General features: G+C 39.5%; 5 protein-coding genes, 1 long non-coding RNA gene and 2 pseudogenes across 15 annotated transcripts; 6 read left to right on the plus strand and 2 right to left on the minus strand.

Annotated features, from left to right (window-relative positions):
* Window positions 1-963: 963 nt before the first annotated feature.
* Window positions 964-38815, plus strand: SF3B1 (splicing factor 3b subunit 1). Of its 5 annotated transcripts, XM_060016368.1 has the most exons (25): window positions 964-1068; window positions 12384-12550; window positions 13888-13992; window positions 14365-14479; window positions 16318-16397; window positions 17371-17541; window positions 21456-21693; window positions 22820-23032; window positions 23288-23409; window positions 25153-25350; window positions 25443-25544; window positions 27059-27238; window positions 27924-28010; window positions 28370-28640; window positions 28931-29076; window positions 29185-29331; window positions 29473-29598; window positions 30057-30278; window positions 30571-30753; window positions 30841-30952; window positions 32428-32548; window positions 32869-33000; window positions 34197-34469; window positions 35893-36109; window positions 36393-38815. In XM_060016368.1, the coding sequence occupies exons 1-25, from the start codon at window positions 1041-1043 to the stop codon at window positions 36549-36551; spliced, it is 3915 nt and encodes a 1304-aa protein (XP_059872351.1). In that variant the 5' UTR covers window positions 964-1040; the 3' UTR covers window positions 36552-38815. The 5 variants fall into 5 exon arrangements, 4 of the variants coding, with proteins under 4 accessions (XP_059872351.1, XP_059872354.1, XP_059872353.1 ...); XR_009520128.1 differs by lacking the exons at window positions 34197-34469; window positions 35893-36109; window positions 36393-38815 and adding an exon at window positions 31965-32034 and having other exon boundaries at window positions 32869-32896; XM_060016369.2 differs by lacking the exons at window positions 964-1068; window positions 12384-12550; window positions 13888-13992; window positions 14365-14479 and adding an exon at window positions 14531-16010.
* Window positions 38816-46231: 7416 nt separating this feature from the next.
* LOC132428073 (uncharacterized) lies at window positions 46232-59243 on the plus strand. 2 transcript variants are annotated; one of them, XR_009520065.1, is made up of 4 exons: window positions 46232-46375; window positions 52139-52333; window positions 52475-52669; window positions 53050-53138. It is a non-coding gene; the product is annotated as an uncharacterized lncRNA (long non-coding RNA). The 2 variants fall into 2 exon arrangements; XR_009520066.1 differs by lacking the exons at window positions 52475-52669; window positions 53050-53138 and adding an exon at window positions 58895-59243.
* Window positions 59244-86794: 27551 nt separating this feature from the next.
* On the plus strand, window positions 86795-405872 carry ANKRD44 (ankyrin repeat domain 44). Its single transcript, XM_060016372.1, has 28 exons — window positions 86795-86948; window positions 209778-209861; window positions 247461-247539; window positions 264650-264720; window positions 280591-280791; window positions 281154-281241; window positions 283711-283853; window positions 284878-285090; window positions 292380-292458; window positions 302457-302571; window positions 311551-311633; window positions 312823-312886; window positions 315109-315177; window positions 316530-316670; window positions 318299-318379; window positions 321379-321490; window positions 369378-369449; window positions 377775-377976; window positions 381893-381980; window positions 383255-383372; window positions 384667-384883; window positions 388418-388505; window positions 394398-394481; window positions 395483-395628; window positions 396108-396190; window positions 398207-398289; window positions 399158-399249; window positions 401624-405872. The coding sequence occupies exons 1-28, from the start codon at window positions 86922-86924 to the stop codon at window positions 401869-401871; spliced, it is 3171 nt and encodes a 1056-aa protein (XP_059872355.1). The 5' UTR covers window positions 86795-86921; the 3' UTR covers window positions 401872-405872.
* Window positions 154192-155935, minus strand: LOC132428469 (eukaryotic peptide chain release factor subunit 1-like; annotated as a pseudogene).
* Window positions 405873-423335: 17463 nt separating the features above from the next.
* Window positions 423336-428118, minus strand: LOC132427851 (elongation factor 1-alpha 1 pseudogene; annotated as a pseudogene).
* Window positions 428119-437315: 9197 nt separating this feature from the next.
* PGAP1 (post-GPI attachment to proteins inositol deacylase 1) lies at window positions 437316-511667 on the plus strand. 2 transcript variants are annotated; one of them, XM_060016373.1, is made up of 27 exons: window positions 437316-437501; window positions 449858-450011; window positions 452601-452776; window positions 458081-458252; window positions 461425-461582; window positions 465433-465485; window positions 466321-466387; window positions 468202-468307; window positions 468983-469038; window positions 470479-470562; window positions 473971-474017; window positions 474990-475041; window positions 478793-478870; window positions 482745-482820; window positions 486905-486978; window positions 487085-487136; window positions 487627-487693; window positions 488125-488233; window positions 489908-489946; window positions 493378-493471; window positions 496656-496746; window positions 497564-497761; window positions 498703-498838; window positions 500109-500159; window positions 500639-500826; window positions 502224-502328; window positions 503392-511667. In XM_060016373.1, the coding sequence occupies exons 1-27, from the start codon at window positions 437355-437357 to the stop codon at window positions 503528-503530; spliced, it is 2769 nt and encodes a 922-aa protein (XP_059872356.1). In that variant the 5' UTR covers window positions 437316-437354; the 3' UTR covers window positions 503531-511667. The 2 variants fall into 2 exon arrangements, with proteins under 2 accessions (XP_059872356.1, XP_059872358.1); XM_060016375.1 differs by lacking the exons at window positions 437316-437501; window positions 449858-450011; window positions 452601-452776; ... (2 more) ...; window positions 465433-465485; window positions 468202-468307 and having other exon boundaries at window positions 466335-466387.
* A 12927-nt stretch (window positions 511668-524594) lies between these two features.
* C7H2orf66 (chromosome 7 C2orf66 homolog) lies at window positions 524595-525983 on the plus strand. Its single transcript, XM_060015400.1, is given in 2 exon segments — window positions 524595-524759; window positions 525804-525983. Coding segments are annotated over 2 exon segments (300 nt in total). The 5' UTR covers window positions 524595-524639.
* Window positions 525984-532397: 6414 nt separating this feature from the next.
* On the plus strand, window positions 532398-563133 carry GTF3C3 (general transcription factor IIIC subunit 3). 4 transcript variants are annotated; one of them, XM_060016377.1, is made up of 18 exons: window positions 532399-532691; window positions 533627-533729; window positions 537542-537732; window positions 538245-538368; window positions 540360-540551; window positions 541068-541233; window positions 544719-544866; window positions 545409-545508; window positions 546320-546423; window positions 547381-547552; window positions 549854-550056; window positions 550402-550503; window positions 551146-551281; window positions 553082-553319; window positions 553898-554088; window positions 558126-558250; window positions 559990-560142; window positions 561535-562946. In XM_060016377.1, exons 1-18 carry the CDS (start codon window positions 532590-532592, stop codon window positions 561655-561657), a joined length of 2673 nt encoding a protein of 890 aa, XP_059872360.1. In that variant the 5' UTR covers window positions 532399-532589; the 3' UTR covers window positions 561658-562946. The 4 variants fall into 4 exon arrangements, with proteins under 4 accessions (XP_059872362.1, XP_059872360.1, XP_059872361.1 ...); XM_060016378.1 differs by lacking the exon at window positions 561535-562946 and adding an exon at window positions 563000-563133 and having other exon boundaries at window positions 532400-532691; window positions 533618-533729; XM_060016376.1 differs by having other exon boundaries at window positions 532400-532691; window positions 533618-533729.
* Window positions 563134-576716: the final 13583 nt, after the last annotated feature.

A 576716-nucleotide genomic window follows, 5' to 3' on the forward strand; every position in this document is an offset into this window, starting at 1 on the left:
TTTTATTTATTTATTTTTCACATCTTTATTGAAGTATAATTGCTTTACAATGGTGTTAGTTTCTGCTTCATAAGAAAGTGAATCAGCTATACATATACATATATCCCCGTATCTCCTCCCTCTTGTGTCCCCCTCCCACCTTCCCTATCCACCCCACCGCTGTATTTTTATCTTTTAAAAATTCCTGATTTAGGAATGACGTTTAGGATTAAGAGAGGCATTTCATTAGTGTTAATGCTGACGATCAGGGCTTTTCTAAGAACTCAGAAAGTTTAAAAAGTCTTTAAAAGACTGGCAGAGTTCCTGCTGTGTAACTTAATAACTGTGTGATATTGCACAATTTATATATACCCCCCGCCCTAGTTTTTTCTCTCATTTCTTAAATGGGATTAGCCACAGTTTATCCACTTTATGGGATTTATGGAATTAGCAACAATTTACCAACTTTATGTGAATTTCAGTAGTGTTTGGGAACGTATATTGTAGACGAAACTCCTATCCAAATGGTATTTAGAAAAAAAGAAAAATGACCTTGAATTACAGCGCGAGGGATGAGACTGTTGTAACTGTTTGTGCAACTAAGCACTGCAACATCTGAGACATGCTAAAGAAAGCTTTTGTTTGGCTCCAGAACGCCGGTCCGGTGAATTTGGAGGAAGGGGATTGAAGGCCTGAGGCTTCTCCCAGCCCTGAAACCGTAATGTTTCTTTCAGTGACTGTTTTTAACTGCCCTGGTATACCCTGGTGTAATCCACTTTACTCCAGGGCAGAGTTACTCACATTAAGGAACCAAGGCTCACCTAACCCTTTTCTGGTTTACCGGGAAAACCGCCTCCGGACCCCACCCTGGCTCCTCCCTCCACCCACAATGCACCTCTCTGTTCTATCTAGGTGGCTGTTCTGTCACGTGTCATCGACGGAGCGCGCTCCCGCTTGGCGCTTGCGTGGAGAGCGGCCCCCAGCTGTTTTTCTCCGTGGCAGCGGCGACGAGCGGAAGTTCTTGGGAGCGCCAGTTCCGTCTGTGTGTTCGAGTGGACAAAATGGCGAAGATCGCGAAAACCCACGAAGGTAAGCGGTCTTTTCCTTGTTACGTAGGTTCTCCGCTGCCCAGCCTGCTAAGACTTTGGCTTCCTAGGTTTTTGCCTCTTCCTGTGGTTCCTTTTCTGGGGGCCCGAGCCCGCTCTTCAGGGCCCGCGTCGTCTGCTCGGCGCCAGCGGCGCAGGCCACTGCCCCGCGTAATGGCGTCCTACTCGTACACCCCCGACAGGCGCTTTGTTCAGTGTTCGGGAGCTGCTGCTTCAGCGTTGCTTTTTTTCTCTGACCCGGGGGCCTCGTTAAACGGCTCTCTGAGGAAGATTCTTGGGCAAGGGAGCGGGGAAGAGCGCGTGGGAACAAAGTCTTCCTCGCCTCTCGGAACTGCCGTTGGCATAGTTTGTGCATGGGAGAGCCAGAAAAGCACTGAAATACGGCAGCCGCTTTCCGGGCAGCCTTCAGTCGAGTTTAGTCAGACTGAGGCCCATTACTCTTAACCTTGGTTAATCTGCATGACTTCAGGCGTCCAAGATACTTACCTCGGTTTTTTTGTTGTTGTTGTTCGAAATGATTTGGGAACAAAATCTGGTAGTTTTTCCCTCCCTGGATCACTTTTAGTATAATATGGGTCGTTTTCTTCCTCCAAAGAACGCAAAGGTCTTTTTCTTCTTACCATATTATTGGTGGAAGAGAGAAAGGCACGTTAATGGCCAAAGCATTTGAAGTAGTTGGTCGTTTTGTGGAATACAGAGTATGCATTAGGAAAATGTTGGGAATAGGCTGGAGTCCCCCGTCAGGGAGTATCCAGAAATGACAGGAAGTAGGGTCACTGTTGAGAAAAGATGAGGCATGGGAAGTTGGAGCTGCATTCCTTGATTTCTGACTTGGAATCTGAAATTTTCATCAAACACGAGCTTCCAAGAGTCACTATTTCACACATCGTTTCTAGGTTCCTGGCTCGGGGTTAGTCTGTGAGAGGTAATGAAGACTAAGGCCATCAAGTTTTACAGCCTAGTGGGGAAACAGATACGTATACATCTTCATTTTTATATGAGGCAAATGAATGCTTAAAAAAAGTATAAGCAACATGTTCTGGGAACCTGGGTAACGAACGGAGTAATTAATTTATACTTAGGGCTGTTTCATAGAGGAGGTGAGGTGTCCCTGGTCTAAAAGGATCAATCGGTTTTAAATTAGGGGAGGACATTTGAGTCTGAGAGACCATCTTGTACCTAGGCAGTGAGTCGTGAAAGATGTGTTTGAGTGGTTGGCTGTAGCAGGAAAAGAGAATGCAAGGAGGGAAAAAGTAGATGCATCTGGAAATGTTGGTTGGGGCTATTAATAATTGTATCACCTATGGGAACTGAAGTCTAGCTTTCTGCAACTTAAGAAACAGGCTAATGAAGTGGCAATAACTTTAATATTTTTATTATTCTTGTTACGTATTTGGGATTTAAACACTGTTTTAACCCTGAAGTGTTTTTTAGGCATTTCTGTCTTTAGACTATCTCAAACATACTTTTTGCAAAATAATTAGAAAAAGTAAGGATGTTGGCTATTCTTGTTTATTCAGGAGTAGATTATTTATTTGGGGCATTTTGTGGCTTTGATTACTTGTTTATTGGTATCTTTATCATAAGATACTTTTGGATAGGAAAATCAAAGTTATGATTAGTTTTCCTGCGTTTTAGAAAGCCAGTTGAAAGTTTTGGTCTACAGAAGATCGCAATTCATTTACCAAAATTGCTCTTATTTGGGATTATGCTTCCTATCAATATGAATTAGCTGAGGCCATAAAGAAAGTATTGGAGCATTCAGTTTCACATCTGAATACCGTCTGTATACAAGATATTGTCCATCACTTAGGAGTATAATACAGTGGGATGAATGTTAGTGATGAATGTTACGTAGTTTCTTGCTCCTTCCTCATGACATTTTCCTGGAGAACGCTAGTCCTTCAAGGTCCATCTCTGTTTTCACTTGTTAAGCCATCTCTGATAACCTGGAGCAGAATTAGTTTCTTGGTGTTTGTTTTTTGTGCTGCTACTGCAGCACTCTATAAATCGTTATTACTTAGAATATTCTATTGTGTTAAGGTTTTCTCTTCCACTTTGAAGTTGTGTACAGAAAGTGTACTTTGGTATCGACAGTACCTTGTGCGTGATGAGTGCTGAATATTTTATCAACACTTATTGAGAGATTAATTTATACCGTAAGTATTAAGGATGTCACAGAAAGGGGACACAAACTTGAACGATTGGGTAGGTTTGAATACATCTGTTTGGCTAAGATAGGTGGGAAGTAGGACTTATATTTTGGGAACCTTCTGAGCTCAGAGGAGGAAATGTTAGGTTAGCATCAGATTAGGGAAGGCTTTGGACACTGAGCTAGGTTTCGCTTTGGCCTTCGGATATGTACAGGATAAAGTGCCCTCCTCATTCTCCCAGGTAACAGATTACTTCTGTGATTTAGGAAAGTCATTGGTTGCAGAGTGAAGGATGACCTAAAGGGAGTAAGGGCAACTTTTTAGGCTATTGAAGCAGTTGAGAGGAGGTTTTGAATGTGAACCTCAGTGGAGCAACTTTTTTTTTTTTTTTTTTTTTTTTTTTGGGCTGTGCTGCTCAACTTGCGGGATCTTAGTTACTGCACCAGGGGTTGAACATGGGCCACATCAGTAAAAGTGCCGAGTCCTAACCACTGGACTGCCGGAGAACTCCCTGGAGAAACTTTTTACAATGTGTAATACTTGTTTTGTCTTAGAGTTGTCTATCATGTTGCCTTTTTAAATAAAGATTATATAATCTTTTTGTTCTAAATAATGTTGCTGGTAAAGACATTGCTCTTGTACCTTATAATTTATTGTTAAATTAATGGCTGCATCAGTACTTTGTAATTGAGTCTTGTGAAGTAAGTAAGATTGTCTTTAAACTGAAGTAGGTTATTGTTGTACCTTCCCATCATTGAACCAAACTGATAACTTTTTTTTCTTGTTGTCATGTTCCTTTCAAATATTTCTGTTAAGATCAAGCCTTAACATCCTCTTTAACCAACCCAATTATTTTTTTATCCTGGGTCAGTGTGGCTTATGCTTTCCAGTGTTGAAATATAAAAAGAGCTGGACTTATTCAAGTTGAATATAATCCCTTTCTGCATGTTAAATTGTGTCAAGTGTATATAGTTATTAATGTGCATAATCTTGCCATTCAGCAGTTCTTCAGCTGTTGGTGATTTTGGCCCATGAGAGAATACACACTTTTCTGTTTGGAAAGGAAAATAGATGGATTATTCAGAAATCCCATATATTGGCTTGTTTTGCCACTATCCCTTGAATGGATTTTGAGGGGCATCACAAGGCTGAAAAAGTTTTCTCCCTTAGTCTCTTGCTTGCAGAATGGCTTGGAATAATCATTTTGTTACTCTGAATCTTCTGAGATTTTTATTTTCCTGTGTCCAGAATAGTTACTGTTTTGGTTTTGTAGATATTCAGGATGAATGTTGCTAGTCAAAATAAAAAGGAAAAGAAATTGCTTAAAGATTTTGAAAAAAAATTTTCCTGTAGAATTATTTAAGAATTAATTTCATTGATATTAGTTAGGAGTTAATCATTTAGGAACTGTTATCTGTAGTGTTTAGTAAAATAATTTACCGTTATAGTTAGTTGTCCTAGTGGGGTTTTGTTGAAGGAAAAGATTGAGAGTTGGTATACAGAATATACTTTATATTTTTCTGGATGTCTTTTGGAAGTCTCATATTTGAGAAATCCTTGCTCACCACCTGCTTCTGATTGGTGGAGATTAGATGTCACTTATGGGCCAGACTGAAAGGTGTCAGTGAGTGATTAACATCCAAAGGCTGTGTCTGTGTAACACATAATGAACAGTAATTAGAACGTTGCAAATAATACAGATTAAAAATGAGGAATAAAGATTATCTTTATTCCTCAGGAGGAGGAATAAAGGAGGAGGAAGTGCTGCAAGCTGGACTTAGCAATGTGTGAGACATAGAAGAAAGAAAAGGCACAGAAAGGGAAACCAGTAGAATGGAATTGGTGGGGAGCAGTTAAACAGGTGTATCAGATGTGACCAGTGGTGGTTTATCTCAGAGTTTGATATTTAGGTCTTAGTTTAAAATACAAACAGTAGGTTAGATGTTGCCCATCTTTTAAAAGACCCCTAGTTCCAGCAGTACTGTCTTTTGATGTCAAACTCAGTTCCCAGATAAAACATTTGATGTATTTATGTCAGAAAAATGTCTATAATTTTAAATTTTAAGTTATCACATTTTTTGGATTATAAAAGTAATACAGTAATTTTTAAGTAAATGAAAAGTGGAAATTTATTTATTGAGTGAATTGAGATTTCAAATGGGCCAGTTCACAAATTTATTCATTAATTCACACTTAATTAATTTTTATCTCCTAGGGAAGGATTTGTTCTCTGATAGTTGAAAATATTCCTAGGATCAGAATTCCTCCCCAAAAAGAGGGGTTTCAATTGAATAATAACATTTATTTTTTGTAGCTCATTGGAGCAAATTTAGTTTTTAAAATATATATATTAACATTTAGAAGATTTTACGTTACCATCATTTGCAAGATCAGTAAGGCTGGAAAAGAAAGAAAATGACAAAGAAAAAGAATTGGAACTTTTAAGATTAAAGTTATTACGTAAAAGAACTAAAAAAAACTCTGTTTATGTGTAGCAGAGGACTCCATTTCAGAGAAGAGAGAGCTTTTATTTTCTGTTGCATGGGGTCAGAGGGTGTGGTTTCAAAGGGTTAGAAGAAAGGAGAACCAAGAATGAGGAAAAAGGGAGAAACTTAAAACTATGCTTTTAAAAAATTTTAACTTTTTATTGAAAATTGAAAACATATACAAAAATAGAATAGTAAAATAAACCCCCACGTTGTGCCCATCATCTAATCATCTTGCTTGAACAGTTGTAAAGGCAAGGCCACTTTTGTTTAATCTCTTCACTTGTCTTTTCCACCTTTCCCATTATTTTGAAGCAAATCCAAGATGTATCATTTTACCCATACATTTTTCAGTGTGTATCTCTAAAATGTAACAACTTTAAAAAATACCATTGTTGGGAGTTCCCTGGTGGTCTAGTGGTTAAAATTCTGTGCTTTCACTGCCGTGGCCCGGGTTCAGTCCCTGGTCGGGGAACTGAGATCCCACAAGCTGTGTGGTGTGGCCAAATAAGAAAAAAAAAATACCATTATTGCACCTAAAATTAATATAATAAAATATCCATCAGTGTTGGGAATCAAGTTCCAAATAAAGTTCATACATTGTGATTAATCTTAAAATCTTTGTTCCTCCATCTCTTTTTCTTGCCATTAATTTGTTGCAGTATCTTTGTCCTGTAGAGTTTCCCACAGTCTCGAGGGAAAAGAGAAGATGGCAATAAAAACACTCACAACTTTCTCTTAGACTCTCCCACCACTACTGCTGCAGTCAAGGTGTCAGTAGGCCCACAAGCAAGGGAAGCTCCAAGAATATTATTGGGTTTTGAAGTGAGCACAGTTCTGAAATCATACTTCAGGTTTAGGTTGGACTAGCCATGGCAAGGAGCTCTAACAAAGGACTTGCAAACTCAGGTGCCCGTCCCATTATAATTTTAATGGCAATGAATATAATCTCAAAATTTTCTAATAAACTTAACTACTACCTGAAATAGTTTTTTGTGTGTGTGTCATTTTTTTTTTTTTGGACTCCCAGTGATAGACATGCCTTAAAATACGAATACCAACTTAAGAAAAACCCCGTTTTGACCCCGGTCAAAACCCCTTGACCGTTTACCCTCAAGGATCCTCCTTTAGTGAGGCTCTTTCAGGCTCTTTGGTAAATAAAAGTCTAATACTTAACTAGTACTTTGATTTCTTTTTTTTTTTTTAACCACTTCCAACTCTGGGTATTTGAAGGACTATGCATAATTTTAATTTTAGGATTCCAAATCTGCTGTCAAGATAAGGAATCCCTGCTTTCTTTTTAAGTGTTCAGCATTAGTAACCAAGAGTCCTACTATAGAAGCCTCCTTCCCCCTCAGTAGACTTTACTGAAGATGGGGGTAGGGTTGGGTGGAGAACAGAAGTGAGGCTTTCATTCAGATAATCAGATAACTTAGAAATCCATATTAGATGTTTCTACCTTCTGTTACCCTTTCTTTAACACCATAAAACTGTGGAATTTTATAATTTTACTTACCCCAGCTTTTCTTCATTTTACTTGTTCTCTTAATTCCTCTTCTCCATTTTATTTCTCAAAATTCTTCTGTTGTACAGAATAATTCAGTTCTCCTCTGTCCTTAAACTTGCTTAAGTAAACCAAGAGTTTGTGATAAAATGAAACAAATACTTATTATAAGACCCGGCCATCCTGCTCATAGGTATTTACCCAAGTGGTATTAAAACCTGTGTTCACACAAAAACCTGTACACTGATGTTTACAGCAGCCTCTACAAACTCAAACAACTTGAATGCCCCATAGAGAATGGGTAAACACGCTGTAGTACAATGGAATGCTACTTGGTAATAAAAAAGCGCAAACTTGATGTGCACAGCATGAAGGCTGGAATATTTATGGGTTTGGGTGGATTAGAGTGCCAGCTCTTGGCAATCATATGTGTGGCCACTAGGCGGTCCTAGTCTATGGTGTCTAGCAGACAGTGTTCATTTTTTTTATTTTCACATCTGAATGTCTTGAATTACAGAGATGCTAAATTGGAAAGGGATTAGGTGGGGACAGATTAGCATAAACATTTCCTTCTTTGTTTGCCTCCTCAAGTCTTTTATTAAAAAAATTTTTTTTTCCTTTGTGTTGGATCTTCTTGCTTTGTGCGGGCTTTCTATAGTTGCAGCGAGTGGGGGCTGCTCTTCGTTGTGGTGGCTTCTCTTTGTTGTGGAGCACGGGCTCTAGGCACTCGAGCTTCAGTAGTTGTGGCACTTGGGCTCAGTAGTTGTGGCTTGCAGGCTTTAGAGCGCAGGCTCAGTAGTTGTGGCGCACGGGCTTAGTTGCTCCGTGGCATGTGGGATCTTCCCGGACCAGGGCTCGAACCCGTGTCCCTTGCACTGGCAGGGGGATTCTTAACCACTGTGCCACCAGGGAAGTCCAAGTTTTTTATTTAATATCTTAGACCTCTGGTTATTCTTTTGAATATATTCCACCTCATTTTTTTTTCATACTTGGTATCAAGTCTTATGCGTTCATCGTTTGCTATCAGAAATTATCTATTTGATTATTTTTAGTTCGTATTTTAAGAAAGTACAGGAATACCTGCATATCGGTAGCTGTAATTTAGTGTTAGCTTTGAAAGTAAGGAGTTAAAGACAACTTTTTTCTCTTTCCCAGTTTTTTATAAACCCTTGCTGGGAGAAAAGTTAGAAAATTTACTTTTCTTTTTTTTTTTTTTTTTTTTTTTTTTTTTGCGGCACGCGGGCCTCTCACTGCTGGGGCCCCTCCCGCCGCGGAGCACAGGCTCCGGACGCACAGGCTCAGCGGCCATGGCTCATGGGTCCAGCCGCTCTGCGGCATGTGAGACCCTCCCGGACCGGGGCACGAACCCATGTCCCCTGCATCGGCAGGCGGACTCTCAACCACTGCGCCACCAAGGAAGCCCAGAAAAATTACTTTTAATGACTTCTACAGATTGAAAGTTACATTTTTATTATGAAATATAATACAGGGAAGTGTAGGAAAAAGTGTTATGAACATAGTGTAACGCATTGCCCAGCTTTACCAATTCTTAATATTTTGCTGTATTCCACAAATTTTATTTATTTTGGAAACAAAACAAAGTTACCTTATTTATGAACATATTGATACATTTGTTTGTTCATAAATATTTGATTGTATTATGTTTGGTATTTTGGCACAAGTTTTATTAAGAAATAATTACAGGGTTTTCTAGTTTTTAATTCTGTCACTTGTATAACTGCTGAGTTTTGTGGAATCTATTGTAATTTTGTGGATAACACGATTTTTGTAAATGTGCTGCAGTTTACAATGCAAAACAAAATCCACTAGCTTTTTGGACTTTAATCCATACAGATAAAGATACAGAAATAGTAACTGGTTGAACTATATACATAACCTGTTGAAATTTAGTAATGAACCTTGCCCTCAGAATTTAACCATGAACAGCTGCCTAGCCCCATTTGATTCAATAAGTATCCAGTCACAGTTCATACAGGCTTTATACAAATGCTAATTCAATATTTGTGTACCTTTGTAAGAAAACTGTTCCTAATCAGTAAGGACATAAAATCAGTAGGTAAAATTCAGTAGATGAAAGTAGTTCTGAATAAATATATTATCCAAAAAAGGATAATAGCTATTGAAAACTTATAATGGAAAAGTTCTTTAGAAGGAAAATAAAACTGATGTGTTGGTGGGGCAGCACACTGCACAATGATAGGTGTGGTGTGATGCAATTTTTGTGAAACAGTTCCCCTTCCTGGTTTTTTAGTTGTATGTGACCTAGAAGAAAGTATAAAATTGGTGATTCTGGTGAGAGTGGGCTGGGGCTGGAAATGGAGGGATGACGGGCTAGGTATGAGTTTCCTGGGGCGTTTATTAATAATGTGGAAGCCTGGGCTCATACATTGGAGGTTCTGATTTAGTGTGTCTGAGGCTTAGGAGTCTGTCCTTGTAACAGGTGCCCCAGGTGATTTCGATGTAAGTGGTCAGTAGACCACGCTGATGCTGTAGAGGGGAGATGGCATACTATTTGGCTGGCCTGGTTGACCCGTTTATGTTTCTTGCCTGGATCCTGATGGCGGTAGCATTTGTGGTTCTTTAAAAGAACCTATTTACTTAAAAGTGATACATGTACCTAGTGGTTGGAAAAAAAAAAAAAAAGCTTCAAACATTGCTGAAATGGAAATGCTCAAAAAAGGAAAAAAAGAAGGGTAGATCTCCACTCACCCTTTAGCCAATCTGCTAATCCCTGAGAGGTTTCCTTGTATTATACCAGGGGAAACAGTGTTCTAGGGGGTGAGGGAAAGGAGCAAATATGGGTTAGAACTTACATATATATATATATATATATGTATATGTATAAATACTTAAAACAGAAGCAACAGTAGAGAGAATAGTAAAATGAATCAGCCAGCTCAAGTGAGGATATTTCTGTTTGTGATTAATCGTGGTGGAGGCCCCTGGCTGCCTGTGCTGCTGTAACAGTTTTGGGGAGAAATGCAGGAAAAATGCGTGGTGCTGGCGGTGCTGTGACACAGTATAAAAATTTTGAGATGTGTTTACAAACTGGGACTGCTAATTTCAGTGTTAACCCTATTGCATTATATTGAATTTCTGAGACTTGCTCCCACAAGCTGTGCCTCAGACTAGATAATGTTATTACATTTTCTACTTTAAACCACACCCCATCTTGAGGAACTAGAGAAGGTTTTCTCCCTTAGCTGGGGGAGGGGGTTGGCCATTTGTGCCACTTGAATTTTTTCCTTTTGGTCCTTGCAAACTAGTAAATGAGCTTTTAAAAGCTTTTTAAATGACTTAATTCAGTTGAAGGTAATGAGCTAGCACAAGCTAGGACAAATTGAAACATCTATTTGTTAGGCCACAGATCACTGGCAGTAGAAACTCTTTCTCTTTACACATGTATATGTTATTCATATTATTAAAATGAAACGTTAGTTTGTAATTTAAAGTTATCTGTTGTCTGGAAAGACTTAAAAAAAGGTTGGAAGACTAGTCAGTATTCAAAGGAGACTGAAGAGACATGACAACTAAATGCGATGTGTGGTTCTTGATAGGACCATGGATCAAAGAAGGGACCATCTATGAAGGATGTTAGTAGGACCATTGGGGAGATATGAAACTGGATTGTATTTTAGATGATGTCATATCTAGGTTTAATTTCTTGAGCATGTTAATACTGTTGTGCTTATGTAGGAGAATGTTCTAGATCTGGAAATACATGCTGAAATATTAGGGGTTTTAAATGGTTTAGAAAAGTTGCATGTACACACACGTATTTGTTTTATGTCTTATATACATAAACAGTTGATGAATGTAAGTGAAGAGTGTGGGTGTTCATTGTACTGCTTTAATTTTTTTCAGTCTTGAAAAATTAAAAAAGCAGTTGAAAAGAGTTGATACTTCATTCACCACATTTGCATCTTTTTTTTTTTGGCTGCTTTGGGTCTTCATTGCTGTGCATGGGCTTTCTCTAGTTGCGTCGAGCGGGGCTTATTCTTTGTTGCAGTGCGCAGGCTTCTCGTTGGGGTGGCTTCTCGTTGCAGCACATGGGCTCTAGGCGTGTGGGCTTCAGTAGTTGCAGCACATGGGCTCAGTAGTTGTGGCTCCCGGGCTCCAGAGCTCAGGCTCAGCAGTCGTGGCTCATGGGCTTAGTTGCTCCACGGCATGTGGGATCTTCCCAGACCAGGGGTCGAACCCGTGTCCCCTGCATTGCAGGCAGATTCTTAACCACTGCGCCACCAGGGAAGTCAACCATGTGCATCTTCTGAATGTCAGACCTATGGCTAGACATGGTGTTTGGGGAGTGAGACATGGCAAGAGTTAATTCATTCATTGAATGCTTAAGTGTTTCATGTTCATTATGTCCTTCAGTCCTTAAAAGAAAACTTTATGTTGTAGGAAACTGAGATACATAGGTTAAATAACGTATTAATTAGCAGAGAAAGAGCTTTTGAAGACATACATTTTAAGTCTAAAGCTCAGACTCTTAATCATAAATCTAATGTGATGGTGGTTGCAGCCAAACTGTGTAGGGCTCTGTATTACGTGTTTAAGAATTTAGATTTTATCCTTTATTGTTTTGCTGTTGAAAATGTTTAGGACATCACCTAGGAGCTTGTTAGGAATGCAGAAACTTGGGTCTGATATGATATAGGCCTGCTGCATTCTAACAAAATCAGAACGTGTAGATGATTTGTTGCCCATTTAGGTTTGCGAACCACTCTCCACAGTACTGTTTTTACCTTTCTGGTAGTGTTGAGTTTAAATAATCTTGAGTGTTGTACTTGGTCCCTTAATCAACATTAACAGTATTATTTTTTCAAGCAGGAAAAGCTTAGAATTCAGCAGTAGTATAATGAACTTTGGTAACCCATTCTTAAGGTGAGAGTAACTTGTAGTTGGTGAAGTAGTAAGCACCTCCTCTGTGTGCATAAGTATTGTCTGTTGGGTGGAGGTGTATTAAATTTATTAAAAATCAATACTTTGTATAGTTACTCTGACCCCTTATGGAATGATTATTTTGAAGTTTCTGTATTTAGAAGAGTTTTTGATAATACTCAGTAGAAAAATGCATTGTGTTGAGTGCTCTTTGGAAAATGAGATTAAGAAGATTTTATTAATTTTGTTATAGATATTGAAGCACAGATTCGAGAAATTCAAGGAAAGAAGGCAGCTCTTGATGAAGCTCAAGGAGTGGGCCTTGATTCTACAGGTTATTATGACCAGGAAATTTATGGTGGAAGTGACAGCAGGTTTGCTGGATACGTGACATCTATTGCTGCAACTGAACTTGAAGATGTAAGTTACAAAGTATATAAACAGTCCAAGCATTATTTTGAAGGAGAGCAAGAAATATAAAGGAATCGTCTGTTTTGAGTCATCTGGTTTAATCTGGGGAGACATCTTGGAGATTGGGAGATCTTCCTTTGGGAGGATAAAACTGTTGAAAGCGTCCTTCTCTTCTAAGAAACTTCTGGAAGTGCTCAGTTCTGAATCTTTATGTTAAAACTAGTTTGTTTATCCAGCAAAGCACGTGGAAATCATTAACCATTGTAAAGTAAATCCTTATTGTTACCTACTGAGCTCTATCTAGAGTAGCCCAGTGAGAAGTGACTTCATTTTAAACAGCCGTCTGTGCTTGTGACTTTTGATTTCTGACTTGTTTCCAAAAAACTTGGTGCTGTTTTTTCCCCCCTTGGCATCTTAACATGAGTGGACTCTTTCTTGTTACTCATATTAATGGGCTTTTCATGCCTAATTTAGTTACTCTGAAGGGGGACTGCCTCTCATTTTGAAATACATCTCTTAAAGTGTTTTCATATAGTCCACATAGCTTATACTTTGTCACACCATTTTCAAACATCCAAATTTGGTGAAATAGCTGATCATTTTCGTGTGGTTCAGTAATCTATGTACATAGATTATGAAACTTGTTATTTTTATGAAATTCAAGCCATATTTAATTTTATGGTTAGAACTTTTTTTTTAAGAAAAATTTTAAAGTTCCAAAGGCAAAATTTCTAGAAGCTGATCAGTCTTATATTTGCATTATCGTACCTTAATGGTAAGAGGCAGTGATGGCTCTGTGTTCCAGACGCTGAGCGGGAAGTTGTCATTTCATTTTTGAATAAAATTAATGAGCTGTTAAGATCTTGAGATCTATCCATTGTTGCACTTCTTACCTTAGTAAAATAATAATATAACATTGTTCTGTTTAAACGTACTATTAGGGAAATAAATACATTTACAATTAATTACATTTTACTTGTTTCTGTGGTTAAATCATGTTTTTTAAAAAAGTTAAAAAGACAAGGAAACTGGAGAGTTCTAAATAAGCTGTTTGTATTTTCCAAATTTGAAAACAAATTTCATCATGCGCTCTGTGAGAAGATGAAATGCTCAGGTTTTTCTAGTCCATACCTACTTTATTTACAGAAAGGATTCCTTGTTTAGTATTTTTAAAAGAATATAGAGAACTAAATTTCTTTATTAACTTTTTGAGTTGAAAAAAAAACCTAAGTGTTAACAAGTTTCATCACGTTGTCTTTTGATTTCATATTGAATCTTTGTGTATTCTTTCTAGTTTTTAAGTTCTGACGTTTTTGTTTGTGGCTTTCTGGGGGCATTCGTTGCAGGATGACGATGACTACTCATCATCTACAAGTTTGCTTGGTCAGAAGAAGCCAGGATATCATGCCCCTGTGGCATTGCTTAATGATATACCACAGTCAACAGAACAGGTGATTTTTTTTTTTTTTTAAGTCAAAACCAAAGTTTATTCAGCTAAAGAAAACTGAACGTCTTAATTCCAATGGAAAGTCACATATTTTAGGAATCAAGTTATTACAGTGTCTGAGGAGAGTTGATTTGGGAGAATTAGAAATAGTAGTTTATTTCAAAAAGGTGATCATTTCATGAAGGATTGAACTATGGAAATTGTCTCATTTCCATATGCCTTATTTTTTCACATTAGCATTTATCTGAAAAATGATACATAATATTAGGTATTTATTAAACATTTTTACATGTTTTATAATGTTCTGATTTTTGTGTGTGACATTCTCTTTGGTTATTTAATAAGTGAGTGTTAAGTGAGACATACCTCTTTTCAGTATGATCCATTTGCTGAGCACCGACCTCCGAAGATTGCAGATCGGGAAGATGAATACAAAAAGCACAGGCGGACCATGATAATTTCCCCAGAGCGTCTTGATCCTTTTGCAGATGGTAATTCTTTCCCACTTTTCTATAAGTATTCAGAAATTTATTTGTGTTAAGTTGTCTTTAGCCCTTTGATTTTTTTTGGCATGCTTATGAATTTGCTTTTCTTTTTAAAAATCCCCCTTATAGATTTGTATAGATTTGGTTGAAGTCACAGATGCCATATTCTTCATCTTTATAATGCCAGTTTTCTTTCCAGGTAGAAGGACAAGAAACTAATGAGCCAATGCCATAGAAACGCAAAGGGTTAAAGGTTTTTCTTTTACTTTTGTTTTGGGTACGCTTTCTTTACTTTGAACAAATGTGTTTTTCTGCTCAAAATACTTTCAAATTATTGAAAGTTTTCATTCCAAGTCTTAGATTTTTACGATTGTTACTTTTGAGAAACTGTTTCCACATTAGAGCTCCCCTCATATTGCTCTAAATATAGTTTAGTAAATGCACCTACTTTGCTCTAAGCATACTTAAAGTTAAAACAAAAGTATGTATACAAAGACTTTGATATTTTTAATAGTTGGAGTCTGTTTTGCTAATTTTAGTGTGCAGGTCAGCACAAGGGGCATAGTGAGCCTGATGGAAGCTTTCCTCAGGTGAGTGAGTTTCAAGATCAAAGTTAGGTGCCTGTTTCTTAAAATTAGATTCTGCTGCAGGTTTACAAATTAGACTTTCAGCCTGCATGAATTAGTAGGGATATTCTTTTTTTTACTTGCATAATTGTAATTGATTTAAACATGTATGTCAGAATTCACAGGCCCATACTAACTGTCCTTAATTTCTTTCCTACAGCAGTACTGCTATATGCCAGTCCTGTCTGCATTCTTAAGGGTGCAGTTCAACACATCCTCTCTAGATTATGGTGAAAAAGTATTCCAAAGGAAGTCTTATCAGAGATAGTGTCAGAAAGAATGACACTACCAATTGGGCATGATCTTCAGCATAGGAAATGTCTTAGACCTTTATTAGTTTTTCCTAAATTGTGATGCTATACTACTTGTATAGCTAATTATCACATTTCTAAAACGTAGTGTGCCTCTGTGAATCTTGTTATATATTGTTTGGGCTTCTTTAAGATATTTTGAAGTTTGAAAAGCAAATACTGAAACTTTAACCAAGAGACTAACACATCTCTTTGTACACCACTTTTTTTCTGTATGCATCATAATAACTGGTAGAAGTAATATATTTCAAGTAATATGTTTCCAGTTGTTATTTATACTTTCTGAGAAAATAAAAATATGTTTCTGGGTCAACAAAAAGTAAAAATCATGAAGCCCTTTTTAGTAACATGACATCAGAATAAGATTAGAGGTATATTTTTAAAAATCAGATTTTCTAAACTATAACTGTTTTAGAACATTGTATGAAGAACTTATCTAGTCATAGTTACTTGTAGTCAGGATTTTAACAGCTTGCAACAGGTAATGTTTTGAATATAAATATCTTTCCAAAGTGTTACTAATGGTAAAGAGATAATTTTCTAGGCTTCTATTCTGCTGCTTGAAGTCAGAACTGCTGATGGAGACAAAGGCACGAAAGTGTACGTATTCCGGATTAGCAACCCAGGAACCCATCACTTCTGAAGACTCTAAACTGTGCTGTCATTTTGTTTTTATATGCATTAAAATATTTGTTTTAAACTGCTGTAGATATGTTTGTGTTCAAACAGGTTAAATTGATCAGCAAACTCAATAAAAAGTAAGATGTGTAATTATTAAAGTTTTCCATCAAAAAATAAATTAAATGATTATGGAATAATGTAATATTAGAGCAGGGAAGATAAATCAGTTGAACCTAATTATCTTTTATTTATTGTACTCTTGTCCTGTTGCTGTTCTTTTCTGCAGGAGGGAAGACCCCTGATCCTAAAATGAATGCTAGGACTTACATGGATGTAATGCGAGAACAACATTTAACTAAAGAAGAGGTCTGTGAACTTGCTTTTTATTTTAATGGTGTTGAAAGAATGTAAAGAAAGTTGAGATTAAGAGACTTTCATGTTTCCTTTTTATTTGCTGCACAAGTAATATTTTAACATTATTAATAAAAATTAAGTTGAGAAAGAACCTTATTCAAAATTCTAACACCTCCCAAATTAAGCTTTTCATATTTCTATACTATCCTTTTCTAGGGCCTGGCCCCTTGGCCACATGTATATGCATATATATCTTACAGTGGATATATCTGGGGGTGGATTGATGGTGTGTGCCTGAAGTCAGTGTGTAAGGGAAAAGTCAAAGAGTAAAATCATTTTTTGAAAAGCCTCTAATTCTTCCATAAAATTTAGTTTGAATATGGGTGGAGAATTCTAACGAATTCCTGCTGGCCTGCAGAGATTGCGGTGTTTTGTTCTAATAGTTAATTTTCATAACTTTATTATAAATATATAATAGATTTGTTTGTTGGATGAATTAAATGCGGTAATGGAACCCTACTTTAAAATCATAGGCTAAATAAATGTGTATTTTTTGTGACTATATTATATATAATATTTCATAGTTATAACAAAATTTTGAAAATTTCACTTTTATTGCTTTTCTAACTTATTACATAGTCTTAATTACTATTTATATGAGTTTTATGTAAAACTGTTTTTCATTGGAAGCATTTTGGTTCACTACCATTGACTGAAGATTTTACTTCATTAAGTGTATATAAAGCAGTGCGCTCTACGTAATAAATTCTGTATTTGCTCATTTTATATACTGTGCGGAAAGACAGTATATAAAACTTGAAAATACAGGAAAGAGAGGGAAAATAAGGAATGGGTCCACCAGTAGCATAGAAAGGAGAATGAGTGAAAAATAAAATGGCATTATATAGAAATGACTCTGCTAATGATATAAGAATATATTGAAAATGTTTTAAAGATGCTCACTGTTTATTCAAATATTTTTCAGAGAGAAATTAGGCAACAGCTAGCAGAAAAAGCTAAAGCTGGAGAACTAAAAGTCGTCAATGGAGCAGCAGCATCCCAGCCTCCCTCAAAACGAAAACGGCGTTGGGATCAAACAGCTGATCAGACTCCTGGTGCCACTCCAAAAAAGCTATCAAGTTGGGATCAAGCAGAGGTAATTTCTTTTTTTTATTTTTTATTATTACTATTTTAAATTTATTTTTCTCATGGAATATATTAGTCTGCTTTTGTTGACACAACAAGATAACCACAGACTGGGTAGCTTAAACAGAAGACATTTTCTCACAGTTCTGGATCAAGGTGCCAATCGGGTTAGTGTCTGGTGAGAGCTCTCTCTCCGGCTTGCACACATCTGCCTTCTTGCTGTGTCCTCAAGAGGCCTTTGCACATGTGGAAAGAGCGAGGGAGCTCTGGTGTCTCTTTTCCTATAAGGACACCAGTCCTATCAGATTCATGTCCAACCTTGTGACCTCATTTAACCTCATTACCTCACTAAAGGTCCAATCTCCAAGTATAGTTACAGTGAGGATAAGGGCTTCGACATGACTTTTGGTGGAGACATAGTTTAGTTCATAACATGGGGTAAAGGAATGTTCCTTTTGGAATATTAATTATAGATATGTAAGTATGTCACGTTATGTGGAGGTTGAGTATAACAGTGGTCTTCCTCATTTTTTAGATGGATTATTTAAGTCTCTGACTACAGGTGTCAGATACATAATGCTACTGCGTTTCCTTCATCAGTTGATTTTCCTAGAAACTTTTTTTTTGGTGGTAAAATGTATATAAAATTTACCATTTTTAACCATTTTTAAGTGTACAATTTGGTGGTATTGATGACACAGTGTGTGTCAAGTACCACTATGATTTATTTTCAAAACTTTTTCATCACTTCAAGGAAACTCTGTGATCATTAAGCAATAACTCTCCTCCTCCCCTTCAGATGACTTTTTTATGCTTTTCTCTGTGAAACCTGTAGTACCTCCTTAGCTGCTGCTTTTTTTGGGGGGGGGGGTGGTGGTTCGCGGGCCTCTCACAGTTGTGGCCTCTCCTGTTGTGGAGCACAGGCTCCGGACGTGCAGGCTCAGCGGCCATGGCTCACGGGCACAGCCGCTCCGCGGCATGTGGGATCCTCCTGGACCAGGGCACAAACCCGTGTCCTCTGCATCGGCAGGCGGACTCTCAACCACTACGCCACCAGGGAAGCCCAGCTGCTGCTTTTTTAGTTTATGACTTTGCTCTCTCTTTCCTTCTCACCCCAAATAAGAACAATTAAAAAGAAAAAAGTATACATATTCCCACTGTGAAATCTACTGGTATGCCTGTATATGTTCTCGTCTTTGCTTTTCCTTCTCTTATAATGTGAACTATTGGTACAGGTTGACTATCTAAAGCTAACCCATCTGCTTATGTGCCATTTCCCATCTCTTATTACTCAAGGACTCTAATGTAACATCAGTTTTTTTCTCTGTACTCTTGGTTATTATCATGAGCAAACACATTTTACTGATCTTCATCTTTAAAAACAAAAAACAAAATACCACAAGAAATCTTCTCTTGACCATAACTTCCCCTTCCAGCTACCATCCCATTTCTTGCTCTTTTTACCACAAAATGCTTTGAATGAGTTGTGTATCTATACTTGTGCTCTGGTGCTTTTGCCTGCACTGCTCCACCAAATCCTCTTTTGTCAAGATGACTTAACCTCCTCATTGCTAAATCCAAAGATAAGTCTCAACCCTCATATTACGCAGCATATCAGTAGCATTCGACATTCTTTGATACCCTCTTAAACCAAAAAAAAAAATTATTTATTTATTTACTTATTTATTTATTGGCCGCGCCTCATGGCATGTGGGATCTTAGTTCCCCAACCAGGGATTGAACCCACGCCCCCTGCTTTGGAAGCACAGTCTTAACCACTGGGAAGTCCCTTGGTACCCTTTTCTTTCCTAGCCTCTGAGCTTCAGTCTTTCTTGATTCTTGCAATACTCACCTCAGTGACTGCTGCTTTTTAGTCTTGTTTGCTGGATCTTCCTCAGCTTCCTAAAATTTGGGGTACTCTAATGCTAAGTCCTCAGGTCTCTTTTGCATCTAAACTAACTCCCTAGGTTCTCATTCCTATCTTTACATACTATATTTATAAGACAGCTCCCAAATTTACAAATCCATCCATACTTCTCTGTTCTTCAGACCTGACACATTTATTTTGATACGTATTTGATAGGCTTTTCAGAATCAGTATTTATAATAAAATTGATTTTCTGTACTCACTCCCTCCAGCCTGCTCCCATGTCTATTGGCTCAAACCAAACCCTTAGAAATCATTTCAGGGTCATCCTATACTCCTCTTATTCTCTTCCCTGGCATCCTATCCACAAATGCATTTTGTTGGCCCGACCTTTAAATATATTCAGGATCTACCCACTTTTCATGACCCCACCACCCTAGTCTAAGTCACTGTTGACTCTAGCATAGGCTACTGCAGATTTATTTACAAATAAGGAAAAATGTGTCAGGCCATGGCATTGTTTTCCCAAACCCAGAATTGAGATACACTAAACCTAGCACATAATTTCCAAACAGTTTAGTTTTAGATCTTGAGGAGTCTCCATTTGCTTGCTGATATATGAGAGGATTTGGTTCTGTATAATATGTTATTACTAACTTAAATTCTGTGGTTGATACTCACTGCAAATTTTAAAAACTGACATTCAGTGCAAATTTTAAAAACAGAGAAAGAGAAACTTGTCCTTTTGGTATCTGTTTAACTGAAAAGGAGACCCAAGAGTTGATGTCTATCTCATAAAAGCTGTAGAGAGTCAGACCATGTTTTCTTTCACACTTCTCATTTAACACAACTCCATCTTAATTATGATTGTGGGAATTACAGCGGATACTAGGAAACATCTTTTCCTACCTGATTGAGCAGGAAGAGCAGTTGCTGAAAATGAGACTTTTGAACAATTTATGTTCTTTACTCATCTAATTGAGAATTTCTCAACCCTGAGTAATATATAGAATCTTTTTTTTTTTTTCTTTTGCGGTACGCGGGCCTCTCACTGTTGTGGCCTCTCCCGTCGCGGAGCACAGGCTCTGGATGTGCAGGCTCAGCGGCCATGGCTCATGGGCCCAGCCGCTCTGCGGCACGTGGGATCTTCCCGGACCGGGGCATGAACCCGTGTCCCCTGCATCGGCAGGCAGACTCTCAACCACTGCTCCACCAAGGAAGCCCTATACAGAATCTTTTGAAAGGAAGAAATACTGAGTCTTATTTGCAAACATAAAGCTAAATAGAACTCTTGGGTTGGATAGAACATCCAACTTTAAAAGAAATATGTAAAAGTATACTACAAAACTTACAGAATTATTTAAATACAGATTTTGTTTTGCTTCACTAATTCACCTGCTGTTTTTGATATGATATTGTCTGCACTCTGCAGGTTCTTTTGCTTTCGTACTGTCTGATGTCCTACATTGCTCACTACTTGTCTCTATTCAACTACCATGGAACCTTCAATCATTTAAGTCAACTTCTAATCTTGCCAGCATCAGAGCAATAGTATTATAGATGTGATTCTAAATATAACCTCTTCTCAGGGATTTGAAATAATGTCGCAGTATCTAGTTATAATTACCCAGGTGATCCAAAACATGCTTAAATTAATTAAACACACACAAAATTGAACAAAAACAAAAATATTCTTAGTGGGAACTCATGAGTCTCTGTCTCCAAGACCCAGTTTTGAGATGTGCTGATATAATTAAAGGTGAAATTCTTGAGATCTTGACAGAGAAACCTTAATGTTTTCCCAAAGTTACGGAGCCATTAGTGGCGTAACCAAAATACATTGTTTTTTAAATTAGGGCTTTTTTCATTGCTCCAAATTAAATCTTTAAGTTATTTTTTGTCATAAACATATTTGCTAGAAAGTAGGTATCTTTTAAGCAGAAGGATAATCTATTCTCTTAATCATGAACTAAAACATTTAATTTTTTTTGTTTGCTTAGCAGGTTTTCTAATTTTTATGTGGGTGTATGAAATAAATTTTTTTTTGCTCTGTTAAGACCCCTGGACATACCCCTTCCTTAAGATGGGATGAGACACCAGGTCGTGCAAAAGGAAGTGAGACTCCTGGAGCAACCCCAGGCTCAAAAATATGGGATCCTACACCTAGTCACACACCTGCGGGCGCTGCTACCCCTGGACGGGGCGATACACCAGGCCACGCGACACCAGGCCATGGAGGTGCAACTTCCAGTGCTCGTAAAAACAGATGGGATGAGACCCCCAAAACAGAAAGAGGTACTTCTAGTGGAGTTTGGGTGTGTGCTTGGGTAAAATGTTGATTTGATGAGTGGTATGTTTATGGCCAAAATCTGTTCTCTCTGGTCCTAGGAAGACAGATAAATAAACAGATGCTTTTGGGACAGGTAAAGAACTGAGCAGATGATATACCTAATTCTTTTCCCTTCTTGAAGAGGTTTAAGATTTATTTTAGGAAGAACATTAGAAGAAAGTAAAGTTTGTATGCCATAATCTCTTTTTTATTGTAGTGTAATATATATAACATAAAATTTATCATTTTAACCATTATAAGTGTACAATTCAGTGGCATTAAGTATATTCACAGTGTTGTGCAACCATTACCTTTATTCATGTCTAGAACTTTGTCATCATCCCAAACAAAAACTGTACCCATTAAGCAATAACTCTCCATTCTTACTTCTCCCAGCCTTTGGTTACCTCTCATTTACTTTCTGTCTGTATAAATTTGCCTAAATACCTTGTTTTTTGTGTAAACTCTCTAAAGCTGTATTTCATTAACTGTTTATGAGATTATCGTTGGGAAGTTAAGATTTAACATTACATTTGCTATATTAAAATTTTATAAAGAATTTTTAATGATTGGGCAGAGTGCTTAACATGAAATGTAGGGAATTCCCTGGTGGTCCAGTGGTTAGGACTCGGTGCTTTCACTGAAGGGGCCCGGGTTCCATCCCTGGTCGGGGAACTAAAACTAAGATCCCACAGGCCGCATGGCGCAGCCCAAAAAAACCCGGAAAAAAATACAATGGATGAGAGAGTCAGTATAGAATTGTACATGTAGAGTAATCTCACTCCATGGAGAAATGAAAAGTGGCCCAAGATACATAAAGTGGCTGTCTATGGGTTGTATGTTGTGGGTAGTTGAAAAAATCCTTTGCTCTGTTTTCCTGTTCCTCGATGGTTATCATTGTTTTTGTAATCCGTGGAAAAGATACAGTCAAGGAGAATAAATATGAAATGAAACATTAAAACTTAAATGTGTCTCCATTTTAGGAATATCCTGTTTCTGAAATTGATCAGTTTAAGTATATTAGTTGTCTGAAAATAGTCATTTTTTGACAGTGGTTAAAATTTTAGGCTTATTCACTCCTTTTCTTTAAAGATACTCCTGGACATGGAAGTGGATGGGCTGAGACTCCTCGAACAGATCGAGGTGGAGATTCCATTGGTGAAACACCAACTCCTGGAGCCAGTAAAAGAAAGTCACGTTGGGATGAAACACCAGCTAGTCAGATGGGTGGAAGCACTCCTGTTCTGACCCCTGGAAAGACACCAATTGGCACGCCAGCCATGAACATGGCTACCCCTACTCCAGGTAGAAACTTTATCATTGGAAATAATTTTTTCCCCTTGTTAGTATTTTGAATTTTTTCTTTGTGGTTTTTCTGTGTGCCATTAATGCCTATTTTTAGCAAGAATAACAGGATGTAAAAAGAAGTCTTGGTTTGAGTTTATAATATAAACAATTAAATGTTAGAATGGATTTTAACTATCTTATATCCCAAGGATCTGTGTAATGATAAAAGTCTTGCACTACATAGATTGTTACAGAAATTTGCTTTTTTGGTAGGTCACATAATGAGTATGACTCCTGAACAGCTTCAGGCTTGGCGGTGGGAGAGAGAAATTGATGAGAGAAATCGCCCATTGTCTGATGAAGAATTAGATGCTATGTTCCCAGAAGGATATAAGGTAAAAACAGTGAATATGAGTGTGGTGGTTTTTAGGATAGAGATTTTTTTTTGGCCATGCTGCGTGGCTTGCAGGATCTGAGTTCACCAACCAGGGATCGAACCTGGGCCCCGGCAGTGAAAGTTCCGAGTCCTAACCACTAGACTGCCAGGGAATTCCCTGGATTTTAATTTAAATATTCTTTGAAAATACTAACTGGTCAAGTTTGCATTGGCCTTGCTCAAATTTACTACTGCCGTTTCATTCTTTAGCTGTTTCCAGGTATATTTCATTTCCAACATTAGATCATGGTTATTTTACTTGGTGTCTCACAAAATCTTGTGTATTTAGTTCATGGGTTGCCAGTGGACACGAAGAATGTTATGTTCTCTCTTTACCATAGCAACTTGAAGTTCATTTTGAACTATAAAATCGTCTAGGTACCTGTTACTCAAGGACCTTTTGCTGGTCTAAAAGTGGTCATATAGCTGATGTTATAACCAGGGCTGGAACCTAAGTCATTTGATGGCCTTTACAGAGCCTTTTCTGCTAATGCCTATTGCTTTTTTAACAGTTTTTATGTATGTATTTCCCCCTATCCCCTCATTAGGTTTGTATTAGAGTATTTGTTTCAAGTATGCATGAACTTACTGCTTTATAACTTCTTGTACCCTCCGTGTAATGCTGTGGGTATAGTCACTCTCCAAGAAAAAAACTTGTATTAGAAAAAAAAAGATTAACAAAGGAGGATTTTCCCCCTCCTATTGATAAACCAATCAATGAATGCAATTGTAAGTGTCTGTTACAATTGCATTCATTGATTGGTTTATCAATAGGGGGAAAATCCTCCTTTGTGAATCTTTTTTTTTCTAATACAAGTTTTTTTCTTTTTTTTTCCTAAGAGGATAGTCATTACATCTTTTTAAAATTTATTTATTTTTGGCTGCATTGGGTCTTCATTGCTGCGCGTGGGCTTTCTCTAGTTGCGGGGAGCAGGGGCCACTCTTCGTTGCAGCGCATGGGCCTCTCACTGCGGTGGCTTCTCCTGTTGCGGAGCATGGGCCCCAGGTACACAGGCTTCAGCAGCTGCAGCACGTGGGCTCAGCAGCTGTGGCTCGCGAGCCCTAGAGCACAGGCTCAGCAGCCGTGGCGCAGGGGCCCAGCTGCTCCGTGACATGTGGGATCTTCCCAGACCAGGGCTCGAACCCGTGTCCCCTGCAGTGGCAGGCGGATTCCCAACCACTGCGCCACCAGGGAAGCCCTCCTTTGTGACTCTTGAGTGAATTTTTTGGGTTTAGTCAAATGTTGTGTATTTACAGGGCTTTGGTGAATATTTTGGTTGTAGTTTTTATGCAGTCACTCATTTTTGTAGAACGACTTAAATATTAAGATTTGTTTTTGTAGAGATTTACATGAATTTTTAATTTATTACTAAAATATAATATACATTATGTGCACTTTGAGCTTATTTCAATTTATATGACATTGGTTCACCAACATGTTTATATAGACTAATGTTTGAAAGTGATCAGAATTTGTAAGCCCACTTTGTGTATCCTCATTTCCCCCTACTTCTAATACACTTAATTTAAATTTGATGAGAAATAGTAATGTGTATTTTAAACTTACAAATAAGATAGAAAAATGGGATTGTTAATTCTTGCCTCTAAGCAAAAAGCATCTTAACTGCAAATATTGTTCATTTTTGTTATTATTTACTATGTAAAGTTAAGAAAATCCTAAACTGTCTTTTAACTGTATTAGGTACTTCCCCCTCCAGCTGGATATGTTCCTATTCGAACTCCAGCTCGAAAGCTGACAGCAACTCCAACACCTTTGGGTGGTATGACAGGTTTTCACATGCAAACTGAAGATAGAACTATGAAAAGTGTTAATGACCAACCATCTGGAAATCTTCCATTTTTAAAACCTGATGATATTCAGTACTTTGATAAACTTTTGGTAAGTGATAATACCAGAAATAAAATATTACTTTTTATTTAGAAGTTACAGTATCTCCACTAACCTTTAAACTTTTTACTTTTTACTGTTAGGTTGATGTTGATGAATCAACACTTAGTCCGGAAGAGCAAAAAGAGAGAAAAATAATGAAGTTGCTTTTAAAAATTAAGAATGGAACACCTCCAATGAGAAAAGTAAGTACCAGTTTATTAAATCATCATGTTCATTATAATTTTAGAGATTCTCCATTTTATCATCAGAGCCTTTAAAATATGCTGAAGATTCTAATACAATTAGTGGAATTATGTGGGGTATTGTATTAGTATCATATGTGGCTTGAAGATGGTTTGATCCTTTAGGAGAAGTTAAGGAGTTTTATATTATACTCTGTGACTCTTTCTATTAAATTACCCTTTTTTAAAATTTATTTTTTATTGAAGTATAGTTTACTTACAATGTTGTGTTAATTACTGCTGTACAGCAAAGTGACTCAGTTATACATATATATACATTCTTTTTCATATTCTTTTCCGTTATGGTTTATCACAGGATATTGAATATAGTTCCCTGTGCTATACAGTAGGACCTTGTTGTTTATCCACTCTATATATACCAGTTTATATCTGCTAATCGCAGACTCCCAGTTCAACCCTCTCCCACCCCTCTCCCCATTGGCAACCACCAGTCTATTCTCTATGTCCCTGATTCTGTTTCTGTTTCATATATAGGTTCATTTGTGTCATATTTTAGATTCCACATGCAAGTGATATCATATGGTATTTGTCTTTCTCTTTCTGACTTACTTCACTTAGTATGATAATCTCTAGTTGCATCCATGTTGCTGCAAATGGCATTACAGTAAGTCCCCTACATACTAATGAGTTCCGTTCTGAGGGTGCATTCATAAGTCCAGTTTGTTCTTAAGTCCAACAAAGTTAGCCTAGGTAACCCAACTAACACAATTGGCTAGTTATGTAGTACTGTACTGTGATAGGTTTATAATACTTTTCACACAAATAATACATAAAAAAAAATAAAGCAGTTTTAATCTTACAGTACAGTACCTTGAAAAGTACAGTAGTACAGTACAATACCTGGCATACAGAGGCATGTTTGCATCTTTGAAAGTTCACAACTTGAAGGTTTGTATGTAGGGGACTTAACTGTATTTTATTCTTGTTTATGGATGAGTAGTATTCTGTTGTATATATGCACCACATTTTCTTTATCCATTCATCTGTCGATGGTCATTTAGGTGTTTTCCATATCTTGGCTCTTGTAAATAGTTCTGCCATGAACATGGGGAGGGGTGCATGTATCTTTTTGAATTATATTTTTGTCCAGATATATGCCCAGGAGTGGGATTGCTAGATCATGTGGTAACTCTATTTTTACTTTTCTGAGGAACCTCCATACTGTTTTCCACAGTGGCTGCACCAACTTACATTCCCACCAACAGTGTAGGAGGCTTCTCTTTTCTCCACACGCTCTCCAGCTTTCAGTTACCCTTTTTGAATTAACTGAAAACATTGAGCCTTTAGCCCAAGAGTTCAGACTTCAGAGTAATTTTGATGGGAATGAACTCATGCTATTCTATGTAAGGTGTCTGAAGTTTACACTAAAATATTCAGTTACAGAAAACCGTGGAGTAATTAATTGGCTCATGCTTATAATAAAGAAATATGCCTATTACTCTTTTCTCTTCCAGGCTGCATTGCGTCAGATTACTGATAAAGCTCGTGAATTTGGAGCTGGTCCTTTGTTTAATCAAATTCTTCCTCTGCTGATGTCGCCTACACTTGAGGATCAAGAGCGTCATTTACTTGTAAAAGTTATTGATAGAATATTATACAAACTTGATGACTTAGTTCGACCATATGTGCACAAGGTTTGTTCTCAATTTGTGTTTCTAATGGTTTGATTTTATTTATTTATTTTATTTATTTTTTTGGTTTGATATTTTTTAAGTAAAAGGAGTTAGTGGATTTTTTTGACCAGCTTATTATTAGGTGTATTTGTGAAATTTAAAAATTCTAAAAAAGTAACAGCTGATGTTACACATTCACAATAAAAAGGGAAATTTCAACCCCTTTAAAGATATTCAGTTAACCAATGTTAAATTTACATGCCCTCCCAGACCTTTTTCTTTGCACAAGCATACATACACAAATACATGTGTAAATAGATGTAACTTTTTGCCATCTTATATAGTGGGTTCATATTATTCATATTTTAAAATTTGCTTTTATTGATATTAGAATGAGAAAATGTATGTTTCTATACCATGCCATTTACTACTAAGAAGCATCTTTTTGCTGATGGTAATTATGGTTTAGAATTGTAAAATGCAGATGGGCGTGTGTGTGTGTGTACTGTGTGTATTTTATAGTCTGTGTAGTTAACAGTGCTCCCAAATACTCATCTTTATGTGGGGTTTCAACTTGTGTGATTAAAATTCTTAATTTGTCCCTTGATTAACAAAGTCCTGGTAATTATAAATTCCCTTACATGTACTGTTACTTGAGCATTGCATCAGTAATTGCTGTGAAAATGTAGCTCCTTCTCTTTTTCAGATCCTGGTGGTCATTGAACCATTGTTGATTGATGAGGATTACTATGCTAGAGTGGAAGGCCGAGAGATTATTTCTAATTTGGCAAAGGTATTTATGTTTCTGGAGAAGAAAGTTTTATATATGTTGATAGGATTATTTGATTTTATTATTTTTTTTAATTTATTTTTTTTTTTTGCGGTACGCGGGCCTCTCACTGCTGCGGCCTCTCCCGCTGCGGAGCACAGGCTCCGGACGCGCAGGCCCAGCGGCCATGGCCCACGGGCCCAGCCGCTCCGCGGCATGTGGGATCCTCCTGGACTGGGGCACGAACCTGTGTCCCCTGCATCGGCAGGCGGACTCCCAACCACTGCGCCACCAGGGAAGCCCGGATTATTTGATTTTAGAATGGAATGATTGAGGGTTAATGTTATCAACTCATGACTGTTGCTTTTTTCTTAAACTTTCAGGCTGCTGGTCTGGCTACTATGATCTCTACCATGAGACCTGATATAGATAACATGGATGAGTATGTCCGTAACACAACAGCTAGAGCTTTTGCTGTTGTAGCCTCTGCCCTGGGCATTCCTTCATTATTGCCTTTCTTAAAAGCTGTGTGCAAAAGCAAGAAGTCCTGGCAAGCAAGACACACTGGTATAAAAATTGTACAGCAAATAGCTATTCTCATGGGCTGTGCCATCTTGCCACATCTCAGAAGTTTAGTTGAAATCATTGAACATGGTAAGTTGTAGTATAACTGTCTTTTGTAAGACAGTTTCCTGAAATTTAGGCTACTGATTCTTGGAGAGAGAAATGGAAGGTAAACTACACAAACACCATATAGTTTATGATTGGATTTGTAATATTAGCTGCTAATAGGCTGTGGTTCATACTGGCTTTTGCCTAATTTTGTCTAATGGGAACAGATTCTGCAATTTGACTAAATGGCTAGATATGTTTCTAGAATCTGCATGATGCTATGGAAGTTAGGTAATGTTGCTTAGTTAAAACCTGTGTTTGGTTTTTTATAGGTCTTGTGGATGAGCAGCAGAAAGTTCGGACCATTAGTGCTTTGGCCATTGCTGCCTTGGCTGAAGCAGCAACTCCTTATGGTATCGAATCTTTTGATTCTGTGTTAAAGCCTCTATGGAAGGGTATCCGCCAACACAGAGGAAAGGTAGATTTACCAGTTTGATTTCATTTTTCTTTTTATTTCTACTCATTGAAGTTCAAGTGACTTAAAGCTAATTTACTAAGTATATATATATTTTTTATTTTAAAATAGGGCCTGGCCGCTTTCTTAAAGGCTATTGGGTATCTTATTCCTCTCATGGATGCAGAATATGCCAACTACTATACTAGAGAAGTGATGTTAATTCTTATTCGAGAATTCCAATCTCCTGATGAAGAAATGAAGAAAATTGTGCTGAAGGTAATTGTTCCAAATTGTTGCTGTTCCAGATTTGTTAATCTAAATGTGTTCCATGGTTCAAAGAGAATTTTATATCATTTTAAAAAAACTTGTGTATTAAACCAGGACTGTGATTACTATTATTATTTTTTAACATTTTAGGTGGTAAAGCAGTGTTGTGGAACAGATGGTGTAGAAGCAAACTACATTAAAACAGAGATCCTTCCTCCTTTTTTTAAACACTTCTGGCAACACAGAATGGCTTTGGATAGAAGAAATTACCGGCAGGTAAGCTTTTATCATAAAATAGTTTCAGAAATTCTTTCAACTGATCCTTTAGTCAGTTTGAATGCATATTACATAAGTTATTTTTTGCCTTGAGAAACTCACAGGTTGTTTGTGTTTGATTGTGAACGGAGATGGATTTTAGTCGGCCAGTTAACTTCCATTTTGCTTTTGTATTCTAGGATAGATAGCCAACTATAAATTGACATTTTTGTCTAGTAAATGAACTGCTTAATCTGGCTAGGTGAAGCATGAATACAATCGTAACCTTAAATCTCCTTGACTTAGACTCATATTTAAATGTTTTTGGCCACCTTTTTCTTAAAGTTTTAATAGTAGGAGCCATCTGTCCTCAGCATGCTTACTAGCTAAATAGTATCTTTAGAATATTCCATTTTCATGATGTCTCTTTATTTCCTTGGAAAAGCAGTAAATTAAATGATTTTTCCTCCTCTTTTTAGTTAGTTGATACTACTGTGGAGTTGGCAAACAAAGTAGGTGCAGCAGAAATTATATCCAGGATTGTGGATGATCTGAAAGATGAAGCTGAACAGTACAGAAAAATGGTGATGGAGACAATTGAGAAAATTATGGGCAACTTGGGAGCAGCAGACATTGATCATAAACTTGAAGAACAACTGATTGATGGTATTCTTTATGCTTTTCAAGAACAGACTACAGAGGTAATGATACTAATTATTAGGCAAGTTGCCACTGACTTTCATATTTGTAAAACATATTTTCAAGTAAATATTATCACCAAAGAGTAATTAAATTTGAAATAATTTTTAAATGTTCATGTTCTCATGCAGTTGGCTACAAAGAAATACTCTTCTACCTCAAATTTTTAGGTTAGATTTTTGGAAACGGAATATAATTATATTTCAACTGTTTAGTCACAAACTGAATTCTTGTTCACATTGAATGTAGGTTTTAAATTTAACTTGGCTTTTTTTTTTTTTTTTTTTTTTTAAGGACTCAGTAATGTTGAACGGCTTTGGCACAGTGGTCAATGCTCTTGGCAAACGAGTCAAACCGTACTTGCCTCAGATCTGCGGTACAGTTTTGTGGCGTTTAAATAACAAATCAGCAAAAGTTAGGCAACAGGCAGCTGACTTGATCTCTCGAACGGCTGTTGTCATGAAGACTTGTCAAGAGGTAAACTTTTATATCAGATTCTTATTTCTTCACCAAAAGGAGTAATGTAAACAGTAACATTTCATCATCATCATTTTTTTATTACAGGAAAAATTGATGGGGCACTTGGGTGTTGTTTTGTATGAGTATTTGGGCGAAGAGTACCCTGAAGTATTGGGCAGCATTCTTGGAGCACTGAAGGCCATTGTAAATGTAATAGGTATGGAATTTGTTGGTCATGTAAGAATTTTTTGTTTTGTATTTTAAAGTTCCTTTGGTATTTTGAAAGTAAAATAGAGAATCCTATTTAGGAGTTGACTAATGAATGTCTGATACTTTTTTTTTAACCACTGAAAATTACAGTTAAGTTGGGATGTCACAAGAATCTTATCTCCCAAAGTCTATTTATATTTTACTTTAAAAGAGAGAAAGAGGGCAAGTTTAGGACCTGCAAGAGAGGAGGAAGTAGTCACAACTCAAAAAACTTTGAAGTCATGGGATAGAGGGCCCTAAAAAAATTGTGTGTCACCTGAAATATATGGGAGAGGAGGTGGTGGGTGGAGAGAACTCTAAAGTTTTATATATTTATTCAACCTTGAATTAGTAAATGGTTATGGTAGGTTTTCCTGCTTGCTATTAAGTTCAAGGAACAATAACCAGAGAGAAAAGTGAATTGATCAAGTGACCTCATTTTTATTTAAATCCAATTCTTTTAAACTGTCCTCTCAGTTCTTTATCCAAAGTTAAAACAGAGGTGTATTACAAACGCTCTTGGGTGTGGAGAACAAAGCTTTTCCTCTTTAAGGGCATTATGATGGAACAAACAAATGGTCTCCTGTTTTATCCTTCATTATAAGTGAATGTAACGATTGCAAAAGTAACTTCTACGGAGTTTAGAGGGACAGAAATAACCTATCAAGAGGTCGAAATAGCTGGCTGTGATAGCCACTATTTTTCTCATTTTAGTAAGGGGTTTTTATACAGTATAGGAGGTCTTCAAACCATCGCATTTACATATAATCCCCAGTTCAGCCCTTTCCTCTCTCTCTACTTGGAGATACTTGCCAAAAATCAGTTACTTGGCCACTTGTGGGGCTCTGGTTTGCAGGGAATTGTAAACCATATTGTTGGTCAGAGAAACATGGGAAAAGCAATGGAGAGAGAATCAGAGCAAGCAGTTCTAGTTAGAGCAAGAGCCCCTGCCAGCTGCCTCCTTTTTTCTCTCTTCATAGGTGTAAATACCATCCAAGTATGCCCTGCATTGCAGGGAGACTGGAGATCTGTTTGTTTTGCAGTTAAAGGGTAAGGGGGCCCTTTCTGGAAAATTTTGCTTTAATTTACATGTCTACCTCTGGCTTATATTGTTGTGTATGGCCGGAACATAAGCTGTCCCCATATTTAAATGTCAGTGTACAAATACATTTCAGAACCAAATAAAACTTTTTTTTGTTGTTGAGTATCCATCATTCTTTAAATCACTTCACTAATTTCTTTCATTTTTATGCATAATCAGAAGTTAATAAAAAGTTAAAAATTCTGCGTTTGATCTGAAGCTGGGGCTTTTTCTTTCCATAGGCAGCTGTAAGTTTGTATTTATGCCTAGTCACGTATATTACATTGTTAAATAAAAGGTAAAATGAACAAAGGTTGCAGTTCACGTGTTAATTGATAGTGTGTTTGACTTCTGTTAAATAGGTATGCATAAGATGACTCCACCAATTAAAGATCTGCTGCCTAGACTCACCCCCATCTTAAAGAATAGGCATGAAAAAGTACAAGAGAATTGTATTGATCTTGTTGGACGTATTGCTGATAGGTAAGCAGATTACCTAAACATTTTAATAAGCAGTATTGTGTTTCACATTTAGCCACTTTTATTCACTTTGCAAATTTGCTTATTGTTTCTAATGTAAGTATATATGGTCAGGCTAATATTTCAGTAATATTTTCCAATTTGAATGGTAATGAGGGAGTGGCAGTATATTTTTAAAACTAAACCATCCTTTCTGAGCAGTAATAATAATTTTATTTAATGCTTAAAATGAATTGGTAATCATGTTTTGAGAACTGAATTTGCAGATTTACCTTTTAAAACTTATTGTTACAAAAAATTTAAGTTTTTTTTTTTTAAACTAGGGGAGCTGAATATGTGTCTGCAAGAGAATGGATGAGGATTTGCTTTGAGCTTTTAGAGCTCTTAAAAGCTCACAAAAAAGCTATTCGTAGAGCCACAGTCAACACATTTGGTTATATTGCAAAGGCCATTGGGTGAGTATTATTTACTTCTGTGTATTTTTTTTTTTTTTTTTTTTTTTTTTACTTTGTAATAGACCCATTGTAGTGTTAAAAGGTGTTTCCATTTCTGTAGACTCTCTTTTAAGGCAAGGTATGAGTAATGCAGTTAGAATAGACTTTATTTATGTTTTTTAGAATAGACTTCAACCACTGACCTTCAGTTTTTGAAATGTTTTCTTAAATGTTAAATTGAATTAAAATAGATGGAACAGTTTAAAATTTCATTTAGTCACACTTCACTATTTTCAGAAGAGGGAAACAGTACCATTTCAGAATAATTTCAAATTTTGTTGGTGCTTTTAGGATATTGCTTAAAATATTAAGGCCAGTTCTTAGTAAAACAATTAACATAATTCAGTTTTCATGTTAATGCTTTATGTGTTTTAAAAATATTTTTCTAAAATTAATCCACAGACAACTGAATGATAGCTATTTTATTAGATAACCTATGGTTATTTGCTTCTGCTCCACCAGAACCAAACTAGAAGAAACAGTCATTGTAGAAAATGAGATACTTATGTATATGTGGCTTAATAACTAAATATTTTCAAGCAATAAAACGTAACAAAAGTTGGATTATTTAATTAGAGTCTCCCCACATGCCTTTTGGTAGCAATAATATTTTTTCATCTGTGATGTAGTTAAGAAGTTGGCAATGAATAGCTGTTGTTAACTTTTTAGTTCCTGTGTCCCTTTAAATTTGTGGTAGAATAAATGCTTAAAGAAGGAGAATAAATGTGGTAAAGGTGTGTGGGAGGGAGGATTTTGGAAAACAGATTTTGTGTGTTGTGGCATTGGAGACCACAGTTTATATACTACTGTAAGGTTGCCTGCTCTAGTGGCCATGTTCTGACCACTCAAAGAATTATTCAGTCTAAACATTTAATGAAATTTCTTTTTGTTTTAGGAAATATACTAAAGACTGTAAATTATATTTGAAAATGAAGCCATTTGAATTTTTTCATTAAAATGAACACTTTAATTTAAATGAAGTTCTTAAGTAGAAACCGTAATGCCAGTGACTTGAAAGTATTGCATTTTAGCATAAAATTACTAAGTTCCCAGTAATTACTTAGCATGAAGTTCCATTCCTTTGATTATTTTTCTTCCCTCCAAAAAAATTTTGACTTGTAAACTAACAGTTTGCTGACACATTTATTTTTTTCCAGCCCTCATGATGTATTGGCTACACTTTTAAACAACCTCAAAGTTCAGGAAAGGCAGAACAGAGTTTGTACCACTGTAGCAATAGCTATTGTCGCTGAAACATGTTCACCCTTCACAGTACTACCTGCCTTAATGAATGAATACAGAGTTCCTGAACTGAATGTTCAAAATGGAGTGTTAAAATCACTTTCCTTCTTGTTTGAATATATTGGTGAGATGGGAAAGGACTACATTTATGCTGTAACACCACTCCTTGAAGATGCTTTAATGGATAGGTAAGTGACTTGAACTAAATGCAAGAAAATAGTTATAATTCTTCTTTTATTTTAGAACTTATGGAAGTAATTATTATATGACCTATTTGTTGTGATGTAGTTAAAGAAGGGACTATTAGTCTGGATTTTTATGAAACTATAAATAAATTAGGACTATTATCTCTAAATAAGATAGATGCTATAGTGGTTCCCCCAATTTTTTTTCCAAGTGCCCCCTCCCTGTTTTAATAGCCCCCCGCCTTTTGGCCACACACATAGCTCACAGGATCTTAGTTCCCTGACCAGGGATTGAACCTGGGCCCCGGCAGTGAAAGTGCTGAGTCCTAACCCCTGGACCACCAGGGAATTCCTGATCAACTTTTGTTTTAAAAATTAAAGTCAAATATAATTAGAGGAAATGTTGAGCATGAGCTTATCGGTATGGCAAAGAGACCCGATCTTTTTAGCTTTTTGTTATGGCAGATGAAGCAGAGGTTTCTATAAGGCTTTTGAACTACTGAACATAGCCTGCCAGAGCCACACTATTCCCACTGCAGGCCCCCAGTTATTCAGGTGGTGACCACTGATAAAGTACTGCTTGAAGTGATTGATAGAGTCCTGATACCAAGAAACATTACTTTAGTTGGGAAATTTACTAAGGGGGAATACAGCTTCACTTCAGTCTATGCCTAATAGATTATTACAATAAATAAGAGAAATAAGGATGCTAGTAACTAAGTTCAGATGTTTTTTTCTCTTATACCTTTAAGGTACTCTTCCTGCCTTTGAGGGTAAAGAGTGTGAACTTGTTTTTATGCCCTTCATAGACCCGTTATCTGATGCTTGTAGTCAGTTGAATAATTGTGGAATAAATAACTCAATGACTTGTCATAAACATAAGTTCATTTAAAACATGGGAGGTGATAAGAGTTCTTATTTCTGGGTTTGAAAAAATTATTGGTCCTTCTCTTCCTTTCCCTAAATTGAGTTCTTGAATGAACCTTTAAAAAAAATTGACAAGGGAAGAGATTTAGTCTCAATTTAGTTATCTGTTGTATTGAATTACTTTCAAAGGTTTTAAGTTTACAGAGTTTAAAATGAGATATTACTGTTAATCATTCGTATGTAAGAGTCATGTGTTCTCTCTCATTTTTAGTAGCATATAAAATGTACACTGTGCTCGGCTTTCTTGCTTATATTACTTTCAAAGAAAAATATGGTTTATTTTTGAGCCAGAGTGAGGTTTGAGTCGTTAAAGCAAAGTTCTCAAGTAGAATCATTAGTCACTCTAAAAGCATTCTGTATCAGATACATAAGGTGTGGGGATGACTCTGCATCCATTCCATGCACTGAATTTGTGATTTAGTTTCTAACGGGCAGGCATGTATCTTCTGTGAAACTAAGACTGTATCTTAACAAAGAGCTTTCTCCCCCTCTGTTACAGGGACCTTGTACACAGACAGACGGCTAGTGCAGTGGTGCAACACATGTCACTTGGGGTTTATGGATTTGGTTGTGAAGATTCACTGAATCACTTGTTGAACTATGTATGGCCCAATGTGTTTGAGACATCTCCCCATGTAATTCAGGCAGTTATGGGGGCCCTGGAGGGTCTGAGAGTTGCTATTGGACCATGTAGAATGCTGCAGTATTGTTTACAGGTAGGTCAAAGATTTTTAAAAGAGTACTCGTTGAAAAAAGTAATTTTAGTTGAATTAAGTCACTGTTCCTAATTATTGGTAGGGTGTGTTTTTGCCATACGGGAGAACAGTTGTGAGGGGAGGGAGGGAGGATTAGATTTTGTCTTTGCCCTCTGCAGTTTTGTGCAATTGCCATCTTGTTTTCTCTCTCAAAGGGAAATGCTTGCAACCATATCTTTATGGTTTGTTAGTTGTGTTAAGGTTGTGTATTTCTTGAAGTAATGTAGCCTTTTAATTATTCTAGGGTTTGTTTCACCCAGCCCGGAAAGTCAGAGATGTGTATTGGAAAATTTACAACTCCATCTACATTGGTTCACAGGATGCTCTCATAGCACATTATCCAAGAATCTACAATGATGATAAGAACACCTATATTCGTTATGAACTTGACTATATCTTGTAACTTTATTGTTTATTTTGTGTTTAATGCACAGCTGTTTCACACCTTAAACTTGCTTCGATTTGGTGATGTAAACTTTTAAACATTGCAGATCAGCATAGAACTGGTCATAGAGGAAGAGCTAGAAATCCAGTAGCATGATTTTTAAATAACCTGTCTTTGTTTTTGATGTTAAACAGTAAACGCCAGTAGTGACCAAGAACACAGTGATTGCACACACTATTCTGGAGGGCTTTCATTTTTGATTCATCTTTATGAAGATTTAGAATTCATTCCTTGTGTTTAAAGGGAATGTTTAATTGAGAAATAAACATTTGTGTACAAAATGCTAACTTGTGTGTGTTTTTTGAACATGACTTGTAAAATACGGAACTTTGATAAAGTACTGGTTTGTGTAGAATAAGTGGCTTTATATCATTTTCTGTCACCTGGTTTATAGAAAGTAGCAGAATACAAGTGATATAAAGTGATGGCATCTTTGTCAAAATTCCATTGTTCTGTTGATAATGACATTGAGAAGAGTAGCTTTGGGGGTGTTCACCTCAAACTAGTACAACCCTTCCATCACCATAGAAACTATAGCATCTTTGCTGAACTGTCTTGAATAATATTATTTTGCACTTACATAGCGCCTTTCATCTCTTGATTTCTCAAAATGCTTTATGAACATGCTTAAGGGAAGTGATTCAAGTCATATCCAACTCTTGATGATTCTGTGTAGAACGTGGGGAAAGTGTCTTTACTTTAAAACTGCCTTGTACCTATTGGGAGTGAGGCTACTACCTAAGTAATGCTAGTTAGAATAAGACAATCTTTGGGCTCTTTTCCCATGTCATAAGCCACTATTCAACAATATATTTAGTAAATACCTGTTAAGCACCTACTGTATACCAGCCAGTGTGCTTAGTTGTAGGGATGCAAAGGTGCTTTTGACATGCCCCTTGCCCTTAAGAAATGCAGTATAATGGAAAAGGGGAGACATCTAGTTACAGATTAGTTATGTACTAATATTATACAATGGTAGCAGCTGAAATGTCTAGGTTTGCTTAGTTTTGCATTTAGTAATCAGATAATGAATTGATCTGTAGGTGTCAAGCATAAACTGAAATGCCATTTAAATCTAGAGGAACCAAGCATTAAGGCAGTAATTTTTTATATATAATAAAGTATATCTTCAGTTTTCCCTAATTTTCTGGCCAAAAATTTCTTAGTCCTTCACTTCCCATAGCTGTTTTATTTTGTCTCCTTATGTAATAGTATTGAATACTTCTGTGCAGTCTAATGGGAAATGAGCTTCTGCAGCAGCCTAAGCATAGGATGACTCTGCCACAGTAAGTAAAACCAATCTACTGAGACTAGGAGGTTTATTGATTGAACTGTTAATACTTAGGGCTCCCTGTTGTGGAGGCTTACTTGAGAAACAGCTTATAATTGGCTCACTTGTACAGAATTGATATTGAGCATTAGCTGACCCTCCAGGCAGAATTTGTAACTCGTTTCTTGTGTGACATAACTTTGTGACAACATGGTAATGTGTACTAAATTTCCAAAATTATCTTTTTAGAAGTTTTTGTAATAATAGCCCCCATACAACTTTAAATCTTGCTTTTCTCTGTATTCGATGTCAGATGACCTTCAGTAATTACTAATCATGAAAATTGAATACAATGGATTTCAAAGGGAAAATTTGGTTTTAAACCAGTCTTGGGGAAATTTAGTTACATTTTCGCTTCAGGTACTTGTATAACTTGAATTTGCTTGGGCCCTTGCTCTTTATGTAAAACATCTGTGCTTTGTAGTGGCAGTGTGGAGCAAAGGAGGCTTTACCTGTAAGTGACTTTTTACTGATACAAATTTGAGGACAGAGAGGTGAGGCAAATACTGAGGCCTACGATCTTGAAAGTTGGGACCAAATCGAGGCTCACAAATGTTTGGATTATTTTACATACTTACTTGAATAAGGAAAGCATTTTGTGAGGTACTCATGTGAAAGACGCTATGTGAAGTTTTAACTATCTTTCAAAGACTTCTTTCGCACTTTTCTTTGGTGTTTCTTAAAGCCAGACTTAAGCAGGAAGAAATTAATGTTCTTAAGGGGACAGTAGGTGGGTCTTTCTGTGGGCTTTTGCTGGTTTTTCTGTGGGCCCTCTAATGGAAATGATCTCTTTGGCTGTTCAATTTTTTTCTTATTGTATTTTTTAAATTTGTTGTATGGTGCCCTGTGAGCATCAAGTACCACCAGATGAATAAAACTTCTTATATCTAAAGTCTTAGAGCAGTTTTTAATCTTAGTTGACTTTGTATTGTTCCTGTACTACACTCTGTTGTGGTTGTGCCATTTTAATAATATTGAGCTCTTTGGGTGGTTTTCCAAATATGGGAACTTAGTATGGAAAAACCGAAGAACTTTTTCTTTAAAAGAAACTGAAGAAGACAATTGCAGTCATGTAGGCTCAGTTGTTGGGTTCTTTGGTGTTCAATGCTTCTTAAATCCCACAAGGTTACATAAAGCAGGAACTACAGCTGTCACAGGGGTTTTCAACCTTGGCATTATTGACATTTTGGGCCAGACACATCTTCATCGTGGGTCACTGACCTGGGCATTGTAGGATGTTGAGTAGCATCCCTGACTACCCAGTAGATGCTAATAGCACTCCCACCCCAGTAGTGATGACCCAAAATGCCTCCAGATATTGTCTCATGTACTCTGGAGGACAAAATCTCCCTAGCTTGAAAACCATTTTGAAACTTGTTTAAGCAGGACTCAAATATGTCTGGTAAACAACAAAGCATGATGTAAAAAGTGTTTCATTTTCGGCAGCAGTTACCTAGGAAGGAACTAGATTTAGTATTTCACAAATACTTAAACACCTACCTTGGGCAAATCTCCGCATCAGACCTGGGACCAATAAGCTGAAAACATGTAAAACGTGGACTGCTTTCTGGTCCTCAGCGCATCTTGTGGCCGAGTTGGAGCCAGGTGCACAGCACTGGGGCAGGAGCGTCAGCTTCTCGGTGCTCTACTTTGAATGCAGTTGTTCAGCGCCCTGGTTATCACCTGTGAGAGGTGGGGTGTGTGGTATGGCTGGAGGAGGAGGGCAGGCAGGAGACCCTTGGTTCTTCTTGTTAAGAAAATGTGGATAGGAAGCTGTGGAATGTAAGGTGACTCATGGTGAATTTAGATTTGCGATGCGGTCATGAAGATTTAGTAAATGCGAGAGAGTAGGTCAATGACGTTTCTAGTGTTCGTGCTAGAAAAGCTAAGTTTTAAAAATTTATTAACAGTTTTATCATTTTATAATACAAGAAGATTATAAAAGGACATGCTTGCATGTCAGGTTAGACAATAGACTTGTTAAATTTTTTTGGAAGTAAATTTTTTTGTTTTTTGTGGAAGGAAATTTTTAACGGGCAACAGGCTTTGGAGGGAATTTGTGTTATCGTGGAGTATCTTTGTGCTAGGAAAAAACAAATAGGAGAAATTGTTAATTGTTCCTGTATCTAACTCCCCGCCAAGCTTAAAAATTTACAAATATTGAGAAAAGTTGAAAGTATAGTACAATGAACACCTGTATATCCACATAAATTGAGTAGTTAAAATTTTGCTGCATTTGCTCTCCTTTTTTAAATAATGTAATTTCATGAAACAATTTTCTGTCAGTATTACTGCAGAGAAATTTGGGACCAGATAAAAAGGAGGCTGGTTAGCAAAAGAAAACAGGTAACTGAATGAGTTTCTGATGAGTTGGAAGTCAGGGCACAGATGGAGGAATTTTCTTGGACGGGAAGAGAAACATCTTTCCCTGAGTCCATAAGGAAGACAGCGATGTGGTGGGATGTAGGCATGAAAAGTTTGTCCATGGCGTATCAGAGCATCGAAATATAGAAGTAGTTTTTTTTTTGTTTTGTTTTGTTTTGTTTTGCGGTCCGCGGGCCTCTCACTGTTGGGGCCCCTCCCGTTGCGGAGCACAGGCTCCGGACGCGCAGGCTCGGCGGCCATGGCTCACGGGCCCAGCCGCTCCGCGGCATGTGGGATCTTCCTGGACCGGGGCACGAACCTGCGTCCCCTGCATCGGCAGGCGGACTCTCAACCACTGCGCCACCAGGGAAGCCCTAGAAGTAGTTTTACTGCTATTTTAGAAACAAGTAGACATAGTAAGGAAAATCAGACTTACAAAAAATTCAAAGCCCCCAAATTTTAAAACCTGGTGAAGTTTAACAACTGGTGTCTGTAGTATATAGTGTACACTGTGTAATATGCAACTGGGTGCTCTGTATAGTTTTTGATCACCGAAGCATAATCTACACACTTGGGAAGAAAATCAGTTAGCTCTAATATGGTCACCAAGGGAAGACTTCAGATGCCAGATGTCTAGGTCATTGCTACTGAAAGTGTAGTCTGGAGATCAGAAGTATCAGTGTCCCTTGGAGTTTTTAGAAATACAGACTCTACCCCAGACCTCCTGAAAGGATCTGCATTTTAGTAAGATCCTGAGGTGATTTACATGTACATTAAAGTTTGAGAAGCCATAGTCTAGGGTACCACTCCATTCCTGATGTGGTAATGATATGGAAATAAGGGCGAAAGTTCCTATTATAGGTATGAAAGCAAGTTGGCCTATAGACACAGATAGCCAAGAGGTGATCAGAACAACCCCACGATGGTACCTTGCTGAAACGTGGGTGAAATCAAAAGGGAGGGAATGAAAGGAGGAGAAATGTTTGTTTTTTATGGTAGAGAATTGCTTTTTCTAATAAGGCTGTGCTATGGACTGAATGTGTCCCCCCAAATTCATGTGTTAAAACCCTGATCCCTAATGTGATGGTATTAGAAGATGGGCCTTTGGGAGGTAAATAGGTCATGAGGGTGGAGCCCTCATTAATGGGATTAGTGTTCTTATAAGAAGGGATATAATGACACAAATGAACTTATCTACGAAACAGAGACAGACTTGTTGCCAAGCGGGAGGAGGTGGGGAGGGATGGATTGGGAGTTTGGGTTTAGCAGATGCAAACTATTATATACAAAATGGGTAAACAACAAGGTCCTACTGTGTAGCACAGGGAACTATATTCAATATCCTGTGATAAACCGTAATGGAAAAGAATATGTGTGTATGGGTATATATATACCTGAATCACTTTGCTGTACGGTAGAAATTAACATTGTAAATAAACTACTTCAATAAAATAAATTAAAAAAATAAAAAATAAGGGATATGAGAGCTGACCCTCTCTCTGTCTTGTCAGGATGCAATGAGAAAATGGTTATCTGTAAACTAGGAAGCAGGCATGCCCTCACCAGACACTGAAACTTGCTCACACCTTGATCTTGAACTTCCTAGTCTCTAGAACTGTGAGGAACAAATGTTCGTTGTTTAAGCCACCCAGTCTATGATATTCTGCTAGAACGACATAAACTGACTACGACAAGCCGGTTAGGTCAATGTAATAGGTGTATATCCATATTGCTTCTCCTACTTACTGGTTGACATTGTAGGAGAATCTTGACCTGAAGAGATGGAGGCTCACTCTAGAGGCCCATATGAGCTGGACTGGCACAAGAGCCAGACAGCCTGTTGAGAATCCTCTTGCTACCTTTACCATATTCTATGGGAAAAGTAGAACAGGGAATCAACATAGTACAGATTTACAGTTGGCTCTGGAGTTTATACTGGGACTTGGATTTATAACCTGGGTATGATACTTAGTGGCTCTATGACTTTGGGCAAGTTATTTGACCTCTCTATGCTTCAGTTTCCCAAATTCAGTTTCCTAATTTGTAGAAAGGGGATGATAATAGTACCTGTTCAATAAGTGGTGGACCTTGTGAAAATTAACTGAGATAATGCCTTTAAGGTAAAATGCCTAAGCATAGTGCTTAATAAATGTAACAGCTGTTGATATAATTTATTATTTTTATTATCATGAGGGAGGAGACCTCTTTTGTCATTGCTAAAATTGGAGGGGATGGAGATTGGTAGGTATCTTGAGAAGACTTTGGAGAACACTTGAGGGAGAATGGAGACCTTTAGGATTTAACTGATAGCCCCACGGAATTGCAGAATGTTCTCTAGCATTGCTCAACAGCCCAGGTGGATGGCGAAGGTATTTGGTTGGATTGATCTCAGGTGCAGCAGAAAAAGCGAGAGGATTAGGGTATTGGCCTGAGTGCAGTTGAAGACCTGAAAGCATAGGTTTACTGTTCAAATCTTCAAATCATTTTAGAAGGAACTGGTGTCACTCAGTGGTTAGAATCACACTCCACTTCTCAAATTTTAATTCTTTGGAGACGCTGACATGCTTCTGCCTCAGATACTTAACTGATGAGATATGCAATGCAATACATTTTCATTTTCTGATGGGCATTTTTATATATTCATTGCATTAAATAACCTTGAACAAATGACCTATTTGGTTTTTAAGTTTATGAAAGCATGGATTTAAGGGGATTTGAGAAATGTATTCTCAGCGGTGTAAAAGAAGTATCTAACTTAAGTCACGAGTTCACTCATTCATTCATTCATTTGACAAACATTTACTAAGTGCCAACTATTACAAAAAAATGATTTTTTATACCACAAAATAGAATATTCTGTATCTTTCAGGCAGAAAGGATTAATAGTGAACCTTCCGAAAGACTGTGGCTAACTTGACTTGCATGTTGAGCGGCTTCCTGGACATTTTCCACAGGAGAGTTGGGATTGATGAGCTGTCACTGTTATTCCTGGAGCGGGGCACTGAGGTGCTCTAGCCAGCCACCCCACAAGATCATGTACACATGTCATAACAGGGTAAGGAAACAGAAGCAGTTAATGCTCTGCAAATTTTAATATTTCTCTGTCTCCACCTTGAAATTATACATGGATCCTACTTTTTAGTATTTTTCTTAGAGGAAAAAAATAGCCTCTTCTTGCTCTAATAAGAAAAATAAGTTTGTAATTAGCTGTTAATGGTATCAATCATCTCTGTCCAAGAAATATTATTAAAGGGGATCAAGCTACTTAATCCCTTTATTGCAGTTACTGAGTCTAGTCCATGGATGTTTGCCATGGCCTACCAGAGTTATCTGTCTTAAAGAGTCCCAAACAATTTGGACTTCTGCAAAACAAAAAAGTGGCCTGAAAAGGGATGGATAGTAATTACTACTTAATATTACTTTGGATTAAAAAAAAATGAAGGAAAATTCTTTTTGAATGCAGTGCTGTTTTCTTATGTGCTGAAATTTTTGTCGTGCTAGTTTTAACAAGAATTAATTAGCTGGGGCCTAGAAGAGAGAAGGAAATCATTCCTGATCTTGGCAAGGTCCTAAAACAGTGAGACATGGGCAAATAAAGAATGTTGTCATGATTAGAACCTTGGTGTTCAAAGGAAAAATTATGAAACCTGCATTTATTGAATAAACAATTATACAAGCCTTACATTTGATTAATATTTCATAATTTCCAAAGTGCTTTAGCATCAGTTTCTTCATTTGTTTCTCACAACAGCCTTATGAAGTAGGTATTTATTATGCCAGTTGTTCAGAGGAGAAAATTAAAGGTCAGAGAGGTTTAGTGGTAGTGCTATCATTTGAACCATGGCTGGTCTGACCCCAAGCCGGTGCTCTCTCCACTGGTGCATGTATTCAGTGTTTGTTTTCTTTTTAATTTAAAAATTTTAAATACAATTATTTGCTGTATTCCCCGTACATCCAGTACATCCTTGAGCCTATCTAACACCCAATAGTTTGTACCTCCCACTCCCCCACCCCTATATTGCTTCTCTCCCCCCACCACTGGTAACCACTAGTTGGTTCTCTATATCTGTGAGTCTGCTTCTTTTTTGTTATATTCACTAGTTTGTTGTATTTTTTAGATTCCACATATAAGTGATGTCAAACAGTATTTGTCTTTCTCTGTTTGACTTACTTCACTTAGCATAATGCCCTCTAAGTCCATCCATGTTGCTGCTAATGGCAAAATTTTGTTATTTTTTATAGCTGAATAGTATTCCACTGTGTGTTTATGTGTGCGTGTGCGTGTGTGTGTACATCTCACATCTTTATCCATTCATTTGTTGTTGGACACTTAGGTTGCTTCTATGTCTTGGCTATTGTAAATAATGCTGCTATGAACATTGTGGTGCATTTATCTTTTTGAATTAGTGTTTTTGTTATTTTTCCGATATATACCCAGGAGTGGAATTGTGGGGTCATATGGTATTTCTATTTTTAGAAACGTCCATGCTGTTTTACATTTTACATTCCCATTCAGTGTTATTTTTAATGATTTTAACTATTGAAATTAGTTTTTGACCCTGTTCTTCTAGACTAATGAGAAATACATTTTTTTGGGGGAAGGGTATCATTTTTTTCACCAAAATCCTTTAGGACCAATAAAGTCAAATAAGTCATTAGGAGACCAGGAGAATGGAAAACATCATTAAAGAGTATAGAAATAAATGTATATTTAATATTTGATAGAGAGTAAACTAAAGGAAAAGGAAAGAATAATGGAAAAATTTTGCCAAAAGACTTCTCAAAGGGAAAACATATGACTCACTGAAAGATGGTGCACTAAATGGAAATGAGATAAGTAATGGAAAACTGTAAATGATTAATGCCTTGGTACGTGTGTATTCTGACAAAGACAAAACTGCTTTCACAAGGTGAAGCAATATGCCCAGCACTGAAAGGAAATAGCGGAAATGAGCATTAAATTTTAAGTGTCTCCCATAGGTTGTTTTCAAATCCCATAGATGATCACTGTTTTTTTTTTTTTTCCCTTGGTTTTGCTTTCGGTTGTCTTGCGAACAGTATCTCTGATCATGTGCAAGTCTTTATTGACAATTGAATGGCTTCCTTTCCCGACTCAAGTCTTGAGACAGTGTCCTTAGCTAGCTAACAGAATATTTCACCTCTTGTGGATGTAAATCAAATGCATGCAGAACACAAGGCAGATGCTGGTTGGATATCCTGCTCAACTGACCTCCTTGGGAATCCCTCTTGCTCTCCTTTGTCTTGAGCTCTGACCCAGCCATGCTCTGAGGCAATGAGATAAAGTGGCTTCGCAGCCAGCAGTCATCAGGCAGAGGAGTGACAGCTGGGCTGCTGGGAGTAAGCTCATCACATAATTCAGTTCCTTTCTCGCTGTGGCCTGAACTTGCCACCCTCTTCTAGGCTTCCCTGCCCTGGCAGACACAGTTGCCACTATCTGGAAAAGCCCTTTGCATTCTTCTTCTCTTGGCTGGCTCCTGCTCTTACTTTGAGAATGGGTCGTTTTACTTTGTTTGGAACCCACTGGCTAAGGTGCTGCCTCGGTGTGCTTCCTCAGCACCTGGTACCCACACACCTCTCCTCACTCCGTGTTGAAGTTGTCCGTTCACTCGTGTGTCTTCCCCAGTGGTCTGTGAAAGGCGTGAGCCTGTGGACTGGGCCCAGCACCTGTCTGCTACTCAGTGCCCACAGGCTGAGGGACTCCATTAGTGACAACCACCCCAAACTATTTCAGACAGATTATTACTGCTGTGATTATTATTACTGTTGTGAAAGAACTTCTAGACAGCAAAGCAAGCAGGTGCATTTTAAAGCAAATAATTCTTTGGTCTTAATTCACAAGGCATGGGCATATCCTATTTTATCATGTGATTGAGAAAACCTTTGTTCAAAAAATTCTATTTCCTGTAACATCCCTAGTTTCTGACAGGGGGCAGCAGAGACCATGAAAACAAAGGCTGGCCCTTCAACTGGTAGCTTACAAAATTTTGGAGCCAGACGTTTTAACAACTTTCAGCAGGAACTAGCCCATGATAGTGGACAAACCTCACTGTGGAATAAACACTTCAAGGTAAAGACTGGCTTTTATTAATAATATTCCTTGAAGGCAATATAAATAATTTACAGGTTTTTTTTTTTTCTTTTGCTGTACGCGGGCCTCTCACCGCTGCGGCAACCGGATGCGCAGGCCCAGTGGCCATGGCCCACGGGCCCAGCCGCTCCGCGGCATGTGGGATCCTCCCAGACCGGGGCACGAACCCGCGTCCCCTGCATCGGCAGGCAGACTCCCAACCACTGCGCCACCAGGGAAGCCGTACAGGGTTTTTTTTTTAAAAGAAAAAATAATTTATTTTTAATGCAAATAATCATCTCCCTCGTTTTATTACTGAGTAGGAAAAACTCTCTTCCTCATATGTGTTTCCCTTTTACCACTCACACAGAGCACTTCACTTCTGATACTGTTGGTCACCAAATGTGTGTGGGTTTTTTTCCCTGCCCCCAAGCAATTCTCTATGACACCAACTGGGTGTCCTATAAATTCAATGCTGACATTGTCTACCTGGAGATAGCATCGAATCTCACAGATTAAGAGCTCAGTCCCCACAAGACTGATGCCATGCTCCCAACTTCAGGTGCCAATCTCAAGTCTCATGTTGTCACCTGTATTTCTGACCGACTGGCTATAAATTTTTGTTCCCATGACCCCCTCCTTGGATTTGATAATTTGGTAGAATGGCTCACAGAATTCAGGGAAACAATTACATTTACTGGTTTGTTATAAAAGGGTATGATAGAGGATCTAGATGAACATCCAGGTGGAAGAGGTGCAGAGCTACCATGCTCCCTCTGAGTGCACCACTCTCCTAACACCATGTGTCACCAGCCTGGAAGCTTCCCGAACCCCACTTACATTTGGGATTTTTATGGAGGTTCCATCACACGGGCATGATCAACCATTAACTGCATTTCTAGTCTCTCTCCCATTCCTAGAGGATAAGGGATGCGGCTGAAATTTCCAAGCTTCTAACCATGGCTGACTTTTCTGGTGACCATCACCCATCCAGGAGCCCTCCAAGCTTTGCCTTCTTTCACCCAGGAAATTCAAGAGATTTAGGATTCTGTGTCAGGATCTGGGGGCAAAGGTCAATATATTTATTTTCTATTATTTCATAATTACAAAAATCTTTAAAAAGATAGGTGCTTATTTTTTTGCTAGTGACTTGTAAAATGATGCTAGAGCATGAGATATTTCCAGTTGGTCTTAGGGAGAGTGTCAAGATTTGCAAATTATTACCAGATGCTGGGGTTACCTTCCCTTTCCCTGCCTTGGGAAAAAAAGACATAAAGTAAAGAAAACAAACAATGAAAGCAATTGAAGTAATAACTAAAGCAAATAGCCGGAGCCTAAATCATCCCTCCCCCACCCATCATGGCATGGGGGCCAGTCTCATGCCTCACGTACTTTTTATGTCTAGTGCCCGGTACAGGGCCTTTTTATGTCTAGTGCCCAGTACAGGGCCAGGCAGGTGCCCAGCAAACGTGTGGAACTGAACAAGCATCTCTGGCCTGATCACATGTTAGTTCTCCAGGGGAGTTTCTGAGTTGTATCTCACATCTAGTTGTCCCATAAATACACAAGGTGAGGAATTGGCATTCAGAAAGGTGATCACCCTAGGTCTAAATTCAGGGACTCTGTTAATGTTCTGTTATTTAAAATCATGAAAAGCAGAGTGGGGGAAATAAAAGGAGCGAGATTCCATGTGGTTGCCAGATGGGTGTGCACAGGTAAGAAACATGCAGGTGGGCTGGGTCTGGTTGTCAGAAAGTTGATGCTCAGTCCACATGGTCAGCTTGAAACTAGGAATACAAAAGAAATTGGCCGTGTACCCTAAGGTTCTCTGCTGTCCTTCTCCCTTTTAGTCTAGAAATCCTGGGTAGTTCAGCTCTAATTCCCTCATGTCCCTCTTTCCAACATTGCTGTAGTACCTTTGTTAATTGGAGCTTCCCAATTTTTTATTATGATGGTAGTTAGACCTCTTCCCCATCCCTGTCTGCTAAGTTCTGTTTGTACTTCTTGGAGGCAGATTTGAAAGCTGGGCTCTTGGCAAGTAATAAGAGCCTGGCCTTTTTTTTTTTTTTTTTTTTTTTTTTTGCGGTATGCGGGCCTCTCACTGTTGTGGCCTCTCCCGCTGTGGAGCACAGGCTCCGGACGCGCAGGCTCAGCGGCCATGGCTCACGGGCCCAGCCGCTCCGCGGCATGTGGGATCCTCCCGGACCGGGGCACGAACCCATGTCTCCTGCATCGGCAGGCGGACTCTCAACCACTGTGCCACCAGGGAAGCCTGCCTGACCATTTCTTTTCATAATAACTCAGAGGCTCTTACATTGGCTTTCATGGTTCATACTGTTTGTAGAAGACAGCCATTCTCTTAAGGGACAGGACAGGTATTAGGAAACCTCTCCTACTAGAAGAGTTAGATGAGACTCAGAGAGGGGAAATCCTGGCCCTGTTGGTCACCTAGATTATTACTGGCAGAACCTGGATGAGAATCATCTCATCCAGACTCCCCTGGAACAGCTCATCATGCTCATTCATCAGTGGGGCCTAGTTTAGTGATGGGACAGGGGAGATCCTGAAACATGGGATTAAGGGAGGGCATGTGTATTCAGGTTTAGCACAGTGTCTGGCTCAGTGCTGTCTTCAGTACATGGCAGACTGCTATGATGGGGATCATGGGGTGGCCCAGCCATGGAAACAGTAGACAGTGTGGAGGATATAAGGGGAAGGCTTTTTTTTTATTATTATTATTACATTATTTATTTATTTAGGCTGCTTTGGGTCTTTTGTTGCTGAGCACGGGCTTTCTCTAGTTGCGGTGAGTGGGGGCTAGTCTTCATTGCAGTGCACGGGCTTCTCATTGCGATGGCTTCTCTTGTTGTGGAGCATGGGCTCTAGGCACACGGGCTTCAGTAGTTGTGGCATAAGGGCTCTAGAGCACAGGCTCAGTAGTTGTGGTGTACGGGTTTAGTTGCTCCGCAGCATGTGGGATCTTCCCGGACCAGGGCTCGAACCCATGTCCCCTGCATTGGCGGGCGGATTCTTAACCATTGTGCCACCAGGGAAGCCCAAGGGGAAGGCTTTTACTGGAGGCAAACATTTACACAGAAAGGGATATGGGTGGAGACATACCCAAGGAGATGCTGATCAGGGGAATATTCTTCCAGGGGAACAGGGGATCTTGGGGTGTCTTCTGTTGGGCCAGGCCAAGCCTTATTTTATTCCATTGCCACAACAGCCTTGGAAGTATTATTATGCCCATTTGTCAGCTGGGACTACAGAGTCACAGGGAGGCCAAGTAATTCCCAGGATAGCTGCACTGAAGACCTCTAGGAACTCCATTCACATGAAGTACCATGTGAACAAGCCCCCTGGAATTATTAGAAGGCAGAGCTCACACCTAGGCTGTTTGGCTCCACAGCCCGGGTTCTTAGCACCTCTTCATACTGCATTTTCCAGACAGCCTTTTCTGGAACCCAGCATTGCCCAGTCAGGCCCTCATTCATGTATGTCTCCAATCTAACAAGAGAGAACATTGCATAGGTTATAGCTGTTGGGGAGAAAAATGATCTCTGGACTCAGGGTCAGAGGCTGGGTTTGAGTCCTGGCTCTGCTCCTGACTTGTGTGACCTTGGCCAGTCACCTCACCTCTTCACACAGTCATTTGCCATCTGTAACATGAAGAGAAAGGTGTACACTTCTCTCAGGCTTACGGCGAGGACTCTGTGAGATTAATGAATGTGAAAGTGCTTTGTAAGCTGTGAAGTTCTGAACAAACGTAAGCGTTCGTACAAATTGAGGGAACGAATGGGGCCAGCAGGCAGCCATTTATTATGTGGGCTGATATGTATGCAGAGTATGGACTTTTTATGCTTCATTTGCTTCTGTGAAAAATGTACAAGTGACGATGTCCTGAGTCTGCAAACAGAGGATGGGGCCTTTGTGTGTGCTGCGGATGTTGCAGAGCCCGAGGGAGGGGGCCAGGAAATGAAAACCATGTGGCTCTGAGTTGGGCCTTGAAGCTTCAAGCTTCCCCACAGGGAAGAAGAGAAAGAGCATGCTAGATGTTCTTGGGTGATAACAATGAGAAGTATGAACCCAGCCTAAGTTCCTTGGCTTCTTGTATTTCTCTTGAGCAAATGTTTCTGTTCTTGAGGCAGCTTAACAGCAAAATCACCTTTCATTTGTTGAAATATGACAAAATTGGGCAGAATCAGAGGCTCAGGATGCTGTAAAAACGAGCTATAAAATTTAAATAAGTCTTAAGTGAATTGGCCTCGGGCATTTCCTTGAGTTGAAAAGAAGAGGAACTGTGTGAACATGAATCTTGCTTTTTCTTACCATCCTCTACTATGGGGGCCATGACTGTATGCGAAAGAGCTCACGCTTACAATTCTAGTCTTTAAGGAGAAAGAGCAAAGCAAGTTCTTTTTAACCCATCATTCCCCCCCCACCACTGTTATAGGAAGCATCTGGCTAGGTTGTCTAGAAAGGCACACTCAAGAACTTCCATCTGTAAAGATCTATAGTCTGAGGGATGCAAGGGAATGATGTTTATCAGACTGTGACTAAAGAAAACAGAATGGATACTAGTGAATCGGATGGAGCTACTAGGCAGGACGGAAGTCAAAAGATTTTTGACCTCAGTTTGGAAAACTGAATTAGCTAGAAGGATCATAACACATGTGTGCATGTATATGGGGGTGGGGGAGAGAAAGAGAGGTTCCGGGAAGAGAGAAAATTTTAATAGCATACAGGTGCTATGATCAGGCATGAACAAAAAATAGCTCTCACATCAAAAATACTGAAGCAGAGGAGAAGTACTGATATTTGTCATGTGAAGCTCTCTAAACAGATGAAAACTACATCTCTGAATTAAAGGGGCAGCTTCTCAAACATCTACTTTAATAGAGAGCTTTCACCCCACGTGACTGAGATTAGCAACAAACCCCTCGTAAAATCAAATTAATGAGATGATTCCTGGTTATTGAGAAAAGGAACTGGAAAAAAGAGGGAAAGTGACTTTTCTCATAGGGATGGTCAGTGTTGTTTTTTTATTTAATTTATTTAATTCACTTTATTTTTGGCTGCATTGGGTCTTCATTGCTGCGTGGGCTTTCTCTAGTTGTGGTGAACGGGGGCTACTCTTTGTTGCGGTGCACGGGCTTCTCATTGCGGTGGCTTCTCTTGTTGTGGAGCACGGGCTCTAGGCATGTGGGCTTCAGTAGTTGTGGCACTTGGGCTCAGTAGCTGCGGCACGCAGGCTCAGGAGTTGTGGCGCAGGGGCCTTTTTGCTCTGCAGCATGTGGGATCTTCCCAGATCAGGGCCCGAACTGTGTCCCCTGCATTGACAGGTGATTCTTAACCACTGTGCCACCAGCGAAGCCCTGGCCAGTGGTTTTACATTCAAATTTTTGAGAAAATTCATTACTCTTAGGAGTTGGAATAATTTCAGAGATTCTTTCATCCAACCCCCCTCAGATGAGTAAACTGAGACCCAGAGAGATTCAAAATCTCACCCAAGGCCCACGATAGGAAAGGGGCTGAGCTAGCCCACGCTCCAGGCCTCTGTCTGCACCCTGGATAAAAAATCACATTGGCGAGGCTTCCTCCTGAGGCTGGGACTTAGGATGTGGGGGCAGTTGCTCTGGGATAAAAAGAGGCCTCTTTTAATATTCCTTCGTTTTAAAAGTTTGAGTTTAACATCTGCTACAGAGAGAGGAAAATAAATTCCAACTGACTTCCTTTTTCATTTTCTTTTATTTCTCATTTAAGAGTGGAGGTGGAAAAAGGGGCTCAAAGTTGAAGGCAGTAATATGAGCCATGAAAGCACTGTGTGATCCACAGTTAGAAAGTGAAATGCTTTACAGATGCCACCAAAAAAAAAAAAAAAAAAAAGAAAGAAAAGAAAAAAAGAGGAAAAGGCAGTCTTGAACCAGGGCACACCTCTTCACTTTCCACATCAACCAGGTAAAAGGAATCAAATGCTAATAAACCACATGTCCACTAGAATCCTTCTTGAGTATTTATTCACTTGGCACAAGTGACAGTAGTAGACTATATGTAACATATGTTTTTTATTCAGAAGATTTCTGTGCTTCTTCATCCTAGTTCCGAGCTAATCAAAGTGGACATCTGTGTCCTGGAGGTTCTTTCTTCACAAATCTAGAATCAGACTCGGAATTCCAAGCATCTAGAGGGGCTGGTATGTGACTAGTTGCTGTCAAAGTCCTGGGACTTGAACTTGGCGACCTAGTCAAAGCAGATGAAAGTTCATTTCTGGGTTTGTCCATCCCTTTACACCAGGTACTCACCCCCTCCCTATTCAAATTCTCCCTATAGTTAGCTATCTTTCTCAAAAGACACTTAAAAAAATTAAACCAAAACAAATCTAAGAGAAACCTGAAAGATCAGGATAGATGCTCCTTGATGATATCCTGAAGAGATTTATAGTATCATCGATATTTCCCAATTATTACTGAACTTGGACTGGTATACTTTGTTCATTTTAGATTACATCATAATAATGGGCATTTTATTTCCCTAGAATATTGGTGACTTAAAGTGTCTCAGTTAAAAATTCATTTGCCCACAAGTAACAGAAAACCCAGTTTACAGAGACTTAAACACATGAGTTTCAATTTCTTTTCTTTTTTTTTTTTTTTTTTTGGCTGTGTGGTTTGCAGGATGTTCTCCATGACCAGGGATTGAACCTGGACCACAGCAGTGAAAGCCCGGAATCCTAACCACTAGGCCACCAGGGAACTCCGAGTTTCAATTTCTTACTCAACAGGAAGTCTGGAAGTAGGCATCTGGTGGTGTTTTGGTGGCTAAAGATGGTGGCCACTGTCCTGATAAATCTCTTGGCCTTCCCTCATTGTTGCAATACATCAAATAGTAGTCAGCATGGCTAAATACAAGGCAGGAAGAAGTAGGGAAAGGGGAGCCCAGCTATGTCCAAACTTTTTTATCCAGAAAGCCAAATCTTTCTCACACCATGCTCCCAAGCAGATTTCTGCCTATGCCTCATTGGCCGGAAGTGGGTCATATGGCCCCTCCACTTGCATAGGAAGGTAGAAGAGGAAGAAAAGATTATAATGATTAGTTTAGGCCAATTTTGATCCACCTGAGACTCCTGGGTACATTGCTTCTCTGAACCAAATCAGGGTTCAGTCAGCAAGGTAGAAGGTGGAGGATGGTGGAGGATTTTGAGTAATCACGAGCAGCGAGGATCATAAATTGGAGTTCTAACATAATACATTTGTAAGTGTAATTTTTACTGTTAATAGCGAACAAAGATATTTAAAATGCAAAGAGATTTACTACATTATTTCCTCTTGCTTCTTTACCTCTGTCTTGATGGTCTTATAGTTTCCATATAATTTTCTTTGAAGTGGTCTTTGGCATCTACTTTCTTAAAAGAAACATTGTTGAGCCAAACCCCAGCTTTGCCTCCAGAGTTCTGACATGCGCAGAACTACATTAGTAGTACATATATCTTCATGAACAGCTGGAAGTAATTTTCAACCTAAGCATTTCGTATTTCATGGATGGGTGAAATTTACAATAACTTTTGAAGCAACTATTCTAAAGCTCATGCATCTTTGATTGGATGCTTGACTAATCCCATCCATTTCACTGGTGCTAAAATATTTTAAAACTCTAAAAATGTCCTTACATGGGTTGTAAAAGAGATACAAGAAAGGCACCAAGAAAAAAAAAAATCATGTCTTCTCTGGTGCCTCACAGTACATTCAGTGTATTCTCTACATAACAGCCGAAGTGATCCTGCAAAAGGAAAAGTAGGCCATGTCACACTCCTGGTCTCAGTCCTCCAGTGGCTTCCCATCATCTTTGATGAAATCCAAAGTTCTTACGATATCTTTCTGGGCTCTGTGTGACCTGGGCCCTGCCTGTCTCTCATATTTTCTATCCCTTCTCACTCTGGGTGGCTGCAATGTCCTTCTTTTTTGTCCCCCCAGTAAGCCAACCATGTTTTCATCTCAGGCCCCTGCCCTTGCCTTTCTTTTGACCTGGGATTCTCTCTTCTTGGGTATTTGTGTGGATTTTTGCTCCTGCTATTCAGGTCTCTGCTCACATGTCACCTCAGAGAGCTTTCTCTTGACCACCCTGTCTTAAGTATCACCTCCCTCCATCATTCTCTATCTGCGAACCTGCTTTATTTTTCTACAAGGCCCTTATTATAAGCTGACATTATATTACATATTTATTGGTTGACTGACTTATTTATTATGTGTTCCCTACTAGAATGTGAGCTCAACAAGGGTAGGAACTCAGTTTGGTTTACTTCTTTATCCTCAGTGCCTAAAATGGTATCTGGTACCAGTAGGTATGCAATAAATATTAATAAATATTTGTCGGATGAATGAATAGAAGTTTTAAAAAACTGGTTCTACTATCACATAGTCAGAAGACTAATGAGTGGGTCAGAGCTAGTTATGCAGTTATGGTTTTTTTCCATGTCTACACTGGTATTTTATTTAATGCGCAAATACAAAACTTAATAAAAATGCTCAATTAAATCAAAGGATATTACATTGAAATGTGGTTCTTCCTGAACCATTCACTCAGCAAATACTTACTTTGTGCCTCTCCTTTAAGGAAGTACCAATGATTTTTCATATTTAATGTGTTACCTATTTATTTCCCTATTAGAGTTAACTCTAAATAAACTATTAATAAAAGGGACCAGGAGAAAGGTTCCTGAGGACTAAGTTTTTGGCTCTATATCATGAACATGTTTTATTGATGACACAAATGAAGCTACTGAAGGCTCTTTGGCAAATTTAGTAAATGAAAGGGAACTACTTACCTCAGTGATGTTATAGAATTAGGATCCTAAAATGTCTTGACCAGCCAGAAGTAATGAGATATCCCACCAAAGAAAATAAATCAACTGATAAGAAGACTTGTAAGAGGTGAACTCAGATTTAACAGTAATATATTGGGAAAAGATTTAGAATTTTAATCACTGTGACTCAGTAGTGTGCTGTGGTTATCACTAAAATGAATGCAAGCTTAGACAACCAAATATAATCATATTACTGTGTTATTAATATCTAACATGGTATATGTATATTGTCAAATAAAAAAACAAATCCAGACTTAGGAAGGAGACACTTTATTTGAAAAGGATTATTGCCAGGAGGGGAAAGAGATTACTATATTACAATAGGGAGAAAGCTTTGACCATGAGATCTGCAAGCTTCTCAAAAATCAGGCAAAAAGATTTTTCTTTTATAGAGAAAAATAAGCAAAGAAACAGGTGTAGACGAGTGAGAAGAGAGGTAGCATGATCAGATAGCAGTTCAGAGGATGTTCTGAGGCCAGTCTCTTCTTAGCAGGGGCTGTATGCTGGCTCAGGTTGAGGAGGGCTAAAGTTTGGGGCCCTGGAGGAAAAAGAGAAGCCTAACCAAAACTTATTTGGGAAGAGCAGTTCAGCTAATCATTTATGAGGCAAAGAAAGGGAATTTGGGGGGGTCTATGTTTGGCCTTGTAAACAAGGGAGGGCATATGTGAGTCTTATTAACATCGTATTGGGGAAAGGTGGTTCTTTGCAGTAAACTGTTCTTCAGAACACAAAGAGGGGAGGTTTTTTTCTTTTTCATAAAAATATATATATATAAAAAAATCGTTTATTGGAGTATAGTTGATTTACAGCATTATATTAGTTTCAGGTATGCGGTACAATGAAATGATTCAGTATTTTTACAGATTATATTCCATTTAAAGTTATTACAAAATAGTGCTATAATTCCCTGTGCCATACAACATATCCTTATTTCTTATCTATTTTATACATATCAATTTGTATCTCTTAATCCCATACTACTATCTTGTCCCCCGCACAAGAGGGGAGGTTGCTTTCCATGGTTACAGGGCTTAGGTAAAATTCAACATTTATACAATATATAAATTATATAATGCATAATGTACAAATTATAATTATAGTATAAAGTTACTATATAGAAAATATTATAAACTATACAAAACACAAATAAAAACATAATGCCTATAACATATAATATTATATATACATATGTATATATATATATATATATATATGCACAAACACATATAATAGCTAGTTTAATATAATGCCAGCTGCCTCTTTCGTAGAAGGGAGGTGACAGTCAGCTTTACTTTGGTCAGCTAACAGGTGGCTCAGAAGGGCAAATATGGCTTACATGCTCCAATATTATTTGGCCAGCACATGGGTTTCAAGTTTTAAATATGAAAGCCTTATGTCAGGGGTTAAGTCCAGCTCCTACCACTCCTTATGTCTTTACACTGGGCCATAGCCTCACATTTACGTTTAGTAGGGTCTGGTCCCTGGGAGTGTCTGAATTTGCAACCCCTAATCAAGAGCACTGTGGGCCCACCCTTTGAGGAATGTGGACAAAGTGGATCATAGTCAGGAAACACACACACACACACACACCACACAGATGGCAAGGTATGAGAAGTTCGGAGATTTAGTCTAGAGGATATGAGGCAGGGAAGGATGAGAGAGGCCATCACAATTATCTCCAAATACTAGAATAGTTGCCATGTGGAAGAATTAGACTTGTTCTGTTTGGTTCCAGAAGGGTAATAGTAGGACAAGTGGGAGGAAGTTGCAGGGAAATAGATTTGTGTGTCAGCATCAGGAAGCCCTTTCTAACAGAGCTGCCTTCAGAAAGTGGGGCTCTCCCTGTCACTGTATGCTTTGCTGCAAAGCTTCATTGTGGAGCTGCAGGAGGGGATCTGACTATTGAATGGGTGTGTTGGAATAAGCAGTATTGAAGTTTCTTTTCCACTGTAAGACTCTCTGATTCTGTGAAATAAAGTAAAACCCCATTATTTTGGCCTTGATTGATTGATTGATTTTATAAATTTATTTATTTATTTATTTATGGCTGCATTGGGTCTTTGTTGCTGTGCACGGACTTTCTCTAGTTGTGTCTAGCGAGTGCTACTCTTCGTAGCGGTGCGCAGACTTCTCATAGCTGTGGCTTCTCTTGTTTCAGACCACGGGCTCTAGGCATGCGGGCTCAGTAGTTGTGGCTCGTGAGCTCTAGAGCACAGGCTCAGTAGTTGTGGCGCACGGGCTTTGTTGCTGCACAGCATGTGGGATCTTCTCGGACCAGGGCTTGAACCCGTGTCCCCTGCATTGGCAGGTGGATTCTTAACCACTGCACCATCAGGGAAGTCCCAAAGCCTTTACTGATTTAGAATTAGTATAAATCCTGTTAGTGGGGCAGGATGAATTTTTTCTTTATAATATTTTATGATATTATTTTCTAATATATAAGAAGTGTTTTCTATAACACTAGGAAAAATGTTTTAACTACCTAAAGTCAACTAATAAAGTAATAGTTTATTGTTGATTATGTATATGACACTATTCTGGGAGTTTTATGGAGCAATAACAGAATATAGAGGGAAAATACATTCTCCTGGGAAAGACATGGTTATATGGGAAGATCTGATAACCCCATGAAGCAATAAGAGAACCAGAAATTATATTTATTTATCTCTTATATATTTACAACATCAAGTGAAATTAGACAATAATAACGTGCTAATTGTCAGGAAAACTCATTAAGAGTAAGAGGTGACCAGGTGAATATAGTGAGCATGGTTTACGAACAAAATATCAGAACACAAATCAAAGATTACTAAGTAAGTATTTGAAATCAGGCTGTTAGAATAAAACAGTCTATAATAACTAAACAAACACCTTGAAAAAAGTCATCATGGACAACTTTAAGTAGGAGGAACTTCTTGTATTTGTCCTTGACTGTTGGCTGTGAGAACAAAGCAGGCTGGAGAGGAGTGTAGAGGTGGGAATGAGGAGGGTGGGGATCAGAGATGTCGTGCAGATTGTCCACTTGAGAGAGGTGCACGCCAGGAGTGGAGGGGGATAGGATTATTGGGTGGACTCCCTGTGACGTTGAAAACAGGTAGGGAGGTTTGCGATCAGTGCAGTAGGGAGACAAAAAATAAAATGATGTGAGAAATTTTAAAAGAGCAGTTTCTAGTTCATTCACCAGATATTCACTGAGCACTTTACTGCACACCAGGCATGTTCAAGATGCTGAAGATCCCCTTACCCTCAAGGATTTACAATTAAATGGGTGAGAATGACAAGAAAACAGCATTATAATTCCACGTCATAAGTCCTGGAGAGAGAGCAGAGGCTGCACGTACTGCAGAAGAGAGTTGGGTGGGGTTAGCCCCACTCCAGGTGGCAACTGGTGTAATGCCATGGAAGGCCTTCAGGTGAAATAATAGCTGAGCTGTGTTTTGAAAGACAGGCATAAGAGGTTTGGAGGACAAGCATGTTAGCAAAGCGAGCAACACATGCAAAGTGACCTGGAGAATAAGTGGGGAGGGGCTGTAGTGCAGGACACGGTGGGGTGACTGGTGAGGGTGAGAGGTGGGCCTGGCCAGGTGAAGAAGGGACTTACATAATACCAATAACAGTGAATTAGTTTGTTTTTTTTTTTTTTCTGTTTTTTGTTTTAGGGTAAATCAAGCCATAGGAGTGAATGAGACTGTGGAATGACTGAGAAGTGAGAAGGCAAAAAAGGGGAGCCTGGGGAGCCCCCTGGTTTCCTTTTATATACAGATAATCATCTCCTGCATACTGACCATCTGCTGTCAAAGCGAAATTCCAGTGGACCTAGCTTTAAATCTTCATACCAAGGTAACAAATTATTCATTTTCTTGTTTTTGTTTTTACTACTGAGAATTGGTAATATTTCTATTAAGGTTAAAATGCCTTCCCAGGATTGGTTAAGTAAATGTGGCATAGTCTTACACTAAAATACTTATTCTTAAAAATGATGCCATAGGGGCTTCCCTGGTGGCGCAGTGGTTGAGAGGCTGCCTGCCAGCGCAGGGGACGTGGGTTCGTGCCCCGGTCCGGGAGGATCCCACATGCCGCGGAGCGGCTGGGCCCGTGAGCCATGGCCGCTGAGCCTGCGCGTCTGGAGCCTGTTGCTCTGCAACGGGAGGGGCCGCAGCGGTGGGAGGCCCGCGTACCGCAAAAAAAAAAAAAAAAAAAAAAAAAAAAATGATGCCATAGGACAATATCTAATGACGTGGGGAATCGTTCATGTTTTATAAGTGGGAAAAAAAAAGCTGCTATCTATGATCTTATTTTTTTAAAAGGAAAAACAAACAAAAAGATTACTCCTTCCTTCTGAGTCTCATTTTCCTCTTCTGTAAAATAAATGTATTAGATTAATGATGTCTGTGACGCCCTCTAATTATAAAACTCTGTGACCTAGAAAGAATACCATGTTTTCCATTTGCCTTCCTATGTGTTCTCTCTTCTTCTTTCCCATTTTACAGATCTGGAAAATAAATAATAGTTCAGTAATAAAATATTTATTTCATATAGCATTATTTAATGTTGAAAAATTCTGTTATCTATTAGTAGGTTGTGTGCTATGTAGAGATAAGGATTTGAGTATTTATTGCATACTTAAAACTTTGCTAAATATTAAGAAGTCTACAAAGAAATTCTGCCTTCAAGGAGTTTATGACCCAATTGGAAAGAAATGGAGATTCATGTATAAACTGGTGAATAAAAATAATAAGTGATAGGGCTTCCCTGGTGGCGCACTGGTTGAGAGTCCGCCTGCCGATGCAGGAGACACGGGTTCGTGCCCCAGTCCGGGAGGATCCCACATGCCGCGGAGCGGCTGGGCCCGTGAGCCATGGCCGCTGGGCCTGCGCGTCCGGAGCCTGTGCTCTGCAACGGGAGAGGCCACAGCAATGAGAGGCCCGCGCACCGCAAAAATAAATAAATAAATAAAAATAAGTGATAAAAAACAGTACCAAAATTATACATTTCATCACTGCATAGAAACCAGAGAAGGACCCGTGATCTTAGCATATACGCAGATTTACTCCTGAGGTGACTTAATCAACAGAGGCCCCACCAGGACCACTGAAGCCCCACCAGCCCTCCCAAAGCTTTGAGGTTCTGGTGAGGACGGCCATCCCACAGGCTGACTGCCCCCCACTGCACAGTTGGAGGAAGCTGGCCTGGCCTGTAGGATACTCATCTTTAGCCCTCCTCACTCCCTGAAGAGGATCCTGCCTTCTGTATCTTCTCTCCTCCCAGCCTTACCCACCACTCCTCCCTCAGCACAAAGCCAGGTGTGGACCGTGCCTCTGGGCCTCCTGCTGCCAAGTGCTGAAGGATCTCATGCTAGGGAATAATAGTTGCTGATTTTTATGGCGTCATCACCAAGAGCAGAGAAATACCAGCAAGGTCTGCCCTTCACAGGTGATTTCCCTTTTCCCTTCCCCAAGTTTGTTACCAGAAGGGCAGGGCCTATTTATTTACTCTTAGGCCAGCTCAGAGGAGCAAAGATTAATTACTAATAGCTCATTGGCTTATCTTGATTACTAAAGTAGTAATCTAAATATTGTGGCTAGGTCTTGTTAACCAGTACGAAATTATCTCAAATATACTCCAAACAATATATTTGAAACTAAAACAGAAGAATGACTCTAACTTCTTTTTACCAGGCCAGATTATAATAGCTAAAATCTTAAAGTACCCACTCTACATAATTATATGAGTTCTTCATTTGTATTTATATTTATATAAGTAACATTTATTTATATTTATTATATATATTTTTTAAAGTTTATAATAATAAAAATGTCAGAAGTCTGTAGAAAAATGAGCAAAGGACTCAAAGAGAGTGAGTAAACCATGTGGTTAATAAGCGAATATAAAGATGCTTAACTAATGAGGAACTGAAGAAATGCAAAATAAAACAAAGTGACATTTTCAGCTACTGGTAAAGATTTATTTATTTATTTATTTTTTGGCTGAGTCACATGGCTTGTGGAATCTTAGTTCCCCAACTGGGGATCGAACCCCGGCCCCTGGCAGAGAAAGTGTTAAGTCCTAACCACTGGACCACCAGGGAATTCCCAAGATTTAAATGTTGATGAGACTATGAAGAAAGATACTTTCATACACTATTGCTTAAATTATAAATTAATAAAAACTTTCTGGAAGGCAATATATGTTCAGTTAAAAAAATCTGTATACCATATTTCCTAGACATTCTATTTCTAAGAATTTCTAAGGAAATAATTAGATAGAGGCACAAAGATGTAACTACAAGCATGTTCACTGTAATAGTATGTATAATAGTGAAAACTAGTACTGAATAAGCATTAATATAGGATGAAGAGGCATATTTTAAAGACACAGACAGTGTTCGGCTTACCCATTAGCTATAAATTGTGATGATATTTTCCATAAAAGCTTTGCTGAGCATTAGATAATTGGGGCAGAAAGGTCAGTGAGAAATGTCTCAACTGCTTTACCACGGTGACTATGTAATATGCACTTAATGGAAACGCAACTTGCCAAAATATATAACTGTCTCCCATAGTCCTAGAGCCTATTTGTTTTTTAATAAAGAACGTTTTCAACTCAGAAATGGTAAATTTAGTACAAAGCTTTCAGTTGTTTTGGAGGGGGAAAAAAGAAACCCTAAACGGATTCAAAGAACACAGGGACTAGAATTTCTATTGAAACCAGATGTTCTCATTGTGGTTGTATTTTAATGGTTATCAGCAGTCAAACCTTAAAACCCACATCTTCAACATGGCCTGGCTAACGTGAGTCATCCACTAATGACTGGGTAAGTTACAATTGCCCTCCATATCCAGCGGTCGGCATCCATGGGTTCAAGCAGTTGGGGATAGACTATGTTAACGTTGTTGCTGACTTATACTGTGAGGTTAGGCCTACCATGGTTGTGTCTGTATTGAACAGGTACAGACATTTTCTTGTCATATTCCTTAAACAATACAGTATAACAACTATTTCGTAGCATTTACATTGTATTAGTAATCAGTTATAAGTAATCTGATTTAAAGTATATGGGAGGTGTGCATAGGTTATATGCAAATACTATGCCATTTTTATAAGAGACTTGAGCATTTGAGGATTTTGCTATCTGTGGGGGGTCCTGGAACCAATTCCCTACAGATACTAAGGGATGATTGTGTCTTTTTTTTTTTTTTTTTTCTGTGCACAAGAAACAGATTACTATACTGGCAGCTTTTGTTTGTGAAGAATTTGCGATGTGCTGGTCCCCATGTGTAAGCATCTATCCATCTTATTGCATTTAATTCTAAGAAAACTATAGGACCAAGTGTTTTCTGCCTTATATAAATGAAAACGTTGAGAGTGTGAGAAGTTAATGGCTTGCTTAAGGTGATCCAGCAGGGATTCAGGCCTATGGCAGACTACAGCCTGGCTCATGTTTTCCACATCGTACAGTCTTTCCACATTGTACAGGGAAGGACAGATGTAGAAGAAAGGGTCATAGCAGGTCTGATATTCAACTGGTAAACACCAATGTGGCCACAATGATTTTCTAAATGTTAAAATATTTCCATACTAATTGGTAAATAGCTGCTATTATCAGCCCCTCCCTGCCCCCAGTGCTCTTCCACTTCCCTCCTACGAGACCCCTGCCCCGTCCCCCCAAACATGCAGCAACTAGAGGGGCCACACCTGGCCCAGGAGGGGGCTTCAGGGGGCCTTCTGTTTGGGCAGCATGGTGATTATTAAGTCTCTGCACATCACCCCTGAAGAGAGGAAATCTCTAGTGAGGATAGGGCAGAGACAGCAGCTCTAGAAGTTACAGCTTTGTTTGTCACGTGCCATCTCTAGCTACTCTTTTTTTATACATTAAAAGTTTCCGGGGGCTTCCCTGGTGGCGCAGTGGTTGAGAGTCCGCCTGCCGATGCAGGGGACACGGGTTCGTGCCCCGGTCCGGGAAGATCCCACATGCCACGGAGCAGCTAGGCCCATGAGCCATGGCCGCTAAGCCTGCGCGTCCGGAGCCTGTGCTCTGCAGCAGGAGAGGCCACAACAGTGAGAGGCCCACGTACCGCAAAAAAAAAAAAAAAGAAAAGAATCTGCCTGCCAGTGCAGGGGACATGGGTTTGATCCCTGGTCTGGGAAGATTTCATCGTTAGTGTATAGGAATGCAAGACATTTCTGTGCATTAATTTTGTATCCTGCTACTTTACCAAATTCATTGATTAGCTCTTGTAGTTTTCTGGTAGCATCTTTAGGATTCTCTATGTATAGTATCATGTCATCGGCAAACAGTGACAGCTTTACTTCTTCTTTTCTGACTTGGATTCCTTTTATTTCTTTTTCTTCTCTGATTGCTGTGGCTAAAACTTCCAAACTATGTGGAATAATAGTGGTGAGAGTGGGCAACCTTGTCTTGTTCCTGATCTTAGTGGAAATGGTTTCAGTTTTTCACCATTGAGGACGATGTTGGCTGTGGGTTTGTCATATATGGCCTTTATTATGTTGAGGTAAGTTCCCTCTATGCCTACCTTCTGCAGGGTTTTTATCATAAATGGGTGTTGAATTTTGTCAAAAGCTTTCTCTGCATCTATTGAAATGATCATATGGTTTTTCTCCTTCAATTTGTTAATATGGTGTATCACATTAATTGATTTGTGTATATTGAAGAATCCTTACATTCCTGGGATAAACCCCACTTGATCATGGTGTATGATCCTTTTAATGTGCTGTTGGATTCTGTTTGCTAGTATTTTGTTGAGGATTTTTGCATCTATATTCATCAGTGATGTTGGCCTGTAGTTTTCTTTCTTTGTGACATCTTTGTCTGGTTTTTGTATCAGGGTGATGGTGGCCTTGTAGAATGAATTTGGGAGTGTTCCTCCCTCTGCTATATTTTGGAAGAGTTTGAGAAGGATAGGTGTTAGCTCTTCTCTAAATGTTTGATAGAATTTGCCTGTGAAGGCATCTGGTCCTGGGCTTTTGTTTATTGGAAGATTTTTAATCACAGTTTCAATTTCATTACTTGTGATTGGTCTGTTCATATTTTCTATTTCTTCCTGCTTCAGTCTCAGAAGGTTGTACATTTCTAAGAATTTGTCCATTTCTTCCAGGTTGTCCATTTTATTGGCATAGAGTTGCTTGTAGTAATCTCTCATGATCCTTTGTATTTCTGCAGTGTCAGTTGTTACTTTTCATTTGTAATTCTGTTGATTTGGGTCTTCTCCCTGTTTTTCTTGATGAGTCTGGTAATGGTTTATCAATTTTGTTTATCTTCTCAAAGAACCAGCTTTTAGTTTTATTGATCTTTTTTTTTTTTTTGCTGTACTTGGGCCTCTCACTATTGTGGCCTCTCCCGTTCCGGAGCATAAGCTCCGGACGCGCAGGCTCAGCGGCCATGGCTCATGGGCCCAGCCGCTCCGCGGCATGTGGGATCTTCCCAGACTGGGGCACGAACCCATGTCCCCTGCATCGGCAGGCGGACTCTCAACCACTGCACCACCAGGGAAGCCCCAGTTTTATTGATCTTTGCTATTGTTTCCTTCATTGCTTTTTCATTTATTTCTGATCTGATCTTTATGATTTCTTTCCTTCTGCTAACTTTGGGCGTTTTTTGTTCTTTTTTGTCTAATTGTTTTAGGTGTAAGATTAGGTTGCTTATTTGAGATGTTTCTTATTTCTTTTCTTTTTCTCTTTAAAGGAAGGAAGGTTTTATTTATTTGTTTATTTATTTACTTGTTTGTTTATTTACTTATGGTTGCGTTGGGTCTTTGTTGCTGCGGGTGGGCTTTCTGTAGTTGTGGTGAGAGGAGGCTACTCTTTGTTGCTGTGCATGGGCTTCTCAGTGCGGTGGCTTCTCTTGCGCAGCATGGGTTCTAGGCACACAGGCTTTAGTAGGTGTGGTGCAGGGGCTTAGTTGCTCTGCGGCATGTGGGATCTTCCCGGACCAGGGCTTGAACCCATGTCCCCTGCATTGGCAGGTGGATTCTTAACCACGGCACCACCAGGGAAGTCCTGTTTCTTGTTTCTTAAGGTAGGATTGTATTGCTATAAACTTTCCTCTTAGAACTGCTTTTGCTGTATCCCATAGGTTTCAGATTGCTGTGTTTTCATTGTCATTTGTTTCTGGGTATTTTTTGATTTCCTCCGTGATCTCTTGGTTATTAAATAGTGTATTGTTTAACCTCCATGTGTTTGTATTTTTTACAGATTTTTTCCTGTAATTGATATCTAGTCTCATAGCGTTGTGGTCAGAAAAGATACTTGATACGATTTCAATTTTCTTAAATTCACCAAGGCTTGTTTTGTGACCCAAGATATGATCTATCCTGGAGAATGTTCCATGAGCACTTCAGAGGAAAGTGTATTCTGTTGTTTTGGATGGAATGTCCTATAAATATCAATTAAGTCCATCTTGTTTAATGTATCATTTAAAGCTTGTGTCCTTATTTATTTTCGTTTTGGCTGATCTGTCCATTGGTGAAAGTGGGGTGTTAAAGTCCCCTCCTATGATTGTGTTACTGTCGATTTCCCCTTTTATGGCTGTTAGTATTTGCTTTATGTATTGAGGTGCTCCTATGTTGGGTGCATAAATATTTACAATTGTTATATCTTCTTCTTGGATTGATCCCTTGATCATTATGTAGTGTCCTTCTTTGTCTCTTGTAATAGTCTTTGTTTTAAAGTCTATTTTGTGTGATATGAGAATTGCTACTCCAGCTTTCTTTTGATTTTCATTTGCATGCAATATCTTCTTCCATCCCCTCACTTTCAGTCTGTATGTGTCCCTAGGTCTGAAGTGGTTTTCTTGTAGACAGCATATATATGGGTCTTGTTTTTGTATCCATTCAGCCAGTCTGTGTCTTTTGGTTGGAGCATTTAATCCATTTCCATTTAAGGTAATTATTGATATCTATGTTCCTATTACCATTTTCTTAATTGTTTTGGGTTTGTTATTGTAGGTTTTTTCCTTCTCTTGTGTTTCCTGCCTAGAGAAGTTCCTTTAGCATTTGTTGTAAAGCTGGTTTGGTGGTGCTGAGTTCTCTTAGCTTTTGCTTGTCTGTAAAGGTTTTAATTTCTTGGTCAAATCTGAATGAGATCGTTGCTGGGTAGAGTAATCTTGTTTGTAGATTTTTGCCTTTCATCACTCTAAGTATGTCCTGCCACTCCCTTCTGGCTTGCAGAGTTTCTGCTGAAAGATCAGCTGTTAACCTTATGGGGATTCCCTTGTGTGTTATTTGTTGTTTTTCCCTTGCTGCTTTTAATATTTTTTCTTTGTATTTAATTTTGATAGTTTGATTAATATATGTCTTGGCGTGTTGTTTCTCCTTGGATTTATCCTGTATGGGACTCTCTGTGCTTCCTAGACTTGATTAACTATTTCCTTTCCCATATTAGGGAAGTTTTCAAGTATAATCTCTTCAAATATTTTCTCAGTTCCTTTCTCTTTCTCTTCTTCTTCTGGGACCCCTATAATTCGAATGTTGGTACGTTTAATGTTGTCCCAGAGGTGTCTGGGACCTTTTCATTCTTTTTTCTTTATTCTGCTCTGCAGTAGTTATTTCCACTATTTTATCTTCCAGGTCACTTAACCATTCTTCTGCCTCAGTTATCCTGCTATTGATCCCTTAGAGAATTTTTAATTTCATTTATTGTGTTGTTCATCATTGTTTGTTTGCTCTTTAGTTTTTCTAGGTCCTTGCTAAACATTTCTTGTATTTTCTCCATTCTATTTCCAAGATTTTGGATCATCTTTACTATCATTATTCTGAATTCTTTTTCAGGTAGACTGCCTATGTCCTCTTCATTTGTTAGGTCTGGTGGGTTTTCACCTTGCTCCTTCATCTGCTGTGTGTTTCTCTGTCTTCTCATTTTGCTTAACTTACTGTGTTTGGGGTCTCCTTTTCACAGGCTGCAGGTTCGTATTTCCCGTTGTTTTTGGTGTCTGCCCCAAGTGGCTAAGGTTGGTTCAGTGGGTTGTGTAGGCTTCCTGGTGGAGGGGACTAGTGCCTGTGTTCTGGTGGATGAGGCTGGATCTTGCCTTTCTGGTGGGCAGGTCCACATCTGGTGGTGTGTTTTGGGGTGTCTGTGACCTTATTATGATTTCAGGCAGCCTCTCTGCTAATGGATGGGGCTGTGTCCCTGTCTTGCTAGTTGTTTGGCATAGGGTGTCCAGCACTGTATGCAACTTGCTGGTCGTTGAGTGGAGCTGGGTCTTGGCATTGAGATGGAGATCTCTGGGAGATTTTCGCTGTTTGATATTACATGGAGCTGGGAGGTCTCTGGTGGACCAATGTCCTGAATTTGGCTCTCCCACCTCAGGGGTACAGGCCTGACACCCGGCTGGAGCACCAAGACCCTGTCAGCCACACGGCTCAGAATAAAAGGGAGAAAAAAAGAAAGAAAGAAAGAAAGAAAAAGGTAAAATAAAATAAAGTTATTAAAATAAAAAATAATTACTAAAATAGTTTAAAAATTAATAAAAAAGAAAGAAAGAAAGAAGAGAGCAACGAAACCAAAAAACAAATCCACCAGTGATAACAAGTGCTAAAACTATGCTTAAAAAAAAAGAAAAAACAAAACAAAACAAAAAATATGGACTGACAGAACCCTAGGACAAATGGTAAAAGCAAATATATACAGACAAAATTACACACAGAAGCATACACATACACACAAAAAGAGAAAAAGGGGAAAAAAAATATATATCGTTTCTCCCAAAGTCCACTTCCTCAATTTGGGATGATTCGCTGTCTCTTCAGGTATTCCACAAATGCAGGGTACATCACGTTGATTGTGGAGATTTAATCCGCTGCTCCTGAGGCTGCTGGGAGAGATTTCCCTTTCTCTTTGTTCGCATAGCTCCCAGGGTTCAGCTTTGGATTTGGCCCTGCCTCTGTGTGTAGGTCGCCTGAGGACGTCTGTCCTTCGCTCAGACAAGACAGGGTTAAAGGAGCAGCTGATTCGGGGGCTCTGGCTCATTCGGGCCGGGGGGAGGGAGGGTTACGGAGTGTGCAGCGAGCCTGCGGCAGCAGAGGCCGGCATGACGTTGCACCAGCCTGAGGCGCACCGTGTGTTCTCCCTGGGAAGTTGTCCCTGGATCATGGGAACCTGGCAGTGGAAGGCTGCACAGGCTCCCCGGAAGGGGGGTGTGGATAGTGACCTCTGCTTGCACACAGGCTTCTTGGTGGCGGCAGCAGCAGCCTTAGCATCTCACGCCCGTCTCTGGGGTCCGCGCTGATAGCCGCGGCTCGCGCCCGTCTCTGGAGCTCCTTTAAGCGACGCTCTTAATCCCCTCTCCTCGCGCACCAGGAAGCAAAGAAGCAAGAAAAAGTCTCTTGCCTCTTCGGCAGGTCCAGACTATTTTCCGGACTCCCTCCCTAGCCGTGGTGCACTAACCCCCTTCAGGCTGTATTCCCGCAGCCGACCCCAGTCCTCTCCCTGCGTTCAGACCGAAGCCCGAGCCTCAGCTCCCAGCCCCGCCCGCCCCGGCGGGTGAGCAGACAAGACTCTCACGCTGGTGAGTGCTGATTGGCACCGATCCTCTGTACGGGAATCTCTCTGCTTTGCCCTCCGCACCCCTGTTGCTGTGCTCTCCTCCGCGGCTCCGAAGCTTTCCCCCTCCGCCACCCGCAGCCTCCGCCTGCGAAGGGGCTTCGTGGTGTGTGGGAACCTTTCCTCCTTCACAGCTCCCTCCCAGTGGTGTACGTCTCATCCTTATTCTTTTTTCTCTGTTTTTTCTTTTTTCTTTTGTCCTACTCAGGTACGTGGGGAGTTTCTTGCCTTTTGGGAGGTCTGAGGTATTCTGCCAGCGTTCAGTAGGTGCTCTGTAGGAGTTGTCCCACATTTTGATGTATTTCTGATGTATTTGGGGAGAGGAAGGTGATCTCCGCGTCTTACTCTTCCGCCGTCTTGAATCCCCTGTCGCAAATCTTCTATGTTAATGTAATTAAATATTTTAATTTTTTACCTTTGTGTTTTGGGCTTTTTATGACTTTTTTAGAAATCTCTCCTTTTCTCACAATCTTAAAGATATTCTTCTGTATTGCTCTCTAATTTGTTTTAAAGCTTTGATTTTCTACTTGGATATTTAATCAACCTGGAACTGATTTCTTGTGTATGGTGTGAGGAAAGGATATAACTTCAGTTTTTTACTATACAATAACCAATTATTCCAGTGCCATTTACTGAATAACCAATCTTTATCCCACTGATCTGCAGTGCCACCTCTGTCAAATTACATGTTCCATAAATGAATGGGTCTATTTCTGGGGTCCCTATTTACTTTGTGAATCAATTTATCTGTCTCTTTATCAATACTATATTGCCTTAGTTACTATTATTTTACAGTAAATCTTGACATCTGTTAAGGTGTGTCTCCCTTCCTTGTCCTTCATAATTGTCTCAATTATTCTTAGCTTTTTATTCTTGCACATAAATTTTGGAATCAGGTTGGCAAGTTTCATGAAAAACCCTGTTGGTATTTTGGTTGGAGTTACATTGAATTAATAGATTAATTTGGGACTATTGAAAGGTCTGAAACATTGACTTTTCTCATCCATTAAGATAGTGTACCTCTTTCTTTATTGAGATCCTTATTGTCTTTCAATAACGTTTTACAGTTTTCTCCAAATAGGTTTTGTACAAATTTTGTTAGAGTTATTCGTAAGTGCCTTCAAGTTTGGGTTGCTATAGTAAACAGTATCTTTTCCTTTTAAATAATGTTTTCTAATTTTTCATCAATGGTGTGTAACAGGAGTTACACACTATATGGCCTGTGGACCAAATCCAGCCTGCAGTGTTCTTTTGTAAAGAACACAGCCGTGCCCATTTGTTTACATATAGTCTATGGCTACTTTTGCACTATAATGGCAGATTTGATTAGTTAAGATTGAGACCACATGCCTTCAAAGTCTAAAATATTTACTACTTGGCTCTTTATAGAAAAATTTGCTGACCCCTAATGTATAGGAACACTATGGATTTTTGTATATGTACCTTATGTCCAGCCATGTAGGTGAACTCTCCTATTAGTTCTAAGGATTTTGGGGTTAATTCTCTTACCTTGTTTATGTAAACTATCACATTATCTATGATTAATGATATTTTTTTTTTCCTTTAGCTTGACTCTTTTGAAAAATGTTGAATAAAAGCTGTGATAACTGGCCTCCTAGCTTTGTTTCTAATTTTAAAGAAAATTCTTTGCATTAATTAACAGGATTGCTTTCAATTTTTGGTAAATATCAAATATCACATAAGGAAGTTCTCTTCTAATTTTTTATTTTTAGCTTTAAGAGTTGTTTTGTGATCACCATTGGGTGCTGAGTTTATCAAATGCTTTTTTGTATCTATTGATTACCTATTGATCACATGCTTTTCTTTTGATTCTTTGACCATTGTGTGTTATAAATAGTATGAGGAATCCTTAGAACAAATAAAATATATTTGTATTTTTCTTCCTGTTTTTAAATTTCCTTTTCCTTCTATCCATCAACAATGAGATCTCAATTCTGTACAACCACACAAAATTATCAAATTAAAAGGAAGCTCTTGGTAGTAACTATAATGGATGCTTCTGGCTGTATCTAAACTGAGATAGATTAAGTAAATTGATAAATTCACATTCCACCACAGGTGGTTTCCTAGAGCCAGAGATGGGAGTGGGAGGATAGCATACTACTTGGCTTCCATCCCCCCAGCCCCAGGCAATAGTTGTGAACTTTTTGGAGAGAAGTATGGTATCTGCATTTCTGCATGGAACACAGCATGGTGTTGGCATGGTGCATCCTGAAGAGGAACCAATGGCACTTGGCACATTGAAGGTTTTACAGGTTTGGGAGCACTGAAGTCTGTGCTATGGGCAGGATATTTTCCCTGTGAGCTTCAGCAGAACATTGCAAAACAATGGGGCTGGCAGCAGATTGCCAAAGCTCAGCAGACTCAGTGGATAACCAGCAAAGCCCTGAGAGAGAGTAGAAGCACCTCATTTGTGTTGATTCATTCCTGAATGCATGTGAAACATCCTTGTGACTTCCCAGAGTCACTTAGGGTCTGGACTGGAAGTAGGGGGCACTTAGCCAGGAATACATTTGGGCTTAAAAGTTAAGGTAACCTGAGGCTGTTGGGCTGAGGAAGTGGGGCTCCATAATCCTACCTGCACTATTCTAAGTGCCTGTTTACTTGGATAAAAGCTTTTGTATGACAAGAAGAGCTATTGTAGACCTTCATTAAGGCTCCCAAAGACTTGTCAGTGAACTATTTGGTGGATTTGATATTTGCTAGCTTGTTTTTCACCATGGCCCATGCACTGGCAATTACACTGCAGAGAAATAGTAAATGTAAAACATGCAAGCACATTTTTAGATTCTTTTGCTGTGTTCTTGATTTCCTTGTTAATGATGCATCCAACTGACAAACTGCCAGACACTAAATCTTAATTCTTCTCTGTTTCTACAAAAATTGAGGGTACTTTCCTATGGGTTCTACCATCGCTGTCTGACGGCTATGCGTTCTGCACACTGGATGGGAAAATCCAGCTGTATCTTTGTGTCTCTGAATGTCATTAACTAATTCTCAAATATTCAGTGAAACCACAGATAGACGAGGTCAAGCACTTTTCCCCCTGAGTTTTTGAAAATGTGCACATTTTAAGAAATGTATTGCATGTTTCTTATTCAGTTACTGCTAACTGTTCCAAATCCTGCATTGCAGGAGTTAGACACTGTCCAAAGAGCTTATTTTTTTAAATTAATTAATTAATTAATTTATGGCTGTGCTGGGTCTTCGTTGCTGTGCGCGGGCTTCCTCTAGTTGTGGAGAGCGGGAGCTACTTTTCGTTGCAGTACGTGGGCTTCTTATTGCGGTGGCTTCTCCTGTTGTGGAGCACGGGCTCTAGGCGCGCAGGCTCAGTACTTGTGGTGCACGGGCTTAGTTGCTCCACGGCATGTGGGAATCTTCCTCAACCAGGGGTCAAACCCATGTGCCCTGCATTGACAGGCAGATTCTTAACCACTGCGCCACCAGGGAAGTCCCCAAAGAGCTTACTGAACCATTTTTGAAACTGTTCTTTTACAAAAACAGAAAGTCACAATATATCAAATGTCAAGTAAATTTGAACTTGAGAGAAGTCGGATTAGGTTCAAAACATTTGAATTCATAAACTTGAGCAGGTTCTAAATCAGAGCATTGATGAGTCCCCTGGTTTCTAATTATTTTTCCTCTTTTATGCTTGTGTGTGTGTGTGTGTGTGTGTGTGTGTGTGTGTGCGCGCGCGCATGTTTGTTTATACAGTGCCTACTTCATATGTACTCTGATGTGCACTGATGAGAAGAAGAAATTTCTCTGTTTTGATTACATTGGATTTAGGGAGGCAAGAAAAACAATCCTGAGGTTTCAGACTTGGAAATTCAGAATGCATATTTAATCGTCTATGAGCGGTGTGACTTTAGTACTGTTCTTTTTTTTAAAATTGAAATATAGTTGACATACAATATTATGTTAGTGTCAGGTGTACTACAATTGATCATTATAAAATGATCACCATGATAGGTCTAGTAACCATCCGTCCCTATAGCAAGTTATTACAGTATTATTGATGATATTTATTATGCCATATATTACAGCCCCATAGCTTATTTATTTTGTAACGGGAGGTTTGTACCTCTTAATCCCCTTCATCTATTTCACCCACACCCACACCCTCTCCCCTCTGGCAACTACCTGTTTGTTCTCTGTAACTATGAGTCTGTATTCATTTTGTTTGGTTGGTTTGTTTGTTTTCATATTCCACATTTAAGTGAGATAGCATGATATTTGTCTTCCTCTGTCTGACTTATTTCACTTAACGTAATACCCTCTAGCTCCATCCATGTTGTCACAAATGGCAGGATTTCCTTCTTGTTTTTTGTAATTTTTGGCCCCACCGCGTGGCATGCCAGATCTTAGTTCCCCGACCAGAGATTGAACTTGTGCCCCCTGCAGTGCAAGCGTGGATTCTGAACCACTGGATCGCCAGGGAAGTCCAAGATTTCATTTTTTTAATGGCTGAGTAGTATTTCCTTATATATGTGTGTGTGTGTGTGTGTGTGTGTGTGTATACATACATATATATATGTATATATATCTCACAACTTCTTTATCCATTCATCTGTTGGTGGACACTTAGGTTGCCTCCATATTTTGGCTATTGTAAATAATGCCGCAATGAACATGGGGGTGCATGTATCTTTTCCCATGAGTGTTTTTGTTTTCTTTGGAAAAATACTCAGAAGTGGAATTGCTGGATCATATGGCAGTTCTGTTTTTAATATTTCATACTGTTTTCCATAGTGGCTGCACCATTTGGTCCTGTTTGTTGTCATTTGTTAAAGCCACTGAAATAGGGGAGATTTACACTTAGTGATTTTTTTTTAAGATATATTTCACAGATTACTTAACATATTATTGAAAAGAGTGCTTTGCAAAGATAATTAAAAAGTGTGTATGGTTTATTATTTTATATGCTAATCATATATATATGTGTGTGTATATATATATATATATATATATATATATATATTTGTTGTTGTTACTGTTGGGGGACAGGAAGGAGACTTGGAAATGTTCCAGGACCTGAAAATGGCAAAAAACTGATATAACTGCTATGCTCTATATTTCTTTAGTGGCTGATGAATCTGTTCAAGGTGACTTAGAGAAGAATTTTTGGAGTATGAAAGAATTATCTTCTTAACAACATCTTATACATCAGAAGATATAATTTTAGTTCAGTTAATAAAAATTTGACTGAGTGAATATTATGGGACCAGGCACTGAATGTGCTTGAGATAAAAAGATGAATTTGAAATGGACCTGCCCACAAGGAGTTCACAGTAGAGTGAGATACAAACAAATCATCAATATTTAAAGTGTTAGACCAAGTAGTAAGAGGTTAGATAAAGTACAGGAATCATACAAAGGGAGGCAGGATTAAGTGTGTCTGGGGTGATGAGGGATGATGGTGAGGGAATGTACAGCACCTGGCACTGTGCCTGGTATATAGTAGAGGCTCAGAAAATGTTAGTTCCCTTTTCCCCTTCCTTTAGATATAATATGTTGACCTTTATATGCAAAAATTATGATTCTACTGGCCAAATGTCAAGGGGATATGGAGTTCGAATTCTTTCCTTGTTAGTGTTAAGTTAGTATGGATTCCGCTGCATTAAAAATTTTTTCGATTCTTCTGGGGACTCGTGACCAATATTTACAAAATTGCTGACCAGTGCAATGGGCAAGCAAGGAGCAAAGAACAGACACACAAATCAATGCTCAACTATAAACTTGTGGTAAATGAACTGACCGTAGTTGCTGAAGATTCTTCTGTCTCTGTTTCATTTCAGCAGTATGGAAGCCTACCAAAGTTCTAAAAGCAGTACTTATTAAACTTTTCCTAAGCATCCCAAGAGCATAACTGGGTAAAGACTTACTCCTAGGGTTTGGGAGTGTGGAGATTTGGTAGGGGGAGTGAAGGGAGACAGTGTGGGACTGTTGTCCACTGGAAGTACAAAATGTTTGAAGTCTTAGGTTTATTTAAAAGATGTATGCAAGTGCTACAGTCCAAGCTATAACATACCCATTTATTTATATAAATATGAAAATACTGCTTCAGGTTACTTACCAAGTAAATGATTTAACTTCCTGAATCACCAAGTAAAAGTGATGTTCCAGGAAGAAGAACTGAGTTTATCCTGTGATTTCCTGAACCCTGGGTACACCATTATGAACAGCTTGGTCTTCAAGAAAGAAATAATTATTTGTATCTCACAGATCGTATGACCAGTTAATGAACTGATACGATGGCTTCTTTACTACATTCCTCATTTCCCACTTGTTGTCTCTTTGAAGCACTATGGCTGCTCATTCTAATTTAAGACAAGGCACAGAATCTGTGCTCACTTCAGCAGCACAGGCATTAAAGTCTTACACATGATGGAGTGGAACGGTATGTCTCATGCCTTTCCTTAGAATCATCCCTTTCCTTGTCACTTTCTCTTTATGGTAATGCCATGACAATTGTTCTCTCTCCCATCTCTTTATTTCTTTCCACTTTCAAAGCATTTTTCACATACATTTTGTCATATTGTTCTGTAAAATATTGAGGACAGACATTCTTAGCCTTATTTGACCAGCCATAAACTAAGGTTTAGTTAGGTTAAACGATTTACCCAAAGTTGCATTCATTCAAAAGTATTTACTTTGTATCTACCATGTGCCAGACTCTGTACAATGAACTAGAGACACAAAAGTGAGTAAAACACAGTCCCTGCTCTAAAAGAGGAGTCGAGAAAGTAAACAGACAATTATAGGATCAAGGGATAAGTACAAAAATAGGATTTAAGCAGAGGGCACTAAACATAAGCCTTAGGGAAATTCCTATTCCAAAACTGGGAGACAGTGTGAGTAAGGGAGAGCTTTCTTGGTAAGGGATATCTAAATTGAGATCTAAAGGACGAGTACAATTAACCAGATGAAGACGACATGGAGTTGGACGAAATTATAAATGGGAAACAGCGATATGCAAAGGCTCAGAGTGAGGGGAAATACGATGTGTCAGGGAAGCTGCTTTTAGCACAGTATACGAAGTGTGAGAAAGAGGCGAGGCTGCCATGTTTAATCTCACAGGTTGTGCACTGCACTACTCCAGCAGTCATCATTCACATAGACCAGGATGGAAATGGCGGCTCCAGAATTGAGCAACCTGGCTTCCCTGCAAGAAGAAGGGTGGGTGGGGAGAGTGCAGGACTTTGAAAACCAAGCATGCTAAGGTGTTTGCCAATAGCCTGAAGGTAATGGAAAGCCATTGAAGGAGAGTGACTTGATTAGGCTTGCAGTTTAGAAAGATTGTACTGCCTGTGGGATGGAGAATAGATCCAGGGAAACCAGCTAGGAGGCTGCTCCAATAAGGTGGGTATACATGGAGACTGTCCTGAAGAGAAGTCCTGGAGATTGGGATCAGAATAAGTGATAGATTTAAAAGATATGACAAAACCAGAATTGATCAGACCTGGAAGAGCCTAAGCTTTTGTTTTTAGACCAAACTAGGTCCATGGTAGTGTCATTTACTGAGATGGAGACACAGGAGGAGGAATGGGTTTAGGGGAACATTATTAATTCTTTTTGGATATGCCGAGCATGAGGTGATTTTGCCACATCCGAGAGAGGAGTTGGATGGTATGGAAATCAGGAGAAATACGGTTGCCCTGAGACACAGAAATGCATTCTGGGCCAAAGACAAAGTGTTTGTCAGCATGTGCCCGAGTGGAGCTGGTCAGAGCTGCTATGTTTTCAGGGGAGTGGCTCAGGGGAGTTGGAGAGGGATGTGGAGGTGAGGAAGGGGAGATAAGAACAAAGAGACATCCCTTGTGAGAAGTTTGGCTGTGAAGGAGAAGAAAGAGTGGCAGTTAACAAATTTTGTGAATTTGCATAATCATTTTTCTGGAGGAAGGTTGAGAATGGTGCCTCGGATTCTACGGCGTCCCAGTGAAGCTGAAGGACCACCACTGCATGTTAAAATGCCCCATCAGGAGTTTCTCTTTTTTTTTTTGCGGTACGCGGGCCTCTCACTGTTGTGGCCTCTCCCGCTGTGGAGCACAGGCTCCGGATGCGCAGGCTCAGCGGCCATGGCTCACGGGCCCAGCCGCTCCGCACGGGATGTGGGAATCTTCCCGGACCGGACCGGGGCATGCACCCGAGTCCCCTGCATTGGCAGGCGGACTCTCAACCACTGCGCCACCAGGGAGGGGTTTCTCTTTTAATGGAGATACCTCCACCGACTTCACCTCTTTGACATTTCTTTGCAGCTTCTCTTCTCTCCTTTATTGCCCATCCCTTTGTATTTTAAGGTGAGTCTTTCTCATCTTCTCTTGTTTTTGATTTGCTTTTCCAACACAGCTGTCTAAAAAAGTTGAAAATAAATGGAATTTTAGAAACCACAGTAAACAATGGAAGCCTTAACCCAGAGCAAACGCAATATTCATTGTAGCAACCCCTCACAGGAAAACTTTAAATACTTTGTTTCTAAATCACTGTAAAAACTTAGCTCTTTCTACTTTGTTCTACATCTGAAAAGTTTTTTGTGTTGCTGACTTTTACACTTTGGGTAGGAAAGTAGGATTTTGAGTAAGTATTTAAAGAAAAAAATCTTAGTACATATTGAGTAGAATAACTACATTTGCAGCTATCATTCCCTCCACTTTCATGCTTTTAAAATCAGATAGTGTGCCATTATTTATCGAATTTGTACTTAGTAGCCAGCACTATAGGGGATACCAAAGAAGTATAAGCCATGGTCAGTGCCCACTAGAAGTTTCTAACATAATGAGGGAAACAAAACAAGTACAAAATAAAATATAAAAAGTCATTAGAAAATGGATGCTCACAAAACAATTAAATACAATAGATGAATAATAGCAAATAAAACAATGAAGTACGACACTGAATGCTACTGATTACACGTGTGCTAGAAGGTCAAGGACAGTAAAGAACAAGAGCTGCGGAAGGCATTCCCTGGTCTAAAGAACATAACTTCCAATAAATTAACACCGAAAATAATTTTACAATATTTATTTTAAAAAACTACTATATTTCTTCAATTCTAAGCTGTCATCTTTTCACATTTTACAACAATAGATATCATGGCTAGCATTCATCTTGCACTGACTCTGTACAAGGTACTAAGTGCTTCACATGTGTTGACTCGTTAATATGGATCATTTAATGGGGTGGAAATATTTTTATCTCCTCCCTGAAAAAGTGCTATTAAACCATTGGTACAAACATAAACCCCATGGCTGTTCAGAATCCAGGAAGCATGGTGTGTGCAGAAATAAATAGCGCTTATAAATGAAAATGTATAAAAATACACTGACAAAACGTTCTAGTCTCCTTAGCCTCGACTGCTAGGCCCCGGGTTGTGCTCTGTGGGGATCACCTGTAGCCCTGATACCCTGGAACCTCCTGTAGCTTAACTGTTCCATCAAAGACCACACCAGCTTCAAAACTGAAAAGTCTCCACACTGACATAGTGAGGTAACCTCATTCAAAATTTATCCTCGTTCGGCATTTACACAGCTCTGCTTGTGGCTTTCACCTAGGCTGGGAGGGTGGCTCTGATTTTTTTACAAACAGGGGATCAACTCTCTAAACCACCAGCGTCAAGTCAAAATAGATGATTACATTGGGTTGGGTTTCTCAGGAACAGTCTCTGAGGTGGAGATTGGCATGCTGGGATTTATTGGTTTTTAGGGTCACCACCTGTGGGGAATGAGGGAGAAGCTGATCTGCTATGAAGTTGCAGCATAGGCCTCAGATGATCCCGGGGGAGCTCTGGGGCTAAAGTGTCCCACATTGAGGTTAGGGGGCTGGGCCTCTGTTCCCTTCCACTCACTGGATAGCAATACCTCCAGGGAGGTGGTGTAATCTCGGGTGAGACGATTACACTGGGCTGAGGCCAGTTCTTGTGGGGAAGACAAATACAGGCTGTCAGCAGGCAACATTCTCAGGAGTTGGGGGAGCGAGGGCTTTGGTCTTGAAGGTAGGAACTGGGTGGCACACCACAGCGTCCACTACAGTGATATATATTATACATTCATATGTTTTGTATATTCACAGGCATATATATTCATATAGACATACATGGGCATATAGGCAAGCATATATTTATGTGTGTATTTATATTTACACAAGTTTAAGATGCATAAGTCAGGGGACTTCCCTGGCGGTCCCATGGTTAAGACTACTATGCTTCCATGGCATGGAGCACGGTTCGATCCCTGGTTGGGGAACTAAGCTCTCACATGCCACGTGGTGTGGCCAAAAAAAAAAAAAAAGCATAAATCAAGTAAAGAAAACAACCACGGTGAAATGTGACATAGTAAGTTGGGTGGATTTATTAAAATCATAGGTAGTGATCACTGCAGTACAGTAGATCTGAGGGTTGCCTCTTAGGGAATATTTTTGAAATTTGAGGGAGTGTATTTGGTTGTCACAAAGAGTAGGGAAGTTCCAAGCATTTATTTGGTGGGGATCAGAGATACTAGGCGTCATGCAATGTCGAATTTCAAATGTCCCACTGAATATTCATGTAGGTGAAAAAAATCTGTTTTTAATTATCTTAGCCTAGAGCTTAACCCACTTTACATGTAAACATAATATTTTTGTTTTGTTTTATATGGTTTTAATATTCAGTGATTTTTTTTATTTCAGGGATGCACCTCTGTTGTTGTAGCAGACAGGATCTAGTCGGGAAAACAAACCACAGAAATAATTTAATATGGAGAATTGCTGAAACAGGTGTTGGAGGACTGAAAAAGCAAAGAGGGAAGCAGCGGCGTCAATTGGGCTGGGGAACAAAGGGAAAAGTTTAGTTACCAGAACTAAAAGTGTGCAAGACTCACACCTTCATTCCTGAAGGGTGTGAATCTACTTTTAAACTCTTTTAAAAAAAATTATAGTAGCTTTCCATTAACTTTTAGTATAGGACACGGAAGTGCTAAGAGGTATCACAGAAAATCAAGAATGCACCCTTTTTTTTTTTGCGGTACGCGGGCCTCTCACTGTTGTGGCCTCTCCCGCTGCGGAGCACAGGCTCCTGATGTGCAGGCTCAGCGGCCATGGCTCACGGGCCCAGCCGCTCCGCGGCATGTGGGATCCTCCCGGACCGGGGCACGAACCCGTGTCCCCTGCATTGGCAGGCGGACTCTCAACCACTGCACCACCAGGGAAGCCCAAGAATGCACTCCTTTTGTCCCCGTAGTCTTCCCTGTCCCCACTGTGAAGCAGCAAAGCCAATTTCCTCTTGGCAATTGGAACCAATCACCCCAGCCAGGACAGCACCCCCTTCTTCACCTGATTTTTTTCTATAGTATGAGGAGCCCAAAGTGCCGAGGTACCATCTCAACCTCAACCTCAGTGGAACCATAGTTGTGATCCCTGGTGGAAATATTCCTCTGTTGGGAAGTAAAATCTCCAAACCATCAGGGCTCAAAGTTACAGGAACTGGAAACAGAAATTGTGTGAGTGGATTATTGGGTATAATGATGAGAGGAACCACTTCCACTTTCCCCACCCCTTGATTCTTGAACCTGTGTATTTTGAAAGAAACAGTACTATGTATTGGCACTGACTCAAAGCATATACTGCATCCTATACAACGGAACTTCAGTTTTTAACATGTTATTTCCTAACTGGCACCAGAACTCAGTGGGCTATTCCATCATCCTTCCAGGAGCTTCTGGCTGGTGGGTCATATGATAAGACTAGCAAATTCCAGGGAATTCCCTGGTGGTCCAGTGGTTAGGACTCTCACTGCAGAGTACCCAGGTTCAATCCCTGGTCAGGGAACTAAGATCCCATAAGCCGTGCAGTGTGGCACCGCCCCCCCCAAATTCCATTTGCACGAGTCCATTGCTGCATTTATTTTACTATGAAATGAGTTCCCTGGAAAGAAGTAATATGTAGAATATCATAACAGTGAGTAAGGTATAATGAGTTCATGGTTGATAATAATATCAGAAATATTCTGAGCATAGAAAGCAAATCTATATCCAAAATATGTGTTTATTCCAGTAAGACAAATAGCTGTCCCTTCCATGATGGAAGGGGTCCAGTATAATCAATCAATCTGTTACTAGGTTACTGGCTATTTTCTCCTGGAAATAGTGCCATATTGGAACTCAACGGGTGATCTCTGATGTTGGTGGATATGAACCTTACTGTGGGGAAGCCCATGTTCTTGAGCCCATGAATATCCTTTGCTCCTGACTGCATGGCTACTTTGTGCAAGCACTGCAGTAGGTGGAAAAAGAGGCCAACTCCATCAAATGTGTCATCCCCCTGATTTTGAAATCTGAGTGGATGCCCTTTGGTGTACACAAATATCCTCACACTTTGTGCCCACTCTGAGAAGTGCATCCATATACCTCTTCCCTAGACCTCCTTGTCATCAGTCTCCCAATCTTTTCTTTCCAAGTTATTCACCGTTCAGGAAAACCATCAGCTATTGCCCATGAATGAGTGTAGGTCTATACCTCTGGCCATCTCTCAATCCAGACAAAGTAGACACCCAATGCACTGCAGGACATTCTTTGTGCTGAGAGAATTTCCCTTCAGTACTACCATCAGGGGCGTTCCTCATGGGAGTTCTAATGCTAGAACAGACCACTTCCAGCTTGTGCCGGTGTATTGAGGAGAACTGTATGTAAACCAGTTAACTGATTGAAGATGATGAGGAGGCAATATACCAGGAGTAAGAATCAAAGGAATCTAAGTCACTGGCTAAGGCAACTTGTGCTTTCTGGACCAGCTCAAGCTGTCTCTTACATACCACTTCCATTTGATGAGGGATTGCTCTTGTGCATGCCCAACCTTATGGGCTGATGGGTCAGATAACATCCAGTTCATAATGGGCAGCTGAGGTTGCATAGTCACTTGATGTCTCATGGCCAGTCATTCAAATTCAGTAGCAAGCTAGGTACAGTTTCTCAAATGGAGAATTGTTATCTGCAGAAGAGGGCATGGCTTTGCTGTGAAACTAAAGAAAGCTGCATTGTGGATCTTCTATTAGAGTTTGCCAGTGGCAGATGTATATGTATATGTTTGCCACAGACACTTCAAGTATCATGGGATTCCTCTGGATCATAAGGTCCTGTTACAGAGTCTTCTTTTTCTTTACTCCTGATAAAAAATGCCAGCCTTATGAGTTACTGGGTAGATGGGTCAGAGCACCACACTCAAATGCAGTATATATTTCTTCCAAAATCCAAAGAGGCCCAACAACTATTGTGTCTCATTTTTAGTGGTAGGTGGTACAAGGTGCAGCAACTTGTTTTTCACCTTGGAGGGATATCTTGATATCTTTCAGATCACTTGGATCTCCAGAAACTTCACTAAGATGGTGAATTTTAAGACTTCCCTGGCAGTCCAGTGGTTAAGACTCTGCACTTCCACTGCAGGGGGCACAGTTTCCATCCCTGGACGGGGCACTGAGATCCTGCACATCGCGTGTATGGCCAAAAAAAAAAAAAAAGTCTAAAGTATTTGTTACTTCCTGTTTATTAGGTCTAATCAGCTTGACGAATCTAACATAGTGATCAAGATCTCTGCAGACTAGATTATGACAGAGAGCAAAGGAGTTTATATCCCACAGACAAGACTATAAAGGTATGCTGCTGGCCTCGCCACATAAAAGAAAATAGATTTAGTGCAAATTGGAATAGATGAAGACAGCACATATAGAATTGCAGTTGCAACTGGCATTACCATCTGATTAAGTTCATAACAATTCATAATTATTCTCCAAAATCCACCTGCCACTAGATGGGTCAAACAGGTGTGTTAAAAGTGGGAAGTGATAGTATCACCACTTTTGCATCATCCACATCTTTTATGGTGGTCCTAATTTCTATATCTCTCCAGGGATATGGTATTGCTTTTGGTTTTCTATCCTGGTAGCAAGAGGAAATTTCCAGAGGCTTCCACTTGGCCCTTCCTACTACAATAGCCTTCACTTTGTAGGTCAGAGAAATAATGTGGTGATTCTGCCAGTAACTGGGCATGTCAATTCTAATTATATATTCAAGAAGTAGGGCAGGGGCTTCCCTGGTGGCGCAGTGGTTGAGAGTCTGCCTGCCGATGTAGGGGACATGTGTTCGTGCCCTGGTCCGGTCCGGGAGGATCCCACATGCCGTGGAGCGGCTGGGCCCATGAGCCATGGCCGCTGAGCCTGCGTGTCAGGAGCCTGTGCTCTGCAACGGGAGAGGCCACAACAGTGAGAGGCCCGCGTACCGCAAAAAAAAAAAAAAAAAAAAGTAGGGCAATAACCACAGGGTGGGTCTGCAAACCTACTGGATCCATGGTGATATATACTTGGGTGAAAACTCCATTTACCATCTGACTACCATAAGGCTGCACTTTGATTGGTGGACCCAGTGATATTTTTGGATCTCAGGAATTAACATTAATTCAGAAACAATATCAAATAATCCTTGAAATAGATGGGTACTTCCTTTTTCCCAGTGTATGGTCACCCTAATAAATGGCATCAGGTTCCCCTGGGGAAGGCTTGGATGAAGATTTGTAGTATATATTTATGGCAATGCTGCAAGATTCTTCTTCAAGGGGACCAGCTACCCTTTCAATCAAGGTCTGTGTCTGTGAACTGGCTGAGGTATGGAAACTGGATGAGAAGAATGATTTCATTTGATGGCTCAAGTCAGGTTTCAGGCAGCAGACCTAGAGTTTTACTTCTTAAAGAGATCAAAGAATATTTCAGAAGTCTCTCCATATATTTCATTCCTGTGGCCACCTAGGGCATTACGAAATATCCCTGTAGGTCAAGACCTTTGAGTACCACTTTGTCCCTGCTACCCAGTATAGTAAGTGTCTGCCTGGTCCCTGCCAGTTAAGTGCTGCCACTTGGCCTTTGACATCCCAGGATCCCACTCTCAAAGAAATCAGGGAGTCGTCTCAATGGAAGCATTTCCCACCATCATATCCAGTTACCACAGAGCTTTTCTGGTGCTCCCCTTACTAATGTATTTTTCTTTTTAAAAAAAATTTTATTTATTTATTTTTGGCTGCGTTGGGTCTTCATTGCTGCACGCGGGCTTTCTCTAGTTGCAGCAAGCAGGGGCTACCCTTGGTTGTGGTGCGCAGGCTTCTCATTGCGGTGGCTTCTCTTGTTGCGGAGCACGGGCTCTAGGCACTCAGGCTTCAGTAGTTGTGGCACGCGGGCTCAGTGGTTGTAGCTCGTGGGATCTAGAGTGTAGGCTCAATAGTTGTGGCACATGGGCTTAGCTGCTCCGTGGCATGTGGGATCTTCCCAGACCAGGGCTTGAACCTGTGTCCCCTGCATTGGCAGGCGGATTCTTAGCCACTGCGCCACCAGGGAAGTCCCACTAATGTATTTTTCAATGCCTTACTGTAGGGGTTTATAGTTTGGGGGTGGGTATACAGTATGCATGATAAAATCACTCCAACATTCCCATCTCCATAAACCTTTGGATTTTTTTTCCTCTACATTGTACCAGGGACATTCTGTCATCTCCATCTCATCAAATATAGACCACCACTGAGTCTGAGTTTTTTTAACCAATGAAGCAAACTGTTGGAGTTACTTTCAATTCATGAGCTCACACATTAAATCCAGACTTTCTGGTAAATGCACCCATATCAGCAAATTTAGCTTAATCTTCCGCTCTTTATTTTGTTTGGAACTTGACCAGGAACTATTCAACCTTTCACAAAATCATGTCACCAATGACAACACCAATGTTTATATGTGAGTTGCTAATAAAACATTCAAGTTGGATTGCGTTTGTCGTTCTCTCATTCACAATGGTTCTACATACAGGTGCAAGCATCTTACTATTTGTCTTCCAATAGAGTTGTGCTATAGCATTTACTTATTGAAATACACATTAATTATAAACTGCTTCCCTTTTATTTTTCCTTTATTATACAATTAGGACATTATATTGATTTGGAGGGAAATTTGCCTAGGTAGGTAATATTACCTATGGATTTCATTTCATAGTAATGAGTGTTAAAAATACTAGTTATAAAAAGGGATGATGGGTCTGAAAGGGTTGAGAACTGCTTGCTCCTCCTTTCAAACGAGGTCCCAAGAACTTACCTGTAGGCATGCCCATGATGAAGCAAGTGGACCTTGAGTACATCTGCCAAATCAAATCATATGTTATCACTCTTCTGAAAGACAGCTATATTTAGGTAGAGAAGTCAGTGTCCTGTTCAGTTACAAAGCCATGCAGGATGATATTAATAAATAGACATACCAACAACAGCACTGAAGAACTGCTTCATAGATGCAGCAAAAGCAAACTATTTTGTGTTTGAGGGAGGCCTTGGAGTGGAATTTTTTTTGTCTCTGTGCATCACTGAGGATAGTGGAGTGGAAGCCAGGAGAGTGCTTTCTTGGTTCCCCTTGCCTGTGTGACTGAATTCCAAGCCCATGGTTAGATAATAAATGGGAGGATACTAAGCAAAAGCTACCATCCCTCCTCTCCTTTCTCACAGAGACTCTTTGGGGAGGCTCTGAAAGTGGGGAGGAAGAGTCCACATTTGGTTTGTGAATGAAGGGTAGATACTGTGGTTTTGGTTTGCCGTTCAACTGTAGGTTTGTTCCATGGCATGCCAGGGGCACGTGGGGCTGCCTGGGAGCATCACCCCATACACTTGCCCACTTAACCCTTTCTCCTGAAGAATCTCAACTCTTGTCTCTTTCACAGGGAAGCCCATCCTCACCTACCAGTCTGGCCTGATTCCTCTGTCATGGATTCCTTCACAAGTATTATTTCCCCCCTGTGATCCCTTATCTCATTCTGTAATTACATTCATTAGTGATGACTATTTATGTCAGAGACCTCCTAAGACTAGGTATCTTAGATGTTTATGCTCCCCTTTACATACTGTGTCTAGCCAGTATCCGGTACAAAGTCAGCAGTCAGTACATGGTTGTTGAATGAATAAGCGTTTGCTTCAGATTCCACAAGTATTAACACTTTACTCTGATTATGACTATTACCGTTGTGCGTGTATCCCATGCTGTTTGACAGCTGGGTCTTCTATCTGTTGAAGAGCATGGTAACTGGATTTTGTAGAAATGAATGAGTCAGAACAGGTGGAAATCCTCAAAAGCCCAATTAATGCGGTAATTTAAGACCTCTTTTCTTCTCTGGTAACTCCGCTCCACCTCCTTCCTCCCCAAATCAACACCCAAAGTTTGAATTTAATGATGGGGTTCTGCGCGTGTCCAACTGGGAGGTAGCTGGAGAACAAGATGCAAGGGCCAGAGCCCTTGTCCCCACCCTCCAAATGTTTGACAAACACTCGCTAAAGAATTAGCGTCGGGGCCTTCCCGTATTACACAAAGAGAGCATCAGCATAGTGGCCCCTTGCCCAGGTGGGATAAGTTGAAGTGCTGTGCAGTCTGATTCCGGATTAGGGGGAGAGGTTTAGGGGAAGGCGTGTGATCCAATCTCCAGGGTTGAAGTTGGCTGCGTGTGAGTGCAGCCTTTCTTGTCCCTCGGGGTGTGTCCACAGGGCTTGCTCGTCAGGTTGTGTTTGTGGGTGTTTGTGTGAGACAGGGCGAGGGTGTGTGTGGGGGTCACGATCAGCCCCCCGGGAGAGGGGCCTCTAATCGTGCATGCCCTGGGTGGGGGCAGCGGGGGCAGCCACGGGCCCCGGTCCCGCTCACCCCTGCGCAGAGTGCAGGTGCGGAAGCAGGCGACAGTCCGGCCCCACGGCGGCGCGCCGGGGGCGGGCGCGGGCGTGGGCGGGCGCCGAGGGCCGCGGGCTGCGAGGCGCGGCCGCGGGCGGCAGGAGGCAGCGTCGGCCCAGGCGTCGAGGCGGCGAGCGAGGCAGCGCGCGGTGATGTCAGTGGCGGCCCGGCTGGCAGCAGCCGGTACTTCCTGTATAAAGGCGGGCGGGCTCGGCTGCAAACCCTACTAGCCAGTGTCAGCCTCTCGGCGGGAGGAGGAGGAGGCGGCGGAGGAGGAGCAGGGGGAGGGCTGTCAAATTCGGGAGCCAGATTTTTTTTCCTTTCCCCTGGCAGTCCCTTCCGCTTCCCCGGCTCCTGGCGTGACATCTGCGGGCCGGGGACCTGTATGTGTGTGCGCGCCAAGGAGCAGAAGAATGGCAGTGCTCAAACTCACCGACCAGGTAGGGGGCGGCGGCGGCGCCGGCGCGCGGGTCGGCGCGGAGCCGCGGCGGGGGGATGGGGGCGCGGCGCGGAGCGTGCCAGCGAGCTGTTTACTCGCGGCGAAGGGGAGGAGTGTGTGCGGCCGCCGGCTGCTCCGAAAGCCGGCGGCTGCAGCTCTGCTCCCCGGCTCGGTCCCCGCCCTGGGCCGTCGGAACTGCGCGCACGGCTCGGCGGCCGGGGCGCCCCAGGGGCTGGGGAAGGGGCGGCGGGGCTCCCGCTGGCGTGCGGAGGTGCGCGGGAGTGCGTTGTCCGAGGGCCCGGGCTGGGCAGGGGGAGGGGAGGCTCGAGGTGCTCCTCCGGCTCCTGTGGCGCTGCGCAGCGTGGGCTCCGCCAGCCCCGGTGGGCCGAGGGGAGGCTGGTCCGCGCCGCCGGGAGGAGGACCGTGGATGGAGAGGGAGAAGGGATGGCAGCCTGGGACAAGCCAAGAGACCCCCCCAGCCAAGCCGGAGACTGGCCCATACCGCGGCTCTCGTGTGGTCGGGCTGTCTTTACCCTCTTGACATGACATCCTGACTTCCTCTTTAGTAGCCCAGAGGCTGTGTGTGCGTGGTGCGCGATGGGGGCCCTTGGCGCGGCTCTCCCAAGAGGAGTGAAGTCCGGCACGGGGCTTCACTCACAGACTGTGGGCTACCGCACAGGGTAGCTCTGGAGTCCTTTGCTCGGAAAGGTGGGGCTATTTGCTGGCTCGGTTGACAGTCCTCACTTCAGGTCTGTGGAATGGAAACACCCTACCTTTGCGGACTCCGCTGCTCTGAGGGCATTGACACTCACAGGCGCCCAACCAAGTTGCATGACAAAACTCTGCAGCTCGTCCTACGAAAAAAGGAAACAGCTTGCTTTTTTTTCTTCTGCTATTTATTCATGGATAGTGAAATGAACATTGTTTTGCGGTCCCGGTAGGCGGCAAGGCAGTCTTGACTTTGACACACACGGTCAAACATGCCAGTCCTTGGTGTTAAACATCTCATACTTATACAGTGGGTTGCGCCTCGTGCCTCGCTGTCCTCAGTATCCAGCCAGAACTTCCTGCGACTTAAATACAGTCAGTCATCACGATAATTTTTCTCCTGCCTTTAAAGTTTTGCTTTGCTTTCCATAAGTATTTTCAGGCTTTTAAAATTTTCTTTTCTGTGTGGGGGAGGGATCACTGAATTAAAATTCACGTTATCGTTAAATTTAGCAGGGGGAGCAGCAGCTGGTAATCGTGATGAATCTACTTGTTCGCATTGGTTCCAGAGCATTGAAGAGTGCTTGTAAGTTGATACTAGTTTAGGCTTCCCCTCGACCTTTTGGTCACATACTTAACAACTGTTAGACATTTGGTTGTTTTAAATCTTCCAAGTTTAGTCTGCCTTGGTCTTGTTATCTTTGCCAGTGCAAGTTACTATATTTCTCTGTTAATGCCTAAATCTTCATCTTCAGAGTACAAAAAATGCTTCTAATAGGCGTTGTCATTTTCACATACACAGAGGAATTTCACATAGAATTTTAGAGCTGGAAGGAATGCCAAAGATGATCTTCACCCAGATCCTTGATTTTTTAAATGAAGAAACTGAGGTATAGAGAAGGGAAGCATGTCTTCCTCAAGGACCCAGCTGTTGACTTGTAGGGTAGAGATGCACTCCTGGCTCCTGCCTTCCAGGTTCCTGTGCTTTCTTCTAGGGGTTAAGACACCTCCCTCCATCTTGTCATTGGATGTGTTGGAAAGCTGACAAGAAGGCATCCTCTCCTCAATCAGATCAACACTAGTGAAAAGTGTACTTGGTCTTAGAAAGAAAGGAAGTTATTCTCCAGGACTTATCACAGTAGGACTTTCAAAGATAGTTTCTCTTTTAAAGTGTTTCTGAATACATCCCAACCCTTCCCCCAACAAACTAGTATTACTGTGGGGGGAAAGAAGTTGTATGACCTTCAGTTGGTTCCATTTACTGATGCATAAAGGGAAACTAAGGAGTTCTAAGATTCAACAGCATCTACAAATTGCCAGCCTATCTTGGGGCAAAACCGGAGGGAGGTTGGGTGAGGAGGTAGACTGGGTGCCATGGAGTGGTGAACAGTGATGGTTTCTGCGAGGCTTTAGGTCCAGGAAGTGTGTGGTCTTTCTTGCCTTAGATGGTCTTACCTTTCAGTTTGAAACTAAATTCTTAGAAGCTGGTTCTTAACCTCACCAGAGGCTTCAAAACCCTTTGCTTAAACTCCTGTTGCAGGAGCTTTGCTTCACTATTGTGGGTAGGGAGCCACCTGCTTTGAATCTGGGCCTTAGAGTTTGTAGAAGAGTGCCTAGGTCTCCACTCAGCTGTTTGTAAAGCAGTCACTTGTTAATTGCCTCTCATCTGTTTAACACCCTATTTGCAAGGTGGATCTTATTTTTGCCAGGGTTCTTGGATTTTTAGTTTGAGGACACATTCTTGCTGTTGATAACCTGAATCACTAGTTGTTTGTTTTATTATTTTGGTTTTGTTTGTTTTTTTGAGTTTTATTTTGTTATTTTTTAAAGTGAGGTAACATTGGTTTGTAACATCATGTAAGTCTCACGTGTACATGAAAGCAGGTGACGTTTCTGGTCCCGCTGAAGCTGGGTGCGGGAGCTTGCTGGCGATGACGGTCAACACCTCAACAGTCAGTCCTGTGCTGACATCTCCATCATGCAAGAGGAGGAAAATGCCTTTTCCTAACTCTGTTTTGGGAGAGCAGAAAGAAAGGGGGAAGGGAGAGGCAAGTGTGGTGGTTTTTTTTTTTCTTTTTTACTATGAAAAGGAACTGGGAGCTATTGCTGCAAACAGACTTCGCATTGAGTACTTCTGCATTTTAACTGTCTCTTCTGTTTTCCCCTTCACAAAACACACATCAATTTTCTTGCAGCGTTAGGGGGACCAGTCTTCCTGGTTTGCCAAGGACTGAGGGGTTTTCGAGGATGTGGGACTTTTGGTGCTAAAACCAGGACATTCTAGGCAAATCAGGTCAAGTTGATCACCCTATACAGCACAGCACACACTCACCTATGTAATTAACATTAATAATGCAATTATTTCCTCATAGATGGACGTTGGGAGGTTTATTTATATCTTTGGTAAAGTGAGGTAATTTTAAGTTTGGGAAAGAAAATTTCATTGCATCCAAATGTAATACATTTTGTTTGAAGATAGATGTGAAATTCTTTGCAATTTTATTTGATATTGAACTTTGCAGGGCTACGGGGGGTGTTCTTTATGTCATGTAGTGAAGGCACTGCAGTGATTTTAAGAGTGTGGTCATATCTTTAGCCTGGCCCCCCCAGAAAAGTTTTTCAAAGTTCTGAAGCAGAATGGTAAGTGCTATTGGACCTTTGAAATATTCACTCTTCTTCCTGAATTTGCTAGTGACAGCGGAATGCCATCTCCATCTCGAGGGTTGCCTGTAGACAAACTCTTTCTGCAGGGGGCCCTTTTTGGAGCTTCCTGCCTGGAGGCCTTTTGGTTTGGTGTCCTCTTGCCAAGTCCTATAGCTCACACTTGAGTCACCCACCTCCTTGCCAAAGGCAGTGGCTGGCAGCCGTGGCAGTGGCAAGAAACTAGAAATCCTGTAACTTTGAAAGAAGCATTTCTAGCCCGTAGTGTGGGGTCTTGGGACACGTTACATATTTTACTGGGCTGCCCTTGTCCTTCCGGGGCTCCTGGCAGCACTGGGCTTACAGCAAACTCTGTGTCCAGTCCTGACTTCAGCAGAGAAGAAGGGAAAATAAAGGCTTTATTCTGTGGACCCTTCTCTAGTTGTCTTGGGATGCAGTCACGTGGTTTGGGGAGGGCACTTGAGGACTGGTGTTTCATGGCAGAGACCTAATAATGGCTTACATTATTGTGATCTTATTGTATGCTGGGCCCTTGCCATGAATCGTCTGTCTTAATCCTCACAGCCATGCTAGGAGGTAGGTGGTTGTGTGATTCTTACTTTACAGATGAGAAAACAGGAATAAAGAGGCTAATTGACTTGTTGAAGGTCACACACCCAGTAAGTGATGGAGTGCAGTGTCCTACCCTGGCAGTCTGATTGCACAGGTGGGACTCTGACCACAAAGCTATACTTACGATAGTTGAAAGGGCAGTGCACCGTAGGACTCACAGATGCCTGTTCTTATTTACCGGGAAGGCTCCGGGTGAGCCACACTCCCGCATTCCTCCAGGCTCGGGGGCCAGAACCAGGTCTGGCAGAGTCAGGAGCTGCTCTGAGGCCTCTGCTCCTGTCACACTGGGGCCTGGCTTATCCCATTTGCCTTTCACCTCCCTACCCTGGAGAATGATGTGTTGGTTGGTAGCTTGGTGATTTTTTTCTTGGTCATTAACAAATAAACTGTGGTCATTGTAGAAAAATCAGAAAGCTAGATAAGCATAAACAGTTAAAACCCTCTGCAGTCTCTGTGCTCAGAGAGAGCTACTCTTGGCAGCTTGATATATTTCCTTCTAGCTTCTGTCTAGGTAGCCAGGTAAGAATTTTAAACATTCCACATGATGATATTGGTATCTTTCTCTTGAGCATCAACGTGATACCTATGATGTCTAGACCAATGGGTTTTCCAAATAAACTGAATTTATGCCTCTCAGTTAACAACTGGCTGCTTTAGTGTAACTCCAGCAGTGGTGCACAAGGTCTAGCCCTGGGTTGATTGAAAAAAATTTTTTAAGGTTTCAACTTTTACTTCTTCTTTTCTTCTAAACAGAGAGTAAATATAAACTCAGAAAGGCACACTTGTTTGTGCCAGAAATAGGCCTAAAACATTCTTTTTTTTTTTGCGTTACGCGGGCCTCTCACTGTTGTGGCCTCTCCCGTTGCGGAGCACAGGCTCAGCGGCCATGGCTCACGGGCCCAGCCGCTCCGCGGCATGTGGAATCCTCTCGGGCCGGGGCACGAACCCATGTCCCTTGCATCGGCAGGTGGACTCTCAACCACTGTGCCACCAGGGGAGCCCAGCCTGAAACACTCTTTAAAAAGATTTCTATTTCAACAATATAATGTGAATTAAAAAAAAATTTTTTATTGGAGTATAGTTGATTTACAGTGTTGTGTTACAAGCAATTATTTATTTAACTTTACTTTTGGCTGCATTGGGTCTTTGTTGAGCGCGGGCTTTCTCTAGTTGCGGCGAGCGGGGGCTACTCTTCGTTGCGGTGCGCAGGCTTCTCATTGCGGTGGCTTCTCTTTGTTGCAGTAACACGGGCTCTAGGTGTGTGGGCTTCAGTAGTTGTGGCACTCGGGCTCAGCAGTTGTGGCTTGTGGGCTCTAGAGCACAGGCTCAGTAGTTGTGGCGCACAGGCTTAGTTGCTCCGTGGCATGTGGGATCTTCCCAGACCAGGGCTCGAACCTGTGTCCCCTGCATTGGCAGGCGGATTCTTAACCACTATGCCACCGGGGAAGTCCAATGTGAATTTTTATAGGCGAAACTATAACATGAAATTTAAAAATAGGCAGGGGCTACAGAGATCTTATAATCCTGTGGTTTCCAAAATTGCATAAGCTATGGCTCTCCTTTTTGTTTTTTCCCAAGGAAAATTCCGTATTAAAGCTCAATATATAAAAGAGGTTGATGAGAGTAGTGGTCCCTGAGGCCCTTTAAAAGATTATTTGGGTTTAGTATTATTTGAAAGTGTTTTGCAAAACTGCTGGTGACTGGGTCAGTGGTTCTTTTCCTGACACACTGTGTACTCAGAAAACAAATAAACATTTATAAGTGTTTGTAGGTGATTAGGAGTTACATAGAATTTGGATGACCATATCATGTTAATCCAAACTGGGACACCTTTGAGGATGATAGGGGGTACCATTAAATATCACACTGAGGAAACAGGTGTGAGTCAGGGCTGTCCCAGGTAAACCTGGACACAAGGTCACATCACATAAACTATGTTTGCTCACTTCAGTATTGAAATGACAGTAATAGTGAACTAGTTTGGCTAGTAGACTAGTCACTGTCTTTCCAGTCAGATTTACACGGGAGCTGGTATGATAAAGACTGTTTTATAACCTTATGCAAGGCCCGAGTTGCAAATTGGCTTCTTTCTCACACATCAGCTCTGACCAGTTGGTCAGGGGTTGCAGGAGCAATATGTCAGGAGCACTGTGGCTCTTGCAGCCAGAGATGGGGGAAAATGTGATGATTGATAATCCGTGTTTGCTGTGGGTATAAGATAAAGGAGAGGTAGCATATATTGTGCCTTAGCCAACCCTTGGCCAGTCAGATTACCTTCTGTGGGCCTCAGGCTCCTCTTTGTAAAATGAAGAGGTTGGACTGGGCGCCTTTCCAGTGCCTGGGCTCCACTCTCTCCCTCTGTGACCCAACCCTGCATGGGTGTAGTGGCTGAGAAGGGTGTGTTTGCAGATGAGCTCTAACTGAGCTCCCCAGGTAACGAAGTCAAACAGTTAATTTCTGGCTCCAGAAAAGAGTTTTAACCGACGTCAGTAATTCAGGAACTGATTCCTGCCCTGTCCCCCGCTTTCATTTTATAGATAACCCAAGATTATCTAAGATTCTTCATTTTATAGATTATCCATTTTATTGATTATTCCTTTACTACCCTTTTGCCAACATCATCTTCGCCCTCTGCTCTGCCGTTGGAAAGTTAGTAGAGCAGGTATTTTCTCTTATCAGTGTTGATGCTTCTGAAAGAGTTGGTCGCCCAAGAGGTTGAAATGAATGATTCATGACTCTAATTTTTTATGATGATATTCATAACTTTTAAGGATCCTTTCACTTGTCTCTCCTTTTGAAAACTGAAAATTTGTCTAGTACTCTATTGATTGGGCCAAGCAAAGAAAAGAAGCATGTAATCCATCTTTGGGCCATTTCAGGCTTTACTAAGCCAATGTTTGCTTGTATTTCTTGGTTTTCATTTGTCTCTTATCCCCTCGAACACACCCTCATGAGTCATAAGCACCGCCATGTAACTTTCTAAGGTATCTTCAATGCCAAGAGGCCATTTTGCCCCAAGGGAGCCCCCCACCCTGACCCCAACCAACTCCTAAAATTAGAGGTGTGCAGAAACATCTGAGGCCTAGACACGCAACATTTAATCACAGTTCTAACCTGTTTCTAAAGATTTCCATGTTAAATTGCTTTAGTTTTGCTTTCACTTATTTTTAAAATAACACTTGATTGGGAATCCGAAGATCCGGATTCTACTCATGGTTCTTTTTCTAATAGTTGTGTTGCTTTGGGCAGGTCCTGGCCTTAGTTTCTTTGTGAAATGGGAGTGGGTGGGTGGAGAGTCCTCTAAATTCTTGCAGCATTCTAACGTTCTAAGAGAGCACCCCAGGTATTTCAATGTCAACCTCTTCTCAACTCTTGGAATCTGGTTTCAAAAAGTATCTGCCTTCCATGAACTTCTGATTTTCCCTCCAGCACCCACAGTTCTGCTTGAGTCAGGGGTCCTTTCCCCCACAGTTCCATCTTCTAGTGTCTCCAGGAGCTTGGTTTTGGGGACACAGAGCCCCTGGGGCTTTTCTCAGTGTGGCCTTTTGAGACTCCCTTGAGCATCTTGCAGGGCAAGGGGAGCAAACTTTCAGACCCCATGTTTGTCTGTTGAGAGCTGTGGTGAGCTGGGGGGCCCTCTGTAGCCTTCCTCAGAGGGGCTGCTTTAGCAAACAGCCTGGGTTCTCTCCTTAATCCTGTTTTATTGAACTCCACAATAATATCTGGGTCTAAGAAGTCTGTTTCCCAACCATTGGCCCCAGATATTGGGTGCAGTTGACCCAAAGACCATCAGCTTTCACAAGGAGGGATTTCTTGCATGAGATCAACATGTGTAGATACACTCCATCTGTGGAGGAAACTTGTTTTGGTATCTAAGACTGGCAGAATGAAGAAGAAGATAGGAAGTGAGCACAGGACAAGTATCACAGCAGAAGGCCAGGCAGAAATTCAGGTCAATTGATACAGGTCAGCCAACCAATTTTTGTTGAACAGTGGCCTCCTAAAGAGGACGGGGGGCACCCCCACTCCAGGGGTGAACAGGGTGCCTTATTGACTTTGAGAAAGAATTTTAAAATTCTTAAAAATGTTGTTTGTGTGTACTTTTAATGTATATTATATGCTAGTACTATAAAACCCTCTTAGCTCTACTTTCCGCTTTTGGCCACCTTGGCCAAACCACAGCTTAGATGCCTGCAGTGGCCTTCTGACTGGTCCTCCCCATCCAGCCTTGGCCCCCGCACTCTATCCAACATAGCTCTCAGGGTGGTGGCTCTCAGATCATGTAGCTGACATCCTACAGTGGTGCCCCGGGCCCTCTCCTCCCAGTCCTGCCACTCACCTGTCCAGCGTGTCTCTTCCAGTCTCTCCCTGGCTCCTTGGCTCCAGCACAGCGGCCTCCTCTCTATTCAGTGGATGTGCCAGGTGCGCTCCTGCCTCAGGCCCCGAGCCTCCTGCTTCCTGTGAAGCTCTTCCCCAGGTATCTGCATGGTCCACCCTCACCTCTCTCAGATCTTTGCTTGAATATTACCCTCTTGGTGAATTCTTTTCTGGCCGCTCCAGTTAAAATGCCCACTCCACACACTCCTTGCCACTGTTTCTTTCTTTTCTCCATGGTACATATCCTTTATACCATATGTTTTATATATATATATATTATATACATATTTTTTAAATAAAAACTTACGTGTAGGAGAGCCACAAGTAACAGGGCAAAGATATATATTTTTTTCATTTCCTTCTGTATCTTCAGCACTTAGAGCAGTGTAAGGCACATAGTGAATGCTCAGTAAATATTTGTTCAGTGAATGAAATAAATATGTATGTATGTGTATATATTTGTATGTGTTCAAATGTTTTTACTTATGAGGTACTCAAAGAAAAAATTTGGAAAAACTTCCGTACACAGAGTTTCTATCTGTACACTGGGATATTGAGTTTCCATTCAAACAAAATTCGGAGTAAATTTTTGGCCCCATCAGAAGATAAAAGATCACTTTTGGTCTTTTTTTTTTTTTTTTTTCCGGTTGTTTCCTCTCTTTTTAAATTGGGATGAAGATGGGTTAACACTGTATTTAGTTCTGAGCAAGTTCCATTTCTTTACAGGGGAAGTATCAGGGTGACACTAGGAAAAGGGACCCTAAATATGTTGGGAAGGGACACTCACACCCATGGCAAAGTGGATCTTCTATGCATTCAAGCAATCGAGGAGTGTTTAATGAACTCCATCTCCATGGCAGTGACTCAGCTGCAGTCCTCTACTCCCCCTTTCCACAAAGCATAAGAACAGGTAAGACTAGGTACAATACAATAGAGACCAGACAGAGAATTGGTAATAAGGAGACAAGATAATACACACGCTTTATGTGATTTGATCCTAACAACATATCTGTGAAGGAGTGGCTATTATTCTATTTTACAGATGATGAAATTGAGAACTGAGAGATTAAGTAATTACTCAGGGTCACATGGCTCTGGGGTTCACATCTGGGCAAGCTTGACTCCAAGGTGCACATTCTTAGCCACTGTGCTTCTGGCCTCCTGACATAGGTGTAGCATCACAAGAGACCCTTTTCCCCGTGGAGGTCATGGTCTTGTTAGAGATGACTGTGAATGCCTTGTATGTGGAAGGCCCACCTCAAATCTTTGTTGAATACATGTGGTATATGAAACAGCTCTCAAACCAGCCACAGCGCAGGTTTAGACTGTATCTTGGGGTACTGATTAGGGACTACAGGAGTCCAGAGATGGGCAGAGTTATTAAGAAAGGCTTCAGGGAGCTGGAGGGAGCCCAACTGGTCGTTGAGGAAAGGAATGATTTAGGCAGCAGATGGGAGTGGAAGGTATCCCAGATGAGTGACGTGCCATGTACCTGTCGGGGTAACCTGAGGACTGTGAATTTACTGAAGCATAGGGTTCATGCTAGGAAGGCAGAAGAGCAAAAGGAAGAAATAGTTAACATGCAAACTTGGTAGGAGAGGTGTTTGTATATTAACAAATCTTTCTCACTTGAGTTCTTCTGATGGGTACTACGTGTCCTCTCCTGGAGACCTAAATTAATGAGTTTGTATCTGGACAGAACTCATTATTCCCATTTGTTGCTTAGGCATGAACTTTTAAAAACTAACATGTACCCCACCTTGTTCCAAAAAGTACTAAAGCATAAGGTAAGGTGTTACCTATGGGTTCTTCTGTCTCCATGACACCCTCTGCTTGAATAGAATGTTGCATATATTACTTGCATGGCAACATTTTGTGGACAAACATGTATCCTGGAGTAGCATGGACTTCATTGAAAGAGGCTGGGTGGTCATCATGCTGCAGGACATTGGTGGAAAAATGCAGTAGGTCTAGAGATGGCCTGTTTTTAACCTAACACATTTTTAAATTAAAAAAAAATTACTTAAAAAATAGAGACTGTGGGGATTCTACAATAACAAGATCCCATTTCTTTAAAGAAAAATTGCAAGAAAAAAAAAGATGGAGGGGAACTATGTAGATTAAATGAGAATTAAGACTAATTGGATTCTGATGCAAACACACTTAAAAAACACACTTCTGAGAGACAGTTGGAGAAATTTGGGTGCTGACTGGCTGGTGACTTAAAGTATGAATATAGTATTGTGATTATGTTTAAAAAGAGAATCCTTATCTTACAAAACAAGAAAAAGCCCCATGAAACCTTAGCATTTGCCCAGGGCACTGAAATATTTTAGTTGACTCACTCTTTTTTGGAAACTGTTTCTCTCTCTTTTTACTTCTTCCTGCTCCTTTTGTTCTCCTCCAAGCCCTTCACTCTCACTTGATAGAATATCTTCAATAGAGTTTTTAGAGTCCTTTCTGATTGATTGTCAGAAAAGCACACAATTCTGCTAGTTCTGTTGCCTAAAGAAATACGCTTCTGAATTAGTTGTGAGGTTCACCCGCCTGTTGACTTAGTCTAAGCGGCGCTCATGACTCCAGTCAGATATTTGAGTGTCTGCCTTAAAAATCACATCTTGTGTGTGTAAGGAAGACCTGGATTTGGCTGTCCTTGTGAAATATTTCAGGGTGAGGTTTTTCCAGGGGAATTCAGATATTAGAGTTGCCAAGAAGTTATTTTGTTATATTAACTTTTTAACCCTGTTTCTATCTAGCCCGGCTAGTTTTTAAAAACAGCAAGCAGTTATAAGGTCTCAATTTTAATGACCCTGCCTCCTCCCCTCTCTTGTTACCTGAACAGGAAGTGGGTGTTGGTCGTTGTCCCAGGGATTTCAGTGTTGCTTTACGCATGCTGAAATATCTTCGTTTATTCCTACAAGTGTGAAAATCTTTCCATATCCTTCTTAATGGAGTCCAGATTTCAGACTAGACTGTAAGCTTGAGAATTGGCCAACTGCAGCTTGAGTAAATGATAGTGTCATGAGTTATTTAGAAGCCAAGTGAATAGGGTTTTAGGTGCCTTGGAGCCTCAGTACAATTATGTCTTGGGGCCTCTGAGGCGAGTGTAACGTTTAGTTGCTAATGCTCCATTTCTTAGCAGCCAAGAAGGAACAATCTTGTTTTGAGAAGCTCTGCTCTTTAGCAAAGAGTCTTAAGTCAGGGTGCTAGGGTACTCTATTACTGTGTTCGTAATGTTTTAAAATATTGTGGCATCTCAACAATAAATGCTGGAGAGGGTGTGGAGAAAAGGGAACACTCTTGCACTGCTGGTGGGAATGTGAATTGGTTCAGCCACTATGGAGAACAGTATGGAGGTTCCTTAAAAAACTACAAATAGAACTACCATAGGACCCAGCAATCCCACTACTGGGCATATACCCTGAGAAAACCATCATTCAAAAAGAGTCATGTACCAAAATGTTCATTGCAGCTCTATTTACAATAGCCAGGACATGGAAGCAACCTAAGTGTCCATTATCGGATGAATGGATAAAGAAGATGTGGCACATATATACAATGGAATATTACTCAGCCATAAAAGAAACGAAATTGAGCTATTTGTAATGAGGTGGATAGACCTGGAGTCTGTCATGCAGAGTGAAGTAAGTCAGAAAGAGAAAGACAAATACCGTATGCTAACACATATATATGGAATTTAAGAAAAAAAAAAGTCATGAAGGACCTAGGGGTAAGACAGGAATAAAGACACAGACCTACTAGAGAACAGACTTGAGGATATGGGGAGGGGAAAGGGTGAGCTGTGACAAAGCAAGAGAGAGGCATGGACATATATACACTACCAAACGTAAGGTAGATAGCTAGTGGGAAGCAGCCGCATAGCACAGGGAGATCAGCTCGGTGCTTTGTGACCGCCTGGAGGGGTGGGATAGGGAGGGTGGGAGGGAGGGAGACGCAAGAGGGAAGAGATATGGGAACATATGTATATGTATAACTGATTCACTTTGTTATAAAGCAGAAACTAACATACCATTGTAAAGCAATTATACCCCAATAAAGATGTTAAAAATAATAATAATAAAAAAAATATTGTGGCATCTCAAGGAACAGTTTCCAAAAATATTACATGGGAGTGGCATAGTTAAGAGAACACTGAATTGATGTCTGGAGATCTAGGCTATAAGCACATCTCTTCTCCTAACTAGCTGTGTCATTCTTCCTGTGACATAACTTTTCTCGATTATAGAATGGGTATAATAATACTTGCTTGATGGGAAAGTTGTGATAATCAAGTGGGAAGAGTCTTTGTCCAGCAAGTGGCTCATGGTAGGAACTCAATAAATAGTCTTTGAATCTCTAGTTGGTTCCTCATTTGTCTAATTAAAGAGACTAGCTCTCTAGGATTAATTTCAGCTCTATAAGAATATAATTTTAGGGCTTCCCTGGTGGCGCGGTGGTTGAGAGTCCACCTGCCGATGCAGGGGACACGGGTTCGCGCCTCGGTCCGGGAGGATCCCACATGCCGCGGAGCGGCTGGGCCCGTGAACCATGGCCGCTGAACCTGTGCGCCCGGAGCCTGTGCTCCGCAACGGGAGAGGCCACAACAGTAAGAGACCCGCGTACTGCAAAAAAAAAAAAAAAAAAAAAAAAAAAGAATATGATTTTAGGTATGTTTTGTTTTAAGTTTATGCCCATTTGTCTGGTCTTCCTTCTCTCTAACTTAAACAGCATTGGTAGAGAGTGTGTGTTTGTTTTATTTTTGTGTGAAGTTTCCATTGGTAGGTTTGAATTGTAGCATTTTGGTCCCCCTACAACTTTAGGAGGTGTATTTTTCTTTCATTTCATTTTAAACAAATCGATTGACTTAGTTTATTTGACTGAAGAATCTTATGTTTAGATAGGAGAATAACTGTGCGTTTAAAAAATTCTGAGGCATTTGCAGTCATTCTTGATTTAAGTTGTCAAAAAGAACTGAAAATTACTTACGAGAACGCCATTTCCTCTTCGCAGAAGTATATAATGGTGTCTTTTTGAGGAAGTAAGAACAAAATAGTTGATAGAGCAATCTCGATAAAAAAAAATCATGGTGTAATTTCTGAAAAACATCAGTGTAAAACTTCAAGCCTTGAATGAATACATAACAGGATAGGAAACCCTAAATTTCTCTGAAAAAAAATGTGGTTAAAAAAAGTCAGATGACAGATCCTGTGTAAAAAGTCACTTTAGAGTCCTTTTTTTCTTAAAACTGCAGAATGCTATTTAGGAGAGGAGCTAAGTTAAACATCATTGGATACATGTGTGTATATTAATTTTAAAGTGTATTTCAGTTTGAGTTTATACCCAGTGAAGGTGTAGGGCAAAATAAAAAGGGTCACGGGAAAATGAAAATAAGAATTGGTACCAAAAAAAAAAGAAAAAGAGTAGATTAAAGAAAGAAAAATAGGAGAGAAACATATTTTAAAAAAAGAAGGAAGGAAGTAGGAATGGGAGGGAGGCTGAGCATGTTGCTTTCTGAGGTGAATGTTGGAGATGCTGTTGAACGTAGCTTGAGGTGGTCGTCCCTGCTCTCTCTGTTCTTTGAAATAATTTTTAACATCGATCTCTGCTCTTCAGCCACCTTGACCCTTATTTCTTGGAGTTCTAGAATCAGAGTAACCAAAGTGGAGGTTGTTACTTAGGCTGCAGAAGAAATGAGCAGAGCTATGTGCCCAGAAGAGTGGAAAGAATCAGGCTGATGGGTATCTGGCTCATCCTTTGGGTCCTTGCTGCTGATATAGAGCCCTCAGAATCGGTGCAGTGGCCGGCAGGTGATAAGTTGTTTTACATAGTGGGCAGGCAGGTACTGAAGGCTCCTATGACTGGTGACTAGTTTCCTGTGACGTCTCTGGTGTTAAGCACCCAGGGCCCGTCCGTGTGAATTGAACTCAAGGACATTTCTTCATCGCTGCCATCCCTTTTCAATGATCCTTCCCAGAGATCTAATTCTCAACTCCATTTCTCCCGTGAATTGGCAGGGAGACCCTGGCAGTCATCACACCTCTCTGGGCCTCAGTTTCCTCTAAGTGATGAGGATGTTGGCTTAGGTGAGCCAGCTGCCACTCTACTCTTCTCTGACTTTGACCCAGAGGCTGGCAGACCACTCACTGTGCACAGGTCAGATCCAGCCTGCCGCCTGTTTACATGGCCTGTGAGCCAAGAATAGTTTTTACATTTTTAAATGGTTGAAAGAGATCAAAAGAATAATATTTTGACACATAAAAATTATATGATATTCAAATTTCAGTGTCCATAAATAAAACAGAACACGGCCTCCCTCATTTGTTTATGTACTGTCTGTGGCTGCTTTCAGGCCCTGAGAGCGGAGAGGAGTCCTTGTGACAGAACCTGTATGGCCCGCGACGTTGAAAATATTTACTATCTGGCTTTTTGCAGAAAGTGTACCATCCCCTGCTCTAACCTGAGCACACACTTGGGACTGTACTCTTCAGAAATTGAGTGCTGCCTTCTTACAGCCGTACTATTACCTAAACTGAACTTTGATCTAGACTTAATTAGATTAAGATGGGAGAGTCTTGCCTTTATTATTTTCTCCAGGAGAAGGTAGAAGCTTAGTTAGCTTTCTTGGTATGCTTTTAATTAAAAAAAAAAATCCTCTTTAAAACAATATTTTGTTTGTACTCAGACTTTTTTTTTCTCCCTCTAGGAATCACTGTAGAAAAGGAAGCCGTAAGTTTATATTTTAAATCATTTGCCTTGTAAACTGGATTTTTAAACTCCAGATGTGGACTCAGAAACAGTTAAAATGTACTTTTGATGCCCTCAAAGAGCTGAGATGGGAGAGGAGAGCTTTACCACTTATATATATATATTTTTTCTTCTTTTTTTTTTTAACATCTTTACTGGAGTATAATTGCTTTACAATGGTGTGTTAGTTTCTGGTTTATAACAAAGTGAATCAGCTATAAATGTACATGTATCCCCATATCTCTTCCCTCTTGCGTCTCCCTCCCTCCCCCCTTCCCTACCCCACCCCTCTAGGTGGTCACAAAGCACCGAGCTGATCTCCCTGTGCTATGTTTACTGCTTATATTTGAGAGTGAAACAGAAATCTTAAGATTTTCTATTTCCCACTGTGTGCTGAAAATGCTATTTTTAGTTTCTTTGAGTAGGGACTCCAGATTAATGTGGGGATGAAAATGGTTTTAATTTTTATGGAAAGCCAATTTAAACAAATACATTTAAAAGATACACTTAATTATTATACATGGAAATCATAAAATTAAAAAATAAATATCAATAGTATCTACTTATCTAATGTTTCTCCTTATTCTAGGAAGTTCTCTCTGAAGCTAAGTCTTGTAATTTCTGTGTGAGTTATGAGTGTGGGTGAGTGTGTGCGTGCGTGCGTGTGTGTGTGTGTGTGTGTGTGTGTGTGTGTGTGTGGTTTCCAGTATTCATGTCATTATAATTGTAACGAGGATTTGCCTCCCACTCTTGAGCTTCCAGAGTCATCTGAGTTATTCTAAAACTCCTCCTAGGCCGGGAGTTCCTTTTGATCTTGGGAGAAGATGGGTACCTTGAAGTGGTTAGTGAGGAGCAGAAGGGCAGTTAATCAACACACGTCATCTTTCTTCTAAAAGTGAGCTTCATTTTTCTCTTCTGAGCCTACAGAGAGAAAGAATTAAGACTGAAGGGACTTGCTGATAAAGATTTGAAAAGAAATTCTTGTAGTGTATAACTTTAGAAAACATTGACAGTGACTTCGTACCTAAAGTACCTGAAGACCTCCAGCATTTTCTGAACAATATTATAAATCCTCTGGGGGAGACAGGAGGCGAACACGAGAATCCCCATTTTTTAGAGGGAGAAACCGAGGCCAGAGGCTGTTCCTGGGCTTGCAGACTCTCAGTCGGGTTAGAGCTCTTGTTTTTCCTCTGGCTCAGTCTGAGGTGCATTTCATTTGCCTGTCCTGTTCTTAAACAGCACTTGTAAAAACATGTGTTGTTTCTACAGTTATATTTAGGATACAGCTTGAAACACTGCATAAACACCCCAGGATAGAATACTGAAGTCTGCTGCCTGGTAATTGTTATGTGGTTCTAGTGGCATGTTGTCTGTGTTATCCAGATGAGAACTGGATCACCCAGTTTTAAGTTGGTCTAGAAGAGGGAGCCCCTTGTGTACAGGGCCGAAAGGATATTGCCTCATGGTTCCCCTTTGGGTTAAGAACCTTGTGATATACAGAAGGCCGTGGAACTTCATCCTTGTTTGAAAACACTCGTAACTGGGAAAAATGCTGAAATACTAAGGCTTTCCCACGCTCTGACCCCCAGAATACCTCCACAGTGTGCTTTGTTTTCTTTTTTCGAATTTCCTGAGAAGTATCTGAAATTGCCATCTGAAGGGCATGTTTGTCACAGAACTGCTTAATCTCTAGCTGTGTCTAAATGCAGATGTAGTTAACGAGTACTTTCATTTTCCTTCTTCCGTGGACAGGGGCGAGTTTCTTGGTTGAGCCTCTCACTTCTGGTTTCAAGCCATGTTTAGCTCCTTGATTAGTGTGCGGCTTGGGAAGGTGGGCGCTAAGCCGTTCGTTTACTCTTCACTTCGGGGGGTGGGGGGAAAGTGCTTGCACGCCCACTTTTTAGTATGCAGGGCTCTGGTGAACCTGATAGTAGGTTATCAGTAACTACTAACTGAATGAATGAATGATCCAGTGCCAGTTTCTGCTGCTATGTTTTCTCCTTCCCCACCATCCTTCCCAGTTTCTTAATATTTACTTTCTTTCCTCTTCCTGAAATCATTAAAATGAAGTCAGAAAGGTCAGGACATGATTAATATTTTGTTATATAAATAGCCCTAGTAAAAGGATTGGTGGTGGAAAATATTGTCAAGTTTTTTGGTGGATTTTCTTTCTTGGTTCTCTGTTAAATATGTATAATCAAGAATTGTGTGACTGATAGCTCATTGTGTCATGACACGAGCAGATCTGAATCAGCCTCCCTCACCCCCAGTCAAGGAAATAGCACAGGAGGAAATGTTCAGTTATCATTTTTTTTATAGTTACAAGATTTTAGTTGGGCTTTAACTGAGACAGGTCTTTAAAGACTTGCACAGGGACTTCCCTGGTGGCGCAGTGGTTAAGAATCTGCCTGCCAGTGCAGGGGACACAGGTTCGAGCCCGGGTCCGGGAAGATCCCACATGCCGCAGAGCAACTAAGCCCGTGCGCCACAGCTACTGAGCCTGCGCTCTAGAGCCCGCGAGCCACAGCTGCTGAAGCCCGTGCACGTAGAGCCTGTGCTCCGCAACAAGAGAAGCCACCGCAATGAGAAGCCTACGCCCTGCAACGAAGAGTAGCCCCCACTCACTACAACTAGAGAAAGCCTGCGCACAGCAACAAAGACCCAACACAGCCAAAATAAATAAATAAATAAAATAAAATAAAGACTTGAACAGGAAGTCACTGTTAATGTGGGTGCTTGGTACCAAGCTTATATGGGCCCAAAGGAGGCAGAATATGATTCCCACCATTGATCCTGGGTGGACCAAAGGGAGGGCCAAGCTGGGCCATCTAATGATGCTCATGAACAGCTCTGCAACATTTTTTATCCTGAACTTTTGCCTCTGAAAGATTTTTACAACTCTGTATTCCCTTGCACATTTTTTAGGTTTTCATCATAAAGTTAGAAAGATACAAAGGATGTGATTCCTGGCATAATGTAAATATTGACTTTTAAAATAAAAATGTTATATCACTGTTTAAAATGTATTGAATGGAATTTAAACACTGTTGTGATTTGATATGTCCCATCATCAAAAATACCTGAGCAACCAGTTCTTTAATAGAAGGAACTTTTTTATTGTTCTTTTTTCTCCTTGAATTCATTTTACTTCCTCACACAGAATTTTACCCAAGTGTAATATGTTAAAAACCCTGATTATCCACTGATACTTTGCAATAAAAATATGATCCCAAGGTAGCAAGAATTATATAAATTTCTGGATTGAGTTTATCTGTATAATAATTATTAACAATTTGTCAAAACTTAAATATCAATATAGTACAAAGTTCGATACATTATTAACAGAACCTGCAAAGTAAGACATTGTTTGAAATCTTTCTTAATCTCTGGATGAGGCTTGCTTTCTTGTTTTAAATTAGTTTGAGGGCTTCCCTGGTGGCGCAGTGGTTGAGAGTCCGCCTGCCGATGCAGGGGACACGGGTTCATGCCCCTGTCCGGGAGGATCCCACATGCCGCGGAGCGGCTGGGCCCGTGAGCCATGGCCGCTGAGCCTGCGCGTCCAGAGCCTGTGCTCTGCAACCGGAGAGGCCACAACAGTGAGAGGCCCGCGTACCGCCAAAAAAAATTAGTTTGAGTATTTGTGGAGAATGTAACTTACTGCTCGGACGATACAGATGTTCTTTAAAGGAAGTTCTCCTGACTTGTAGTATTTTGAACGTGCCCTTTCTTTGGCACCAGCACGTTTAACACCTTGCGGGCAGTTCCCTTGGTCAGAATCAGAATGGCGGAGAGGTAAGTCTACCTTTTGTCACGTGGGAGAAGAAAGCTCCCCAGGAGAGATGTGTGAAAAAAGCAGCAGCAGGTCTCCTGAACCGATGCCTTTTAGGAAGGTGGACATTTGCAAGCTGAGGCTGTGGATCACGATTCCCACACACAGCCTGTGTCTGCAAACCCCTCACAAAGGCTTCCTGTGCTCCAGGGGGTGCAGGGACCCTACGTGAAGTCACAGCTCTAGAGAGGCAGCCCTAGAAGAGCTGATGTCGTCCTGGGGGGCAACCTGCATTCCTGTGCCCCCCTGGAGTCCCATCAGTGGGCCAGCTGGGTCACCAGGTCGCCTCAAGTATGAATGAGACACATTAGTCAACTCTCATAGGCAATACAGATCTTCTTTGAAAGCTTGTGCTTGCAATTTTGAAACACTAGGCTCATATGTGTTAAAACTTTAACTTTTGAAGGTAAGGTAGAGGGATATGTAATAGGGCTTTAGATAAATTCTCACTTAAAAGATATTTAAAACTAATTCACCCAAATAACATTTCTTTCATGATTTCTGTGTTTCTGAAAGATAATTCTAGTAACTAGATCCTTGATGAAAAGTCGGTTTCATGTGTATGGATGTTTGGACAACTTATCCCTCCGACATGTGAAACTTTATTTGACGCTTGGGAAGCCTTCCTCTCAGATGTGTTGAATCTGGTGTCTGTATAGTACCCCTCCTCATATTCCACTCTGTGCCATAATAATCATGGGATCTTAGCAATGGTGTTTCTCATTAATTTTTTTTTTTTTTTTTTTTTTTTTTTTTTTTTGCGGTACGCGGGCCTCTCACCTCCGTGGCCTCTCCCCCTGCGGAGCACAGGCTCTAGACGCGCAGGCTCAGCGGCCATGGCTCACGGGCCCAGCCGCTCCGTGTCATGTGGGATCTTCCCGGACCGGGGCACGAACCCGCGTCCCCTGCATCGGCAGGCGGACTCTCAACCACTGTGCCACCAGGGAAGCCCCTCTCATTAAATTTTAAAATTAATTAGAATTCAGTGTCTTGGAAAGCTCATTTCTTATATTTAAAGACCCAGATCCTGCTCTTATAAATGATTTTTGGCAAACCGGCTGCTTGTGGGAGGACATCTGACAGCTACTTTGGTTTGTTTGTCAGTTTTGGAATGAGCTGTCGAATCCCCTGATTCCCTAAGTTGGAAATAGATATTATATCTGGGCAGTTACTTTACCAGAAATGAGGTGAAATAACTAGACATAAAATTAAAAATGATGTATTGTTGTACGTATATGTCGAATGGCTTCATCTGGCTTTTCTGTGCAGTGTTTCAGCAGCATCAAACATGGTTCTTTAGAGAGAATGCTGATCTCTGATGACTAGTGTTGCTGGTTCCTCTCTCGCTCATCTCTAGGCCAAACAGAAACACATCCTCTCTGCCAGGTATTCTGTGATGTCCCAAGGCAGGCCCGACAGCCCAGCGGCTTTTCCTTTTCTGGCTGCAGGAGGTTGAACCTCTTCCTCAACTCTTCTACCCATTGTTTTCAGTTGGAGGATACATACTATTACATTATTTAGGATATTCAGTACTGTTATTTCTTTTTCAAAAAACAGATTTTATTTTTTAGAGCCGTTTTGGGTGCACAGCAGAAATGAGCAAAAAGTACAGAGTTCACTTACACTCCCAGTCCCCTACCTGTACAACCTCACCCACTCTCAACATCTGGAGACAGAGTGGTACATTTGTTACAATCCCCAAACCTGGACTGACACCTCATTATCACCCAAAGTCCATAGTTTACCTTAGGGTTCACGCTCAGTGTTGTGTGTTCTGTGGGTTCTGACGAATATTTAATGACAGGCGTCCACCATTATAGTATCATACAGAGTAGTTTCATTACCCGAAAAATCCTCTGTGCTCTGCCCATTAATCCCTCCTCCCTAACTCCTAGCAACCACTGGTCTTTATATTGTCTCCATAGTTTTGCCTTTTCTGGAATGTCATATAGTTGGATAGATTCTTTTTAAAAAAGAAATAATAGGATAAGAGAATTTGGGAACTTTAAGGAATCTTAGACTGTTTCCATTCGGTGGCCTTTTCATGCTTACCAAAGTTACATATTTTTTAACAGTTCAGATAAAAACCAAATGTTCAGCTTCACAAGCAAAAGCATACTTTACATTGTTTAAAGGCAAGTTAAATATTTCTAGGAGAAGTAAGGAGAAGTGTTAAAAAAAAAATCAAGGTGCAGGAAGTAGAAAGAGATTCTTTCCTTAAAAACTCCTTAAAGAATTCTTACACCAACTTTGGTTGCCATTTTGATAGCATTAAGGGAGATCTTTGATTAAATAAAAAGAGATTGCTTTCAGATTGAGAGAACTAGTATTAAATAGAAATATGTTCAGTTTTATTGCAAGGTGGAAATGGACTCTATTGAGGCAAAAGACGTTTGGAAAGGATAATGTGCTTTAACAGTGTCATGGAGAACTCTTGTAGAGTAGCAAACGACTATGTTGGCCAGCCAGCTACAATGACCGAATGGAAGAGTTCTCTTCCTTGTGCCAAATAATTGTCCGGCTTGCTCCTTTACTCTGTAAATTGGGGTGGTAGTGCTATCAGACGCACCCAGAATTAGCTCTGGGGTTCAGGCATTTAGTGTGGGAGGTGGTATTGTTGAATCACTTCCACTAGTGCCCAGTGATAAAACTGGCAGCCTTGATTTCGTCCAAGAGGTGACCACATCGACGTCTCTTCTTTTCTTTAAGCATCTGATACTGTATTATTTTATTCATTTCATTAAGCTCTGTACAGGTTCTTTGTCAGCCACAAATGGGGTTTTGTGTTTTCTTTCCTTTTTGTTTTTCTGTAATCTGTTTAACCAGGGTTTATTTTGCAGGAACTTGTGATGGGGGGCATATCTGAGACTAACAAACAGGCCAAGTCTTTAGGGCTGTGACACTAGGCTGTTAATAGCTTAAGAGGCTCTTCGTTATGGAAGTAAGTCATAAAGTCACAGAAGGATTTAGTTTCTTGAGAAAGTAAAAATCTACTTAGCATGTTTATGAGGAAGGAGTGAGAGTCATTACCTCATTAGAGCCAAGCATTAAAGCTCCAACATCCAACTAGAATATTTCCCATAGTTTGGCAAGTCACTTTAACCCTTGGCTTCCTACACTTTGATCCTGTTTCTCCAGTTGCTCCATCACAGGCAGGCTACTGTGTATGGATCACACCCCAGAAGAGGAGCAGAGGGGAGCTTGATGCCACAGGTAGCATTTTATGGAATCACACATGCTCCATTGACTGACTCTTGGCTTCCATGGTTCCAGATGCATTCCTACAGCAGGAGGATTTGTGGAACTAGTTGATGGACATCTTGCAACTGGAACTCACCAGGGCCTACAGGTCTTGCACAACTCAAACTCCCTAACTTTTCATCACTTCCTGCAGAATGTTTGTAGGTGGGCCTAGGGATTTCACTAGAGACTAGTGAGTGATATATTTGTTCAGGGGTTAAAGCTCCTGGGTGGGCTTCGAGGTGTGCATTGCTCAGAGTGCCACAAAATTGGAAAATCACCGCTTCTGTCATAAGGAAAAGACGCTGCTCAACTAGAAGAAAATATATTTCTATTGTAAGTAGTTAAAATTTAACAATCATTTCTAGAATTTTGTTTAAATACACACATGTAGTTTTTGAGTATATGTTGCCTTCATTTCTTGTGAGATCATGTGGTGGTAGGTGCTAAGATTTTAGAGAAATTAATGGGAAAACTTTAAAAGAATAAATGTCATATATCTATATGACACTATATAAAATTATTTTTTTTCCTTCTAAGAATTGGGAAAAAGATTCCACTGTTTGATTTTCATGGTGAGGCAACTTGGACCTGGTCATAGAACACGGGTAGCCTGAGGGACAGTAGTTGGAAACGGCTAGATCAAAATGCAGGGGAAACTCCAAGGAATCCTGGTAGCCTGTCAGAAGCCTGGGAGACCTCCGTTCGTTCTGCGTGTGCAATTCTTTGATATTGTTTGCAAATGGATCTCACTAAAGTGAGTTCCATCTCTTAATGTCACTAGGTATAGATGTCTGTCCACCTTTGGAAGTACTTTGGAAGATGATCTCATACCAAATGAACATGTTACATGCCTGTTCATATAAGGCCTGATGCTTTATTTTCTCCAGAGTAAAATGTAGATATTTCAAGATTGTAAACTCTACGAAAGCACTTCAGTTTTAGTTTCCCTGCACCCCTCAATCCAGCAAAGAGACAATGTCCTGGACCTTTTGGGGAGATAGTTGTCCGACTTTCTATTCATTTTCTTCCACATCACCAACTGGTAATTACTTCACGTAATTGAAACTGGAAAACCATTGGCAGCCCTCGTATAAGGCACCAGCCCCTAGGTAATATATTCTATACTATGAGACTTACTGGTAGGTGCTAGTTCTAAAGGTGTTCTGTCTAAAACCCTCTAAAATGATTCTGATACAAATATGGAAACTGCAGTGTCTACCATGTTTTCCAATGAAAGTCTTTACTTGGAGGCATTAGAGAGAAGAGGCTGCAGTGAGGGGCGGTTGTTGATGGTGTGCGTGCATCTTGAATGCCGAACTTGGCAGTTTATAGTATTGGGCTGGTACAGGGTGTGTGGCAGTGTATGTTTAAGAGTTTGAGGATGAATCTGGCATTTGGATATAGGTAAATTATTTTATTTTATTTTATTAATTTTTTTGTGGCCATGCTGTGTGGCATGCAGGCTCTGAGTTCCAGGAACTAAGATTTCCTTACAGTGAGGCCTATTAAATTAAAAAAACCCATTACGATGAATTACCCTAGGAACAAACAAAATGGAATACAATTCATTTTCCACCAGTAAATATTTATTGAGTCCTATAAAATTTTACGCCAGTCTGTGGGCAGAGCACTTTGATATGTCTTTCAATACCTGTTGTACTGAAATTTCAGTATTAATCTCCACGTTCGCATATAAAGCAATTCAAGTAAAAATTAAGTGAAACTGTCGCTAGCGTGATGTAGTAAATCCAAAATAATCGTAGTCTTAATAGAAACCTAACTGTTGAAAATGTGACAGGTTAAGTACCTGGATGACAATAATTATCAAATCAACATATATTTTAGTATAATATCATATATATAATAATATATTTTAACAATTTATGGGATGGTTTCTTTAAAAAGTTTAATGTAACAGTGAAGTCATTGGAATCTGTTACCGAAGTGGATTTTTAATATTACATTTCCCTCTTGCAACCATTTTACAGCAATAAGCAGGGGAAGGTAAGGCTTGGGCACTGCATCTGGCTGGAGTAGGTCAGGGCGCCGTCTGATAAGGGAGGGGTTTAGATTTTGGTGTGGAGAGATTTCTAGTGTTGCACTGTTTCAAAGAGTAGCTCGGTGGCATTGGTGTTCTTATACTTAAATGGGCACCAGATGTGGAAGGGTTTTATCAAAGGAGGAACCCCATTAATTACCTTTCCCGTTTTTCAGCATCTACTTGTGGACAGTACTCTGTATCCTCAGTTCACCGAAAAGAAGGGAATATTATTTTGGAAATATTTTTATGAGCTTAGAGAGACAATGTTGTGCATAGAACCAGGGCTTAAGACTTTAGGGTAAAGAACATTCTAGTAGTCAAAGACTTTATATAAAGAAAACCACAATCTTAGCTGGAGAGATTTAGGAAGGTAGTAGCAACATAGAATACAGTGGTCCCCTCTTATGCGCGGGGGGAATACATTCCGAGACGCCCAGTGGATGCCTGAAACTGCAGGTAGTACCGACTCTGTTTTTTCCTATACATACATACCTATGATAAAGTTTATTTTATAAATTAGGCACAATAAGAGAATATCTGAATTGCCAGCATCACTACTCTTTGCTCTGGGGCCATCATTAAGTAAAATAAGGGTTACTTGAACACAAGCACTGCGATACTGTGACAGTTGATAACCCAGATGCCTACTAAGTGACTAGCTGGAAGGATACGTAGACAAAGGGATGATTCATGTCCAGGCAGGACAGAGCCGGATGGTGCTAGATTTCACTGCACTACTCAGAATGGCGCTCAATGTAAAATTCAAAACTTACATATTGTCTATTTCTGGAATTTTCCATTATAATGTCTTCCGACTGCTGTTGACCTTGGGTAACCGAAACAGCGGGTAGGGGGATTACTGTAATGGAGAAAGGAAGGCTAAGTATGTTGGGTATGGATTGGTAACATGTGACTGTTAATTGGTAAGATTAATCTCTTAATTAGTGATTGACTAACATGGGTAGCTGTGTTTCTCAAGTGATGCCGCTATACCCCTGGGCAGCTGTTACCTTTTCAGCAATCAAATCAACAGCACAGTTCCTGGTCCACCACACTGTCTTCAGTGAGGACCATGGATGTTGTCTAGCTGTTGCTCAAAGCCTCCACACTCCGCCCCTACAGACCTGAAACGGTGGAGTCAGCTCGAGATCTCCCCATTTCTGTTAAGTTTGTGGTTCAGGCACAGGTAACTGAAAACAGATGTGCTGAGTGAAAACTGCTAGTTTTCTTCTTGAGTTTTGGTGATTGGAGGCGGGGAGCTAAATCTGCCCCTTACAAAGCCTTTGTGCTTTCGTTTCACGTACAGTTTTCCCATCTCAGCAGTGTTTGCCCAGGTACTGTCCAGATGCTTGCTTTCTTTTTTGTTACTTAGAGGGATTGCTGACGGAGGTGGAGAGGAGCCATAGCCTACTTTTCCTTTATGCTAATCTCTTCCTTGTGTTGCCTGTTTCGTGTCTGCAGACCGAACATGGCCCTGTGGGACCCAGGGTGATTTTCCGACCTGGCAGTCGCCTCTTAGGATTCTTTCGTTAAACGCTCATTAAGCTATTTGACAGCCCTAAGGACAGAGTGAATCGGCAGTCCTGTCACATGCTTGGGCCGAAAGAGAGGGCAGTGATGGGACAGCGAGGAAGAGAAGTAAGATGATTTACAGACAGAAGTATCTCATAAACCGTAAGCCCCAGGGAGGACCCAGATAGTGGTGATTGCTGAAAAGTGAGGGCAGCAGACCTCTCGTGAGCATCCGCTGTGTGAGGGGAGCAGGTGTTGCTGGGGAAGTCGGTGCGGGAAGCTGTGCCCAGGAGCTGCACCGTCCACCTGGGGCGGGTTCCGGGATAAGGGAATAAGAAACCCACGATGCACAGCACGTACAATGCCAGCTGATTACTGTCATGGTAACTCAGGGAGAGAGAGAGATCCAGGGCAGGACATTTCCTGAAATGCAGTTTTGTGGAGGATATGAGTGTTGGGCTGGTTTTTACATGCCTCATGGTAGGAGCCTGACAAACTGGGAAGAAGGAGGAAGGGGGCATTTGGGACAGAGGTCAGCAAAGCAAGAGGAAAAAGGAAGCTCTGTGCTGGGTTTTCAGGAGCAATGACATCAGTTGACTGAAGCCAAGCGTTTGCACTGGTGACTGTGGGAGATGGATTGGAGAGAATGGGCAGCGCCCCAGAAAAAACGCTGAGGAGTTTCGGTTCCATGGGGAGCCGTGGAAGACTTGATCAGGGCTGTGATGTGTGCAAAGTAATGTTTTAGGACAAATAATCTAACCACGATGTAGAGCACCAAGGGCTTATTTACTGCCTTGACTGTGTGTTTCTTGAGCTATCGCTCAGTTAGAAATGCATTTTTATTGTATGCAGGTGGGCCCCCTGGCATTGTATCAGGAACTGACCCTCATGATCTTGTTAGGAGAGGGAAATGTTTTTATTACCAGCTTCTCATAAATCCAAGGAGGCAATATCAGTCCTTGAAGTGTGGGCTGAATGATGGATATGCAATCGACTCTTAAATACATCACTGCTAAGCTCAGCCCTGCAGTCATGAAATATTATCCAGCCTGAAACCGTAAGAAAAAATCCCTCTTAGCCTGATCTACTCACGACACACAATATGAGAGCCTAGTCTTTGAAGGGATGTGGAAGAACTGGAGAACCGCTGACTGCATGCAATGCAAATGAGAATTCCATGTGGAGGGATTCTTAGAGTTGTGGAGGAGGTACATTCGTTCTCTTGAATGTTGGCTCCAGAGCACACCACCTGTTTCTGCTCCGAATGTTTCCAAGGCCAAGGGTCTCTGCCTCGCAGATTTGAGGCACTTGCTTGCTGCTGACCCACATGCCCTTCCTGAGGGAAGGGAAGAGGATGGAGGGGAAGAGCTGATGGGCAGAGAGCCTTTGGTCTTTTGGTTAATATAAGCTGGGGCCGCAAAGTAGTGCTTTCCAGAAGCATTTGGTCTCCAGACAGTGCACCTGGAAGTTGGGGAGCTGTGGGAATGGGGTGTGGTACATTGGTGTTAGTCTTGCACCAGCTCAGCAGGAGAAATCCTCATTGCCCATGGTGATACGTGGAATAATTGGTCCTGCCCCACCTGCATCGCCTCTGCCAGGTTGGTGAAGGCTGATCCAAAAGAACCTGAAGTTTGATTTTGCCAATGGGTGCTGAATCTCGGTCAGACCAAGATTTCATTCATTGCAGAAGCCTGGTCCTCTTCCAACTGGGGACCCAGGGTTATCAGCCATAGTGGGAACATAGGTCGACACTGGGAAGGAGCAATGTAGAACCAGTGAATTTTCCTTAGAGTCCTGTAGACAGAGAAGTAGCCACTCAGCTCTCTTGGATCTGGGACCTCTTGTCCCTGGTGACGTATTCTGACTTCCCCTTTGATTAGCCAATCTCTTTTCACATCTGTGAAAAGTGCAGGCCTCCACTGTTTTCCTTGCCATTTCGTCCTCATTCTCCACAGACATGTGGCAGCCGTTATGCTATTGCTTATAGTTATAGCCTCTTTATTCTTAAACGAAATGACAAATCATTGGTTTAAAGAGTACATGGAAGCTTCCCTGTGTTATTAAGGGTACCCTCGGTCGCTTGCTGAGATCACCTCGCTCCCTCTCCGCCCTTCAGCTGCTCCTTCGTTCTCCCACCCCCTCTTCCAAATGGCTCCTGAGGCATTCTGAGCAGTGGTTCTCACAGTGTGGTCCCCAGATCAGCAGAAACAGCACCCCCTGCAAATTGTTAAGAAAGGTAAATTTTAGGGCCCTACCTAGGATCTACCCAGTGGGAAACTCTGGGGGTGGGCCAGCCATCTGTGTTTTCACAAGCTCCCTAAGTGATTCTAAACGCTTGCGAACTTCCCAGTGTCTGAGTTTGAGAAACGTTTGGCTTGGCTTACGAAGAGCCTTGATCTTTCCCTGTGAAGTGTTAAAAAGTAAGTTTTGTATCTACCTGGATGCACACCTAGGATGTAAGAATAAGAACAACCGGATGCATTTCATCTTCATTTCTATTCATTGTTGACAGTTTCTGTGTTAGAATGGGGAAGCTTAGCACTTGCAATTTAACAGCGATAGTTAAAAACCACTTAACCCCTTAGCACTAGCCAATCGCTTTTCCTCCGAGCATGTTTCCACCCCCGCCCTTCCCACCAGTGCCCTGCTGATTGCTGCAGTCACTCACTATTAGGCCGATTCGCAGCTCTGGGAGACGGGGCCACGACGGCCCCCTGGTTAGGTGGGAATTGATTAAGCGGAAGCTGCTTTGTGCTGTTGCTAGATCAGGGAAGCAACCAGAGAGCTTCTCATTCTGAGCCTCCTCCCATTTTGCTGTTGCCTCAATCAAGTTACTTTTCTGTGCTTCATGGCTCATTAGCGTGGTGACTGCTGAATGCCTGTTCTCCTAGAGTGTTTCCAGCCTTATGTGAATGATACGTGTTCAGAATCCCTCATCACGGTGATATCCTTTTGCCATCCTGAATGTTGGTGACAAGGCAGATAGCAAGATGGAAATGCAGCTTTTGAATAGAAATCATCCTTCTTGAAAATCCTTGGGCCCTCCCCCAAACCCACCTCCTTTCCCCTGGGCCAGGTCCCAAGTGTTAGCTGGATGGTTAAGCCCTGTCCTCTGGGGCTGCAAGAGCTGAGGTTGAAACCTTACGTTACCTGACTTCCCTGGGCCTCAGTATCTTCTTCTGAAAGACCTGGACAGGAATGAGATTTACCCAGAGGGTAGCCATGAGTATTGACAGAGGTCATTTTATGTAAAGGTCTCCTGCAGTGATGCTCCCCAGAGATGAGGCTCCTGGGATCACTGTTTTTCAGATCCCCACGCCAGTGTGCCCTCTTCAAGACACCTCCCCCAGGCTAGCATCTCCCTTTCTTGAATTCCCATAGCACTTTGTTAGTACACATTTGCCGATTAAGTGCCTAATGTTATGGTTACACCTCCAGGCTAGGTGATGGCTTGGTGTCCCCTCTCTCCTCCATAGCTGTGGCTACAAAGCCTGGATGAGCATCAGAATCACTTGAGGAGCTTTGAAAAAATACAGATTCCTGGGTTCTAGCCCCAGAGAACACTCTGGTGAGTCTGGGTTGGAACCTAGGAACCTTGATTTTTTTTTTTTATTTAATAAATTTATTTATTTATTTATTTTTGGCTGTGTTGGGTCTTCGTTTCTGTGCGAGGGCTTTCTCTAGTTGTGGCAAGCGGGGGCCACTCTTCATCGCGGTGCGCGGGCCTCCCACTGTCGTGGCCTCTCTTGTTGCGGAGCATAGGCTCCAGACGCGCAGGCTCAGTAATTGTGGCTCACGGGCCCAGTTGCTCCGCGGCATGTGGGATCCTCCCAGACCAGGACTTGAACCTGTGTCCCCTGCATTAGCAGACAGATTCTCAACCACTGTGCCACCAGGGAAGCCCGGAACCTTGATTTTTTTATGAACGCCACAGATGTTTCTGCTGAGGGTGGGCCTCACACCCCAGTTTTAGAATCAATTCTATAAGCCATCAAACCTAACATCCCCTTTTATATATTTTGTAACATCCTCTTTACTTCCTGAAATGAAACTCACAGATAATAGGCCTCACTTACACACAGTATAAACAACAACAACAACATAAGCCTCTAACTGGAATATAGAGAAGTAACATGAAAATAATTCATAATAAAATAGCTTGTATTTCAATATGTGCACAGTTACATTAGAAGACATAATGAGAGAGATATTTGCTCTTATAATAAATCAGTTTGGATTTAAGGACTAATTCAATTGAATATTATCAGAAATCACATATAAAACCTTAGAAATAAAGGCTAAATAAATCTTTATGTTTATCACTAAGACTAAGATAGCTACAAATACCAACACAGGTATGTTATAGAGGTGACTCAATAATCATAAGTGACACTCCTGAAACTGTCATGACTTTTGGAGATGATAAAAAAAACTCTTGGTAAAGTCCTCAATAGAATAAAGTACACCTTTCCCTCGATTTATAGGATAATTGAATTCTTAGAAAATTCAGTGTATTTAAAACTGAACAAAACATTTTTATGAAATGTAGAGTTGAGATCTAGATTCAGATGATGATATAAACTTTTGTTCTCTGTTTTGAAAGTCGTGTGGGACATGGGACAATCCATTATCAAGAGGGGCCTTCTGGAGCATTGTAGACATTTAGCATTTCTGCTTCCCCATCCACAAATGCCAGCAGAGCCCTGCAATCAGTGTAACAACCAAAAGCTGCTTACCCAATTCCAAAGCCTCTAGGGACATGACACCCCACCAAGAGCCACACCAAGGAGATAGACATCAGCCCTAAACTATGATCATTACAGAGCCCTTGTGGCCCCCAGCAGGTTGGCCCCGGGACATGATGTTGTGTACACATGTGGTGAATATGAATGAATTACCAGACTTGGAATACTTTGAAATAAATGGCACATATGCAAAAAAAAAAAAAGTTTATGAGCATGATATATTTTTTTCTTCCTAAACCAGAATTGGCCTTTGCTCTTTGTCACATTATGGAAGCTGTGAGGTACTGTAGACAGCCCAAGGGCTTTGTTGCAGGTTGGATTCTCTGGAAGCAGATGCATGGAATTTGGGGTGGAAGATGCTCATTAGAAACTGGTACCCAGGAAGGGAAAGAAGCAGGATTGGGCAGAGGAAGGGGTTGAAAAGGCCTCAGCCAACTTGGTGGGAAACCCTGGGGTGAGTACTTGCAGTCATGGTGTCCTGCTTTGGGCCAGAACTGCTGGGCCTCAGTCACCAGATGCAGATTGTCTCAGGCCCAACAGGGAGGGCATGATCTCACGGGAGGCATCTCTCTGCCCGTGAGGAAGACCCTGAAGGAGTGGGTAGCTGGAGGCCTTGTACGATAACACTACCCATAGTTGGGAGGCAAGTCCTTCCCTGAAGGGGGATCTGGGCAGCTTACCTCCGTCTACCCCAGGCTTTCATGTATATCCTCATTTGTGTCTCACAGTAGCCCTAGGAGAGGCAGTTATCATTCCCATTTCATAGATGAGGAAACTGAGGCTGAGAGAATGTTCACTAATTTCCATGGTTTAAGTACCTACCTAGTATCTCAGTGACGATTGGACTCTAGGCCTTCTAAATGTCAGGTCCCCTCAATGGTGTCCACGTGAGCGTGATGATTCTCATTCATTCTTTTTTTTTTTTTTTTTTTTTTTTTTGTGGTACACGGGCCTCTCACTGTTGTGGCCTCTCCCGTTGCGGAGCACAGGCTCTGGATGCGCAGGCTCAGCGGCCATGGCTCACGGGCCCAGCCGCTCCGCGGCATGTGGGATCTTCCCGGACCGGGGCACGAACCCGTGTCCCCTGCATCGGCAGGCGGACTCTCAACCACTGCGCCACCAGGGAAGCCCCATTCTTTCATTTATTCAGTCCCATTCATTTGGTTGATGTGAGGTGCCGTGCCCCATGCTGTGTGGGACAGGTGAGCTGCTAAAGCCGCTTCCATTCATACTGTTTCTTTCATGGTTGAGTAGCGTACAGGTAGATTAGCACAGTGAGGTAGAAATATCTGAGTCCTTTTAAATATCTAGCTTTATCACTTGATCAGCTTAAGGAATTAATTAGAAAAATCCTTGATGTGCTGGAGAGCTTGTTTTGTGATAAGATTTTCCTTATAGGTTGTTTTTGGCAGAGACAAGGACCTTTGATTTAGGGCCTCTTGAAAAGAGTGCCTCGGGCCTTCCAGATACAGTATCACTTCCCAGTCTCCAGCCAGGTAGAGAATCGGTGGCTGGCAGCTGCCTTGGGAACCTGACATGCACACAGGAAGCTCTGGCCACTAGGTGCGCCGGCCGGGTCCTCCACCCTTTGCTCTCTTCCTCTCTCTTTGCTGGGCACCTTCGGTTTGGACTCTCAGTGGCCCATTGAAAAGACTTTCAGATTATTTCCAGGTCCCCCAGGGGGAACTACGGTCTTTAATCAAAGGCAAGACATTTCTGCTACAGGGTGTTGGAATAATTTTGGCTTTTTCGCAAATCAAGTGGGGGATGACTAGGCTACGAGGTTGGCCATAGGCAAGTCCAGTGAACCCTTAGGGTGGTCAGCCTTGTTAACCGCAGCAGGTGGAATAAACACAAAGTATGATAGTTTAATATTCTTGAGGCCAGAATTCTTTTAAAATAGTTTAATTTTTTAAAATTACAAAATATAAGCTCACTTTAGCAATGAAATCTCCTGTCCCCTCCAATGCCATCATACCCTTAAGGCTATCAGTATTAACATTGTGTACATTTCCTTTCCTACCTTTCCCTGTGCTTATTCGAACATGTGCAACTCTAGTGACCACATGGGTTTTTCCTTTCCTTTTAAATGAAAGTATGATTCTAAATATTTTATAAATTGCTTTATCCACAAAACAATATATTATGGACATCCCTCCCACCCCAGGTCAGTATCTAGCTTCATAATATTCCATAGTGTGGATGTGTCATGATTTATTCAACCGTTTCCCCTATTGATGGGCTTTCAAGATTGTTTCCAGTTTTTGTTACTAAAACAATGCTGCAGTGAAAATTGTTAGTCCAAATAGTGCTTCTCCAGGCATCTCAGAGCTGGGAATAGGGGGTGAATGAGAGAAAGGGTAGGGGGAAGGGGGAGGGAGGGAGGTGCTCCCTGCTTTCTAGACGTTTACATTGTGGTGGTGGGGAAGCTATGTATAAACAGGTAAAGCCGTTCATAAAGTAGGAAATAGCAGAGATAAGGGCTCTGAGTAAAATAAAGCAAGATTCCATATTAGAGCAAAGGCCTCTTTCAGGAGGTAATTTATGCCAAGACCACAGGACCAGGGAGACAGACCTGCAGTGAGTGGTGCATGTGAGGAGGTTAGACTCGTATCCTGGGGGTATCCGTTACTGGAGCCTGCCACCATGACCTTCTGCAGAAGTTCTAGCAATGCACACTCCACCCAGCAGTGTCTCGGAGGCCCTGCTTCCCCATAACCCCCGTAGCTCTAGGGGGGTCTTTAGTCTTGCAACATTTTGCCAATCCAATATGTGAAAAATGGAAGTTTCCCTGAGTGCTGAGGAGGGCAGGCAGCTTTTTATATGTTCATTGACCTTCTCTGTTTCTCTTCCTTGGATTGCTTATTCACTGACTTTGCCATTAAAAAAAATGGGGTTATCCGGCCTCTTCTGACCATTTTGTAGCAGCTCTGTGTCTATCACAGTCCATTCCCTCTTGTATTTCCTGACTTGTTTTTCTCTTCATCTTTCTTCAGTCTCTCCAGACTTCTTTCCTTAAGCCCCAGAGACATCCAGCCTTCGTTAATCCTTAGGAATTATGAGCCTTGGTCCTGTGAGCTTTTCAAAGGCCTAAAAATATGTCTGAAATCAGGAAAAAAAAGAGTTTATGTCGGCCTCTTGAATACTGAAAGAAAACTTTAAAATCAAAAGTTATCTATTTTTGGGGACTTCCCTGGTGGCGCAGTGGATAGGACTCCACGCTCCCAATGCAGGGTGCCCGGGTTGGATCCCTGGTCAGGGACCTAGATCCCCCATGCATGCCGCAACTAACAGTTCACATGCCACAACTGGGGAGCCCACCTGCCGCAACTAACACCCGGTGCAACCAAATAAATAAATATTAAAAAGGTAATATATGTTTAATCAAATGCCTATAAAACGTAACATTTACGTCAACTAATCACTTGCAACTCAACTCAATATATAGTTATAACGCAGATAAAAGTAATGTATATTTAATGTGGGAGGTGGGCATATTTTTACATGTTTAATATGGTGGAGAGCAGGGCTTCTAAGTGAAAGAATGGTTGGTGGTCTTGGAAGATTTTTACTCACCTTTGAATCTCCCAGAATTCTTAAAAAGAAAACATTTACCCCATTCTGCTTTTCCTCCAAGTTCCTTGATCTCTCCTTTTTGTGTGCTGTCTTTGATTTCTCCGCTTTCTGTCTTCCTGGTCCCTTGGCATCCTGCATTCACGCTTCTCCCACGTGGCCCAGGACTGATATAGTTCCTTCTCAATGGCCTCAGGATGCAGCTCTCACCTTAGCCTGATATTCTCTGGGGCTCTTGACCTCATTGACTACTCCCTTCTGGAAGCTCTTTGGCTCCCTTGATTTTGCCTATTTTTTCTTAGTTTTCCTTTTACCTTTCTGACCATTCCTCCTCAATGCCCCACCTCCCAACTCAGTGTTGGTTCCTCGTGAATCCTTCTCTGACTCTCTGCTTCCCTTGGTTAATTTCAGCCATTCCTTTGTCTTCAGCTACCCTCACAATTTTCTGTATACTGCCTCAAATTCTTTGTGGAGGAAAGAGAATATAAATTTTCAAAAGAATCTGCACACCCCTTCCACCACCACAAACAAAACAAACAAACCTTTAGTATTGACTTACCGCAAGAGAGTATTTTAAAACTGTGATTTGCAACCCATGAGTGGGTTGTGAATGTAATGGTCTGGGGAAAAAAAACTGCATTAATAAAATAGAAAATATAATTTTATATCGCATGTGGTTGGGAGATACTGTTTTATGAAACTTTGGTTAAAGGTATTTGTGTCAAGATTGCCCTCATAATTTGCGGGATCCTGTACAACATGAAGATGGGGGACCTTTTGTTAAAAAATTACTGGAGATTTCAAGATGGCAACAGCAGAGCGCGTAACCAAGAGGGGGGCCCTTCTGAGCGCGGGACCCTGTGCAGCTGCCCAGCTTACACGCCCGTGTAGCCAGCCCTGGTGTGGTGTGTCTAACCTGGGTTCAGATGTCAAATTATTTTCTTACTGTGAGTCACAGGCATATAAGTTGGAAAGCCACCGTTCTAACATGTGCCAAGATTCGTGTGTAAGGGTGGCTGTAGACACTCAGCAACGGGGAGCTGGTTCCAAACCACCTGTATTCAGTCATTCCATCTCTAGTCTGCTCACCTCCACCCGGCCAGCTGGCTCTACTTCCTTAGCTCCTGCCTGCCTGTGCCTGGTTTCTGCTGTGTTGCCCACGTAGTTATGCCTGGCTCCAGGCACTCAGCTTTTTCACCTGCAGTTGCCCCTCTCCCTGGCTTGTTTAGCAACCTGGGGAACACTCCTCCTGGGGGCCCCTTGAGGAATGGCTTGGAATGGCTTAGCAAGTAAAGGCTAAGGTTTCTCTTACTTCCAGCCCAAATGTCTCCCCCCAGCATTCGTCTGTTTATTACTTCTTAGACCTTCCGCCTGGATGTCACTTGTGTGCCTCAGACTCCTTTTCCACCTCGCCTTCCCATCCCCTCCAGCCCTGCTCGGACTCTTATAGTCATCCCTTTGGTTAGTGCCACTACTGTTTACGCAGTTGGCCCAGCTTAAACCTGCGGGGGTTATTCTTTATTCTTCCATTCTTCCTTCTTCCCCACCTCCTCATAGCCCGTGAGCTGCCAAGTCTTATGGGCTTGGCCTCCTACGTAACTACTTTGAATCTGTTGTCTCTTCTCCACGTCTGGCAGACAGTCTGACTCCTTGGCAGGGATGCAAGGCCCTTCATTCTGGTCCCCACCTGCGCCTTACCCTCAGCTCCCACCCTCCCACCCATCCCATCCCCTGCTCCAGCCACGCATCTGTTTTCCTAGGTTCTTGGGCTTCTCAGCTGCGAGCAGTAGCACACCCGCACTCCTTGGTACCTTTAGAAATGTAGGGGGCGTTACATTAGTTATCGTAACGGTTGGGATTAGCGGGTAGGGTCAGAGATGGCAAATATCCTGCAGTGTGTGGGACATTCTCTCAAAGGGGAATTGTCCCACCCAGAACTGCAGTAGCCACCCTGTTGAGAAGCAGAATGGGGCTGTGTCATGCCTCTGTCCTTTGTACCTGCATTCCCTTGGCTTGAGACGCTCCTCCTCGACCCCAGCCTGGGGAACTCCCACATATTCTTTTAATTCTAGTTTTAAAAAGATACCACTTTCTCTCTGAAGCCTCCAGCACCCGTTTCATGCTGAGGGTAGTTGGTTCCCCGCTTTGTTCCAGGCACTGGTACCTCGAGTGGAGCACTTCTCTGAGCATGCCTTTCCCTGCAGAAGGGCCAGTCTTTTTTTTTTTTTTTTTTTTTTTTTTTTTTTTGCGGTACGCAGGCCTCTCACCGTGTGGCCTCTCCCGCTGCGGAGCACAGGCTCCGGACGCGCAGGCTCAGGGGCCATGGCTCACGGGCCCAGCCGCTCCGCGGCATGTGGGATCCTCCCGGACCGGGGCACGAACCCGTGTCCCCTGCATTGGCAGACGGACTCTCAACCACTGCGCCACCAGGGAAGCCCTAGAAGGGCCAGTCTTATACAGCTTTGCGTTTCCTGCATCTGGCATGGGGTTGGCAGGTAGTACCGTGAGGTCACCATAAGGTAAAGAGGGCGGATTGACTGAAATGAATGAATCCCAGAGCCTGGCAGCCAGTCAGTCCTTAGATGGGCTTTACTTGCTGCACTTGAATTTCATCTTCTCCTTCCTCCGTCCCCGCCTCTCTCTGTTTTTTCCTTTCTTTATTGCAGTCTCTCTAACTCTGGCATGCGCTTCTTCATTACTACAGATCGGCCGTCTTCCATAGTTACAGTCATCTGCGGTTCCTCGAGGCATCTAAGAATTGAAATAGATCTTGGCCATCTTTGCTCCCGAGGTGTGATTGCAGTAGTTACAGCTCCTGTTTCCAAGGCAACAGCCTTCTGGTTGTGAGTAGAGTGCTTCTCTTAGTGGATCTCCATTCGGAGAGAGGAGTCTGAATGGCTTCTATCTCCATATTCAAACTTACCCTGCTTTATTGCTTATAAAAGGCCAGTTTACATTCGAATAGGGCAAGGATAAACTATTACTCTGCTCTGACAATTTTAACACTTTTTATTGAAGCATACTATACATATAGAAGAGAACACGTATAAGTGTCTATCTCCATGAACGCACCTGTGTACGTAGCACCCAGATCAATAGACAGCACCTCAAAGCTTAATGATTTTTCATGGAACTGTTGGATTTTTTTTCTAATGTGCATTTCTTATTGATGTTTTATCTAAGAACCACATTTCTTTCCCAAACCGATACTAATCTAAGACCCTGTAAGATGGGGCCTGATTTAAGACCCCGGGCATTCAACCCACAGGTTACATAGGGAGCTTTAGGTCATTCCTATTTAAAATACCATTTAAAAATGCTAGTTCTCTGGCATTAGGGAGGTTCCCTGTGGATCAGCTGCTTCAGTCTGATGGACTCACTCTGTTCTTTGAAAGCAATGAATGCGAGGAAGGCCTCAGTCCAGGCTGTTTCCTCAGTGCAGGCTGATGATTCACATGAAACAGATGCACACAGACATAGAGCCCCCTCTCCTCACTCCATTCCTCCATATTTTTCTCCCTTCTTTCCTCCCTCCCTCCCTCCCTCCCTTCTTTCCTTCCTTGTCATGTCTCCTGTATATCACTTGGTGCGAGTGGGATTTAGGAATCAGATCATTCTGGAATAAATCCCACCTGTCACCCATGCTGTGTGGCAGTTCTTTTCAACCTCTCTGGTTTTCAATTTCCTCATCTGTAAAGTGAGAATAATATACTCCTCTTGTAGACTTAATGTGAGGAATGAATGAGATAATGAATGTGAAACACACCAGCATTTTGCTTGGTTCACAGAAATAAGCAATACTTCCCTCTCTTTTCTCACCCAAAGTTGAAAATTGTCAGAGCTTTCATCACGTTATTCCTGGATAACTGTTGTCACCTATGTGATCTCTTTGCTCCTGCTTCCCCTGCCCCAATTCATCTCCAATGCTTGTCCCTCCAGATTTATCTTTCCAAACCCCTACTTCCACTTTTGCTCTTCCCTTCTCAAAAAGATCAGTAGATTTTCATGGTATGTATGCTAAAGCCTGGCTTTGAAGGACTTCCTAAGTTGGCCCTAGAGCCTCTGGCTTATCATTCATAACTGCCATGTTGAGAACTGTGTTATTTCAGGGAATAAATGAGGTGACTGCACTGTAATGCATGTAGAGAAGTGTTTGAGTGACATATATAGCATGTTTGAGACAAATATAGGTGTTTGGGAGACATATGTAGCTTCCTCCAGGCTAGCCAGTTGTCCCTTTGGTGTGCCTTAGGTTTTCCTGCCCCTGTATCACCCACTGGCAATGCCCTCTTATAGGTCACCCATTTGGGCATTATCAAACACAGAGGCACTTTGCCCTGGGGCCCTGGAGAAGGTGATGCCTATGGACCATGGAGAAAGGGGTGGTTGGCAGCCCCCTGCCCCTGTTTTCCTGACATAATCTGCTGGGTTCCTCAGCTTTGCCACAACCTGAGACATTTGACCCCTACCTGTAGGTCCTGTCCCATTTGGCTTTGAGGATTTAAGGAGCTTCAGCTGAACTCGGGGACGCTGTGTCACGTTGGAAAATTGGGCTTTTTTGTTTTGTTTTTCTAAATTTATTTATTTTATTAATTTTATTTTTGGCTGCGTTGGGTCTTCGTTGCTGCGTGCGGGCTTTTCTCTAGTTGCGGCGAGCGGGGGCTACTTTTCGTTGCGGTGCGCGGGCTTCTCACTGCGGTGGCTTCTCTTGTTGCGGAGCACGGGCTCTAGGCGCGCGGGCTTCAGTAGTTGTGGCACGCGGGCTCAGTAGTTGTGGCTCACAGGTTCTAGAGCGCAGGCTCAGTAGTTGTGGCGCACGGGCTTAGTTGCTCCACGGCATGTGGGATCTTCCTGGACCAGGGCTTGAACCCGTGTCCCCTGCATTGGCAGGCAGATTCTTAACCACTGCGCCACCAGGGAAGCCCTGGGCTTTGGTTTTGTTCCTAAGTTGTCATGTCTACCTTGCACCCGACTCTGATGACTCTTTCTCAGCTCCTCCCTTTTCTGGAATGACTTCCTCCCTCTGAACCCCAGTGTCGAGAATGGGGTTTCCACTCCTGACAGACAGGCTTCCCTGCACTCCAGGGGTTTTGTTTTGGACACCCCCATTCCAGCCCTAGACCAGCTGCTTACTCAGATAACCACCAGTTATCTGGGGCCATAATTTCCAGATACCCTGCCTAGTGGAACAATCGCCTCTTAGCCCCTGGAAATGTCGTACTGAAGTAGCATAAGTTCATTTAAAATGCCCTTTTTGGAACTTGGCTTTCTGGCCTCTTACCTATCCAAAATAAGGTGGAGAGTCAGGAAGTAGTCTGAAAACCAGAGCTTATGATCAGGCACACCTAGATATTGCAAGGTCTAAGGATTCTTTACTCCCAGGCTCTCACTTAGAGCCTTGTGCTTTTACTTGAGACATACTGCTGTGGTTGATTGCCTTTTAAGTGTGCAGTAACCCAGAAACAGCCAATTTTAGGCTGTTTACAATAGGGAGAAATGATAACCCAACAGAGAGCGAAAGTAAGGAAAAATGACAAAAGCATAAAATAACTGAGAAATTGCATAAAAAATGCTGGAGTGATTTAGTATTTTAAAGCATGCTAAGAACATCTTTGAAGTATAGGATGTATATAACGATGACCTTCTGCTGTCGGCAAAGTGTGCGATTACTATCTTTATAATCTTTTAAAGAAAGTAGGAGAGGGTGCTACTATAGTACACATTTTAAGGAAATCTCCACCTGAAATGGCTAAAATAAAAAGCATTCCCACATTTATGAGGGCTAAACTTTTATTCATTTGTTCATCTAATATATAATGAGCACGTACTATGTGCTGGACACTGTTCTAGGTGCTGAAGATATATTACAAAGCAAAATACAAAATCCCTGCCCTCTCCCCTCTTGGAGATTAATCTAGAAAACTAGGCTATCCAGAGTGAATAATTCTCTATGACTTGAGAGGGCCAAGCCTTTTCCTTTATTATTTTTAATAGATTATATGGGAAGTTTTTCTATGTTGTAAATAGATTAAATGGAAGAGATTATTTCTAAGACTTTCAAAACTGGTTGCATGAATGTCATATACCATGTTGAAAGTCTCTTTGGAGCTTGACTTACCCTAGTTATTTTTCATCACAACAGGAAGTACGAATTGTGGTTTGTTTTTTTGCAGGTGGGGAAATGGCAGAATGGAGAGGTGTAATGACTTGCCTGAGGTTATACAGGGGTTAGTGACATTCTTCAATGCTCAGACTGGAAGATTTCCCACTTCCAAGTTCAAGTTCCTGGGTTGGGACCATTGTTCAGTTGTGTAAAGAATAAGGGGTAAAAAAAATAAAAGAATAAGGGGTAAAAAAGTCCAAATTTTAAATATGAAAGGTTAAAAAAAATGGAGTGATTTAACGTTCATGTAATCAGTCCTAAAATGAATTCCTCACCCATGGCTTGTGCATTAGTGGCTTAACTGGATCTCTGAAGGATATAATTTCAAGTGTAATTTTCCTTTTGCCCCCCTTCCCTCTGGCAATGTTATAGAAATCTCTTAGCTGTTACTTGGGGCTTTCTAAATGATCAAAATGAAACAGCTACCGCAGCTTTTATTTTGATTCTTAATCAGAAAGAACTGAAAATGGTGGTGTTTGATGGAAAATTTTTTAGATGGTCACCTCTGGTTGGTCTCCAGGCAGCCACCATATCCTCAGATAGGTTCCACCTGCCCGAGCAGTCACTTTGCTGCCTTCATGTACAGCTTTTTCCTGGCCTGCATCCAGTTTGTGACTTTTTGCTTGGAGAGTGAGCATTTGATTTCTTTCTTCTTCTTTTTTTTTTTTAACTAAAGTTCATTTTTTTTTTTATACAGGGATATGTCATATGCTTTATGGAGTATAGATTCTAGATGGATTTTTAATTGCCTCAAGCCAAATATGTTTTAAATTTTAGCCCTTGGAGGGTGTGATAAAATACTTTCACTACTGGAGTTCAGTTTATGAAAACATAGGTGGTTCGGATTAGAACTCTTCTGTTATGCTGCTAATAAAGCCAAAGGGTTGAAATAGGATTAAAAAACCATTTATTTTGTTTTTAAAATTTAAGTGTAGTAGATGTACAATATTAAATGTTACAGGCGTACAATATAGAGATTCACAATTTTTTTGAAGGTTATGCTCCATTTATAGTTATTATAAAATATTGGCTATATTCCCTGTGTTGTACAATATTGTCTTTTTTTTTTAATATCATGGAATCATGTGCTCTTTCAAATGTTAAAGAAAAGTGATACCTATTGGTTTGTGGTATTCTCATGGCAACATTTAATGTGCTCTGTTCATAAATGGTCTCAATTGCAGTACTCTCTGCATGTGAGATATCCCACACTTAGGAGTTAAAGAGTCACAGAACAAAACACTCAATCATTTTTATTAGACAAGGCAGGGGCAGTAAAGAAAAAAAAAAAGGAGACAACGCAAGCTTTCATTTTAAGAAAGCTTTTACTTAAGCAAGTGCATTTGCATTTCTGTGACTAAAATAAGAAAAAGCTATCTGGTGTGTGGAATGGGTTAATGATGTGTTTGCCCTTAGTTGGGTTTTTGGCTAGAGGGAGATTAGGGGTTGATATAGGACAGAACAATTCTATGAGGACTCAATTCTGCAGGAGTCTTACTGGGTTTTCTCAGTGTTTTTTTTGGCTGCTGACTCTTTCACCCTTCTTGTCATTGAGCCAACTATCATTTTCATTCTGTAAGTGGTAATGACTACTACAAATTTGAGAAAGTTTAGTTTCTTTTAAAGCAGAGTGTGTGTGTGTGTGTGTGTGTGTGTAGAGAGAGAGAGAGAGTTTTTTTTTTAAAGAGCAGTTTTAGGTTCATAGCCAATTTGAGAGGAAGGTACAGAGATTTCCCACATACCCCCTGCCCCCCCAACACGTGCATAACCCCCATTATCAACATCCCCACTGAGTGGTACATTTGTTACAACTGATGAATCTACATCGACATTATGATGAATTTTTATTTTTAAAGAACCTATGAAATCTGACCTGTTAACTTTATCCTAAGTATTTTGTCCTGTTATCTGGAGTCATGGATTTTGACTTCCTGAACTATAAAAAGGTGATTTTTCTCTTTACCCTCAGGGGTCTGGGAGAAGTTAAGATAAGGTTCTCATTTTCTAAAAGATGTGAAGGAAGTCCCCAGGTGTTTCCTACCTTTCTCGATGGAGGGATGATGAAGACAATATGAGATTCATCTTATATGGATGAGATGGGTGCCAGGTAGAAGGAAAGACTTTCTCCTTCTGAGTGTATTGTCATTCGTAAGTTGAAAGTCATTATACTTTCTTTAAACGTTCTTTTGTGGAAAGAATGGACTCATTTTGGCAAGTTGGAATTTTCACAGAGAATTTCCATTAGCGCAAATCCATATGCATCAAAGTGAGAAAAGCCTTCAAAGGACAACCTCTGGGGAATAGGTCAAAATTTTTCATTCGGGATGGGAATTTGATTCTGCAGTTGTTAGTGGTCTGTAATTAGGGCTGACTCGATTATGCAAATCCTAGGAATGGAGCCAAAACATTACAGACTCATTTATAACTCCCCCACCCCCTGTGAATAACCATATTAATAAGTAATTTTAGGGTCTGGGTTCTAAAATAATTTTATTAAAATATAAGAGTGATGTTTCTTGTTTTTTCTACAAGAAGATAGTGCCAGAAAGCTCTGCCGTTTCTTCTTTCTGGCTACTTCCTGTCTGGATTTTGCTTCCTGCTCTCTGCCCAGAATGCTCTATCAGAGGGAACTACTGTATGGTCAGGAAGGTTGGTTTGTATAAAAGTACGTGAATATTTTGTTCTTGTCGGTAGGAAGTGAGCCGTTGCTGATACCTAAATTCTTACTGCAAAGCCTGGCACATACCATACGTTACAGATTTTTAGTTGAGATTCCTAGTGGTGTGCGTGTTTGCATTTTGCCCTTGGGTTTTCTCTTATTTCATCACACACAGCAAAGGTGGTTTTGACATCTGAGCTTCAGATTCTGTTTTCCTCGTAAGGGTGAACTAGACTTGCAGGCTCTCTCTTCTGGCCATCTATGAGAAGTTAGCAGGCCTTTTCTCTTGTTTGATACGAGGCAAGTGTTCTTGCTGGCTCAGTAGTAGTATATATTGTGTCTCCAGCTTTGTTCTGGTCTTTGGTTTGGCCGTGAAGTTTCAGAGTCTCTAGGGTCCCTTCTTGTCACTCCACCTTAAACCTTCTTCAGGAGACTCAGCGGTAATGACAGCTACTACCGAAGAGACAGGGTATCAGCTGTCATCAAAGTTTCCTCTTTAGCATAGAGACTTTGGGTGAAAGTTTTTAGAAAAGACTGTCTATGTCTTTTTGATTGTTGTTGTTCTTACCAAGAAAGCCTTTGATGAATTTCCTTACAAAAGACTGTTTGGTTCAGGTCTCTGCTTCCAGGAAAGGTATTATTACCATTTTTCTGGGGAGGCCGCCGAGATGCTTGATTTTGCTCAAGGACCTATAAGGCTGCATGGCCTTTTTATTGCACCACATTATTTTTCAGTGAGTTATAGTATAAGTGGCCCTCTGTTTATAGGTGAACAAAGAGTGGTTATAAGCCCCCAGAGATACTTGAGGATTTTAGGTAAAGTAGGAACCCAGAGAAGGCAGACATCCTCCATGGAGAGTCCTTGCTGCTCGCGTCATGGTATCACCAGCACCAAGCTCAGCCTCTAGCACACAGGGGTCTGCAGCGTATGCATGTTGCCCGTGGAATTAAAGACTGTGAATTGGAGGACAGTTTAATAAAGAAAAAGGAAGAGAAAAGATGTGACAGGGAAATTTTCTCAGGCAGCCTAAAGACAGTTAGGTTAGCTTAGATGAAGAAGGGAAGGAGAGATTATTTATAGGATTTGCAGAGTCATGGCGGGCTAGACAAAGAGGGACCCAGATGCAGAGAATTTCACAAGGAGTTATCTCACAGCAGGACTTTTAATTCCAAGATCTTTTAAGTGCCGGAATTTGTCTTCGCGTCTCAGGTTTACGAAGTTACTTTTATAATGAGGAGGTTGACTCTATTGCTGGGTTGTGTTGTTAGGCTGTGGCTTTGGGAGGGGTGCCAGAGAATGCACGTGTGCACACATGAACACAGGTGTGTGCATGCATGAGCAGGAGCTGATCAACTAGGGCCTCGGGTAGGAGTAGGAGTACCTGACTCAGCGCACCAGCCTCATGACCCCAGAGCCCTGGGCCCATCCTGCTTTCCTCTCACTCAGCTAGCTAGTTAATCTCCTTGACAACAAAGACATTATTGGCAATATAGGAGGACTGTGCTTAAGGCTGTTTTACCTCGTCTTTAAGAACCTGGAAGGAATTTTTGGAAGTACCCTTTATGTCCAGGCCCCAGGGATTTGGCACTGGTTGAGACCTAGATAATGGAAACTTTCACTTCTTAGTTTGAGTGTGTTGGAAGTTTTTCAGAGCTCCCAGAGCATTTCATGATTATCTACTTAGAGCAGTGACTACATTTCTGTCATATAGAAAGAGATACCGAAACAAAATAAGAAGACGTATTTTGAAACACCATTTAAAAGAAACTGGAACGGTCACTAATCACTGGGGAAATGCAACTCAAAACCACCATGAGATATCACTTCATACCCATTAAGATGGCTGTTATCAAAAGAAAACAGAAAACAGTAAGTGTTGGTTAGGTCACAGAGAAACTAAAGCCCTTGTGCATTGCTGGTGGGAATGTAAAAATGGTACAGCTGCTGTGGAAAACAGTATGGCATTTCCTCAAAAAATAGACCATAGAATTACCATTTGAGGACTTCCCTGGTGGCACAGTGGTTAAGAATCCGCCTGCCAGTGCAGGGCACACGGGTTCGATCCCCGGTCCCCGAGCCACAACTACTGAGCCCACATGCCACAGCTACTGAAGCCCGTGCGCCTAGAGCCCGTGCTCCGCAGCAAGAGAAGCCACCGCAGTGAGAAACCCGGGCACCGCAACGAAGAGTAGCCCCTGCTTGCCGCAACTAGAGAAAGCCTGCACGCAGCAGTGAAGACATTTGACCCAACAACTCCGCTTCTGCATATATATCCACAATAATTGAAAGCTGAGACTTGAACAGATAGTTGTATGCCAATGATCAGAGCAGTATTATTCACATAGCCTAAAGATGGAAACAACTCACATGTCCATCGACAGATGAATGTATAAACAAAATGTGTATATGCATACAATGGAATGTTAGCATTCAAAAGGAATGAATTTCTGAAACATGCCACAACATGGATGAATCTCGAAGACATTATGCTAACTGAAATAAGCCAGACAGAAAAGGACAAATATTGCAACATCCCATTTATATGGTAGTCAAATTTGTAGAAATGGAAAGTAGAATAGTGCTTACCAGGGGTAGGGGTAGGAGGCAAGGGGGAAGTTGTTGTTTAATAGGTACAGAGTTTCCATATAGGATAATGGAAAAATTCTGGAGATAGTGGTGATGGTTGCATAACAATGTTGTTAATGCCGCTGAATTGTACACTTGAAAATGCTTAAACTGGTAAAGTTAATGTTATGTATATTTTACCTCAATAAAAAATATTTGTGCAAAAAATGTGTTTTAAGATACTAAAAGAAAAAGAGCAGGAAAATGGAACTGAAGAAAGTCATGACGGTTTTTTCCTAAAGATTTATAATAATCAGTAAAAAGCAGACTAGTATTGTGTGTTGATTCTAAGTTTTATCAAGTAAAAATATTCTGTGTGGCTTTAACTTTGTTTTAAAAAGAATACTTCTTAAAACTATTGTCGAATCATGTTGAACTGGCAAATATCCAGCTTTCTGTGGGTCTGCATTGGTACCCATGTTTGGCTAACTGACTTCCTTTGCACAGTGACCTAAAAGAAAGCTGACTACCTTGACTGTAAAGAAATCTGCAGTTACTGAAGCTGCCTCCAAGCCAGTCCCGAAATCTGCTTAAGCTCAGGCACCTGCATTTTAAACCCTAAACCTGTGCAAGCGGTGTGCTTGTTTCTTAGGGGCTGGATTCATGTTTTCACTTTTTCCTCCATTTTTATGAAGGCAGGCTGCTCTCTGAGATTTGGAGACATCTACTGACTTCTCTATTTTCTACACCTCCTGAGGCACCCACAGCATGAGTCCAGTTTTTTTTTTTTCTTCCTCTCTTTGTATAGTCTTTGTCTTTTTTTTTCACCAGAGACAAGACCATATTTATTTATTTATTTATTATTATCATTATTTTTTAACATCTTTATTGGAGTATAATTGCTTTACAATGGTGTGTTAGTTTCTGCTTTATAACAAAGTGAATCAGTTATACATATACATACGTTCCCATATCTCTTCCCTCTTGAGTCTCCCACCCTCCCACCCTCCCTATCCCACCCTCCCACCCTCCCTATCCCACCCCTCTAGGTGGTCACAAAGCACTGAGCTGATCTCCCTGTGCTATGCAGCTGCTTCCCACTAGCTATCTATTTTACCTTTGGTAGTGTATATATGTCCATGACACTCTCTCACTTTGTCACATTCTGTGTTGAAAAAAAGAAGGTTGAGAAGGTTTGAAGCCCCTCACAGCACAGTTCACTGTTTACTGGGGATACATGGAAGTCTTGCACTAGGGGCATGTGGCTGCTCAAATTTCATAGGAAATAATTGGCTCAGAATATGAGCTTCTCGATTTGTTATTTATGTGTAGAGCCTTATACCCCCTTCTTTTCTTGTGCCATTTTCTGAAACACCTAGGCCTTTGCTTTAAATCCATTCTATGGGAGATTAGTGATGTCTTCAGAAATAATGTTTTTTTTTTTTTTTTTGTTAGTTTCTGCTTTATAACAAAGTGAATCAGTTATACATATACATATGTTCCCATATCTCTTCCCTCTTGCGTCTCCCTCCCTATAATGTTTTTTTTTTTTAACAAAAAAGTCATTTAATAGAAGAATCCTTTTAAGTTAGGAGCAATTAGTATCTCCATTCAGAATGAGTCTTAAAGTGTATTTTTTAGAAAACTTGAGCCTGGAAGGTAGATGAACTTTAGGAAATATATATATATATATTTCCTAAAGTTAAACATCTACCATATATATATATGAATATATAAATATATAAATATATCTATATCTATCTATCTATATACATATAAAATTTCCCCTTTGTCTTCCCCTGGCTGATTTATTTCCTGATGTAATGACTATAATGCACTTTGGTTTTGTTAACTTTGTTGTACGTAGATGCTTGTATTCAAACTGTCTTACCTTTGGCTCTGTTGTGCCTACATGTACCTTTTGTAAAACTGTTGATATGTGGAGAATATCTAAATGTTGGTTTTAAAGTTAAAGTGTCTTTTAAAGGCACACAGTTAAAGACACAGAAAGACAGGAATCTCTTCTACCGGTGCTCCTGACAGGGGCTAACTGTCCTAACTGTTTTAAGTTCACACTCCTAGTGATTTAGAAACCAGCCTGGTCCACTGTTGGGCATTTGCTAGAAACTCGTTCTTTATCTGAAATCTCTCTTTTTTAAATTACTTTCCCCATTTGTCTTATTTTCTGCTGTTTAGAACAATAAGTGAAAGTGGTATGAATTCAAGGACTCTGTATTTTAGATTTGAAAAGGGGTTCAAGTTATAGGTCATCCATACATTTTCTCTCAAACCATGTGTACAAAAGACAGCACCCATTACAAAAATATAAATTCAGAATATGATAAGAATTTCCTTCAGTCATTTTTCTTGATTTAGAACAGATGGATTAAGATTCCTTACTATTTTTTTGCGGTATGTGGGCCTCTCACTGTTATGGCATCTCCCGTTGCGGAGCACAGGCTCTGGATGCGCAGGCTCAGTGGCCATGGCTTATGGGCCCAGCCGCTCCACGGCATGTGGGATCTTCCCGGACCGGGGCATGAACCCGTGTCCCCTGCATCGGCAGGCGGACTCTCAACCACCGTGCCACCAGGGAAGCCCCCTTACTATTTTAAAACTGTACTTAGTAACCACCCATTTAAAAGGTCTCCTGCAATGAACACCACAGACGCACGATGAAGCATTTCTCTGTTTGGTGGGTGTCCTTCCATTAAGCATGGTGTCTGCTCTGGCTTCCATGATGTGACTGGAGGAGGTGCACTGTTACTCGTCATCAGCGCTCTAGCCCTGCTTTCTCTGGCTTTCTTGTGCTGGTGGACACGTGGCAGTCTGTAGTGAGGCAGCCTCTTTGCACACTGACGGTGCTGACAACAGCAGAGCACATAACAACCTGGAGAAAAGGGAAGTTCATAGATCTGCTAAAGACTAAGCACAGGCCTGCACTTCTTCCTCTTTTTAAAATTTTTATGCTCCCAACTTATAATTTATAGATTATCAATTCCAAAACTATGACAGTTTAAGGCAAGGCAGGTTAGATTGGTTCCTTCTTGCTAGGTAAGAAGGAATACCTAATTTCTATCCAAATAGGAGCCTGTCCGGTTACTGATTTAGTTTTACTGCCCTTGTGTCTCTTCGTTTTTAATTTTTTTAAATTAAGAATTGCTGTTGGACCAGAGGGCAGACAGCAGAATCAAGAACTACAATCCTGCAGCCTGTGGAACAAAAACCACATCACAGAAAGATAGACAAGATGAAAAGGCAGAGGGCTATGTACCAGATGAAGGAACAAGATAAAACCCGAGAAAAACAACTAAATAAAATGGAGATAGGAAATCTTCCAGAAAGAGAATTCAGAATAATGATAGTGAAGATGATCCTGGACCTCGGAAAAAGAATGGAGGCAAAGATCGAGAAGATGCAAGGAATGTTTAACAAAGATCTAGAAGAATTAGAGAACAAAAAAACAGAGATGAACAATACAATAACTGAAATGAAAAATAGACTAGAAGGAATCAATAGCAGAATAACTGAGGCAGAAGAATGGATAAGTGACCTGGAAGACAGAAAGGTGGAATTCACTGCTGCAGAACAGAATGAAGAAAAAAGAATGAAAAGAAATGAAGACAGCCTGAGAGACCTCTGGGACAACATTAAATGCAACAATATTCACATTACAGGGGTCCCAGAAGGAGAAGAGAGAGAGAAAGGACCCGAGAAAATATTTGAAGAGATTATAGTAGAAAACATCCCTAACGTGGGAAAGGAAATAGCCACCCAAGTCCAGGAAGTGCAGAGAGTCCAATACAAGGTAAACCCAAGGAGAAACAGGCCGAGACACATAGTAAAATTGGCAAAAATTAAAGACAAAGAAAAATTAATGAAAGCAGCAAGGGAAAAACGACAAATAGCGTACAAGGGAACTCCCATAAGGTTAACAGCTGATTTCTCAGCAGAAACTCTACAAGCCAGAAGGGGAGTGGCATGACATACTTAAAGTGATGAAAGGGAAGAACCTACAACCAAGATTACTCTACCCGGCAAGGATCTCATTCAGATTCAATGGAGAAATCAAAAGTTGACAGACAAGCAAAAGCTAAGAGAATTCAGCACCACCAAACCAGCTCTACAACAAATGCTAAAGGAACTTCTCTAAGTGGGAAACACAAGAGGAGAAAAGGACCTACAAAAAGAAACCGCCCAAAGTTAAGAAAATGGTCATAGGAACATACATATCGATAATTACCTTACACGTGAATAGATTAAATACGCCAACCAAAAGACAGGCTTGCTGAATGGATACAAAAACAAACCCATATATATGCTGTTTACAAGAGACCCACTTCAGACCTAGGGACACATACAGACTGAAAGTGAGGGGATGGAAAAAGATATTCCATGCAAATGGAAATCAAAAGAAAGCTGGAGTAGCAATACTCATATCAGATAAAATAGACTTTAAAATAAAGAATGTTACAAGAGACAAGGAAGGACACTATGTAATGATCAAGGGATCAATCCAAGAAGAAGATATAACAATTATAAATATATATGCACCCAAATAGGAGCACCTCAATACATAATAAGGCAAATGCGAACAGCTATAAAAGAGGAAATCGACAGTAACACAATAATAGTGGGGGACTTCAACACCTCACTTACACCAACGGACAGATCATCCAAAATGAAAATAAATAAGGAAACAGAAGCTTTAAATGACACAACAGACCAGATAGATTTAATTGATATTTATAGGACATTCATCCAAAAATAGCAGACTACACTTTCTTCTCAAGTGCACATGGAACATTCTCCAGGATACATCACATCTTGGGTCACCAATCAAGCCTCAGTAAATTTAAGAAAATTGAAGTCATGTCAAGCATCTTTTATGACCACAACACTATGAGATTAGAAATCAATTACAGGGAAAGAAACGTAAAAAACACAAACACATGAAGGCTAAACAATACGTTACTAAATAACGAAGAGATCACTGAAGAAATCAAAGAGGAAGTCAAAAAACACCTAGAGACAAATGACAATGAAAACACGATGATCCAAAACCTATGGGATGCAGCAAAAGCAGTTCTAAGAGGGAAGTTTATAGCTATACAATCCTACCTCAAGAAACAAGAAAAATCTCAAAGAATCTAACGTTACACCTAAAGGAACTAGAGAAAGAAGAACAAACAAAACCCTAAGTTAGCAGAAGGAAAGAAATCATAAACATCAGAGCAGAAATAAATGAAATAGAAACAAAGAAAACAATAGCAAAGATCAAAAAAACTAAAAGCTGGTTCTTTGAGAAGATAAAGAAAACTGATAAACCATTAGCCAGACTCATCAAGAAAAAGAGGGAGAGGACTCAAATCAATTAAATTAGAAGTGAAAAAGGAGAATTTACAACAGACACCGCAGAAATACAAAGCATCCTGAGAGACTACTACAAGCAACTCTATGCCAATAAAATGGACAACCTGGAAGAAATGGACAAATTCTTAGAAAGGTATAAACTTCCAAGACTGAACCAGGAAGAAATAGAAAATATGAACAGACGAATCACAAGTAATGAAATTGAGACTGTGATTAAAACTCTTCCAACAAACAAAAGTCGAGGACCAGATGGCTTCACAGGTGAATTCTATCAAACATTTAGAGAAGAGCTAACACCCATCCTTCTCAAACTCTTCCAAAAAATTGCAGGGGAAGGAACACTCCCAAACTCATTCTATGAAGCCACCATCACCCTGATACCAAAACCAGAAAAAGATACTACAGAAAAAGAAAATTACAGACCAATATCACTGATGAATATAGATGCAAAAAACCTCAATGATGCAGAAATCCTCAACAAAATAAATACTAGCAAACAGAATCCAACAACACATTAAAAAGATCATACAGTATGATCAAGTGGGATTTATCCCAGGGATGTAAGGATTCTTTAATATATGCAAATCAATCAATGTGATACACCATATTAACAAATTGAAGAAGAAAAACCATATGATCATCTCAATAGATGCAGAAAAAGCTTTTGATAAAATTCAACACCCATTTATGATAAAAACTCTCCAGAAAGTGAGCATAGAGGGAAACTACCTCAGCATAATAGACAAACTCACAGCAAATATCATTCTCAATGGTGAAAAACTGAAAGCATTACTTCTAAGATCAGGAACAAGACAAGGATGTCCACTCTCACCAGTATTATTCAACATAGTTTTGGAAGTCCTAGTCACAGCAATCAGAGAAGAAAAAGAAGTAAAAGTAATACAGATTGGAAAAGAAGAGGTAAAACTGTCACTGTTTGCAGATGACATGATACTATACATAGAGAATCCTAGAAATGCCACCGGAAAACTTCTAGAGCTATTCAATGAATTTGGTAAAGTTGCAAGATACAAAATTAATGCACAGAAATCTCTTGCATTCCTATACACTAATGATGAAAAATCTGAAAGAGAAATTATGGAAACACTCTCATTTACCATTGCAACAAAAAGAATAAAATACTTAGGAATAAACCTACCTAGGGAAACAAAAGACCTGTATGCAGAAAACTATAAGACACTGATGAAAGAACTTAAAGATGACACCAACAGATGGAGAGATATACCCTGTTCTTGGATTGGAAGAATCAGTATTGTGAAAATGACTCCACTACCCAAAGCAATCTACAGAGTCAATGCAATCCCTGTCAAATTACCAATGGCATTTTTTTTTACAGAACTAGAACAAATCATCTTAAAATTTGTATGGAGACACCAAAGACCCCGAATAGCCAAAGCAGTCTTGAGGGAAAAAAACGGAGCTGGAGGAATCAGACTCCCTGACTTCAAACTATACTACAAAGCTACAGTAATCAAGACAGTATGGTACTGGCACAAAAACAAAAACATAGATCAGTGGAACAAGATAGAAAGCCCAGAGATAAACCTACGCACCTATGGTCAACTAATCTATGACAAAGGAGGCAAAGATATACAATGGAGGAAAGATAGTCTCTTCAGTAAGTGGTGCTGGGAAAACTGGACAGCTACATGTAGAAGAATGAAACTAGAATACTCCCTAACACCATACACAAAAATAAACTCAAAATGGATTCGAGACCTAAATGTAAGACCAGACACTATAAAACTCTTAGAGGAAAACCTAGGCAGAACACTCTTTGACATAAATCACAGCAAGATCTTTTTCAATCCACCTCCTAGAGTAATGGATTTAAAAACAAAAATAAACAAATGGGACCTAATGAAACTTCAAAGCTTTTGCACAGCAAAGGAAACCATAACACGAAAAGACAACCCTCAGAATGGGAGAAAATATTTGCAAATGAATCAACGGGCAAAGGATTATTCTCCAAAATATATAAACAGCTCATGCAGCTCAGTATTAAAGAAACAAACAACCCAATCCAAAAATGGGCAGAAGACCTAAATAGACATCTCTCCAAAGAAGACATACAGATGGCCAAGAATCACATGAAAAGCTGCTCAACATCACTAATTATTAGAGAAATGCAAATCAAAACTACAATGAGGTATCACCTCACACCAGTTAGAATGAGCATCATCAGAAATTCTACTAACAACAAATGCTGGAGAGGGTGTGGAGAAAAGGGAACCCTCTTGCACTGTTGGTGACAATGTAAATTGATACAGCCACTGTGGGGAACAGTATGGAGGTTCCTTAAGGAACCTAAAAAAGAATTACCATATGACTCAGCAATTCCACTACTGGGCATATACCCAGAGAAAAGCATAATTCAAAAAGAGTCATGTATCACAATGTTCATTGCAGCTCTATTTACAATAGCCAGGACATGGAAGGAACTTAAATGCCCATCGACAGAAGAATGAGTAATGAAGATGTGGTACATATATGTACAGTGGAATATTACTCAGGCATAAAAAGGAACGAAATTGGGTCATTTTAGAAACGTGGATAGACCGAGAGACTTTCATATAGAGTGAAGTAAATCAGAAAGAGAAAAACAAATATTGGATATTAACACATATATGTGGAACCTAGAAAATGGTACAGATGAATTGGTTTGCAGAGCAGAAATTGAGACACAGATGTAGAGAACAAATGTATGGATACCAAGGGGGGAAAGCGGCGTGTGGTGGGGGTGGTGGTGTGATGAATTGGAAGACTGGGATTGACATGTATACGCTGATGTGTATAAAATGGGTGATTAATAAGAAAAAATAAGTAAACATTAAAAAAAAAAAGAATTGCTGTTTGAACAAAGGTCGCACCCACAGCAAAAGTGATTCACCTTATGATGAACAAGGCCCTGGGTTGCCTTTTCCATCACTTTAGCTCGTGTTTCCCAAAGTGCAGTTCCCTGTGGTGTGCTGAGGTGAACTGCTCAGAGAGCTAAGCTTCCAAATTGATGGAGTCCAGTTCCAGGAACGTTGGCCCCCCTGACTGGACATCTCGGGGACCCAGGTGGCATTTTCACTCTACCTCTCGCCTCTGCTTCTCTCTATTTTCTTCATTCGCTGCCTTTCTGAAGACCACATTTCTTGTCTCCTCGGATTACATAGGGGGACACGTGGCTACAGCTCCAGCCAAAGAGAGAGATGTCTTGCTCTCCATCTCCTCACATTCCCTGGATGGGGAACCTCCTGGTCCCCCCCGGGCCTTGTGGTTCGGTTAACACGGTGAGGGCCTGGGGCAGCATATTGCACAAATGGCTCTCAGGAACTTGCTTTGTGGAGGTGGTTTGTAATTGGGAAGGGGAACGTTTTGAATAAGCCAGACAATCTGATGGGTGTGTACCCCACTGGGTACACGAAGTGCTGTAATACATCTACTTCCTCCTTCTGGAGTATCCATTTTTCCTAGAGTTTTAGAAGAAACATTATTTGCTATTAAAGCAAATGCATAAATACAACAGAGACTAAGATGGAACCTATACAAGACATCTTAAGATAACCCCGAGGGAGAGTAATTTAATTTTGTATTTGGGGTCTGCTCCTCTGCTGTTAGGATGCTTCAGTAGGATAGTTCAGGAAGCACCAACATTTCTGGCCGATTACAGGCGGGAGTTGAAAGCTTAACATGAAACCGTGGAGGAAGATACTGAGTGCTTTTACCTGTTTTAGTTCAATGAGGCCAGAAGATTTGCAGCCTGCGTATTATAGAATTGGATAGAGAATACTCCCACTGGGGGTGGCTGAGCTCAGAAACATTAATCTTTCAAGGAACCCCTGCTTATTAATATTGTTTCTGGAATGAGGCTGAATAATAAGACTGAGTCAGTGCAGGAGGCCACGGTTAACCCTTTTGCTTGTTGACTGTAGGACCACATAGTGTTGCCCTTGTCTGCCGAGCGTCCACCTAACATAGTGTGACTTTCTTTTTCTTGGCTACAGAAAGAAGATAAAACTCTAACCACAGGGCCTTTTCTCCACCCAGCTGAGGCTGCAGCTGAAGTGATTTTCTGTGATTTAAATACCTATGTGGAAATACTCTGGAGAGTTAGTAAAGCACTGACTTACGAAGGCTTCTGCATTAACATTCTTCTGGTTTTCAAGTGCATCCAAGTTTCTCTTTATATACATATGTGGAATACATACATATAGAATAACTGATATTCATAGAATAATGCAGAAATCAGCATTACTGAAGGCATTAATAAACTATCCACTGTGCTTTGGGACATCTTAGAATAAGATTCTAATAATGCCTGACAGCAAAGAGAATTCAAAAGGAGCCAGTGAATAAATGGGGAATGCCACCTAGGTTTTTTACGAATCCCCTTTCATTTTCTCCTGAAACATAAAAAATAACTTCCCCATAACATTAAGGAAAAGTTTGAAAAAATAAAATTACTTACGGTTGACTACCCTCATACAAGTTGATTTTGGTTATTTATAAACAAGCAAACAAAGAAAAAACAATAACAAGCCCTTTGCAATAGGACTAAGGATTCCTGAATACTTCCTTCAGGAAGCACTATGAGGGTAAATTGGTACCAGTGTTGGTCCTGGATACCACGTGATCCTTACCTTACCTTGCAAAGGGCTGAGAGTCAAAAATGTTTGTCTCTGGCCTCTGCTCTTTCTTAGGTAAAAGATTAATTAAGAGTGTAAATTATCTTTCAAGAGCTTTTTCCAAAACACTACAGAAGTAAATGCAGATCTTTTGCTTAGCAGGATTTAAAATCAGTTTAAATATTAGCCTTATGGTTCTTGTTAAGAGTTAGTTTAAAATGAGAATTTTGCAGCTAAAAGATTTGGAAACTTGGGGAATATTTTAAAGGTATAGATTATTAGGCTGCAGCCCCGCAGATTTGGGGCATGGGGCGGGAATCTATATTTTTAAAAGGCTCTCTTAGTGATTCTGGTTTGAGAATAAATATTTAGGTAACAGAAGGAGATAAGAGGCAAAGTGGTAGAGTCTAAAAAAAGTGTTTATAACAATGTGCCTTATGCTTTTACTTTTTCTTTTTGTATTGAAGTATAGTTGATTTACAATGTGTTAGTTTCAGGTGTACAGCAAAGTGGTTCATATATATATATATTATATATAATATATATATACTTTTTCAGATTCTTTTCCTTTACCGTAGGTTATTACAAGATATTGAATATAGGTCCCTGTGCTATACGTTAATCCCAAACTCCTAGTTTATCCTTCTTGCCCCTTTTTATGCCTTTTCTTTTTTGCTAAAAGATGATTGAAGAGTTTATTGTATATGTTGTTTGGAGGAGGCTTTTTCTTCCTCTTTATATACTTAAGGAAAACAAAATCTGAAGATACTGTTTTTTTTTTCCCCTAGGAGTTTGCACCTACCTAGCAATTTTGGGATAAAAGCACAAAAGAAATCTTATAAAGGCTATTATCCCATAGTGAAAGAATGATCCTTTATCTGCAGAGTGTAGTTGACAATGAAAACAAGGCTTGATGTATATATGTTAATATTACTCTTAGAATTTTTGAGTGTAGTGGTCTTAATATGTATCTTGGGGAAAAAAATAAGCAGTGGAAACATTCTTGTTCATATTTTTATTACTAAGATGGACAGTTATGCCTCAGTTGTTGAAATCTAGGAATTCTGGGAAACAAGCTGGAATTTGGGTTCACCCAAGTGTAAGTCTAGATAAACCAGTCATTTAGTCTGCATGCAGTTTGCAGTAAATGAAATTAAGCCAACTTTGTTTTGGAATATGTGAATCACAACAGCACTAAAACCCAGAAAGATTAATGGGCAGAGAATAGGAACAGGTTTTTCACAGGAGGAAATGCTTGCACACACGCCTATGGGGAAATGCTCCACTCCAAATCAAAGAAATGGAAGTAAAAAAGTAATGAGAAACCATTTTATGGCTACTTAATGAATACAGATACAAATAAAACAAAGCTAATGTGACCTGAGAAAATGAGTACATTCTTACATTTCTGGCAGCAATGTTAATAGCTCAGTTCTTTTTGAAGCCCATCGACAGTGGATGAAAAAGTCATACAAATGGTCAGACCCTTTGACCTGGCCATTCAACTTCTTGGAACCTATTCTAAAGACAAACTGCTAAAGAAGAAAAACGCTATAAGAAAAAACCCCCATTTATTGTATTGTTATTTCTGATGGTGAAAAATTAGAAGGAATGTAGGTGGCCAACAATCGAGAGATAAAATTGGAATTTTCTTTTAGCTATTCCAAATGATATTCAGGAAGACTGGAAATGAAAAAGATTTGGAAGAAAGCAAAGTAAAATGTATGTGTTTATATATTGTAATAAAATATGTAAAAAGATTATCAAGAAATAAACAGTTTTGTTTTATGGTGTTGGCAATATATGTGAAATTTAAAACAAAAAATTTTAGCAATAAATAAAAGATATTTTAAGAGGAGCGTTCTAAAGTGGAATGCTGGAATAATTTTTCTTCCTTCTTTGCCTTAATGCAGTAAAAATGGGTGAAATAAGAGTGAAATAAGATGCTTTTATTTGAAATTTGAGGGGTTTTAAAACTTTTCTCCTTTTAAAAAAATATTTATTTATTGGCTGCGTTGGGTCTTTGTTGCTGCACGCGGGCTTTCTCTAGTTGTGGCGAGTGGGGGCTACTCTTCATTGTGGTGTGCAGGCTTCTTGTTGCAGTGGCTTCTCCTGTTGTGGAGCACGGGCTCTAGGCGTGAGGGCTTCAGTAGTTGCAGCACACGGGCTCGTTAGTTGCGGCACACGGGCCCTAGAGCATGCGGGCTTCAGTAGTTGCGGCGTGTGGGCTCAGTAGTTGTGGTGCATGGGCTCTAGGGTGTGCGGGCTTCAGTAGTTGTGGCTCGAGGGCTCTAGAGCACAGGCTCAGTAGTTGTGGCACACGGGCTTAGTTGCTCCGCAGCATGTGGGATCTTCCTGGACCAGGGATTGAACCTGTGTCCCCTGCACTGGCAGGTGGATTCTTAACCACTGTGCCACCGGGGAAGCCCCTAAAACTTTTCTCCTTTTACTAGCTTACCACCCCAGATGAATTTTATAGCCACCTCAGTTGTCTTTTCTGCTTTAAAATTTTTGTAGCCACCCAAACCAAGCCTTTGCTGACTGTGGGGTCAGACTGTCTGGATTTCAGTCCTATTTCTATCACTTACCTGGAGAAACTATATGACCACTCTGTGCTTTGGTTTCCTCATCTGGAAAATGGAGATAATAATGGCCTCTAACTGGTGAGAACTAAATGATATAATGTATAAACAGTGCATAATAAGGTGAGTGGTACTAAAAGCATTCAATAATATAAGCTATTCTTTATCCATCTTTGGAAGTGACTCTTGATTGCCCATCCCGCTTTCTCCTTTGTTAACAGAATCCCAATTTTGTTCAGGCATCCGGCTGCAATGTGCCCAACCCCAGGGGATGAATGAAGACTTCTTAGCAGATCATGGCAATCCTATTCCCATTTGGCACAAATTCATTTAGAAGGGGTCATGTGACTTCATTCTGGTTCAGGAGATTTACTGGAAGACTGGGGGCTTCTGGGAAAGATATTTCTCCCTTATAAAAAAGAGAGAGGTTCAGGGAGTACATATTCCTTACCTCTCCCTGCCTCCAGTGTTCCTACTTTGGACATTCTTGTGTGATGATGTGTTGTTTGGAGCTTTTGCCACCATTTTGCAATCATAAGGAGGTGGTCACCAACTACCAAAGATGCAGAGCAAAAGGATGACATCACTGAACCACTGACCTACTCAGGCTAGAACAACCTACCTCAAAAGGTTTTGCTAAGAGATATATAAATGTCCAGATTGCTTAAGCCAATTTTAGTTGTTTTTTCTGATGTTTGCAGCTGAAAACATCCCAACTGATAGATAAGTTTAACTGTCATTGTCTAGTGTAGTGATTTTAAAATTATGCCACCAAAAGAAATTGTTTTTCATGAGTAGATTAAAATTTCTGAAATAAGTCAGCATTCTCCTATTAGTGTTTTATTATAGGTGCAGATTTTCATTATGGAAAGAATACTTTTAGAATTTAACCTTAGTTAATACCTATCGTATATTTTGGGCCTAGAAACATCTTTGAAAACTACTTTGATAATAAAAGTGAAATGTATGTGGACTTGTATGCTTTTAATTATCCACATGAAAAATATCCTCAAAATAAATACTGTAGTGATGTAGACATTTTGGTGAGAATGAATGTAAACCTGTAACTCGACAATTGATGATCCAGCTGCAGCTGTGATAGGATTATGGCTTAAATATTTTGAATATCTGTTTAAAAATAAACTTTAGTGCAGCTGATGAAGAGATTATGTGTTTTAATGGTTGTGTTTGCTTAAATTACATATCTAAAACAAATAGGAAGTTGTGTTTTCCCTTTGCTCTGTCATAAAAACTTTTTTTGTTTCCCAGCATACTGTTTGAATAAAAGTATGCTGGTGGCCACTTGATTATTCCACACATAGAGCAAAACTGGGAAGTTCTTCCTCTTTCATAATGTGAATCTTGTCCTCTTTTAAGAAGGTTAAATTGATAAAAATTGTCAAATATGTTTTCTATTGGGATTTTTATAATCAAAGTGAGTTTTAGACCACATTTTTCTTACATATTATGTAATTTTCAAGAATAATAAACTTTCTCCTTGTATAACTAAAAATGTTAGTTCTCCCTAAGCAAAAATTTTCTCAATTCCAGCACCCGCCCCGTCATTCCTCAAAGTACATATACATCAGTACTTCCCTCCACGTGGACACCACATGCTCTCTCTGCTTTGAGTTCCTTTTCATCATCCCAGAGATCCTTCTTCATTTGTAGCAAAGATCTGCTCCCATAGTATTCCACCATTGCCAATTGGTCCCTGTGTTAGTCATGGTTCTCCAGAGAAACAGAACCAATGGGAGATATATATATATATATATCACACACACACACTATTTTTTTAATATATATATAAATTATCCATATATATATGATCTATCTATATGGCATTTTTAATAAGGAATTGGTTCACATGATTATGGAAAGTCCAAAATCTGCAATGTGGGCCAGCAGCCTGTATACCCAGGGGAGCTAATGCAGCTCTCACTGGAATGGCTGCAGCTCCAGTCCCAAGGCAGTCTGCTGGAGAATTGCCCCTTGCTTGGGGAGGCTGGTCTTTCTGCTCTATTCGGGCCTTCAGCTGATTGGATGCGGCCCACCGGCATTATAGAGGGCAATCTGCTTTACCCAGAGTTCATCCATTTAAACATTAATCTCATCCAAACACACCCTCCAAGTTGACACATAAAATTAACCATCACAGTTCCCCTCCCATCCCCCTCCCCAGGTTGAAGGTAATGAGGCTCTGCTCTCTGCTCTTACTGCAGCATTGGGTAGGAAGCCAGGAGGGACAAGTGTGGATGTTGCTACTTTCTTCTTTTCTGCTTCTGGGTTGTTCAGGTATTTTGGGGAGCAGGGAGGAGGAGGGGGGACAAGGAGGAGGAAGGGACCCTGTCCAGAACCATTACTTAGCATGTACAGTTGATGGAGCCAATGTCTTAAGCCCGCAGAAACCTGTTGCCAGCCGTTTCCTGGTTCTTCTTGGGTGCCTCTGCTCCTCAGCTTGGACTCTTGTACTAAGTTGGGCAGAACCTTTCTTTATCGTGGAAGAGGCTGTATGTAGAGGGAAAGGTCTGTTAGAAAATAACTGCTCTTCACACCTGGGACCCTCAGGTTGGACTTGGAGAGAGAAGACTTGGTCTCTTGTCTTTTGTGTGGTTTTGGGTACATTACTCATCATCTTTGCACTCAAGTTTCCTCCTCTGCCAAATGGGGAGAATAATAAGGCCTCAGAACGTTGCCATGGGGATGATGTCAGAGGTTATGTGTAAGTGGTTTGTATCCTGTGAAGTACTGTATGAATTAAGTTTGGGTTTTTAGTTTATCCTACTTGTTGGCACCAAGCAAAACCTAATTTATATAAAGCAATCGATTTTGCTCTAGGTACTCAGGACTACTGCCAGTATGATTGCCCCATGATAGATTTGATAAATTTTCTTTCAAGGAAAAAAACGGTGTATTGTAAGGAGTTTGTTTCCTGGATTGGGGATCCATATTCAACAACCATGCCCCACCCTCGTGTGACTTGTAACACGTCTGGGTGTAGATCTGTTACCGCTGCCTTGCTTGGAAGCCCTTGCTGACAGTGAGGAGATGAATAATTAACCTAACACGTTCTTGTGCAATTTCTTTGTTGCCTGGTGTCATGTTCAAAGATTAGATTTTCTGGGAAGACGCTGCAACAATTTTTTCCCCGTGACATTGAAAATAAGGACCATGTTTGAATGAAATAAAAACTGACTGATCATTCATTAGCTTGGACATTTCATTCAATCAACACGAATTCATCACGGGGACTGCATCGTGCTGTGCCAGGTAGTAAGGAAGAAACGAAAGGGAAGAGATGGAAATAAGACTGGAAAGATACGGAGATGCTTGATGGCGAGGCCGGAGAGTTTGGATTTTATTTTGCTGGTGTTAAAACATGGGGGTTGTGAGTGTTTTGCTGTATCCTAGCTGTGTAATTTTGGGTAAATTATGCAACTACTCTGTGCCTCAATTTCTTCATCTGTGAAATGGAAAGAATGAGAATATAGCTCATAGCACTGTAGTGAGGATGAAATGAGATAATGCATGAAAAGCCCTTAGCATAGTGCCTGACCCTGGGGAGCTGCTGTAGGCGTTCGAGCTCTAGAAAATATGTGTCGGGAAGCAAATCTGGCAGTAGCGTGAGGGTAAGGTGCTACAATGGGAAGGGCTGACAAGGGTGGTGACGGGGAGACTGTTACAGGAAAAGCGGGATACTTGGCAGCACCAGGGGCCCAGGAATTCAAGCTCCCTTTGTAGGCTGGCTGGGCGGAATGGTTTAAGAATGTAGGAATGGTTTCTGTGCGGCAGGGCATAGTTATTCGTGGCCTTATAACTGGACTTCATATTTTGCCTGTTCTCTTCCTTCCTTTTCCTTCCTCAAAGCCTGGCCTTCATCAGGGCTCATGTGGCTGCATTGTGTTCACGTTCCTGATGTCATTTTCTGGTTTGGGGACAGAACAAAACAGTAGGAATGGAGCATTGGGGGAGAATCCAAAATACTCCTCCCTTTTCCCATTTTTTTCCCTGTGTTTTCTATTTCCATTTCAATGAGATAAAAGAGGTTGCATGATAATCTGAGTGCCATATTAGGGAATATATTTTATTTCTCTTGCCTTCCTAGTTTTTAAAATGTTCCTGGAGGAATTTAGGTACAACTTTGATTTGAATGGCCTCGGTGCTTTTAATTTTTCCTGAACGGGAAGACATTCCCGTGTCTTTAGGAGTCACAGTCAATTGTGATGCTCCAGCTGCCTCCTGACTCGAGTGATGAGTACAGAATCGTCGTGCTGATTCTCACGGGGCAGCCCAGCAACTGCTACCACTGTTACGAAAAATAACTCCACAAACAACTTTGCTCTCAAGTTTCCTCTTCCCCTTGACCTGATAAAAAACTATAGCAAACAGCCTCTTTATTTTGTAAGGTAAATGAGCACCCTTGAGTTAATCTGTTTTGTAATTGGGACATTTCCATAGATTTTCTTAAAACAAGCAGTGTGTGTAGCCAACCTGTGGGTAGCCAGCCTTCAAGATTGGCTACCCACAGACTTACCCACCTATCCATGTATTTTTACCAGGAATGGAGTGATCAATCATCTTGATAGAGCAGGGGGTTAGCTGAAGAGATAATTTGCGTCACTGCTTGAGATGTGGAGGTGGCTTTCTTTAAAAAATTGTCAAGCCAAAACTTTGTTGAGGGTAGAAAGCAAATAGTAAATAGTCTCTGTACATGTTGTCATTTCCCCCATTCTCTGTTTTTCTGTCTCCTCAGCAACCGTTTCAATGAACATAAGAGACACACACGGTATTCTGTCCCACCTCTATCCTGACATATGCCTGGTGGCAATGAATAGAAATGCTTATTAGCAAATAATATTAGAAGCGTTCTAAATTCTTCAGAAAGACGGGAGTAAATAAAAATTACTGCCCGCTGCTTAGATACTGACCAGTCTGAGGCTGACACATTCTTCTTATCTGCTAAATTAGTAAGAGAGTGGGAAGCAATTTTCTCCTAATGCTATTGTATCCCTTGATGTACAGATTTATCTCAATTTTCCCATTATACCATGGGTAGTTGCTTAAGAGAGTTGTGCCCAAGCATTTAAACAATTACCCTGTTTTTTAATGTGGCTGCTGACATGAGCTATTAAGAAACTTCAAACTTTAACAGCAGCTGCTTCCTTTGTCATTTATAGCCACCTAAGTTGTTTTGAATTTCTTTTCATTTTTAAGATGTGGCTCCCATGTGTGAGAAGCATTTGGTTATTTTGATATTTTTGCCTTGGAGTATACAATGTCAATGACTGTGCGCTAACTTTTATACATAGATCATTTCATGTCTGTGTTCGTGGGTGACATAACAATAGTTCTGTGCCTATTCATAGTGCTGTTTGATTTCTTAACTCCCTTGTTTTGGGCCCACAAATATTTCCTCTTTGTATGTTTTCTTGACCTTCATTTATTTGTTTTAACAAGTGAGTTTTAGGAAGCCCCAACTAGCTTGAACTTATTAACATTGATTCAATTAACACAAAATTTAGAGTTCAGGCCCAAGTTTCTCTTACTTATAAAACAATTTTTTTTTCTTTTTTTTGGTCTTAAAAAAAAGTTGTACTTCTGAGGCACTGGATTCCTTGTTTCTTAGGCTGTCTAGGAATCCTTTTTTTTTTTTTTTTTTTTTGTGGTACGCGGGCCTCTCACTGTCGTGGCCTCTCCCGTTGTGGAGCACAGGCTCAGAGGCCGTGGCTCACGGGCCCAGCCGCTCCGCGGCATGTGGGCTCTTCCTGGACCAGGGCACGAACCCGCGTGCCCTGCATTGGCAGGCGGACTCTCAACCACTGCGCCACCAGGGAAGCCCTCTAGGAATCCTTTTGAGCTAGTCTTACAGACTTTCTTGCTGCTGTTGACATCGTAAGACAAATTCAGTAGTGTGAACTAGAAACACATTGCATATTTAGTGAATATATGTGTGTAGTAAATACTCAAAAATGGTAGACTTAGTTTATTTTTGTTTTGCTTTGGTTTGATTTGTGGAAATTTATTCCTCTAAATGGCTTTTCTAGTATGGTGGTGTGGGTCCACTTTAGTCATTGGAATTCTTGCTCAGTGAAATTGAAGGAAATCTCAGCACTTTCTAGAAACTCTGTTCCAGCAGAGCTGTAATTAGAGCAGGGCAATATTATTTCCCTGAGCAAATAAGTTTGCTGCTTATTTGGCTAGTCACAAAATTTAGGCCTCTTTATTCAGGTCTCAAAGCAAAGGAACTTGTACTTTTTGTGGCCCTTCCATGTGTGGTTAACCTGGTGGACTGAGAATTTCCACACTGGGGCTTCCAGCTGACATAATTTCCCTGGGTTCCTCCCGTTTGAGTTGTAGAGAGACTACACAGAGGTTTTCTGGTCTCATCGTGGGAGATGACATAAATAGAAGCATGTCCTTTGCCTCCCTTGATGGGTGAATCAAGTCCCAAAGTCTGCCTACATTGGAGTGTCCTGTTGACCGTTCTTGACCTTCCCCCTAGCTGAGAGGAAGGGGGTCATTCTTCCATGGGAAGAATAGCCTGGAGGGGTTAGAAGAAGAGTTCTTTTCTTCATGGTGAACCTGGAGAGGTGGCTTTGCTAGTTTAACCTAGTCGCTGTGGTTGTAACTGGGGACAGAAACGCCTTAACAAGTAAGTGGTTTGTAGACTTGCTGAAGATGGACTTTGATGCCTGGCTCCTCCGGTCTCTTTTGCTAAACGTGGCATAACTGGAAACGTAGGAAGCCTTAGGACCAAGCATACTGAAATTGTTTTCTTTTGGCCAGAATTAGAATTTGGTTTTACTTTTCTGGATAGTCCAAGTTACCATGATTATCAAACTGAAAATAAGACAAAGCAACAGATAATATCATAAAATATTTGCTACGTAGGTCTGTTATAACTTTAGTTTCTCTATGCTAATTTTTCTCTTTCTAATTTTATAAATAGTATTAGATTTATTTAGATAATAACCTGCTAAAATAACTAATCATGAAGAAGGACATGCTTTCATGGAATTCTCCAAGAATAATCACGTATTTCCCAGTATGTAATAAGCATTTAATAACTTGATGAAAGAATGAATGATAGAGTTTAAGGGTCTATTGATAACGTTTTATTTCCAATTCAAGTTTTTATATATAGGGTACTGTTACAAAATAAATCAAGAGGTTATATTTAAAGGAGATCTTTTAAATGATTAGGGGGAAAAAGCACAGTAGCATAAATGTATATTTTTATATTGATATTGTACAAGTATTTTTATTATGTTTGCAGGCTTTAGTTTATTTATTAGCTCATAGTGGGAAGACCTTTGAAGAGTTTCTTTTCGTCTTTCAGGCTACTGGAACTATGTAGTGAATCATCAAAATAAATTCTTCCTTTTTATTACTCCTACATTAGAACCTGGCATACTGGAGGTATACAGTAAATCTTGAAGAACAATAAGCACCTCTGTTTCTTAAAAGAAAGAAAAAAATCTCCCTTTCAGTTACTTCTGATTTTTAAAAATATTAAAACAATATAGATTCAAATGTTAGTTTTTCTTTCTCATCCTTAACTTTTTTCAGATTGTAAAAGCAATAGCAATTCATGATAGAGAATTTAGAGATACAGAGAATTAAAATTACCTGTAAACTTTATTACCCAGAGACAGCCCTGTTTAATCTTGATACATTTGTTTCCATTCTAGTATGTTGCCATGTATATTCTACAGAGCATTTGCCATATAAGATGAACAAGAGTTGAAGTAGAAGATCTGTCTACTGTGCCCCTCTTGGAGATCCATAATGCATATTGGCAATATTAAAGGCTCTGAGAAGGTCTGCAGGAAAGAAACCTTTCAGTTAGTGTTTCCTAAGCGTATTTGACTCCTAGCACTGTGTGTGTTTGTGTGCGTGCGGGTGCATGTGTAATGCCTATTGGCATGTTCACACATTGACAAATTTAATTCTATTTTCCTTTTCTCCTTTTAAGTCATGAGCTTTTCTGACAGACTTCCCTGGCAATGGGAAATTCTCCTCTAATTTTTCAGACCTGATGTCTTGGTACACCTCAGAAACAGGACTGAGATTCAGAAAGAGAAAATTTGTCCTGGAAAGGAGGAGTAATCTTCAAATGCATGACCATTGTGGGCTGTATAACATGATTTTGCATACCTCCAGTCCAAAAAATCAAATTTATTCATGGTCAAGAGGATGTTTCTGAGCCTTTGCCAGCTGTGGATTATGTATCTGGGGAAAGCTGATGGAGAGGCCTTTGATCACAGGCGGGCTTGTTGTAGAATTTCCTGGCTGCAAAGAGCAGACAGTTACTTTTAAGAGAGGATGGGTGTGTGTTAGGGTGGGCTGGAGAATGGGCCAGAAAATTGTGAGGTTTGGTTATTATGCAGTATACCATGTCCTCGGATCTGTCTTTCTGAGATGACTTATCTGCAGTAAAACATTACCACATGCTGCTGTGGTTAATCAAAAAAACTTACTTTAAGACTGCTGTAGCCACACTAAATCTAAACTGGGCACAAAGCGTTGTTTCTCTCAGAGAAGGACTCGCTGGAAACAAGTGAGGTCGAATCTAGCAATTTTGTAAAGGTTTCCTTTACGCTTCTAGCAACTGTCACTGGTGTCACTAGCTTGCCGTTTTTAGAACAGTTTCGGGGATTCCCATCTTGCTTCTTGCCCAGCTCTTCCTCTTAATTTCTGAAATACCTCGAGTTTAGTAGTTGAAGTCTGACCAACTTTTATTTTGCAATACGGGGGCCTCATCACTGCTGTGGCCTCTCCTGTTGCGGAGCACAGGCTCCGGATGCGCAGGCTCAGCGGCCGTGGCTCACGGGCCCAGCCGCTTCACGGCATGTGGGATCTTCCCAGACCGGGGCATGAACCCGTGTCCCCTGCATCGGCAGGCGGACTCTCAACCACTGTGCCACCAGGGAAGCCCTCTTTTTTTTTTTTTTTTTAAGAAGGTACCAATCTGGTTTGACTTACCTCTTGAGTATATTTTTCTATGTAAGTTTTATTCCATAATTAACAATTCAACCATTGGTATTTTAGGAAATGCAGAAGTCATATGACCCCAAATGCATATATTATAAGGGAGAGTGTTTGAGAGATTAGCAGAAAAATGAAAAGCCCCTCTTCTGACTGAAAACCCACATTGAAGCCATTTGAGAAGAATTAGACTGATTGTATTTGGTATTTTTTTCGCCAATATTCACCACATATACTTCCTCTTATGCAGTCTAATCTGAGGATGCCATGTAAATGGGTCACTGTGAAATGCAGCAATTTAATTTTTCTCCAATCGAACGATCTCATTTCTATTAACTTTTGAAGGTTTACAGCAGTGAAAGTATTTTTGCTTCTATGTATGAAGTTTAAAAACATCATTTTTTTTCATAAAGTACAAGAGCAGCCAATTTCACTGTCGAATAAAAATAAAAACTAGGATTTAAAAATTAGCCCAAAGTGGCATTTAGGAACTTAGCTGTAGGCTGCTGTGCTGATACCATGACAAACCAAAGTATAGGGTTGGGTCAGGTTTTGTTTCGGTTTTCTTTTCAATATCCAGTGCTCGTGGATTAAGTTCTAGAAATGTTCCAATTGTAAGGCAGGGATCTGTTTGGATTCCATCATGGGTATGTTCCTTGGGTTGGATGCTGGAGGGTGAGGCACGTTTCGCCAGACCCATGTCAACTACCTAGTAATCATCAAAGTCAAAAAATTCATTGTCTCCTCCTTGGTATTCCATTCCCTGGAAATCTGCTCGGTACTGCAAGATACCTCCAATTGCACCAAATCCTTTCACAAACTGGGATCCTTCTTGTGCCTTATCTGTGACAATTTCCAACATAGCGCCAAATTTTTTTTTATAGTTGTCAGCAAACCATTCCAACAGGGGCATCATGCTCATGTTCTTGTCGTGTCTGTCTGTAAAATGAGATTTATCCTTCTCTTTCTCTGGAGTTGATAGAAAATTTTGTCCTCTTCTGTGCTTTGCCAGTGAGCAACATCTCTCTGGCTGACGTCATCAAAGTATCGCTCTATTAATTTCTTCTCCTGAATGAGCTTCACGTTGGAGAGGACTTCAGTAGATATCTCAATACCTTGGTTGAATCCACTTTTACCACCGTAGGATGTATCAACTAATTTAAAAACTTTTGATTGTAACCTCTGATCAAACATACCAGATAGACTTCGTTCAGTTTTAGTCAGCTGATCCAGCTAAAACGAGACCAGTCACATTCACTTTGTCCCCAGAAATAAACAGCTGCCCCGCAGTCTGAGCTACTTTCCAGATAGAGTTAGGTCACTTCCCATTCTTAAATGGGCAAGATGCAGGCTGGTTGACCTCCTCCACCATGTTTCTTTGGGAGAGCCACAGTGAATTTGTGCAGGACTTCTCTTGTATTTCCTTGGAGTGTGCCAAAAAGTCACCACTACCATCTGTTACAATGATGCCAGCTGGCTGTCTTCTGGAAGCAGTGCCGTAAGAGCCTCTGGATGGAATTGGTTGTCCCACAAATACAGTGACGTATCAATTGGTTTGAAAGGTTCAAAGTCAATGTTGACTTTCTTTTCCTTTCCCTCTTCTGTTACAGTTGTAGCACGGTAAACTACCAGGCCATTTGGATGTACTTCGTTATAAAACTTGAGTCTTTGTTGTACAGATGTAATGGCTCCCAGGACTGAAAGGCGGTTTGCTAGTAACTTAAAGTAACTTAAAGTTTGCTAGTAACTTAAGGTAACTTAAAGTAACTTAAAGTTCCAAACTCCTCTGCTAACATTTTTGCCACTCTTGAAATCTGGTCTTTGGGAGGGACGGTCAGTGATATCATGCCTGTGCCTTTGCTGCGGGCGGCCTCCAAGCTCTTAATGAGCTTCTTACCCTTCCAGATCTCCATGTTCCTGTCGGCAGCGCTGGGGTCATCTGCTGTGTTCTCGCTGCCTTCTCCCTCAGGGCCCACTCTTTGGTGGCACTTGTTTGTTCATATCAAGGCTCGAATTACATTCCGTTGTTGGGCATACAGGTTTCTTTCTCCCGTTTGGTCGGTCTTACTTGCTTAAATGACATTCATTTGAGGAGGGACCTGCTGTTACCAGGAACAGCAGACGAGATCCTCTCAAATATTTTTGCAATTTGTGGCAGAAACTACTGATTGTCTCCCAGTATCCAGCCTTCCTTTCTTTGTTATTAATATAAACTTCTTCTAGAATACAGACTATATTTTCTAGCTTCCCTTGCCTCTAGGTATGGCTGTATGACTGCATTCTGACTAAAGGACTTATGTGTGAAATTTCTAGAAAGGGGAAAGCCTTTTTACCTCTTTCTTTCTTACTGATGCCTAGAATTGGATGGGATGGCTGGACTTGAGCAGCCTTGGTGGATCATGAAGTAGAAGCATGAAGTAGATGCTAAGGAGAGTTTTGCAGCAAGATAGATGGAACCTGGGTCTTCTCATTGCAGATCACTGTAGCAGTCCTGGGTAACTTCGTATTTAGACCTTGTTTACAGTGAGGGAGAAATATGCATCTATCTTGTTTAAGCCACTGCTGTTTGGGATTTTCTGAACTACACTGCTGAACCTAATCTATCATATTATGCTATCCTTAGGACTAAACCAGTTCTTTGTCAGGGTCATGACCATAGCACAGATCAAGATAAACTAAATTCGCCAAAAAGAATCTACTTACTAATCAAGCTACTTACAATCAAGCTGATTGATCAGACAGTTTTCAGAACACTATTGTCTTCACTTCATCGTTATTTGGCCTGACCATTTATATGGCAGGGTGTCAGGACATGATGGGGTTTGCTTACTAAATTCATTCAGCAAATTGAGTGCCTACTATATTCCAGGCATTGCGTTAGGCTCCAAGAATCCAGTGAAAGCAAAACAGCCATAGTCTCTGTTCTGACAGGGCTTAGAGTCTGGTGTAGAAAGATGGATATTAGTCAAATAACACACACAGTTACATAATTACTCTACAGACTGATAAGTGCTCTGAGGGAAAAGCACAGGAGGCTGCAAGAACCTATGTAACAGGGGAATCTCATCTAGATGGGACAGTGGTAGGGTGGTGAGGGAAGGGTGTTTTGGACAAGGGCCTTTTGAATTGAGATCTGGAAGGTGAATTGGATTTAACTAGGTGAGGAAGAGTGTATAGAATGTTCTAGACAGAGGGAATTGTGCAGAAGCTGTGAGAAGGGAGAGGGCTGATGCATTTCAGGAGTGGAAGGGAAGCCACTGCATTCCCGTGCATTACTGGTGCACAGTAAATAAGGGAAAACGGCAGGAATAAACTAAGCTTATTTGGTAAGGATGTCACTTTTGTAAGGACTTAAGTATTATCTTTTATTACAATATTATTGTAGAGGATCTGATCACTTAATTCCAAATCTATCACAAGATAGATAAAACAGTCAGACCTTTTGTATCTTTGGAGGTGATGCTCTGGGACATGTAATTAAGCTCCAGGTTTTTCTGCATGATTCTCTTTTGCAGTGATTTATATATTGTTTATCAACTGTCATTTAGACATTTGCACAGGTGGACAGTAGACACAAACAGAGCCAGCATTAAAGACATCACACCCATTGACGCTTCTAATGAGAACATTAATGCTGTGAGATATTTTTAATGAGCATAGGCTCCCTTGAATAGAGCTTCATTCCTAAAAAAAAAAGGGAGAGGACCAGAGTGGCTTGAATGCAAGTGAGTTGATAAGTCTCGTTTTTTGAGAAAAATATTGCTGAAATGGTACCTTTCTTTTTTTTTTTTTTTTTTTGCGGTATGCGGGCCTCTCACTGTTGTGGCCTCTCCTGTTGCGGGGGCCCTCTCTGGATGCGCAGGCCCAGCGGCCATGGCTCACAGGCCCAGCTGCTCCACGGCATGTGGGATCTTCCCGGACCGGGGCACGAACCCGTGTCCCCTGAATCGGCAGGCGGACTCTCAAACACTGCGCCACCAGGGAAGCCCTGAAATGGTACCTTTTAAGTTAATGCTACTGAAAGTAAAAACAGCAGAGGCAGGAAAATATTTGTTTTCCAAACACATTTTATTTATAGGTTGGTGAGTTCTTAGAAAAGATGATTTAATAATTGATCCCTTCTTTGTTTTGAACAAATATAGTGTTTGGTGCCTTTCTTAAGCGCCGTAACTAGTACTGAAACATTCAAGAGTGCAGTACTATATGAGAACAAAGGTCTATTCTTAGGGGAAAAAATCAGCTATTATATGAGGCTCACAATCGATGGCAAGCAACTTAAAGAAGTCGAATTTGCTCCAAAAATGAGTCTATGCTGCCTCTCATCAGCTCAGTTCTACACTGTTGCCATCTTTGCTGCTGCCAAGCCATCAAAGAACACTTTGTTTTGCCTATTTCCTTGGCTTCTAGTGAGAGACAGTCAGTAATGTCTTGCTTCTCTCGATTTTCCCTCTAGTATTTCTGAATGCTGCTATGCCTTTGCTGCTTCTGTAAGTCATTTTAATTACAGTATAGTGTATTTCTTCTTACCATGTGCTCTGTACAAACTTGGACTTGATGTGGTACAGCAGTTCTCTTTTTCTCATAGCTACTGTAAAATTTCTTTCTTCCTTCCTTCCTTCCCTCCTTCCTTCTTTCCTTCCTTCCTTCCTTCCTTCCTTCCTTCCTTCCTTCCTTCCTTCCTTCCTTCCTTCCTTCCTTCCTTTCTCTCTCTCTCTCCCCCCCTCCCTCCCCCTCTTTCTCTCTTTCCTTTCTTCTTTCTTTCTTTCTTTCTTTTTCCTTCCTTCCTTCCTTCCTTCCTTCCTTCCTTCCTTCCTTCCTTCCTTCCCTCCTTTATTTTTTTAGTCATTTGTTGAGGGGAGATATTGGCAGTTTGGGGCTTAGATGGAGGCTACCTTTGTGATGAATGGAGAAAGAAAATTGAAACTTATTTAGAAGCTCCATTAAAGGGATATATAGATAGACAACACTTCTGTCCATAGAGTTGAAGGAAACGACTAGGCCCTGTGCACGATAAGGCTCAACACTGTAAGAATCAGCGAACACAAGAAATCTTCTGTAATATCCTCTTTTTATTGGCCTACAGAAATATTTTTTGCGTATGTTCTCCTGTTGCTCCTTTTTTTCAATGTGTTCAGGCTCTACTATTGATTAGCTGGGGAGGTGGGTTCAGTTGTTCAGATACTTGTGAACGCTTTCAAGGTAAGAACGATGTGTCTTCTTAATCTGCTCTTAACTTAGGCAACAGACACATAGTAGATGCTTAGTGATGGTTTTTGAATGTATTTACATGCAGTCAGCCTTCAGGAGAGGAAAAGTGCCTACAACTTAAATTCTGATCCCGCCAAGAAAGCTTTGCAGATATAGTGCTTTGCAGCCTCTTTGGCCCATAGAAGGGGCAGGGGTTGGGAGATTCTGGATATAGCTCTGGGTCTGTATTGAGCATCTAGGTGGCATTGGTGGCATCTTTTGGGTTTTTACCTATTGGAGCATTATTATGTCCTATTTCTACCAGATGTGCCCTTATACTTCTATTCATTTGTCCAGGAGTGTCTTAGACTCAGAATTACTATTTGATGGTCATGTAACAGATAGCCCTCACCAATTGACTCTATGTTTCAAGCCCTCACTGCAGTGCTGAGGGCCCTATTCAGAGTGAATTGTGTGGTGTTACTTCCCTTGATTTACTGTCCCTGAGAGCTCCGCCTGGAGCACCATTGCCTGAACCATTCATTTGCTCAAATGAATGACTTTGGACTACTTTGCATTGTTAGTTACTTGTTTTATTCCTGTAAACCTCACCTCCCCAGCTGTTTTATAGCTTCTAGAAGGCAGAGGTTGAATCTCAGACTACTTTTGATCCCCTCTCAGCATATAGTAGGGAATCAACAAATATTTGAATTTGGAAATTCCAAGTGAAGAGAGTTTTTCTCTTGTGGAAAATTCTAGCAATATCATTCTATTTAGTTCTTTTGTAGAACCCAAGACCACGCTTAACTGGGTAAACAATTCCATATAGCTTACTAAGATTTTCACAGGCAAGCCTTCCTTCTTTCGTCTTAGCATTGTGTGTGTGTGTGTGTGTGTGTGTGTGTGTGTGTGTTGAGGCTGAAGTTTGTAATGCTTAACATGGAAAGCCCATAGGTGTAGGCCCATTCTCTCTGAAGGTGAAACGTAGGACTAATTGAACAAATGCTGTTAGCAATGAATACGGAATGAAGTTTGAAAGATTTAGCATTGAGTATAGACTGTTGACCCTCTCTTCAGCCTTTTCTTAAAATGACTCTATTGAAAGGAGATATTAGAACTTACTGGAAGTGGTTTTCAGGTGAAATTTGGAGAGAGGCAATCAAATGGAGATTAAAAGGTTTAAAGTTTCGCAAAGTTTTGTCATTTTGGAAATCGAGGACCATTAAGGTGAAGTCAAGTTTGCGGTATTTACCTAACAGAAAACCATATGCTATTAAAAAGATGAGGTGGATAGGCATGGATGACATGGGAAAATATACAGAAAGTCAAAAGAGCAAGTTAGGACAGCTCTTAAAGTATGATCTCTATTATATAACAAAACAGAATAAGAGATTTCTGTATATAAACACATATAGCTATTTGCAGAAAGAAGTCTGGCAGGATGCACACCAGACAGACTGATGGCTGATTACCTCTGGGAAGTGAAGATGGGTGGGTTTTTTTGTTTACTCTATATTTTTGTATCGTGTGAGACTTTTAAACAGATAATATGTTTATATATTATTCGTTATGAAAAAAAGTACATCCAGTGGTCCCAAGACATTCCTCTGTCATTCCAGTTTTGTGGTGTCTTAGGAGAGAAAACTGAAAGAACAGTGTATGGTTTTGAATTGTTTCATTGCATTAGTTATCTTGGCCAAAGATGAGTGCAGTTACACTTGAGTTATTGCTAAACAATGAGAAGCTGTGATATGAAAGAGAATATAAGCAGTTTCTGTTTATTCCCTTTGTTAAGTCAATTTAGAAATCATCAGATATTGGTTGAAGAAAAAAGTACAGCCCTTAGTTTAATAATATCATTTATGTGATCTAATTTGTACTTTCTAGCAGTTCAACCTTAGTCAGAGACATCCAGTGGCTGAGAGGCATATTAATCATTTCTGGGAAGAAGCTAGGACACCACATTACGAAATGCTTTTGCGTGGTGTATCCCCCTGGATCCTTTTAAGAGCAATGGATGAAGTAGCACAGGAGGCACTGATTCTGCTTCATATAGGAGGAGATGGTCCCAGAGAAAATGATGACATAAACTGAGCCATAGAGCTGGTAAGTGACAGAGCATCAGCAACTGGATGGAGCCAGGCTCTCTGGTTTCAAATTTTGTTCTCTCTCCACCCAGCATGAGGGTGTGCACCATAGCAGAGCTGCCCAGGGTAAAATATACTGGGACCATGTTTTGTCCCAGTAAAGCTTCAAACCACTGAAAAGTGTTGTGAGGAATATTAGGCTTGAAGGAAGAGGATGAGGGTCAAATAAGATAACAAATATGAAAGAACTTTCTTGGAAAGTGGTGAGGTGGTGTTTTGGTGATGAGTGGTATAACAACACGTTCCATCTGTCCTTGACATGCTTTGAGATGTGCCCGAGAGCTCTACTGTCTTTTTTTTTTTTTTTTTTTCAGTACGTGGGCCTCTCACTGTTGTGGCCTCTCTCGTGTGGAGCACAGGCTCCGGATGTGCAGGCTCAGCGGCCATGGCTCACGGGCCCAGCCGCTCCGCGGCATGTGGGATCCTCCCGGACCGGGGCATGAACCTGTGTTCCCTGCATCGGCAGGAGGACTCTCGACCACTGCGCCACCAGGGAAGCCCTCTACTGTCTTTTAGATTCAAAAGCTGGTGCAGAAGATGGGGACAGATGAGGAGGGAAGAGAACCAGGAAAGGAACCTCATGGGATGACTTCTGTTTGGATCAGTGGACTCACTGCCATTAAGGCAGCTACTTTCTAGAAGGAAGTGGGCCTTACTCCAGACCTTACGGGCTCCTCTTCTCTTCTCCTGTGTGGACAGATTTTGAATGACAAATAGTTTTGTCATTGTGCCCATCCCCACGTGCTGTGATTGGAGCTGGGATGGTAGTTGCATATACAGAGCTCAGATCAAATGAAGTTCAACAGACAGCTGCCACATGGGTGCAACTTCCTGTATCTTTGGGTCTGGATGAGGGTTTGTGAAGAGCTGACTTATGACGGTGAGGCTTTGTGCTTCATTACCAGCCTCTAAGGCCTTGTGCTCCTTTGAGCATTGGATTTCTTAAGGACAGACTGGATTATCACCTCCTTGTTGTTGTTTTGTTAGGTTTTCAAAATGGGAAGTCTTGAGAACCAAATACCTTCATTTATTCAGAAGGTGAGAGTGTGGGACACAGTGGTTCAGGGTCATCCATCCATCTACTCATTCAGCATGTATTATATGCCTAATATTAGTGGACATTGGAGGGTGGTGATGGATACAAAAACCAATTCTGTTCTTGCCCTGAACTCATAATCTAGTGGGGAAGGGGAAGAAGAGACATGGAAATAGCTATTCCATTACAGTGTGCTAGGTGAAGCACCGGGCACATACTAGGTCCACAGAAATGGCCCATGAATGGACGTATTATAATAGGTGTATGAACAAGACCCTAGATTCAAGGCCTAGAGCAGAGCTTCTTAACCATGGTGCTATTGACATTTTGGGCCAGGTAATTCTCTCTTATGGGGGATTGTCTTGTGCACTGTAGGATGTTTAGCAGTATCCCTGGCCTCTACCTCCTAGATATCTGTGGCACTCCTTACCCAACTGTGACTATCAAAAATGTCTTCAGGAGTTGCCAAATGCCCCTGACAGGGCAACATCACCGTTGGTTAAGAACCACTGGCCTAGAGGAACATGGGGTTACCATTCCATGTTTGGCAGGGCTAGGGAAAGGTATTCATGGTAGGACATTCTTAATTGATTGATAATTCAGGTTCAGCTCAGTTTACCCCCAAGAAGTATGGCTGCTGACAATGACTTAGCTAAAGGCATTTTTGTCCAAATCTGGATTGATTTCCTTCCTTCTCCTCACCACAGAGAAAATATTCCATCAAACCCTGTATTCTTTTCTCTCTGGGTCCAATTTTCCAGTCTTCCTTTCAGTTGGGTGGGGCCAGGTGACTGAGCTCTGGCCAGTAGAATGTGGTCACTTTCTGGCCTCGTCCCTATAAAACCTCCCACATGTTCCTTTACTTTGTCTTTCATGGCTTGTTGACTGTAAGCACAGAATCCAGAAGAGGACCCTGAGGTCCTGGAAGGTGAGGGAAGCCCTGGAGGAAGAAGCCTGAGACCCTGAATGGCCACGTGGATCCCTGCCCTCTCCTAATCTGCATTGGACTGTAACACGAGAAAGAAACAAACTTACTGTGCAATAGTACTGACATTTAGGGGATGTTTGGCATAGTAGTTAGCTTTCTTGATTAATATACTCTCCCTTGCTCCCTCTCCTTTATTGGGTACCTCTCACATGTCATAAAAATACTACTTAATGTTACTTCTCTTTGGTCACTTGGTGACATGCACATGTCATAACCTAGGATATAGCCTTGTCTTAGCAGTACCTATGATATAATTAATTGTATACCTTCTTATCTCTCATGCTTTTCCTTTTCAAAATCTTCCTTGGAAGGGATGAGTGTTTGAATCTGCCTCTAGTGCTCTCTGAGACTCCTGGGACCCGGTCATGGAATAGGAGTTTTGGTTGCAATCCAAGCAGAAAATTCTTCCTGAATGCCGAGTTCATAGTAGCTTTATTCCCCACACGGTTCAAATGGTGACATTCTGAAGGCAGAGGAAGAAAGAGGACAGTCAATTCTTTTATTTAATTTTGGCAAGACTATGGGTTATGGTGCTCTGGGGAAATGCAGCCATGGATGCATCAACCTTTTTAAAAATTCTTGGCAGTTTAACCCTTTACGTCATAAACCTAAACACAGACAGTGCATCCTTGAAGAAAGCTTGTATTGGCTACATTTGTCAACAGTATCCCTCCTCCAAGATCATCCTTCCATCTGTGCTTGTGAAATGCAAGTTCTGTTTACTTTAATCAGTATTTATTTGCTACATTATTTGGGTTATGATTTTCGACATGTTGGACAGTTTTATGATTAGCTTAGCAATCCCTATTTTATATATCATTTGCTGCCAAGTTATAGATAAGCATAAGGGAGTTTTGTTTTTTTTTTCTAATCGTGATAATATTGTATCTACAGTGACAATATTGTATCTCTATTTGAGAGGCAGCATAGCAAAGTGGTTAAGAACGTGGACTCTGGAGCCCTACTGCCTAGGTTCTAATCCCAGTTTAGCATTTTACCTACTGTGTGACCTTGGGGCAAGTTGCTTAACTTCACTGGGCCTTGCTTTCAGGACAATAATTGTACCCACTTCATGGAGCTGTTGTGAGAACCAAAAGGGTTAATTTGTGTATGGACTTTAGGTGTGTGCCTGGCACAATATAAGTGCTTTGTAAATGTTATCCTTCAGTGTTTCTGTGCTCTGTATTTTTCATATATTCTAATTACATGGTAATCAAAAGGAGAAACTAGTTATTATTTAATTCATTAGGTCTTGAAACTTCCACTATGCTTTTAAAGGACTTAATTAGCTAGAGTTATTACAACTCAGTTTGGAGAAAATTTTCTATTTTTATATACACACAGGAGGAAGTATGAAAAAATGAATTCCAAAATGTCATAGCATCATCTCTGGGAGGTTTGATTATGGATAATCTTAATTCACTGAAAATTTTCTCATGTGCATTTTTCTAGTCTCTGCACATGAGCCTATATTACTTGTAGCGTTTGTTATAACAGAAGAAGGACTAACATTTTTGACATTTCGTGTTCTATAGTCAAATCCTTTTTTTAGGAATTTAGTACTCCTGAATGTTTTATCTTTTTATCTGCTGATGTAAGTCTCTTTTCATTTCCTTTGCTCTTCCCAGTAATACTTACATTTATGTGCAGTTTTTTTTTTTTTTTTTGCGGTACGCGAGCCTCTCACTGTTGTAGCCTCTCCTGTTGTGGAGCACAGGCTCCGGACGCGCAGGCTCAGCGGCCATGGCTCACGGGGCCCAGCCGCCCCGCGGCATGTGAGATCCTCCCAGACCGGGGCATGAACCCGTATCCCCTGCATCGGCAGGCGGGCTCTCAACCACTGTGCCACCAGGGAAGCCCTTATGTGCAGTTCTATAAGGATTTCTTCTTTTTTTTTTTAATCTTTGGTTGAACCATGTACCATTCTAAGTGCTCTACATTACATATACTATCTCACATAATTTCCCAACAATACTACTACTATCCCATTTTACATATGAGACAAGAAGTTAAGTAACATGCCCAAGATGACACACATATACATATATTTTTTCTATGTCATAATATTGACATTCAGTCCAGTAGTCCTCCACTGTAATAGCTCCTTTACTTTGCAGTGAAAATTGATTTGTGTATTTTTTGCCTCTGAGTCCTTGTGGGACTTTTTTTTTAATTCAAACAGAAAGTCACAAAAATTATAATCATCCTCATCAGTTCACTCAGTCCCATGTAGTTAACTTTTTTTTCATCTTGATCTTTTGTTAGCACTTTTATGAATTCATCAGTTTTCCATTAGAGTTCTGAAAATGCTTATTCATTCAGTTCAGCAGTATAGTCAGTCACCAGAAAACTGTACTTGTCAGAGTCTTTTCCATGAATTCCTTGAAGATGAAACCCTTTTATAGGAAATGTTTGCAAAAGCATCAGAGTACACCCAGAACTGTCTGTAAATGACAAAAGACTTAAAAATGACCACGGTTAAAGATTTGATGAAAGTTCATAATAATGCAATTGACAAGGAAATTTAGTTATTTATGATATATACATTTTAAAGTAATAACTAGAATTATGACTTATGACATTATACCAGAACATATAAGATTTTTAGAAATTGCATTTAATGTCTGAAACATTTATATTAACATATTTCCATACAAATAACACAAAGAAAGTTTAGTATTAGTTGGTTTTTTCTGTTTGTATTTTTATACTGCAGATTCTTATTAGTCATCAATTTTATACACATCAGTGTATACATGTCAATCCCAATTGCCCAATTCATCACACAACCATCCCCACCCCACCACGGTTTTCCCCCCTTGGTGTCCATACGTTTGTTCTCTACATCTCTGTCTCAACTTTTGCCCTGCAAACCGGTTCATCTGTACCATTTGTCGAGGTTCCACATACATGCGTTAATATATGATATTTGTTTTTCTCTTTCAAATTACTTCACTCTGTATGACAGTCTCTAGATCCATTTACATCTAAACAAATGACCCAATTTCGTTCCTTTTTATGGCTGAGTAATATTCCATTGTATATATGTACCACAACTTCTTTATCCGTTCGTCTGTCTGTGGGCATTTAGGTTGCTTCCATGACCTGGCTCTTGTAAATAGTGCTGCAGTGAACATTAGGGTGCATGTGTCTTTTTAAATTATGGTTTTCTCTGGGTATATGCCCAGCAGTGGGATTGCTGGATCATATGGTAATTCTATTTTTAGTTTTTTAAGGAACCTCCATACTGTTCTCCATAGTGGCTGTATCAATTTACATTCCCACCAACAGTGCAAGAGGGTTCCCTGTTCTCCACACCCTCTCCAGCATTTGTTGTTAGTAGAATTTCTGATGATACCTATTCTAACTGGTGTGAGGTGAAACCTCATTGTAGTTTTGATTTGCATTTCTCTAATAATTAGTGATGTTGAGCAGCTTTTCATGTGATTCTTGGCCATCCGTATGTCTTTTTTTGAGAAATATCTATTTCGGTCTTCTGCCCAGTTTTGGATGGGGTTCTTTGTTTCTTTAATATTGAGCTGCATGAGCTGTTTATATATTTTGGAGATTAATCCTTTGTCCGTTGATTCGTTTACAAATATTTTCTCCCATTCTGAGGGTTGTCTTTTCATCTTGTTTATGGTTTCCTTGGCTGTGCAAAAGCTTTGAAGTTTCATTAGGTCCCATTGGTTTATTTTTGTTTTTATTTCCATTTCTCTAGTAGGTGGGTCAAAAAAGATCTTGCTGTGATTTATGTCAAAGAGTGTTCTGCCTAGGTTTTCCTCTAAGAGTTTTATAGTGTCCGGTCTTACATTTAGGTCTCGAATCCATTTTGAGTTTATTTTTGTGTATGGTGTTAGGGAGTGTTCTAATTTCATTCTTTTATGTGTAGCTGTCCAGTTTTCCCAGCACCACTTATTGAAGAGACCGTCTTTTCTCTATCGTATATCTTTGCCTCCTTTGTCATAGATTAGCTGACCATGGGTGCATGGGTTTATCTCTGGGCTTTCTATCTTGTTCCATTGATCTATGTTTCTCTTTTTGTGCCAGTACCATATCGTCTTGATTACTGTAGCTTTGTAGTATAGTCTGAAGTCAGGGAGTCTGATTCCTCCAGCTCCGTTTTTTTCCTCCAAGACTGCTTTGGCTATTCACGGTCTTTTGTGTCTCCATACAAATTTTGAGATGATTTGTTCTAGTTCTGTAAAAAATGCCATTGGTAATTTGATAGGGATTGAATTGAATCTGTAGATTGCTTTGGGTAGTAGAGTCATTTTCACAATTTTGATTCTTCCAATCCAAGAACATAGTATATCTCTCCATCTGTTGGTACCATCTATAATTTCTTTCATCAGTGTCTTATAGTTTTCTGCATACAGGTCTTTTGTTTCCCTAGGTAGGTTTATTCCTACGTATTTTATTCTTTTTGTTGCAATGGTAAATGAGAGTGTTTCCATAATTTCTCTTTCAGATTTTTCATAATTAGTGTATAGGAATGCAAGAGATTTCTGTGCATTAATCTTGTATCCTGCAACTTTACCAAATTCATTGATTAGCTCAATAAGTTTTCTGGTGGCATTTTTAGGATTCTCTATGTATAGTGTCATGTCATCTGCAAACAGTGACAGTTTTACTTCTTCTTTTCCAATTTGTATTCCTTTTATTTCTTTTTCTTCTCTGATTGCCGTGACTAGGACTTCCAAAACTATGTTGAATAATACTGGTGAGAGTGGACATCCTTATCTTGTTCCTGGTATTAGAAGTAATGCTTTCAGTTTCTCACCATTGAGAATGATGTTGGCTGTGGGTTTGTTGTATATGGCCTTTATTATATTGAGGTAATTTTCCTCTTTGCCCACTTTCTGGAGATCTTTATCATAAATGGGTGTTGAATTTTGTCAAAGCTTTCTCTGCATCTATTGAGATGATCATATGGTTTTTCTCTTCAATTTGTTTATATGGTGTATCACATTGATTGATTTGCATATATTGAAAAATCTGTGCATCCCTGGGATAAATCCCAGTTGATCATGGTGTATGATCCTTTTAATGTGTTGTTGGATTCTGTTTGCTAGTATTTATTTTGTGGAGGATTTTTGCGTATATATTCATCTGTGATATTGGTCTGTAATTTTCTTTTTCTGTAGTATATTTTCCTGGTTTTGGTATCAGGGTGATGGTGGCTTCATAGAATGAGTTTGGGAGTTTTCCTTCCTCTGCAATTTTTTGGAAGAGTTTGAGAAGGATGGGTGTTAGCTCTTCTCTAAATGTTTGATAGAATTCACCTGTGAAGCCATCTGGTCCTGGACTTTTGTTTGTTGGAAGAGTTTTAATCACAGTTTCAATTTCATTACTTGTGATTGGTCTGTTCATATTTTCTGTTTCTTCCTGGTTCAGTCTTGGAAGTTTATACCTTTCTAAGAATTTGTCCATTTCTTCCAGGTTGTCCACTTTATTGGCATAGAGTTGCTTGTAGTCGTCTCTTAGGATACTTTGTATTTCTTCAGTGTCTGTTGTAACTTCTCCTTTTTCATTTCTAATTTAATTGATTTGAGTCCTCTCCCTCTTATTCTTAATGAGTCTGGCTAATGGTTTATCAATTTTCTTTATCTTCTCAAAGAACCAACTTTTAGTTTTATTGATCTTTGCTACTGTTTTCTTTGTTTCTATTTCATTTATTTCTGCTCTGATGTTTATGATTTTTTTCCTTCTGCTAACTTTGGGCTTTGTTCTTCTTTCTCTAGTTCCTTTAGGTGTAAGTTTAGATTGTTTACTTGAGATTTTTCTTGTTTCTTGAGGTAGGCTTGTATAGCTATAAACTTCCCTCTTAGAACTGCTTTTGCTGCATCCCATAGGTTTTGGATCATCATGTTTTCATTGTCATTTGTCTCTAGGTGTTTTTTGACTTCCTCTTTGATTTCTTCAGTGATCTCTTGGTTATTTAGTAACGTATTGTTTAGCCTTCATGTGTTTGTGTTTCTTACGTTTCTTTCCCTGTAATTCATTTCTAATCTCATAGCATTGTGGTCAGAAAAGATGCTTGATATGATTTCAGTTTTCTTAAATTTACTGAGGCTTGATCTGAGACCCAAGGTGTGATCTATCCTGGAGAAGATTCCATGCTCACCTGAGAAGAAAGTGTAATCTGCTGTTTTTGGATGGAATGTTCTATAAATATCAATTAGATCTATCTGGTCTGTTGTGTCATTTAAAGCTTCTGTTTCCTTATTTATTTTCATTTTGGATGATCTGTCCAGTTGTGTGAGTGAGGTGTTAAAGTCCCCCATTAGTATGGTGTTACTGTCAGTTTCCTCTTTTGTAGCTGTTAGCAGTCACCTTATGTATTGAGTTGCTCCTATGTTGGGTGCATATATATTTATAATTGTTATATCTTCTTCTTGGATTGATCCCTTGATCATTATGTAGTGTCCTTCCTTGTCTCTTGTAACATTCTTTATTTTAAAGTCTATTTTATCTGATATGAGTATAGCTACTCCAGCTTTCTTTTGATTTCCATTTGCATGGAATATCTTTTTCCATCCCCTCACTTTCAGTCTTTATGTGTCCCTAGGTCTGAAGTGGGTCTCTTGTAGACAGCATATATATGGGTCTTATTTTTGTATCCATTCAGCAAGCCTGTGTCTTTTGGTTGGAGCATTTAATTTATTCACGTTTGAGGTAATTATCGATATGTATGTTCCTGTGACCATTTTCTTAATTGTTTTGGGTTTGTTTTTGGAGGTCCTTTTCTTCTTTTGTGTTTCCAACTTAGAGAAGTTCCTTTAGCATTTGTTGTAGAGCTGGATTGGTGGTGCTGAATTCTCTTAACTTTTGCTTGTCTGTAAAGCTTTTGATTTTTCCATTGAATCAGAATGATATCCTTGTCAGGTAGAGTAATTTTGGTTGTAGGTTCTTCCCTTTCATTACTTTAAGTATATCATGCCACTCCCTTCTGGCTTGTAGAGTTTCTGCTGAGAAATCAGCTGTTAACCTTATGGGAGTTCCCTTTTATGTTATTTGTCGTTTTTCCCTTGCTGCTTTCAATAATTTTTCTTTGTCTTTAATTTTTGTCAGTTTGATTACCATGTGTCCTGGCGTGTTTCTCCTTGGGTTTATCCTGTATGGGACTTGCTGCGCCTCCTGGACTTGGGTGGCTATTTCCTTTCCCATGTTAGGGAAGTTTTCGACTATAATCTCTTCAAATATTTTCTCGGGTCCTTTCTCTCTCTCTTCTCCTTCTGGGACCCCTATAATGTGAATATTGTTGTGTTTAATGTTGTCCCAGAGGTCTCTTAGGCTGTCTTCCTTTCTTTTCATTCTTTTTTATTTATTCTGTTCCACAGCAGTGAATTCCACCATTCTGTCTTCCAGGTCACTTATACGTTCTTCTGCCTCAGTTATTCTGCTATTGATTTCTTCTAGTGTAGTTTTCATTTCAGTTATTGTATTGTTCGTATCTTATTTTTGTTCTTTAATTCTTCTAGGTCTTTGTTAAACATTTCTTGCATCTTCTCGATCTTTGCCTCCATTCTTTTTCCGAGGTCCTGGATCATCTTCACTATCATTATTCTGAATTCTTTTTCTGGAATGTTGCCTATCTCCACTTTAGTTACTTGTTTTTCTGGGATTTTATCCTGTTCCTTCATCTGGTACATAGCCCTCTGCCTTTTCATCTTGTCTGTCTTTCTGTGAATGTGGTTTTTGTTCCACAGGCTGCAGGATTGTAGTTCTTCTTGCTTCTGCTGTCTGCCCTCCGGTGGATGAGGCTATCTAAGAGGCTTGATGGGAGAGACTGGTGGTGGGTAGAGCTGACTGTTTCTCTGGTGGGCAGAGCTCAGTAAAACTTTAATCCACTTGACTGCTGATGGGTGGGGCTGGGTTCCCTCTGTGTTGGTTGTTTGGCCTGAGGCAACCCAACACTGGAGCCTACCTGGGCTCTTTGCTGGGGCTAATGGCAGACTCTGGGAGGGCTCACACCAAGGAGTACTTCCCAGAACTTCTGCTGCCAGTGTCCTTGTCCCCACGATGAGGCACAGCCACCCCCTTCCTCTGCAGGAGACCCTCCAACAGTAGCAGGTAGGTGTGGTTCAGTCTCCCCTGTGGTCACTGCTCCTTCTCCTGGGTCCTGATGCACACATTACTTTGTGTGTGCCCTCCAAGAGTGGAGTCTCTGTTTCCCCTAGTCCTGTCAAAGTCCTGCAATCAATTCCCTAGGCTTCAAAGTCTGATTTTCTAGGAATTCCTCCTCCCGTTGCTGGACCACCAGGTTGGGAAGCCTGACGTGGGGCTCAGAACCTTCACTCCAGTGGGTGGACTTCTGTGGTATAAGTGTTCTCCAGTCTATGAGTCACCCACCCACCAGGTATGGGATTTGATTTTACTGTGATTTCACCCCTCCTACCATCTCATTGTGGCTTCTCCTTTGTCTTTGGATGTCGGGTATCTTTTTTGGTGAGGTCCAGTGTCTTCCTGTCGATGATTGTCCAGCAGCTAGTTGTGATTCTGGTGTTCTTGCAAAAGGGAGTGAGAGCATGTCCTTCTACTCAGCCATCTTGGTTCCTCTCTGGGCTAGATTCTTCTATAAGGATTTCTTAAAATATAAATTATCTATTAAATTATCTGCTTGGTCTTCATAACCAACCCATCAGGTGTGATCCCAGCTTTGCCCATGAGTAAAATAAGCTACTAGAAGTGGACTTGCTCTGGGACTTCCCTGGTGGTGTAGTGGTTAAGAATCCGCCTGCCATTGCAGGGGACACGGGTTCGAGCCCTGGTCCGGGAAGATCCCACATGCTGCGGAGCATCTAAGCCCATGCACTGCAACTATTGAAGCCCACATTGCTTGAGTCCATGCTCTGCAACAAGAGAAGCCACCGCAATGAGAAGCCCGTACAATGCAACGAAGTGTAGCCCCCGCTTGCCTCAACTAGAGAAAGCCCAGATGCAGCAACGAAGACCAAACGCAGCCAAAAAGAAAAGAAAGAAATGGACTTACCCCAACATATGCCACCAGTAAGTGGCAGGAGCAGGGCTGGAACTGAGGTCTTCGGACCCCTGGGCTAGTTCTCATTCTACTCTGCTGTGATTCTGACCCCTCTTTCTCACAGGTCAGCTGTCTTTTTCTTCCTACCCCAAGAGGATAACCTTTGGTTAAAACAAAAACATTTTCTTGTTTTTTTTTTTTTGGCGGTACGCGGGCCTCTCACTGTTGTGGCCTCTCCCGTTGCACAGGCTCTGGATGCGCAGGCTCAGCGGCCATGGCTCACGGGCCTAGCCGCTCCGCGGCATGTGGGATCTTCGCGGACCGGGGCACGAACCCGTGTCTCCTGCATCGGCAGGCGGACTCTCAACCACTGCGCCACCAGGGAATCCCTTTCTTGGTTATTTTTAATAGGTAAGCAGGATTGGGACATGCACATGGGATCAGGCAGGACAAGCAGAGGAGACTGCATTCCAGGGGTTTTCACACCTTAAGTTGTGTGAATCAGGAGGTATTCATGAAACCCCAGGTGGGGTCATTGTGCTTATCCCTTTCCAGAATCTGGAAAGGGACCAGCGATGCCACATGACACCCAGCTCTTGAGGAGCTTGGCCCATTCTAGCTCCATACACTATTTCTGCAGTCCCGTGTCAGCTCTTCCTGAAAGCAAAGCTTCAGACCACCCATTAGCAAATAATTTCTTTTTCAAGAAGTTGCCCCGAAGCCATTTCTTTACATGAAAGCTTTTAGTTCATCCCTACCCTAGAAATTCAGTTTACCACCAAATGAAGTTTTTTAGAGGCGGTTTTTATTATTTCTTTTAAAGAGAAGTATCAGGACAGGGCTTGATGGAAGCAATAAAGAAAACCATTAAAATAGATTGCGAATTAGGCTGCTGCTTCCTGGTGAAGATGGCAGCAGTGGGCGTTTTCCAGCTCACATGGTGATGTGGTTGTTATAACAGTAGCCAATGGCTGGGCGTCCAGGCCACAGTTAGACTGACTATTGTGTAGCTGGTCACTGGAAGCTCTCAGGGAATTGGGTCCAAATTGGGATCCCTTTTTAAAATCAGACTCTGAGATCTAATTTCATAAGGAGAAATAGAGTTATGAAAGAAAGTAATGTAATAGAGAAGAATCTGAAGACATGGATTCTAACTCCCACGTTATTATGGGCTAATTACCTATGTGACTTTAGGAATGTCGCTTCACAGCTCTGGGCCTCAACTTCCTGACCTGTAGAATGAGGTGGTTGGATCACATCTGTGGTACCTGACCCTCACCATGCATCAGGATCACCTGAGGAGTGCCTAAAAAAATACAGTACCCCAGCCTCATCCATAGAGACTCTGATTTAATTGCTGTGGGGTACGCCCAGCATCGGTATTTCTAAAAGTTGTGCAGGGGATTCAAATGTGCAGCCCAGTTGGATCAACTCTAAAATACCCTCTAGCCGTAACAGTCTATTCTAAAATATATATAGCTGGTCTCTTACCAAGGGATTTATAAGCTACACAACAGCTTGTAAATGGGTTTACTATAATGAAGAACACTGATCATTTTTGTCTTGAAAAACATAGAAAAGTTATTAAAGAGTCATTGAAGCTATGTCATTGATTTGTACAATAAGCTAATTCTGCAGGGGAAGCCATAAAAGTTTTCTTCTATGAGGCATGGAGGATAGGAGAAAGAGAGTTTAACATAGCCAGAAGGGAGGAATTGCTGTTTTTAGGTAACTGAAAGCGTTTTTCCTCAGAGTTTATGTTGGGAGAACTGATTCATAGGCCTAGAAGAGAATGTTTGGGTTGCAAATTACTTTTAAGGTAAGCACAGTAATTTCTAACTGATACCTCTTTTTAAATCCCAAGGCAGAAATCATCTTTTTATAAATGCCAGATTATTAGGTCTGGTTTGGGGTCAAAATTCCAGTCCTTGCTAAAGCAAATTACTCTTCCTTGGGAATCAAATTCCCCCAAACCAGATTTATTTTTAAAGGCATTGCACTGGAAAACATAAGATTAATTGAACATTCCTTTTATTTACTTAGTTTCAAATTATTAACCGTATAGGAATTGGGCTGAATGATTTCATAGTTTATACTTGGATATCAAAAGAAAAATTAAGAGACGTGGCATCAAATTTGATACTGAAGGTTTCCTCACAAGTACTTTCTGTTCAAGCCTTTGGTTCCTTGGATCCCCAAAGGTGGTTATCCTCCAGCACATAAGCCGGTCATAGTAAATCCAAAGCCCAAGGTCACCTCTCTTCCGTCCCTCGCTCCCTCCCCACCACACACATAAAAAGCTCTGGCTATGTAATCCTCTTTTGTGTCAGAAGAATCTAGGCAAGATTGAGAACTGTTGTTTCTTGCAAACAGGAAGGCACCATCTATAGCCATGATAAACTTCACATTTGTTTTGAATCTAGAGCCTGTGAGCTATAACAATCCTATACCAGGAAAGGATAATAACTGACCTCATGTGGCATCGGGTGGGAACAGATATAATTAGATAAGAGGCACTTTTAAAACTATCAACGTTTCTACTTATTACTAGCCATTGACTCCTTTTCCTAAAAAGAAAATTGAGTTTGTATTTGAAAATTCTATGAGGCTTAAAAAAAAAAAAAAAATCAGGTGTTAGTTTTTTAAGTACAGAAAAGCATAATGAAGAAAAGAAAAATGACCCCAAATTCATCACCCAGGTAATCCTGTAAACATTAGAAACTCAAAAGTCCAAAACGGGCACAAAAGACTACTCCTTAGATATCTACTTTTTAAAAAAAAAAAAAGTATATATTTACAATATTCTGTTAATTTCTGCTGTACAGCAAAGTGATTTGGTTCTTAGAGATATACTTTTTTTTTTTTTTTTGCGGTACGTGGGCCTCTCACTGTTGTGGGCTCTCCCGTTGTGGAGCACAGGCTCCGGACGCGCAGGCTCAGCGGCCATGGCTCACGGGCCCGGCTGCTCCGCGGCATGTGGGATCTTCCCGGACCGGGGCACGAACCCGCGTACCCTGCATCGGCAGGCGGACTCTCAACCACTGCGCCAACAGGGAAGCCCTTAGATATCTACTCTTAATAGATAACTATTTTTTTATTTAAAAAATGAGGCTAGAATATAATAACAACTAATTTTTTTTTTTTTTTTTGCCCACTTAGGTGCCAATTCCTATTCTAACTTCTAATTCCCTAACAACTATTACAAGGTAGATACTATTATTATCCTCACCTTACAAATAAGAAAAGATGCTAAATAATTTATCCAAGGTCATGGTTAATATGCAGCAGGGCTGAGATTTGAACTCAGGTCACCTGGCTTCCAAGGCCCAACTCATAAACCATTTCTCTATGCTGTATATCACAGAATTTTGGGGACTTAAACTGTAGAAAGTTCTCATTATGCTTGCTAAGTAGCTAGACTGCTATGAAAATTGTGAATTATTATCTTAGGTTCTGAAGAAATCATCTCAAGACCATCTCCTTCTGCTCCTTTTCCAGAACTGCCCTTTGGGATCAGCTCAGAAAAGTAGAATTTGTTTTGTTTTGTTTTAATTGGACTAGAGTTGATTTACAGATTTTGGTTTTAATACCCGAAAGATTATGCAACTTTATATATATAGTGTTTCAGATTAAAATTAATATGTTTATAAGGAGGAAAATGCCAATTGTGCATACAGTGTATTGAAACTGATTTTCCTGTTTGTTCTCCTTCCTTTTTCATTTATTCAGTTTTTTCTCCCCCTTAATTCTCTTTAAACTATGGTCAGGATTTAAGCCATGGAGAACCACTTCCCTCAGAGCAATGACAGTGGTGGTGGTGGTGTTTCTTGTACTCTGCCTGTTGAAGCCTAGGATGAGTTGCCTTCTAGAATGCAGAATGTGCTCAGGGAGCAGTTTAAGGGACCAAGATCCTTTCTCTAGTTGTAATCAATATCTCAGAAGCCAATATTTCATAAATACAGATAGAAAATTCTTTTCCTACATGCAGTCTATTACACATGTGGAGGTGCATCCCCCACTTTGGGGGGCTTGCTTACACATTTGTAGAGTCATAGATTTATTCGTTCATCAGACTTTTTTCTTTAAAATTTTTTTTGGAATTCAAAAACTTATTTGTTTTATAAGTAATAAGGGGAAGCGTGCATTTGTTGTATAAGTAATAAGTGGAAACATACAAGTAGACATAACCATCAGATTTACAAGAATTAAAATCTGAAAATAACAAATGTTGGAGAGGCTGTAGGTACACAGAAACTCTCACAATGCTGCTTCTGGGAGTGTAAAGTGTTACAACCATTTGGAGAGTAATTTGGAGATGGTCAAGTTGAAGCTGTGTACACCCTACAACCTAGCGATTCCATTCCTGGGTCTATACCCATAGGAAACCCTTGCATCTGTGTTTAAGGAAACAAGTACAAGAATGTTCACCACAGCATTGTTTGTAATGAAAAACAGACAAACTGGAAACAAACCTAACTGAAATGGAGAACTAGAGTGGTTATTTTTCATGCAGTGGAATACTATGCAGGTGTAAAAATGGATTAAGTAGAACTATGAGCACCAACATAAGTAAATTTCCAAAACATTATATTGAACGGAAAAGGCAAGCTTCAGGAGTATATGGATACTGTGACTCCACATAAACCTTTAAAACATTATGTTGTTCATGGTTATAAACACACCCAGTAAATATTTTAAAACGTGTATGGGATTGATGACTACCGATATCAGGGTAGTGGTTTACTGTGGAGTGGAAGATGGGTGATGGGTGTGGGGCTTTACTTAACATCTGTTATGTTTCACTTCTTAAACTGGTTAGTAGGTCTGTAATTATCTAAATTGTTTCGTATGCTTTAAGTATGTCACAGTTTAAGAATAGTAAAGAAAACAAGTATCTTGTACAAGTACATTAATTTCAAAGTAATTTATACAGCACTGACTTTTATGCTGACATGAAGAAAAGTGCTCCTGGAATATTCCTCCTGTTTCTTTTTTTTTTTTTTTTTTAACATCTTTATTGGGGTATAATTGCTCTACAATGGTGTGTTAGTTTCTGCTTTATAACAAAGTGAATCAGTCATACATAAACATATGTTCCCATATGTCTTCCCTCTTGCGTCTCCCTCCCTCCCACCCTCCCTATCCCACCCCTCCAGGCTGTCACAAAGCACCGAGCCAATATCCTTGTGCCATGCGGCTGCTTCCCACTAGCTATCTACCTTACTACGTTTGTTAGTGTGTATATGTCCATGACTCTCTCTCGCCCTGTCACTGCTCACCCTTCCCCCTCCCCATAACCTCAAGTCCATGCTCTGGGAGGTCTGCATCTTTATTCCTGCCTTACCCCTAGGTTCTTCATGACATTTTTTTTTCTTAAATTCCATATATATGTGTTAGCATACGGTATTTGTCTTTTTCTTTCTGACTTCACTCTGTATGACAGACTCTAGGTCTATCCACCTCATTACAAATAGCTCAATTTCGTTTCTTTTTATGGCTGAGTAATATTCCATTGTATATATGTGCCACATCTTCTTTATCCATTCATCCGATAATGGGCACTTAGGTTCCTCCTGTTTCTTACCTACACAATTATTTGTGTAGGTAAGGACAGTAAACAGGGCAGCTTTCTAAAGCTTGTTAAAATAAAGGGAGTCTTTTCTGCTAAGCTTTTACTCTCTTTCGTTCCTTCCTTCCATATTCTCTAAGGCTTTTCCCTGCTTTAGGAGATTTGTCTGTTTGGCCTGATTCTAATTTCCTCTGTAGAATATCTTCCCTTGGGAGATGAGATGCAAGCTTCCTTTTTGTGTTAGTGCTTTCTCCTATTACATATATAAAAGCAAAGAATCTTCTTTTTAGCGATTTACACTACATGATCCATTTGGTTAATTGTCTTCTGGTCTTCCCAGACTCTGATTATTTTCAAGAATAATCAGGGTCCCATTTGCTTTCACAGTGCCAGAAAATTTTGTTTTATTCATTGTTTTTTAAAAAACCCTCATATCCTTTATGAATTTCTTGTATTTATCACTCTATACTCTGCATTTATTTATTAGTCAGGATTTTGTTGGATGCAAGTGACAGAAATCCCTCTCAAACTAGTTTAAGCAAAAATGTTACGTTTTGGAGACGGATGGTAGTGATGGTTGTAAAGCAGCGTGGATGTACTTAATGCCACAGAACTGCACACTTTATTTATTTTTTGCAGTACGTGGGCCTCTCACTGTTGTGGCCTCTCCCGTTGTGAAGCACAGGCTCCGGACGCGCAGGCTCAGTGGCCATGGCTCACGGGCCCAGCCGCTCCACGGCATGTGGGATCTTCCCAGACCGGGGCATGAACCCGTGTCCCCTGCATCGGCAGGCGGACTCTCAGCCACTGCGCCACCAGGGAAGCCCAGAACTGTACACTTTTAAAAAGTGACTTTATGGGCCCCCCTGTACTGGGAAGTCTAAAAGGGCTTCAGGAAACTTTTTTTTTCATTTTATTCCTTGGACACCCAATGTTTAACTTCTCATCATTTCTTTTTTAAGTTTCAGAAGTGCAAGTTTCCTTCCGTATGTGATAGATTCATGTGGGAGGTGGGAGTGTACTGTGGGATGGGTCCCAGGTGATTTCATGGAGAAGCTGGCTACTGAACTGTGGTTATTGGCTTGGGAGCAGTTAAAAGAAAAGTTCTCAAAGTAAATTGATCAGCTTGAGCAAGGGTGTGAAGATGGGAAAATTCAGGAAAATAGTCCACTTTGGCTCTCAAATGCCCTGTACCGTGTGTGCAGAGTGAAGGGGTGTGGTATAGCTGAGTTCAAGAAAGGTGGCCGGGAATAGCAGTGAGTCCCACTGGTATTTTAGACACCCCCGGAGGATGGAGGGTGGACACGAGGACTGGGATAGTGGCCTCAGAAAGAAGGCAGACTCCTGCTCTGGGGAATTTTTCAGGGGAAGGAGTGTTGGAGAAGGATCATCTCAGTAAACATTTTTCGTTCCTTCTATTCAAATGTCTTTTTTATGTTTTCATTTATAGGATAATCTTTCTATGTCTCTGCCATTTTACAGGATCTCTTTTAAAGTATCCCAAGCAAATAAGAATCCTTCCTCTTCTGGTGTCCTGATCTCAAGAATGATTCTTTCCTTCTCATTCTTGTGTTTTAACTCTGCCTGTAAATTTTCTTATTTATAACCTAAACCCTCATGCTATTGCTAATCTTATTTTATCCATCCATAGGAAGCAGAGGGAATATTTTAGTCTAGGAGTGGAGGGCTTTGTTGCTAAATATTTTTTTCCTTTGGGGACAATTACTCAGATGTTTTTCTGGAAACTCTGTGGGAAATGTGTTTTGAGTTGAACTGTAGACTCTTTAGATGTGGAAAAGACCTAAAAAACAAAACAAAACAAACCTCAAAAAAAACCCTAAGCCAACCAAATGTAAAATAGATAGCTAGTGGGAGGCAGCCGCATAGCACAGGGAGATCAGCTCGGTGCTTTGTGACCACCTAGAGGGGTGGGATAGGGAGGGTGGGAGGGAAACGCAAGAGGGAGGGGATATGGGGATATATGTATATATATAGCTGATTCACTTTGTTATACAGCAGAAACGAACACACCATTGTAAAGCGATTATACTCCAATAAAGATGTTAGAAAAACCCCAAAACCCAAGCCATCCAACCTGCTCATTTAACAGATGAAAAAACTGGACCCCACAGTGGTTAAATAACCCTATCATATGTTTATTACCTCAAAGGTTAAAAGTCTCAAGGGTGCACCTAGAGGAAGAGCAGGTGAATGATTCAGAACCATTATTGCTCTGTCCCAAAGTGGAAAATACGCTCTCTGGACTTGTTATCTGCCTGTTTTCCTGTTGCTTAATTTCTCAATTGTTTTACACAACAATTTCAAGTATCTCTGAGGTACAGAGTCGAGTGTGATACTTTTGCTGCCTCTCTGCAGGAGAGTCTGTTATGTCATTTAAGCAAGTACTAGACTTTCTCTGGTTGAGTCACTTGAAGTTTGGTGGGCTGGAATGACACTAATATTTTCTGTATTAAAGAACACTAATGTGTTCCCCTATTGAAGTCTGTTTGGGGAGCCATCCAACCTTAGTGAAAATCTGTATCTCTGCATGGTTTTAGAGCCTTTGAATGCAGTCCTGGTGGTATTTACATCATATCTGGCACTCTGGATTTTTCTCTGCTTCTTTATGGGTTTTTACGGAAAAGTATATGGATCAGTCAGGAAACAGAAGGTAATGATGATTATCTAGATAACCTAGTAATGTGGAAGATAATTGGGCCACGAAAAAAGTGGAAAGAAAATGAAATGATCTCTATTCATCAGCAAAGCCAGGCTCACTTGGCAGTGATGAGAAAATAGTCATCACTTCTTTATCTTAGGCATGGGAGTTTTTACAGATCAGCCAGCTCTGCCTTTTTGTGATGGTGTCTTTTTTTTTTTTTTTCTTCAGTCAAGAGTGATTTTGGTTGGTTGTTTTTCTATCAATGTGCTTGCTTACACTAGACACTGGCTGCCTTAGATTTCATGCTATTTCAGGGCAGTAAGGTAGTGTTTCCTAGAAGTTGATGCTTGTGATGACAGCAATGCTTTTCTGCTGGAAAAAAGCAAGAAAAGATAGTTTTGTGTGAGGCGATGTTAGGCAGAATGGGATGTCTACTGTCTTCCAGTTAGAGAAGGGCAAGAGGAAGACGGTGAAACGTGCCTTTGCTCAGTGTCTTAGAGAGAGGTCACCCTTGTTCTCCTCCCAGGATCCAAATCAATTTCTAAAAAGAACTCTCACTGGTCAGCCTGCGTCATGTGCTTGCCCTGGTGGTGAGGACAGCTGAGGGAAATGTTTTAATGAAAAATTTCATTGGAATCATGGATTTAGGAGGGACGGTTCCTAAAATTGGAGGGAGGTAGGACAGACTAAAAAAGGTCCCGGATTTTCCCTGCAGTGACACTGATCCTTTGGAGGGCATCGAATAGTTCACAGTAGGTAAGCCTCAGAAATTTGTTGGGTCACTTATAGGATGAGCCAAGGAAATAGTGTGTTTCTGCCCAAGTGAGAGACTTTCAGGGTGAAGTATCAACTCATCTTCTCTGTTGAGTGGAAGTACCATTCTTGTAGATTACTTCCAGATCAGTACAGTATTTTTTGAGAACGATACCAGACACACTATATTTTGAAGGATGATTTTGTGCTCTGTACCTTCACGTGAGTTACAGCCAGAAGAGCTAGGTGATTTCCTCTCGGTTTTAGGAATAAAGAAACAGGCAACAAGGGGTGAAGTTTCAGAGGCGGCAGGGGGCTGAACAAATCCTTGAACCCAAGTCTGCGTGACTTTTTGTGTTCTTTCCTCTACACCCTAGCTGCTTGTTAGAGAACCGGTGTGTGCTACTATTAATCAAGATTGTGAATTTAAATACAAATTGAGACCGCAGTGTGGAGGAAACAGCCTCATAAATCCTGACACAAAAGTTTAAGGCTTTTAAAATACCTTCAATATGTCTTGGCTCTTAGGATCTCTCTGTTTGTTGTCACATAATTAGGACCAAAGACCTAATTGCAGGTTGATTTCTAAAACTGCATGCCCCTTGCCAGTAGGATTTATGTTGAGACATTTACTTTAATTAAATGGCTACTTAGTAACAGGGCTTAATATGTATCTTTTAAAGTACCAGATATTTTTTTCAGATACTTGGTCAACCAGGAGTATGTTTCTTCCTCATTAACAGTACATAGACATGTTTCTTTCTGTTAATTGAAGCCATGTGAGGCCATCATAATTATTTGGGGAGATGTTCTCTAATCTGTGTCTTTTAGGGATGGGTTAAATTGGAAACTGTGGATTCACTGCCTCACACTTTCCCCTTTCAAGTGTTAAACTGAGGTATTAGTTTAACCCCGGCACCAGGAGACCCTTGCCCAAACCTGAGGTTTCTGTAGTCCAGCTGATGCCAGACAAAATGGCCTTTTCTCACTCAAAAGCGAGAAAAAGCTTCAGTTGAAAAACTGGAGCTATTTACTTCTTAGTGTTTTTCAGTGAACAGAGTGAAATAAGCTATCACATTTTGCTTAGATTTAATATATCACCCCAACATAGAAAGTTCTGATGCAAAACTAATGATGACGTATCAACTTGCTTTTTTTTTTTTTGCGGTACGCGGGCCTCTCACTGTTGTGGCCTCTCCCGTTGCGGAGCACAGGCTCCGGACGCGCAGGCTCAGTGGCCATGGCTCACGGGCCCAGCAGCTCCGCGGCATGTGGGATCTTCCCAGACCGGGGCACGAACCCGCGTCCCCTGCGGACTCCCAACCACTGCGCCACCAGGGAAGCCCCTCAACTTGCTTTTTAAATATAGCTGTTGGTTATTCTAGTCCCTGAATTCTGGTTTGGCCTGACTTGGAGCATCCATCTAGGGAGAAGCAGCCCTGATCTCTGGTCTGAGGCTTTGCTTCTGCTGTAGCTGTTGATGTCACCGGGCTTCTGTGTTCTAGTCACTCTTCAAAAATTACATTTAAATTGCAATTTCATTTAGACATCTGTTTTCATGTTTAGGGTTTATAATGTTTCTTTTCTCTCTCAAGTATATCAGTGATGGATATTAACTGTAAATTTAGAATATACACATGAGAAAAAGAATAAAAGGAGAAAATAACTCATCTGTAATCTAATCACTAAGAGAAATACTATCGACTTGTTGATATTTTTCCTGTTTTCTTTATACTTGTTTATGTGTATATGTACTTTAAAATATAGGCTTGCTATTTCATTGTATGTGCTACTTAGTGTGACAAAATGCTTTTTGCATGTATGCCGTGTGCCAGGGCTTGGATATGGTTTTGTTTACCTTTTTTCTCAATCTTATATAACAGATATTTCTCCAAGTCTTTAAAAATTCTTTGAAATATAATTTTTGATAGCTGCATAGTATTCTACCATTTGGATGTGTGCCATATTTTATTTCATTATATCCCTAAGATTATTAAGAAGATTCCAATTATTTTCTATAATAAACAACGCCCCAATCAACATGTCGAACATAAATCTTTGTGCTCATCCCTGATTGTTTCCTTAGGGCATTTTCCCACAAGAATTACAGGAATAAAGGATGTGAAGATACGTGCAGCGCATTCAAGTGAACCCTTCAGCTGTAACCTCCATCTTATTCTATGATTCTTTGTCCCCTAAAGTGATGTGGATTGCTTTAATGTGATCCTAACACTTACATAGTATTAAAAAAACCTAAAATATGCTTTAGGAAAGATTCTGTACTCCCAAAGATACAAGCATTTAATCTCTTAAAGTGGCTGTGGTTGAGATATGTTTCTTTACTTAGGAATGAAAGTGTCCTAAGTTTGTTTACTCAAAAAGTCTATTAAAACAGATCATTAGAAGTGCTGGAATTGTCTTGTTTATGAAAACTTACAGTTGATTTCAGTTGACCATTAAAAGATCGTATGAACCAGTCGCCAAAAGCTTAGCAATGTACGGGCACAATTCCATTATTTGCTTAATAACAGATTTTTATGCTGAGGCTTAGCATCTACGGCTGATAATTGTGGCATCATAAGATTGCATAGTGCTCAAGTGTATAATAAGCCTTGCTTAGCTGGAGTAGAGAAATATTTACCAGTGCTCTGCTAATGAGCTGTTCTTTATATCATTTAATTAGCCAGATTTATTTTAGCTAAGGTTAAATGTGTTTAATATATTTAAAAGAAGTTTTAAAATAACATGTGCTGAAATCAGTTAGAAGAAATGCAGAAAAATTCCAAATAGGCTTGCTGTGGAGTAGTCACCATGCATATTATTTTGGTTCATCTTAGAAAAACCAGAAAACTGGTTGGAAGAAAATGTACTGAATCCTAACCCATGCCAAAAATAATATTGTCTAGGGGTTTCCCTGGTGGCGCAGTGGTTGAGAGTCCGCCTGCCGATGCAGGGGACGCGGGTTCGTGCCCCGGTCCAGGAGGATCCCACATGCCGTGGAGTGGCTGGGCCCGTGAGCCATGGCCGCTGAGCCTGCACGTCCGGAGCCTGTGCTCCGCAACGGGAGAGGCCACAACAGTGAGAGGCCCGTGTACCGCCAAAAAAAAAAAAAAAAAAAAAATTGTCTATATTCTTAGCCCTTCTTTTTATAGACCACTCGTAGAAGCAGATGTCCAGTCCTCTCCTTTGGAAGGTACTCCGTATTCAGCCTACTCTTGTTGTGGGTGATGTATCGATCAGGGCTTACCAAGTGGCTAGATTTGTGAGTGTGTATAGGAGGCAGAAGTCATGTAAAATCAAAATTACCCTTGAGAGTCTCTTTGGAAGGCCCCACCTTGGAGGCCAACACAGCCAGTTTTGCCTGCAGAGTTGGAATTCACTGCTGTTTCTTTGAGCACCAGACAAGCAGTTGGCTTGAGTGTAAGGGCCGACTTGTATGAAGAATATATTTCCCACCAGGATCCCGCTCAGGTCTGAGATGTCCACACTGGGAGGAACTCACTGGGATGAGACTGACTGAGGGAGCTGACGAATGATGTTGCCTTCTCTTCCTTACCCTGGGGCGTGAGGTCATTGAGTGGGTTGGCTGGTGCGTGTGTCTGTCTGTCTGTCTCCCTCCCTCATGGTAGGTGTTATTGAATTCTTTTGAGAGAAAGCATGTGTGACGTGACACCACAGCAGTTGCCATGATGCAGAATTTTTACCCATGGAGAAGTTCTTCTGTGACACCTTCCAGTGACCTTATTGTTCAGTACACACTATGAAAGCAGAGTAGAAGAGGAAGGAGGAAGGAATGTGTTACTTTGCAACTAACCTATAATAATACTATAACTTTCCTTTCCCTACATTCAGTGAGCAGAGATTTATTGAGAGCCTACTACGTGCTAGGACTTAGGGACACAGTGGTGACCATCCCTGCTCTTCTGGAACTTATGGTCTTGGTAGGTCCTTGAGAGTGTGCCTTTGCCTAGACAACAGTAGACTGACTAGATAATCGTTACACCTATAAGGACTAAATATTTGGTGCAGAAAATGCTTATTTGGGGTTCTTGATTTGGGACTGTATGATGAACGTGGTTTCTTTGAGAGCTATCCATTACCTAAGCTTACACGGCTACTGACATAATAACCAACCTCAGAGGCCAGTTGACCTTCCTGTCTGATGCCGGTGTGCTCTCACTGCATCACTACCTACCTGGTTTCAAACTCAGCTCAAGTACCGCCTGATCTCTGGCATCTTCTGTGTCCACTGGCACCAGCAACTCCTCACTCCAGCTCTTCAGTCTCAGAATCTGCATACCTGTCATATCTCCTCTGCTTCTCCCGAAGTGGTGGTGGTAGACTGTGTGTGTGTGTGTGTGTGTGTGCACACGTGTGTACGTGTGTATATGATAGAGAAGCAGACTCAACGAAGCACATTCCTGTGCATGAGAGTTGACTTGTGATTACTGATCCTTCATCATTAGAGTGACGGTTGCACACCTGGAGAAGAGGGCAAAGTGATTGGGTCCCCATTGTGTGTGTTCCTTTGGCTCTCTTGCTGTTCACCTTTCTTGGGGCTTCCTTGTGCCGTGTCGTCTCCTGCTTGCTGTCTCTCACTATTCTTCTTATCTGAGTTATGGTTTATAACCTCCAGTCCTTCTAAATGAACACCTGGACCCTCCAAAGTTGGTAAAGAAGGAGAATCTCATGGTGGGGTGGGGCAGCAGGACCGTGTGGCCCTGACTTGGTCCAAGATTCTTGTGTCCCTCAAGATGGACGCCGGGATGGATGCCTCAGGGTATGCCAGGGTCCACATAATCCACAGGATTAACATGATTTATCTTCCCAGGCAGTTAATTGTTTTTGTCAGTCACCTAAAAACATTATTTTTACATTGAAACAAGCATGGATATCTTAAGGTATAGACTACAAAATTTACACGAAGTTTTTTAAAAATTTTATTTATTTATTTCTGGGTCTTCGTTTCTGTGCGAGGGCTTTCTCTAGTTGCGGCGGGCGGGGGCCACTCTTCATCGCGGTGCACGGGCCTCTCACTGTCGCGGCCTCCCTTGTTGCAGAGCACAGGCTCCAGACGCGCAGGCTCAGTTGTTGTGGCTCATGGGCCTAGTTGCTCCGCGGCACGTGGGATCTTCCCAGACCAGGGCTCGAACCTGTTTCCCCTGCATTGGCAGGCAGATTCTCAACCACTGCGCCACCAGGGAAGCCCCCTACACGAAGTTTAAGTTAAATTGTTTTTGAGGCAGACAGCCAGAGGGATACGTTCACTCTTGTCTTCTGTTACGAGGACTTTGGAGGAAGAGTTGAAACAGGCCTGGCTGAACCCTGGCTCCTTGGTGCAGTTGTTTGAGATGTAAGAACCACACGCAGTGCATGTTGGTTGCCCTCCCTCCCTGGTCCCTGCTGCCCCCAGCTGCCCCCTGTGTTATCACTGGCGCCGGAGGTGCTCTGCTCCTTGTGTCACCCCTCGTGCATGCCTGCCCGGTCCACAAGCGCTGCGGACATTAATCCTGGGTTTCCTTGGACCTGCTCAAAGGGCAGATCCTGTGGCCCATCAGAATCCTGGGCGCGAATAGTGTGGGAATGAGGCATGTGAAGAGGGATGGAGAGCGGCTGTGGCCAGCTTCGTGACATCAGAATGGGAGGCATCTGCCTCCTTTAGAGAAGGGGCCAGCGTCCCCCTGGCCCGACACCCTCTCTTGGCATCCAGGCATGCAGTGGAGCCTCCTGCATGTGACGGGGTGTCTGTAGTCCCTAGGTGAACCCACTGATGGAGCAGGCCAGGATTAGCTCATAGGCTACAACACAGACCAGAGCAGAGTCCATCCTGGTTGCTTTCTGCTGCATCAGAGGCTGCAGGAAGACATTTGTCCCTTGACCCTTTCATTCTTCTCTACGTGGAGCTGAGGCCATGCTCAGCTTCTGTTTCTGACCTCCTTTGAAGCTGCATCTCTCCATGCGGGAGGAATGATATTTGAGCCGAAGGAAGAGGACACATGCCATTCCAGTCCGCATAGTCCTGGCACCCTAATCTCTCCAAGACAAGATGTTCCAACAGGTGGGCAATCCTTCTCTTTTAAGACCTATCTTATAAGAGGAGAATTTCCTTCCTTAATCTCTGGAAGAAGGCGATGCAGTAAGACAGGCATCAGCCTTAAGGAGAATTTCTGAGTGTGCCAAGTGTGTCTTTGATGCCATTCCAAAGGACGCAGCTCAGTGTAGTGGGAAGGGCGCCAGTGTTGGAACTGCACAGATCAGGATCTGGTCCAGCCTTAGTCCCTTGCTACCCTTGTATCATTGGTCAGGTTACTTAAATTTCTGAGCCTCATTTGCCTCATCTGTAAAAGGATGATGTTAATAATAACTCACTGTTAGTGATGAGGAAGAAGCAAGATGATGTACGCAAAGGGCTTGGCATGTAGTAGCCAACTGAAAAGTGCCCTCACGGATGCTCTACAGTCCCCAAGCCCAGTCTTGGGTACAGCGCAGCCCTTCTCAGGAGGCTCCAAATCACATTTATTTTCTTTCCTTGCCTCTATTGAAAACACTTATCCTCCCCTTACTGCTGATCTCTATTTCAGAGTCAAGGGGAAAAAAAAAACCTAAATAATTCTCCATAAGATGTGGCTAAATGATAATCTGACTCGCTCAGAGGTGATTTCAGCCTAAAGGGGAAACTTTAACTCAAGGGAATTTCTGTTACTAAGAGAAGTCTTTCAGGTAGTAGGCGTGGGTTCCCATGGTTTCTGAGCAGTTTTCTGCTTTACCCATGTTCCCCCAAGTGAGGCCCCAACGTGCCCTCTCTCTCCTGCAATCCTCACCTTGTAGCTGTAGCCCTGTTTTCACTCCCTCTTGGACTAAAACTCTTTTTTTTTTTTTTTTTAAAGAAGATGTTGTGGGTAGGAGCTTATTAATTAATTTATTTATTTTTGCTGTGTTGGGTCTTCATTTCTGTGCGAGGGCCTTCTCTAGTTGTGGCAAGCGGGGGCCACTCTTCATCACGGTGCGTGGGCCTCTCACTATCGCGGCCTCTTTTGTTGCGGAGCACAGGCTCTAGACACGCAGGCTCAGTAGTTGTGGCTCACGGGCCTAGTTGCTCCGCGGCATGTGGGATCCTCCCAGACCAGGGCTCGAACCCGTGTCCCCTGCATTAGCAGGCAGATTCTCAACCACTGCGCCACCAGGGAAGCCCTGAACTAAAACTCTTGCCCTGATAATTGGTTCTCCTGATTCTTAGTCCTCCTCTTGGGCTGTGTGCTGAGGCAGCTTGCTTATCTATTCATCTTACAGAAATCAGAAGTAACAGTTTTAGCGTTTAACTCTTTCTAGCTTTTCATGGTGATTTCCATAAACTATTCCACTTCTTAGAGGAAAATAAAATAAATAGTTAAATAAAAGACTGGTCAACTTTTTGTCTTTGTCTATCACCAGTGGATTGTCTAGCTTTCTCTTAAACCAGAGTGACAAACAGGCCAACTGTTGTTCTTGGTTGTTAATCATTGCCTGGGGTACTTGAGTGTTGAGAAAGCTTCTGAGGTTGTGTCTATTTGAGATCGAAAAACATGTCATGCTTGATTAGTGATGTCTGCTAGAGGCACAGGAAGGGAAGTGCAGTGCTGACTACATTATTTGTCATGCCTCTCTCCAGCTCTCTAGACATTAGTCATTTCATCATTTCTCTCTTCATTTGCTCTCCCAGTTGAGTGCGGTTGGGGTATCAAAGAAGGTACTTGCAAGCCAGGTTTACTCTGGTAATGATTTAGCCTGGCTGAAGCATGATGCCAACTAAAACTTATTTTCTGTAGATTTCATAATTATCCTATTCTTGAGGTCCATTCATATGAATAATTAAGAGTTCTTATAAAGTCAGGGTTTTTGGATCCTGGGGTCCATAAACAGCATCAGGATTTGGTTCATTCAGAGAAACTACTCAGAAGATCTTGCCTTTTCATCTCTAAAGAGCCGTGAGCATGTGAACCGTCGGCAAGGAAATGAATTGCATTCATGAATCACTTGAACAGCACAAAGCAAACCAAAGAGCTGCCTCTAGTAGTATTGGCTGTTGTATCCACTTTGCCTTTATTCTAAATGCCTGTTTTCCAGGTAGCCTAATGGATGAATCACACTATGTTCCGAGAGAAGCAGAAAAACAGCCTGGAGAAGATGGGTCACTTATGTGGGGTTTCGGGTGATTCTTCTCCAAGGTTACCATTAGAACCCATTTGAAAACATTAAAATGAAAGCCATTCTTGAAAAATAGGCACCCGGTGTGTGGCATGGCTTCGCTTTGCCTGCTCACCTCTCCCACTGGGAAACTGAACCAGTCTTTGGATGTTGAAAGTCGAAGGGCTAACAGCTCTTCCCCCAAGTGTTGTTTATCCTCTTTTCTTCCCCAGGGTGGGAGGAGAGGTGGGGTGGATACTCAGATAAGTTTTTCCGTGAATTTAGGAGAAACTGGCCAGCTCTCTCTGACCTCCATTTTTTTCTGCACTGTTGGCGTGTCTGTGGGTGGTTACTGGTACCAAGTGTTCTCCGCTAGGGTAACTGCAGGCAGGTTTAGGTCATACTTTGGTTTTGAGGCTCTTCTGTGGAGTTACTGAGAAAATATCTAAAATACTTAACAAATCTTGAGCATCTCTTTGAACATCCTCCAGAGTAAAATATATATTTAGAACGTTTGAAGAAAGCAAATTTTTTAAAGTTTATCAATACTATCCAAGACTACTGTGCAACGATAATCCAATAATAGCAACAAAACTCCCATCACCATTTGGCATCTCCTCTTCCTCTTTCCTTGCTGTATAGTGTATAAAAGGGGGAGGGGGACTTTAACATCTTACTTTTAGGAGTCTGATATATTTTTTATAAGCTGATTCTGCTTGGAGGCAGACTCATAAGTACCCAGGGAATGTACACCTCATCCTCATTTCTGTTCTCCTCTAATTTGCCTAAATGTTGCCTAGTTTTCCTCTAAAATGCAAAGGTTAGGATTATTCAACCATATGGGGCACCAGTTCTTTCTTTCTGTAACATTTCTGGGAAAGCAGATTTTGACTCAGTACTACCAACCAGTAGTATATGAGCTCCTTTGCTGGTGGACCAAGGAAAGGTGTATGACAGGCATGAGAGATCATCATGGCAAAAGAAGAAACTACAAGAGGGCTTTCTCAGTGACCTGACTTAGGTGTGAATTACCTGAGCTGGTATTTAAAAAGGGAGAGGGGAGGGAACACATTCATTTGATAACGTACTTTTTTTCTTGCTAGAATGCTAAAAGATCAGAGGAGACATCCGAGGAGACACAAAGAAATTAAAATCACCTCTAAAAGAGAAGCAGCTTAATGTGCCATCCACAAGCACAGCTGTTTAAGCGAGGGTCATTCTTGTACTGGAATCAAGTAAAGGAATGAACAGAATGTCGTGGCTGTGACTTAAACCACAAGGGCTCTCTGGTAGGAGCGTCCTGACCTCACCAGTGACCTGGGACTGAGCAGACTTCTGGAGACCATGGGTCAGAGCACCGGGAGTCCCCTCCAGAACTGAAAGGCCCTGAGTGGGGAGAACCTTCAGACAACCCCCCCACACACACACATACACACAAGTTGTGACTCTCTGGTGGCTTGTTCCGTGGTCTGTTTTTGGATAACTCCAAACTTGTTCCCAGACCACCTAGCATCTATCCCGAATACAACAAGAAGGGTGTTCATTTAATTTAGTATGAGGCCACATTTAGTAAATTGTTAATAATGCTTCTGATTTATTGATTTAATATGCCATTCCCATTTTTTTCCTCGTCGATCATTTCTGTTCAAGGAACGATGTATTAAAATGGGGGTAAGTTCTTCTTAACTTCGCATGAATGAAATACACCGAGAGTAGGCAGTCTGCTTTACATTCTCGCGTATGAATATTAGAAACATAATGCTGAAGAGTACTGGCTTGCTGAGGATATAGCTGTTTAGGGTTATCTTACGGGGCTCTTATACTTAATGACTCTTTCAGAATTGATGATGGAGGAGGGAGAAGGCAGCCCCCTAATGTCCTTTAACTATTATATTATTATTGATAACATACTCAACCAGTCTACTTTTTGTATATTATTTAATACTTTAGAAAATACTTCCACAAGCATCTTTTGCCCGGCAGAGGGTGAACTCCACGTCAGCAAGATTGTGTTTGTTTTTGCCCATCCTTGTACATCTAGCTCTGGCAGAGTGGCCAGTACATAGCCAGGGCTCTGTAATATTGTTTACAGAAAGAAGGAAGGAAGGGGGCAGGAGGAAGGAAGGGGCACAGTCATCTCTCTGCTTCACAGCATCTGCCCTGCCACCATCTTTGTAAGGATGACCATCCCCTCTTAGCTGAAATTATTGCCCCAGTCTTCCGTGTGGTCCCCCTGCCTCTAGTCAGTCCTGCTCTGCCAGTCTGTTTCCACACCACAGCCAGTCGGATCTTTGTTAAGATGTGATTCTGAATATATCACTCCTTTGTGTTAAGCCTCAACCCTTTCTGTTTCCCTGAGGACAAATGATGAAGTCTTAGCGTGGCACACAAGTGCTTGGGGCTCTACCCTGCCCACTTGGCCAGCCCCAAGTCTTGCCACTCCTTTCCTTGCATCCTTTTCTCTAGCCACCCTGAACTGCTCGCATTTCCCCACACGTGCTAGGCTCCCGCTGGCCTCTGGGCCTCTGTAGATGTTGCACCCTCAGCCTGGAATCCCTTTTGTCTGGTCACCTTAGGACTCTGGGTTTGATGTTACCTCCTCCTGGAAGCCTTCCCTGATAACTCAAGGCTGGGTTGGGTACCCCTCTCGTGTGACCCCCTAGTTCTCACTGGGATGTAATTGCTTACTTTTCTGCCTTGCTGGATGCCAAAGCTTCCTGAGGCTGGGGACTGTGTCTTAATCATTGCTGAATCCCCTCAGCCATTGCCCTGCCTGGCTCCTCAGGGGCAACTGAGAGATGTTTGTTGAGCTGGTGGAAGAGGGCACTGTGGTGGAGTTCAACTAGTATGTGAATCAGAGCCGGAAAGATCTTCTCAGTAACTAGCAGTTAACTTGGATCATACTCATATTCCCCAAGCCTCGGTTTCTCTCTCTGGGAAATGGGATGGAGGACATCGCTTCTGACCTCCAGCAATCGTTGTGAAAATTCCATGAGATGACATAAGAAAGCGTTTAGCACAGAGCCTGTCCTGTAATGAGCTCCAGTAAGTTGTTCTTCCTTCCTTCCGTCCCTCCCCGCCTTCCTTGCCAGCTAGGTCAAGCCATGGATTAGTCATAGAATTCCCGCATCAGAGTCAGGTTCACGGCGGTGGTTCTAAACCATCTGCCAGGCGGCTAAGACACCTTTTAAAAGTACACACTCCGGGGCCTCACCCCATGGTTCTGGGATGGGGTCCAGGAATCTGTATTTTTTTCAGATTGCTGGTACTCAGCCATGATTGGGAACCTTTGACCTAGTCCAACTTGTGACCAATAACAGGAATCCCACTTACATAGCCCTTGCTGGAACACCTTGGGGATGGGCAGCTCAGTGCATTTTGGAGCTCTGTTTGCTGTCGGGCAGCTCCTTGAATGTTAGAAACCCTCACTTATCTACTGGGCCTAATTCTGCTTCCAAATGACACCTAGCCTTTAGTTCTGGGTCTGCCTCCTAGAGACAAATGGATTAAGTTCACACGTCTTCCCATAGCCATTCTTCAGATATTTGAAGTTACTACCATGTCCCTTCAAAGGTTTTTCTTTTCCAGGCTAAACATTCCTGTTCCTATAAACTGGAGTTTGCTGACTGGCGCCTGTGGGCTACATCCGGTCCACAGATGTGTTTTGTTTGGCCTGGGGTGTTTGAAAAATACTGAATAAGTTTCCAACGTTGAAAAATCAGGGCATTTGCCGAAAAGTCTGGAGCTCTAGCATCTCTTGAAAACTCAAAAGATCTGGAGCCGCATTTCCAGCTTTGGGTGGGATGTAAGTTCTCCAGATTGTTGCACTCGCAAACACTCCATAGTTTTGTCTCACCCCCGCTAATTAAATCATTACATCATGGGTTTTTCAGACCTTTCGTTACTCCTGTTACCTTTTCCTATCTGTGCTCCAGAGTGTCAAGTGGTCTCATTTTTTAAAAAAGTTCTTTATTTTTATGATTATAAGAATAATATTTAATAATAATTGAATGATATTTAAAAATAAAAACAATAGGAAATTTGGGAAATTATGGAAAAATGTAAGACAGAAAATGTATCTGTCCACATACCCTGTGGGACAATTTTATACAGTTCCTTCCAGCGCTTGTTCTTCCGTGCATATTTCTATATTGTGAAGCTGGGATCACACTAGAAGTAGTTTCATAGAGTGCTTTTTCCATATTTTCCGCATCTCATTAAATTCCCTCACAAGATCAATTTTAATAACTAAAAGATGCTGTTTTATGTACTTGTGCCTTTTTCTGATGGTGGTAAAATACACATAACATGAATAAAATGTACCATTTAAACCATTTTATTTTATTTATTTTTATTTTTGTGGCCGTGCCATGCGGCTTATGGGATCTCAGCTCCCCGACCAGGGATTGAACCTGGGCCACGGCAGGGAAGGGCCGAATCCTAACCACTAGGCCACCAGGGAGCAACCTTTTTAAAGTGTACAGTTCAGTGGCATTTGCAGTGTGCCGCTAACCCCACAACCCATTCCAGAACATTTCCGAAAGGAAGCCCCGTCTCCGTCAAGCAGTCACTTTCATTCCCTCTTCTTCCCAGTCCCTGACAACCACTGATCTGCTTATTCTCTGTTTGTATTTGCTTAGTCCAGATATTTCATATAAATGGAATCATACAACGTGTGACCTTTGTGGCTTCTTTCACTTAGCGTGATATTTTCAAGGTTTGTCCATGTTGTACGATCTATCACTATATGTCATTCCTTTTTATGGTTGAATAATATTCCATTTTACGGCTATACTGCATTTTGCCTATCTATTCACCAGTTGAGGGACATTTGGATTATTTCCACCTTTTGGCTATTGGAATAGTGCTGCTATGAACATTTGTGTACACGTTTTTATTTGAATGCCCATTTTCAATTCTTTTGAGAATACATCCCGGAATGGAACTTCCAGGTCATATAGGAGTTCTATGTTTACCTTACTGAGGAGCCTCCAGGTTAGTTTCCACGGTGGTTACACCATTTCGTACTCCCATCAGCCATGTTCCAGTTTCTCCACATTCTCACAAACGCTTACTTTTTGTTTTATTTTGCTCTAGCCATCCTAGTGTGTCTGAAGTGGTGTCCCGCTGTGGTTTTGTTTTGTATTTCTCTGATGAATAACGATGTTGAGCTTCTTTTTGTGTGCATGGTACCCATTTGTATATCGTTTTGGGCCTTATGTTTTGTAACTTATTTAATAATTTCCCTAGCTTTTACACTGGTTCCTTTCGAACTTTTGCTCTCATGAATATTGGTGTTATTAATATCTCTATATAAAAATTGTGTGCATATCTAGTTATTTTCGTAGGATGGCTTCCTTGAAGTGCAATTATGGGGTCAAAGGTGTGCTATTTCTAAGGTATTGATACGAAGGATCAGATTCAGTCCTGCGTGTTTGAGGAGCACATATAAGTTGCCTGGAAAGCCTTTTCAAGTGCTTTTGCTAGGATTTCCATTTCTGACTTACTGCATCAGGCTCATTGGGGTGTGACCCACTTTCCCAGGAGATTCTGATATGCAACCCAGCTATCACTCATTAGCCAAATTTCTTCTGCACCCATGATGTAGGTCTTTAAAAAAAAAAAAAAAGAAGAAGCACTTGAGAACTCCACACTATTGACTGTCCCAGTACCCTGACCAGTTAGTTCCAAGCAGACTGGTCCTGCTACTTCCCCAGCTGTGAGCAACATGGTCCATTGGCAAAGTGAGCTTACCATCACCTGAACCCCCTCGGTGGATTTTTTGCCTCGTAAAATCTGGTCTTCCCCTTCTTGTTCTTTGGGAGTTGATTGTTTTGAACCCATTTGTTTCTGGTGAGGAAGCAGAGGTTTCTGTTAGCCTTATGACTTGCCCTAGTTTTATAACACCTACTCGCCAGAGACAAAGCAAAACCAGGCCTCTGGCTTCTCAGATAATTTTTCTACTTCCCTCAGTGACCTCGTTTCGACATTTTTGATTGGTCATGATCCAAGAAGTCAAATGTAGTCGCACATGCCAAATGTACTCAGAGTCTGTAAAAGAGGGAACAGGCTTCAGCACGTCTGGGCAGGCCGTGTCTGTCACACGAAACCCTGGTTTTACTGCCTTTGGCCAAGCCCAGTTCTATCCCTGGGAGGAAGAAGGGCAGCCAAAAGTCCTCCTCGGCTGGGACAGCGGGACTGTGATCTCTAAAGAACCATGATCATATGGTGCCTTTTAAACCACTGGAGTGTAATGTGGTAACTGGGTAACGGTTGCGAAAAGTTTTGATGTTAGATGTGCAGGGCAGATTCCCAAATCTAGATTTCATCTCCAAAGACACTCATGAGGTCTCCATAGCATTTAGTGCCAATGTCAGGGAGAGTGTTGGTGAGGAGAAGGGAGTGTGGAGGCACCAAGAAAGACACCACCTCAGTTACCGTCATTCGGGCCATAGGAGGCATCAGGACACTGGCTGCCTCGCTGGTACCCAGACTCAGACCTCACTCAGTTGTCTTTGTGGATGGGCTGGTACAGTGGAGGTCAAGGGCTTTTTTTGTTTTTTTTTCCTACTGCTAAATAGAAACACACAGCAAATTAGGTTTTATTTAAACTCAATAATTCCCTCTCCTTGTTAAAAACCCTTATTTTCTGTGCTATGGCTGTCAAGATTATGTCTTTGAACTTGGCATTCAAGTTAACATCCTGGGAGTGAATCTTGTTTTCCTAAAGTTTAAAAAAATATGTTCAAAGCTAATTGTAGACCGGGAAGGGTAGTGAAAACAAAGAAAATTGTAGATTTCCCTGTGGCTCCACCTCCGTTAAAAATTGCTTGTAACTTTTAAATCTCAAGACTTTGAGATGAAAGGGACATTAATTTACGTATGCTGAATTCATTTGCAAAATTGTGTCACAGAGCCACTTATATTCAGTATCAAGGCATAATACCTATCTGGCATACACATGGAACTCTCAAATCTTAGTTACCAATATGATAAAATTTAAAACATGGTATTAGATATATTTTATATTTAGATGAACTTGGTAAGTTGCAAACGTAGCAGTGTAGCATAGAGTCAAAGACTGACAGTGTAGTGGTCAGTTTATCAATAACAGCATTTTTTTTTTTTTTTCGCTACATGGGCCTCTCACTGTTGTGGCCTCTCCCGTTGCGGAGCACAGGCTCTGGACGCGCAGGCTCAGCGGCCATGGCTCACGGGCCCAGCTGCTCCACGGCATGTGGGATCTTCCCGGACCGGGTCACGAATCCGTGTCCCCTGCATCGGCAGGCGGACTCTCAACCACTGTGCCACCAGGGAAGCCCAATATAACAGCATTTTTAATAGGGTTTTTGATTCTCAAAAGAGCTCAGTTTTTTGGTTACACTACAGTCACTTCAACTTCATTATTAGTTTCTTCCATGTTACTCATGTTCTTTCCCAGATGGACAGGAACAGTTTAAACAACTGCTGTTGTTTACAGGGCACAGAACAACGTGGGGTGTGTGTGTGTGCATGTGCAGGGCTGGGGAGGGGTGTGTAGAGGATGGGGAGAGAAGAGACCTGGGGAGTATTTTCAAGCTTACGCTGGCTGGAAGTAGTACATTTAAATCAGTGTTAGTGTAGTGCTCTGTGGCAGCTAAACTTGGGATTTTTTTATGTCTTTAAGCAGAGGCTGGGTGGGCGTAGAGGAATACGAGAGGGCATGTTTGGAAATGCAGTGACCTAGAGAAGGGCCTGCTTACTGTCACTCTCCTGAGCATATACATGGCTCACGTCAGTGCTGTACCCTGGCTCATTTGTCTCTGAGATACAATTGCTTTTTCTCCATCCATCTAAACTGTTCTCAGGCCTTGGTCAAGTACTGCCTCCTCTGCAGATACCGCCTTGATTTCTTAGCCTTTCCTGTGTCCCCCTTTTCTGAATCAGAGAAGCTTCCTAGAATGTTAGGGCTAAAGGGACCACCGAGCTATCGCTGTGCTGGAGGAAAACCTGGCATCCACTTGTGTGAAGTCTGTAGAACGTGGCTCAGTCCCGTCTTACACGGTTTAATTGTTCTGTGTGGGCTAGGCTTACTTCCTCAGCTATATTTGGCATTCTCTGAGGGAGGCACTGTCACACATTTCTTCTGCATATTTCATAAAAATAGCCTGTAGTAGGTCCTCAGAAAATGCTTTCCGCTCTGGTAGCACTCTTCTGTGAAATGCACTGGCCAGGATGGACACTGATAGAGGCTGTTTGCTGTGCCACCAATTAGAAACAGCCTGAATGCGCAGCCACAGGGGAGTATATTATGATCTATCCATATCGTGGAGCATCACATAGCTATGAAAAGAAATGAGTTAAGCCTATAGCTAGTGACCTGGGGGATGTCCTCTATATATTATTGTCCTTGCAAATACCAAGACAGGGAAATAGTAATATCTCACCTTGGAGATAACAGTGTAGCCTCCTATATCTGTATCTATATTTTGATATATCAGCAAGGACTTGGGGAAAGATGTGGAAGGTACACATTAGGCTGTTAATGCTGGTGACGGAAAAGGTTATTACATTTTTTTCTTTACCCTGTCTTTGTATTCTTGCAACAGGGAAACTACTAAGATTAAAAACTAGCAAATAGGGCTTCCCTGGTGGCTCAGTGGTTGAGAGTACGCCTGCCGATGCAGGGGACACGGGTTCATGCCCCGGTCCGGGAAGATCCCACATGCCACGGAGCGTATAGGCCCGTGAGCCATGGCTGCTGAGCCTGCGCATCTGGAGCCTGTGCTCCGCAACGGGAGAGGCCACAGCAGTGACAGGCCCGCGTACCGCAAAAAAACAAAACAAACAAAGAAACAAACAAAATTAGCAAATATAAGACAAAGAGAAAATGCATACAGGTTTTTATGTATTAGAAAGTCCCTTTCCCGTAATACTTCTACTTTTCAAACTTTGCATGATTAAAAAAATTAGTTTTATTCTTTGACTAAATTTTAGAATTAGCAAATAAAGACAGCATTATACTTAAGTTGGGTCTTTTTTTTTGTTTTTTTTTGCTTTTTGAGCTTATGACATAAAGATAAGTTCTCTTTTCACCAAAACCTAAACTATGAAGGTAGCACCAACACCGAAAGCCTGGCGCTCTGGTTTCTGTGGTGGAGTGGGGAGAGAAGTAGCAGGTTGGTTGTACCGATGTAGGATGCCAGCTGACTTCAAAGCCCTAGGAACTTCCTATCCCAGAGCTGAACAGAACAGAGTAGGCAACTAGAGATGCTTGCACAAGTGGAAAAGGGAAGGAAGCAAATGCTGCAGAACTTCCGGTGCTCCTCCGCCGATGGTCGGGGCAGCTCTGCTCCAGAGAGCCCTGCATGTCACCCAGGAAGTTGGTGAGAGCCTTTCTGAATGGAGACGGCCATGCTTGAGCTGGCTTGCCCTTGTTACATTAAAGGTGGAGGTAGCTCTTTTACCTTTTAGTCCCTAATAACTCAGGGACTCCATCCCAGGACCTCTCACCCAGACTGGTGTTGTGGTCTCCTACCTTGCTGAACCACTCTAGTCTTTTCTTCCAGTTCATCATACAATCCATTTCCAGAATGATTGCTCTAAAGCACAGCTCTTAGGTAAACTCCCTTGCTCAAAAACGTGCATGGCTCCCCAGCTCTAGAGAGGAGAGTCCAAATCTCTAAACCTGACATTCAAAGCCTTCTAGAATAGGATCCCTGTCTACTTCTCAGCTTACCTCACTTCTCTCAGGCTCTGGCCAAATGAAAGTGTTCCTGTGCATGTTCAGTCTTCTGTTCACGTTCTCCTGAGGTGGGAGCACTCCCTTCCCATTCATCCATCTCTACCTGTTTAAATCCTCTCTAAGTTTCAATATTCGTTTTAAAGGCTACATCTTTCAGGAAGCCAGGTGTGACCTCTTTCTCTTTCTTCTTCACGTACTTGTCCTATGGTACTTACCTTACACTCAGGTTGTCTACTTCTTCTTGCACCTTGGTAATAACTTCATCAAGGGGGAGACTGGCTATAACATCTCAGTGTCTGAATTTCTTACCCTTAGTAAATTTCCTACATTTAATCAATCTTTGTTGACTTGAATTGAATGTGGTTGTTATCTGAAATGTACCAGATTAATTTTTAAAAAACATATCATTCATTTCTTGTTGGCAGGGTGCTGTGCAGAGAAATAAAGGAAATATGAACTGGGTTGATGTCCCTGCAAGGAAACACCATGTGACTCTCCTTTTTTGCAAAAGTTCCCATTTTATGTTATCTAATGTTTTTCAGTCTCTTGGACTGCTTTCTTCCTGCCGTCTTATCATTTCCCTTTGATATCTGTCACAGAGTGCCCTTGCCATGACACTGGATGGGGAAATTGGAAAGATGCCTCCAAGAAGACTACCCTGACAGGGTCCCTTAGAGATTTGCATTCCTTGTAACTTTCCTGGTTTTGTGGGCAGCAGGGGACCCTTCAGGCATCTCAGGCAGAGACTAATGGAGGTCCTGGTCAGCCCACTGCCGTAGATTTGAGAGTGGTTTGAGCAGCCAAGGCCAGGAAGGTGAGTCCGTTTTGCACATCTCCATAATCCCTCACCTGGCTCCCTGTGGAGAAGTGGTGAGAGTTTAACTGCTATCTCCCTTTCCAAGGAATGCCTATGGAATTCAAAGAAAAAGGATTACAGAAAGGAAGGAGAGGTTTAACGGGAAAATCTCATGGGCTTTGGAAAGACTTGATTGGGCCAAAGGTGGCTTTTGAGAGAATCCAGGTTCTAACGAATTAGACAAACCCAATTTGGAGTTTGCCCGAATCATGAAGAACTTTATGTGATTGAGTTAATTCATATATCTCATGTGTGGTCATTCCATCCCCCTCAAATAGAACAAGAAATTGCCACCTTCCTGATGAATGCCTTTTATTTCTACACATCGATTTTGTTTTTAAAGGCTGCTTGGATTACTTTATTTAGCTTCCAGTTTCCAGTAATTCTCAAAAGTTATTATTACTCTAGATCGCAAGAGAATATTACTGTAATTAACCTTCTGTCATGTTTTTTCTTTAGGAATACTATTTTACCATTGCCCTTATGATAAGGGATGTACATACCAGATATTAATAAAAAGTTGTGTTTGTACAATGCATCCTAAAACTGAGAACCGCTTTCTGTATCTGAACAAAGAAATTACACTGAATACACTTATCACCCTGAAAAACATCTTCTGGCCATATATAATTTTTTCCCCACAAAAATCACTAAAATGGCTTTTATTGATTAACATTATTAACTCACCCCACATTAAAAAAATATTTGAAACCACATTAATTCAGTATACTCTAAGATACAGTTATACAAAGAATGTAAATAAAACACTAAGGTAGGAAATAAAACCTCTATAAAATTTCTCAAAACAAGAAACTGTTGTAGAAGTATGTTCTTTTTGTTTCACTAAAATTACATTGATTTAAATACGCTGCACACACTAACCTATTGGATCCAGTGTGCTCTTGCTTAAATTAACTTTTTTTAAAGGTTAACTCCTGAACACTGTTTAATTAACTTAGCTAAAGTTGAGATTTGGTCTCAAGCCATTTCGAGCTAGACGGAGTGAAAAAAGATGTGGGGAGTTGGCAGCAGATCCCAATACAAATATGGCATTTGGCAAACTATGTCTGTGCTGTTTTGCTTTGCTTTTCTCTTTATGGTTGTGGCCTATTTTTGAAATGCTATGATTTAAATTCAGTGCCCAAGTGACAAGTCTGACGAAACAGAACTTATTTCCCTGGGAGTTCTGTTGGGGGAAAGGTGGAAGTGTTCCAGGCACTAAAGGAAGTAACCTCAATTTCACCTGGAAACAGTAGTGTCTCGGGGCAGGAGATTTGGGCTATAAAGGAAAGTGGCGCAGCTGCTGAGCCAATTTTGAATCCAGGAACAGAGCAACATCAAAGAACTAAAAACAGTATCTGTCGTTTCCACTATATCCCTGTAAGTTGTAATCGGGGAGCCCGAGATAAATGGAGATCGGAAAGTTCTCTCCTGAGATGCCTTGGATTGTGGCAATGGTCTTCTAACTGGGTTCTCTAACTCCACTCTCCTCCTCCAATGCTCAGCCCACACTTTGGCCAGATAAGGGTTTGCAAAGACTCTGTGCTATTTTCTTGCTCAAGACCTCCAGTTCCTGTTTGCTCAGAAGATTAGGTTAAAACTCCTTCTGATTATGGCTGAGTAATATTCCATTGCATGTATGTGCCACAATAGACCTAGAGTCTGTCATACAGAGTGAAGTAAGTCAGAAAGAGAAAGACAAATACCGTATGCTAACACATATATATGGAATTTAAGAAAAAAAATGTCATGAAGAACCTAGGGGTAAGACAGGAATAAAGACACAGACCTACTAGAGAACGGACTTGAGGATATGGGGAGGGGGAAGGGTGAGCTGTGACAAAGCGAGAGAGAGGCGTGGACATATATACACTACCAAACATAAAATAGATAGCTAGTGGGAAGCAGCCGCATAGCACAGGGAGATCAGCTCAGTGCTTTGTGACCACCTAGAGGGATGGCATAGGGAGGGTGGGAGGGAGGGAGACGCAAGAGGGAAGAGATATGGAAACATACGTATATGTATAACTGATTCACTTTGTTATAAAGCAGAAACTAACACACCATTGTAAAGCAATTATACCCCAATAAAGATGTTAAAAAAAGATAAAAAAGAAACAAAAAACCCCCAAAAAAACCCCAAAACCTCCTTCTGTTGGCTGCATGACACAGGGAGATGAGCTCCGTGCTTTGCGCCCACCTAGAGGGGTGGGATAAGGAGGGTGGGAGGGAGATGCAAGAGGGAGGGGATATGGGGATATACGTATGCATATAGCTGATTCACTTTGTTATAAAGCAGACACTAACACAACACTGTAAAGCAATTATGCTCCAATAGAGATGTTAAACAAAGATCTCCTTCTGCTGGCATGGAGCTTCCCCTAAGCCAGTTATTTATTTATTTATTTTTTTCTAACCTCATCATCTACTATTCTCCAGCATGAAAGATATTCTCCACAGTCTCATTCAAAATCCAGCTTAATACCTATGTCTCCTTTCTGATAACTCAATCCACACGGACTGCCCCCCCGCCCCAAGTTTGAAAGATCGTAGCTATTTGTTTTCTAACTTTTGGCAAGATTGTTTTATTGTTAGTTATTTTGTTAGGAGTGACTGTATCTAGAAATACATACACGTATGTCGTCACTATATGGTGTATACACGCACACGTAGAGAATAGATATGGTAGCATTTTCCCTTAGTGAGTTGTTAGGTGTAAATTTCTCCATAGAAAGTTCACTGAAATTGAGGCTGAATTACTGGTTAAGAATTAGATATAATATGTTCTGTATTAATTGTATTATATTGTATTTATTGTATTGTATTAACATGACATGTGAGAGAGAGAAAGTACTGAAGTGGGAGAATCTGGAAAACTAAATCCTGGTCTCAACTTTGCCACTAACAGGCAAATCATTCGACCCCCTCACAGCTCCAAACGGGTTTAATCTCCTTTATGACCATCAGGAGAGCATAAAGGAAAAGTATAATCGTGCTTATTTACAATAACCTTAAATAGTAAAATTATGATTTCACGTCCCATCCAGTGGACATAAATATGCGGCACAGCGGATTAGTCAAGAGAGATGATGTATTGTTCAGGTGAGTTGCTGTTCTTTTGGTTTTATAGATTAGACCCCTGAGTACAGAGAGGTTGTGCACCATTTTTGAGGTTGGCCAGGGTAACAAAGGTCAAATCAAGCTCGGTGTGATTTTTACTCCCCTTCCTGTATGTAAACGCTTTTTTCCCCAGCGTGATGGGCCCCTCCGCTTTACTGGTGGTGTTGAGTGGGTTGTCATCCACACTTGATTTATATGCTCTGTAATTTTTAAGGAAATCTCCCTGGATCCCTTATTTTTCCTACTGTAGGATGGATGGACATAAATGTACTTGTCTATGAAAGTTTTTGAGCTTGTTACCTCAAAATCCACACTGATCGCTATTTTTATTGAGCATTGGCCCTGTACAGGAGGCACTGCATATATTATGTCATTTCTTAAAACACATCTTATAAAATGGCTACAGTAGCCCTATTCTGTAGATGAGGAAACTATGGCTGAGATTTAATCCCAAGTCAGTCTGATACCAAACATAGGAGGAATCTCCCTCCTATGGCAGAAAAAAAGAGAGATCTCAGGTATGTAAAATCAACATTGCTTCCAGATTTCAAGTTAACCGATACTGTTGTTTCGTCATTTCCTTTTACCTAACCTTTTGTGAGTAACTAGTAGCAAAGTTGACACGCCTGGGTTTCATTTTCCCTCGGACCAGCTCTCCTCTCGTGAAGGTGCTAACGAGTGCTCTTAAAAAGCAGAGAAATAGCCAAGGAGGACCTCAGGAAAGGAAGGTGCGACAAGGATGTGAATTTTCCAAACACTGAATAATTGGTCCTTGAATAACTATATCATAGTCAATGCCTATGTGTTATTTTCATTTTGGAAAAGGTTAGATAAATTAATTTTTCCACTTTCTGATTAAATATAGTTCTTCTTTCACAGTATTTAAGTATAAAGTTAATAAATAGCTACCTATAGGGAGGGTATTGCTGATACTTGGAATTTTATGCTTCTGTTTTTAATAATCGGAAATATTATAGACACTCTGCAGCATAGTTTGTAGGCGGCATTTTCAGACATGTAGTCTTGCATTAAAAAATGTTTATGAAGACTCAGTATATTTTGTACAGTTCTTAAGGGAAGCAGATTTTGATTTTATTATCATCATTGTCTTTCTATGATGGAGTGAACTTCTCCCCAAGTAGAGTGATCTGTATTCAGGAAGCACTCAATGGCATCCTTTCAGTGGATCACACAGCAGGAGCCACATGAGTAGAGCTAACAAGTTCTGTCCGTTAAATCTAGTGACTTGAACAAATTTTTATTATCCTTTTGTAAAAATGTAAGCACTGCCTTACACAAAAACCAGTTGTTACCTAGTGAAGTATTTCAACATGTTCATATATGTTGATAGTTTCATACGGCCAGATTATTGCTGCATCAGCTATTAGCTACTAATAACATGCTCCCATCCTGCTCTAATGACATTCTGTACTCAGAATACTTAAGTGTGGACAGATGTTTAGGAATATCATTTTTCCCTCTTGGCTATTGATTGACTCCCAACACCCACTCCTGATTAGAATGCAAGATGTTTTCTTTTAGACTTGGAGTCTTTAATTACCCAATCTAATTAGAAAAAGACAGGCAACACACCAAGAATTTGGAATGTAATGCGGGAGCATCTTCTTGGGCTTCTTACCATGGACTGTATTTCCAGATGCTCAGTGACAGCCTTTGTCACTCTGTTTATCTTCCAAAGCCAAAGTGTTAGTAAAGAACACGCAGCTCTGACAAAGAGAAAGTGAAAGGCACTATACAGTGGTTTTAGCCAAAATCAAATTGTTGGTTTCATTAGGAGATTTTGGAGGGGTGACCCGTGACCTCATTGCAGGACAGGATGGAGTGGATCCTCAAACCAGCTGTGCTTTCTTCATAGAACCCCTGATGGGCTTTATTCCTAAACCAGTGGCATATTTGATGCCACTAGTAGCACTTTTTAAAAGTGAAATTGAGGAAATAATTGAGTTTTGGTTTTTTTTTTTTCCTTTTTTTTTTCTTCCCAGACCGGGGCACGAACCCGTGTTCCCTGCATCGGCAGGCGGACTCTCAACCACTGCGCCACCAGGGAAGCCCGAGGAAATAATTGAATTGGGTTTTGCACATGATGAAAATAATTCTTTAACACCTGGGTTTTAAATGGCTTTATTCTTACTTCCTAAAAACCTGGACCCTCAGGAATCAATAGGAAAGGTTTTAAAATTTTTGTTTTTGGGTATAATAATATTTGTGTTTACTTATTACTAAGTGCTCTCTCAGAAGCTTAAATTCTTTTATGTCTTGAACAAAGTGGATCCTCCAGCTACCTTATTCCGCAACCTGAACATTTACTCTTATCTCCCAGGTAACAAATTACCGTCTTGCTCCCCCTAGTGGAATTGTAACTCTACTTCAAAGTTTAAGAACACTGTTATCAGTACATGTTTGATTTAGCATCTCATTTTGGGGAATTGGATATTTTCCTAGTTTGTTCTCAAACACTGAGAATAAAATAGAAAAATATTGCATCGAGTGGGCCGATAGGGGATGTGGGTAGCAAAATTGGCGTTTTGCTGATAAATTTTCAGTTCCTAGTGTCAGCAAGGTTGGCTACTTTGTTCATAGTGGCTGCCAAGTTCAAGCAGCTTCTGCTCTGCACTTCTGTCTTAGAGGGGTCACATGTCATCAGCCTGGAAGACAGTCACCTCTAGAAGGCAGCTGTTAACACTCCTGGCAGAGATGGTACAGTGCTGAGAGTTGGTGATATTGAAAGACGAGGACTGGTCCCATCTGAATGGTGACTCCCACTTGTGCCATTGGTAAAGTAGGCCCAGGAAGTATCCTTCTACCTTCTCGATCTACATGAGGGACTGAGCCAGTATCCACAGCACGTGGCAGTCATTTCCAGTGTACAGCTGCTAAACATGCTTAAAAAATTCCAGTAATTGAAGCTGAAATTACTGTATATCTCTTCTTAAGAATTGAAGTTTCTTTAGGGAATGATAACCCATGGTTTCACCACATCAGAATCTCTTTGTCCTGCCCCTATTTGTTTTTCACAACTTTGACCCTTGTAATAAATTTGTGTTTATTCAAATTTGCACACAAAGCGCTCATATTTTGTATATGCTAGCGTTGAAATGTGTGAAACTTCTAAAAAATTTTTGTACATGCCAAGGCTTAGGACTCTGTTCTTTTGCAAGTAAGGCCTTGTCAAGGTCAAGGTAAAAGGTGTAAAAGATACAGTGATCGCCAAATGAATAGACAACAGAATATAAGTACTTGGTACTTATGAGCAAGAATATTGTATTTAGAATATCCCCCCTTTCTTAAAATCATGTAATAGTGACCGTATTTAGAAATATTTTTCAAAATATTTATTCTCAGGGCAAGTGTTTACCTAGGGAAAAATAAAAGAGCAGGATCTGATTAAAATCCCAACAAAAGGGAATGCCAAAGTGTTCTATGGGCATGTTTTATTTGGGAGTGTGGAGAAAAAAAGCAACACCCGTACTGTTTGTTTGTTTGTTTGTTTTTTAAATACCACTGGCTCAAGAGTTACAGAAATTTAGTTCAAGAACTACATCCATGCAAACACACGGCTTCCATTCAAGCAAAGCATGTATCTGTGAAGTTCTGGTTTGGAATCTCATAATGCCTGGATTAACAGTTGTGAAGTCAGAGATGTCACAGTGGCCACACAGCCCAGCTGGGGTGGAGATGTCCATTTAGCAAGACTTCGGGCTTTGGGGAACCGGCACTTTTCTATTCCACAGGGAGTGTGAGGGATTCGCGAGTGAATCAGCATGTATCTCTGTGTATACGCACATGAAGGTAGATACAGATGTGTACATACATGTACAAATGTAGGCATGTACATGTGGGTATATTCATGTATGTATGTGACTGCAGCTTTGGAAGAGTTACAGCAATGGCTCAGCTTCTTCCCAATGGATGCTAGGAATTCTGGGCGTTGACAATGCTTCCCAAAGCAGCTTTTAGCAGAGGGAAGCTGGGAGGCGTTGGGGAAGTGTGCATACCATTCTCTGCTGGGAATCCTCTGCACTGGTGATACCCTTCCAGCAGTCTCAGAGACCGGGACTGAGAAGCTCCACATACCACTCCCTGAAGAAGGACTGTGCTGGCATCTTTGTCTGGCAGCATTACAGGGTGGCTCTCCTTGGGAACATTCCAGCCATAGCTTGGAACCCTTGTCTTTCTCGAGAGGTGTGAGGACTGAATATCTTCACGCATTCCTTAGACTCATGAGTGAAGAGAGGCTTTGCTTCCCTAGCTCTGTTTCCTTCAAGTGACTGACTAGTGGTGCATTAAACTGGGATGGGTTTGTTTCTCAGGATCTTAACTTTTCAACTGTTGATTGACCACTGTTGACTCAACACTAGAATCTTGTCTGCCTCTGCTTGTCATCCCATGGTTATTGGGGTTTGTTATTTGCTTTCTCTTAAGGTTCAAAAAGGCAGAAAAGTATACACAGGCATTTGGCCACAAGCAGAGCAGATAGAGAATTATGAAATAGATATCCAAGATGCAATATTTTTGTTGAAATCCTGACATTGTGTGACTGCCTTTTTTACATGAAATATGGTCCTTGCCATGGGGCAGATAGCCTGGAGACGTGGTTAGCAGGTAGTCAGCAAGTGTGGGAAGGAAGTCCTTGTCTTGGGCAGAGTGCCAGCTGACACCAAACTAGTCAAACTTGCATTCTTTTCAAGACTTCTTTCCTGCTACTTAAGTGTTGGCAATTTGAGAAACTATCTTTGAATCATACACCTTGGCAAGAAGGTAGGATTAAGAGCGTATTGGGGACAAAAAAGAGATACAAATGTCCACTCGCTGGAAACTTTAATGGCGGAGGGAAAACTGGACAAATTCCTGGCATATGGAAATATTTATCTGCAATTTAACATTTTTTATATAATGTTTCCTCAGGGAGTCTTACTATATTCCTACTGACAATACTTATATTGGTCACCGCAAATAACAAGGAACACCTTCAAAACATGTAAGAGAGGCAACAGGCAGGTAAAAAAGAGAAAAGAAAGTTTGTAGGGAAAATCAGGACTTGGAGCCTCACATAGATTGCACGGGGAGAGGTTGAGGCAGGTAATGCTAATCATGTCACCTTAGGCCAGTGCTCTGCAGTTCCCAAGAACTAAGTGGGTGTTTTTTAAAAATCTGGGTTCTCGGATCCCACCCCAGAATCTCCAGGGAAGGGATCTGGGAATACAGTTTTAACAAGCATCTCAGGGGATTCTTAGCGTCGGACAAGTTTGAGAAACTGCCGTCATCCTGTTGCCTACTAGGACTAAAATATTTCCAGAAGTTGTGTGTGTGTGTGTGTGTGTGTGTGTGTGTGTGTGTTATTGCCAAGGTTTTTAAAGTTTGAAAAAAATTAGTCAAATAGCCCGTATTGGCATTATAAACATTTCTTAGTGAAAACATCTGTTATTTGTGTAGGGTTGTAGAGTTACAGAGGGTTTTCTCATATATTATCTCATTTGTTCCTAATACCAACCGTTTGAGGGGCTGGGCCACAAAGATCATGTTCGGCCCCAGATTACACATGGGAAGTGTGCTCCACATGTAGCTGGCAAGTGGCAGAACCGGCTCTGAACAGGATCCTTCACCATGTGGGCAAGCCCAACACCGACCTCTGAGCCCACGCCTTTTCCTCTTTTCCCCCCACACCCTGGTCACCAGGTTGATGGCAGCATTTGTAACATGGATTTGCATACCCACACCTTTGCACACCACGATCCCTCTGCCTACATGTCCCTCCTTCCCTGTCTGCACACTCAAACCCATTCATTAAGGTACCTTCCAGGAAGCTTCTCTGGATACTCTTCTCACCCTACCACCCAAGCAGAGACAGTTTGTCTTTCAGCTGGGTTTCCATCAAGCTTTACAAATCCTTCTACCATATGTTGGGTCTTGTTTAATATAGGTGAGTTCAATGATACCTGCTCAGTAATGCCTCCCTTCTTGCTCCCCACCCCGCCATTGTACCACTTTATTTTATTTATTTTTTATTCTACTACAGATGACAAACAGAAATGTTAGCGTTGAAGCCACTTACTTTAAATAGATGGGAAGTAATCACGTCTAAAACACTCAGTGCTTGTTGGCTAAAGCTATGGGAAGCATTCAGGAATGATTTAAAGGGTTGTCCAAACATTGACAAAGAATCATGCAGGAGGCCAGAAACGTGGCCATTAACATCCTCTAGGAACAGAATTGTTTCAAGGGACCAGGCAACATTGTCTACTGAGAGATGGGGGGAAGGACAGGGGACTCTATGCACAAAAGCATAGATTTGGTAGTTTCCTTGATATGTAATTTAAGGGCCTTTCAAGGACATCTTCAACTAGGGGTGATTTTCATGTTATATTCATAGCCCCAGGTTAGATGTGACTGTCTGTCATGGCTTTCAAATCATATTATAGTTAGTTCTTTATGCAAATACACCCCCTACTAGACTTCGAGTGAGGGTAAGCCTGAGCCGTATTCATCTTTGTCTGCCAATTGATAATTGTTGAATAAACTTTTGGGGGAACATATATCTTCTAGCCATCTGCATCTGAATGCAATCCAATTATTTAATTATAGTTCTAAGTCAAATTCTCCTGTGTTTACAGCCACCATTGGTCCAAGCAATCTTCAGTGGTGATCCAGAGGAGATACGGATGCTCATCTACAAGACGGAAGATGTGAATGCTCTGGTAGGAGATGCTCTGGCTTTTCTGGCTCAGACCCTCTTAACCCTTTCTGTGCCATGGACCTCTCTGGTGTCTGGTGAAAGCCCTGTCCTGCTTCTCAGAATTCTGTTTTTAAATGCACTACATAAAATATATAGGGTTCGAATGGAAATCAATTATATTGAAATTCAGTTATCAAATCAGATTTTTCCTATAATAATATATGTGTTTATCAGCACATTTAAATGGCAAGATACAGTCGGAGATCTAATAGTGACCATCATTTAAAAATAGTGGTGAGCCTGATGAATATTTTGTGCTACCTGCTACCACTCTAATGTGGTATGAATGTGATTTCTGCTGACACTACTGAGGTTTGCTGCCCGCATTCATAATGTGAAGAAACGTGGAGTTTCCATTAGAAGTTAGTGAAAATAGAGACAGAAAATGTGTACATCTAGAACCCTTGCCCTACAGCAGGGATTGACAAACTATGCTGTGTCACCTGTTTTCGTGCAGACTACCAGCTAAGAATGGTTTTGATTTTTTAAATAGCTGAAAAAAGAATGAAAAAAGAACACTTTGTGACACAGGGAAACTCTATGAAATTCAAATTCTGATATCTACAAGTAAAGTTTGGTTGGAGTATGGGCAGCGCAGCCTTCATACTGCAGCAGCAGAGTTGAGTCGCTGTGACAGAGACAGTATGTGGCCTGAAAAGCCAAAAATATTCACTCTTTGGCCCTTTAGAGGGAAATTTTGCTGCCCTCTGCTCTGGAGGGTCCACGAACCTGGAATCAGTGGATAGACTTGGCATTCTGTGTGCACCCTGAAATCGTGTGTAATATGTGTGTGCACTTGTGGACGTATTTTTTTCTGTGAAAGGGTCAAGGCATTTCATCAAATTCTTAAACGGGTCTATGACCGCCCCCCCAAAGATTAAGAACCACTGGATCTGGAAGTTCTTGAAATAAAGAAACCTGCAATGAAGAAAGGTGAAAAGAGTTAGTCAATCATTCACCCTGTTAATAGTTTTCTAGACCTAGATTAAACAGGCAATTATGTACAGTACATGCTACTAATTTTCTTAATGTAACTCAATTACTTACATGCTCCAGTCCATCGGGGAGAGGAGTTTTCTTTGAAGTCTCTAGTGTTCGGTAGGAACAACAGAGTCAGATGCATCGGGGTAAGAAGAGCTTTGCCACCGGGAAATGAACTCTGTCTGAGGTTGCATCACTCTCCGGTTGGCTGATTGCTTTATTCAGAAGGCGAGTCATTGGTGCAGCCATTGTTCTGTGGCAGTGTAGGTTGCTGTGGCTTTTTGAAAAAGCTTTGGGCCACTTCTCGCCAGCTGGCACTGAAAAGAACGGAGCAATGTGCTGTGACATTTTTGCAAGGTAAGCACAGATGAGGCCAGGGCCAGACTACTAGAGAAGGCAGTTGGGCGCTTGTGCAGGGCCTGCGGGGCCCTGTACTTCTGAGAGGAGGCGAGGCAAGGAGGCTGATCATCTATGGTTCTGACATCACCAGAATTTGCCCAGCCTGTTTTGTGGCTTTTCCTGAGGATCATGAGTAAACAGGACTTTCGTTCAGTCATACATCCCAAGAAAGATTGGACTGTCCTCTGAATGGCCTTTATTTCTCCTTAGGAAAGTGACAAATGTCCGCTGGCTGGTAAAGATTAGGGGAGCCTAACTTGAGTTGTCACCTAACTGTGTGACTGAATTAGAGAGGTTTACTCCTGAACACATAGATTCCTAAAGTGTCTGATGGCTCAAACATAGGAGAAGGTCGATTTTCTTATGAACAGATGAGAGAGGTGGCTCTCTTCCACATAGAGTCCCAGGTATCAACATGTAGCTTCTAAGGTCACTCAAGGGGTTTGTCTCTAGTCCAACCAGAAGGGAACAAAGAGTGTGGAGGCAAAGCATGGGAGGATTTTCATGGGTCCGCTTGGCAGTGACTTAATCACTTCCACCCACGTCCCACTGCCCAGAACTCAGTCACGTGCCAAACTTACCTATAAGGGAGGTTGGGAAATTAGTGTAGCTGTGGCCCCAAAGAGTCAGAGAACAGGGACTTGGGTGAACAATTAGCAATTTTGGCCACACCAATTTTTGGTCTTAGAGAATTCTAGGGAATACCTCTTACTTGTCTGTACAGTGTCTTGTTCATTCGACAGTTATTTACTGAGTTCGGACCCTGTGTTAGGTGCTAGGGATACAGCAGTGAGAAGATAGCTCTTTCCCTCGTGAGCTTACATCGTGACAGAGAAGCAACAAATGAGAAATCATACCTTGGTGTATTTCTGAGGGAAAATCCAGGGCACTGTGTAGGGGCCTAATCATGAGCGATTAATGAGACTACTGAGGAAGTTGATTTTTATTTGTAGCCTGTTGGATGTGTGGCAGCAGAAAACGGTGGGATAAAGGGAGGAAGAGGAATATATGAATGAATGAGTGGTTGAATGAGTGAATGAACACACACAAGGGGAGCCTGAGTTCCTTATTTTGATCACGTGGCTTTTCTGGGTCCACAGCCCCTTTCCTCCACTCTCACCACTTAAGACTCCCTCTTCATGTCTCCCGTTCCCTTCTCTCAGGTGAGCATAAGGATCATTTGCTCCCCTACTCTGTTATCAGGTATGTTGGAGACACTGAGCTGTCCTCTTCATGTCACGATCTTCCTTTGCCAGCACTCCGTAGGCATCAGTCACAGGGACTGTTTGTGAGAGGTGGATTAGGCAGTTTAGGGGAAGTCGTTGTTAATAAGGGGCGTAGGGAGATGGAAGATAAATAAGGATTAGAAATCTAAGCCTAGAGGTTCATTTTAGGATACAAGAGAGGCTGCTGCAGTACATTTCAGTGTCAAGGAAGGGAAATAAATCGCCTCTTGTTAGTGGGAAGACAGTATTTGTCTTCCCTTCTCACCTTTTGCTTTTCTCTCTTTACCCCTATTTAGTCACTTAATTTTTCCTTTCTGCCTTAGGTTCTGACTTTTTTGCCTTCTTTTTCCTTCCCCACCTTTCTGTATCTTTGGATGGGTTGCCTGTTCTTTGGTATAAATACCCTTTGATTAGCTGATCCTGATAGAGGAAGAGTCTCATCCAGCTTTGCCTCTCTGTGTGTTTCCAAACTTTACTTCCCAGTAGTCATATTCATGGACCCTATGTGTCAACCAAACCAAATTACTCAACCCACTGGTATTTTATTCTTTTCTCTCTTCTCCACTGTTCCAATCCCACCTGTCCTTCCAGGCCTACTACTTCCTCTGGTAAGTTGGCCTGATTCTCAGCTTCCTTTCTGCCGCCTTCTGTGCCACCTCCCAACTCCCATAGCTCTTTGCACCTCACTGATCACTTGACTTGAGTTATTCATGTCTGTGTTTTACTTTTGAGAAACTATGTGTTTGACGACATGATTGCTGTGTCATTCATTCTGATTTGCTCAGTGGCTCAGTCCAGTCCTTGCAACACTTGTCGAGTGAATGACTAGGCCTGCTTTATTACTTATGTCGAGCCAGTTTGTGGTTGCCTATTTTTCATTTCTGCCAATGAGCACAAGTTGCCAGATAGTTCTGGCTTAGTTAGTGGCTCTCAGTTCTCAGTTGTAAGACTGAAAGTTCTCTTCATAAGACTGAAAATCTGTAGATGGATTTGAGGAGCCACTGAAGGATCGGGAAGGGTACTCTGAGTCTTTTTTTGTGGTTTCTCTGGCCGGTGGCATGCCAGGGGCTGGAAAGGTGGGAAGACAGTTATATGTTCTGAGAAAGCCATTGAAGTTGACCCAGCTGTAGCTGATAATAGAAAGATTTAGAAGCCGTCATCAGACTAATTAAATTGAGGTGGAGCATGTGAAGTCTAAATGAATGCAGAGAGTCTGAAAGCCAAAATTTGAACTCAATAAAGGCATTTTGGGGATCATGTCCCGACAACATGACATCAACAGACCATTTTACCAGGCACCGCACTGAAACAAGGACAGAGACAAATCGGTGCCTGTCAATAGCGAGTGGTGAAGACAGGGAAGGAACCATGCCCAGTGAGGAATGGCTGAAGAAACTGGTGATGTTTTAGACTTGGGAAGGACAGGAGAACTGTCTGAAATAGTTCAAGCACTGTCAAGTTAAAGTGGAGCTCTTCTTATATGTCTCGTGGCTGTAAGCTGCAGAAAATAAGATTTCGGGTCAAAATATAAGAAATAACTTCATAGAGCTGTCTGAAGAAGTAATGAGTGACTTGACAAGTATTAAGTTCCCTGAAAGACCACTAGACCAGAGATTCTAAAGGTAGCTAGTAGTAGTAACACACATTGCCCCACTCTCCTGTCTTGTGCCCTTGGCTGGCATTGCTAATGGCTCATGACCTTTTTTTCCCCTCTTAGTCTTAAAGGCCTAAATTCCTTCTCAGGATAGCTCTATTAAATTGGAATTGGCCTATAAATTGAAGTCTTCTTCCCATGCCTGGACTAGGTGATGCTTATAGTCTCTTAAAACTGTGAAAAACTACAATTCTAAGATTTGTAAGTCCCACGTGATAGCAAACCCATGGAGTTTATTTCTTTTTTAAAGTATCACTAACAGATAATGAACACACACACACACATATACACACACACAAAATCATTGTCATACTAAATACAATTCGCAATAATTCCTCAGTATCACCTAATATCCAGTGCATATTCAATTTTATTTTGTCCCAGTAGTTTCAGGAATGCCTTTTCACAATTGGGTTGTCCCTGTGTTGATTAATTTAATGCATCTATTTTATACAAAAAAAAAAAAAAGCTTTTGCCGAGCAGTTAATGTTTATTATTTGCCATAATAGGATCTGGCCCAAGTATAGTGGTGCATTTTGCTTACTCTCTTCAGTTCCAGGGTAGGAAGGGATGATGTGTGCATCTACTAGAATAAATCTTGAGATGAAAGCTAAGCTTATGTTAGCAAAGTACTTAAAGTGAAAAAAGGGGAGAAAAGCATTAAAGCTGTGGTTCTTGACTCTGGGCATTAATTCAGGGGATGGTGGCCTGCTAGTCTCAAGATCCAAGTGAGAAAAAAGAAACTGTATCAACATTGTATGATGAGGGGATTCTTTTCAATAAATAAGACAAATTATCAATAGTAAATTTATAATTTGTTCTCATGTGTGTGTTACTATACCTACAAAAAATACATCATACATAGTTACAAAAAAATTTTCTTATGATTAGAACGTTTAAGATCTACTTTCTTAGCAACTTTCAAATGTGCAATACAGTATTATTAACTATGGTTACCATGCTGTACATTACATCTGCATGACTTATTTATTTTATAACTGGAAATTTGCATTATTTCTTTTAAAAATAGAGTATATCTTTTGAATCCATCCAGAAGGCTGCAATCTGACTCTACCTAAAGAACTTTGAGTGATAAATTCGATGTCCTCTCTAAACTTTTCTCAGCTTCATTCTATCATGTCATGAGAACATGAGAAATACAAACTGTAGAGCACGGGCTTTTACACGTCTAGATTTTTGTGTATTTTCCCTCACCTACATATATCTTACTTGATTTTTTCTTTTTTAATGAGGAATTTGATACGGTAATAAAGACTTGAGGTGTTTTGTTAGCTTAGAGACCTGTACACCCTCTAAATTAGACCTAAATCAGAAACTGCTTGGAGTAAGGAGGCTGCAAGCAAGGGTAGGGTGACAACCCCCAAAGCAAAGTCCCATAAATATAGAAGCACACTGTCACTGGGGGTGATGACCCTCTCAACTCTCACTGAATGTTCCTGCACAGGAATGCAGGCGCGGCGTGGCCCAGACTTAAGTTTTTAAGAGAAAATACAGGAACTCTCTAAACTGTTAAATGTTGGTTCCAAAAAAATGATCCAACATCATTCAGGCCAAAGAAAACACATCTGTGGGCCAAATCCAGCTTGCCGGCCACCGTTTTGCTAACTGTGGATGAGATCAGCAAATATTTAGCAGTTAAGGTTTCTCTGGCCACCTGCATCTGGAAATCTAAAGCATGGTCCTGAGGCAGAGGGTCCGGGGTTCTGGGGAGAGCAGTGACCCGTGTTCTGCAAGCATGGACAGCACTTCTGGCTCCCTGGCCCATGGGTAGGCTGGCAGCCCCTTCACGGCTCTGGGAGGGGTGCTTTTTGTCCTGAGGGTAGGTGCCCATCTCTCAGCGTATGCCAGGCTATACCGTCACCCTGCTTCTTGTTGGACCACTGCCCAGGATGTGGGGCTGTGGTTTGGAAGCCATGACCTATGTCCTGTAGAGGATGATTCATGAACTCCAGACGGCTCTGAGCAAGCTGCAGCGATGTGGCTTCAGGGCATTTACGATGTGTGAAGGCAGGTCTGGTTAGCATCATTCCTAATTGTCCTCCGGGAAGCTTAGCAGCTGAGGCCCCATTTCTCCAGCACTGGCCTTGGAGGCCAGAAAACCATCCTCTGTGAAAGAGAAATCTTATAAGGGTATTCGACGTGCACCCTCCAGATAGTAGAGATGGATATTTTGGAGCTATGGGAAAATTCCAAGTATAATGGCATTAGTATTATTTTACAGTTGCTAGACATTTTTACAGCACAAAAAAGTCTTGAATTAAAAGATGTACTTTGTAAATAGCTTGAAAATGTGAACATCTCTAGGATAAAGGGTTATGGTTTTCCACGTTAGCTGTTAAGTTTGGGGGAAGGATGAAAATGTGAATAAATGAGCTACATCATTCTCAGATGGAAAGAAGACTCACTTGTTAGGAATTAATGTATAAATTCAGTGCATTTGATTTGGGTGGTAAGACTTGGATTGGGGAAACTTGACAAGATCATTTTAAACTTTATCCAGAGGAATAAATATATGAGGAAACTCTTGAAAAAGAAAATCAGTGAGGAGAGAATTTCACCAAATATAGTAAAACAAGTTACAAAAGTATAAAAATTAAAACAATGTGTTAACTGGCATAGGAATAGAAACAGTGAAACAGATATAGTGAGTCCAGAATTAGACTCAAGTGTATATGGTCATTTGGTATAAAATAAAGGAAGCATTTGAAACTACTAGAATGAAATGGATTATTTAATAAATGGTGTTGAGACAACTGGCTGGTAAAAAGCTGAATCCTTCCCTGATTTCTTATACCAAGATAAATTCTAGAGGTAGAAAATAAAAAGATGAAAGTAATGGAATACAAGGGGGGAAATACTTTTTTAATCCTGGTGTGAGGGAGGACTTTCTAAGCATAATAGCAAAGATAGACATCATAATGGAAAAGATATCTTTGAATATATAAAACCTGTAAACTTCTATATATTAAATCTCCACAAACAAGGTTAAAAGATAAACTAAAGGTATGTACAATATATGTGAAAAGTGTTAATGTTCCTAATATATATAAAGAACTCTTGCAAATTATTTAGGAAAAGATAAACACCCAAATAGAGAAACGGGCAAAGAATATGCAGAGGCCACTCACCAAAGAAACTGTAGATAGCCAGCACGTATATGAAAGGGTGTCCAGTCTCAATCTCACCTGAGATCTAAGAATTCATATGACAGCCCTACGGTGCCATTATTTACTTGTCAAATCAGCAAAGATGAAAATAAGATCTCAAGGAGGGTATAGACAAAGGGACACTTTGATGCCTTTTTGGGGAAAGTGTGATTTGTACTAGCCTTTGGAGGGCAGTTTGACATCTGTATCAACATTCAACAGAGTATATCCTTTGACAGAGCAGTACCATGCTGGGGGATTTACCCTAAGGGAAATCACTGGACAACTATATATACAAAAAATGCTTGTTGCTCTGTGGTTTATAATAACAGGAGATTAGAAATTACCAGTTGTTTATTTCTGAAATATGTTACAGTATATCCATATGTGGTAATATCATACCATCTTTTAAAAGGGTGATTTGTATCAATTTTTACCTATTACATATATTTATTGATGGGTAAGATCTTCAACGTCTGTTTTTTTTGGCTGTATTGGGTCTTCGTTGCTGTACACGGGCTTTTCTCTAATTGCAGCGAGCAGGGGCTACTCTTCGTTGAGGTGCACAGGCTTCTCATTGCGGTGGCTTCTCTCGTGGAGCACGGGCTCTAGGTGCGCAGGCTTAAGTAGTTGTGGCACGCGGGCTCAGTAGTTGTGGCTTGCGGGCTCTAGAGCACAGGCTCAGTAGTTGTGGCGCATGGGCTTAGTTGCTCCGCGGCATGTGGGATCTTCCCGGACCAGGGATCGAACCCGTGCCCCCTGCGTTGGCAGGCGGATTCTTAACCACTGCGCCACCAGGGAAGCCCTCAAGGTATATTTTTGAGTGAAACAGCCAGTTGCTAAACAGCATATGTCATGTGTGCATATAAGTTTAAGAAGAGGTCCAAAAGGTTAATTATGGTTGAATCTGGCTAGTAGGATTTCCACTTTTTTCTTTATTCCTTTATGTGTTATTAAGATTTTTTACACTGACCAAGTATTGTGTTGATAAATGATAAAGACTAATACATTTATATCAAGAAGCCACATGCACAGGAAAGCCAACAAACCTGGTTCCAAAGTTGTTCATATTTAGTATATGACTGCTAAAATGCACTTGTTTTATTTGTTTGAATAAGTATAGAGCATACTTCAATGGTGTGGTACTTACTACCCATAGTGATAAGCAGAGAGGTGCTCCCACCTTTTATTACGTTACAGGGGCCTTTCTCCTGGTGGTGGGAGATGTTGGCATCTCAGTAGAATCCTTTTCTTCTACCATCATGCTTCCTTCTTTGGAGGAATTTCAGGGAGGACCCCATTCATCGGCATTTAAGACCGAAGTGTGTATGAATGAGATTCTAGAGGGCAATATCATATAATTTCATGTCTTTTTACTTAGGTTTATGAACCACATGTCATATCATAAATTACGGAAAAATAATTTTTGATTGCTAGTTTCGATTAGGGTAAAAAATCAAGTGAAAGTTTCCAGGTGCTTTTGGGGCTTCTTTATTTTCTAATTTCTTTTATAATTAGAGTATACTTATAATCAGAAAAAAACATTTAAAGCTTTGTTGAAAAGAGCTAACTCATATTTAAGATGAATTGGGCAGAGATAACCATATGCCCAGATCATTCTTAGGAGATATACGCAAATTAAAAGGATATAACATGTATTTTAGATCAATTAGTTGTGTCAGCTGTGATTTTTACCAAGGAGATATTGCTTTTGGTTTCAAATGTTAAATAACTGTATAATTATGACAGCCAGAGGACTTTCCATTTGTAGTTTTATAGATGTATTATCATTGCAACTGACTTGAAAAGAAAAGAAATGCAAAGAGCTTAAATGTATGTTTTATTTAATTAGGGTAGAAGCCTGGGGGGCTGGGTGGGATTTTTCCCCCAGGAGGTTGCATAGCTGGTTGTAGTCAAGTCAGTTGCCAACTTGCTGCTTAAAGAGATGTTCCTGGCAGTCAGTCTAGGGCAGCTATGGGTTTCTTGCTATGTACTTTCCGAAGTCACCCTGAGTGTAACACAGGCCACATTCTCCTTCTCCTTCAGCCCCTTCCTAAGCTCCTTCCTGGCTTTCCTACTCCAACACGCACCTGATCAGAATTTTTGATGTAACACCTTCACAACCAAGCCTTATATGTCCCTGCTTGATATACTTTATTTGTGGGTACATAATCCCTATCAGTCACACCAAAATGCAACTGTGGTGTAGGGAAAAGGGTACTAAGTTTAGCTCAGAGGCAGAAGCCTTGGGTTCTGTGTGCTTTTGAGTCAATTAATCTACTCTGGGCTCAGTTCCCTGTCTATAAAATGAGTATGATAACAAACTTTTTATAAGGTTTTGGTTGGAGAGATGCTATGTGTATATCTGTTAGGATTAGATTTGGCTGCATTAGAGAGAAAATAGATAATAGTAAAATGGTAGCTTGTAGTAAAAGAAAAGCTTATTTCACTAAAATATAGCGGTTTTGAATAAAATAGAACTTTATTTATTTCCTGTGTGCAAGTACAGAGACTGTCCAAGACTAGCGTGGTACAGGCATACCTCAGAGATACTGCGAGTTTGGTTTCAGATCACTGCAATAAACCAAGTCTCACAATAAAGCAAATCACATAAATTTTTTGGTTTCCCAGTGCCTAGAAAAGTTATGTTTACATTATAATGTAGTCTGTTAAGTGTGCAATAGCATTGCATCTAAAAAGCAATGTACATACCTTAATAAAAAATACTTTATTGCTAAAAAGCGCTTAACCATCATCTGAGCCTTCAGCGAGTCGTAATCTTTTGCAGTAGTAACATCAAAGATCACTGATCACAGATCACCATGACAAATATAATAATAATGGCAAACTTCAAAATATTGCAAGAATTGCCAAAATGTGACACAGAGTCATGAAGTGGGCAAATGCTGCTGGAAAAATGGCACCAATAGACCTGCTCAACTCAAAGTTGCCACAAACCTTCAATTTGTTAAAAAAAAAAAAAAAAAAAAAAGCAAAAAGAAACTCAGTATCTGAAAAATGCAATAAAGCAAAGCCTAGTAAAACAAGGTTTGCCGGTACTCAATGATGGCAGGAGCTAGTCTTTGTTTCCTTTTGTGCTGCCATCCTTGGTAGGTGGCTTCCATCTCACTGTCAAAAATGTTCACTTGAGCTCCAGCCATCACATCCAAATTCCAGATAGCAGGAAGGTGGAGGAAGGGAATTCCACCCCCACCCTACCCCAAGGACACTTCCACTGAGGAAACGATTGCTTATGTATTGTCTAGAACCTCATCATATGTTCATGTACTCGGCGAAAAATAATTGTTTTTTATGAAAGAAAGAGATGTTGGGGCAAACCAACAGTCTTTGCCATGACCTTTGAAAGACTTTTGTGACCTGGGAAATACTCTGAGTCCAAAGAACTACATTATTTATGTAATATGACTGTGAGGCAACCGCATATACATTCATCCATTCACCAAATATTTATTAAATACCTGCTAGATGTGTAGCACTAGAGCTGACACCCCATATGCTTTCTCACATTTTCTTAGTTTATGTTATTTCCAAAAAAGGGTTTGAGAGATCCATGTAGCTGTGATTCCCTCCCTACTTCCTGCTTTGCTGTGCATGTGGGAACATAACGTCACTAAGATACCATATTCCTCTATTTGGGAGAAGGGAAGGAGAAGGGTGACATTGGAGCATGTTGTAAATGGCAGCTTTCTAGCTCACCAGTACAGACACTGTGTGTTTTCCCCTCCAGTTCTCAGAGGTCCTGTCTTTCGTCATCAGTGCTTCATGTTGCTTTACATCTTGTGTCCCTACTTACTTTGTATATATGCCTTTCCCTCTATTTAAAACAGATGTGCTGGATTGTCTCGTTATCATCTGCCCTCTCCCTTTCAAACAGGGAACACTCTGTTTGAACAAGCCTTTGTTTTATTTGGGAGGCAAAGATGGATGGATGGATGGATAGATAGATCAAGTAGTGGGCGGGTGGGTGGATGGGTATGCAAGTAAGCATGCATAACCTAAAGGCCAGGCAGCGTTGTCCAGTACTGGGGTTATTACTGTTCTCAGGGGACCCCGATGTGTGCAGAATGCCTAAGGAAACAGGATCTGCAGTCACAGGCTCAAGATACTCCATTTGGAAAGGATCTGGAAATGTCTGACATCCTTCCTTGTAATCTTTCAAGAATTGACAGTGGTGGGCGTTTTTTTTTTTTTAATCTTCTTGTTTCTTTTATTATGAAAAATTTCAAACATTCAGAAAACAACCACGAGCCCACTACTGAAATGGAACAAATGTTAACATTTTGCCATATTTACTTAAAAATGAAACTTTATAGCTGTAGAGTTTTCCTCATATAAACACATGCTCCTTGTGTCATTCATGTCTTTGCATTAGCACCACCTTATCTGAGACACCGTCCCCGAACTTCCATTGTAAAAGAGCCTCGCTCCATCAGCCTCCAACCTCTCTTGCTAGCACTTTCACCACCTGACATGTACAGTGCATTTTTCTGTCTTCTGTCTGTCTCCCTCCTAGCATGTCTGCTCCGTGAGAGCTGGGACATGGCTTTGTTCCCATTGAATCACCCTCATCTGGCATCAGCTAGGATCAGATGAACAGAGATGAAGCCTCTTTTAGGCTTCTGACCCATCATCTCCCTCCATGTCTCTCTCCCCAGGGGGAACCACTGTCCTGAAGTTTAAATACCCTTCCCATCCTTGTCTTTATATACTCTAATTTTATTTATACCTTTAAATCTGTGTGTGTGCATGTGTGTACACAGATGCCAGAACAATAGATGGTGTTGTGTATCTTTAAATACATTAACTAAGCAAGCTGTTTATATCCTCTGTAACTTGCTTTTTCTTGTTCGACATTATGTGTTCGAGATTTATCTATGTGGATACATGCCCACAAGAATTTACTTCATATATTTCATATTCCTACAATATTCCTTCTAGGATTTTATCACAGTGGGTCCACAGCCTTTTAATAATGGCTATATTACCCTTCTTTTGTCAGGGACTCTCTGAATCTGATCCGTGGTAACAATTGCACAAATCCTAGAAATGGGCTAAAAAATTAAGATGGTAAATTTTGTTATGTGTATTTTACCATAATTTTTAAAAATTTTTAAAAACTTATTAAATTATACATTTAGGAAAAAATAAGTTAGAAGGGGCACCAAATAAGGCTTGTATTCTTTGTAAAAGTAAAATCATTGTTAATGGTAATTTTAGAGACTTAATTTTACTCACCGTTGAATACATTTAATTATAACAGTAGCTTTTTCAAGGAATTGTGATTTTGTTCTTTATACCTTAGAAACTAGAATTCCCTCAAAGAAGACATACAAATGACCAACAGGTACATGAAAAGATGGTCAACATTACTAATCAGGGAAGTGAAAATCAAAACCACAATGAGATATCACCTCACACCTGTTAGAATGGCTATTATCAAAAAGACCAGAGGTAACAAATGCTGGCAAGGATGTGGAGAACAGGGAACCAACCCTTCTATACTGTTGGAGGGAATGTAAGCAGGTGTAGCTGCTATGGAAAACAGTATGGAGTTCCTCAAAAAATTAAAAATAGACCTATCAATATGATCCCGCAATTCCATTTCTGGGTGTATATCCAGAGGAAAGGAAATCATCGTCTTGAAGAGATCTCTGCACTCCCATGTTCATAGCGGCATTATTTACAGTAGCCAAGGTGTAGAAACAAACTTAGTATCCGTGGATGGGTGGATGGATAAAGAAAACATGGTATATATGTACATTGGAATCTTATTCAACCTTAAAAAAGAAGGAAATCCTGTCATTTGCAATAACATGGATGAACCTGGAGGACATTACGCTAAGTGCAATAAACCAGACAGAGAAGGACAAATACCACAGGGTATCACTTACATGTGGAATACAAAAAAAAGGTAAATATGTGAGGTGATAGATGTGTTAATTAACTTGATGGGAGAATCTTTTCACAATGTATATCTATATCAGATCATCTCATTGTATATTTCAAATATCTAAATTATTGTCAATTATATCTCAATGAAGCTGGAAAAAAATAGAATTCCCTCAGACATAAATCACATATTTCAATATATAGTTCTCCCATATTAGAGAACCTTTAATGGCTTTCCTCCTAAGGAGAGAAAACTTGAGAACAAATATATTGAGTTGCCCTAAAGTAATATTCAGAATTCTTGGCTTTTGACAAGATTTTAAATGTTCAGGGAAGTCTGTTTTTGCAACAGCATGACAACTTGACTTCACACATCGGTACAGATTAACTGAGTGCCTGGGTTTTCTTTAAGACATATTCAAATATTCTCTTTCCACGCTTCCTATTAAAAGCAGACTTGTTAGAGGACAAAGCTTTATTTGTAAAGCATTTTGCAGATATAATTATAGGTACAATTGGAAAAGTTAAGGAAGATTTATCACCCATAATTTTGAATAATGACTCAGTAGACCTTGGCTAAATGTGAAACTGTTCTAGAAAGATCACAAGATTGACCCTGTTTTTCATTTTGCTCATAAAAATCCATCTGGGCTGTCCCATGAATGTCTTGTTTCTAGAGATACAGTCAGATTTAATGAGCTATTTATCAGTTTCAAAACAGGTCCTGTTACTACATTTCTTAAATTTGATTGGTATATTTCCCCAAGCCCTACTAAACTTGAATACTTAAAAACATATTTGGCAGTTAAATTAACTATCTAACTGTGGCTGTTTCACTTCAGTTCAATCAGCAGATGTTTATTGATCATCTACCATGTTCCCAGCACTGTGCCAGGGCTGGGACTATAAGGTGAATAGAACAGGGTTCTGGTCCTCCTGGACCACATAATCAGGTGGCTGAGACAGATATTTATCCAAGTTATCAAAGGAAATGGTCAATGCTACAATAGAAGTAGAATCGTCCTGTTACTGCACGCTCCCTGTGTGGCCAGGACTCTTAGAGCAATAGATTACTACCCTCAGCAACAGTGCCAGGAAGTGCATGGGCAGGTGTGAAGGTGGTGATGGGAGGAGAGCTTTTAAACCTACCCACCATCTTCATCAACTTCCTTCTCCAAGCTGCCAATAATAATAATGACGGTAGTTTTTGATTTGGGCAATTGATCTTTTCTCAATCTTATATAAAGTATGACTAAAATCATCTATAGAAACTTTTATTTTATTGAATTAAAAATAGACTTTATTTTTAATAGCAGTTTCAGGTTCACAGCAAAATGGAGCAGAGGATACCCTCTGTCCCCACATATGCACAGCCTCTCTTGCTGTCAACATCCCCGGACAGAGTAGTACATTTATTACAGTCTGTGAGCCTGCACTGACATTCCCCTCAAAGTCCACAGTTTACCTTAATATTTACTCTTGGTGTGGTACATTCTGTAGGTTTTGACTAATGTATAAGGACATGTATCTGCAGTTATAGTGTCATATAGAACAGTTTCACTATCCCCCAAATCCTCTGTGCTCTGCCTATTCATCCCGCCCTGTCTCTGTTTTATTAAACTTTACATATAACCTAAGTAAGAGCAGTTGGCCTGAAATGCAAAAGCGGCTCCAACTAGACTGTCACACCAAAGCCCTCCCAAACACATTCTGGAGTCACTGCTATGTTACTTCCTTTGGTCATCCACGCCTCTACGTGAGAGCTGCTGTGTTTAGCGCAAATGCTCACAGTTTACGTTAGAGTCTGTGGCATTAAATTCTGCGGCTTCAGAACCATTGAATGTGGTAGATGTGTTCGTGGTCAACTTTTTGTTCACCATCCTCCCTTTCCCATCACACTTTGACCACCCTTGTCTTTATAAAAAGGTTGGAAGTCTCCAAACAGAATCACCTTTGTACTGCTGAGGGTTGGGGGTCTTCTGTGCTCCAAATGTCTGATTACAGTATAAACAGACCTATTTGCTTTTAGGGAAGCAAATGTTTTCTGTGTCCAACTGAGCTTGTAAAATTTCATTAAGAAGCTAATCATTAGCCCTGATTAAGTAAACAGTGGATGTTTGGCATGAATATTTTAATTTTCTATTTCCAGGCTGGCTTAGCCTTCTCAAGGTTACTGATGGTCAGCTGGCACCGATAATTTTTCAGTCACCTGTGCAGTTTTCCACTCCATCATCAGAGAATCTCCTCCCCTCCCCCATTCAACTGGGGAAGAAAACCAGGGCTCTCCTAGAGTCCCAGACATGGAGCTGGTTCTCTGATGCTCATTAGAGGACTTTTTTTTTTTTTAACATCTTTACTGGAATATAATTGCTTTACAATGATGTGTTAGTTTCTGCTTTATAACAAAGTGAATCAGCTGTACATATACATACATCCCCATATCTCCTCCCTCTTGCGTCGCCCTCCCACCCTCCCTATCCCACCCCTCTAGGTGGACACAGAGCTCTGAGCTGATCTCCCTGTGCTATGCGGCTGCTTCCCACTAGCTATCTATTTTACATTTGGTAGTGTATATATGTCCCTGCCACTCTCTCACTTCGTCCCAGCTTACCCTTCCCCCTCCCCCTGTCCTCACGTCCATTCTCTGTGTCTGTGTCTTTATTCCTGTCCTGCCCCTAGGTTCTTCAGAACCATTTTTTTTTTCTCTTGCAGTTGAAGTAGTGAATCTCATTGCTGCCTACTCCAGTGCAGGACAAGACACCAAACTCTGCTCTCTTTCTAATTCAACTTGAAATTGCCACCATTTCTATCCCTCCTTATTTGCCTTTATAAACATTTCAGGCTTTAACAAAGATCAGATTTCCTTTTACTGATACTTACAAATCGGTAGGAAGATGTGCTTAATATTACGCTTTTAGTTTCAAATCTAGGAAAGAGCATAAAAGATAAAGATGAAAAAAGCTTAAAGCAGTTACCGCCAGTGACTCAGACGTTATTAATATCGCTGTGGGCACAAGGAATTGGAATGGTGTTAGAACGATTTTCTCCGGGGAAGAATGCATCATGACAACATTTTCCAAAGTATGTTTCTCAGAGGCCACAATAAATTTGACTAGTGTTTAGAAGGGGGAAGAAAGATATTTTGTGGCTAAATAAAATTGGGAAGCACTTCTACTGCAAATTTCCTTGTTTTAGTGATTTACAATGTGTATTGCTATATTAAAGGCTCTGGGAATTCCTGCCATAAAAACCTGTTTAACTTTCTTCGACACAGTGTTTCAAATTCACTTGGCTTCAAATGCCTACTTTTTTTTTTTTTTTTTTTTAATTTTAATGTAACACCTGGAACCAACCCTCAGAGCCAATGGGATATACTTACACTTCGGGATATCATGTTGTAGAATGAGAGTCGCTGGAATAGTCTCTGTGGCAGTGGTTCTTGAACTTGAGTGTGCATTAGAATCCTGGAGGACTTGTTAAAATACAGGTTGCTGGGTCTCACCCCCGTAGTTTCTGATTTGGGAGGTCCAAGGTGGGGCTTGAGAATCTCTTTTTCTAATCAGTTCCCAGGCAATGTTGTTGATGCTGGTTGGGGGCCACACTTTGAGAACCACTAATCCACGTTCAAACTGGAAGGAAACAAAAGTTATGGGGGATGGGGGTGGTACCACAGGTGTGCTGCTGTACAGTATACGAGTTAGTGTACTCATGCAAGGTATACTGATCAAACCTGCTGTGTGTCAGGCACCGTGCTAGGTGCTGGAGATGATCCTTGCCTTCAGGAGCTTACAGTGTAGTGGAGAGATAGACAGTAAATGGCTAAAGGAAATGAGTCATAGGTCCATATGAATTGAGAAGACTTCTGTGAAGGAAGCCAGCAGTGTGTGTGCTATGATCCTGAATAAAAGGTGGTCGAGAAAGAGCTCTCTGAGGTGGCAGGGACATTGCAGCTGAGACTGGCCGTGAGAAACCGGGGGGCCATGAGAAGATGGGGATGATGTTTCAGTCTGGATAAAGCCATGAGCAAAGGCCCTGGGGTGTGGTGGTGGGGGGGAGAGAGTAGCAAGTTCTGGGAATGGAAAGAAGGCCAGGATGGCTGGAGGACAGTGAGAGAGAGAGAGAGAGAGAGAGTATGGAAGAAGAAGAGGTTGGAGAGGACACCAGGAAGGGCCGGGTCACTGGAGCTGAATGAGGCAGTTTGGGTTTAATTCTAAATGCGAAAGGTTCTGGTGACTATTGTAAACAGTCACTCTGGGTGTTGTGTGAAGGAAGGATTGTAAGGGGAAGAGTAAAAGCTGTGAGACCAGCAGGAAGACCATAGCTGGAGTCAGGGTAGAGATGATTTGCCTGGGGTAGGGCAGTGGTGGTGGTCAGGCAGCCACATACTCATGAGCTCTAGGGGGCGCCACTGACAGGGATTACTCGTGGCTGTTAGCAGTGGAGCGATGTAGATTGCTTCCCAGCATATCTCGGAGGTAGATCATCCCGGATTTGGTGATGGGTTAAGTTGTGAGGGGCAAGGAACAGACAGGTGCCAGGAATGACTCCTGAGCAGCAGAGAAGGGGAAGAGCTGCAGGAGTAGGAACCAGTTCATTTCAGAGAGCGAGGAGGGAACTAAACAGTTACTTTTCAGGGTGACAGTGAAGTGACCACAGCCCATTATTCTGCAAATATAGTAATCGGCTGTTTGCTGGTACACAAAAGAAATGATATTGGGGTTTAATAAATACTCTTATGAGAGAGTTGCTCTATATGTTGTGTATCAGTGGTTGCCTGGTAGCCCAGAATTAGAAAACAAATAAGGCCATTTAACACTAAGCATAATGTTGTCTTTCTCTAATAACTCAGAGAGCACTTCAGAACCTCACAGAGACTGTTACTATTGCTGTGTAACAAACCACCTCACAGCTTAGTGGCATAAAACAGCCATTGTATTATGCTCATGGATTTTGTGGGTTAGGAATTCAGACAGGGCACAGCGGGATAGCTTCTCTCTGTTCCGTGGTGTCTGGGCTCAGCTGGAAAGACTTGTCAGCCGGGGGGACTTGACAGATGGGGGCTGGAATCATCTGGAGATGTCTTCACTCACGTGCCTGGCAGTGATGCTGGATGTCGGCCTGAGCACCTCCACGTGGGCTCTCCACATGGCCTGGGCTTCCTCACTTCTCGGCCCCTACACGATCGTTGAACTTCTGACATGGCAGCTCAGGGCTCCAAAGGCGAGTCATCATTGCAAAGATCTTGAATGTTTGAATTATACGAAACAGGTTGCTGAATTCATGTTCTGTTTAATAGAATGCTAGGTTAGAAAGAGATTGCCTTGCTTGCATGCTGCCTCGGGGATAATTTGGGAAGAAGAGGCTGCTTTAGGGAAAGAGCTGGCTGTTTTGCATTAGAACAGATGACAAGGATATTCTCGCTTTGGCTGTGAGCCAGTCATGTGATAAACAAGTATTTTTCCAGCCTCTTCTACTTGCCCAGCTCTCAGGGGTGAAGCAACCGAGCATAGTTCATGCTTATCGGATAATAAGAGGATGTTTATAAACTAGGACATAGAAGAACTGGTTTGGAATGATTTAAAAACATTACGTGGATTCAGATTTCTCAAAACCTCTATTCATAGATCCATTCTGGTGAGTTTCATCCATGAAGTAGCAAGGCACAATGCTTCCTTAGAAATGGTTCTTGATGCAGATCTTGGGTAGCCCTTGATGACTGGAAGACACCAGTCTGAGTTGGATGGTCTAACTCTAAGATAAAATCCTTGGTCTAAGGCAGTAGATTCCAAAAAGGGGAGTATAGGCCTCCCAAGAAGTGTTCAGGTTGATCCATTGAGGGCAATGGAATACCTACCTCTATTTCTTAAAAAAAAAATTTAATATATATTTTGTGTGTGTCTTATAGAATATTAAATATGTAATGCAGGTATGAAATTTATGATTGGTTAATTTAAAAAATAATTTTGTGCTCAAAAAGTTGTTTTTTGCTGATGGAGCACAGCTTAAAGGCGTGTTTTATCACATTTATTCCTTGTTGCTAATGCTTTTCAAACTTTATTATGAAAATCACCTAGAGAAACTTGATTTTTCTCAGCTCAGTGCAAGAGTGATTAGAATTTGGGGAATTGATTCACACTAAGCTCACAAGAGAATGATTTATCAACCAAAATGCCAAATTTATTAATTTCCAATAGCTGGGAAACTAGACCTATCATTGTTACACGTTATGCTTTTATTCTTGGACAAAGTGATTTATCTCAGGATATGAAGTATCAGAAAGCTATGTGTCTTTTAGACACAGAACTGCATTTTCTGAGCTTCTCTAATGTTTAGGGCTCTTCTTACCTATGGCCTCCTGGTTACCACTTCCTATTCCTAGCTCACCTGGCTCACAGGTGCTCACCCGGCTCACAGGTGCTCACCCGGCTCACAGGTGCTCACCCACGGGAAATGAGATGCAGCCTGTGACCCACTCGCTGTGGTTGGTGTTCAATCCACCTTTCTGGCACCCTGGTAATTATAGGTGCCTGTGGCAGCAGTCAGATTTTGTTCACCAAGGATGGAAAGCTTGTCTGGTCAGCTCCTCTGTCAGGTGACACCTCCCGCCATGTTGTCATATTTTGATTTCGTTCATCTGATCCTGTGCATCTCCAGTCGCAGAGTCTACTAGAGAGGATGTTTGTCTGGCCCTTGGACATCTTGATTACCCTGGAATTTAGGTGAGACTGGGTGGGACACCTTATCCTTCCCCACCTCTGTCCCACCTGACTTCTTTCCCTCTTCCCATCAGCCAACCAGAATGGGGGAAGGAGTAAAAACATGGATTACATAATACAGGCAGTGTTTGTTGAGTGCTAACCATACACTAGCAGCTGTGCTTTATTAGCATCATTTGATTCCATCTCACAAATTCCCATTTTACAGACAAAGAAATGGAGGCTCCAGTAATTCGCCTGAGACCACATGGCTCTGGGTGTCAGGGCCGGGATTGGAACCAGATCCCTCTGCTTCCAGAGCCCACTGTTGCACTGTCATCCTTAGAGATGGCTAAAATCCAAGGCAGAATCAACTGAGTACAAACAAATTTCAGGGACCAGGGAGGGGAGGAACTACTGCTTTTGAGAGATGTTGCTGGGAAGGCATTGCTGAGAGGGCCTGGAGGAGGTTGAGGGCTGTGCCTTCTAAAGTTAAGACATCTTAGGGGTGGAGAGACGCGGGGGAGGAAGGCGGTTCTGGTTAAGAGGCAGGCCTGATTGAGCAGAGGTCTGGGGCCAGGAAAGCCAGTGCTCTGGGGCTGAGAGGGTCCCTTGGCAGGGAGTGGGGGTGAGAGGTATGCGGGGGTTGGGGGGGCGGGTAGGGGCGGGCTGCAGGGAGGGGAGCAGTAGGAGGTGAGAGAATCCTGCGGCAGGGCGACCGTCACCCTCCCATAGAAAGCTGCCTCAACGAGTAGGGATGACGTCATCACTGCGCATGCCCACTGTGGAGGCAAAGCCTGCCCTTCCTTCTTCCACCAAGAGACCACGCTGCGGGGAAGGGCTCTCTAGAGAGCTGCTCTTCGGCTGGAGGAAGTGCCTGACCTGCCTGACCCCACAGCGTGGCTCCGGAGAACCAGAACCGAGGGAAAGGGCTTCCCGTGTCAGGCCGCCTGGGAACTCCAGGAACACAGCAGCTGTACTTCCTTCCCTCTTCCCCACACCCTTGACCTCGTGCTGCCAGAGAGGGGTCTGATACCCAGACACAGCTGGTAGCATCTGAGACCAGACCTCCAGTGACCTGAGGAATGTGGAAAAGTCCCCGCTCAGCCAAGTTGGAAATCAAGTCGGTCTCACCCCTGAATAAAATTTCCCTAGCAACTCCGGTCCTAGCTGAGGGACATGGCTGGATTGGGATGTGGGTCCCCCAATACACCTCAACCTTTTTGGGAAATCCATCCTTCTGGGAAATTCTTGAGGGATTGAGAAGCGGTGGGTACTACCTGTGACCCACTTCCTTTACTTGTCCTTCATAAAGCACTTTGAAGGACCCGCAGCCCCGCTGTAATCTCTTCAGCCGTCTCCTTTTAAGAAACAGTGTTGGTGTTCTCCGTCACCAGCATGCCTCCCCAGCACTGGGCCTGCACTGGCCTGTTAAGGTGACCAAGGACTTCCCTGGTGGCGCAGTGGTTAAGACTCCACACTCCCAATGCAGGGGGCCCGGGTTCGATCTCTGCTCAGGGAACTAGATCCCACACGTGTGCCGCAACTAAGAGTTCGCATGCCACAACTAAGGAGCCCATGTGCCGCTACTGTGGAGCTGGCGAGCCGCAACTAAGGAGCCCGCCTGACGCAACTAAGACCTGGTGCAACCAAATAAATAATAAAAATATATAAATTAAAAAGGTGACTGGCCCACGCCTTCTCCTTTCTATGCCTGTCCCAAACAACTAGATTTCCTATGCCTGGAACTATCCACACTAGTAGTTTCATTTTAATAGGAGCCTCTAATAATTTCATATACAGGTTTGGGTTAGCCAGAGACAAGGAAATACATGTTCCACATTTTTAAAAAATTCAGTTTTGGTCCCCTAGTTCTACAAGCCACTGGGTTCCCAGGAACTGGTATTTGTGGACTGGCCATGGACATGAATGTCCCTCTCTAGGTCTTATTGTCTCACAGAAACCAGAACTGCACAGCAGGCAGCCCTCACTGGAGGGGGCACAGGTGAGCTTTATTGATAAGAAACGAGGCTAGCTGAGCCTCATAGCTTTTTGTTTCCACCTTCTTAGCAAGCCTTCTCATCCACTGGGTGAGTGAGGTACAAAGTCAAGGCCCTATTTTGAGAGCAACAGAATGGATAGGAAGTCTGAAGGGCTGAGGGGTCCTGGAATGGTCAGACAGCTTTGAAACAAGGCCAACCCCTACCTGTGATGGACTGAGGGGGTTTCTATCTTCAGTCAGTGTTAGAGGTGGATGAGAGCCACAAACAACCATGCCACACACCCATCCAGACTCTTTGGCATCCCTATCCCCCTGTAGACAGCAGTTCTCTGCCTCACCACAGAAACCTGCAGGCTACCCTCATCCAGACCCTTTTCTTGTTGGAGTTTAGGTTTTGATAGAGTCTAAAAAAAATCAAGACATGACTCTCTCTTATTCCTCCAAGAAATGTATATTGAACACCTACTGTATGCCAGATGTGGTACTAGGCTGATACAGAAATGAATAAGACTATCTCTGCCCTGAGCTCACAGCCTGGTTAGTAGGAGTCAGGAAAAAAGGAGGGCAGACAACCAGCTGTGATGGTGCCACGAAAGAAAATTGTAGAATAGAGGGGGTGGGGTACAGAATCAAGAGGTTTCAGAGGAAAGGTCAGTTGAGCTGCATGTGAAAAGACTCTCCCAGGCAACTCCAAAAACCCAAATCAGGGGCTCCCTGGTTTGTGATATTAAAATAAATGTTGCCTTATGTTACGTCAACTGTCCCTGCTTCTTCTCAAGGGGGAATGTTTTGTGTTGACTGTCTCAACGCCCTCACACTTCCACATCCTTGCCAGCACTTGTTATTTGTGGTCTTTTTGATACTAGCCAACCTCATGTCCTCTTTTGCTATCTTGTCATTATTTTATAATTCAATGGAAAAAATAATAAATTCTACACAATTTTAACGTGTAGACCGCTTTCAGAAACACATATGGTATGCAAAGCAAGATCATTTAAATTAAAAATCATTCCCTTCCATGAATACATAAGGTCAGTAGAGAAAAGATAACACTTGCAAGCAAGGAAACCAACCAAATATGTATTAGTGTTTAACCCATCCATGGAATGCCATATCCCCATGTCCTGTGGTGTTGAATAGGGTATTTGAGATCTTCTGGGGGAAGACCCCATTCTTGCCTTCTGTATACTCTCAGAAGCCAGATTTTCAAGTGAGGATCCTAAGGGGCTCTTAACTCATGTGAAAAAGTACTAGTTAGTCTGGAAATACTAAGCAATTTGAAGTTGGGGGAAAATATCCCCTATAGTCCACGGTTACGAAGGCCAGTTGTGTCCCCAGTGACCTTTTTCTCTGATGGTTGTTCTCAAGTGGTATGGGTTTTTTTGAGATTGTCCTGAAGGTGGAGCGATGCATCTTCTCTTTCCCTTGTCTCCAAGAAGTGCTGTTATGTAACCATCTCCACGTTCTGGGACCACTCACATCAGTCTCTAATTAGAGAGCTTGGGAGGCCTGCCATCTTGCAGCCTTCCCTCGCTAAGCAGAATGCTCTGTATTGAATCATTGCAGTGTGTTTGGCTTTCCGTACTATTAGCTCAATTTAGGAAGGGCGTAGATGAGTGCTCCTTTGCTTTTTGTTGTAGAAAGTGGCCCCCTGTTTATTTTCCTGAGTACCTTTAATGATTCTGTGGTGGCTTTACTTCTAATAAGTTAGTAAGGGAGACTTTGATTAATAGCGTAGGTGTCTTGGATAGCAAAACTCTCCTGTCAAGTGTCAGAAAGGTTTAGTGAGCTTTCTAGCTTGGCGATGCCTAGTTCGAAGGTTTTCAGCTTTGGGGGAGGGGAGAAAGGGCACAGCATCCAACCCCCAAGGGCAGCTCCCATCTGTCTAGGTTGCTGACTCTGCTGAGCTACCGAGACTGGATGAGAAAGGAGGCCTTCATGGCAGCAGAGATACATTCTCAGCAAGGGTTTAGAGCTGCTGGGGGGGTAGGTGTTTTAGGTGGTTCCATGAGAGGAAAAGACTCCACTGTGGGTCCCACGAGATGAAGGACGAATTATGCGAGGCCCGACTCTGGAGTCTGGGAGAAGCTTTGGTTACTTTGGTTGAGGTGGGACAGGTAACAATGGCCAAACCCACCGAGTTGGCTGCTTTAGGCCGGAGAGGAAGCAGGCAAAGCACTGCTGTGGGCCAACTTTGAGCAGGCATTGCCAGCCCTTCTTCTGGTAAACAAATACCATTTCTTAACAATAAAAAACTGTTTCCCCAGAAACTGTTCTGAATCTCCTTATTTAGTCTAATCACCAAGGGGAGCTAAAAAACCTAGGATAAGCCACAAAGATGTCAGTAATAATAGTAAGATGGCTGATATGTATTGGACATCTGATTTGTGACTGCAAGGGAGGTGATCCTGTTTTCATTTTACAGAAAAGGAAAATAGGTCTCAGAGAGGCTGATTTATTTGCCCAAAGTCACACAGCTCCTAAGTGGCAGAGGAGGGATTCAAAGTCAGGTCATTCTGACTCCAGAGTGTATGTTCTTTAGGCCACAGGAGGATGCCTCTAATGAAAGTGTGTGTGTATGTGTGTGTGTGTGTGCGTGTGTGTGTGTGCATGCGTCCATCCCTATCCTGCAGGTCACTTGACAGGAAAGGTCAGAGTAGGACCAAAGGTCCAAAGTGCCGTGAGGAGGGTGGAAGCAGGTTCTTCCTTGGTGAGGAATTCGTACCAGCTAGTACAGCCCCGTGTAGTATTGCGAGAGAACACAGAGAATGTGGAATCAGGACACCCAGAGTCACCAGAAGTTGGTGTGTGACGCTTGGCAAGTCATTCAGCTCTCTAGGTCGGCCTTGATTGCTGTCCTGTTAAATGGGGATAACAGTACCGACTTGATCAGTCTCCCTGACTTTTCCTGTGATGCATTGTGTAGGATGATGCTTTGGCAACTCTGTGGAGCATTATACAAATTACAGTTTTTCCAGGTTTATTCATAAACATAATATTTTGTCATTTGCAAAGAAACACATTTGCATATCAATTATTTAAAACCTTACTACAAGATAACGAAGGTTTTGGACAGGAGATAACGTCCAGTGCTTTGCTGTTTATATTTAATTACTTACAACTAGCTCTTGTTAGAGCAGGCCTGGTTTTTTTTGTTTGTTTTGTTTCTGTTTTGTTTTTTAAATAGGAAAGTCTTTCTTATTTACAAAAGGAATTTTGGTTTTTCTGTTTCTAAACTGTGTTAACATAAATCTTGAAATACAGGCAAAGAAAGAAGAAAGTGAAGAACACCCATAATATTCTTCACCCAGAGGTTATCATTGTTAACATCCTGGTTTATTGAGCCAATCTGATATCTTAGGTCCTGATAACTGCATTGGTGATTTTTATAATCGGTATTGTATATTAACTCAGTTTCTATAATATCCACCTGGAGGCTGAAAAAAAAAACTTGTAAAGAGATACTAATCATTTTAGTTAAGATGCTTTTTTTCTTTTTTGTTATGATGATTTTTTGTGGACCACAGAAACTGTTTTTATAAGCTTTTGCGGTTAATTCCCCTCCCACACCGCCAAATAAAAAAGAGAGATAGCAAGAAACAGACCCAGTAACTAAGAGTTATTGTTGTGTCCAGAGTAGCTTCCTTTGAGCATTGTCTCCTTTCATGCCACACTCCTTCTTTCTCTGTTTGCCATTTTCTAACACTGCCGTAAGTGTGTCTGCTCTTTGCTGATGGGTGTGATTAATCTAATATTAGTCCACTGTGGTAAATAGCCCATTGTCGTAAATAGCCTGGAGCCAAGAAAGTGAGATTCTTTGAGGTTCTGTGAAGGCAGGGACCCTCTCTTGAATGCTGCTGCATCCCAGGACTGAGCATCGTGCCCAGCACATAGTAGGCTCCAGTAGATATTTTGTCATTTGTATGAATGAAAGTTTCCACCACTGCCATTAACAGCTATGTGACTTCGGGCCAATCAGTTAAATTCTCTGGATGTCTGTAATACCCTTCCACTTTAGATAATTTATAATTCTAGGCTTCCTCTCCTGAGATTTTGATTCTGACACTGTGTGGTCATATACCTGATGACAAACTTTCACCATTGCTATCCCCTTAAAGATGTGAAAACCTAGCAACTGCCTTCTCTCCATCCTTTTATCAATAGGAGATAATTTTCCAAGTAATGAACTGATTTTCTTAGTTATCTGCCTCTCTTATTAGACATCTTTGTTTGTTGAAGAAATTGGTTAATGATCTAATTAAAAGAGACAGGAAGCCTGGGGTGGGGCCCTAACAGAAACTAGACTTCTCATGTCATTGGTTAGCTCATTGGAACCAAGGTCAGTTCCAAACTGTGGGCTCCCTTAAATATCCTTAGCAGTAAAACTTTCCCACTGTGTATACAAGAGTTATGGTTTCTCCATGAGAAACTATTTACCCAATGCATTAAGTTTAAAGAAACTGCTTCTTCTTATACTTGGGATGCTGCACAGAGCATCTGTGAACTTTATTAGCTTTTAGGATGCAGGGGGAGGTAGTGCTGGGAAGATCTGCCTTGGTTTCATCAGAAGCTCTGGATGATTGCCTTTGCAGTGGGTGGATGTGTATTACTGTTTCACTGGCAACAAAACCCAAGCATGTTGGCCGGTTTTCCAATCTGTAGGACTAGAGGACTAGAACCCTTTTCTATGTTCTGTTTCCACTGACTCTCAAGAAATGTTTCTGGCCAAATGAAATCAGGGCAACAGAATAAATAGTTGATGCCCCATCAGTTTCCCCAGGCAGAGTCTGCCCTAAAAGGACTTCTGTCACTTGGGAATTTCTGAGTGCTGTGGTAAGATCCCAAGGGTGCTCTGGTCACCTGCTGGTGACATGTTGCAGTGGACCCACAGGTAAGGCATAAATCATTCACTTTCATACTTGTACTTAGTTTTCTAGATTTATTTTTCTACATCCTTACCCAATACACATTTGTCAAAGGTTTCATTGAGGAAATGTAAACGTCCTAAGAGATTTTGCAGAGAAATCTTGCTTGTGCCTGTTTTTAAAGCATATAGACTTTAATCCAACACCCCCTTCTTTTGCCAGAACTTCACTTTTATGTCTATACATGAGCAGGACATAACATGAATTGCCTCATTTCCTTTCATGACTTTGCCATTTCTTTTCTTCCTCGTAACTGAATTGTTGCGTAGGTGTATTTTTTTAACTCTTAAATTTAGACTTCTTTAGGTTATGCAGAAGAGAATATGTTTCATTTGCCTGCTTGTGTATTTTAAAAGCAGCTTTATTGAGATATAATTGACATACAGCAAACAAAAATTTGCAGTTTTGACATGTTTACACTCATGAAACCATCACCACAATCAAGATAATGAATACATCCATCACCCCCAGAAGCTTCCTTGTGCCCCTTGGCAACCCCTTCCTCCCACCCTTTCCAATCTCCCTTCCAGCCTCCTCAGGCAAACCCTGATCTGCTTTCTGTCACTGTACATTAGTCTGCATTTCCTGGAATTTTATGTAAATGGATTCATACAGTACATACTCTTTCTTGTCTGGCTCCTTTCATGCAACAAAATTACTTTAATGCATCCATGTTGTAACATGTAGCAATAGCTCATTCCTTTTAACTGCTGAGTAGTGTTCCATTGTATGAAAATACCACAGTTTGTTTATCCATTCATCTGTTGATACAGATTTGGATTGTTTCCAATTTTTGACTATTAAAACAAAGCTGTTACGACTTGTGGCTGCCAAGGGGGAGGGGGCTGATGGAGGGATGGATTGGGAGTTTGGGATTAGCAGATGCAAACTGTTGTATACAGAATGGATAAAGAACAAGGTCCTACTGTATAGCACAGGGAACTATATTCAATATCCTGTACTAAACTATAATGGAAAAGAATATGAAAAAGAATATATATAATATATACATAAGTAAAAAATATATATATATATATATATACATAAGTGAATCACTTTGCTGTACAGCAGAAACTAATACAACATTGTAAATCAACTATGCTTCAATAAAATAAATTTTAAAAAATAAAGCTGTTACAGGCATTCATGTACAGGCCTTTGTGTGGACGGATGCTTTCTTTTCTCTTGGGTAAATACCTAAGAGTAGAATATCTGGATCATATATGTCGAATGATCAATGTCATTGAGCATTACTTCATGTGCTTATTTGCTATCTGTATATCTTCTTTGGTGAAATATCTGTTCACATCTTTTGCCTACTTTTTGATTGGATTGTTTTCATATTAGTGAGTTTTGAGATTTTTTGGGTATATTTTAGATAGAAGTCCTTTATCTGATATATACTTTAAAATATTTTCTTTCACTCTGTGGCTTGTCTTCTCATTCTCTCAACAGTGTGTTTCAAAGAGCAGAAATTATTATTTTTGATGCAATTCAATTTATCAATTTGTACTTTTATGGGTCACGCTTTGGTGTTATATCTAAGAAATCTTTGTCTAACCTAAGGTCACAAGGGATTTCTCCAGTGTTTCCTTTAGAATTTTAAGTTTTACATTTAGTTCTACGTTCCACCTTGATTTAATTTTTGTCTAGTGTGCAGGGTTTGGGTTGGAGGTTTTTTGTTTGTTTTTGCTTATGGCTATCTAATTGTTTCAGTGCCATTTGTTGAAAAGGCTGTCTTTTTACCAGTGAGTTGCCCTTGCACCTTCTTTGAAGATCATGTGTTGTCCATATATGTGCCTTTGCACCAATTCCAAATTGTCTTGATTACTGGAGGTTTATGATAAGTCTCAAAATCAGGTAGTATTCATTCTCCAACTCTATTCTTCTTGCCTACTAGTACTTTTTACTTATGAGAATTTTGTTCTTAGGTCTGGAGTATTAGGGCAAGAGTACCAATTCTAACAAACAATAACTTTCACTTTGTTTACTTATAACTATTCAGAGAGTCAGCAAGAGCATGAACAATGGAATCAGATCTGGTTCTGAATCCTGGTTCTGCCACTAATTAGCTGTGTGACTCTGGTCAAGTTACTTATCATCTCAAAGTTTCAGGCTCCTCCACTGTAAAATAGGGATGATAATATTTACCTCACAGTATTGTTTTAAGGAACAAATTAGAAAATATAAAAATCTCTGATATAATTTTTGCTTAATATACATTAATTTAGTTAAAAAATTAATGCAATAAAATATATAGTATTTAGTTACCTAAAGCACATATAATCAAAATTTCTTTGGCATTCTCATTTCTCTTATTTCATCTTTTTTTTTTTTGGCCACACAGCTTGCAAGATCTTAGTTCCCCGACCAGGGATCAAACCTGGGACCTGGCAATGAGAGCACCAAGTTATAACCACTGGGCCAATTCCCGCCAGGGAGTTCCTATATTTTATTTAAAGTCTTTTAATAAGACTTTAAAATTTCATTTTAAAGTCTTTTGAGTGATTATTGTTTAGTTTCTATAATTAGGTATAGTTTTGAGGTTTGAATTTGAACTTTTTTTTTTTTTTTTTTTGCGGTACGCAGGCCTCTCACTGCTGTGGCCTCTCCCATTGCGGAGCACAGGCTCCAGACACGTAGGCTCAGCGGCCATGGCTCACAGGCCCAGCCGCTCCACGGCATGTGGGATCTTCCCGGACCAGGGCACGAACCCGTGTCCCCTGCATCGGCAGGTGGACTCTCAACCACTGCGCCACCAGGGAAGCCCTGAACATTTTTGATATAGCAAAATGTACTAGTGTTTCCCATACATCTGTGTTACATTCAGATGGATGGGTTGAAATACCAACAGAGTGATAGTTGAATGAGGTTGTTCAATGGTGCGGGTGTATAGGGGCAGAGATTAACCATCACTTTTGAGGCATAGAAAATTCCAGCCAAGGAAAATCCAGCTCCATGGAATCACTCATGCATGGAAGAAGAATGACGACAGTAAATCTGAATTTTTCTCTTATGGTGACTTGGGGTAGACATTGACCCATCTCTGCTGTGTCTAGGTGAAGGCATAACGAGTTTTCATTGAAAGTTGAATTAAGCAATATTTTAAAAAACCCTCCGCACATCATAAGAAAAAGACTAATAACTGAATTTGGAAATGGATAAAGGATATGTACAGGCAGTTTGCAGTTGAAGAAGCCAGAACTTTTAGTAAACATATGAAAAGAATCTTAACCTCACTTGTATTTAGTGAAATATAAATCAAAGCCACAATGAAATACCATGTTAGGTATATCATATTGGCAAAGAGTAATAAGGTTGATAACAGCAAATATTGGCAAGGATATCAGGGATAGGAATTAATTAATATTTGACTGGTGGGAGTATAAATTGGTGAACCATTTTTTGAAAGCTATTTGGCAATACCTAATAAAGTTGAACGTGAATATTCCCTAAGATCCAGCCCTTTGATTTCTTGGTATCTGCTCTAGGGAAATTCTCATACATATTCCCAGAGACACATGTACAGAATGTACATTGCAACATCGTTTGTGGTAGTGAAGAACTGAAAACTGCCTAACCTAACATGTCTCTGTTTCTGTGTCTCTTTCTCTCTGTCTCTCTCTCTCTCTGTCTCTCTGTCTGTCTGTCTGTCTGTCTGTCTGTCTCTCTCTCTCTCTCTCTCTCTCACACACACACACACACACACACACGTTATTTTCAAGACCATTTGCAAGTCACAATACTCATGACATTTTACCCCTAAAGCTATTTTTTAAAAACAGAGTTCTGAAGCAGATGTAAAAAATGTTAACATGTTTGACATGTTTGATTTTGCTGGTGGGAACATATAGATCTGGTATTTTCTGTACTCCTCTGTATTTGTGAGATGTTAAAAAGAAACATGATTTTTGTTTCCCTCCTTTGCTTTCTTTTCTTCTTCACAAATTTCTTTTAATTTCCCACCTTCAGACGAAACATCTTTCCCGTTCTGCATACTGTTTGATTTAAATCTTTAATGTGTCTTTGGCTCTTTTCCTCATATGATTTGAAGTATCTCCAAGGTACATATTTTGTGTCCAGAGTTCTTTAGCTATCTGCTTGCTTCTAGTGATCTCCGTTCAATATCACATACGCTGGTTGGGCCTAAGTTGTTAGTTATTTCTTTGCTTCTTTGGTATTGGTGGGAGTTTGAGTTGACGATTGGAACTTAACTTTTGTATTTCATGACAGGAAAGGTTTGCAGAGTTTGTTTTCTAATATTGCTCCATCTGCCCGTCTTGGTATATAAGCTATTTCTTTGTAGGGAGGGATGTTTGTTTTAGTGTATGACAGATACTTACAATGAAGATTAGATCATGCACTTCTAGCTGAGAATTTCCAAAGCATGTAATAAACAGTTCTTAATCTTCAAAAGAGAGGCTTGGGGTGCCCTCTCAGTCGGCCTGCCTACACAGTATTTTCAGCTGCCAGAACGGACTCTGCCCATGTCAAGCTCACTTTACATGGACATACTTCTAGTTCCCTATTTTCTTTCATCTGCTTCTTTGGTAAACAGACGACAGAAACTTCCTCTGCCTGATCTTTCTGTGACATACTGCAAATTTAGCTCAGACGCCAGCTGGCTGTGTGTCTTTGGCTATTCATAGAAAGGGAGGGTTTACCTTCCTTCCTTCTGAAGAAACCTGATTTTTTTTCCATGGGTCCGAATCTGTTTGCCAAGGGCTATTTGGAATGGGAGCTCCTGGGGAATGGGAAAAGATCTCCCTTTTTGTGGTACTTGAACAGTCTATTTAAAAACTACATTGATGAGTTATTTCTAATCTGTGCTTGCTTTTGAATTGTTTTCTCCTCTTGTATTCCTGGGTGTTGTAAAGACCTACACAACCATTCATGAGCTATTGGTCATCACAGAGAATCCACTTGGGTAACAGAAGTGAATGCAAATGGTGCAGAACATGTAGCTCGGCCACTCTGCCCGAAGGCTACTCTGGTCCTAGCCTGGTCCTAGATTCTGATTTCGATCCAGAAACTACCCCTAAGGCAGCCTATAAGATACAGGCTGGGCTCTGTGACTGACCTGCAAGTCTGACCCAGGGCTTCCAAAGTTCCCATTTAAGCTGGAGCCAATGGGGCCTCTCGAGAGTCCTGGGCAAAATTTGTTTACTTCCCAGTTCAGGAGAGACTTTTTTTCTTGTCGGTTTAGACTTCCTGCCCAGGCTTGGTCAGAATTGGACAGGTTTTGGGGCAATATTTACTACAACATTTGTCTCAGTTTATTTTCACAAATGTTTTAACATCACGAATATCAGTAATTACCATGTCCCTGCTTTTGTTTCTGTTCTGATGTCCTAAATTTGGAAACTGGTAACTGGACTGTGTCTTTAGGGTGAGGACTGGATGTTTTAAATTTTCCATTCCTAACATCTACCACAATGTCTGGGAGATAATACCTTCTCAATAAATGTCTGTGCCTAGAAAATATGGCTGAATAAATGGTTGTAAAACATATCCCAAAGTCACTGTACTTATTTTATCCTTCTCCAATTTTCTTTTTTTAACTTTTGTTTTCATCTCTCTTAGACCAAAGCCTTACATGGTTTCTAGCATCATTTGTACTGCTTCCTGTAACTCTTCCTTCATACCTCTTCCCCCAAATTTTGTTCAGTTAAAAAAAGAGAAGGTTTTGTTTTCTCCCTTGGGCTTTGTCCTTCATATTTAAATGATTTTAGACATTACTCGTATCTCTGTCTGCTTCTTCTATAATATTATCTCAGGCTCTTGCTGGCTGTTATGCCTGCTAACCCTGGCTTATGGGAAATTAATTGTTTCTACGTGGGTCTGTGGTTTAGGCTGGTGAGCTCATCTTCAGCGGGGGTTTAATATGCGGGAATCCTGGATTGCTTGGGTTGAGGGCACATCTGTCCAGATAGATTTTGTTTCTTCTTCTTGGCACCCTAGGGGTATCCTTGGCTTAGAACCAATTTTTATGCCGATTTTTTAGCTTGAGAGTTTCTAGACTACAAAGGTATTGTGAATTCAAAACCCCAAACCACACGAGGGCAGACTCTGGGGACGTGGGTGCTCAGCGGGGACACTTTTGTTCTTCCACCAAGAATCTAGGCCAAGGCATCGCTTTGCCATCTGCCCATGGAGTGTCTGGCCTTTTCTCGAGCCCACCATTGCACTTCAAGGATCTTTCTTCAAGACCACTTCATGGGTCTTCCAGTTCCAGTTCTCTACCTCACCTCCCAGCCCTGAGCAAGTGTTCAGTCCCAGGCTCCTGGGGTATGACTTCTCCCTGCAGGGTAATAAGCTCATGTGCTTCCAGCTTTGGTTCTCACTTTACTCTTCATTTCTGGCCCCAGACTATTACTTTAACTTACTGTAAGCTCATTTAAATGAATGTTTACTATATGTGTGTCACATTTTCCCCAGAATCTCTTAGGGGTTATAATGGAAAGTTTTTTAGACTCTCAAGGCAACTTCTAAGATGATGTTCTTGCTTCCATTTTTATAAAGAAAACAGTTTTAGGTTGGTAGCCAACACACCTAATTCTTTGACATCAGTTTGCTGTGTTGGGCAAGTCATATAATCTAGGGGTCAGATTCCCTATCTTTTAAATAGTGGTAACAAGACTTAACAACACAGTTCTGAAAGGTGTGTCTCCTCTGATAGGGATATTATGAGATTTAAGTAATAGAAGACATGAAAAGACATTTTGAAAAAAAATTAAAAGCCCTGCATAAGTACCAGATAGGTTTTTTTTTTAAACATCTTTATTGGAGTATAATTGCTTTACAATGGTTCTGCTTTATAACAAAGTGAATCAGCTATGCATATACATGTATCCCCATATCCCCTCCCTTTTGTGTCTCCCTCCCACCCTCCCTATCCCACCCCTCTAGGCGGTCACAAAGCACCGAGCTGATCTCCCTGTGCTATGTGGCTGCTTCCCACTAGCGATCTATTTTACATTTGGTAGTGTATATATGTCCATGCCACTCTCTCACTTCGTCCCAGCTTACCCTTCCCCCTCCCCGTGTCCTCAAGTCCATTCTCTACGTCTGCACCAGATAGGTTTTCTTTCTTCTTTTAGATGCCATAGGGGCATCATTGGCCTAGGACCTATTTTTACTAGTATTATTACTAGTATTCTGTTTTCCCCGGAGCCTTCCCCCTCCTTCTTCTACCATTGCATCTCCTACTCCATTTGTCTAGCTTATGGCAAGTAGAGTGGCCCTATACTTAGGCAGAGGATGAACTGCAGTTGGTGAAACCTGGCTGGTTTCACCTTATTGGGTATGGTGGTGAATGTGGCTCTGTTATTCACCCCTCAACTCATGATCCTGTACATCACTCGGGTTCCTTGCTAGAGAGCAGGTGTTGGTCAGTAGTAGTAATGCATTGTTATTTTGGATAAGGTCTTAATAGCACATGAAATGATTTATATGATTCTGCTGCTTCAGCGAACCAAACAACTACTTCCTGAATACAGATCTTCTCTGCAGTTACCTGTCTATGGCTTGTCACTGAAGGAGAGTGTCAATTGGCATAGATGTTCAGAAAGCTACAGGAAACCTTTAAATGCATATTAACAGGAACACTGGGATTTACAATCAAGGAGTTTTTACAATATGATCTCATGTAACACACCCATTTTATAATATAAAAACTTCAGTTTGGACAAGTCGTGTCATAAAAGGGGCCGCAGAATGAGCAAAGCCAGTTGTATAATGATGGACCAACCAGATTTGGATATTGGTGTTTTCTTGGCTTTTATTTGAGGCCAAGTTCTCAAACAGAGCATTGACTTTGCTTCAGGTCAAATTAAAGTTATAATTTGCGTGGGGTTAGTCCTTGTTTAAATCACTTAGGTGAGGTTTAATTTTTGAACAAAACTCTGGAACCAGTTCAATTCACGAAAGAACATATAATTATATAACTTTTATCCTAAGACCCAAGAGATACTTTTCAGTTGATATAATGAGGATTCAAAGGGAATATGAAGCTAAAAAGGAAAGTGCTTGTAGAAATATCTAGAAATAGAAGACATTTGTGAAAGTCTGGTCTCAGTTATTTGTATAGTTCATTGCACAAATTAATACACTTGATTCTCAAAGAAGCAAACATGTTTTTAAATATTGAAACTTCATTTTCACAGAAAGGATGATATAGCAATAAGGGGGTTAACCATGGTTGTATATCTTACTGAATTTTCCAAGGCATACCATTATTTAATATGGAATAGTTAACATGACTGCCCTATTTCCTCTTATCTGTAGTGATTGCCTGCAGCATACCTAGACAACATAAATTCCCAGCCAACTCAAACCCCCTCTTTTGATCCACTGAAAAGTTAGTTAATCCATTCATAAAACCTATTTACCAGACCTCCTAACAAATAGACGGGTCTGAAGATCAGTTCTTGTCATGTTCCCTGCCTGCCATCTGTTTTAGATATTAGCGAGGCATGAAATGCCTACAAGCTATGGTCTGAAAGAGACTGAGAGCAGAGGGCCTGAACTGTCCGCAAACAGAATAACAGAATCCTTAGGCTACAAAGACTGTTAGGTATATTGTCTAATCAAGTGACGATAGGAATGATGATGCAAATCAGTAGTGAATCCACAAATCTCGAAACTAAAATGCATGCTAGTTTCAGGAGAAACCTCTAAGATAGCATATAGGCTTTGGTTACTGTTGTTATGGGACAGGTGATGGAAGTTTGTGGAAGAGACCACACACATAGACTAGTTCAGTTTGGTCAGTTTATGCTGAGCACCTGCTGTGCTGCTACTGTGGGGAGAGAAGGGAGTAAGACCTGTTCTTTACTCTATGAGAGTTCTCAGTCTTAGAGGGAAGATGTAACCAAACCAAACTTGGGTCTGCTCGCCTACGTGCAGTAAAGACCATCTACTGATACTGGGCTGTAGTGAAGGAAGGTGCAGCGTTTATCACAAGACCAAGCAAGGGGTACTTGCCTTAGCAAGGGATGGCTAATGCTGAAAATGCGTGCACTCCTCAGTGGCTTTCGGGGAAAGGTTTTTAAAGTCAGGGTGAGGGAGACGGTTTTGGGATGTGTGACCAGCTTGTGGACATTCTTCTGATTGGTTGGTGGTGAGGTAATCGGGAATCAACGTCATCAACCTTCTGGTTCCAACTTATCTGGGGTGTACGTGCTTGTGGTCAGCATGCAGTTAACTTCTTCCTCTTGGTGGGGGTTTCAGTATCTGCAAAACAACTCAAGGATGTGGCTCAGGATATTTCTATAGCACTTGAGGAGGAACTAAAGGTCCTAGACTTTGTTTAATGGCTAAACTATTATTATTTTTCTCTTACTTTTCTTTGTTTCTTTCTTTCTCACTTCTTTGATTAGATTTATTCTTTGGAACTCAGGGAAGGCCTAGGAGGCTAAAGTTTTTCTACAAACAAGAGACAGGTAGAGGACAGGGATGTGGGTCCTGTCCCGGGAAGGCCCCATAGGGTCCTGCTGGGTTACAGTATCGCCCAACTATCTATGCTGTGACAATAATGGCTACTACGGAGCACTTGCTGGGCATGCGCCAAGGCTCATGCCTGCCTAGGACTTATTTACTTACGTTATCTTGAATGTTCTTATCAGTTCTCTAGGGAGAGACTATCATCTCCAGTTTACAAATGGGAAAGCAGTATTTCTTCCCCTGCCTGTTAGCATGCTGCCTCTCAGCACAATATGTTAAATGCCTTGCCGAGGACTGAGGCTGGAATCTGACAGGCGAAGGTCTAATCTTGACTCTGCTATATACCTATGGGGTCTTGAGGACATTTCTTAATTTATCTGAGCCATAGTTTCTCATCTATGAAACAGTAATATCTACCTCACCTCTCAGCTTCAAGGTCAACATCCTCTGAAAGGCCTTACTCAACCACTCTAAGGACTCTTTTTCCCATCTCCCCAGTCACTTGATCTCATTATCCTGTTTTTATTTTGTCATGGCCTTTATCACCATCTGAAAGGATGGTGATGACTTACATGACTATCGTCGGCCTCCCCACATGATTGTGAGTTTCATGAAGCCAGGGACTGGGCCTGTCGTGGTCACCCTCCCTGTCCCCAGAATCTGGCTTCTGGCACCTAGTAGGCATTCAATAAGTACTACATGAATGGGCAGTGGTCTAGGCAACAGTTGATGGAAAATGTCCTTGTGAACAATTCCACTAGGTTCTCTTAGAAAGAAAATAAATCATTGAAAGCTTTGAACTATGCTGTTAAGGTAGGTAGAAAGATTTGAATTTTTTTTTTTTTAACCATACTGAAGGTCTAAAAATAAGTTGAATTTCATCATCCAGTGCATGATGGTCCATCCTTGACCTGAACTGGGCTTCAATAAAAGGAGCAGGGAGGCAAATACGACACACAGACACAGAAATCGGGATCTTTCGTACACGTGACTGTGGGAGATGCTGAGAGAAATGTGTAACCAGAACTCACCTGAGTAGGTGTTTGGCCTTCACTCTCTGTCACAAGCATTAATCTCAGAGTGAGTGACATGTCGTACTATAACTACAAAAGATACCTCCGGCTGCCACTGACTTGTTTATCTTTGCCATTGTTTCAGGATTCTGAGAAGCGAACCCCGCTTCACGTGGCTGCGTTTCTGGGAGATGCAGAGATCATTGAACTCCTGATTCTGTCAGGTAAATATCAGCTGTACTTAAAAGTCAACTGCAGATAAAAATTTAAATGACCAATTTACTGGACTGACTACTACAATGAACCCAAACAAAATTTCTTTACTGTGCTCGTGGAAGTTTATTTGATCATGGAGTTTATCAGTAGACAAGGGACAATGCAAGACCTTCTTCTTATTGAAAAATGACTTCTCTAGTGACACTTTTATATTGCTTTGAGAGTCTGATTCCTGACTGTCTAACCAGGCCCAGTATTGTGAATGAATTCAGTACATTTGGATATCTTTTAATTTTTTTTCATTGTAAAAAAACAAAGAACAAACAAGAAAGCTGTTTTCTTAAGGTCTACATGAACACATGTAAATGTGTATGTGTATTTACATATATTTAAATTGCATTACAAAACAATACTATGTTTTGCTTATGGATACATGACTGTAATGCTATAATCAAATAATAAAAATATGGAAGGAAAGGAAACATATCCATTTCTGGATAGTGGTTACCTCTGAGGAGAACAACTGAGTGAGAGATGTCTTCAGGGGAGGGTATGAAAGAGACTATAACTCTGTAAAATTTTTTATTTTTTAAAAATTGGAGTAAATATGGCCAACACATGTTAAATCAGATTTGTGTGTGTACTGGTCTTTGTGATATTATTCTCTTTAGTTTTCGATGTATTTTAAATATTTCATGAGATTTTTAAAATGTCAGTGTTTTCATTTTTGGAAACCTGTATGCTTGGTACATCTCACCAAACAGGTTTCCAAAACCAGTATGTGCTTTCTCCCTTGAGTATTTGCTAGACAAATCCCCAGAATGAATCTGAGCACGTGCACGTGTCTCAGTGTGGATTGTATGCAGGCCAGCTGGCTTTCTTCCTCCTTCTTTTGGTTTGGGGAGATTCGGATCTGGAGGCAATGCCTCTTCCCACAGACCATGCAAAAGGCCTATAATAAGGTTTTACCTTTGTATGCAGTAGGGAAACTGTAGAATTCTAAAGTCATCTATGCAAAGGTAGGAACTGACATGGTAATTCGAGCAGATGTGGAGAACATTATGAAAAAGGAGCAAGCATTGTGCTGTGATACACAAAGAAGACTCACGTTGCCCTTATTTTTGTTGAGTTTGTGTCCTTGAGGTGGGTTTTCCCAGGAAACAAATATTTTGTGCCTTACAATGTTTGTGCCCCGTGCTCTTGACAATCTCGTGGAACTTAAGTTAGATTCCACGTAGTACTTCTGGTGCTCTTGAGAACAGGCCTTCATTCTGATGATTCTAAAGATGTTTCAGGGCTGTGTTCCAAGCAGAACATGTGCTGCTTGAGGTTGGCACAGTCTATGGCTAACAGCCAGTGCACACCTGGCTGGTCGCCCCAACAGTAGAAATTTGGCCCGTGGAAAATTATAGGCAGAATTGGTGAGGGTGAAAAATAAAGAGTTTTGTGGTATGACACCTAATGGTCCCGACCTGCTGTACTCACCATCTAAATGTTGTATTAAGAGACAGATCTGGGTCTCAGAGGAATGTTTGATTCATGAATGTACAAATTCAAAACCTTGTTTTAGATCCCCAGCTTTGGTTTTTTGGTTTTTGGTTTGTTTCTCCACATTCGAAGGGGAAGGTTTTAATTCTTCAGCATGAAGGACCCATCTGTTTTTTTTTTCAGGCATCTGGGGCCTGGTGATCAAGAAACTTGATTTCACCTCCCCTTCACGTGGGCATGGAGTACACCAGCCTCTTTTAAACGGGGCTTATTCAGTAGAGCCGGGAGAAACTGTTCTGTATATCTAGATCTGTACACCTGTTCTCTTAGCCCAGTCATCTAGGAAGAATCACTGGCTATTAATGTCTCTAGTATAATTTTGGGTGGCACATGCTATGGAATTTTTCCTTCTTCCCTCATCAAATTAGGAAGACCAAGGGCATGGGAGAGCATTGGGAAAGTTCTTTAGAAATCTTATTCAGCTGTGGAAACTTAGGCGAATTCTTGGAATTCTCATGGTTGTAATTTCCCCAAAAGGTCCTTTATTCAATATGTATATATTCTAAAGAAATGTCATTGTAAGAGCAATGATTTCATCTCTGAGCTTACATCTGGCAGCTGACCCTTTAGGGAATCCAACCAAACTGTTTTCCAATTTAATAATGAATGAGGTGCTAACAATTCCCACGTTGGACAAATCACTTGGCTTTGCCAGAATTGCCCATTACAGCTGTGTTCTGCATTGTTGTATTAACTTACAGAGCACAGTGTAACCCAAGCCCGCTAAATTCCTACTGACATTATCTCCTGTTAGCCAGGCAGATGGAACCCTGAACGCCTCTGAGCAGACAGCGAGGAATTTCAGGCCTTGCAGATTTCCTCTTCTTCTAACTGTCAGTCCACATTCTGGCTTTGTTTTCCCCACCTGCTTCTAGCTTCTGTTTTGGAACTGGACGAGTCAGGATTAAGGCAAATACAAGGTCAAGAGCTTGCTAAATCGTTTGCCTGGAGATGGATGAATGAGATCAATGTGAACCAATCAGTGACCGAGAGTTAAGAGCCTAGGCTTGAGATATAGGAAACAGAGCACACAGAGAAACAGCCACAGTAACGAGACCCTGTAGAGAAACTCTGGAGACACGCAAGGGTTAGGGAGTTCTGGGCTGAAGGAAGAAAACCAGAAGTACCCACCCTCTAAAATGGGAGTGTTTGTGAGGGTGTTTTTAATTTACTAATTAAAAATAGTAAATTTATTAGAACATAGGCCACCAAACAAGTGGTATTCCTGTAAAATTATTTCCTGTGATTGTTCAAAATGTGATTACTATTCCCAATGCAAATTGCCTCCAGAGCTGGTAGCAGGTCATTCTTTTGATTATCTCATGCATAACAAATATTCATCCTTTGAGGTTGGATTTGATTTTTTTTTTTTTTTGGTCTAGAGAAAGAGGGGTGATTAAATGAGTCAATGCTGATTTTGGCCTCCAATGTAGTGCAATTATAAAGTAATGGGCCATTTGCTGATGGATATATAAACTGGTTCCAAAGGCAGCTCCAAGGGGAGTTTTTTTTTTTTTTTTTGCGTTATGTGGGCCTCTCACTGTCGTGGCCTCTCTCGTTGCGGAGCACAGGCTCCGGACATGCTGGCTCAGCAGCCATGGCTTATGGGCCTAGCTGCTCTGCGGCATGTGGGATCTTCCTGGACCAGGGCACGAACCCGTGTCCCCTGCATCGGCAGGTGGACTCTCAACCACTGTGCCACCAGGGAAGCCCAAGGGGAGTTTTTAAAATGCTTTGGACAATGCTACATACATGGAATTATCATACACTGTTCCAAGGTCATTGCTTTGAAGGACAGTGCTCCTGGGCTGTAATAAGATTTGGTCTGTTTGTTAAAAAAAAAAAATCATAAACAAGCTGATCTCACTGTATTATAATCATACTTCATATGATCTTTCTTTCATATTTCTTTTTCTTTTAAATTAATTTGTTTATTTTTTTGGCTGTGTTGGGTCTTCGTTGCTGTGTGTGGGCTTTCTCTAGTTGTGGTGAGTGGGGCTACTCTTCTTTGTGGTGTGCGGGCTTCTCATTGTGGTGGCTTCTCTTTGTTGCTGAGCATGGGCTCCAGGTGCGTGGTCTTCGGTAGCTGTGGCACGCAACCTCAGTAGTTGAGGCGCACAGGCTTAGTTGCTCCGCGGCATGTGGGATCTTCCTGGACCAGGGCTCAAACCCGTGTCCCCTGCATTGGCAGGTGGATTCTTAACCACTGCGCCACCAGGGAAGTCCCCATATTTATTTCTATAATTAAAAGCGAAACATTGGCTAAACCCTCCTTAAGAGTCAGTTGTTCTCTCTGGCCTGTAAGAGTTTTAGTCATTTGGTCTACCTTTTTTCTTTATTCAACTTCTTCCTAGATGACAGGGCTAAGAGAACAGAAATATTGCCTCTGGAAAAGATGCCCAGAGTTCTCTTTACTCCTGATATCTATGAAAATAAAATCAAGTGTTAATAGGGATAAGATTAAAAAAAAAGATACTTAATTTGTAATTAGAGTTTATGCCTGATAACTTTTAGTTGTGTCTTTGTTTCTGCAGAACAGCATAGCCTAGTGCTTTAAAAAAAAATGATAAGCTTTAAAATGTCCTTGGGGAAAAAGCATTTGCCTTTAAATCATGAGACATGCAGACTCTGTGTCCTTCAGTGCACAATGGTGCCCGACAGGCAGGTAAATAACATGAAGCTTCCTTTAGAAAAATCAGTTATAAATATTCAACTCAAAACCATCTGATGTCTCCCTCTGACACGTAAACAAGACTCTCAGACAGACGGAGGAAGAGGATGAGGAAGCCGGTCTCACGGGATGACACTGATGAAATACTGCGTCCCCATTCAGAGAACTCTGCTTTTGTCCTAATAATTTTGTTGTTCTGGGAGAGGTTTCCTTGGCAGCTGCCTCTTCAGCCTTTTGGAGGAGGATTAGTAGAGGAATGGAGGACTTAAATAGTGACTGAAAGAATCTACTTCCTAGATTTCTAATTATCTTTCCATTCCTCAAGTGACCCCAAAGCTGCATGAACACAGTGCTGGTGTTTGTTACACACGGGGCGTGTGTTGCTGTATGCTGCGCAGCGAGCTCAGGGTCAAGGTGGAGGGATGAATCGGGAGATGGGGATTGACATATATACGCTAATATGTATAAAATGGATAAGTAATAAGAACCTGCTATATAAAAATTAATAAAATAAAATTAAAAAAAATAATAACAATATAATATGATTGTATACATATAAATTATAAGAAAAACATAGTAGAAAAATAGGAGAAATAGGCAAAGAATATAAATAAATGGTTCTCAGAGAATGAATTATAAATGACCAGTAAACAAACATATTAGAAGATGCCCAACCTCACTGTTAAACAGGAAACACAAAAATGTGAGACCATTTTTCTCCAATCAGATTTGCCCTATTTTATTTTATTTCTTTATTTTTGGCTGCCTTGGGTCTTCATTGCTGTGTGCGGGCTTTCTCTAGTTGCAGTGAGTCGGGGCTACTCTTCGTTGTGGTGCGTGGGCTTCTCATTGCGGTGGCTTCTCTTGTTGCAGAGCACAAGAGCTCTAGGTGCGCAGGCTTCAGTAGTTGTGGCACTCAGCCTCTAGAGCGTAGGCTCAGTAGTTGTGATACACGGGCTTAGTTGCTCCACGGCATGTGGGATCCTCCTGGACCAGGGCTCGAACCCGTGTCCCCTGCACTGGCAGGCGGATTCTTAACCGCTGCGTCACCAGGGAAGTCCTGCAATATTTTAAATAACTGATAATATCAAGTGTTGATGAGAATGTGGGGAAATTAAGCAATCATACACTGTGAGTGTGTACACTGATACACTTTGGAGGGTTCAGACTATGAAAACCAAAAGGGTGCATGACTGTTGACACAGAAAGTCCGTTTCTAATTATCTATCCTAGACAAATACTTGCACATTTGCGTAAGGAGTCATTTTCTGGATGTTCATAGCAGCATTGTTTGACTAGTGAAATACTGGAAACAATTGAAATACCCATCAATAGAGACGATGTCTTAAAAAATGTATATTTATATGTTGGAGTACATGTGGCAAATAGAATGGACTCATTCTCTAAATTTCGACATAAACAGATATGAAAAATGTATTATTGAATGAAACAAGGAAATTCAGTGTTATTACAATATGACACATTAATGTAAAAGCATAATTATGAAATACTGATATAAATTTTTTAAAATTGTGTAATATTTTAAAAAACAAGAAGACTATTGTATTGGCCACTCAGCTTAATTCTCTGATTTTCTATGGGTACACGTATTTGTATATGAAGACATAAAAGAAACCAGAAGCTCACCAACCTAACAGAGTAGTAGTTTTCTCCAGGGAGTGAAGAGAGTCCAGCATTGGGGATGATTCTCAAGGGAACGTTACCTAAATCTTTCTATCTTTTTTTTTTTTTTTTTTTTTGCGGTACGCGGGCCTCTCACTGCTGTGCCCTCTCCCGTTGCGGAGCACAGGCTCCGGACGCACAGGCTCAGCGGCCATGGCTCATGGGTCCAGCCACTCTGCGGCATGTGGGACCCTCCCGGACCGGGGCACGAACCCGTGTCCCCTGCATCGGCAGGCGGACTCTCAACCACTGTGCTACCAGGGAAGCCCAACAATCTATCTTTGAAAAGAAGAATGCACTCATGTATTACTCATATGATCAAAACATGAAGTAAAATAGGTCTGCTGCTATTCATGGTGATAGGCACATTTTCATAGCTCTGGTTCAAGCCAGTTCAGTTGAGGAGACATTGCTGGATCTCTATTTTAACCAGAAAGCATCCTTCATGTGGCAGCTGTTAACTAAGGTCTGAGCTCGACTCAGAACTGTGTCAATGGTAGATACCCCGGTCTCTATCCCTTAGTTCCCTGACTCTACTTCGATAATAGTTAGCAAGCAAGTATACAGTGTTTACCATGTGCCAGGAAGTGATTTCAGGGCTTTTGTGGTACATCCTTCTAGAATGTTCAATGTTTTTACAAAAATGGGTTCATTCATTCATAATGTTTTAGTACTTGCTTTTTGTGCACAACCATAGTTTGTGAACATCTGTCCACGTTATTAAGCATTCTTACAAAGCATCGCAGCTACATCATGTGGCTGTATGGTAATTCCAACCCTTTGTCTAATGCCAAAGTTGTTTCTAGTATTTTACTTTTATGACTAACCTTTCTTAAATCATCCTTAAAGATTAGTCTTAACATTTACCTAAAGTTATTTCCTTACAACAGAGCGTTCTAATACACACATACAAAGACAAAAATAGGTTGTGTATATGAGAGAGAGAGGGAGGAGGGAGAAGAGAGGAGGGGGAGACAGAGGGAGGGAGGATAAAGAGAGGAGGATGGAAGGTAAGATTTTTGGGGTTTTTTATTTAACATCTTTATTGGAGTATAATTGCTTTACAGTGTTGTGTTAGTTTCTGCTGTATAACAAAGTAAATCAGCTATATGCATACGTATATCCCCATATCGCCTCCCTCTTGCGCCTCCCTCCCAACGTCCCTATCCCACCCCTCTAGATGGTCACAAAGCACCGAGCTGATCTCCCTGTGCCGTGCAGCTGGGAAGGTAAGATTTGAACTTGCAGTGGCAAAAGCAGGTAGACACAGGTCAGGCATGTACTACACACATGTCCTCTGCCCTTGTCAGTATGCTGGCGGTTTGGCTAGTGAGGGAGCTACTGAGATGAGATGCTTAGATTCAAAATGTGGTGATAAAATGACATGTGGAAAGACAGCAAAAGATGCGCTAAGATTCTAGAGCCCTCGCACCTTTGGGTAGGCACAAACTTTTTTTTTTTTAATTTTTTTTTATACAGCAGGTTCTTATTAGATTATATCTATTTTATACATATTAGTCTATACATGTCAATCCCAATCTCCCAGTTCATCCCACCACCACCCCCCGCCCCCACTTTCCCCCCTTGGTGTCCATATGTTTGTTCTCTACATCTGTGTCTTTGTTTCTGCCTTGCAAACCAGTTCATCTGTACCATTTTTCTAGATTCCACATATATGTGTTAATATACAATATTTGTTTTTCTCTTTCTGAGTTACTTCACTCTGTATGACAGTCTCTAGGTCCATCTACGTCTCTACAAATGACCCAGTTTTGTGCCTTTTTATGGCTGAGTAATATTCCATTGTATATATGTACCACAACTTCTTTATCCATTCATCTGTCGATGGGCATTTAGATTGCTTCCATGACCTGGCTATTGTAAATAGTGCTGCAATGAACATTGGGGTGCATGTGTCTTTTTGAATTATGGTTTTCTCTGGGTATATGCCCAGTAGTGGGATTGCTGGGTCATATAGTAATTCTATTTTTAGTTTTTTAAGGAACCCCCATACTGTTCTCCATAGTGGCTATATCAATTTACATTCCCACCAACAGTGCAAGAGGGTTCCCTTTTCTCCACACCCTCTCTAGCATTTGTTGTTTGTAGATTTTCTGATGATGCCCATTCTAATCGGTGTGAGGTGATACCTCATTGCAGTTTTGATTTGCATTTCTCTAATAATTAGTGATGTTGAGCAGCTTTTCATGTGCTTCTTGGCCATCTGTATGTCTTCTTTGGAGAAATGGCTATTTAGGTCTTCTGCCCATTTTTTTTTTTTTTTTGTGGCATGCGGGCCTCTCACTGTTGTGGCTTCTCCCGTTGCAGAGCACAGGCTCCAGACATGCAGGGTCAGCGGCCATGGCTCCCGGGCCTAGCCGCTCCGCGGCATGTGGGACCTTCCCGGACCGGGGCGCAAACCCATGTCCCCTACATCAGCAGGTGGACTCTCAACCACTGCGCCACCAGGGAAGCTCTGTTGGAAGATTTTTAATCACAGTTTCAATTTCATTACTTGTGATTGGTCTGTTCATATTTTCTGTTCCTTCCTGGTTCAGTCTTGGAAGGTTATACCTTTCTAAGCATTTGTCCATTTCTTCCAGGTTTTCCATTTTATTGGCATAGAGTTGCTTGTAGTAGTCTGTCATGATGCTTTGTATTTCTGCAGTGTCCATTGTAACTTTTCTTTTCTAATTTTATTGATTTGAGTCCTCTCCCTCTTTTTCTTGATGAGTCTGACTAAAGGTTTATCAATTTGGTTTACCTTCTCAAAGAACCACCTTCTAGTTTTGTTGATCTTTTTATTATTTTCTTTGTTTCTATTTTATTTATTTCTGCTCTAATCTTTATGATTTCTTTCCTTCTACTAACTTTGGGTTTTGTTTGTTCTTCTTTCTCTAGTTCCTTTAGGTGTAAGGTTAGATTGTCTATTTGAAGTGTTTCTTGTTTCTTGAGGTAGGATTATATTGCTCTAAACTTCCCGCTTAGAACTGCTTTTGCTGCATACCTTAGGTTTTGGATTATTGTGTTTTCGTTGTCTTTTGTCTCTAGTTATTTTTTGATTTCCTCTTTGATTTCTTCAGTGATCTTTTGGTTATTTAGTAACGTATTGTTTAGCCTCCATGTGTTTGTGTTTTTTATGTTTTTTTCCCTGAAATTTATTTCTAATCTCATAGCATTATGGTCAGAAAAGATGCTTGATATGATTTCAATTTTCTTAAATTTATCAAGGCTTGATTTGTGACCCAAGATGTGATCTGTCCTGGAGTATGTTCCATGTGCACTTGAGAAGAAAGTGTAATGTGCGGTTTCTGCATGAAATGTCCTATAAATATCAGTTAAATCTGTCTGGTCTGTTGTGTCACTTAAAGCTTGTGTTTCCTTATTAATTTTCTGTCTGGATGATCTGTCTGTTGGTGTAAGTGAGGTGTTAAAGTCCCCCATTATTATTGTGTTACTGTCGACTTCCTCTTTTATAGCTGTTAGCATTTGCCTTATGTATTGAGGTGCTCCTATGTTGGGTGTATATATATTTATAATCGTTATATCTTCTTCTTGGGTTGGTCCCTTGATCATTATGTAGTGTCCTTCCTTGTCCCTTAGAACATTCTTATTTTAAAGTCTATTTTATCTAATATGAGTATTGCTACTCCAGCTTTCTTTTGACTTCCACTTGCATGAAATATCTTTTTCTATCCCGTCACTTTCAGTCTGTATGTGTCCCTAGGTCTGAAGTGGGTCCCTTGTAGACAGCATATAGGTGGGTCTTGTTTTTGTATCCATCCAGTGAGCCTGTGTCTTTTGGTTGGAGCATTTAATCCATTCACATTTAAGGTAATTATCGATATGTATGTTCCTATGACCATTTTCTTAATTGTTTTGGGTTTGTTTTTTATAGGTTCTTTTCTTCTCTTGTGTTTCCCACTTACAGAAGTTCCTTTAGCATTTGTTGTAGAGCTGGTGCTGAATTCTCTTAGCTTTTGGTTGTCTGTAAAGCTTTTGATTTCTCCCTCGAATCTGAATGAGATCCTTGCTGCGTAGAGTAATCTTGGTTGTAGTTTTTTCCCTTTCATCACTTTAAATATATCGTGCCACTCCTTTCTGGCTTGTAGAGTTTCTGCTGAGAAATCAGCTGTTAACCTTATGGGAGTTCCCTTGTATGTTATTTGTCATTTTTCCCTTGTTGCTTTTAATACTTTTTCTTTGTCTTTAAATTTTGTCAGTTTGATCACTGTGTGTCTTGGCATGTTTCTCCTTGGGTTTATCCTCCTTGGGACTCTCTGCACTTCATGGACTTGGGTGGCTATTTCCTTTCCCGTGTGAGGGAAGTTTTCAACTATAATCCCTTCAAATATTTTCTCGGGTCCTTTCTCTCTCTCTCTCTTCTCCTGCTGGGACCCCTATAATGCAGATGTTGGTGCATTTAATGTTGTCCCAGAGGTCTCTTAGGCTGTCTTCATTTCTTTTTTCTTTATTCTGTTCTGTGGCAGTGAATTCCACCATTCTGTCTTCCAGGTCACTTATCCGTTCTTCTGCCTCAGTTATTCTGCTATTGATTCCTTCTAGTGTATTTTTCATTTCAGTTATTGTATTGTTCATCTCTGTTTGTTTGTTCTTTAATTCTTCTAGGTGTTTGTTCTTTAATCTTTTAGGTCTTTGTTAAACATTTCTTGCATCTTTTCAATTTTTGCTTCCATTCTTTTTCCAAGGTCCTGGATCATCTTCACTGTCATTATTCCGAATTCTTTTTCTGGAAGGTTGCCTCTCTCCACTTCATTTAGTTTTTTTCCTGGGGTTTTATCTTGTTCCTTCATCTGGTACATAGTCCTCTGCCTTTTCATTTTGTCTCTCTTTCTGTGAATGTGGTTTTCGTTCCACAGGCTGCAGAATTGTAGTTCTTCTTGCTTCTGCTGTCTGCCCTCTAGTGGATGAGGCTATCTAAGAGACTTTTGCAAGCTTCCTGATGGGAGGGACTGGTGGTTGGTAGAGCTGGGTGTTGCTCTGGTGGGCGAGCTCAGTAAAACTTTAATCCACTTGTCTGCTGATGGGTGGGGCTGAGTTCCCTCCCTGTTGGTTGTTTGGCCTGAGGCAACCCAGCACTGGAGGCCACAGGCTCTTTGGTGGGGCTAATGGCCGACTCCGGGAGGGCTCACACCAAGGAGTGCTTCCCAGAACTTGTGCAGTTGGTGTCCTTGTCCCTGCAGTGAGCCACAGCCGCCCGCTGCCTCTGTAGGAGACCCTCCAACACTAGCAGGTAGGTCTGGTTCAGTCTCCTATGGGGTCACTGCTCCTTCCCCTGGGTCCCGATGCTTTGTGTGTGCCCTTCAAAAGTAGAGTCTCTGTTTCCTCCAGTCCTGTCGAAGTCCTGCAGTCAAATCCTGCTAGCCTTCAAAGTCTGATTCTCTGGGAATTCCTCCTCCTGTTGCCGGGTCGCCAGGTTGGGAAGCCTGACATGGGGTTCAGAACCCTCACTGTAGTGGGTGGACTTCTATGGTATAATTGTTCTCCAGTTTGTGAGTCACCCACCCAGCAGTTATGGGATTTGATTTTATTGTGATTGCACCTTTCCTGTTGTGTCATTGCGGCTTCTCCTTTGTCTTTGGATGTGGGGTATCTTTTTTGGTGAGTTCCAGTGTCTTCTGTCTATGATTGTTCAGCAGTTAGTTGTGATTCCAGTGCTCTCACAAGAGGGAGTGAGTGCACATCCTTCTACTCCTCCATCTTCATCCCAAGAGGCACAAATTTCTGAGGTCCTGCCTTTCCTGCATGTGCTGACTTGCCTCTGTTCAACAGCTGGGGAGATCAGCGATAGTGATTGTGGAGAGAGGACAGCATGAGAAAAAAATGACAATTAGACAGCAAATAACACGTTGTTAACTTGAAATTTTCTTATCAAAATGGACTGTACAAATGAGGTCATCTGCAAATCCAACAGCAGCTCTTACTCGTCTTTCCTTACTCACCTTGGGTGAGCCTTAGGAAAGTCCTGGAAGAGACTACGAATGGGCCATTTTGTATGAAAGTGTCATTTTTCTAACAAGAAGGGCGACTAACCAAGAAAACAGTAGTGTAAGAAAAAGCAACTTAATCCCCCCTGAACCATTTTCATTAAGAGACATAAAACTTTAAGTGTACTAGCTTTTTTAAAAGTATTTTAGGGCTTCTCTGGTGGCGCAGTGGTTGAGAATCTGCCTGCTAATGCAGGGGACACGGGTTCGAGCCCTGGTCTGGGAAGACCCCACATGCCGCAGAGCAACTAGGCCCGTGAGCCATGACCTCTGAGCCTGCGCGTCCGGAGCTTGTGCTCCGCAACAAGAGAGGCCGCGATAGTGAGAGGCCCGCGCACCGCGATAAAGAGTGGCCCCCGCTTGCCACAACTAGAGAAAGCCCTCGCACTGAAACGAAGACCCAACACAGCAAAAATAAATAAATAAATTACTAAAACTCCTACCCCCAACATCTAAAAAAAAAAAAAAAGTATTTTATTAGAAAATATTTCAAATGTATAGAAAAGTATGGAGAATAATGTAATTAATACCCATGTATATAAGCTTTAAGAAATCTTCAGATTTTTCTATACTTGCATTATATCTTTTTGAAAAGGAAGTAAAGCATTGAAGACACAGTTGAAGCCCATTGTATCCTTTCCTTATCCTTTCACACCCTCCCTCCCTAGAGGCAACCACTAGCCAGAATTGGTAGTTGTTTTCTTTAGCCATATTTATTACTTTTTTTTCAATCTGTGCATCTATAAACAACATATTGCTTTGTTTTTGTAAATTTAAAAACTTTATGTAACTGGTATTAAGCCGTTGGTATTAATCTGCAACTTCATTTGTTCTTTCAATGTTGTGTTTTTGAAGTGCATATGTTTATATATGTAACTTCAGTCTGTTCATTTCCATGACAGTGTAGCATTCCATTGTACAAATATACCACAGTGTATTTTTCCATTTTCCTCTTGATCACCATTTGGGATCCCAATATCTTGCTGTTACAAACATGCTTCAGTGAATATTCTTGTACATGTATGAGAGTTTCTCTAGGGTATATGATTGGGTGGAATTGCTGGGTGGTAGGGCACACACATCATCAGTTTTATTAGGTAGCATCACCCTGTTTCCAAAGGGGGTTGTACCAATTCACACTCTCACCATCTGTAGCTATGTTTCCCTGTTGCTCCATATCCTTGCTAACTCTTGGCATTTCACACTTTAAAATTTTCCCCAGTTTGATGTGTGCACTATGCTTTGTTAATGTTGCTTTCGTTGGCTTCTCCCTGATGAATTTTGAGAAGTATCTTTTCACATGTGTCTTACCATTTGGGTTTCTTCTTCTTGCATTAGCTTTTTAAGTTTATACACAATATTTACTCTGTGAAAGACCATGAATAACAAAATATATATTTCTGTTCCATATTATTATAACCGGTGTTTGGAACTAGAAGGAAAAATATGAGAAAGGAGGAATGAAATCAAGGGGGAATATATACATATATATGAAAAATATATACATGAAAGTGGAGAAAGAGGGAGAGAAGAGTGACTCGAAGAACCAGAGATAAAGATGGGGAAAATGGAAGGGAAATGCAATCAGTGTTAGTTGAATGCTGTGTGAATGTTGCTAGTTTTGAAGTGAGGCACACTGCCCTAGAGCTTGGCTTTGAAGTCAGACTACCTGGGTTCAAATCTACCATTTCCTAGCTGGGGACCTGGAGCGTGTTATTTCTCATGGCCTTGGTTCCCTCATCTATAAAACTGGCATAATAAGAGTATCTCCCTATTAAATGGATTACACGTACGTTAGTATAGAGAGTCAGCGTTCAGATCATGTTAGCCATTCTTAACACGGCTCTTAGCAGTTTCACAGCTCTAATGGTAGAATCATAGCTCCTTAGAACTGAAGAGAGCTACTCAAGCAAACGAGTAGCCAAGCCTGGGCTCTGCCACCCAGCATTTAGAGCTGCGCTGTTCAGTATGGTAGCCACACTCCAGCTGTGGCTGTTGAACACTTGAAGTGTGGCCTGATTGAATGGAGATGTGTTGTGAGTGTGAAATACACATGGGATTTTGAAGCTTTAGCATGAAAAAAAAGAATGCAAATTATCTCAATAATTAAAAAATTCAATTACATGATAATATTTTGGATATATTGAGTTAAGTAAGTAAAATATATTACTGAAGTTAGTTTACTTGTTTTTTATACCCTTTTTAGTGTGGTTACTAGAAAATTTTCAGTTACTTGGTTCACATTATATTTCCATTGGGCAGCATTGATTTAGAGGCTCTGAGGCAGAACTGATAGGCTACCCATAGTGGGTATCAATCTGTCCCATGTAGCATTCCTTCCTACAAACGTACTAAAGTGTTGATAAGAACATCATGCAGACAGCCAGGTGAAAATTCAAACCCAGAAACAGAGGGAACTCATGGCCAGATGTTCTTCATCTCAGGTGACTGATTTGACTTCGTGACACGGAAGTCCCTTAAACGTGGACAGGGAATCTGAAGGGACACCCTGATACAACCATCTCTACCGGTAGGGAATGAGGCTTGAATCCAGGTCTTCGTGAAATCTGGGTGATGATTGTGACGTGTCAAAGAAACAGCCTAGGATTAAGTAACAAATATACATTTGAGTTATGAGAGAGAATAAAAGGTCCGTCTTCTGATATGCAGGTATAAGCACAATGTAGTAAAATAGACATATTTATGACCCGGGTAAAGGCCTGACAAAAAGATGGGTAATTTTAGAAGGGTTGAACAGCTGAATGTTGGAAGAAGAAATACTAGGACCTGAGGGATAAATACTGTTTGTTTCTAAACCAGAAAGGTAGGCTTTGTAACAATCATCTGGTGCTCCCTTGGAACTAAGACTTAGGAGAGGAAAGCTAAAATTTGTTTTTTGGTAGGGAAAATTTTGTTTTAAAATTCACAATATTTTCTGCTCTCAATTACATCTGGGTTTCCTCCTCCCTGGCATTCTCTAGCATCTGAGTCTCTCTTAATCTTCAAAAGATACCTGTTTGTGCAATCTCTAGGTGATGGTTCTTTGCGTTCTTAAATCTATATGTTTGACTTCCCCCTACTTTCCTGGGCAAAGACTATGCCTCTCACTTCCTTGAAGACCTGTGTCATAGATTTAGAAGTAAATGTGACATTAGAGGGGATTTGGAAATAAGAACTGCTAATATTTTTCTAGTGCTTTGCAATTTACAAAGCACCTTCAAATTCACTTGATTCTCCCAACCACCTCATAAGGTGGGTAGAGAAGTATTATTATTATGTTGTTGTTAGCCTCATTTTACAGAGTAGTGGCTTTTGGTAGCTGGGCCAGTAGGTGCTGAAATCAGAATCAAATCTGGGTCTTCTGACCATGAATCCCACTGTCCTTCCCAGACCTCATTCATTTCACTCCAGAGCATTTAGCCCAGGACATCCTGCTACTGGGGAGTGAGATGTCTGCTGCCTTGGCGTCTTAGCACCATCAAACTGATTTTGTTTGGTTCTTACTGATGTAAGGGGCTTGAACCTTTTCAGGTAAGCTGCCTGGATGAAGTTAGTAGAATTAGGATTCAACTAATTTTAAGCTTGATAAACTAAGCAACAATTTACCGGTGGCTCTCAATCTTAATAGCCTATTACAATAACCGTGGGTCCTGGGGAGTTTTTTAAAAATACCTGTGCCTGGTCCCACCTCCAACTAACGAAATCAGAATGAGGGGAGAAGAGACATTCTCTCTCTCTTTGTTTTAGGGATTATTATGTTCTTGTTTTCTATCACTAGTATGGTTGATGGTATTTCTTCTTCAGTTAAAGAGAAAAAACAGTGTAAGTTCTATGATTAAATTAAATTTCTAGCACACATTTATCCATGAAAGTCTCCTGCTGCCTTTTTGTCTTTTCTGAACACGGTTCCTGTTTTTTAGCTGTCAGCTGGCCTTGGCCTCACAGAGATTGGTCAGCCTCTGCTTACACTTGACTCACTTTCTCGGCCCTTGTCTCAGAGCCACCTCCTTTGCACTTCCCCTCCTCTGCCTTACTTTCTAGTTTCTTTGAGCTTCCTTCCTTGTTGTCCTAAGGCTGAAACAGGCTCCTCTCATTACATCTGCAAAGATATCATAGATATTTTCTCCTCCTCTCCTTTTGCAGTCCTTTTATAAAACTTTCCATCTCTGACCAGAAGACTGATCAAAATCCAGATTCCAAAAAAAGGAAGCTCATATTGGGTGTTGTAGTGGTTCAGTTGTAGCTTGGTGGACGTGTACGCATGGAGAACTGTGCAGGTTTCATGGGCGGAGGGCATACTTGACTTTCCGGGAATGTGTTCCTGTGGAGCTTCTGCTCCGTGATTGTGATGTGGCTCCCGGGGAGCTGAGCACGGGCACCTCCCTGAGTATGACCGGGCTCTGGCTCTTGTGTCAGCCTGTATGCCCACCCCATAGTATGAGCGAGCCGTGAGCAGCCTACATAGGCTTCATGTTGGGTCTGTCCAAAAGCTCCATGGAACCTGGCTTCTTCCTACCAAAGTATTTTGCTAGTTCCAGAGAAATAATTGGGATTCTTGGATAAAACGGATTTCTGCTAATCCCTTTAGCCCAGATCAAATCTCATCAGAACTCAACTTCACTGGCCTCTAATATACACTTGTTGGAAGGCTGCTCATCGCTAACAGTTTTCCAAGAAGGATGTTGTGTGCCCTGTGAGATAAATACGCTTAATGACTAAAAATAAAATAATGTATATGATTCTATATTTTATATTCAGGAATATAATATTCAGGAACACGAACACACACACACACACACACACACACACACACACACACACACACACACACACACACACACACACACACACACACACACACATGCATACACACCCCTGAAAAGTTCTTCATTCTTCAGAACCTACATTTCTATAGTTCTGGAGAATCTCAGCTTTCTTACAACTGTATCTCCTACCCAGTGAGACACTGTTATTTCTCATCTGGTCTTGGCCTGATTCTTGTGACATCCTCAGCTCCTGACCTTGCTCCTTCTACTGCATTCAATGTCTTCTCCTTGTTTGGTGGCTAGAAAGCACATGACTAACAGAAAGGAAAAAACAAAACAAAATGTGTTGGTTGTACCCGGCAAACGAGAGCACAAGATATAGCATCAGACTTCACATCAGCAGAATTGCATTATGCTTCTAACCTGTGCTGTTTGGTTCCAGGAGCTCGTGTGAATGCCAAGGACAACATGTGGCTGACCCCGCTGCACCGGGCTGTTGCCTCCAGAAGTGAAGTGAGTGATTATCTTATTTAATCTAGCAACTCCAGTTCCTAGAAAGAGAAAAATGCTTTCTGCTGAATTAGGGATCCTCACTGGTGAGCAAGAGGCTTTTACTTCTAATGCAAGAGGGTTACCAAATTGAACAGCTGTTTGTTTAAGCACCTTCTGTGTGCCAGGCATGGTGCTAGGGGCTGACTGGGGTGGTCCAAGATGGACGGTGTGATCCTTGACTTCAGTGAGTTCTCAGTCTGAAGGGGGTGCAAACAGGTAAGCAGATCTGTACAGTATCATAACTGAATTGGAGGAGGAAGCAAATAACTGTCTTCTTGAATAGATGAAGTCTTCCAAGAAGACATGTCAATTGAGCTAGTCCTTAGAGGATGATAGGGACTTACCAGGCCAGGAAAAGGAGAGAGGGCTGAGGCAGGAGGAGAAACATGCTGTAGGACAAGGGTCATGGAAGTGATTGAATGGTGGGTTCAGTTGGATGTAGCTGGAACACAGGGTGTAGTAGAAGAGAAGTCTGATAGTAGGGGCTGGGTCCAACAGCAGAGGGCTGGGTGTCCTCTGAGCAGCGGGGAGTGTTGACAGCAGAGATAAGTTGTGAACCTGACAGGATTTGGAACTTGTGAGGGTGAGATGGAAAAGAAGCCATTGGGTGAATGGTAACACCATTACCATTGGTAACCCAATGGAAGGCAGAGGCAAAGGAGCAAGGGTTGGGGAAGTTAATCATTTCTGTTTGAACATGCTGAGTTTGGCAAACATGTCACTGGAATGTAAGCACCATGATGGCAGGGATTTTGTTTTGTTTCCTGATGTAACCCAAGCCTGGTACATTGTAGGTGTTCAAGAAAGAATTTATTTTGAATGCTGGAAATTTGGGTGAGGATGGCAAATATGTCTTTTAATTGGAACATTTTGTCCATTTACATTTAAAGTAATTATTGATAGGTATGTACTTAATGCCATTTCATTAATTGTTTTCTGGTTGTTTTTGTAGTTCTTTTTTGTTTTTTTTCTTCTTTTGCTGTCTTTCATTGTGATTTGATGACTTTGTTGAGTGTTATGTTTAGATTCTTTTCTATTTTTCTACGTGTATCTGTTGTAGGTTTTTGGTTTGTGGTTACCATATATGTATATGTTGATGATCTCTTAATTTCAAACATATTCTAACAACTCGGAATTTTTACTCCCCCTGCTATATTTAATGTTTTTGATATCATATTTTACATCTTTTTGTTTTGTGTATCCCTTAACTACTTATTGTGGATATAGATGATTTTGCTACTTTTGTCTTTTAGCCTTTCTACTAGCTTTATAAGTGGTTGATCTACTACCTTTAGTTTATGTTTGCCTTTACCAATGAGATTTTTCCTTTCATAATTTTCATATTTCTACTTGTGGCCTTTTCTTTTCCACTAAGAGAAGTCCTGTGAACATTTCTTGTAAAGCTAGATTAGTGGTGCTGAATTCTTTTAGCTTTTGCTTCTCTGTAAAACTCTTTGTCTGTCCTTCAAATCTGAATGATAACCTTGCCAGGTAGAGTATTCTCAGTTGTACATTTTTTCCTTTCATTGCTTTGAATATAAAGTGCTACTCCCTTCTGGCCTGCCAAGTTTCTGCTGAAAGTCAGCTGATTATCATATCCCTTGTACATAACTAGCTGCTTTTCTCTTGCTGCTTTTATTTTTTATTATTATTTAAAATTTTTTAATATATTTTTAGAAATTTATTTTATTGAAGTATAGTTGATTTACAATGTTATGCTACTTTTTGCTGTATAGCAAAGTGGTTCAGTTATACATATATGTATATATATATACGTTCTTTTTCATATTCTTTTCCATTATGGTTTATCACAGGATATTGAATATAGTTCCCTGTGCTATACAGTAGGACCTTGTTGTTTATCCATTCTCTATATAATAGTTTGCATTTGCTAATCCCAAATTCCCAATCCATCCCTCCCCACCCACTCCCTCCCCTCTCCCCCAGCAAGCTATTGCTGTTTTTTTTTTTTTTTTTTTTTTTGGCGGTACGCAGGCCTCTCACTGTTGTGGCCTCTCCTGTTGCAGAGCACAGGCTCCGGACGCGCAGGCTCAGCGGCCATGGCTCACAGGCCCAGCCACTCCGCGGCATGTGGGATCTTCCCAGATCGGGGCACGAACCCGTGTCCCCTGCATCGGCAGGCGGACTCTCAACCACTGCGCCACCAGGGAAGCCCGCTATTGCTGTTTTTAAGATTCTCTTTTTTTCTTTAATTTTTGTCATTTTAATTACATTGTGTCTTGGTGTGGACCTCTTTGGGTTTGCTTTGTTTGGGATTCTCTGGGATTCCTGGACCTGCATATCTGTTTCCTTCCCCAGGTTAAGGGAGTTTTTAGCTATTACTTCTCTGCCCCTTTCTCTTTCTCTTCTCCTTCTGGGACTCCTATATTGGAAATGTTAGTACACTTGCTGTTGTCCCAGAGGTCTCTTAAACTATCCTCATTTTTTAAAATTCTTTTTTTCTCTTTTCTGTTCAGCTTGGGTGATTTCCACTACTCTGTCTTCCAGATTCCTCTGTGTCATCTAACCTACTGTTGATTCCTTCTAGTATATTTTTCATTTCAGTTATTGTATTCTTCAGCTTTGTTTGGTTCTTCTTTATATCTTCTAACTCTTTGTTAAAATGCTCGCTGTGTCCATCCATCCTTCTCCTGAGTTCATTGGGCATCTTTATGATCATTACCTTGACCTATTTATTGGATTGATTGCTTATCTCTACTTCATTTAGTTCTCTTTCTGAGGTTTTGTCTTGTTTCTTCATTTGGAACATACTCCTCTATCTCCTCATTTTGCCTAATTCTCTGTGTTTATTTCTATGTGGTAGGTAGGTCAGTTACATTTCCTGATCTTAGAGAAGTGGCCTTATGTAGGAGATGCCCTATGGGGTCCAACAGCATGCTTCCCTCTGGTCACCAGAGCTATATGCTCTAGGGGTGCCCCCATCTGGGCTGTGGGCCCCCCTCTGTTGGAGCGGGTCCAATTATTGTGGGTTTGCTGGGAGGCGGGGGTGGCTCCCACTCGGTAGGCTGTGAGGTTCTGCCTCATGGAGTAGCTATGGGCCCACTGGAGGATGGGTAGTTTCCCCAAGCAGTTAGCTGTGCAGCCTTGGGGGTGTCGGGCTGGTGCTGATGGGCAGGTAAGTCCCCCAGCACTAATAGGCTATCAGGAGGATTCCAAAATGGCACTTGGCCAGTGCTGACATCATTGTAGAATGAACTCCCCCAAATGGCTGCCACCAGTGTCTTTATCCTCAGATGGAGTCCCGGTTGCCTTCTGCCTCTCTGAGAGGCTCTCCAAGAATAGCAAGTAGGTCTGACCCAGGCTCCTTTTGAACTACTGCCTCTGCACTGGGACTTGGAGTATGTGAGATTTTCTACATGCCCTTTAGGAGCAGTCTGGTTCCTAAGCTCTCTGGCTCTCCTGAACACAAGCCCCACTGGTTTCCAAAGCAGAACTTCTGGGAGCCCATCTTCCTGATGCAGGATCCTGGGCTGGGGAGCCCAATGTGTGGCTTGGACCCCTTGCTCCTTGGGGAGGACCTCTGCCATTGTGATATTCTTCCCACTTCCGGTTTGCTGACCCAGGTGTATGGGTCCTGAGTATACTGCCTCTTAGCCCCTCCCATCCATCTCATTGTAGTTCCTTCTTTATATCTAGTTGTGGGAAATCTTTTCTGCTGTCTTCAGATAATTCTCATAAATAGTTGCTCCTTCTTTATATCTAGTTGTGGGAAATCTTTTCTGCTGTCTTCAGGTCATTCTCATAGATAGTTGCTCTGTAAGTAGTTGCAATTTTGTTGTGCCTTTGGGAGAAGGTGAGTTCAGGGTCTTCCCACTCTGCCATCTTGGCTACATCCCATCCTTCCTTTTGTGAATTCTATCCTATAGCCATTACTTTATGCGTCCCCTAAAAAATAGCTGGGGAAAGGGAAGCTTGCCTGAGAGGGGAAGAACAGAGAAGGTTTGGGCTGGTCTTTTGGAGTTTTGCTACTAACACTTGCCAAAGAAGATACGTGTGTTCAGTAAGAGAGCTGGCACATCTGTCTATTGCTTAGACGGGGCAAACAGTGATATTCCTTACACAAATATGTTTTAAAAGCCATTTCTTCATTGAAAGGCTTATAAACTCTATGTTGTCTTCAAAACCCCTGTGCTTCTAAAATGTGGGTAATTGATCTCTCTCAGGGCTTCAATGTTCCGGGTTCAATCAGGGAAGCAGAACCACAATGAGAAATATAGATAAGACATTTACTATAGGAACTAGAGCTTACACAATTGTGTGAGCTGCTGAAGAAGTTTATGTAAGGCTATCCCCTTGGTTTCTGTGTGGTCCTAAAGTCACTGTAGGCCAGCAGGGTCTGCAGTTGAAAAGAAAAGCTAAACATGAAATGGGGGAAAACAGGGATAAACTGGAACCCCTGTCTGTCTCTCACTGCCTCTGCATCGTGGATGTGAGTGCCTTGTAGAAGAAGCTGTGTGCTTCACCTCTGAGCTTGCATGCACCTGGCCCAGGAATGGGAGAAACTGAAGAAGATATGGCAGGATCTGAAGACGCATCAACCTGGTACTGCCCTTTGCCAACACAGTGATGCAGCTGGTCAGTGACACCGTGCACAAGCTGCCTCAAACCTGGCACCCAACATGCCAGTCAGTCTGTGGTTTCACGTATGCCTTCCAAAACTCATGCAGATTTCTCCAGCACCAACCCTAAATGGAACAGTACAGCGGAGGGAACTCTGCAAAACGTCGCTCAGCTTGGCTAACTTAGCACAATATAAAACTACCATTGAAATTGTTTTTCTGTTTTAATTAAAAAGATCTTCTAGGCAGTAAGTTCTTTGCAATGAGTGGCATGCCTATTGCTTGTCATTGTATGTTTAGCATCTAGCCTGCACAGGAAACAATTGTTTTTTGAGTGATTCCTTAAAGACTGGGTTTTCCACTTAAGCTGTGTTCACCTGGTTCTCTGTAAAACTGCTAACGTGGAGCTAGTATACAGCACAGAGAACGCTGGTGGTAATCATCTTTCATGCATGTGAGGTAAACTAACTTGAAGTTTGTTTATGGGAGCATGGCACTAAAAGCAAGTTAAGCCACCGGATCCTGCAAAATCAGAACAAGTTTCAAAAATAGTGTGCAACAAGATATCAGGTTAAGTCAACGTTATCAGTATACGTCAACATTTCTGAGCCTTCTTTCCATCAGGCAAATTTCATGTTTGGATTTCTATGCCTGGAAAAATAATGTTCATTTGCTAAATTCATTTCCTGAGCCTGTTATAGCAATAGGAGTGTCAGGTCATAATACTGATTAAACATCCACCCATGCTTGACATTATAAAAGCTCCTCTGTAGACAAGAAAGTAGATCAAGAAATGGTCATATCCCTTAAAAACTGTCCACAATAGATTGGGTTGTGGAGATGAACCTTTAAGACTTAACTTGGCACTGACCAGGCTGCATTGTGTGCTCCCTTCTAGGCCCAGTCCCCTCCTCCTCCCGCCACCACCTGCTCCCCATGCCTGGGATTCCCAGGGAGGAAACACCAAACAGATAATCGGAGCCCACCAGTGCTGTGTTCTCACTGACCCTCCCAGGCCACCGTTCATCCCCCTCTTTCTCTGACTGCTCCCACAGCTGTGAAGAAATGAAGAGAGTCTCATGTGAAAGTATTAGGGAAACTTATTTTGCAATGCTAGATAACATACACGAGTAAGATTTGGGGCTGCCAGGGAAAATTATCTGAAGTGCTGCTGTGAATTATTTCATATCGTTTCCCCTGTTTAGCTTATTCTTGTTGCTTTTTTGTTTCCCGTGGAAAAGAACAGCTGTAGGGGAAAGGAATGAAATGCACACCAACCTGGAGGGTTTGACACATGTTTATTGAAGCCCACTCTGTGGAAGGCGCAGTGTTAAATGTGGACCTTAAGGGGGTACAAAGTGTCCCTTCTTGGACACTGTGTGGAGGGCAGACAACCAGTACACAACCAGTACACAACCATAGAGCCTACTGTGGCTTGTGTCCAAATGTGTTTGACCTTTCACACATGCATTTTCTTCTCCATTGAACTGAGAGTAGCACCAAAGGATTTGCTGAACTTGTCACTTTTCTGTTCTGGAGGCTATTTTGTGGTTAGAAATGTTGAAAGTAGTTGTATCCTGTCTTTGGGGTGTAGAATTGAGGATATTGTGTTCAAATATGTATTGTCACGGTGAACATTTATTGAGCACTTACTGTGTGCTAGGCTTACTGTGTGCTAGGCAGCGTGCTAAGCGCTTTCTGCACATTATTCCATTTTAGCCTCTGAATCACTCTCTGAGATTGACACCGTTATTAATCCTAATTTAGGAAACATGATCTCAGAGAAGTTAAGGAACAAACCTAAGACACCACAGCCAGCAAGTGGAGGAGGGTGTAACCTGAAAACCTGCTCTCCTAACTGCCGTGCTCCACTGCTGCCCTCACATCACATGGGCACCCCTAGGGATACTGGTCCAACTAATAAGATGCATCTATTTTTGCGTCTGTGCAGACAAAAGTCTGACAGGTATAAAAATGTTTCCCAGATCTGATCAGGAGAAGCATTTTATTTTATAGCTTAAATTTTAAACATCACATTTTCCCCTTCCCTCTCACAAACGGTGTCATTATGGTGGGCTAAATGCTAATAATAGACAGGAGAATTGGAAAAATTATATGGGAGACTTGAATGTTATTGCTTTCCATAAATTATCTTTATGATTATAAAATGATGATCACATATAGAACATATATCGTACCTGGAATGGGAAGAAAGTAAGCATCTTATAACCTATTAGAAGGTAGATGAGTAGTATTCAGATTTAGTGTGCATTGAGATCATCTGCAGTGCTTGTTAAGTACCTGTTCTAACACTGCTATATATAAAATAGATAAACAACAAGGACCTACTGTATAGCACAGGGAACTATACTCAATATTTTGTAATTTCATGTATATATATAGCTGAATCACTTTGCTGTACACTTGAAACTAACACAACATTGTAAATCAACTATACTTCAATTAAATAAATAAATAAATAAATAAAATTATGCACACACACAAAGTACCTGTTCTAGAACCTCACCCCCCAGTGATTTTGATGAAGCCTGTAATTGAGCCTGGAAATCTGTATTTCAAAAAGAAGATTCTGATGCATGTGGTCTACATACCACACTTTGAGACCAGACATTAAAGATTGGAAATACTTTAGTATCTGGCCTTCCCAATGTTTAAAGCCAGTGGTTCTTTTTTTTTTTAATACTTATTTATTTTATTTTATTATTTATTTTCTTTATTTTTCGGCTGCGTCTGGTCTTAGTTGCAGTACGCGGGATCTTCGTTGAGGCGTCCCGGATCGTTTTTGCTGCGGTGTGTGGGCCCTTCCTTGCGGCACGCAGTCTTCTCTCTAGTTGTGGCGCGCCGGCTCTAGGGCGTCTGGGCTCTGTAGTTTGCGGCACGCGGGCTCTCTCGTTGAGGCAGGCGAGCTCAGTAGTTGAAGTGCGCGGGCTTAGTTGCCCCGCGCCATGTGGGATCTTAGTTCCTCTACCAAGGATCAAGCCCGCGTCCCCTGCGTTGGAAGGCGGATTATTTACCACTGGACCGCCAGGGAAGTCCCCCAGTGGTTCTTGAACAGTTTGAATTCTTTCACATCCCCAAGTCTTCCCTTTGTACTCCTAGTTCTTAGAATAATTGTACTCTAATAATAATTATAATAATAAAGTGCAAGTTTAGTTTAATAATAGGTACTTTTAGAAGAATAATTTGATTAATTTGAACAAATTAGGCACCAATTTATACAATTCTTACAGGATATGAAATGACTATAATCAGTAGAGGGTAAAAGCCCCAACTGGTTATTATTTTACATTAATAGAGTGAATGCCTTCGGGACTTGAGCGCAGCCTCAGGGACCTTAGCCCATGTAAATGTCTTGTTAATTTTCCTGCTGTATATAAAAAAAAGGCATGTTAGTTTTTGCATATTATTACTTAGAGAGTTTGCTAATGATTATACCAATATATTTATTCCACCCAAATTTATTGAATATACATTAGGTGCCAGATACCTGCCAGGCTTTGTGGCAAGTATAGAAAATTGTATGAGACTCAGACCCTGGTCTAAAGCAACTTACAGTTTATAAAATTTGACATTGTTTATGCCTACCAGGACTCTGTATAGTCATAAAGCATTACTTTTCCATGAGTAATTTATGATCACTTAAATGCAATGCACATTTGAGAGTAAGAAAAACAAATATTGGAGGCAACAGTTTTTAAGGCACGTGTATCCTATTTCTTCTCATCTTTTCCATGTGCCACAGTGTATGTTTCTACTTCTTATACAGGGTTGGAGTGACCTTTTATAAAAGGAGAAAGTCATAAAAAGTAGAAATAAAATGACTGCAGATGCCATCTCCAGTTCCCTCCTGTGTCACATCCCGTGACAGTTCCTCCCTCTGTCTGTTATTTCTGTGTCTCATATAGGACAGCCTACTGTGGAGTGTAATCCAACAAGGCCTACAGTCCTAAGGGTGAATGCTAACTAGGCTGATCCCTCCACTCAGGAGAAATGCCGGAATCCTCACACATGCTTGTTCATTAAAAAAGAAATCAAGGCTTTGAAGCAGCATTGCTCACAGTGCGGCTTGTGACTAGTCTGAGTCTTTTTGTCTTTCCTTTTGTGACATGAGTGAGCATTTAGCAACTTTTAGAGAAATTTGATCGAGTAATTTCGTGCCTGCTAAATTAAATGATAAAATAGTTGAGTTTATAATTTCTTTGTCTTTTTTTCATTTTATTATTCTTCTAATTACTCATGATGAATTTGAAATAATAATAATTATAAAAAAAACTGTCCCTTCACCACAGATAGTTTGAAAAGTACTGTTTTAGTATCCTTTCTTGATTCAGAAATTGTTCAGCTTCCCTTCCCCCACATTAGCTTCTTTTTAACCTTGTAAGTTTCTGTCAGCGCAAACTCCTAGCTGTTAATTTTTTAGCCAATGTGTGATACAGGAAAAGAGAGACTTCTTTTGGTTACAAAAATCAGTAATTCCAGCTACATGTAAAAGTATGAGATTAGATCACTCCCTAACACCATACACAAAAATAAGCTCAAAATGGATTAAAGACCTAAATGTAAGGCCAGAAACTATCAAACTCTTAGAGGAAAACATTGGCAGGACACTCTATGACATAAATCACAGCAAGGTCCTTTTTGACCCACCTCCTAGAGAAATGGAAATAAAAACAAAAATAAACAAATGGGACCTAATGAAACTTAAAAGCTTTTGTGCAGCAAAGGAAACCATAAACAAGACCAAAAGACAACCCTCAGAATGGGAGAAAATATTTGCAAATGAAGCAACTGACAAAGGATTAATCTCCAAAATTTATAAGCAACTCATGCAGCTTAATAACAAAAAAACAAACAACCCAATCCAAAAATGGGCAGAAGACCTAAATAGACATTTCTCCAAAGAAGATATACAGGCTGCCAACAAACACATGAAAGAATGCTCAACATCACTAATCATTAGAGAAATGCAAATCAAATCTACAATGAGATATCATCTCACACCAATCAGAATGGCCATCATCAAAAAATCTAGAAACAATAAATGCTGGAGAGGGTGTGGAGAAAAGGGAACCCTCTTACACTGTTGGTGGAATGTAAATTGATACAGCCACTGTGGAGAACAGTATGGAGGTTCCTTAAAAAACTACAAATAGAACTACCATATGACCCAGCAATCCCACTACTGGGCATATACCCTGAGAAAACCATAATTCAAAAAGAGTCATGTACCAAAATGTTCATTGCAGCTCTATTTACAATAGCCCAGAGATGGAAACAACCTAAATGTCCATCATCGGATGAATGGACAAAGAAGATGTGGCACATATATACAATGGAATATTACTCAGCCATAAAAAGAAACGAAACTGAGCTATTTGTAATGAGGTGGATAGACCTAGAGTCTGTCATACAGAGTGAAGTAAGTCAGAAAGAGAGAGACAAATACCGTATGCTAACACATATATATGGAACTTAAGGAAAAAAATGTCATGAAAAACCTAGGGGTGAAACAGGAATAAAGACACAGACTTACTAGAGAATGGACTTGAGGCTATGGGGAGGGGGAAGGGTAAACTGTGACAAAGTGAAAGAGAGAGGCATGGACATATATACAGTAAGGTAGATAGCTAGTGGGAAGCAGCTGCATAGCACAGGGAGATCAGCTCGGTGCTTTGTGACCGCCTGGAGGGGTGGGATAGGGAGGGTGGGAGGGAGGGAGACGCCAGCGGGAAGAGATATGGGAACATATGTATATGTATAACTGATTTATTTTGTTGTGAAGCTGAAACTAACATACCATTGTAAAGCAATTATACTCCAATAAAGATGTTAAAATGAAAAAAAAAATCAGTAATTCCCTAAATAGCCATAGAATTACTTCCTCTTAAAACCAAGTTAAAATGCTTACAAGATTAAAATTTTTGAAAGAGAAATGCAACTTTGAAAAAGGAAATTGTAGTCTTTTTAAATCAAAGCTTCGTTTTTGTGAAAATATTGTATTACATTTCTATTAAATGTAGGAAGCCAGTTTGTCAGGCTAAAACTTCAGAGTTTAAAAATGTAAATAACTAAGGAGAATTAACATTTCAAAGTATTTATGTCAGGGTGCTTGGCTGTTACTGTGTGCTGAGTAAGCTCTGACCTAGTAGAAAGTGCATGAGCCCTTAAACCCAGGCTGGCAAACCGTCTTCAGCCATCTTCCCTATAAAATGAAGCTGCCTATCAAATGAGGGGGCAATCCAGATGACCCCTGAGCCCTTTTCTGCTTCTAATATCCGGTATATCTGTGAATTTAATTCCATAATCATTTTATACTTGCATTTTCATTTTTTTTAAAAAGGTTAATCCTTGGAAATTGAATAAGAACCCCTCCTTTGTATACTAAATATTCCTTGATAGAGTCCTTTCTTGTCAAGTAAGATGAAAACTGTTCAATTCACTATATAAGCAGATATAAAAGTAAAAATGGAGAATGGCGAAGTTAAAACATTTTATAAAATTGGAGAAATAAAAGTAACGGTTATTCTAGGTGTCCTTGAACTGTGAAAGTGAGTGTTGGTACAAAAGACACATGGTGTGGACTTCCCTGGTGGCACAGTGGTTGAGAGTCTGCCTGCCGATGCAGGGGACACGGGTTCGTGCCCCGGTCTGGGAAGATCCCACATGCCGCGGAGCAGCTGCGCCCGTGAGCCATGGCCGCTGAGCCTGCGCGTCCAGAGCCTGTGCTCCGCAACAGGAGAGGCCACAACAGTGAGAGGCCCGCGTACCGCAGAAAAGACACGTGGTGAAATGGGCACTCACGTGGGAATTATGTAAAGTTCACATGAAAAGAAATTTATTAGAGACCCTACCCACTTCTTTTTTTCCTATCTGATCAATGAACTTGAACCTTTTCCTTTTCTAATTTTTTAGGTATAACCCAGATGTTGGTCAGGGGCATCTAGCCTTCTAAATGGATATGACTGACCGGAAACCACTTGTTCAAAGTCTGATATTCTCCCAACAATTCCAGAGAATTCCTGGAGATTTAAGTTTTGGTTGCCTGGCTCCACAAGCCTGCTCTTGCTGCGTTCATTGGGTTTATGCTTCAGCTTTCTCCTCTTCCCTCTTGGCCTGTTGACCCTGTTCCCACCCAGATGTATACCTCCTCCCTAGAGCGCAGGGCCACGTCCTCTCTCCAGTCTCTCTGTCCTCATCCTTTCCTTCCTGCCAAGCTCTAAACGCTTCCCACTCTATTATGCAGAGCAAGGCAACTCTGTTTGGCCCCCTCCCAAAATTCACTGTAGACCCATCATCACAGAGCAAGAGCTGAACTCAGAGGCCTCTGACTCTTTGCATAGGACCTGCCCTCCTTAAAAGACTATTTGGACTTAAAAATAGTATTTTTTCATACTGGTAAATAACAAAATTTTATTTTAACCAGATTTGATCATTTATAGTTTGTGGTAATTCAAACAGGGAGCTAGTCCAGGGGGTCTGCAAACTTTTTCCGTGAAGGGTGAGATAGTAAATATTTTAAGCTCTGATGGCTGCATGTGGTCTCTGTCACAAATACTCAACTCTGCTGTTATAATTTGAAAGCGACCATAGATAATATGTAAACAAATGAATGAGGCTGTGTTCCAATAAAATTTTATTTACAAAACCAAACCAAAATTTATCTGATTAAAATATTTTTAGGGGCTTCCCAGGTGGCGCAGTGGTTGAGAATCTGCCTGCCAGTGCAGGGGATGCGGGTTCGAGCCCTGGTCTGGGAGGATCCCACATGCCACGGAGCAACTGGGCCCGTGAGCCACAACTACTGAGCCTGTGCGTCTGGAGCCTGTGCTCCGCAACGGGAGAGGCCGCGACAGTGAGAGGCCCGTGCACCGCGATGAGGAGTGGCCCCCGCTTGCCACAAATAGAGAAAGCCCTCGCACAGAAACGAAGACCCAACACAGCCAAAAATAAATAAATAAATTTATTAAAAAAAAAAATATTTTTAGAAGTATTGTCTACTTAAGAATACATTTTTTTCCCCACAAACTCCAAAAGCACTTATTTATATATAAACCATAACTGGCATATGAATGTATATTTTCTGTGCTTAAAGTATTGCTATGTGTACAATGTAAATCATTCCTAAATATTCGTTTAAAAGTAGGGCCTCTCCTAGGTAATATCTCATTCACCTAGTTGCAGGTACTCTAAGAGCAATCACATTTTGTTACCTTTAAAAAACAAATTTCTCATGAATTGGTCTTATAGTATAAAGTTGTGAAATGTTCCTGTACATTTTCTGTTTTGTTAGTCTATCCTGAATTTACATAATATTTAATGCAAAGCAAGAATCTGTACAAGTACAGTAAAATAATATACAAAGCAAAGGTATTAAAGAGACAGTATGTATTGTTATTTTGCTGTGAATGTGTGAAAAGGATATATACCGTTTTTTATAGTACTGCTTTTGAGATGGTTATCTCCATCTTTTGGCCACGTATCTGCAAAACGTTTTCAGCATGCATCTCCAGAATATGCGTCTCATTTATTTATAAATTATATATAAGAATACTATCATTAGATAATATTTCAAGGCACAGGTGAAATGTTAAAGTGAGGCTTTTCATTTGTCCTAGTCTTAAATAACCATATAGATAATAGACTTTTGTTTTATATATAAATTTATTTGTTTATTTTTGGCTGTGTTGGGCCTTCGTTGCTGCACACGGGCTTTCTCTAGTTGCGGCGAGCAGGGGCTACTCTTCCTTGCCGTGCGTGGGCTTCTCATTGCAGTGGCTTCCCTTGTTGGGGTGTATGGGCTCTAGGCGCATAGGCTTCGGTAATTGCAGTACGTGGGCTCAGTAGTTGTAGCTCATGGGCTCTAGAGTGCAGGCTCAGTAGTTGTGGCGCACGGGTTTAGTTGCTCCATGGCATGTGGGGTCTTCCCAGACCAGGGCTCGAACCTGTGTCCCCTGCACTGGCAGGCGGATTCTTAACCACTGTACCACCAGGGGAGCCCTAGATAATAGACTTTTGATGATTTCTCTGTTATTGCCAAGCTCTTGTCAGATCTTATTAAATTTGTCATTACTTTTACCTTGTAATGTAGGTGATAGAAAGCTTTTACGAGGAGTAGAGGTGTCAGCTCTGTGACTTTCACATCATTTATGCTTGCATTAGTATTATTATTATCTTTAATCTGTGGGTTCCTTGCATAAATCTTGTCCATTTTAGCGTGTTTTTAGGTTAAGGGTATGTATTACAATCTGTAAATGGACTCGGCAGGCCATCACTCTGTATTTCAGTGCACTCAAAGTGAATGAATGGAGAGGGCAAGCCCCGCCCCCCCAGCACTGTGGAAGCCCCACCCCTCCCTGAGGGCATCTCCAACACTGAGGCAGGATCTTCCATGGAGCTGACTGAGGGCAGGACGCCAATCCAGAAGTTAAATACCAGCTTAAATGCTTTCCTTTTTAAAGAAATAAAATATAAATGGAGGTTCCAGTATTTTCTTCCCGTATCACAATTGACTGCACATCTACATAAACTGCATAATTTATGAGATGAAAGTTGATAAAAATATTATTTTTCTCTTATTTAAATCTTAATGCTTATATTGTGATCTAGCTTTTCTTTTCTTTTCTTTTTTGTTCACCCACCTAGTTTTTAGGATAGAGCCTGACTAATGTTTCCTTCAATCTTCCATAGTTCTAACAGTGTTTTTTACATAGTAAGCGAGCATTAATAATACGTGTACACATGTTTCACTCTAAAATGGGCTCAAGGACTATTTAATAGTCATTATCATCAGTTGTGCTGAGGATGGGTGGCATATATCTTTTTTTTTTCCTTTTTGGTAATCTTAACAAATTGATTGTTTGCTTGGATCCTGTCAGTTTATTGCCCTTTATTTATAGCATCTAAATGGAGCCCCATTGTTTTCTTAAAGTGTATTCTCTAATTTGCAAAGTTAACTTCTTTTTGCTCTCATTCTACTGTTCAAGTTAGCCATTCATCTCAATATGTTGCCACTACTGATTCATGGAACATTTTTTTTATTTCATCCTTTATGTCCCTGGTTAAAATGTTAATTCTGAGAGTTCAAATCATCTACTTTTTTGCGATTCTTCATATACCTGCATGATAAAGTTGATAGACAGCCCAGGTCTTTGGGGATTAAGGTGGACACGGGTAAGTTCTTTGTCCATGAAGGGTGGCAGGAATGTGGTACTAATGCCTTTCATTGGTCTGTTGATGCCACATTGACAAGGTGTCCATAAAGGAGCCAGGGACATCCAACTGGTCTCAGGGATGTCTCTAGACATAAAGAGAAACAACCGACAGCATTCCCTTCTCTCGAGAGAAGCTATGTCCTTTACTTGACTAAAGAGAAGAGTGTCCTCAATCCTGGCTGCATAACAGAGTCCCCAGGGAGCTTTACAGACATTCTGAGGCCAGTTAGAATCAATACAGAACCGTCATGCGTATTTTTAAGAGCTCCCCAGGTGATTCCATTGCACAGCCAAGGTGGAGAGTTATAGTTCAAGAGGCTAATAAGATGATTAGGTCAATAGAAGGAAAATCAAAAGTGGGAGGCTCAGGAAGGGTGAAGGGACTCAATAGCGAAAAACAGTCTCATTTTAACATAGAAAAGATTGGGGAAAGAAGGAACAATTTCGTAACTTCAAGTTGATGGTGGTAATAGACATCCTCTACCCTTGACTGCTTATTGATCACACAGGGAGGGTTGAGATTTGACCAAGAGAACCAAAGATTTATAAATTGATCCAAGAATGTCTGGAGAGCTTTGGGGCCTTTGGCTTTGGAAGATGGAGGCTTACTGACCAATATGGCTAACCTTGGGGGATCTTTGGGGGCCCTTTGGTCTATGGCTGTTGTAACCTGCTGTGCACACTTGCACATGAGTGCTCTCGTTTGGCCTAAAGATACCTTATATTTCGTAAGGAAACCTTACCCTTGGAAGTTTATTTGGTTTTGGAGTTTTGCCAGGGCTCTTGGCCTAACAGAGAAAGGGAGAGTGAATCTGTTTTAATCTGTGCCACTCTTTTCATCTTCATCCCGTATGACCTTGCTTGTCTCAGAAGAATATATGTCATGAGCCAGCCTGTCATGAGCCAGAAAGGGAGCCTTTCCCTTTCTGTAGTTCCAGGGTCTGGTGAAGCATCTTATACGCAATAAGGATTGACTGAGTGTGTGTCAGTGACCCCTGCAAATTCTGCTTTTGTTGTAGGAAGCAGTGCAAGTGTTGATTAAGCACTCGGCTGACGTCAATGCGAGGGACAAGAACTGGCAGACCCCGCTCCACGTGGCAGCAGCCAATAAGGCTGTCAAGTGTGCAGAAGTCATCATTCCCCTGCTGAGCAGCGTCAATGTCTCTGACCGAGGGGGACGCACAGCCTTGCACCACGCCGCTCTGAATGGCCATGTGGAGGTCAATGTCCTCATCATTGAGAGCAAGAATCCTCCCCACAGACCCTCTTAGCCCCATGGGGAACCTAATCTCATTGCTGAGGCTTTTAGATAATGTGACAATAATATTTGTACACCAAACCTTAGGCAACTGTACCTGTTCTTAAATTTAGAGCCACAATGAATTGAAAAAGTAGCCGACACCTCAGTCTTTCCCTCTGACACACATGCCGCAGGTTGGCCGTGGTGTCTTCCTACTTTGAACTTCAGATCTCTGACCTGCCTTTAGATTGGACATTAATTTGGCTCACATCACCTGCTGAGGGTGAGGACCCCTCACCATTACAGAGTATACGCTTGATTTCACTGTCGGTTATCTTTCAGATGGTTAATTTACTCTTGGCCAAAGGGGCAAACATCAATGCGTTTGACAAGAAGGACCGGCGTGCTCTGCACTGGGCAGCTTATATGGGTAAGGATTCCATGAATAGAGAGCAAAGTGCAGATAACTTGAACTAAAAAAGCCCCGGGTTTCTCACTGACCACGCAGGTTTTCTCTTGGGCGAGCCTGACTTCTTTTCAAGCTTGGGATTCAGTTGAATTAAGATTCGGTCCTTGTACTGGCATGCACAGAGCACTCTAATTGGGCAGTTGCTTTGTCAGAGATTTATTTATCCTACAAAGAGCAGGAGGGATGAATCATGGCATGGCCTTCATTGAATGTGTTTCAATCTGGATTGGAAAGCGGCACAAATTGTGCTTATTTTAACTTGTTATGGCAGCAAAATAAGGTGTTTAAAGAGAAAGAAGGACGGGCTAGCAAAGCAAGGATGTAAATTTCATTTGTCTTTTTATTTATAAATATTCCTGAAAGAAACAAAAAGGAAGGAATAAAGGACAACACCCTGACTGTCGTGTAGGTGGAGGTGCCCAGAGTCACTGTGGGTGACTTTGCTACTGCACTGCCGACAGAGCTGGGGCTTGCTCCCTGTTCCTGCCAGCTCGGGTGCGGAAGACAAAGGAAGACATTACATTTCTATGCTTTTCCTCTTCACTTTTGTTGGCACTAGTACCACTGACAAATGAGAGCCCTCATAGAGTTTATTCTCAGTGTTGACTCTTGGGAAATGAAGAACTAAAAGAACTAAGATCCTTCCTTTGTGTTTCTAATTGGAGAACATCCTGCAGTTGGAAAAGCAGAAAAGCAGGATTCTATCAGCACCAAGTTATAAACACCCTGACTGCCCATCACAACACAGGAGATTGTGAAAGATCTACACAGTGGGACACTATGCAGTAACTACAGTGATGATATCATTAGTATTTTCTTAACATAGAAAGATTCTGTGATATGTTAAGTGAAAACAGATCATAATACAGTATGAATAATACAATCCTCATTTTTGTTAAAAATATCTATAAAATGAAAACAACCTGGGTTGTATTAAACACTGAAGTTATTAACTGAGTATCTCAAGGGATTGTGGATGATTTTGGTTTCCTTTTAACACCTTTTTGCCTTTTCTGAATCCTTTTTAATAAGCCTATGGACCTTTTATTATCATAAAAAATAATAATGTTAATTGTGGGGAGAAAAAAGAGAATGGGTTCGGGCAGGGATGAAATAAATTCTGTGGCTATAGATAGGCCTGAATGAATTATTGGACTTAAAAAAACAGAATCTTAAGATTTGGCACGCATTATCCTTTTTTACAAGGCGACATGGACTTTCGAGTTGTTTGAAGCAGGTTGGATGTCTGCATGGTCCCTGCGGGACTGGAGCCAGTGAGCGTTTGCCCCATGATGTTTAGGCAGAGCACACACTAAGCTAGTGTGACGTGGGACACAAAGAACCTGGAGTTTCACGTTTGTTCTTTGCTGATACATGGCTAAAACATATGTGTAGAATTGCTTTAAAGCAGTAAAGTTACATTTTTGTGTGTCATCGGGATACATGTAGGAAAACATATACAGATGACTATCTTTAGGGACTAATGGACAAAACCAGGGCAAAGAGCTTAAGATAGCAGCACCAGTAATTCAAAATAGTTTTTTTCTGTACATAAGTCTTCATAAAACTAGCCAAGACAAAACTCTGTCTCTTTTGTACACACACACACACACACACACACACACACACACACACACACACACACACACACACACACACTTTAGGCCCTGGAGCCAGTACTCATCTTCTACCCTTCAGTTATCAACAATGTTTAGAGCAGTGATCTAAGCATTGTTCTAAGCATTGTTCTAAGCATCGAACAATCTTTAGTCAGGAAATAAAGGTCAGATACATTTATTGTTGTATATGTAGCAAGATAGAGAACAAAGGAAGATATTCTAGAAAATATGCCAACAGGAGTTGAAACTAGAAGGGTGTTCAGTTTAGCCAGCAACTCATGAGAACTTGAAGTTGAACCATATGAAGTTGCCATTTTTGTGGGCCCAGAAAAGGGTCAAACAGCAGCAGTTGCATATGATTTAACAATAATCTGGAGTTGTTCTGATTAATTGATCTTTTTTTCTTTCATTAGTTTTTCCAAACCAAATTGTCATTGTTAGACTTTTCAGTGAAGAATGGCAATTGGTTTCAAAAGCATTGCTTTCATTTGACGTGAAGTTTTTTTTAGTCTCTGGTTCTGACATATTGGCAGGACCTCCACATTATTTATTTGTAAACAGGCATCGATCTCCTTAAAGAGAAGCCTCACATGTGAATCATCTTCTTTCTTCCCACAGCACTTACATGATGCCTGACACATAGTACGTACTCCCTAAATATTTTTTGGATATTTGCCATGAAGCAGCTTTTTATAAACAGCTTAGCAAGATGCTGGCGGCAATAAAAGCTGGTGGTGATAATTCAGGTGGAATGAATTGTCAAATTGTCCTATAAAGGTTAACGATGTTTTCTGCTGCTTTGTTTCTACAGGCCACCTGGACGTTGTGGCTTTGCTCGTTAACCACGGCGCGGAAGTGACGTGTAAGGATAAGAAGGGCTACACGCCCCTGCATGCCGCGGCCTCCAATGGGCAGATCAGCGTTGTCAAGCATCTCCTGAATCTGGGGGTGGAGGTGAGCTATGATTCAGGCATCACCCCATGGTGCATTTGTGGGTTTTCTGTTGTTCGGAAATTAAATCCTGTGTCTTTGTGGGTTTTCTGAAATTAAATCCTGTTTGCATTTTAATTCAAGAGGGAAAAAAAAAACAACCCTCATTTCTTACCATCCTGTCTTTTTTGAGTTTACATGGGCAACTGATGAAGGGCAATGGGGCATATGCTAAGTCGTAGAAAGCCAGAAACAGACTAACTTTCTGTATCAACATAGAGAAATATTTTAACATCTGGGATACATATCCACCAGTCATTTTTAAAAGACTGGCGAGGTTTCATCATCCCACCTTTAGAACCTAGCCTTCTAAATCGTGGCTTCCAAGCAGAAATGAATGACAAACATGCTGAGCTGGAGAAGTAGACCTCACCCCCTTCTTCTTAGGTAGCAGGGTGGGAGCAGTAGTGAGGCTGTCCCGGAGGAAAGGAAAAGCGAGCTGCGATAGTGAGATGGTGATAACAGCAGTCAGGGCAGGTCTGGGAGAGCAAGAGGGAGCTGGGAGCTAAATGACCAGGGCAGCTCCACAGCCCAGCCACCAGAATGTGGCCTCTTGAGGTGTCAGCAGAGCGGGTTCTGAGTTCAGGCCCCCCAGCAGCTCCCTGAGCACCTCCCACCCTTTCCTCTTCTGTTCGCTGTTGAGATCCGGGCTCGTTTCTTGCTCCCCCGATTCAGTTCTCCTCTGGCGTTTTGAGGCAGCTTTGCCTCTCCCTTTTTGTCCCTTCCCTAGCTGAAAGATATCTTGCCACAAGTGGAAACCTCTCACTCTTCCTCCCAGCTCACTTATTGTCACTTTCACGTTTTGCTGAGCTTTACCTCTGCGTGAGAAGCCTTCCCAGGATGACCACGCTGGGGCAAGAGTAAGCTCTGAATGATCACACTGACAGATGGGTATTTCTTTTCTCCAGCACGGCCGGTAGGCTTTTGGTGGGAAATGGAGTAAATTGGCTTCAGTGCTTTTAATCGCCCATGTTGGACTCATTTGCAGATTGATGAAATCAACGTGTATGGAAACACGGCCCTCCACCTGGCCTGCTACAACGGGCAGGATGCTGTAGTCAACGAGCTGACCGACTACGGTGCTAATGTGAACCAGCCCAATACCAGCGGGTTCACCCCGTTGCATTTTGCTGCTGCCTCCACACACGGTGCTTTGTGTCTTGAACTATTAGTAAACAACGGGGCGGATGTTAACATTCAGGTATGACTCTCTCTCAGTCTCCCTCTCTCAGTGTGAAGTACCTTTGCGTTGAGCCTCTGTTTGAGCAAACTCACCTGCTGTAAATTACAATTAGTGAATTGTAACTCTAAGGGTCCTGATTCTTGCGGACTTACCCTATATTGTCGTGATGTGGAAACTTCTGCAGCAGTGGTGGTACCAGTGGATGACACTGAGGTTCTAGCCACGTGCCCTCGGTAGCTTAGTGAATATATGGGAGCAAATACTGGGTCTCAGGGATGTGGACTTGGCCGAGATTCTAATACTGAGGTGAATGTTGAGCTGATGGGGCAGAGATGCTGAGCATGAAAAGGAAGCCTAACCTAACGATCTCAGGTCTGTTTCCAACCCGCAAAGCCCTCCAAGGAGTTTCTCAAATGGTTTCCTGGAGTAAACCCCAGATAGTGACTTCAAGTATATGATATTAATCTGGTTTTAATGGTAATTCCTTTACTCAGCAACCTTACTGAGGACTACCTAGTGCCCTCTGTTTGGTACTGGGTGTATACTCCAAGGTGCCCTCAAGGGACTTACAATATGGCAAGGAGATGATGTACTCAGATAATCATGGGACAAGAGAGAGTGTCATGAGTGGCGTGAGAAATTAATAAAGTGCTGCAGATTATAAGAAGTAAGTATTGACTTGCTTTTTGCTTGGGCATCAAAACTAGAGATTGCTTCTGAGCTGAAGATTGACATCAGTTGAGATGAGGAGGGATAGAGAGAATTTGAGAGAGGACATTCCAGATCCATAGAATGGCAAGCAAAGGAGTTGAGAGGTCTCGACAGGTAAACTTTAGGTAACCAGTCTGCTCACTGTAACAGATAACCAAGAGGAACTTTTGCAGGTAGCCTTCATGATCCAGGTTACATCACTTGGATGCATTTAGATTGTAGCACAATATCCTGATTTATACCAAGTGACCTTGTTCGCATCCTCAGCTTCCCTTTTATGTAACAAAACAAAACAACAAAAAAGACAAAAACAAAAACCTTAACATAAAATTGAAAGGGGAGCAACTTGGAAATTTTTCTGCAATATACATATAAGCAAGGAGTTAACATATTTAATATGTAAGAGCTCGTAAAAATCAATAAGAAAAAGTATGATAGTCTACTAGAAAATATGGGCAAATGCAGATCACAAGAGAGAGAATACAATATCCATTAAACTTATGAAAAGATATTCAGTATTACTAGTCATTAGAGAAATGCAAACTAATACGTTTATAATACTAATACATTAATATTTGCCTTTAAAATTGGCAAGTATCAAAAAGACTAGCAATGCCCAGTGTAATCAATGAAAAATTAAAATGCAATAAGTAAATATGATCCAGTTTTATAATTTCAAAAAGTATGTGTCTATGTATGTGCATAGAAAGAGAAAAATATCTGGAATCTACATCAGTATCCTAGCAACAGTTATCACTCCAGCGAGGCAAAATTATGATTTGGATTTTTAGTTGCTTTTCAATATATTTGTTTTAATCTTCTTATTGTGATGCCAGAAGTATGTGTTACTTTTATATCCAAAAGAAAAAGAAAAGCTATTTTCATTTTTATTAAAAAAAAATTTCAGATATAGTGGACCTAGGGAGGGGACAAGTAGAAGATAACTGGAAGTCAATGAAATGGGTCTGGATAAGAGGTAATGAGGACAGGGGGATGGGGACAGCCAACGGAGGGAGAGGCTTTGCAGAAAGGAAATCTCTGGGATTTCGTTGGACAAGAGATGGAGGAGATAAAGATGAGTATAAGAATTGAAATCTGGGCTTCCCTGGTGGCACAGTGGTTGAGAGTCCGCCTGCTGATGCAGGGGACATGGGTTCGTGCCCCGGTCCGGGAAGATCCCACATGCAGCGGAGCGGCTGGGCCCATGAGCCATGGCCGCTGAGCCTGTGCGTCCGGAGCCTGTGCTCCGCAACGGGAGAGGCCACAACAGTGAGAGGCCCGCGTACCGCAAAAAAAAAAAAGCAAAAAAAAACAAACAAAAAAAAAAAACGAGTTAGGGAAGATAGGAAGGAAACGAAGGGGATGGAGTGTCTTCATGAAGGTAGAAAGCAGGCAGAAATGAAAAAGTAAACTAGCTGAAGAGAATTTCAGAGTTCCAGATCTTGTAAGGGGACCCCATCCAAGGTCCTACGTGGAGGTAGGATGAAGGTCTTTAGGGGCAACAAAGCAACCGAGGTGGGGAAAGAGCCAACATGTGGGGTTAGAGTCTAAGAGGAGGGTGGTAGAGGACAGGAGGCAAACAGGTGGCTTAACCGTCAGTGTCTCCAAGACTTGTGACACTTCTCTTGCCATCCTAATGTCTGAGGGACATCCTGTGGATCCTCTAAAGGAAGGAACATTATTGAAGTTAGATAAAGTATCTCTATTTACCAACCTTAATTAATTCACGGGGTTATCTGATGCTTTCCATTTCCTCTGTAAAACATGCCAACTGATGCTTTCAGTGTGCCCGATACTGAGGTTAGAAGGCCACTTTCTGGCATACCTACCTACTTCTCCCAGGTAACTGACTAGCAGCCAGTTCAGATCGGATAAGAGGCTTCAACTAGGTATGGTGCCTTGGTTTATGGCAGCCTTCTCTTCTCCCCCACAAAATGGACATGGAAAGCATAGCTACTTAATTTTAATAGTTAATTTTTTCCTGTAGACTGCTAGTCATCAATAGAGTATAAGAAGCACCATTAAAAAAAAGTCTGAGACTTGGGTTTACATATTACCTAATCTGTGTAAATGGGATTTTGAATCCAATCTAGGCTTCTCCCTCAGTCTCCCCATCTACTCTAGCTGCATCCTAATTCTCTTGAATCTTTATGAGTTAACTCTGGATGCATGGATCATCTAACATTTCCGTGGAGCCATTCGGTCTGACTGGAGGTTGTTATCTCTCTGCACCACATTGCCCTTGGATTTTGAAAGTGTTTGTAGATTGCAAGACAATTTGTATTTGTTTAGATTTTCCAAAGTTAGAAGAAAATAGCAGATTGAAATGTAGCCAATACCTACTCACGTGTTCACTTTGTTTTCCTCTGTCCTCACAAAACACAGAAAGTGACATCTTCATGAGAAATTGCAAGATGATGGAGAGGGGAGGAAGGTTATGTGTCCTGCATGCATTTTACAGTCCCTCATTTTGCTTAGATTGACCATGGCCCTGTCCTTGATTTCGAATATTGTGATATCACAAAGTTTAATTATTATAAAATAATAGAGACACAATACTTAATACAATAATCTGTTGAAAGTTTACTCTTTTTTTGCAAATAGGAAGAGCATGAGGAAATATGAAATAATTTCCCTTCTCCATCAGAGACCACGTTGTAATTTTTGTAGCATCTCAAGGCTCTTTTTGGAAGCACTCAAACTAAGCATTAAAGAAGACAGTAAACACGTGGCCATGCTGGATATGACTTAGAAAGATAGACTCAGAAATTACCATTGCCTACCTAACATTCCGCCTGCCTGTGGTCTCAGTTCTTTTCTGTGCACGGGCCCTTTAGATCACTTAACCCTAAGAGACTGGAACTGAAGCCCATCACACATTTACTGAAGTGGACCAGCTCCCTTCTTTGTATGTACCAGGACCAAGTTATATTCTATAATTGCATTGCAGAGGTTGAAGATGAAACTGGAATAGGCAAGAGTAAGCAGTAATAGCGACATGGCCCTTGGATCTTAAGAGAGGAAATGAGGAAAGGAGGGGGGTGAATGTCTGAGCCAACCACGTGCCATCTCCAGCCTTTAGAAGCATTAAAAAAATTAGACTGTATATGGCTTTTTGCACACCAGGGTATTAGATTGCTTTTCCATTGAATTAGGAAGCCCTTTGGGGTTTCTGGCTATATTTATTTTATAGAGACTTTATTGCCCTCCACCAGAGCCACTGAGCTTTGTGGCGCCAGGGGGCACCGTGCCACAGAGAACACAGTGCCTTCACCTTCCTGGGGAGTAACTGTGTATTTAAGTTTAGAGAAGGTTTATGGGAGGAGGAGGAAAGAAAGCATTAGAAGTGGAAGAAAAGAATGAATGGATTTCTGAGAATGGAAACGCTTCATTAATTCAAGGATTAATCTTCCTTGGATGATGGTGAATTCTGCCCTGAAAGAATACTAATATTTGTCATAAAATATTCTTCGTCCTCACTGGTTTTCTTTCATGACTATGGCTGAACCGTAAGTCAATAGGAGAGCTATTAAGCAAGTTCTCAAGGTCACAAAATTTTCCAAGCCCTGAATCTGCTCTGGGAGAATGCACCTAGAAATTGGGAGGAGGCTAGAAATGATGAAGTTCTTCTAAAAGCAAAGCTTTGAATAAGTGGGAGAACTGATCATTTCTTCTCCTTTGAGCATTCAGGGAATGTTTGGTATCTGAAGTTCTAGGGCCAGCAGCAGCAATGGCAAGTTCCCCGCCACCCGACCCCACCCCCATGTGAAAAATTTCTCAGGCAGACAATGAAACTCAGTAGGATCCTCAGTCTCAACCTGAATATTCTGAGTTCTAACTTGTAAAGGCTAAATAAAAAGTACTAGTCTTTTGACCTTCATTGGTTTTCAATGGCTTTTTGAAATGAGTTCCCTTTACACCTATACCATATAAACAAAGCTGCCCAAAAATGACTGCTATGATACCCTTAATGCTTCCTGTCCCCAATTCCCGACCTCCTGCCACCCGTATCCCAGTGAGAAAAAAAAAAGTCAGCTAAGGTCTGTCTTCAGTGACATGTGAACTCAGGCAAAGATCTGCAAGGGTAGATCTGAAGCAGGCATCACCATTGACCATATTGCCATCCTTTTCATTTAACCTAACTTTGGTCATGTCTGTTTGTCCCTTTACCAAAAGCACAAGCACTCCAAGGGAGGAAAAGGGTATGGTGTTTACTGTCCTTGAAATGGGACCAGCTTTGTAAACTATATACTGTAGAAACTGGTGACGTCTGCTTTGGCTCTCTGGCTGCAATTTAGTTAGTGACCACCAGGTTGGTGGTTACTCCTAGCCTTTAAGCTCTTTTCTAGGCATGGAAAAGTGCTTGGTTAAATATTTATAAAGATATTATCTAAATGCTGAAATATTTACAGCTTTATATATATTTAACTAAATGCTAGTAAGTTATGTTTTCATCTTAAATTTAAGAGAAAATACTGGAGCAAAATTTAAAGAAATAGCACCATCTAGGGACAAATGAATGTCAGCTCTGCAATTTCTGTTTTCTCTCTCCTTAAGAGCCTTGGGCTGTCATCACTTTTTTGTTGGAGGGAGTATGTCTTAACTCCTTATTCCTAAGTGGTTCCCAGACTTTTTAGTCTTTTGAATTGTCTGCATTTATCCCAGCTAAGACCCAGGCCCTGGAATCAGAAAGCTTTTAGGAGCTCTTCTCCATCATGTCTTATGATTGGTGATGGCATCATATCCTCATTTTCTTGACTAATTCTCCTTTTCCCTAAAGACGTAATTTCAGTAAAGCTTCAAGCTTACTTCCATCTTCCTTTCCTTTCTCAATCTTTTCTAATTCAGGTTATAATCATACAAGATTAAGATGGAGAAAAAATCCTATTTTTTTCTCCATCAGCCTGAGAACCTTTCACTATAATGATTATTTACTTCACTCAACATGCAGTTACCACTCTGACTAACTCTTCCCTTGGCACAGATTGTGCATAGTTCCTTTCTTAAGTCTAAGGAATAGACTTATAGGATATAATAAATATTCTTCTGTTAAACCTTGCGGTTTCATAAGCCATTCCAGTGGCTCCTAAACTTTAATGTGCTGTGAAAGTTAGAAATGAAATCAATTCTGATTCAGTTTAGATCCGGGTCAGGGCACAGAATTCACATCTCTAACAAGAATCCTGGGTGATTCAGATGCAGGAGTCTGTGGTTCACTCTGAGAAATATTTAAGTGATTATTTGTTTTCCATTGTAGAGTTTTTGAAAGAATCATTTTAAAGCACACGTATTTGAATTTCATCACAAAAATGAACTTGTGTTTTTGAAATCTCATATTTTAACCTCAGGCTTAGGGAAACGTTTCTTCTGAGACTTAGAAAAAGAATAGTTCCATAAATTTCTTTCTTTTCTTTTCTTTTTTAAATAATATCTGAATGAAAGAATACATAATATAGTCTCTCAGTTGGGGATACTTTGGGTCTAAAATAACAGTAATATTTTTGTTTGGATATCACTATTTTTAGAAGAAATTCTGTAAATGATTATTTCTTAATCAAACGTGTAGGACTTTGGTATTTGGTGTAATGATGACTAATGTATGGATTCTGTACATTTTTCATCTTTTGGCTTAATCTGTGAGAGAGAATGCCATCATTTATATCTTGAATAATAAAGAGATGTATAAATTCAGCACATATTTCCAGATAATCATTAACATGGCAATTTACATATCTTAATCCTATGATTTCTAATGAGTTAAGTGAAGCAAATGTTTCTCTTTTGGAATAATCGAAAGTGGTGTTTCTCTGTGGAATTAGAATGTGGAGAATGGTGGAGGATTTCAGGTCAATTTTGAGAGTTGCAGTGATTTATAGCAATTTAGTCGTCTTCAGGTCAAACAGGGCCAAACAAGTTAATACATCATTTGTCTTTTTTTCATGTACTATAGACAAAAGGTGAAAAAAACACTGTAATAAACCATACATATACTATCCATTATACTGTATAATGGAAAAGAATATGAAAAATAGTATATACTATATATGTATAACTGAGTCACTTTGCTATACACTAGAAACTAACGCAACATTGTAAATTAACTATACTTCAATTTTTTTTAAAAGTTGAAAAAGAAAACTCCTTGAAGGAAACCTTCACCAGTAGATCACAGGAGATGAAAAAATGTTTTGGATGATTTCCTCAGTTTAAACCAGGGTAGTTTAAAAATTGTCCGTGTAACTAAAAATTTCCCATTTCTTCTCTAGAATAATTTCCACGTCTCGAAGCTTCTTTAAAATGTGATGTTATAGATAAATAACAGGACCTACTGTATAGCACAGGGAACTATATTCAGTATTTTGCAATAACCTATAATGGAAATGAATCTGAAAAAGAATATATATATGTATAATTGAATCACTTTGCTGAATACCTGAAACTAACACAACATTGTAAATACTTCAATAAAAAAAATGTGAAGTTAGGCAATAACTTGCGATATCACATACACTTTATTGAGCATTGCTGGCAATGTCCATAGGAATGTTTCAGATTGATGTCACTGGCCCATTGTTTCTCTCTCTCTCATTTTTTAGAGTAAAGATGGTAAAAGTCCTCTGCACATGACAGCTGTCCATGGAAGGTTCACACGGTCACAAACCCTCATTCAGAATGGTATGTGAGATTCTTCTGCAGTGTCATTACTGGAACAGTCTCCTGATGTGACTGAGTTTGGTTGTCCGTCATTTGAATGTGAAATATGATGCTCCGCTTTAGAGTTTATTAAGCTTGGATTTATACTGTCCTTTGATGAACTTTGCTAAAAGCTCTTAGACACGTCATCACCAATTCACTTAAGAGTGAGCACATAAAAAAATAAATAAATAAAGAAGAGTGAGGACGTAGAGCCACTAAGTTTCACAGTCAATTCCCAGTCAGTCAAAGAACATGTGAGTTTTGAAACTGGAAATGATCTACTTATACAGGCTCAAGATCCTGCATTTTTCACTCTGAAACTAATAAAAATAAGTATCAGACATTTTCTAGCAGCAAATCTGAATTATTTAAAAATTTTTGAATTCGCCATAGTTCCATAAGTTAAAACTCGTTAAGCTACTTGGGCAAAAGGTAAGAAAAATGAGTGACTCAGAGGAAAAACGGGTACGTACATGATATAAAGGATCATAAAATCACAGGCTTGATAGAGACCTTGGAAAATCACATAATCTAGTAATTTCCCAGGCTTACAATAAAGGTGTGTTTGAACCATTGGGTTGTCTCTGCAACCAAAGTACTAGGGAGTGTCACTTCACAGCATGGTTCACGTTACTATTAGAGGGTCATGGCCAGAATCTGTGAGTGGATTGACTCTGACAACGCAACTTCTATTCTTTTAGCAAATCTTAAAGACAATTTTAAAAAAACAGGTTTAGTTCAGATTTTATGCTGACATTCCAGGTGAATCCAGCAGTTCCTAAACTATCTTTAGTTGACCCACATTTCTAGTTCTCAAAATTCTGGCATTAGTCAGTTTTTTTAGACCTATCTTTTTCTCATCTGTAAGAATACTGGATGACGTACACTTGAATTGTCAGTGGTACTAAGTTATGTCTTAGGCACTGAAGTCGTAAAACTAAAAAGTCATTTGACATTTGGATGGAAGACCAGCCAGGGAAATTATGCTGAGGAAGCAAAATACCTGCAGCAAAGCACAGGAAATTGATAAGCATTTCAGTGAAACTGTAGAAGAAATCGCAACAAATTTCCAGTGAGCAAATGCAGGTAAATGAAAATGAACTGCACAACACCCATTAATTCTAGTTTGAAATATGTGATATGCCTTTGTCATTTACTTTATTGAAAGGTCACTTTAATTGTTTTGTTTTGCTTGAAGTAAAGGGGAGGTGGGGAGGGACCCTAGCATCTCTCCTCTGCACGCTTTCCTCATCCTACTGTATTTCTCAACTGTTTTTCAGAAACAGTGTCCACTGCCTTAAAACTAAACAAAACTAGGGAGTTATTTGGTATCCATTTTTAAAAATTTAATGTGCACATCATCACCAGGGCTTAGCTCTGTGGCATTAAAAAGCATTGTTCCCTGTTAGAATAATTTCAAGCACTAATGACCAGATCAGAGAAAGAGCAGTTTTTCACCTTGTAAGCACTGCCTTCCTACAGGTCCATCCCCGCGGGCCAGACCTGTGTCATGCTAGTGTGCTTACAACAGTCTTGGGGGTGCTGCTGGCTGCTTTGACCTCTCTAAAAACCATCCCTGTGGACTTGAAGACTTCCATGCCCTCTCTGGACATTCTTGCTAGACTCTTGAGTTGGGACGACCCCTGAAAGAGACCTGATGTCTTGTCCTCTGTGATCAAGGAGCTGGTCTCAGAGCCTATCTCATTCTTGGCTGGCCTGGCATCTTGCTTGTGGGTTGAGTGGGATCCTGGGTCCTATAATGCTGAGGATATAGTGGCTATAATACATAACTTACGTATAATGATAAAGCTAACATTGGTTGAGGGTTCTTCACATTGTGCCAGGCACTTGGCTAAGCACGCCACATAAATCCTTCCAACCACCCCATGAGAAAGAGGTGCTATTATTATCTCCATTTCCAAGATAGGGAAACTGAGGCAGAGAGGTTGTCACTTCTGCTGGGATACATGGCATGTATGTTGAGGAACAGAGATTAGAACCCAGGAAGTCTAACGCTGGAGACTGAACTCTCAACCACTCTTCTCTGTATGAACAATGACAGGTTAAAATGGTTTTTAACTTGAATTCTATTTACTCTAAGAGTCGCTTGCATTTGGCAGTTATTTATCCCTGTAAAAGGATGATTTGGCATTCTCTTCTCTCAGCCGACAGTTCTTTGCATTCATTGCAGATGTGAGAACTGCGAGTTCTTCCATTTGACTTTTTTAAAAAAATGCCCTGGGGCTTCCCTAGTGGTGCAGTGGTTGAGAGTCCGCCTGCCGATGCGGGGGACACGGGTTCGTGCCCCGTTCCGGGAGGATCCCACATGCCGCGGAGCGGCTGAGCCCGTGAGCCATGGCCGCTGAGCCTGCACGTCCGGAGCCTGTGCTCCGCAACAGGAGAGGCCACAACAGTGAGAGGCCCGCGTACGGGGGAGGCGGGGGGGAATGCCCTTAGGGACAAGAATAGGAAGCTCTTTTCTTTCCTCCTGTTTGTTGGTTTCTTTCTGGGAAAAGCCCAGAGGCTCACACCCCCAGGGCCTGGTGTCTGTCCTCCAGAGTGGGTAACCACACAACAGGACCTGGAATGCCCGTCCCCCATGGGGACATCACTTGGCTCTTAAGACCTGCTTAGGAACATTCTTGATGTTTATTTATTTGTTTTGTTAAATGGCTTTGATGTTTGGACTTTGTGCAGTATTTCTCTGCTTCTCTGACTGATCTCTAGTCAGGGTTATTAATTCTTCATAATAACTTTTTTTTTCAGAAGCATTCAGCTTTGGTAAGGTGATCGTTTAAGACAAAAACCCAAAAGACTCTTTTCTTTTTTAAGTTAATAAGCAAAGACTACCTCTGCGGTTCAATCACGTTGTTTGTTGTCTGAAGCTGTGTTGTAAGAGCCAGAGAGGGAAAGAAGTAAACGAAAACACAATCTGATATCAGAAGGCATTTGATCTGGCCTTTTGCACAGGCAGCTGCCTCAGATGCTGTACAGCAGGTTACAAAAGTTCAAAATGATGTTTTTATTTTCACAGAAGCTTTAAAAATAAAAGTTTGAGAAGGAAGAGTGAAGTGATAGGATGATTCATTGTGAGGTTTTTGACCTTTGGGCTCACAGACTTTCTGAGGCAACTTAATAAGATAACTATTCTTGTTTGTGCAATGAAAAACTAATTTCAGATGAATGCCTAGATAATGCTACATAAATCATCCCTTCTGACGTGCTCTGCGTATGTCTAAACTCATGATATTTATTTTCCTCACTAATAATCAATGATCGATAACATTTAACTTGCAACCTTCAAATGAATAGTAAAGATATTTAATTTGCTAAAAAAAAAGATAACTAATAAGGACCTGCTGTATAGCACAGGTTGCTGTATTACATTACTCTGTAATGGCTTATATGAGAAAAGAATCTAAAATAAAGAGTAGGTATATGTATATGTAGAACTGATTCATTTTGCTGTACACCTGAAACTAACACAATATAGTAAATCAACTATACTCCAATAAAATTTTTAAAAAAGATATGTAATTTGCATTCCAAGCAAATGAAAATGGAAAGGCTTCAGGAGTGACTATAAGATAGAAATTCATTCATCTAGAGGTCCTACTTTAATATAAAACATATTTCTAAATAACAAATATTCTCTTTTATTTTTCTCCTAAGTTATGATGTTTTCTAGAAGTATATCTTAAATGACCAAGATAATTACCCATATTTTTACAGTTTTAAATTGACTTATGAAATGACAGTAACAACAGGAAACTTTATCAGCTCAGACCCTCTATCGTTTCCAGTATTTTTCACTCTTCTCTTTTCCTATCCAACTTTTGGCATATTTGAGGCTGGTAAACATGGAGCCCCTACTCTTGCCTGGGAAGGACATGAGCAATGTAGTGTTTGAAAGACTTCTTTGAAGTCTGGGGATCTGTCTCCCACAGTTCCCCGCATCAGCTCCGTGGGTGGACCTTTCAGGCTGACCACTGTGGGCAGCTCTCACATGAATACATGTACCCTGGATTGCTCTGAGGTATCCATGGAGACCAGGTGGCTGCCTTTCCCCAAGGCATAAAAATGATCTAAATTAGATACTTCTAAATTTAGATTACTGTGAACTAGTTCTTGAGTCCCTAGAAGTTTTTAATAATTAATTTTATTTTAATTTTTCTTGATTATAAAATTAGTACATGCTCACTGTAGAATAAAATTATTAAAGAGATTCCCCCATGACCCCCATCAATGTGTCTCTGTAACCCCACCCCAAGAATTTCTATTGACAGTTTGGTGAAACTTCCAGATTTTTCTGTATTTAAGAATGTATATATAAAGATACATAATTATTACTTTTACAGAAATGATTGTAGTCCATTTATTTGAACAACTGATTTTAAAAATCACTACTGTGCCACAGACACAAAGATATGAGGAAAGATCAGCATTTGTATTCAAGTGGCCATTTATATTTCTCTGTCACAAAGTTAAAAAGGGATTACCTTTTTGTAAACAGCTATTAAGTTGCAAACTCCAAATGTGCACATTTATTGGCAGCAGCTAAACTCTACCTGCCAAAGTCTTGGCTGCAGAGTGAAGCATCTTAAATCCTGTGTAAACATATGTACTAATTGGAGTTTGGTTTTTTTTCTTAACATCTTCCCCTTCTACAAAGCTCACACATATTTGTAATTATTTCACTTTTTAGGAGAGATTCTCGTTCATTAACTCTGTTGTGCCAGCACACCTGGCTAGAAAATATATTGTTTGTTGGAAATAAATCTTAGGGAGTTGGTGGTCATAGTTAGGATTCATTAGAATGAAGGACCATACAGATATTATCGTGAAGATGTTATAATGGTCATATTATAAGAAATAGTGTCTTGGCCTGGAAGTTAATGCTTTTTCCTCAGATCTGAAAAGACTCTCAATGGCTTCCTTTTGGTACTCAAGTATACCTCTGATGGGTGTGCAAATGGGCAGAGCCTTTCTCAAAAGCAATTTGCCAGTGTCCATCAAGAGCCTTAAAAACATTCATACTTGTGATCTAGTAGTTCTACTTGTAAAAATATTGCTGAAGGAGATCGTCTGAAATGGTGGATAAAGATTATGTATAATTATGTTCGTTCCTGTGTTTTTCCTAATGGCAAAATTTGGGCATAGCCTAAATGCCTAGTAATTGGGGACTTGTTGAGTGAATTCTCTAAATACTGATATCATGTAGTCATTTACAGTTGTGTTAATGAAACTAATTAATGACGTGGGAAGTGTTTGTGATATAATATTAAGGGGGAGATGGGGATACAAAACTCTTTCTACCCTATGATCTCAACCATGGGAAATGTCTTCACACACAAATGCACACACACATACAAACAACTGGAAGAATATATCCAGAGTATTAATACTGATTATCTCGGATAATCAGTGAATTTATAGATGACTTCTGTTTTCTTCTTTGTATTTTACTGCATCTTCTAAATTTTCTACAGTGAGAAAATTACTTTCTCAGTAATAAATATTATTTAAAGTAAATGCTTAATATCTTTTTAGATTGATCTAAGCCATTTATGTAATATTTGCATTTCTCAGGATTTTGTATTTCTTATTCTGGAATATATAAATGTGTATGTGTAGTTTAGATATATAAACTAAACATTATAGTATTAGTATCTTAAAATTATGTATTTTAGTTTTAAAATATCAGCTTACTTTAGTCCAATATAATTGATGATGGGAGTAAAGCTTAAGATTTGACCTATTCTAAAGTACCTGATATCTAAGAGCATGAGCTGACAATTCAATAACTTAACTAGGTTCCATAATGATGCAGAGATTTGTTTATGAACAGGATAGTCAGGAAATAAAACCTTAGAATAATTTATATTCAGTGCCCCAATATCCTAGGTGCTTTCTTTTATTAAAAGCATAAGTGCGTGTGGGCTTACATAAGCAAGAGTACACACTATGTGATTTTTCTCCTTGGTGTGCTTCCCTGTCCTTTACTCCCTCCCCTTTTCCTACTTTCTTCAGGCCCTTCCTTTTTGACTGGGATGTAATTCATAAACTATAAAAGTCACCATTTTAAAGTGTACAGTTCAGTGGGTTTCAGTATTTTCACAAGGCTTTACAACCATCACCATTATGTAATTCCAGAACATTTTCATCACACCCCTTCAAAATCTTTATCCCAGTTAGCAGTCACTCCCCATTCCTCCCTCTCCTTGATTTCTCCTTATTTCATGATTTTCAAGGACTCTTAAACTACTTGGAAGCTTACCCAATTATCACTAATGCATGTAGCAAATATTTTCACATATGTCAGTTTCCTTATTGCTAGGATGTGGGGAAAGCCTTTTTAACTACAATGCAAAATCTAAATACAATAAAAGACATAAATTACGAAAAAGAATTTTTTTCAGGGTAGAACACCAAAGACAAATGAAAATCTAGGCCAAAAATATTTGCAACATGTATTACTGATAAATGGGCAATCTCCCAAATATTTTAAGAACCTTTAAAAATTAAGGAATAAAAGATCTCTCTCTCTCTCTCTCTCTCTCACACACACACACACACACACATACACACACACACACACACACATACTCTTAGAAAAATGGGCAGAAGTCATGAAAATATGGTTCATAGAAAAAGGTAAACAAATGGCCCTTTAATATATTAAAAGATTCTCAACTTCCTTAACAAGAGAAATGAAGACTACAGTGAGATACCAGTTCTCACTCATTACGTGGTGTATATTCAAAAGCTTGACGAGGCTGGGGAGGAGAAAAGGCACTCTCATACATTGCTTGTGTGAGTGCAAAATTGCACAGCGCCTAAAGAGGGAAACATGGCAAAATCTAACAAAACCACATACTCATTTCTGTAACCTAGAAATCCCCTTTCTAGGAATTTATTCTGAAGATAGACCCAACAAGTACAAAACACTTGCAGAATGAGGTTATTCACTACAACATTCCTGATATTAGTGAAATGATTTTTACCACCTAAATGCTCATCCCTACCCGACTGGTGTACTTAACTAATACATCCATGCAATGAAAAATAATTAAGCTGTACAACAATGAGGAAGAGTTCCAAGAAGGGATCTCTAGGAGTGAATTCGAGGGTATGTTGTTAAGTGAAAAACAACAAAAAAAAGCATGGTATAAAAGATTCTATTGTGCTTGTTTTTGCAAAGAGAAACACAGAAAGCATAAACCAAAACTAAAGAAAGTGATTAATTACTATAGGAAGTGGTTGAGGGTGAAGTGAAAGGGATAGAAATGAGAGTGGGACTTTTTAAAAGTGTAGAATTTTTGACTTTTGACACGTGTGTTACATATTAATAAAATAAAATTAAATCAAAGCTGGTAAACATTTTGAAAACAAAATCCAATGAACCTGTGTATCAAATTGATAATATAAGCACACAGAATAAAGCATTCAGATAACTTTTGAACGAAGTACTTGCTGTATATGCTAAAATCATTATAGGAAACTTTGTTGGGAAATAGAGTATTTGCACAGTCTGAAGTATCACCCACAAATTCCTTGTTAATTACAAAAGGGGAAAAGACATTTGTACAGTGGAGAGTGCTGGCCGGCATCTCTTGTATGTCTTATTCTGGAAGACATAAATGTGTATGTATAGTTCAGATATACAAACTAAACATTATAGTATCAGTAGCTTAAAATTATGTATTTTAGTTTTAAAATATCAGCTTACTGATATTTTCTTACTGATAATCAAGCCTTTTTTTTTTTATTGTGGTACAAAAAATTTACCATTTAAACTACGTTTAAGTGGCACTGGTAAATACGTTCACGTTGTTGTGCAGCCATCACCACTACCCACCTCCAGAACTTACTTTTTCATGTTCCCAAACTGACACTCTGTACCTATTGCAAGTAATCAAAAGTTGCATCACCCAGTAATGGAAAAACTTGACCTTATGTGTGTGCTGTGGAGATGTGATGGGAAGTGCAATTCAACTCTGGGGTATTCTTGCCAAAATGTTTAGCCTGAATCTAGTAATGAGGAAATAATCGGACAATTCCAGAATGCAGTATATGACTCCTGGCATGGTCTCCAGAAATATCAATGACATGGGAGATAAATATATAAATACATAAAAGGCAGGAGGATTGTTTTAGATGAAAGGAAACTAAAGAGACATGACAACCAAATGCTATCAGAATCTTTGATTGGATCCTGGATTTAAAAAAAAACAATTATAAAGCACATTTGGGGGAATAATTGGAGAAATTGGAATATGCACTTATATTATGTAAAATTATGGTATCAGTGTTATATTTCTTGGATATGATGATGAAATTATGGTTATGCGGGAGACTGTCTTTGTTCTTAGGGGTGAAATGTCATGATGTCTGACTTATTTCTAAATGGTTCTTCAAATGAATGAATAGACTACTTATCTTTCATATTATATATTATATATAACTTTTCATATATATATGAAAAGTTGAGGGAAAGAAAGAAATGTAGGAAAATAAAAATTAGGGGAAAAAGAAGGCAAAATAAAATAAGATGTTTACTGTGTTACTAAAGTGATGGTTAATGTTATAGTTTTAATAAATACAGATTTTTCAGTTTATGGTTGATGCTTTTACTCATCAGCATTTAGATAATCAAACTACATAAAATCTTTTCCTGAACACTCTATTCCTTCTGGTTCTTATGTTTTAGCATAAGGTTTATTTACATAGGTCTTTAATTAAGCAAGTAAAACTAAAATTGAATGTGTCTTCAGAGTTACATTTTGTGGAATTTGATTACATTATTTATTCAGAGGGAATCTAGTTGTAAGATTTTAGAACCTTAAATAAGACAATGTGAAAAGGTTTTTTTTGTTGTTTTGTTTTTTAATTTTTTTTTTTTGTGGAAAGGTCTTTTAAAAGCATTTCTTTTTGTTGTTGTTGTTGCATGTATCTTTTTTTTTTAATAGATCTTTATTGGAGTATAATTGCTTCACAATACCGTGTTAGTTTCTGTTGCACAGCAAAGCAAATCAGCCATATGCATACGCATGTCCCCATATCCCCTCCCTCTTGAGCCTCCCTCCCACCCTCCCTATCCCACTCCTCTAGGTGGTCACAAAGCACTTAGCTGATCTCCCTGTGCTATACAGCTGCTTCCCATCAGCCAACTATTTTACATTTGGTAGTGTATATATGTCGATGCTACTCTCACTTAGCCCTCCCACCCCATGTCATCAAGTCCATTCTCTATGTCTACCTCTTTATTCCTGCCCTGCAACTAGGTTCATCAGTACCATTTTTTTTTTTTAGATTCCATGTATATGTGTTAGCATACGGTATTTGTTTTTCTCTTTCTGACTTACTTCACTCTGTATGACAGACTCTAGGTCCATCCACCTCACTACAAATAATTCAATTCGTTTCTTTTTATGGCTGAGTAATATTCCATTGTCTATACGTGCCACATCTTCTTTATCCATTCATCTGTCGATGGACATTTAGGTTAGTTCCATGTCCTGGCTATTGTAAATAGTGCTGCAATGAACATTGTGGTGCATGTCTCTTTTTGAATTATGATTTTCTCAGGGTATATTCCCAGTAGTGGGATCGCTGGGTCATATGGTAGTTCTATTTTTAGTTTTTTAAGGAACCTCCGTACTATTTTCCAGAGTGGTTGTATCAATTTACATTCCCCCCAACAGTGTAGGAGAGGGTTCCCTTTTCACCACACCTTTTCTAGCGTTTATTGTTTCTAGCTAAAAGCATTTCTAATAGACTTCCCTCCATGCAGATTTAATAATACTACTACCTCAGATGGTAACTTGTTCCCTTAAAAAGCATTCTTGTCCTTGAGAGCAGAGATGCACAGAGTAGAAACGAAACCAACACTTGGTAACGTGAGTGACTAGCATAAAATGTGGTATCTGCGTCAACCTGAATCCTTATGTAATTCTGTATTAAAACGTCTTTTTCAGGAGGTGAAATTGACTGTGTGGATAAGGATGGCAACACTCCTCTCCATGTGGCTGCAAGATACGGTCATGAACTTTTGATTAACACCTTAATAACCAGTGGAGCTGACACAGCCAAGTAGGTTACTGCAAAAATATGGTGGAATAATTTCCACATGTGGGAATACTGCCAAAGGGATTCTGCCATGCCGTAGATAGTTCCCATTTATCCAGATTAAGTAGATCTTCACCATTGTGCTAAACACAGATTAAATTTGAACTAAATTTAGTGACTTTTAATGACAGTTGCCAGGAAGAACCAGTTTTATTTTTCAGCTGTGTCAGAAGGAGGCCTATTTCAGTGATTTTAATTAAGGAAACTTGGACTTTGTTCCTAACTCTGCTTTCTAATATTCTTCTGTTTTTTCCAATGTGCAGTGTTAGTTAAGCAGGAAAAATAAAGCATAATTGGGCAAACTCAGAATTTATTCAGGGTGCTGTTTTGCATGTATTAATGACCCATATTAATGATACGCTTATACGGTGCAATTGAGTAAATCTGCCACACCGGGAAGGGGGGACCTGGCTTCATTTTGTACTTTAATTCAACAAGAATATATAACGCATCTATATGAGTCTGTTGCAATGTTAGGTGCTGTGGGAAATTTCAGAAGTAAGTTAACTGGTTGGTACCTTCCAGGAGCTCATAATTTTGTTGGAGGCCCAAGGCCCACTTAAGACAAAGAACCATGCAAGATAGTATTTAATAAAGTTCAAAATGAAACAGGATTTTAATGGCAAAATGTTTGATGTAGACAGGAAGGATAGAGCTCAAAGGTGGCCACAGTTGTCAAGGAAAAGGTGAATTTTAGGTAGGCTTTGAAGGATAAGAATTATGTGAGTAGAGCAGAGAGTGGCAGACATCCCAAGCAGGGAGGCAAGCAGGAACAGACCCAGCTCCGGGAGGAGCTTGGCCTGGCAGCCCTGTTATATCAGTGCGGGGGACCCAGGCTTTCTTGGGCACTAGCTGGGCTCCAGTCCAAGCTGCCTCACTTGTGAGCTGTGTGACCTTGAGCCTGTTGCTCAATCTGTCTGTGCTTTGGTTTCCTCTTTTGAAAAATGGGAGTAATAATAGTACCTACCATAGGTTTGTTATTGAAGATTAAAGGACTCAATCACCATTAAAACTCTCTGGTATATGTTAAGATCCGTGTGAGTATGAGTTATGTAAATACATCTGCTAAGGTTATTCAATAAGATAATCCACGTTGAAAGCTCTTTGAACAGTGCCTGGCACATAGTAAGCTATCAATAAATGCTAACTATGGTTTTATTACTTCATAATAGGCAGGAGAACCAAATTAAAGAGGGCCTTAAATGCTTAAATAGTTTGGCCTTATTATAGAGACCGGGGGTAGCAATAACTGAATCTTTAGAAAGGCAAAATATGAGGGCAGTATTACATTAGGAATTCTAATTTATTTTGTCAAGGGTTGTGCAACAGAATTGAAAATCTTGGTGGAGAATGAGCCAAAGTTTAAATGGTCCAGGGAGGGCGTGGTGGGTTCCACTGGCCCTCGGGGCTCCCAGTCCAGTGGTGGAGATACGATCAAGGGCAAATGTGACTGCAGCATCATGAGATGTGTTATGATGGAGGTTTGGATAGGGCAACACTGACTATCTCTAGGTTCTGCAGAAGAGGTGACATTTCATCAAGAAGAAGGATGGATAGGAGTTTGCCAGGTGGACAGAATTGTGTGAGACAAAAAAGATAGAAGGGGAAGCAAAGAAGGACATTCCAGGAAGAGGGAACAGTATTTACAAAGGCACAAACATGTGAATATGTTGAAAGCAGATTCCCAAGGCTGGGTTATCTAACATGTTAGGGGAAGTGGAAAGAAATGAGGTGGAAAGGTAGGAAGAACCACATTTCAGAGGACCTCGAATGTCTTGCTAAGGAGTTAGATTGCATTCTGAGGCATTCGGAAGCTGTTAAAGAATTATAAGTGGGTGTAGGGTAGGTTGTGTCTAATGCTCCCATTTGTGTGTAAGAAAGATCGCTCTCATAGCAGTCCAGACAGATTGGAGGTGGTCCAGGCTAGAAGCACTTTGCAGCCTCTTGCAAATGTCCAGAGAAGAAAAGATGAGGGCTCGGGCTAAGGACAAGACTGAGGGTGGACAGAGAGGAGGGGGCATACTGACAAATAGCAAGAACAGTGGGTTGTCTCAGAAGAGAAAGGAATCTGCTTCAAGCCAATGGACCTTTTTGACTGGGAGGTTGCAAATCCAAAGAAGCAGTTCGGGACCTCCCTGGTGGTCCAGTGGTTAAGACTTTGCCTTCCAATGCGGGGGGCGCAGGTTCGATCCCTGGTCGGGGAGCTAAGATCCCACATGGCTCGTGGCCACAAACCCAAAACATAAAACAGAAGCAGTATTGTAACAAATTCAGTAAAGACTTTAAAAATGGTCCACATTAAAAAAGAAAAAAAAAGAAAACAAAAAACCTTGAAAAAAAAGAAGCAGCTCAGTTTCCTGGAAAGAGCCGTGTACTAGGATTCAGGAGGCTTTCACCAGATTCTGGAGTTCCCAAGCAGGCCATGGCTACCCAAAGCCAGAGATTTTAAACGCTCAGTGTCAGTTAAGCAGAAATAAAATATTAGGCACAAACCAGCTTCACCTATGGTATGTTAATATTTTCAGTGATGTTTTTCTTTCAACTCTGGGTTATTTGGGGAGTTTTAGCCAAAGAACCACGAATTTCTGATTTTCTTTCAGATTTGAACTCGTTTGAGGGATAGAGATCAACTGGGCCCAATACTTACATAAAATGTCTGAAAAAACACGTTTAACTCAATAAACACAAAGTCTGTTTCCTCGTAATTATTTTCCCTTCAATTTATGTGAATACAAACTTTGTGGCAAAAATGCCTTAGGGATGACATTGTTGTTCAAGTAGCCTTTCCTTCCATTGACGATGCTGTGTCCTGGGGACAATGACAAGGGAAACATTGTCCCAGACTCAAAGAGCCACATACACATGCTTTCTTCTGTCACAGCGTTATCTGGGGTTAAGGCATGCTCCCTTCAGTAACAGTGGTTCATTAAAGCGGCAATTGTGTGTGTGTGTGTGTGTGTGTGTGTGTGTGTGTCTGAGTGTGTATAGTGTGTGGAAAGGGAAGTCATCTAAGGAAAAATATCCAAGTGAGGGGGAGGAGAGTTGGAGAAGATTAAGTTTGCTAGACTCCCCAGAAAGTCACTGTTTTCTGGGTTCCTTGTAGATTTATGTAGGGGAGCTCCTTAAAGAGGAGAAAAGCAGGCCTTTCCTTCTGTAAATAAGTGAACAAAGAGCATTTATGAAAATAACCCATTTTCATTCATAAACAATATGGCCAATGTATTTTTAAAGATCTCTTTATGACAAGTTTTATGGTCATTACTTTCTGATGAACTTATTTGCATCTTATTCTCAGGCCTTGATTGAATGTTCTTTGTTATTCTTTTTGCTTCTCTGAACTTTAAGTCAGAGAAGTTTCTGCAGCATGACTCAGTGCTTACGCAACTTCACGTGGTATCGGAGCCATTGGGTTTTTTCTTCTTTAACTTTGTTAGGTTTGGGGTGCTTGTCTCTAGGATTTTAATTTGTCTTCCATCTTACCAATTATGCTCTCACTGCTTTTTCTGCCTCAATTGCGGCAGAATTAGCAGTATTGTAGTTTTACAGGTAACTGGTTCTGACATTCTTATATTCGCTAGATATCTGTTGATAGCTTGTTAAGTGTCACCCACTGTGTCAGGTTCTGGGGTCACAGAGCTCCCTGCCAAGGAATTGATAGCCTACGGAGGTGGGGGAAAGAAGTAAACAGGCAATGACAATCACACATGCTAAGTGTGATGCCAGAACAGTCGCCAGGTGCCCCTGGGATCCAGGAAAACATATCTGGGAGATAGCAGGGCCAGCAAAGCTTCCAGGAAGAGGGATGTTAACTTGTAGGACAAGGAGTGATTAGTTATGTCATTGAAAGTCTTTCAGATCCCAAGTATCAACTTAGATTATTTTTATTATAATGTTTGAATATGTACAAATATAAGACTAGATAGAAACTCCTTAGGCTTTTGACTCTAACATAGCAATAAATCCAAAAAAATTACAAAATACATGCAAACAGAAACCACCAATGTTCACATTAACTGCACGGGACAACAATAGTAACAAACACTCATGAGTGCTTACCTATGCTACGCCCCACTCTGAGAGGTTACATTTAACTGTCACAACAACCCCATGGGGTAAGGGCTATGATTATGCCCATCTTACAGGTGAAGCAAAGGAGGCACAGAGAGGTTCAGTTACCTACCTGAGGTCATAGAACTAGTGGGCGGAAATGGAGCTCCATCCTCGGCTGTCTGGATCCTGGGCAGGAGGCTTGCTGCCCTTCTTTGTAGTGGATGATGTGATATTTCACATTTTGCATGGGATTATGGTCCTGGTGGCTAAGGTGCTGAGTCTTTAGGATCCAGTACACACCATGGGAGTGGAGGTTTTGCAGTGACTTAAAGTGGTGGGCAGTGGACCCGTCACATGGCGCAGAGATCTTTACTCAGACTACTGCCAAATTCCGCGCATCCAGGAGGCTCAGTGTGCTACATTATCATTGGCCCTCCCTAGACTCAGACATTTCATTTTCTATTAAGTCCACCTTCTTTTCTCATTAGCCCCTGGCAATTAAAGTCGGACTACCAGCACAGCTGTGATCCTAAGTACAAATGTGGGCGCTGAAATTTGACAGAGGTGTGTGATGATATGGTGGTCCTTCAGATGAGCTTTGATGCCAGCTGTTTTAGATTACCATCAAAAGGAAAAGACAATTTAAAAATTGCCACAGAGGGCTTCCCTGGTGGCGCAGTGTTGAGAGTCCGCCTGCCGATGCAGGGGACACGGGTTCGTGCCCCGGTCCGGGAAGATCCCACATGCCGCGGAGCGGCTGGGCCCGTGAGCCATGGCCGCTGAGCCTGCGCATCCGGAGCCTGTGCTCTGCAACGGGAGAGGCCACAACAGTGAGAGGCCTGCATACCGCAAAAAAAAAAAAAAAAAAAAAAAATTGCCACAGAGACCTCATAAAAGCCCTAAGATATTTCCAGCAACCCTCAGAGATGCACTGACTAGTTTGAGAAACACTGGGAGAAGCAGGAGAGAATGGGAAGAGTTTCAGGGGGGCCCTGCATGTGAAAATCTAGGGCTGGGCAGAGCCTGGCTCTTCCAGGAGGAATGGACAGAAGGTCACAGAGATTAAGCAACAGTCAGATCCAGAAAGGGCCTTGTAAGCCACGTTAGAGTGTTTGGACTTGATACAGAAGGAACCACTGAAAATGTCTGTAGGTCGTAAACAGCAAGGACCAGGCCTCATTGTTGTCAGTTATCCCAAGTGCCTGTAACTTAAGGGTGTGTGATAAATGCTTGGAATGGCATAGATAAAATTAATAAGAAGTTTGTTTTAGGGTTTGGTGTGATCAGTTGAGTAAGAATCATAAAATCATCTGATGATCGAAAATCATCAAATTTTTTGTCTCGCCCACTTGGTGGGCAAAACTAAACCAATCCCACCTTCCCTGGGAGAGTTGAGAGATAAGTATTGTAAAGCATTTTGAAATATAGAGAGAGAACAGAAATGCTAGTTGGTCACACTTCATTCTTGGGTTTTAAGGAGTCACACACCTGATTTTAAGGAAGTACAACCTGATTACCACTTCAAAACTCACAGACTGCTGGTTATCCAACTAAGCTAATAATAATTGCAAGGGCAAAAATACCACTAACATGAATGGTGAAGGCTTAACCGTGGGTCACATGTTCTATTTAGCACTTTATGCACATTATCTCAATTAGTCCTTACAATTGTTCTATAAGATTGACACTGTTATTATCTTTAGTTTCCAGGTGAGGGAACCCTTATGTATTTGCCAAAGATCAAATAGCTAGCACATGGCAAAGCTAGAACTGAAACCCAAAGGTTCTGACCCCATCACCTTAACCACAGTGTTTTTTACCATATGGCCTAAGGGAAGGCTCTAGAAAAGCCTGGATATGGAAAGGGACAGCCATGTCCCCCGATGCCAAGGGGAAAACTTAAAAAAACTGATATTCTAATGGTGCAAAAACCCGTTCCTCACCTCTGATGGCTCTCTACAATTTATTCTGACCTCATTTATTCTGAGATAACTGGGTAGGAGATGCCAGCTAACAGCTAAATTAGAAATAGCTAATACAAACACGTTCCATTAATTTTATGACTGCTCAAATAAATGTAGCAAATTAACTGGAATTGGTCTTCCCTTTCCTGTAATTTATGCATTGTTAAGTTTAGTGTTATCTGACATCTTTATTTCTTGATCTTCCTTGATGTAGACCTGATGAAATCAGAGCGATGCTTCTTATTTGACTGAGACAGCCAAATCCTAAGTTTCCTGCTAAAGGTTTTAAGATCCTTTCTTTATAAGCAGTCTTATTTTATAACAACAAAGGAGAAATTTTATTTTGAAACGCATGAATCATTTCTGAAGTGATTCAGAGATTCTGAATTCTACTTTTACTTTCTTTCCCATCTCATCCTGATACTTAGTTTTTCTCTTTGAACCAGAGCATCATATTCAAGTTCAAATGCCAATAGTACTTGAGTCTCAATTAATATGTTTCAAAACCTGCATTGAGGTAGTGACTTTTTATTAACTATGGAATAAAAAACATATATCAAAGAGAATTTTTGTTAGGCCTTTTAGAGTTCTGCCTCCCTTACCTTCTCAGGTTTATAAGTAGCAGCAGAAAAAAATGAAATTATTAGCTAATGTAGAGTGTGACAAATTACCTAAAGCCAATGGTGTTAAATGGTAAGGTTGGTTAGAAGTGTTAATAATGAAGTTTATGAAATATGTTATACTGAGGCTGTTAAAATATCTCATACTTTATGTTTTTCTTGATTGTTTTATTAGAGTTTGATACTCTTTTCTCTAATTCATTTGCTTGTATTATTTAATATAAAGTTGTATATTTTATGTACCTATATAAACTATATCATAAATGTTGTGTCTATATATGTGTGTGAGTATGTGTATGTATATAGAAAATATTAAAATATTTAAAATACTAGAAGTATTTATATTTTTATACATATTAAATATTTGTGTATACATGTATATAAAGAATGAGGAAGACTCAAAGAAATCTTGACAAATCCACTCCTTGTTTTAGGCATGTTCTTACAGGAACTCACAACCATCCTAGAAAATAGTCTATCCATTTTCTTCTTGCAAATGTCCAGAAATATTTAATCAAAGATTTTTGCCTTAACTCCCCCAAACAAATAAAATGGTTAGGTAAAATCCCATTAGCTTAAAGTTCCATTTAGTAAAGAGCTTTTAAAACATGTTATACATCAAAAAAAATTAGTGTGTTTCATTGGCATAGGGAGGGAACAGTATAAATAGCAGCACGAATAAAAAGCTTCTCTCCCATCCCCCAATTCTCTCTTCCTTTTCACGAGCATCAAGGTTGTCACTGATGCGATTGCTTTTCAGAATTTTTTTTTTTTTTTGTAAATGACAAGAGAGGCAATTACAAGCAGTTCTCCTCCCCGTGACACTACCCGGAAGACGGGCAAATTGCATCTCTTGATGGATGCCAGCTATTATATACACTGGGTTGGAAATCTCCATATAGGGAAAGGAAAACGAACAGAGGGAAGACTGAACAAAAACACCAACAAATTAAAAGAAGTTTTCATGCAAAGAGAGAGGCGGTTAATTGCTAGCAGACTCGAATTTTGCAGAACACTGAATACCATGAACTATCTGTGAACATGTATATACTTTCACATACTCACGCACATCGTAATAACTTTTGAGATAGCAAATAAAATTCTTGTGTCTCAAGCTTAACAAATTAAATCACATGTAGTTTTTCATTCAGGATAGAATCTGGAAACGGGCCACTTTCTGCTAGGGAAGAAACTTAGATGATTCATGCTGCAGGTGTAAATATAAATAGTCTCATACTCCTTGTGTTATGTGGAGGATTTACAAAATCTGAAATATATTATTTGAATAAAATGAGACGTTATGAGAAGGGATCACTAACACGCTTCTAAGTACACAGGAACCTCCTGATGGTGCTGTTTGATTTGAACTACAATTCAGCTCACGACTTTGACTTTGGGTCCTTGTTTGGGGAGAGGGGATGGGCAGGAGGAGGAAGATTTAATTCTAAGGGAAGATTTAATTCTAAGGCCCAAAGCACTGCCATCAGAAAGCTGCCTGTCTCTCAGGGTGTTGTTCCAGGGACTGTGTTATTGCAGGGGTCAGTCTAAGAAGTGGATTCTTTCTGTAATGCTGTTAGGGAAAATATGCTAGATTTATGAAATATATGCAAGATAGCTATTAACTATTTTGTGACTGTTATTCTTGTGTGGGTTAACGTGCAAAATAAAAGGCTATTAGGAAGATGAAGTTGCACTTGCCGAAGGTGAATATTTATACATATTAAATATTTGTGTATACATGTATATAAAGAATGAGGAAGAATATGAAGAATGAGTTTTAATTCTCATCCCAGATTTTATTTCCAGTAATACAGCCATTATTAACTCTTAGCAAAGTGCTTGGTACATAATAGGTCAATAATAAATATTTGCTTATCAACTCAAGGAATAGAACAGGTTGCTTTTCAAAGTCAAGGGTTTGTCAGTTTCATGTTTTCTCCACTTAGCATGGTATCTGATGCTTATAAAGTGATGAATGAATAAACAGATGAATGAATGAGTGAATGAATGGGACAAAATTGCTAAGCTGAAAGAAAAAGAAATTAATTTTAAATGCTTAGAGTCACTGTTCATGTGAAATGTTTTCTTAAAAAGATCTATTTCTATTGTTATGGGCTTTTCGTTGTGGTTTAGGTCCGGGATTTTATTATTTTAAGATAGAAATGATTGCCTAATTATTTCAGCCAAGAGTCCCTAAGCAAGGTCTCATGGGTTTAATTTTCATCAGAGAACTTATAGAAAGATCATCCCCCTTCTGCGGGTGTCTTGAGATCTGTTACCGTGAGCTGCTCTGTTTTTTTCCTCCTCAGGTGTGGAGTCCATAGCATGTTCCCCTTACATTTAGCTGCCCTCAATGCTCACTCTGACTGCTGCAGAAAGTTATTGTCATCGGGTAAGTAACTCCATTACCGCAGATCAGGCTTAACATGTCCTGCAAATGAGCCGTGTGGCTTCAGGTGTCTGGTCAGCATGAGCGGCTGCCTGTGCTTCATGTCATCCGTGACCCGACGTGGCAGGATGAGTTGTGTCCACAGCTAACTGCATGTGACAGCTCCCAGCGACTCATGGTGTTGAAGCCGTTTGAATGTCAGCATTCCTGCCCCAGAATGAGAGTCTTGTCTGTTTATCAAGTTAAAGCTCGCGTGGTCCAGAGTGAGAGGCAGGCAGGGATGGCCATAGCTTACAGGAAGCTTCTCATAGAAGGAGAAAACATCTTTGAGGATTAGATTGGTGGCATAACATTTCATATTGTTCAACAAAGGGAAAAGGCCGAATCCCCTACGTTTTAATGGTAGAAAATGTCAAATTACCATCCCACTCCCTGAGCTCTGAAAAATTGCTGTGGTTGATATCCCTCCAACTAGGTTTCATTTTAATTTTTTTAATGCGGTCTATTTGGAACCAAGAAATTCTTTCTGGTTTGGAGCTTTGCTAATCTTTCTTATCACTGCTTCTGCCAACCTCCATGTATTTAGAAGTTCCTGGCTTTCAAAGGCGATAGAGGTCTGCAAGGCAAAGATTGCTTAAGAATTCATTCAACAGATATCCCAGAGGCGTTTTTTTGTTTTTTGTTTTTTCCTTTAAGTTCTTTACTTATGATTGATTCTGCTTTCACTGCTTTTGGCATGTTTAACAATAACCCCTGCATGAAAGCACGTTTCCCAAATCTTAAACCAACTGAAAGCTAATAATACACTTAAGAAAATATCTCTTCTAGCATGCTACGATTACTCCTTTGCCTTCCATGTTTTCTCCATGTGTTCTGTCTGCCTGTCTATTGCCCCACTTATCTCAAACTGGTTTCATAAATTTCTATCCTGGGATTGAAATATGGGGCTGTAGTTCACCCAGGGCTGAATGTGAAAATAAATTCTTCTTGACTTCACGGTTCTTCCTATAAAATTGCCAAGCTTGAGCAGTTACCGATCGTTTCCATGACAACCTCTTTCTGACTACAGTGGCTTGCGTTCTGGTTTTTCTACTAACTGATTTTTCTGTCTCTGCAATGTTTCTTGTGGTTTAACTAGGACAAAAGTATAGCATAGTATCCTTGTTTAGTAATGAGCACGTGCTGTCTGCAGGCTTTGAAATAGACACCCCAGATAAATTTGGAAGAACGTGCCTTCACGCTGCTGCTGCAGGAGGGTGAGTAGTTAATAATTTTAGTTGTTATCTTATGAACGAATTACTAATTCATCTTAACTGACTTAAGTTGTCTGTGGATCAAAGGCAACTTCTTTAGTAAAACGGGTAAGAACTCTTTCTACCAATACCAAATATCACTGTGTTGAATTTCCAGATTACTCGTGTGTTTGTTTTTCCAAAGAAAAAGTGTTAGCCCATCTCATATAGAAAATATTTTTTCTTTTGTTTTCTCTTCTCTCACTCTTTTTTTTTTCTTCTTATTTTAAATTGTAGGTCTTTAGCCTATAGAATATATACTTACTTGGTACCTCTTCCACCAAAAGAAAATAATTTTGAGATTTGTTCCTAAGTTTTTCCTCTTTCGTTGCTGGAAGGTGGTTGATGATCAAGGGAATCCAGGGTTGAGTTAATTCATGTTCATTTACAGACATTTTGGTCCTTATTTCAAAACTGATTTTTAAGTCCTTATAATGATTAAATGTGAACAAAGGTCAAGAAACCCAAAGGATAGGCAAAACGTGAATTAATCCTTGCCTTTTTTTTTAAGTTGTAAAGAGAATTTTTCATCAGGTACTCTTTTTCATATAAGTGGTTAGATTAAGGCTCTGATCAATATATTGTTGACATATGACCACACATTGGCCAAACATGGTTTCCTTTGGATGTCCTCGTTTGGATAAGGTGTTGGTTCTTAATCAGTTTCCTAAGACTAAGGAACAGCAGTGCTTCTCCATGTGTCAACTGTATATGACCAAAGGTATTACCTATTTAACAGAGGTGGATTGACTGTGAAGCTTTAGGGCCCTTTATTTGCATGGCTCCCTTCCAAAGTCTTGTATCTAGTTTTTTGGGTTTTTTCCCGGTACTCGGGCCTCTCACTGTTGTGGCCTCTCCCGTTGCGGAGCACAGGCTCCGGACGCGCAGGCTCAGCGGCCATGGCTCACGGGCCCAGCCGCTCTGCGGCATGTGGGATCCTCCCGGACCGGGGCACGAACCCGTGTTCCCTGCATTGGCAGGCGGACTCTCAACCACTGCGCCACCAGGGAAGCCCGTTGTATCTAGTTTTATATTCATAATTTTGTTATTATTTTTTTAAAGAGAACCTCCTTCTCCTCACCCCATTTCCTCAAATTGTATGAACTTCCTGAGCCACGCAACTTGGATCTGTCTCTGTCTTTGATCCTTTGGCTCAAAGAGACAGGTGCTTTACATCAGCTGACATGTTACACCAACACATAATGACCTCATAAAGTTCTTATATTTTATGACTTAAACTAGTCGCTAGTTCTCTGCGAAAGGTGGCTATAAAAGGTGGAAGTGGGGTGGGGAGAGCCCTCCTCACGCTTATCATTAATGAGATCATTTTTCTTATTTAAACGATAATAAAGTCATAAATCCTAGGCCACTTCTTAGCATCCTAAGTTTAGAACAATGATGGATGAGTGTCTCTTTTTATGCCCCCATTGTAGAAAATATCAGACCTGTACAGAAAAGTGGCAACAAACCATTCTGGATTCATGTCTGAAACCCCTATTAGGATTAGTGTTTAGCTATATGCCCTTCAATAGGAAAATTCACTTCAATGGGTTCTTTTCTCTCTACTAAACATGATTTATTGCTTCTGCAAATGACAAAGAAGCTTTGGAAGATCACTACGCTCCATTACATCATTTTCGGCCTTGGTTCTGCACGTTCATTTACCTAGGTTACCAAGACAGGGAAATGCTGCTGTTTTATTTTCCATTAAGGAGAGTCTGGGTCGAAAATGGTTATCATAGTGAATTCATTCTGCTGTGATAAAAGGTAACGCTCATCCATTCTGGCTTATTGTTTAAAGGTGACATGAAATTATTCTAGGTTTAAGGGGTTGTTCCATAAACTCTTGATGGTGTTGAAAGAGAATTTTAGGGTAAATGATGAAAACCATCACTGAAAGGTTTCATCACGTAATAATCATTAAATTCTTTAGTCATGGAATTGAAAATGTTCCCTCAAGCTCTCTAACGTATTGATATATTAGCTTTGAAAAAGGAATTGTGGGAACTTTAGATCCTTACGATATGGCATTACTCTAATGTGTTCAGGTTATTTTTGTGTTAGCAGAATTTAAAGCTAGTTCTCTCATTTCATCTGGGCGTGCGCTCTGCAGAAAACAGCTCTTTCTGAAGATAGCCCAGCAGTTGACCGCCACCATCTTAATGATGTTTTCCCTGTCTTTCTAGTAATGTGGAATGTATAAAACTCTTGCAGAGCAGCGGAGCAGATTTCCATAAAAAGGACAAGTGTGGGAGGTATGTAAACAGGGAACTCTGCTTCAAGTGCCTAAATAAAAGGAGTGGGGAGCAGTCCATCTGGAAATCGTGTTATGTTGAAATGGCAAACAGCGAAGCTAGCTGGGGAGATTCCATTCTCAGAAGGAAACCCCTTCTACACCAACAAAGCAGGCACAAGGCACGAGGAAAGAATCTCCTCTCCCTGCTTCTGTTTAGAAGTGCCAGTTGTTTCTCTGATGCTTCCAATATATATATATATAACTGTATCCATGTGGAGGATTACATATTTTATATGTGCATATATATTTGTATCTGTAAAATATGTGATTTCCCACATGGATATAGTTTAGAAAATTCTGTCTGTAGCAGAGTAGAACACTTCAGCCCTTCCAACCCAGAATTTGGTCACAAGATCTGGAGCACTTTATTGTATTTATTGAACATTTCATTTTGGGATAAATCTTTAGACACATTTAAAACATGAATCATAACTAATGAGAACCTGCTGTACAGCACAGGGAACTCTACTCAATGCTCTGTGGTGACCTAAATGGGAAGGTACCAAAAAAGAGGGATGTATATATGATTCTCTTCGCTGTACAGCAGAAACTAACACAACATTGTAAAGCAACTATACCCCAATTTAAATAAATAAATAAATAAAACATGAAACACACACAGGCCACCTATAGCCCCTTTGGCTATTGGGATGGGTCATAGAACTTTTCTTACCTTATTTGTCCTTTGCATGCATAGCTAAATCATGCCATAATACTAGCTGGTACAGGGAAGAAAACAGCACGAGGAAAGGTGGAGGAAGTGAGGACATGATCAAGAAAACCTCAGGTCATTCAGTTTGGAAACAGCATTAGACACATTTAGGGGAGAGAGAGAGACTTTATAAAGATAGACCAGGGCTAGCTTGGGAAAGTCTTCAATTCCAAACTAAAAAATCAAGGCATTGTTCACTGGGGTGGACTGAAGGTTTTAGTACAGGTTTGTTATATGTAGGTATTGGACCTTAGAAAATCCAGTTCTTCATTGATGCCCACTAAAAGTTACGTGGAAGTTGCATTAGGGCAGAGGAGGCCAAAAGGGGTGGTATTGCAAGAGTCCAGAGGAGCAGTAATGTAGACCTGAACCAGGATAGGCACTAGGAATGGAGAGAAAGGAGAGATCTACAGGTGGGTGGCCTTGTCTGAAGCCACCATCTTTGTAGCCTTCGTTGTAACATAAAGTCAGAGAAAGTCATGTGTCTTGGCCTCCACACTAAGAGCCAACACCCCTAGGAATACTGCTGTCTGCTGGTGTAGTGATGGGCGTCTGTTTTGCAGACTGAATGAAGTCATAGACTGCTGTTTGTTTTTCAGGACCCCTCTGCACTATGCAGCTGCAAATTGTCATTTCCACTGTATTGAGACATTAGTGACCACAGGGGCCAGCGTTAATGAAACCGATGACTGGGGCCGCACCGCTTTGCACTATGCTGCTGCATCAGACATGGATAGAAAGTAAAAACAGCCTTACTTCTGTTTCCTCTCAGGGTGGGGGAGGTGGGGGGAGGTTGCTAAGTTTTCTTCCTACCGCCTCACAGAGAGTGTGAATGAAGAATCCCTCTCACCCAGACCTGAAGGAGTTAGAATTGCTTCATCCCTAGCCCCGGGTTTCCCATTCTGCTCTCTTTACGTTTGATTAATATGTGTCACTGCACAATTACTTCTCCTCTCTGTTCTTTGGGTTGAATGCCAAGTGGAGCTGTCAAGCCCAGGTTTTCAATTCATTCAAAACCTGTCAAATTTTGTTTTGTCATATACTGCGGTTTTCATCATCACCACTTACACGCTTCATTTGCTGTAAGACTTACATTTGCTAATAAATACGTCATGTGTCAAAAATATCCATCTATGCATAATCCTGATAGTCTTCAAATGCAGCATCAGTATTTTAAAATAGGCACTGTTGTTCCAACCTGGGCATGAATACTCTTTCAGGAGCTGGAATACAGAAAGTTGGGTACCCTGATCATATGTGGATTCTAGGTGGCTAGGAATGGAAAGCAGAATCAAGTGAACCAGTTCAGGGGGGAAAGGTGGAAGAGGTACCCACAGTTTATGAGCCTGTTCTCAAAGACTTGAGGACCAGGCCTTCCTTCATAGGAATACTTTTCGGTGATCCTGTTTGGAGAACTACTGAGTTATTTGCTGCCCTGTGCTATGGAGTTGCTTCTGGGTCAGTACTAGCTCCTTTTCTTGTAGAGCAGTGGCGTTCAAATGCATTAGACAATGACCCACACTAAGCAATACATTTTACATCATGACCCAACACACACACTCACATATATATGTTTTATACATATGTATGGAAAATGGAAACAAAGATTTCATAAAACCATATTTACTTTTGCTGTGTGGGATGCATTTTGATATACTTTTATTTCATTAAAAAAACCCTACTGACTTCAACCCGCTAAATTGATTTCACAATTCAGTAATGGATTATGATCCGTATTTCCACAGTTTGGAAAACGCAGCTTATTTTCCTTCATATAGTACCGGCAAGACTGTTGTAGCCTCAGGATCCCAGGGCCGCATGTTATTAATTCGACAAACATTTATTGAGCATCTACTATATGCCAAGCTCTATGCTGTTCGCTTGGAATAGAATGGGAGACAAGTATACTTCATCTGTTAAGAGCTGGCAGAGGAATCCTAGATAGTGAAGAATTGCTCTGGCACATAAGGGGTGCTTAGGAACCCATTTATTCCTGGATAAATGAGATGCTCAACTGCCAAGGAGGCAGCAAGGAATGTTGTAGAAGCCAGGGACGTTTAAGCTAGTCACTTCCTCTTTCCGTGGGGAGTTTAGAATACTCATGGAAGGGTGGGCAGCATAACTGCTGTCTTAATCACTGATACCTCGGTGGAAGTTTTAGGAAAGTCATGTTCTCAGTCGGATTCCTTGGGAGAGAACAGACTTACTGGATGGCCTTGGGGAGAACCACGTATATCCTCCATGAAAAATCAGTAGCACTTGCTTCTTTTGAGTCGGGGGAGAAATTGTTAAGATATAAACTGCACCAAAATCATTAGCAACTTTGCCACTAATTGTAATTTTTTTTTCTTTCCCTTATGCTGAGAAGTAAGACTATCTTAGGAAACGCCCATGAAAATTCCGAAGAACTTGAAAGAGACAGAGAGCTGAAAGAAAAGGAAGCTGCATTGTAAGTTTCTTCTCAGCTTAAGAACAAGGTGTAGTTACTGATGCTTTGTCTGCTGCTCTGGGTTGCGCATGGGCCAGCCTTACTATTTCGGGGTCTCACTTGGGCTCTTGCAGAAGTGATGTGGGCTTGCCTTTGTTGAAGAAGAAACTATTCTTTTAATATATCCTTCAAATATGCTGTTTTCACACAAGGAACTCTTTCTAAAATTGAAACCTTTGCCGTGACCATCACTGTGCTTGGTCAGCAGTTTTTAGGACTAGGTACGTTAAATACAGTTTCTCACTCTGCCATGTAGTATGCCTCAGGGGACATATTAAGCCTCCTCTGAGGGCCTCAGGCTCTCGTTTTGTGACCTGAGGGTAACAATTTAGCAGATTCTATGAATAAATGTTTTGAGATTTTGGTGTGAAATGCACCAGTCGTACTCTCCCCTTCTCCCCAGAAAACACCCATCAACTTACAAACAGCTCCTTGCTTCCTGCAGACAGCTGCTCTGTCACCCCTCATCCCACCTGCCCTGCTCTGGTATCTGACAGAGATTCAGCTATTACTGTGATGGAGTGATTGCCAGCACCCAGGGCTGTGGATAACGTGGGAACCCCTAATGCTTCCTCCTCTGAGAGCCCTTCGTGCACTGGAAGTGGCAGTGAGAAGGTTGTGCTCTGCCCAGTGCAGTGCCCAGTAGGTAGCTGGTGATCAGTAACTGTTTGTTGAATGAATGAACACTTGAATAACTGGTGCCCACAGTTTGTGTCCTGCCCCTGTGAGGCTCAGTGGATGTAGTGCTCTAAGAGTCTGCACACACACAGTCCTTAACTTGCTTATTCTCTTCTCCTGCTGTCAGAGGGACCCGTTTCTCTCTGACTTGAATGCTCATGTCCACTCTGGGGTCTTCCCACTGCCCACTGGGCTCTCCTCCCATGTCCAGACCATTGTGGAAAGGTGTGGTTAGCAAGTGAGGCCCCAGTGCAAGTTGTGGGGACATAACTTTGACTGTTCCTGGGGTGAGCACAGGAAACACCGCTGTGAGTAAATCAGAATAACAAAGGTTTTGCCTAATAGTCCAAAATTAAAATAATGGTATTCAAATACTGTAGAATTTTAAGCCACCTCAGCAGACACTCCCTTCTCCAGTGAAATGCAAGCTTGTCCTGGGCCAGAGCAGCCCTCTCTACATCTGATGGAGAGGGAAGGAGCAGGAGAGGCAGGGGAAGGCAGGGACCAGCCTGCTGGAGATCTGTTTCATGCAATGAAATGCTACTCCCCTTGTCCAAATACACCCCTGACCTAATGCGCCTCTCTTGATTTTGCAGCTTAGGTGCCAAAATTACTAGTCAGGGCCCTGGGTGATAAAGAAGACAAGCATTCCCAGTTAAGACTGGATTTCATTTTCCCTTAGGAACAATGTGGAGAATATTCACGTTCTGTAGTATTGTTGTCATTTCTAATAGTACTGTTGACAGTTATAGTTCAGCTGTATTCTGCATTAAATAGCTCTTTGGGAGTAATCCCAGTATTTTCCAAATTACATATTAAATTTATCAACTGATTTTTAGAGTATAATCCTTTCAGAAGCTGGGAATTGTGTGTTCACTAGAATGCTATTCCTACTGAGTGATTTTATTTCAGGAGCCAAATTCAGTTTAAAATGAGTCACACCTAGGATTCAGTCCATGGACATTTAATTACAAAAATAAAAAAAGACTTCCTTTTAAGGTATAAATCACCAAAGACAGCCTGATACATCAGCACTCCAATAATAGTTTGATTTATTACAGAGAATTTTATGGATGAATCATGTGATATGTAGGTATTTGGTTTAAAAAATTCCTCTTTCATCAGATTTTCTAGAAATTAAAATGTCTGTTTTCATATCTCTCTATGTGTGTGCTTTATTTACTCCTTTTGCCTTAGGTAAGTGTAATTTTAAGGTTTTTGAGTAAACTATAGAAATTGTCCATTGAGGTCTTATTTAATATACAAGCTTATATTTAGGATCTTACAGTTTTGATTTGAGTATGAAATTGAATCACCCTGGCCTTGTAGAGGACATGTTTGTCCCACTGTCACAGAAATAAAACCGAAATCGTGGAACGTTGCTCCCTGTCTAGGTCTTCCCTCTTTGACCAGCAGGATGGTCCCATTTGCAACACGCCCTGAACAGAACACATTACGTCCCCGAGTACCTGTGTCTTGGAGTCTGGGGCTCTTCAGCGGAGGTGGCGCCACTCCCCTTCCTCTTACCTATTGCAAAGATGGTGTTTTTTTCAGAAAAAATTACAACTGTGTCAGAAAAGGCTTTTATTACTTTAAATATTATTTAAAATTTTATTATTATAAAATTTAATATTATTTTATTTATTTTTCCAACCTTTTGATCTCAGAGTCTCCAGTAGCAAGGTTTAAAAATAAACACCCCTCTCTTGAGGTTTATCCCATTGCAATATCTTGACCACTTCTTTATTATGCTGAGAACTTGTCTTTTGGATGTGGAGCTCTAAAACTTATTATTCAGTAATCTTGATGACAGGCAGGTTCTGTACCTTAAGATGAGAAGGGGAAAAAAAAACTTAATTACCCTCTAGTTCCTAAAGCTTTTCCTGAATTCTAGAATGGCTATTTTAAGCTGAAGGAGGGGACTTCCCTGGTGGTCCAGTGGTTAAGACTCTGCGTTTCCACTGCAGGGGGTGCAGGTTCAGTCCCTGGTCAGGGAACTAAGATCCCACATGCAGCGTGGCTTGACCAAAAAAATTTAAGTTGAAATAAAGATAGCTGCAGAAAACACACAAAAAACATCCAGTACATAAACCCTCATTGCTGCAGGATTTTTAAAGAAACACTTCAACTCACAAAGTGCTTTGTGGAACACTTATAATAAGAGAACATTTACATTAATTATCCCTTTTGGTCCAGAGATGTTTTCAGAGAACATTTACATTAATTATCCCTTTTGGTCCAGAGATGTTTTCTGAAATAACATCTCATCTTTATACTTACAGATGTCTAGAGTTTCTGCTTCAACATGATGCAAATGCATCTATCCGGGACAAGGAAGGCTACAATAGCATACATTATGCTGCTGCCTATGGCCACAGACAATGTCTGGAATTGGTGAGCTGTTTTGTCTTGATTTGTTCTCTCTCACACAAACACACATACACCCAAACCTGAAAATGCTGGTCTTAATCTCTGAACAAATGTGCCCTCACTGCCTAATTCAGTCCCCACGGGAACTCACCTGGAAAGATATTCTGTGGTAAGCTATTAAATTGTTTCCCTTTACAATATGTAGGTCTTTTTGTTCCATTTCTGGCCATTCTAATCTCAGAGCTGACTAACAATTGATTCTTTTCCGCATTAACTTGGACTAGGAATTTTAGACCCTGTTGTGGACACAGTTTGTATTTTGAAGATAATTTGGTTGTATCAAATAAGCTTAGTATATATTTCCAGAGTCACACTTAGCACCCCAATATCCAGTAACAGTGTCATAAGATGACTTACAGGACCATTAGGCATATGGGTTTGTTATAGTCCCACATTTGCGGTTTAGGAAAAGAAATCGGCAAGGGTATAACAGCAGAATTTACTGGAATTTCTAAACCACCCCAAATTTCAAACCCATTAGTGATCAAGAAACACTTGATTTGGAGTCTGAAACTCCTTTCTTGGTGTAGGTTACCAGATGCAAACTCAAATGTCTACAGGCACAGGAATATAAAAAACAAGCGAAGTGAGCCCAGGTGTGGATAATAGGGAGTGGTGGGGACGGTGGCAAATAGGACATGTTCTGTCTGAGGGGAGAAACAGCTAGTCAGCTGCAGCTGATGGAGACCAGATGGTACTGCAGAGCCAGGTTTGCTAGAATTCCACTGTTTCAAGAGAAGCTACAAATCTAGACTTTTTGTGTGGAATTTCCTGCTTTGAAAACACTGGGTGGGTTAGAAAGAAAAATTGTGGGTTTGTGGCTGAATCCTGACTGCAGGCCATCATTTGCTGTCTTCTGAGCACCACCCTTGATTCAGCTTCACCAGGATACATGGGGTATCCCAAACTCACCAGCTCTGGTCCAATGATAGGTGCCACCTTCCTTACTGGACTCCAACTGTTTTCCTTGTTCTTTTAAAGGAGAAGCCCTACTTTTCAGAGTTATTTGAAGGTGTGTTTGGTGAAACACTTGCCCTTCATCAACTGCATAGTTTATTGAGAAAGGCACGAGGCAGAGAGCCCGCAAGCGATGGTGTGAGCGCCGACATAGAAATGACTCGATGCCCCAGTGAGGCCCTTTACCTTTGGCCTTGCTGCTGGTTTTTCAAATGGTTCCACTTAGGGTCTTTCTTACTATATTTGTTTTAACTATGAATGTGGGAAAATGTTCATAAAGATCACCCAGTTTGGAAATAAAAAGGTGATTATTCTGGTATTGATTTTTGTGACATTTATTGGTGAATTGTAAGTACCTTCATCATTTCTGCGGACTTCCAAGTCTGCTTTTCCTGAGGTTCTTGTGGATGATAAAGATTTCTTTGCTTGACCTTGGGGGTGGCATTTTTTTCTCTCTCCCGTTTTAATTCCATCATGGTTCCTCTTCCAGTTACTGTGGCTGCATAACAAATTACCCTCAAAGTTAGTGGCTTAAAACAACACTAATCACTTATTTGTTTCTGGTCAGGAATTCAGGTGTGGTTTAGCTGAGCAGTTCTAGTTAATACCCTATGAGATTACAGTGTCGGGGCTGGCATAATCTCAAAGGCTTCTTCTCTCATTTGTCAATCACGTGGGTAGGAAGAATCGAATTGCTGACGTTCCTTGGGCCTTTCTCTCCGTCTCTATGTGGTTCCTTTTTGCGGTTTTCTCTAGCATGGTGTTTTCAGAATAGCTGGATATCTTACCTGGTGGCTCGGGTTGCTAAAGGTATCTGCCCTGGGAGAGAGTGTGAGTGAGAGTGAGCAAGTAAAAGAAAGAGACCATATTACTTTCAACGATTTAGCCTTGAAGTTCACATTTCTGCGGCATCTGTTCATTGCCGCAGTCACAAAATCCAGAGGGGTGAAGTAGATGCCGCCTTCCAAGCGCAGGAGTATCAAAGAATTTGTGGACATATTTTTAAACCACCCAGTTCCATAGGAAGATGTAGGAAGCCAGTGAGGTCAGAGCCTTCTATAAACTGAATTTAAAGTAGAATCACAAGTGGCCAAGGGGCAATCTCTTATCTTACAGATGAACAAACCAAACCACAGGGGCATTTACTAGGTTGTCCAAAGTCATAGCTCTGGTCAGTAGAGGAAGTGGTACCATGAATCAGGATCCCTGATTTAAAAAAATATATATATATTTTTACCACATCATGCTGCCTTCCATTGCTGGTCAAAGCTCTACCACCATCCAAAGCTTTTCAACATAGGGCAAAATCTTGGTAGGACTTGGTTAAGATATGAGGCAGTAATCACTTCTTCCTTCTAACACCAGCAATGGAAGTTGATCTAGACCTATCACCTATCAGCAAATAGGATTTGTGTTTAGATCCCACAAAGAAAGGGGTGTGTGTGTGTGTGTGTGGGTGTGTGTATGTGTGTGTGTGTGAATCAGTGGCAGAGTGAAGGTTTACTACTGTAACTACCCGTATGAGCCTGCATTCCAAAGTTTACTTAAGACACAGCTGTCTTTAATTGGTTTTCTCTATGAAAACCATATGTCATCATTGGACATATGAACTCTTATTTCAAGGATTATTATAGTCTTGATAACTTGTGCTGTTTTAAAGTACTTTGGTGAGTTATCTTTAATCCCATAGTATAATAACTCTGATAAAGATTTACCCATAACACCTTTTTTTCTATGTAAATGATATATGGCACATTATTTTCCTTTTTCAGGAAAGCCCTTTCAGGGCCATTATTTCTGTTATCCAATGAAAAGGTTTTCTGTCTACAGAACGTTTCACAAGTGCTATATGAGAATGAAATTATGCCCTCGATTAGGTCAACACTGTGATTTACAAAGCAATAATGATTCTTGGAAATTATGTACATACTTGACATACAGCATTGTATAATGCTAAGGTGTACAGCATAGTGACTTGACTTACATATATTGTGAAATGAGTACCATAATAAATTTAGTTAATATCAATCATTTCATATAGATAAGAGAGAAAGAAGGAAGGAAGGAAGGAAGTAGAGAGAGAGAGAAAGGAAGAAAAAGATTTTTTCCTTGTGATGAAAATAAGGACTGCTTTTGAACAATAAGGGCTTTTTGAAGGGCATCTTTTCTAACTTTAACTTTCTCTCTCGACTAGGACCTCAGTGCACTCATGCTCCTTAAAACTCCCATTTCTTTGAGGACTAGGTGTTAGGAAAGCAAGCCACTTAACCAATATGCACTAGGAGGTACGTACCTAAGACTCACTACCACCATGCCAACCTTCTCCCTTATCTCATGACACAAACACCTCAGTCCTCCTAGGGGGTTATCTGTTTTACAAGTTGGTCCTGACTCTGTGTTAGATGCTAGAATTATGACAATGAAATACATGATTCTGGTAGCTCTGAATGGCTTACTTGAGCCTCTGAGCAAGAATTATTCAGGAAGACCTTTTTTTTTTTTTTTTTGGCCACACTGCACGGCATGCAGGATCTTTGTTCCCCGACCAGGACCAGGGATCAAACCTGTGCCCCCTGCAGTGAAAGCACAGAGTCCTAACCATTGGACCACCAGGAGATTCCAGGGAGACCTTTCTTTAAGTCACATTTCCTAGCCTATGTCTCTGGCCTGTGGAAGGTGTGGAGAGAGTAAATGAGTATTTATGGCCCCTGGGCCGGGGCCTTTGTGCTTTGGAGTAGGAGTAGGATTAAAAAAGATGGGTGGCATCAGAGACAGCTGATTTGTGAGGTTGGTAAAATTTGTCTTTTGCCTCTTTTCCCAGAGAGCAATTACTGTGATTATGCATATTATTAATTTTGATGCATATTTTATTTGACTCTTAGTGTGTGTTTACTTGGCATTCGTGGTTTACGGCTCCTGTCTGTGATCATAAGCTTAGAATTTGTAAACCATCCTTTGTGTTCAGTCCATTTTGCTATAATCAAAAGGGAACAGAAATTATTTAAGTTGTTTTCATTCTATTTCCCTTATATAAAGTACTATTGAATTCATTCAATGAGCAAAAAACTTCTAGAAAGTAGGGTGAACCCCTTAGCCTTGATAGAACAGGTTCAGAATTCTGCCACGTCTGGCTACTTAGGCCAGTGTTTTCAGCTGGGCTTGATCAAAGACGTACGTACCATGTGTGCAAGCAAAAATCTGCCCACAAGTGTATGCTGAGAGCTGTCATCAGTCATATTCAATTGGGATCAAAATATCAAAGTGGAACAGAGGAGACTTGGCTAATAAAGCATCTTGTGTCTGAATAAGACTTATGTTTGAGTGGAGGAAGGGAGTTGGCAAAGGAGAGCTCTGTGCCTCCCTTTTCCTTTATCTGGAATGCATTCTTACCGACTCTGGAGAGGAAAATCAGAGTCGTGCCCCTACTTGGAATTTGTGAGTTTATATGGGCACACTGTTTTTCTCTTACAACATTAAAAATTTGTCTGTGAAAGAAATATCTTTGTGGCTTTGTTACCGAAATGGAAAAATGTATGTGCCAGTATAATTACATAAATTATCTACGGAAATTTAGAGAGATTGTTTGAAAACTCTAGGCCTCTGATTAAATTCAGTCCAAGATTCTACCGTGCCAAATCGCTTGGAATTTGGCTGCTTCCTTGGGACCTTCTCTCCCTTTCACTGTTATGAGATAATTTGAACTTCAACTGGGAGAGTTTATGGGGGTGACAAACGCCCCTGTGTGTATATTCTAGGAATTTCTGGGATTCTCTGAAGACAGTTGTATCTTGGGCAACTGAACACTGAAATTATGCTGCTTTTTAAATGTGTCTTGTATTTATCATGGGGCTTTAGGAAACCGTTACCACCTGGCTTTGCATAAGATGTACTCACATTGGCAGTGTCTAATTTAGCTTCTCAAGACTGAGAAAGTAGAATATAGAAGAGGGGTTTAAAAAAAAAAGAAAAGGAGAGCTACTTAGCAGTCAGCTGAGGACACGATGAAAACCCAGTGAACTTGAACCCCAGCCCCAAACAAGTCTCTGATGGCTTTTCTCTGTCCCCAGAGGTTCTGCTAAGAGATGGAACTGGGGGTGAACATGACCTCCCAGTAGGCGGACTTCCAATGGGCAGTGGAAACTTCAACAATGCTAGTCTTGTTTTTTCTTCTAGTTAATTCAGTTGAAGAGAAACATAAAATCTTATAGAGAACTCTCATTAAGGGAGGGAGCAGAGGTGTGGGCACAGATACTTTGATGCTGTTGGCAGCCTCCTCACTGCTGTGAGTAAAAATATAAGCCCACAAGTTTTGAATCAGAATTTGGATGTGAGTCTATGTTCAGAACACTGGAGTAGACAATATTTTATGACAAAATGTTCCACTTATCTCTTTGTAATAGAGCAAAAAAGAAATTTTTTTGGCTTTACCATGAATGAATTTGGCAATTGATGAAAGAACCATTCAATACGTTGTATTAAAATAAACAATTTCAGTTTCACCTTCAGTTGAGTGCTCAGGACAGTGGAGCCATTGCCCCCACGTTTCAAAGTCAGGTACTAGTTCTCAACCCATGGCCCCCTTGCCCATTTAAGAGATCAGAGAGCAGATTTCTTTGGAGATAGTTCTGCTTCACGTCCCATCACCACTCCCCTGCCCTTATAGCGCGGGAGAAATCCTCATCCCAAGCCCAGTGAGAGAAGCTTCAAGGAGATCGCTTGGATATCTGATATGAATTCCACACACTTTAGGGGGCTGAGTGGACTGGCATGTGATGAATCTAAAGACTGAATGGCTCTGATTAGAGCTTGCTTGCTGGGAAGTTAAATAAAAAAGAGGGCTGTGGTTGAGAAATACTCTACCCCCACCAATGATAGGTCAAGAGTGTATGTTTCCCAATGTCCAAGTGTGAGCCAAGGGCCAGAGCTGCCCTGGAGTTCTCCTGGCTGCGACTCAAGAGGGCTGCCTGGAAGTATGGGGAGGTGTAGGATGCCTGGGGTTGGGGAGAGGGGAATGTGAGCTACCAGCAGAGAGGGGCAGTCACCCAGGGAAGTTGGGAAGTTGTTGGAGAACCTAAATAAGCATCCGAGAGACAGTTTTAAACATCTGACCCAGTCAGAGGATCACTGCCAGGAGGGTGCCAGTCAGTAAGACCATTGTCCCTGTACCCTTGGTGTCCTCCTTTTCCCTCTTCTCTTTAGTCCTGAGGGAGGCAGAGGCAGCCAAGAGGGGAAAGGAGGAGGAGAAGCCATAGTCTGGGAAAGAGAGAAGTCAGCCTTGTCTCCTTCCCCACTGGGGGAGGCGGAGAGGAGCTTCGGTGCTAAAAGGCATTCAGGGTTTGAATGTAATAACAGACATTAACAGACATTGTAATTACTGACATGAAGTTATGTAATGACAGACAATAACAGACATTGTAATTACTGACATGAAGTTATGTTTGTGACTAAAGTGCCTGGAGAACTTTTTGTTATTTGTTGGAGATTTTATCTGAGGTGGCAGGAAAAGAAGTAGTCTCATAAAGATTATACCAGGTATAGGAAAGGGAGAATAAAGTTATTGTTTGATTACACCCCATGACTCACTGGTTCAGGACAGAGTCACACATTTAGAGTCATTATTTTAGGAAAGATTAACACTCAGCTCTAAAGAAAAAAACAAACTTACCCTTTAAATACATGCGAATTTAAATATCAACTTTATAAGACATAGGTTCTAGTAATGCCAAGCACTTATCAGGTACCAGATTGTTGAAAAAATGAATCACACTTGTGAAGGGTAAAGCCTGACTTAGTGATAAAACTTAAATGCTAGTTTATAAGTATTATGGTGACTATCCTGTTAGGAAGGTATTTCATAGAATCCACAGGTGAGAGAGAAAATGAAAATGTACTGTTCTGTAGCTTGGCCTTTTCTGTAGATTTGATTACTTCCCAACACCAACTCCAAATTTTATTGCAACCTCTCCTTTATTTATTTTGTTTCAAGATCTAAAAAGCTGTACTGATGCATCAAATTGGTATGAAGACATCTACAAAATTAAAATTACACACACATACACATGTATACACACTTCCTGTAATTTCTTATAAATAGCTAGTCGGCACTAAGGGATTCAAAGAAGAGGAATCATTGCTCCTGATATGGGAGCTTTAAGGACTCAATGATGTAGCAGAAAGGAAGATTTCTTAGAGAATATAACTTAAACGTTAGCCTAAAAGAAGTTTATCTGGCCTTCCTTCCTTCCTTCCTTCCTTCCTCCTTCCCCTCCATCCCTCCCTCCTTCTCTCCCTTCCTTTCTTCTTTTCCTCCTACGCAATTACAGACCCATTAGGCAGGCCTGAGGAGGGTAGGAAGGCAGTCCAGCTGGGGCCCAAGGAAAAGGATATCAGGAAAGCAGCCCAATAAAGATTGGAACTTATTCAGGGAGAGTGTCCTAAATGTATATACACTAAACAACAGACTGTAGTATGTATGAAGCAAAAACTGATAGAACTGAGAAGATGGAGAAATCCACAAGTAGAGTTGGAGACTTTAGCACCTCTCTTTTAACAATTGATAGAACAACTAGATAGAAAATCATCAAGCGTATAGAAAAACTCAACAATACAATCAGCCAAGATGACCTAATCACCATTTATAGACTGTTCCACCCAGCAACAGAATGCATATTTTTTTCAAGTGCCCGTGATATCCTGAACCATAAACCAAACCTCAACAAAACTGAAAGAATTGGAATCATATAGAGTGTGTTCTCCCACCACAATGAAGTAAAACTAGAAATCGATAACAGAAAGATACCAGGAAAATCTCCAGTACTTGGAAATTAAACAACAGACTTCTAAATAATCCACGGGTCAAAGAGGACATCTCAAGGGAAATCCCCCAAACTACACTGAACTGAATGAAAATACAACAAATCAAAATTTGGGGACACATATTAGTGCTGAAAAAAATTGTAACACTAAATGCTTACATTAGAATAGAGGGAAAGTCTCAATTCAGTAAGTTTCTACCTCAAGAATCTAGAAGAAAGCAGAGCAAAATAAACTCAAGATAAGCAGAAAAAGGAAATAATAGAGATAGGAGCATAAATAAATAAAACAGAAAACAATGGAGAAAATCAATGAAACAATGACCTGGTTTTTTGAAAAATCAACAAATGAAGTAGGGTATATTACTACAGACCTTGCAGACATCAAAAAGATAATAAAGGAATATTGTGAATAACTCTACGCAAAGAAATTTGACAACTTAGGTGAAATGGACCAATTTATAAAACAACACAAACTACTACAATTTACCAATATGAAGTACTGATCGTTTGAATAGTGTATTTTAAAAGTTGAATTTTAAAACTTTCCCCAAAGAAATCTCTAGGTCTAGATGGTATCACTGGAGAATTCTACCACATATTTAAGGAGGAATTATCACCATTTCTACCCAATCTCTTCTGAAACATAGAAGAGGAGGGAACACTTTTTAATTCATATGTGAAGCTAATACCCTGATACTAAAAGCAAACAATGGTAGTACAAAAAAAGAAGTGTATGTATGTGTATATATATATATATATATATATATATATATATATATATATATATGCAAAAAAATCCTTAAATGTTAACAAATAGAATTCAGTAAGAATTATATACCATAACTGAGTGGGATTTATTACCAGGAAAGCCTATTTTGATATTTGAAAATCAATGTAATTCATCATATTAACAGGATAAAGAAGAAAAATCACATGACTGTGTCAAATGCTGTAGAAAAAATGTTTGACAAAATTCAACAGCCATTAACAATTTTCAAACTCTCAGAAAAAAAGGAAAGGAGGGGAACTTCAACTTGGTAAAGAGCATTTAACAACTTAATAAAGAACAGCTAACATTGTACTTAATGGTAAAAGACTAAATGTTTTCACCTGAAATCAGGAAGAAGGCAAGGATGTCTGCTTTCACTGCTCCTACTTGACATTGTGCTGGAAGTTCTAGCCAGGGCAATAGGGCAAGAAAAAGCAGTGAAAGGCATAAAGATCAGAAAGGAAAAAAAAAAAACAACTTTACCTCTTTGCAGCTGACGACTGTCTACATAGAAAATCCCAAGGAATCAAGAAAAAACAACTAGAAATTATAAATGATTTCAGCAAGGTCACAAGATGCAAGACAAACACACCAAAATCAATTGCATTTCAGTATACTAGAAATGAACATGTGGACATCAAATTAAAAACACAATATTATTTACAACTGCCCCCGCAAAAATGAAATATGGGATTATATGCTGAAAACTACAAAATGCTGATGAAAGAAATCAAAAAAGATATAAAATAATGGAGAGACCATGTTCATGGATTGGAAGACTCAGCATAATAAAGATGTCAGTTCTCCCCCAGTTAATCTGTAGGCTTAATGAAATTCCTATCAAAATAACAGCAAGGTTTTTTATAATAGAGGTAATATTTTTCTAAACTTTATATGGAATGGCAAAGGAACTAGAATAGCTAAAACAATTTTGAGAAAGAAAAAGTGGGAGAAATCAGTTTACCCAATTTCAAGACTTATAGCTACAGTAATCAAGATTGTCAGGTATTGGCAGTCTTAAGATACATAGATCAGTGGAACAGAATAGACAACCCAGTCATAGCCACACACAAATATGCCCAACTAATTTTGACAAAGGTGCAAAAGGCATCCAATAGAGGAAATGTAGAGTTTGCAACAAATGGTGCTGGAGCAGTTGGACAGCATAGGCAAACGACAATGAACCTTAATCTAAGTCTCACACCTTATATAAAAGTGAACTCAAAATGGATCACAGATGTAGAGGTAAAACATAAAACATAGGAAAAAATCTCCAGGATCTAAGACTAAGAGTCTTAATACCAACTAAAAGTCTTAATAGGCAAAGAGTTCTTAATACCAATTTTTTTAAAAATTGATAAATTGGACTCCATCAAAATTAAAAACTTTTGCTCTGTGAAAGACCCTGTTAAGAGAATGAAGAAGCAAGCTGAAGGCTGAAAGAAAATATTTGCAAACCACATGTCTGAGAAAGGACTAGTATCTAGAATATACAAAGAATTCTCAAAAGTCAACAGATAAACAAACCTATTAGAAAGTGAGCAAAAGGCACTAACAGACATTTCACTGAAGAAGATAAACAAGTGTCAGATAAGCACCTGAAAAGATGTTCAACATCATTAGCCATTAGAAAAATGGCTCCACTGCACAGCACAGCCCACTCGGTTGCACATTCAAGTTCCCCTGGAAGAAACTTCCAAATCTGTATCTCTAACCTCAATCCTCTCCAAGGTCCAGGCTCATCTGTCAAATGGCCTTATAGATACCCCCATCCAGAGGTCCTTCTGGAACCTGAGTGGGTCCTGAACTTTATGGCACCAAATTTCATGGAATTTTGACCAAAAATACAAGGTCAACAGACCCTCGGTCCTTGAAAGAATCAATCCCTCACGCAAAACAAAGCCCTAATTCTCTTTCAAAGCCTTTTCTCATGGGGGACAAGTTTAACAACCATGGCTATTTTTAATAAAGTCATAATAATGGACATTTATTGTAAGCATATTGGTCTAGAGCCTGTGCCTACATCATCTCATTTAATTCTCACAACAGCACTGTGAAATAACTCCTGTTTTTAATCCATGTTTCACACGTGAGTATCCTAAAGTACAAAGAAATGGAGTAACTTGCCCTGGGCCTTACAGTTGGTGTGATATAGAAGCAGGACTCGAATCCATGTTTATCTAACTCTAAATTCCAGGCTTTTAACCATATGCTCTACTGTCTGGAGGACTGGCGAACTCCAGACTTTAAAAGCTGTCTCGGAGGATCTGAATTCACATCAACCAAGAGAGTGATGTCCAAACAAGGTATCACTGAGATGAGCAGTGTTGCAGCTTTGTCAAAGGGAAGCGGGAGGACCTCAGACAGTACCAATATCGGTTATGTCTGTGTCATCCATTTCTCTGGAAAGCCTTGGGCAAGGCAGTCTGCATTTTCCTTTTGTGTCAGGAGAACAGAACTACCTTATAGCATTCCCTATCCTGTGATGGGTAGAAGCACCCTAGCTACAGTTCTGAAGTACGTGCCATTATTGGAAATCTGCAGTGCTGACCCCTGGACCTCACGTATTTTCATAAAAGCACTCTTCCTTGGGCCCAGCCTTCCTCCTGAAATCTCTGTTCAGTATGTTTGTAACAGCTGCTGTCAGCTTGGCCTCACTCTTCCTATGATAGCAGCTGCCAGGGATGACCCTTTCCAGCTGGGGGTGGAGTGGGTGGGAGTGAGGGGGAGGGACTTCCCAGCAAGATTGTTTCTCCAAAGACACTTTATTCTTGGCAGCCGCCAATGACTCCTGGCTTGTGAGGTCTAGACCGGGTCCCTCTGATAATCACTTCCCTTCTTGACCCTCATTCAGTAACAGAAAATGTAGAGGCCCGAGCATTTTTAAATCAGACTAAGTGCTCACATACACACCTGTGCCTCCAGGTCATGGGGTGATGATGCTCACAAAGAACAAAGAGCCCTTCTGAGATTCCAAAGAAGGGTAGAGGCCCAGCCATCTGTAACAGCTGAAAGGAATATTTAGAAAAAGTGAACCACTCAGCAATAACTAAGATTTATTTTCTCTTATGAGCAGATCCCTATAACCTAAGTGATAACATCACTGGATTTAAATTCTGTGGGCCATTCTGTACTTGGAAAAGTAGTTTTGTTAATGGTAAACAATAACATTCACTTGATCACTGGGAAGCCATTTAGTATAGAGTGACAACTTCATAGCATTTTTTCCCCCCAATTCAAGGGTTAAGCCAGCTGCTGCAGGTCATGTAGTCCTGTAGTATGCATTTAGTGAAAAAAGTCCACGTATTACTGAACCTGTGCAGTTCCAACTCATGTTGTTCAAGGGTCAACTGTATTGTTGGTCTGTTAGGATTTTGTATTTTTGTTATTTTTATCATTATCCAAAATAAAATGTGATCTTCCAGAAGAGTACAGGTGCTATGCTGTGAGAGTTCAGGGGAGGGCACATCCCATTCTGTGTTCAGTGGTTAATGAGAGATTACCCGACACTCGTCAACGCAGTGCATTTGCTGTGTTTGTCTCTCTAGATTTCTCGTCTCATCACCGCCACCCCCCCCTCCCCATCTGTGTGAATGTGGGATGGTAGCACCAAACCTGAAATGAGTTGAATGATGGAGAATGTGGGTAGATGTTTGGACTTGGTTAGACCAATTGACCAACATGTCATTTTCAGGATATCAGAAGTTTTCATGATGGTTTCTTTCCTTTTGATGATATTTGCATCATCCACTAAATAGAAAAGTTGTAACTGACATCGTACATTGGAGTAAAAGGAAAATGGATACTGTATCTCAAATTGTGCTCCTGAATCCCATTACCATCTGGGATCAGTCATTCATAAAAGATTAAACGTGAGGCAGGCACACATCTGAATATATGTGTGTCAGTCTCTCCCATCTGTTTTAATTTTGCTTAAAATAATAACAGCTTTCTTTACCCACTTAATTGAATCTGCGTTGATTCTTTTAATGTTCATTAGCCAGAGGTAGTCTGTGGTGTTTAGCTAGAGTTTCAGAATCCCACCAAGATTAGCTTTAATTGAATCAGTAGAAATTTTCTTTAAAGCTGTATATTTTAATGACTGAGCTAGAATCACTAAAATGTTAATTGATGCTTAGAGTGGGTAATTTATACTGTAATTTAAGATTAAAAATGGTATCTGAAGATACATTTATGTTGGTTTACACAGCTTTTGTGGGGACTGAGACCAGGTAAGCAAAATGCATTTCTGAAGCAGGGTACTTTTACTATCACATAGTTTTTGTAATTATTAAAAAAAAAAAAGTGTATTCAAATCTAGTATTTCCTTTTTTCTCTTTTTCTGCAGTTTTTAATCATATTACCATGTCCCTCAGATTTTACATCCCTCTCCAACCTACCCCTGCCTCTCAAATAAAACCTCCCTTGTCCTAGGCAAATAAATTTCACCTTGTGCTGAGGCAGAAAGTAAATTAACACAATGATAATATAATTTAGGGTAAACTAAGAATATCATCTAGAAGAGAATTAAACTTAAGAATTGCTCTCAGAAGTCACCATGGAAACATGAGGGCAATGTTACTGTTTTGCCTGGTAATACACAAAGAACTGGATGTGCTCAGCAAGTGGAATTGATCAAATGTAACACCCATGACCCTGAATATTTTACAGGGTTGACTACTTGTCACCATTTCAATATGTCTGTCACTTAAAGCAATCAAATGTTTTGCAGTGCAGAACTTCAACTGAATTAGCTCTCAGATGAGTATTTTTGTTGATAGATAGGTGGATAATGGATAGGGGACTGAATGCATTTTAAATAGTATGAAATCCAGGAGACCTGCTGCCTTTTTGTTTTAGATGCCAACTTATAGTGGTGATTAAGCCCCAGAGTTATATAAAGACTCTCTAATAATCAAAGCCTTTGTAGATAAGCATTCACATTTTATCAATGAACTAATAATACCCTGGGAGGTAAAATAATTAAGCAGACTGACAAAATCTAGGCTACTTTAATTTTCATTAAAATTGTCGATTATCTCTTTTCATCTTGTATGGTATCCCTTCTCTGTTTAAAAGGTTTTAATTTGCAGAACACAGCAATAAACAATTAAATGCTGGGGGAAAAAAAAAAAGATTCACAGTCTAAATGTAGAGAGAGCATCTCTCTGAATCCCCCAGTTCAACTCTAGTGCTTTTTTCTGTTAACTTTAAGCCACATTGATTTAAATATTTGGTGACTTTGGAGACCTGCAGTGTCAAGGATGAGATGAAGGAGTAGATAGTTATTAGTATATGCATAACTACAATCCCAAGACATTTTTCCAGATAGTACTTAAAAAGATAACATTCTTTACTGTTGAACGAAAAATTGGACTATCACCTGCAGTGGCACCATCTGGTGGTTTCATTTTCAATTCACTGCATGTTTATTGAGAACATATACTATACCGGCTACTGCTCACTATAAAGTGGACCCAGCTCCATCCCAATGGACTCAGCATATGTTGTGAACTGCCAAAAATGCAGGCAATAAATGAAAGAACTTTTCTGTTGGAAGTATGTGGTTTCTATAAGATTCTTTGTTTTATCTCAACCCTCAACATGTTTCATTTCATTTAGATAAAGATATCACAAAAAACTTTAGATAAAAGCAAACAGAACTGTTATGTGGTTAGATCACTGTAGACAAGATTCAGAATAATATAAAGGGCTTGGGGTTAAAGATCTATTCTTTTTTTAATGTTATCTACAGTTCTTATGTTGCTTAAGGTAGATTTTTTTAGGCTGAATATTTTTTAGACTGAAAACGTCCATTCAAAAGTACTGACAATCCTAAACAAAATGTTGGCAAATTAAATGCAACAATGTACGGAATAAGAGAAGACCTGCATCGTAATTGAGATAATTGAGTGGGAGTATTCTAGGGATACAAATGTAGTTTAGCATTAGAAAATCAATCAAGGCAATTTACCACATTAACAGAAAAAGAAGAAAAACATCAGATAAACATCTCCATCAATGTAGCAAAAATATTTGGTAAAACTCAGTGTCCATTTATGATTTTTAAAAGTCTTAGCAAACTAGGAATGGAAAGGAACTTCATTAATCTGATAAAGATTATCTGCAAAATGTCTATGGCACACATCATACTTAAGAGTGAAATATTGAAAGGTTTTTTTCCTTACAGTGGGAAACAGACAAATATGCCTGTTGTCACCCCTTCTATTCAACATTGGACTGGGAGTCCAAGCTGGTGAAATAAGGGAAGAAAAGGAATTAAGTGTGGTAGACAGAATGGCCCTCAAGTGATGTTCACGCCCTCATTCTTGATACCTTTGAATATGTTACCTTACGTGGTAAAAGGGTCTTTGCAAATGTAATTAAGTTACAGATATTAAGATAGGTGGCAGGTCAATTGCATATGCCTATAGAGAGAAATGAATCTTTTCTTCTACCTCACACCACATACAAAACTCAATTCAAGATGGATTGAAGGACTTCCGTGGTGGCACAGTGGTTAAGGATCCGCCTGCCAATGCAGGGGACACAGGTTTGAACCCTGGTCCAGGAAGATCCCACATGCCGTGGAGCAACTAAGACCGTGCACCACAGCTACTAAGCCAGTGCTCTAGAGCCCACGAACCACAACTACTGAGCCCACGTGCCACAACTACTGAAGCCTGTGTGCCTAGAGCCTGTGTTCTGCAACAAGAGAAGCCGACGCAATGAGAAGCCCGTGCACCGCAATGAAGAGTAGGCCCTGCTCACTGCAACTAGAGAAAGCCTGCGTGCAGCAGCAAAAACCCAACACAGCCAAAGATAAAAATAAATAAATTTATAAACAACAACAAAAAAAGATGGATTGATAAGGGTATAAGGTCAACATACAAAAAGCAATTATATTTCTATATACCAGCAACAAAACAAATAGGATATACACATTTTTAAAGATATCATTTACAAAAATATTTTAATTTGCATCAGCATCTAAAATGTTATGTAAATTATCTTTCTATAAAAACTATAAAACTTTATTAAGAAAAATTAAAGATGACCTAAATAAATGCCCTTATCTTACCATGTATAAGGTTAATATGTTAAAAATCAATTGCTTTTCTATATCCTAGTAACAACAAACAGAAAATGAAATTTTAAAAAGATACTACTTTAACAATTACAATTTTCAGTAGCATAAATATATTAAATGCCCATACCATAAAATTTACTATACTTCAAAAAAATTAACTGTACTTCAGTAAATGGAAAAATATATTCTTTCCATTGATTAAGACTCAATGTTGTAAAGATAACAACTCTCCCCAAACTGACACAGACTCATCAGACTCCCTCTAGGGCTTTGTACATGTGTGTAAATTGAAAAGCTGATTTAAAATTTTATATGGAAGTGCAAAGGGCAAAGATTATACAAGGCAGTCTTGAAAAAAGAAAAACCTGGGGTCTTACACTTTCAGATATCAAAATCTGTTATGAAGCTATAGTAATGAAAATAGCATGGCTTTGGAGTGAAGATAGGTAACTTACAATGGGACAGAATGGAGAGTTGAAAAATAGATCCACACATATAGTATCCTGATTTATGATAAATGTGGCAAAAGGGTCTTTTCACTAAATTTTAATTGAATATGCATATGGGGAAAATGAATTTTTTTATCATCTACAAAACAATTCAAGATGAATTGCAAATCTAGATGTGAAAGTTACAATAATAAAGCTTTTAGAAGAAAACATAGGAGAACTTCTTCATGACTCAGAGGAAAAGATTTCTTAAATAAGACACAAAACTAATAAACCACAAGGAAAAATTGTATATGTTGGAATATATTAACATTAAAATTTTGTTCATTAAAGGACACCACTAAGAGAGTGTAAAGGCAACCTTCAGAGTGCAATATGAAAAAGGTCTTGTATTCAGAATGTGTACAGAACTCTTATAGAATATATAAAGAAGCCTTAAAAACCATTAAGAAAACAATAGGAAACCCAATAGAAAAATGGGCAAAAGGTGTGAACAGGCACTTCAGAAAAGAGGATATCCAATAAATACATTAAAAGTTGTTCAACTCTATTAGTCATTAGGGAAACATAAATTAGTGTTCTATTGTATTAGTGTGATATAACAAATTACCACAAATTTAGTGGCTTAAAACAACACAAATTTATTACTTTACAGTTCTGTAGGTTAGAAGTCCAACACAGACCTGACTGCACTAAAAGTGTCAGTAGCACTGCATTCCCTTCTGGAGGCCCTAGGGAAGAACTCACTTCCCTCCCTTTTCAACTTCTAGAGGCTGCCCTCATTCCTTGGGTCTACCCCCTTCCTCCATTTTTAAAACCAGCAATGTTGTATCTCTCTGACCCTTCTTCCATCGTCATATCTGTCTGTGTCCACAGCTGAAAAAGGTTCTCCACTTTAAAAGACTTGCATGATTAGGTTAGGCTCACCCAAATAATTCACAATCATCTCTCAATTTCAAGGTCCATAACGTTAATCACATCTGTGTATTCTCTTTTGTCATGTAAGGTAGTATAGTCACATGTTCTGGGAATTAGAACATGGACATCTTCTGTCTACAATATGCTTACAACTTCACACCCACCAAAATGAGCAAGGAAAAAGAAAATACCAAGTATTGGTAAGGATGTGGAACAAGTATCACACTCATACAGTTGTTAAGAGAAAAACCACTTTGTCTTAAAAAGCCCTTTTGTTCACCCTTCATTTTTAAAGAGATTTTCACTGGTTATAGAATGCTGTATTGACAACTTTTTTTATTTCAGTACCTTCCTAGTGTCACTCCATGGTTCGGGCTCACAAAATTTCTGATGAGAAATCTGCTATAATTCTTTGTTTCTCTGGATGTAATCTTTCTTTTTTTCTCTGGTTGCCTTCAAAATTTTCTCTTACCTATAGGTTTCAGCAGTTTGACTAGCAAAGCAGTGTGTTTCCCCTGCTTTGATATTTAAACTGCTTGAAATTCTCTGGAATTCTCTGCATTTTTTGATCTATGGTTTTTTGGGGGGTTTTGATCTATGGTTTTTTGGGGGGTTGTTTGTTTTTCAGTTTTGGAAAATTCTTCAAGTATTTTGCTGGCTCATTCTTGTTTCATCTTCTGGGACTCCAGTTCCATGTATGTTAGACTGTTTGATAGCTGTTGATACTTTGTTATTTTTCTCTTTCACTCTTTTTTTTTTCCCCTCTATTTCAAATGTTTGGATCATTCAGATTGACCTATCTTCAAGTTCACTGATTCTTTCTTCCATGGTATGTATTTAGTCTGCTGATGAACCTGTAGAAGGAATTCTTCATCTCTGATATCATGACTCTTTGTCTAGTATTTCCATTTAATTCTTTCTATAATTTTCATCTATCTGCTGAAATTCCACATTTATTCATACATATTTTCTACCTCTTCCACTGAATTCTTTAACATTAGTTAACTTAGGTATTTTAAAGTCCATTTTATTTTAAAGTTAACTTAGGTATTTAAAAATAGGTTGAGGGGGTGTTCTTGCCTTTTGTATCTCTCATAATTTTTGAGTGAATGATCAGTGTTTTGTGTGGAAGAACAGTAGAGACTGAGGTAAATAATAATCACAGCTGGAAGTGGATAGGCCTCTTCTTCTCAGTGTTCGTGTGGGCATGCATCAATCTATTCAGGAACTGAGCTGGGTTTGAGTTTTGTTGTTGGCATGGTTATCTTCAGTACACCAGAGACCTAAAATTCCTCTGGAACAAGCCATTGCTACATTGAGCTTAAAGTGGAAGCTGAGCTGCCAAAAAGTTTTTCTCAGTATTTCTTCTTCACTCTCACCTTTCAGCAGTCCCTGCATCCCTGTTCCACGGGAGTGGTCCTTTTCCATGCTGTTACTTCTGCAGTAGATTGCTTTTTTTTTTTTTTTGACCATGCTGCGGCTTGCAGGATCTTAGTTCCCCAACCAGGGATCAAACCCAGGCCCCCTGAAGTGGAAGCGCAGAGTCCTAACCACTGGACCACCAGGGAATTCCCAGCATTCCTACTCTTCTACCCTTTGATAGACAAATACAGCACTGTATCTATGGTGGTTCTTGAGTAAGAGAGAGGTTCCTGCCACCCCCTGAGTGATAGCAGAACTCTGCTTTTTGTAGATATAACATATAGGCCTAAAAGGATTTTCTGCCGCCCTCAGGGGCAGAGGATTTTTGCTTCTGCCCCTCTTCAGAGGAAGACTGATTTTGCTTTTACCCCTCCACCAGAACTAGTGGAATATTGTCTGGGTCCTAGGGATGAAAGAGTTGTCGCCCCATCCTGCTGGCCTAAGACTTTTACTCTGTATGAGAGAAGAATCCAGGGAAACAGGCAGCGTTTCCTGTTTATCTTGCAGTGGCAGCCAATTACCTCCTCCATACCTCCTCCACCAAGGAGGGTTCTCCTTGGTCTCCCATTCTGCCCCCAGTCTTGATAATGAGCACCCAGGGGAGACCTATGGTAAAGAAATTTCAGGTTGAGTGCAAACTCCCCTTTTGTCTTCTGATATTCCCAGCTATTCTAAAAGACAGCTTGGCCTTTAAGAATTCATTAGAAATTTGAGTTGATTTCTTTTTTCCTGCTTTTTTATGGACGTCACTACTTTCACACATGCTGTGCCATAGGTGAGACAGTTCATTGTGTCCCTTTTCTCCTTGGATGGGCTTATTACTCTTCTGAATTAATTTACTTAGTTGCCTTGTGACCTCAACTCTCTGATGAGCTCAAGAAAAGTGATGATTGTGTAGACTATCTTTTTTCTCATTGTTAGGGTAGGAGCAGTGTGCTCTTGTAGCTTTCAAAATCCTAAGTGAAAGCAGAATGATGAAACCCTTTAGAAAACTGGCAATGTAAATTAAAGCTAAAACTATGCATGCCCCCTGACCCAACAATTCTACACATAGGTATACACCCAACAAGAATGTCTAAATCTGACTACCATAAGACATGCAAAGAATGTTCAGGAAGTACTATTCATAACAACCCCAAACTGGAAATTACCCAGTGCTCTTCCACAGTAGAATGGTAAAGTATATCGTGGTGTAGTTAAAGTGAGATACTATAAAGCAAGCAGAGAATGAGTGATTTACAGCTACACATTGCAACATGGGTTAATCTCACGTACATAATGGTGAGCAAAAGAAGCCAGATACAAAAGAATACATGCTTTTTGATACCCTTTAAAAAGAGCTCAAAAATGAGCCAAGCTAATCTATGTTGTTAGAGGTCAGGATAGTGTTTACTCATGGAAGGGATTAATGATTGCAAGGGGGGGCATGAGAAGGACTTTGAATCATTAGTAATGTTGTGTATCTTGATCTGTGTGCTGCTTGCATAGAATTCTTGATACTGGAATGATTCTGCTGGGTCAAGGTATTATGTTTCAGTTAAACTGAAAATTAATGTCCTAGAAGGGAACGTATTACTACCTGCTGACATCTGAGCTCCGAGACAGCAAAAACTTGAGAGAATGAGAAAAAGGACATAAATTTTGCTCTGTGGGGGAGACTTGCGCAGCTAGAGGCCAACGTAAGAGCATCGAGAGGATGAGGGAGTACTGGTCCAAAGTATTAGTCCAGTTTTTCCATGTCTACCTCAGGTTGATGTCACCCGGACCCATATCTTTTCCATATTCTGTGACCTCAAAACATCTGTCACCATAGTATCTGTACAGAAGGCATTCTGTAAGTGATGCTTTAACCACAAAGTTACTAGGACTATTATTTTAAAAGAGCTCTGGGAATATCCATATGGCCCTGTAGTCATGAGGAAATTGTTATAAATCAAACAAGAATTCCCCATTGTTTTGGGGTTTTCTTTTTGAATTTTATTTTATTTATTTTTTTAATACAGCAGGTTCTTATTAGTTATCCATTTTATAAATATTAGTGTATATATGTCAATCCCAATCTCCCAATTCATCCCACCACCACCCCTGCCCGTGGCTTTTCCCCTTTTGTGTCCATATGTTTGTTCTCTACATCTGTGTCTCTGTTTCTGCCTTGCAAACCAGTTCTTCTGTACCATTTTTCTAGATTCTACATATATGCATTAATGTACGATATTTGTTTTTCTCTTTCTGAGTTACTTCACTCTGTATGACAGTCTCTGGGTCCCACCACGTCTCTACAAATGACCTAATTTCATTCCTTTTTATGGCTGAGTAATATTCCATTGTATATATGTACCACATCTTCTTTATCCATTCGTCTGTTGATGGGCATTTAGGTTGCTTCCATGACCTGGCTATTGTAAATAGTAGTGCAGTGAACATTGGGGTACATGTATCTTTTTGAATTATGGTTTTCTCTGGGCATATGCCCAAGAATTCCCCATTGTTAACACCATGGAACTAGAAATAGCTAGTTAGGACAGGATCGCTTACCTGCTTCCAGGATCATTGTGGGCATAATTTATTGCTCATTTATTGACTTATATCAAGAAAGCCTCATTAACTGAGTGGTAGGCACAGGTATTTCCTTCAGTTTGTATTGATACTTACACAGGAATTTCATTATCTTTTGCTTAACTATCTAGACTTTAATTTTAAGAGGATGTATTTGTCTTCAGTGGTAATACCTATTAATGTTTGATGTGGCTCTGCCTTTGAACCTTAAATGTTGTTGACTTTTTTTTTTTGAGGTCAGATTGTCAATTCTTGCTTTGATATGCATAAATTCGGTCATTTGAGTTTTCTTAGGATGATAGCAAAACAAATACTTTCTCTCAATTCTCAAATGACCGTGAAATTTAGGTAAATCTGTGTTCTATATTGCAGAATTTTTTGGTGCTTTGCTTAGGCCACCATCAGACACCTTATATCATCAGTGTATCAAATTATTTCATTGAATGCATACATTGCATACAACTTGGGACACTGAGCTAAAACATAATTATACTTCAGATCCTTTTCAAGGTTTGAGCCTCGTATCTTCAGTATGTCCTATAATTGGCCTGGTTGTGACTCTTTTCTATTTTCTTTCATCCTTTCCTTCTCACTATCCGTTGCCAGAATATAAGGGTATGTGTACTGTGGAAGATAGAATTTGAGAGGTCCTTTGATAAACTAGTTCTTGAGTAACATGTTAACATGTTACCCACTAAACAACATGTTATACAGTCAGCTCTATAAATAGGTAATACTGGGTGAGATTTTCATCTGATTTGATCTAGTATCAATGGTTATTTACCCTTTTTCAGCATAAGTACTCATGTCAATATTTAAAGGATAGTAGTGGAGGTAGAATTGGATTATAGTTAGGGAATGGAATAGAAAGGCAGAGGGGTATAATTACCCTATTCCAGGTTGTTTTCTGATTATAAAACTAATATGTGCTTAATTGTAGAAAATTTGGAAACATCATAGAAATATAAAAAGAAACTTGAAATCCCCTATAATCCCACCATCCAGAGATAACCCCTGTTTAAATTTTGGTCTGTTTTCTTCCAGTCTTCTTTCCCATGTGTATGCAGATGTGTGTGTGTGTGTGTGTTTGTGATGTTTTAACTCTCTCAAGGTCTTCAGAACAACAATAACAATAAAACAGGAAATCATTTTAAAAAAGGAATTGATTTAAATTCTTACTCAGGAGTGGGGCAGTCATGCATCAGTTTCATTTAAACTTCGGCAAAGGAATATTTTATTTGGAACTTGGCTAAAGGAGACAAATTGGGTCCATCTGGTTTTAATCCCCCCTTTACCAGCTGAGACGAGCAGCTCACCTTCTCCCCAGTCTTCTCTTCCCATGTTGTTTGGCAGAGCTGTACACTCTCTGGCATGATTACCAAAACAAATGAATGCTTCTTAAGTCTGCTTGTAATTAATAACTCCCAACAGAACATGAGTCTTCCGTAGGCTTGGAATCTTGCCTAATTTTCTCTAAGATAAGTAATTAGATGCTGAGGGCTGATAAGGCTCTTTCCTCTGAGCATCTGCCAGACAGCCGTTATCTGTAATGTGGGTAAGATGATTAAAGTCTGAAAATAGCTGGAGGTTTTCTCCTGTGTCACAACTGAAGATATTTATTTGTACTCCATCCTCCAAGCCCAACACAGCCCCAAAGGAGAAAAGATTTAAAATGGATTTTTAAAAGGCTATACCTAAAGTCTTTTAGATGGTTTAGTTAGCCTCTGTTTTCTATTTTCTTCTTCATTCAACTCACACATTTTCTGTGCAAATTAAATGTGAAGGATGGGTTTCTCACTAGTTATGAACACTATCAAGTTAATGATTACACTTTCTCTGGAACTTGGTCTATATGCCAGTGGATTCAAGTTTACTAAACTCCTTTATAAGAATCTACTAGGGCACTCCCATCATAGGACTTCTATTTAGAAACTTGTCTTCCTATTAGGAAGTTCTAAGTCAGATCTCTATACTTCTTGGATGGTAACACTTTCCAAAGGTTCAATGGGAATACTTTTCTTTTACCTGCTTTTATTTCATTCCCTTACAGCAGGCTTTCTCAACCTTGGGACTGTTGACATATTGAACAGGATGATGACTGTTTGTTGTGTGGCCTATCCTGTGCATTGTAGGATGCCTTGTAGCATCCCTGGCTTCTCCTCACTCAACGCCAGTAGGAACCAATGCCCCCTCTAATTTTCGACAGTCAGAAACGTCCCCAGACATCGCTAGATGTCTGTTAGAGGTTATAATCAGCCTTGTTGAGAACATCTGGCCTACAGAACAGTATTCATGTGTCAGTGGTCACAGTAAGTTAAAGTAGATCTTTATTTATCCATGAGCTATAGCTGGGATTTCAAGCTAGTACTAGGAAGGGATGAATGCATCTCTTCAGCAAAGTTACTGTTAAATAATTCAGAAGGCACATGTGGAGAGCAGTTGACTGAACACATATCCTGATTTAAACAAGCTGGTACCTCCTAGTAGCTGGATTTGGTAGAAGCTTACAGTTTTGAGAAGCTTGGGTCCTACTGTTTATGAGTCATCAGCACTTTACAGATACAAAAGGGAGGCATATGAATAATTCCACACATTGAAGTGCTCATCCCAGGGGCTCAGATCTGCTTCTGAGAGGGCTGTGCTCTCACAGAGCCCAAGCACAGCTAGGAATAACCGTGGTTTATTTATACGACTTTCTGTAGGCAAGAACTTTCAAAAAATAACCTGGTGGTTTGCCAACAGAAGGAGGCTCAAATTTAATTGGCCCAAAGTAACTAATTATTTGTGGAGAAAGGTTTTAATTGCAACAAAGGGTATTGTGAATTGGGAATGAGGGAGAAAGAGGATGCTTTGTTATTGGTGGTCAAGGTGTGTCCTGGCCAAGATCCAGAGAAAGGCCATTGGATTAGTTTAGAAGGGAGAATAATGTATGTTAAAAAGGAAAACATGCTCCAGGAATCTTCTTTCTTCCTTGATTAAAATCACTGCTAAGGTCAAATTCTTAAGGTAGGAATTCGGAAGAGCATCTGGTTATCCTAAGGTGTATATAAAGCAAGAACATTTGAAGCATAGCTGACAAGAAAATATAAAAGTTAGAGAGGGCAGACAGCAGAAGCAAGAAGAACTACAATCCTGCAGCCTGTGGAACAAAAACCACATTCACAGAAAGATAGACAAGATGAAAAGGCAGAGGGCTATGGACCAGGTGAAGGAACAAGATAAAACCCCAGAAAAACAACGAAATGAAGTGGAGAGAGGCAACCTTCCAGAAAAACAATTCAGAATAATGATAGTGAAGATGATCCAGGACCTCGGAAAAAGAATGGAGGGAAAGATCGAGAAGATGCAAGAAATGTTTAACAAAGACCTAGAAGAATTAAAGAACAAACAAACAGATATGAACAATACAATAACTGAAATGAAAACTACATTAGAAGGAATCAATAGCAGAATAACTGAGGCAGAAGAACGGATAAGTGACCTGGAAGACAGAATGGTGAAATTCACTGCTGAGGAACAGAATAAAGAATGAAAAGAAATGAAGACAGCCTAAGAGACCTCTGGGACAAAATTAAATGAAACAATATTCACATTATAGGGGTCCCAGAAGGAGAAGAGAGAGAGAAAGGACCAGAGAAAATGTTTGAAGAGATTATAGTCGAAAACTTCCCTAACATGGGAAAGGAAATAGCCACCCAAGTCCAGGAAGTGCAGAGAGTCCCATACAGGATAAACCCAAGGAGAAACATGCCAAGACACATAGTAATCAAACTGGCAAAAATTAAAGACAAAGAAAAATTATTGAAGGCAGCAAGGGAAGAACGACAAATAACACACAAGGGAACTCCCATAAGCTTAACAGTTGATTTCTCAGCAGAAATTCTACAAGCCAGAAGGGAGTGGCATGATATACTTAAAGTGATGAAAGGGAAGAACCTACACCCAAATTACTCTACCCAGCAAAGATCTCATTCAGATTCGATGGAGAAATCAAAAGCTTTACAGACAAGCAAAAGCTAAGAGAATTCAGCACCACCAAACCAGCTCTACAACAAATGCTAAAGGCACTTCTGTAAGTGGGAAACACAAGAGAAGAAAAGGACCTCCAAAAACAAACCCAAAACAATTAAGAAAATGGTCATAGGAACATATATATCAATAATTACCTTAAACGTGAATGGATTAAATGCTCCAACCAAAAGACACAGGCATGCTGAATGGATACAAAAACCCATATATAAAAAGACCCATATATATGCTGTCTACAAGAGACCCACTTCACACCTAGGGACACATACAGACTGAAAGTGAGGGGATGGAAAAAGATATTCCATGCAAATGGAAATCAAAAGAAAGCTGGAGTAGCAATACTCATATCATATAAAATAGACTTTAAAATAAAGAATGTTACAAGAGACCAGGAAGGACACTACATAATGATTAGGGGATCAATCCAAGAAGAAGATATAACAATTATAAATATATATGCACCCAAAATAGGAGCACCTCAATACATAAGGCAACTGCTAACAGCTACAAAAGAGGAAATCGACAGTAACACAGTAATAGTGGGGGACTTTAACACCTCACTTACACCAATGGACATATCATCCAAAATGAAAATAAACAAGGAAACAGAAGCTTTAAATGACACAATAGACCAGATAGATTTAATTGATATTTATAAGACATTCCACCCAAAAACAGCAGATTACACTTTCTTTTCAAGTGTGCACAGAACATTCTCCAGAATAGATCACATCTTGGGTCACAAATCAAGCCTCAGTAAATTTAAGAAAATTGAAATCATATCAAGCATCTTTTCTGACCACAACACTATGAGATTAGAAATGAATTACAGGAAAAGAAAACATCAAAAGCACAAACACATGGAGGCTAAACAATACATTACTAAATAACCAAGAGATCACTGAAGAAATCAAAGAGGAAATCAAAAACTACGAAGAGACAAATGACAGTGATAACACGACGATCCAAAACTATGGGGTGCAGCAAAAGCAGTTCTAAGAGGGAAGTTTATAGCTATACAAGCCTACATCAAGAAACAAGAAAAATCTCAAATAAACAATCTAACCTTACACCTAAAGAAACTAGAGAACGAAGAACAAAGCCCAAAGTTAGCAGAAGGAAAGAAATCATAAAGATTGAGCAGAAATAAATGAAATAGAAACAAAGCAATAGCAAAGATCAATAAAACTAAAAGCTTGTTCTTTGAGAAGATAAACAAAATTGATAAACCATTAGCCAGACTCATCAAGAAAAAGAGGGAGAGGACTCAAATCAATTAAATTAGAAATGAAAAAGAAGTTACAGTAGACACCACAGAAATACAAAACATCCTAAGAGACTACTAAAAGCAACTCTATGCCAATAAAATGGGCAACCTGGAAGAAATGGACAAATTCTTAGAAAGGTATAAACTTCCAAGACTGAACCAGGAAGAAACAGAAAATATGAACAGACCAATCACAAGTAATGAAATTGAAACTGTGATTAAAACTCTTCCAACAAACAAAAGTCCAGGACCAGATGGCTTCACAGGCGAATTCTATCAAACATTTAGAGAAGAGCTTATACCCATCCTTCTCAAACTCTTCCAAAAAATTGCAGAGGAAGGAAAACTCCCAAACTCATTCTGTGAGGCCACAATCACCCTGATACCAAAACCAGACAAAGATACTACAGAAAAAGAAAATTACAGACCAATATCACTCATGAATATAGATGCAAAAATCCTCAACAAAATACTAGCAAACAGAATCCAACAACACATTAAAAGGATCATACACCGCGATCAAGTGGGTATTATCCCAGGGATGCAAGGATTCTTCAACATACGCAAATCAATCAATGTGATACACCATATTAACAAATTGAAGAGTAAAAACCACATGATCATCTCAATAGATGCAGAAAAAGCTTTTGACAAAATTCAACACCCATTTATGATAAAAACTCTCCAGAAAGTGGGCATAGAGGGAACGTACGTCAACATAATAAAGGCCATATATGACGAACCCACAGCAAACATCATTCTAAATGGTGAAAAACTGAAAGCATTTCCTCTGAGATCAGGAAGGAGACAAGGATGTCCACTCTCACCACTGTTATTCAGCATAGTTTTGGAAGTCCTAGCCATGGCAATCAGAGATGCAAAAGAAATAAAAGAAATACAAATTGGAAAAGAAGAAGTAAAACTGTACTGTTTGCAGATGACATGATACTATACATAGAGAATCCTAAAAATGCCACCATAAAACTACTAGAGCTAATCAATGAATTTGGTAAAGTTGCAGGATACAAAATTAATGCACAGAAATCTCTTGCATTCCTATACACTAATGATGAAAAATATGAAAGAGAATTTAAGGAAACACTCCCATTTACCATTGCAACAAAAAGAATAAAATACCTAGGAATAAACCTACCTAGGGAGACCACAGACCTGTATTCAGAAAACTATAAGACACGGATGAAAGAAATTAAAGATGATATCAACAGATGGAAAGATATACCATGCTCTTGGATTGGAAGAATCAATATTGTGAAAATGACTCTACTACACAAAGCAATCTACAGATTCAATGCAATCCCTATCAAATTACCAATGGCATTTTTTACAGAACTAGAACAAAAAATCTTAAAATTTGTATGGAGACACAAAATACCCCGAATAGCCAAAGCAGTCTTGAGGGAAAAAAACAGAGCTGGAGGAATCAGACTCCCTGACTTCAGACTATACTACAAAGCTATGGTAATCAAGACAATATGGTACTGGCACAAAAACAGAAACATAGATCAATGGAACAAGATAGAAAGCCCAGAGATAAACCCATGCACCTATGGTCAACTAATCTATGACAAAGGAGGCATGGATATACAATGGAAAAAAGACAGTCTCTTCAATAAGTGGTGCTGGGAAAACTGGACAGCTACATGTAAAAGAATGAAATTAGAACACTCCCTAACACCATACACAAAAATAAACTCATGATGATTCGAGACCTAAATGTAAGCCCGGACGCTATAAAACTTTTAGAGGAAAACAGGAAGAACACTCTCTGACATAAATCACAGCAAGATCTTTTTTGATCCACCTCTTAGAGTAATGGAAGTAAAAACAAAAATAAACAAATGGGACCTAATGAAACTTCAAAGCTTTTGCACAGCAAAGGAAACCATAAACAAGATGAAAAGGCAACCCTCAGAATGGGAGAAAATATTCGCAAATGAATCAACGGACAAAGGATTAATCTCCAAAATATATAAACAGCTCATGCAGCTCAATATTAAAGAATCAACCCATTCCAAAAATGGGCAGAAGACCTAAATAGATATTTCTCCAAAGAAGACATATAGATGGCCAAGAAGCACATGAAAAGCTGCTCAACATCACTAATTATTAGAGAAATGCAAATCAAAACTGCAGTGAGGTATCACCTCACACCAGTTAGAATGGGCATCATCAGAAAATCTACAAACAACAAATGCTGGAGAGGGTGTGGAGAAAAGAGAACCCTCTTGCACTGTTGGTGGGGATATAAATTGATACAACCACTATGGAGAACAGTATGGAGGTTCCTTAAAAACTAAAAATAGAATTACCATATGATCCAGCAATCCCACTACTGGGCATATACCCAGAGGAAACCATAATTCAAAAAGACACATGCACCCGAATGTTCATTGCAGCACTATTTATGGTAGCCAGGTCATGGAAGCAACCTAAATGCCCATCGACAGACAAATGGATAAAGAAGATGTGGTACATATATACAATGGAATATTACTCAGCCATAAAAAGGAACGAAATTGGGTCATTTGTTGAGATGTGGATGGATCTAGAGACTGTCATACAGAGTGAAGTAAGTCAGAAAGAGAAAAACAAATATCGTATATTAACGCATGTATGTGGAACGTAGAAAAATGGTACAGATGAACCGGTTTGCAGGTAGAAGTTGAGACACAGGTGTTGAGAACAAACATATGGACACCAAGGAGGGAAAGCCACAGGGGTTGGGGATGGTGGTGTGATGAATTGGGCAGTTGGGATTGACATGTATACACTGATGTGTATAAAATTGATGACTAATAAGAACCTGCTGTATAAAAAAATAAAATTAAAAAAATTTAAAAAAAATTAAATAAGCAATGAGAATGTTCCTTAACAGCATAGAACTTAAATATTAACGTCTGGTTGTATGGATGTTATGGAGGGTAAAACAAGGATTGCTTGCTGTCATGCACGTATTTGGAAGATCCAGCTATCCTTCATAGTAGTGTCCTGTGAACTTGTAAAGATTATGGAAAAATCCTTTGCACCTAAATTTTTAGAAGATGAAAGATCCCTATTGATTGAAAATAGATGAAAGATCTCTATTGATTGAAAATAGATCTATGAAAATAGATCTATTTAGAAAAGCACAATGTAGGGACTTCCCTGGTGGTCAAGTGGTTAAGACTCTGTGCTCCCAATGTAGGGGCCCGGGTTCCACCCTTGGTCAGGGAACTAGATCCTGCATGCCACAACTAAGAGCCCACAGGCCACCACTGAAAAGATCCCACATGCTGCAATGAAGATCCTGCACGCAGCAATGAAGATCCCACATACCGTAACTAAGACCTGACGCAAATTAATTAATTAAGAAAAGCACGATGTAGACGATAAATTATTTCATAACTTACAGGAAGTCCATGTAAAATACTTATTCATAGAGCTAAAAGTAAGGTTTAAGATTTAAGTTCTTAAAGGAGTAGCTAGAAGTATTTCAACAAAGAAATTGTGCATGAGTGTTTTTTTTTTCTCTCTTGAAGGCAGATATTTTTAGTTCCAGAGGGCTTTTGTCATAGGCATTCAAAAAATTCACTGAAATCACTCTTAAATTCTTACCTCCTACCCTCTTACCCTACCCTCTACTTTTTGGAAAAGGTTTCAAGTCCTTCTCTACTAAGTTCTTCTAAAGCACACTGAGTATCTCTGTCATTACTAGAAACATTGTGGCACTAGTCCTATAAGATAAGAAATTCTTTTTTCATTAATTTATAGTGGTTATTAATAAAATGAACAAGCCATTTAATTACTCAAGTGACCACTCTGAGCCCAGTGTGTATATTTTCTAAGAATAGTTAAGGCTAAATTTTAAATGCGAGTAGCCAGTTAGATGCCATATTATTTTGTGTCCAGTCATGTTTGAGAGGATTGCATTTTGGTTATCATCTTAAAATAGCAATTCTAAATATTTTACCAACTGGAGATGAATGTTTAAAGAAAATTTTAATAGTCTTCTAGAGACAGTTATTCATAGATAGCCATAAATTCTGTTATTTTTAAAGAAAGGCTACCTTTTTATTCTTTTCTTGCAAGTTGAAATTTATTTTTATTAAGCGAGTGGAAACTATCAGGTTATGTTTGTTTTAGTTTAAACATGAATGAATTCACATTTTACTTCACTTATTAAGGATGAACACAGTCAAGATTAGAAAAGTTGTAAGAGTACAAGATTCATTTTAGAATTGCCATGAGAAAAAGAATTGAAAGACATGTACACTACTCCAGCTGGGCATGAAAGAACAGCTGGAAATACCCATGGAGCTGTTTTTAATGAAAGAGATACAAGTTTCCTGCCCTCTCTGAGGGTTCAGTAACTGGCTCCTTGGTGAATGACTGCTTTGATGAGCCTTGAAAGTATAAAATCAGAGATAGGGGTAAATAGTATTTACGAATCAAAACCTTAAATATTCTGCTTCCTGCAGTTTATCATCAGGAAACCGTCACGAACATCCATAAAGATTCAGCCACACAAATGTTCATTACCTGTTAATAATAATAATAATAATACCAAGAAGGGGACAACCTTAAAGTTCAAAACTAGGGGAGAAAGGTAAATTATTGAGAGATTATTTTACTGATTTACTGAATGCTGTGTAGTCATTAAAATGACATTGCAAAAGAATATTTAATGTGTGCAAATATATTCACTACATGTTAAAATAGCACAAAAAGGAAAGTTATAAAATAATACATACATCATGATTTATGTGTGTTTATGAGCTGTTATATGGCTAAGAGGGCACATACCAAAATTTATCTGGTTATCTCTGGCTGTTGCCATTACAGTTTTTAGGGACCACATTTTGGGGGTTTTTTGGTTGTGTGTGTGTGTGTGTGTGTGTGTGTGTGTGTGGCTTTTTGACTTACATTTTAAAGATTAGTGTACAGTTCTTTCATTTTTTAAATTCATGCATTGAAACAAATTTATTGAATACCTCCTCAGGGCAAGATACTGTTCCAGAGTTAGGCACCATGTTAAATAATGCATGCCTTCCTGAGTACCTCTTCTTTAAAAATTATATTTTAAAAGTCAATGCAGGGTTTCCTTGGTGGCACAGTGGTTAAGAATCCGCCTGCCAATGCAGGGGACACGGGTTCAAGCCCTGGCCTGGGAAGATCCCACATGCCTCAGAGCAGCGAAGCCCGTGGGCCACAACTCCTGAGCCCGTGTGCCACAACTACTGAAGCCCACGCACCTAGAGCCTGTGCTCCACAACAAGCAAAGCCACCGCAATGAGAAGCCTATGCACCGCCCCAAAGAGTAGCCCCCGCTCGCCACAACTAGAGAAAGCCCGTGCGCAGCAACGAAGACCCAACGCAGCCAAAATTTAAAAAATAAATAAAATTTTTAAAAAGCCAATGGAAAAAAATTTCAAAACTTAAACGTTGACTTTAAAGGAAAATTAAGCTCATCAGAATGACCAGTGGTATCTAGAAGCCTGTCTCTCGACAGAGGAAGAATAACAAAGACCTGAACTTCCAACTCATTCTCTCACCCTTCCTCCTCCTGAGGATGCTTTTAGGCTACCTGCCAGGGAAAGTGAACACAGGGGTGGAGATAAACACCACACTGCAGGTGGGATTATCTCAGAGTTATGGAGGAGGATTTTAAGTCCCTGTTGTTAAGGGATGGATCCTGTTAAAAATAAAATACCTTCAGAGCATTGTAGATTGCAGTAACCTAACCTCATTAACGTAGCAGAGAAAGCACAACAGTACAACTTCTTTACTGCAATTGAGGAAGGAAAGTAAAATGAAGACAGAATCATCAGCATGTAGAAGCATAAAAAGAAGAGCTCCTGTACCTTCAGCAGAATAAAGAGAAGATGGCTGTGAAAGCAGCATAGCACAGGCTTACAGCCCCACTGATAGAGTTGCTCTGACTTCCTATTGCCTAAGTGGAACTGCAGAAAAGAAAAAAAAAGAAACAAATCCAAGTGATGGTTCAAGCTGTGCGACTATTTGTGAAATTATTAGATAATTTGATCATTCTTTTGGCATTTTAATAAAATCTACCATTAATATTTAATACTTTTGAGTTAATCTTTCCAATGCAGCACTCTCCCTGAGCACCAACTCAGAAACTTTTTTCAAAGCTGTTTCAGCAAATAAATGCTAAAATTAAGGTATACTTAAATTGTTTTGCTTAGACCTAAAACTTCCTTCTTATACCTCTTTTATGGCAGAGCTAGGAATCTGCATAAGCTATTTATGAATTGATGGCTTACTTTAATATTTTAGGACCAGGTGAAATCTCAGTCTGTGCTTTGGCATGTTTGGGCATTCATCAGGATCATGTCACATACTTTTCAGGCATATACTTCAAAATTGATCATCATAAATAAATGTAAAGCACCCTCCTGAGGAAAACATTCATTATGGGCCAGACTTTAAAACTGGAACATGCAACCAGAAGCTACAGGAATTGGTGTGCAATTTAGCACTCACCATGTTTATCAACCATTCAGATAATTTCAGAGCAATTTGGTATGTAAGAGAAATTCTGAAAAAAGCAAAACAAAACAAACACCTTTTTACTGTGGTAACACAGAGGTCTCTCCCAAATTTTTATGCAGTTATGTTCAGTTGCCATTTGTATTAGTCATTAAAACTCCAAAGGATATAGTGAGTAAACAAAAAAGAAAATGTCCTGCAAGATGTGATTTTATTCTTTTAAGATATGCTTTCTTGATTTTAATCTTTTGATCACTGATCCCTTGACTTTAAAAGAAAAAAAGTCAAAAACTGAAAACACTTCTATTACAACCACTTTTATATTTGCTGCTAGATTTTGTAAATAGATCATTCTGATCTAACTTTCAGCAATCTAATTTATGAACATGGTAATCAGAAGTGAAACTACCGCTTTTATTTCAAATGTGTTCCTAACTCATCCATACTCTAAAGAACCCAAAGGGAAAAACAAAAGGGTCTAAATCTGACACCTGTGCTCTTGTACAGCAAATGACGGTAGGTTAGTTTAAACTGTGCAGAGCTAACAGCGTCAGTGCCTATTTTCTTAAATGGAACTCTGAATTTTTTTCAGCTGCCTTTCAGCTGTACACTGACGTGTTTGAAGCTCCAAATTAAAAAAAAAAAATTAAAACAGGACTGCATCCAAATTAGAGTTTTCCATAGTTTTTAAAGAATGCATATGAGGTAGTTTTTTTTAATAAAGCCTTGTTAAAACCACAGCAAAGTCATTCTGATAGATAATTGGGAGCAACAAGGAAAAAGCTTTACAAGAGTATAGATTTCTTTTAAATTGTTCATTTGAGTGACATAAAGTTACACAACATTCTAGGGTTTTCTTTCATTAATAGGAATGAGGTACTAGGCTAAGTGCATGGGTGATACAAAAACTTAATTTTAATCAATAGTTTCACCTGTCTTCTTAATCCCTTTATTGAAGGTAACAGCAAGCAGTGAGAATGGTCCCTCTTAGAACTGTGAGGACCATAGTCCTGTACTTTACGTAATTAAATACCCCACCTCTCCACCTTCTGTTCAAAGAGCTAATTAACAGCTAGAAAGAAAAGACAACAGATGGGAAAGGAGGCATAGACACTCCCAAATTGATGAAATGGCTCTCTTTGTATCCTGGTGGCTCAAATTCACAAATTTTAGCGTGTTTTAGCTGTTTGCTGAAGATGCTTCATTCTTGCCATCAGCTGAACATGACTAATTTTTAGAATTGCTGGGTCTGTGAAAGTAAAAGGCAGATAAAATAGTTTAGGACCTGATTTTAAAACTCATTAAAATTCATGAGTTATCCATCGGCTCTCTGGGTTTTGATGGCAAGTTATATTTTGTATTGTGGTGGTGGATGGGAAGCAAGGTGCATGTGTTCCCCAAGACAATGGTGGTTATTTACATATGTGTCCCGGAGGCAGGAAAGGGGTTTTGGTTTTCCTTGTTGTAGTGGAGGGGGAAACTGTGGAATGGGAGGATGAAATTGAAAGGAATAGGAATTAAGCCCTAAGGACAGGGTCTTTCCTTCTCTTCCAAGAATGTTGGCTGCTCTGGAAGGAAGGGTCAATATCTCCTGTCCAATAATAGCCAAAGGACAAGATAACAGGAGTCAGACTCAGATGGGTAGATGGCCTAACACCTCATAGAAGGAGAATCCAGGAAGGCTAGATTTGCCAAAATGCCAGCCTACAGGCTGCCCCCAGCGACCCCTTCAATTAAGGGTAGAGTGTGTGGCTAAGGTGGGGTCCACAGCGGAAAGACCCACAGAAGAAACCATTTTTTAAACTGACAGACAACAAATCAGGCTGAGGAGCATCATAATTTCATTATACTAAAGAAAATAGAACTTGGCGATTTTTGTGTATGTTACACCTTCTGTAAATCTAAAACCATAATTTTCTTATATTTTTGTAATTCCTATACCAATAAAATAACCATGGCAGAACAGTCATCTTACATAAATGAAAACAGGATTTAATGAAATGAAATTTTATGAGCTTTGAGAGAAACAATTCTTTGAATTATCTTACTTATTTCGCGTAAATGAAATTAATGTGCTCTTGCTTTCAGTCGAAAATGATCTGTGCTTTATTGTGAATTTCATTTTCTTCTGCAGAGAGATTTATTTTAAAAGAGAGGTGAGATGGAGGAGGAGAGAGGGGTCTGCCTCTTGGGTTGTAGGTGATCTGAGGTTTATGTCTTACAGGCGTCTGCCCGGGGGTGAGGCTCCCTGCAGTTCTGCTGAGGATTCTAAGTCAGGAAGGAGGCCAGAAAGAGAGAAGAGGTGGTCCACTGTGAGACCCTCAAAGTGTGCTGAAGGGACATAGCCCTTCAAGGCTATGCCTCCTCTCTTAGACTGGGGGGTGGTGAGAAGAGGGCAGTGTTGGTATATGGCAACTCCAGTCTCTTCCTGGGATAAAAATGAGCAAATGCGGACCATAAGGCCTTCAGCCCAAATGAAGAGTTCCTGGCCACTACCATGATTCTCTGGATAAAGTAGACACTTGAAGAGCGGAGGGGAGCCCATGATTCCTCAGTCTCAGAGCCTGAGAAGGGTTCATTGGAAATTCAGTGGGACTGATTTTCTGATCGTGGGACATCATAGCTCTGTCTGCCCTGTATCTGCACAAGTTTCTTTGGAAGGAGAGGAAGGCATCTTTTCAAGTTCTCTCAGTGTTCCCATGGAGAGTCCATTGTGGAACGACATTGACGGGGGAGATTGTTATAGGCATTTCCAAAGGATATTAAGACTTTTGAGGTCTTGTATTAAGATTGGAGCCGATGGGTGGTGTCAAAGTATACTTCTCAAAAAATTTAAAATGAGACTCTCATAAAAGGAGAAAAAGAACATGTGTTAAAGATTTTTATAAAAATCTCATTAAGTAATGATGGAACCACTAAGATGCTAAAGTTTATTCAGGGGTCATTTGAGGAGCAGAGCATTTATAGAGACTTTAATAAAATAATAATAGAGTAAGCTAGGTAAGATACAAAACTTGTTACCATCCAAAACAGCAATAAGCTATAATTTCTAGAGTTATCTTTTCTACCACACAGAAATAATGTGTATTTCTGCAGGAAACAGATCTACAAGTTAACATGTAACTTCACAGAGACTGCGCCCTTAATTAACATTTTACTAAAAATTAATCCTTGGGTGGACCTGTTAAAACAGTGCCTCAGTATGATTCTTAAAAGGACATGGGGGCTTCCCTGGTGGCGCAGTGGTTGAGAGTCCGCCTGCCAATGCAGGGGACACGGGTTCGTGCCCCGGTCCGGGAAGATCCTACATGTTGCGGAGCGGCTAGGCCCGTGAGCCATGGCCGCTGAGCCTGCGCGTCCGGAGCCTGTGCTCAGCAACGGGAGAGGCCACAATAGTGAGAGGCCCGCGAACCGCAAAAAAAAAAAAAAAAAAAAAAAAGGACATGGAATTAGCCTCTTTGCCTTATTTACAAGTTTTGGACCATTTTTCTGAACAACAGGGAATCTTGTCTAGTACCTCTTGATATTTATCCCTCTTATTCTTTTTCCTTAAACTCATGTTATCCACGTGTGATTGTGGTTGATTAGCACAGACTTTTTGCTTTTATCTTCCTCCCCTGTGCCCCTTTACTCACACACACATATCCCAGCATCACCACAACACACATGTAATGCCAGGATCCAAAAGAGAAGAGTCAGGTGGCTCTGACTGAATACACCAATTGAATTGAATATACCAATGTGTTGAACTCACTGCTGATATAGAAGGGTGAACTTAACTTTTGAATTATTCTGCAAAATTCAGGAGGTTGTAGGCATGGTCTAGGCTAATTCCTTTACTATGAATATCAAGGGAATAGGCCAAGTTTTTTGTTGTACAGAAAATTCCTTGCAGTAATTATTGCTAGATCCAAGAGGGCTTGCCATACTCACTATCACATCCCTAGTGGATATATTAAGGGTACCCCCAGGGCATACTTTGCTGGTATCAGCAACCTAGGCGCACACTTTATCTGAGATTCCTGCTTCTGGAATTTGCTGGTGACTGCAGCCTATTCCCTCAGAGATTTTCTTAAGGACCCTTTTCAGCTATCTCTCTTTTTCTATCCTGTCTCAAAGCCATCAGCATTCCTTCTCTCTTTTGGCTCACTGCCCACACAAAAGAATGAAACCAAATTCGGTTATAGAAAACTGGAACCAAAGAGAATACTTTCTTTATTATGGTGAATTATGCCTTCTGATTCTATTTAACCCAGATATAGTCATTTCATATTTTTTATCCTGCTTAGGAAAAAGTGAATTTAGGAATTCTGAGCATTAGTTAAATCATTTAAATCCAAAGCTGCCAGGGAACCTCGAAAATAATAGGGAGCACTTTGATGATTTTTTCACATTTGCGATAGCTTCTGCAGCAATTCTTTGCAACTCCTTCAGTGGGTTAAAACCCTTGTTCTCTCCATAATCAGTTTTGGCTTCAACCTTGGATAAGTCCTTGTGTTTTCAGGAACCATGGTTATCTTTTCCCTAAAGAGAGTGACATTTCTTATGAGTTAATTTTAATGCTCCTCCTTATCTAGAAGGCTCACTCATGGCAAGATGAAAAGAATTCTACTGTTTCTTTATTTCAAAAACATATTAGCTGGCTTTCTCTGGACTGATTTAGGTATTTACAATCAGAAAATGTGTTTCGAATTCTTTTACTAGTATCTTACCTTCTTCATAGTATTGGTACATCGATCGTATCAAAATTTAATTTGACATTAGTCTTCTTTACTTCCTTATGACAGAAGGCCAGAGTGTCACCTCAGGATGAGTTCTACCACTACCTGGCAACAGCAAACTGACATCCTGGTTTAGAAAGACACACTTAGTAGCCTAGAGCATTTTTCAGTTACAAGACCATGTTCTATGAAAGGTCAGGTTTGTTTATTTGTTTTGCTGGTTGGTCGATTTATTAAATGTAGCAATGCATATGGTATTCACATTGTTTTTCTAAAGGGAAAAATCCATCCAAAATATAAGATCCCAGTAATGTTTTTGATAGTTCTGCAGTGTCAAGGCAGCAAATGTGTTATCACCCTGTAATTAATTCCACTAGTGCTCTCTCATTCACCTATCAGATTTAAATTAAATTCAATAAACAGTATTGAATACCTCCTACAAGATATAGGTAGTCCCTGCCCCTAAGGAATTTAAGGGCCATGAAGGAATGTACTCAACCAATAGTAATACTAGCCAGAATGGTGTTATTGATTTAATAAGGATATACCACTCATGGTCGTGAAAACATTGACCTCCCCCTGCCTAAATTTTGACTGGATAGGATGCTAAAGGGACCTTGGAAATAATCTGACTCAACGATCTCACTTTTAAATAGAAATTTATGTTATTCTTTATTAATCTATATTTGTTGTAGAAAGTTTAGAATATGTAGAAAAGTGGAAAGAAATCAAACACCCGAAGTCCCTCCACTACAAAGCAGTTATTATTAACTCTTTTGGTTTATTTCCTTCCAGTCTCCTTCTCACATGTTTTATTTTTTACATACATGAGATAGTATTAAATATGCAATTTTATGCATTGATTATTTTTCCATAAACTGTTCTGACATGATCCTTTCCCAGTGCTATTAAAAACTCTTGGTAAACATTTTTTAAGCTAAATAATGTTCAACTATTGGATCAGTCATAACTTAGACATTCTTCTATTTAGGTTGTTTATACTGTTTCACTATTGGATGGCTTCGGGCTTAAAACTTTCTCAGGATAGAGTCTGAAGTAGGTTTATGGGTCAAAGTACATGAACATTTTTAAGGCTCTTGCAAGATAGTTTTTGAACACCATGCATTTTGTACCTTGCTTTTGCCTTTATCTTCACAGCAGGTTTCATTAGCCTTCCTTACACATACTACAGGCTCTTCTGCCTTTTAATTGGCAAGGAAATCACCAGGAACTGAATATACACTGGAGGGAGGAGATAAGCAGAGTTATCAAAACCGGCTCCCAAGAAGAGTTGGAAACTTAATCTAGCTAAGCTTCTGGTAGTGCCCTCCTCACACTGTGGTATCTCCTTTTGAAGTTGCATAGACCTTGACTAACACAAGTATAGAAACTTAACGGTTCCTTACTTACGGAATTGAGTGGAGAAGGCAGAAATTAGATTAGATTCATGCGTTTCTAGGAACCACTGAGTCTCCAGTAATTGTTGTTACTAACAATTTCAAGCAACACGGCTTTCTCTAATAGCTGTGAAGGGGTGCGAGCAGAATACTGAGAAACAGTCACTGCTGTTACTGAAGTGGCATCATGGAGGGAGCTAGTTTATTCTGGGCTAGGCTCAAAGGCCTGGCGTCCACTGAGGTCCCGTATGGCCTGAAACATTATATTAAGCCTGAGACTGGAAGACCTGTGGGATCCCCCGAGCTCTATCCTGTGCCCCTGGGAGCCTCTGAATGGAGCGTTGACATAGGCTGGGTGGTCTGAAACTTCTGCAGACTCAGCCCCCTCTTCTGGCCTGAGCCAGAGTCAGGTCACAGCACAGTGGACTCAGGATCGGCCTTGAGGTTGCCTAAACAGCGTCTCATTCTCAGGCACAGACAAGTGGAATGTGAAATAGAATTTCTGACAGAGGTGCCAACTTTCCAGGGACCTTGGTCTGCTTCCAGCCCTTTGACTTGAAGACTCATAAACGTCCTCACTGCTAAAAGATAAATAAATCCATTTTTAAAACTTTCCTCAGAGCACCTCGTTGACATGGTCCCCATGGATATTTTCTGATTGGTTTTCTAACTTCTTTTCTCCCTCCTCACCTGTGGAAACTAGTTATGTAGTCCAAGTCTAACCAGCACTGACAAGAGCAAGGGTTACCTCACAGACCCACTGGCTACACCTTTTCGTTTTTATATTCCAAACCATACTTGGTTTCTGCTTTCTTAAATAGCACATTTAGAAACTGGTTTAGTTCAGCTGAAGGTCTCTTGAAATCCCTGGATTTTTTCCTGCCATGTTTTCAAATAACTAGTCATAAGCTATACTACTTACAAAGCTTGGGTTCCCGGCTAGAGGGTAATATGTGTATGTTTCCTTGCAATTTTGGATCAGATCACTGTTTTGTTAACCTAGCGGCCAGTTGGCTTATGGTCAAGTGCATATTTATTCTTGATTTTGTTATCACAGATTCACTTTTTAGAGAAAGAGGCTTAAACTTGGCCTTCTATTACCTCTGCTGTTTTAAAATCTAAGACGTTGAGCTGTTCTTCGTGTGAGTCCTCTGGTCCTGTGAAAATGCCTTCCAAATTCAGAAAATGTCCTATGAATTGTTATAATCTTAAATACAATCGTTTTCTCAGGCCCCCCAAAATTATAGAGCATCCCAGCCACCCCCCACCCCGAGCTGAACCAGAGAGTTCACGTTTTACGAATAAGATGGTTGAAAAGCCTGCTTGCTCTCATCTTAGCTTTCTTCTCTCAATTCCCACTTCAGATGCCCATCTTTACTTGTCAGTGGGGGTTGGGAGTAGCTTGAATCTCAGACCTTCTGTTTTTTTCAGCCAAGAGAGTCTTGGCAAACGCAAGGTGGTAGGAGGACGCTGTGGGAGAAGAGGTAGAGGTCAAGCAGTGCTAGATTCTCCATACAAGGTTCATAAATGATTGATCAAATGAGAAAAGAAGCAATTCTGGGATTTTGGAGATAAACAGGAATAAGATTAAGTAGTCCAGATAAAGGCTTTATTAAAGCAGCCATTTTAATAGATTTTTTAGGCAGAGGACCAAGTCGATCCTTGGAATGAGTGCAAATTTTTTATTGAGCCAGTAGAAACTGATGGTGACATATTGGACGTGTACATTGGATTTATGAGTGTAATTCAACGTGAAAACTAGCATGTGAATGCATGGATTGTGTAAATGTTACGTATAAGTTATATTCTTTGATTTATAACTACAAGCTTTATGTGCAGAACTCATTGCCTTTTTGTGATGCTGCTTGTTTGGCATGTATTCTTAGCTGTAACTGTGTTTCAAAAGAGCCATTCTATTTCGGATTTTGACAAGGTAGGTTGCGGGTGATCTCTGTAGAGCAATGTTATTTTCCAGTAATATTGCCAACCACAGGCTGAAGTATGAGTTTGTATAATGAGTCATGGTAGGAGCTCTCTGTCTCCCTCCGGCCCCCATATTCTTCCCCTGAGTCGTTTGTGCAGAGTCGAGTCTCTGAGCAGTGCTGTGTATCTGCATCATCCCTTGGACTCTGTATGTTTAGAATCAATTTTAAATTAGAAAGAAAATTCTAAACATAAACGTCAATTTTGAATGACTTACAAATTGCTTTTCTCCCCACTTTTTTCACATTGCCTTCTTAACTAACAAAGAAGAATCGCTAAAGGAAGAGGCATATTAGAGGAGCTAGTTCCAATTAAGGTCCCCTGTGACTGCTGTGTAACTAAAATGACTACTTAGCACTCCTAGGAAACAAAGAGGAAAATCTCAAAGATCAGAGGGAATTGTTGAAGTTAGAGACATAAAAAAGACCTACATACTTTAAAAACACGCACACACATGCACACACACACACAAAAACTCTTCTTGTCTCCTACCCTCATCCCTGTTGGGTTTTTTTTTTTTTTAATATCAGGAAAAAGTTTCAGCTTATCAGTTGATGGGAAGACATTGTTTTGTGAGGTAGATAACATGGGTTTTGAATTAGACCTGGTTCAGTTTCCTCATCTGTATTTTCCAGGCTGTGTGAACTTGAGCAAGTTACTTAATGGATTACTTGAGGATAGATCGAGGTGACCCATGGAATGCTCAGCTCGTAGTAAATGCTTAGTACCTTCCAGTTGTCATCAGTGAGAATCTTCATCATTACCACTTATCACCGCCAGCACCTTCATATCATGGTCATCACAGCCTCCACCGCCACCAGTCACCATCACCATCACCATCACCATCACCATCACCATCACCATCACCTCCTCACTCTCCTGGTTTTCCTTCTACCCCTCTGTACCCTCCCATACTCACAACCCCTTTTGCAGACTCTCTTCCTCTTCCAAACCCTCAATACTGGGATTCCTGAGGTTTACGTCCTCTCTCACTACACATTCTCCCTGGCAGCCTCATCCACAGTGGGGGCTTCCTGTCTCAGCCATTGCTGATGATTCCCAAATCCATTACTCCAGCCGAGATGGCTCTTCTAAGCTTCAAACATTATATCCATCTGTCCACTGGACATGTCCCCTTAAATGTCCCAGCAGCACTTCAGACTAAAGCTCCACACAATTTCCCTCCCCGACCTTGTGCCTTCTCTTTGTTTCTTATCTTAAAGAAGGCATCACAATTCACCCTGTTACCAAAGCAAGAAAATTGGGTGTCATCCTTGACCCTACACTTTCCCCTTCCTCCACTGTTCAGTCGATGAATGATGTCTATTACACCTTCTAGGCTCTCAGGTTCATGTGGGTAAGGACCATTTTAGAACTGGAAATCTCAGTGCCTAGCACAGTACTCAATAACTATTGAATGAATGAATAAAGGAGTGAATGAAAGTCCTGAATATCCCCACTTCCTTCCATTTCCTCTGCCTCTTCTGTAGTATAGGCCACCGTCCGTTCTTAACAACTTAATTCGTAATTTAGAAATCCCATAGTTGAAATATCCTAACTGATCTCCCTGCTTCTAGGGTTGCAGTCCTCACCCCCAGCACCACTGCAGCTCATTTACCACACTGCACAGAGAGGTTTTCATGAAACCCAAGAATCTGATCATGATCATGCCTCTTCCTGGCTGAAAGCACTGCGATGACTCTCACTAATTATCCTGATTTGATGTCCTGGCTTATAGCTGTTATCCCGGCGCAATTGTCAATCTCATAAATGTCCTGAGTTGGGCGATAATGATATGATCACCCTATACCTAATCTGTTGTCTGCTTACGTTTCCAGCCTAATTGCTCCTCATTCTTTCCTTACCCCTACATGCTATCTAGTCTTATTAAACTTAAAGCTTTTCGTATTTGTTGTGTTCTCACATGCTCTTCCTTCTGCCTAGAAATTCCCTTCTCTCTTTGCCTCACAGATTTCTACCATCCAGGTCTCAGGCTAAACCTTCCTTTACAGAAGAGTCTTCTCTGACCCCCAGGGTTATGTCAGGTACCTCTTCCTTCATGTTCCCATAGCATCTTGCATCCTAGCTCTTGCCTCACTGTTTTCACTACCCGTTAACTTCTGTGGGTTCCCCACTAGCCTCTAAGTTCTCTCAGGTCAGTGACCGCATCTGTTCGCTGCACAGTTGAATCCTGGTGCCTAACCCAGGCTCCCTGACGGAGATGACATTCAGCAAATGTGTAGTGAATGACTGAAGTAAAAATCACATGCTATTAGAATGATCAAAGTACACGTGTGGAAAAATCTGCCACAATAAATCTTCTGGGAATATTCCTAATTTTTGACTGTAAACAGTACATTGTCTTCTTGCCTCTGTTCATCGTGTTTGTGATAATGGTGGAAATGATTCTGTGTTCCTTTGATTAAAAGTTCATCCTAGGACAGGATTTGGAGTTGGTACGCACTGTCAATTCCAGGAACTCTTGCAGGTGATAATGTTGCAAAACAAAGCAAAGAACAGCTGTTTTCTAGCCTTTTCAAGCAGTTGAAGCTACTTCTATTTCAACTATGTATGGCAGATGGTTTTAAAATTATTAGTTTTGAAGTTAAAATTAAATTTGCTCTCATTATTCTAATGTATCCTAGATTGCTTAAGTTCCAAATTCTATTCTCGCACTAATAAAAACAAACATAAAATGTCTCATACTCCCAATATAATTATTTGTATTGTATTATTTGAAAACTTGAAATTGTGTGCTTTTAGATGGTAAATTTTACACTGTTACTTGATCTACCAGAGAATGCAAACATTTTGTTTCACATGCATTGACTAGAAAGGAGTTCTGGACCTATCTAGGGGTCTGTGTACATCATTCTATTAAGTGAAAAGTAAGGTTAATGGCTTTTATTTCAAACAGAAATAGCTTTAGTGTTTTTATTACAAAAACAATACACAGGGCTTCCCTGGTGGCGCAGTGGTTGAGAGTCCGCCTGCCGATGCAGGGGACGCGGGTTCGTGCCCCGGTCTTGGAAGATCCCACATGCCGCGGAGCGGCTGGGCCCGTGAGCCATGGCCGCTGAGCCTGCATGTCCAGAGCCTGTGCTCCACAACGGGAGAGGCCACAGCAGTGAGAGGCCCACGTACCACAAAAAAACCCAAAAAAACAAAAACAAAAACAATACACATTCATGGCCAAAAAAAAAATCAGGAAAGATAAAGAAGAAAATGAAAATCATCTGTATTCCCACTTTTAGGTTACTGTGTTAAACATTTTAGGGTATATATTTCTCGTCTTTTTTTCTGCACGTGTAGTCGTATCAATACAGTTTTTTAAATGGAAATGGTATCATTCCACACATATGGCTTTAAAATATGTTTTTCCACTTGACAAGTTTGGGACTTTCCGGGAGAAAAAAAATGGGTAAAGAGCATGTTAGGAAGTTTTGCTTTCTAGTGTGTTGAGTGGTGTAATTTCCCCTTCACCATCCCCATTAAGAAAACTTAAATAATCTGTATTACTTTTTGAATCAGTCAGGGTGCATTCAAAGGAAACAGAAGCCATGCTAGCTGTTTTAAGCAGAAGAAGATTTGATTTTTTTTTTAAATAGGTGTTTATAGGGCTTCTCTGGTGCCGCAGGGGTTGAGAGTCCGCCTGCCGATGCAGAGGACACAGGTTCCTGCCCCAGTCCGGGAAGATCCCACATGCCGCGGAGCGGCTGGGCCCGTGAGCTATGGCCGCTGGGCCTGCACGTCCAGAGCCTGCGCTCCGCAACGGGAGGGGCCACAGCAGTGAGAGGCCCGTGTACCGCAAAAAAAAAAAAGGTGTTTATAACATTGTTGGGAGGTCTAGAAGAGGGTGCCCTAGGCTGATCCTCCAGAAATAAACCTAAAGTGCACTTGGACTGCCAGGGTGGCTGCCCCTTCCTCATGATCAGGGAGATGGGGAATCAGAAAGCAGCCCTGGAATGGCTGCTCCATAGACACACCACCCCAGCTGACGTACGGGGACAGACTTGTCACTGCCACTGCTACTGGCCCTAGAGCCACACAGCATCTGCTTAATCCACACTGCCAAAAACGGATGCCTATATCCCTGTCTTGCTTCTCTACCCTCACGAAGATAGTAGCCTGCACACAGGAAGCTAAAAGACAAGCTAAAGTCTCCATGACTCTGCTTACCATCAGAAATCAGAGATGCCGTCTGCTCACTTGTCTCTCAAATTTCAGACTGCATCCAGTTGGCAGAACCTAAATCAGATCTGAAACCCTAGTTCAAGGGAGTCTAGGAAATGTAGTTTTGAGCTGTCTAGTCTCTGCAGTATAGGGCAGCCCAATCCCATCAGTCAGGAAGCTGGAGTGGACATTGAATACTGCCATATTCACCACACATCAAGGCTTTGGGTGTTGGGTTTTTGTCCCTTTTGGATGCATCACTATACAAAGAAGAACTTAACAGCAACATAAAGAGGGAGAGCTTATCAGAAGTGGTGATATATACCACTACAATTTATTTACTCCATCCCTATTGCTCTTTATTCATTTTCTGTTGGTTGGGTTTTTTTCCCATATAAACAGTGTCTTGATAAACTGCTCTTAGCAGAGTCACTAATAGCCTCCATGTTCCTAAACCCAATGGGCAATTCTCAGGCCCCATTTTACTTGACCTGTCAGGACTTTTGAGACGGCTGTGCATTCTCTCCTTAAAACTCTTCCTTCACTTGGTTTCAGAACCTCCTGCTCTCCTGATGTTCTTTCTAGCTCACCTGCTCAATCTGCATCTCCCTGCTGGTTCCTTCTCATCTCTCTAGCTCTTAATGTTGGGTGCCCAGGATCCAGTCTCCCTTCTCTGTGTACTCCCTGGCTCATCTCATCCAGCCTTATGGCTTTAAATACCCTGAAGTCCACACCCGTGTATCCTACAGCTGCCGATTAACATGTACTTTTTTTTTTTGCGGTACGCGGGCCTCTCGCTGTCGTGGCCTCTCCCGTTGCGGAGCACAGGCTCCGGACGTGCAGGCTCAGCGGCCACGGCTCACGGGCCCAGCCGTTCCGCGGCATGTGGGATCTTCCAAGACCGGGGCACGAACCCGCGTCCCCTGCATTGGCAGGGGGACTCTCAACCACTGCACCACCAGGGAAGCCCTAACATGTACTTTTGATGCTTTAAAAACATCTCAAACCTAACATTTCCAAAATCGAACTTCTGCTTTTTCCCACTACATATATTCCACTCACTTCTCCATTTCAGTTCGTGGAATGTCCATCTTTCAGTTTGCTTACAACAGAATCCTGAGTGTCATCCTTTACTTCTCTCTCACACATTCACATTCAATCCATCAGCAAATCCTGTTGACTCTGCCTCCAAAAATATCCACAGTCCAACACTTTTCTCCGTCCCCACTTGCTCCCTGCTGGTCCAAGCCACCGTTATTTCTCTCTTGGACTTTTGCCCCAGCTCTTCAGTGGTCTCTGTGCCCTCCCTAGAGTCTAAAAGTTAGAACATGTCACCCCTCTGCTCAAAGCACTCCAGTGAAATTCTATCTCACTCAGGATAGAAGTCACAGACTTTTTACAACAACCCAGAAGGCTCCTTGTGATACTACCACCCACAGTGCCACCATCTTTCTGATTTCCTTTCCTGTCATTCTCATCCTTGATCACCTTACTCCAGTCTCACTGATGATCTTAAGCATCTCTGTCGCTAAAGGACTTGGCAATTGCTGGCCCCTCTGCTTGGAATGCTCTTCCCTCAGATATCCACAAGGCTCTCTCATCGCCCCCAGATGTTGTTCAGCCATCAGCTGCTCAGTAAGGCCTTTCCTGATCTCTGTATTTAAAGTTGCAAATGGACCTCTCCTCCAGCCTTCTGAACCCTCCTTCTCTGTTTTATCTTTCTCCATTGCACCTACGGCCTTCTAATTAATTATATAACTTCCTTTTTCTATTGCCTGCCCTGCCCCCCATGAAAAAATTGATTTTTAAATATATTTTTTATTATTGAATCGGTGCATGGAACAGTATCTGGGCACATTGGTAGTCATTCATCAAGTGTTTGTTGAATGAATATATTTCTTTATACATGTGTCATTGTGCACTTGTCTAATTATTTACTGGGGATTAATTCCTAGGGTCAAAGATATGCACAAAATTGCCCGGGAAGGTTTTAGCAATTTGTTCTCCCAACAAGAGTCAATGAAATGTCTTTTGCCTGACACCCTCACCAACATCATACCCTAGTCACACTATCTGTTCCATTCCTTGAACTCACCGTGTTCATCCCCACTTGATGCATTTGCCCTGACTCCTTCCTGCTCCCAGAATGCTCTCCTGCGACATTTTGACTTGATTTCACTCTTCTTCTTATTCAGGTCTCACTTGAACTGTCATCTCCTTGCTTGGAGAGGCCTCCCCTGGCCATCAGCTGTAGAGTAACTTCCCAGTCACTCCATTTCACATCACCCTACTTTACTTTCATTACAGCATATTTCACTACCAGATATCTTCTTACGTGTATGTTGTTTATTTGTTTGTCTCTGCTTTCCCGCTCTAGAATGTAAGCTCCGTGAGAACAAGAGCTTCCTAAGTCTTTTGCAATGCTATCTCCATAAATGTGTGTTTGATAATGGAATAGACCTGGGGTATTGTAATTTTCTCATTGTGACGATCTGCTGGGTGGGAAGTGGATTTAACATGAATTATTTGCCTAGATTGGTGAAGCTGAGCAACTTTTCAAGTATGAAAGCTTTCTTTTGAATAACAAATGCTAAGATGACCTAGAAGTTGAAATATTCAGTTAGCATATTTGTTTTAGATATGCTATATCAGATTTCTTATGTTTCTGAGAAGTTGCATGATTTCTTAAGTTTCTGAAGCCTCCTTTCTCATTTATGACAACGTTTGTATCCATAAAGTAGGATTCCTTCTGCAAATTGCACTCACGTACTGTTGTTTTCTTTGTGTCTCCACAGCTTTTGGAAAGAACCAACAGCGTTTTTGAAGAGTCAGATGCTGGTGCTACCAAGAGTCCGCTCCACTTAGCTGTAAGTGAGATGCTGTGGGCAGCTTCCCCTGTTACAAAAAGAACCTAAGTGTTCCTAAAACTAGGCTGCTCTTAAAAGGGAAGCATAGCAATGCATAGTAACTCATAATGGAAACAGTACATGGGTGAAGGCTGAGGCTGCGGTGAGAAAGCATGTCTCAAATTCCAATCCCAGCTTCTCACTGGTGACCTCAGACACATGACTTACCCTGGCTGAGCCTCGATTTCCCCATCTGTGAAGTGAGGATACAGGAAAAGAGACAACGTGCCTGAAACCGTATCACAGTGCCCTTAAGAATAATGATTGTTATGTTTTAAGTCTCTAAATTATTATTATCTAGTAGCTAAATCAGTAAACTGAGGAAATGTTTTATTTTGGTTTTAGAGATTTAAGTAGAGACAGCAAGAACTGAACTTACAGATAATCGAATGCCACAATTAAAAACTTGAGATATTTAAATACAGACTTGTGAGAGCAAGATGAAAATATGCATAATTCCAACTCTGCTGCTTCTGCCTGGGCTTGGAATCGGGGTCTCAGAGGAGGTATCAGGGGCTGATTGTTGTACTGGGTAAGATCTGGGAGGGAGGGGAACAGGAATTTTTCTGCCACCAGTAAAGCTTCCTTTCCACATCCCAGTCATTGAAGAGAAATGCAATAGCTCAGAGTGAGGATCCCCAAACTCTCTCTGAGGGTGACCGAGCTGGGAAGCTCACTACCACTCTACTTCAATTAAGGTCTTGCTAACTGTCGATCAGCAGCAGCTGTTCCCTAGGCACCTCTCAGACTGGCAACAGCCAGCTCACCTACGCAGGGCTCTGCTGAGCTGTGAGGCCTCGGTCCAGGGCCATCAAGAAGGTGTTTGGATGCACCCAGAGACTGGATGTTGGGAAGAGTAGGGTGCTGGGTCTCTGTGTTTAATGGTTATGACATGTCACTCAGTACCACGCACACATAAGCACTTACTCAGTTTCCTTCTGATGAGAAATTGAGATGGAGATTTTGGAGAGCAGAGAGGAGCGTTTTACTGATGGCATACTTAAGCAGTCAGGCAAGGTAAGAAGGGATGAGGCCATCCCACAAGGATTGGGATGAACCGATCACACTCATGGAGCCCTCGCTTCTTTGCCAGTCTCCCCACATACTCACCAGCACACCTGATAACATCCCACTCACCACCCTCTGCCACATCTACCAATGCAGGACTATACACACGGACACACGCACACACTGAGTCCAGTGAAATCAGGCTAAAATGTCCATTCGTCTTTCTTCCAGACATGGGCTTAGAGTAGAAAAGGTGGATGGAGGGCGGGATATTTACATGTATAAAATTTCATACCAGTTGGCTTTTAGTACAGGTTGCTCTAAAGGTTGACCCTAGAATCTTTGCCCAGCCATCTGCTGTGCCTGGGGAAGTTACCCCAAAGCTGGGAGAGGCCTATTGGAAAGGTTATCTCAGGTAGAATTCTCATGCCCTATGAAGGTGGGGTTGATTGCATTGCTAAGCCTGCTGGTAACATGAGAAGAGACTTTCCTAGCTTCCAAAAAATTCTATCATCTCTCATTCTTTTTTTTTCTTTTTCTTTCAAAAATTATTGTTGAGTGCTTACTGGGTGCCAGGTGCTCTGCTAAGTGTTGTGGGTTCCCAGTCCTGTAAAGACAGGGTGGTACCATATCATTGGAGAGAGTTGGGCTTTGGTAGTTCTATACCTAGGGGATCCTAGCCACCAGTCTTCTCATTAGCAACTCGCCTGGACATGGTTTTTCCATCTGTAAATTAAAAGGAGTGAGTCAGTTAAGGATCCCCAAACCCTTTCCAATTTGTTAATTTATTTAATTGTTTTTTGTATGATCTTGGCCAAGTACCTAACCTCTTGTGTCTCAGTTTTCCCACTCATAATACGGGGAGAATAGCAGTACCTCTGTCATAGGGCCACTGGGGGGATGACCTGGGTTAATGCATGTAAAGCAGTTAGAACAGCACCTGGCACTATCATCCTCGCTATTAGTAACATCACTATCATTCTTTCCTTTGACATATACTGACTGTGCGTGTACCAAACACTGTTTCGGGAGCTGGAGACATGGCTACAAACAAAACCCAGCCACTGTCCTTGTAGAGTGTGCAGTCTAGGAGAGACAATAGACAAGTAAATATACAACGTGGCAGGTGGTCAGAAGTGCTGCTGCAAATGGGAGCAGTGAGACAGAGAGCATCGAGGTGGCAGACTGGGCGCTGTTTCCCACAACATAGCATCTCACGTTTGACCGGGGATGCGACGAGCTAACCATTTGCTCTCGGACAGAAGAATGCTCTGGGCAGAAGTGCAGAGTCCCCGGGGTGAGAGCACACTTGGCATGTTCCCAGAACAGCAAGGCCACCATGGCTGGAGCACAGTGATGCAGGGAGGGTGGTAGGGGTCCGCGTGTTGTAGAGGGGGCAGGGAGGCGGGGGAGGGCCACAGACTCCAGGGGGAACTTTGACTTCTTCACTGAGCAAAAGAGAAAACCGTTTGGAGGGTTTTGAGGAGACAGATGTTGTGATACGACTTTTATCTTAGAAGGATCCCTTTAACGTCTGCATTGAGTTTAAATTGTCAGGGAACAAAGCAGAAACTAGACAACCAGGCAAGCGATGATGGTGATAACTTTGACCAGGGTGATAGCAGTGGGTCAATTCTAAAACTATTTTATGTTTTCCCTCTAAAAGCTAATACGTTTTAAAGAAATTATTATTTGCTCCAAGAACCCCGCAAGTATGCCCATCGCCCTCCCCAGGGCCCCCTGTAGCAATTAACTTGATTAAAACCCAAGGCACATTATTTCTTCCGTGGAAGATTCTACAGTGAAAGAGAACCAGATACCCCCAAACCTTGACTACCCCAAGAAACCTGACCGGCCTTGAGTTACTATTTCCTGGTTGAATGAGTCAAGTCTCCAGGGTTATCTGCCCAGTGAATTTCATAAGCATTTCATCCACTTGAAAAAAATTAAATCAAGAAACACGGCTATGCAGATGAAAGGCTCCAGCTGTCGAGATTTCCAGATGGACCCATTGTTTCATGGATTCTGTTGAGATCCCAAATTCTTTCTCCTTGCTGCCCTCAGTTCCAATCTAAAAAGTTCAAAGAAATTAATTATGTTTAAGAAGTATTTAAGTTACTTAAGGAGATTTTTTTAAAGTCTTTTGTAAAACAAATTTGAAATGTTTGATTGCCACCTCTAGTGAAGGCTTAAACTGGGTTGTCTATCGAAAGCCAAAATGCTACATGCTTTTTGAACCAGCATATTTGCTCTTTTGTGTGATTACTTCTTCCTGGAGATATTTTAGACTTACCCACTTAACACCTGATTTAGGATGGGAATAGACCCACTTACCCACTAAACACCTGATTTAGGATGGGAATAGAAAGAAAAATAAGACAGTGTTCCTCATGCACTGCTGATATGAGAAAGGTCTTCTTTCCTGACTACCTGAGTCTCTTTCAGAGAGTTTAAAGCTTTATTTTATACTTTCTTATAGACTCTAAGAACCACATAACTGCCTAAAGACAGAATCATGCATTTAACCACAGAATAGAATTCCATATTATATGGTAGTTTGTTTCTAGGGTTAAGCCCTAAAGTGTGAAGGTAAGTGAAAATTCTTGTATTAGCAAAATTACCTTTATTATTTCCCTTAAATTGCCCTGGAAGTATAGTATACATAGTTTTATGTCTTCAACTCCATATCGTAATGCTTTTGGATACTAAAATTCAAGAGCTGCAGGCTTGACTAATGGAAGAAACAAAGGGAATTCTATATATAAATCTGGCCTTTCAATCATCCTGTCTTTGAATTTTTAAGTGCCTGATATAGAAGAAAATATCGATTGGAATTTTGAAGCTTTCCTTCGGCAGGGTTCACTCCATTTTATTTTAATGTTAAGCCTCTTTAACTTTAACACGTGCAAACGGGTTTATTTTTTGTTGTGAGAATTAAAGGAGAAACTGCAGGGGTCTTTTACAGGAGTTAAGTTCTTAAGTCAGCGCCTAAGTTAAGTGCCCTTTGATGTGGCTCTGCTGTCCTGAACAGTGCTGATCTGTCTACATCACCTTCCTTCCTGAATCTGTTTCTCTTTGCCCTGGGTTTTCTCTTTATTAAAATCTAAATATGTGAGCCATGGTGCTTTGTAGATATGCATGCAGTTTATAGGTTGCCAGTTCTATTTTCCTAGGCTAAGTCAAATTGACAGATATTGTAAATGTTTACTATCCTTGTCATCATAGTAACTGCCACTGAAGGAACGAGCATTTGCAAATAGCATCTAGAACAACCTATTATCTACATGGACTCATTTCCCTTTGATGTAAAGTCAGGATTTCTGCATAAGCTGAATCAGTCACTACCATTACAATTTAAAATTAGAAGAGGTGTTATGCAAAAAGAAGCCACAGACTCAAGCCCAGAGTCAAATGAGATAGACTGACTTACACCCTGATGTAGGTGCTCCTGTTGCCACAGCCCTTTATAGGAGGATAGGTGCTCCCAAGTTCGCTTAAAATCACCAATGGCGAGTTGATGATGGCCGAAACTAGGTGATGGGTATTTGGGAATTTGTGACACTATCCTCTGTTCTTTATATAAATTTGAAACTTCCTGTAATAAAAAGTTAAGCATATATCTTATGGTCTTGTTGCATCCTATCCATAGTAGGAGCTCATGAGAAGCCCACAGCTCAGGCTCTGGGATCTGACTGGTCTGCCTTTGAATTCCAGCTCCACCACATAAGGCTGAGGGCTGAGTAACATCTCAGCCTTCCTGTGTCCTTGTTGGTGAGATGGGGATAACGATAGCATCCAAACCACGGCTTGTCGTAATAATTAAATAAGGTGCTACATGTCTAGTCCTGCCTGACACACAGCAAGTACTCAATGAAATCAACTATTGCTTCAGAAGTTAGGATAGACTAAAGGCTTTCCATCCTAGGTTTCTGATTCAATATTTGTTATTAAGCTCTCTGAGCCATTACACATAGGCACAAAAGTATTTTGCTTGAAAGTCAATTAAATGGAATTACTGGGAAAAATTATAAGACATTGCCTAAAAACATAGATTCTAGTGGTCACAGATTGTGGGTTTCAAACCTGACTTTGTCACTTACTAGCTTCAGTGATCTTGGGTGAATTAATTAACATTGCTTGTTTTGGTTTTTTTCCATCTATAAAAAGGATGTTTGCAAAGATTAGAGCTCAACACAGTGCCCTCAATAAATAGTTGCTATTTTTAAAATATATTCTTATCACTAATACTAATAAATGATAATAGCAGTCATTATATTCATTCATTTATTCATCAAATAATTGTTGAGTGTCTGTGCCGTGCACGAGTCTAGAATACAGCAGTGAGCAGTACACATAAAGTACCTTCAGTCTTAGATAACAAACAAATCAATAGCTATGTAACAGATATCCAGTGATATATAAAGCTATAAAGCTAAAATAAAGCAGGATAAGTGGCGTGTAGAGTGTCCGATATGTTGAGGAGAAGGGTAGTGGGCTATTTTATATGGGCTCTGAGAAGCCGCCAGATAAGGGGACAGTTGAAGCAGAATTACTGAAAAAGCCTTGTGGCTCTTTGGGGGAAGGGCTTTCCAGGCAGGGGAAGCAGAAAGGACAGATGCAATGGCCCAGAGGAGGACAGGCATTACTTAGTCATAGGGGGTGCAGAGGGCAGGCTAGAGTGGTTGGAACAGAGTGAGTGGGGGGCTATGCTGATGGACAGGGTCGAGGGAGGCCACATCCTAAGGGCCTGAATGGTCATGAGAAGTTTGGGATTTTATTATCAGTGAGGGAATTATCAATGAGTTTTCATCAAGGAGTGCTATATCCAACTTGAGTTTCAAAAGATTTCATCCTGTGGCTGCCCAGTAATCGTTTGCAGGAGGGTAAGGACAGAAAGGGAAGCTTTTGCCATAATCCTGGCAACAGAGGATGTGGTATAGTGAGAACTGGATAGATTCTGGATATATTTTAAAGAAAGAGTAGAGATGATTATGGCTTGGCAGTAGAGATGATCGTGGCAATTGAGGGCTGCTACTAGTCACCCACCACCTGTGTGTGAATTACAACAGGGATATGGATAGATATTTTCTGCCGGATGCCCGAGAACCTGATGACACCTCTGTGTGGTTAGCAGAAGTGTCCGTTCCTCTCAGCAGACATATCCCTGTACCAGGGCATGGCAAGGCAGTGGGAAGGGGTGGGGAAGCTACTTGTTAGCACCCCCTTGCCCCAATGTCCCAGAGCCCTTGTGTAGGGCTACAACCCTGGGCTTAAGAGGGAAGACAAAAGAGGACTCCAAAATATTGGGCCTGAGCAACTAGAAGAACAAAATTGCCATTTACTGAGATGGAGCTCAGTTCGGGACATGTTAAGCTTGAGATGCATATTAGGTATTCACGTGGAAATTTCAATAGACAGTTGAATATATATGTCTTGCAAAGTAAAAGAAGTAGTTAGAACTGGGATATAAATTTGGGATTCATCAGCATATGAGTTATTATACTACATATATATGTTTAATATGTAACATAATAATCATAATCATTTACAAAAATAATATAATGAGAAAGTTTTAAAAACAGTTCCTATCAGCACTCTTAAATCTTGTGGGTCCTTTTAATTTAGTTTTTGTTATTGTTGTGGTTGACATGTACTTGGGAAAAACATTCAAATGTTTTTCAAAACATTCAAAAAACATTCAAATCTTTTTTAAAAGATAAGGTGAAATGAGTCCACATGTTCACTACTTTACCTCCCATTTCTAGAGGTAACCACTGTTAACAGTTTCCTTTGTATCCTTCTAAAATTTTCTATGAATACAGAAATATACATAGATACAGATATGTGTCTATCTGGATATATTTGCTTTTTATAAAATTGTTATATGTACTATTTGCAACTTTTTTACAATTTTTGATAGATTTTTGTCAAATCACCCTCCACAAATGTCACACCAGTGTATACTCCCACCACCAGAGCATAGATTGCTTTTTTTCACCATGTCTTATCTAATACTGGACATGCCCAAACTTAATCATTGCCATTTGGTAGTTGAAAAATAGTACCCTCAAAATTTACATGGTTTTTTTCGTACGTGTATTGACCTTTTATATTTCTTTTTCTGTGAGCTGCCTTTTCAATGTCCTTTACACATTTTCCTAGTTTTTAAAATGGTTTGTATAAGTTCTTTGTGTATTAAGGAAATTAGTCTTTTGTCTGTGCTAAGCCGTTTTTCAAATAAATCGTGCCTTGAGTAATTGCTGCAGTAGAAAAACAGAAAGTGCAGGAGCCATAAGAGGAAACTTTGGCTGCTGACGACACTGGGGACAGGCTTTTCCTCTGTCTCCTTCTTTACTTCCCTCCACCAAATCCCCACCCCCACCATATCCTTATCTGTTTTCTTTCTTTTATTTCAATGTCCTTAGCCTTATATGTGTATTTACATTTTTTTTAACCTTATAGACTTAGTAAAAATTACCTTTCGGACTTTTAGTTTTGTGTTTTAGTATGAAGCCTCCTAACTTTAATGCAGCATAAGACTTCACAATAGGTCTGAACTTGGCACTGATGTATGGAATATACTTCCGTAATTGGTTTTATGTTTTCGTTATAATCAATGGAGGAAACAAAGGAGAGAAGAGGAAGCATCAACTATGTAAAGACACTGTGCAAATCCGGTGCAATTTTATCTCTTCTCGTCTTCTCTGGAAGGCAGCTTTTATTGATCTCACTTATAGACGAGGAAACAAAGTCTAAGTGAAATTAAGAAACTCACCTAGGATCACGAGGTTGAAATTTAAAATGTTGGACTGTGGCAGAAGGTCACTATGCCTCTGTTGAATTACAAAGTCCACAGTGTTTTTAGTGGTTTTTTTCCCTCGAGGTTTAACAGAAAAGCCTCCTGAAAAAATATTCTGATTGTGTTAATAGGTTTAGGACTGAACTAGCAGATGAAAAAATATATTAATTCATTCAGCTATTAGTCTGCCTTAGATTATTAGATCAATAGATATAAGAATACATTGATTTAGTACCTTTGGAATAAATTATTTGACAAAAGAGGAAGAACATGAAGAAATGCATATGTAACTGTGAGGTCTGTGCGTTATTTCCACCTAACTCTGGTTTTGCCTGTGTTTCCATAATTACTCCAAGCATCTTTCCGACGCGCTCTCTGGAGTGGTCTCCATGTGTGATCTGAGAGCCTCAGCCCCTCCCGTGGATTGTTGTGGGATTTAAGGTGAGCAAGCATTTGAGCGGTTGGTTTCTCCCTTGCAGGCCTACAATGGGCACCACCAGGCCTTGGAAGTCCTCCTGCAGTCGCTGGTGGACCTGGACATCAGGGATGAGAAAGGCCGCACTGCTCTGGATCTGGCTGCCTTTAAGGGACACACAGAGTGTGTGGAAGCGCTTATCAATCAGGGTGCATCCATCTTTGTGAAAGACAATGTAACCAAAAGAACCCCACTTCATGCCTCAGGTAGGTCTTGTCAAGAGTCTGGTTACGCTAGTTCTGTGGCCCACTTATAAGTTCAAGTAAAAGGGTGGCAGCATTTTCTTTCATCCCAGTTCTTAAAATATCTATTTTCTTTCTACATCAGACATGCCTACACTCTTCCAAAATGCTTTTGGCTTACTATCCACTTGGTGATAACTGGTATTCTATGGCCAGAGAGGCTCTGGCCTTCTTCTTTAAAGACAGTTTTTCTTTAGAGCAGTTTTAGGTTCACAGGAAAATTGAAAAGAAGGTACAGAGATTTTCCACGTACCCCCTGTCTCCCACATGTGCATAGCCTCCCCCATGATCCACATCCCTCACCAGAGTGGAACATTTATGACAGTGGATGAACCTACATTGACACCATAATCATCCAAAGTCCATGGTTTACATTAGGGTCCATTCTCGGTGTTGTACATTCTATGAATTTGGACAAATGTATGATGGCGTGTATCCATCCTTCTGCCCTAAACATGCTCTGTGCTGCATCTGGCCTTCCCCTTAACTCCAAAGAGAGTTCCGAACCTTTGGCCAATGGCAGTCACAAAACTTTCTGAAAAAAGGGCAAGATGTATTATGATCTTCAGACAAATTACATAGAGTAAAATCACACAGCATTTCGAAGCACAAAATTAATGATATTTCACAGCTACTTCATAAAAGGAGTTGTCAGACAGCAATCTACTCGGTACCTTATTGTGCAGCCTAAACGGTACTTCTTCACTTTTGCTCTGATTCTTGATGCATCAGGTGTAACAATAGGGACTGTTAAAAAGTGCATGTATTTTTCAAGAAGTAAGTAATTTGCCTTTTCTGCGACTTTTCTTCAAGATACATAAAAAAAAAAAAAAACTGTGTCCATACACTTCTAGACATATACACAGATGTAAAGGTAATGTGGAAGAGTTTCTAGCTCAGCTAAGGCATAATTTCCTTCGGACTCAGGAATTCAATGATAATGGCCTTTGATCAGGAAAGCAGATAGCATCTTATAAAGGGAAATAACCATGAAATAATGGATGTATTGAGGAAGAAAAGGAGTGAAAGCAGTTTTCGAAAGACTTTATGATTCTTGTACTTGGGAAAATGTCCTTGGAATGTTAGATTTTGTGGAAGTATTGCCATCCACATCCCTGAATTTCCAAACCACTGAAGAAAAACAATATGGAGATTGAAAAACTCGGTGTTGCCTAATTATCTGGAAATGATTGTTCCTGGAAAAAACTTTAGCAATGTTTGGTATGGTTAAGTTATAAATTCTTATTTCCCATCATCACATTTAGTCTTTTTGGTATTTTTGGTATTTATAAGTATTATTATAAAGTTTGGTATTCTAGGCTTTCTTGGTATTAAAGTTTACATTTAGTTCTCCTTTTTAAAGAGTAGTTGCCTATTATTAAGGAAAGCATTGTGCTTTAGTTACCATGTACTTCCTGACAATTACAAAGGGCCTGTTTTGATTGTGGAAAATCACCCTTGTGGACAGGTAAACAATGAAGAATAATCACCGTCACTCATTTGCCACTGTGATATTGGTTGCGGTCCAATGGAGCCCCCTAGTGGTCAAGAGGACTCACTCCTTTTGGGTTTCCCTCGTGTCATTCATTAAAAAGATGCAGGCTGTCATTTGACTCTGTTCTCCACAAAATGTCTGCTGTGCAGAAGCTTTAGCCTGTGCTTTGAGAATCTGCTTTTCCAGAATCTTTTCCAGCTCATTTGAGATGCCAATATTTTTGTTTGTTTCAAATCCTGGGCGTACTGTGAGGAAGAGGAACCAGGATGGATTTTAGAGGGTTTGGCACAGATAGTTGTAATGACAGTTGTGGTCTTTGAGCAGCATGAGAAATGGCTGTCACTCATAGTCAGGGAGAGGCTGAGCTAGTCTGAAACAAAGCTGGACTTGGCAGTGCACAGCTAAAGGAGATGGTAGCATCTTTTTGTTGGAAGGCAATTGCGGAAAAACATAGTTTGTGGGAAGCCAACGAGAATCCTAGGGTAGCTACGCTTTCACGATAAGGGGGAATTATATTTACTGAGGGCTATTAGCTAAGTTCAAAAAGCTACTGTACACGGCCTCACCTCCCACCCCCTCACTGCCCCCCCCCCCACAAAAAAAGACACACTACTGAAGAAATTGGTTTGCTCTCCAGCATCCTGGATGAGTGATATGAACTTAGATGACTTTTCCCCCCTTTTTCTGTTTAGGCAGAAATCAAAATCCTTGGAACCATTATGATTATGAGTATTTAAAGAATATCAAATTGCTCTAGAAAGAGGAATCAATCAAAATATGCTGTACCTCCATTTCACGAGCATTATAAAATACCACCACCTGTAGTATTTAGCTATCAGTCCTCTGCTAATTATTTACTTTTGAGCATACATTAAACCCCTTGCATATTTCACCATTGGTAACAGATTTAATGTAATTTTTAAAACAAAAAGCAACACAGCAGCAACAACAATATTTCCACAAAATTTCCTCCTGAGGTACATAAATGGGATGTTGCTGAGCGTTCGCTGAATGAAATGTCTACAAAATGCGGGTATTATTCCTGTAGTTAATTTGAGTGGTGTCGAGGAATGTGAGCTAATCCTAATACGTATTGTCCCTGAAAAATGTGTCCTTGTTAAATTAGCCTTCTCTCGTAACTGGCATGCAATAAAAAGGGCTGTAAAACGCAGCTCTTAGAAGAGCCTCTATCAACCTAACATAGCTGCATCTATTCCCTTCTCTCTCCACATCCATAACGAGGTTAATGCAATGTATTTTATGGTGTTCTCATTGTTCAGAGAGGAGAGAAGGTCACGTTTGGAATTTTAAACACATTTGTTCCTATCCTACTCCCTGAATGGAAAGCCACGCCTTTTGTAAGGCTGTGGGTTCCATTCAGCGAGCTGGAGGAAAGTACCTCACCTCAAGGATTGTCGTCCCGGAGGGAGGTTTGCTTCCGGGCCCTGGGGCACTGCAGCTCCTAAAAGAAGCATCTTGCCTGGTGCTCGCCCTGCCCTGTGTGGGTTCTGCCCTGGCCGGTCAAGGCCAACCCAAGGTTGGGGCCACACTTCCTGCCCCTTGCCAGTCCCTACCTGGGCAGCTGGGTGATGGAGGGGCAGGGTGAGGGCCTGCCACACCCCAGTCAGAGCTTGGCAGGGAAGGAAGCGGGGGACAGAGGCGATGGGGGGTGGGGTGGGGTGGGAGGCCGCCGGGAGAAGGCAGAGAAATGAAGGCTTTGATTTGAGGAACTCACATGGAGGAGTCCTCCAGCTACTGGGGGTCCATCTGTGAGTCTCCTGGGGGTGCCAATCAATGAGCAGTGAGCCAATGGCTCGTGTACACCTTGCTGGCTTGACGTTTTGCTTTAAGTCACCACTAATCAGTTGGGGCAGAATAACTGCTTCAACGTCTACCTCAGAATGTAAAATGATGGGGAAAAGAGGTGAGATCTGTTCCCGTCTCCCTTCTTCCCCTCCTCTGCTCCCCTCCCCACTCCTCTTCCCTTCTGCCTTCTTTTTACAAAGGGCTGGAGGCAGGCTAGACACAGGATGATTATACAGAATTGAGAGGCTCTCTTAGAGGAACAGAAAGGATAACTGGAAAGTGGAGAGAGATGATCAGTCCCACAGGAGGAGATAAGACTGTCCTGTTTAGGGAAAAAAGCCTGTATACAGCAACCAGGGAAAAATGTTAGTTGAGGACCAAAGTGCCCTATAGGAAGAAAGGGGAAGATGGGTTGGTAACATACACATTGTGTGCTTTGCCCAGCAGCTGGCACGACCTGGAAACCTGGAGATGTCTGTTAGCAACAATTGAAAACCACCCATTTGAAGTCCCAGTAAAGTTCACTTTGGAGGGATATGTGTGGTCTGTTAAAAGAATGTCCATTATTTTCTTTTTCAGTAATTAATGGTCACACACTGTGTTTGCGGCTATTACTAGAAATTGCAGACAACCCAGAAGTGGTTGACGTGAAAGATGCCAAAGGACAGTAAGTGTTCATATGCTTGGGGTTGACATTTCAAATCACTGCAGGTGACTGGTTAATTTATTAAATAGCTAGGAGGGCTGACTGCTGAATTCTAGGTTGGGGGTATATATTGGGGTGAAATTCATGGATGAGGGTCCTAGAATAATGCAGTGGCTTTGCACTGGAGTGTATATCCAAGAAAAATGTGTGTGTGTGTATATCTCGATGAAAAACAGCCAACTTTTTATGTCTGTAGCCATGTGCTCTGGCCTTTTTAAAATATTCCCTCCTTTGTTCTTTTCTATCCATTTTTACCCTCTTCTGAAGCTGCTACAGTCTCTTTTTTTTTTTTTTTTTTTTTTTTTTTTGCGATACGCGGGCCTCTCACTGTTGTGGCCTCTCCCGTTGCGGAGCACAGGCTCCGGACGCGCAGGCTCAGCGGCCATGGCTCACGGGCCCAGCCGCTCCACGGCATGTGGGATCTTCCTGGACCGGGGCACGAACCCGTGTCCCCTGCATTGGCAGGCGGACTCTCAACCACTGCGCCACCAGGGGAGCCCTACAGTCTCATTTTTTAAATTAATAATGTAATAGGACAGACCTCAAGAAGTTATCTCCACTGTAAAAATCCTTCATATTTTTATCCTTCCTGAGTTTGTTTTTCCCAAGTATTTTCCATCTGTTAGCCCGTTCTCCCACCCAGTCTTCTCTTACAAGTCGGAAACACAGAGCAATAAAGCACTAGTGACTCACCCCAGATATATGAGTTCATGTTGAAAGCCAAAGCTGGAACCTCACCTTCTGGATCCCAGCACTTGGATCTTTCGTCTCTGGGCTTGTCTGACTTTTCTTTAAGGCAATGAAGCTTTGTTCAAATAAAATCTTGAGCCAAAGTCCGACGTAGAAAACCATGAAAGTAGAGCTGCCCTGATAGAAGCAAGAGCATCTCTTACATATACACACTCCTTACTCAATTGATATTTGGTCAGTGCTACATAGTTCTGAAAATGATGGAATTCAAATGAACATTTTGAGGTGGAATCTTCCTGTGCCCCACCCGTATTGATCAGTCCACTGCCGCCATTCCATGTGGCCATTAGAGTCCAGAGGCAGATAGCTTGTTCCAAGTGACAGATAGTAAGTTGGGGACCCTCAGAAAATATCAAGCAATTGTCAAGAGGGGAGAGAGACTGAGAAAGAGAGAGACAGAGAGATGGAGAGAGGGAGATCCTCCCACTGGAAGTGGTGAGTATTTTTTTAATCTTTTTAAAAGCCTAATTTCCCTCTTCTCCTAGAACCCCACTGATGCTTGCAGTAGCATATGGACACATTGATGCTGTTTCGTTGTTACTTGAAAAGGAAGCAAATGTGGATGCTGTGGACATCATGGGCTGCACAGCTTTACACAGAGGGGTATGTGTATTTTCCTCAGCTTCAGTCAAGCAATTTCATAGTGAGCTTGTTTCTTCTCCCCCTGCCCATATGAATTTTTAGTAAGAAAATTGTTTCCTGAGATAACCAATTAACCTCAGTCAGCCAAAAAGAAATTACAAGATCTTTTGCAAAGGTAAAATAATGGCAGGTACTCTTAGGTCCTGCTCTTGAGTTGTCGCATTTGATTGTGATAATAGATACATGAACACCTACTGTTGGTAGAATTGGTTCTTTCTCATTGCATGCACATCATAGGAGATTTGCAAAAATTTTTTTAAAGCACAAATAAGAAAATCATAATCTCTAGTAATCCCACCTCCTAGAGGTAACCACTTTTTGGTGTATATATCACCAATCTTTTTTCCTAAATATAGATCTGTTTTAAATTTTAAAAAGAGAGAATACTGAAGATGCTATTTGGAACCTGCTTTTTTTCTCTTAGTATATCAAGTACCTTTTGCCATATCACTAAATGTTTTCCTGCCCTATCATTTTTCATCCTCCACTGTGTACAGGTGTCATCATTTATTCCAACGGTTACCTAGTTTTGAGTAGCCATGCTGTTTTTAATTGTTCTTTATACAGTGTAGGCCCATTCCCCACCTGAAATATGTATCCTGCTGAAATATGTATCCTGTGGGTGATTCTTCATACACACCTGCTGAACTGTTCTTTAAAGCATGTCAAATAATCCCAATGAAACAAAAGTAGAGATCAGAAAATTGCTATTTGAAGCTGGTGCTGACCACCACGATCAATGAAAAGAAGAGGAACTATGAGCGGTTAACGCCATAACCATGGAGCTTATTTCTTGGGTACTTCCTGCGGGCCGCACAGCAGGCTGAGAGCCTTTACAGATCTCACGAGTCCTCAAAACAGGCTGTGAGGTCCTTATTACTCTCCCCATTTACAGGTGGGTAAAGTGAGGCATAGAGAGACAAATTGACTTGTCCAGGTTTTATAAGAGGGAGCCAGAATTTAACTGACATCTTCCTGATTTTAAAGCTGATGCTTTCCACTCTATCACGATTCCCTTTCATGGTTATGTTGGGAGAGTCAAGGGACGTTTCTAAAATGCTGGTGTTCACACAGACCTTTCTGTTATGAACCCTGCTAGGTTGTCCTGCCTCTCTCCTCCCAAGTAGCATAGAGTCTGTTTCCCTTAAGACCCCGGCGTATGTCCACTCACTCTGAGCCCAGCCTCCCTTAGCCACCTGCTTCGCTTCCTGAGTCTTCTCAGATTTGTGTTGTGTTTTTCATTGCGATGCATCAGATTATGACGGGACATGAGGAATGTGTGCAAATGCTGCTGGAACAAGAAGTGTCGATTCTGTGTAAAGACTCCAGAGGGAGGACCCCCTTGCACTATGCGGCTGCTCGTGGCCACGCCACGTGGCTGAGTGAGCTGCTGCAGATAGCACTTTCCGAGGAGGACTGTTCTTTCAAAGATAACCAGGGCTACACGCCGCTGCACTGGGCTTGTTACAATGGTGAGTTAACTGTCATTGGGCTGAATTCCATCAGACTTCCTGCCCCAACACCACTGTGATCTCAGAGGAGGTGGGAAGAAAGCGTCAAGCTGTAAACCAGGGTTTCCAATCTTTCTGCATTCAGATACCTCAAAAAAGATACCTTTTTATTTTTTTGATATTTTTCCCTCCGTGGCTACCATGATGCCATAATGGAGTGAAAATTCACTTTACTCTTTTTGTTGATCAGTAACCTGTAACTCCTAATCAGAACTTCTGATGAACTGAAGTAACCAGTTTTAATCAGGGTTTCTTCTCTATATGAGACAACCGGGGATCCTACAAGGAATTAAAATAATACAGCTAAAAACAACCAAAACAATATGATGTAATAATCTGCCACAATTGACAGCTGGTAGATGCATGATTTATCTTTCAGTATTTCCTTTTTATGTCTCACAGTCCCCATTTATTTAGTTACACTTGCTACTTAGGAGATTTAAAAATTTGTGTTTCGCTTATTTGAGTAGAAGAGTAAATGCATGCTAATCGTTACATTTCAAAAATACTGAGGCATCTAAGGTAAAATTGTCTCCATTCCCAAACTTACCTTCTGATGTAATTTGGTGTTTATCTTTCATAATTTTCCCTTGAGGATGTAAATAAATACAGATGTATGTGCATCTATTTTTTTAAAACTAGAATCATGTAACAAATATCATTCTGTAACTTTTCTTCTTGTTGTGTACTTAACATTCTATTGCAGATATCCTTACAAGTCAATGTGTATCAGTATACATTGATCTTTTTAATAGTTGTGTATTTTGTATCAGATAGATAAATAGGTATAGACATGCATGAGTCTGAGTGTGTAAACCAGAATTTAATATTTATTCGGCCAGATCCCTGTTGATGAACACTCAAATTGTTTTCAGGTTTTATTCCTGTTACAAACAGTGCTGCAGTGTGTGTGTTCATATTATGGACCTTATATTCTGTCAGATAAGTTTCCAGAAGTAAAATTATTGATGAGGGCTTGTATATTTTTTAATTTTAATAACTTATACCATATTACTTTGGTATATCATAATTTTTTACTCCACCAAACATGAATATAAAACTACTTTCCCAAACTTTTGTCAGCCCAAAATGATATCATCTTTTTAATTTTTGTCAATTTGAAGGGCAGATAAAAGGTATCTCATTTTAATTTGTGTTTCCTTGTCTAATAGTGTATTGATTTATGTATTTTTGTTTCCTCTTCTGGAAATTACTTTTTCCTTCTGTTGCTCACTTTTTTTCCTATTGAGTTGTTTATCTTTTCTCACACATTTGTAGGAGCACCTTGTCTTAGGATATGAATCCTCTGTGTGTTCTGTGTGTTGCAAACGTTTTCTGTCAATCTACCGTTTGTCTTTGCTCCTTGTTGATGATGTCTTTTTCCATACAGAGATTTTTGAACTTTTATGTAGTTGAATCTGTCAGATTTTTCCTTTATGGTACCTGGGTTTACAGTCTTGCTTAAGAAGGTCTCCTACCCCTAAGCGAACATGAATATTTTCCCATATATTACTTATTCTGCTTTTGTTGTTTTATTTTTCCATTTTCAATTCTTCTATTAAAATTTGCACTCAGAAACTATGATTATTGGGTCCACAAAGGTTTTATGGTGCCTTTTATGGTGCCTTAATTTAATACCTTTCATTATGTTTTTATTACAGTCCTCCTTTTTTCATTGGTTCTGACCTCAATAAGAGTCAAATCCTCTACTTGTTCAACTTTGTTTTGCTCCCTCACTACCATTGGAGGATTGTGATTTTTTTTTTTTTTTTTTTTGCGGTACGTCGGCCTCTCCCGTTGCGGAGCACAGGCTCCAGACGCGCAGGCTCAGCGGCCCAGCTGCTCCGCGGGATGTGGGATCTTCCCAGACCGGGGCACGAACCCGTGTCCCCTGCATCGGCAGGCAGACTCTCAACCACTGCGCCACTAGGGAAGCCCGTGATTTCTTTTTTAATTTACGTGCTCATGGGCGAGGTCTCCCTAACCCCCATCGGAGTTAAGCTGTGAGAGCTATCTGGCACTGGAAAACCTACAGAAAGGGGAAGACGCAGTAAGAGTATTGATTATAATGGCAGGTGGAAACCCTGCCACAAACCACATTTTCTCCCCTGGAGTTGGGTGGGGTAGGTATGGCAGGTCTCTCTGTTCTTAGGCCTCTCAAGGTACAAGCAGGGGAGAGGGAACAGTCCTCTCCTAAACAATTCACCTTTCCAGTGCAGTCTTCCAGGTCTGAGGTTTAAGCTCCCCTCTCCCCAGAAGCTCCTTCTCTGAGCACTTTGAGATACTGAAAGTCGTTCAAGGATCCCCAGTCCTACCTACATAGACCTTTAGATTGAGATTCATATAGTCTCTAAGAAATGGTTTGGGTATGTGCTGCGGCTAGGCACTTTGGGGGAATTCATACTAATAAAGGGGTTGAAGTGTCTGGAACTGTTTGAGTGAGTGTTGGGTATAGTTGGAAAGCTAAAAGTATAACTTACATAAAGTTAGGGGATTTTTATATTCATTACTTCATATGCTTCTCCCTAAAAGCAGTTTCACCTTTTTTTCTTTATAGGTACAAGAAAGGTTTGATTTTATTTTAATACTTAAAATTGTCCAATCTATATCCTTTTGGGGCAGATCGGAAGAGAACTCTAATTTAGCACTGAAGTCGGCCAAGGAGAAGTTCCAGGGCAACAACCTCTATTCCAAAGCCAACTAGCTTTACCTTCTTGCCTTAACCAGTTAACATTGCTTCACAAACCTCATTTAGGTCCTTCATCAAGTAAAGCTCCCGTCATCCTGTGACATCAATAGGGCATGTATTCCTGCTTTAAGTTTTTCTATGTAGGAAACTGAGGCTCACAGATCACATAACAACTACGCTGATAGAGCTGGGGCCTAACTTAAATTCAGTTGACTTGAAAACTGTCATTTTGTTGAAAATAGTTATTCACATTCACTCATCTACTTATTAAAAAATACTTATTGGGTACATACTATTTGCCAGGATCTATTCTTGGTGCCATTTTAAATACTCTATAGTGTTTTACAGTCAAAGCCCTTTCACTGGCATTATCTTAAATACTATTTTCTATCACTCACATCTTCCCTTCCCTAGGGTACATAATTATAAGTGAACCTAATCATATGGGTGAAAGGGAAACTTTCTATTGTAAATATGGGCAAACTGAGGCATACCTATGTTAGGCATCTATCTATTAAGAGCTGAGAGTAACGTAGAATTATTCTGCTTGTAAATGAGGTCTCTTCTGTTTCTCTCCAGCAGACCATATGGCCTTCACTGTTTTATTTATTCATTATGTCTCAGAACACCTGTGAGCATAGTTAATAACATTTTGACATTTGGTGAATTTTATTCCATGGAGAATAAATGTTCAGCTAATTCAGGAAAATTCATAGGCCAGAATTCAATACTTAATGATAAAAATAGATTGAATTAAACAAAGTTTCTTTCTTGGAAGCTCCCTAAATTCTTTTGATTCCTTGCAGGTAATGAAAACTGCATAGAGGTACTTTTGGAGCAAAAATGTTTTCGGAAATTTACTGGTAATCCCTTCACTCCACTGCACTGTGCAATGTAAGTAGAAATGCTGGAAGTTAATGGTGTTGCTTGAATTCTTTAAACTACATGTAGAGAAATTGCCTTTCAGGGAAGGAGAAAGGTTTTAGATTATAGATAAGACCAATATATTCCATTTCACTGCTAAAGGCAAATAGGTCTGATAGCAAAGTGCAGTCCATAACGTTAATGATTTTCTAGGAAATTTTTGTGGAGTGCCATGGTTCCAAGGTGGCTCACAGACCATCTAGGGAAACTGCAGGAAGGGGTGGACTGAGGAACACAGCACACACCTCCTGAAGAGTTCTTCAGATATACCTCACATCTGTCTGACAAATTCTAAAAATAAGTTGGGGTTAACAACATATGCCTGTGGATGATTAGAAAGATATTCTGTACGAGTAAGACTTTTCATATATGGTAATTCTTCATAATGTTGAAATTCTTTTTTGATAAATGTAATTTTTGCTCCAGTCTCATAGTGTGAACCATTATTTAGAGAATACAGTGACATTGAGACAGACTTCCATGGTAAGCTTGGGGGGAACATGGTCACCTGGGCCTGTGTTCATCTGGGGGTCCATGTTCACCTGGGCAGTGATGGACAGCCTGGGGGCCCAAGACTTGGGAGTGCTTTGTCTTTGCCTCATCTCTGTGCTTCACATGAAGCTGGGTCATTTGATTGGAAAGACATTAGAGGTATAAAGTGGATCAAAAAAGAAGAGATAAGAGATTATGAGTAGGAGTGATTTTAAATCTGAAGAAACATGTCTTCTTCACTTTGGTGTATCTCCAAAACACCTAACATGATGCCTTGTGTAAGTGGCGTGCAGTAAACTCCTTCCTGGAAGTAGGGGGTTCTGAAGAAATGCTAGCAGTTACAGAGTGTGTGCCTTTAGAACTGTTAAAATGACTAAAGAAGACTATTGAAGCAAACTTGATTTTACAGTTCATGAAGCAGGCAGTCTCCACTCTCAAGAGTTCAGAGAGCTGCAAAGTGGGGCAGGAGACAGGAAGCTTGTACAGGATGAAAAATAGGGAACAAGGAAGAGCAGGAATAAAACTAGCTGATTGGCTGGGGTTACGTATCTGGCTTTATTTGAGGTATCATAGGAATAGGGCAACCACCCATATAACTTGGCGCTCATGGACTGGCTACCTAGATGGTCTGACCTCTAGGCAGATGGAACATTTACAAGAACATGAAAACTAAAAGTTAAGTTTCCTTTTGCGGACGTGGTTTCTCAGGATCAGCAGCACCTGGCCTACTGAGGAAAGGTTAATGCAAGATCATTTTGACAGTTCCCCCTTTTGATCAGCCTCTGGCCAAGCAAGAGGTTTGAGCAAAGATGGTGTTGTAAGTTATTCTCAGTTACCATTGCCTCTTTGCATTTCGGTATATATTTCACGGGAAATGATATCAGATTCATCATTCCAGTTGGAGAAAGACCATTTGTTGACTGATTGATGGCTGCGTACACTCACCTAAAACCTTGAAAGAACACAACAGACCAGAGAGATAATTATTATTAATAATAGTAAAAGTATTCCTAAGGTTTGCAGGGCAATCTTAAGCCAGGGTCCCCATGAACCAAACCAGCTAGAATCAAATACGTCAAGAAATGATCCCAAAGAGGGACCTACTTCTTTAAGCCAGTTGGTCTATTTTTATATTCCTTGCAACTCTGTCTCCATTTCCCCAGAATTGTTTATTCAGTGAGTTCGTTCCAGAGAAACTGAGGCATTAACAATCAGAGGGAAGTTTCTGTAGGCAAAACCACAGGATCACCAGCATTGTAGCAAATCCAACAGGTTGGAGGTTAGATTACCCCCCTTTGCAATGGCCTGACATATGTGAACAATGATATATCTTTCCAGGCCAAGGTCAAGGCAAAGGTGGATAAAAAAATTGTAAAGACCTCCATGGTGTAAGAATAAGGAAAAGGATGGCCAGAGAGGGGAAGAGGAATGGAAAGAAACATTCTTGATCCAGCATCTTGGGAGGAAGCAGTTTACTTCGGTGTTAGCTCCTTCTGGTCAATTTGATTTTGAGATCTCTGGCATTTGCCGAGGACTAGGTGTCAGGTGGAGCCTTCTTCAGTTTTGAAATATGCACTCAAAGTTCAACACTTTGTAATTTGGCAGCAGCGTCAGGGGTCAGGAGTACTTGGTAGGGTCTTTTCCATGAATCTCTTTTGCAGAAGCATCAGAGTAAAACAATTAACTGTCTACAAATGACAAAAGACTTAAAAATGCCTGTGGTTAAAGATCTGATGAGAGTTCATTATAATGGAATTAACAAGAGAATTTGGTTATTTCTGTGACACACAACATTTAACTGGAATAACTGGATAACTGGAATTATGACTGATAACATTATACCAGGACATACCAGATTTTTAGGAATTTTATACAATTTCTGGAACACATATAGATAACATAGACCCCTACAAATATAACCTAAGAAGGTTAAACATCACTTCTTATTTGACAATGCCTCCTATGTAATTTAACATGTCGACTAAGCATAATTAGTTTAACATTTCTCTTTTGATAAAGAAAGAGAACAAATCTTTTGAGATATTCTAGGGGCCCTGTGGAAAAATCCCAAAGTTAGTTTAAGATTTTATTTAGAATTTGGTGTTAGGAAGTTTATCAGAATATCAAAAGCTTTTAAAATGTTTGATCAAATAGGATCATAGGTCACTGTGAAACAATACTTAATTATCCATTTAACCAAAGTGACAGTTAAAGACTTCAAAGGCAAATATAGAACATTACATAGCAGTTAAAAACAAAAACAAACACAAACCTTAGTTCTGTTAATATTGAGAAGACTGGTTTTTCTTAAGTAAGACCGGGTAAAGTCAGTGTGAAGCACAGTAAATTATTTTGGTGAAACACAAAATCTTTGCTTTTCAGGCAGATTATTTAAAAGGTAAAGAAAAACCTTTGTTTATAATTTCTTATTAAGAGCACACCAATAATCTTTAAAAAAAAAAAGAAAACTTTGTCTTTTTAACAGAGAGAAAACCAAATTCTAATTTTGCTTTACTGTACTTTTGATATTAAAACTCATTTTTTATGGTAGTGTACATATGGACATATGTACACTACCAAACGTAAAATAGCTAGCTAGTGGGAAGCAACCGCATAGCACAGGGAGATCAGCTCGGTGCTTTGTGAACGCCTGGAGGGGCAGGATAGGGAGGGTGGGAGGGAGGGAGACGCAAGAGGGAAGAGAGATGGGGACATATGTATGCGTATAACTGATTCACTTCGTTATAAAGCAGAAACTAACACACCATTGTAAAGCAATTATACTCCAATAAAAAAGTTTTTTAAAAAAAGAGGATCATAAAGATTAAAAAAAACAAAACAAAAAGGCCTCATTTTTTAAAAACTTAAGTCTATTCCAATCTTAGCCAACTCAACCACATGTAAATTTTCTTTTCCAAGATTCCTTTCCACAAATCTTCTACAACTTTCTTATATCCAGTCAGATTTTGTCCTGTTTGGAATAACCAGTCATTTTTCTTTAAGACAAAGTTACTTTCTCTTTTCCCTTACCAAAACAAAATAAAATGAACAAACGATAACAAAAATGTCCTTCATACATTTTCTTATCCAAAAAATATATTCCGCTTTCCTACCTACTTTTCATATACAGTTGTTTTCTTTCACCCTTATTTCTAATTAGTTTTAAATGACTAAAATTATTAACCCTTAGAATCCTTAATTTTAAATCTTAAAACTAAGAAATAAGCAATTGTGGTCTGTGTTACACTAGTACTCTGTGGATTGGCAAATTTATGAATACACTTCATAATTTTTAAAGTATATTCTTCCTTATAGTAAATTTTTCATCATGGCACAAAACATGTTTACAAATAGAACCAAATATCTTAGGTCCTCTGTAAAAGGAAGCCAAAAGTGGATAAACTTATGTTGAGTAAGTTTCAGTATTTTCTCTTATTTGGAAATGATCTAGATATTCAATGAATATCCATTATTTAATTTATCTCAGTGTAGCTTTAAGGTTTCAACTTACCAAAAGCATTTTGGAAACTATTTAAAGTAGACATACCATAAAGCATACTTGTTGAAAAGTTCATTTATAAACTTTTATCTTACATCTATTTAATTTACAGTTCTTAACAATTATGTTTAGATTACTCATGAAAATTTCATGAGACATTAAACAACTAACCATCATCTTAGGTTATTTTTCTTGCTGACAGATTCTGTAACAGAGATAACATGGGCTTACTTGACTTTTAGTAAACCTAGGTAGAATAAAAGTTGTATGTCTGCCTTATATTTAATTCTGATAAGTCTAAAGACATGCCTGTTTTAATTAAACCAAGGATTTGCATAAAACCTTCTAGGACAATCTTTTTTCCAGTTTCCCTGTTGATTGCAAATGAGACACCAATCTCTGGTGTTTTGATGACCGTGCAATGGTGTTTTAGGTTTTTGCCCTTGGAATTGTTGCAGCTATAAGGCCAGTAACTTTGAGAAGACTTTTGCTTATGGTCTTGTAGCCTCTTCAGAATGGAAAGGCAATTCAGGTAGAGGATCAGTAGACCCTGAGTACTCAGGTAAAGGAGGGCAGAGGGGTGTAGTAGGGTCACATTTGTCTTATAGTCTTTTGTTTTAGGTACCTCTGCATCTTTAATTTTTCATTAGCCTTTTGTAATAAATCTTTCAGTAAGGCTATTTTGGAATCTTGAAGCCTTCTGGGGGCTCCTGCATACCAATTAAAATAAGTATTCCATTCTGTTTGTTGATTTGGGAACCCTTGCTTTCAAGTGCACTTCTTAAATGAATCATCTTGTCTAACTGGAACATGTAGCGTCTAGGACCACAGTTCTTAGACAAAATAAGCAGGTGTGCTGGAAGGTAGAGCACTCAGTGTTTTGAAACTTGAGGATTCTATTTCTTCAGCTAAGCCTGAGTTTCTTGGAGCCAAATTTATACCTAAGAGATGTGCTGCTGGGTTGGGGATTTTGTGGTGTTTTACAACGTACTTCATAGCATAGAAATTTTCTTGAGGTTTTTGGGTGACCTAGTGTCAATCTAAACCATTCCATGACCAGCTTAACCCAGCACAGGAGAATTAGATTTAGGTGCAAGCCCTCTAGCAGCTTTTCAGTGCTTGATCCATGCCCACCAATTTTGAGGCTTTGGCTTCTGAGATTCTCATTAACGATAGATCTATTGCTCTTTTCACAAGAAGATTCCTTTATTGTGGCAGATGCTCTAATGGCTTTCAGTGGTCTGACTTGTGCCCACTGAGATGTTGATGTGCCATTGGTCAAGACAGTCTGAATCCCTTATCTTATTTTCCCATGTCCCCCAGTGGTTTATGCTATGGAAGCTCTCTGGGAACTTTAATAAACCCTTTCTTTTAATAATTTTTGGGGAAAGTTTGTTTGGATTGGAAAGCTGCACGCAAGTGAGCAGAGCTCAAGTCTAAGAGTGACTTACCCATGGCCCTCGGTAATGACAGGAGGAACAATGAACTCAGAGGGTTCAGCAGGCACCTTGCCTGTGTGTCTTGCTTGCAGTCAGCTTTGAATCTCATTCCCATCGGCAAAACTGTTAAAATGATTAAAGAAGACAATTTAGGTGATACAAAGTTTATTTAATAGTTCCTCAGGCAGGCAGTTCTGAGAATTCTTGAGAGTAGAGACGACCCACTTCATAACGTGTTAGAGAAAGTTTATTTGTATGACCTAAATTGTCTTCTTTAATCATAAATTAAACACAGACCGCAGATATTTGCATCAGTTTTTTTTTAATGCGTCAGATTATTAAACATATAGTGCATAGGAAGATGGAGTAGGAGGGGATATATAGTTTTTTAGAGAGCAAGATTTTAAAATTTGAAATCTATTTTCATTTTAGAATAAATGATCATGAGAATTGTGCATCATTGCTACTTGGGGCCATAGATTCCAGTATCGTCAATTGTAGAGATGACAAAGGCAGGTAAGTGATCCTAGGATGGCATGGCTCTTGTCTTGATGAATCTTAGTCTGCTTTGTGGTTGCAGAGTGGCCAAACATCTATGTTTTTTTAATTGAAAAAGTAATATAAAAGCATGGTTTTAAAAATTAAGTATAATAAACGACATATAATTTAAAGAAATTACCCTCTTAGCCCAGAAACCCCAGCCTCTTCCACTGAGAAATCCACTTTAAACTGTTCTTTCTAAATTTTTATATTCTCCCAAATATTTTCTAGACATAGCTACAATATATATGCTTCTGTTCTTTTTATGCAAATGAGAACATTCTGCAGAAATGCTCTGCTTTCAGCATATCTTGGAGATCTTTCCATACCAGAACATATGTATTTACCATGTTCTTTTCAAAGCTGCATATCATTCCATTGACTGGATATGTTATAATTTAATCAGCCTGTTCTGCTTTGAAGAATATTTGGTTGTTTCAAAACTTTGGTATTTTAAAGAGTGGTGCAGTGAACAGTCTAGTACATTTGTCTGTTCACATGACCAAGTGTATCTGGGAGATAAAGTCCTAGAAGTGGAATTTTTTGGTTCAAAGGTCATAGTGTTTAATTTTGATAAATCATGCCGAATTGTCCTCCCAAAGGAATCAACTATTCACGTTAAATGTTGTAGGCTTTTTTAAAAATAGCCAATTGTCTGCACATTTAAGGCTTAATTTTGGAAGTATGTTTATCAAAGATGAGAGAGAAATCACTGGAACTCAAGATTAAAGGGTCCGTAAAGATGCTAATTGTATTATCAGGGCCGCTTCCTATACCCCCCAAATCTGGTGGTGCTGTTCACATCGGTGACACTTCACTGTCCACCCCGAATGGCCTTTGGGGGAACCTGATCACCATTTCTGTAAGCTGATAAGTTTTAAATCCCTAAGACGATACCAGGCACATGTTTCTCAGGCATATGTAGAAAGAGAGTGTGTTTACAGGAAGTTAAAATCATACTTGTTTTAAATCGTTAGGACACCACTTCATGCAGCAGCATTTGCTGATCATGTGGAGTGCTTGCAGCTTCTTCTGAGACACAACGCTCAAGTGAACGCAACAGACAATTCAGGGAAAACAGCACTGATGATGGCTGCTGAGAACGGGCAGGCCAGCGCTGTGGGTACGTGCTTGACTTGTGGACTTCGAGTTTATGCCTATCCAAAACCAAAGGCATGGAAAATCGAGCAATTGGTCATCCTCTTGGTTTATACAAGTGAAAAAAGACCGACGTTTTATTTAGGCCACCTGATCTACCTGCTAGTCATCTTCAGTCCCCTGTTAACTTGGTTATTGATGGATTTTGTCAAACCGAGCCAACCTTTCCACGGTGAAATCTCTCAACATTTAGAAACCAAATAGAACAGGATCATTTTATCTGGAAATAACAAAATTGTAAAGGGAATTAAAATTAATGCCTGTGGACCTTGGATTTGAATAGAATAGCTATGGCAGTAAATTGCTCCTTTTTTCTTCAATAATATTAAATATGATTATGTGAGCTGTACAAATTTAAATGTGTTATTGTTTTGGTAGTAACTTCTCCAAAATGCATGTAATTAACGTGTAGTCTGAGTAACTTTCTTTTGGCTTTTTCTGCAGATATTTTGGTGAACAGTGCCCAGGCTGACCTGGCTGTAAAGGATAAGGACTTGAACACACCCTTACATTTGGCTAGTAGTAAAGTATGTAAATGAATTTGAAACACTGTTATTTAGAAGAAGAATAATAATGATAATAACAATAATACCTAAATCTATCTATCTCAGAAGCGTGTATCGTGGCTCTTAATTAAGATGTCTGTTGTCACTCTCAGTGGAACTGAAAGGGGGAAACAAAGGGCAGACGCACACAAGGGTTGAAGGGCTATGCCTTTCATGGCATTTGCCACTTGAAGTCTTGCCACAGTCTGGCTTGATGCTGCCACTGTATTTGTCTTCATGGTTGTGGCACCACATTTTGCTTTTAAACACAGGTGAGGAGCTCAGTTATCAGTTCCACATGCTTTCATTTGGTTCCACTTGAACACATTGTAATAACACAGCCAAAAAATACTCTCCTATGAGGCAAATAAATGTGCTCATGTATGCTTCTATTCTCCCCTTTTTTCTGGTGCATAGTTCAATGCAAAGAATGTGCTTGTTTTTTTTAATAGCATCGTGTTCACATGTAGCTCAAGGTTCCTGCTTCTGTAAAAGATAAATGTATGATTTTATGAGAGTGGGATCATACTGTTTGACAACCTGCTTTTGTTACTGAATCATATATTATGAATATCTTTCTTTTAGACATCATATATTATAGTGTTTTAGAAGATGTGTGGTATTCTGCCTTAGGGCTGTGCTGTCCTTTATTCAACCCATCCCCTATTGTTAAACATTTACTTGTTTTCAAATATATGCTGCTATAAATGATGCTAAGTGTAGATAATAATAATCTAAATAAATTCCTATTTATGAAATTAGTGAGTCTAAGGCTATGAACATTTTTAAGACCAAATTGCCCCATAATAAGGTTACAACCATTTACCCTCCTCCAGCAGTACATCAGAATGAAAACTCCATGGACACTTCTAAAATTATCTTTAAGTGTCTCTCTTATAAGGCATTATAATATGATGCCAGTTATCACCAGTGATGGTGGTTTGTTTCAATATAGTTGTAGTATTTCATCTACAGTACTTGCTGTAGATGAAAATGGTAAGTGGAAAAAGTAAGCCATTACTGCAGGTACCTCGCAATACCCAGTGGTACCAGAAGTCTCAGCTATTCCTTTCATTGGTTGCATTTTCTCATTTCATGCTCTGAGAAGCCTTTGGAAACCACAAAATGTGCTCAGGTTCATGAAATTCATTTCAAGGTTTGTGTTTTTGTGAGTATAAGTACAGTGCTTCCCAGACTTTATTGTGCAAATGATTGCCTGAGGATCTGGTTAAAATACAAATACTAATTTAGGAGGGCTGGATGGGAGCCTGAGATTCAGCATTTCTAACTCCCAGGTGAAGCTGATGTTGCTGGTCTGTGGGCCACATTTCGAGTATCAAGGGTTTAAGAAGTGGCGACCCCTTAACAGGGCACTAGGCCTGAAGTTGTGAAAGTGTCTCTGATTCATCAGTTGATTTTTAAAAAGTTATCAACCATCATTAGTCATAAGATAACAGAGGTATCTTCTGGATGAGGAAGAAAAGAATGACCTTTCCTGAAAAAGATTCTCTTCATAATATAAGGCAGCCAGTGATGATGAATGATACAGGTAACAGATACAATGGGAATTCCAGTGATGGGATCACTGACGTGGTATTTGAAGGCTTGAGGAAGGATATGGGACTTGACTTGTGTTTAAAAAGCATTGTTGAAGAATTTAAAGGACACTCCTAATTCTACTCTCTGTTTACCAGCTGACCTAGCTGAGCTAGCTTCTGCTTCAGCTCTCTGGACATTAATTATAAAAGTTATCTTAGAAATAACAATATTTTAGATCAGATTTATATTCATCAAGTCCTAATAGACCTTATTTAGAATCTTTGAAAATCTAAGGCTGTTTAACCATTTGCTTTCAGAAGAAAAAAGAATTACTCAGAAAATAGCCTATTTTGTTATTAGACGGGGCATACATTTTAACTTTAAAGCATAATGAAGTGATTCTTCCAGAACTTTTCTGTATCTCTGTCCCATGTTTTCTTATCTTTTTTTTTTCATTAGGGTCATGAAAAATGTGCCTTGTTAATACTTGACAAGATACAAGACGAGAGCCTTATTAATGCAAAAAACAATGCACTGCAGACGTAAGTGTGGCTACTAAAGTTTGACCAAGTCCCACATTCATAGTCATTTATTCAACAAACAATAAGAATTTGCTGTATGCCAGGCTAGAGCTGGGAGCACAGTGGTGAAAGGCACAGACCTGTCTTCTCCTTTGTGAAGTTTAAGGTCACATAAACTACAAATGGAAAACAAGTTTTATAAATCAGGTTCCCAGAATACATTTGAAGCATTTCTAAGCTATTTTCTTAATTATATTTTAATATAATTCAGTGTAATCCTTACCGTGAAAGACCCGAAAGCTGCTTCATTTTCCATTTTGGGAAATTACCTATGCATTCGTTGTAGGGGCAAAGGAATATTAGGATTTTTTTTCATTAAGATTCTTAAGCAGCATAGCAGAATATATTGGGTATAATATTATTCTTTAAGGTATTCTAAATTCAATAAAACATCATTTAGTGCCTTTAGTAATAACAAGGAGGTTTAAGATTATGTAATATGGGTGATCGTGATACCAGTCATACCGATGAACTGTGTGAAACAGTGATTCAAATGCTGACCTAGAAAGCAAGGGGTAAAGAACCTTCTAGAAAACACACCAGAGCTTGCGTTCTTCTTCTGGCTTCTTGTGTCCTGTCACTAGGGTTGTTTGAGGTGTAGAGTATTTGTAATATCTGCAGAGAAATTTGGGCCAACGTGGAAGAACAGCTGGATCATTAGCACCTGGAAAGGATGTGGTGAACAAATATCTTTTTTTGAAAAAGTAAAAATATTCATGTGCTATTTATAGATTCTCAAGTCTTTTCTTTTAGCCACTCAGACTACCCAAAATGCCACATTCTCACTCAAATATATATCATAGTTGATGCTCGCTGTTATCTTTTTTAGACCCCTCCACGTTGCTGCACGCAATGGCTTGAAGGTAGTCGTTGAGGAGCTGCTAGCCAAAGGGGCTTGCGTACTTGCTGTAGATGAAAATGGTAAGTGGAAAAAGTAAGCCATTACTGCAGGTACCTCGCACCTGCGGTGAAGCCAGAGGAAAATGAGAAAGCCAGGAGCTAGATAAAAAGGCAGTGAGAACTCTCTTCCCCTTGGAAGTTCCCTGTGTGTGAGCAGTCAAACAAGGATAATTTGTCCTGTCTGTCGTTGTAAGACATATAGTCTCCCTGCAGCCCCCCAGTGCCTTCCATGTGCATGTAATGTCAGCAGCTGGTCTCAAACTCCTCAGCGTGGTGGTTAAAATATGTTAGACACACTCAAAAACTTTCAACTTGGCATTCAAACCCAATTCTAACTGCATATGCTGAAGAGTCAGGGATCATACATGTCATGAGTGCATGCTCAAGGGCTCGAATTAAAACAAAATCTTTGTATTTCAGTTCATTCTGAGATCAAACCTCTTATTATTATTCTTTTAAGAACAGATCAGAACTCATATTTCCGGTATGGATATTTGGGGAACATGAGTAAAATTTTTAAATTAACATTTAGGCTTGAAAGGCTTCTTCTGATCTATAGCACGTTCCGTTTCTAAATGAGCTAACTCTTAACAGAAGCTTTCTACTCTGCTTCCTGAAAACTTTTGAAAGCTAATGAATACTAGAATTGTATTAAACTGCCATGCCTTTGAACCTTGGGGAGCAAAAGAGGAACTTCTGGTTATTTATGAATTACGTAATTTTTTGAATGTGGCATTAATTGTAGCATTTAATTAAAGTATTTTAAAATGTATTAATGTAACTCAATTAACTGCTTATTACAGGTATTGGAATTAGCAGCTCATGCCTATTTCTCAGAAGTAAGCAGCCATATGACATCATTAGCTAACTCCTATTAGTTTTGGTTTTGCAGCCCCATTTATCCTAGCATGTACCCCGCTCTGTCCCCAACCTGACTCATGTAGGAGGTGCAGAAAGTTCTCTATTACTCCATCTCCTTGGTCCTCCTGCCTCACCCTCCCTCACCTTCTTATCACGACTATATATATACATATATATATATATATATATATATATACATACACACCTTGGGGTTGGCATGTAGAGGCCCACAGTTTATCTGCAAAATGACTAAAGAGACCAGAATAAACTAGTGTAAGTCTGCTGTATCTGAAGCTTGTCCAGCCCACAGCAACCTTAGGAACAAGAGCCCCAGGCCTGTAGAACTGCAGCTTGTGTCCGAGCTTAGCTACATCCCAAAGGTCTAGGAACATTTGGGACAATTTTGTACAGCACTACAATCTTAATTCCTTTACTCATCACGGACCTTTGTGGAATGGAATGTTAAGATATCTGTCCATTCTTGTTTGTTTTCATACCAGGGAAAGGAATCATCTGTTAAGGGGGGGAGAGGAGCAGAAATCAGGTCAAATGCTGGTAACACAGCAAAAAATTAAGTTTTATTGAGCCAGTGCCTCTGAATAAATGAGTGAGTGGTTAGTAGGAAGTTTAGCCAGCACAAGGGGCTGGAACCCCTTTCCAGCCAGTAGAATAAAGGGTGAATAAGAGTAGATGGAGTCAGAAGACTTTATCTACCTCCCCATGGCACCTGCTTCGTGAGTTGAGATAGTTTTCTTTTCTGGACTGGACCCATCAAGTCCAAATGGCAGAGAATGACAACTCTGTGGCAAATAGCAATTTCCACACATCTGTTACATTTAGGACTCGGGACTTTGGCTGGTGGTGCTGATATTACTTAAAATGCTGTTTAAGTTTCTTTTAAATGATAGTACATTTCATCACATACAGCAAGTGCTTTCCTGTGTCTGATCTACTCAAATGATTCCATTTCTCCAGAACCAGTTACCTGTGCATACTTTATAGAAAGTATATATGAAGTGACAGAAGGGTGTTACTGACTGTTACAGACATCTGATTCTTGACATCCTTTCTAATCTGACACACGATTACCTACAGTGGAAAGTCATTGTTCTCAGAATGAGAGTGCTCTGGCCCCAGCCCGAAGCGCATGGTGTGTGCGTGTGCTCTCAGGTGGAAACATCTTTCTGATTGTCCTGTGGCTGTTTCTTGTGGAATTGTGTCCCACCCCCGTCCCCTCGTGTTTCTGTTCACTAGACGAAGACTGAAATTCTGCCTAACTTCCGATAATATAATGCTTTGTTGTTGTCATGTAAGCAGGAAAAAAACCCGAAACCTTCCATCAAATGTCTCCCACCCCCAGTCCCCTCCAGCCTCACCCTAAGCATGACTTGTGGGAAATAACTCCTTTGCCTGGCATGATTTCTAACTTGACATACATCTCTGCGTGTGAGGTCGTTCGAGATGTACTGTGGGATGCTCACACCACCTCTGGATTGCCTGGACTAACCACTGCCTTGTCTGCATTTACGCCCAGGTCATACCCCGGCCCTGGCTTGCGCTCCTAACAAAGACGTGGCTGACTGCCTGGCCCTCATTCTGGCTACCATGATGACTTTTTCTCCTTCCAGTACCATGACGGCTGTCAACTTCGTTTGTTTTAAAAAAGACAGTTTGAGCAGGACGACCCTCTCCAACCTGGGTAGCATGGTTAGCCTGTGCAGTAACAACGTAGGCTCGGAGGATGGGTACAATGAAAATGATTCTGATTCGGAAACGTTTTGACTTTGGACCGTAGAAGCTTTTCCTTGATCACCCATGTTGGAGGAAGGGAAAGAAGCTTGAATTCCAGGTTTATGTTGTGTTCAAGTATTATTATGGGCCCGAGCTTCCAGAAGCCAGTAGAGAAGGAATTAATTAAACCGAGGGAAGGCAGCTAGGCTGTAGGGCAAAGCACTCACACAGATGGGCCTCGATTTTGCTTTGTTTCATATTTTCCTTAGATCTGAGATACTTCTGTGAAAGTCTACCTCTCATTTTAAGTAAGGAAGAAAAAAATGCATTTAATTCTTTTTCTTTGTGGATAGTGCAACTGAGAGGGAACTGGTCTCTAAAAGATTTTTTTTCGTGTACTCACTCGGCGGTGAGTTCTCAGAAGTGTATCAATATGACATTCATGTCCCCCAGGAGGGGAGGGAATGGCTGGGTAGGACATGCCTCAAACCTCTTCTCACTTTGATGTTTACTTCCTTACTAGAAGCCAAAGGTAGAGGTGTTCATCTTCAGAAATAATGCCTTCATCTTCAGAAATAATCTTTTTAAAGGAGTCCAGTTATTCATTTCCTATCTATAGTAAGCACTTAAATATCCAGAACTTCTTTTTGAGGATTTTTGTTAAAGTTGCCAGATGAAGGGAAAAGTTCACGGAAATTGAACTTGCTTTCTTCATTTAACATAAAGGTAGCACTCAGTGATCCCCATAACAAGCCTGTGACTAATTTTCACCCGAGTGATCGAACCCAAATCTCTCCAGTAACATTTCAGGTGAAAATTATATTGCACCAAAACTTTGAGACATAACGCAAATATAATATGAAACTACCCTTTATTAATTTGTCTGTAAATCAAAATACCAACTTTATGAAAACATAAGAACCATCAGTATTGTTCATCAATAGTAAAATGTTAAATGAGCTTCTCGGTCAAAGTCATGCCCCAGTGAGTGGAAGTGTGACTCCAAAAGGGAACAAAGTGAAAGCACGATGTAGAAATGGGCAATGTGGAAATTAAGGCCAATTAAAGTTGCTTGATAATGAAGTCACCGTAGTGAATACTGTGTCTGCTCCCTCTGCCAAAGCTTCTAGGTCAAATGGACCCCGTTCCACACCTGGAATAGCTGTACAAAAAGAAGAATGAGACTTTTTAGATTATGCACATACACATGCACACGTATATGTATGTATTTATATATATATATGTCTGTAGTTCGTCAACCAGCTATCCACGAGGACCAAAATGCTTCAGTCTAAAATGGAAGATTTAAATTGTTTTCCTTCGAAGTGGAAGTGAGAACTGAAATAGCTTTTCTATGGAGTTAAAATGTAATCTTTTTGCGTAACAGTCTTTGTTGTGTTTTATATTTCTTATGACACAGATTTCTAGTTGATGGCTTAACATTTGTAACTGATAATGTGTTGACTACAAGCTTATTTTTTTGCCAAACTAGAGAAAATGTTCATATACTTTTGATGTAAATGTGTTTGTATTTATTTGAAATGAAACAAATGCCGAGGAAACATCCATTGTTTGTTCTCTGTTTTAATTCCTACTTGTCTTACTTGGAATCATGAAAAAGCCGGAAAATACACAGGACTCTCCCTGGGCTGGCCCGCAGTCCTGGGGCCAAGCCCAGCAGCATTTCCACTCCTAAGGTTTCCAGCCAGCCCTCAGGTTCTTCCACGTCGGTCGGAAAGGGGTAAAACATCAGTGGCTCAGCCCGTGTGTAGCCAGCTCAGAGCTTAAAAGACACTGCAGTCCTGTGATCTTCTGCGAGATGAAAACTGAAGTGTGTACTGGATCATATGCCCAAAAGTGGCCCAAAGAAAGATATAGAAATTATCCTGAATGCGCTGAAAAAATCTCACATGATCCCAGCAACCTAATGGGAAACTATGTCAGTGCGTGGGCACATGTACCAAGAAGAGAAATAAAAATCACCAGCTCATGCTATTTTCCACTTGAGGAAGAGACAGGAAAGAAACATGTTGCATTAATGTAGTGCTCTCCGACGTTTTATAATCGATTCCATTTTCACCCTGAAAATTTCTATCTTATAATATATGTGAGATATTTTTAAAACAGTGTTCTATCATGTCTGGATCAAATACAGATACTGTATTGTATATTTCATCTAATTGTAAAAGACTTTAATCTTACTCTGTAATATCCTGGATTTAATTAAAAACTCATGCTGGGTTCTTCACAAATGAGAACTTGTTCAGAGGACTTCTAAGAACTGGTATTAATTTCACTGAAAAATTCTGACACCACCATATTGTTTTTTTAACTCTTGGTGTTGTGTTCCCCTCCTCCCTCTGTCCTTTCTGTTTGTTTTGAGAAGATGAGTTTCGAAAAAGTGGATAAATTGCTAATGAGCAGTAATGACCTTATCTTTACCAAAACCCTGAAAATAAGGGAGATCTAACACTGAAGAAGCACGATATACTGCGGAGTCTTTTTCTAGAAGTGAATGGAAATCTTGCTCAGTTGGCACTTAAAGCAGGATATGCGACGCCTGCTTTAATGGTGAAGCAGCATTACCATTTTTCCCTGGAGAGTAGCACAGAGAACAAGAAACATTGCGGCAAAACAGTGGCAGCCACGCGACATTATCTCCACGGAGCTGCGTTCTGACTTCTCCCCACTCTTTCACTGCTAGAAAGAAGGAAGACAAAGGAACAAAATGAAATCATGGTATGAATTGTTCACTGAATCCATCTCTCGCCCCCGCTCTCTTTCTCCCTCTTCCCCAGACCAATTCTTTTCCTTTAAGAAACGACTTTAAAAACTATGAGTTCTGCTTTTCACATACATCTCTTAGAAATAAAGCTAGATTTTCCACATAGCTTTCTAAGAAAAACAAAAACAGAAAACATTGTGCTTTTACCTTAATGTGTTCTTTTTAGACTGTATTTTAACCACAGCCACGGGGATCATGTTTCATCGCACTTACCTATTCGCCGGTGTCTGCCTATCCTGGGTGAATATGTTACTATCTCCAAATTGCCTAAAATCTGCTATGATTCCACAGTAAATAGCTCAGGGGATTTCTATTTATCACTACTAAAAGGGCACCATAGTATGTTTTGGTACTTTAGGCAGTAAACAGCTGCTTGGTTTATTATTTTATTATTAAATTAGGACAAGAACATCAAATGGATTTGCTGCACTAGTAATTCTTCGTACTGTTGAGCAACTAGGTTTGCTTATCTGTTGTGTTGGTTGAAGAACTCATCCCTTTTTTTGTCTTGTAATATGAAGTTAGAGTGCCTTTTTATATTTGTATATTCTGAAAATGTTCTGTGAAATGTTTGGTATTTTTTTCATTTGAGTGTTATCAGAGCAATATAATACCAGTGAGTTTTCATTTCCGCCTTTCTTTGAATGTATAAAGTGTCTTTTTCCTCCTTCCCCTTTTACCTGCTTTGAAATGAAAATGAAGATGCAAAGTTTTCTATAGGAATTGTTTGATATTGCAGTGCTAAACTGCTTTCTTTTTACAAAACTGTAAACCATAGGTCAGTGTTATAGGGCAAGAGCATTTTAAGATAGTGACAATCTGAGTGTGTGTATAAAATGTAATTCTAAGCGTTTCTTATGCAGTGATCTAAAAATTCAATGCAAATATCTTTTGTTTGGTAGTTTCGTCTATATATTTTATGCTTTAGCATGTGCAATATACCTTTGTAAAGCACGATGATACAAATCTGGTGCCAGTGTTATATTTTGCATAACATATCTGTAACAGCATAAAATATTGTTGGATGATTTCAGTGGGATTTTTGTCTGTAATGTTTTCTTATGTAAGTTGGAGTTGAATGACTCTGGTAAATGCCATAACTGTAAAAATGAGGAAATGACTTTGAACCAATCTGAATCTTCTCAAGCACAGTTTAATACTTTTTCAACTACTGAATGCTAATAATGTAATGAAGTACTTAGCTGTAATATACTATGGAAATGCATTCAGATGGTTATTTTTACAAATAAAAGCGGTACAAATATTGTTGCAATTTGTGTTGTCTTTAATTTTTCCAGTTATGCTAATTTTACCACTTATTCTGCTAACTTAAACCTTTGTCCCCTGCCAAAGCCAAATAACCTTAAATTTTGAAAATAATCAAGATAGAAGTGTATCTCCGTATTTTCTATTTCTGTTTATATAATCACAATTAGAGCAAAAAATTTCAAACAGATATTTTATGTTTATTTTACCTGTTTATGCCTCCAACTTTTTCCATAAAAATTTAAGCTGGCTTGCAACAAAGACATGTGAAACTAGAAATAGAAAAATTAGGACAAGGAAAAAGAATTCAAACAAATATGGGAATCCTGAAATTTAATGCAGCGGCTGTAACTGAACTTGAATTTGGTCTAGACTTCCTTACAGCCAAAGTAAGAGGGAAGTGTGATTATAGATCACTATATCAGAAAAGAAGAAACCTGATAGGTCCTCAAAATTGTGAAATCAACCACGCTTACCTTTGTTGCTGCCACCACTACTCCTCAACTGCTCTGTAGTAACACAAGACCCTACTTCTCAGCACTGTCCTTAAAGATATCCATAGAATTACTCCTCCGTCTGTCTCACCATTCAAAATGTCTCCCCTTGGGTAGTAACTCAGGAACAGTCTCTAGAAGCACTAAGGAACAGCTCCCTTATTATGGGGTTTCCAGCTGATGAGAAAGAGATTTGGGGAGGGGGGGTGGCTTCCCCAGTTCCTCAGATCACAGTGTCCTAGAATGTTAGCAGTGCTCACAGTCTAGCCCAATCCCATCACCACCTTTTTCATGAAAACATCCAATCCCAGAGAACTTATATAATTGCTCAAATTTGTGTAATTAGTGATCTGAATACACAGTTGTGCCTATAGATGTTCTCTCCTCTATGCTGACCTGTCATACAATGTTTTGTGGGGTTTTTTTTGTTTTCTGCTAGAGATGTTCAGGGAGGTTTTGCACTACCCTGCCTTGCCTACTCCTTATTCAAGTATACAGACCTGAGTGTTTCTCAGTCTTGAAGACTATAAAGCATGAATTAGACTGCAGATGAGTATTTCCTGTAGTTTGGAGCAGACTGGGTGTATTAGTTGTCTAATGCTGTTTAACAAATTACCTTAAAACGTAGTGACTTAAAACAACAAGTGCCTATCATGTAACAGTGTCTGTGAGTCAGGAGTCCAGGCATGGTTCAGTTGGGTCTTCTGCCTCAGTGTCCCTCACAGGCTGTCATCCCAGTGTTGGCTAGGGAAAGCTCCATTTCTCAGTTCACACATATGGTTATTGGCAGGATTCTTCATGGGTTGTTGGACTGAGGGCTTCAGTCCCTTGATGGCTGCTGGAATTGTATTGTTGGACATCGATGTGGTGCTTTGTCTCCAAACTGCTTGTCAAAAGATTCCTCTCCCTAATGCCATTCAGTAGGTTTAGATCCCCATACATCTGTCCCTCACTTAACACACTTAATGTGTTCCAGAATTAGCTTGCAAGGCCAAAGACATTAAGCTCAAAGGCTCTTAACACAACCTAAAAATACTGTGGGTAAAAGTACTGTATGAGTGGTCTCTTTAGCAGATTTCATACTGAAGGTACATTTGCTGTAAAATATGGAGCAGCAAAGATAATGGCTGTGCCATTCATTCATTTTCAAGCACTCCAGGGAGTGATCGAAAAGGTGTGGGCATAAGTGGTTGGCACAGTGACTGGGGAGTGGGAGGGCTTGCTACTAGCATTTGGTGAGCCAGGGATACCAAATGTCCCACCCAGCCCAGTGTACAATCCCCCCACCCCCAATGCCCATGCATCCCCACCTCACTGCTCATATACTTGCTCTCCTCTTTTTTCTGAATCATTCCTTCATCAGTGTATTACTTGTGAAGCCAGCCATATTCTAAAATCTGTTTTCACAGGGAATTGCATGAAGATGCTCTACTATGCATCCCCTCCTAAAGAGCGCTCCCAAGCTTAAGAAAAAGAACTTCAGAAGGCAATGTCGAGCCCATGTTCCCTGGTTGTGTATTTCTCCAGGTGAGATCACACGCAGGTGAGTGGAGGAAAGTGCTACACAGATTTGAAACAAATACTTAATTCCTTTGTTGTTAAGCACAAAAACGCAGGCCTGCACAGGTATATTTCTTGTCTTAAGCAAGGGATGATTGCATCCTCTTCACAGTTGGGGTAACCCTGCTCATAAAGACAGAAACATTTGGCCCACAGTCCCATGGCAAGATCTGGCAAGAAACCACTGTTGGCTCACGTGGTTCTCTGGGCACTGGTAGACACAATTTCTAGAATACCATTTTCTACCTTTAAAAGACAATTTAATGAAGTATATTTAATATCTAGAAGAGTTTTATAATTTTCAAAAGTAAAAAGTTGAAGCAGTACCTAGAGCACAAAAATCTTACCTGTGTTTCTGTTCAGTTGATAAAGCACCCAGCAAAATTGAAAACTTGAATAACTCATATTCCTTTTAGTTGGGTTCCCTGAGAATTACAAATGTCTAAACTCAAATCTGAATGTGAAGGAAGTGGCCAGCCGTATAGAGATCAAAGGAGGAAACAGGGAGAGGGAACAGCCAGTGCCAACAACCAAAAGCAGAAATGAGCTTGGCATGTTCCAGGAACAGAAATGGGGCCAGTGTGGCTGGAGACTTGTGCGGTAGGGAAGGGTGGTGTGAGATGAGATCACGAGTGGTCTGAGGCCAGATCTTGTAAAAATGTTTTGATCCAGGAGAAGGAGTTTCTATTTTATTCTTAATGTGATAAAGATCCACTAGAGAAATCTAAGCAGAAAAAAATGGCTGTGTTCCTATGTCATTTTTAAGAGACCATGCTGACTGCAGTAGGGAGGCAAGAGAGGAACCCTACTGAGTAGTTAGGTGGCTACTGCGCTAGTCTAGAGGAGTAACAACATGGTGGCTTGGATTGGTACAGCAACAAGGGAAACAGAGTGTGGCACAGTTTGGGTACTCTTGAAGACAGAGTTGACTGACCTTGCTGATGGTTTTATGTCAAGTAAACAGTCTAGAGTTTGGGAGAGAGGCTGGGGCTGAGGTCAATGAAATTATAGATGAGCAGAGGAGCTTGCCCTGGGAGTAAATGTAGAGAGAGATGAGCCCTGAACTGTGGGCACTCCAACATTCAGACGTCAGGAAGAGAAGGTCTAACAGAGAAGACCAAGAGGGAGTGGCCAGTGAGGCAGGAGGAAAAGCAAGAAACCTAAATGTCCCTGAAACCCGGGAAAGAAAGAATGTATGAAAGGAGTGTCAGTTGTGTCTCCTGTCTCAGTTGCTTCTGGGAGGTCAAGATATGATGCAGCGTGACCATTGGATTTGGCAACATAGAGTTTATTAGTGACTTTTGCAAGAACAGATGCATCAGAGTGGGGGTGGGCAACAATCCAAAGAGGATGGCTTAATGAGGGAAAGAAAGGGGAGAAGGTAAAAGGAAGAAGAAAAGTAAGGCAATAGCTGGAGGGATGTGAAGACCAGAGAGAGTATTTGTTTTTTAAGATAGGAGATGCTGTATGTAGTATATCAGTGCTAAGGGGAATGTCTGGGAGTGAACAAGAAGAAGGTATGAGAAGGGATGGGAGGGTAATTTTAGAAGGAACATTTTAGAGCAGCAGAGGAGGATTGCTGAGTAAGGCTTGGCACACTTGAGATTTATGACCATGAATTTTAAGTGGTAGCAGTCATCCTGGTGGGTTTTTTCATCAATGTTGGTACAGGCATAGAGTAAGTAGATAGTGGAACTTAAACAGGGATAGAGCTTGCCAAATGAGCCCAAGGGGAGTTATGGAACTGCGGTGTTTTCAATAGACATGATTATATAGATCATGGATTCTAAACCAGGTAAGGAGGGAAATGAAGACATGAGGGAGGTGATGGAGAGTGAGAAAGTGGCCCAGTCACTGGACTGAAGGGCTTGGTAAGATGGAAGAATTGTTGAGTTGTAGCTCCAGAGTTGGTAAGCAAAACATGGGGTGCTTGAAGTAAAGATTTTAGAAGTGGTACAGTTTTGATGTTGACAAAGTCAAGGACATAATCACAGGAGTGGGTGGTTGAGGAAAATTGAAGGAAAAAGCACTGGAGATAAAGAAGTAAAAAACTGAGGAGGCCAATATAATGAATGGCTTGAAAGCCATTTAAAATAGAATTTGAGCAGAATTGATGAGAAAATTTGGCCACTTCAAAACATCTGTTTTTCAGGTGTTTTACTTTAAGACACACACTCAAAACTGATTTATTATCAGACTGATGTTTGGTTCCAGGGTTCGGATGAAGCTTTTGAAGAAGTGAGAATGGTCAAGTGCATTTCTGTTCAAAAACAACAACCAGACTTTGACTCTAATACAATGACAGATTTTATGTCCATATGGTTTAACCTAAATGTGTTTATGAGGCTCTCCAGAAAACAGGACAGATGGCTAAGAGCTGCAGAGTGAACAAAAGGAGTGTGTGGAGCAGACAGTCTTAGTGACAACAATGAAAAATTGAATACTTCCCAGTGGGCCTTCCACAGAGGACAAAAGACTAAATTCACTGGAATTCTGTATTGCTCTTTAAGTGAAAACTAAATTTGCTTTAAAATACTCACTTATCCTGAAATCTCAATTTTTAAAACAACAACAACAAAAACCAGAAAGCTGACTTGGGTTTATCGTTCCCTTTTGACTTTCTTTTTGCAGAAATGATTTCTCCAAGTCCATCCCATGATTTTATGTTACTTGCCATGTTTTATGTTCTTCAGGCCTGAGATTTATTCCTTGCTATTTTATGATTACTTAACATCTGTAGAAACTTTGTTAGAGGCCTGTTACCTGATAATTGATGGGTTTTCTACTTAACTTCATTCACAGGGTCCACACAGGGTCCACACATTAGCAATGTAAATTTTGATGAGGCTGCTGGGCCTACTTCATTTTGGCATCAGTGCTAAAAAATCTGATAATGGGCTCAGTGGGCGCCATCTGGGAGCTTGCTTTGTGATGTCACAGCTGACACTAGAAATTAGATTGAGAAAACTAATTAATTTCCCACAACATTTCAGATATTGAAAAAGAAAAGCCTTTCATGATGCTAACAACATTTCCTAGAGATAAGGACATATTTTCCAGTATATATTAATAATCCATCTTAATTTTCCTTGCTGCTAGCCTCATGACATGAGAGTAACTTGGGTAGTACAAAGCAGAGGACATCTGTTAAAATTCATATTTATGTTTATAGGTGTCTATACAGTGTAAATGTATACCATCATGGACAAAGATACAGCAGGATTTAACCCAACAATGTTGAAGGAGGAGGGTATAAGGAAGTAGGGAAATTGTAGTTAATTGGGAAAATGTACTTGATATAATGTTAAATTATAAAAATATAAAATGTAGAATATACATTGTTTTATATTACAAAAATAGGTTAGAACTGAATATGTTTATGAGCAAGAGCTAGAAGGTAACGTAGACAAATTAAAACACTGATTTAATTAAGTGACAGAATTGTGGGCAACTTTTTTTTTCTTATTTTTTGAATTTTATTTTATTTATTTTTTTATACAGCAGGTTCTTATTAGTTATCCATTTATACATATTAGTGTATACATGTCAATCCTAATCTCCCAATTCATCCCACTACCACCACCACCCTCCCCCACCACTTTCCCCCCTTGGTGTCCATACGTTTGTTCTCTACATCTGTGTTGCTATTTCTGCCCTGCAAACTGGTTCATCTGTACCATTTTTCTAGGTTTGTGGGCAACTTGTGCTCTGCATTTATGTTGCTTATTGTTTTTGCAGTACAGATTTTAAAACAAAAAGAGACTGGAATGTATAGATAGGAACTTGGAGGTATATTAGTCATTCTAATGAGTGCTGGGTTTATTCTGTTCGTTAGAACCAGCTCCAAACTCCCTAGTTAAAGACGAATGAAGAACACTTGGAGATGCTCCAATAAAAACCACAGATACATTAAGAATTGAAGAATACATCCTTTTAGGAAGAGTAAAAGGAACTGAATTTAAACAGCTTAAAGGGTTCCTCAACTGTAAAATATGGAGATTTGAGTCAGTAACTTCTCATATCCTTCCAGCTCTGACTTTTTAAATTCTTAGACTAGATCCATTAGTCAACAGAGTAACTGCCAACCACCTACAGCATCTGAAGCAGTAGAGTGGGCATATGCATATGCTTGGGAATAAACATGATTGAAGGCTGACTGCACTAATAGTCCTTCCACTAATAGATGAAGAATTTCTTTTAGACAGAAGAGATTAAGGAGATGTGCCCTTCCTTCTCTGAGCAAGAAAATCAATGGGCTTTAACTACAGCAAAACAAATTTAAAGTCATGAAAAGCTATCTAAAAAATATGTAGTAAATGTAGATGTGGTTCCTACAAGACTGATTGTAAAGTCCCTTCACTGAAGACTTTCAGACCACCACCACTCCAGGATGGTGTTAGAGAGATGTCAGATGGCCAACGTGCTCCATAGCTTAGAACTCTGAAGCACCATGTACACTATCTCCACCAGTTTCTTGTTCCATAGATACTCAAACACACTTTTTGTCCTCTCTTCCTTGAGCAACCTATAGTACCTATCATATTCAGTAGCATTAAAATTCATCCTGTGTCTCCAAGCTGAAAACAAGACAGACATCCTAGACTCCTCTCCTTTGCTATCCTTATCGAGTTGGTTAGGAAGTCTTCTTCCTTCCATGTCTTCTAAATGTCTTTTGAACCAGTTACCTAATTTCTTTATCCACTACTCCTATTTCAGACCCTCATTGTAGGATACTGCAGTGACGTCCTGGCTAATCTCTTTGCTTTCAGTCTTGCCCTTCTTCAATCTTTTTTCAAAATTGCTGCCAAAACTATGTGTTTTTTAAAGTTCAAGCTCTGTAGCCTGAAGAAGCGTCTGCCCCATCTCTTCATTTCCCATCATTCGCACCCCTCATCCACCCTACACTGTAGACGTTTTGGAAGAGCTGAGGTTCTCCTCTTTCATATATTCCTGCCTCCATTTCTGTTAGTCCTTCTACCTAGAATACACCTCCCCTATTATGCCTGTTGAACTCAACTTTTCAGACCCAGATCAAATGTCATCTTCTCAAGTGTTTCCTAAACTTTTATCTGCAGACAAAAGGCAGAAATAATGATTTCTTCCTCTGTGTTTCCAAGGTACCCTGAATATGCCAATGGTAATGTTGATCATATTACCTTCCATTGTAATTATATGATTATATATGTGATAAAGATGAAATATTCTTGTGTCTATGCTCCTTACTCCCCATTTCCTCCCTGCCACATGCCAAAGGACAGTTTGGATCTTTTCTGGGTGAAAGAACAAGGGGTGATTTAAAAACAGGAAATAAAAGAGAGAAGAAAAACCTAGGGGCCTAGGAGAAAGCAGCTAAATCTATCAATAACAAAGAGTTCGGAGAAAGGTAGCATTGCCATCAGGGGGGATTTAAGATATGAGGCTCTGGGTAATCAAAGTCTGTACGTATGAGGAATTGAATTGAGACTGCTTTAATATTATTTGAGAAACATAAATAAATATTGAAATATATTTTAATTACTACTTGGAAACTAGACTGTGCTTCCCACACAGAGACTAAGCCACTTGGAGCCCTAGCGTTTAGTTACATATATCTGTTGCCTCTTATTCTACTCCATGTTTATTTCAGTACCTAAGACAGTGCCTGAATAACTTAATAAGTGAATGTATGAATTGTATCTGGCCCTTCCAAGAAAATGCCACAGGTTTCCAAATTAGCAATGATGAGCATTTCCAGATGGTGTCACTTTGCTGAATCCTCAAACACTAGTGGTCCTTGAGACCTGGCCAGCAGATGAAAGGAGATGAAAGGACTGCCCACCGGTTGGAATATAGGCAGAGGGGCCTGGGTGAAAGCTCAGGATGGAAGGACAAGATATCAGGGCAGTCCAGAGTCTCCAAGGCAAGCTTTAGAGTGTGTTAAACCTCTGGTACCCAATGTCAGTATACTGGAATCATACTGGTAGGCACTGTATTCTGCACTGTCCCACACTTGCAGGAAAAAAAAAGATGATGCAGTAAAAGTGAGCTCTGAAGTAAGACACAAACTCCCTGGTTTTCCACCTTTCCAGCCAATGGTCCTTTGCGGGACCCGTTCCTGGACCAATTTCAGTAGGATCCTTGAAGAAATCAAGTATTCTCGGTAAACCAACTCCATTCCCACATTTGGTCTTTTCTATTCTTCCTTAATTAATTTTCCTCCAGGATAAGTCTTTTAAATTGCTATTGCCTTGGTATAGAAAACAACATGAAAGTGTGAGAATTTTTTTTCAGATTCTTAATTTTAGCAGTTTCAATCTATTGAATATCTTTTCCAATATATATAATTCTACTGCATGCTCAGCTTTTATTGCCATTGTATAAAATTGGGTTCTATATTGTTTATTGCATGCAATTATTTGTGTAGTTAGTTTTTAAAGATCTAGTTTGCATCAATTTAAATCAGGCACTGGTATCATGTTTCTGTACATATTTTCCTTATTTGAGTATTTCCCATCCTGCATTTTGAGAAAATTAATATAATTGAACGTTTTCTTTTTCTTTTCTTTCTTTTATTTTTCTAAACAGCAATCCAGGCTGTTAACCCTTCGGGATCCGAGGCCATGGGTCATGTATGGGTCCATGTATAATAGGAGCCCTGAGGGACCAGTTATGAAGCAGAGTGTGCTTTATCCCAGCCATGGCATGCAAAGGGTTACACTGCACACGCTACAGGGGCTGTGGTGGGGGAGAGGAGCAAGTTTCCTTGCCCTTCCTGCGTGGGAGCACTTACCCTTCATCTGGCAGCAAGGTACTGGAAATTCCCCTTCCACTTTTAAAATAAAGACAAGGGTGCTTGCTGTGGGAATTAGAACTGGGTAGTATTTATGGAGCACATTGGAATTCTTTCAGGGTAAGTGTTAGAAGAACACAAGTTATTTCTGTTATTCTTTTTTTTTTTTTTTTTTTTTTTGTGGTACGCGGGCCTCTCACTGTTGTGGCCTCTCCCGTTGCGGAGCACAGGCTCTGGACACGCAGGCTCAGCGGCCATGGCTCACGGGCCCAGCCGCTCCGCGGCATGTGGGATCTTCCCGGACCGGGGCACAAACCCGTGTCCCCTGCATCGGCAGGCGGATTCTCAACCACTGCACCACCAGCGAAGCCCTATTTCTTTCTTTCTTTCTTTTTTTTTAAAAAATATTTTATTTATTTATATTATTATTATTATTTACATCTTCATCGGAATATAATTGCTTTACAATGCTGTATTAATTTCTGCTTTATAACAAAGTGAATCAGTTATACATATACATATGTTCCCATATCTCTTCCCTCTTGTGTCTCCCTCCCTCCCACCCTCCCTATCCCACCCCTCTACGTGGTCACAAAGCACCGAGTTGCTCTCCCTGTGCTGTGCGGCTGCTTCCCACTAGCTATCTATTTTACGTTTGGTAGTGTATATATGTCCATGCCATTCTCTCAATTTGTCACAGCTTACCCTTCCCCCTTCCCATATCCTCAAGTCCATTCTCTAGTAGGTCTGTGTCTTTATTCCCGTCCTACCCCTAGGTTCCTCATGACATTTTTCTTTTTCTTAGATTCCATATATATGTGTTAGCATACGGTATTTGTTTTTCTCTTTCTGACTTACTTCACTCTGCATGACAGACTCTAGGTCCATCCACCTCATCACAAATAACTCAATTTCATTTCTTTTTATGGCTGAGTAATATTCCATTGTATATATGTGCCACATCTTCTTTATCCATTCATCCAATGATGGACACTTAGGTTGTTTCCATCTCTGGGCTATTGTAAATAGAGCTGCAATGAACATTTTGGTACATGACTCTTTTTGAATTATGGTTTTCTCAGGGTATATACCCAGTAGTGGGATTGCTGGGTCGTATGGTAGTTCTATTTGTAGATTTTTAAGGAACATCCATACTGTTCTCCATAGTGGCTGTACCAATTCACATTCCCACCAGCAGTGCAAGAGTGTTCCCTTTTCTCCACACCCTCTCCAGCATCTACTGTTTCTAGGTTTAAAAAAAAATTTTTTTAATTAATTAATTTATTTATAGCTATGTTGGGTCCCCGTCTCTGTGCAAGGGCTTTCTCTAGTTGTGGCAAGCGGGGGCCATGCTTCATCGCCGTGCGCGGGCCTCTCACTATCGCTCCCTCTCTTGTTCTCTGTGGAGCATAGGCTCCAGACGCGCAGGCTCAGTAATTGTGGCTCACGGGCCCTGTTGCACCCCGGCATGTGGGATCTTCCCAGACCAGGGCTCGAACCCGTGTCCTCTGCATTGGCAGGCAGATTCTCAACCACTGCACCACCAGGGAAGCCCATGTTTCTAGATTTTTTGATGATGGCCATTCTGACCGGTGTGAGATGATATCTCGTTGTAGTTTTGATTTGCATTTCTCTAATGATTAATGATGTTGAGCATTCTTTCATGTGTTTGTTGGCAATCTGTATATCTTCTTTGGAGAAATGTCTATTTAGGCCTTCTGCCCATTTTTGGATTGGGTTGTTTTTTTTTTGTTATTGAGCTGCATGAGCTGCTTGTAAATTTTGGAGATTAATCCTTTGTCAGTTGCTTCATTTGCAAATATTTTCTCCCATTCTGAGGGTTGTCTTTTGGTCTTCTTTATGGTCTCCTTTGCTGTGCAAAAGCTTTTAAGTTTCATTAGGTCCCATTTGTTTATTTTTGTTTGTATTTCCATTTCTCTAGGAGGTGGGTCAAAAAAGGTCTTGCTGTGATTTATGTCATAGTGTGTTCTGCCTATGTTTTCCTCTAAGACTTTGATAGTTTCTGGCCTTACATTTAGGTCTTTAATCCATTTTGAGTTTATTTTTGTGTATGGTGTTAGGGAGTGTTCTAATCTCATACTTTTACATGTACCTGTCCAGTTTTCCCAGCACCACTTATTGAAGAGGCTGTCCTTTCTCCACTGTACATTCGTGCCTCCTTTATCAAAGATAAGGTGACCATATGTGTGTGGGTTTATCTCTGGGCTTTCTATCCTGTTCCATTGATCTATCTTTCTGTTTTTGTGCCAGTACCATACTGTCTTGATTACTGTAGCTTTGTAGTATAGTCTGAAGTCAGGGAGCCTGATTCCTCCATCTCCGTTTTTTGTTCTCAAGATTGCTTTGGCTATTCGGGGTCTTTTGTGTTTCCATACAAATTGTGAAATTTTTTGTTCTAGTTCTGTGAAAAATGCCAGTGGTAGTTTCATAGGGATTGCATTGAATCTGTAGATTGCTTTGTGTAGTACAGTCATTTTCACAATGTTGATTCTTCGAATCCAAGAACATGGTATATCTCTCCATCTATTTGTATCATCTTTAATTTCTTTCATCAGTATCTTATAATTTTCTGCATACAGGTCTTTTGTCTCCTTAGTAGGTTTATTCCTAGATATTTTATTCTTTTTGTTGCAATGGTAAATGGGAGTGTTTTCTTGATTTCAGTTTCAGATTTTTCATCATTAGTGTATAGGAATGCCAGAGATTTCTGTGCATTAATTTTGTTTCCTGCTACTTTACCAAATTCATTGATTAGCTCTCGTAGTTTTCTGGTATCATCTTTAGGATTCTCTATGTATAGTATCATGTCATCTGCAAACAGTGACAGCTTTACTTCTTTTCTGATTTGGATTCCTTTTATTTCCTTTTCTTCTCTGACTGCTGTGGCTAAAACTTCCAAAACTATGTTGAATAAGAGTGGTGAGAGTGGGCAACCTTGTCTTGTTCCTGATCTTAGTGGAAATGCTTTCAATTTTTCACCATTGAGGACGTTGTTGGCTGTGGGTTTGTCATATATGGCCTCTATTATGTTGAGGAAAGTTCCCTCTATGCCTACTTTCTGCAGGGTTTTTATCATAAATGGGTGTTGAATTTTGTAGAAAGCTTTCTCTGCTTCTATTGAGATGATCATATGGTTTTTCTCCTTCATTTTGTTAATTTGGTGTATCACGTTGATTGATTTGCATATATTGAAGAATCCTTGCATTCCTGGGATAAACCCCACTTGATCATGGTGTATGATCCTTTTAGTGTGCTGTTGGTTTCTGCATAGACACATTTTTGTTTCCATTTCCATGATAGTTCTAGCATAGAGGTTGAAAGAGAAGAGGAATACTGTCTGCTGGGATTTGGGAGAGGGTTAAATGGCGCAGAATTAGATGCATTTCTGATAGTCCAGGTTAGAAGTCAGAGCACAATTTAGCATAGAAACCATGTGATTAAATGTGTTACATTTTATACTATTTTGTGTAAATGTACTGCATTTGAGGTGTAATCAAAAGCTAGTGAGACTCCTTAAGAAACTAGAAATTTACCATGCAGTCTGAATTCCAAAGGACTTGCAAGCAAACTGTGCTCCCAAAGTTCATTTGTAAATTGAGGACTTTGTTTTCATCAAATCAAGATGGAAGGGCAAGTGAAATAAAACACCCCTTTGATGATGCATAATTAGAAAAATAATCCTTAAAAGTAATTACCAGGGTAGCATGAAGACTTTTCACCCATACACACTTTATATCCATTGAATTGTGGACCACATGCATGTGATAATTATTCCCCCAGTAAGATTTATTTTAGTTTAAAAGTGTTAGAAAGGACTGCCAAATTACATATTTAGAACATTTCTCTAGAGAGCAGGTGGACAGATACTATTTCTTTAAATTCTGGTGTCTTTCTCTGTTCTGCTGTTTAACTTGAACCAGCTTTGTTATGGTGCCAGTAAATCTCAAGTAATCTACCGTTACTGTAAAAGTTACTCTGCATGCTGGCTACCCATCCCTGTAAAAATAATTATACCACTATGGGGGTAACTGACTTTGCCTTAACTATAATATGGCTATCTTTAGCGGGAACACTTATTCCCCACCCCTGGTGTTTTCTTCCAGCTGAAGAGACATCAATTCGAGTAATTCTCTCCATCCCTTCACTCTACCCTAGGAAGGAGAAGTGACCTGCCCATGAATTTGGGAGCAAGAACTGGACAATCAAGGCACCACTCCTCCACCTCTCCTCCTCTTGTGGACCAGCTGCCCACAGGAAGCATCAATGTCTGCAAGCCACAGTATTACAGGACTAGACCCTGTGGAGGCAGCCAGTGGTGGTCCACACCTGAGTGGGGTGTCAGTCTAATTCTGGGGTTCAGTATAGCTCACAGACGTAAACCACATTCCCCAATATCTGCTTTATCAGTAATCAAAACGGTATGTCAATCTCCATCTATCTTACTCCATACCTACCTCATCAAAACTCATGCAAGAAAAGCAGGAGTGTTTTGTACCTGTCCTTGTGGATATCACCTGCTATACCTTTCTTCAGTGATGCCCTGAAGAAAAACAATTAGAAAAAATGTTCAAGTAAGATGCATTGAAGACATATTAGCATTGGAAAGTAATTTGGAAAAGAATATTAAAATGAGGAAAATCTAATTTCAGACTGAATTTCCTGTGCTTTGTTCCTTCGTTTCTATTTTTGTCTCCTCCTACTATTTCCTGGCTGTAGGTACACTCTTATTTCCATATTCAGTTTTTCACTCACTACTCAATTCATCCATGTAGCAAATGTTTAGTTAACTTCTACATGCCAAGCACTGAGGATACAGAATTCCAAGATGACCAAAACAGAACCTAGTGGGAGAGATAGACAGATTGCTATTTAATATTGCTATGAAAGTGTAATTGGTTAAGTACGGTGGCAGAAAAGTGCACAGGGAATTATGGGTGCATCCAACCAGAGGGAGTCAGAGAAGATGAAGCCCTGAGCAGCAACTTAAAAGATGGGTGGGAAAAATGAGTTCTTTTAAAAAACTTAAATTTTTTTCATTGCTTCTTTTATCTCCAAGAGGGTACATTTGCACAAATGATATTTAAAACAAGTAACCCGTGCACCATGAGTAAACTTTTCAAATGTGAGATCTGGCTCTGTCATTCTACTGGTAGCGGATGCTTTGGTGCACCCTCAGCCTACTTCTGGTTTCAGCCACAGCTGTGGTGGACAGTTCCAGGCATGCTGGCAGGATTCACCTCCTGTACCACAGTATGCACAACACTTTTCTGCCTCTGGGTTTCTCCGAAAGCCTTGAAACTTGTCCAAGTGCAAGTTCAGCCCAGAAGTATTTTTGCATCTATGTTCATGCATGTGATTAAGCTGTAATTTTTTCCTTTTTTGTACTGGATTTCATATCAAGATTTTTTTTTTTTTTTTGGTTGCATCATGCAGCTTGTGGGATATTAGTTCCCCGACCAGCGATTGAACCTGGGCCCTCGGCAGTGAAAACGTGGCGTTCCAACCTCTGGACCGCTGGGGAACACCGTCAAGGTATTTTAATATCATAAAATGAACTGAGGAGTCTTTATTTCTATCCTCTGGAAATATTTGGGTAAGGATTGAAATTATTCTGTTTAAGTCATCTTTATCCTTATTGATTTTTTTCTGCTTTTATATATCTATAAATTATTGATAGAATTGTGATATTCTTCCACTAAGGATGGATTTTTTTTCTCAAAAGTGTTGAATTTAGTGTGTTTTACATAAATAGTAAGTATTGAGCATGTGGCTTTATTTTTAGCTTGTTATATTGTGTTTTTTATTTATTCCACTTGAATATTTGCTAAGTTTTCTGGGTACAATGCTTTTCTTTCTGGAGCAGTTTTAAAATTCTGCTTTAATTTTTTTTAAGGGATATAAGACAATTCAGCCTTCCTCCCTTTTGTGAGTCATATTTATAAGTTATATTTTTCTAAGAATTCATTTATTTCATATACGTATATTTCATATACGTTTTCAAATTTATTGTATAAAGTTGTTCATATGAAGAAACTAATATTTATTGAAGATATATTATGATATATTAAGATATATTATGCATTGTATTATATACTATACACTTGTGTTCTAGATTCTATTTTTCTTTTTTTTTTTAATTTATTTATATTTATTTTTGCTCTGTTGGGTCTTCTTTTCTGCGCGAGGGCTTTCTCTAGTTGTGGCAAGCGGGGCCACTCTTCATCGCGGTGCGCAGGCCTCTCACTATCGCGGCCTCTCTTGTTGTGGAGCACAGGCTCCAGATGCGCAGCCTCAGTAGTTGTGGCTCACGGGCCTAGTTGCTCCGCGGCATGTGGGATCCTCCCAGACCAGGGCTCGAACCCGTGTCCCCTGCATTAGCAGGCAGATTCTCAACCACTGCGCCACCAGGGAAGCCCCTATTTTTCTTTTTTAAAGTTTTTTTTTTTTAACAGCTTTTTCAAGATATAATTGACAGACAATAAATTGTGCACATTAAAGTGTACAATGTGATATGTTTTGACATATGTAAATATCCATGAAACCATCACCACAATCAAGAGAGTGAAAATATCCATCATGCCCAAAACTTGTATCGTGTTGCTTGGTAATCCCTTCAGAGTACTCCATCCAGTGTCTGTGAACTATGAGATTTTTCCAAACTGGCTGGTGGTAGCAGGCACTATTCCTGGCTCTTCGTGAACTCCCAGCCTGCTTCCCTTAAGGCCTTCATATGCTCTTCTCTGGCCTCAGGTAGTTTCCTCACACTCATGTGCAGATGTGCTAGGTTCTCTCTCTGCAAGGTTCTCGTTCTTGAGTGCTACTGTCTTGCAAACTCTAGCTTCTTTAGTGTCCCTGGACTCACAGCTCTGTACTGCCTGCCAATCAACTTCTTAGCATCTCAGGGAACCTGCTGCGCTCCACCTTGATTCCCCTTCCCTGCACCGCCATGACCTGGAAATGCTCAAGGTAGTAAGTTCCAGTCATAGGGCTCTCCTCATTCGTTTTCCATCTCTTAGGGAGCACTGTTCTTTGTTCTCTGGTGTCCAGTGTCTTGGAAATCGTTATTTCATATATATTGTCTGTGTCAACTACAAATTGGCACTTGCCATCTACCTCTACGAGAATTACATCATGTGCTGCTACAGCTGCTGACTTTCAACACCCCCTGAAAGGAGCTCAGGGTGGAGAGCAGAAACGAGGCACTCTGTGCTCTGGAAAAAACTGGCAGAACAGGGCTTCAGATGGTTAGATATTTTCAGGAGCCGATTTTATGAGCCCAATTCTTATATTTCCTCATATTTAGAAAAGCACTAAAATCCTTCATGGTGACAACTGCTCCCCATGACTAGCAGAAACTTTCTGCAAAAAAATATGTGCTTGATTACGTGTACTCCCTCTTCACCAAAATCACATATATACTGACCTTCCCCCCTACCTCTCTAGAGCAGTTTCTCAGAGCTATCTGAAATGCTGTCTCCCGGGCTATAGTCCTCATTTTGCCCCAAATAAAACTTAACTCGCAACTCTCACATTGTGCATTTTTATAAGTTGGCATCTGGCTTTTTGGTTGTTTTAGACATGATGATAAATCTTGTCTCTGTTACCCCATATTGGCCAGAAGTGGATCATAATATCCTTTTTTTTTTCTTTAACATCTGCAGCATCTTGTTTGCTTTTTCACTTCCTTTATTCCTCCTCTTTTTCCTCCCTTGATTAAACTTGCCCAAGGTTTGTTTAATTAGTCATCTTGAGAAACCAGCTTTTGTTTGCTGATCTTTCCTTTTATATGTATATTTTCAATTTCATTCATTTCAGTTCTTATTTTTATTTCCTTCCTTTTATCTCTTCATTATTCATTCATTTCTAACTTAGATTCATAATATCATGTCCTCCTTATATTCTGGTATAAGCATTTAACACAATAAGTTTACCTCTCAGTAACATTTGAGCTGCATCTCATAAGGTTTGTTATGTATTATTTTCATTGTTCAATTCTAAAGATTTCTAAATTTTATCATGATTTTCTTTGACTCATGAAGTTTTAGAAATGTTTTAAAACTTCTATATGGATTTTTCCTAGTTTTCTTTTTATTATAAATTTCTAACTTAGTTGCTTTGTAGTCAAAGAAAGTTATCTCTGAGATATAGTTGATAATAAACTGCACATATGTGAAATGTATAATTTAATAAGTTGTGGTATATGTTAACACCCATGACACCATCACCACAGTCAAGATAGTGAAGTTATCCATCACTCATAAGATTTCTCATGTTCCTTTTTAATTTCTTTGACCAGGCTTCAAATAGATCAGGCTGAATAACAGAATTTTTTTTTTCTCTTTAAACTCTGTTTTAATGGGTCCCAAAATTCTGTAACAGATTTTCAATAGGTTGTTTCCATTACAGAGTATTGATTTTAGAAATAATAACTTAAAACTGCCACACACATACGCACAAAAAAAACAAATGGTCCACAACACATTCTCCTTTTCTTCTGAAGGTTTTACAATGCATCTGTATCATTAATCAGCCTTTCACTTAAATGGCCAATTGAGACAATCAGTTCTGAGACCATCCCCCACCACTGACTAAGACAGGGTGGCAGGTATAGGGATGATATTCATTTAGCCTTCTGAGCTTCCTGAGCAGGCAGGTGACCCTGCAAGCACCAACCGCCTTCTTGTCCACCTCTTTGGTGACACTCACAGAAACCATCTGTCTCATGTCACCAATAGGAAGACGACTCAGAGGAGGATAGTCAGAGAAGCTCTCAACACGTGTGGGCTTACCAGGAACCATATCAATGATGGCAGGATCATCAGATTTCAAGACTTGGGGACCATATTCCATCTTTTTCCTAGAACGACAGCTAATCTTCTCCTTCAGCTCAGCAAACCTGCAAGCAATTGAGCTGTGGGACAGTCCAGCACTGATTTGGCCTGGGTGGTTCAGGTGATCCCCTGGGCTGTGAAGTCAGCTGCTTCCATTGTGGGCCATGTTTGCTGTCACCAGCCACATTGCCACAATGAACATCTTTGACAGGCATGTTCTTGACATTGATAAATGTGGACATCTAGAAGTCCACACTGTCCCCAGGAAGAGCTTCACTCAAAGCTTCGTGGTGCATTTCAACAGACTGACTTCAGGTGAAATGCCGACTGGAGCAAAAGTGACCGCCACACTGGGTTTGAGAATACCAGTCTCTTTGAATACTTCACCCAGTCAAGGATTGGTATCGTATAGATGACTGTTAGGATAATGTTGTGTACAAGTAACAAAAATCTAACTTAAAATAGGTAAAGCAATAGGGAAATTTTACTATCTTAACAAGGAGTCCTGAGGAAGGGTGCCTCTAGGGCTACTGAATTCAGCAGCTCAGTGACATCACCAAGCTGTTGGGACTTTTATATCCTTCTAACCTTGCATCTTTTAGGCTAGCTCCCTTCCTGGTTACAGGATGTCTGCCTCTTATCCCAGTTCAGATGCAGACATAAACAAGCCCAGCAGATGAAGAGCTCGTTCCATTCTTGTGTGCCCTTTTAAAGAGTGAGGAATAGGAGCAGGACAGGAATAAAGATGCAGACGTAGAGAATGGACTTGAGGACATGGGGGGAGGGGGAGGGTAAGCTGGGACGAAGTGAGAGAGTGGCATGGACATATATACACTACCAAAGGTAAAATAGATAGCTAGTGGGAAGCAGCCACATAGCACAGGGAGACCAGCTCGGTGCTTTGTGACCACCTAGAGGGGTGGGATAGGGAGGGTGGGAGGGAGACGCAAGAGGGAGGAGATATGGGAACATATGTATATGTATACCTGATTCACTTTGTTATGAAGCAGAAACTAACATACCATTGTAAAGCAATTATACTCCAATAAAGATGTTAAAAGAAAAAAAAAGTGAGGAAGTGTTCCCAGCAGACTTCCCCTCATCTCATCATAGCCAGAATTGTGTCACAAGCCCTTGTCACATGCCAATCTAAGATAAGAAATACACCCCATCCCCCTCCTTCACAGAGTTGGAACTGGGACTGGCCTCCCTGAAGGATAGGGCTATGTGGAAGAGAAAAGACAGTTCCCAAGGAAAGAAGGAAAGTATTACAGGTAGCAACGAAAGCTATCTGCTACATGAAGCCGTCCAAAAGACATAATAAAAAGAGGAGCCATTTTTAAAAAAGCAAAAAAATCCCCAACAACTCCAACCCTTAGAACACCGTAGCCCGCTTGTGTATCCCTGGGGAGTGCACTTATGTAATGGAACCACATCAGTACTCGTTTTCTTACGGGATTAAGGGGCAGGTGTAGGGGGCAAAGGTGTGTATTCCTCTAAAAGTTTATAGCATATAAACTAGCCTTGAAGCCTTGACCCAGAGCGTTCCCTCGTGATACAGTCAGCCCTCCTTATCTGCGGGTTCCGTATCCGCGGATTCAACCAACCTTGCTGACTGTAAGGGACTTGAGCATCACAGATTTTGGTATCCTCGGGGTGTCCTGCAACCAATTCCTGGTGCATATCGGGGGAGGACTGCATATTTAAGAGAAATGATTAAACTGATCATTTCCCAACTACTATAAGTACACCCTCTAACAGAAGAGAACTAAAATTAGTCATTTGTTGTATTGAACTTAAAACTATTCTCTTCCCAATTTAATAATCTTTATTGAGTTTACAAGTAATTTTTATAATTGCATTTCATACTATCAGCTGGTTTCAGCTTTTCATCACAAATTAAAGGACAGAAACCCTTTGCTTTACTTGAACACTTCTAGCCCAGTACTATGAATACAAGATACTGAATAATATTGCAGTTGAAAACTAATTAATTCACTCAGGAAACCTCCTGATTTATTGTTCTCCTCCTCTAGTAACCACTGGAGGGAATACTCAAGGATTAAACATTTCCATAAAGACAATTTATATCCTTATATGTTTGCCTACAAATTACCAGCCACAGGATGAAACGGTTTCCATGGTAAATTGGGAGGATCATTGTGGTAGTTTATTATCTTGGCTTTGTTCCTAAGATTCTGATTTCAAAAAGCTATACACAGTAGTGGAGAGGTAATTGCGACTGGCACAAAAGTAGCAGAGATGGATGCAAGGTTGCCCAAAACAAATGCCTGCTACATTTTCCATGTGCCATGGTACTGTGCTAAGTCCTTGTACGTGTATTAACAATTTTATCTTTTCACAACCTCACTGGGTTGGTGCTATATTATTCTAACTTTACAGGTGAGGGAAATATCTGTAAAATACCTGTAATAGGGGGTTGTAAAGGTTAAGAAACTTGCCCAAAGACACACTGCTAGAAAGTGACACAGTCCTAGTCTGTCTGACTCAAGAGTTTACACTCTTAACTACTGCATTAAGAGACCAAATGGTAGACAAGGTCTACCTGGAGTTAAATATTTTCGGTCCCTTACTACGTTTCTTGCTTTGGGCCTTCCTTTTAAAGCATTAAAAAAAAAACTGTATGCAACCAATCACTAATATTCTATACCTCTTTAATTCTAGAGCCATGGTTCTTATAGTGTGGTCCCCAAACCAATAGCATCTGGCATCACCTGGGAACTTGTTAGAAATGCAAATGTTCAGTTCCTAACCGAGATCTAAAGAAAAAGCTCTGGGTGTGGGCATAGCAATCTCTATTTTAACAAGCCTTCCAGAGGATCCTGATGCATGCAAACGTTGGAGCACTATTCTAGAGAAAGCATATAGATGTTGTTTAGGCCTCCTTTCTCCTACAGAGGGTGACAACAGCTCACAGGTTGAGGGGGGCTGAGGTCCGTGCTCAGTTTCTCTCTCTAGTCCTGTTTTGTCCCACAATCTCTTCTCTGTTGAGCTCTTCTGCCGACAGATTATCATGCCTTAAAGTTGCGTGGTCCTTGTCGTCTGCTTGTTGCTGGGGGTTCACAGACTTCAGTAGAAAGCTACTGCTACACTTCCTTCTTTTTCTTCAGATTTTATGTCGCTTTCTACTTTTCACTTCTGTTATCTTCATTTCCCCCTTTCCTCTATTTTTCTTTTCAGATTTTTCCTGAGCACATTGCATTCTTCATGACACACTATCCTAACCTGCCTCCTTTCCCTTTCCTGTTCTTTTTCATAGTAAGATGTACTCTTAATTACTCCTTCGGAAGCTATCATTTTGACAGCAAAGTCCTGGCTTCTTGGTGGTGCCAAAAGGAAGACACTTCCATTTGTAAGCGATTCTAAAACATCCTGAAACTATCTTTCGATACTTTCTCTTTCCTGAGAAAAAGAATCATTTGATTTCTCACTAAACTGAAAATGCTTGGAGGACAGGATTCATGTCTAATTCACACCAGTTACCCATTGCTATGAAAAGTGATAATCCTCCAAGGCAATCAATCCCTTTAAAAGATTGTGGTAAAATACATATGACATAAAATATACTATCTTAACCTTTTTTTTTCCGTAACCATTTTTTAATGTACAGTTCAGTAGCATTAAATACATTCACATTGTCATGCAACCATCACCACCATTCATCTCCAGAACTCTTTTCATCTTGAAAAACTGAAACTCTGTACTCATTACAGAGTTCTCTTCCCCCCTCCCAACCCCTGGTAACCACATTCTGCTTTCTACTGCTATGAATTTGACTACTCTAGGAACCTCATGTAAGTGGAATCATATGGTATTAATCTTTTTGTGACTGGCTTCTTTCATTTCACATAATGTCTTCAAGGTTCGTCTATGTTGTAGCAGGTGTCAGAATTTCCTTACTTTTTAAGGCTGAATAATATTCCATTGTAGAAACACATATATTGTGTACACCCACACCATATTTTGTTTATCCATTCATCTGTCAGTGGACACTTGGGTTGCTTCCACTTTTCGTTACTGTGAATAATGCTTACATGAACATGGGTGTAGAGATATCTGTTTGGGGACCATCACCCACTTTTACACATGATATCAGCACCATTAATCCATGAGTGCTCCCTGTATTTACGATGGACAGGTAGATATGGATGAGGAAGGGTAAAAGGCAGGCCCATAGGGGCATATCTAGGGCCTCCAAGGCATGCTGGCATCTGACCACAGTGCGAGTCTCTATAATCAACTTAACTATATTTTCAGTTCCCGTGCTCTTGTTTCTCTGCCAGAACCCCCCAGGAATCATCTTCGTTTTGTTCCTTAGACTCTGGTTCTCTCCTTTTCTTCTATTCAGACTTGGAGCCTCTGGTCGTTGTCTTGGTTCCTTGACTCTGTTCCGTTCCTCACTCTGCTTTTACTGATTACACTTTGGCCACTTGTCACCTCCTCAGTTTCTGACCTCAGTCTTGCCCCTACTTTTTGGATTCTTTTCACGAACTGCTTGAAGGGACCCATCTCAGCACCAGTTGTGAGAAAAGAGGATCCGTTATCTTCCATCCGGCTAGGCATCAGGGTAAGTCAGGAGCACTGGAGTAGGAGATGTTGGGCTAGACTGAGCAGACACGGGTACCAGTACATACCTGTCCGCCTAAAGCTCATGGCATGTGACCCACCCACAAGACACAGGAAAAGATAGACTGAAAATCAGGCTAACCCCTCCCAGACAGTCTGCTGGCTCTGGCTCTGTTCAAAGAACTAAATGGGTGTTAGTCACGCAGACTCTCTCAGAGGAGAGTTCCTAGAGGCTTTTTAATGTGACTCTTTGAATTGAGGGTTTTAAGAACAGCAGAGCCAGGGACCCTTTCTGTGTACCTATCTCGACACTGGCCTCTTTTGACATCCAGCGAAGTGAGCCTGGGATCTTCCCATGTGTTTCATTTCTTGGGGTCTTTGAAGCAGGGCTTTAGCAGCTGGCAACTGCCCAGCAGAGAGGACTTAAGAAGCATAACAGCAGCTGTAGGTTTGCAGTAAGCCTTGCAGTAGCAGAGGGAAAAAGTGTCCACACAGCTTTAGGAAGAGCCACTAAACAGACAAACAGACACATGCTGGACAGCTGCCCTGGACCATAGGTGTGATAGGGGTCCAAAATCAACTGTCCACAGAAACTCTGTGCCTTCACTTGGGGAAATGTGCTTCCCTTGGGGAGACTCCCTAGCTCCTAAAAGATAGTGCATCTTTCTGCTGCCTGTAAGTAAAGTGTACTCATTTTTCCTTTTAAGGACTTCCCACCTTCTTTTTTTTTTTTTTTTTTTTGGTTCTGTACGAGGGCCTCTCACTGTTGTGGCCTCTCCCATTGCGGAGCACAGGCTCCGGACGCGCAGGCTCAGTGGCCATGGCTCACGGGCCCAGCCGCTCCGCAGCATGTGGGATCTTCCCAGACTGGGGCACGAACCCGCGCCCCCTGCATCAGCAGGCGGACTCCCAACCACTGCGCCACCAGGGAAGCCCCCACCTTCTTTTATTAAGTTTCTATTTCTGAATGTCAGTGTGGTGTCATACGTCATGTTAGCCTCTTTGACAGATAGAAAGATGGTGGTCCTTATGTTCTGTTAGTTGTGTACCATTAGCCTTTCTTTTTTATTTTTCCTTTTGGTGCCAGGAAAGTCTCTTTGACTTTACTGGGGCTAGTACTAGTTTTTCTAAATAGCCAAGTGTTATGAAGCTCATAGTAATACTAGTTACATTTTTTTTGAGTGCCTATTACATATCAGGCACTTTACACAGATATTTGTAATCTTCCCAGCAATCCCCAGAGTAGAATTATTCTTCCTATTTTTCAGATGAGGAAACTGAGGCTCAAAAAAATTAATTTCCCAAGTCATAGAAATTGTGAGTCAGAGATAAAAACGGAAACAGGCCTCCTTACATTAAGCTATTAGTTGAGCAAAGTTCATTTTGAAGTTTGGACTCCTTAGAAACTCCCTCTGCTTCTTATCAGGTCATAAGTAATTTAGCATTAAAAAGCTAACTAATCAAGGAAAACAAGATACCCATAACAATTCTTCCTAGAAATGTCAGTTTGCTTCCAGCATCATCTCCCATTTACTGAGATTATCTTAAACAGGAGTTTGTCCCTCAAGTTCAATAGAAACCCTCTGCTCACCCTGTTTTTACCATAAAAAATATTTAAACGTGATTTTTTATCTCGGTAGTCTATCACCAGGACTAGGAGGGGTATGCATTAAGAATTTTGTAGATGAGACACTCATGGTAAGAAAGGCAACAGTAGAACTTTGTGCAGGCTTAGGTTTCTAATACTGCTCTATAAATGACCTAGCGTATGAGTGGCTATTACTTTGGTCTCTATCCCTCTAAGAGGAAACTTAAGAGTCAGAAAAACAAATGGTATTTATTTTGCCTTAAAGTTCCTTAGAGAGATTTCTTATATCCATATATGTTTGAATACACTTCATAAAATATATTAGGTAGTTATTTAAAATGGATCTATTAATAAGATTAGTCATAATACTATATCAAACAGCGTCACAATATTTCATATATATATGCATGGTGATATTGAATAGAGAGAACTCTGGTTAAATTGACGCACATTTAGCTAAAGTTCAAATAACACTAACACCTAAGTTTGTCTGCTATCTCACCATTAATCACAGTTCTTGACCAATGTCTAATGAGTTTGGAAAATCAGAAAATCTGCATTGGCCAATGTTAATATTCACAGGTATAGAATATTGAATCTGGAATATTGAATTGGAACCTTCTAGCCCAGGGATCAGCAAACTATGGCCAAGAGGCCAAATTTGGCCCACTGCCTGTGTTTATAAATAAAGTTTTATTAGAACACAGCTATACTTATTCATTTACCTATATTGTCTATAGGCCCATTCATGTTACAACAGAAGAGTTGAGTAGTTGTGACAGAGACTTTACGGCCCACAAGGCTGAAAATATTATCTGGCCTTTTACAGAAAGTTTGCTGACTCCTGATTTAGTCCATCCTCCTCAATATACAGATGAGGACACATTTCCAGATCCTTTGCTAATATTTCTATAGGTCTTATCAAGTTCCATACTTTGCTTAAATATATGAACATGTCCTTTAGCCAAAACTCACCATCTTTCCTATGTGCCTTACTGTTCTCAAGATAAGTACATGTTTGTTTCACATGTTGGTACTGTATTCTCTTTTAATATAAAGACTTTTATGTTAGCTAAGGTAAATTTCTGGATTAATATTTTATTCTCCAAGTCTTTTTCAAAAACTTTTTCAAATATTAAGAGTTGTTTTACAAAAAGTAGTGTACTTTGGCTATTAGCATTTACAATTAAAATGTGTTTGAATACCACAAATTCTGCATTTCATAGTAAAAGACCCAAATGTGGCTAAAACCTTTATTTAAAATATAGGGTATTAGTAAATAAATAAAAAATATTTCTTCAAAAACACTTATGGAAGAATACCTCCAATTACTAGGCCCTGTACTGAGCGTAGGTATTAAAAATGATCAAGACCCTTGTATAGGCCATGCCTTTGAAAAGCTGGAATCCTTTGGGGGAAATAGACATATAAGTAGAAAACTGATGTAAGGAAGCCCCCAAACAATGATATGAATCATTCGTTCCCATTAGAGCTATTATCTGAATTTCAGTATTCATTATCTGAAAATATTAATATGCCATCTAAAGCCTCTTAAACTGTACTTCCATTAAAGCAAATTTCTATTGTGCACTTCACCCCAAAGAGAATCCTCTGGCTTGAACTACATTTTTTTTTGGTTTTTTTTTTGCGATACGCGGACCTCTCACTGTTGTGGCCTCTCGCGTTGCGGAGCACAGGCTTCGGACGCGCAGGCTCAGCGGCCATGGCTCACGGGCCCAGCCACTCCGCGGCATGTGGGATCTTCCCGGACCGGGGCACGAACCTGTGTCCCCTGCATCGGCAGGCGGACTCTCAACCACTGCGCCACCAGGGAAGCCCTTTAACTACATTTTTAAATAGAGGAATATTGCTTTTTATTCCCCCAGCTTTATTGAGATATAATTAACACATAACGCTGTGTAAATTTAAGATGCAAAATGTGTTGATTCGAGAGGAATACTGCTTTTATAAAACACATAGCACCACTAGGTAAGATGACAATGCTAAATCAAAATTTTGTTATCTATAGCTATCTGTATTGTTCCAGATCATGATTTTTATCCACAGTAGATACAAATATGTAGAACAAAGAACAATGTTATAATGGTATTTTGCTCTGTTGAATGGAAATCCAGTTATTTCCCCCTTGACTCCTATCATTTTTTAAATCCTGTCCTCTCTCTCTTTCTTATTTCTTTAAATAAAACATTTCATCCTAGAAGTCTTTATCCTTTTCCTAGAAATTTTCATTACTTACTTATATTATTCCCACGAAATGTTAAATCTGAGATCAATAATTTAAACATTTGACAGTTTTGATGCAAAAACATATTGTTATTCAGCAAATGTACATAGTACTTTATATTCAAAAGGTATTCTTCATCCTTGTGAATGAGTTTAACTCTCTAGGAGAAAACCAACATGTAACCCAAGAGATTAAATTTTTTGCCTGCTTTTAATAGCAAGAGACGCACAAACAGAATCAAGAATCTGAATTCCAAGGCTGAGTTTATGTTGCCTTTCCTTCTGCAGCAATGGAGACTGAACTGGTGAAAAAAGGGTAATCAGGTTGAAAATCCTTACTTTGTTTTTGATGATCTATTCTCTGTTTCCTTGGAAACAGAGCTGGCAGCCGCAGAGTTGCTGGCATTATGTTTTCTTTTTAAGCTTTGAAGCATCAAAGAAGAAGGTGAGGTTTTATGACTGTAATTCATAGAATCTGAGTTATTGTCAAGTAAATTAAAAACAGGGCTTCCCTGGTGGCGCAGTGGTTGAGAGTTCTGCCTGCCAATGCAGGGGACACGGGTTCGTGCCCCGATCGGGGAAGATCCCACATGCCGCGGAGCGGCTGGTCCCGTGAGCCATGGCCGCTGAGCCTGCGCGTCCGGAAAAAAAACACACAAAAAACCCACATTCATCTTTTTGGGGCTTCCCTGGTGGCGCAGTGGTTGAGAGTACGCCTGTCAATGCAGGGTACACGGGTTCGTGCCCCGGTCCGGGAAGATCCCACATGCCGCGGAGTGGCTGGGCCCGTGAGCCATGGCTGCTGAGCCTGCGCGTCTGGAGCCTGTGCTCCGCAACGTGAGAGGCCACGACAGTGAGAGGCCTGTGTACCGAAAAAACAAACAAACAAAAAATACAAATATTATTGAATGCCTATTACATATAAGGTACTAGGAGGTAAAAACTAACACGTTTGAGAAAAAGTTTTAAACCAATTGAGGGGAATAAATCTTAGTTTCTAAGAGCCAATCTATTATATACATATTTTTTAAGAAAAAGAGGAAATAAAGCCTATTTAAAAACCTATAGTGTGAGTGTAGTACATTGAGATCAGTATAATTTATTGAAATTAATTTTAGAAAGAAAATAGATTCCCACACCAAACAGCATGATTCTTTCTTCCTGTATTCAAAACTAGATAATACGGGGGTGGTTACCATGTGTTGAGAGGACAGTTTTTGCCTCCTGTAAATAAAACAGACAAAAGCCAAGGGGAGCTTAAGCAAATCTAAAATGTTTCCTAAAAAACTGATATATTAATGAATTTATTAAATATTTCAGTCGACGGGTAATTGTCAAATAATTATAATATGGTCATTTCCTTTATGAAAGTTGCATTAATTTAAGTTTAAAAAGCCATACCTTTAAAAGCCCTGACTGAGATGAGAAGGCAAGAGTTACAGGCAATAGTTGCAGGGAGGATTTTTCTTTTTATTTTAATAAGAGCTAATGCAAATCAAAACCACAAAGAGATATCACATCTGTCAGAATGGCTATTATCAAAAAGACAACAAACAAGTATTGGTGAGGTTGTGGTACTGTTGGTAGGAATGTAAATTGGTGCAACCACTATGGAAAACAGTATAGAGGTTCCTCAAAAAATAAAAATAGAACCACCCTATGATCTGGCAATTCCACGCCTGGGTATTTATCCAAAGAAAACAAAAACACGAATTCAAAAAGTTATTTGTACCCCTATGATCATTGCACCATTATTTACAGTAGCCAAGATATGGAAGCAACCCAAGTTCCCATCAATAGATGAATGGATAAAGAAGTTGTGGTACACACACACACACACACACACACACATATGTGTGTGTGTATGTGTGTATATATATATGTATATATACACACACATGTGTATGTGTGTGTGTATATATATATATATATATATATATATATGTAATGGAATATTACTCAACCATAAAAAAGAATGAAATCTTGCCATTTGCAACAACATGGATGGACCCAGAGGTATTAGGCTAAGTGAAATAAGTCAGACAGAGAAAGACAAATACTGTATGATTTCATTCATATGGAATCTAAAAAAGCAAAACAAATGAACAAACATAACAAAACACAGAACCACAAATACAGAGAACAAACAAGTGGTTGCCAGAGGGGAGGTGGGGTGCAAGGATAAGAGAAATAGGTGAGGGAGATTAAGAGGTACAAACTTCCAGTTACAAAATAAATAAGCCACAGGTATGAAATGTACAGTGTAGGGAATATAGTCAATAATAACATAATGTCTTTGTATGGTAGAGATGGTAACTAGACTTATCGTGGTGATCATTTTGAAATGTATAGAAATATCAAATCACTATGTTGTACATCAGGAACTAACATAGTGTTGTAGATCAATTATACTTCAAAAACAAACGCACAGAAGAAGAGACCAGATTTGTGGTTACCAGAGGCTGGGGTACAGGAAAGGGGAATTGGACAAAAGTAGTCCAAAGGTATAAACTTCCAGTTATAAATAAGTACTAGCGATATAACATACAACATGATAAATATAATGAACACTGCTGTATGTTACCTATGAAAGTTGTTAAGAGAGTAAATCCTAAAAGTTCTCATCACAAGGAAAAACACTTTTTTCTATTTAATTTTGTATCTATATGAGATGATGGATGTTCACTAAACTTATTGTGGAAATCATTTCATGATATATGTAATTATGGGGTGCACCTTAAACTTAAAAGTGCTGTGTCAATTATATCTCAATAAAACTGGAAGAAAAAATAAAATTAATAAGATCTAAGCATACTTATATGTTTCAGGGGAGAGAGAAAAGAATTAGAGAGATTGACAGAGACTTTAACCTGATAGAACGAATTTCCTGAAGAGAAAGGAAGGAATGGGAACTAAAACACAACTAGAGGGATTTGCTTTTGATGTCCTCTAACGACATCGTAATAATATTAATGCTTACTATGTGCCAAGCATTGTTCCAAGCACTTCAGATGTATTAACTGAATTAGGACTGGATGGAGATAATGAACCTGGAAATGAAGAGTTGAAAGAATGTGCACCTGAAAATCAAAATTATCACTGTGAATATGAATATGAAGATAAAATTATGTACTGATAATCTGCTAAAAGAGAAAGAAAAGATGGTGTAGGCAGCCTAAAAAGAGGTGGTTTGAGGACTAGGAGAGGGAGTTGACCAGAAACATATAAAAGTATTTCTGAACAGTAATTCAAGTGACTGTGTCATTTTCTCCAGCAGTGCTCAGATACACTGGTGTCAGAGCTCAGAGCCAGACTATATTGACCCAGGGTTGGACGTTTATAAGCAGAGTAGGATTGAAAGACAAGAGTTCAGGAAGTCGACAGCACTGGCAGAGGGTGGTTAAGTGATGCTCTGGGTTAGGTTAGACATGAAATGAAGTGAAGCCAGGAGGGGGATAATAATAGGAAAAAAGAAAGTAAAAAGGTAGTGATAGAACAATTACAAACATAGAGTCCATTGAGTCTCTCTCCTACTCCTTTCTGAGTGTACCATCAAGGCAGCAGGTTACCACAACTCATGAAAGCCACCAGAACAGTAAGCTCTGTCATCTTCAGGTTCAGGGGTTTCTCCACGGAGCAGAGTCCTCGGGAAGGATAAAATCCTTGCTTCTCAAAGTGCACTTGACTGACCAGCATCACTAACATCACTCAGGAGATGGTCAGAAATGCAGAATCTTGGGTTCCACTCCCAAACTGAATCAGAATCTGCTTTTTAAAACAGAATCTCCAAGTGACTCATATGTACATTAAGTTTAAGAAACACTGGGATAAACAGATGAGAGTGTAGCTTCACCCTTGGTTTATTTGTGCTGAGCGTGATACGCTAGGGGAAACAAGGCGCAAACATCCTGCCTGTGATGTTCTTGAGATCCCAGACTATTGAGTATTCCCTTTTTAATGTATAATTTAAATCCTTTCTCAAATGACTCCTGATGCCCTGCACAAACTCCTCCCTAATTCCACCCTGGACCCCAGGTGCTCTCATATCTGAACATCACAGTATCCTATGAGATAAACTATAAGCTTCCTTTTATTTTTAAAATTATTTGATTTTATGTATCAGCCAAATTTCCTGTGCACAGAAAAATTACTAGAAAATCAGCCCAAGGGAAATGAAATTCAGTCAGTGCCAAAAATAATCCTCAGAAGAATTCGGCAGTTAGCTACACACACGCACACACCCCATCTGCTGTTGGGTCAGCTTTAGAGGGTGCTACCGTGTCTTTCTAACTCCTAACAGACACTGTTTTGAAGCTGCTATATGTGATTGTGAATGGTTTTTGAGCTGCTTTTTACCCCCTTTTTGTGCAACACCAAACCGAAATTCATCTAAATGAATTAAGTCACTTGAGGGAGTCTGAGTGGAAGCTTGAGCGAATTTGCCTCCACATGTTAATGTGGAACCAATTTCCAAAGAGGTGGAGGAGATTCTGAGGAGTAAGGCAAGTCAGCGATAAACGGATCACGCAGTACCTATCGGGAGCATCAGTGTTAATGAAAAATTTGGTAACGTTAAAGACTAACGATGCTTTTTGTGATTCAGGCTTTCATCTTATACCAAGACCAGAATCTCGTCGACCTGCTGGTGGTTTTTAAAGAGTCCGTGCTTTTAAGCGCTGTTACCTACTGGGCCGGCGTCGGCGGTCAAAGAGGGGAAGGAAAATGCCATTTGTTCCCTGTTTAAGCTAACTGGTCCAGAGAGCTGTGAATGTGCTCTACCACCGCTGGGAGAACCGAAATCGCGGAGGCCTGAGGCGTTTCAAAATGGAACGGTTAGGGTTTTTAAGCTGCGCAGGAGAGGTGTTCGCGACGTGACAGCTGATGGTCTCCGGGCTCTGATGTTCCCCCTCCCGGTTGGCTCACCATCATTAATCGCCTCCTCGTCTCCAGGTTAGCGCCCCCGACGCCCACCCCCAGCCCTTCCCACTCCTCGCTTGCAGGACCCCGCGCTCCGCCCATCCTTCGCTAGTACCCCCCGCCCCCCCTTCTTCTTCTTTCCCTCCAGCCAGGCTCTCATTGCCCTTCCCTCCCCTTTCTCCTTTTCCTTTTCCTCGCGCCCTTCCCTGTCTCCCCTCACCCTCCAACCCAGCCCACTTCGGTTTCTCCCTTCTCGGCCCTCTCATTCGCGCTCCCCCAGCAAACGCCGCCTCCCTCTCTGCAGGCGGGAGGCAAGCAGAGACGCTACACGCAGACGCACTGCGCGGCGAGCCCGCGGGCTGGCCGGGCGTCCGCGCACGCGCGCGTGCTTGGACTTAGCTCCCAGACTGGCAGCCGGGCGTTCTTCGGCTCCCTGAGTCAGGGCTAGGGATCCCGCGGCGGCGGCGGCACCATGTTCCTCCACTCCGTCAATCTCTGGAACCTGGCGTTTTATGCCCTCATGGTCTTCATGGCGACCCTGGGGCTGTGGGACGTCTTCTTCGGATTTGAGGAAAACAAGTGTAGTATGAGCTACATGTTTGAGTATCCGGAGTATCAGGTGAGCTTTCGCCCTCCCTTCGCTGGGCGCTCCGAGGCTCGGGCCCCTCCAGCCTGGCCCTTCTGTGTGTTTCCCCTGCGTCGGCTCCCCGCGCCTCTCCTGCCCCCTTAGCCCAATCTTGTCCCCGCTTGCTTCGACCCGGAAGACTCCGCAGCCCCCCGTGGCCCCTTTCTCCTGCCCTTTCTCCTGCCCTGTCCTCTCTCACGGTGACCCCACCGGGCATGCTTCCCGCCCCCCTCGAGGTTGCTGCCCGGTTCCTTCGCGGTCCCAAATCCCAAGCACAGGCTCATCAGAAGGGCCGGGCCCAACGCCCCTCATCCCCAGAGATTCAGCTCCAGTCCCTCTCCCCAAACCCAGACCCCATCCTCCCCGCCTCCCTGCCTTAACAGGTGCCCCGGGCACTCCTTTGCTTCCCACGCGCCGAAATTCTTCCCCTCCCGCCCAGGTGTTTGCGCGTCAGCTCTCGCTTTTCTAGAAGGGAACCGAGCTTCTGCAGAGCGTGTACTGGCTACACAGTTCCCAGGGTTGCCTTAGAGACTTAAGGGGTTTACGTCTGAAAGGCTAACCTGATGAGTAAATAAATGGGGAACTAGCGCAGTTCTCTCCTGTGAAGGTTTTGCGGAGCCCTCTTGTTTTGCAGGTCGTGGGTCGGTGCGTGTGCATGCATCCTGGTTGATGCGTGTCGCCCCTTACCAGTTGCATACAAAATCTATTTCATGGTGTTATTTTTGTTTTCTCAACTGTGTTTGCAATTGAAGAGAGACCCGGCCCTTCTTTCTCTTCCTGTCTCCGCCCCCACCTCTTTCGTTCCATTTTGGATATTTTCAGTCACAGTTGCTTTATCAGTTCAGCATAGTAGACGCTAGAATTTCATTCATGACCAGCTGTAAAAAGAGATGGTGACAAATTGCACAACCGTCCAAAGAAATTTCTTCCGAATCATTCTTTTCTTTATAAATGCATCTCCTAATTATGGAATATGTATTGTAATGATAACTCCCTACCTTAGAAGTTTGTGTACTATAATACATATTGATACAATGCATTTAAAACCATAGCAGATTTATTCTTTGAGGTGAAGGATGCATATCCTGATTGTTTCCGTGTACAGGTCATTATGAAGGAGCATATTATTTGATTATCCCGCTGTTATTTAGATCTTAAAACTACTTAAGGTTTAAATTGCTGAACAGCATCCTTTCCCATGGGCAAAATTCGAATTTAGATTTCATTTGTTTTGAGATCTTTACCTTGGTTTTGCATCAGTGCTTATGAGGAAGTGGAAGCATTTGATATCAGATGCTATTGAAGGAGCACATTTTAACATGTTACAGTTGTCTCTTAATTTCTAAATGAATATGCTGGTTTATCTTTATCAGAGGCCACATATAGTTAAATATATGGGCTTTTAGTTTAGATTTTTAAAAAGACTGAAAATAGAGCCCTTATAATCGCCTTTCATTTTTCTATGGTTTAATAATTAGGAAACTCCCAATAGATTGAAGTAGGTCGTTTTAGTTTTGTACTGCATTGAAGAGTTTGGTTAAAATAAAATCATTTTGGAACAATACAGTACTAATTCCCGTTTATTTTTGGATTACCCACAATTATTGAAACTATTTTAATATTTGCAGTAGTAGAAATCACTTAGTGTTGGGAACAAAGCATATGGACCTCACAGATACATTTCGTGCCTCATAAAATTGACTGGAAAGACACAGAAAATTAGTGTAGCTAATGCAAAAGAGCTATTTGGGTTTTTTGGTGTTGTTAGGTAGTCTTATTTAGTTAATTTTGCTGTTTTGAGGTTTTACACTTCTGTGAATAATATGTTAGCACAGTAATATTACAGTGGCAGGAGTTTTTGATACACATTTTCAGTAAATTTTTATTTTTATGATGTAAAAAGTGTTTATTCACTACAGTATTTGTCTTTGACTCTTAGTCTTTTTATTGTGCACACTAGGTTGAGTTATTTTACAAATACAGTTAAAAACTGCCTACAGAAATGATTCATTTTGAATATAATGTGAGCTTTCTGGATAATTGGGGTCAGCCAATTAAGAACCAATGGTTTGTTAAAAGTGTTCTAAACATGTTTTTTATATTGCTTTTAATTATATTTTATAGTAAGCTCTAATTGTTCACAGGTTGGTATTCAGCATATGGGATGTCCTGGTTGTTGGGTTTTCTTCTCTTTCTTGATGCTTTTCTTCTTTTTTACTGCTCGTTTGCATATTCTTTAGCAGAATTTTAGAGGCACTTGAAAGGTTAGTTGAAACATGCTCAATTTTATTCTCCATTTTAAAAATAAAATGTGGGACAGGAATTTGAAACTCTGAAAAAATTGTTTGAATTTTAAATTGTTTGAGTATCTTTATTAATCCTCTACCTTTAGTTTTCCTAGACTCACTTATTCAGAGTTAATTGAACATCTCACACACCTACCAGGCAAAATACACACTATCCTTTAAAGCTTCTTGCCTTATTATGACAGCAAGGCAGAGCTTGTATTTGGTAGCAAACAGTTTTAGGCAAATTGTAGAATTCGATAAGAAAACATCTGTGCTGTGTTTTTTCATGCAACAGTTTGTTTGGCTCTCTTTAGATATGTGACCTGACAATTGCCCTCTGAAAGGAAATGTTGATATTGGGAAATATGACTCATATATTTTGTTATTAAGTATGATGTTTATTTAGCATATAATTTATTTCATGACTTCTCTGTGTAGATATATTCTAGATCCTGGGTATGGGTGAGAGGGAATTAGAGATGAATCACACCTTGTGCCTTTAAATTTATGTTTTTAAAATATAATGGGGGGAGACAGGAGTGAAATGGATAAGTAAAATATAATGTGTTAAATGTTATAATTTCACTGTAAGAGAGTGTGTACGAGGCTCTTCACAGAAGAGAGCAGCCATGTTCATCTTGGGTAGTCAAAGGCTATCGAGAAGAGGTTGTGCACTGGGCAGTGGAGGGTATGTATACAGTTCACAAGGTGCAGAAACAAGAAAACTGCAGGAATAAAGAACAGCATTTGTGAAGGTGGGTATACCAGGATACATCCCATAAGTAGTATTTATAGTATGTTATCATTTATATAAAAAGGAGAAATAACCTAAAACAAATTTGCCTGTATTTGTATATATGTAAAATATTGGTATTTCTGGAAGCACAAACATTGCTAACATTGGTTACCTTCTGGGTAAGGAACCGGATAGCTAACGAACCAGGGGTAGGAGAGCCTTTTCAGTATATACTCTGTTGAATCTTGAATTTTGGAACATATTAAAAAATCTAAAATGTGGCATGTATAAATTATAAGGAAATAGGTAAGAATAATTAGAGTGAGGTTTTAAAGGACCTCTCTCTTAAGTGTTTATCATCTGTGTATGCAGTGAGGAAACACATAAGGTGTATGTCTTAACAAGGTTATTTCTTGACAGCAGTATGGACTATGGATTGTTTAATTTTTGGGAAGGAGGGTTCTCATTTAAAATAATATAAAATAATTTAAAATATATTGGAGTCCTGTTACTATAAATGTGTTTTTTTAAAACCCTTTGACCCTCTTCTGTATCTTTCATCATTATCCTTTTCGTATGCCTACATCTTTTCTGTCCTCAATCTAGTCAATAGCTTTACGGTGGTGTGTTAGTGTCTGCTTTATAACAAAGTGAATCAGTTATACATATACATATGTCCCCATATCTCTTCCCTCTTGCGTCTCCCTCCCTCCCACCCTCCCTATCCCAACCCTCTAGGTGGTCACAAAGCACCGAGTTGATCTCCCTGTGCTATGCTGCTGATTCCCACTAGCTATCTATTTGACATTTGGTAGTGTATATATGTCCATGCCACTCTCTCACTTTGTCCCAGCTTACCATTCCCCCTCCGCATATCCTCAAGTTCATTCTCTAGTATGTCTGTGTCTTTATTCCTGTCTTACTGCTTCAGGTTCTTCATGACATTTTTTTTTCTCTTAGATTCCATATATATGTGTAAGCATATGGTATTTGTCTTTCTCTTTCTGACTTATTTCACTCTGCATGACAGACTCTAGGTCCATCCACCTCACTACAAATAACTCAATTTCATTTCTTTTTATGGCTGAGTAATAGTCCATTGTATATATGTGCCACATCTTCTTTATCCATTCATCCGATGATGGACACTTAGGTTGTTTCCATCTTCTGGTTATTGTAAATAGAGCTGAAAAGAACATTTTGGCACATGACTCTTTTTGAATTATGGTTTTCTCAGGGTATATGCCCAGTAGTGGGATTGCTGGGTCATATGGTAGTTCTATCTGCAGTTTTTTAAGGAACCTCCATACTGTTCTCTATAGTGGCTGTACCAATTCACATTCCCACCAACAGTGCAAGAGTGTTCCCTTTTCCCACACCCTCTCCAGCATTTACTGTTTCTAGATTTTTGATGATGGACATTCTGACCGGTGTGAGATGATACCTCATTGTAGTTTTGATTTGCATTTCTCTAATGATTAGTGATGCTGAGATCCTTTCATGTGTTTGTTGGCAATCTGTATATCTTCTTTGGAGAAATGTCTATTTAGGTCTTCTGCCCATTTTTGGATTGGGTAGTTTGTTTTTTTGTTACTGAGCTGCATGAGCTGCTTGTAAATTTTGGAGATTAATCCTGTCAGTTGCTTCATTTGCAAATATTCTCTCCCATTCTGAGGATTGTCTTTTGGTCTTGTTTATGGTTTTCTTTGCTGTGCAAAAGCTTTTAAGTTTCATTAGGTCCCATTTGTTTGTTTTTGTTTTTATTTCCATTTCTCTAGGAAGTGGGTCAAAAAGGATATTGCTGTGATTTATGTCATAGAGTGTTCTGCCTATGTTTTCCTCTAAGACTTTGATAGTTTCTGGCCTTACATTTAGGTCTTAAACCATTTTGAGCTTATTTTTGTGTATGTTGTTAGGGATTGTTCTAATCTCATACTTTTACATGTACCTGTCTAGTTTTCCCAGCACCACTTATTGAAGAGGCTGTCCTTTCTCCACTGTACATTTTTGCCTCATTTATCAAAGATAAGGTGGCCATATGTGTGTGGGTTTATCTCTGGGCTTTCTATCCTGTTCCATTGATCTATATTTCTGTTTTTGTGCCAGTACCATACTGTCTTGATTACTGTAGCTTTGTAGTATAGCCTGAAGTCAGGGAGCCTGATTCCTCCAGCTCCGTTTTTCATTCTCAAGATTGCTTTGGTTATTCTGAGTCTTTTATGTTTCCATACAAATTGTGAAATTTTTTGTTCTAGTTCTGTGAAAAATGCCAGTGGTAGTTTGATAGGGATTGCATTGAATCTGTAGATTGCTTTGGGTAGTAGAGTCATTTTCACAATGTTGATTCTTCCTATCCAAGAACATGGTATATCTCTCCATCTATTTGTATCATCTTTAATTTCTTTCATCAGTGTCTTATAAATTTCTGCATACAGGTCTTTTGTCTCCTTAGGTAGGTTTATTCCTAGATATTTTATTCTTTTTGTTGCAGTGGTAAATGGGAGTGTTTTCTTGATTTCACTTTCAGATTTTTCATCATTAATGTATAGGAATGCCAGAGATTTCTGTGCATTAATTTTGTATCCTGCTACTTTACCAAATTCATTGATTAGCTCTAGTAGTTTTGTGGTAGCATCTTTAGGATTCTCTATGTATAGTATCATGTCATCTGCAAACAGTGACAGCTTTACTTCTTCTTTTCCCATTTGCATTCCTTTTATTTCCTTTTCTTCTCTGAATGCTGTGGCTAAAATTTCCAAAACTATGTTAAATAAGAGTGGTGAGAGTGGGCAACCTTGTCTTGTTCCTGATCTTAGAGGAAATGCTTTCAGTTTTTCACCATTGAGGATGTTGTTGGCTGTGGGATTGTCATATATGGCCTTTATTATGTTGAGGAAAGTTCCCTCTGTGCCTACTTTCTGCAGGGTTTTTATCATAAATGAGTGTTGAATTTTGTCGAAAGCTTTCTCTGCATCTATTGAGATGACCATATGGTTTTTCTCCTTCAGATTGTTAATATGTTGTATCACACTGATTGATTTGCATATATTGAAGAATCCTTGCATTCCTGGAAAACCCCACCTGATCATGGTGTATGATCCTCTTAATGTGCTGTTGGATTCTGTTTGCTAGTATTTCGTTGAGGATTTTTGCATCTATATTCATCAGTAATATTGGCCTGTAGTTTTCTTTCTTTGTGACATCCTTGTCTGGTTCTGGTATCAGGGTGATGGTGGCCTCGTAGAATGAGTTTGGGATTGTTCCTCCCTCTGCTATATTTTGGAAGAGTTTGAGAAGGATAGGTGTTAGCTCTTCTCTAAATGTTTGATAGAATTCATCTGTGAAGCCATCTGGTCCTGGGCTTTTGTTTGTTGGAAGATTTTTAATCACAGTTTCAATTTCAGTGCTTGTGATTGGTCTGTTCATATGTTCTATTTCTTCCTGATTCAGTCTTGGCAGGTTGTGCATTTCTAAGAATTTGTGCATTTCTTCCAGGTTGTCCATTTTATTGGCATAGAGTTGCTTGTAGTAATCTCTCATGATCTTTTGTATTTCTGCAGTGTCAGTTGTTACTTCTCCTTTTTCATTTCTAATTCGATTGATTTGAGTCTTCTCCCTTTTTTTCCTGACGAGTCTGGCTAATGGTTTATCAATTTTGTTTATGTTCTCAAAGAACCAGCTTTTAGTTTTATTGATCTTTGCTATTGTTTCCTTCATTTCTTTTTCATTTATTTCTGATCTGATCTTTATGATTTCTTTCCTTCTGCTAACTTTGGGGTTTTTTTGTTCTTCTTTCTCTAATTGCTTTAGGTGCAAAGTTAGGTTGTTTATTCGAGATGTTTCCTGTTTGTTCAGGTAGGATTGTATTGCTATATACTTCCCTCATAGAACTGCTTTTGCTGCATGCCATAGGTTTTGGGTCGTCGTGTCTCCATTGTCATTTGTTTCTAGGTATTTTTTGATTTCCTCTTTGATATCTTCAATGATCACTTCATTATTAAGTAGTGTATTGTTTATCCTCTATGTGTTTGTATTTTTTACAGATCTTTTCCTGTAATTGATACCTAGTCTCATAGCATTGTGGTCAGAAAAGATACTTGATACAATTTCAGTTTTCTTAAATTTACCAAGGCTTGATTTGTGACCCAAGATATGATCTATCCTGGAGAATGTTCCATGAGCACTCGAGAAAAATGTGTATTCTGTTGTTTTTGGATGGAATGTCCTATAAATATCAATTAAGACCATCTTGTGTAATGTATCATTAAAGCTTGTGTTTCTTTATTTATTTTCATTTTGGATGCTCTATCCATTGGTGAAAGTGGGGTGTTAAAGTCCCCTACTATGAATGTGTTACTGTCGATTTCCCCTTTTATGGCTGTTAGTATTTGCCTTATGTATTGAGGTGCTCCTATGTTGGGTGCATAAATATTTACAATTGTTATATCTTCTTCTTGGATCGATCCGTTGATCATTATGTGTGTCCTTCTTTGTCTCTTCTAATAGTCTTTATTTTAAAGTCTATTTTGTCTGATATGAGAATTGCTACTCCAGCTCTCTTTTGGTTTCCATTTGCATGGAGTATCTTTTTCCATTCCCTCACTTTCAGTCTGTATGTGTCTCTCGGTCTGAAGTGGGTGTCTTGTAGACAGCATATAGATGGGTCTTGTTTTTGTATCCATTCAGCCAGTTTGTGTCTTTTGGTGGGAGCATTTAATCCATTTACATTTAAGGTAATTATCGATATATATGTTCCAATTCCCATTTTCTTAATTGTTTTGTTTGTTATTGTATGTCTTTTCCTTCTCTTGTGCTTCTTGCCTAGAGAAGGTCCTTTAGCATTTGTTGTAAAGCTAGTTTGGTGGTGTTGAACTCTCTCAGCTTTTGCTTGTCTGTAAAGGTTTTAATTTCTCCATCAAATCTGAATGAGATCCTTGCTGGGTAGAGTAATCTTGGTTGTAGGTTTTTCTCCTTCATCAGTTTAAGTATGTCCTGCCAGTCCCTTCTGGCTTGCACAGTTTCTGCTGAAAGATCAGCTGTTAACCTTACGGGGATTCCCTTGTGTGTTATTTGTTGTTTTCCCCTTGCTGCTTTTAATATGTTTTCTTTGTATTTAATTTTTGACAGTTTGATTAATATGTGTCTTGGCGTGTTTCTTCTTGGATTTACGCTGTATGGGACTCTCTGTGCTTCCTGGACTTGATTAACTATTTCCTTTCCCATATTAGGGAAGTTTTCAACTATAATCTCTTAAAATATTTTCTCAGTCCCTTTCTTTTTCTCTTCCTGTTCTCAAACCCCTATGATTCGAATGTTGGTGCATTTAATGTTGTCCCAGAGGTCTCTGAGAGTGTCCTCAGTTCTTTTCATTCTTTTTTCTTTATTCTGCTCTGCAGTAGTTATTTCCTCTCTTTTATCTTCCAGGTCACTTATCCATTCTTCTGCCTCAGTTATTCTGCTGTTGATCCCATCTAGAGTATTTTTCATTTCATTTATTGTGTTGTTCATTGCTGCTTGTTTCATCTTTAGTTCTTCTAGGTCCTTGTTAAATGTTTCTTGCATTTTCTCTATTCTACTTCCAAGATTTTGGATCATCTTTACTATCATTATTCTGATTTTTTTTTCAGGCAGACTGCCTATTTCCTCTTCATTTGTTAGGTCTGGTTGGTTTTTATCTTGCTCCTTCATCTGCTGTGTGTTTTCCTGTCTTCTCATTTTGCTTATCTTACTGTGTTTGGGGTCTCCTTTTTGCACGCTGCAGGTTCGTAGTTCCCGTTGTTTTTTGTGTCTGTCCCCAGTAGCTAAAGTTGGTTCAGTGGGTTGTGTAGGCTTCCTGGTGGAGGGGACTAGTGCCTGTGTTCTGGTGGATGAGGCTGGATCTTGTCTTTCAGGTGGGCAGGTCCACGTCTGGTGGTGTGTTTGGGGGTGTCTGTGGACTTATTATGATTTTAGGCAGCCTCTTTGCTAATGGGTGGGGTTGTGTTCCTGTCTTGCTAGTTTTTTGGCATAGGGTATCCAGCACTGTAGCTTGCTGGTCGTTGAGTGAAGCTGGGTGTTGGTGTTGAGATGGAGATCCTTGGGAGACTTTTGCCGTTTGATATTACGTGGAGCTGGGAGGTCTCTTGTGGACCAGTGTCGTGAAGTTGGCTCTCCCACCTCAGAGGCACAGCACTGACTCCTGGCTGCAGCACCAGTATCCTTTCATCCACAGGGCTCAGAATAAAAGGGAGAAGAAGTAGAAAGAGTGGAAGGGAGGAAGGGAGGAAGGAAGAAGATAAAAGAAAATAAAGTAAGATAAAAGAAAATAAAGTGATTAAAATAAAAAATAATTATTTAGAAAAAAAATTTTTTAAGAAGTAAAAAAAAAAAAAACTGAAAAGAACGGACGGATAGAACCCTAGGACAAATGGTGAATGCAAAGCTATACAGGCAGAATCTCACCCAGAAGCATACACATACACACTCACAAAAAGAGGAAAAGGGGAAAAAATCATAAATCTTGCTCTCAAAGTCCACCTCCTCAATTTGGGATGATTCGTTGTCTATTCATGTATTCCACAGATGCAGGTACATCAAGTTGATTGTGGAGCTTTAATCTGCTGCTCCTGAGGCTGCTGGGAGAGATTTCCCTTTCTCTTTTTTGTTCGCACAATTTCCGGGGCTCAGCTTTGGATTTGGCCCCGCCTCTGCGTGTAGGTCGCCAGAGAGCGGCTGTTCTTCACTCAGACAGGATGGGGTTAAAGGAGCCGCTGATTCGGGGGCTCTGGCTCACTCAGGCCGGGGGCAGGGAGGGGTACGGATGTGGGGCGAGCCTGCGGCGGCAGAGGCGGCCCTGACATTGCACCAGCCTGAGGCGCGCCGTGCGTTCTCCTGGGGAAGTTGTCCCTGGAGGGACCCTGGCAGTGGCGGGCTGCACATGCTCCCCAGAAGGGAGGTGTGGATAGTGACCTGTGCTCGCACACAGGCTTCTTGGTGGTGGCAGCAGCAGCCTTAGCGTCTCATGCCCGTCTCTGGGGTCCGCGCTGTTAGCCGCGGCTCGCGCCCGTCTCTGGAGCTCCTTTAAGCAGCACTCTTAATCCCCTCTCCTTGCGCACCAGGAAACAGAGGGAAGAAAAAGTCTCTTGCCTCTTCTGCAGGTACAGACTTTTTCCCGGACTCCCTCCCGGCTAGCCGTGGTGCACTAACCCCTTCAGGCTGTGTTCACGCCGCCAGTCCTCTCCCTGCGCTCAGACCAAAGCCCGAGCCTCAGCTCCCAGCCCTGCCCACCCTGGCGGGTGAGCAGACAAGCCTCTCAGGCTGGTGAGTGCTGGTCGGCACGGATCCTTTGTGCGGGAATCTCTCCGCTTTGCCCTCCGCACCCCTGTTGCTGTGCTCTCTTCCGCGGCACCAAAGCTTCTTCCCCCCTCTGCCACCCGCAGTCTCCGCCCTCGAAGGGGCTTCCTAGTGTGTGGAAACCTTTCCTCCTTCACAACTCCCTCCCACTGGTGCAGGTCCCACCCCTCTTCTTTTGTCTCTGTTTATTCTTTTTTCTTTTGCCCTACCCAGGTACGTGGGGAGTTTCTTGCCTTTTGGGAGGTCTGAGGTCTTCTGCCAGCGTTCAGTAGGTGTTCTGTAGGAGTTGTTCCACGTGTAGATGTATTTCTGATGTATCTGTGGGGATGAAGGTGATCTCCGCGTCTTATTCTTCCGCCATTTCCCCGCCGTCTGATGCCTTCATATTTTTAAATGTACAGTGTCTCACTATGAAATTGCCTTTATAATAGTAGGTTATGAAATATATCAAGTAATATTCTTTTGCTTTTCTGTCTCCAGAGAATTAAATATTTCTTTTTCTATATATTTGATAGTTCCTGTTCTTCTGAGTTAATTTTCAAGTAGTTCAAAACTTTTTTAGTTACTGTCCTAAAAAGAATAGTGATCTAATACACATGTACTGCTATATCAAATGGTGTACTAAATTGAGAGGAGTTAAGATAACTGTTCCCTTTTTCTCTCATCTTTTCTTTTTGCTTAATTTGTACCTAAAGAAACAAAATATTACATCTATTTTTTGATTATTTACTATGCATAATTAATATTGGGACTAATTTGAATCTAAGTCCATGTACACATATAAAGCAAATAGTGGGGTTGGTATCTCTGTATTTTGAATATTTGAGGAGATAAAGTTGCTAGTATCTTAAACAATAAGGTCACAATCTCTAAAGATGTTTTCATGGTGTTAGTGGCACAGATTGTTTATGGTACTATCCTCAAAGGAATATTCAGGAATTTGCATGAATGATCAGAATTATGCTTTTTCTAGAACAGTGATTTTTTTCAGTAGTCATTATCCATTTACAATTTTCAAAATTCATTCGGTAGTTAAAATTTTTACCAAGCACGTGTACATTACTGCTAGATCATTAAATCTATTGATGTGTACTTAAATAAAATCTACTCTTCAATGTAACTGGTTTCATTTTTAACAGTCTCCATCCCTTCGGGGGAAAAAAGGAGAAGAAGAACTTATACTTTACTCCCACTTTTATAGATGCCTACCTTTTGGGGATGACATTAAGACTTCGTTTGTATTTTGCTGAAAGAAATGTTATGTGAATTACTGCCTCATTTGGTATACAGTAATATGAATTGCAGAGTAGTTTTAGGCTTGCTGATAAACCATGCACCAAGTCCATGAAAACTGAAACAGATGCTAATTCACTGGAATGTTCATGGTGAGAAGAGTGTACATGTCTCAACCAAGACATGGCTGTAAGGTTCAGATTAATTTGTTAAGCACATTGTAGGTCAAGCATATTAAGTTGAGAGGTCAGAAAGCTGCATTATAAAACAAACTTACTTTCCTTTGAATGATGTAACAGCTTGGAGTATATAGTTAGGCCTGAGTGAAAGGAGAGAGACATTACAAAACAGTTTAAAATAGCAAAAAAGAATTCATTTGATAATGGAAAGCTTTTATCATTTCTAAGTATAATTGATAACTGATACTAAATTAAATGCATTTTCAGTTATGTTAACATGGAACTTGCTGACATAAACCAGTGTTTTTCTCTTGCCAGTAGCTATTCTGAGTAATTTGTATTTATTAGAATTTCAAGTAGTCCCATTTTATGCTTTCTTGAAGACTACATGGTTTAAAGCTCACATAACTCAAGACTGAGTCTTCATATGTGTAAACTAAAAGTAGAACTTGTGCATTAAGTGTAGTTTTATCATCAGTAATATTTTTATATTGTACTGTTTCAAATTCAGAATTGGGTACGGTGAGACTGAATTGTATTAGTAAAACTGATTAAAGTGAAGTTGCTTTTTTTTTTCTATAGAAAATAGAACTCCCAAAGAAACTGGCAAAACGCTATCCTGCATATGAATTATATCTTTATGGAGAAGGATCCTATGCTGAAGAACACAAAGTTCTCCCTTTAACGGGTATTCCTGTTCTCTTTCTTCCCGGTAATGCTGGAAGTTATAAGCAAGGTAAGTCTCAAAAGTAAATTTTGAAAGCTGTGAAATTCAATTGAAGAATTTATCAGACATGTACTCTGTGTTAGGTATTAACGCTAGGTATACTGGGAGACACAAATATATGACATTTTGTCTGAGAGAAGCACATGTGAGAAGTACACAAAAAAGAATAGCTGCAAGCCACTTTGCAAAGAGTAAGTAGGAGAAGATAAGATGGAGCGGAATGATAAATAGATGACATAGGGATTCAGGAATCAGCAGAAGAAAGAGGTTTATGTTAGAAGTGGAGGGTACAGAAAACAGAACCTAAAGCATTGATTAGAGAAGTAAGTCAGTGGTTTATGTTATTGCTGAACAAGAGAGGAGACTGGTTTCTTTGTTTTGGAGCTATTTAAATTAGGTCTAGAAATACTGAGGGAAACACAGAAAGGTGGGGGTAGGGAAGTTATATGTACAGATTCCAAATTGAAATATAGCAGTTATTTTTGGCCTAACAGTCAGGCAATCTAGAAGTAATTTCAGCTAAAACCTGCTCTTTTTTTTGTTGTTATTAAATGGTGTATTCTTTTGTATAATGAGAATAGAATTATTTCAACATTTAGTATAATTACTTACATGTTTATCTATTTAGCTAGCAAATATTTATGGGGTACCTACCATGAGCCAGGCAGTATTCTAGATATTCTAGATATTAGTATGCCAGTAATATTAAAAGTTAGAAAGAAAAATAAACCAGAGTAAGGGATAAAGAATAAACAGGGTCAGGAGGTGGCTAGTTTAGATGAAGTGGCCAGGGAAGGCCAGTATGAGGAGATGACATTTTGAGCGGAGGCTTGAATGTAGCAAGGGACTGAGGTATGTGACTATTTGGGGAAGATCCGGAGGCAGGAACGTGCTTGGTGCGTTCAAGGCCACTGAGACTAGAGAAAATGAAAAGAGATGAGGATGGAAAAGTAGCCATAGGCTATGTCATAAAAGCTGTGGAAGAGACTTCGAATTTTGATCTAAGTGTGATGAGAAACTATTGGAGGGTTTGGGTAGGAAATGATATACTCTGATTTTTTAATTTAATCTTTGTGTTTGAAATATAACACATATACAGAGAAATGCATAAAATATGGCTATTAGGTTAAAAATGATTATAAAGTGAGTACCCATGGAACCCAAGTCAAGAAGTAGAAGGTTGCCAGCACCCTGAAAGCCTCCTGTGTGCCCCTTCCTGATTAAAACTCCCTCCTTTCCTAACTTTAAGGTAGTCATTTTCTTGACTTTCTTTATAGTTTTAGCATCTAAGTATGCATCTCTAATATAGTCTACTTGTTTGTGGCTATTTTTAAACGTCGCACTATAAATATAATCACTCAGTACGCATTGTTCTGTGTCTGGCTTCTTCCACTTAACATTGGGTTTTTGTTTTTTTATCTAGTTTTTATTATCTTTTACTTTTTTTACTGTTTTTATTTCACTGTTTTTATTTTTTTACTTTTTTTATTATCTGTTTTTATTATCATCTTTTACTGTTTACTTTTACTGTTTTTATTATCATCTTAGATTTTTTTTAAATTGAAGTATATTTGATTTACAATGTTGTGTTAGTTTCAGTTGCACAGCAAAGTGATTCAGTTCTATATACATCTATCTATCTACCTATATATATATATGCATGCATATGTATATTAGTGCTTTCTAGGAATTAGAAGGAGAAGAGGAATGAGGAGTAACTGTTAATGAGTACAGGGTTTTCTTTCTGGGGTGATTAAAAAATGTCTAAAGTTAGATTGCAGAAATGGTTGACTATACAAAATATCATTGAATTGTACACTTTACACAATGAGTTGTATAGTACATGAGTTATATATGTTAAAAAAAAAGGAATGCCAAACAGCTATTTTGTTTGCTAAACCCAAAACCTAGAGAGTACAAATGCAGGAAATGGGAATTGCATTTGAAATTAAGAGACCAGCAACTTAAAAAAAAGTTTTATATATATGTAGACTACTTTATCAAAACCTAAAACAGTGGAAACAGAGAGACCATTTAGGAAACTGTTAGAGTAGTTCAGGCAGGAGATGATGGTGCTTGGATTAGGAAGGTGGTGGTGGAAATGGTGAGAAGCCTTGATTGGGGATATATTTAGAAGGTAGAGCATGACAAGATTTACTAATGATTGGATGTCATGTGTAAGAAAAAGAGACAAATTATGCATGAGTATTTACACCACTGTGATGAGCTGTAATGAGCAGACGTTTCTTGTAGGAATTTTCTCGTTCTTAAAATCCTGAAGTGTGACAAAATTCCTATTTCTTATTCTTCAAGGAATCCTTCCTTCCCTTTTAGCTATTGTTGCCCCTACTGAAGGGGAAGCAGGTAGAGAATGAATGAACCATTCACGTTATACTTAACTTAAAAAAATTTACAGGACAAGACACACAATTGTTAAGTTGGTTTGTTTTTCTAAATTGCTATTGTTAAGGATGTCACCCTGAAATAGGTTGTATTCAGAATCTGGGATAAAGTTATTTGTTAAGAGACTTTGAAGCAAGAATAGATGAAACTTTAAAAATTTTTGTTTAATGTGCACTTCACCTTTTTCCTCTGCAGTTCGTTCTATTGGCTCTATTGCACTTAGAAAAGCTGAAGACATTGACTTCAAGTACCACTTTGACTTCTTTAGTGTGAATTTCAATGAAGAACTGGTGGCACTATATGGTGGAAGTCTTCAGAAGCAGACCAAGTTTGTGCATGAATGCATTAAAACAATTCTCAAGCTCTATAAAGTACGAGATAATCATACAAATAAATAGTGATAAACCTATTGGGTTTTTTTTTTTTTTTTTTGGTTAAAGGGACTCAGCATATTTTAAATTATTTGTTTGTATGGAAGTTGAAGCAAAGGTGGCACAAAGGTATTTGTGTGTGGGACTCTGTCGTTTTGAACTCAGTGGTGGGTTTTGAAGTTCAAATTCAATTTACAAGAAATCTTTCTTGTGAAGTTTGGAAAATTTTTTTTTTTTACTTTATGTATGAATTAGGAGTGCAGTGCATTTCCTAAAGCCATTAGTATGGATTTCTGCTTCTAGTTTTGGCTAAATAACTGGTACTAGAGTAGACTACTTCCATATGTAAACAACTATAAAACTAGCCAAGGTATCTGAAGCACATGTTTTCAGGTGTTGGACAACCAAGTGGTAAAGGACTGTGACCACTGAAAGAGGGGAAACATGTGAGGTGAGCTCCGTGAGTGCCCGGCTTTCTGCCTGGAAGCATTTTCCAGACCATGGGGTAAATTTTTAGAGGTCAAGAACAGCAAATTGATATCACTAAGCTGAAGAAGGCAGAGATTGGAATTTGGGACTACTGAAATGGCTAGATTTGTGGTCAGGTAGGAGAAAGAAGAGAACTAGGCAGAGACGGGAGCTCTAGAAATTTGAATCCTTCAGTCTTTGAGTGCTGTGCTACGTATGCACAGGGCAAGAGGCTGCAAGGCAGTAGCATACCAAGGAGGAAGTGGTGGGGTATGTCTGCTTCAGGTGCAAGGAATAAGGGGGAATATGTGTCCCTAGAGAAATTTAAAAGAGCAGTACAACAGACTCAAATTCATCTGTGCCAGCAATTCTAAACAGCGTCAGGGATAATTCTACTACCTACTAGGATAAGTCATTTCCTCCCTTGGTATACCATTGTGCAAGTCCTGGCAAAAACAGCTTGTGGGGAATTGTGGGTTGAATTGAGATTTGAGAGGCCACTTGGTGCCCAGGAGTTCTGACCAGCTAGTTAGAAAGACTTATCTGAACATTGGGCATTCATTTGAGACCCAAGAAAGGACACGATTTAGGAATAGAGCTACTCTAGCCCTAAAGTAAGAGCTACTGTAGGATCCACCTTAACAATGCTTCCATATAAGCCTCAAAAACATTAGAGTTAAGGATTTAGAATAAAAGATGCAAACAACAAGGGAACAGATGAGGGAGCTCAGTAGAGACATGGAAACTATTAAAAAAGAAAAAGGACAGAGACTTCCGTGGTGGCGCAGTCGTTTGGAGTCTGCCTGCCAATGCAGGGGACATGGGTTCAAGCCCTGGTCAGGGAAGATCCCACATGTCACGGAGCAACTAAGCCCGTGTGCCACTACCGCTGAAGCCCGTGCCCCTAGAGCCCATGCTCCGCAATGAGAAGCCCACACGCCGCAACGAAGAGTAGCCCTGCTTGCCACAACTAGAAAAGGCCTGCGTGCAGCAACAAAGACCCAACGCAGCCATAAATAAATAAATAACGAATAAAAAAGAAAAATTGAGAACTGAAACAATAAAACAGAAATGAAAAATTCAGTACATAGGCTTTAAGCAGGTTGAACACCACAGAACAAGAGATCATTGAATTTGAAGACAGGACAGTTAAAAACTATCCAAAATATGAAGCACAGAGGATAAAAGGATGGAAAGGACAGAGCCTCAGGAATCTGTGGGACAATACTAATTAGGCTAACACATACATAACTGGAACCCCAGAAGAAGAAGAGAGAGAAATATAAGAGGAAAAAATATTCAAAGAACTTGGGCGTCCCTGGTGGCGCAGTGGTTGAGAGTCTGCCTGCCAATGCAGGGGACACGGGTTCGAGCCCTGGTCTAGGAAGATCCCACGTGCCAGGGAGCAACTGGGCCCGTGAGCCACAACCACTGAGCCTGCGCGTCTGGAGCCTGTGCTCCGCAGCAGGAGAGGCCGCGACAGTGAGAGGCCCGCGCACCGCGATGAAGAGTGGCCCCCGCTTGCCGCAACTAGAGAAAGCCCTTGCACAGAAACGAAGACCCAACACAGCCAAAAATAAATAAATAAATTTATTAAAAAAGAAAGATAATATTCAAAGAACTAAAGCCCCCAAATTTACAATTCTGATTAAAATTTTCAACCGACAGATCAAGAAGGTCAATGAATATCAAGCAGGATAAACACAGACTCACACCCAAGTTTATCCTAGTCAAATTGTTCAAAACCAAAGTAAAGAGAAAATCTTAAAAGCAGCCAGAGAAAAAAAGGCTCTTTACCTACAGGTAAAACAATAAAAATTATTGCTGGTCTCCATCGGAAATAATGAAAGCCCAAAACAATAGAAGAGCATCTTAAAGGTTTTTGGAGGATGATGGGGTGGGAGGGGACTCTCAACTTAAAACTGTATATCTAGCAAAAATGAGGACAAAATAAAGACATTGTCAGAGTAACAAAAACTGGCAGTTTTGTGATTAGTAGAAGGAAAGAGGGAAATAAAAAATTCCCATTAGGTGAACGGCACAGTAATAATTGCTACAGACAAGATTCATCATGGGTGCTAAAATCAGTAGGTGAAGGTTTGAGGAGGAAAAGGATATTCACATGGTTTCACAGTATCTTTTCTAAAATATTTATTACCTACAAAGGGAAAGAACTTCACAATAAGAAACCTGGTAGACATCATCTTAACCAAGATTAACATTACCAGTAATAAGACATATTGATATCATGAATCTCCTGACACGCTGCACCATAGTTTCTGTGGCATTATTGTCAAAAATGCATAACCTCATTCTAATCATGGGAGAACTTCAGACAAACCGAAATCGAGAGACATGCTATAAAATAACTAACCAGTACTCTTCAGAAGCATCAAGGTCATAAAAAATGAGGAAAGACTGAAGAACTGTCACAGATTAGAGGAGACTAAGGAGAAATAACAATAAATTCAAGGTGGGATGCTGGATGGAACCCTGAAATAGAAAAAGTACATTAGTGAGAAAACTGGTAAAACTTAGATTAGGTCTGCAGTCAATTCTGTTGCTGCACCAATGTTCATTTCTTGTTTTGGATCATTGTAGTATGGTTATATTAACTGTTAACCTTGTGGAAAACTGGGTGAGAGGTATATGGGAACTCTCTGTGCTATTTTTCCAACTTTTCTCTAATTGGTTCATAATTAAAAGGTTAAAAAGTTTATTTTCAGTAATGAATTCCTTATGAGGTTTATAATTTATTTAGAAGGAAAATATATACTAATGGTGAAAAGGATGGGAAGAGGAGTAAATAGAATTATTCCACTGCCGTAAGAAATATAATATTAATTCTGGTAGATAAGTTAAGGCTGTATATTGTAATTTCTAGAGTAACAACAACAAAAAAGCAAATACAGCTAAAGAGCAAATGGAGGAGAAATACAGGTATACCACAGAGATATTGCGAGTTCGGTTCCAGACTGCTGCAATAAAGCAGATAAGACCTAAATATGAGGCCAGACACTATAAAACTCTTAGAGGAAAACATAGGAAGAACACTCTTTGACATAAATCACAGCAAGATCCTTTTTGACCCACCTTCTAGAGAAATGGAAATTTAAAAAATGAACAAGTGGGACTTAATGAAACTTAAAAGCTTTTGCACAGCAAAAGAAACCATAAACAAGACAAAAAGACAACCCTCAGAATGGGAGAAGATATTTGTAAACGAAGCAACTGACAAAGAATTAATCTCCAAAATATACAAGCAGCTCATGCAGCTCAATATCAAAAAAACAAACAACCCAATCCAAAAATGGGCAGAATATCTAAATAGACATTTCTCCAAAGAAGACATACAGATGGACAACAAACACATGAAATGATCTCAGCATCACTAATCATTAGAGAAATGCAAATCAAAACTACAATGAGGTATCATCTCACACCAGTCAGAATGGCCATCATCAAAAAATCTAGAAACAGTAAATGCTGGAGAGGGTGTGGAGAAAAGGGAACACTCCTGCACTGCTGGTGGGAATGTAAATTGATACAGCCACTATGGAGAACAGTATGGATGTTCCTTAAAAAACTACAAATAGAACTACCATATGACCCAGCAATCCCACTACTGGGCATATACCCTGAGAAAACCATAATTCAAAAAGAGTCATGTACCAAAATGTTCATTGCAGCTCTATTTACAATAGCCCAGAGATGGAAACAAGCTAAGTGCCCATCATCGGATGAATGGATAAAGAAGATGTGACACATATATACAATGGACTATTACTCAGCCATAAAAAGAAACAAAATTGAGCTATTTGTAATGAGGTGGATAGACCTAGAGTCTGTCATACAGAGTGAAGTAAGTCAGAAAGAGAAAGACAAATACCGTATGCTAACACATATATATGGAATTTAAGAAAAAAAAATGTCATGAAGAACCTAGGGGTAAGACAGGAATAAAGACACAGACCTACTGGAGAACGGACTTGAGGATATGGAGAGGGGGAAGGGTGAGCTGTGACAAAGCGAGAGAGAGGCATGGATATATATACACTACCAAACGTAAGGTAGATAGCTAGTGGGAAGCAGCCTCATAGCACAGGAATATCAGCTCAGTGCTTTGTGACCGCCTAGAGGGGTGGGATAGGGAGGGTGGGAGGGAGGGAGACGCAAGAGGGGAGAGATATGGGAACATATGTATATGTATAACTGATTCACTTTGTTATAAAGCAGAAACTAACACACCATTGTAAAGCAATTATACCCCAATAAAGATGTTAAAAAAAAACCCAAACTTATTTAAAAAATAAAATATGTAATTGTCAGTGAATAGATGTTGTGGAATGCTGGCTTCCTTTTAAACCCAGGCACACAATAGAGAAATAATTTGATGAGATAGGATATATCAATATGATGAGGTAGTATATTGCTGTGGCAGTTGTAACTGTTCTGGCTTTTTTGTGCTATTTCAAGTTTCAAATAAATGATTTGACTTTATGTATCCTATGAAATCTAATATTCTGGTATACACCAAATATAATTACACCTCTTACATACAATATAACAAATGGTAAAAACATGATTTGCTAGACCAAGTGTTCTGATTTTGGTTCAGAAAACCAAAGCCTAGCTGTTAAAAATGTTTGCAGAACACAAAATATGTATACACTAATTACAAATATATGAAAATGTATTTCTGTATCTTATTATGGGAGGTTATATAAATAGTTTAATTTTCTTTTTTCTATGAAATTGCTCATATGTAGAGAGAAGTATTTAGTATATTTATTATAATATTAATCCTTAATCATGCCTTGGTGATTTTTTAAATAGGGTCAAGAATTTGCTCCAAAAAGTGTGGCGATAATTGGTCATTCTATGGGTGGCCTTGTTGCAAGAGCATTGCTTACGTTGAAAAATTTTAAGCAGGATCTGATCAATCTTCTTATTACACAAGCAACACCTCATGTTGCTCCTGTGATGCCATTAGATCGTTTCATTACAGGTGAGTCCTGTTACATAAACACTAACTGACCTCTCCATTGTTGTTTAGGATTAAACAGATCCTTGCAGCTACTACTCCCTTTAGAGTATACTACAGGTTTATCCATGTGTGAAGCAGCTTAGGTTTAAATCAGCACCTCCAATTCTGAGCATCTCTTTTTGTGACTTTCAACTTAGGCTCATAACTGAAACTGCTGTTAATTTTCTCTGCCTTTTGCATCTTAACATGGAAAACATGTGTCTTATAACCCCTAGGCACTTGAGCTTCATTTTAGTTATTCTTGAGGATGACTCTTGGTCTCTTAAAGTGTGTTTATACTTCCTTTTTTTGTTAACTCCTCTGGGTACTTCATTCAAAATAACCTTATATTTAAGTAAAATAGTAGAAATGCCTTGTTTTTTTTTAATAAATAGGTCTGCTAACACTTTATATGATGAGGTAAGGTAGGATTGCTAATCTTTATAGAGCTCTTATTATATTTTGGATATTGTGGTAAGAACTTTACATGCTTATTGTATCATTTCATCCTTATGGCAGTTCTTTGAGGTAGGTACCATTGTTATTGCCATGTCCATGGACAGAAAAAAGAGGCCAAGATAAAATTCTTGCCCAAAGTCACATGGCAAGAAAATAGTGGAGCTGGTATTTGACTCCAGCAAGCTTGTTTCTGGGCCTGTGCTTTTAACATTTACGTATGCTGCCTCTGAATTGAGTTACATTACGATAACAGAGGAAATAAAATTATGGATAATACTGTAATGTTGCAGGGAATTTTGAGTGAACAGTAGGTGTTTATGATTGTTGTCATCTAATTAAATAGTGATAATGTCACAGAATAAGAATTAAATGCCTACTATCTCAACTTTGTATTAAAGAAAGTCAAGTATTCACTGCTTTTTGGAATGCTGTATGTGTAGAAGAAAATCTTTAGAAAGAAATCATTATTTTTCCTAATCAGTAAATTTACACAACTTCTTACCCTATAAAAATTTGCATTATCTTAATTGTGGTGAAAATTTTGTTTACAGATAAGTGAGACATATACCCTAGTGACTCCAAACCAAAGTAGTTTTCCAAAGCACCCATCTTAACATAACATTGCCAAGGAGTAACTTACTTGCTGGAATATCTGGTGCAGTAGCACTTAAAGAGAAGTTTGATTTTTTTCCTTAGTACATTTAAAACTTTGCCTGTAGAACTCTTCTGATAAAAATCTTTAGTTTTATTATTGAAGTTGGTTAAATATGCTTTACTGATTCTAATAATTATAAATTATTATTTATAATAGGTTTAGGAAAAAATTAAAGGTATAGACAAGCCATAATACTTGTCACCACAATTGAGGATTCTTTCCCTTACTGCATTTTATGTGGTATATGTAGATGAGCCATGCAGGCTAAATTATAATTACTCAAAATGCATTTTAAAAATCTCTTTGAGGAAAGAACTGTCAAGAGAGTCAGGTTTACTGTTTTTGAAGGATACTGATGGTCTGTCTCTAAATGGCTTAGGTTGAAAGTGCTTCTTAGGGTCAGGGGGCCTCTCCAGTAATTAGCAAGCTTCTATGCCTTTTAGTCTGTATTTATTTTTTATTGCATTAAGCCATAATTAGAATGAAAAAACAAAAGTTCAAGGGTGGATTTTAAGTTTTTAGGAGACCCATATGACCTCCAGAAGTAGATTCCCTATTTATACTTGGTGGAAATAGTGTCCTTAAATAGGGGAAAGGAAGCCTTGCACTGAGCTCTGTACTTCAGAGGGCCCTGCTCTCGTGTTGCCATTCCCCACAGGGTGTGGAGTGTACAGGCCAAGCAGCCTCCCCACTTACAGGCTGTACCTTTACTTCTGGACTATGATCCAGGTAGCCAGTCCTTCAGACTTTTCTTGCCCATATGCCTGAAGCCCACTCCCTTACTCTTACTTGGATCTATCCTGAGGACAGGTATGTAGAATCCTGAGCTTGAGTTATGGCCAAGGGGTGGCTCTGCATGAGGTACAGACAGAATTTTGATGTGCACAGGAGGTCTTTCTGATGCAGGATGGAATGTGGATGGGAAGAAGAAGAGAGCACAGTGATCTGTTCCCCCTTCGCTGCAGATCTCCACAGCAATCTGTGGCCAGAGATATGCTCTCTCCCTATGCTGCCATAATCTGGTGTCCAACTCTGAGGTGTCCTAGAATTCTTAATTTGAACCTGGCCTTCCAGGTTATTTCAATGATATATTTGTCAAGGTAGGCAGAGAAAATACATTTGATTTAAGTTTGTTAGCTGGAAGTTTGACTTTTAAGTATTTAGACATATGGCATGTATACCTCATTGGAACTCTTATCCCAAGCCCTGGAGTTATTAGGAATGGGTCTGCTTTGTCTCAGTAAGTGAATACTACTGAAATCTTTAATGAGAAGTTTGCTGTTCCAAAATGTTAAAAGCCATCAATGGGATCAAATGCCAGGATAAAAAATGCAATAAGTTTTGATAATCAGAATAGGAAATGAGAATTCTCCTGCCCTGGCCTCAGATCTTCAACACTAAATTTTTCTCATCTTCCATGGATAAAGTGGAAAAATTGTCTGCACCACTTGTTACACTAAATGGATAGAATCTTCTTAAGCATCAGATTTTCTGCAGCGGAGAGTCCCAAGACTAATGTGACTGTCATTGTCCTGATAGATTGTATTTTAAGAACTTAAATAGTACTTTGTTTGGTCACCAGTACTACAGTGACTGCAGTAGAGAGTTGCTAAGCCCTATAAGCAGGGACACAACCATGATTAGGAAGATCTATTGATATAACTCCTTAGCATAGTAAACTTATATCTTTGGAAGAATTTCGGGGGTTTCTTTCTATACTATGTGGCTCATAAACAAGCAGCATCCTTGTGGAATGTAGAGACCTGTTTGCTATGGACTTGTCAAAGCTGATGAAATTGGGTTATCTTTTTTCTTTATTGATACCTTTACTAACTCTTAGTATTTGTACTCTGATGGGGAAAGTAGAGTATGTGTAAAGATACTGACTTTACCCAAAATAGAGAAATGTGGATGGCATTGGTTATAGACAATTCAGATGGCTTAAACAGAAATTCAGTTTAATATTAGTATTATAGATGGGTTATTGTTACAGAGCATGGTTACTGATTTTTAATGTATGTCTTTTTTATTTCCCACCAGATTTTTATATGACTGTAAACAACTATTGGATTCTGAATGCTAGACACATAAATTTAACCACACTGTCTGTAGCTGGAGGATTCCGGGATTACCAAGTTCGTTCAGGACTGACTTTTCTACCAAAATTAAGCCATCATACCAGTGCCTTATCTGTTGTGGTAATCTTTTTAAAGATTCTACTAAAGTAGTAACATGATGGACACAGTGGAGCATGAAAGGAGAAGTGATATGTAATCGGTTAGAAATGATTCCTGAGTTGGTCTGGTATACTGTGTGTGTGCAAGTGTGCATGTGTATGTGAGAGAGACAGAACATGAAACAATGAATATGAATATTTGGGGAAGACAGAGGCATGGATGCTTACATCCATGGAAGGTGAAAAGGATCTTAGAAACTTTGTGCAAATGACTCTTATTTATGAAGATGATTGTTTCTTGTTCAAAATAAGTGCCTATCCATTGATTAGAGTTTTAAGTATAAAAAAGCATGGACTGAAGGCCAGGGGCCCCGGGTGTATCTCAGTGGTATGCTGTATACAGTGGTAATGGAAGATCAAACATTTCACATACTCTTGAATTTTAAACTTGAATGAAGGTTTACTGATTTTAAAATTTAAAAATTAGCTTTGATAGTATAGATAGAGCTCTGATTAATTAATCTGCTAATTATTCTTCCCTGCTAGGACATCAAGTATTTGGTCTTTAACTGGGATACACAGCTTCTGTAAAATAAATTCAGGTTTCCTTTTAGGACTTATTTTTGTATGTTTAACCTTTAAGTCTTTAGTTAAGAGCTTAACTTTTAAACTCAGTATACACGTCATCTCCAAATATAACTTAATTTCTAAAAAGAAAATTTATAGCATTCCTTTTGCTTTTTAGATGATAGTTCTTTGTTTCATAGTTGTTCTCTTAATAGATACTCCTTTGCTCAGTTCACCTACTGCTGTTCATTCAGTAAATAGGTATTACTGAATGCTTGCCATACATAGAACAAAAATTATTAAGCTATTCTGCTCTTATCCACCATTTTCTTATAACTGAAGGAGTTGTGATATAGCCGTATTAGCTTTGGAAGTAATTAGTACTAATTTACTAAATCTCTCAAACCTCATAATCGGTAGGAATCTTGTTTTTTGATGCTGAATATTTTGGGTAGGTATGTGCTAGAAGTTCTCAAAACTCTAAATATGAACTCCTTAGTATAAAAATAGATGTTTTAGTCATATAAAATTGGATATAACTTATTTCCTAGACTTGGTCTGGTGCTTGATGCTGTATTGATACCCTTTCCTCCAGCTTTTAAAGAATTTGGTCTTTTTAATGGTGTGTGGCGGGGGGGTGGACGTGTCCTTCCCTCTCTTCTAATCCATTTGATAATGTATTGTGTTCAAGGCAGCTTATATATCTTTATCTCTGATGAAAATATTATTTTACTTATTATGGAACTTTCTCAAAGCTGGTTATTGTATAATCTGAGTTTTATTTAGTTTTTAAATATTTAATTACTTAGCTTTTAGCTCTCAAATAATCTACAGTCTTTTATATATGTATGTTCTCTTTAAAAAACAATTATTAAGAAGTAATTTTTTTAATGATTATTCAAGAACAGTTAGATGACATTAAATCCATTGGGACTAGAAAAATTGTTTAAGTTAGAGACTTTAGTTATATTCATAGGGTAGGCTGAACTACTGTAATATTCACTCATGCAGGCAATGGCACTTAAACACAATAGAATTTTATTTATGTTTCACTCATTTGACTGCCCTAGGTGTGCGTTTACGTGGCGGGTGGTTTTTGAAGAGTCTCACTAAGGGACCCAGGCTGATAATAGGCTCCCCCTTCTTGAATGCTTTACTTCTGAGGTTGCTCTAATCATCACTGTTTCAATCCACAGGAAGGGGGAAAGAGCATGAAGGAGAGCAGTTAGGCCTGGAAATGGCACACATCACTCTTTTTCACATCCCATTAGAGAAAACTTAGTCACACCATAGATTAAGAGAGGCTGAGACATGCATTCTAGTTAACTATGAAAAAGGAAGAAGATTTTGGTGGACATTTAACAGTTTTTATCACAAAGGTCATGAGCAACTACCTTTTTTTAAAATTTAATTTAATTTAATTTTTTTTTGCGGTACGCGGGCCTCTCACTGTTATGGCCTCTCCCGTTGCGGAGCACAGGTTCCAGATGCGCAGGCTCCAGACGCACAGGCTCAGCGGCCATGGCTCACGGGCCAAGCCGCTACGCGGCATGTGGGATCTTCCCGGACCGGGGCACGAACCCGCGTCCCCTGCATCGGCAGGCGGACTCTCAACCACTGCGCCACCAGGGAAGCACCGCAACTACCTTTATGATGTGTGTTGACTTTCCTTTTTTCAGTTCTAACACAGATGCATTCGTTAGACTGAATGAAAGTAAACTAGCTTTTGTCCTTGTTAATAGTAAATGATGTCTACTGTGAGTTCTTACTTTACTGAGCATCTAACCTTAGAACCACAGTGAACTCTGGTTGTCTTAATTTTTTAAAGTAAGTTGCCAGCAGCAATTCCAAAATGAGATAGCTAATGCTTATAAGTTCATTAAGTAATCTGTAGATTCCTTCAACTTTAGAGCCTCCAACCCAAATATACATTGATATTTGCAGAGTACAATGGTGACAATGACTCAATGACTCCTTAGAAGTTATAAATACCTTTTTTTGTTACAAATACCTTTTTTTTTTTTTTTAATTAAAGAGGCATAGGGCTTCCCTGGTGGCGCAGTGGTTAAGAATCCGCCTGCCAATGCAGGGGACATGGGTTTGAGCCCTGGTCCAGGAAGATCCCACATGCCGTGGAGCAACTAAGCCCGTGCGCCACAACTACTGAGCCTGCGCGCTAGAGCCCGCAAGCCACAACTACTGAGCCTGCATGCTACAACTACTGAAGCCCATGCGCCTAGAGCCCGTGCTCTGCAACGAGAGAAGGCACTGCAATGAGAAGCCCGTGCACTGCAATGAAGAGTAGCCCCTGCTTGCCGCACCTAGAGAAAGCCCACGCACAGCAACAAAGACCCAATGCAGCCAAAAAAAATAATAAATTAAATAAATAAATTTATTTTTAAAAAACAAAGAGGCATGTTAGGCCTCTAAGTTTTCTTGCATACAGCATTGTTAGTTTCCTATTTTCATTTTGTTTTGACAGTTCTAGTGAGGGCATCTCAATGTGTCTTTGACAGTGTAGAGAGAGAGATGACATGAAAAATAATATCAGATTTGCTTAATGTTTCCCCATTGTATGTAAGATGCTGTTCACAGGGAGGTCATTACCCTGTATAAATAGAAGTCTCTAGTTCTTGGAGGCTGCTGTGCCACTGTTAGGAAGCCTTCTGAAAATAGTTATATTTTTTGCTAGGCTTTTGCCCTTCTGTCTCTAACCAGTAGTATATATGCTAATCATCTAGGGATTTTTTTCCAAATAAGTCTGGACCCCACTTACAAGAGTCTGATTTGGTAGTTTTGTGATTAGGCATATTTATTTTGAAAAATCTCCTCAGGCCTAGGTATCTCTCAGGCACAGGTATCTCTCAGGCACATCCTGATTAGAATTAACATCTTAGAACTTATTAAATGATAGTCTAGTCAGAACTAAAATTACTGAAATATCTATCATAATTTATAAACACACTATGATTTATTAAAGAATCATAAACTTAACCTCTTATTAGAGTAATGAAGAGTTAGACAGTAAACTTCAGTAAGTAATCTGTGGATGTTTTAATAATTTTAAGGGGTAATTTAAGCTTGATAAGTAATGACAAAGAATTATTTTACGCAGGAAATATTCAATATCTTAATATTTTTGGATCACCTTTTACAAGAGTGCATCGTTTAAAAATTTCTGCGCATCATAAAATAGTGAAACTAATGTTACATGTTTCTAAATATTAGCCTATAAGAATTTCAAGCCTTTTGGAGAATAACAAGTGCATTTTTCTTAAGTATGATTTTTGTTTCTTTCCATTTAGAGTTCAGCAGTGCCTAAGACCTGGGTTTCAACAGACCACCTCTCCATTGTATGGTAAGTTAATATAACTTATTTTGGCAATTTTTGGTGGTCCTTTCATCAATGAATTGATTGGTTAGTTAGCTTTCTTAGAGGTTTATCCATAAATAAATAAGGATTTGGGAGAAAGATTAACTTAGGGGTTTAGAACTTAAGCCTTTGTTCTTGTCTCAGTTTAACCAAGGTGTCCTTGACAACCTATAAAATCATCTCCTGAAGAACCAGTAGCATCAGTCTCAAATGATAATGTCAGAATTTTAGAATTTGTCATAGCTGGGCAGAATCAAAGATACTTGTGGTAGGACTTTCTGAGCTCTTGGCCAATCACCAAACTCGGACTTGATTACTGCAGCATTGCCTATTCTAGAGCAGCACATGGAAAACCAAGTAGGAATTAGATTTACCCTTAATATAAATAAAGAAATAGGTTAAATAAGGGTCAAGAAATACATAAATCCTAGTATTTTATCTCTGTATGCATTGGCTTAAAGTTTCTCTTTTCACCTTCCTCTGGTTGTGCAATCAGTAGTGTTTGCAAGAACCACAACAGTTCAGACATATGAAGGTGGGGCAGACAACATGTCTATATCTGGGGTAGACAGGAAGATTTAGGGAAGACGGGGGCCTGACACTTATACTCTCAAATATCCAGGAAGATTTAATTTACTTTATTTTTATAGGTTTCAGCTTTAAGATGTATGCTTAATAATGATAATTTGTTAAATAATTTTAGAGTTTGTAGCATTAAAGGAAATTCATATATTCCATTAAATAATAGAATTATTTATGTTTGTATTAAAAGTATATTTTTAAAGAAAGTTTCATTTGTAACATTTATTTTATTCTTTAGGTGTAAACAATTACAATTGACCACAATTCGAGCATTCTTTGATCTTATTGATGCTGATACTAAACAAGTATGTATTTTTAAACTAAAAGTTATTTCAGTGAAGTAAAAGCTTTTGTTAGAGAAGTGATAGATTTAATACGTATTTTTACTTTGATGAAAATAGAAGCCTACACCTTATATTGACTGTAATTAGTTTGAAAATGGAAATATCTGTATTTTTATCTGTAATCTTTGATAACTATTAATAATTAAGAATGCATTAAAAATGAAAAAGTGAAAGAATACCTTAAATCTTCCTCAGTTCTTCCCCTTTACCGTTTAAAATTTAATATATGTCCTTCTGACTTTTTGTTTTTTACCTTAAGGGAAATACTTATTACAAATATCCTTATGCAGTAGGATCAAAATATCTACATTCATTGAATAACACAAGCTCACCAGAACTTAAATTATGTACTTCTAGAGTCAAACCTTTTCTGTATTGATATTTTACATATAAACTCTCCCAACTAGTGATTTTCTAAGTTGTTCAGTTAGCAGGGTACCTGGAAATCATATTACTCATTCATCTCTTTCTTGTCTGCCAGCAGATAAATAGTAATGGGCACCAAGGATTTCAGCAAAATTCAGAGAATTCTATTAACTTAATTTTTTTTTTTCCTGTTAATTGGGAACAGATTGCCATTATTCATCATAAGCAGCCTTTCACCTCAGGTCACTTTGCAGTGCGTCACTGTTCCATAGAAGCATGTTTTGAGAACTACAACTCTGGCTTCTCCTTTTGGAGAAAACGTTCCTTGTATTTTTGGTAATTTTTTCCATTATGGCATATATTTTTGGATTCTTTTTCCTGGAGGCCCCAGTTCTTTGAGAGACTATTATGTGTGGCTTCTTTCTCAGCAAATCTCTGGGTAATGCTTCCTTATCATTGTGTCTTAACCTTGCTCCTAAGCATTCTCTCTTAGGAGTAGGGTAGTGTCTATATTTTTTTCCTTAACCCTTCAGGAAGCTGCATAAGTATTATTAGGGAGAGATAGATATTTAGCTCTCTCCTGAAGAATGCAGTAAAAGAGAGACACAAGTTGATCTGTTTTACCACATTTTAAACCACAAGGTACCATATTTAAGTTCGTATATTTATTAAAGTAAGTCAGCTTCATAGAGTTAACGCTGTTAACATTGGAATCATGGAGTCATGGAATGTAAATGTTTTTCAGTTTTTCAACCTTGTTTTAATTGTGACTCTATCGCCAATGTGTTTAATCTGTTCAACCATATACAACAGTAGAATCAATTAAAATTTGTATTTGACCAGTTTGTATTTTAAATGACATTTGGTAGGTTTAGGAAAAACCCCATTTCAACTAATGAAGAACAGGTGAATCTCAGGTATATTATTTAAAAATTATACATCAAACTAATTTTAACAAATCAAATCTTGTTTTCCATTAAATTCTAAGGTAAGAAAATGCTAATACTAGCATGTAATAAATTATAATTCTGGATGGATAAGTATTTTACAGATACATTTTAAGGGACAAATGAGAAATTTTTGACTAATACTGCTAAGGATCAAAATAATATGAAACTGAGCTCTCTTTCACAAACTCAGTGTATATGATATACTAAACTAAATATTAGACAATAAAATGTTAGGATATGATTCCTACTCCTCAAGAAGCATATAGTTGAGGAGGAGAAACAAACATATATACAGGGAAACTAACTCAAAACATAGTTAGTCCCATGTTAAGCACTTAGAACAGTGCCTGGCCCACAGTAAGTAACTGTTGGCTCTTATTATTATTACTTGAAACAAAGTTTCATTAGGTCATCACAGTGGATATAAAAGGATACAGAATGTATCAATGTTCTTTCTAGATAACTCAAAATCCCAAGAAGAAATTGTCAGTTTTGAATCACCACTTCATAAGACACCCAGCAAAACACTTTGAGGAAAATCCATCAATAATTTCTGACTTAACAGGTCGGTAGTAATAGCATGTTTTAATTTTAAGTAGAGTTTTGAGTATTATTTTTAGGTAAATTTGTCATTAGCAGACAAATTCTTTGAAACTGTGATGCTTCAGGTATTATAATCCTATTATATTTTATTAATTTCCCTATGCTGGTTTCTTATGAGGTTCTTGGCTAAGGAGGGGAAAAGTAAAAAATGTAAAAGTAAAAAGATGTTGCTGATAAAATTTTGTACTGAAAATAACATGACAGTAGAAATATTTTAAAGCGTTAAATGTCTCTATTCTCCTGACAGCCACGTAAAATAAATTCTATATTATTCTTGACTTAGTTTCTCAGTATCATTCTTCAGTCTTTCGGTTTAACAGCATATCTTTTGCTGGTACATTTTGTTTTTATATGTATCTGTCATGCTCTACTTAGTTTGGAAAATGAAATATTTGTTTTCTTCTGTTGATACTTCTTAGAGTTAGACATCAGAAAGATTTTAAATGCTTTCCATGATCTGAATGCTCCTTGGTGATGAGCATATAGAGAACATCTCATTAGATTTTCTATTTTAAAATAGCCAGTGTTCAGGAAACTGCTTCTTTTTCAAATCCTGTTGTGATTGAGAAGGATTCAGTAAAAGAAATCACTTAATGTTTTTTTAAAAAGCCAAACAAATTAATTTCTTTTACCTTAGGGACATCTATGTGGGTTCCAGTAAAAGTGTCCAAATGGACCTATGTGGCTTACAATGTAAGTATACCACCAATGGATTTAAAATTTTTTTTCAAGAATATTTTAGCATTTATTTTTCAAAGCTAGACTTTTTAAAGAAGATAACGTTATTTTCCCATACTAAATCAGTTTAGTAATAATTCCCTAATATCTAGTCTGTTCAATTTTCCAGTTTTATGATAACTGTCAAATTTTTTGTTGTTTCTTTGTTTTCCAGTTTGTTTAAATCAGGGTACAAACAAGGTGTACGTATTGTTGATATGTCTCTTATTCCTCTTTTAATATCTAATACTTCCTTCACCCTTTTTTTTCCTTGCAGTTTATTTGTTGGAAAAAAATTAAAAAACTAGTCATTTGTCCTATAGAGTTTCACACAGTCTTGATTTTGCTGATTGCACTCCTGTAATGTCATCCAGTATATTCCTTTCCCTACTCTTTCCTGTGACTTGGTAGCTGGATCTTGGATCTAGATGCTTCATCAGATTCAGGTTTTTGTTTTGTTTTTGTTTTTACTAGACTCTCTCTCTTTTTGTGATGTTAGCAGCTATTGATGAAGAAGGCCTAGAGTCATTAATAGGGAGTACAAAAGCAATGAGACTCCGATTATTCCTTCTTCATTTATTAACTGAAACACTATATAGAAAAACTTCTCATCTACTAAATTTATCAAAAGTAGAACAGATTACAAAGGAAAAAAATGATAATTCTTTGGATCTTATATTTACTGGTTTTTAGAATAGTGAGTTGGCTCACAAACACCCTCCATCAGTGACCATAAGATGTTTTGGGGGGTTTTTCCTCCAGTGTTATTATGAGCTTAAACATTTTTGTGTTTCTGTCTAAACTAAAATACTAAAATTGTTCTATCTTTGATACTAAAATTGCTATTAAAACTGTTCTGTCCTTGACCAGTGGAAGCCATTTCAAGGTAGGCTCCTGAATCTTTTTGATATAGCTGCTCTTTAGTTGTCTTTGATATTTTCCTCACTGTCTAGTATGAGAAAGTATTTTAGCTCATTGTGTATCATCTCCCGTCCCAGACCTTGAATCTGCTTTTTCTCAAAGAAGCTCTTCCTATTATTTGGGAAACAGTATCTGCAAACCATAATTTGGGAACTAGAGATGTTTATGGCTAGTAAGTTAGCATTTCTAAGGCCTTTTCAGTAAACAGAGCTAAGAAATGTATTTTATCTTGGTCATAAGGCCAAAAACCAAGCCCAAACAAAAAAAACATGCATTCATACTGATACTTCCAAGACAAATTCAGGTCTACAGGGTTTATACCTGATCTATCTTGCATCTGTATCTTCTTCCCATTCCTAGATTATTGGTTCTCAACAACACCAAGAATGATAGAATTAAAATAATTAATTAGAATAATCATTCATTACTTTATCTGAATTTTTGAATGATGAAATTATCTACTCATAATTTATTGTGTTTTCCCTCTTTTTTTAGGAATCTGATAAAATATATTTTACATTTCCCCTTGCAAATCATAGAAAAATCTACACTCATGTCTATTGTCAGAGCACCATGCTGGTAAGATAATTGATACACTTTATGTAAATTTAAAAGGCTAACTGTTGTTTATTTTTAAGATTCAACTAGTATCTAGTAGGTATCATCTTTAGCTATGAACTATTATTAAATCTAATTAGTTGAAAAACATTTATCTGGAACAGAGTATTGATTGAAAAGTACTAATCAAAATGCTTCTGTAACTGATAATATATTTATATTATTAGCTTGTACCTTTGCCTCTAGTTTAGGTTTTTCTACTTTAGTTTCACTATGTTTAGGTTGAAGGAATTCAGTTCAGAGCTCCTTTAATTCTAAAATTCTATTAGTATTTTAAAGAATAGATATATTTAAGCAAAGCTAACCTTTGTTTTATAAAGTAAATCCTGTTTTTCCCATGGCTTCCATACTCAAATTTGCAGTACTTTTTATACCAAATATTCTCTAAAATAGTATAGTAACTTTTTGTTAACAGTGTTGTCTGGACTTACAGTATCAGTATGATGATTTTGTTTGTGTATTTCTTTTTAATGAGTACCTACTATGCTAGAAATATGTTAGATGCTTTAGCATGCTTTTGTTATATTAGGTCTGTTTAAGTAATAATTTATCAGCACTTCTTACTTTCAGGAATTTGTTTCCCAATTTGGGTTCCTTTCTCTCTATTCTGATTTTTTCCCCCTCATGTCCTAGGATTCTTCACTTTATATTTGCATCTTTCATAATTTAAGTTCCCTCGTTTCCCTTTTGTTGGATTATTTGTATTTTTTAGGACTAGGATCTACTATATTACTTAGTTGGTTGATACCACCATTTGATGTATAGTAAAGTCTTTAGAAAAGATGGTAGGCAGGCACTGTGGGCTAGGTGCTAATGAATACTAATTTTAGTGGAATTGCCACAGTTTTGCATCTCTTACCAGAGACAGACTACCATCTCTCAGCCTAAAATTTGGATGAGTAGTTTATCCCAAGAGAATCTGGCCCTGAGAGTGATGGCTTAAAATATCTACACTCCTACTAAATTCCAAATCAGAATGTCAGTATTATATTGAGAAAAATCCTTGCCAAAGTGCAAATTATCCATTTGGCTTATTGGAGGATCCCTTTTCTGTAACTAAGGTCCATGGGTGAAGTATTACTAGTCATGTGGAGAATTTGTTTTAAATGTTTTCAATTTTTATCATAGAAGTTTTCAAACATACAAAAGTAGAGAGAGAATATAATGAATTCTTACTTAACCATCACACAGCTTTAACAGTTATCAATATTCTGCCATTCTTACTTGATTTATCCCTTCCTCACTTTTTTGAGTGAAGCATTTTTAAAGCAAAATCCAGGCATTTTATCAATATATATTTCAGTATGTTTTTATAACAGATAAGAATTTTACATATTATTATAATACTAATAATATTATATAATAATAATATTATTATATTATTTTATCCAACAAAATTAATTACTTATTCCTTAATATCATGTGGTATCCAGTCCATGTTCAATTTTCCTCTGTTCATTTAAGTTTTAAGTTAGCTTGTTTGAATCAGAATCCAAAAAGTACATACATTGCATTTGATTCATATGTCCTATGTCTTTTTTAACAGCCCCCTCTTTTTTTCCCCCATGCCATACATTTGTTCTGGGTTTAGTTGATTGTATTCTTGTGGTATCTTTTAACATGTATTTCTTTTAGTGAAATAGTGACACTTTTAGTGACAAAAATCAGTGGACTGATATATCAGTGGACTCAGGTCACATTGGCATGATCCATTCATTATAAAGTTCCTAGTCAGTCTTTCACCTAATGATTTTAGCAGTCATCGAGGATGTATTTTTTACTGTAGATAGATTTTTTTTTTAGATCTATAAATTTTATAATCAAGTAGCATTTTCTTTTCTGTGCACTTCAGGAGTTAGTAAATTCTGAGTGACTTTTTCTAAGATTTTTAATACAAGTTTTAAAATTAGCTGAGTTAGGGGTGTTTACTAGATGACCTGAAATTGTTCTTTGACACCTTCTAGGTTATAACAACATGGTGTTTTAGGGTGGATTTGAATAATACTTTATTCAGTCTGTTAGTGAATGAATCAGAATCCCCTAGAAACCAAAGTAAGTAGTGTGCAGTATTGGCAATTTTCATAATAAGGGCTGTCTTTGAGTTGCAATAACTGCAAAAACCTATTACAAAAGTGAATTGGATCTTGAGAGGTTGCTAGATTCTCTTTGTCTTGGCTATGCAGATCTGTTCTGTTGCCTTGCTTTATAATGTCACGTGGTGGTTCTGGTAAACACAGGTAACTGATAAAAGAGTTTACTGAAGTATTTTGCCAGCAGTGGAGAGTAGAGAAATACCACATTGTATTTGTTTTCTTTCAGCTTGCTTTTTTGAATTCTTGAAAAATATCTTAAAATTTTATTTAAGCTTGATGAGGGCAGAGGCTGTGTCTGCTTGATTCATCATTTTTCTTGAGGGCTTAGCATAATTCCTTGGCCCTGGAATGGACTTTATAAATATTAATTGAATGAAAGGATTGATATTTTTATTGTCCTGTCTGTATACTAAGGAAAAATATATGTAGCTGTCTCAGCAGTGTTTCTCATTCTCTTATGCCCTGGTACGATTTCAGTAGTTGGATCGTTAGATCTTGGAGCATTGCTCTTACTACTTCATTAAAAGTTAGAGTGAAGATCTTGGGTCATACTGCTTTTAAATGACTGAAGCTGAATACATAATATTGTTAAAATACCACAACCATCTCTGCAGCATTCCCAGTCTGCGCTAGTAAAGTAACAACTAGCTTTAGTCTTAAACCCTTGGAATTGTGCTTCAATCCAAGCACATTCTCAGTTGCATAAAAGTTATCTGCCTAGTAATCAAATGAGCACTTAAATGATAAACTAAAAAGCTGTACTTAGATTATTTTTAATTACTTGGCTCTGGATTTTTTTCTTTTTCTGTTTGTGTGAAAGTCTACCTCTAGTTGTTCTCTTCTAGTTTCGTTAAAATATAGGTTACTTTCTATGTAAGTACCTAATTAAAATGTGGACATTGCTGAACTCTAAAAGTGTTGGTTCAGAAATGAAAATTGCTTAGCAGTATGCTGTGGAGAGATAACCTATCAGGTTACTCTCTCATACTGCTGCTCCAGGTTACTTGCTTTACCTGTCTATGTTGACATTAGACTTCTTTGCCTCACCTTGACCTGTTTGACTTTTGAGAACATTTTGAATACGTTTCTAAACAATAAGTTGTTATTTTATGTTTCCATTGTGCCTACTGACCTAATGATTTTAGCTTTGTGTCTTTTTGTGTCTTTAGCTTTTGTCTTTTTTAGCACCTAGCCCACATAAACAGTGAAATGCCTGTTTTATATAATTATTTTCTACAATATTTAGTGTGTTTTATTTTGTGTTATTAATCAATAGGATACAAATAGCTGGATTTTTGGCTGCATAAACAGCACTTCTATGTGGTAAGTGTTTTGAACATAAGGCCCTCTGTTCATTTTTCTCAACATAAGATATACTCAAGTCACACTTTCAGAATAGCTTCAGATTTTTTTTTTTTTTTTCTGCTGTACCCGGGCCTCTCACTGCTGTGGCCTCTCCCGTTGCGGAGCACAGGCTCCGGACGCACAAGCTCAGCGGCCATGGCTCATGGGCCCAGCTGCTCCGCGGCACGTGGGATCTTCCCGGACCGGGGCACGAACCTGTGTCCCCTGCATCGGCAGGCGGACTCTCAACCACTGCGCCACCAGGGAAGCCCCAGATATTTTTTTTTTTTTAAGCTTAACAGTTTGCTTTTTTCTTTTTAATATAAATTTATTTCTTTATGGCTGTGTCGGGTCTTTGTTGCTGCGTGCGGGTTTTCTCTAGTTGCAGTGAGTGGGGGCTATTCTTCGTTTTGGTGTGCCAGCTTCTCATTGCAGTGGCTTCTCTTGTTGTGGAGCACGGACTCTAGGCTCACGGGCTTCAGTAGTTGTAGCTTGCGGTCTCTAGGGCGCAGGCTCAGTAGTTGTGGCGCACGGGCTTATTTGCTCCTCAGCATGTGGGATCTTCTGGACCAGGGATCGAACCTGTGTCCCCTGCATTGGCAGGAGGATTCTTAACCACTGTGCCACCAGGGAAGTCCCACTTCAGATATTCTTAAGCTCATTTTGCTACTAAACTAAATTATAGTATTGATTTTAAAATTAAAAATAAAGAAAATTAACATACTAGTAATTTTTGCAAACATTGATAGTTGGTTGCTAGGAAAAACTACGTTTTGTTCCCCAAAGGACTATGTGGATAAAGTGTATTGTGTTAGACCTATTAGACTTGAGTTCATTAGAACCGTCTTTGGTAGGTCTACAGATGGTTTCTTTTTGCTCTGAAGCTCATTTTTAATTTATAATACTTTAATATATTTGTCCTTTAATTATATTTTCATATTTATTTCCAAGCCGGCAAGGGGTTGATTTATCATGGAAAGCTGAACTGCTGCCAACAATTAAGGTAAATTGTGGATTTAGAATGTTAATATCCAGGTGAAAAAATATTTGAGCATATAGGCATGTACAGTATGGTCTTTGATTAATTCTAGGTATTAAATAAACTTGAAATTTGCTAATATACATTTTAGAAATATTTTCTCTGGAAATACATTTAATGGAGAATAACATGCAATTATTTTTTAGCTTTCAGAGGTGAAAACTATAAGTCATCAATCCTAAATAAAATTAAATCTATATGTTATAGCATCATACTAAGAGATAGATAAATTTTTAAGATTCAATTTGAGGGTTTGTTTGGAATGGTCTGTCTTAAAATATTAAGTTGAATATACTCAGAATTCATTTTGGGGAGGACCTACAGTAGGGAAGTAAGCATCTCAAAAAGACACAAAGCAATTTTCAGTTTCAGTGTCATCTGTGGTTAAGCACTTCAGTAACTATCTACTTTTATATAGTACTCCATGGAATTTATTTAATAATTGTTAATGATTTCCTTAAGCAACTGTGGTAGGTCAGCACATCTTTACAAAAGGCTCATTTGCACACTCATAAAATCTATTGTTGAGAAAATAAAACAGTTCTAAAATTTGATGAAAATATCTGTTCTAATTTTCAAATTGTATTTATTATAACTGATAATCATATGCCAGTTGATAGTTTTTAGTCTTCAAGTAAATCTATACTTTAGAATATATTGTCATGATGAATACTATATTCATAGGGTTGAATGTGAAGTCCTCTGGTTGGTCCCGATCATCTCCCAACTCCAGTTAGTTATTTGTGCTCATGAATGTTTATTTATCTGTATGTTTAGTCAGCTCTGTCCTATACCAATGAGAGGAATGATGACAGGATGAATAATTGCAAGTCACTTACACTTGACTTTGGAATGATTGCAGTTATGTTTTGTGTCACCTTGGTCAGTCTTACTTTGTGCATGTTCTTTCATGTGGCTTTGTATTGATAAGACAAATAAGTGATTTGACTCATAAGAACATTTTTAAGGTCTCTCACTAGTTCTATCCTAACTGTCTAGGCAGGAGCAAAGCAAAAACAGAAGTATTAGGGTATACTTACTGATCAATCATTCATAAGATATATTAAATATTTCCTTGAATTTCCAGTTTGGATATCCTTTCCGGTCTGTAATTTAAGAGTTAGGAAGAAATAAATCATAAAAAAACCCGATAAAATGTTACTTTGCTACTATTTTTAAAAAATTATTTCTTAAATCATAATATCCTTTCTTTTTTTTAAGTCTCAAAAATTTAACAATGTATTCGTCTAGTTTTAGACCCCTGTGTTGTTTTTTCTAAGTGTAAGAAACAGCTGGCTGAGTAGTAGAACAAGATCTTCCAGCTGATTACTTTTTTTTAAAAATTTATTTATTGTATTTATTTATTTTATTTTTGGCTGCGTTGGGTCTTTGTTGCTGCGCACGGGCTTTCTCTAGTTGCGGCAAGCGGGGGCTACTCTTCGTTGCGGTGCATGGGTTTCTCATTGAGGTGGCTTCTCTTTGTTTTGGAGCATGGGCTCTAGGCACGTGGGCTTTAGTAGTTGTGCATGGGCTTAGTTGCTCCGTGGCATGTGGGATCTTCCCAGACCAGGGCTTGAACCCGTGTCCCCTGCATTGGCAGGCGGATTCTTCACCACTGCGCCACCAGGGAAGCTCCAGCTGCTTAGTTTTTATAGTGGATACTAGAAGAAAGTGCCAGGCGGCATTAAAAGCCTACTGGAATTTAGGGGGAAAACTGGAAGAGAAAAGTTAGAAAATGAGGATTATAATACTCTGCTATCTTAAGCATTCTCAGTTGAAAAGGATTATAATTATTAAATGCAAATAAACTTTTCCATTGTAATTAAAATTAAAATTATATATATGTGTGTTAGCCCATTTATAAAAAGCACACAAAATTATTTTGCTATGAAGTTGAAGGGAAAGGAAAGATTGAAGTGAAAAAATCTTGTGGGTTTTATTCATATTTATATCATCTCAACAAAGGTAATGTAAGATGAGAATCATACCACCTTTGGCACCTCTGATGACTGAACTGTTAATAAATAGATGGAATCCTCCAGCAAAGCACTTGTAAATTCGGTTTAGGGCCTTAACAGCATCAGTCACATGGAACTTTTCTGTCATGGTACAATGAAGACAGAAACCACAGCAGACCAACAATTGGGTAAGCCCAAATGGACTTATTGCTAAAAACAAACAAAACAATTAACTTTGAAAAGAAATCTAAGTTAATGAGAAAAATTACCTAGTCACTATTGTGCCTAGATCATACTTTAGCACCACAGCTTTGCCCTACACACAGCAGCAGAACTTGAAGGGTTTCTGACATCCAAACGCTGGTGTTTGATTTTCTGTGTGTGTTGCCTCAGCATTAAGGTCATTTTACCCTTAAAACACTGAAAAATTTCCAAACTTCATATTAACCTTACCTGTCAGTGTAACAATTTCATGAATATCATCTTCCCAAATTCCTACTGACATTGTAACTATATGGGAACTTAACTTTATAAGTAAATGTATTTTGACACACTGATATCTTTTTAAAGTATTCTGATCCTAAAAAAAAAAATTCTTGAGGAAAAAAATTATTCTTGAGAATAAATAACAAAAGTTCTCAGTGGATAGCTACACAGAGTAACCATGGTTCTTTCTAATTAATTTATCTTTCATATTGTCTACCACCTGTCTGGTTGGTTTCAGTTGCCTTTAACTTTGGTTTCTGTGGCTCTCTTAAGGCCCTTTAATTTACATTGGAATATGTAAGTGTGTTGCAGAGACTTTGCTGACTAAGTTGAGGTGCAGTCCAGGAGTTTAACAAGCACTCCCAGGTGAATCTGGTCAGGTTGTTTGAGGACCACTGGTTGACAGTTCTCTTTAGAACCTCTATCCAACTTGCCCACATTGGTGCTTCAGAAGAACAGTGGAGAGTATTAAGTGCAGAAATTTCTTAATGTACACGGATTGTCACAGCATATAACTACTCACACCCTCGCCACATCTACTGTCAGGAAAAAAAAAATAAAAGACTTGAAAACTGTATTTGGTGGCCTGGGTTTTCATTAGGTAGACCAGTCTCCAATCTGTTCATTCCTCAAAATATGGACTGTAAGATAAGGTCTTTAGTTTTAAGAAAAGAATAGATGCTCATTTGGTGAGGTGCATTATTAGACTTACTGTGTTCATGTCACTTACTGAATACGTTCCAGGGAATGATGTTCATACACATCATTAGCCAGCAACTGTTTATTACTTGGGCTAGATCAGAATCATTTGAGATTAAGTTGCAATTCTTCCATCATATTGAGCATCCATTCATTCATCAACTGTTGAATGCTCTTTGTCATATACTACCAAGATAACTGTAGAAATCATACTGTAACATTATACAAAACAAGTAGACAAATTGTAAGAAACATCAAGTCTGGAAATAATTATGTAAAATAATTAAATTTAATGTTAAATGTCATTTATCTTACATGAAGGGATACAGTTCAAGGAATATTTTTGGCAGTCCACATTTACATAATTATTAGAAATTTGACCTTCAGCAGGCTCATTGACCTGAAAATGTAAACATGGGCATTTTATGAAGTACTGAGCATAAAGTTTGAAGTCAGTTTTTTCATGACTTACTAGGTAAGAAATAAATGTTTGTAATTTATCTTTCTTTTAACATGCTTTAAGCTCTATATATCCTGAGAAATAAAATCAGCTTTTTTTCATCCTTTTTTAGTCTCTGACGTTAAGACTTCAAGACTATCCATCTTTGTCTCATCTTGTTGTTTATGTACCATCTATTCATGGAAGTAAGGTAACAAACAAATTAAGGTTGTTTTCAGAATGTTTTGGGGATACTTATGCTAAATATTTAAAATTATTTTGTGATGAATTCTTCAGCTTAGGGCTTATCTGAAACAGTGGCCAGGTTGGTGATCCACCTAAGACTGTTTAAAGCATTAGGGTCATCTACTCTAACTTGAACTAAGCAGAATAAATCCAAGTCTCTTTGTTTCAAGTGGGAATTAGTTCTACTTTATCAGTCTTTCCAAATCTGTTAATTATTTGTTTTTCTTTTTGTTTTTGTTTTTGCGTTACGCGGGCCTCTCGCTGTTGTGGCCTCTCCCGTTGCGGAGCACAGGCTCCGGACGCGCAGGCTCCGGACGCGCAGGCCCAGCGGCCATGGCTCACGGGCCCAGCCGCTCCGCGGCACGTGGGATCTTCCAGGACCGGGGCACGAACCCGTGTCCCCTGCATCGGCAGGCGGACTCTCAACCACTGCGCCACCAGGGAAGCCCCAAAATCTGTTAATTATTGAGTACTCTCTTATGTGCAAGACTATGTGCCAGGAATTATAGGAGGCACACAAATGAGAAAGACATGAACCCTGTTCTCAAAAAGCTACCTACTGTTGGGCAGCGGGAGAGAAATATATTTGGTGGCCAGGGAAAGGGTGAGAATGAAAGAGTTATCCAAAGTGTATAAAACAAATCAGAATATAGCAAATCCATGAAAAGTGTTAAAGGGGGAGATATCTCTGATTGATGAAATAAAAAAAGGCATTATTATGAGGTGGTATTTAAAATTGCCTTAAAGGATAGTTAGGGTTTTTATAGGTAGAATGAATATTCTAGACCTGGGATATCTAATATAGGAGCCACTAGCACATGTAGCGATTTCAATTTAAATTAATTAAAATTAAAGTAAAAATTCAGTTCCTTAGCTGTATTAGCCACATTCCAGATGCTCAATAGTAACATCATTGCAGAAAGTTACAATAAACAGCACTGTTGAGACAAAGAAATAGTAAGAAATAGTAAGATCCAAACATGGACAGTGTAGAGTACGTTTGGAAAATAGTGAATAAGTAAATAGTAGTTTTAAAAGGATGGCTATCATGGGTAGAATAGTAGCGGAAGAAAAGTCTGGAAAAGTAGTTAATGGCCATATTCTGGAGGGCCTTGATTGGAAGATTCAGGACTTTATAGAATTCAGGAGTCAGTAGGGAAGTGAAAGATTTTTCACCATAGTAGTAATGGGATCAGAGTTATTTATTTTGGAAAATGAATCTATTTATGGTATAGGATAGATTAGAAGAAGAGAGAACAGGCACCTCATATAGGATTATGAAAGCTTGTACTAGTGAAGTGGGAGTAGAAATAAAAGGATGGTGATTTTTGAGAGAAGTAGGCAGGGAAAGAAGAAGATGGAGGTAAAAGACCCTCTACTCCCCTTTCCACATTTCACCCAGCAAACTTACCCTTCAAAATCTAGCCGAAGTGTCCCTTGTTTTCCTTTTCTAGACTACTCCAGTAACCTCTTACTTATTCCCAGGATATTTTGTTTATAACTTCTTTGAGGACTATATTATACCGAGTTATAATTTATTTGTTTACGTCTTTATTGCCATCACCATAGTATGAATTCATTCAGAGTAAGGACCAGATAGGTTTTACTCTAGTTTGCATCCTCAACCTTTAGTGACTACCACATAAATGCTCAAAAAAGTGTTTCTTGAATGAGAAAGTTAATGAGATTTGGGGCCAATATCATAGGAAAATTTAAAGGAAAAAAGAAAAGGGGATGTAGTTAGGAGAAGTCTCAAAGATTGAGTCTCACGAGTGCCTTATAATGGATTCATTGTTTTGTTTTGCTTAGCTCAAGTGAGAGGTAATTCAGCATCTTCAATACTAAAAGCTCTCTTTAAGGGTTTTTCTTTCAGGTAAGTTGGTTTTGAATGAATTTAACACTTCCCAAACTTGGAAAGGGCTTCCTTGGTTATTCCAAGAAATTAATGAGCGTTTCGCAAATAGCCAGTCTTAGTGGCCTAATAAATACTTAATGTGTCTTAACGCTCTTTGGAAAGTAACACTGCTGACTCTAGTGTTGCATACCCAATCTCACAAGGATGGTAACTTAGGCCTTTCATAATTTTTATGTGTCTGTTATAGCCCATCATCAGAAGGATACATATATTTAAATGTATATATATATATATATTTTTTTTTTTTTCCCTGCGGCACGCGGACCCCCCACCGTTGTGGCCTCTCCCGTTGCAGAGCACAGGCTCCGGACGCACAGGCTCAGTGGCCATGGCTCACGGGCCCAGCCGCTCCGCGGCATGCGGGATCCTCCCAGACCGGGGCACGAACCCGCCTCCCCTGCATCGGCAGGCGGACTCTCAACCACTGCGCCACCAGGGAAGCCCAGGATACATATATTTAAATAGGCAGTTCAAAATTTTCTTAAGTCAACTAATCATCTTAATATAGTTTTCCAAGTGTAAATATGGAATTACTTGCATTTTTTGATGACGGAAAACAAAATAATTAAGTCCATTAGAAATTTACTTACATTGTATATTTCAGAGACAGACTCTTGAATTCTTTCTTTTTTGGGTAAGGGTTTATTCCATAAAGAAATGGCCAAATTTTTAAAGCAATAATAATAGTTGTATTATTTTAAATACCTGTTAAAGTGATGTAAAATTGCTTCCCTGTCTCAGGCAATGTGTCACCCAAAGATACTTGTAAAAATATAATGAATTATCCTGTTGAATAAATGATTTCTCTATAACAGCTGTTTTCTGTAGTGAAAATATCTGACAGTGTTCTTTGCCTTCTAATTAAAGAGGGAAAAATAAAAGCAGAGCCCCTTAGTTTTTTTCTTTTATTCCCTCGTGTGTGTACATTCTCATTTTCCCTCATCTGTTTTTCATTTTCAAAAACAGTCAAAACTCCACCCAAGAGGCAAACAACATAACACAGCTTAAAATACAATCCAAGGTGTAGTTACTGGAAAAGCCTAGGATAGACCCCACTGACTTTCCACTTATTGTAGACAGCAAACTACTTGCTAGCTACAGTTAGGCATCGGATTAATTTCTTCCTCAGCTCATATAAATAGATCAGAGTAATTTGGTTGGATTGTGGAAATGATTTTAATGAAACTGTTCTTATTGTAGACAGCTGAGAGCAAGGTTCGTTATGCCACTGTAGAAATGTTATTAGATAAGAAATGCCATTACAGAGATTGCAGTGATGCAGATGTCACATTTTAGGTTCACTTTTTTTGAGATAGTGTTTTTTTTTCCTTTGTACATAGTGAATCTCTTTGCCATTTATTATAATCTCTGTTTAGCCTGAAATAATCTTACATGAATAACATTAGCCATCTGTAGATGAATGGCAGTATGTCTCCAAAAGCCTTTTGTAGTCTAATTAGACTGCTGAAACATACTAAATATGCAATTTTTGAAAAGATGTAACAAAATCACATTTCTTTTTGAGTATGAAAGAATTCAGAGATATATTACCTAAATTCTTAATTATCTTGAGTTAATCTTGGCTCTTAATGCTTTGATCCATCGTTTATGGTCCTTCTTCTATAAACACCTAAAACTAGCTGCAAGAAAACTTTGCTGTACATCTGCTCTTACAGAAATGACCCTCTAATAATTTATCTATTAAGTTAAGCTTTGTCACCAAATTCTCTTAGCTTAGCATCTCTCCTTGAGGAATTCATGCCCCCTAAATTTAACCAGGGTTAGAGTGTAATAGATAATAAATAATACCTTCTTCAAAACTGAAGTTTATAGATTTTTGTTTTCTACTCAGATATCAAGTGAAGATATTTTACTATAAATTTAATTCTATTTTTTCCTAATAAATCGATGTTTTATATTCCAGTTTGTTGTAGATTGTGAATTCTTTAAAAAAGAGACAAGATCCATACAGCTTCCTGTAACTCATCTTTTTTCCTTTGGTAAGTACTTTGATTTTGGAAATCTTAGGAATTGCTTCTATTTTTAAGAGTGTTGATTTATTTTGCCAGTTAGTTGCAATGATGCAGAGCCCTAACATTAAGTGTTTTTTGTGTATTTCAAGTGTAGTTCTTAGAATAACCACGTGATATGGCTTAGTGGTTTGATTTTTAAGTAGGCCAGCAATCATTTTCTGAGAAATGAACCTTATTTTTTTAAATAGACTTTATTTATTTATTTAAATATTTATTATTTATTTATTTCATTTATTTTTGGCCATGTTGGGTCTTAGTTGCAGCACACAGGATCTTCGTTGAGGCACGCGGGATCTTTCGTTGCGGCACCCAGGCTCTTCGTTGTGGTACACGGTCTTCTCTCTAGTTGTGGCGTGTGGGTTTTCTCTCTCTAGTTGTGGTGTGCAGGCTCCAGGGCACGTGGGCTCTGTAGCTGTGGCGCACAGGTTCCAGAGCGTGTGGGCTCTGTAGTTTGCAGCATGTGTGCTCTCCAGTTGAGGCATGTGAGCTCAGCAGTTGTGGTGCGCGGGCTTAGTTGCTCCACGGCATGTGGGATCTTAGTTCCCTGACCAGGGATCGAACCTACGTCCCCTATGTTGTAAGGCGGATTCTTTAGCCCTGGACCATGAGAGAAGTCCCAGAAATGAACTTTAAAATAAACTTATCCATGATCATATACATTTGCAGGTAATTGTCTGTGTGTATGTGTTTTCACATGAACTTATACTACATATAGGCCCTTTTTATAAAAGGTTTATTCTAAGATATAAATTACTACCTGCCATCTGAAGGTTTCAAGATTGCTCTAAATATTTCCCTTTTTTTTTTTGTTGTGGTAACATACACATAACTAACTATTCCTTTAAATTTTATTTTGAAATAATTTTAGACTTACAGAAAAATCACAGAAAGAGTAGAGTTCCCACATAGCTCTCATTCACCTTAACATAAACGATAAAATTGTCAAAACTAAGAAATTAGCACTGGTACAATACTGTTAACTACAGTTTTATTTGGTTTTCATTGGATTTTCCACCAGTGTTCTCCAGGTTCCCATATTGCATTTAGTTGTCATGTCTCCCTAGTTTCCTCTGATCTTTGATAGTTCCTCGGTCTTCCTTTGTCTTTTATAACTTTGAGGCCCTTGAAGAGTATTGGCCAGTTATTTTGTAGAATATCTCTCTATTTGGCTTTGTCTAATGCTTTCTTATAATTAGATTGAGGTTATGCATTTTGGGCAAGAATATCACAGGAGCAATGTGAACTTCTCAGTGTATCATATCAGAGGATACATGATGTCACTGTGTGTAATTACTAATGATGTGGACCTTGATCACTTCTTGGTTAATGTGTTGTCTGCCAGGTTTCTCCACTGTAAAGTTGCTGCTTTGCTTTTCTCTTTGTGATTGATAAATATCTTGGGGGAGATACTTTGAGAATGTGTAAGTGTCCTGTTTTTCTTCAAAATAACCCACTAATTTTAGCATCCATTGGTTTATCTAGTCTGAAGCAATTATTACTGGCATTCTATAATTATTGGAATTCTTCCTAAGGGAAAGTTGTCCCTTTTCCCCCATTTATTCATTTTTTATTTATGTCACTATGGACTTATGGATATTTATTTTATTTATTGGGATATAATGGAATATTATTGTTACTTTTTTTTTTTGGCTTAAGTTGCTTCAGCTTTGGATGTTGGGAGCTCTTGTTAAGTTGGCTCTTGTGCTCTTTTGGCATGCCCAATTTTTTCAATATTTTTCTTTTGTATTCCATTCGTGAAAAGAATCTGTTACTTGAGAGAGGAAACTTCCTTTAAGATTTTTATCCCTCCCTCACCTTTTTTTTTTTTTTGGTTGAAGAATACACAGAACAATACAGAAATGACAACTCTAAACCACCTACCTCATTAAAAATAGCAAGCTTGGACTTCCCTGGTGGCGCAGTGGTTGAGAATCCGCCTGCCAATGCAGGGGACACGGGTTCAAGCCCTGGTCTGGGAAGATTCCACATGCCGCAGAGCAACTAAGCCCGTGCGCCACAACTACTGAGCCCTCATGCTGCAATGACTGAAGCCCGGGAGCCTAGAGCCTGTGCCCTGCAACAAGAGAAGCCACCGCAATGAGAAGCCCCCGCACAGCAATGAAGAGTAGCCCCCGCTCGCCGCAACTAGAGAAAGCCCGCGCGCAGCAACGAAGACCCAATGCAGCCAAAAATAAATAAATAAATAAAATAAATTAAAAAAAAAAAATAGCAAGCTTATAAAATAAGAGATCTACCCTCCCTTGCTCAAATTTTTGTAATTGTGACTCCATGATTACACATACCATATTCAATTCCATGTTCATTGAGGCAAATTCTCCTTGTTTTAATTTATGCTCAGCTAAACTGATTAATACTGTATAATGATAGGAAACCGCTTTCCTAGACATAATGGATATAGGTGCTTCTGGAATATGCTAAGCAATTTTAAAGTTAATCTATTAAAAGAAAAATGGGTCTTGATTTCTTCAGGTGACAAAATGAAAATTTTATTGTTGCTAAAATATACTCTGACAATAGTATGTAACTGATGTCCACCAATACTTTTGATATCTTAGATTTAATAATAAATTAAGACTTGAACTGTTTTAAAAGTGAGAACATTCAGGGAAGTTTATGCTTTGATTACTGGTGAATGTCTCACATTTTAAATTATAACACAGTCGAACACTTGTGGCTTATTTGTTGATGTTAAACAATCTTCCAAATGGGCCTACCAACATTTTGTTTTTGTTTTTGTTTTTGTTTTTTTTGCGGTACGCGGGCCTCTCACTGTGTGGCCTCTCCCGTTGCGGAGCACAGGCTTCGGACGCGCAGGCTCAGCGGCCATGGCTCACGGGCCCAGCCGCTCCGCGGCACACGGGATCCTCCCGGACCGGGCACGAACCCGTGTCCCCTGCATCGGCAGGCGGACTCTCAACCACTGCGCCACCAGGGAAGCCCCAACATTTTAATAATGATGTTCTTTCTAAAATCTTCAAGGTGTGAGTCAGGCTAAAAAAAAATTTTTTTTTAATTAGTAAAGTGTTCAGCTTCTGATTTCCCTTTTGCCATAGTGGAAAGCAAAATGTTAAATTATTTCTTACCTCCTGTTAGAATTTTTTAAACACCCAAAAGTTAGACCATCTTACTTGTGAAGAAGGGTACCGCAGTGAATGGTATTTTAAATTAGATTAAGTAGAATGTGAAGTATACCTCATATTTACTAGTTTTTCTCCTATTCATTTTGAGGTGCCTTAAATTCAGTGCTGTATTTTAAAATATTGGTTACATTAGGTACTTATTAAAATGGTTTGTAGTTGAATGTGTAAGTTAGCATTGTGTTTTAAAAGTGATTTATTAATCACAGATTAATGGTACACCTTGTACTTAGCAAATTTGTTTACATGTTGATAAAATTTCCTAAGTCTTTTTTTTCTTAACTCCAAGTATACATCCTATAATATAGTTATGATAATGCAACATTATGAAAAAACTGGTTATGTGTTTTAACTGGTGCTAAATGTGACTGACAGAAGAATCTTAACATCATACAGTATTTATTTTTTAATTAATAGAATTTCAGTGATATACTTGGTAGAATGTTTCAAGCCTTTTCTGTCTATTGCACAGTGGAGGTTTGTCTTATTGTTTTCTCTTTTCAAAGAAGCATCTGAACACTTGCATTTGCATATTCTTATCCAAAGGCATTCACATGTAAGTGCATGCGATTTTTAAAATTTTATTAAAATGTTAAAAAAAAAACTACCAAGAAAGCATACCTTTTTGAAATTGGAAATGTAGTGATTTTTTAAAACACATAAATGTCATTGAAAGTCATTATAAATGTTATGCTTTGTTCAAAATTTATTGAAGAAAGATTGGATTTTTAGGAGTTCACTCCTCCATACTGAAAGCAAGAACCTATAAACTATTTTCTAATGTTAAAAATCTGTTGGCATTATTTTAGACATTGTTTAAGCAGTCAGTACTTTTGTACTTAAAAAAAATTTTTTTTGGTATTCTAAGTAATACAGTACTTTTAATTCAATAGGGTTGTCTTCAAGGAAAGTGATATTAAATACAAGTGGCCTGTTCTATAATATAGAGCTTCTGAACTTTGGACAGGTAATTAATTATCTTGACAATAACAGGACTTGATTTTACTTTACTGTTTAGTTAAACAAGCTTATAAACTTGTTTTTTTTTAATTTTTGTGGTCAAACTCTATTAGATATACCAAGCTTTTAAAGTCAATGTGGTAAGCAAGTGCTCAGGAGTGAAAGGTAAGTGTATTTCTGAAAAAATAGTATTGTCATTTGAAGAATCATTAGGTCTTCACTTGAATTTTCTGTAATACTTATTTTTCCATATATTTTATGTAAATTAATATTAAATATATAATAGAAAAGCTGTTTATGTTTCCAAATGGATTTAACATAGACCCTTTCTTAACAGTAAGCATCTTCATCTGTTTCAGTTTAAATATCCACGTTTTAAAAATACTGTATATCTTGCTGTTTTATCGTAGTAGTAATTGAGATTTAGCTGTTTAATGTTTTTCCAGTTTCTTATACTTCCCATATGCTCTAATATCTTGTTGTAGGTCTAATTAAACGTTATTATTAAGTAATTCTCCATAATTTATTGTGTGATATAACTCTTACTGATTATTTTTTAATGAAATGAGTATTGTGTAAATAGTTAGGTATATTTTATAGTAGTAACCTTAGTAACATAAGGTTAGTAATACATATTTCCTTTATGTTTCCACAGAAGAAATTACTAGTATCTACAAACTTCATATTCCCTGGTCTTATGAAGATTCACTAACCATTGCACAGTAAGTATATGAAAGAATTTACCTTAAACTTTGTTGTTTTTGAATAATACATATTCTACTTAGTCTGTTTATTTAAATCATAATAAAATTTTAGAGAAATTATTACAGGGCCTCTTAGTAAAATGTAGGTATCCTTTATGTAACATTGTGCCCATAAGATAATATAATATTATAAGATACCATATAGTATTCTTATTTAAGCGATCTAGAATTTAAACCTTACTTGCTTCAGACATGAACCCCTTTCCACCCTCTCCCCCAATTTCTGTGTCCTAGAAGGAGCTGTGATACGACTGGAAAAGTGTCAATCCATAGCAACATGTGTGGCATCTAGCCTCCTTACGTTATTTCACTGTGTTGTGCTGAGGATTGACTTAGCCATGGTTATTTCACAGCATTTTGTATTTGAGAACTGATGTTTATCTTTTCAGGGTTCCATCTTCCACAGAAATTTCTGTGAAACTCCATATTGCTCAACCAGAAAATGACAGCCATGTAGCATTATTAAAAATGTATACATCATCAGACTGTCAATATGAGGTAAGTTATATGTTTGCTTAGTTTTTAGGATTTAGTTATAGACTAAACTGGAAATATATTTTTATATTTGCCTCAGATATATGGTGATGCGAAAGCCAATTAATATGAGAGAGTTAGTTACTTATGATACTTTAAATAGTCTCCATTTTGCCTGTTAGCACCACCTCAGTATTTCCTTAGCTGGACCATTGAAAGTATGTATCTTAATAAGTAATAGAAAATAAAATACAAATTGAGACTGCAGATTAACCTTCTCAGTTTGGAAGCCCAAGTCCAGGATCCTCCATAAATTGAAGAACTTCATGAAATCAGCTGACATGGCTATACTGCAGTAATTGGCATGATATATATTCTCCAGCACTACTGGATAAGCTTAAGGATCTTATTTTCACTCATTATTTTAAGCTCTATTAATCATTAATATGTGCAATTTAGTACCTGTTGGGTTTGTTTTACAATCACAGTAGATCTCTGCACTGAGAGAAGGGAAATGGACTCAACAGTAACATTTTATTTACATATAGATTCATGAACTAAAAGAGTTCCTCTTTGTATAAGAACATACCAGCTTCTAAGGATTCCAGATTTAAGTGCTTGAAGTATATATTTCAATGGTGGTTTTGGTTTTTGTGAAATATCTTATTTCTACTCAGTTGCTTTAATTTGGATTCTTTATTAGAGCTAACTTTCTTAGGGTAAACTAGAATTGGTAGGTCAAGTGAATATAATCTGTCCTACAAACTTCAGTTTGACCTATATTATGAGTTATTTTAGATTTCATGGAATTTATTAATGCTCTGATATCTTGCTTTCTGTTTCTAGCATTGAAGGATTTTGCAGGGATATAATGGTTTTCAGCTTGTGCCTTCATATTTCTAATATTACTATAGAGATAGAAAGAATTGTGTTAGTAATTTGGCTGTACTGCACATTCTCTTAATGTCCATATTTTTACAAATACTTTATTTTTTTTAAAGTCCATGTATTGACAAAATATAGTTATTTTACAACTTCTCTATGAAAGGTGAATTTCCTTTTTCCAGACTTCCTAATATCAAAAGAGGTATATTTATGGCAGAGATAATTAATGATGAATTTCTTTTTAAAATGTTGTCTTGGCTCAAATTTTATTACATGTGATCTGTTTGTTCCTGGTATTATATCATGTGAAACCTATTTTTATGAAATTTACTCAGAAGTGGTTTAGCTTAACTATATTTAGTACCATATGATTGCAAGTTTGAGATTTTAAAGTACGAGTTACATAAGTAAGTTGATCAATTTGTGCTTAATTTTTCAGCAAACATACGTATGGTTTCTGACTCAGTCATTCAATAAATTCCTTTAGCTTGTATGATCTGGTAATAAGATATTCTGATTAATTAAATATTCTAGTTAGTAAAGGGTTACCACGTATCACGGTATCATATGATACCACGTATCATAGCATTCATCCAATTGGGAAAGAATTAGATTACAGAAAAAATATTGAACAGCAAAACCACAGTTGATACAAATTAAATGTTGATGGTTCAGAGAATTCTTTGAAGATCTTGAGTACCTTTAGGTTCATCATTATAAAAAAATTAATGATTGTGCTTAGTGCTCAGTTTAATAAAATGTGAACTAGAGTTTAGGGAAAATAACCTTTTTTTAATAATTGTTTTAAACTAGGTGACAGTTAAGACTTCCTTTTCACAAATACTTGGACAGGTAAGAGAGACTCCTTGTCGATTATTTATTGCCTTGTGAATAGAAAGTGTAAGGCAGGGGTTGTAAACGTTTTCTGTAAAGCACCAGATATTAGTATTTCAGCAGACCATATATAGTCTCTTGCCACTGCTGCCACTACTGCAGCTACTTCTTTTTTCTTCTTTCTCCTTTTTTCTTCTTTTTCTCACGTTAATAAAATCTGAAAGCCATTCTTGGCATACAGGCCATAGTTGGCCACCCCTGGCTTTAAGGTGATGCTTTCATGTTTGATACGTCCTAAAAATGAAAGTTGATTCCTGATTTTCAAGAAAATTAATATTTTTGGCTAAATGGATATATTAAGATTTCATTTGCTCATATGATGCTATAATTCATAATCCAATAAAATCTGTGGACTCTGTCATATAAATGAGCTTTTTCCAAGAACTTTTTATGTTGTGCAAGCTCAGTTTGTAAAAGGTAAAAGTAAATTATATTAAAAATAAACATGCTGAAATAGGTTAAATTCATTTGGGGAGTATCTTAAATTCATAGGCAAATAGTGTTACAAAAATAATTTATCAAGTTGTAGAACTACTATATTATTATTCAACATCATTATAATTTGCAGAATTGTGCAATCTGGACATAAATAGATAATACTGATTAGTCAGAGAAATTATAGTTTTAAAATTCACTAAAAATTTTGTGTCTTTTATTACTTTCACTTTATTTTTTTTGTTATGTTTTGCAGTCTAGGCATAGCAGAATTTTTAAGTCATTTAATTCTATAATTATAATAAAACTCACAAGTTAAAAGTAAATCAGAAACTTTTTATGTATGTTATCTCATTTGATCCTGAAAACAACCTGGTAAGAACTAGATTGTGATTATTATTAAATTTGTGAACATTAGAAAATTCTAAGCTAATACGTAAAAATTTTGTGCTACATTAGAAAGAGAAGATTAAATGTTAGTGTAAGTTGGAAAATAGCATCATGGATAGTTATAATAAATACTCTAAAATGTTAAGAGATCAATTATTAAGAAAAATTGTATCTTGGAATAAAAGGGAAGAATTCATGCTATAGTATTTTTAGTATGTCACTGTACATGGTGGTATGGCTGAGGATATAACACACTCTCTTATCCATATCATCCCTGGGGCTCATAATTCAGATTAGTGACAAGAAAAGTCAAGTTTGCTTGATACTGTATAATCAGGTGTAATTATATGTACACCAAAAAAACCTAGACTAATAGTCTTGTTTAGACATGGAAATTTTTCTAGAAAATGATGATGTGTGGGTGTTGCAGGATCAGAGGTAGGTACTTTTTTAAATGTTGAAGAATTCATGGCAATTGAGTTAAGTCCTCAAATGTTTGGAATGATATAAGATGCTCTTCCTTCATGTTTGTTTCAAAATTTAGCTTGAGAACAGTAGGAGAATGAATTCAGTTTTGTATATCTTATTTGTCTTTTAAAAATCATACGTATTTTCAGTGTTAACTGATTCAGTCAAAGAAGACTGGAAAGAGGACTAAAGAGAAACCACTTAGGAGAATCTTTAGCCTTTGATTAGATAACTTTTTCATAAAATTAATTTTTTTAAAAAAAAGGAAAGAGGAAAATATACTTACATATTGTTTAGTCTACTCTTATGAAAGAGAGGACAGAAAATAAACTGAAAGTTGCTTTCTCAAGAGAATTATTTAAACTCTTAATAAATCATTTCCATGTAGGAATGAAGCCCAGTGTTGCCCAATCTTTAGATTTTAAGAGAAACTAGAAATCTGAATTTTTAAATAAAATATTTTAATTTTTCAATGTTGGCATCTAATTCAAAATGTAAAGAAATACTATGCCAAATACTAAACCAAATGAAGCACATATACAATTTGAATATGACCCATGAAGGCCAGTTTATGGCTGTTGATTGTTGTATCTGTGGCCCAGTATCATATTTACTACTCATAACAATGACACTCAGTCATTAAAAAGAAATTTTATGTAGGACCTCTTACAAGATTTCTGAAAACAGTGAAGAGCATTAAAGGTTAATAACAGTGAACATTTTCTGATCACCTACTTGTGCCAGTTACTATTCCAAATGATTTACACATATGAATACATTTAAGCCTCAAACTCCCTGTGAGATAGTGCTATTTAACTCCATTTTACTGATAAGGGCCTAGAGAGAAGGCAGGGGTAAAATAAGTTGCCTAAGAGCTAGTGAAAAGCAAAGCTGTAGTCTGAACTCAGGAGTACGACTCTGAGCCTGTTAGGCTACTTAACTATCTTTCCAACACACTTAATAACTAAAGTATGCTGTATATTTCCTAGCATGTCATTAGCAGGCAGTGAGCATCATTTAGTAATAAGTAGGAAAATGACCTTTTCCCTTTCACTCAACTCTCCTCTCCTTTCACTCAAAGCTACAAACTATAAATCATGAGTATGAGCTTTATGTTTTTTGAGTCTTATCAATTTTAATCTGGGAATCCACAGAGGAGCTTCAGGGAGGCCTTGAACTTGCTGAAATTTTACTTAACATTTTGTGGAAGCATTCATTTCCATAGTTTTCATTAGATTGACAGGGGAGTCTGTACATTTTTTTTAAAAGTTCTGTGAATTGGAGAACATGCTTTAAAGTAATTTCCTTTTAAGACTTTAACATTAAAAGAAGAACTTACACTATGTTTTTGTTATATGTACGTTTCTTAAGGAGATTGGATCAGCTGATAGAATGACTTGAGGTGCTATAACATAATGGTTATGAACTTAGGCTTTGAGTTAAATTCCATTCCACAAGATTTCCAAAGATGGTGAAGGACATAAAAGCCTAATAATAGCAGCTCATATTTTTGATAGTTTATCATGTTCAAGTTCATATTCTAAATGCTTTACACAAACGAACATGTTTAAATCCTTAAAACCACCTATAAGGTAAGTACTATTATTGTCCCTATCTTACTGTTAAGAGCGAAGAGAGGTGACAAGGAAGTAAGTAACTCGCTTGTCTCTTAATTGTGCAAGTTACTTGGGCCCCCTGTACCTGAATTTCTTCATCTGTAAAATAGGGATAAGAACTATATGAAAGGATTTTGGGGAGGAGATCATGAGATAATGCATATAAGATGTTTAGTATTATACCTGGAACATATTAAATGCTCAATAAACATTCCTTGTAAAAAATTTTGTAGCATGTGCTACACAATTATATATTGCCTCTATTATGCCTTTGATGAAAAATTCAGGTAACATGTTTCTAATATGCGATATATTCTTAGCATTTATTTTGCCTAGAATTTTTATACCCATTACTCTATATATCTTTTAGTCATGTCAGAAAATGTATAAAGTGAAAAACTTTTTTATTTCATGTGAAAGTATATTTATTTCATTAACATGAACATTCAGAAGTTGCCCATTGATTTGCCTGTTTCCTAGGTAGTTAGATTTCATGGTGGAGCTCTTCCTGCCTATGTTATATCTAGTATCCTTCTTGCTTATGGAGGACAGTTATACTCTCTTTTCTCAACAGGTAAGAATGTTTCTATTCCTCCCTCCCTCTCTTCCTTCCTCAGTGCTTCATTACTACTTTTTTTATCCTACGTGTAGCTAATGAAGACACATCTATTTCTTGAAACTTCACAACCCTTCTCTCCCAAGGTTACAGGAGTTTGAGATCCTCTTAAATTTTAAGAGATTACCAAGAAAATTCCTTACTTGTTTTCTGCATTTTATACCCTTGTGTCTAAAGTTTATTCCCTCTGTTCTGAGGATCTCTTAAGAGATAGAAGCTGGTTGACAGGGATTTTGTCCTCCATTCTATTCCCGGTGCCTGACATAGGGCCAAGCACATAGTTGGCATTCAGTGTAATATTTGGGCTGTATCAACTGTATCATTTAGGTCTTGTACACTGAATGGAATAATTAAGAGTTTAATTGAAGGGACTATTTCAAAGGTATGTATAGGGTTAAGGGAAACCAACAACAAATGATAAAATACCAAATTAGCAACAGAGCCATCTGATACTCCTAGGTATCAGGGCAAGGGAGGGAGCAAACCTAGAGAGCTGTAGGAGAGAGCAGCAGTACTGCACCTGAGCCTTGGGTACAGAAACGCTGTGGCCACTGTCAGCGTGTGGCTCAGCAGGGAGAAGGCAGGGAAATAAATACACTAACTTTATTTCCTTCTATCCTCCTATCTGCCAGTGCTTATTCACTGAACCCAACTAGAAGCCAGTTCATAAAAGTCAGCCTCCCAGAATTCAGAGCAAAGTAAAGGGTAGAACATGGATCTGGAGAAGAAAATATAGACTGTATAGTACATTGGACAAAAAGCCTTCTCTAGAGTATAGCAGTTAGAACAATTTCCCAGGAGCCTCACACACTTGCTGGGCTTGTACAATGATAATCAGAGGAGGCAAGAGGGAAAGAGAGTGGGGACAAAACATACAAAAGCAGTCCAAAAATCCCCTCCACCGTTTCCATGGTGCCAAATCCTTTCACAGCTACTCGTTTCCTTTCAGTGACTTTTTTGCAATTTCAAGTCTGCCTTTAGTGTTCATTTTAACCTGATTTAACCTATTATATTCCAGGAAGAAGTAAGCAACATTTAATGTGATGTGCTCAGATCCAACCTTTTAATTAAAAGATTATTCTGGCAATATGACATCTCCTATACTTGAATATAATTTTTGGAAATTTAAAAGAGACACCTCATTCTTAGTTTTAAGTGACTTGACAATTGATTTTCAAACATTTGGGATTTATATCTAGATAGTCCACAGAGACCCTGGAGATATATGATATTGGTTAATCTAGAGGACTTAAGTATGGGATTGTGTCGCAAATCAATTAAAGAAGTAGTTCTGAACCAAAGATGCTTATTAGAAATCACTGGAATGGCTATAATAGAAAAGACAGATAATAACAAGTGTTAATGAGGATTTGTAGAATTGCAACCTTCTGTATACTGTTAGTGGGAGTGTAAAATGGTATAGCTGTTTTGGAAAGCAGTCTGGCAGTTCATCAAAAGGTTAAACAGAGTTACCATATGACTCAGCAACTCCTGGGTATAGACCCAAGAGAACTGAAAACACACATCCACACTAAACACTGTTTATAATAGCCAAAAAGTGGAAACAACCAAAATGTCTGTCAACTGATGAACAGATAATGTGCTGAATGCTACAAGATAGATGAATCTTGGAAATATGCTAAGTTGAAGAAGCCAGTCACAAAGGACCACATATTTTATGATTCCATTTTTATGAAATCTTCAGAGTAAGCCAATCTATAGAGACAGAAAGTAGATTAGTGGTTGCCTAGGAATGGGGAGGCATTGGAGGTGACAGTTAAGGGGAACAGTTTCTTTTGGGAGTAATGAAAATGTTTTAAGACTGACTGTGGTTGTTAATGCACACTCTATGAATATACAAAAAACCACTGAATTGGATACACTTTAAACGGATGAATTTTGAGTTATAAGAATTATATCTCAGTAAAACAGTTTTTAAAAAATAGCTCACCTGTGGAGCTTTATAAAAATACAAATGACAAAACCATAGCCTTGGCTTCCTGAATTTGTTTCACAAATGATGATTGACTATGTAAATGAGAACCAGTAAATTAGAGTAAATTTTTATGGTAGGTTTATGTTTATTTTTTTTCTTTTTTTTAACTTTTTAAAATTGATGTATAGTTGATTTATAATGTGTTAACTTCTGCTCTACAGCAAAGTGATTCAGTTATACACACACACACACACACACACACACACACACACACACACACATACATATATATATATACATTCTTTTTTATATTCTTTTCCATTTTGGTTTTTCATAGGATATATAGTTCTCTGTGCTATACATTAGGACCTTGTTGTTTGTCCATTCTATATATAAAAGCTTCAATGTGCTAATCCCAAACTCCCACTCCATCCCTCCCCCAACCCCCTCCCCCTTGGTAACCACAAGTCTGTTCTCTATGTCCATGAGTCTGTTTCTGTTTCATAGATTGGTTCATTTGTGTCATATTTTAGATTCCACATATAAGTGCTATCATATATTTGTCTTTCTTTTTCTGACTGATTCACTTAGTATGATAATCTCTAGTTGCATCCACATTACTGCAAATGGCATTATTTTGTTCTTTTTTATGGCTAATATCTCATTGTATATATGTACCACATCTTTATCTATTCGTCTGTTGATGGACATTTAGGTTGTTTCCACATCTTGGCTATAGTGAATAGTGCTGCTATGAACATAGGGGTGCATGTATCTTTTTGAATTAGAGTTTTGTCTGGATATATACCCAGGAGTGGGATTGCTGGATCATATGTTATTTCTATTTTTTAGTTTTTTGAGGAACCTCCATACTGTTTCCCATAGTGGCTGCACCAATTTACAATCCTACCAACAGTGTAGCAGGGTTCCCTTTTCTCCACATCCTTTCCACCATTTGCTATTTGTAGAGTTTTTAATGATGGCCATTCTGACCAGTGTGAGGTGGTACCTCATTGTAGTTTTGATTTGTCTTTCAAATTAGGGTAATTTTTAATCTTTTGAGAAGAGTCTCTGTGGTAGTAATAAAGACCCTTGCTTTCTATGACATGAAATATGTTGCTCTTACAAACAATGCAGCATATAATATGTCTCATACTTAATTACTGTGAATTCTCTACTCCATATAATTTTTTTTTTAATCACTAGGTCACTGCTTAGAATATGCTGCTATGTTAGATAAAGAAGCCAAACCATACAAAGTTGATCCTTTTGTAATTATGGTTAAGTTTCTGTTGGGGTAAGTTTTATTATCTGTAATAATGATTTTAATTTTGTTTTATATATAAAGTATTATGTTTGGCTCAAATATGAAGGATAAATTTCCATACAAATAAGGCAATTGACTTGTTTTATTAAATGGACTTTTTCTCTTAGGCAAAGGCCTAATAAGTACATCAACATTTACTTCAATAGTTTAGAAGTAATTATTGAACTTATATATATAATATATATACATACACATATATCAGTCTAAACTTAGACTATAAATATACCAGGACTTTAACATTTTCAAAAGGATGTATGTGGTACATGAGCTTTGGGTATCCCAGATTCATGGACACAAAGCAATGTAGGATATTGGTGAAACAGTGCCTCAGAACACTTTTTATTACTTCCCATACAAAGTATATTTTAGATCTCTCTACCCTACTTAACGTCGCATTCTTAATTTTTTCAGGTTTTGTTTTTGTTTTTGTTTGGTTAAAAACCATTACTTAGATGTCTTTTCTTCTGTCTTTATAACTAGCTATTGGCTTTCTAACTTAAAAAAAAAGACCAGTTATTACTTCATTACAAGGATCAATGAGAGCAGTAAAGCTGCATTGAGACTTGAGACTCAGATCCTTGAAGATCACTAGACTCAGTAGTTCCCTAACAGGAATTGAAGTTTGTTTTTTCAGTATAATTATAAATGAAATATCATGGTACTCTGGGGACTGTAGTGAATGGTCAAACACTTCAAATATTAAATCCTTTAATGAGAGTTGTTGGGGTTTTTTTGCTTTTATTGTATTATTTGCTTTTATGTTTTGTATGTTTTCTTTTATCCACAGATACAAATGGTTTAAAGAATTTTGGGATATGTTATTGTTACCAGAATTAGATGCCATCGTTTTAACTAGTCAGAGTATGTGTTTCCCCCTTGTATCTTTGATTCTTTTTCTGTTTGGAACATGTACTGCCTACTGGGGTGGCCTACTCTCTTCTACATCTGTGAGACTCCTTTCTTCATTGTGGCTGACTTTGAAAAGGTAAAGAATGAATGACGAAAACCTTTCTTATTGCTCCTAAGAAAAAAACTGTATTCTGAAAGGGAACCTTAAAATTAACTTGCTTTCACTAAACTATAATTTCTGAGGAAAAATGTATAACTAGCAAAACATGGAGTTAGTGTTCAAACTTATGTTTTTGTCATAGGTTACCATTTATTTCAAGATAAATGCTACATTTGATTTTGACCGTAGTGCTCAAGAGTTAATCAAAAAAGTTGGACAGATTACACAAGTATTTTTAAATTTCACTGTTGTAAATCTTTCCAAGGGCAAAGTGTTTCTCTGGCAATGCTTTTATATGTTGATTTTCAATCAAATCTGAGACTCCAATCTTGAGATTTAGGATCAGATTAGATGAAATGTATAAGAGCTCCAAAAACATTGCCTAGAGGTTTATTATGGTCCCAAGACAGTTTGAAGTTGCTGGTATGCGCTTTTGGTAAACCAGTGATCTAGTTTCCATTTCCTCACCAGCCATGTTATGCGATTTACTGTCACAGAGGGGATTATGGAATGATGCTTCTTCCTCCACCCTTCTGAGGTGCTTCTGACATTAACACCATCACATGTCTGAGTGACCTCAAGACTTTAAGAACAAAAGTATTTCTCTTCCTATCAAGATTGGAATTGTATGGCACAGGGCCTATAATTAATAATTATCTTTAATAATACTTTTTCTTTTTTAGTACACGTATTACCCATAGTATATATAAATGCAAGAGAAACTATCACAATGTATAAAAGAATTTTAAAATAATATGTCACCCCTCACCTTTATTTTAAAAAGCCTGTTTACCTTATAGTAATACTTGCACATTAATAAGGAGAGCCTGGCAGAGCACTGTATTGTTTTCTGCTTATATGTGACTGTGTAGGTAACTGTTAATATGCTTTTGAAAGCTTTACTCTTGTTATTCCAGGCCCTCTGAACTTCCTAAAGATATGAAGATAATATCACCAGACTTGCCCATTTTGACAGTTGTTTTGATCATAGTTAGTTGGACAACTTGTGGAGCATTTGCCATCCTTCTTACTTATCTTTACTATGTGTTTAAGGTATGTCAAATCAGTAAAGTCAGAAGGCCTGAGCTTTGTATCAGACAGGCATAGACTTTCCCGTGGGTGTTGTTAAAAAAATTTTTTTGATCACTGCTGTTGTGTAACAGGCCTACATGTAAAGTTTTTTTTAACATCTTAGCTATTTCAAATATATATAGTTAACTGTAAAACTGAAGTTACTAATCTGAGTGGGTTTCTTTGTTAAAAACAAAGGGAAGGGAGGAGATTTAATCTGTTCCATATTGCTTGATGCTCTGGCAAGTAATGTTAACTTTTTAAAAAACATTTTACTAGAATGGTTTTTATTCACACCTCCCTTTCAACGTGGATAATAGACAAAGCAAAAAGTTATGTCAGTGGGATCAGGCTGTCAATCATGCTGAAATAATGTAGAATGTTACAAATGTTGCTGAAGAATGACAAGACACGATAAAATTAAGCTGACAATTTTACTGAGGAAATGAAAAACACTTCTAAGAAGGCTGACAGCTTTTCAGGAAAATCTACCTTATACAACTGCATGTTCTCCACATTAATCTTACGTAGAGACAGTTGATACTGGAAAGGATAATAATTTTTTCCTTTTTTTAACAAAGGTTTATTTGCGTCTGCATTTAACACTAATACATGCACATTATAGATTACTTTCAGTTTACAAAGGAAAAATGTGTCCATCAGAAAAAACTATTTAGAATTATTTTGATTTACAAATATAAATTAATTTGATTTATAAATATAATATTTTTAGTTTTTTTAACTGCATATTTCAAACAACTGACACAATTAGCAGAACTTTCTCAAATACTTAAGCAAACCTAGTAAATTTATAGACTTTCTCAGGTTCTTGTAAACATTTCACCACCCTATATAATTGAGTTCCAGATTTTCAAAGATTTAGATTATATAACACATGTTAAACTCCTTATACTACGCTGAATAAAACCAAATTTTTGACTCACATGACACTTTAAGTTGCGATAGCAAGGCACCATTCAAGCATAGGCTCACACAGTGTGGAAGATATAGCATTATATCCTGACCCCAACATACTCTGGAATTTTGTATTATTTTGTTTGTCTTTTAATCCATGATAGCAAGCACATGTAGTTATTATTTATCTTTTCTAAAAGAATGTGTTTAAGTGTTTAAATGAATTTTTATTTAGGTTTTTAAAATTTCAAATTACAGTGCTTCTCAATTTCAGTAAAAATGGTTATGTTTTTTGTTTCAAAATAAAAGTAAAATTAAAGTCTTTTCTTTTTCATAGATTGTTCATCTGCAAGCCAGCTTAACAACTTTTAAAAATAGCCAGACTGTGGTAAGTTTTATTTTCAAAACGCTATATCACTTTAGTATGAAAGAACATGGAAAAATATAAAAGTTTATTTTTGTAAAAAAAGGTTAGAACTTTACAGTATTTAAAAGGTTTTATGAATTTAAATAACTTTAAGAAAAGCGAGCCTAATGAGTATTAAAATAAGACTTAGATTGTCATTTAATTTGATCTTTGTCAGTCCTTAGTTGTTTTTATCACAATTATCTTTTAAATTTTATTTCAAGTAATTACTTAAGGGGATATATTCTTAGCAGTGGAAATAACAAGTCAAAGGAATAAAAATTTTATAACTGATAACTGCTTTAAAATACTTTCAAACAAGATAATTCAGTATTTTATATCAATTTGGTAATGGAAAGATGTATTTATTTAGCTGTTAGATAATTGAGTATGATTCTAAATAAAATAATAAACTTAAATTTTACTTAATATCTTGATATTTTAACTTTATTGCTTTGTAGAACCCCAAACACTCTAGAAGAAGTGAAAAAAAATCCAATCACCATAAAGACTCTACAGTATACCACCTCCGTTTATCTGCCAGTGATGCTGAAGACAGTCTTCGCATGCACAGTACCGTGATTAACTTATTAACATGGATTGTATTACTCAGCATGCCATCTTTAATTTATTGGCTGAAGAATCTTAGGTGTGTTTTATTTATATAATTATCATTTATGTGGTTCAAACTATAAATATCTGTAAGTAGAGACTTGTAGGATTCCTAATGTTTCATAAAACTTTCTCAAGAACAAGAAGGTATCACCTGAAATTTATTTTCAACGTATTCACATTTTCTTCTTTTCCGTGAGAATATAAACTTTCCCAAAATCTGCCCAAAAGGGGAGGGATTGTATTTTCTTTAACCTTCTTTGAGTCTAGAAATATGTGAAAATGTGCTTTATTTTGCTGACTTATAGTATTCATAATGCTAGTGCTTTATATATTTTTCAATTCACGATCAATTTTATATTTTGTTAGATTTGAGGGGAAGAAAAATGATTACATTTAAAATAATAGAAATAACGAAGGAAGTGTGTACTTTTCTGATGTGTCCTATACGTTGAACTAAAATAAATGATCAGCTGTTTTACTAGAAAACTGTCATTTGCTTTGTTACCTGATAAGTGTCCTAGGTTAAATGAGAGCCTAAAAATGCTCTCTAAGGTTATTTCTAGAATATTTAATTATTGATATTGTCTTTGAAAAAACCACGTTATCCAGTTAATAGTTAATCCCTGCTTAATATAGTTTTTAGAAATGATGTAAAACTTTCAGATTATCTAAATACTGGAAGTTTTTTTTTTTTTAAGTTGGCTGAATCAAAATAAGTTCAGTAAATTAAATCACAGGTCACCAGATATTAATATCCTTCCTTTGTCCCTTATTTTAATCAAAGTGCAAATTTTTGTCCACAGATTTGGGGAGAAAATTACTTGAGGAGCACAAATTTATGATTCTAGAAGGCTGTAGACAGTTACTTTATATAAACCTTCATGTTTTTCATCTTTTTTAAATAGAGCAGTTTAAATATGTTTTAAATAATTCGTTTTATAAAATATTATTTATATATGACCTTTGAGGCATATACTTATTGTAAAAAGGAAGTGCTTCCAGATGGGATATTTTCATTTCCTTTAGTAGTTTCTGAACATAATTCTCCACATAAAACCTGAGTATAAAGATGATGTAGAGGGCTTCCCTGGTGGCGCAGTGGTTGGGAGTGCACCTGCCAATGCAGGGGACGCGGGTTCGTGCCCCAGCCCAGGAGGATCCCGCATGCCGCGGAGCGGCTGGACCCGTGAGCCATGGATGCTGGGCCTGCGCGTCCGGAGCCTGTGCTCCGCAGCGGGAGAGGCCACAGCGGTAAAAAAAGATGTAGAGCAAAATTTATTTATCAATGATTTCTTGAGCTGTTTAGAGCTCTCTTATATCCATATCTCTATAGGAACGTTTTGAAGTGTATTTAGTTGATTGATTCTGAGAATTTAAAATGATTGGCAATGCTTTGTTGATTTATGTTTTATTTTTTTCTTTTTGACATAGGTATTACTTTAAACTTAATCCTGATCCGTGTAAACCTTTGGCATTTATCCTTATTCCAACTATGGCAGTTCTTGGAAATACTTACACTGCTTCAATAAAATCAAGGTATAGTATTTTAATCTTTTTTTTCTCACATCTGTTCCTGGTCTTTATCATACTTTCATGTCTGAAACATGTCTTTCGTTCCTAATTACTTGGACTATTCCTGAAGGTAAAGCTATAATAGTAATTATGGTTTATGTGCAAATACAGTTTATATGCAAATGTATTATATTTGTGTCCTTAATTATGCATTTTATTTGTTAGGATATAATCATTTTTTTTCTTTAAAAAGTTAACCCTTGAAAGATATGATATCTAAGGTTTGCTTCCAAAAAATACAGGAGGAGTGGAAGTGGACAGTAATATAGGTAAAGTAAGATTGGCCATGACCTGATAATTTTTGAAGCTGGTTGATGGGTCCATGAGGTTCATTATACTGTTAATCTACTTATGTATATGTTTAAAATTTTCCATAATAAAACTTTACTTTTCATTGACTGCTTGTTTGCTCTGGGAGCCTTTTCAGTTAATTCTGGCAGATAGTTGCAGATATTCTAAAGTCAGGCAGATCTGGGGTTTCAATCTAAGGCTCTGTGTCCTTAGGTAAGTTTCTTAACCCCTCAGTTTCTCTGTTTTCAGAGTAAAAAGGTGATAGCCTTTCCTGATAGTATTTTTCTTTTAAAAATAGTGTCTTATCCTACATGCTCCTATTAGGAATTAAAGATGTTTCCTTTTTTATTTGGGTGAAGTTTTTTGCTGATATTAAATAGGATGAAAATAAATATTTCTGTAGCTATATCTTAGTAAACATTGATTTTTTTATTAGGATAAATCTCTAGAGGTAGCATTGCTAAATAAAAGTCCAACTAGTATTTTTCTGTGGTTAAAATTTAAAAGAATAAACCAAACTGGTTATTTACTTACTAGAATATTTTTCTCTTTTCTAGCCAAAATTGACTTGTATTGATCTTTTAAAAAATTTTGGACAGTTAAATTCATTATACGAAAAATTACTTTATCTAAAATCACTTAGAACACTTTCTCAAAACTGTATAAAAGATTGACATGTTCAGTTTTTGTTCACAATATATGTTACATTATAATGTGTATTTCTGTCTCTTTACAGTAAATTGTTGAAGACTACTTCACAGTTTCCACTTCCTCTGGCTGTTGGTGTGATTGCTTTTGGGTCAGCACACTTATACAGGGTTCCATGCTTTGTCTTCATTCCTCTTTTACTCCATGCATTATGCAACTTTATGTAAGATTGGATTTAAGGAACGATAAAGATCAGTTATGCCTTTAGGTCCAGTAATAAGAGGGAACACACAGATCCATCAGTGTGGGCAGCAAGATCCTTTGGAGAAGACAAGTCTATTTTTACAATGTTGAAAATAGGAAATTAGTTTTGTAATGCTTGAGGAAAGTAGTTGAAGCATGGTTTTGTTTTGTGGTATGACATCTGTGTACTAGTCATTATGAAAAATCAGTAAAAGGATATGGTAACCTCTGTCTTTGAGGACTCTGCATATCAGCTAGTCTGCTTGATTGGCCATACCAAGATCTTCTCCTAAACACTCAGTAAATGTAGCACTGTTTGTATCCTCACCTCACGTATTCTCATTTCATGAAACTTTCTTCTGAACAGTGGGTTACTTTGCTACAATATACATGTTGAAAAATAAGTCTTAAAAGATTAATGAAATTTAAACTGTTTGCTTTCTCAGAAATGAAATAGCCACAGTCTTTAGTCAGTTTTGGGCAGCCATAGTGAACAAAATAGATCTTTTGTTTTCTTACACCTATGAAAATACAACTTTAAATTCTAAGGAGACATGTTTTCTTGGTAACCAGCAGGATTGACGAATGGAAACGTAATTCAAATTCAAAACTCAATGAAATTTTCTTGGTTCTTTTCAAATAAGAATCTTATTTTGTATTCTTAGTGAATATCAGGAGACTACTGAAGAGATGTATTGCTAAATTTGAAGAAAATTTTCATAGATACTTATTTATAGGCATTGGAGCAGTTCAGTCATTCAGTCTGTACCATTTTATTCAATTCACTGACCCCGTGGTTGTCAAAAGTGCCTCGGGTCATGGTGGATTGTTAAAATAACTAAATTCCAGTGGTCAGAAGAAGCTCTACATTTGCACAGTTTTTATCTACTATGGAAAGAAAATCAGCATGATGAAGTGCAGTACCACATTAATGTATAAAATTATACTATTAATGGAATAACAGTGGAAAAACTGTTACCCCATTAATAGTATAAACAATGAATACCTGAATAAGTTGTTTAGCCACTAGGTTTAATAGTGGAATCTTAATTTACTAAGGTGATTACTATTTGACAGATAGAGAGTAATATTTATATTTCATTTCAGATTTCAGCTCACTTTTTGGAAGTAGGTAATGGAGCTAGGTATCTTCGCCTTAAGATAGGATTCACTGAAGGCTGGGGTATACCTGAGTGATAGAGCCCTTCCTTTAGATGTGTATGCTGTAAATACCCAAAACCTTGCAAGTGTAGTCCTTACGTCCCAGTAGCTCCACAGTTGTATCTGTGAACTTGTGTCCTTGTTAGTGCCCAGGGATGTCCTAGAGTACCAGGTTCATTTTACGTGCCATTGCATCTGGATTCCATTACAGCCTCTCAGCTGTTACTGCCTATTAGAAGGTTACTCCCACTTTACTGCCTGTAGAGGGTTACCTCACTTCTTTTCTCATTTGTTCTTCGGGTTCTTGCTGTTTTATCATCAGTTGAAGATGGTCTTGCTATCATCTATGAGAGTTTTAAGTTTGTTTGATTCCATTGTTGTTTTTCCCAGCTTCATGTTCAGTATTCATATTTTCACTTACTGAGATCATTAAAAGTAAGTGATAACCTCATAGTAGACATGGCAGGCATACCAGGCTGTTTGTTTGATTGAAGCAGCAAAAGGGATAAAATACAGAATACTTGTGTGTTCAAACCTGGAAGGAAAGAGAACTTACCAGGTTATATATGCACTTTCCCATGGCATACCACATATGTATTTAAACAAGGACACATCTGCCTAGGTTTAGCTTATACATATACTCATAACAACTTTTGTACATATGGTGTTGTATTTCAAGTTTTCAACCATATGTAGTTGTATTTCAAGTTACAGGTTAAATATGTCATTTAACGATTTCTGAATTTGAACTTAGGTCCATATACAGAACTTAAGAAAATTCATTAATTTGAATCTTCTATTGACAGCCATAATCAATGTGTTTAGATGATCTAAAGTCTCCTTGTTTAGTCATTCCTGCTCATGAATAAAACGTAACAAGCTTAAATTTCTCATTTGTGAGTAGTACATTAGCTTTTTAAAGCAGCAGACTAGGCACATTAGTTTCCATGAAAATAATTTCATGTGAGTGTCATTATCATCAAGTCCTAAAGTCTTATTTGTTCCAACAAAATATTTTATTTTAGGACTACAAAAAGGATTCTCATTAAACGTGTTATAAACAGCAGTAGTTTGGGGTTTTTTTACATATATTTAATATTATAAGTATATGTATACACACACACACGTTTTGACAGAGTCTTCATCAAGTCCTAATGCACTTTAAAACCAAATAACTACCAGAGATGAGAAAGTAGGCTCTGTCTGAAGATTAACAAAACTGATGTTTCTGTCACTTGAGAAGAGAAAAGTCCTTCGTCTTTAAATTCACATTATTTCAACCATGCCTACAATCTATATTATTAGCTGGCAAAACAACACAGGTTTATCAGAAATGTTACCGAAAATGAAATTGTTCATTGGCAGTTAGGGATTATCTAATTTAGCAAACTTCTGAGCTCTATTGTTATGACATTTTTATTTAGATTTTTTTTGAGTTTTGAATAAGTTTTGAACTTATAAAAATTACTCCTGGATCCTATTGTTGATACCTAGACCAAATATAGACTGGACAGGACAAACAGTGAGTACTTGCAGTGTCTCTAAAGAGTCCTCTGGAGTTACTACTATTATAATTCGGAACAGATAATATGATAGAAATCATCAATGCTCTCTTTTCTTTATCTTTTTCATGTTGGAAATTACACAGGTTCTGCTAGCTCTTTTCTTGGTTGTCACCAGAATGAAAGTATTTAAAACAGTAGTCCTAAAAAAACACAACATTTGTGCCTGGTTAACACTGATTTTGAGTCTCTTCAATATATATATATTGATCATGTGTTAATTAATCTTTAATTTTTTTTTCATATTTTGCTCAGATAAATTCAGATGTATATAATGGAATACGTTTTCTTGTTTGAACTACACTATAATATCTGCATGATTATACAGTAAGGAAAAGAAGTAAAGAACTATAGTAGGCCTAGTAAATGTTGTTGATTATCCTGTCACTCATGCAGATGGTACACATTTCCGCCACACACACATACTTACATGAGGCAGGTTGTCTGATTTGTTCATTATCTAGTTCCCATTCTTTTCTAAACTCTTCAGACTTTTCACTTACAGCATATTCTTTTTACCTCACTGCTTATTAGCATCTCTTACAGAAGGTGGTCAAGGGAAATAAAACTCAGTAAAAGGTAAAACTCAATTTTCAGTTTATTCTTGAGAGCTCTGGGGAAATAGGGTAAGCACAAAGATGATGAGATAAACTAGGGCTGTTGATTCCCAAATCCCCGGACAATTCAATTAGCCTGTATTTTCATCTTAAGCGTTAGGTCTAAATTAGTGTAGTATCTTGCTTTATTATGAGGTTTAGTGCAAAACCTTACAGTGCTGCATTTGCAATTTTTTAGGAACTTGTTATGAAAATCAGTTGGGAAAAATTTTTTTAATGTGTTGAGACCTTCTACGACTAAGGCATTTGTTGATTACATTTCATCATCACTTTTTTCTCTGTGTTTTATTTTTATAAATTTGTTTTATTTATTTATTTTTGGTTGCGTTGGGTCTTTGTTGCTATGTGCGGGCTTTCTGTAGTTGCAGCGAGTGGGGGCTACTCTCTGTTGCGGTGCATGGGCTTCTCATTGCAGTGACTTCTCTTGTTGCAGAGCACGGGCTCTAGGCACACAGGCTTCAGTACTTGTGGCTCATGGGCTCTAGGCACGCAGGCTTCAGTAGTTGTGGCTCACAGGCTCTAGAGCGCAGGCTCAGTAGTTGTGGCACACGGGCTTAGTTGCTGTGCGGCATGTGGGATCTTCCCGGACTAGGGATCGAACCTCTGTCCCCTGCATTGGCAGGCGGATTCTTAACCACTGCGCCACCAGGGAAGCCCTTCTCTGTGTTTTAGATTTGTGAAATTACAGGAAACAAGTTACCTTGTGTAGTTTTTTTTTGGGGGGGGTCAATTTGGAGAGTATAGCACTCCCCAGGAAAAAGGAAGCAATAAAAGTATCTTTGTATTATGAAATTAGACTCAGACAGAAAACTTCTTGCCACATAAGGTAAATGTAGAAAATACTATTACAAAATAGTAAGATGATTGGGAGCTGAAATTTTATTTCAGTCTTTTTGAACAAAGAACATTTCAAGTTCTATAATGAACTTTTACTTACACATTATTAATCATGCATTATTTCACAATATATTTTAACAGCCTGAGGAAATAGAAAGTTTATGAGGCTACTCACATTCTTTCCTTCTTTTTTTTTTTTTTTTTTTGCGGTACGCGGGCCTCTCACTGTTGTGGCCTCTCCCGTTGTGGAGCACAGGCTCCGGACGCGCAGGCTCAGCGGCCATGGCTCACGGGCCCAGCCGCTCCGCGGCATGTAGGATCTTCCCGGACCGGGGCACGAACCCATGTCCCCTGCATCGGCAGGCGGACTCTCAACCACTGTGCCACCAGGGAAGCCCCATTCTTTACTTTTAATAAGGATAATAGGAAAGAAAAGTCAGACCCGTAATCCAAATCCGAGTATGTATACTCTTAAATGCTCAAGAATTCACATTTTTGATAAATAAATTATATTATGAATACAGACGACTGAATTTTATAATTAATAACTTAGTCTTAAGAATGGAATAAAATTTGCAAATAGTGAGAATAAACTGTTATTTAATTTACAGTAGAAATGTAACAGTACCCCTGAATTGGTAATGTTGCTTTCAAAAGTTAGGTGATATTCTGAGCTACATCTTGATTTCATTGTCTGTAGTTGAAAAATTTTAAATCAAATACAGTACTTTCTAAAAGTGTTTGGCATATTACATTGCCAAAAATGACTATGTTTTAAAATACCAAGTAACCAGTTAATTTCTGATGACTTTGTGTAGGACTTGATATATGTGAGTCAGATTTATTCTGTACTCATTCTGTACATTGTAACTTTGAACACTTATGAAAAACTGAATCTGTTGATGTAGTTTTATTAGTTAGTGTAAATTTGTTTGCATATTGGAACATTAATCTTAGTTTAGGAAATCTAAACCTAACCATTTTTGTAAGGTTCATATGCTATTTTTTTCAGTATTATCTTGGTTTTTAGTATTTATATAGTAGAAATGTTACTAGTAAAAATTTATAGACAAAGCATAGAACTATTAACTGTTCAAAAGCCTAAGTGTTAGGCATATTTTGTATTTCATGTTGCACTTGTTTTGTTTCATATTGGACTTTTTACATCCCTTTTTTAGGAAAAAAAAGATGCGTTTGAATTTTTTTTAGCATAAAACTCTACATTGGAAAATAGAACTGTTTTCATATGGTTAGCAAAAACACACTTTGCCACCAAAGCTAAATGAAACTGTAAAATACCTCCAGATATTTGTGCCAATGAACTTTTCTTACGATATTGGGATTAAAGCAAAAATAATCTTTTCAGTATTTTTCTTCTAGGACTTATATTAAATACACATCATCAAAACTTATATTCCATATCCTAATTTTTCTTTCAAAATATGTAAAGCTTAGAGCATAGTGTATTATATTTTTTCTGATTTCTGGAATAGTGTTTTCTGGTTTTATTGAGTGAAAGTTAGTTTACCCAATAATGATCTTTCAGTAATTAGTTGAAGAAATCATTTAGGTAATCTTGCTTCAGATTCATTCTGTAAAACTTTAAATTCCGTTGCCCAGATCATTTTTAGTACAGGTGTCTCCCATTTATGTAATAGAAAGTTTATTGTGGAATTTCTATTGTTTTCTATGTGTTTCCATTCAGTCCGTCTATACAGTCACATGTTTCATAGGCGAGAATTATCCACTAGAACTAAACATAATACAATGAAATAAACATTGTAAAATGCATCTTAAAGGAAAATATAAGAACAAGATGTTAATGCTAAAATGTTAACATTGATGTGTCAGTGTACTCATGAGAGAAAGCAGAAATATGATAGATTCAGAAACTGTTGTGTTTATATGGTTGACATTCTTTAATTTCTCTCCTACAGAAATTTTCAGAGGGAATTTCAGTCCCTCATATTATGGTTTTTCTCATAATTTAATGTCACTTAACTGTTTCTCTGCCCAGTCATGTTGATGTAGTTTGCATAAGTAGCCCTGGAAGTAAAGAGACAGAAGAGAAAGCCACACATTAAAATGTTTGGCCTTGATTTAGTTACAGTTTATCCAACTATCTGGTAGGGACATGGATGCTATTAATAAAAAGATGATATACAAGACCTTAAAATTCAGTGAACATTATTTTTGGAATGAGTTTGTCCTTTTTGTTGAATAATTTTATCCTAAGTAGGAGATGCCTGTATTTAACATAACTATGCTTTCTACATAAGCAGATAATGTATTTGTTTGAATATTGGTAGAAATAATCTTCTCTGCCTCCACTATGGAAGCGGAAAAATCCAATTTTTAGTGTATATAAATTAGGAAATTGTATTGTGTATTTACATTTTTAAAACTGTAAAAATGACTTAGATATATTATTTTGAAGTGATTGTATTACCATTTCTTAAACTTATGACTAACTATAAATGTAGCAACATACCCATGAGAAACCAGACCAAAATTGAATGCATATTTTCACTGTGACCTTGAACTTATAGTTGTTAGGGATAAAACAGACTGTGCCTTAAAATGATGAAGGAATGCCCTGCAGTTTTATAACTATATATTTATTATATGTGGTCTTCTCAAATTGGCCCCAAATTCTTTTCTTTGAGGTTGGTGAAGTAAAAATTTTAAATAAAAGTTGATCAGTATTTCCCTTAGTATCTGCTGAACTATTGCTCTAGAGGCCTCCTTTAGTTTCCACAGTTCCCATTTCAGATTAAAATTGATTTACACTTCATAGGTGTAGAAAATCAAGTTTGGTTAAAGTTTCTGAAAATAAATTTATTTTAGGAGAAGGTGCTGGCACTTCTGAACTTATTACACATGGAAAAATTAATCTTCAAATGTAACTTCTTGTCTTTTTAGTGAATACTCTATCAAAAACATGAATTCTTCCCTAAAATCTGTACTTATTGTTCCTCAGGTTATTGAGGCTTGTATTTGTGTATCAAATAAAGTTAATTTAGTCAATAATAATTTCTCAGTAGTTAAATATAAACTCACATTCATGTATATTTTTAAACATTTTCTCTTACTTTTTCCTTCCTAATTATTTTTAAGGTATCAAGAGAGAACTGGCTTCAGATTTTTGTGGGTTTTTCTTTTAATGTAAAGACTGACATTTTTACTGTGCTTATTTAAAATAACATACAATTTCTATCAAAACAAATTATTCCATTCATAGGACATTCATGGTCTCGGCCAAAAGATGCCCACATCTCTGTGTGGCATCTCAGAAGTTTTTTGTATATTTTTCAATTTCAATTTTGAACATAAACTCCACACTTTTCTTTCTTCTCATTTCACCTCCACTGCCTCCCATCAAAGACAAAAATATAGGTTTTTCTAAAAGCATGTAAAAAGAAAACATGTCTTTCCTTAAAGCATGGTCAAATTGAGATGGAAATAGTTTGGGGAAGTGTATGTAATACAATAAAATACATGGCTGTCAACTCGCATCAGTTTCTATATTATAGTTAAAAGTTTATAGAGGACAAACTATGTGTTTTACTGAGACAGACTCAGTAATCATTTATTTGCAAATCAATAATTTTACTCTCATCCAGAAAATGCAGTGCATAGTAATTATACTTAACAGTAAAAACAATTTGTCCTATAGTATATACTGAAAAATGATTGTCACCTTGCAGATTTTTCTTTTTAAACATGCATGATCTTCTCCAGTACTTTGTACAATGTATGGTATACTAAATACATTTATGTGTAATTTTGTGTGTATTTTTTATTGTATAATTAACTTTATTACATTTAACTGGTTGTAATGCACAAAAAAGTGCTATTTATTGTACTCTGTAGAGTGTTGTGAATGTTTTTATCTGTGTTTCAACATTATGGTGTAGGGTTTAATAGATGAATATTTGCCTTTAGTCTCCACTCAGGTATTAATGTGTAGCAATTTTTGGTGCTTTCTTTTTTATCTGTCATAATCTGGTGTTCGGAATGTTCAACAATAAATTTGGTGAACAAGAACACGTGGTGCAGAATTGCTTACCAGTTCACATACTCCACAATACCATCTCAGGAAAAACCCTTAAAATGATTTCTTTATAGCATGTCTAGCATTTCAGAAGTTTGAACGCCTGAGCATGGGACATGATAAACAAGATACATCACAGGTAAATATTGGAAGCAAGATAATTTCTAGTATTTCCCAACTTGATATCTTGTAGCTTCCCATATGCATTTGTATGGACATTTTATGGTTCACGTTCTATTTTAAAGAATTGCACAGTCATGTTTCTCCCAGAGACCATGCTTTCCACTTTTCTTATGCTAACTTAATATATATTCTTGGGTGCCCCATTTCCCAAATTACGCGAGAATAATTTAGACATTTTTTGAAAACACATTCCCTGGTCATCTTAGAAGTACTGAATTTGATCTGTGGGGAGGAGACCTGGGATTCTGTTTTAACAACTGCCTCAAACATTGCTTTAGTCAATAAAATTTAACTTGTTAGAACTCCTAGAAGCAACTAGAAAGGCTGTCTTTAGGATTACAAGATACTAAAGTGACACTACATAATTTGAGAATTTAGTATAGATCTAAACTTTATTATAGAATGGATGACAGGAGTCAAATGGGGTAAGACATCTTTTGAGGGGTTAGTGTCTTCTTACACATTGATTAGAACAGTGTTTTCTAAATTATTTTAACCAGCATCTCTAAATATATGAACATTTATAAATTATCTGCATGTGTTAACATTGTGTATATTATTAAATATACCCCAAAGGGTAAATGTTTAAAGATGAGAAATATACAACTAGAAGCTTTAATATTGATATTTTCCTTGGATACTTAGAGGATTATCTTGAAACCACCCAACGTGGAGGCCACTAGAGTGTACAGCATGAAAGCCTCATAGGCCTTTCCCACTAGTTTTTCTTTAATCAATTCCCACTTCATCTTCACTTTCTTTCTGTAAGATAGATAGATAGGTAGGTAGGTAGATAGATAGATTACAAATTTAACAGCTTTAAACAACACCTATTTATTTACTCACAGTTCTGTAGGTCAGAAGTCTGGGCACAGACCAGCTGGATTCTCTGCTCAGAATCACACTTCTGGAATCAAGGTAACAGGACTGCAGGCCCATCTGGACTCATTCAGGTTGTTACAGGTGGAGGTTCCTGTTTTCTTGCTGGCTGTCAGCTTCTTAGCTCCCTGTGTCTTTCCCTGCTGTGTAGCCCTCCACTAAAGTTTGGTTTACTCCTTCAAGACCAGCAGGAGAATTCCTCTCACATTTTGAATCTCTTCAACTTCCTTTATCTCTGACCTTTAGACCCAGATTTAGAGGTCTCTTGTTAGCTCAGGTCCACCTTAGATAGTTTCTCTTTTGATTAACTCAAGGTCAACCTTAATTATACCTGCAAAATCCTTTTTGCCATATAAGGTAACATCATATTCCCATATACACATTGTCCGCTCACACTCAAGAGGCATGGATGATACAAGATGTATACACTAGAGAGTGAGACTCTTGGGGGCCATTTTAGAAGTATGCCTACCATGCAATATTAGGGAACTAAAGTCTTTTTCATAATTGCTGTGCTTAAATAATATTATTCCATAGTTTTAATTGAAAGAGCTGATAAATATAAAATATTTCAGGGAAAGAAAAGCCCCTCAATTCTTGGACTGAATTTTAAACAACCCTTAGAGATGAAAACAGTCTCCCATCCCTGGGTTAGTGTGTGTGTGTGTGTGTGTGTGTGTGTGTGTGTGTGTGTGAGATTATAATTAGTTTAGAGATTGTTTTCTTTCCAACAGTTAGAACTTGGATATGGCCTGAAATTAAGGAATAGTAGACTAGTTTACCTTATCAAGTGAATGGAAACATTTTACTGTACTTAATAGATATAAGTTCATACTGGGTATAGGTCAAGAGTAATGATCAACTCAAACAACATTACATAAAATATTAAAATTGAAATTTTAAAAATACTTCTGGTGATTTGCTTTTCTCTTGAATATGTTTGGAGAAAGAATTGAATTTCATTAGACTTCCTAGATGTGCTTAAATCGTAGTATACTGTGTAAATGGAAATCTTCAGGTTTTGCAGTTGTGTGCTCATTTGAATATCCGTGTATGTAAATCAGCCTATCCTTCAGTATCAAATAGTTCTATAAGGTATGTTCACATGCTAAAAAAGATTCAATCATTATGCTTTTTACCCTTAGTATTTGTGCCATTCTGATCAAGAAAGAATTATAGAAGGTTGAGAAAAACAGCTAGAATGATCTAGGGACTGGAGTGTAAGATTTGACTGAAACAATAAAGGCCTTTTTACTCTGGAATTGCAGATATTTAGTTAGAAGGTGTTTGAAGAGGAAACTTCATGATTCACACTCTTTTTGTTCCCTGGCTTACAGGAAAGAACAGTATTTTATGTGGTTACAGAGATGGTTGGTTGCCCTTAAGAAAATGATACAAGATAGGGATGGAGGAGAGAGGAAGAAAACCTTTCTATAAAACGTTTGACCTACTGGAGAAAAAAGGAATTTAGTTAAGAAAGGAACTTGGTTTACTCTTTTTAGAAAACCAAAGTGTGCAATATAGTTGTATTTTAAACTAGGAATGTGTAACAGTCACTGCACTTAAAAAATCTTTGTTCTAGCTAATTTTTAAGTAGAATAAATAAAAGGTTTAGTTACATATATAAATTACAGATCCACACAGTGTAAAAGGAAATTTCCTGTAAAAGGAAATATGATTGTTTTGGACAGTGATCTCCAAACTTTTTTGATTGCACACCCTTATCATTAAAAACGTTTGAACTTTACCCCCATAAACATACTACTACTATAATAATATGTAAACTTTAATTATATGTAACTTTTACATATAATTTTATTGTATATAGTAATTAATATATGTAATTTTAATAGAGGAATAACTTATCAGATATGGTTAAATTATTGTTTTTAATTCTTTTTTTAAGATTTATTTATCTATTTTTGGCTGTGTTGGGTCTTAGTTGAAGCATGCGGGATCTTTCGCTGCGGCACGTGAGCTTCTCTCTAGTTGTGGCATGCGGGTTTTCTCTTCTCTAGTTGTGGTGGGCAGGCTCCAGGGCGCATGGGCTCTGTAGTTGTGGTGCACTGGTTCCAGAGTGCGTGGGCTCTAGTTGAGGCACGCAAGCTCGGTAGTCCCGTGGCACGTGGGATCTCAGTTCCCTGACCAGGGATCTAACCCACGTCCCCTGCATTGGAAGGTGGATTCTTTACCACTGGACCACCAGGGAAGTCCCTGTTGTTTTTAATGCTTAATGAGCCTGACAAAAGAGTAGAAGTGTAGACACTGGTAAATTTTCTTTTGTTGATTTGCATTAATGGTATTATTTTCAAATTTTATTGTAAGGAGTAGTGTCTTGTAAGGTATATTTTTAAGCTGCTTATTCATTTTGTGATAGTTATGTTAATTAAAACTAGATAATATGATAAATACTTAATATAATGCATGGATTTTAACTGGCTCATAGATGTTACCATGTCACAATATGCTTAAACAAGTGAATGAAAAAAACTAGTGGGGTGCCCTGTCATCCTCCAACAAACTGTAGAATTCCTACTCTTCTCTCAGAATATATCTCACGCTCTCTGTATGATCAGCTATGAAGAAGGCTGAGTAAGGGCATTGGTATCAATTCATGTATAAAATGCTGGTACGCTAATTTGTTAGATTAAAAACATGAAAATGAATTGTTTTCCTCCCACATCCCAACATGTTGCCTTGCACACCACTTAGAATGCATACAACCCCCTTCTGAAGGAACTTAGTTTAGAATATATTTTTGTAAGACTTTGAGGTTGTCTTTAATAGGTTTTAATAGCTATATTTATATTGTCCTGAAAGCAAAAAAATGAGGTTTCTGGATCAGGAACCAACTATTATTAAAGCAATAACCATGGCAGTTCCCCTTGCCCCATTCTTCCCCCTTGAGGGCAGTGTGAGGGGGGCCAGGTGAACCCTGAATGTTCAAATGAGGTTTTCTGTTTTGTTCTGCACCACAGGAAAGGAACTCTGAAATTATAAATCTGGGAGTTTATATAAGCTACATGCTGCCCTGTCCCCGTCCTGAGAGAGGAAGTAAAGCCTTTGTTCACAAATGTTTTACAGTCTTTTCGAATGTAAACAGACGGCTCCAGGTTTCATCTTCCCATAGAATGTAAGCGTGTGGCTCTACCAAACAGGAGGCAAGGGGAGGAAGAGCACTGGAGAGTAAATGTTTCTGGGAAAAGGAGACATGTCTTTATATCATGTCAATTTCCTTTGCTCAGGAAGCCAAACCATGCGGAAACATGAAAATATACATGAGGCATTGTTTCCCTGATAGCCTTCTTGGGGTACAGAAATAACGCCTCGCTCCAAGCTGGCTTACTGTTAGAAACATTTAATGACCAAAGGAATTGAGTAGGGCACCTTAAATGTCATGACTTACAGTCCTTCAGCTGTGATCTATTGGGTAGGGTAGACAGGAATGAAACTGGTAGAGCCAGCATTGGGGAATTCTTTTCTGATACTGAAGTTTATAAAATCTTTGTGTGTAAAAAAATTAATGGGAATAAAATACGCAGGATAGAAGGGAAGTAGGTGAGACGAGGAGAAGGAGATCATTTATCAAACCGCTACAAAATTTGGAATACTAGTAATGATGATTTAAACTAGGTTGGGAGCCAAAAAAAGAGTGAAACAATGTAAGGGGACTCTTTAGGGGTTAGCAACTAATTGGATGTGGTAGACAAGCCTCTTTCTGTGTTAGATTTGACGTGGGACCTTGCCTGACTCCCTGTGTGTAGCATATTATGAACACAACCAAAATGTCTTAAGTTGCTGCCAGCCAATGGCCTATCTTAATTTTCATTTTTCCCAAGATCCTAGGTACCTTAACTACGGCGGACCAAGTGGAGAATGGATTTTCTGAATCTCCATTTTGTTCTTTCTTCGTCTTGTTGCAGTACCTTATAGTTTTAAATTAACTTTTTTTTATTGTTCCAGTGAGACTAAAATGCAGTAGGATCTTTAGGTGCCAAAATGCAACTAACTGGAATCCTTAATCAGAAATATACTCTTTAATTCAACTTTGAAAGAAAAGAAACAAATCATAGAAAAACTGAAAAGTATAAGCAATTTCTTTCAATAAAAACATTCTAGACCATATTGTGGGGTTTCTACAGACCACCTTGTCACCTATACTTTATTCTTTCAGCAGACATTCACTAAGTACCTATTGTACCAGAATCCATGCCAGGCACATTCACGTTCAGTTTCTCATTTCATTCTCCATAAAAACCTTTAGAGGGAGGATTATTATCCTCCATTACAAGAAAAGAAATAGTCTCAGAGAAATTGAGCAGTTTGCCCATAGTAGAATTCAAACCAGACTGTCTGAGTTCTGCTATATGTAATTATCAATACTAGTTCACTTCCTACTCTCTGAAAATCTTTTCTGACCATACTACTTACTCCTTTTGCTTTGGAAAAAAATGTTTCCAATGATATGCCCACAGCTTTCCTTATTACTCTTTCTATATTTTCCCTTAGAGATTTCATCTGTGGCTTCAGTGTTATATTCTTGGTTGATGATTCAGCAAGTCAGACAGACTTGCTCCCTCAGTTCCATATCTAAGTATTTCTGAATCAGTGGTAAGGTATTTAGCCTCCCTGAGACTGTATCCTCATCCATAAATTGTGACCATAATATTATCTTAAATATTACCATTAAATGAGTTAATGAACCAAATGCATCTGACACCTTTGTGTACAAGAAATGATAGGTGCTTTCTTCCAGCTCTCCAATCTCTAGTTTCCTCCAAACTAAACAAATTCAGTTGCAACTCATTGTTGAAATTTAACCTTATGATTTCTCTCCCTCCCTAATTAACAACTTTCAGTTTCCAAATTTCTCTTAAATCCTCCAGCTACTAAAGTTGAACCTCCATTCATTTTGATCATGTCTCCTTTGCTTACCATCTAGTTCCTCCTTGCATACCACAGGCCCTAAAGAGTCCAGCCCTTTAGGGCCACCCTTACATTAGTTCACTCTTTGCTGACTCCCACCCTAATTCAGACCATCATTACTAGTATTCCTAATTTTGCAGCAGCTTCACAAGTGATCTTCTCATTGTCTCACCCTCTTCCTTTTTCTCCTGCATATTCCCATTAATCCTTTTTTAAACAGCAATTTAGCATTATCACTCTCTTTTTCAAAACCTTTTAATCTTCCCCCATGTTTGATAGGAAACAGTCTGAACTCCTTGACAGTTTGATCCATTTCCAGCCTTCTCTCCTACCGTTTCCTAAAGACACCCATCTCCTCCCCACACAGGCTGTTTCAGTTAGGATTAGTTTGCAAGAAACAGGAAGCCTGAGAAATAGTTGCTAAAACAATCAAATTTTCAGGTAGAAGGTCCAGGATAAGACTCCATGAAGTCATCAAGAACCAGAGTTCCTTCTATCGCATTTGTTCTCCATCCTTAATGTGTGGCTTTCATAACAAGACCGTGGCTGCATGATATTTCCATTCCAGGAAGGAGGGGAAAGGAGCAAAAGGAATTTTGCCTTTTATTTGGAAAGGATTCTCCCTCTCCTCTCCCTTTCCCACTCTCAGGGACTTCCATTTACAGCTCACAGGCCAGAATAATATTGCATCACCACTAAAGAAATGCAAGGGAGATGGTGGAATCAAGTTTTTAAGCTGGGTTTGTGCTACCCTAAACAACATCTAAGAAGAAAGGTGTATTTCTTGGGCTGCTATAATAGGATTCCACAGACTCCGTGGCTTAAGCAACAGAAATTTATTTCTTCAAGTTCTGGAGGCTGAGAAGTCCAAGATCAATGTGCCAGCTGATAGGGGGTTAGGACTTCAACATATGGAACTTTGGGGGGAGGGGAATACAATTCCGCCCATAACAAAAGGGATAAAAGGAAACAATGAGCCAAGTCTGCCACACATGCAAACTTGGCTACTGCATCTCCTTTGTCTTCCTTTTGCTACTTCACTGCCTTTGCTCAAGAACTTCTTCCCACATCCTTGCTGTCAAAATTTTCTCCGTAAAAATCTACCAATTGCCAGTCAGGACTAATCTTATCCCTACTTCTAGCACTTGCTGTCATAGTTTCATATCCTATGGGAATCACGTTAGGTCACATTATGTGCAGTTCTTAATAATGGTGACATTTAGCATCTACATGGCAGGTGCCCTTTATACGTATCATTTCTAAATCTTAAAACAACACTGCAAAGTAGGGTTACTTCACAGATGAGGAAATTGAGGTGCAGAGAGATTAATATTTGCCCAGGAGAATGGCAGAGTCCAGTTTTGAACATGGTTAAATTTGGTTCTGAAACCACCACACCATGCTGTTTCTCCATATAGATTGTTTGCTCATAGCAGGCAGGGATCGTGTCCCTTTCCATACACCTATTTGTAGTCCCACACTTAGCAATGCATATTTTACATGGTAGAAATTTGTTAAATATTTTTTCAAATGAGTAATCATAACAGTGACCCAAGATAATTCAAAATCCTGATTTAACAACAACAAAAATTATGTCTGTAACAAAATTGCCTATGTGTTGATAATTGTTGAAGCTGAGTGATAAATACGTGGACTTGCATTATTCTTTTCTCCTTACTTTTGTATATATTGGAGTTTTATATAACAGAAATTTTAATTATGGTCCAGTTATTATATTTACTAAATTAATACATTTAGAAAAACTTTAAGAAATAATTGAAGTTTTTCTTTTTACAATTGACCCCAGCTAATTTTGAAGTATTATTACCTGTGGTTCCCTATGTGTAAGATTACGTATTATAATCCCTAAAGCAACCATTAAAATAATAATTCAAAGAGGTATAGCTAGAATGCCAATGGAGAAATTAAAATAGAAATTTTAAAATATTTAAAGCCCAAATCATAAAAGACAAAAATTGATGAATTAGACTTCACCAAAAATAAAAACTTCAACACTGTTCAAAAACAGTGTTAAGAAAATGAAAACACAATTTGCACGTGAGAGAAAACCAAACATACATCTGATAAAGAACTTGTATCTAAAATATATATAAAGAATTTTCAAAATTCACCAACAAGAAAACAACTAAATTTATAATGAGCAAAATACTTAAAACACTTCACCAGAGAAGATACATGGGTGACAAACTAAGTACATGAAAAGATGCCCAACATAGTCACTAGAAAAATGCTAATTATAACCACAACGCCTAAAATAAAAATTGTCAAAAACTGGCAATAGTACTGGTAAAGATTTGAAGCAACTAGAATTCTCATACATTGCTGGTGGGAATGCAAAAGAGAATGTCACTTTAGAAAAGAGTGTGGCAATTTCTTAGAAAGTGAAACATACCTTTAGCATATGAACCAGCAATACCACTTCCATATGTTTACTCAAAAGAAGTGAAAACCTATGTCAAAACAAAGACCTGTATGTAGATATTTATAGCAGCTTTGTTAATAATTTCCCCAAACTGGAAGCAAACCAAGTGTCTGTCAACTGGTGCCTGGATAGAAAATTTGTGGCACATCCATAAAATAGAATATTACTTGGCAAGTAAAAAGAAGTGAACAGCTGATATGTGAAATAATATTGATGACTCTTAAGTTCAGTATGCTCACATGCCATATTGTGTGATTCTACTTATGTGAGAGAAAAAGGAAAAACTGTAGTGACAGAAAACATGAGAGTGGTTACAGGGGAACTGACTCCAAAGGGGCTTGAGGAGAATTTTGGGGGTGACGGAAATGTTCTAAATCTTGATTGTGATGGTGGTTACATAGCTATACAAAATTTGTGGAACTTTTTACTAAAAAGGATATATAAGTTACATGCTAATAAACCTGACTTAGAAAAAGTAAAGCTTCCCACAAAGAAAACTCCAGGCCCAGTTTATTTCAGTGGTGAATTGTATTGAAGTTTTAATTCTGTTGAACATCGGGTAACACCGATGTTGACAACTCTTTTGGAAAATAAAAGAGGAGGGATCGCTTCCCAAATCATGTTATGAGGCAAGCACAGCCTGATATCAAAGCATGACAAAGAAATTACAAAAAGTTACTGGCCAACATTCCTTGTTAACATAAATGTGAAAGGTCTTAATGAAATACCAGCAAATCAAATCCAGTACTTTATAAAAGCCCTCAGGAATATATAAATCAACTACTAGGACTGGTATGGTCACAGAATTTAAGGTCAATATACAAAAAATATTTTCCATATTCAAATATCAAACAACTGTAAAATAATTTTTATAAAATGCCATTTATAAGATACTTAGGAATAAATAAAAATATTTACAAGTTCTCTCCACCAAAAACTACAAAATATTGCTTAGAGAAAATTTTAAAGCCCTAAGATAAAGAGAGATAATATTCATTGATAGGAAGACTCACTATTTTTAAGATGTCATTTTTCTCCAAAATGATATATATATTAAATACAATCTCAATAAAAATTCCAGCAGGCTATTTTTCTAAAACTCTACAAGCTGATTCTAAAATGTATATAGAAAAGCAAACAATTTCAAATAGTCACAACAATTTTGGAAAAGAATCACACCAATACGTGACTTCAAGACTTACTATAAAGCTATGGTAATCAAGACAGTGTGGTATTGGCAAAGGGATAGATAAGTAGTAAGTACATCAGTGGAACAGAACAAAGAGTTCAAAAATAAACCCATGTGTTTATGGTCAATTGATTATTGACAAAAGTGCCAAAACATTCCAATGGGAAAAGAAAATCTTTTCAACATACAGTTCTGGAGTGCCTGGATACTTATATGGGAAAAAAAAATAAGCCTGGAACCTTCCTCACATCATATACAAAACTAACGAGATGAATCATAAACCTAAATGTAAAAGCTAAACTATAAAGCTTCTAGAAGAAAATATAGGAGAAAACTTTGAGATGTGATTGTAGGCAAATGTGCATAGTTAGGTTAAAGAAAGCAATGACCACTGACATTTAAACAGACTGAAGTCTTAACAATAAAATAAACACCTTCCCCCCGCCCCCACACACACAGGCAAACTTCTCAAGAGCTTGATGGATTCATTCTCTCTTTCCTGTCTATCAAGTCCCTTCTAATCTGACCTTCACCTCCATCTACCCAAATATCTCTAATGCTCTATGGATCCTTTTAAGTCCTCATTTACCCAATTTGTCCCTTCTTGAAACATTTTCTTCTCTTGCTCCCATCCTCTCCTGGTTTTCCCCCTACCTCCAGGGTCTCCTTCCTATAGATTCTGGTTTAGGGCTGGTTCATGTTAAAATTTCTCAAAGCTCAAGTCCTACGTCACCTTTTCTTCTCATTTGCTAATCTTCACTGAGGTAATCTCATCCTTTCCATGCCATATTTACAACCCCCATAGTTACATCTCCTTTCCAGACCTCTCCTCTGAGCTTCAGGCCTGTGTATCCAATTGTATACTCCCCATCCCCACTTGGAGATCTCCAAGGCTCCTCAAATTCAACGTGTCCCACCTGGAACCCATGAGCCTCATCTCCTCATGCCGGTGTTTGATATGTCAGCTAATGGCACTGTAGTCTGCTCAGCTGCATAATCCTGAGACCTAGGGATTGGCCTTGAAACTCTCTTCCCCTTAGCTCTGCCTCCCATAGTATCCAGTACATTATCAGTACCTTCTAAATATCTCTCAGATCCATCCACAACTCTGCATCTGTGCTACCACCCTAATCCAAGTTAACATCTTGTCCTGCCTGACTATTGCAGTAGCCACCTAACTGGTCTCCCTCTTTTCTAGCTCAGTCTGTCCTCCAACAGTGCAACCAGAATAGCTTTTTAAAATTGCAAGTCTGTTATCAAGTCGCTTGGATGCTTAAAACTTTCCAATCAGTTAGCATTGTTTGCAGCACAAAGATCATAATCTGACTACCTCTAAAGGCCCAAATTGCATCAGCCCCCCACCTTGCTCCTTATACTCCTCAGATACTGACTTAATTTCAGTTGCATTAATTTGCCATGTTCCTTCCAGCCACAAGGTCTAGTACAGTTGTTCACCTTGTCTGAACCTCTTCTCCCTCTGTCCTCCCTAGGTTGCCTAGGTAACTCTACTCATCTACCAGATATAAGGTCACTTCTTCACAGAAGCCTTACCTGATCCCTGAGACTGCATCGAATCCACCTCTTCTACCCTGTCATAGTGCCATAATCTCAATAGAAATTATCATCATTGATATTTATACACTTTGTTATATAATGGTTTGATTAACGTCTGTCTTGCCCACTAATCTGTTAATTCCATGAGGGCAGGGAATCTATTATTCTTACTATTTTATCCCCAACGCCTTGTGCTGTGCCTGGCACATAGTAGGCACTCAGTAAAAGTTTGTTGAATAAACAAAGGCGTGAATAAATGAAGGTCACGATGACCCTCCGAAGGTCAAAATGGCAAGACTGAGATTGTAGCCAGGTATTCTAATTTCCGGTCCAGATTACTAGCCTTCTCAACAAAGAGCTTGTTCTGGATTGTTCTGAACTATTGGAACCAAAGCAACTTCAGTTCGTCAAGTCCAATTTCTCAACCCTTCCATTTTCTGCGGAAGGCATTTATTTAGGAAGGGGATGCTATAGGTGAGGTAAGTTTTCTTTCTTCCACAAAACGTGTGCTATCTTTTTGCTCTATTTTGAAAGGGTATTATGATTAACCATACCACTATTTAAAACTTGTAAAGCTTCTTGAGATTCTAAGAAGAAATATAAGGTATGGGTCACGAAGAGCAATTTTGTCTCTTGAAATAGAATTTTCTGTTTAAAAAAATGTGATTAATTTGAAAGGCTGATAGCTCCAAAAGAGCATTCTATTAGGTGGGATAATCATTATCATATTCCCAGCCGCTGTGTATATACCTTCTCTTAAAAGTGAAAAAGGAGAAAGCCATTTTGCCGTGTGGAAGTGCCTTGTGTGTTCTATAACATCCAAATGAAATGTTCAGTGGTTGGAGGAGAGTCTGCTGTATTTAGGACAAATAGCTTCACTGTTTACCCTGAAGAAGCCTGAAGATGTGATTCTCAAGGGTCTTTGTGCTGTGGATGAAAATGGAATCATTATTTTTGAGCCCTCCACCCCCGCTCACATCAATGACTCCCACCTGCAGCCGATCCACTGGTTATAAGTAGCCATGAATCGCCTTGCAGATTGTAGGCAGGGTAAACAACCAGGGCCAGGCAAAACCAAACTCCTGGTAAGCTCTGTTAGCTCTTTCTGTGTGTTTCATTTCCATTTCACACCTTGGGGTGGGATACAATCTCTACTTACACTGGTGTGGTGTGTGTCTGTCTCAAACCTGTGTGTAAGGTGCATCTTTCAGTTCGGGCTGTATATTTTTTTCTTTTCTCTCTCTCTTTTTTTTAAGACTGCTGTCTTAACACTTAAAGTAATTTAAGATTGGTTGTTTTTTCTTTTTTTGTTGTTATTGTTAAGAATTGCAGTTTCTTTGGAGACAACAAAGTGCAATTTTTTTCAGATGAAAAGGCATACTCACTTTCTAGGTTGTATTCATAATTGCTTTGTTTATCACTGTATAACATTCTCCTTATCATGGACTCTTTTAAGCTAATAATTAGTTTTAGGGGGGTTCAGTAAGAAATGAATGTGGAAAAAAAGAGGGCTGCAAAATTCAGGTGAACCAATATACTATTTCTTCTTCCTTGTCTCCCTTTAAAAATGTTTCCTCTTTCTCTTTTCTACTTTTGCCCTCCCTTCTCCTCTCTCTCCCTCCTCTATCTCTCTCTCTCTGGCCATTGACATTTCCCTGGTCCTTCCTTTCACTCAGCTTCCTTCCACAATGCCCAAAGCACCCCTGCTGCTGGCTGTTGCCCTGGTGCAACTTGGGCTTGTGCATGGAGCCGTGTTGAGAAATGAAGAAAAATAGAAGCCCCTCAACAATCCTAGAAACCGAGATCTGGTAAGAACAGCCACTGGGACATGCCAGGCTGCAGGGTGAAATTGGCACCTCCTTGGAGTTATGCACACTGCACTCTGCTAGAGCACGGTGGAGAGGAGGCTGCCAAGGGCTGAGAAGATTCCCCAGCAGGACCAGAGAAGAATTTTGCTAGCCTAGTGGCCGGTGTTCTAGCCAATTTACACTTGTTTCTGTACGGAGAAACAAATTTATATTTAGAAATGACTTTATACACACATAGCACATTACATTTGTAAATATTATATACACATTGACTTCATAGCCTTAATTTCTAATATATTGATATATACAGAATCAAGAGCGTACCAGGGAATTACGTTTTGCACAGCTTAGGTTGAACTGATAACAAAACAGATTCTCACATAACCAATACTTGCAAAGCTCCATTGCAAAAACTGAAAGTCGACCTGCATTCTTTTCAATTTGCTAGGCATTCTTTTCAACATAACGTTATCTAGGAAATAGAATTCAAAATACCAGTAAAACTTCTCTTTTAAAAATATGCCAAATACAGTAAACATGATGACATTACGATTTCAAAATAAAGTTTTTCTAAAGAAAATGATGTGAAATATACCAATATAGGATTAAAACAATCAAAGAGCACTTTGCACAGCTTCTGTGTATTCACAGAATACACAGCTGAAAACCCCACGTCTGAGGTGAGTGGGATCTATCTCACCATCAATCAGAGAGGAGACACCTGAGCTCTGATCACCGTGGAGTTCAGTTTCATCTCTGACTTCAGTACTCAGAGATGGCCAATGAATCTTCTCACTGTGGGCTGTTAAATAATTGATATTCAAGAATGGTGAATTATCTTTGTTTAGAGTTGAAATGTCAGGTAGAAAGGAGGGGGAAGGGGAGAAGGAGCCACAGCTTGTGTTTCGGAGTTTTCCACCTCCTGCCTCCTGGGTTAGCTCTAAAGTCAATTTGGGGGGAAATGAGAGGGGAAAAATACTCATCTTTGAGTATTTGGAGTGTTTAAATGATAAATGACACTGAACATTTTCTTTCTTTCTTCAGTTTTTCAGAACCCTTCAGGCATATTTTAAAGGAAGAGGTCTTGATCTTGGAATGTTTTCAAATATTTCCTCCATGAATGAGAATCCCGGACCTCTCTCTTTCCAATCAGAACTTATTGCTTCTGCATTTGCAGATTATGAAGAACAGAAAAACTCCTTCCCCAATTACCTCAAAGTCTGAATGTTTCTTCTGAGTGCAGGTAAAACTCATCCCTTTATTCCCAGCATCTATCTAAACATACAACTCAGTCATAAAGTCATAAAGAGGTTTAGAAAATATTTATTTGAAAAATGATTTTATTTCCTCATGTAAATAACTGCTCAGTTCTGATGATACTCATCACTGTTAATACTCTGATTTGGTTCATATATTTTACAGTCTGGTTTTAAAAAGAAATGACAGTTATGATTTTTAAAGCATAGTTTTCTGGGGAGAGATATATTAAAATAGTAGAACTATCACTCAATAGAATTATGAAATATAATTAAAAACCACATACTTATACCTATATCTTTTTTCAGACCAGGTCATAGAGCTAAATTATGTGGAAAATTATCTGTAAAGAAATATATTGAGCTGTACAGTTGGATTAAATGGATAGTAAAAATTTAAAAGAATGGTTTCTTTTGGGAGAAAGTATTAAGCATATATTTGAGTTTGAATTCCTCACCTAGAGGGGGAAAAAGAGTAGAATATTAGTAAAGATGGCCCTTCTTGGGAAAAAAATTAGAAATTTATGTCTAAGATTTGAATTTTACTATTCTTATTACTTTAGCATTCCTGTCAAATAAATACCTACCATTTAAAAAGGAACAGGTATGGTGCAGTCGAAGAAAATATACTATGATTCTAGTCTGTTAGCTTTTCATTTGGCTGAATAATAAAGGGAACCGGGGCTTCCCTGGTGGTGCAGTGGTTGAGAGTCCACCTCCCGATGCAGCGGACACGGGTTCGTGCCCCGGTCCGGGAAGATCCCACATGCCGCGGAGCGGCTGGGCCCGTGAGCCATGGCCACTAAGCCTGCGCGTCCGGAGCCTGCGTGTCCGGAGCCTGTGCTCCGCAACGGGAGAGGCCACAAGAGTGAGAGGCCTGCATACCGCAAAAAAAAATAATAAAATAAAATAAATTAATAAATAAAGGGAACCGAATGATAATTAAAATCTACTCCCATTCTTTCATGGGCATAGGATGAAATTGTGAGGAAGCAAACCATTGTTGCACTTCACTATGATTGTGAAAGGATTTTGATGATTAGCTCTTTTAAATGGGATGAATTTTTAAAAATAATGATTGTTATTCTAAGAGGATGCAATTTACCATGTGGTATATGCACTTGAGAACTGTCCTACAATGAGAAAATAAAATAGAATAAACACAAGTATATTAATGAAGGATCCCTTGACTATTTTTCACACTCAGGCCCTAGGGTAACAGACACTAAAACAGAATAATTGTTAATACCAAGTACCTATTTCAGTATGAGACAGTATTGCATACAAGTTGTTTGTAAGCCTTAGTTTATTCATCTATAAATTGCATATATGGATTTCTAATAAAAAGTATCAGAGAAAACACCAAATACATACTTTTGTGTGAGCATGAAACAAGGAAATATTTAAGAGCAGGAAAAAAGAGAAAGCACCCAGTTAGTGATATTGTAATATAATAATTATTCAACTTTGCAAAAGAAGCAAAGTTTCTGATTTGGAGAATATTTCATAAATACAAGCTCTCCTTTCCTAACAACTCTCATTAGGAAATGAAGACAAAAAGAGTTTTCACCGAACTATGTTGATCTTTGGGTCTTTGTGTTAATCTTCATTTTCCATTCGTTATAATGTTTTCTTTCAGATGTCTGGTGGTTTTAAAACTACAGACGAAGCTTCTCATTAGAAAAATTGATTCATGGTCATGGTTAAACTTTTATGTGTTTTTTCCCTCCATTTTTGTTAATTTGTAATGATTTTGTTCTACATTTTAGTCTACATAGCTCATGCTATGTAAACAGCTTGAGCTTTGGGCCATATGTGACTTACGTGCATGGGTTTTTTTCTCAGTCAATAACCATAGATACCAGTGTAGAGCACGGCATATATTGCAAGGATTACAGAAACACCATAAAGTCAAAAGAAATGATCTTCTAAATTATGTTTCCTTTAAGCTTGTCTTCTATGTTTCTTACCTTTTATCAATCTGTTTTTATTTGAAAGGGACATTGCTCATTTTTACTTTAGTTTATTATATGTAACAGGAATTTGGGTTTTAAATTTATCTTTTTCCTAAAAGGAAGATGCATTCCCATGGTCAGCATATGCTATTGAAAGATCTCACGGTCTTAGTTACATATCAAGGGAGAGTAAGTGATGAATATCCACAATTAAGTTGAAATGGAAGGCAAAGAAACGTGGGATTTTAGGAGTCTCTTGGGCCTCTGGGAGATGTTCTCTGCCACGATGTTCAGTGGCGGACATTGTGCTACACCAGATATCCTAGCCATGCCTCACCTCTGGCTTTTCCACGTACAACCTCAGGAAGGGAGAGGAGAAACAGGTGGATTTCCCTTCTTTCATAACCAACCCTCTTCCTCCACCCACCCCTCCCCAACTGAGGCTGTATCATTCTGATTCTCATATTCTCATCTGAAATAGCTACTTTTCTTTATGAAGAGCTGCATCATTTTCTCTGATTTCTGCAAAAGGAACACTGTACTAGAAGGAAACAGTGTAATCCTAAAAACACTAGTCTGTACATTCCAAAATAGTTTTCTGTGGCTTTTTTGTGGATGATTGATATTCAATATCAAGAATAAAATATTTATGCAAGAACAGATTCTATATCTGGTTCAATATGTTCTATTGTAATTAGTTGTATAAGTGTTTTCCCTGGAGGGTTGTGAGATATTTGTGAGCCAAGATCATATATAAGCCATTTTTATTTCTCCAGCACCTAGTACAATGCCTTGCATGTAGCAAGCACTCAATAAATACTTAATGAATTGAAATAAATGTGTGTTATTTTGCTATTAGTCAGACAGTAATGGAAGCTGCTTCTAGTTAATGCCAGACTTTTTTGTTTTACCATTTAAAAGATATGTTATTATTATTTATAATTATATTTTATGTTTGGCTGCGTTGGGTCTTCGTTGCTGCACGTGGGCTTTCTCTAGTTGCGGTGTGTGGGCTTCTCATTGCGGTGGCTTCTCTTGTTGCAGAGCACGGGCTCTAGGTGTGCGGGATTCAGGAGTTGTGGCATGCAGGCTCAGTAGTTGTGGCTTGCAGGCTCTAGAGCTCAGGCTCAGTAGTTGTGGCGCACGGGCTTAGTCGTTCTGTGGCACGTGGGATCTTCCCGGACCAGGGCTCGAACTCATGTCCCCTGCATTGGCAGGCAGATTCTTAACCACTGCGCCACCAGGGAAGTCCTATAAGTAATTATTGATGAGCTATTCCTCATAAAAATAAGCCTGTTCAGATAAATGGTAGAGTGGTAGGGAGTGCTTCACCTCTGTCCAGTTCCACTCAAGTACCAGTGACTGGCTTTCCCTTTCCCTTTCACCACTCCTGCTCTGGTTGTCAAGAGCTCCACAAAGGGAATGTTTATTAGTTTTAAGGCCTCTGAAAAGGAAGAGCATCCACAGGGGACTTTTGGCTATGAGCTTGCAAAGTCTCAGCGCAGGACATGCATCCTTCTGCTGGAATATTCCTCACAACTGGCAGGTAGCTGTTGATGGGAGGCCTACACTCCACTAGACTAGAGTTTCTTATCAGTGATGGTATTGTCAGTTGGGGGAGGACAAGTCTTCGTGGTGACCATTTAGCACACCTGGTCCCCAGACAATGTATAGTGGTATATTAGTGATTTCCCCACTCCTGCGCTATTATTTTGGCTACCAAAACCTCCCTATTCACATTTCTAAAAGGCCACTGGGGAAGTGATTTTGTCCTTGGCCGAGAACTGTCGTTAGGAAAACAGCAGAAGTGTAGTGTTTCCTGCAATGAAAATAAGTGTTCTGCAGGTGATCTAGGCTCCCAAGGGGTCTGTGGTCCTCTGCATAGGTCCTTGACAGCCTCTCAACACTGACTCTGCTCCTCTTTGATGAGCATTCCATTCCCCATCCCTAGGACATGGCCTATTGTCCCCTATCCTGGGTCTAGTGTGGTCAAGAACTATTAAGGGTGTGAGATTTTACCCGATTTGCAAGCTACACACTGGCTGCTGCAATTTCACAGATCCTGGTGGGCCCTGAGACCAGTGGGTCTAAGGCAATAGACTTTATTATTCATGGCTCAGCAGGCAACATATGTTTTACATTCCTATTGGTTCTCCTTGTCCCCCAAGTATCATGGGGGCCATGTGGAGGTGAGTCCAGGTGTTTACTGGGCACTAGTTGGTTTGTGCCACAGTTGAGGTACCCCAAACTTAGGAAATCCCCACTCTTACAAGGGGGCTACATGCCCAAACATGCCCAACCTTTGCCCCAGAGGGAAATATTATCATACTGGTCAGAAAACAAATCTGCCCTCTGTCCCAGAGGGAGACAATATCTCTATCTTTCAAGGCTGTTTGTTCTCCAGACATCCTTGAAAAGATAGTCCAGAGTGAAAGCAGTCACAAGTTTTTGCAAAAAAGTGAGAGAACCATGGGAAAATTGTCTCCCCAAAAGTGTCACACCCCATCCTGGCTCCTCCCCTTGAGAAAGGAAGGAGTCATTCCCTCCCTGTGTACTCTTCATGCTCTCGTCATGGTATAAATTCAATGTTCTGCTTTCTTCAGACATTCCATTTTGATTCTCAGAAATCAGTCTGAAAGTCTGAAAAGTTTCTTCTTGCTATTTTCATTACTGCTATAACAATTCCACTTCATCTCAAGGTAATGTGGATGCCTCTGACTCACCAGGGGACACATCACTTACAACAAAGTGGAGAAAAGAAAAGCAGAAAGATTCCAATTTCAAGACCTGTTGCTACATTCTGACCTGTAAAAAAACCCAAAAAAACAAAAAAACAAAACTGTCACATCATCAAGGTGTTCCACAGCAGAAAAAATGTTCTCCCACCCCTTGCTTCCTGCTGCAAATCTCTGCAATGTGAATCTATATCATCACAATTGTTATTCCCATATTTCAGGCAGCCAATAACAAACAAGCTAGTCTAAGCCATCTGGGTCTTAGGAGAACATTCTCCTTACCAGGTGACCAGATTTGCTCCTTTTGATTTCCTTCTTTTCCCCTAGGAGAGTTAGGACTAGAGACTCGACTTCCTCTCAAATGCAATTCCCTGACAGCCTGGAGAAATTCAGGGGGGAATTTACCTATTAGGGATTTCTGTGGATTACCTTATTCCAACGCACTCACCTAGCCTCCCATATTTTATACCCAGATAGGGCCCTGAGGATCCTTTATCATGAGAAAGGAATGACTTCCAGCTGGAGATTTTTTCTCTCACCTGGAAGTTCCCCTCTTACAGGTCCTGGCCCCTCATTCTCCCATCCAACTGTTGCTTTTCCTCATTTGGATTGTCATAAAGAGGCACCAATGGCCAAGCCAGGTGATAGGCTCCCTGTAACTTGTCCCTAACCTCAGCTGCACTGAGCTGCATTCCGTACCTCTTATCCCTTGCCCATTCCCAAGGCACTTTCAGTTCCATCCAGCTGAATTCATAAATGTGTTTTGAGCATAGATTACTAGCCTACAGAGGAAAGTTCACAAAGATGTATCAGGTAGTGCTGTTCTCCAGATGTTGACAGCTAGCTAGTGTCTTTAGAAGAGGACAGCAGAGAAATAGTTATAAGACAAGGTAAAATATAAACCACAGGAGTGTGTAGGAGCTGAAGAAGTGTTCCACTGAGGAGAGGCAGTATATCATATTAATTCCAAGTATGGGATTTGGAGTCAGATAGACCAGGGTTTGAATCTTGGCTCTACTACGTATTAGATTCAGAACGTTGGCATTAGGAATAACATAAAATAATAAAATATAATCCAAAAGGATTATTTTGAGATATGAATGTAATATGCATAAGACAGTACACGGCCTGTATAGTAAATGGGCAATAGTGTATGCTAATCATAGCAAATATTTGATTCTCTCTAAAAGTTTAACTGTTAAGAAAAGAAGAAAATTTGGGTGAGAATTAGAGGTGGGACGTGAAGTCTAGATGACCTAGTTACAGACTGAGAAGGAGTCTGAGGAAAGGGACAGCTTGAGGATTTGTGGAAGAGGGGAAAACTGATGGTGCCATTGATTGGAGGAGATGAGAGTTAAACCATAAATTGTCGGAGGACTTTAGCTTTCTGTGGCAGGGCAGAACTGGAAAGTGGAACGTGCACGTGGCAGAGGAAATGGTTAAATTAAGGAAAAAAATCACTACACCAATGATTAATTTTAAAAACAAACGTTCAAAAAAGAAATGGATTGAGAGTCAGAATTTTAATGGAGAATTGCGGGAAATGATGTAGATAAAGGAACATTTTCTTAAAGCACATTTTTTTTTCCAACTCCTTAATAAGCTTAAACCGGAGGCCTGAGCCCAGCGGCAAGCGCGGCGACCCGGAGGGTCCAGCCGCTGTCCAGTCCGGGTCCTGCCCACGCCCACGTCGCCAGGAAGAGGCGGGGCCAGAAGCTCCTGCGGAACCCGAGCGCCGCGGTTGCGGCGCAGGCCGGGCAGGTTTCCCGGAGGGACTACGGATCCTTGTTTTTGGCGCCTCGGCGTGGGGGTAGCGTCTGGGAGCTTCTGCTCTTCCGTTTCTCTGTTTCGGCTTCTGGAACTGCACATCAGATCCCCGCAGACATGTCGGGGTTCAGCCCGGAGCTCATCGACTATCTGGAAGGGAAGATCTCCTTTGAGGAGTTCGAAAGGCGGAGAGAAGAGAGAAAAACCCGTGAGAAGAAAGTGAGGAGATAATGGGCCAGGATGCTCCCTACTATTTCGTCTCCCTAAGACACTTAAGAGAGATGTGGGGGACCCAGTAACCCCGTTCGCTGTGATGGGGCGGGCCGGGTACTTGCAGCAGTTTCTTCCCCTTATTACCGAAACTCGGGTTCTCACCTCGTCCCTGTTCTAAGCTCCTCTTCAAAACATTTCACCCACCAAAAAGCTTTTGTCTCGGTGGTAACCACTTACCTTTTTTTCTGTTGCCAAATAGTGCATTTTTTATTTGAGGGTAGCATAACGCTGGTAGATTAAATGGGGGGCGTGGGGAGTAGAGTTTGGAGGCAGTATCTGGTTCTAGTCCTAGCTTTGCCACTGTCTTCTTGCGCAACTCACCTCTCTTCTTTAGGCCTCAGTGTCTGTTTCTAGACGGAGTGATTTGAGCTTCCATTTTTGAAGAGTCTCCCAATGGTGTGGTGTAATCTTCCACAGAAAAGAGTGAATTTTCTTGTCTGATAAAATCTCTGGGACATATTTTTTTATACTTATGAGGAAATACGTGAACTTTCCATGTCTTCTCACTTGAAGTCCGAGGGAAAATAACAGTAATTACACCTTTTGAGATTAGCTGTTGGATTCCTTCCTAAATCATGCAACTAATAGGGCCCCATCTCTTCTCATTTAAAAAGCAAGGATACAACGTGTAGATTAATGAAATCATCAAGGTTTTAAAAATTATTTTTTACAAACGACTGATTCAGCCTGAAGGATGAGACCTAAGTACTATGAAATGCTTTGGCAGTATTCAAATTTAGATTCCACATAGTATGTATGTGTTCAGAGCTCAAGTCACAGAAATAGAGAATGAGGCAGATGCTTGTATTCTCAACTGGGGAGCGCTAAATGTGCACTTGTTTTTGGAATCATTAATTAATTTTCAATCTCAGAGTCTTCAGGAAAAAGGCAAGTCATCAGCTGAAGAAAATCCAAATGACTTTGCAGTTCCATCATCATCAGGAGTTGACTGTACCAAATCTCAGGACGAAGATGTCAATGAAGGTATGTCAAGATCCCTACCTTAAATGCATTAAATGTTAAGGGTACCTAATAGTTTAGTGAAAGCATTATTTTTTTTTTTTCCTGCAGTGGTATTCTGTCATTGATACCTGGCTTATTAGGAACATAGTACTTGGTGTGTAAGAGGTGCTCAATAAATATTTGTTGAATTATTGATTATGATGATGGTTAGTTTAGTGGGTTATGTTTGTGGAGAAGTGTTTCAGATCGACATCAGCGTTTGTTTGGGAGCCATTTAGAGTCATTATTCTTTAAATTGACCCTCTCACTTGATTACTAATTCTTCTAGACTATACTCCCCCAAATTGTAATGAATTATACTTCTATACAAAGTGGCTTCCAAACCACTTTTTTAATTATGGAAGATAAGATAGAAATGTCAGAGTGGAAGGCCAGTTGGCTCCATATGGGACCTCACACACACAAGAGGTATCTTGGTATGTTACCTCATGCCAGGATCCAGTCCTCAGCTCTGCATGACCGGGTATTATATTTGGTTGCTGCACCCAGACTAATTAAACTCATGAGAGCCTAAATGATGAATTATTATGCAAATCTATTAATTTCTGGTGATTGATACACCTTTTTAGTGATCAGAATACTGATGATAGTTCATGGTATCCATTTACCCATGTCAAGTAACCTGGGATACTGAACTATCAGTTAGAATTTAGCTTTGGGTGTAAGGTCTGATTGAGAACTTAATTAAACTTTCTAGTCCTAGTGGGTAGAAATAGAGGCTGGTTCTTTTCCCTCCAGACAAATAAGACTTGACACAGAGAAAACACTAGTAGGGTGGACAGAAAACGAACAGGCTTTGTTACTGCTTCCTTGGACCAAGTGGGGAAGAAAGGGTAAAGAGGAGAGAAAATTGGGGTTATAGTTTCTTACCTTGCCAGGCAAGTATGGTGAAAAATGGGGCTGAAATTGTTCTAAAACCTGTGAGTCCTTCCTTATCTGCTCAGAGTAGGAGCTGCTCTTTCATCATCACATCTTTGAGGTACAACTGTAGTGCCAGACACCATGGGGTGCCTGCCAGTTTTCTTACCTAAAGCTGCCCCTGAGAGGTGCCCATTAGGCCCTCCCTAAAAAAAGGTGGTTAGTTGAATCCCATTCTAGCTTCCCATGAACAGTCAGGCATACTAGCCTCAGCTCAAGTAATCCCATCAGTCCTTTTAAGATATTAAACTCCCAATTTCCCAGGAAGGTATTGTCCCAGAACTTTACCAAGACCTTTGGTAACTGTGAACATGTATTCAGAGCAGAGGAAGGGGTCAGTTTTGAACAGGTAAAGTCTGCTAATTGGAATATATGGCCACTAGAGTCATTGTCTTTTTCCTCCTATACATTGGTGAATTCCACTGCAAAATTCTTATTCTTGAGCACCAGGCAAATAGGGACTTCTTTTAATTTCATTTTCAGTTAATTGTTGCTGATATAAAAACTGCAGTTAATTTTTGTATATAGACTTTGTATCCAGGAACCTTGCTAATTCATGAATTCTGACAGTTTTTATGCAAAGATTGTTTTGGATATTCTATGTATATAATCATGTCATCTGTGAATGACAGTTTTATTTCTTCCTTAATCTTTATGTCTTTTATTTCTCTTCCCTTATTACATTAGCTAGGACCTCCAGGACATCCAGTAAAATATTGAAAGGAGCGGTGATAGTAGGCATACTTGTCTCATTCCTGATGACTTTGAATAATTAACCGTTAACTGTGTTTGTGGAAAATTTTCTGTAGGTACTGTTTATTAAACTGAGGGTATTCCCTTCCTTTTCTAGTTGACTTAAAATTTTTATTAGGAATAGGTGTTGGATTTTATCAAATGCTTCTCTGGGGGAATTCCCTGGCAGTCCAGTGGTTAGGACTAGGCGCTTTCACTGCCAGGGCCCAGGTATGATCCCTGGCTGGGGAACTAAGATCCCACAAGCCATGCAGCATGACCAAAAAAGAAAAAAAAAATGCTTCTCTGTATCAAGATGATCATATGACTTTTCTTTTTTTTTTTTCTGTACTGTAATAAATTTTATTGATTTATTTTACACCGTTTTTTCATATTTATTTTGGGTGTTTAGAATTCTTGAAGATGATCATTATGACTTCATAATAATAATTACTATTTGTTGCTCAGAACATGTGGGTTTTTTTCATTCTCTTCTTCCTTAAGTATATTGACTATCTCATTTATCCAGCATCTTTGGGATTTGAGGTATTTCACATAAGTGAATAAGCTTAAGGATTTTTGAATATATATATATTTAAAATTTTAACTGTTGTAGCTTTTCTAAAATATGCTACTTGTCTCTGCTTTAACAGAAAATTGGCTTCTCAGCTTAACTTTTCTCTTTTTTTTGTTTTTTTGTTTTTGCGGTACGCGGGCCTCTCACTGTTGTGGCCTCTCCCGTTGCGGAGCACAGGCTCCGGACGCGGAGGCTCGGCGGCCTTGGCTCACGGGCCCAGCCGCTCGCGGCATGTGGGATCTTCCCGGACCGGGACACGAACCCGCATCCCCTGCATTGGCAGGCGGACTCTCAACCACTGCGCCACCAGGGAAGCACCATCAGCTTAACTTTTCTTGATCATTCAAGATAATCATTATGAGGGCTTCCCTGGTGGCCCAGTGGTTGGGAATCTGCCTGCCAATGCAGGGGACATGGGTTTGAGCCCTGGTCCGGGAAGATCCCACATGCTGTGGAGCAGTTAGGCCCATGCACCACAACTACTGAGCCTGTGCTCTAGAGCCTGTGTGCCACAACTACTGAGCCTGCGTGCCACAACTACTGAAGCCCGTGCACCTAGAGCCCGTGCTCCACAACAAGAGAAGCCACCACAATGAGAAGACCTCGCACCACAGCGAAGAGTAGCCCCTATTCGATGCAACTAAAGAAAGCCTGCATGCAGCAATGAAGACCCAATGCAGCCAAAAATAAATAAATAAATACATACATACATTTATTTTTTTAAAAAAAAGATAATCATTATGAACTTATGAAAATCATTTTACTGTAGTGATATCCTCAGATACAGATGAAATATGTCATGTTATTTTGTTCCTGAAATAATAATAGTATTTTAATTTTAATAATAGCATTTATTAAGCTCTTACTATATGCTGGGCATTTTTCTAAGTACATATATATAAAGACTCATCTCATCCTCAGAGTTACCCTATAAGGCAGACATTATTGATCCCTTTTACAAATGAGCAAACTGAGGTACAGAGAGCTTCAGTAATTTGCCCAAGGTAACACAGCTGGTGATAGATGGAGATGAAGTTTGAAACCAGACAGCTTGGCTTTAGAGACCTCACCTTAAACCACTGTGCTATACCCACTGGTTATGTATCACCTTAAACTACTGTGCTCCACCCCCTGGTTATGTACCACCTTAAACCACTGTTCTATACCTCCTAGTTATGTACCACCAGACTTTTTTAGTTCTTAGGTCTATGTCCTACAATGCTTTTATTTTTTTTTTTTCCTCTCTGCTTTTAACAGTTACCGTGTGTACTTCTGATTTCCCACTAATTTTGCCTGTATGTCTGGGTAAGGCCTAAAGGATGAGTCAGCACTTCCTGCAGAGTAAAATACATGGCTTTGTGACAGCTTTCCTCTTTGGATTGTTTTTTTTGGGAGTGTTCATTTGTCTGTGTTTTTCTTTCAAGTTTGATATTGCTGGGGTAGAAATTTGTATTCCAGAAAATACTGTTTGTTTTTTCTTGCAACTAGTAAGTATGCTGAAGCTTTCTTTTTTTTTCTTTTTCAACCTCAATGTCTTTGTCTTTAGGAGAAACATCAGATGGAGTCAGTAAGTCAGTTCACAAGGTCTTTGCTTCCATGCTTGGAGAGAATGAAGATGAGGAGGAGGAGGAGGACGAGGAGGAGGACGAGGAGGAGGAGACACCTGAGCAACCCACTGCAGGCGACGTGTTTGTATTAGAGATGGTTCTCAATCGTGAAACCAAGAAAATGATGAAAGTAAAGTGTTTCTTATTTTCGTATTTATAAATGGAATGTAAACATGTGATATAGAAATTGAAAAAGAATCTTTAAATTATACATATATTCTGAAAGAATTCAAACTGTAAGAAAGGAAACACTATGAGACAACTACTGTTACTGGTTTCTTATGTTTCATTTTAGAGATTTTTAAATGTAAAACTTTAATTATTGCATGTCTCAAAATGTACTGTCATTTTGCTATTAAAAGGTCCATATTGTAACTTGATATTCTTTTAACCAAGTTCATTCTGAGTAGATAAGTTTGAAAGGAGAATCTTCAGTAGATTGAGTCATAAATCTCCTGACATATAAATCCATTTTATAGCATCCAGTTCCACATTTGTTCTAATTAGTAATTTAGTAATGCCTGACCAGTTTGATTTTTGCTTTCTTTAAATATTTTACTGTGATTTGAACTTGCTACTGTAGGAAAGTTTTGTTGGATTTGTTTTTTGTTTGAATCTAAATGTCATTTTTGTTCTGTACAGGAGAAAAGGCCTCGGAGTAAACTTCCCAGAGCTCTGAGAGGTCTCATGGGTGAAGCCAACATTCGCTTTGCTCGAGGAGAACGTGAAGAGGCGATATTGATGTGCATGGAAATCATAAGACAAGGTGTTTAATGTGGGGATTATTGACAATAGCAGTTTAATAGTCTGACTTGTTTTTTTTAATAAATGTATCTATTTTTGGCTTCATTGGGCCTTCGTTGCTGTGCGTGAGCTTTCTCTAGTTGCAGCGAGCAGGGGCTACTCTTCGTAGCGGTGTGCAGGCTTCTCATTGCGGTGACTTCTCTTGTTGCAGAGCATGGGCTCTAGGGCCCATGTGGACTTTCGTTGTGGCATGTGGGCTTCAGTAGTTGTGGCGTGCGGGCTTAGTTGCCTCATTTGAACCCGTGTCCCCTGAATTAGCAGGTGTATTCTTTTTTTTTAGCAGGTGGTTTCTTAACCACTGCACCAACAGGGAAGCCCTAATAGTCTGACTTTTAAAACAAACGGAGGAGCACCTCACTGTGCTATTTGGAAAATATATTCAGAAGCTTGGAGGTGATTGTGATAACAGTGATTTACCACTTTTCACGTTGAATAGGTATCATTGCCAAGAAAATGAAAATTGCAGAGTATGATTCAATGAAATATCATTAATATTTATTGAACTCTTACAGGCTTTTTAAAATTTGTGTGTTTTTGAATGTTTCATTTTAGGAGCTTTAGGCTTTTATAGTATTAGTCTTTTTAAAATATGGCAAACAAATTATTTTAAAAGCACTTTTGAAGAGTATTCTTTTTTCTTCTATTTTCCAAATCAGACAGTGTTAGATTATTTTAATCTACTTTTTGATAAAAGACACAGTATATACTTGTCATCTTTCTGTTAAACTGCAAACCTCAGGCATACTGAAGGATATCTTCAGAAGTCACTTTTTGACTGATCACTTATATTTATTATTTTGCTCTCCTGATGTGTTGCCAAATGATGCCCTGCATAGTGGCAGGGATAGTTGTACTAGAGTGAACTTTCAATTTATCTTTTCAATATTTTGGCATTTCCTTTCATTTAGTCTAGGGTTCTTTTAGAAATCTTGTAAGATTCCTGGATTATTCATTAGAGTAATTTGAGGGCGCTGCTTTTCCTCTTTTACCCCATCAGAAATAAGATTAATCGAATTTTTTCCTTTAGGATATTTTGTTTGGTTCCTACTTTCAGTATTATCTGTTCCTTTATTTGTTTATAATTGTTTATTTTGACAATTACCTTTGATTTTAATCACTTGTGATCTTAGAACCTCAATTCAAAAACATTATTTCAGAAATGTGGATTAACCTTTCACTTTGATAATCTGGATTTAGGTGCTACTTATGTATCTTCTGTCCATTAATCCCATACTCCTTCCGTGTGGAAGCCGGATTGTGAAGATTTAACCCCACTGATATGGCTGATGCTCATTAGGATGAACTTGCTGAGTTAGTGAGCCTTGTTTAGCCTTAGCAAAGGGGGATTTTCTTGAAGGGGGCATGGTAGAGAGTAGGGTTTTTCATGAAATTACACCTGCTTACAGAAAAGAGTATCTTAAAAATGTGAAAATATACTAAAGCAAATATAATCTGTTTATTCTTTTTTTATAAATAAATTTATTTTATTTATTTATTTTGGCTGCATTGGGTCTTCGTTGCTGTGTGCAGGCTTTCTCTAGTTGCGGCAAACGTTGCGGTGTGCAGGCCTCTCATCGCAGTGGCTTCTCTTGTTGCGGAGCACGGGCTCTAGGCGCGCAGGCTTCCGTAGTTGTGGCTCGCGGGCTCTAGAGCACAGGCTCAGTAGTTTGTGGCGCATGGGCTTAGTTGCTCTGCAGCATGTAGGATCTTCCCAGACCAGGGCTCGAACCCATGTCCCCTGCATTGGCATGTGGATTCTTAACCACTGCGCCACCAGGGAATCCCCTCTACTGTTTATTCTAAATTCCATTAAGTGGTTTGTATAATTCTGCTCAAGTTATTTAAAAAGTTTAAATATTAGAGAAAGGATCCACAATGTGAAACATGGAATTGACATCAGCTCAAGCCTCTTCCCTCAACCAATGGAATTTTTTTTTTTCATATTCATTATAGCTCCTTTGGCTTATGAGCCATTTTCTACTCTTGCTATGATATATGAGGACCAAGGTGACATGGAGAAATCACTGCAGTTTGAGTTGATTGCTGCACATTTAAATCCCAGTGACACTGAAGAATGGGTTAGATTGGCAGAAATGTCCCTGGAACAAGACAATATTAAGCAGGCTATTTTTTGCTACACAAAAGGTAATAAAAGTGTTTTTCTCATTTCCTTTGATAAAATGATATATAATAGGTTTTTTGATCACTGTACTTGCTCTTCTGGGGTGATGTTAGCTGAAATATATTTATTCCTTATATTCTGTTATACCAGAGGTAAGTATTTGGGCTCCCTGTATTTTCATGTTTATCAGCAACTTTCTTTATATTGTGAGCTAATATTTGCACAAAAGTTGGTTGAAGAACAGGACCTTCAGTTTCCCACCAAGATCAGTGTTGGTTCTAAGCTGTTCCTTGAGGGTTAATATTAGACTTCAGTGACCAAATGGAGATTAATATGGAGATTTCAGGTTCTATTTGGTCTTAGATCAAGCCTAGTCTAGAGTTCCTGTGAAGGTAGATTTATTCCAGAATAACCCACTTGGTTGTATTGGAGAATTAGTTTAGAGTGTTTAATAGATTTTCTGAAAAGAAGGTGGGTCACACCCAGGTACCATGAACCCCTTTTTATGATATTATTTATATTCCTTTTTTTCTTTTTAGCACTTAAATATGAACCTACTAATGTCCGTTATCTGTGGGAGCGATCAAGCCTTTATGAACAGATGGGAGATCACAAAATGGCAATGGATGGTTATAGGCGTATTTTAAACCTTTTGTCTCCGTCTGATGGAGAACGATTTATGCAGTTGTCCAGAGATATGGCAAAGTAAGTTCAAAGTGAAATATATATAAGTGCCCTCATTAATCATCTTACTTTAGAAATCAAAGCATATATTTGATGTGAATATACTTTTTATTGAGGTTCAGTGAAGTGTTTTGCTTCTTGTATTTCATATTGTGCTTAAATATAGAGGTTTTCCCCCCCAGTACTTTTCTGTTTCCAAGTCAACTGTGTGATTGTTTAGAAAAATTTGGATATATGATTATCTTTCACATGCTCAGAAGTTTAAAAATGGAGCATGTTCTGAAACGATGACGAGGTTCCCAGGTTTTCATAATTTAGTTGAAGTTAGGTACATTTGCACTAATATTAAATTATTGCAAATGTGCTATTGAAATGTTTGTGCTCTGAGATCTTCTTTAATCGTTTTGTCTTGAGCCTGTACTAGAATAACTTTTTTTTTTTTTTTTTTTTTGCGGTATGTGGGTCTCTCACTGTTGTGGCCTCTCCCATTGCGGAGCGCAGGCTCCGGACACGCAGGCTCAACGGCCATGGCTCACAGGCCCAGCCGCTCCACGGCATGTGGGATCCTCCCGCACCGGGGCACGAACCCATGTCCCCTGCATCGGCAGGCGGACTCTCAGCCACTGCGCCACCAGGGAAGCCCTAGAATAACATTTTAAGATGAACATTTTTCTTTAGATTTGGCACATGCTACTGACTCTGGTATATATTTTATTCTAAAATATGCCCAACTACATTCTCTTCTCTGATATGCTGTGCAGCAAAACAAAGCAGGGAACATTCTGGCTACATAATGCCTTGTATGCTTTCTCTTCTAGGATGTCTACTATTTCAGCCTAGGATTAACCATGTTAATCTATGATCTGGGTATTTTAGGTTAACCCTGTTAATTCCATGGCCATTGTCATGAAGATGCTTAGTCGTGAGATCACTCACTGTGCTTCAGAGATGGGCTATGTAGGAATACTGGAAGTGTTGTTAGGAAATTTGTTGAGGGGAGGCAACCCTTAATCGATCCCTGATGTATATGATGAACTTTGAGGATCTTCCCAGGTTACTTTCTTTTAGTCAGATCTTTGGCTGTCATACCGGTTAGCCCAGTAGGCTTCTACTTTATGAATTGTTAGATGGCCTGTGAGAGTAAATTTGTTTTCCACTTGTATTTATAATCGTGTCAGGAAAGGGTGGTAATGAACAGTTCTGCCACTGCCATAGAAGTCTTTCCTACATGGAATTCTGTTACTGTAACTTCTGATTGATTAGACTTTCTCTCAGTCCCTACTTTCCCTCCGGAAATAATTATTGAATATAAATTAGGTATTAGGTAGGCACTGTACAGGGCACCAGGAGATTCAGTATTGAATGAGTTTTACAATTTCCTGCTGTTTTGGAGCTTACATTCTAGTTGGGGGAGACATGTCAGATGTTGGTTAAGTGATACTAAGAAAGATGAAGCAGGGAAGAGAGATAAATTGAGGAATAGGAGTGAGTTATTTTAAATAGGGGGATTAGAGAAGGACTTAATTCTTTATGTTATGGTCATACTGACCTGAAAGTGAACTGAAGGAGATACGGGAATAGATATTAGGGAAGAGTATTATAGGCAAAGGAAATGGCAAGCACAAAGGTATGCTCAGGGAACAACATGGAAGCTGAGGGTTTAGGGGGAGCGCCGGAAGGGGTAATGTTAGAGAGGTATCAGGAAAAGATCCCTCGGCCCTTGTGGGTCATTATAAGGTCTCTGACTTTTAATCTGAATGAGTTTGGAAACCATTGGAAGTTTTTGAGTAGAAGAGTGACTTGATCTGACTTAAATTTTAAATGCATCAATTTTGGCTGCTCTTTTGAGAATAGATTGAGTAATGGTAAGGATAGAGCAGGGGGAACAGTTAGGAAATTATTGTAGTAATTCATGGAAGGGATAATGTAGCTTGGACCAGGGTAAAAGCCGTAGGAGGTGGTAAGAAATAACCAGATTCTGGCTGTATTTTGGAGGCTGAGCTCTAAGGATTTTCTGATGTATTGGGTATGAGGGAAGGGGTGTGTGTGTGTGTGTGTGTGTGAGAGAGAGAGAGAGAGATGGGGGAGGGGCAGGAGGAGGGGAAACAGAAGGAAAGAGTTCTGAGAACTAAACCCTGAGGCACTACAGTGTTTAGAAGTCAGGACGATGAGGAAGAAACAGCAGGGAGGCTGTAAGGAAATGGACAGTGAACTTGGAGGAAACTAGGAGAACATGATATTCTAGAATTTTTTACTGGAGGGATGACCATCTGTGTGAAATACTGCAAGTAGATCACATAAAATGAGGACTAAGTATGAACATTGGAGATGGGTTGGGGGAGTCTGGGGGATAGGCAGCTCTTTGGAGAAATTTACTAGGGGAGCAGAAGAATGGGGAGGTAATTGGAATGGGTTGTAGGGACAAGAGACAATTTTTAAGTTGGGAAAAATTACAGTATATTTGTATTCAGGTGGGAATGATCTACAACCAAGGGACATATTGAAGATTCATGAGAGAAGGGACAATTGCTTGATTGATATCCTTGAATAGATTGGAGGGAATGGGATCTAGTTGAGGGTTGGCCTTATGATAAAAGGAGAAGGCAGAAGATATGGCCATGGGTATGGGTAGGTAGTAGTAGGTAGATGTGTTGGGAGTATGTGGGATGTCTGATTTGATTCTCTTTGTAAAATAAGAAGTGAGGTCATCAGCTGAGAGTGAGGATGGGAGACTTGTGGGTTTGGAGAGGAGAAGATGTGAAATAGCTGTCTGGGTCCTTGAGGTCTTGCTACCCCACAGACCGGAAGCATTTGTATTACCTGAGAGCCTGTCACAAATGTAGAATCTCAACCCTGCCCCAGCACTACTGGATCAGAGTATGCCTTTTTATAAGATTCCCAGTTGACTTGTGTGCACATTCAAGTTTGAGAAGTACTGGACTGGTAACTGTAGTAAGATTGCTGACCAGCACCATGGGCCCACTTGAGGCTAGTGGTCATTAATTTAGAGTTTAGTGAGCGTGGGCAGCTGGGCAGCTGGTGGTGAAGGCATATTTGGATTAACTAGGGTTGGAGTTTTATCAGGTGATTTTGTTAAAGGGAGAGAGGAGCAGGAGAAATGAGATGTGCAATGGAGTAATTATAATGTTGGATCACAGAGAAGGAGGAAACTGAGGACAGGAAGGGTGCAGAGACAGTGAAAAAAATGGTAGGATCAATGCTTTGTAGATCCCATTGAGGTAGGAAAGTTGTTGGTATTGCATTACAGAGGAAGTGAGCTAGAATGATATGAAGTAGCTTTGGGAGACTGAGATGCTTAATGTTATGAAATTACACATTTTTCTCTGGATCAGCTCTGATTATGATTTTAAAGAAGAGTTTTTTTCCTCCTCCCAAACTTTAAGAAGATGAAAATCATAGTTAATAGTTAGAGGGTCTGTGTAAGAAAATGAATTTTATAATCTGAATTAAATAAGCTCTCATCCATTTTGCCATTATTTTTTTAGGAGTTACTATGAAGCCAATGATGTTATTTCAGCTATTAACATAATTGAAGAAGCTTTCTCAAAGCACCAGGGCCTAGTCTCCATGGAAGATGTTAACATTGCAGCTGAACTATACATTTCTAATAAACAATATGACAAAGCTTTGGAGGTAGGAACACTTATGTGTTTCTCTGTTAGGTTTTGAACATGTTTCTGTGTTCTAGAAATTCTTACAAATTGATAATTCCCCATTTTAGTTATATATATTAAATTACTTATATTTTAAATTATATATTTAAAGTCTGTATGGGCACATTTAGATTTTATAATAGTCCTGTATGAAATATAAAATGTAGTTGCCATATAATAAAAGCTATTGCCGTTATCATAGGTACTAGATATGTCTGTCTTTCAGGGTAGCAGGACTCAGCAGCCAGACTGATTGCTATGATTCATTTCTTAATCTGTTGGGAAAATTAGATTGGTTTGATATAGAGAAATTATGTATTTTCAGTTAAGCATTAGTTAATATGATATAAAAATGTTAATATTTCACAGTGGTTCCCTATTTTAAAGAGACATACTGTTGCTTTTTATAGCCTATTTATGTTTTGTAAGGATTATTTGAATTAACTACAAATCTTTGCATTGTGAAAAGGTTTTTCATACATACCTATCGTATTATTTACTTTTCTTCCCCCATTCTTTTAGGTAATTACAGATTTTTCTGGAATTGTGCTAGAAAAAAAAACTACAGAAGAAGGCACTTCAGAAGAGAATAAAAGTTGTAGTTTCCTCTGCATAGGAGAGTGTGCGTAATCCTCTCTTGTTCATAATGTGGCATTTTGAAATTGATAGTTAGTGTCCTCATAACAAGTTTTCCCAAGGAGCAATTTTCGTAACAGAGATTCCATATCTTTTTCTTGTGAGTATTCACTCACAGGTAATCTTTTTTTAAAAAAAAAAAAAGTGTTTTCAGTCCCTTTTATTTCTCAATACATCCATTTGAACTTGGCATTTGTCATTGACCCAGGGTCCTGATAGTGCTATGTGAAAAAACGAATGAATTACCGAGCAACTTATCAAAAACCTTTAGAACTGAAACAGTTTACTTTTCAAAAAGGGCTTAAAATGCTCTCTACTAATTTATTTCAAACTTAAGCATTGAAAAAATTCTACTTGAAACATAAGCATGGGCATAAAATGCTACTTCAGACTTAAGCACACTATTTTACTTTATCCCTTTCTCAGCCTCTTTGTAGTGAAGACTAAAAAGAGGCTTTTGGATTCAAGAAGAAAAAGAGAAAGTTCATGTATCCGTATTTGTCACTTTTGTTTTTTAGTTCTTTGTAGTTTTGATAGAAGGTGTGGGAGTTTATGTAGCTTTTCAGTAAACGGTTAAGGTATTAGGAAAAGAATAGGAAGGATAATTGCTACTAAAGGACAGACCGAAAGAGGTGTAAGAACCTAGAACTAGAGTTGGCCAAACTTAGAATTGACTGTAGAGTCATTTGCTTTGAGTGAAGTAAATGAGATCTTGCATAGAAGGTACAGTTTGCTTCATTTGCCCCACTTTCTAAGATTACATATAGGAACTTTTTATCTGTCTGTCTAATCCACAGCTGGTGAGAATGTTTCCTGCACTATACCGGATGGTGTGCCAATAGATATCACAGTGAAGTTGATGGTCTGCCTTGTACATCTCAACATCCTTGAACCACTTAATGTAAGTAACATTAAGATTTGTACTTAAGATACTTTAGATCAAATCTACAATGTTTAGATAACAAGAAATTTTAAGTTGACCCTAGATTTCATATTAATAACCAGGAAGTCACAGTAAACATCAGATTATTTTGTGTGAATGTCTTTTAAAAGCTAAGTGTTTGGAAATGGGCTTATGATAATTTGTTGTTCTTTTAAAATGAGAATAATCCAGAGATCAGAGTGTGGGATTGGGCCTTTTAGACAATTGGCAGTTTCTGACAGCTGTTCTCTTTTGCCGACTTTGGACTAAGTATATTATTGAATAAAAAAATGTATTGGGCATCTACTTTGCAGACCTTAGGATAAAGTGTTGAATATAATATACAAATCCCTGTCCTCATGGATCTTTTGTTTTAATGGGATTAGATAATAAAATAAATACATAAAATATAGGATGTTAGTTGGTGATCAGTGCTCTGGAGAAAAATCAGAGAAGAATAAGGAATACTGGGGTGAGAGGAGTTACAATTTTATTAAATTGGTCAAGAAGAGCCTCCCCTGAAAAGTGACATTTGAATAATGACGCGAAGGAAGTGACGAAGTAAGCCAGGCAGGAACCGGAGGGAACAGCTTTCCAGAAAATCAGCAAACACAGAGGCCCTGAGGCCTGGGCGTTACTGACTTGCCAGAGGAAGAGCACAGCAGGTCAGTGTTGCCCTAGCTCCTGCAATGCCTGTCTTGTAACAGGCCTTCGGAAGCAGTGTGCTGAATGAGTGAATGACGGCAGTATGAATTCTTTTTAATAGAGACTCAGAAATGAATTTAAAAAGTGATTATTTAAACCTGTTTTTATTAAGCCTTTCTCCTCTTAGATTTGCCTCAGATAACTTGTATATATGTTAAAAAGAGAGATATAAGTAGATGAGCGTATTTGTAATGACTGTTTGACTTCCGGCTGTTAATTGTTGGGGTCTAGCCTCTCTTGACAACACTCGTGGAACAGAATCCCGAAGACATGGGAGACCTCTATCTCGATGTTGCTGAAGCTTTTCTGGATGTTGGTGAATATAATTCTGCACTTCCCCTCCTTAGTGCGCTAGTCTGCTCTGAAAGATATAACCTCGCAGTGGTTTGGCTTCGGCATGCAGGTAATACTTTTTTGTAGGAAGGAGAAGTTTTAATCACATAAGCAGGCAAGAACTTATTTCCCCAAGATGGTAATAATTATTATAAAATGTTAATGTCTTAGTGAAAGTATTTCTGGTTTCAGGGCAGTTTTTTGAAAGTCAGTATTTTAAGTTGTCTTGGTTTACTGCTAAGTGATTTTCCCTCACTAATATATTGGAGGAATGATTCACTTAATGGTACCAGAGTGAAGTAGAAAGACTAACATATCCCTGTTAAAAATACCTTAAATACCTGTCTTTTACCTGTCTTAACCACAGGCTCTGGTTTCTAGTAATAGATTGTCAGACTTGGGCTGCAATCTAATTTTTGAAGAGCTTTTAAGGATTTATATTTAATGTTATTTTGAGGAAAAAAAAAAGTTAATATATTTTCAATGTTCTTTGAGCTGAAAATATGCTCAAGATTGGATTTTACATGTCATTTTATTTCATTGCATCTAAATCCACAGTAATCTGAAATAAATCATTCAGAGTAGGAAAAGCAGCTTGGGAAAAACAACTAAATCTCTTACAGAAATGTATGAAAGCCAAAAATATTCTCACAGGATTTCCTATTGAATCAACATAAGAGATGCATTAAAGTTTGAATAGTCTTTGTTTCCAATATTGCATGATGGCAGAAAGTTTTAATATTTTCTTAAAATATTACATAATGGCAGAAAATCCTCTATAACTACAGTAGCATTGATTGATATTCTGGGATATTTTGACACATATCACAGATATGAAATGGCAAAGAGAGCACTTAATGATTAAGATAGCACGTTACTATTTGGATGAGTGAACATGAATACAAATGTAATACCATCATAAAAAGTTACATTATTTGTAGGTTTTGAATTTTAAAGACATGAGCCGGGAATTGAAGTTTTTATTGCCTTCCATAAGGCTGTGGTATTTATACTGCTCCTGTTACTAACAGTAGACATTTTTAAATCCTCTTTAATTATGATCGTGATACTGATACATGCTTTTTCCATGTTGAGCCTGTGTAGCTTGAGATAAGTGGAAGGTAAAACCTCAGAATCATCTAAAAATCATAAAGAAATTTGGAACAGTAGGTAAGAAAGATCATTAGAGGAATTTAATGCTTGTAACATAATAACAAAATATCTTTTAAAGTGAGAAGTGAAAAATAATGAGAAATTCCATCACGATGATCCATCCACATTTAGTAGTCTTCCTTTATTACCAAAGTTTAACCTAAAGATAGTGATCAGGAGATATTTGAGAAATCTGAGATTTGAGAAAACAATTGGAGGCAAAATACCATCTTATAGGAGATCATTGCAGTGAAAAGGAAAGCGGTGAAAGGGCTTAGATTAGTGAGTGCTGTGGCTATTAGGGTGGAAAGAAGAAATGCTTACCAGGAATTCATCTTCAAGTTCAAATGATAGGACTTAATGATTGATTGGCATAAAGTGTGAGGAATAAGGCCCAGTAGCCTCACTTCTGAGAACTTATCCTGAGGAAATAATTGAGTGAGGTGAGGGGAGGTGGTTTATATTGGAGATCACAAAACTCAGGAGCCTGGCACGTAACAAAAGTGAATAAAGTAGGTAAGTGAGAGGCCCAGGGCAGGGTGAGACGCCCGTCTGAAGGGTGCTGCTGTTTCTCAGCTGGCTGATGCACCAAGTGGGAATGAAGGGACTCGCTGTGGCCAAATCCAGATTTTTCAAAAGAATCCAGTAACTTGGATTTCATAAAAAATCCTAGCTTTTAAGAATGTAGACAATTCACTGTTTTTAACAGCACTGTGGCCTAACAAAGCATATCTGTAGGTTACACTGGTCTGCCCGTTTGTGAACTCTGGCATATATACATGAAGATATTTACTGTGGTGTTATTTATTAGAGTAAAAATTTGGGATAACCTAAATGTCAAATAATATGGTTAAGTAAATAAGCAATTTAATTGAATATTATAATCAGTCAGAATGCCAGTGAAGGCATGGGAAAATGTTGAAAGCATAATAGTAAGTGAATAAATCAGAATACCAAATTGTGTGTGTATGTGTGTGTGTGTGTGTGTGTGTGTATATATATATATATATATATATATAAAATATATACTGATTACATCCTTGTAGCATAGATAGAGATTAAAAGGGATAATTGTTTTAAAGTACTGGAAGTATGCATATATTTCTTTCTTGTTATAATTTGTTTGTATTGCTATAATTTCTTTTAAAATGGAGAAATAATTTTGGCCCGCTTACAAATCTGTAGTTCATATTAATGCTTTATTTTAACATCATTTTAGAATGCTTAAAGGCCTTAGGCTATATGGAGCGTGCTGCCGAAAGCTATGGCAAAGTGGTTGATCTGGCCCCCCTCCATTTGGATGCAAGAATTTCACTTTCCACCCTTCAGCAGCAGCTGGGCCGTCCTGAGAAAGCTCTGGAAGCTCTGGAGCCAATGTATGATCCAGATACTTTAGCACAAGATGCAAATGCAGCACAGCAGGTAGGCCATGTAACATAGAAAGAAGTTTTTCTCGGTGGATTATGTTTCAGAACTTTTTCCTCTGTTAAGGATGTCCCTACAGCTTATATCCAAGTTTTATTTTAGTGTATTAAATTCAGTGTTCTTGAAAAAGTGATTTTGAGTCTTAAGTTACAGCAACTTAACATTATGATTGTTAATGTTATAATTTATAGTTTCTAAAACATTGGATTTTAATTATTGTGAGAGATCATAAAGCAAATGTTCTTAAGGTTTGGTTTCTAAGACAAAACTTTTCTATGCAAACAAAACAATTTACAACAAAGGAATCTTGTCACACTTATTATCATGTGCTTATTTACTTAGGAACTGAAGTTGCTGCTTCAACGTTCTACTCTATTGTTTTCACAAGGCAAAATGTATGGTTATGTGGATACCTTGCTTACCATGTTAGCCATGCTTTTAAGGGTAGGTAATGATCTTTCTTTATATTAGCCTTGTTGACTTTTTAAATGTTTAGAATTTGGTTTAAACATAGATTATAGCCATTTCGTAACTCTCTTTTACTCTGTTAAACTCAAACTTTTTAAAGTGAAAGTCAGATAAAAGAAGACTTAGAGATTAATGGTATATAATTGAAAGTTCTACATGAAAGTGTAAACTTTACTATAGATTGTACAATAAAATCTTTGCTAGTACATATTTAGAAAAATGAGAACCATCATGGTATCAGTTATTGGCTCTGTAGACACTGCCACGTGCCAAAATTGTTCACTTTGCAAAAATGTTTTCCGGATATGACATCCTTTCTGAGTCTGGCTTTTTTGCAGGGAGGTGGCTGTGTGTGTGTGTGTGTGTGTGTGTGTGTGTTATAAACTTAATATGAATTGCTTTCTTTTTCCTTACTAAGGTGTGTAGTGTGACCCAGATTGCTTTGTTAAGGAAAAAATAAGTCTATTCATTCTCTTCTAGGCGTTTATATACACAATGACTGGTCTTTTTTTTGCCTTACTAAAGAAGCTTTCAGGCACACCTGTGACACTTGTTTCCCATAGATTTTCTCTAAAAAATTATGTGACTAAAAAATCTCATTTATCATCTTTAATTCAGGTAGCAATGAATAGAGCCCAAGTCTGTTTGATATCTAGTTCCAAATCTGGAGAGAGGCATCTCTACCTTATTAAAGTGTCAAGAGACAAAATATCAGACAACAATGACCAAGAGTCAGCAAATTGTGATGCAAAAGGTAATTACCTTCATTTGCTTTGTTGCACAAAACTTGGCTGAGTTGGAAAAAAAAAACTCATGAAGTAATACTTGACAATAATCTAATTGAAAATATACCCTTTTTGAATAAAATGATATTTTCTAATCTAGATCCCTCAGGTAAAATAAACTCTTTTGGTGTTTTTAAAAAAGAAAGAAAGTCTATACGTAAATACTACAGTTTAAAAAAATTAAAAGGCAAGCGTCTGCTTAGATCCTTCTGTGAAAAAACTAAAACAATCTTTTAATTTTGACTTTTTAAGAGGAAAATATACCCTATTTTAAGAAATTTGTGATGATTAGATGATAATACAGATTGCTTTGTCTAGTCACTTCAATTACATATATTCCATTCTCTGTTAAACTTATTTTTGACAAATGTAGCAATAGTCATAAAAAGTCTGAAAATAAGTTGCTTTGACCCAATCTCAAGTCATGTGACTTTGCAAGCCATCTATTTTTAGCTGAAAAAGGATCAAGTATGTTGGGTGAGGTTATTAGTCAGAGAACTTTGGAAGAGACCTAGGCTATAAACTAGAGATATCAATCTAGCAGAAAATTTTTTCATTGTTAATCAGGTCCACAGATACTAATTAAATCATTGTTTACTGACATGGCAGTATGCAATGGACAGGGTTTTAGAATCCAGAAGAGCTGAATCTCTGTTAAGCACAATATAAGGACATAAGCAAGATGTTGCGGGGGAAGAGAGTCAGAGGATAGGGTGGACTCAACTGCTCACAATCTAGCCTCAGAGCCCTGCCATCTCTCCAGTTTATTGATTCTGGGCTTATCCCAGTGGCTTCTGCCTCTGCACACATTATTTTGGACTGTTTCCTTAACATATTTTTCTCTGTATCTGACCCAGGCTGTTTTCTCTTTCAGTATTTCCTCATTTCAGGTCCATTGTTGGTTTTTCTTAAGCTCATAAGATTTTTGTTTTGTCAGTTAGTTTCATCATGGTGGGGATCACATTACACCAGTGCATCATGGTAGGATTATCTACAGCTCTTTATGTTACATGCATCTTTGTACTGATTTTTTTCACTCAACATTTTCTCATGTTCTGTTCTCTTTGTAGCTGTTATATTTAAGGAGTGTGTAATATGCATTGGATAGCAGTTCCATAATTTAATCATTTCCCTATTATTTTTTGATTATATGGTTGCTTTTGACAATTTTCTTTTCTAAATAATACCATAGTGAGCATCCTCATGCCTATAGATTTAACCATATTTCTGAGTAGTTGTTTAGGATAGATTCCCAGGAAGAGAATTACTGGATCAAAGACAGTAAAAAAAATTTTATGGCTTTTGGTATTTTTCAAGGGCTATAAAGGGAGGTTTCTTACAGACAAATAAGAGAAGATTTGTTAAGTATGAATTTGAAGTCCTTTGCTTAGCAAATATTTGAATGCCTTGTAGGTGTAGAATCCCGTATCTGACCTCAATCATGGAAAGCACACTCGCTCTGGAGGAGCATATATTCTAGCTAGCACTGAGAAACACAAATGAAATAGCTGGACTTTACAATCAGAAATGAGAATTACCTAGGACTGCAGGTTGTTAGGCAGGCAGAGCAGAGGGGGGTCATGTTGAGGGAGTGGAAACAAGCAGCTCCCTCCTTCTCATCATTGTCAGAAGAATGTTGGCAAGAATTCAGTCCCATAGGGCCATGGTTATTAAATTTAACCATAAAATTGGTCATGTGAATTTTCTTTCTAATACTCTTATTTCTGGAAGTGCAGTGTCCTAACTGATTTTCATTGGTCTCATTTTAGCAATATTTGCTGTACTCACGAGTGTTTTGACAAAAGATGACTGGTGGAACCTTCTTTTGAAGGCCATATACTCCTTATGTGACCTATCCCGATTTCAGGAGGCTGAGTTACTTGTGGATTCTTCATTGGAATATTACTCATTTTATGAGGACAGGCCAAAACGCAAAGAGCTAGAATACTTTGGTCTCTCTGCTGCAATTCTGGACAAAAATTTCAGAAAGGCATATAACTATATCAGGTGATTTTCCAATAACTTATTTTAATTAGATTCTTTGATGGAGCATGTATATTTACTTTGACGTAGTTTCTCATGTCCAGGATTTAATAAGCTGTTTTATTTCAACTCTTGTCACTTACAGATTAATTTGTTCATTGATGATTCTCAGAAGCAGTATATGAGAGCATGCATTCTCATTTACTTAACCTCTTGTGCCTCAGTCTCCCCATTTATTGTGATAAAACAGGCATCATAATATTACCACCTTATAGGATTACTGTGAGAGTTAAGTGAGTTGTCGTATGTAACACCTTTTAACAATGTCTGATATACATTATTATTATGCAGTGTTCATTGTTCTGCAGCTATGAGAGTGGGCTGGGAGAGAAAAGGTGAAACTTAAACCTCTTGATTCTGTTTTGTGGTTTAAAAGTTTTGTTGAAAAGCAGAAACAAGATGTAGAAGCACTACATCCCCCTTGTTGGGGGCGGTGCATTTCAGTGTTGGTGGGACACCACTGAAAGGTTTCAATCTTAAAAATCAGGAAGATTTTTCTTTTTACATTATTTTTTACCCTCACCCTCTTTCTGCAATTTTAGGATAATGGTAATGGAAAATGTCAATAAACCCCAGCTCTGGAACATTTTCAATCAAGTTACCATGCATTCCCAAGATGTACGACATCACCGCTTTTGTCTCCGTTTAATGCTGAAAAACCCAGATAATCATGCCCTGTGTGTCTTGAATGGACACAATGCATTCGTATCTGGTAGTTTTAAGCATGCACTTGGTGAGTGTCCTGGCATATGACTTTGTCTCTTTCCCTCTGCCTTGGTTTCTTTATCTCTGAAATGGAGATAATAATTGGACCTACCCTGTAGATTATTGTGGAAATTAAATGAGTTAATATAAAGTACTTAAAATAATGCCTGGCACATATAGTAAGTGGCTATAAGTGTTCTCAGTAACTATAATAATTAATATTTATTTTTCTTATGATGCTTTGGTTTCAAAAGATTAAAGTAGGTTTTTAAAGTAGGACTTTGTTTTTTTGAATGGTTTTTTTAATTAATTAATTTTGGCTGTGTTGGGTCTTCGTTGCTGCATGTGGGCTTTCTCTAGTTGCAGCAAACGGGGACTGCTCTTCGTTGCGGTGCATGGGTTTCTCATTGCAGTGGCTTTTCTTTGTTGTGGAGCACAGGCTTCAGTAGTTGTGGCATGCGGGCTCAGTAGTTGTGGCTCACAGGCTCTAGAGTACAGGCTCGGTAGTTGTGGCACACGGGCTTAGTTGCTCTGCGGCACGTGGGATCTTCCCGGACCAGGACTCAAACCTGTGTCGCCTGCATTGGCAGGTGGATTCTGAACCACTGCGCCACCAGGGAAGTCCGAAAATAGGTCTTTAAAACTCAACAACTCTCCCTGCTGAGGCTTGTTCGTTCTCAAAATAATTTTCATTAATTATGGGTGCTTTGCTACCTGATTTTAATTTGCTATAGTAACAAAGAGGAACTTAAGATTTGCCGATAGTTCACTCCTTTAGGACTGTGGTCCCGAACCTTTTTGGCACCAGGGACCAGTTTCATAGAAGACAGTTTTCCCACGGACCAGGGGTGGGGTTGGGTGGAGGGGGGTGGGGGTGGGGATGATTTGGGATGATTCCAGTACATTACATTTATTGTGCACTTTATTTCTATCATTATTACATTGTGATGTATAATGAAGTAATTATACAAATCACCATAATGCAGAATCAGTGGGAACCCTGAGCTTGTTTTTGCTCGCCACTCACTGATATTGTTTTGATATGAGTCTGCATCAGTTGATTTATTATGGTCTCTGTGTAGTCAAACCTCTCTGCTAATGATAATCAGTATTTGCAGCCGCTCCCCAGCGCTAGCATCACTACCTCAGCTCCACCTCAGATCATCAGCGATTATATTCTCATAAGGAGCATGCAACCTAGACCCCTCGCATGCACAGTTCACAGTAGGGTTCGCGCTCCTATGAGAATCTAATGCTGCCACTGATTTGACAGGAGATGGAGCTCAGGCAGCAATGGGAGCGATGGGGAGTGGCTGTAAATACAGATGAAGCTTCACTTGCTCGCCTGCCGCTCACCTCCTGCTGTGTGGCCCGGGTCCTAACAGGCCATGGACGGGTTGGGGATGCCTGCTTTAGGAGACAAGTCTTTTTTTTTTTTTCCTTTTATTTATTTATTTACTTACTTATTTACATATACATATATCTCTTCTTTTTCAAATTTTTTTCCCATTTAGGTTATTACAGAATTTTTTAAAAAAATATTTCTTTGTTTTATTTATTTATTTTTCTTTTTTCTTTTTTTGGCTGCATTCGGTCTTAGCTGTGGCACATGGGCTCTGCGTTGTGGTGTGCGGGCTTCTCTCTAGTTGTGGTGCATAGGCTCCAGGGCATGTGGGCTCTGTAGTTTGTGGCACACAGGCTCTCTCGTTGAGGTGTGCGAGCCCAGTGGTTGTGGCGCATGGGCTTATTTGCCGCACAGCATGTGTGGGATCTTAGTACCCTGACCAGGGATCGAACCCACGTTCCCTGCATTGGAAGGCGGATTCTTTACCACTGGACCACCAGGGAAGTCCCCTATTACAGAATATTGAGTAGAGTTCCCTGTGCTATACAGTAGGTCCATGTTGGGTATCTGTTTCAAATATAGTAGTGTGTATATGTCAATCCCAAAGTCTCAATTTCTGCTTTGGTACCCTAAGTTTGTTTTCAAAGTCTGTGAGTCTGTTTCTGTTTTGTAAATACGTTCATTTGTATCTTTTTTTTTTAGATTCCACATATAAGCAATATCATATGATATTTGTCTTTCTGTGTCTGACTTACTTAGTATGATAATCTCTAGGTCCATCCATGTTGCTGCAAATGGCATTATTTCATTCTTTTTAAAGGCTGAGTAATATTCCATTGATATGTACCACATCTTTATCCATTCATCTGTCAGTGGACATTCAGGTTGCTTCCGTGTCTTGGCTATTGTAAACAGCGCTGCAATGAACGTTAGGGTGCATGTATCTTTCCAAACATGGTTTTCTCCAGATATGTGCCCGGGAGCGGGATTGCTGGATCATATGGTAGTTCTATTTTTAGTTTTTTAAGGAATCTCCTTATTGTTCTACATAGTGGCTGCACCAATTTACATTCCCACCAAGAGTGTAGGAGGGTTCCCTTTTCTCCACACCCTCTTCAGCATTTATTGTTTGTAGACTTTTTTGATGATGGTCATTCTGACTGGTGGGAGACAAGTCTTTATATTAAGATTTATTTACGTAGCTCTTACTAATTCTAATTAAACTCAGGGAAAATTTAATCATTTATAGGAAATTTCTGTAATAAGGAATCAGGAGCACACAAGTAGAAAAATACCTAACCAAAAGTTTAGGTGAGACATGTATCTCCTGCTGCCTGAAAGCTAGTGTTGCCAAGTTCACTTCTGAATATACTGTGATTTTGGCTGTTTAATACTTTCATGTTTCTTTGTGTATGGCTGCTGTTTTTATAGTTGTTCAGCCAGTAATCTTGAACATCAGACACTGAAACTTTCCTTCATTGTGTATGTTTTTTTGGAATTGTTAGTTTAATATTAAGAAAATATAAAATAGAGATTTTATTTTATTTTCCTATATTTAGAAACTTTTACACTACACAAAAATAGGAAGTCCAAACGGCAGGCTACCATCTGTGCTGCTAAAGAGATTTTACAGTGCTGTGCCTTCTGGAATAGAAGTTTTCTTATCTATATGATAAATTAGAGATCATACATTTATAAGAAAAATTTGCTTAAATTCCTCTGTCTCATACAGTTAGGCATTTGATATGAGACAATTATATATATAGAATACATGGAATTCACAAAACCATGAATTCTTATTTTATTATTAGATACATTTAGCTCTTCTCAAGAAAAACAAAGTAGTTGCTATGTTTGGGAAAATAATACCCATAACCTAAAAAACAAAACAAAACTATGTTTCTTTTTCTCACCTCCATGATCCATCACATTTGAATTTATAAGATAGGTCTCAATTAATTTTATGAAAGAATTCACCAAAAGACATATTCCCCCATTGGCTTTAAAAAGATTTAAGGTCATAAGATATATTTATGATCACAATTGATACATTGTTTATTTTGGAAGTACTGTTCTACATGGAAATGTCTTAACTGTACCTTAAAAAAGTTACTTTTATACTCATATTTAATCTTCATGGTCAGGATATACTCATGGGTAAATCCTTCTAATTTTGTTATATGTTATATATTATTTTAAAATTCAAATTAATGTGCACCTGGTTGATATTTTTAAATTTTAATTAATTAATTTTTGCCCGTGTTGGATCTTCGTTGCTGCGCGCAGGCCTTCTCTAGTTGCGGCAAGCAGGAGCTGCTCTTCACTGCAGTGTGCGGACTTCTTATTGCGTTGGCTTCTCTTTGTTGTTGAGCATGGGATCTAGGCGCGCAGGCTTCAGTAGTTGTGGCACACGGGCTCAGTAGTTGTGGCTCAGGGGGTCTAGAGCACAGGCTCAGTAGTTATGGTGCACAGGCCTAGTTCTCCGCCACATGCGGGATCTACCCAGACCAGGACTCAAATCCGCGTCCCCTGCATTGGCAGGCAGGTTCTTAACCACTGTGCCACCAGGGAGGTCACTGGTTGATATTTTAAAATGTACTCCTTGCATATGTTAAAGTAACAGTAACGTTTGTTTACCTTAAAATATATTAGAGTAAGTGTTGAAGAAATAAGGAACTATGTTTTTGTCCCACCATCTGACATCACTGTTCATTTTTCAGGACAGTATGTGCAGGCCTTTCGCAGCCATCCCCATGAACCTCTCTACAGCCTCTGTATAGGCCTAACCTTTATTCACATGGCATCTCAGAAGTATGTATTAAAGAGACATGCTCTTATTGTGCAGGTAATTCATTTGGATTCCTCATTACTTGATTTTATGTTCTTTAAAAATGAATATACTTAATGCTTTTGTTACTCTGCTTCAAAAGTAGCACCTGCTTAGCGCACATGTTGGGAGTACCCAACACCTATCCCTATGTTCAGCACTCATGGACCAACATCTAGGGCTACTCCTGGCTAAGACTTATGCAACCATGTAGAAAAGGGTGCGCAGCCAGATCATAAATGAAGACGACACAGGCAGAATCTTAAGGAACCCTGTGCAGACTTCCTTATATTCTGGAGCCTCAGAGGCTTCCAGCCTTCTAGGTCCTTAAGATTTTTTAATTAATTTAAAAAATATAATAATATATACATACAATAAGGTATGAATACGTGCCTGTGTGACTGTTTCCTTACATCATCACCACAATGTGCTCTGTTAAAGTCTTTTTAGTTCGTAAAGCAGTTTGAAATTACCTTTTTGTTTTCTTGTTTACTTTTTTACATAACTTGTCTCCTCTAGTAAAAATATAAACTCCAAGAGATCAGAGATCTTATCTGTCTTGTACACCCCTGTATCCTCAACACTTTTGCTTCTATTTCAATTTTTATGTTTATATATTTGATGCATGTATATACCTGTTTTTTAAGTAGTTAGGAAAGGAAAGAAAACGTTCTCTCTCAGATTTTTGTCTTTAAATTTCTCATTTTTAAATAAGAAGATAAGATATTTCTGAGATTGTCTGCTGTTACTTAACAGAGAACCATGTTTTTCAGTGGAGTAGAGGTCATATTCATGTACTCAAATGGGTTCATTTATTGTGCAGAAAGTATGATTTGTTTACTGAGCATAATTTTTATTCCTAGAATGTATTAATTCTAAAGAATTCCTTAATTTTTATTATTAATTTATGAAGGAAAATTTGTGACCATTTATTACATAGCAGATCACCCAGGAAATTTGCATTTTATTTTCTGTACGTACAAATTAGTTGACTTACTCTTAACTCAGGTAATATATTTATTTAATTACTTACATCAGATACTTGCACCTTGCAACTTGAAGCTTTCCGTGCATGATAAAAGTTGAAGCTGCATTAAAGGGGAAAGTGAATACAAAAAGAAGTGAAGAAGCAAGTTGCTTTTTGGACACTGTGACACACAGGGAGCCTGCATCATTACAGTTAGGCTCTGAAATAATCAGTTTCTCCATAAAACTATTGAGTCAGAAGTTTTCAGAGGGGAAAAAAAGCAAGTTTTTTAAGGTTAAGAGGTTATTAAGGTTCTGAGAGGTATATAAAGGGTACCATTTACCCAGAAAGGTTAGATATGCTCAAGTGAGTTTGCTCATGAGGATGAAACTTTCTGAATTGTCATTGTAAGGGCTTGGATTTTATATTTTTGTCAAGCTTTTAGACATGTATCTCAAACCTAAAATTTTACTGGCCTCTAATGCCACAAAAGCCAACTTGAAACCATAAAAATATATATTCTGTGTGCTTATAGATTACAGATCTTTAACAGCTAGTTGTAACACTTGGCTTTGTTTTCTATGAATTCTTTTGTCTTTAGTTTAAAAAAATCTCTCTTCTACACCTTCAGAAGAGATATTGACTATATTGTGATATGACACTACACCACAGGCATATATTCTTTTAGGGTGGCACTGTCTTTCTGAAAAAGAAGGTTTGTATTCCTGTACCTGGCACATACTGTCAAACGAGTGAACGATTGAATTATTTATCTTTTTCTTTTTGGTAGGGCTTTTCCTTTCTTAATCGATACCTCAGTCTACGTGGGCCTTGCCAGGAATCATTCTACAATTTGGGCCGTGGCCTTCACCAACTGGGGCTGATTCACCTTGCAATCCACTATTATCAGAAGGCCCTGGAGCTCCCTCCATTCATGGTAGAGGTATTGTATGATTTACTCTAAAAACTGAGGAGTCACCTCATTTCATCTGTAGATAAGTACAGTTAGCTCAGTGTAGTGGTCCAGACAGTGAAATTAATTGTAGCTTATATATTAAAATATATTTTCCCTTTATTGAATGCACTTATTTAATTATGTTCAGCAACAAGTAATTCTTTGATATCCTGGCCTTAATGACCTGATCAGCAACCATGTGGCCATATATGACTTCTGGTTATGGCCATTTCAGTTATCCTAAGATAGCCCCTGTGGTTAACAGGTGTGAGATGGTAGACAGGAAGCCTGAATATTGAGTAATGTAGCCATTATTCATTTCCAAGTTCAAAAGTGTAACTAACATACTTCTTTATAAAAATGAAAGACCAATATAAATGCAGTTTTGTTTAAGATAATGTAATGTAGGGTGAAGTGTTGCCAATACTATGATAGTCTGTATTTAAAGCCTGATTTTTAATTTCTGAAGGAAAGTATGTTTTCACAGTTAATTTTTTTAAGTTGCACTCATAATCCCCACATTCCCTCACAACTGTCTTCTATTACCCTTGTTCAACTTTAGCCGTTAAGCAAATGAATACATATTCTTACAGTTATGCTGATGAAATACATACACTTTTGTGTTCTTCATTTCATAAGTACTTTATGTATTGCTCCTTAAGCTTTATAGGTATCATTTTTCATTGTTGCAGATGTTTTTTCAGTTGACTACAAAATTTTGCATGGGGAAGATTAGGAACATAGATCTAATCTATTCCATTGAGTTCATTGCTTTGTTATTTAAGTAGAAAAAAAGGTAATAACACTTATAAGGTAATCATAATCAATTTGGTGTATGCCCTCCTAGACCTATTCTTTATATGCCTTTCTGTTATATAGTACAGGTATTTTTTTCCCATCTGGTCATTTGTTTTATGATTTTTTTTTTGCATGCAGAAGTTTTACATTTTTTATGAAGTCATATCAATCTTTCTCTTTATAGTTTCTACTTTTGCTGTTATACTTAGAAGGGCCTTTCCTACCCAAGATTATATTGTTGTATTTTTCAACGGTATTTTTCTTTTATGGTTTCACTTTTTTACTCTTAAATCCAAATTCATCTACAGTTCATTCTGCCATGTCTTGCGGATGAAACTTTTTTCTTTAACTTATTGGTTACACATTTAAAAATATTTGATGATACAGTTACTGTAACAATTAACTGAATCAGCATTACCTAATAAAAATTTAAATCCAAGGTATATGTCTAGTTTTATAATTTTTTTTTAGTATTATGAATTTTAATAGTTTTTTGAACACTTACAAAACTATTTATTTGCCATAAAATTGTCCTGGTTGTCAGTTTGAAATATAACTCATTCATATATTTTTTCCCCCTAGGGTATGGAAGTTGACCAGTTAGACTTACGAAGAGATATTGCCTACAATTTGTCTCTCATATATCAGAACAGCGGGAATATTGGAATGGCTCAGAAGCTTTTATATACTTATTGTTCTATATAAAGCCCCTCAGCTGGGTAAGCAGCTTGGGCAGCTGCTGTGCATGGACCAGTATTTTCTGTCTCAGGGCTTATTATTAACCCAAAAATGGACATGATAATTTCAGAATTATCCGTGTATTTCATTTTTAATATATGATAATAATTTTTTGGTAGATATGCAAAATTATCATTCCTGCAAGAATTTTGTATTCGTCTGTCATTTTCCGTTACCATTTTTTGGTAAGTTGTCCCCCAAACTGAAATGGACAGTATTAGCCATTGAACCAGCATAGAGTTGAATACACTATTTTTTTCACACCATTTATTCATTTGTGTATTTAATACTGTATATTAAACACCTACTATGTTCCAGGCACTGTGATAGGTGTTTGGAATACAGTAGTGAGAAAGATATTACCTCTCAATACAGTTCTTTAAATACAGACCTTGAGCATATATTTATTTGAAAGAAATGTTTGCTACATTTCTACATATATCATTGTTGTCAGTCATCCATTTCTTAGTGCCCTGTTACTATTGCCATTAGTTTTTCAAATACATAGAAAAGGAGGTTGCTTAGTAGAGGAAAGATTGGGACTCTTACGTCAGCACAGTTATGTAATTCACTTAGTTCCTTGCAAACTTATTTTAAATGGTTATGTGGTAGGAAGACAAGTAATGGAGTTAATCTTTTACTTTTCACCTGCGTGTATCTTAGCCATAAAGACTGAGAGCTGGGAGGCTGGGCTTAATTCATAGCAAACTGCTCTGAGGGAAATACAAAAATGCATTATCAATGTTTGGCTTTCTGACCAAAAGAAAAAAGAAAAAAAGAAAAGGTGACTAGGTTCAATAGCCATGACCTGGTTTTCATTTCAAGATCACTAGGAGTGTAATAGGAAGACTAGGGAATTGTATATATGGAATAAGGTGTTACTGATGAAGTCGAAACAGATAAAAACCTTTTACTTATCTCAAATATTACATATTCTTGGATCTAAGATAACAGTACTTGTTAGATATACTTGGTTTAATAAGAGCTTTTTAGAGTTTCTTTTTAGGGGGAAACAAATACTATAATAAATGTACATGTGGATTATAAGACCCAGTCCAACTGTGGGAGGAAAACAAGTATGAGACGTAGGATGAAAGAAGTACAGTGGGGGCTTTTTAGGAATTCTTACCACTGTTTACACTGTATACATAACTTTGTAGTTGAGAAGCAGAATTTGTATGTAATAAGTAAATGTATGGTGCACTCTGTGTGTATGTGTGTGTATATATAGAATTTAAATAAACTTTATTTTTGTAATTAAAGTTGTTTCATATGCTTATATATATATTTTATTTCATGCCATTTGCAGGTAATAATAAAGCCGACTGTGATAGAGTGATCAGGTAGATTTGTGTCTTGGAATCCTGTGGAGTTGAGTACTCTGTGTTCAGAATTTCTCTCTTGAATTAAACTCACTGTGCTGTAACTCCAGTATCTGCTGAATAGCCTTGGAGGACACAATAAATCTCTCTAGCAGTCTTCTAAGAAAAAAAAGCTGATAATTGCATGAGTTTGTTTAACATTTAACATCATAACTACCATTTGCTGAGTGTTTTTACTATGCTACTGTGTTCTAAGTACAGTGCAGGATATTTTAGTTACATTAACTCTGATTCTGTCGGAGAATCACCTGCAAGGTAGGTGTTATTGTTGTTATGATCATCCCCATCTTATTTATGAGAGATTAAATACCATGTTCAGGATCACTAGCAAGCTACTCCTTGCTCAGAGATGTTCCTTTGGAGGAACATACTTGCTACAGTTCCGAGTAACAACATAAAAATTGAGCATAAATTTACTTTAGAAAGAAGAAGGAGATGAGCAGTTATTTTTTCTATCCTCCAGGCCTTCTGCCTATTTTTTTTAATTAAAAAAGTTTTCATTTTATTTTTTCTATTTTTTTAATTAAATTTTTATTTTATAGTTGATCTACAATGTTGTGTTTTAGGTGTACAGCAAAGTGATTCAGTTATACATATACATATATCCATTCTTTTTCAGATTCTTTTCTCATATACGTTATTAGAGAATATTGAGTACAGTTCTCTGTGCTATACAGTAGGTCCTTGTTGGTTATCTATTTTATATATAGTAGTGTGTATATGTTAATCCCAACTTCCTAATTTATCCCTCCTTTCCACACGTCCCCATTGGTAACTATAAGTTGGTTTTCAGAGTCTGTGAATCTGTTTTTGTTTTGTAAATAAGTTCATTTGTATCAGTTTTTTAGATTCCACATATAAGTGATATCATACGATATTTGTCTTTCTCTGTCTGATTTACTTCACTTAGTATGATCATCTCTAGGTCCATCCATTGTTGCTGCAAATGACATTATTTCATTCTTTTTTATGGCTGAGTAGTATTCCATTGTATATATGTACCACATCTTTATTCATTCCTATCAGTGGACATTTAGGTTGCTTCCATGTCTTGGCTGTTGTAAATAGTGCTGCAATGAACATTTGGGTATCCATATCTTTTTCAAACTACGGTTTTCTCCAGATATATGTCCAGGAGTGGGATTGCTGGATCATATGGTATTTCTGTTTTAGTTTTTTAACATACTTCCATACTGTTCTCCATAGTGGTTGTACCAGTTTACATTCCCACCCACAGTGTAGGAGGGTTCCCTTTTTCCCACACCCTCTCCAGCATTTATTGTTTGTACACTTTTTGATGATGGCCATTCTAACCAGTGTGAGGTGATACCTCATTGTAGTTTTGATTTGCAGTTCTCTAATAATAAGTGATGTTGAGCATCTTTTCATGTGCTTATTGGCCATCTGTATATCTTCTTTGAAGAAATGTCTATTTAGATCTTCTGCCCATTTTTTTGATTGGGTTGTTTGATATTGAGCTGCATGAGCCTTTTGTATATTTTGGAGATTAATCCTTTGTTGGTCGCATCATTTGCAAATTTTTTTTTCATAATATGGGTTGCCTTTTCATTTTGTTTATGGTTTCCTTTGCTATGCAAAAGCTTTTAAGTTTAGTTAGGTCCAATTTGTTTATTTTTGTTTATTTTTTTCATTACTATAGGAGGTGGATCCAAAATGATATTGCTATGATTTATGTCAAAGAGTGTCCTGCCTTTGACATAAATATGTCAAATTTGAAAATATGATTTATGTTGTCCTCTAAGAGCTTTATAGTATCCAGTCTTTTTTTAAAATTTATTTATTTTTTGGCTGTGCCACACAGCTTGTGGGATCTTAGTTCCCTGACGAAGGATCAAACCCGGGCCCTCAGTAGTGAGAGCACACAGTCCTAACCACTGAACTGCCAGGGAATTCCCTATATTATCCAGTCTTACATTTAGGTCTTTAATTCATTTTGAGTTTATTTTTGTGTATGGTGTTAGAGAATGTTCTAGTTTCATTCTTTTACATGTAGCTGTCCAGTTTTCCCAGCACCACTTATTGAAGAGACTGTCTTTTCTCCATTGTATTGTTGCCTCCTTTGTCATAGATGAATTGACCATAGGCACATGGATTTATTTCTGAACTTTCTATCCTGTTCCATTGATCTATAATTCTGTTTTTGTGCCAGTACCATACTGTTTTGATGACTGTAGCTTTGTAGTATAGTCAGAAGTCAGGGAGCCTGATTCCTTCAGCTTCATTTTTCCTTCTTGGGATTGCTTTGGCTATTTGGTGTCTTTTGTGTTTCCATACAAATTGTAAAATTTTTTATTCTAGTTCTGTGAAAAATGCCATGGGTAATTTGATAGGGATTGCATTGAATCTGTAGATTGCCTTGGTAGTATAGTCATTTTGACAATATTGATTCTTCCAATCCAAGAACATAGTATATTTTTCCATCTGTGCGATCTTCAGTTTCCTTCATCGGTGTCTAATAGTTTTCAGAGTACAGTTCTTTTGCCTCCTTAGGTAGGTTTATTACTAGGGCTTTTATTCTTTTGAATGCAATGGTAAATGGGATTGTTTCCTTAATTTCTCTTTCTGATCTTTCATTGTTAATGTATAGAAATGCAACAGATTTCTGTGTATTAGTTTTGTATCCTGTAACATTACTGAATTCATTGATGAGATCTAGTAGTTTTCTGGTAGCATCTTTAGGGTTTTCTATTTATAGGATTATGTCATCTGCAAACAGTGACAGTTTTACTTCTTCTTTTCCAATTTGGTTTCCTTTTATTTCTCTTTGTTCTCTGATTGTCATGGCTAGGACTTCCAAAACTATGTTGAATAAATGTGGTGAGTGTGGGCACCCTTGTCTTGTTCCTGATCTTAGAGGAAATGCTTCCAGCTTTTCATCACTGAATATGCTGTTAGCTGTAGGTTTGTCATATATGGCCTTTATTATGTTGAGGTAGGTTCCCTCTATGCCCACTTTCTGGAGAGTTTTTTTGTTTTATCATAAATCGGTGTTGAACTTTGTCAGAAGCTTTTTCTGCATCTATTGAGATGATCATATGATTTTTATTCTTCAATTTGTTGACGTGGTGTGTCATACTAATTGATTTTCAGATATTGAAAAATCCTTGCATCACTCAGATAAATCCGAATTGATCATGGTGTTTGATCCTTTAAACATATTGTTGGATTTGGTTTGCTAGTATTTTGTTGAGGATTTTTGCATCTTGTTCATCACTGATATTGGCTTGTAATTTTCTTTTTTGTGGTATCTTTGGTTTTGGTATCAGGGTGATGGTGGCCTCAAAGAATGAGTTTGGGAGTGTCCTTCCTCTGCAATTTTTTGGAATAGTTTCAGAAGGATAGGTGGTAACTCTCCTCTAGATGTATGATAGAATTCGCCTGTGACGCCATCTGGTCCTGGACTTTGTTTGTTGGGAGTTTTTTTGTTTTTGTTTTTGTTTTTTGCGGTATGCGGGCCTCTCAGTGTTTTGGCCTCTCCCGTTGCGGAGCACAGGCTCCGGACGCGCAGGCTCAGTGGCCATGGCTCACGGGCCCAGCTGCTCCGTGGCACGTGGGATCTTCCCAGACCGGGGCACGAACCCATGTCCCCTGCATTGGCAGGCGGACTCTCAACCACTGTGCCACCAGGGAAGCCCTGTTGGGAGTTTTTTAATCAGAGTTTTAATTTCAGTGCTTGTGATTGGTCTGTTCATATTTTCTGTTTCTTTCTGGTTCAGTCTTGGGAGATTATACCTTTCTAATAATTTGTCCATTTCTTCTAGGTTGTCCATTTTATTGGCATATAGTTGCTTGTAGTAGTCTCTTATGATCCTTTGTATTTCTGCGGTGTCTATTGTAACTTCTTTTTCATTTCTAATTTTATTGATTTGAGCCTTCTCCCTTTTTTTCTTGATGAGTCTGGCTAATGGTTTATCAATTTTGTTTATTTTTTTCAAAAACCAGCTTTTAGTTTCATTGATCTTTTCTATTTTCTTTGTTTCTCTTTCATTTATTTCTGCTCTGATCTTTATGATTTCTTTCCTTCTATTGATACTAACTTTGGGTTTTGTTTGTTCTTCTTTCTCTAGTTGCTTTTGGGGTAAGGTTAGGTTTTTTAAGTTGAGATTTTTCTTGTTTCCTGATGTAAGATTGTATTGCTATAAACTTCCCTCTTAAAATTGCTTTTGCTGCATCCCATAGGTTTTGGATCATCGTGTTTTTATTTTCATTTGTCTCCAGGTATTTTTTGATTTCCTCTTTGATTTCTTCCGTGATCCATTGGTTGTTTAGTAACATATCGTTTAGCCTCCACGTGTTTTTATTACAGTTTTTTTTTTCTTGTAGTTGATTTCTAATCTTATAGTGTTGTGGTCGGAAAACATGCTTGATATGATTTCAGTATCCTTAAATTTACCAAGGCTCGCTTTGTGGCCCACCATGTGATCAGTCCTGGAGAATGTTCCATGAGCACTTGAGAAGAATGTGTATTCTGCTGCTTTCAGATGGCATGTTCTACAACCATCAATTAAGTTCATCTGGTTTAATGTGACATTTTAGCCCTGTGTTTCCTTTCTGATTTTCTGTTTGGATGATCTGTCCGTCGATGTAAGTGGGGTGTTATGGTCCCCCACTATTATTGTGTTACTGTCAGTTTCTCTTTTTATGGGTGTTAGTATTTGCCTTATATATTGATGTGTTCCTGTGTTGGTTGCATATATATTTACTATTGTTTTATCTTCTTGGATTGATTCCTTGATCATTATGTAGTGTCCTTCTTTGTCTCTTGTAACAGTCTTTATTTTAAAGTCTATTTTGTCTGATATGAGTATGGCTACTCCAGCTTTCTTTTGATTTCCATTTGCATGGAATACCTTTTTTCCATCCCCTCACTTTCAGTCTGTGTGGGTCTCTGGATCTGAAATGGGTCTCCTGTAGACAGCATATATATATGGGACTTGTTTTTGTATCCATTCAGCCAGTCTGTGTCTTTTGGTTAGAGCGTTTAATCCATTTACATTTAAGGTAACTATAGATAGTATGTTCTTATTGCCATTTTGTTAATTGTTTTGGATTTGTTTTTGCAGCTCTTTTTCCTTTCCTTCCTCTTTTGTTCTCTTGTGATTTGATGAGTATCTTTATAATTGTGTTTGGATTGTTTTTTCTTTTTTGTGTGTGTATCTATTGTAGTTTTCGGTTTGCGGTTCCCATGACATTTTTATATAGCAGTCTCTATATATACAAGATTGTTTTAAGTTGCTGGTCTCTTAATTTTCAGTGCATTTCCAATATGTTGCATTTGTACTCCCTTCTTCTTACAGTTGCTAGTTTTGATATCATATTTGTGTGTGGATGATTTCCTACATTTACTGTATGTTTGCCTTTACCAGTGTGCTTTCCCATTCATAATTTTCTTGTTTCTAGCGGTGGCCTCTTCTTTTCCACCTAGAGAAGTTCCTTTAGCATTTGTTGTAAAGCTGGTTTGGTGGTGCTGAATTCTCTTAGCTTTTGATTGTAAAGCTTTTGATTTCTCCATCAAATCTAAATGAGAGCCTTGCTGGGTAGAGTATTCCTGATTATAGGTTTTTCCCTTTTGTCACTTTATTTATAATTATTTGTTTAATTTTTTTATTTTATTTTTTTTTATTTTGGCTGCACCGGGTCTTAGTTGTGGCATGCGGGATCTTTGTTGCTGCGTGTGGGATCTTTAATTGTGGCTTGTGGGTCTTTTAGTCAGAATGTGGACTTCTTAGTTGCAGAATGCAGACTCTTAGTTGCAGCATGCGGGCTTCTTAGTTGCAGCATGCAGGCTTCTTAGTTGCGGCATGTGGACTCTTAGTTGTGGCATGTGAACTCTTAGTTGTGGCATGTGAACTCTTAGTTGCAGTGTGCATGTGGGATCTAAGTCCCCAACCAGGGATCAAACCTGGGCCCCCTGTATTGGGAGCGTGGAGAGTCTCACCCACTGGACCAGCAGGGAAGTCCCCCTTTCATCACTTTAACTATATTGTGCCACTCCCTTCTGACCTGCAGAGTTTCTGCTGAAAAGTCAGCTGATAACCATATGAGGATTCCCTTGTGTGTTATTTGTTGTTTTTCCCTTGTTGCTTTTAATATGTTCTCTTTGTCTTTAATTTTTGTCCGTTTGATTAATATGTGACTCATTGTGTTCCTCCTTGGGTCTATCCTCTTTGGGACTCTCTGTGCTTTCTGGACTTGAGTGTTTCCTTTCCCATGTTAGGAAAGTTTTCAGCTATTATCTCTTGAAATACTTTCTCAGATCCTTTCTCTCTCTCTTCTCCTTCTGGGACCCCTATAAATGTGAATGTTGGTGCATTTAATGTCCCAGAAGTCCCTTAGACTGTCCTCATTTCTTTTCATTCTTTTTTCTTTATTCTGTTTCACAACAGTGATTTCTATCAGTCTATCTTCCAGCTCACTTATTTGTTTTTCTGCCTCATTTATTCTGCTATTGATTCCTTTTAGTGTATTTTTCATTTCAGTTTTTGTGTTGTTCATCTCTGTTTGTTGTTTAAATCTTCTAGTTCTTTGTTAAACATTTCTTGTATCTTCTCGGTCTGTGCCTCCATTCTTTTTCCGAGATCTTGGATCATCTTTACTGTCATTACTCTGAATTCTTTTTGAGGTAGATTGCCTGTCTCCACTTCATTTATTTGTTCTTCTGGGGTTTTATCTTGTTCTTTAATCTGGGACATATTCCTCTGCCATCTCATTTTGTCTAACTTTCTGTGTTTGTGGTCTCCATTCCTCAGGCTGCAGGATTGTAATTCTTCTTGGTTCTGGTGTCTGCCCCCTGGTGGGTGAAGTTGATCCAAGGCCTTGTTCAGGCTTCCTGGTGAGAGGGACTGGTGCTTTCCCGCTGGCAGGTGGAGCTGGGTCTGTCCCTCTGGTAGGCAGGGCCATGTCAAGAGGTATGTTTATAGGCAACTGTTTTCTAAGGACAAATTTAGGCAGCCTGTCTGCTGATGGGTGGTGCTGTGTTCCCATCCTGTTAGTTATTTGGCCTGAGGCTTCCCAGCACTGGAGCCTGCAGGCTTTTGGGTGGGTCCAGGTCCCTGTCAAAATGGCGACCTCCGTGAGAGCTCAGGCCGATGAGTATTCTCTGGGGCATCCACTACTAGTGTCTTTGCCCAAACAGTGAGCCACAGCTGACCTCACCTCCTCCAGAGACCCTCCAAGATCTGCAGGTAGGTCTGGCCCAGGCTTCTGTGGAGTCACTGCTTTGCCCTGGGTCCCAGTGCACGTGAAACTTTGTTTGCACCCTCCAAGAGTGGAGTCTCTGTTTCCCCCAGTCCTGTGGAGCTCCTGCACTCAAGCCCTACTGGCCTTCAAAGCCAAATGCTCTGGGGGCTCCTCTTCCCAATGCCAGATCCCCAGGCTGGGGAGGCTGATGTGGGGCTCAGATCTCTTAACTCCTATGGGAGAACCTCTATGATATGATTATTTTCCAGTTTGTTGGTCACCCATCCAGCAGGTTTGGGATTTGATTATACCAGAAAAGCGCCCCTCCTACCATCTCATTGTGTCTTCTTTTTTGTCTTTGGGCGTAGAAGATCTTTTTTTGTAGGTTTGAGCCTTTTTTGTCAATGGCTGTTCACCAGTTAGTTGTGATTTTGGTGTTTTTGTGAGAAGAGGTGAACTCAAGTCCTATTCTGCCATCTGTGCAATTTCTAGAGACCATAGCTGTGCACCAGAGAACAGGAGAGAAGTAGTTTCTCACAATTCCTGCCTTCAGAAATTCATTTGTTCAGTAGATATTTACTGAGTGCCTACTTCTTGCTGAAACTGGGCAGTTGAGATTTAAAGAGGTTTTCTCATGTGGTGGAGGCCCAGTGCCTGTGGTATGGTAGATGGGAGGGGGATGGGAGGAGGAGTTGCCCCTACCCCCTCGGCTCTTGGTTGAAGGTGCCCTTCTGCCTATTAAGAGCCTGGAAACATCTATTGGTGTGTCTTTTAAAAAGCTAATAATTCATCATCCTCACCCCATCCATGGGATCCTGATAGCCACTTTATGCAATGAGATTCTTTTCTACTGGTCACAGTTGATTCAGCAGGGAGTCTGCCCCTGAACCAAGTTGGGCCAGTCAAGAGTTTACACCCCCCTTGCCTGGGAATTTTAGAATTGAGATAGAGCCTTTTGTGGGACTGGAACTTGAGAGCTATGAGGACATTTTCTGCTTTCCTTGTGGGCCAACTAGAAGTTAACCCATTCCATTGACAAAAAGCCTGTGCATTAATAGAAGCAGAGATGAGAGATGGAGAGAGCACTCCCTGGGTCCCCGGAGATTGTCCAGTTCTCCATTCCCATCCTTTGTAAGGCTGCATTCTTACCCTTGGGTTCTTTCTGTAAGATAGCCCTGATTCTGTAATAAATTTCACCTTAAAATTTACACTAGCTTGAATTTGTCTGTTATGTGCACCCAGAAAAGTCCTAACTGATCCACGATTATTCCATCTTCTTTTTCATTTAACATTCATGCTTTTCAGCTTTTTTCACAAGAGGGAAGGACATGTAGCAACCAGGGACGATGTCACTGAATTGTAAGTAGTATTATGAAGTCTAATCCACAATAGAGAGACTTTAAAAAACTTCAGAGCAATTACAGTAGGAATGTGCCTACTGTTTGGTGATGTAAAGTCAACATAAGACCATAGAATTGTCTGACCACTGTGCTTCTTATAGTAGTTAATTCTGTAAGAAGCATTAATACTCAACAAGGTAGAAAAGCATGGAAGAGAAGGGGTTAATGCCCAAGTAGTTAACAATATGATATGGATAACTATAAATGAGTTTCGTCTCCAGGTCCATAGTCCCCAAAGCAATTGCTGTTATGCTCTGAAACTGCAAATTGTAATTTTTGAGGCATATTAAAGAAGAAAATCAAATGAACTGAATTTTTGAAACAGGCAAGAGGAAATGCTGGAAACCATTTGAGCATGATATTGACGTGATTCTAGCCAATTTGTGTACGTGTAGAAGAGATGTTCTTTAGATGTGCTCCCTTTCCTTGGAAGGGGACTTGGTGACTCAGGGGACTACCATAACTTCAATCTATCTGGATTTCAGCAGTATTTGAGGAAGCCTGTGGTAATATGCTTGTGGACTGAATGGAGAAATGCAGCAGAATGACCAAACCTGAAGAATGAATCTTGATAGGCTGATGTCAACTGGAGAGAAATCACGAATGATAATATGCCACCAGGTTCCTTAACAGCAACAATTTAGATAAAGATATAAGAGGTTGTCAAATATACATGTGAAAAAACTAAAAGTTATAATAAGTACCCATATGAATCAAGAATGAAAACTAAATGAACTACAAATAAGAGTTTAGAAAAAAATAAGCACTTAAGTCCAAGAACATCAATTTTAAAAATGCAGATTGTAGCTAGTTTACTAGTAGCTAATTAAAAGTAAGAGTCTCCTTCACTCTGATCAGATTCTACTTACATAAAATCTCTCCAGAAAATGACAAATAGGAAAGTGAGGGTTCTTTAAAAAATAATAAATGGAGAACTCTAGAAAGAAATTAAGATGCCTAGCCTAGACTATAGACGACTCAAAAGGAAACATGATAGTTATTTTCAAATAGTAAATGGCAGACATGTGGGAGGGTGATTACTCTTTTTTCTGGGTGACCCAGAATAAATGGTATTTCTCTTTTTTCTGAATCTAGCTCATAAGACATATCTACCTAATATTGTCCCTCATTTTCACCTGTACAATCACTGGCAGATGGCATCTGCCTAGCAGTAACATCTTTTTTGGATGACTATTAGCTCACACCTCCTCCCTCTATGGAAATGGCCCTCAATTAGTACTAAGCCCTCCTGGCCACTGCTAATTGAACTTGACTCAAGTTGGGCCAATCATATTCTCTCTTCCTGATATTTTGAAGCTCAGCCTTGAGAGATGATGGTGAAGTTCAGTGTCCTTGGAACTAAATTACACCAATGCAGAGCCTTAAAGGAAAGTCGGGCCGAGTCCTGTTGCTGAGGTACCTGGAGTGCTTCTTCCTTCACAAGTGAATTCTTCATTTGATTCTCTAAGATAACTCTGTATCCTTCCAAGAGATTCTCTTTCTTACATAAGCTAGCATGCCAATTGCATTCTCTAGGAAGCAGGTGTTGAAAACAAAAGGTGTATTGATGAGTAACACTTGTGAGGAAAACAGGCCCAGGCCTGGGCAGGGGGAGCCATCAGACTTGGATGCAGATGACACAGTCTGAGCCAGCTCAATGGGGAGCTCTGGAGCACAGACTGCCCATTGGAAGAGTTCCTTAATGATGGACACAGCTAGGCCCTTGCGTTCCAGCTTTCCTCTGTCATTGCCTAGAATTCAGCAGAGACGAGCATGATCTGGGTTATTTATCTCCACCTTGCTCAGTCATTGGCTGGGGGCCCCCGTGAGAAGAGCATGGCTTGGCTCCAAAGCTGAGGCATAGCTTGAAGTCGCTAAGAGCTGAAAACAGTCAACTAACTGGTCTACAGAGACACCCCAGAGGTTTCAAGATCAAAAAACAAAAAATCCAAAAAACCCAAAGACAAAAGCAAGCCAAACAAAAAATACAGCATAAACTCAAGACCACAGAGAATAAAAGACAGGCAGATGAAATAATTTTGGAAAGTAAAAAGCAAACAGGCAATTGGCAACTGAACATGCCAGAGGAAAATGAAAGCGAAGTGCCCACAGGAGGTGGTGGAGAGGCAGTCGGATGCCAGCTGATTCAAGCCCTGAGAGGCTCACGCATCAGAGACGTCAGCAACCTCCAAAGGCAGGTGAGGTGGGGCTAAAAACAGGTGGAGCAGTTGAAAGTCTGTTAAGCTGTTAGATCTTCTCAGTTGCCCTATTCACCTTGAGTAGGTTACCACTTCACCCCTGCCCTGCAGAACACCAGTGGTTTATTTTCTGGAGCTGTTGAAACAGGATCTCTGGATGCAGGAATACCAGGCATAGCTGAAGACAGAGTGTTACACCAAAAGCAGAGGATTAAGTAAAAGTCTACACATGGAACAGTGATCTCAGTATCCTTCTCCTATTAAACTCCCAGAAAACTGGCAGCCAGGTTAATATCCTCCAAGCAGGGGATTAGAGGATTCCTCTCAGGAAAACCTGGCCCATGATAAAAGACCTGTAGATACTGACAGCGGAGGGTTCCCAGTGAAACCTGCCAGTGGACAAACCCCTCCCACTTTCACTGTGCCCCAGTCAGCTTGGAGGTACCTTGATATTCATCTGAACAGGCAGCTAATGATCATTAGACGTCTGAAGAAAGCCTCTGAAATGACAGAGATTCATATAAGCGAATGGGTAGGGGATGGGGGGGAAACTCAAGGGAACAGAACTAGTGCAGGAAGTAGAAAACTAAAGAAAATGTAATTAATATTCCCAGATGAGAAGATATTGTATACATGAAGAGAAAATGCTATAAAAAGGAATATTCAAAGAATAAAAGAGAGATTTATCAAATTAAAAATGTAACTGCCAGAATTAATTCCATGAAAGGGCTGGGGAAAATAGAATTTAAAAAAGACAAAAAGGAAAATTGAAGAGATGAGAAAATTAAAGGTTACAAAACAGTCTAATACAAGTTCTTTGCGGCAGTTACCGTATCTTATAAATTCATTTATATTTCAAGGTATGTGATTGCTTGATTATAAATAATTCCAGTAGGAGGAACAATGATTTTTTTATATGCAGTAGATGGCTGTACATTTTATAAATTTAGAATTGTACTTCATCATTTCATGGTCTTAATACAGTTATGCCAACTTTTAACATTTTTCCCCAAAATAAGCTTAATTATTTTTACTTGAAGAGAAAAAATTGCAAAATCACTCTCCACATTTGGGCAATCGTATCCCCAAAGCTCTGTTCCTTTGCACTGCTCTCCATCACCATGGAGAGGACAGCTGGAGCCCTAACATGTGTTTCTTGCTGCCCCTTTTTTTGGTCTTGAGCAAAAGAATGTCTAGGAACTATTAAGGTACCCACACCATGCACGAAAAGAAATCTACCCTGTTTTTGGACTCAGGATAAGCAAACTAGGATCAGAGTGACCATTAGCAAGACCACTTGGTAGTTTAGCAAAGACACTCAGGTGTTTGTATTCAGAAAAGGGAGTTCAAGCGAAAAGAGGAAAGAGAAAGCTGATAAACACAGCTCTGACTCAGGAGCCCGCAGCTGTGTCAAGAGGGCCTGAGGAAGTCACTCCTGGGATAGCGAGTTCTAAGGATGTCAGTTGTTGCCTCTTTCTAGAGCTAGGTAGTGGTGTAGACTAATTTCAGTTTCTAGTTTCAGAGGGGGTTGAATGCAGCAAAACAAGTGTTTCTTATTTAAGCCCACCTGCGTACCTACGGACAGTTGAAAGAGGTATTTTTCTAACAAACACTTTGCTGAATTAGTTCTGCCTTGTTAGGAGATGCTTGGTAAATTTGTGCGTGGGTGAGGCGCGTCTTCCCCGTTTCAGGTGTTTCTCTTCTGTGATTAAAGAAGGAGAAAGGTAGGGACTCTGACCACTAGAGGGAGCATGGTATTTATAGACCTTCCCAACCGCGAGACTCTTCCAGTCGGAGCCGTGCTGATCGCTTCGTCAGGCCTTGCGGAGGCCAGAGAATCCTGGAGCCGCCTGCGTGCCCTACAGATAGTGCCAGTTATCGTGTGCCACGACGTGGAAAAGGTTGGAAAGCACGACTTTCGTGCCATTTTTGAGGCGCAGATTAAAACCAGCTACGGATGAGTAAAGAACAATTCACATTGATTTTTATTGCCGGGAGATTATCAAAAGGTAAAAATATCCTGACAATTTCAGAAGTGTTAAATTACAGGACGGGGTTTTTCCCCTCTCCTTAATCTCTTCCCAGCCCTACTGTTTTTCCAGAGGGTCTCTGGTAAGCCTGAGAAAAGAGACAGAGCCGGTTAGCGTCTTAACACATTGAAGTTCTGCTGTGTCCGGAACGACCTAGACTTTTCCTCTAAGGATGCAAAGGACTTGTAGTTACTGATTTAACCCTTCCAGGGGAAAAAGAAAAGAACTGTGCTTGCCTCTCTGTGTATAGTCAGAATCCTCGGGTAAATGCTACCAAGCTGCACTCCCAGGTGGCTGTGTTGATTGTGCGAGGTTAGCTGTCTCCCCCTGCCCACTTCACACCCGATATTTTTTTCCCAATTGATAGGACGAAAATGGTTTTTGCATTTGCTTACTACCAAGGTTGAAATCTATCGTCTTATATTTATAAACCTTTTGGATTTTTTTTTCTTCTCTGAATTGCTGAATTTTCTTCTCTGATTTTTTTCTTCCTTGAATTGTCATATCCTTTGCCCATTTAAAATATTGGGTTCGGGGCTTCCCTGGTGGCACAGTGGTTGAGAGTCCGCCTGCCAATGCAGGGGACACAGGTCGTGCCCCGGTCCGGGAAGATCCCACATGCCGCGGAGCGGCTGGGCCCGTGAGCCATGGCCGCTGAGCCTGCGCGTCCGGAGCCTGCGTGTCCGGAGCCTGTGCTCCGCAACGGGAGAGGCCACAAGAGTGAGAGGCCCGCGTACCGCAAAAACAAACAGACAAATAATAATAATAAATTGGGTTCTGTTTTTCTTATTTAATTGTAGGTATTCTTTAATCTGG

The sequence above is a fragment of the Delphinus delphis genome, chromosome 7 (genome assembly GCF_949987515.2).
Source record: "Delphinus delphis chromosome 7, mDelDel1.2, whole genome shotgun sequence".
Taxonomy (NCBI): Eukaryota; Metazoa; Chordata; class Mammalia; order Artiodactyla; family Delphinidae; genus Delphinus; species Delphinus delphis.

What these genes read in the sequence shown, in the direction of transcription:
- GTF3C3 (XM_060016376.1), top strand. Translation starts at nt 532,590, where the DNA reads ATGTCGGGGTTCAGCCCGGAGCTCATCGACTATCTGGAAGGGAAGATC. An exon ending in AATATGACAAAGCTTTGGAG is followed by an intron (nt 544,867 to 545,408) that starts GTAGGAACACTT and finishes CCATTCTTTTAG; the next exon opens with GTAATTACAGATTTTTCTGG. An exon ending in GACATGCTCTTATTGTGCAG is followed by an intron (nt 558,251 to 559,989) that starts GTAATTCATTTG and finishes TCTTTTTGGTAG; the next exon opens with GGCTTTTCCTTTCTTAATCG.
- SF3B1 (XM_060016368.1), top strand. Translation starts at nt 1,041, where the DNA reads ATGGCGAAGATCGCGAAAACCCACGAAG. An exon ending in TGTTCCCAGAAGGATATAAG is followed by an intron (nt 23,410 to 25,152) that starts GTAAAAACAGTG and finishes TAACTGTATTAG; the next exon opens with GTACTTCCCCCTCCAGCTGG. An exon ending in TCATGAAGACTTGTCAAGAG is followed by an intron (nt 30,754 to 30,840) that starts GTAAACTTTTAT and finishes TTTTTATTACAG; the next exon opens with GAAAAATTGATGGGGCACTT.
- ANKRD44 (XM_060016372.1), top strand. Translation starts at nt 86,922, where the DNA reads ATGGCAGTGCTCAAACTCACCGACCAG. An exon ending in GCATCAGACATGGATAGAAA is followed by an intron (nt 316,671 to 318,298) that starts GTAAAAACAGCC and finishes TATGCTGAGAAG; the next exon opens with TAAGACTATCTTAGGAAACG. An exon ending in TACATTTGGCTAGTAGTAAA is followed by an intron (nt 396,191 to 398,206) that starts GTATGTAAATGA and finishes TTTTTTCATTAG; the next exon opens with GGTCATGAAAAATGTGCCTT.
- PGAP1 (XM_060016373.1), top strand. Translation starts at nt 437,355, where the DNA reads ATGTTCCTCCACTCCGTCAATCTCTGGAACCTGGCGTTTTATGCCCTC. An exon ending in ATTGTCAGAGCACCATGCTG is followed by an intron (nt 470,563 to 473,970) that starts GTAAGATAATTG and finishes ATTAATCAATAG; the next exon opens with GATACAAATAGCTGGATTTT. An exon ending in GATTCACTAACCATTGCACA is followed by an intron (nt 487,694 to 488,124) that starts GTAAGTATATGA and finishes TTATCTTTTCAG; the next exon opens with GGTTCCATCTTCCACAGAAA.